The sequence below is a fragment of the Ursus americanus genome, chromosome 26 (genome assembly GCF_024610735.1).
Source record: "Ursus americanus isolate L20-20 chromosome 26, mUrsAme1.1.p, whole genome shotgun sequence".
NCBI classification, from domain to species: Eukaryota; Metazoa; Chordata; class Mammalia; order Carnivora; family Ursidae; genus Ursus; species Ursus americanus.
This window is the reverse complement of record NC_142152.1, coordinates 3,561,688-4,138,403: the sequence shown is the minus strand read 5'-3', so window position 1 is coordinate 4,138,403 and position 576,716 is coordinate 3,561,688. Positions and strand designations below refer to the sequence as shown.

The following is a 576,716-nucleotide window of genomic DNA, read 5'->3' as shown; positions in this document are numbered from 1 at the left end:
GGCCATATCTTATACAGTTACAGGTTAAGCATCGAGCCTGAGGGCCCGTCTGAACCACAAAATGCAGAGAGCAACTTAAGAAAAAATGTTGCAAATCTCTATTAACTAAATAAAAAGTCACCCCTGTTTACCTAATTTTCCTACAAGCAGAAAAACTAAAGGTCTATTGGCATGGCCCAGACAGACACTGCTGAGCAGCTTTCCAAAGAGCAAATGGTAAAAATAAAATAAAATGAAAAAGATTTGCCTGTCATGGGAGTTGGTCAATAAAATGCAACAGTGTTTATTACAACATTTAAAGTCTGTGATTAAGAACACCAAAAGGCCTAAACTAGAAAGGTTTTCAGCCTGTAATTTCCCTGCAGTCCTGGCCTGTACTTCCTTATGAGTTAGCTCAGCAGGGCTTTTTTCCATGTCCATCATCAGCTTGTAATTATTGCCATTCTCAAAGCTATGCCAGATGGGTCTTTAGAAGCAGGCATGCAGCTTGTTTATGAGAGAAAGAGCTGTAATATTACTCTACACAGAGACCTATCTGGTCCCGCTCAAAGAGCGGCTCCTCCCTCTCCAACCCCCCCAAACCCACCCCCACGACTATTCGGTCTTCCTCCCCTAGACAGCCCTCTCAGGTTCAGCTCCCTGTCCCAGCTGAATGGCCCGGTGAAGGGCTGTGACCACGGGAGCCAAGAGATATCTGTATCTTCAAGCATATGGCCTCATCGTCACCTTTCACCGTTCACATATGGAAATAAGGCCAACACCCAAGGGAAAGACGCACTGTGGCCACTTTCCCCTGCATATTCTTGTGCAGAGGCTTTATTTAAAACACCAGAGCTGCATGTCTACGTCTCAGAACACCGATCTCCCTAGATACCACAACTGTGCGTTCCATTTCTCTTTTCTGGGAATTCCTCATTGGCTGGAAGGGAAATTCCCAGCAAGATTCTCAAGGACAAACCTTTACTCACTTTGTCTGGTAGAAGGATAAACATTTGTAAGAAGGTTGAGGTCAAGGAGCTGTGCAAAGCAACACAGGCGAAGGCAAAAGCGCCTAACCGGGGGTTCATCTGGTGATAGGCCTGGGGTGTTAGGTATCCCAGAGGGCCAAGCAGAGCTTCAATCAGCAGTTAATGAGGCAAGACCTGCAACAGATAGCCACTTTTAACTTACAAAAGCTTTTAGATGTCTCTGTTTACTTTGATCCATTTCAGTTCATTTGAGCCTGGTAAGGGTGCATTTTCCCTTTTTTTTTTTTTTCCTTCTTAGATAAACTCTGCTCCCACCCCATCTCTACCCCAGCTCCCAAACAATAGTATCATTTACCAACTTTATACTTAAGTTTTGAGATCTTCTGTCAAGGTCGGCAACAATTATATAAAACACAAGGAGAGGAAGACCGGTACCACAGTCTGCCTATAGAATGGTAATTTCAAAATCCCACCCCTGAAAGATAAATGAAAAGGAGGACGGGACAGGAAAGGCTGCATTTTCAGACTGATTTAGTTATTTGTTTCTGATTAGGTGAAGCACACGTTCTTTTATCTCTTGTTATTTTACCCATGTGATGACCAGAGAGCTTTCTTTGTTAAACTGTTTCAGAGCGGATAAAACTAATGTACTGGAATGTGAAATAATCCCGAAAGAAACTGTACCTGATGGTCACAGACGGGGAGATCCCTTTAACTCGCCGCAGTTCCCAAACCCTGCAGCTGGGTTTGGGGCTGGGGCTGGAATTCCCAAACCGGGGACAGAGACGGCGCCTGCGCCGAGGGATTTGCACGTGGGTTCCCCTCTTAACGGGGAGACTCTGGTGTAATGAGCTTTTAATTAGGTCGGCTGGGTGTCTGACCCACTGTACCGTGGGCCAGCGCCTAGAAGGTACCTCCCCATCCACAGGTGCAGATAAAAGTCCTGGAACCCTTCCCAGCATGCCTTGGGTGAGCTCTCTGTCCCGGCATGCCCCAGGCCACCCATCCTCCCAGCATGCCCTGAGTGGTCCTTCCTCCGACCTCGCCGCTTTCTGTCTTGGTTTATAGCGTCTGACGTACACCTTTTCCTCTTTCTCTTTCCTGTGCCACTTGCCAATACACCTTTTCTTTGTTCAGAATATCATATTTGAGGCAGGTGTGTTATTTAAAAAACAAAACAAACCTCTGGTCATCAAGCCAGCAAAATTAATTTCACAAATACACACGGGCAAGTTTGGTTTGACATATATAGTGCTCAAAAATACACTTTTCTCAAGTGAGCCATATTCCTTATTCTCCACTCCCCACCCGGGTCCTGACGTCTACATTTCCAGGAAGTATTATGAAGACATAAAAGCTAGTGGAAGGAACAGGATGAAATCTTTCTGCACTTCTACCCTTAAATCAATTGCAACTACTTTTAAATGTTCTCTTTGAAATCCTGTCCAGTGAAGACCCTGAGGAATCATCAGGGAAGTAGAAGTTAGGAAACCCAATTTCTATTTTGAGTCCTTGTTGAAACGGGAAGGACTAAGTACCCAACACTGATCTCATGTTACCTGCCAGGAAGGTCTTAGGCGCTGAAGGTGCCTTATCTGTAGCTCTCACATTACGACCTCAACAGTAATGATTTACATTTATTTTGCTCTTTACCAAGTCTTTTTTTTTTTTTTAAGATTTTATTTATTTATTTGACAGAGATAGAGACAGCCAGCGAGAGAGGGAACACAAGCAGGGGGAGTGGGAGAGGAAGAAGCAGGCTCACAGCAGAGGAGCCTGATGTGGGGCTCGATCCCAGAACGCCGGGATCACGCCCTGAGCCGAAGGCAGACGTTTAACCGCTGTGCCACCCAGGCGCCCCTACCAAGTCTTTAAAATGAAATTTAGATTAGTTTATCACTGAAGAATATTGAACTTTTTGGTTAAAAGGCATTAAATTCAGAGAAAAGAGATCCAGACATTTTAAACTATATTCACGAGAACAACAATAATAGTAACAGCTAATATTTATTCGATGCTTATTAATGGGCAACTGCTCTAAATGCTATAGGATTCTGCATAATTTGTAAAATGTTTAACGTGCAAGCTTACCTAATTCTTGCAGCTAATGATGGTGGCACTTGCTAAGCTGTAGGCCAAGTTATTCCTTTCATTCATGGTCTAGAGAGAGATGACACGGGCATGTTGAGTCACTCAAAACAGGCTCAAACCACCCCAAGGAGTTTGCCTGATGAAAGGTTTTCTTTTCCTTCAAAGCCACTTCCTGTGTCACATGACCTATATCACTCCAAAGATAATAACACTGCATGCTTCCAGAACACTTTTATCCAAAGATCTCAAAGCATTTTCAAATGTTAATTAAGCCCTCACCATCCTGGAAGATAGCAATGCCAATCTTGGTGTTTAAATACTGTATTCCAGAACACAGGTTGTTCTAATCACTAAGAGGGAGAATGGAGGCCTTTCTGAGCAAATTCAGGCCATAAGCCACCACCCAAACACTTACGACACCCAAAATTCTCCTACCTCTCCTGGGAAACCACCGCAGCATCTCTATTCTAAATTGTTCCTTACTCCCACTGATTGTTTTCACTGGAAGAACCACATCCAAGAAAAAAAGAAGAAAAATAAAGGCTTTCTAATAGTTCTACTTTGATAGGGATACAAATGTAAGTAGAAATATATGCAATGTATATCTGCAAATATATAAGCATTCTCAACAAACAGCTAGGTTCCTTTGTTACATGCTTTTTCATTTATCATGATGACCAGAAGGGGGAAAAATTAACCAACTTTTCCCAAGGCTTCAATATGACTGTTCAGACCACAGTTAGCCTGCCCTTCTATTTCACAGGCATCCGGGACTGCTCTGATACAACCAGAGAGCAGTCAGATTTCAGGCAGTTTATATATTCTTTTGTCTGGATAAAGGAAGGCCATGTGGCCAACGTCCCTCAAGATTTGCCTTGCCTCCTTTCCAGTTTCGTCTCCCTCCACTCTGCCACACCAGCTTTCTCTCCATCCTTCCAAAGGCTCGAAGTCTTTTTTTTCTACCCTGGGGCCTTTGCACAGAATTTTCCTGCTGCCTGGAATGCTTTATCTCCTATTCTTAATAAAACTCCCACTCTTAGTTCCCAGATTAAAGGTCACTTCTTCAGCAAAGACTTACCTTTCTATTATTAAATTAGTTTCTATTATTCTCTCTAATGACAGACTGTTTGGATTATAATATAATGAGATTTTCTTTGTTTAGTGTCTCCCTTCTAGATTATAAACTCCATGAAAACAAGGACTTTGTCTGTTCTGTTCACCACTGCATGACTCATGATTGGCACTTTGGATGCCCTCAGAAAATATCTGTTGAGTAAACTGAGTGAATGATTCTTTTTCACCTGGTTTATAAATCACATTTTTCTCTTGAAGTGATTGATATTATAGGATCTAGAGGACAAGAGAGAAATAGATACCAAAAGTTTGGTTGTCATCATTCAAGTTCTTAGTTTCTTTCTATCAATCTTGGGAATAGTAAACAATCTTAGGACTATTTGAGTAAATATGACTTATAGTATATACTAAGCAAACTAGGTGTTTTACCAACATTATCTTATTTACCACTCACAACAACCCTGACAGATGGAAGTTATTATTGTTCTCATTTTGTGGTCTCGAGGTCTAAGTAATTTGTCCATCTCTCTAAATGTCTTTATTCCTCTTATTCATGTATTGAGCACTCACTATTTACCAGGCACTGCAGTGGTAAAGCAATGAACAAGGCAGTCATGGTCTCCTAACTGGAGCTTTTGTCCTTTATCTCCCACAGCAATAATAGCACAGTGCATTCTGCATGTAGTTGGTGCTCAATAAATATTTAAACAGTGTGAATTAGGGTTTAAAGAAAAAGATTCAAGAACTATGATCGAATCCCTTCAGAGTTTGAAAGGTCCTGCAAAACTGCTATAATACTGGTGCTCATTACACGACTTTCCCAGGGGACATATGATCTGCCATTCATTCTGTAAAGATATAGAGTGCAGAAGGAGGTCACGAATCACTCCAACGTTCTAATAAAAAATACAATGATCGATGATGAGAGCTTTAATTAATGGTGCCACATAGCAGCCAAAATGATCTTTCTAAAACACAAATTAGAAAATCAGATCACGTCTCTCCTGTGATTTACTATCTTGTAGGGCTTCCCAACAGCCTTGGGATCGAGTCCAATCTCTCCGTCTCCTTGATGTGGCTGACAAGAGCTTGACTCCCTCTTTGGAATCATGTGTCTTTACTGATTTCACTTGCTACTTTGCAGTCTTTGTAAAACAAAACAAAACAAAACAAAACACAAAAACAAAACATTTAACTCTTCCAACACCTCTAGGCCGTGCGCAAGCTGTTCCATCTTTTAGTAACACCTTCCCTGCATTCGCACCATCACTACCACTCTTTTTCTGTGTCAAGGGGAGGGTTTATTTGTGTGCGGGATTTTTACTGCAAAGTGCTCCCAGGAACAATACCTGTGAAGCGAGGGATGCAGGATTGGGCAGAAGGAAAAACCGAACTGCCGTACAAGTTCAACTGAGGCCTCCACTGATCCTAGGAGGAGCTCTGGGACTGAGACGGCCCTTCAGAGATGTCCGCATTAAGGCAGAAGGTTGACCTTTTACTCCTGTTGCCCCCGGAGATAGAGATAACCTTGAGCAAGGGAGCTTCCTTCAGAAAAGGGCAATTTCTAGGGCAGGACCTCAGCTAAGAACCATCAGAAGACAACAATACAGCCAGCAGGGGAATGAGTGTCCAGTCCCTAAGGAGGTTCCTAGACGGCACACCACAACACCCGCTGCAGTCTGGCTAACTCCAGTCATCTTTCTGGTCTCAACTTAAATATCGCTTCCTCCAGGAAGCCTCTCCTAACTCCCTAAGCCTGGGAGAGATGTTCCTACAAAGCACCTGTTGCTTCCCCATTATGATGACATGCTTCATATTGTATTATAGTCATTTGTTTAGAGGCGCCTGGGTGGCTCAGTTGGTTACACGTCTGCCCTCGGCTCAGGTCATGATCCCAGGGTCCTGGGATCAAGGCCCAGATAGGGCTCCCTGCTCAACAGGAAGTCTGCTTCTCCCTCTCCCTGTGCCTCCTCCCCCCTACTCATGCTCTCTCTCTCAAATAAATAAATAAAATCTTTGAAACAAAATCATCTGTTTATTTGTCTGTAATCCCCCAGGAAAGTATAAACCACATTTAAAAAAGACATGGTGTTTATCTTATTAGCATTCTATTCACTAATATATAGCTAAACACGAACAAATTTAAAAAATGAATGACAAACTAAAGATTCCATTTTGTTTTTTTAAAAAATGTTACACAAATACCAAAAAAGTCTGAAAGACCATTCACCAAAATGTCATCCATTGTGGTAGGATGAGGTGTGATTTGTTTATTTCCTTCATTATTCCTGTATCTATATTTTTATAAACACATTTGACTTTTTAAATTTTTTTAAAAGTTATAATCATTTTGAAGAAAAAAACCATGATTCTTACCATAATAATAACTAGTATCAATAGACTCATCCATAAAGTTATTATTTTTTACTATAATTTGTAATTCATAAAGCAATTTTATATAAATGATTTTGCTTAATCTTGACAAAAAGTCAACAAGAGAAAAAAGGCAAGTATGAAATTCTGATTCCTACTGGATTGCAAAATAAAGCCAACCCTCTCAATCAGGAATGACAGAATGTGCCCTCACAGTCCGGGAACCCAGCTGTCTAATATTTCTTCTCCAACATGTTCATTTTTGATGAGGTCTTGCCAGGCTTCAGGGAAAACAGTGATATGGGACCATATACAAGCCATTCCTCCCTGTCTTCCCTGAGTTTCGCTGGCTACATTCTCTGCCCTCACTTTTCTCTCCCTCCCAGTCCTATTCATAAAAAAGAATATAATGCCTCTCCCGTGGCTTTATTTTCATCATTTGTTTGCACAAGCCTAATCTACAAGGCCAGCTAGAGTTGAAAGCCCTGTTTTCCCCTTACATCTCCTGTCCCCCCTTCTCTCCTATAATGATAACACTTCACATATGTATAGCACTTTCCAGAAGGCTTCCGCATACATCACCTCGCTGGACCCTCCCAACAAAGCTTTGAGGTCTGCACATCAGATACTAAAACCCCATTTTAGAGATAAGGAAACCAAAACACAGAGAGGTTACGTGACTTGCCAAAACTCACAGTTAGTTACTGATAAAGACAGGACTAGAATCTGGGTCCTTACAGAAAAGCCCAGAACCCTTTACATTTTTGCTTTGATCTCCTAGTCTAGCATATGACCCATTGATAGGGCCCTGCAGAATCTAAAGCTGGTTACAAACGAAACTGATGAGAGCAAGATTATGGGTTCAATTTCTGAGCAGGCCAGTGTGATCCTTGCATTGGAGTGGGCTAATGCATGGAGCCGACCTGCAAATGAAAGACCTAAGTTTCAAAAGGGACTAATCGAGAGTGTGTAGACGATTCCATCGCCATGGTGAGTTAAACACCTTACTTACCTATTCTTTTAAGCCCACATAAATATATAAAATAACTATTTCTGTAAATAGACTATACAAATCCATGATTCTGTAACCGTCACTTTCTGTCATCACAGTTTTCTTGGGATAGTCCCATTTCTACCTATTGCCATGGTATAATTAATGGCTCTCCCTTTCTCTTTAAAAAAAAAAAAAGTCCCAGTAAGGAGGATAATTTATATGGTCATCCCATATACATTTTACAGAGAACAAATGTGCGACTTCAGTAGACACCGAACGGTATTGATTTTCAAAGTGGCAAGCCCCAAACGTTGTAAGAAGGGGTTGCTGTTATTGAAATACACGGCTGGAAACTTTCCCAGTGTTAAATGGCTCTGCTAAAGACACAGTAAGACACACATCCCTTTGTGTTCCGTTGGGCTCAAGTTTTAAAATGCAGTGAAATTCTGGCTAGCTTCAATCCATTTGCTAAGTGATTCTGGTTTTTCCGCACCTCATCCCCTCACCTGATATTACATCTTTGTCTCATTGCTTATCAGAAGTGTCCCTTTCCACATTCATTTTTTAAAATGAGAAGAAACAAATTAGAATTCACATTTTTTGGCTTAAAATTATAATGCCTCCTACATTTCCCAAAGGAATTCTTCCAAGGGAATGGCCTAGAACAATAGCTGTTTGCCTAAAGGTAAGAGGTAAGATTTTCACGGTAATTCCAACTCCCTCCTTTGAGCCTGTCTTTTTCCCCCCATCTGCAATATGGGGAGAATATCTGCTCTCGAGTTGCTGAAAAACCAGAGGAGATGCTGTGTGAGTCACACAATTGATGAATAATTGTATTTTGCTCTCCTTTGAAGTCCCCGTAATGCCTCAACACACAGACCTGGTCCTCGCTCTCAGGAAGCTTACAATCTCATTCCAAAGGATAGATACAAGATAACACATAATTAAATGCTATGAATGTACATTCAAAGAGCAGTATGTGTCAGCTTAAGGAGAAAGTGGTATGGGTTGGAGTAGTAAGCAAACGAGTCAGTGTTAATACTTTTTCCTAAAGGACATCTTACAGACACCTCAAGAAAATGATCTGAAGGGTATATAGCCACTTTCTCAAGGTCTCCACGGATTCCTAATCTGAACTTCTCTGAATTTTGGACCTGGGTCCTAAATGACTCTGCCAGGCGCTTCATAGAAGGTTTTCTCTTTGCTTTCAATTTTTTTTTCTTTTCTTTTTTTAGACTAATTCAATTCAGTCATCTGAGCTGGCAAAGATGGCAAAGTCCATTTTCTGTTGAGAAAGATTCTTTGAGCCCTTTTTACAAAGATCTGTCTTCCCCTATCATTGTAACAAGCATGATCAGACTGCAGCTCTCTCTGCATATACATATATAATGATTAGGTCTAAAAGACATGAGCAAAGACATCCCAACCCATATCCCAGCAGAAAACAGACAGGAAGAGACAGAGTAACCTCAGATTCTTTGAAGCAAGAATTTAGCTATTCTACATCTCCTTTACAATCATTAATCATCTAGCATTACTGAGCACCTACTAGGTTCTCAATCCAGCATTACTAAGCACCTACTAGGTTCTCTCAGTAGGACGATCTCTGCGCTGCCGGAATACCTGAACTGGGAAAGTACTTCAATAGAGCCCATTGCCAGACACTGGACCGGGCTAGTTATGCAGGCTAATCTTTAAATTATCTTCCCAGTTAGCCCCGTTTTACAGATGAGGAAACAAACGCTCAGAGAAAATACTATGCCCCACGTTGCAAAGTGGTAAAGTAGGATTCAACCAGGGTTTGGGGGTTTCAAAGCCTCTGCTCTTTTTACCATCCCGTGTTTCCTCTGTTCTCATTTTAACTGAGAGCCCTGTTAGTTGGCACTGCTGAAGAGAGGGATCTGATATCTGGATGTTGTTTCCACCAGATCCTCCCAGAAGAAGATGTCCTAACTTCAGTGCAACAAAAACCTGAGTGAGAACATCAGATTTTGCCAGAATGGAGTTACATCCTGGCTGTCATACAGAAACCCAGGCCTCCGACCGTGAGCACGCTATCATGTCACATTCTTTCAACGGCTCCAGGAGAACAGAGGAAAACAATGATGTGAGTAATTTAAAATAATAGAGGATTTTAAAAAAATCTTTGTATCTGTCTTTTGAATTAATTATATAATTATTTGAGTTCCTATCCACAATTTTCAAATGTTAAGTTACAATTATTCTGTAGTTGTTGGAACAATGTTAGCTGAATATTAGAGCAAGTCAGCCAAGAAAATACTGGGCCTCTGAGAAAGAATTCAGGGCCCAGCTTCCATGATGCCAAAATGCTGGTGGTATCAGATAGGTCACTAACTTGTCTGGCCCTCATATTCCTCAAAAAGAAAATAAAGGGGTTGGGCTAGAAGATTGATTGATTGATTGATTGATTGATTCAGTAAATATTCATTAGTAATACACAGTCTTGGCCCTCAGGTTGCTTACAGTCTAGTGGAAGAGATAGATAAAAAGACAAACTATTTTAATACAGTGTGATAACTGTTATAAAAAGGTAAATAGAGGATGAGAGGGGAGTGCATAATTCATTTGCAGGGGATAGGAAGGGGGGTACACTGTAGAGTGAGTGGCATGTAAAGCAGAGGCATAAAAAACCAAAGGCAAAGTGTGCCTATGCGGGGGTGGGGGAGAAGGAGGAGTGACCCAGGCAACTTACTTACCATGTCCAGTTTGTGCAAAGGCAGCAGGGAGCCGACATACAGGAGAGGCACAGGGAGGCAGGGGCCAGGCCCAGCAGCAGCCTCATACATATCAACAAAAGGAGTTTCAACTCGATTCATTTCTTCAAAACTCTTTATTGATCTTACTATGGGGCAGGCATTTTTCTAGGTTTTGGGGTTACCAGAAGAGTAACAAAAGAAACAGGTTCCAGTTTTTACAGTGCAAAGTAAGAATCCATTCCAGGGTGGAAGCAGAGAAATGACATGATCAGAGTTTTAGAAAGACCACACTGGCCACTGAGTAGGAATGGCTCAGAGAAGGATAAGCCTCTTTCAACTATAAAATTTTGACTCATGGGGCGCCTGGGTGGCGCAGTCGTTAAGCATCTGCCTTCGGCTCAGGGCGTGATCCCGGCGTTCTGGGATCGAGCCCCACATCAGGCTCCTCTGCTAGGAGCCTGCTTCTTCCTCTCCCACTCCCCCTGCTTGTGTTCCCTCTCTCACTGGCTGTCTCTATCTCTGTCAAATAAATAAATAAAATCCTTAAAAAATAAAAAATAAAATAAAAAGTAAAATTAAATAAAATAAAATTCTGACTCTGTGATTTAAAGCTTGGGATATAATAAATTCTAAAAATCTATATATTTACATTATATATGAATATCTAATTATATTATTTTTCATATATATATATATATATATATATATATATAATCTTACATAAATCTTTGGGTCACAGATTTCTTTGCAAGTGTTCAAAGCGTTCTTTCCCCTGCTGTATGTTCAGATATGGGAACATTTATTTGGTGGGGAAGGAGAAAGAGCCAACACATATGGCACACTGAGGACATACTAGAGGCAATGGGGAGGAGTAGGTATTAATAAGTTCCACTTTACAAAGGAGAAATACTGAGTCTCAAATTTCATCAATTCTAAATGTCATTTGGTGAGAATGGGGTAAAGCCAAAATTCAAATAGGATTTTTCTGGTTTGTTTGTTTGTTGTATAACAAAGCCCATACTGTTTTATGTCCCAAAGCATAATTATCACATAATCACCAGTCTCTCTGAGCTCTTGGAAGACCAGTCAAAAAGTAACTCAGGGGTATCAGCTGGTTGGCTCAGTATTGTTATTTTTCACGTAAACATGTCCTATTTTCAAATAAATCACAAAACTCCTGATGTGCAGAGACCACGTGCACCTCAAAATTTTTCAGTGAGTTTATAGAAAACAGAACTCAAATCTAGTCTATCAAGTCTATCAAATATTGAAAGCGGGAGTTTGAGGTAAGGAGAAGGTAGCGTTTTCCTTGGAGTGGACATGCACAGGTAGGGAAGAGAGAACCAAGGCTTGAGAAATATTTAGTACTTCCTAGAAAGTTGTTTTCCAGTACAAGAAATACTGCTTTCAAGCACAAGAATTCCCTGAGCTTCCTGAAAATAAACCAAAAATAAATAATAAAAACCACCTCAGTCCTTGGAGCCCATTCCTGCTCTGCTCACTTAGCGTTTCCTCTTCTCCTGGCACATTGGCTTCCATCCCCTCCCCATGGACTCCTGGCTCTTACTCAGCAAGGCTGGGGGGTAGGTTTACAAGGCCTCCAGGAGCCTGGTGGCCTCCACACACTTCCTGGTCCCCACCCGCCACCCCCAGATCTTCCGGAGTGTCCTGCTTCCTGTCCTGCAGCTAAGCCCCTTATAAGACTCACAGGAGGTGGGACGCTTTCTTTTCAAGCCCCTGAAGGTCTCTGTTTCCTTGCAAGTAAGACACCCACTGTAATTTATAAGTTAGCTATATCGTTGAGTACAGGAAAGACTGAGCATCTTTTGGGTTCATTTTGTTTGTTCTTGTTTAAAGCATAGTCTTCAATCACATCTGCTTACACCCAAGTATAGCAGTTGGTTGGTTATTTACCCAGAATTTCTATCCCCAGATTTTCTTGGGCAATCTGCACAGTACACACAGCCCTGTGCTTTCTTAAACTAGGCATGCTAATCCCATTCCCCTTGCTAGGAAGTAGTTTTTTGGTTTTTTTTTTGTTTTGTTTTGTTTTTAAGATTTTATTTATTTATTTGACAGAGATAGAGACAGCCAGCGAGAGAGGGAACACAAGCAGGGGGAGTGGGAGAGGAAGAAGCAGGCTCCTAGAGGAGGAGCCTGATGTGGGCTGGATCCCAGAACGCCGGGATCACGCCCTGAGCCGAAGGCAGACGCTTAACCGCTGTGCCACCCAGGCGCCCCTAGGAAGTAGTTTTTGCAGTGAGCATTAGCTGCAGCAATTCTGGCCAATGAGATGCGACAAATCTGCTGATAGGAGAGGAAGGTGTCTGAGAAAGGCTACCTTGCTGAAAAAAAAAATAAGAAGAAAGAAAAAGAGAGAAGGAAGGGAGGGAAGAAGGGAGGGAAAAAAGGAAGGAAAGAAGGAAGGAAGGAAGGAAGGGAGGGAGGGAGGAAGGGAGGGGGAAAAAAAGAGGCATGTAGGGGAAGCAGCCCCTTCTTCCTCTAGGTCTGATAACTGTAAGCGTCCTAGCCAGCTTGCAACCATGAAAGGAATCTATTTGAGAACAGAGTTGACGTGCTCGAGATGGCAGAGCAAGAAGAGGGAAAGAACCTGGGTCTTTGAATTTACCAACTCTAGATCTCCCTGACTACCAGGCTGCTTCTTATGTGAAGTAAGAACTTTTTCTCCTCCTTAAGTCATCTTGAGTCAGGCTTTCTGTGTGTTTGAAGATGACCTAGTCCACTGCAGAACTGATGAGTGGGACAACAAACTTACTAGCGTGAGATCAAGAAGCCAGGCAGGGGAAGATTTAACAAGAAAAAAAGCTTTTGTGTCAAAGCAGTATCAATTCTGGATGCAGCATAAGGTCTGTCACTTAAACTTGTCTTCCTGTCCAGCCACTCACTGGGTTTGGGGATCATGAATAAATTTTGAAAAAAAAATTCCTTTTTTAAAAATTCCCTAAGCAGCATCCTCCCTCCCTTCAGGACCCAAAGTGACAGAGTGTATTGTAGGGGCAGATTCTTCCCTGGTTTAAAACCAAACATCTGACAGCATGGCAAGCTCTAGGGCTTCATTGTTTCTCTGTAGTGAGAGCCATGAGTGTTCCACAGACATCCCCAAGAGATGGTGCTGAGAGTGAGAGGAGCGGGGGTACCCATGGAGCCTGCAGGTCCTGGGGAAGTCGGGGAGGGTCCCCACCCCACCCATAGCAGACACGGTGTCCAGCAGGGCAGCACAGAACCTGTCAGAGGACCATGGTGACCAGTGGCTCACGGCACTGATTGGCAGGATGGGCGGGTTTGCTTGTGAGCACCTGTGAGATCCTCTCTGGGAACTCCCAGGGATACTTAGAAGAATATTGCTGGGAACTGGGAACCTATGGCCTTGTACCAATAGGTGGGTGCAAAGGCAAGGGAAGTTTGAGTGATTGCTGTTTCTGTCACTTCATCCGTACCTACAGGTGGCAAAGGAGAAAGCGAGTGAGCAGAGAGAAAGCCTTGGTGGCCCACTAGGAAGGGAGTCAGCCTAATATTTTCATGGAAGTTCCAGCAAAATAATACATCAGAAGTTTAGATAGAGTATGAAAGTGACCATTTTGAGCAGGTTTTCTTTGAGTCTCTCCAAGCAGGATCATACCCAAGGAGAGAGGAAAGGGCAAAGTATTGAGAGAACAAGAATCTACTAACCAAATCAAACTTCAGATAATTCTGGTAACAGAAATCATTGCCTGAAACTTTGCTTGACATTTTTAATCAGAGAAACCAAAAAGGGAAGCACTACTAAGATTCAGTCATAGAGGATTTTTTAAAAACATTTTATTTATTTATTAGAGACAGAGAGGGGGAGGGAGAGAGCACAAGCAGGGGGAGCAGCAGAGGGAGAGAGAGAAGCAGGCTCCCCACCAAGCAAGGAGCCCAATGCAGGGGCTCCATCCCAGGACCCTGAGATCGCGACCAGAGCCAAAGGCAGAGATTTAACCAACTGAGCCACCCAGGTGCCCTAGTCATAGAGGACTTTAAGTTGTACATTTTGGGACAAGTGACCTGGGACTATAGCACTAGAAAAATGGAGGAATTAAGCCTCCCCAAAATTCACTTTGAATCTGTACTGAAACTATTATGTGTATTGTGTTTCCAAATCTGTTTTCCTTATTGGCTGTAACCCATGTTACATAGGGTGTGTGTGGCTTTAAAGACCCTAGGTCATGATAAACAGCGTCGCATCTCTCACACTTGGTCTTGATGGACCTTCCCAGAAGAGAAACTGGGAGGTCAAAACCCATATTTGCCTAACCCTGGAAAAGAGAGGGCTGGTTTCTACAATCAAGAATCCAGCGAACAGAGCAAAGAGGAAGCAACATGACTCCAGCAAGACGAGACTTCAAAATGGTCTGAGATGACAGAAAACTAGTGACACAATTAGCAAAACCTTCTCCTTTAATCTTTTTACCTTTCTAAATCTACAAAATAAATCACACTTCAGGGAAAGGTTGAGGTAAATGGGAAGTAGTATAATCATTTGGAAAATGTCCAGTCTGAAAAAAGCAGGCACTGATCATGGCATGGTCTAGAGCAAGGTTCTATTATATTTGTAAGTGAATTTGAAAAGGGCTAACTCTTTAAGTACCTAGTTATTCCAAAAGGAAGGTTCTAGTCCCTGGTGTTGGCTGGCAGGGAGTGAGGCTCACATCAGTGTTAGGTTCCAGCGGCTCCATCAGGATCAGGCAAGACTGTTAGAGTCCAGGGGAGCCGGAGGCAGCATCTGGGTGAAAGTACAGAACCATGTTCAAGAGATCATCTGGGGATAAAACCAGAAAAGTAGAATACAACACAAGATCAAGGGGCTGGCTCCAGGCCAGGAACAAGAAAAGAAGCCAGAGAGTAAAGGAAGAGAAGGAGGGAAGATAGGGTTCAAGGTAGTAGAGTTTAGAAAGTTTGCTGTGTAAAGATCAGATGCCCAAAAGATTCTCCTACAGGATCTAGTCACAGGCACTTACAGGGTCATCCTGGCTTGAAGGAATAGGTAAAGGGAAAATGGAATGACTCAAGGGAAAATAAATTCCAGAATAACTCTGGCCTTTCTGTCTCCATCCTCAACCATCCTGACTCTCCATCTCACTTCTCATACATAAAATGTATGGCCAGCAAATAACTCTTAAATATAGACAGGCATCTTAAAAACAAATAAATGTTGAAAAATGGAATTTCAAGCAGAGTTTCAAATATGTTGCAAGGGAGGTTCAAAAAAAGAGAAAACCACTTTGAGTCAAGAAGAGAACAGAAGAAAAAATGCTAAGATTTTTGAGAACCTGCTATGTGCCAGGGACAGACTCTCACCACAGTCCTCAAATACCATTAGCCCTCATCATTATGGGAGGAAACTGAGACTCATACCGTCCATTCCCAGATAGTTCAGGAGAGACAGATGCAAGACCAAATATGACTCCAAAGCTTCCTCTTGAGAGAACCAGGGGAGTTTCATGTCAAGGAAATGGCATGTGGTCTGAAGCTTGCTAGAAGGCTAGGAGAAGCCAAAAGGGCATTGCCAGAGTTGAGCATTCCAGGAGAAGAAACAAAGTGAGCAAATGGGGACAGGCAGGAAAGGCAACTATTGTCAGAAAATGCAAAGTACAGTTCGTTGGAAACAGGGTGCAACAATGAGAGGCAGGGAAAAGAGCAGTGTAAGGCTGAGTTGTGGTCAGAGCCTGGAAATTCTTCCCCACAAATCCACGTATCACGCTGGTGCTACCCTGTGTTCTCCGGATGCTGCCGAGGGTCCCCTCGAGCAAATCACTGCAGGTCAAATTAAAGTTCGTACCTAGTTTTCTGGACTCCTCAACCTGCCCCAAATCATCCACCAGGGCCCTCCTGGAGTCAGAGGAAGACTGGCAACAAAGGCTCCACCTGGCAAACATCCAGGGGGACCTCATTCTTGGGCTTTTACAGCATGTTTTGTTTTCAAAGAATATTTCAGCTTCTGGAATATCACACTTATTTAAAATTCTATGATCTATAGTGATGAAACTCCTCGGTTCATCCCTGGGGCTCCCAGGCTGTCACATAAACTAGTGTTTTACTTCTAGCTTATACCGCAGAGAGTCTGGAGACTACTGGAGCTTTTACATGAGTCCCTCAGAGGGTCACAGTGTTGCCATCCCTCCGCAGGCTTTCTCTGCAGTCTCTGCCTCTGACCTCGGTGCTCATCTGTTTCCCATGATTCCTACTGGGCCCCAGGGCAGAGCAGTATAACATAGTACAGCATAATTCACTTTTATAGAGCGTCCTTCATGCGAGCTATCACAGGGAGCTAATCAAATGCTGACGAGAAAGGGTCTGCTGCAGGATAAGATTTAAAGGGAGCAACTGATTTAGTGGCTCTGGGGGCAGAAAAGAAATTTCAGATAGATGGGCCAGGCGCAGGGAAAGAACAACCCCCGCTGTGGTGAAATGTGGGTGGAGGGACGTGGCTACGGCTGAGGAAAAGAACATGGAGGGGTCGAGAAGCAGCTGGCATCCCGAGAAACAACTACCAACGCTTTCACAAGCAAAGGTGATGTGGATTTCATTCAGGAGAGAAAATGAATCATAGGTGCAAGGAACAGGAACCCCAGCCCAAAAGGATTTGAACAATGAGGACTGTTATGATCTCACATAACGAGACATTCTAAGAGATGGTGGCCCGGGTCATTCGGTGGTCCGACAATGTCATCAAAGTCCCAGACTCTTGTCTTCTTTCTGTTCTGAAGACCACAGGGTGTCAAATTTGTCCTCACAACTGATATTCCCTGGTCCCCGGAAGGCTGATGGAGTTCCAAGCGTCACATCTAGCTCTGGCAACTAGGCACAACAATAGGAGGCAACAATAGAAAGAGAGGCTGTCTCCCAGCTGGTTCACTTTTAAGAGTGAGGAAATTCAGCCCAGGAACCCCGAGCTCACGGAGCCCCAAGCTGCCTTTGGCCAGCGTTGGAGTCTCGTCCCTTTCTGAATCAAACTCCAGCAAGAGTAGGATCATCATCTTGGTTCAGACCAATCGGGATTCACTTCAAAGTCACATAAAGAAGGGTGGACCCCAAAATCAAGGCTTTGCCCATAAGGAAAAGGGAACAATGGCAACTGAGAGGTCAACCCCCCCTAACTCATACAGGATGAGCAAGACAGGCATTGTGTCTGTTGACCCCTGGAGGAATAGCATACGTCCAATACATAATTACCTACACAATTCAGATTAATTGTTTAGAATTTAGGAAGATCATAGTGGGGAAACAACTCCTGTACTGAGAAAGAAAATAAGAATTCCTAAGCATAAGAGCATATTAGGAAGAGGCAGGGTTGGGGAGAGCTGAATTTTGGCTTCACTCTAGAGTGAAATTAAACATATTTAAAGATGGGAGGAAAGTATGTTTGGGATCAAGGATTTCTGCTCTTTGCAGATGAGGCATGGAAAGGGAAAAATTTTAATTCTGAATTAAAGAATGTAATGGTAGAGTCAGAGCCTTTGAGAGCAAGAATCTCCTGTTTCTGGAGGCGAAAGGGAGATATGCAAGAATGCATAGCCAAGTATCAATCCAGGGACATGCATATGAGAACTTCTGCAAAGTCCAAAGCGAAGGGTTGTAGAAAACCCACAGGAACAGGAGGAAGACACATTTTTGGTGAGTGTGGAACAAACCTGAACTAGATGGGTTCCGAGCTTCTTGCTAATACTGAAACTTTGGGGGCTGAGTTCATTTACTCTGTGCAAAAGTCACCTTCCAAGTACCAAGAAAAAAAAATTGGCTCCAAAGTTTCCTGAGCACCAAACTAGCTCTTAAGAAACCACACAGGGATGAGTTAAGTGTAAATGAAACACAAACACACAGATTGAATTTCTCCTAAACTGCACCAGGGTTTAAAGGCCAAGGGAAAAAGCACTTGAGGCAAAAGACATTTTGGCTTTTGCAGAGCCTAAAACATTTTTAATGAGTTTGAATCCATTCAGTCAACTTAAGGTTCAGCTGAATTCTTTCTTCCAAACCTGGTGTTCAGCCTAGCGAGATATATATAGCCCCCATTCTAGAACTGCTTCACCTTAGAAACGAAATTACTTAAGGTTTTTTTAGTATTTTTTTAATATTAACTTCCTGATTCAATGTGATCAAACGTAACTGAGACAAATATCATGACGACAAAATTATTGTTTCCAAGGGCCTGTAATATAAATGGTATATAAATGCTGGGACGCGATATTAACAGCCCTAAGAGATATGACAGATGAAAATAAAGCAGCGTCTTCTAAAACCTTTACACTTCAAATGCTACTGAGTCTATAGCAGGAATTCTTGTGTCTTTCGATCGTTTGTGGGAAGTTACTATTGAGTGTGCACTAGGTAGCAGGTACATCCAGGATAAATGATAAGGATGTAAAATTACCTGTTTCTTTATGAGTTTACTTCTGGTTTGGATGAACATGGCTTGTTAATTGTCACGATGTATTAATGGCACTCAGGTCACTTTCATACCCTCTTTTCCTCCTCTTTGGAGCAGGTGACTGTCCCCAGAAGTTTGTTTTATTTTATCTTCTATCTCTTACCTCTCAGCCACTCTCGTATCAGACTCTTCTTCTCAGATGTACGCACATCCTTCCTTCTAACAGATGTTTAAACACTGGGAGATTGAAATATCATTAAACTTCTTTGTTCTCCACTAGACTCCTCTACCTTTTGCCTTGCCTACCTCTAGATAAAGCTCCTTCCTCTCTCTTTTTGATCTGCTCAAAATAGTACATAAATAACCATGGTTAAGAACTCCTCGATGGGGGCGCCTGGGTGGCACAGCGGTTAAGCGTCTGCCTTCGGCTCAGGGCGTGATCCCGGCGATCTGGGATCGAGCCCCACATCAGGCTCCTCCGCTGGGAGCCTGCTTCTTCCTCTCCCACTCCCCCTGCTTGTGTTCCCTATCTCGCTGGCTGTCTCTGTCCAATAAACAAATAAAATCTTAAAAAAAATAAGTAGAGATTCTGCATCATTCAGGCAACTGTCTGTTAATACAAGTTTGTGAAAGTGAAATTGAGGGAAGTTTGGCATTTGAAGTTTTACTCCCTTGGGATACAGAGCGCAGACAGTCTGTGCTAAACTACAGTTGTGTGATGACGCTCCCGATAAAACTCAAGCAATAGTAACATAGACACGTGAGCATCTGTCTTACTGAGGTCGAACATATCCGATGTCATAGACATTGTGTGCTTGCATCCCCCAAGGACCAGTGTGATAGGTATTCTTACTATCCCCACTTTACAAATGAGGAGTCTGAATTCCAGAGAGATTAAGTCACTAGACCGAGGTCATACTGCTAGGAAGTGGCAGAGGCGGAATCTGAAGAGGTCTGTAGGAGCCCAGGTCTGATCTGGTAACCCACTTCTCACTGGCTCCAGTAAAGTGGAGAAGGAGCCCCTTGGCTGGGGTAAGAATGCACAAGCTAAAATTTTGTTTTGTTAGCCTTAATTCAGTTAAGGGGAAGGAATGACACTTCAGGGAAAAGAACCCAAGTTTTTCTTTTCTTTCTTTTTCAATTAAATTATATTTTACAAGAATCCTTGATGAAACAAGAGGGGGAAGAAAAGCTTGCTTCTCCTCTCTCCTTCAAACAGGCACCTAAAATGTCCCTCCTAGAAAGGGGATCCCTCCTACATTGTTGGTGGGAATGCAGGTTGGTGCAGCCACTCTGGAAAACAGTGTGGAGGTCCCTTAAAAAGTTAAAAATTGAGCTACCCTATGACTCAGCTATTACAATACTGGGTATTTACCCCAAAGATACAGATGTAGCAAAGAGAAGGGCCATATGCACCCCAATGTTCATAGCAGCATTGTCCACAATAGCCAGATCGTGGAAGGAACCGAGATGCCCTTCAACAGATGACTGGATTAAGAAGTTGTGGTCCACATATACAATGGAATATTACTCAGCTATCAGAAAGAACGAGTTCTCAACATTTGCTGCAACATGGACGGCACTGGAGGAGATAATGCTAAGTGAAATAAGTCAAGCAGAGAAAGACAATTATCATATGATTTCTCTCATCTATGGAACATAAGAACTAGGAAGATCGGTAGGGGAAGAAAGGGATCAAGAAAGGGGGGGTAATCAGAAGGGGGAGTGAAGCATGGGAGACTATGGACTATGAGAAACAAACTGAGGGCTTCAGAGGGGATGGGGGTGGGGGAATGGGATAGACCGGTGATGGGTAGTAAGGAGGGCACGTATTGCATGGTGCACTGGGTGTTATACGCAACTAATGAATCATCGAACCTTGCATCAGAAACCAGGGATGTACTGTATGGTGACTAACATAATGTAATAAAAAAAAATTAAAAAATAATAATAAAAATAAAATAAATAAAATAAAATGTCCCTCCTAATTCCTGACTTGAGGCGATGGCTTATACAAGTATTATTAAAGTGGCCTATCTTGTTAAGGAAAAAACCTGATGACAAGTGCACTGGGCTCCTCTGCTTCAGAACAGAAGAATTCCCTATAGCAGGAGACATTCACCACATCCAGTGGGGGGGGGGGAGATCACAGATTTTGAATTTTAATTTGGTTGTGTGTTTGAAGAAAGCAACAAGAAAAGAATATATGACTGACAAGGAGAGACAACTAGTGAACTTATTTTCATTGCACAAGTCCTGGGAAATTTTCTCTGGGAGCCAAAATAGAGCATTCATCTCTTCTGTCCCTTTTGTAGAAGACTCAAAATAGTCAATGCATTTCCACTCCCTTTCTTAAAGCCACTTCCTTCCCCTCCCTCTACCCACCCCCCACCCCAAAATAAAACTTTTTTTCCCTCAGCCAACACATTTTCTGGTCACCACAACAACAAGCAGATTCACAAAGCAAATGAGTAATTTGGAATGTGACAAGTATCTCATCTGACTCACAGAAAGAAAAAAGAAAAGGTGGCTGCTGCCAAAATGGAAACACTTCCTGGAAAATTCTTGAAAATATTCCTAAAATCTCAAATTGGGCAAGTGAATATACCCTGAGGAAAACCTTGGAATTTCCCAAAACATAAACAAGGTAACATTTTAAAAGTGTTAAAGTGATGGATATAAGTATGCTGAAGTGTCTATATAAACGAACTTTCTTTTTTTCTTTTTCTAATGTTTGCTTTTAACACTTGAGCTACTGCTTTAAAAGTCCCTACCAGGCAGTGGATAGAGATGATCCCCAAATTTCTATATAGAAGGGGTTTATGGGAGATGATCTGGATAGAAGGGCAGGTTGGGAACTTGAAGATGATGCAGCAGCTCATGGATTTTCTTCAGGTAGTACAATAATTATCAGTGGGGTGCTTGGAGAATGAGCTAATGAAGGGCCAATGAAGATTACCGTGAAACTAATATCCCACACTCCAGGCCACAGTAGTCAGCACTGCTAGTTGTCTATCCAGCATCCATTCCTACTTTCTTTCTCCCTGACAGAACCCTGGTTTGATCAGTCAACCACTAATTGTCTACACAGCCATGATCCTTAGGGAAACATGGTCCAAGACCAAATCCAAGTAGTCTAAGATAACTCTATGGGCCTTTTCAGGAATGTTTTAGAAATAAGCATATGACCTAACTCTGGCCAACAAGATGTGAGGAAAAGTTTGCCGGAGGATTCTAGCATCTATTTCCTCACTCCTAAGCAAGACAGTCTCCTCTCCCATGAACACTGACCTGAGTGGATGTGACTCCCAACATTGCTGCAGCCACCTCGCCACCAGCCTGAGCATGCAGTCAACCCAAGGGCCAGCTGCTGATGGAGAGGAAAAGAACCTGGGTTACAGACAGCATCATTGGGCCGTGAAGCAACACACCCAGGAGACCCCCCCTATCTCTAGACTTCTTATAATGTGAAGCAATAAATCTCCATATTGTTTAAGCTCGTTGACTCAGAGTTTTCTGCTGGTGGCTTCACAGCCCAATGAATAGAGCCACTTCCTGTACCACCATCCCCTGACCCAGACATTGGCTTAGAGACTAGAGAAGCTTCAAGGTATCCATCCAGAATTCAGACACAGAGGTCACAAACTCATGTCCCATAGAAGACCTAAGAAACTGCTCATTCGCAGCAGACTGGTAATGGACTGTTACACTGCGTTTACTCAGTGCGCCCATTTTGGTTAGATTTGCAAGCGTTGCTCGCCTGCCGGTACTGTATCAAAACTTCAAGAATAAAAATGCAGTCATAGTATCATAGAAATAAGGACTTACTTTCTCCATCAGTCCCAAGATAAAGTGTTTATCTTTTTGAGATGTTTATTATTCCCAGACCTCAGATCTACTCAGAGTAGGAAAAGTACAAAAAGCGACGGAGAGAAAGTCAGAATCAGTGAGAGCAGCTCGCTCTTGCACTGACAGAGAACTGATGTAATAGGAATAACCGGAGTGATCCTTTGAAAAATACTAAGTGCTTGTTTTATCTTGTATTTCCACGTATTTTACTTCTCCTTAGTGAGCGTAAAGCATCCGCCTGCTCTTGTGACGAAGTAGGATTGTCTGGGCAGAGAAGTAAAGAGCAAGAGAGAGTAACTTTCAGAATTGGATTCCAAAATAAGGCAAGAGATTTGTGAGTCAGGTTTCATCAAATGAGGATTTTTTTTAAAGTTTCATTGTAAAATATTTTAAACATTATAAATCTCTTTATATCCATATCCAAAATAAAAAATTCTTAACGTTTTTCCATATTTGCTTTGGATCTTTTTTTCACGAAACATAATTGATATCTTCCCAAGCCCATTCTTCTCTGCTCTGATCAGTGGATCTTTTCGTATTTTTTTACTGTATATGTATATATCTACGCCAGTATCCTTTATTACTTTGTGTGCCTTTAAACATTCTATAAATTGTACGTAGTGTATAATTTCAATTGAAATTGTTAGGTTTTTTAAATCAGTAATCATTATCCTTCTGAGATTAATGATAGATTAAATGATAGATGTAGCTATTTTCATTCAATTCATCAGCGTTATAATGTATTCTAATTTACTCATTCTCCTATTAATGGACAGTTTTCAGTTTTTCATTATTCAAACAATGCTGCAGCAAACATTTTTGCCTCTCACTAAGCATGTGTGAAGATGTGTAGATTGAATCACAGGAAATTGTCAATATTCAACCATTTTGACCCGCAAAATGACAGATTATAAAGGCTCAACCTAGGGGTGCCTGGGTGGTACAGTCAGTTGAGCATCTGGATCTTGGTTTGGCTCAGGTCATGATCTCAAGGTCATGAGATTGAGCACCACTCTCGTTCATGCTCTCTCTTTCTCTGAAATAAATAAACAAACCTTTTTTAAAAAATATGGCTCAATCTATTATGTACCTAGAAATGAAAATGCCGGTTGATAGGCTATAAACATCTTCAACTCAACCAGCTATAGCCAAATTTTGAAAGATGATTTTCTAAAATACTTCTGTAATCAACATCAAGTCTTGAAAACTCAGTTCACAGAGTTTATTCCATAGAGAAAATAGGTCTTCTACCTTTGAGAGAGAAGGACAGGATAAAGAGAAGAACCTGGGAGTTTCCGTGTAGCTATGTCATCTACTAAACCTTGGAGAAGATGCTATGCTTCATTTCAAGCTCCCCAAGTTTCCACTATTCCCCAAGGCTAAGGCGTCATGGATGACTGAAAAAATTTGGTACACTATCCTAGGAGATCTGTTCGATGAAGTTTGAGCTTGTCTTTAAGAAGCAGCCCAAGGGGATATTTGGAACCACAAATTATCTACAGTTAAAATAGCAATAGCTTCCCTTGTGGTTCTCTTTTCTTAACTAGAATCAGAGAAGATGGGCAGTGGTGGGCGAGAGACGAAGGAATGTGTACAGATCCTTGCATCAGTTCAATTTCTGAACCCAAGGAATAAAGGTTTGTGTTTTAACACAGGATAAAATGGGCTGACGTTTGCTTTCTCAAGTGTGTGTATCATTCCTATAGATGACTTGGTAATTAAACTCTGGAGGTCTCCACTGTAAATTATTGTGTAACTCGTACTCCTATAATAAATACGCACCACTTGCCTTGTAAACACTATTGACGGTGCTTACAGCTTACCATATCATTAAAATGCCAACACCCAGTTATCAAATATGATATCTGGATGCTTGAAGTTCATTTTTAATGATTGGAAATGCCCTGACCACCATCCATCAACAAATATTGCCCCAATAAACACAATGCTCAGACTTGGATCCTTGTGGAATTCTTTAAACGTTTTACTTGGTTCTGGAGTGCTGGATAGAATTCCTCAGATTTTTTTTTTTTTCCAGGTGACTGACATTTGGGAATTCTCTTTATGGCCTCACTAAATTTTATCTGCCTTTCATAGATAAATTATGAGATTAGATCTAATAGACTTAGCATTTTGCTATAGTAACAAATACTCTCAATACATCAATGGCTTACAATGAATATACCTATCTTGCTCTTGTTTCATGAGGGCTGTGGGTTAGCTACAGTTCTTCTGGTCTCTGCTCAGCTCTACACCCACTCATCTTCCCTGGCCAGAGCACTGGTTTGTCACAGGATCAAGCTCAAAGTCATGAATCAAGCAAGAATACAGGAGGCAGGGGCAAACCACACACAACAGGAAGAGGAATGTAGAATCCTATGACAGGGAGGGAGTGAATTGTGGTGAATGATAATCCCAAATAAAACAAATTTTCTGAAAGTTTCCTTGGCCGATGATAAAAAAAGGAAAAAAAAACCACAATGTAAATTGGTACACATTAGCAAAAATTGAACTTTGAAATCACATCAAATCTGACACATTCAGTGTAGTAAATACTACAAGGCCCTAAGGAGAAAGTCAGGGGTTGCTGAAAGTTCGTACTTCAATTTTCCCATGTGATTTCCTATTTGCTTTTCCATTCATTAAAAAGTACGATCAACAGATAATGATCTTGCTCTTTAATAGCATAAAGAATATGGTGCTTCCCTTGCTCAAAACATTTTCCCATATTCTCTTCTGGATTTACCTTCAAAGGTATAGTCTCCTTCTCATGAATAGTCTCATTGGGGGGAAAAAAGATTTCTTCTTAGAGTCTAGATATGGATATTTGAAGAGTTCATTTGCTATCAAGTCTTATGAATCAGGTAAATGAATGGTCAAAGTGTGAACAGAGTTAGGGTGGGCAAAAACAAAGTGCCCGCAGAAAGCAATCATGAGTGTCTTGAGTACCTTGCCTACTGGTTCTGAAGGTAATTTCAAATGAGCATTTCCAAGAATGGTCTCAGTGATGGTAGCATCATTAGTATAAACCCATAGTCTTTTAAGGTGATACTTTAAAAAATAAAACTCACTTGATGATGCAAGTTCTGACTTTCGTTTGTCTTTTAAATTTTCATTCTCTAGTCTTGCCCATACGTATTTCACGGCTATGATCTGTAGTAACATATTTAGTATCTGTTTCTGTCTTCCACACCAAGACAACCCATGTTCTCCAAACTGCCAAAGAAAGTTCTGAGGGCCTGTGATGATCACTGCATTATGCTCATTTCTACAGAGATACAAAGTCCATTCTGGTCCTTGGCCAGTTTTCGTAAACTTGTATGTTACATTCCATCCATGCGTCTGCACAGGTACTTTAAGCTATGGCCTTTTCAACACCAGGCAAAGAGAAACTGATAATGTCCATGTATGTCCCAGTGGAAATGCCCAATAAAATTCAGATGGGAGATGGCAAATGAAACCTTCCCTAAAGACAGCAAACCAAACGTACATGATGCGAGGTGGGCTCTGACAAAACAAACGTTGTTCAATTACAGGTACATGTAATCATATGACAATTTCTTTCTCTCCAAAGTCACGCCCGAGTCTGGAAAAGATAATGTAGAAAATAAACTGTAGAGAAAGAGTGCCTAAAGCACCTACAAGTGCACTGGAACCCAGTGATTTCCATTCTGAAAATCATCCTAAAGGTCTACTTCCCTTCTAAAAATCAATGAGACTTTCAAGCTCTCATTGTGTGAATGGAGAAGGACAATAGTGGCAGCCCCTGGATTATGGTGCTGGGGGCTCTTAATAGGATAGACCATTGTGAAGCCTCTGTCCTACTGAGGCCCAGCTGGAACTAAAACCCCCTCGGCCCAGCCTGAACTTTAAATCTGCTAGCTTATCACCCTTCCCATGTATTTCCCTTTTCTTTCCCTGTACACACCGCCCTCCCGGGTTTTGGGTGGGGTGATAAAAATGGAAGAATAGGAGAGCTCATGATGGGAATCGTTTGGTAAGCGCACTAACACCAGTGTAGACTTCAGGTCAGTGAGAGCAACAAGAGTGACCTGAAAGTCACTCTTTATAAATGTGCATTCTTCCTTCCTCCCGTCCAGTCTTTAAGAGTATCTCTCGCACACCACCATCTATCCCTTCTTGGGCAGCTCTGCTGTTGAAACTTCGGAGCTCTGGGAATGTTATCCATTTCAGTACGTTCACATTCAAATAAGTGCAGAAAGGAAAAATCTTCACGGGCTGCCCTGACAGAACCCAGAAATAAGCGGCGCTTGTAGCGTTCCTTTCTGCAGAGCGCTGAAATTCGTGGTAAAGCACCAGCTTGCGCGTTCCCAAAGAGATATGCTTACAAAGATCAGTATAGGAGAGGCTGATCGGGTCTCCTGAGATAGATCTCACCCTCTGACAACTCACCGAGACCCCGAGAATCTCGCTCTGCGCGTCCGATCACCTGCCTGATACCTGAGCCTTTCTCCCGCAGCCCGGGTGCGCTAACTCTCCCCCAAGGCGTAGCAGACGCACAGCTGGGGGGCCGGCCTGGGCGGGGAGCGGCCCCCCATCAGCCTCTGGAAATCCACATTTTAGGGCCTTGTAGTCATTTCCTTGCTAGTGCGAGGAAAGTTTTTGTACATTTTTATAAAAGGAGGCCAGAAGAGAACACCCTCCTCTTACTTCCTCATATATTATGTCCTCCCCTGCCGAGTCCGGGGACTTAGTCTGGATTTGGTAACTGAAGTAATATAAATGTTAGCTAAGAAGTATTCCCGCAATATGGTTCCAATTTAGGCCTGTTTTGAAGTCTAAAGGCCCAATATGTCTCGTAGATTCTTCGCTGGACATTAGCGCTAATGTAATTTGCGGAGGAGCGCAGGCCGCGAGCTAGAAGGGCGCTTTCCCAGTGCCAAGGGGACTCTGCGTTCGCCGGTAGTTCCCCCCACCGCTTTTGATGTTGGGGGCTTTGCTCAGGAAATTGCCTTATACTTGCCAGGGTTTGCAGATAAATGGAGCAAGGTAAGTGCTGTACCCTGTCACCACCCTCTCTCCTCTCCCCTCTCCAGGCTCTGGAAGGAGGCAGCCCAGGCTGAATGCAGCCTTTCTCTGCAAGCTGTTTGCACTTTACTTCAATAACCTATCTCGCGGAACACTGGCCTGATTTGCGAAGACACGCCTGCATTTTCGGAGCAGGGCTGACGCACCCCCAGCCGCAGCCCAGCTCCGCGCTCACACCCCTCCCGAGCCCCCGGCTGCATCCCGGTAATGAGCAACCCCCTGGAACCGCCTGCCCTTTATCTTGCTGGGGGGACCCGCACCTTTTGAACTGCCATCTGTAGATTGTGTTGGTGCACTGACTTGTTAACTGTGCCATGCTGTGAAGGAAATGGCATGATTTAGATCAAGTGCTCAGGACGGCTGTTCATAAGAAACACTTGAGCCAAGCTGTTGCTGCTCAGAAAGTGCCCTGGGGAGAGGGGTTCCGTTTCGGGTCACGGTCCTGCCTTGTATGAGGGCAGGCGCAAAGAGCTGCAATCCCCGGGCTTCGCTGGGGCTGGAGGGAGGGGGTGGGGAGAAACATTATGAAACCATAGAAGCGAGGCTGCCAAATTAACTTCTCACCCTTTCAATCACACTCCAGAGGATAAAAGCCTAACATTTCTGCCTCAGAAACAGGCTCGGTTTACACCAAACAAGTTATTTCTCTAATTTATCAGCCCGGCTAGCTATCCTTCTAATTACTGAAAATCTCCGCTGTTTATGAAGCCACTTTTGTAGATGTACAATGAACAGCAAGCTCGGAAACGGGTGTAGGAAAATTTTTATGGACGGGACTTCCCCAAGACTGCTTATCAAAAGCACTCAAAAACAAAACGTTTCTGGGTTCAGTTGTTTTGTTGCCATGAAAATGTTTTCCCTTGCTCCAACAGGCAGAAATAAACTTGGGAACTACAAGTTGAGGTAAGCAGAGATCGTTAAATCCTCACTTCTAAATAGCAAAATTCTGCAAGTGAAGTTTAATTAGGAAGACAAAAGTAAAACTGAGACAGAGCGAGGGAAGAGGAGAGCCCTTCAGCTTAATTCATCAACTCCCAGGCTAATACCAAGGGCACTGATTTGTCCATTATATGGAAATAGATGATTAGGGTCATTCTCTAAGACAAATTTACTTTTCTGCACGCTCTAAATCTGTTTAGTCACTTTAAAGGTGTCAATTATTGGAACAGGCTAAGACTATGAATTTCTTAGTAATAGCTTTAATAACATTTTGAAATGAAAAGCAGATACCTTGAAGTCAGCCTGCTTTGAAAAGACATATGAGCAGCTCTGGTTTTAATTTGTGTCGCATTCTACATCTGGAATCCCTTATAATTAAAACTAAAAACTGAACTACTACTTCCACCTGTCAAATGATGAAAAGATGAATGCACTAATAAGTTATTAAATAGCCCAACATGATAGAGTTTACATTCTCATTCTATACAGTAAAACAGAATTTTGGACAGGAGGCTAAAGGTCTTTGGTCATTACTAATAACACGCTTTGAGTATTAACCTATATGTCCTGCTGCAACTACTGAGGGGATCTTTTTTACATTAAGGGCTCATTTGTGTTAAGTCTTTGTTTTAAAAGTAAATAGAGATTTCAGAAAGAATATTCAAAACACATAAATTAAGATGTACCTTTCATCCCACGTTCTATGGTTTCATTGTTCTTGAAACCATTCTAATAGCTGCCCATACTCGTTGTGTACAGTTGTCAAAAAAAAATGCTGTATTAAAAAAATCCAGTGTTTATAAATATTTAGCAAGCACCGCAGTGTGCATGGCTTTGTGCTCAGCACTGGGGATACAGAGCTGAGCAAAATCCGTCTTTTTAGGTAATTTAGAGTTCAGAGAACTTGCAGTAATTTCTTCAGAATGGTAAAACCGCATTTTTGCCTAGATTCTGATAAGAAAAAGTCGTTTCCTAAAGCTTTTGCTGTCACTCCAATTAAAACAACAATGGTCATTAAAATGCCCTCAGACTGTCACTGGTGATCAGAAGGTTAATTATTTAAAAATGTAAATCCTGAGTTGTAATCCCCTATTGGAGCTGTTTGGAACAACTCCCCCTGCAGAGGTCGAGCTGTGTGGGCGGCCCCTAAAGGCTCATTTTTCTTATTACACAGTCTTGCTTCTCTGTCATGAAATAAAAATGGAAATATCACATTTTGAAAAGAGCATTGATTCTCCTGGAAAACACAATGAAGCCTTTTTTGCCGGCCATGGAAGGCGTCTTCCACAGGGGAGATGCTGCTGTCTCGGGGCTTGTCCTGATTGTCCCCTTCAGCATAGTGACTGTCATTGGCACCAGAGACTGCGGGAAGAAGGCTAGGCCTGGAGGCAGCCCTACTCACAATGAACGAGTCCTCCCTCTGTGAAAATAGGCCCGGGAAGACAATTCCAGCCTGCTTTAACTCTTTGGGCCAGCGGGGACTCCATTAAGTTATTGCTTTCATATCTCTTCCTATGTTGGGCTATGTTCCATTCAAGAAAAAGCAGGATTTGGCTGCCACACACTTGTTCTCAGGCAGAGGTCACAAACCGGCTGCCCAAGCCTCAATCCAGCCTGAAGATGTGTTCAGGTGGAGATCATGTTGTTGTAAAAACCAAGAGATCCACCAGCAGCATTATTCACAATAGACCAAAGTTGAAAGCAACCCAAGGGTCCATAGGTGGATGAATGGATAAACAAAGTACGGTATATACATATGCTGGAATATTGTCCAGCCTTAAAAAGGAAGGAAATTCTGGCACACGCTACAACACAGATAATCCTTGACGGCATTATGCTAAGTAAAGGAAGTTGGTCACAAAAGGACAGATGCATGATTCTACTGATATGAGGTTCTCTGAGTAGTCAAAATCATAAAGACAGAAAGTAGAATGGTGGTTGCCAAGGCCTAGGGAGAGGGTGGTAGGGGGAGTTATTACTGTTTAATGGGTACAGTTTCAATTTGGAAGAACGGAAAAACTTCTGGAGCTGGGTTTCACAACAATGCGAATGTACCTAATGCAACTTAAAAAATGGTTGAAATGGTAAATTTTATGTTATGTATATTTTGTCATGACAAAAAAAACAAGAGATTTTTACATTAAAATAGAGAGCTCCAGTTTTTCTAGAAACAACGAAATCCAAGTAACTGTTAGCATTAGCCAGTATTCCTGAGTGATAACAGAGATTGAAACTGAGTAGCCCTCGCCCACTTAAATGCATGTTTTGGGTCCCCAAGGCCCCCGATCCTCCCTCTGGTCTTCTGCCCATTCTACTTCATCCACATAGGCTACCTGCCAGGCCCCTGCAGTCTTCTTCTGCTCTAAGAGGCCCTGTGGATAGCTCTCCCCTATACCTACAAGCTTTCAAAGGCTTGCCTAGAATCGGATTTTAGCCTGCAACACAATTAACGCCGTCTGTCCCAGGCACAGATGAGGTGAGGTGAGAGACAGAAGATAGCATCCATGCCAGAAACATGATGGAGAAGCCCATCTCCTACTAAATGAACCCTTGATACCCTCTCCCACCTACCCATCGTGGGCGAAAGACAGTGGGTTCTCTGGAGACCGAGTAAGTCATGCTTCCTTACTCCACAGCTGCAAAGAGGGCCATTAAGTAGATGCTTCCAAATGAACATAAGGCACTTTTCAGGAGAAGGTTCATATTACCTATTTTTCTAATATTGACTTTATATAAATTTATTACAGATTTTCTAGCTCAGAGTTAAGGAGCAATGAATTTAAGAATCTTTACTGAAGTCCGGATTATCCCCAAACTGTGAACGTTCCTTCTAAGCCATTGACTGTCTAAGGGTTTTTCCTCTTAAACGCTACTGTCAAACGAGCATTTTAAAACATTTATCAAAAACCAATGACTGCAAACTTCAATCTGTACATTCCATACAAAGTAAACCCCAGTCTAGTGCTGATGCATAAATGATGTGTTGGTTTAATCTATTTTTCACAGGGGGTGTCTGAGAGTAGGAAAATTAAAAACAGGTAGAATGGACTATTATTACTGTCCCATAGTGTGCTTTTTTACATGAGGTCTGGATTAAGATAACATCTGGTCTATATTTCTTGAACTATTTCCCTTTTATCACAAGAAAAATCGGCAACCCATCTCACAACTGCTCTTAATTTAGATCTAAATATCACTGATGAAACATTGTACAACATGCTGTTATCTATTAAAGTGATTTCCCTGAAGGAACAGTTGATACTTTTATATATTCCAGCAAAGCTAATCATGCCAGGCCCCCTTAGTAGGACTTACCTTATAATCATATGTTCAAATGTTCCATCTAAATCACTACTTTGGTACCAAATGAGTCTTATTCTGAGATTGATTTCACCGCACTGTTAAATACAGTGCCCTGGTCCGAGAGTCACAGAACAATCAAGAATCCTTTAGGAGTACACGACTTTACTCTGGAGCAAACAAGCCATTGTTTTCCCCACACCATATTCTATGGGCTTTCCAGAGCCCCTTGCAAGGGAAAGGCAGTAAGCTGTTTTCAGCACTTGTCAGAGTTCAAGTCCTATACAATGTAGTATATTGAATTCACAGAATAAAAACTCCTGGGTTGTTTTTTTTTTTTTTTCCAGAATTGTATAAGTTACTTCCACAGATAATAAATCAAGAAAGTATTTTCTCTAAAACTGTTTTGCATACCTGTGGTGCACATTCGTTTTGTTCATTTTTAACTACATCAAGACCTGGAATCACAGAAGGTAAGCCTATGCATTAACCAGTTACATGGGAAATTACTTTCTCCAACCCCCACCTTTAATTTGGAAATATCATGTGTTCCTGATTTTTTAAAAAACACAGAGACCAAAAGACCTAAAAATTATAGGGGTTAAAAAACTCAACTGAAAGTAATTCTTGCATAACGGTAAAAACACAAGAATGTTCATTACAGTAGAAAATGAAATTAGAAATGTATTACACATACAGAAAAAATAAAGTCAGTAACAATGTTTCTTAATGGGGGGATGATAAAATGAATTATGTTACATGCATAATATGGAATATCTTATAGCCAGTCAATAAGGATGAAGAATATTTGTATGTACTAAGGAAGGGTCTTGATGATACGTTAAGAACAACACAACACGAATAAAGTTTGGTACCATTTTTTTTGTTGTCATTAGAAAGAAAAAACAAAAATAGACATATATGTTGATGTGTCCATAAAAGAGGTCTAAAAGAATTCACATCAAACTGTTTGCCGTGATTAACCGTTAGGAATAAGGAAGGAAGAGAATATTTTGTAAACGCCTGTGGGTTTTCTAGCTTTTCATAACACACATGTATTACTTTCTAAATTAAAAAAAAAACATAAAAATGTATCAAAGAAAAAAAGCAAATAGAAGAGAGATCAATTACTATTCCCTTACAGGAATAAATCATAAGACGGGAGGTGGCTGGTGGGGAAGGGTGGGTACCTGCAGAACAGAGCAAGAGGAATGCAATTGACAGGCATCCTGTCATCTTGTATTTTTTGGAGGGAATTCTGAGAATAAAAAGCCTTTGGAAGTTATCAGCGGTCAGGCTGGAGCCATTCATTTTTCACCTGCCTGTGTTTGTTGTCTGGCAGCCAGTCAAGGGTGCTATTAGCAGAATTAAGATCCAGAAGAAAAGATTATCCCGTAGAAGGCAAGATAAGGGGCTGGAAAGTGTGGCTGGTTATCAATATCACAATACCAAACAGGTCAGAAAGGATTCCGTATAGGTTTCACTTGAAGCAGGTAATCTCTGCAAAAATAATGGAGTGACTGTTCTTCCAAAACACTTCAGTACTGCAACATACTGCAGTTCATTTAAGATAAAGCGGCAGTTTTACCGAGAGCCCCCACGACTACATTAGGCTGCAGAGTAGATAATAAAATGCCGCAACAACGTTCTTTTATTCCCCCTTATTCAGTAACCCTAGGTAATGAAACAACCTTCCATCTCTCTCCCAGATCATTTTTGATATTTTGAATGGTATACTTTCGTTCACTTTCCTTTCCTTCCCGCTGAGAAAAGATCTAAATGGAATTCCATAGTACAGTTTGATATAGGAAACAAGAGGAGCAATTGTAACATTATTTAAGTATTTAATTGTTAAGAGATTTTTTAAATCACCAATAGGAGTGTGGGTACAAAGCAGCAACTCCTGTCTGGGGAGGTTTTGCCACTCTGGTACTGAAACATGTGTTTTCAAACAATGAATTGAAATGGTGAAGGTTTGGAGTTCATGTCAGCGCTGCAATTTACAAGAGTTCACATACAGCATGAACTTACATAGCATTTCACCATGTCGTCTATGAATCATTCAATTTTAAGCTCTGCAGCATATGGGCAATTGCAAAATGCAAAGAGGTAAGAAAACACATTTGGTATTTCCATTTTATATACCTCATATTGGGAATAAATGGATTTGTTCTCCCAACTATTTTTCATCTAAATGTTAAGGGCTCTTTAATTTTATTTTCTCTTCTCCTTTTTCTTTTTAGCAATTTCAACCAAATAGATACTAATTTGTGCAGCTAAATAATATCGCAGCGTTGGTATTACAGACCTTTGTTATTTGTACACAGATGGAGGGATCAACAACTAGCAGCCTATTTACCTTGAGTCGTCATTCCAGTAGTAGTAATGGATTGGCGATGATTCATCCATCTAACGTTTCATCAATAAAACACGTTCCCAAGACAGCTGCAGTTAAGGGGAGTGTCCAATCACTGACAGAATAGCAAGAATAAAGATTATGGCTTTACACCACCAATCAAGGTAACCAAGCACACACTTAATGACCCAGGAACTATCAATTGATCAATGAAAAAACAAAACCAACATACATTTAAAATACAAATGGGCTTCGATATTTCCTTAAAGTCATGATATTGAGTCTGCTATAGCAGTATCTGAAAATTCTCCCATTTCAGCAATGACTTTCGAAACCCTATCAAAGTTACAGTGTTAGTATGAATGAGACCAGGCTACACCCATAAGAGGTAAATGCCTTCCAAAATATTTTCATTCCTTCTCCCTATTTTTTCATCTACATTCCAAAAAAGGACATTACCAAAAAAGTAGGAAACTGTGGTAGTTGAACATTAAGACCCAGTTTTAAATAGTTTTTCATTACAAACATAATCCATGAAAACATTATTTTTTAATGTTTTCATGGATTACGTACCAACAATACAAGGTACGTAGAATAAAAGCAAAAGCCTCCTTCAAACACCTGAATCCCCTTCCCCCAAATGCATGTCACACCTGCCTCCTCTCTGTTAACAACACTCTCAGTTGGCAATGCAGAATGTATGCTACGGACTTTTTCTATGTACATACACACAAGTGTAATGGAGGATGTTTTTCAAATAAATGAGATTATACTATATGTATTGTTCCGTACGTTCTTTTTCTTCCTGTTTGTCTCAGACAGCACTCCAGGTCAGTATATTTAGGCCAGAAGTTGCAAACCCATAGGTCACAGTTCACAAATTCTTTTAAATTTTTAAAACTTGTTTTCAACATAAAGAAAGCCCATATTGACATTTTTTTTTAATGAAAGGTCCAGCAACGTTGTGCCCGATTTGCACCATAAACCAATGAGAAACAAGAGTCCCTCTGGTGGGACCCCTAATCTCATTATATCACATGCTCTCTACCACCCAGCCCCACATCCATCCTGGCTCTCTAGACCTCAAGTTAGCTAACCCCGATTAGACGTATCTACATTCTTCTTTTAAAAGGCTGTGTAATATCCAGTAATACAGATGCGCCATAATTTATTGAACCATTTCCCTATTTATGTCACATTTTTAAAGCTCAAGCTTTCATACTGTCTTTGATAGAGTAGAACTAAATCTCATACTCAGAAATGAACCTCCCCCTTTTTTATCTGCCATTTTATTTTTTCTTATGGTATGAGAAGATCCTGAGTCCATAACTGATAATGTCTGAGCTAAAAATACAAAGAACTCTTCAATATTTTTCCCTTTGAAAAATGATATTGTAACTGAGAGACCAAAAGCCCAGGGATAGGGAGTGGAGGGGGTGGATCCTAAAAGATAAAGAAAATTCAATCCGAACATTGGGATGGATTCAATGTGGTATTTAGTTAAATCAGGATTTTTCTCTTAAAAAAAAAAAAAGTCTCTGGCTTAAAAGTAACAAAGACCTACTGAATAATTAAAGTATTCTCTGGTATTTTCATCAGCTCTATCTGTTCTCATTCTCCTTTTTCCCTCTTCTATACCCCTGGCTCAAAAAAATCTCTAAGAGCATATAAAGTTCCCATCACAGGGGTTTGCAACTGTGAAAACGGGACAGCAATCCAAAAAGTTTAAAACTTATTCCTCTAAAGTGTTGCTGTTCATCTGAATACAGCTGACAGACTTCTAATAAGGGGACCAGATCACAGTTACAATTTAGTAACTATGATATACACATGAGCCAAAAATCAAAGCATATGCAAAAGTGGAAAGGAACTAGAATCTTTTTTTAAATAGTCTATCAGCCAAAATAAGAAACACACATGGAGTGACGCAATTGCTCTTCTCAGAGGAACAGGATTTTTGCCTATGTAATTTGACGGGGGGTAACGGTGTTGCTCTAATAAAAAGGGGACACTGAGACAAAATTTGTCCACCTCCCATGGCTTTCTTCTTATTATTCAAATTATCAGAAAACCCGGAAACTTGCCATATTTTTCTAGTGGGCTGCAAAAGATAACAAAAGTAGAGAAATTTTTACATATAGTTTTCAGGAAGGTCGTATTTATCCCACACATATTTAATACTTGGAAATAAACCAAAGTCTAGTAATAGCCTATTGTTCAATCTGTCTTCCTAGCCAAAGTTAAACTTTAATGATTCCTTACCTGCAGGTTTGAGACGTTGAGATAAAATATCCGTGTCTATTGAATCTCTTCTACGTGCCCAGCTATAAAGAACAGTCATCTCTGATTCTTTTCAATAGCATCTAAAAGCAATATTGTTGGAATAAACAATTTTAAACTAAAATTGCATGTCTGGGGGGCGCCTGGGTGACTCAGTTGGTAAAGCGTCTGCCTTCAGCTCAGGTCATGAACCTGGGGCTCCGGGGATTGAGCCCCGTGTGGGGTTTCCTGCTCCTCAGGGAGCCTGCTTCTCCCTATTCCATCTCCCTCTCCCTCTGCCTGCCGCTCCCCCTGCTTGTGTTCTCGCTCCCTCTCTCTGTGTCAAATAAATAAATAAAAATCTTAAAAATAAATAAATAAAATAAAATAAAATCACATGTCTGTTTTGAAATAACTGATCCATGCATTTTTTAAGTCACCGTAGTGCCTATTTGAGCTCCTCTTTAAAATCTGTGGCTATATCCCCTATGTTGCACTTTACATCCCCAGACTTACTTATTTTATAATTACGTTCGTATCTCTTAATCCCCTTCACCTATATCATCCATCCCTCATCTCCCTCCCCTCTGGCAACCACCGGTTTGTTCTCTGTATTTCTGAATTTATTTCTATTTTGTTTTGTTCATTTGTTCTGTTTTTTAGATTCCCCATATTAGTGAAATCATACAGTATTTGTCTTTCTCTGTCTGACTTATTTCACTTGGCATAGTATCTTTTAAGTCCATCCATGTTGTTGCAAGTGGCAAGATTTCATTCTTTTTTGTGGCTAATATTTATACACACACATACACACACATACCACATCTTCTTTATCCAATCACCTACTGATGGACACTTAGGTTGCTTCCATATTTTGGCTACTGTAAATAAAGCTGCAGTGAACATGGAGGTGGATATATCTTTTTAAATTCGTGTTTTCATTATCTTGGGATATAAACCCCAGAGCGGAATTGCTGGATTGCAGCGTCATTCTATTTTTCATTTTCTGAGGAACCTCCATACTGTTTTCTATTGTGGCTGCTCCGATTTACGTTCCCACCAAGAGTGCACCTGGGCTCCCTTTTCTCCACCTCCTCTCCAACACTCATTATTTCTATTTGAACTATTAATGATATTTTCAAGGTAAGCTAAAATCAAACTTTTGGGCTTTACACAAAAGGCATCTTGCACTCCTCGCAGGTGCGTGGAACACTGCACTGCCAGGAACACTTGGACCCTGCAGGTGATTTAAGAGACCCCTGGGGTGTTTAGAACACAACAGTCTCTTAGAAATGCTTACAATACCTTGCAATAGTCCCTTCCCTATCCTTTGACGTTACAGATACACTCAAAGTCTTCATTTCATGCTATCTTTAAATGAATTCTCAAAACATCTGCTCATTTCCTATTATTAATATCAAACAGGTCTCAATAAAGGTTTTTCTTCTTATGACAACCCCTATAATATTTCAACAGTGACAAAGAAAACTGGTCTCAAAAAATCAAAGTCTCAGAGGGTGATGGAGGGGCTGGGTCTCAGGTAAAACACGGCAGACTCCAGGAGCTACTCAGGCCTAGCAAAGCCTTTGCCTCCCTGGTGCTCGAAGCTGCCCTCCCGGGCAACGTGCAGAAGAGCCAAAGGCTGATAACCTTATCACGGAAAGATCACGCCAATACTGGTGCCGGTATGTACTGAGCACCGTATTAGGGACTTCGAGTATAAAAATGGGTGAGCGGGAAACTCGCCGTGCAGTAGCTGAGCAAACTGGTGAAAATATAATCACGAAGCATCCGTGGTAGCCAGTGCCAGGATAGAGACATGCGCAGAGAAGGGACTGACTTCTGATCAAGAAGCAGGCGGTGGTCAAGGAAAGCAACTCGTGGGGTAACGTATGGTAAAGACAAGAACTGCTTCGTCCGGTTGTGGTGCTTGCCTAGCCGCTAGCCATCTGTTTGGCTCCTAGCGGAGGGCTGCAGGTGGATCTCTCAGAGCTCTATCAGAGGCATAAAGCTCCCGGCTTTGAGAGAACCGTTGCCATTCCTTAGCTACCTTACAATGACTTTGCTGTGCGACAAAACTGGATAATGATTTCTCTTCCCATCCCTCAGGCCACAGTTGAAGCAGTAGGAGATGCAGAGCTGACCCCAAAGCACTTCTGTTTGCGTACTGTCCAGAAACACCGTAGTTTCACTTCAAAAAAAGCAAGTGCACATATGTAAGTTCCAAAAGCTTATGATGAAAGAGGGAACACAGAAATATGTTCTGATGGGTGTTATGTTCTTTTGAAAGCTGCTATCTGGTTATCTTGATTGAGCCAAGCTTAACACAGCCTTGAATTCACAGATACATCTCCTCAGGCGTTAGCCCAAAAAAATCTCTGCTCAATTTCCCATTGAGCTTATTTGATTATACAATACATTTCTAAGATCTGTGTTAGGAAACAATGTAAGTGGCCCATTTTATATTACCTATATTTATTATAACAATTGGACATCCACAGAACTTTGGATTCTCTATTCAACCATAACTTCAGACTTATATATACAACTTTTACCCTGTGTGAAACACTGCAGTGTCTGATCCTTTTTAAAACAAGCTAAGTAGGAAGAACCAAGAGTTTCTAGGAATCATGACATAGAAGATAAGGCTATCACATTGCACTACTGGGTGTTTACCCCAAAGATACAGACGTAGTGAAGAGAAGGGCCATATGCACCCCAATGTTCATAGCAGCAATGTCCACAATAGCTAAATCATGGAAGGAGCCGAGATGCCCTTCAACAGATGACTGGATTAAGAAGCTGTGGTCCATATATACAATGGAATATTACTCAGCCATCAGAAAGAACGAGTTCTCAACATTTGCTGCAACATGGACGGCACTGGAGGAGATAATGCTAAGTGAAATAAGTCAAGCAGAGAAAGACAACTATCATATGATTTCTCTCATCTGTGGAACATAAGAACTAGGATGATCGGTAGGGGAAGAAAGGGATAAAGAAAGGGGGGGTAATCAGAAGGGGGAATGAAGCATGAGAGACTGTGGACTATGAGAAACAAACTGAGGGCCTCAGAGGGGAGGGGGGTGGGGGAATGGGATAGGCCGGTGATGGGTAGTAAGGAGGGCACGTATTGCATGGTGCACTGGGTGTTATACGCAACTAATGAATCACCGAGCCTTACATCGGAAACCGGGGATGTACTGTATGGTGACTAACATAATATAATAAAAAATCATTAAATAAAAAAAAAAGAAGAAGAAGATAAGGCTATCACATCTCAAAATGCAAATTGAAAAACAACGAGATACCTTCTTTTTTTGCCTAGCAAATGGCTATGGTTTAGAAAAGAAATAATAACCAGTAAATACAAACAGAGAGAGAAACCAGCATATATATGCAATATGAGTAAGAATGAAAGTTGTTTCAACCTTTTAGAGGCAATTTGGCAATATAGGCCAAAACATGTATACCATTTGACCTGTCAATGCCATTTCTAGGAATACATCCCAAGAACCTAACTAGAGATGAATCCTAAGATTTTTACATTAAAAATATGCCCTTTAAGAATACCTGAAACACAATTACATGTCTAACATTTAGAGATTGGCTAAGTAAAGTGTGGTACATCCTTATATTGGAATATTATTATTTTTAAAAGGATATTTAACAAAATAGAACATTTTTGAGCTATGATATGGTAGAAAAACACACACTACAAAATAGCAACTACAGTATAATCATAATTTTTCAGTCCACACTAGTATATTCATGTACATATATCCAAACACAAAAAATAGACGGAACAGGATGCCTGGGTGGCTCAGTCAGTTAAGCGTCTGACTCTTGATTTTGGTTTAGGTCATGATCTCAAGGTCGTGGGATCAGATTGAACCCCAAACAGGCTCCACACTCAGCAGAGTGTCTGCTTGGGATTCTCTCCCTCTGCTACCCACCCCCGCGCACGCCCACTCTCTCTCTCAAACAAAGAAATAAATATTTTTAAAAATTAGATTAAACATATATACTAAAATATTACTGCTTTTTTATATGTATAATATAATACATATGATATCATATGTGATGATATATATATATATATTCTTAAAAATCAGACCTGAGGTCGTAAAGGAAAGCACATAGCTAAATCCTGACAAAACACAGCAAAGTTGAAAATGTAAATACTTACATGCATCACGTCCAGCACTTTGGGGTATAGACGGTCTGATTCCTTGAATCAAGTTTAAAATATGAAGTATGTTTATATAAATATATATAGGGCATTTATGTATATTAAAGTATAAAATAAGGTATAAATGTCAATGCACCATGCCCTAAAATAAAAAGGATATTTCTACTTTTCCCCTTCCCACATACAAAATGTTCATCCTTGCGAAGAAGCACACTTCTGTGAAGCACATTAATACAATGTTGGTGCAAAGCAATTGCCTTTGTGCTTCAACAACACTGGTGGATGAAGTTAACACCTTTTGTCTACGCCAGGCCTAGATCTGTATCAGCTGCCTGGTTCTAAGTTAAGCACAGCATGATTTCTATGGCAACTGCTAGGCAATATAGACTTCTTCCACAAGTGAAACCCAAAGAAATGACTAACTAATTAACAAGAATCTAATTCAGATATGCCAAGAAAGAAATACTATACATTAGTATTTATTTCCATTGCACTTTTTTTATAAACATAGTGATATACTGTTTCCCACTACACTTCCCTTGCAGAATTACAAAATTGTGGTTTCACTGCCAGATTTAAACATGAGAGGAGAAACAGCTCAGTGGGTATATAAACAGATGTTCAAAGATTATTGTGGGATCAAAGCACCAAAATATAGGAGAGCTCCTGGAAGTACCCACTATCTGCCCAAAACTTGGTAACAGAAGGTAGATGATAGTGGCTGCTTAGCAGCTGTTGTTTTAAAAACAAAAACCTATTTCTTGCACATTTCAGCCTTAATTCCTGACAAAGAGAAATGTCACAAAAACTTGACTCTGCTGGGGGTGGGATTAAAATGGAGTGTCAACTTTATCTTTTAAATGTCCTCTTTCCAGATAAGCCAGACCCTTAAGAGCATTCTAATGTGTGATTACAAGGCCATCAGTTCTTTTTTTTTTTTTTCTCTAGGGAAAAAATAACCTTCACAAAACAACTTTGTATGTGTTAGCTTAGCTATATTGGGTGAAATTTCCCTTAATTAACATCTATCTGAACCAAAAATAACCAAATTATACAGAAGGTATCTTAAAACTCCAGTAAACAGACATTTCTCTTGCAGAAGGTCTTAAGTGTGACATTATAGTAGGGACCAGGCAGGAGTGGGTGGGTTCCCCCAGGGAAGCCAGTCTTCCTTTTGGCCTGAGAGAGAGAGGAGGTGAGGATGTGATCTTCTGTTCTCCTTCCTTGCTCCTACTCACTGGCTTCCTTTTGCCTCTTTCTGAGTAGACTGCCAAATCTGAAATTTAGTAGGGCATTTCTATTTAGAACCTCCTCTTCAAGGATATCCCCAAGAAACCAATGGATGCACCAACAGAACTACGAAATTTTTAAGGCAACCAAATGAAAGTTTGACCCAACATATAAATGTTCCATTTTACATAGCCTCTGGGATAAAGCTTCTAGGATAAAGCTTCTGAAATGTTATTCAGGCATAAAACTTTGTTATCTGGGGCTTCCTAGGTTCTAAAGTATGGATTGCAAGCAAGGATCTACTCTCCCTTAACTACCACAAAACGTAAGACTAAATTGGATCAATTTCTGAATAATCCCTTATAAACAGTAAAATGTATTTTAAAATATGAAACAAAAATGATAAATTAAAAAACTCTTCCTGTGACTCTTTGAGACTCATAGTTAAACATCTCTCAAAGAATGAAGCCATTTTCAGGAAGATTCTTCGCTAGAAAAATGTCAACTTTAGCTCAAAAGTTAACCCCAGACCCCATACATTCCAAATTTCCTTCTGACAAGCAGAAATGAGGAAAACTTGTCCACATAATTCTAGGGGAGGAAAACCTGGTATAAATTTATCCACATATCTTCAGTAACAGCCCCTCAAAACTAAGTGAAGAATGGACTTAATATTTACAATGCTCTTGCATTCCAAAGTCACAGACAGAAACAAAAATGTATCATACCAAACCCCAACATAAAGTTTCCAAGGGATTGAGATCAAAGTGAAGAAAAGTAATAGAGCAGGGGTGTCTCTCACACACACACACATGCACACACACACACACACACACACAATCACCACCACCACCAGTTTCATAATTGCCCTCCATTTACACATTCAGCAATTATTCATTGAGCACCTATTATATACCCAGTAAAGTATCAGACACTGCAATTAAACAGTGTTATCAGTGACAATTTTGAGTTACAAACAACAGAATCCATCCTGGCAAGTTTAAATGGAAAAAGGGAATTGATTAAACAGTAGTAATTATCTCAGGACTCTCCAGAATGGCCAGGAAGCCAATCCCTGAAGCTACATGGCCAGGAATAATGCTCATCCACAGCATAGGGATGTCTCTAAGGAAAATACCACTGCACCGATACTCAGTACCTAAGACCCTTAGGACTGGAGGCCAGGAAATATGCCACTGTCACCTCCCCTGCATCTCTCTTCCACCAACCTTAGCAAAAGATCGGTTCCCTCCCATGCTGCCATCTCCTGCAGCTCACTTCCAAATCTACCTTGCATGGGCTGTTTCACAGAGCCCAGGTCACAGGCCTGCCTCCTGGCCACAGAGTAATCTAAGATATGCATTTTCTGCCTTCTGCATTGGAAAGGTAAGCCTCATATATGAGGCTTTGTTATAAGATATGACACAGTCTGACAATATGGAGCATTCAATCCAGTATAATAGTATGTAAACAAAAACAAAACCTAAAATCTGTAGGCAGTGATTACCAACATCATGCAGACCTTCCTAGACCCAATCTAATAAAAATGTATGTTAAGCAATATATAAGGTTTATCTGGCTTGAGCTTTTCTTCCCTAAAGGGTTATCTTCTTTGACTTTTTCCATAGTTTCATATGTAACATGAATCAGTCTAGTCATTATGTTAAATAAAAAGAAAACATGGATTAAATAGTTATGTGCTAGATTCTAGGCTTCTGCATGTAGCATTGCAGCAAAACAAAACAAAAAATGACTTCCAGATTCAAATTCCAGGTCTACCATTTTTAGCCACGTGTCTTTATTTTCCTACACCTTAGTTTCTGCTTCTGCTGCACCTACTACATAGAATTGTTTAGTGAGATTAAAAAAGAAACAAGCACATTAAAGACTCAGTACCATGATTAGCACTGTTGGATATTATCCAACCATTACTTACTCCTTACAATGACATTACAAACTGGCGTCATTGTCCCCATTTGAACTGATGAAAATGAATCTGAAGTTTGGAGAGCTGAAGTCAAGGTGCCCAAGGTAACACCAGGGCGGTGTTGGAATTTGAACCCAGATTTTCCAATGTCAAACTTCGCCTTTTTCCACTACACCACCTGCTAACCCCTAAAAGCCATTACAGATAAGAACTCATAATGGCTCAGGTAAGTTCTCAGAAAATCTTCCCTACCCTACTAAGCAAAGTTGCTTTGCTAGAGAAAATATGCTAATGAGCATAGTAAACCCACAAAATGAGATATTATATGCAGTAGTGAATTTTTCAACCACAAAATCCTTTTTTCCCAAAGAATCAGGTAGGATTAGTGAACCATAGGACATATCTGAGAAACACTGAGGGAGGAAAGAAATTTGTCATCTGAATACAGAAAAAAATGAGATAATTCAAATGTGACAGGAAGCTTCCTACACTACCCCTTTCAGAAGAAGGGGTCCTGACCCCCTGGCTCAAATATCCAGTTTGCTTGGCATGAATTCTGATACTATAGATGGACCCGAGAGGCTATATGACTCAATGCACTCAATGTTGATATTGACAAGAGCAGTGTCCACGCTCAACATATAACCTTCTGATTATGTTTTAGCTTCCTCTGTAGCCATCCTACAGAGAGAAGTGTTAGGCAAGCTGGTATAAATTCCTGGTACCCTTGAGAGTTGTATTCCTTGTTGTAAATTAATACAAATATTCCATCCAGCCAATAAGAGTATCCAGTCCACTTGGCAGATAATTTTTCAGTGTAAGTCAAACCACCGTCACTTACTAGTTTTGTGGGCATGAAGATGGTCTTCAAGAGTTCCTAGGTACTGATCAAATCCAGTTTCCAAACCTGAAAATGGTAAAACCAGATAGAACCTGGGCCCTATTGTCTTTGCCAAAGAAATGTGACCCTTTAGGCATTGTGTAGGCATCCCTTTGAGGGTCTGTTATGCTCCTTTAAGATTAAACATTCAGATTCTTATGCTTTAGCCCTGGTTTGCCATCCCCTATAGCCTTAGATTCCCGAAGAAATAGCTTTGAAACTAAATGAAAACACAAATTCCTGATCTGCCTTACTTACCAATGAGCATCTCTTTGGTTCAAGTTTTGAAAGTAGGTACCCAGGTAAGCACAGTCCTCTCACTCTAACTGGCAAAATCTCAACAAGCTAAAACCAAAGGAACTCTGCAGAGCCACAAAGAGTAAGCACGCGTCTCTTATCCTGCAGGCAGGAATCAATCTTCCGCCCTGAGCTCGCTAAGCTACAAGTTGAAGAAACCATTCAAGGAGCCAGCTCTGCACCAGTCAGTTGGCTGTGCCCACAGGGATGCCTGGATTGTGAATCTCTCCTGGAGAGAGGCCGGGGTGCTGGGAAGATCATTTTCATGAATACACTTACTTTCCTCCTTTGAACAAGCACACCTGTTTTCTCTACTAACTCTGCTGCTTCGGTCACTTATGCTCTAGGGAAAGCAGTTGTAAGAAATAGCAGATGCAAAATTTACACAGCAGAGAGCATTCCATCCTTTCAGTTTACAAATTCTGCAGAAAACGACCCAAGCGGTGCAGGACTATTTTATGAACTGTGACCTCAAGCCGCTCATTGAAAATGCAGTTACTATCAAATTGTTCTTTGCAGATTTCCATTTTAAATGATAAACACATTTTGGGTTAGTTACACTTGAACCAGCCATACTTGCATTACAATATTCTTTCCAAAAAGTTTATATTGTGTAATATTACATGATTGCCTCAATTTTACAGATGGAGAAACTGAGGCACAAGCATCTTGTGCAAAATTTCTGGAAGATGACACAGAAAATATAAGACAGCTGTCTACTGAAAATGACAAAATCTAAAAGGGAACTACCATAAATGAGGTTGATTGGAGGTGTAAAGTTTGCAGTGTGTTCCCTCTTGCCCAGAATCCCCTTTCAGATGGATTTGCCTGGTGAGACTTGCATGAAATTGACCTCTGAGGATAGAGTCCAGCTCTCTGGTATAATGAATGCTATTATTAAAATGAGAAAAGGGGCCCCTGGCCATTTTCAGTTCAATGACTCAAAAATGGGGAGTAAGATTATTTAAAAAGTATCAAAGGGTAGATAATCCAAGCAAGAGGAAAAAATAAAAATTACAAATTGGAAATTGTCTCAAACAAGGACAAACAAGGAAAGGGATAGGAGTAGAGGAGAAAGGGGCAGTCCAAGCCTGCAGGAAAATGGATGAATAAGAGATTCTTTAAACCATTCAGTAAGTGCAATTGTTTGATTTTTTTAAGTAAGATTTCTGCATTTAATAAACAGTGTTATGAGTTTAAGAGAGTGTATTTTATTTTAGTGGTCCTTCAAGCTGGATGCATATCAGAACCATCTGGGGAACTTGTTAAAAATCCATTCAGGACATACCCACTGATTCTGAATTTCCAGGGGTGCTGCCTGGAATTGCATTTTTTCACAGGTTACCCACGGTTTCTTGGTCACCAATGACATCTGGGGACTTCTGCCCTAGATATACCAGTTTTAGGGCAACCTGAAAAAATTGTGTGGCTGTGGGATCTGACTTATACAGTCCACAGCACCTTCCTTCCTATTCAAGGGTCTTCTCAGTGTCTCACCAGGGCTCTTTGTCCACCATTTTAGCCCCTCCTCTTGGCTGTCCCCTGGAATCTATTCTCTTTCTTTATGTCCTGTGCTCCCCACATGGCTCACAGGGGTGTTACCCTTCCTGGCTAAAGCTATGCTCCTAGCACTCCCTGCCTGGTGAAGTCACCAAGAGTGGGGCAACCCAAGTCACTCTTCTGCCATGGCTGGTGACTATGCCATGCTAGGGAAAGCATCCTCCTCCAACAAGGTTTAAAATTTTTCGTCAAGTTACCAAAGAAAAGGGGTTGCTGTGCATTTAAATAATGTTTCCAAATTCCTTTTCTGCAGGAATTTGGTACCTGCAGACCATGGTTGAGACCATTTCTTGAGACCATTGTTGAGAGAGGTGAGGGGGGAGAGTCTTGGTCCAAAGATAGATATTTTGAGTGATATCACCCCATCTGACACCGGGAACCATCCCTCACTTACCACCTTTACCCCTTCACAGGTATCCCCTGCTTTCTCAGAAGTAATGGGGCTGTACTTACTGGTCTCGTTTGTCAGGAAGGAGATCCAGGTCTCTCTTAGGTGTCTCTACAGGCCTAATGGACACATGCTCCTGGAGCCTACTCTAGCATAACCAAATACCCTAGAGCATGTGAAATAATAAGATTCCTCTTTACAAAAGAAATGTCTTCAGATGCTTGACTTTTTCCTACATGTACCTGAAAGTGCCTATACATATTCCCTAAAGACCACGGGGACCCTTCCAGATTCTATGTGGCATCTCTCCTCTTCCTTTCTCTCTCTCTACTTTTTCTTGAGAGATTAGTGTCACAGACCTGTTGTTACACAAACTGTCAGCAGTTGCCTTATGCAAAGGGTTCCATAGTGAAATCTATTGGGAAGCACTGAATTGAAAACAAGTTACTCAAATCCAACAATGGATAAAAAGAATTATACACCACAACTAAGTGGGATTTATCGCAGGTATGCAAGGCTAGTTTGACACTCAAAAATCAACTAACATAACCCATCACATCAACAAGCTAAAAAATAAAAATCACACAATTATATCAATAGATACAGAAAAAGCATTTGACAAAATCCAATACCTGTTCCTGATAAAAATTCTCAGTAAACTAGGCATAGCGGGGAACTTCCTCAATCAGATAAAGAATATCTATAAAAAAAAATAAAAAAAAACCTACAGCTAACATCATACTTAATAATAAGAAACTTGAAGCTTTCCCAGTAGTATCAGGAACAAGTCAAAGATGTTTCCTCTCACCACCTTTTTTCAATATTTTATTGAAAGTTCTGTCTAATGCCATACAACAAGAAAAGGAAATAAAAGGCATACGGATTGAGAAGAAAAAAATTAAATGTCTTTGTTCACAGATGACAGATGATTATCTATGGAGAAAATTTGAAAGAATTAACAAAAAATAAAGAATTCTGGAACTGATAAATGATTATAGCAAGGTTATAGGGTACAAGGTTAATATACAAAAAGTCAATTGTTTTCCTATATATCACCAATGAACAAGTGGAATTTGAAAGTAAAAAACACATTACCATTTATATTAGCACTCAAAATATGAATATGTAGGTATAAATTTAACAAAGTATGTATGAGATCTATATGAGGGAAACAACAAAACTCAGATAACTGAAATCAAAGGAGAACTAAATAAATGGAGAGATATTCTATATGCATGGAAGATTCATATTGGCAAGATGTTAGTTCTTCCCAACTTGATCAGTTGATTTCATGCAATCCCAATCAAAATCCCAGCAAGTTATTTTCTAGATACTGAAAAACTGATTCTTAAGTTTATGTGGAGAAGCAAAAGACCCAGGATAACAACTTAATATTGAAGGAGCAGGATAAAGTTGGAGGACTGACATTATCTGACTTTAAGAGTTACTATAAAGCTATAGTAATCAAGATGGTGTGGTATCAGCAAAAGAATCTAATAGATCAATGGAACAGAATAGAGAACCCAGAAATAGACCCACATAGGGGCACCTGGGTGGCACAGCGGTTGAGCGTCTGCCTTCGGCTCAGGGCGTGATCCCAGTGTTATGGGATCGAGCCCCACATCAGGCTCCTCCGCTGGGAGCCTGCTTCTTCCTCTCCCACTCCCCCTGCTTGTGTTCCCTCCCTCACTGGCTGTCTCTATCTCTGTCGAATAAATAAATAAAATCTTTAAAAAAAAAAAAAAAGAAATAGACCCACATAAATATAGTCAACTGATCTTTGACAAAGGAGGAAAAACAATACAATGGCACAAAGAAAGTCTTTTCAACAAATGGTGCTTGAACAACTGGACATCCACAGGCAAAAAAAAAAAAAAAAAAAAAAGAACCTCAACATAGGCTCACACCTTTCACAAAAATTAACTCAAAATGGATCACAGACTTAAATATAAAATGCAAAGCTATAAAACTAATAGAAGACAACATAGGAGAAAATCTAGATGACTTTGGGTTGGGCAATGACTTTTTAGTTACAATACCAAAGACATGATCCATGAAAGAAATAATTGATAAGGTAGACTTCATTAAAATTAAAAACTTCTGCTCTGTGAAAGACAATTTCAAGAGAATGAGAAGACAAGCCACAAACTGGGACAAAATATTTGCAAAGATCCATCTGATAAAAAATTTTTATCCAAAGAACTCTGAAAACTCAACAGGAAACCGAGCAACCTGATTAACAAATGGGCCAAAGATCTTAACAGATACCTCACCAGAGAAGATATACAGATGGCAAATAACCATATGGAAAGATGTTTCACATCGTAGGTCATCAGGGAAATACAAATTAAACAATAATGAGATATCACTACACATCTATTAGATGTGGCTAAAATCTGGAACACTGACAATACCAAATGCTGGCAAAGATGTAGAGCACATGAGCTCTCATTCATTGCTAGTGGGAATGTAAAATGGTACAGTCACTCTGAAGACGGTTTGGAAGTTCTTACAAAATCAAACCTATTCTTACCATATGATCCAGCAATTGCATTCCTTGGTATTTACCCAAATGAACTGAAAACTTACATCTACAAAAAAAATAAATAAGCAAACAAACAAACCTGCACATGTATGTTTATAGCAGCTTTCTTTATAACTGCCAAGACTTGGAAGCAACAAAAATGTCCTTGTGTAGGTGATAAACTGTGCCACATCCAAACAATGGAATATTATTCAGTGCTGAAAGTAGATGAACTAGCGAGCCATGAAAAGACAAGAAGGAACCTTAAATGCATACTACTAAGTAAAAGAAGACAAACTTAAAAGGCTACATACTATATGATTCCAACTATATTACATTCTAGAAAAGGCAAAATTAAGGAGACAATAAAAAGATCAGTGGTTGCCAGGGGCTGGTGGGGAGGGGTTGAATAGGTGGAGCACAGAGGACTTTTAGAGCAGTGAGGGTACGCATGTGTAGGAGCGGAGGACTTTTATATTATAGAGCATGCTCTCAATTACATTATTTAATCAAATTAAACAATCAGATTAATAGAACACAATCAAAACTAACCTGGGATATTTACACAATTCATCTGATAGAGCTGGTTTAAGAAAAAAAGGCAGAGAGACAAAGTTCATCCAGATTAATTGCAAATATCATGTGTCATTGCAAAGGAGCTTTTCAAACCACAATTTTAAAAGTCATAGAGTCAAGGTTACATTGTGGAGATCGCAACTATACATGTAGAGGATGAATAAAAAACAAAATAGCTCTGTAATATTCTGTAAATGGCTAGCTGTGGCTTGGGATAAACAGATTTCAAGCACAACTATGTTTGAAACAGGTGAGGACTACGTGTAGTTTCAAAGGATGTTAGAGGACTCAGAAGCCTTGGAGGTCACAGTTACGGGTGAAAAGTTTTAATAAAATTATTTCATAAACTTTGATAGTGAAAAATGCAATATTTCTAATTTAAATTATTTTATATGGTAGGTGATTTTGCATATGTATATAAACTACATTAAAAAGCTACATCTGGGGCTCTTGGGTGGGTCAGTTGGTTAAGAAGCTGACTCTTGATCTCAGCTCAGGTCATGATCCCAGGGACATGAGTTTGGGCCCTACATTGGAGCCTACTCAAAAATTAATTAATTAGTTAGTTAATTAATTAATTATCGACATCTATAAGTAGACAAGTGACTAATTCATCTATATCCTTGTAAGTTAATATAATCATTTTATTTTTTGAAAGATCTTTTCATTGCAAAGTGAAAGTTCCTTCTATATTCAGTCCCAGCAATATAGACACTTAGCTGTATTATGGGCCACCATCAAGGCCTGCTTTGGAAGACCCTCTTCTAGCTCATTGGATTGCTAGAATCCCCAAGGGGCCTTGTTTCTCTATTCTGGTACTTAGCACAGCCCACTTTCCAAACAGAGAGCCTATCTTCCTTGATTCAATGAGTTCTCTTTGCAGAAAGAAGACTGTAAGACAAGTGTACTAATACAGATAAGAAAATGTTGGATGTAGAGGCATACATTATTCTTTTTTCCAATGTCCCCAATCTGTGAGTGAGATCCTATCCTTCAGTTAGTGGTTGTGTATTCAGAATATTATTTTTCTTGGGTTTTGGATATAATATTATGAGCTAAGAGCCATTACAGTATAATACTCTTCCCCACCCACCCAGCCCCCTTCCCCGTATGTCTTCTTTTGGCCCCATAGTTGGGGAGAAAGACAAATTATCAACACCACATAATTATCAAATGTTCAATCTATTAGGAAGAGATAAGTCTGTAATTAACCAAAGCATCAACCTTCCTCTTAGGTACAGGATTCTTAATCTAAGTACAACTTCAAGCTCCTGTGCCAAAAATAGAACCCACAAACCAGATATAGATATTAGTATTTGTGTTAAATATTAGTATTACTAGTCTTTTAAATATGACTGGTACTGTCTCTATAGACTTATAAGTATTATACAATTTATTTCTTCACCAAACAGAATCCTTGGCTGTGACTTCATCAGTAACGGACTAAAAACAAAGGGAGTTCTGTACAGTCTCCTCCTCCTTACACTAGCTCATTTTGGGTACAATATCTCTTCCATCTTCCAAAAGGGGATTTGGAGCTCTAATTATATTAAGCACTTTTTTTCTTCTTTTCATTATGGATGTAGGCAACTGAGAATTGCATCAATGGTGTTGTCTGGCAGGAGGAAGCCCAGCATTCCTCATCTCTTTTTTCTGCCAGGTTAACATACCCCATCAGAGGAGAAAGTACAACTTCACTGACCCTTTCAAGGCCAAGTTGCCCTGGAACAGGTGAGCAAGCCAACTCTTGAAAAGATTTGGGAAAAGCAAATAGTGGAATATCTTGGGTGTGTTAACCCTGTACACAGGTTTTCCCACTTCCCACTGTTCTCTTCTCTGCTTTGGAATTGCCAGGCATGACACCACCATGCCTAACCCATCCCCAGCCCTAGTTGTGTCCATTCCCTTCTCCTACTGCTTCAAGCACCTTGGTCCAGAAGACACATGAACATCCTGTCTATATAAATAAATATCCTAAAATATATTCCCAACTATGATTTTCAAGAAAGTTATAGCTGGGGAGTGGTGGGGGGAGGGGAAGAACAGGGCTTAGAGGTTATCTAGTCCAGAGATTGTAAATTTAAATTCCTAATGGGGTCAGGGAGTACATGAGTAAAGCAAGCCACATATGAGACAATAGGGAGCAGGGAGGACTGTGGCAAACAGCCTAAAAACATCCTTCCGATTCTAACCCAAGATACCCATTTCACAGATGATGAAACCTAGTCCCAAAAAAGTAATTTGTCAGGATGAAAATTCAGGTTAGCTTATTTTCCACTAAAGCGGCTGCCCTTAGATAAGAAGGGAAGATTATAACTTCCCCCCAAACCTGCAGGTCTCTTTTTTTTGGGGGGGGGACCATAAAACCTGTGATTTAGGGTATTAAAAATGCCATCCCCCTGGATTATGTGCCCTCCCAGTCTTACTCCACGCCGTGGGCTATGGCCAAGGCCACATTTGTTCTCAGGAATGTGCTGTCTAGGGAGGATTCCTGGGATGTGATCTGTGGTCAGTGAGAAAGCCCTTTTGATCCCAGCCACAAGAATGCAGCTGAGCTCAGAATCCCTCTCTCCATAAATCAGAGTCCTCCAGGGAATCACTGGGCGTGGCTCCCCACGCAGGTGCCCGACTGCTCCAGAAATCCTAAGGGGGCATTCCCTCACTTTGAAAGTCTTCTAGGAGCTGCTGGAGTAAAATGGTAAATCCATAAGACTCTGCGTTCACATACAAATTCTTCCCGACTTTCCGGGCATCTGTTTTTTTCATTCTTAGCAGCCAGGTGTGAGCGCCTGTCTGCTCTGCTTCTGTTTGCTATTTCGTGTCTAACCTTCAGCTCTGAATTTGGCTCAGCTTGTGAATACTGGCCGAAGAGTTCTGTGTGTACACTGTTTTTAATTTGTCCAAAGATGCAGAAAGAAGCAGCAGTTCATATCGTTTAAGAAGTCAGAATACTGCTGCAGCCTAAGACTCTGGGCCCCGCCAGCTGACTGAAGACTGGCTGGTGAATTTGGAATCTCCCTCCAAGCTCTTCCCTTCAGCAGCAACAACCTTTCCCCCCGCCCTCATGAACCAGCATGAGGTCAGCATGAGATACCTGCCAGGAAGACTCGCACCCAGTTCCTGGTTTGGAACACCCACCGCAGCTATGAAGCTTTTCAATGATTCACACCCCAGGATGTTTCACGGTGCACATTTCCGCTCCCACGTCCATGAAGACACAGCAATAGTAGCATTTACTAAATACTCAGTGGGTGTTCAGTACTCATTACCCATTTACTTTACCCACTTAACCCATTTGGTACCCACGTACTTGGGTTAAATTATTAATCAAATAATTAATTAAATTATTTCATTTAATTCCCACAACAACCCTATGAAGTAGAGTTCTGTAAATGAGTGAAGCAAGCCACGGTCACCACTATTACAATTCCCGTCATATGAGAATTGTTCATTTGCCCAAGTTCACCAAACTAACGAACAGTGATGTGAAACTTAGAATGCACTTTTTCTGATTCCGGGGAACCACAAAATTAGAAATGCACATTTCCAGAAAGAAATCTCACCAAGTAGTTTACACCTTTGAAATATGCCTGAGCAGTGGTCAGATGGAGAGGCAAAGGGTCTCTGGAGACTGTGGGGGCCTCCCAGTCACAAGCAAAGAGGGAAGAAGGATAGGGCACCAGTTCTGCTGGGACTCAAGGAACCCCAAATCCACGTACACCATGGACAAGCAAGGGAATGCAGGCAGCCTCCTTGTGCTGGTGGCAGAGGATATAGGTGCTACGGGAGAAGGCCACGTCCACCTGGGACCAACCTCAAAGGGGTAGGATCAGGTTTGGCAGTCTTGGAAAAGCTGCAGTGCTTTTCATACAAAGCTACGATACAGGACACACCCAAACACACTTGCCTGGTAGAAAATCTGTCTACTCCCTTCTGAGTTTTCTCAAGGCCAGAGGAGGTCTGGGCACATGTCACCGAGTCAAAGCAGGCCAGAGCAGTATGAGGTAGGTCCCAGCGGCCAGGGTGCAGTCTGCCCAGGCCTTTCCATCGCCTGTTTCTCTGTCCTTCTTCTCTCCCTGAGCCTCAGAAATGACTCAGAAGAGCAGCTAAGGTGACTCAGAGAGAAGTCTTTTCAATTTCCTAAGAAAACACGTGCACAGCCAACAAAGAGGTGCATTTCCTTGCGGCCATGTTATCTTAAAGGCAGATATGTCTCCAAGATGGAGCCACCATCCCAGCACTCACCAAATCACACTGCGGGCCATGTTTAGTGGAGAGAGGTTATTTAAAATAAATCCAAGCAGGCTTGAAAATGTTGATTTATTCTTTTAAGAAGCTGAATCACACCATGTGGATTGGCAGAATCAAATAAGAAATTCTGAGACTAGTTATTACAAGTGGGACAAACACAGTTGCGGGGGATGCTGGCAGACAGAGCAGTGGGGCAAGGCCCCTGTGACTGCTCTGCGGGGCCAGTGCCCCAGGATGTAGAAGCAGGGACTACACAAGCCTGTCCCTTTTTCCCTCCTTATTGTGGCTCTCTGCTTCTGGCCGCTCTAACACCATTAATACTGGAGAGTTAAGAGGAGGTGAAGTTAAAATAGTCATCTTTGCTCTTTTAAGTGGTCCAATCAAGGTGACTCAGATGACTTAGGTAACGACCAAATATAATACTTACATGATACAATGTGATTATAATACTTCTGTAATGACCAATAGAGGTGGTGTATATAACACTCAAAACTGTCTGCATAGTTGTTTTCCTTATTGTCACCACGTAACTCTCTGTCTTCTCAAAATACTCCAGAAACCTAAGAAAGTAAAACAGTTCCAGTATCTCTATTAACAGGAGGCATTAGGGCCCCCATGGGTCTTACCTTAGTCTTGGGTTGCTATAGCAGAATACCATAGACTGGGTGGCTTATAAACAACATTTATTTCTCACAGGTCCCCGGGCTGGGAAGTCAATGATCAAGGCACTGGAAGATTCAGTACCTGGTAAGGACCAGCTTCCTGGTTCCTAGGAGGCCATCTCCTAGCTGTGCCCTCACAGGATGCAAGGGGAAAGAGAGCTCTTTGGGGTGTCTCATAAAAGCACAAGTTCCAATCATGAGGGCTCCACCCTCAAGACCTAATCACCTCTCAAAGGCCTTACCCCCAACTACCATCACCTTGGGGATTAGATTTCAATGCATGGATCCTGAGGGGACACAGTCAGTCTACAGCAGGCTTCAAGACAGCTTTCTTCTTACTCACTTCCCTGGGATCAGGTTCAAATAAATAGAGGTGGAAGAATCAGCTCTGTTGTGCTTTCTTTCCAGTCCTCGTCCTCAACCCAATCACAAAGTGATCAAAGTGCCTTTCCTTGAGCCTTCTTCCTCCCCCTTTTCCCCTTATAGACACTTCTTCTACTCTTGCGTGCCATCTGACAAGATAATTCATACTAGGAACTAGGGTATGAGTGACTTATTGGACATCGACACCAAAGTATCATATTCTGAAAGAGGCAGGGAAACTCTAACCTGAAAGGACATCCTCCAAATGTTAACAGCTACCACCTGTGTAGGAGAGTCCTCTCTTGTATAACATGTGCGTGGGGCCAGGTGGGGACCCGAGCAAGCAAGGCCGAATGGCTGCAGAGGGCCTGGGCACAGGAGAGCACACATCCAGACCTCTGGGGGTTAGGAGGCGTGCAGCTGTGACCACAGACACATCACAGGTGTTATCTCCTTGTGAGAACGCTGGCCCTGCTCTCAGAGACTCCAATGATTCCAGAAAAGATAGAACTACAGATTTTCATGTGAAATCTCGATATTTTTATGTTAGTTCCTCAATCAGTTGAAAAACAGAAAAATAAAGTGGAGCAGGGCAAACAATCATCAACCAGCTCGTGTGGCTCTCAGATTGCCAACTTACTCACCCTTGGCCCAGTCATGCAAATATTCGGGGTCTCCAGCACCATGTGAAAGACTCCTGGTTACTAACGGTAGTGAAGAGCAAAGGTATTTTCATGCCCACGTCCCGTTTCAGGCAGTGGAGTCGAGGACCCCTGCCCCCCAGGCGACAATACAGCCAAGGCTTATTTCAAGCACAGGCATGTTCCCGGTGGGCTGGGGCCCAGGTTTCTGCCTACATCCATGCAATAGAGGACATCTGCTTCTTCTTGACTTTTTCATCCACCTCCAGAAGCCTGCCACCCAGTCAATGCGATGTTCAAGACAATTCCAGATCTGGCTCCAAGATGCTGCCTGAACTCACCGCGGTCACCCACATCCCTCCGTCACCTTCTGTTCTGGGAACAAATCCGACTTTGGAAAGTTGAATTCTCCAGCTGCTACCCTCTTACCTCCAATATTTGAGAGGTTGGAAGGATTAAGCCTTTCGACGCTCAAGGCTAGCTCCTTAATTAATCAAAACCAGTGACAGCAACACTTTCCTACAAATGTCTCAGAACCAGTCCTGAAGTTCCGGAGTCTGAGAACGACCCATTTTTCTCCCCAGTAAGGAGTACTTCGTGCTCACAGCTCCCAACATGCTAAGTAGAAACACGCTGAATCCTCAACTCTATATGTGACAAAGCGAATGTGTACAAAGTGAAATTTTTAATTCAGTTCTTCAACTTTCTGTAAAATTCACCCTTCGGGATTTCAAAACCCTTCTGAGAAGAGGCTTTCGTGGCAGCTGACGAAGGCTCCTGACAAAAGTTTCCTGAATTCAGTTGTCCTAATTAGCTGGTCCCCCACATCTCTGGTTGTCCAACCAGCACATTTCCAAACACTGTCATTTCTCTCTGTGGGACAAAGCAGGCTAAATTCAAGTTACACTGAAGAAGAGAGAGGGAGAAACCCTTGCCTGCCTCAGAATGTGTCCCCCAATCTTATTATGGAAAACAAGGGCTACAAAAACAGGTTTGTTTTAACTCTTACATTCACTGGCTGAAAGAATAAAAAGAAAGCAAGCTATTGTGTTCATCTTCAGATTAGCCCTCTAGTCTGTCACGGTAATACTGATTAGTAAACAATGTCCATAATTAAACTGTTGTCAGAGACACAAATGCCCCACGAGCCTGAGCTAATGAGGCGGTATTCAACTCCTTTACAAAGGCTGGCCAAATACAATCCCAGGAATGTTAATGCTGCCAAGTATCTGGGAGGCTCTCAACAGTGGGAAGACCACTGAGTTGAGGTCATTAAGTCTCCACAGCCTGCTAGAGAATTCTGTGCCAATGCTATTTGTTTGTTTAGGACAAGTGCTTAGGTACAAGGAATTGGAAATCTCTGAAACCAAATTGAGCACATTGGGCATCAAAGCACCCCAAGTCCTCTGTTGAGGCCTGTGACATTCATGTGCATGACAAGGGGGCAAGGGGGCCACAGTATCCTAATTGTTCCAGAGACCTTTTAGTCTGGGGGGAGACTACATGTCTTGGTATTTATGTAATTAATTGCACTGAAATCCTCAGCGCAAGGTTCCCTTGAAGTCTGACTATATGTTAACGAGGGCACAATAGATCTATTAGAGAATACCTTTCCCTTCTTTTTGCTCTGGGAGATAGATGCTTCTCCATAAAATTCCATCATACTGAATTATTTTGCCTAGAAACCAGAGAATCGCATCTATTCTTCAATTCTAGAGAGTATTCCCACTAGGAACATTTTATTTTCCCTTCTGTTTTTCTTGAATTCTCTTGAAAATTCCGATATGTGGCTCAAATCACATTGCAATAAGGAATAACACATCAGGGGAGACTTTCTAAATGAGGAGTCCTGCACACAACCATTTCCACCACATGTCCGCATTCATTTTACACTCTTACCAGCCCGCGGGCCCCTCCACAACTGGCCCATGGCTGCCAATGTCCCTTCAGTTATTCCTTGAAGCTCCAAGAGGGAATCCAGATCCTGCCTCCTGGGGCACATGGGCTTTCCACCTGCAAGTTTCATTTTGCCCTGAGATGAGGATCGATCAGAGACAGAGGGAACTATACACCTGATGTCCCAGCAATATTTCACCAAAGCCTTGAAGATGTCATCAGGAGGTCAAGCTCCCTGGGGGGACAAGATTATGACACTTCCCTACTCCCAGAGATCAAAGGAAAACCAATTCCTGTCACAAAACTTAGAGGAAGGCAGGAAAAACACTGGACTTGCCACAACCTAGCTCTGTCCATTCATTTATTCATTCGGAAATGTTGATGCAAGCTAGGAGCTGGGCCCTGGGGATGCAGCGAGGAGCAAATCGAAAACAATCCCCTCACTCAGAGAATTTATTGCCTACTGGCGGAGACAAATATTACCCAAGTCATTATCTGCTTAACCATGAAAAGTTCTCTGTGGAACAACAATGACAAAACCAGAACACTAAGCAAGCCACTTCAGCAGGCGGGTTGTCCTTTTCCGTATCTGTTGCGTGCCAGTGTTAACAGGAGTCACTCCTAGCTGGTGGGGTAATTTAATGTTCTATCTGATTACTGTCTCTCAATGCAGTTTTCCCTTGGAAGCTAGATAACTTCATAATTCAGACCATGGTTGTGGAAGCACATCAGCTATCTGATCTTGAGCAATTGACTTAACCCTCTGAGCCTCAGTTTCCATACTCTGAGACATGGGCGATGACAGCCCTTTCCTCAGTGGCTGGCTGTAAGGATCAAATAAGATGAATGTCCAGAGTGGGTGCACGTTACAGAGCAGATTTTTTTCTATTTCCTCCTCTCCACTCACGTAAGATCCATTAGAACAAAACCTTTCTTTTTGTTCACTCTTTCTCCCGAGAGACAGGACAAGATCTGGTGCATGGTAAGAACTCAAATATCCATCAAGCGAATGGAGATACTGCAGCTACGAAGCATTTAGGTTAATAATACAACTAAGTGAACAGTATTTAAAGACTGGACATATTTAAAAGCATAAATGCAGGGGCGCCTGGGTGGCACAGCGGTTAAGCGTCTGCCTTCGGCTCAGGGCGTGATCCCGGCGTCATGGGATCGAGCCCCACATCAGGCTCCTCTGCTATGAGCCTGCTTCTTCCTCTCCCACTCCCCCTGCTTGTGTTCCCTCTCTCGCTGGCTGTCTCTATCTCTGTCGAATAAATAAATAAAATCTTTAAAAAAAATAAAATAAAATAAAAATAAAAGCATAAATGCAATACTTTTTAACCAGTAAATAACTGAAAAAGTGGGATAATTTTCCATTTTTTCCTGAAAGTAGTTCTCAGTGAAGAGGGATGGTCTCCATAGTATAGCTGTGAAAAGAATTCCTCTCTTCCATGTGATGTTCAGACCTTCTCACCTGTATATGCTGGGCAAATCAAGTTCACTTCTCTCTCCACTTAAGAATTCAATTTCCTTAATTATAAAATTAAGAGAATAAATGGCAATATGGATCACCAGCCTTGGAAAGCAGTTCACATTCACAGGCCAATTGGTCTCTGAAGCGCCTTCCAGTCCCAACATTCCAGACCACTCAAATTTGTAGGTCACCCGCTCCTGACTTACACAGTTAATAGGAAGCTCTTCATTGTGATCAGAAGAACCAGCTGGCTGCTGGTGCCTTCCGATAAATCTCCAAAGAAGGAAAGCCAGGAACTAGAAAGTTTTTATCATTCACATAAAAATCCCTATCACCAGCCTCCACATGAATAACATAAATAAATATTCATTAGATAATTAAAAATCAGCTTGACATGAAATTTCGTGAGTTTACTATGTATGTACTGGACTCAATGCTGGGAGATCTTCTTTATATTATTTAATCCTTGCAACATTTCTGTGAGATAAGTAATACAGGCCCAGAGTCCTTTACCTGCAATTACAAAAGCCAAATCTCTAAAAATTAAGTTATTTTTTAACTCTTTTGGTGGGAAAAACTGGCCTGAATGAAATGATATGAGTGCAATTACAATTGTTATTTAATCCATTTACTATGAATGCTTATATGTGTTGTCACAAAAATAGGACAGTGTTCAATTGCAAGGAACCCCTGGGGTACTCCATAATATATACGTACTGCACTGCTTCTATTCAGATAAAATCTGAATAAAAATCTCTAAATCCCTAGACATAAGTGGCCCCAAAGTTTTTTGATAAAGAATTAGATATTAAACTCAGTTTTATAGGAGACAACGTTGAGGCATAGATGTGAAAGTAACTTGCCCGAAGTCATATAACTAGAATATGATAGGGTCAGGATTTGAACACAGATCTTCTCACCCAATTCCATTTCTTACCCTTAAGCAGCTAATTTTCTAGGGAGGAAGACAAAAAATCTATTATATAACTACAGCATAAAGGGGAAGGTGAACGAGTTTCATAAGAGTGGTACAAATAATTCAAGGAAGAGAGATTCTTTGACTGCATTGTTCCAGGAGGGCTTTGTGCTAATACTTTTCTTTTTCACAAATATCACTTTTGTCACAGCTCAAGGATGTTTGGCCACAGGAATGCTGTTACCTCAGCAACTCCAGGCTAGCAAAGGAGCCTGGGCTATATCTAATGACTGGTACCCAAAGTGGAGCTGGCTATCTGAGGTTGGGCAGGCCAGTGGTGGGGGTAGCTGGAGAGATAAATAAGGTGAAAAAAGCTGACACTTACTGAAGACAGTGGGGCTGTTCAACTATGGCATCTAAAGATCATAGCAAGCTTGGATTCGGGCAATTTTCAGAACCAAGAAGTCCAATATGGTGGCTGAAAGCTCAGAGGATTCCAGAGAGCAACCTGAAAGTCAGGGAGGCCAACTGAAGATCTGTTCACAGCAGGACCACCTTTTGCAGCTTATTTTCACTAGTTGTGAGAATCAGCCAACGGTAGTTAAGTGAGATGAACTGTAGTCAAGAAAACAGAGAAGCACAGCAACATGTTTCGGGTCAGAACAGGAGGGTAGCTCAGAAGCATATGAAAAGATTCTTTGGGTTTAGGCCTGACACAGATATACTGGATCTGGATCTGAGTGAAGACAGAGAATGAAGAACTTCTATTTTGGAAAAATGGTAGGCTAGAGATCCTGAAATCTACCAGCTAGAAAAAAATTTAATATATAAAAATTTAATATTATATATATAAAATATTATAAGGTATTATTATCTATATTACATATGTCAATATACATAATATATCACCATATATTATACTACATAATTATATGTAAGTTACTCAATTGTATAGACACATATTTATCAGTTTTAGAAAATAAACTGCTAAGGAGCTGATGCTGAGACCAGAGAGGTGAAAGAGTTCTAATGCCGGCATTGTGTAAGACCAGAAGCCAGATTGGAGAGCCATCTGCATAGAGGTACAATTCAAAAGGGCTTATTCTTTCAGGAAAATGGTGAACTAAAAGGGAGTCCATCCAGTGACGGCAAGCACAAAGGAAACCTTCGCCCTGTACAGAGGTTAAAAAAACAAAACAACAAAAAATCATCCTCTGAGATTTCAAAAACCCAAATTGGCCATCCACAGGGATTCAGAGCTAGAAATCACACTATCTGTGTGGCCCAAAAAACCTAGAGGAGAATTTCATTTAAGATGGGCCTAGGTTGTGGTGCCCGTAGGCATGGGGTAAAGAAGATTGAAAATCTACCTAGAGAGGGGCACCTGGGTGGCTCTGTCAGTTGAGTGTCCAACTCCATCTCAGCTCAGTTCTTGATCTCAGGGTGGTGAGTTCAAGCCCCACACTGGGCTCCACGCTGGGCATGGAGCTTACTTTAAAAAAAAAAAAAAGAAAGAAAGAAAAAGAGAGAAAGAAAATCCACCTAGAGAAACAAACCCTCCACCCAGGTCTCATGGAGCTCTGTCAGAGATAATGCCAACAGACATGAACTTATATGAACTTACAATCAAAAATCACAAAATCTACCAGGACACCAGCACCCATAAACAAGAGTCGTCGGGAACAACAAATAATAGAACCAGATCCATAAAGGCTTCAGATAGTGCCATTATCAGATTCTAAATGAAAGATAAGTACGTGTAATATTTTTAAATAAATGAAGGAATCAAAGCTATAAATACGGAGGCAGAGACTGTCTAAAAACAGATAAAATGACCAGACAAATTTGAAAAGGAACTAAATAAAATTTTCAGTTGTGTTAATAGAATAATTGTTATTTAAGATTCGGTGAAGCCACAGGTATACAATCAACCAAATACTGAATGTGCGGCATTGAATAGGCCAACTGACCTGTTTCTTCAACAACTAAATGACAAGAAGGCATGGAAACTGTTATAGCTTAAAAGAGATGTAAAAACCTTCACCAAGTGCAATGTGAGTATCCTAATTCAAATAAACCAAATCTAAAATATTGTTTAAAAATTATATTTACAGAGAATTGTTTGAAAGGACGACAAATATTTATTTCCCATTCATTTTGCTAAGACGGGCTTCTGTCTTAGACTTATATTGAGGGACAATATAAGAAACAGCCATATAACGACTCTCCACAGTTTTTACTGTAAGGATACCATCTGGGATAATGTCCCCTACTTTATAGTGTGGTCTTAATGAAGACCTATGGCAGGATATGCTTTCAAGTCTCCAGAAGAACTATGCTTCTCCTAACTGATTCAATCCTATCTGTAGGATACAACTCTTAAAACTATGCCTGTTTTTCTTTCTTACATTGGTCTTTAGGAAACTCAAAGTCAAATATTCAATCCACCTCAAGCAGCCTCACAGAACCATATGGGATACATTCCTGTGAACTATTTTATCACAGACTAGCTCTATTTGCCTTTTCCTGGATTCCTTTAACCATATAGTTTATACTTTGCATATTTTTTATAATCCACCTCAAGGTTTAAATAAAATTTTAAGCCACCTCAAATTCTTGGTGTCTGCTTTAAAAGGAACCCAAGCTTTCTATACGCTCGGGATGGGGGGTGATTAGAGATGGTACACATAATGTGCATGTTATATGGACACTCGATAAAAGTATTTCTGCATTTAGCTTTTCATCTCACTTAAGCCATAGCTCTTTAGAGGCACAAACTGTATCTTTTTCAAGTGTATATCACACATAATGCCTTGCACACTTAACTAATCTGTTCAGGAGTAAGAGAACCAGAACATCATCAAGACCCCACAAAACAATGTCATGCTCTAGGGCTTAACGACAGGAATGAATTCTAAGCCACATCCTTTGAAGCAAATGTTTGAATTTGTGTGCTAGATAAATTTTCATGACCTACTAAGACACAAAGTTCTGAGGATAGAGATAAATATTGATGGTACTTGGTGGGTGCATTGCATTCTACTACTAAGTAAATCGAAAACAGAGCCCAAATGAACGTGGAAGATGCAGATCATGGCAAACTCATTAGACTCCCTCTTCTTTTTAAATCTGTGTTCTGTCTCTGAAAGTTCAAACTCTTATGTATTGTTATCCTCGATCATAGCATCTAATAATTTAGTATCTGACTTCATTTGAAATTCCATATATCTCATTTTGTTTGTATTAGTGTAGTCTCAATAAGACTAGAGGCTAAGCAGCAGAGACACACATCACAGGGGACTGGCAGTATGAGTCTCAGTTCTTAGGGAACCAGAGCTACAGGAGAAATGGGAGATGGGCTAAGCAGCGATAGTTTAGGCTACCAAAAGCAACTGCAATATCTGCATTTATTATATGTTTTTAAAGAAGAGTTTATTATTCGCATTTTATAGGTCAGGAAACCAAGGCTCTCAGAAGTTAACGTCCCTGAGGGTCATAATTAGAAAGTGACAAAACCAGAATTTGAACCTAGAGATATTTAATTTTAAAGCTTCTTCCTTACTACCTTACAATGGAGAGAAGTGTCACCAAAAAAAAGTATAAACAATGTGTATGGGAGTTTGGAGGAATGAGAACCACATGCGTAAGAAAGAAAAACAGAAAGAAACTGATAGGAAAGGAAAGGGATATCTGTTGAACTACTGTGAGCCGAACACTTTGACATGCCCTATCTTATCAAAGTCATAAAACCATTTGGCTTAGTAGGACATTTTTGTCCACAGACAAGATGAGCCTCAGAAAAGAAAAGTGACATCACAAGGTCACATAGCGAGTAAATACATAGCTGAGATTCATATCCATATCTAGTGACCCAAAGTCAGGGATTCCCAAGGCCCATTTCTCAAACAAAAAGTACTTTCCAGCTTCTATTTCTATTGAGTTTTGTTCATACCTTCCCAAGAACCAGGCCAGGAAGGGGTCAAGACTGGGTAATCAGAGTGGCCCTATCCAACAGGACTAGGGTAGCCAACCAGCCTGGTTTCCCCAGGTCTGACAGGTTTCTCAGAACACAGGATTTTTGCGCTCAAATCGTGACAATTCTGGGCAGATACTGATAGGAGAAGCCAGTGGCTCAGCCAAAGAGGGGTCCATTCGCCATGAGGTTAATGCAGAAGTGGCTTTAACATGGCGGCCAAGTAGCAAGGTGCCAGGATGGAAGGGCAGACCCAGTAGGGACAGGCAAGAAGATATTAGAGATAGGGATTCAGGAGCCAGTCTTGTAAACACAGACCATTTAAGATGATATTTCTCTTACATTAGGCCGAGAATGCTTTCTGGATATGAAAAATATTCTCATAGCCCCAGAACTGCCCTGACGAACATCTAACTCTACCACTTTGTTCAAGACCAAGGTTTCCCCCAAGCTCTTGGCCCTGCATCCACCTACATAACATAATTTGGAAACTGATGGTTTTGAATTCTGGCTTCTCTGTCAGTGTCTTTATCCCTCTGTTTTAGGCAACCAGCATTCTGAATTTCATCCGTCTTATCAAAATCAGGAAAGGCTCTTCATTCATTCATTGAATCCACTAGTGAGAATTAAAGTCAAGCGCCCTTTTTCCCAGGTGTTTTCATCTTACTTCATTACACATCTCCAACTATGGAGTGCCTTGCTTTCCTAATAGTATCAAGAGTGCACGGAGAGCTGTTGGGGTGTGGGAAGGAGCAGACAGCTCTCCCTCCCCTCTCCCACCACCATCTGACATGGAGCTGACAGAAGACAAGTAGTCAAATTCAGAATCCCAACCAACTGGTTGAAAAAAAGTGGGTAAGGCTGAGACTCTTTTGACATTTTATTACCTGACTTCTTTTTCCAGAATTACAATGATAAGAGAGTTATTTCCTCAGTCCAGGAGACATCTCTCTTTTGATAGTTCACTGAAAACATGCATTGTATTTTGCTCCATGAGGAAGGCTACAAGGAGCCCTTGTGGTCGGGACCTTAGGATATGATCTTTCATCCTTCCTAGCACAGAGGTGTTCAAAGGCCCATTTCTCTGCAGATGACAGTTTAAGGACAGAGTAAAGTGTTGTTTGAAAACTCTAACTATAGAGTAACTATAGAGTACAGCCCACCAAGAGCAGTTCTTCCCAGGTGTGGCTGGAAAATCATTCCAGTGAAAGAGGCAGGATGGCAGAGGGTTTCTGCAATTTTCTTAATATCACCTTTTAAAACTTTTTATTGAAGTATTATCTATGCACAGAGACATATACAGATGATGACTACACAGCTCATATTTTTTTCAAAAACTGAATACACACATGTAACCAGCGTCCAGATCAGGAAATAAAGTATTACTGGTACTTCATCATTCATCCAGAGATAAGCTATTATGTAGACTTCTAAAACTGAAGTTTAGTTTTGCCTGTTTCTGAAAAGCTAAGTGATTGTTCAACAAGTCTTCTTCTCTACCTGGCTTCTTTCACTCAATATTGTCTTTGCGAGATACTGTTGCATGTGGCGCTAGACGGGTCATTCTCACTGCTGTGAAATCTGCCTTTGAGTGGCCATACTATCATTTATTTCCTATTCTGTTGTTGATGGCCAGTTGAGTGGTTTCTAGCTTGAAGCAACTATAAACGGCACTCCTACGAACTTTCTTATACTTTCTTTGCTTTCGGTGAACATGTGTATGCACTGTGGTTGTTTATATATGCCTAGGGGTGAAATTGTAGGGTCATGGGGTATGTATCCAAATGTTCGACTTCAGGAGATATTGCCAAATAGTTTTCAAAGACTTAGCCATTTGGGGGAAGAGCACAATTGGTAATGGAATCACAGGTTTAGAAAAAATTCTGGAACCCCAGCAAGCACATTCCCTCGTTTCTGGCTGACTTGCACTCCCATTGACTCCACTGGGCACAAACTTCCTAATAAAGAAGGTACATAACCTATTGTCCATACCCCTTTTACTAATCATAACTTGGTAAAAGCAGCCATGGAATGATCCCAGGTTAGGAACCGTACCTTCAAACTTGGGGTGCCTGGGTGGCTCAGTTGGCTAAGTGTCTGCCTTCGGCTCAGTTCATGATCCCAAGGTCCCGGGATCAAGCTCTGCATCGGGTTCCCTGCTGGGCGGGGGGTGCTGCTTCTCCCTCCCTCTGCTGCTTCCCCTCTGCTGCTCGCCCTGCCTGTGCTCTCTCCCTCTCTCTCAAATAAATAAAATCTTTTAAAAAAACCAAAATAAATAAAATAAAAAAATAAACTTAAAATCCCCCTAAACTCCTGACTCCAAACTGGCCAAGCATGGCAACAGTTTGGAGCACACGTTCTTAATGCAAAGACCTGGATTGGGCTCAGTTACTCACTAGCAAGACACTCAGCTTCTCTGAGCCTGTTTCTTTATCTGTAAGTTGGCAATTGTCATATAAAGGTACTTGCCCAGGGCTTGTCACCAAAGAGATTATATTAGTTACCTAGAGCTACCATAACAAGTACCACACACTGGGTGGCTTAAAGGAACCAAACTTTATTCTCTCACAGTTCTGGAGACCAGAAGTTGGAAATCAATGAGTCAGCAGAGCTGGTTCCCTCAGGGGAATCTGTTCCATGCCTTTCTCCTAGCTGCTAGGCAACCCCTGCTTCATTCCAATCTCTGCCTACAATGTCACATGGCCTTCTTCCCTGTGTCTCTGTGTGTCCACACTAATCCAGTGTGATCTAACATCTTAATTTAACTAATGACATCTGCAAACAACCCACTTCCAAATAAGGTCGCATTCTGATGTTCTGGATAGACATGCATTTTGGGGAGACACTATTCGACCCAATACAGAGGCATTCAAAAAACAGTAACTATTACTATCGACTTATTTTACTGACAAATGGATGGATAGGCCTCTCATTGATTAACTCAAATATTTATTGAGTATCTATACTGTGCCAGATACAGTTATAGGTGCTGGTGGAACAGTCTCTGCTGTCATGATGATTAACAGATAAACAGGTTTATTAATGATCACATAACTTGTCAGACGGTGGTAAGAAGAAGAAAAGGCAGGCAGGAGCACCGTATCTAAAAATTCCTTCTTGGTTTCCACCATTCCATCCTATACCCAACCTTCTGCTCTGGGGCCATGTTGTCTCAGCTCTTCGTTGTGTTCTTTGTAAAGGATGACATGGATTTTTCTATCTAAAAATGAGAAAATCCACTCCAGATAGCACTTTCCATTACCGTGGACGAATTAATCATGATTATCTCAAGAACTGGAGACTTGTATAACTGAGGAAATCGTTCCAAATGAAAGAATAGCTCACAGGGTAGGAGGTAAATCCAATTCCACGAGTGATAATAAGAGAGAGCAAAGAGAGGGCAGTTATGTATCAGGCTGCATGAATCATTTACTATAAATCCAGATGTTTGCAAAATGAAAAACAGGCCAAGCCCATGACCTAGTGAACTAATGTAAGGACTAGTTAAAATATGATGGGAGAATAAATATCAAGGAATTTTTTTCAAGTCATGAAAAGGCCATTTACCTATCTATCACCGTAAAAACACATCGGAGATATAAAAATACTTAAAATTTTATTTTGAACTGCCATCAAACTACTTAAATTTTTTAGCAACCAAAGTTTCAATTATTATAAATCAGGAGCACAGCGTGAGTGGCTTGTTATATCATTGTGGAGAGAAAAACACTTTGTTAAGCTCGTTTCCAAGGAAATGAAACGCTTTTCAGACATGTCATTAACGCTCATAAAATTCCCCCAGAGCCAAGTAGAGGGCAGATGTTATTTTTCAGAATGGTCACAGACCATCAATAGGAGGAAATCTCATTTAATTGTTTGAGTACTTATTTGCTTATTTATACTTCAAGGAACTAATTTTAAAAAGGAGTCTGAGGTGATCTGTATTATTAAAATACATATCAAACAACATAGAAGGAACCTACAGTTAAAAAATAGTAATAAGTGGGGGCGCCTGGGTGGCTCAGTTGTTAAGCGCCTGCCTTCGGCTCAGGGCGTGATCCCGGCGTTCTGGGATCGAGCCCCACATCAGGCTCCTCCGCTGGGAGCCTGCTTCTTCCTCTCCCACTCCCCCTGTTTGTCTCTCTCTCTCACTGGCTGTCTCTGTGTCAAATAAATAAATAATAATAATAAATAGTAATAAGTGAAGTGCATGTGGAGAATGAACGTACCCCAAACATGGAGAATGAACGTACCTCAAACATGGAGAATGAACGTACCCCAAACATGGAGAATGAGCCTATCCCAAACAGAGGCGAAACACCAATACAGTGGAAACCGTCTGCCCTTATAAATTCACGAAGCAAAGAATCCTGAACCCCTGAGGTCCCTCCTAACCTTGTTCTACCCCGGAATTTTTTTCTACACTGGCCCAGCACATTACCATTGCCCAATATCCCCCCTCAACTTCACCTGCTCTCACCCCTTCCCCTACACACCACACTCCCCGTCATAGTTCCAAGTCCCGCATTTTCTCCGTTCCTTCCCTGAACCATTGCGCTTCGTTACTGGATGTTTCCACCACTATTCTTATCCTCTGCCCATCACTACCGTTTTCTGAAAAACGACATCCCCACCTACCATACAGTCCCACATCATACTTCTGTCCTCATTCTTCCTATGGAATCCACCTGCCTCTAATCCGCTTACCCTGCCTTCAGGCTTGCAAGAATTTCCTGTCCCTACCCAAGACAGGTAGAGATCATCTTGGAAGCATAAAAGGCACCAACAACAGCCCAGCTTTCATGGCTTTTTTGCCCACGGTAGGCAGAATCATGAAAGAGACTACGAGGCCTTGAAAGACAATTCTGAATTCTGCACTGTGTTTCTTCACAAGATCACTCATTACGTAAATATTTATTGTGCAGCAATGGGGTGAGAAACTACCTTGACATAATGGTAGCCTCCAAGTACACTACCAGGCAAGCTCTCCCAGGGGTCATGGAACAGAAGGGCTCTCAGACTACATTAATATGTTTGAATCACATGGTGGGTTCCTTAAGTGAATTTAAAGCGCATAGTGAGAAGCAAGGGGAGAAGATATGGTGTCAGTTATCACATTTAGGCTAGAGGGCAAGCAGGTGGGAAGAAACTATATGACCTGAATTGTGGGTTTCGCCTTCCCTGTGGATGGTGTTGGTGTGAGGATCAGAGTTAGTATGGGCAAGAGGGCCCCACAGGTGAAGGTGCCCGGATTCAAGGGCACAGACTTGCTCTATCAGAACAATCCGAGCTGGCCATAGCTGTAGTTTGGCAATTAGCCTGTTGAGCAGCCGTAGATGGTCATATTTGTACTTCTCGGGTAGATGACACACGGGCCAAAATGGGCATGTCAATGAGTATCCAAATTAAGACCTCGTAAATATTCAGTACCTTCTTATATTCAATGTATCATGAAAATTTGGTAACTACTTGGTCCACCCCTTTCTCTGTGCAGTCACACAAATACGCTCTACTTAATTTATCTGTCGAACTCCTTGCTCTATGCTTAACACATCTGAATGAGTTTCATCCACTTCCATTGGCTTTCTCCTACAGCAGAACTGCACATTCTCAAATCGTACAGCAAAATGCCCATTAAGAGCAGTTCCTGTATTTCCAGCTCTGGGGGCAGGAAGATAATGCACACAGCAGGAAGTAAATGCTCAGAGAACAAGCACTTGGGGACGTAGGCACGAAAGACACCTTAGCGGGGCTGCTATGTGAGGTAAGACTTCAAAACTGAGTGGGGTGTGTCCTGGAGAAGCAGACGGTCTGGACCTTCCAGACAGGAACGAATGACTGAGCAAAGGCACTGAGGAGCGACACGGAGTGGTGCCCGTGGCACACTAGAGCACAGGTGCACGGTTCAGAACAGGTGCCTGGAAGCTGGGGTTGGAGAAGAGACAGGCGGCAGTAGAAGGAAGCTCCATATCAAGCTGCAGTTGGACGTCACTGAGGAGCAGATGGGCAGCCACCCGGGAAGGTTGCGTGCCAACTCGGGGATCCCAGCCAGGGCTGCAGGTTCTAGGCTCTGGTAACCGCCTGCTGTGTTCTGGAAGTGGTGAAAACCTAACGTGACACAGGGCAGGAGGGTCGGAGGCACTGCATCCAGAAGGCAGAAAAGCATGGTTCAGGGAGACCCACCTTACTCCAGGCTCTCTGCTGCCACAGAGCATGGTGGGCTGTTTGTCAGAACTGTCTCCAAGTAAACAGAGGTTTTCGCTTCGTTTCCGGCAGCTGATGGATAATCTCACCCAGTGCTGGACAGTGTTCTACACTATGTCATTCTACATGACCATTCCTATTTGGTTTCTTGGGGAACAGGGGTCAGACTCAGAGCTCAGTTTTGACTTCCCAAAGAGGCCCCTTTACTCCACTCACTACAGATAAACAAATCCCCTTTCTGGGCCCCTTTTCAACCAGAGCTGATTAGGTTCTATTTATACTTGTGATAAAAGGATAAACATATCCCAATTTCTCTAAATATCCACTGATAGACTCATAAGAAACTAACTAGTCAAACTCCTAATTCCCATCCTACAACCTGGAGGCAGAGGGGAAGCTGCAGGAAAGAAAGAAAATAAATATTTGTGAATTATGCGTAGCATGCGTCCTAGTTCTCAGAGCCAGCTCAAATTGAGATGGGCTAATCCATTTTCTTACTCATTCACTCAACAGATATTCTTTGAGCCCCTGATGTGTGAGCAGCACATGTGTTTCACACAATGATTCACCATCAGGTCAGGGAGGATTCATATGGCACAGTTTAATTAAATCAGAGATGGACGCATCTTAAATTAATAAAGTTTAAACCTTGGGTCACCTCTCTAGGATAGACTTTCCAAGAGCCTGGGAGGGAACTTAGCAAAAAGCTTACATAGTTGTATGGTTTATGAAATGTGCAAATGTATAATATTTTAACTGCAATTGGCTTAAGTCCTTTATATATTTCTATTTGGCTTTCCTTCAGCCACACTTAGCCTCAGTTTGGGTGTTTTCAGAGTGGCTACAGGCATTTGGAGGATCTGGCTAAGAAGTTAAATTGGGGGTACATTTGTGTTTAGCAGGAGAAATGTATGTGGTTGGCAGTCATTTCCCATGGATAGTTAAGTCATTACCAGCCATCCCAGTGCAGGACCTCATTCCAGGAATGCACCTCTACCCATTGTGCTGACTAGCTCTGCCTCAAGACAACAGCATAGGGCCAGAGGTCATATCATTATCTGAATGTGTCCTACTGAACCCCATATCCCAAGTATATGAGTAATGGGAGAAACAAGATTTGCAATGTAAGGAGCCGGAAGCCAGTACATTGAAAATTTTTCAGTTATCAGATGTGTAAAACTGGGTCCTTTGGATGGGGAGGAGATGTAGACAGGCCCGCAGCAGGAATGATTACCAAGGTATGCCAGGCCTACTCTGAGAGTGCTAGAAAACTGGAAAATGACGTAGAGCTACCAAGTGGGGAGGGGGGAAGAAGGAGGAGGCATTAAATGGAGAGGGATGGAGAGAGAAAGGAAGAGATGGCTTTGCCCACTTGGGAGAATTTTATGCTCTTGCTGAACTAAGTGACACAATGCAGCCTTGGTGGGTAGGGTGCTCTTTAGTCCTAGAATAGGACTCTGGACACAAAATTATGCCCAGTAGTTGGAGCCACATTTATATAACGTAGTACCCCGGACTGTCAGATCCTACCTTGGTCATCATTTGTATCTGTGGCTTTGGCTTATTTATGCAAGTCATGGGTGCCCTACTTCCTTGACTCTGAAACCAAAAGAAGAAAAAAGTCTCTGGCCTCAATTCCAGAGTCACATTGGCTGAATGCCACCGCTTACTTTTAAAAGTGAGTCTCTAAAAATGTGTCTATGCTTTTACCAACCAAAAACCTACCTCTGCCTTCCCCAGAGGCATTTACCTTCCTATTCAGAATACACTAACTCATGGTCATCCCCACTCAGTCCTCAGCCTGAAGCCCTCTCCATCAGAAGACTGCTGGGGGCACTAAATGACAATACCAAGTTTTCAGGCTACTTTGGAAAGTTTGGTCCTTCTGTGCTCTGATGGGTTTCCAGCCAACAGCTGCAGGCCCCCTGTCCTCATCATGGGAAAACGTTATTCATGCAGCTATGATGCATACGCCTCAGATGTCTAAGGAAAGCGGATATACCAGAAACTTCTGTAGTAATGAGTGGGAAGTACAGTCTACGAGACTCAAGACATAAAAAGCATGAATCACCACAGTATCTGTAGCTTATTGCCTAGATGGATAATGATGCTTGATGGAGTTTCTTCCACGTCTTCAGTCCCGTCCTGGTGGACAGCGCTAGTGCAAGCAGTTCTTTACACTTACATCAGTGTCATTTAGGATGGAATGCTTTGGGCAGAAAGCCTGATTCAACTAGCTTAAACAATAAGAAATTAACGATCTCACATGACACGAAGTCAGAGGTAGGGTGATTCTAGGGCTGTTTAATTCAGCTGCTCAACAATTTTTCCACTCCACCATCCTCAATGGGTGGTGTGACCTTCCAGGTGGGCTCCCCCTCATGGCACCAAGATGCCACTGCAGCTTCAGATAATACAAGCTGAAGGCATTGTCTGGAAAACCAAAATGGATTGGCTTCCTCTCACCTGTGTCTTTTTCTAAAGTCAGGTTTACGGATATATAAGTGACATACAGTAAAATTTAACAGTTTTAAGTGTACAACCTGGTAAGTTTGACAAATGTATACAGTCATGTAACAACCAAGGTGTAGAACATTTCCATCATGCCAGAAAGTTCTGTCATGTCTGTTTGTAGTCAGTCTCCTTCAACCCAGCACCTGGCAACCACTCATCTAATTTCTGTCCTTATAACTTGCCTTTGCAAGGACGTCATATAAATGGAATCATACATTAGGGTTAGCCATTTGGGTCTGGTTTTTTTCAGTAAGCATAACACATATGAGCTCATGTATCAGTGATTTGTTCTGTTTTACTGCTGAGTGGTATTCCACTGTATAGATATACCGTAATTTGTTTACCCATTCACCAGTTAGTGGACATTTGGGCTGTTTCCAGTTTTAAGTATTATGAATAAAGCTGTTGTAAACATTCACAGACAGGTCTTTTGTATAGATGTATGTTTTCATTTCTCTCAAGTAAATCCTTAGGAGCGGGATTGCTGAGTTGGAAGGTTAATGGACACTGTTTTTTAAGAACAATAAAACTTTTCCCAGAAGGTCCTGTGTGTCTTATTGGTTAGAGTTGAGTCACAAGCCCCTGCCTAAACCAATCTCTGGCAGAAAGAACAGAAAGAAACTCACCAAAATCCACCACCATAGCTGTATAGGGAAAATACAATCTCGCCTAAGCACGTAGTTTCCCATGGAAACAAAATCCAGGCTCTTCCAACAGTAGAGAAGAGAAAAACAGGTTTAGGCAGGCAACCGATGGTGACCCACCCAGGAACCACCCTGCCTCTGGGCTTCTTATATTAGATAATTAGTTCCTTATTTTGCACGCCACTTGAATCAGATTTTCCCCTGAAAGCATCCTAAATGGACTTCATGTGACTGCCTGTAGCACCTAGACAATCAGAGGGGTCTGTCATGACCTCTACCTCATTGGCCACAGCCAACTGGACTACATGCTGGCCAGTGGCCCGTAAGAGCTCGCTGAGGTGCTTCACTCTAGATTTGGCTCAACTGATCACATAGTCTCTGGAAGAGTTTAAGCTCAGGACAGAGGGAAAGAGGCAGTAAGCAGAAGAATAGCAGCAGAATCAGGAGACCAACACAGAGAAAGCAAGCAGAAGGCATGAAGGAAGGAGGGTAGAGGGATACCATGTCAGAGTGAGAAAGTGGTCCAGAGTGACGAGAACAGCAGTGGCAGAGATTAGCAGGATCATGTGTAGGACCCAGTCATCCGATTAAGGAGCACTGGCCCACACTTCCGGGAGAAGGTAAGAGGCCCACTGACACAGCTGCAACGTATCTGGAAAAGTCCTGTTTTTGCTGCTGCTGCTGAGATGGTCGCCAGTCTCTTTGGTTTCCCCACGTGTCCATGTACAGAAGCTGCCACCGGAGATCACCAGAGGTAACAGAACTAGGTCTGTCCTTTGCCCCCAGAGCTTGTTCACATCCAAATTTTCTAATCGCAATGCGCCTGAATGTGTCCCTGAAGGTCAAAGTATACAATGAAAACTTGGCCACAAATACAGCAACAACCACGTCCCTCCTGAGCACTGTCACCTCCCTGAGGGGGGCAGAGATCGGTGCGATGTGACAGTACAAACCAGAGGTCCCTGAGGGCCAACTCGGAGCTGGGCACCATATTAAGCCTCTTACACAGGTTAACTCACTGAACCCTAAAAACACTATGATGTAGGTAGTATTCTTTTTTTCCATTTTTCAGATGAGGAAACAGGCCCAACGCTAGTAATTTGCCCAGCTTTCACAGCCAGGGAGTGGCAGAGCCTATGACCGGGGCCCTGATGGGGACAGAGCATGGACAAGTACCAGGGAAGGCAGAAGAGCATCTCAGTCCCACTGGAAGCTGAGGAGGCCATGTGGCTAGTGAGGAACTCCAAAGGCTAGATCATCAGGAGCCCAAGCTCTACCATATGCATGCACCTTTCAAACCGTCCAGCCCGAGAAAAAGGTCTCCCTCTTCAGGGTTCTGGCCCAGGGATTGACTTGGACCTCAGGCCAAGAGAAAGCAAGCAATTTAGACTTGAGGACTTGTTCTCAAAGGCCTCATGACTCGAAGCGTGGACTGTGGCCCGGCAGCACGGGCATCAGCTGGATGCTTGCTTGATGCACAAGATCTCAGGCCTGAGACGCAGGAGATCTGCACGTGTGTTTGACAAGTCCCACCGGTGATACATACGTACTCAAGACGCTGAGATGCTCTGTTCTAAAGAGACCTGGAGTCTTTGGAACAAGGGATAGAGGTTGGGTAGAGAAGAGCAGCCAGACCCCTCTGTTATTTTACCCTGGTCCGAACCTAACTGGCTGGTATATTTTTCAGACCTTGTATTTAGTGATGTCAGGATGTAGCCACCCCTGCACTGTGGGGTTGGTATTTTGAATGCCCATTTAACAACAAAAACAGGAATTATTTTTTTTCCTTACGAATTGCTTTCCTCAATCTCTTCTATGTGTCTCATCTATTCTCCCTGGCTCTATGTGTTTTGTGTGTGGAAAAGGCAGAGCTTAAATGTCAGAAGGAAGGGATCAGATTCCCTATCCTCTTGCCAACCAAGAGGACGTTTACTAGTCTCTTCCCTCCATTAAACGTTAAATGATGTTTATGAAGCACCCACATGGGCCTGGAGCTTTTCTCGGTGCTTGGGGTTGCCAGGTAGCCAACATAATGGCATTATCCTTTATTTGAACTTTCTACTCTGGTGTTCTTGGAGGCTCCGTAGGAACATGAACAGGCTCATATTTAAAGTAAGAACCAAGTAGGGGGATATATACAACACGTGAGAAATAGTCACCGATTCTTAATCAGGTAAATCAGTGAGCTATGATGGGTCAGTTTCTTCTTATCTCAGTTCATCCGCATCAGCCCTGTCCAACAGCTATCTTCAACTTCTCTGGCCATTGCCCACCTTGGCTAAACCCCACAGCCCCTGACCGCTCAGAGGAAAACTGGACAATCCAGGAAGTACTGAAAGGGGTGTCAAAATAGACCAAACTTCCCTATTAAAATCTCAAAGATGGAGTGACCAGACTCACCAACTCCATATTGGGGTTCAGGATTTTACAATGAAGCAGTACATTTCAAACCAGGGCTGGCCTGGAAAGTCTAGATCATATGGTCACTACAACCGCAAACTAGGTGAGTATAAAAATGGGCATTTTATCCTAACACATGAGGAAAGGAGATAGGCTTCTTTAAAGATGAATTGCATCCTTTCTTATGTGTCTGAACCTGAGATCTTTCAACATCTTGTTCAGTGTATCAATTGCTATGTGAACTCAGGTGGGTAATTATCTTCCTATCTTTACCAGGAACTGAGATATATAATATATAAAAGTAGACTGTTACATCCTCCTGCTCTACAAGCACCGTTAGCAAACTACGCATCCACTCCAGAAAAAGCACCCAAAGAGTCCTTCCCAGAACCTCGACTGCAGAGAAGGCAGGAAGGAGGAGGAGGGGGAAAGTTTGCAGACCACCAGACTCTTGCCCTCCTCTCTCTTGGAATCTGTGGCTTGAGTTCAGGAAAAGGCTTTCAGGCCAGTGATAATGAATCCAACACCACATGAACAAGATTTGCAGGTGTGAGTGGGAGGCTGTAGGGGCAAACCCAGACGAATGGGAACGTGGGGACACGAGGATTTCTGGGGCCCAAGTAGAAGCAAAAGTTGTTCTTGAATGAGCAAAAAGAGGACGGATGCCTCTTTCTGAGGGAGGGTGGTTGGGTCACCCCAAGAGGCAATGTAGCTAGAGCTCTGAGCTGCATGAGCTCGGTGCTTCTGTCAGGGAAGGACGCAATAGGATAGCAGACTGCCTCATCGAATAGAAAGTCGGAATTGTCTGACGACATGAAAAGTCTGCCAAGCCCACTGGCCGTAACTCCACAGCCACCCAGGGAAGGAAGCAGTCTTGATAGGTCAACCTCCATGAGAGCAAATGAATGGATAAGCCAAAGGCACAAATGCTTGCCACGTGCCACAGAGTAGGCCCACAGTAATTAGTTACTGAATGAATGGGTGAATGAGCCATTCATTTGGTCCGGGAACTGTATCCATTCATTCGTTTGTTCATTCAATACATACATTCTGAGTGTCCCTTTGTCTTGAACTAGGCAACTAGGCATCAGTGAACAAAACAGAAAAGGTCTGCCCTCCAGAGCTTCTAGAGGGGAGACACAAACAAATATACAAGCAAGTAACAGTGAAATAATTTATAACCAATAGCAAGTGCTAAGGAGAAACTAAAATGCACGATTAGACTAGAGAAGAGGTCAGCAAACATTTCTTGAAAGGGCCAGAGAGAAACTATTTTAGGTTTTGTGAGCCAAGTACCGTGTATTGCAGCTACGGAACTCTGCCACAGCAGCATGAAGGCAGCTATGGACATTATGTAAATGAACAAGCCTGGCTGCAGTCAATAAAACTTTATTTATTTACAGACACTGAAATTCAAATTTCATATAATTTTTACATCATGAAATATTATTCTTGTCTTGTCTTTTTCAACCATTTAAAAAAATGTAAAAACCATGCTTAGCTCTCAAGCCTTATAAAAACAGGTTGATGGCCGGCTCTGGCCCCCAGGGTATAGTTTACGAACCCCTGGAATAGAGTGACAGGGCAAGAAGTGAGGCTCTGCATGGAAAGGGACTTTTGAGCTAAGACTAAAATGAGAATAAAGAACCAGCCCGGCAAAGAGAGGAGGGAGGAACATTCCAGGCACAGGGAGGAGTGGTACAAAGGCCTTAGAGAAGGAATGAACTCAGCGTGCTCAAGAAACACAGAGATGATCAGAGTGGCAAATGTGCAGTGAGCAAGAGAGAAAGTTGCAGGAGATGAGTGCCCCTCGAGGCACATTGTTTCAAAATCCACTTTTAACAATAAAAAATACATATATCCACAATGCTATATACCATCAACAGTAGCTGAATGGTTGTGAGGAGACATGGGTCTAGAAACTTCTGTGCTCTCACTAGGTCATGATTTGGAGAGGTAAGGATGAATATAACCCGGTCTTTGTTCTCACCAGCCAGGTGTGAAGTTTCCTGTCTGCGAGGCACACATGGTGTGCTTTGATTGATGGGCATGTCTTTGGACAAAACAGATTCTGACTTCACTGACCCTGGTTTCTCTTCTGCAGATTTCTTTACTGCTCAAGATTAGTCCTTCTGAGATTTTAAACAACAGCATCTTTCTGGAAAAAACTATGCGCAAAGCAGCTCCCAAATTAAGATTTTGTTTTGTTTTGTTTTACTGCATAACGGCCACTTGAGGGTTTACAACTTTAGGAGTGTTATGGATCATTTGATTCCTGGGTTCTGACCAGTACGGGTGAGAACCTTCCACATGACTGTTCTTCTGTATTCTCACTACACCCAAATTATCAGGAGTCTCCTGGAATTCTGTATTCAAAGGGAAAATGGACAACTCCATCCAGAAACACACACCAAGACAACTATGGCTACCACCAAAAACTGAATGGAAGCAGGTTCTTGGAAGCCCCTGCTATACCTTCTCCATCCCCTACGACTTCGGGGTAGAGCAAGAGGGGGTGAAGGGAAACCAGGCCCAGGTGAAAGGAACCTGTCTTTGCAGCATATTGTTCTGATTCTTTGTCTTCTGGTCCCTACAGCTTTTGGACCTGAGTTAATTCCTGTTCTTGTGGAAACTACTCAGGTCCATATTTTACCCTTCATATGTGGATTTTTACTTTGTCAAATAACATTTCTTGCACGGAATCAAGGCGCAGAATAGCATCTCAACCCTTCAGGTCCCCAATTGGGGGGCAAAGCAACTCAGCAGTTTTCAAGTCCTGGCGGCATCAAAAGAGCATCTGCAATCAATTACCACCTCCCCCCCCCCGATTTCTCACCATCCTTTGCTTAAAAATGGCTAACTTATTTTTTTCTCTCATATCCTTGTAAAAACACATGCACACAGCAACACACACATGTGCTCCCAGGCTGAAATCACAAGTGCCAAAGCTCTGCCTGGAGAGAACGTTTATGACTGGGTTATACATCCCCGAAAATAGGGGTTTATAATGGAAACACTGACAGATCATTAACTATAATAGCACAAACCAAGGCACAGAATTTTCACGTTGTCTCCGTTTTGTTTGTGTCAGCAGGATTTCCAGACCAGAATCTGGTCGTAGCTCATGAACTGTGCCCTAATATGTAAGGCAAATCTGAGGCCAAGAAGCCAGCCCAGAGAAAACGGCTCAGGACATGCAGAGTCCTCAGGTACAAGATATTCTGTGATGTTTGCATTTAGTGAAGACCACGGGAATCTCGTCATGGAGAAGACACCATCTGTTCTAGAAGCTTAAATCCCTATCAACTATTCATCTCAAATGACCAATTTCTCCTTGCCCCAAGTGTAACTTTTACTGATATTAAGAAGCAATGAGGTGCCTGGATGGCTCAGTTGGTTGAGCACTGGACTCTTGGTTTCGGCTCAGGTCATGGTCTCAGGGTCGTGGGATGGAGTCCTGCAATGAGACTGGTGTCGGGCTCTGCGCTCAGCGAGGAGTCCGCTTGAAGATTCTCTCTTCCTCTCCTCCCTCTGTCCCTTCTCTCTCTCTTTCTCTCTCTCTCTCTCCCCTCCCACTCCTTTAAAATAAATAAATAAACCTTTAAAAAAATTAATAAAAAGCCACTTAGAGCAACAAGCTAGCAGTTGATAGATCAGAAATATTATTTACCAGAGTTTGGTTCTGTCTGGTTCTTCTGCTCTCCTACAAGGAGAGCCATCTGCTAACTTCATCCCCAGGGCTTAGAACATTGCCTGATATATAGCAAATGCTCAATATATATTTGGTGCTAATGAAGGAATCAGCAAACAAAGCTCCATTGGCCTCAGGTTTCTCATCTGCGGTTCAACAAGAACAGGTGTTCTCAACTCTGGTCGCACACTGGAATAACCTTGAACCTCTTTGTAAAAATACTAATACCTGGGTCCCACCCAAGACCAAATAAGTCAGAATCTCTAGACATGGGTCTTCAGCATCAATAATTGGAAAAACTCCCCAGGTGTTCTAATGTAGACTAGATGATCCTTAAATTCCTTTCTGTGTTTAGAATTCTATAGATTTGGAGACACCTGGGTGGCTCAGTCAGTTAAGCGACTGACTCTTGATTTCGGCTCAGGTCATGATCTTGGGGTGATGAGATTGAGCCCCACGTCGGGCTCTGTTCTGGGCATGGAGCCTGCTTAGGGTTCTCTCTCTCCCTCTCCCTCTGCCTCTCCCCACCTCCCTCTCTAAACAAAGTAAAAAGAATTCTATAGATTTGAACTCATTTGAGTTATAAAATTCGAGGCCTAGAATTTGTTTCTCCCCAGCTGAGAGGGATAAGAGGAGTGAAATGACATCAAGAAATTATATTTAGGAAATAATGACCATTTATTGGCTTTCCTGGGGCCAAGCACTGTGCATGGCAAACACTACCTCCAATCCCCCTGACAGGTGACGTTATCACATTACCCCTGTTTTTCAGATGAGGAACATGGGGCTCAGAGAAGTGAGTTATCCAAGGGACAAGGAGTTATCCACCGAAAGGCAGACTTCCCCAGCTGCCACAGGGTGTTGTTGGGCAACTACTTTTCAGAACTCAGTGGTGCTCAGCCATCGGGCAAAGATGTTATTGTCAGGCAGAGTGGAGGAAGACGGAGAAGCAAGAATGTCAGAACACACCCAGGGAAACCGTGAGGTTTGGGGAGGAGGAATTCCCTCCCAACCTTACTCCTCTCCAACTTGAAAAAGGACCATCCTGCCTCTCCCCCAGGCCTGGGCCAGCTGTCAGAGATGAGCCCTGATAAAGGCCCTGGGCCTCCTCCTTGAATTCCTTTGTTCCAGAACCCATCCCATTAGAAAAAGGTCACACATCTTTGGCCCCTTTTAATTTCAGGGGTGGAGAGGTAAAAGCGCAGTCGGGGAAACATGTGCAATTATGAGCAATTACTTAAACGGCTCTCAGACAAGCCTTGGCCCTCCACCAGCAGGCAGAAGGGCCGGCGTCTGGGTTTTGTAGGCCAGGAGAGAGGGTAAGAGGGTGGGGGGTGTGTGGGAGAGGGGGGAGGGGAGACAGCAAAGCCTTTTGTCACTAGGCTACAAAAAAAAAAAAAAAAAAAAAAAACCGTCGGTATTTCCTGCCACTGGACTAGCTGACACTAACCAGCCCCAAGCAGGGGAACTATTCACTTAAAAGTCATCGTTTCCTTTACTTATCTGCCTCTAAAGAAACAAATCTATTAGCAGCAAGAAATCACTCCAACGGCTTTAACTAAGTGCTTCTCCTGCTGAAAGTGCCCAAGTCCTGCCTTCAGCTCCCACCAGCAGTCCCCCGGCCTCCACTCCTCCCCAGGCAGCAGCTCCGAGCTGGCCCGTGTCAGGGTGTCTCTGGCCACTACAGATAACAAGGGCCATTACGTTCCAAATCCTTCCCCAACCTCCTCCCCTCCCTTCCGCCAAAACCCCAAACCCAATTTCTCCCTGGCGGATCAAAGGCTGCCCAAGCTACAGGAGAGCTCACTCGATCAATAAACTCTTGACACAGGAATAAACAGAATGATCCAATATTTTCCTTCAGGATTTATTTGGTCCGTGGAAGAGCAGTGCATTGCTCTGCCTTTCCTTTTGAGAACCAGGGGGATTTGGTGTGGAGTTCAAAATAGTTTGCCCTCTGAATTGAAAAACAAAAATGCCCAAGTAGCTCCAAGAACACTTTTCTAGTGTTTGTTGGTCTTAAACACACAAACCGTAAGAGGAAGCTAGCAATACAGTTGGACGTCTTGAATCTTCCCAAAGCAACTTTCCTTCCGTTCCAACTAATTTTACGAGAGTTACTAAAGAGCTGCATACACAGGTAGATCTAATTTTAACAACTCGTTTTGCAATTTAGGACGTATAATAAAAATTTATATGCTTCTCTCACTGTTCATCCTAAAGAATTCACAAGTGCTTCACAGACAACCATCTGAAACTGTGGGTCCAAAAGCACAACAAACAAACAAAAAAACCAAATCCACAACGCCGTGCACTTGGGACATACCAATTGTTCTTAAACCCATGAGGATATTCATTTAAAAAACCAATTCCATTGATTCCCATATCGCTTTATGACTGTTGCTTTGCTTCGATTCCTAAATCGTTAATCTATGAAATTGGAGGAGAAAGACTATAGCGAGCTAAATTGCTGAAATTGTCCACGGACTCATTTTGGAATATAGCCGTTTAGATTGCCCCATCAACAAAGATGTTCTGTTTACGCACACACGCCTTCACAGATGTCACATACATATTATAATTTGAGAAATAAAGTCTTGGCTATTCCTCCTTTATAACACATATAAATGTATATTTAGAGCAATTTGAGCTTTTCATTAGTAAGTATGGGTAGTGCTCAACTATGATCGCTGACGCATATTAAACCACTTTGATTCAGGATCCAGATAAGAGAAAGCAAAGTGGATCGGTGACATGGGCCCGAAAATGAGGAAAAGTTGGGGAACATGACACCATGACAGTTATAGCTTAAACCCAGAAAACAGACCATAAGGTGTGTCGTCTTTACATTTATAGCCTCCAGGAAGAATATAGACTCCTTGCCAAGCTGTTTTGTGTATTTCCTTCTGAAGCATGACTTAATAGCGATAGCTACCATTTATCAGGAGCTCACATTCACCTGGCATGGAGCTAAGCACGTGACAAGCTCTATATTATTTCCTTTACTTTTCACAAGAGTCCTATGAAATAGGTGCCATTTAACAGATGAGGTAAGTGGTCCTAAAGAGGTTAATTGCCTTCCCCAAGGGCACATGGAAGCAACTGGAAATGTGGGGATGAAGGCATCTGACTTCAGAGCCAGCCCGTGAATCACCAGCCTAACTCCAAAATGTCTACAACTTCCCCTCTAGCCCACCGAGAGGCAGTAGACTTTCTCTTCTATGACATCTTTTCCCAGCCTTCTCCATCCAAACTTACACATGACATTAGCGGTTTGTTTTATTCATATGTATGTTTGCATTGCCTATTTCCAATTCTATTACTACTGAAACAGTTTCCCCTCATTCTTGCATTTCTGTTAAGTCAGGAGAAAATCATTATTTCATGGAGGAGAACCTGGATCATAAAGTGCATGGGAGGGGCCCTAGAAACAGGTCCACCAAATCCTTGTGCCTTCCTCCAAGTCTTATGACTTTCAGGACATGTATCTTTTACACTAATTTCCTTAGTTTTTCAAGCGTAACATGTGCGAGAATGCTGGCATGATTTATTGACATCTGTCCCCCAACAGAAGTATATCCATTTTTCTCACTTTCTTCCTCCTCTTAACACAACAATTTGTACTAATCCTTTAGAGAGGCAGTCGGGAAGCCTTCTGTTCTATTAAGGTGATGTGCCATTGTGTTCTGACCCTGTGTTCAATGACTACGTTCCCAGTCCTCTCCAGTAGTTCACCATGAAAGTTCAGGGTCAAATAGCCTTTGGATGCTGGAATGGCCGGCCAAGCTGAAGACAGAACTTGGCGCCCTTGGCCCAAGATGGATGGATCAGCACCACTGGTCCACCTTGTGGGGGAAAGTCTCTGAGCCAAACCATACAAAGCCAAAGTAGTGGAGGAGGAAAAAAAGAAAAAAAGCTCAAGCCAGCCAAAAGGCCATTTTTTTTCCCTGTCAAGGAAACCACTCATGTAGGACCAAAGTAAGGCAGTGGGGCAGGGTCCGGCAGCTCCGGTGGCAACCGGGGTGTATAATGGCCTCACGGACCTCTCATCTTGAGTGTGTTCTGAAACTTTGTCAGCTTCTTGGTGCTTTCGTTCATCCTTAAGGAGTGATCTGATATCACCACATTGACCTGACCTGTTTGGTTTGCTGGTATCTCTTTTGGCTGATTGCAGTTTGGGCCCAAGTCAACCCTCTCCTTGAACCACAGTTGCAAAATAAAACCATCTGGTCTCTCTAGTATCATTCACCTTAAGGAGAAGACCTGCTCTCCAGTGCTCAGTCACTGAGGTCATGGGGAGAATTCCTCTAGATGTAAAATCATCTCCAAACGCAGACGACCCTCCTTGACTGACCTACTTTGGCCATTAGCTGCTTTAAACATTCATATTACATTTGAATATCTTAACCTACAATGCCGCATTTTTTTAAAGATTTATTTATTTATTTTAGACTGGGGAGGAGCAGAGGGAGAGGGAGAGAGAGAATGGCAAGCAGATGCCCTGCTGAGTGCAGAGCCTGACACAGGGCTCAAACCCACAACCCTGAGATCATGACCTGAGCCGAAATCAAGAGGTGGATACTCAACCAACTGAGCCACCCGGGTGACCCTGCAGCATTTTTTCCTATCACTTTTTTGTCCTTTGATAAATTATGTGCCCACTTAACCTAAACTGTGCCAACTCCATAAAATGTTTCTGTACCCTTCTGAGACAGAAGGTGCTATTCCTCTGAGGAATATTTTGCTCTCTTCTTGGAATCTATGTGTTTGAATATGACCCCTGCTTGCTCATGACACAGGAATTAGTGAACTGTTTAAACACTGCTGTAGGACAAACTAAGACTCCAGTGGGGCAGGTGACAGGAGGACACGTTCAAAGGGAAGATCTGACTCAACAAAATTACACCAAAGTGACAGACGGTAGCTATACTTGTGGTGACCGTAGCATAGAGTATAGACTTGTCAAATCGCTATGTCGTACACCTGAAACTCATGTCACATTGTGTGTCAGCCAAGCTTCAACTTAAAAAAATTTCACAAAAGTATATTTTTACTATAAATTTCTTATTTCTGCTCTCTCCTGGAACATTTTTTCCATTCTATGGAAAAAGAGCCAAATTAATTCCCTGCCCTCAATAGTGCATAACTTAAAGAAAGTCTTGCAGTAGGTTGAGATTTATGTTCAAATGTAATCAAACCAAGTTGTTGAACAGAGTCAAAGAAGACAGTGGGTGGATGAAAATGTCTTAGCAAATAGAAGGAGAACTAACTTGCCCAGCAAGTGAGCCTCCACAAAGAGTAACATTTCCTAGAATTTGCCTTTCCATGGGATTTCTCAAAGATACGGGGGTTTTGCTGACAGCAGAGAAGCCTCAGCTCAAAGGGTGCCTGTGGAGGCCACAGTGAGGCCACATGCCCATGTGCTCTCCCACATGCCCATGGCCACGACAGATCTTCCCTGCCCGCGGACGTGCTATCATCTGCGCTCCCCACGGCCAAAGGCACATACGCCTAAGCTGGCTAAATGAATTAATGAATTCTTGGCCTTGTAACAGAACAAAGATAGCCGACCACTGGTGTCTGATCCCACCGCCTTGGCCTCATGAGCACCATGCTTTCCCTAATAGGGTCAAGTTGCTGTATGCTAAGTCGTCACAACACCTTGTGTGATACCATCAAGCATGTGAGCCCTGGATAGGCAAGAAAAGTCTGGAGAAATTAAGGCTTTGATACTTGCCTACACATCTATTTCTAGGAAGTAGAAAATTTCATACGATACGTTACTATTTTCAAAAATATCAAAACTGCTACAGAATGAAAAGGTTGATTCTAAGCTTTTAATGGACTATACATACACTAGGTAGATAGATACTTTATATATATATAACATAATTACAGTATTATATATATATAATATATCTTAAATATATATATAATTTTACAACCTTGAGGAGATACTGAAATAATAGGTAGGTAGATTTATACATATACATACATATAATTATTACATTATTTTACATATATACACACATATAAAAATGTATGTAAATATATATTTATATTTATATAGAATGCATATAAAACATACAGAAAATTTTATGACCTTCTTGAAGAGAAACTGAAATAAGGTGTTTTCAGAAACTTTCCGGTGGCTCCTTTATACTCAGGTGCACCAGGAAGGCTGGAGAAATGAGGATCTTTTGTTTATTTGTTTTCCAAAGTACAATTACCATCAGAATTCTAGTGTTCTTTTCCCAGTGAGTCCCCTTCTTCCTTAATCTCTCAGTCTTTCTCTTTGTTGGGAGCCTAAGGGACAAGGAGTCCACCTATAATGGGAGCCTCTGTTTTAGTGGAGCAATTTCCTGTAGGGCCCCCCCTTCCCCTTTCTAATCCTCGGCTCCTTGTCTCTGTCTTCTCACCGAGACCTTAGCCTGCACCGCTCTCCCTTTCCCTCACTACATTCCTGACATGGTGGCCTTTTTCAAACACACCAAGCCCCTTCCTGCCCACAGGTGCTTGCATTTGCTTGTTCACTTTACCTGGAAGACTCTTCCCTGTGTCCCCCTCACCTTTCATTTCTCCCTCAAAGTCACCAGCTCAGGCAGGGTACTTGGGTGGCTCTGTTGGTTAGGTACCCAACTCTTGATTTTGGCTTAGGTGATGATCTTGGGGTTGTGAGATCGAGCCCCGTGTCCAGCTTGCCCTGGGTGTGGGGTCTGCTTAAGATTCTCTCTGCCCTCACCCCCCATTCCCACTCTCCCTCTCTCTCAAAAAAAATAAAGTAATAATAATAATAATCACCAGCTCAGAGACACTTCTGTGACCTCCCTACCTGAATCAGTCCTCCACCTCCATCCAGTTACTGTCCATTACATCCCCTCAAGACTTTTCTTCAGAATACTTATGATCATCAAAAAGTTTTCTGTCTTTATTTATTTATTCATTGTTATCTTTCTCCTCCCACTAAAATATCAGTTCCATGAAGGGGAAAATTCACCAATTTTTTGCACTCTCAAACACCCAGCACTTAGGCAAAGCATGGCACATAGTAGGAGCTAAAGAAACAATGAATGAATGAATGAATGAATGAATGAATTGAATTGCCCAGTGTTCCACAACGGAAAGCCAGAAGTTCTTGAGAGAAACTATCAAATATTTGGCTTGTTATTTAGGGAGTTTGAAGGGCGTTAACAACTTCAAACACCCTGACACTCTATTCAGTTCCAGATGTTGCGAGAACCTCCCTAACTTTAGGGGTATCCTCTAGTTTCCAAACACAAAATTGCCTACATATTAGAATGCTTAGATATATTTAGCATCTAGATAATGCTAATAGTTACCACTTAGTGAGTACCTTCCCTGCCAGGAATGTGTGTAGCTCATTCTCTCATTAGCCTGCCGAGGAACCCAATGAGATAGGGATATTACCCCTACTTCATAGATGAGGAGATTGAGTCCCAAGTGATTTGCAAAAACACATGGAACGAATAAATATTAGAGATGGTATTTGAACCTTGTCTGTCTCATCCATCTTGAAGGCTCATGCTATTAACCACTTCTTTGTTAGTGTCCAACTCTTGATTTCGGCTCAGGTCACGATCTCAGGGTCGTGAGATGGAGCCCTGCGTTATCTGCTTGAGATTCTCTGTCCTTCCTCCTCTGCCCTTCACACTCGGGCTCTCGCTCTCTCTCTCTTGTTCTCTCAAATAAATAAATCTTTAACCACTTCTTTGCTTTGAGAAACAGAACATCAAGCTAGTAAAGATAATCAGCTCACACTGCACATACATATGATATCCTTGCAAGGTTCGAAGACATCTGTGTAATCTTATTTGTAGAGATAGTTTTCCAACCCTTTCATAGCCAGTCTAGACAAGTGCTTATTTGGAGATGGAATACAAGTACTTCAGGTTTTTTGTGAGTTTTTCTCATCCTATCCACTCCAGAGGAAAAAAGCAGAATTATTTGAGATTTAGTACCTGTAGAAACTGCTGTTTTTGGTTCCAAGTGACAAACATCTTCTATTTACGGAGGCTATAAACGGAGTTCCTCTCTCTTTAGTAGTAGATTTCTACCAACAGTAATGTGTAAGGCTAAAAAAAATGAATGATCCCAGAAGTACAATTTATACAGAAGTTGACAAGTTCTAATTTTTCTATAATAATAGCTATATAGTCATCAACACTGCTCAAACAAAGCTATAAGAGACATTAGGATAATATTTCAGAGAAAACCAGAGAAGGAAACAACGTACTTTCTTCAAACTCTGACAGTTATTTTGCTTTTCTCCTGATACCTGAGTCTTTTTCTCAATCTGTCCATCATATTGAGTCTCTCATTGTTTTCCTTTCTTCCTTCCTAGAATTCATCACGACAGCATCTACCTGTTAAACTCTTGGCCCTTCTACCACCTTTTGATCTCCCCCCACACAGCTTCTACATGAAGTTTACCAGCTCCTCCCTTAATTTTTTTTTCCTGTGAGATGACCTTCCCAGTTTTTACTCCCTTCTGCTTGCCTTTGTATGAAAATGCGAGTGTGTAAGATTTACAACTCAGCTTAGCGGGCTCTCTTTCCATCTCTTATGAGGCTTGACTTCTGAGCGAAATATTCCCCAGCTGAAACGGCAAAGATGGGAGGTTTGGAAGACATATCCAAATCTCCCAGGTCAACCCAGAAAACCAACAGCTTTCAAATTTGTTACATTATGGTGGGGAAGGAGTTCCACAACCTGACCCATCTTTCTAAAAGGGCACTTTCGGCAGTCTCCACGATGTACTAACCCAATGACTGAATTTTAGTAAGAACCTTTTCACAATAAGGAGAGCCTGGGTGTACATGGACCCTCTCTCTCAGTCCTGTTCAGAATAGCAACTGTCCATTCATAGAACATCTCCTCACTCCCAGTTATGGGGGGTAACAGGACAAAAACCCCGAAGGTAGAGAAAATACAAAGCTGGAGAAAAGTGGGAGTGGTATGGCCAGGTGGTTAAGAGTAAAGGCCTTGAAATCCCAGTTTTGGCACAGAACAATTGTGTGATCTGGGGAAGATTAATTAACTCCTCAGCTACCTCGTCTGTAAGAGGAAGCTATCTACAGTACGTAATCTGTCATTTTGCTGTGACAGGATAGTCACAATTTAACAAGATAGAACAAAAAACACTTAATACTCTTATGGTACCATGCTTGATAAGTGGTTCCTATCATAAACGTTTTTATTTGCTATAACATCATTGAACCAGGCAGCTTCTCATGATAACAAAGGAGTTTAGGCCAGCAGGTATATTGTCAGGTTTCCCTCCTAGATAACCCAAATTTATACCAGACGAATTAAGTGGGAAAAAAAGAAAAATAATAAACAAAAGACCTTTTAAATGTGTTTCCAATATAAATGGTCTAGAAGCAGAAAAAAGAAACTAAAAGGAAAAGGACAGACAAAACAGATGAAGCTCGCCTCTCTCCCAGATTACAGATGAAGCTCGCCTCTCTCCCAGATTTCAACATAAACCATCATGGATTTGGAAAAGACTCAGCCATTAGCTCCTCAACGTTCTTTTATCAAGGGAGAAGACTCTCCCCCAGAGAAGAGAGATAATGACTGGCCTCAAAATACCAAAAGAAAGTTGAAAACTCTGGCCTTCGCATTGAGGTAGCTGTGAGGAGCATTGACCAGTCTGCAGTTTCTGCTGCTGGAACCGCTGAAGGAGGGACTTCCAGCTAGACGAGTGTGCGCCGTCCAGGGAATGCGCTGGGAAGGGGGACAAATTTCACCGACCCCACCAAGCTGCTATTTCCAACGGCTGATACTCTGACCCTCTGGCCACCAGCTGTCGCAAGAGAGATATCTCGCTCTCTGAGATTCAGAGTAACCTCCCTGAAAGGTTGCTCGCAAGGCACGCCGTTCAGGGCAGACAAAACAAATTCAGATGTGCAGCAGAATGGGGTCAATTCTGATGCTGAGACCAGAGTTAGGCTGCCTGGCACTTTGCCTATTTAACACTTAGTTTATTGGGGCCAGAAAACTCCGCGGCTTCTACATCCTGAAACCCAAGATGCCAGCGACGGTCAGATGGTCCTTAAAATAAGCTCTCCGGCTGATTATTTTTAACAGTGGGACCCATCTATGGGTTGCTCATGGCTTAAGTCGCAGATAAATCTTTCTTTAATGTATGCTTCCGAATTTCTTCTCTATGGAAAAGGACACTAGCCAGGTGCCTCAATTACCTGAAAGCCAAGCATCCTCCTCTGAATGGAAATTTAAGGATTCTGTAAAAGATAACGTTCATTCTTGCACAGTATCTTTTCTACCAACAATGATTTTCAAAGCCTTCAAATAGTTGAAATCCCTGTCTGAGGCAAACTCTGATTTAACTGCTTTCTTTCCTCTGTATGAAATAGCTGCTTAAAAATATGAATAGAGGGGCGCCTGGGTGGTACAGTGGTTATGCGTCTGCCTTCGGCTCAGGGTGTGATCCCGGCGTTATGGGATCGAGCCCCACGTCAGGCTCCTCCGCTATGAGCCTGCTTCTTCCTCTCCCACTCCCCCTGCTTGTGTTCCCTCTCTCGCTGGCTGTCTCTATCTCTGTCGAATAAATAAATAAAATCTTTAAAAAAAATATATGACTAGAGTCCAAGCCCATTTCCATTGCAAACAACACGAAACAAGTTCCTTGCTGCTTTGCCTCGCCTCATCTAGCAACCAACGTGTGCAGAGTAACAGCAACGAAAGCCGGCGACGCTGACCCAGTGCCTGCTGAACGTTTCTCCTTTTATAACTACTTGAGCGTGGCAGGCTCTTCCTATTAACTACATTACATCATCATTATCAAAGACGAAAGGAAATTAATTTTGTTTTTCAAGGTCTTGGCAATAAGTCGGTTCTTTACTTCATCAGACATCTGCTGTTTTTCTACGTGTGTCATTTGCAAAGCTGAGTTTTCCTTATGACTTTATTCTCATAACAATTTATCACGCAACCGTGTTTACCAGAGAACTTGTGCCGATGGGTTTTTCTCTCTCCCAGCTGGAAGTGTAACAGTAACTTAAAGCCAATATCATAATCTATATTTCACCCTCAGATCGTTTTCTGGGCTTTAAAAAAAAAAAAAAGCCAACAAGGCTGTCAAGAAAAAATAACCACTTATGGTCTCTGGCTGAAATGTACTGCCAATGCAACTCTACTTTGTTTTAACAGATGGGCCTTTATCAACAAATTATGTGGGCAGTTCACCAACTTCCCTTAGGAATGGAGGAGTGCTTCCATTTACTTGGGCCCTTATCTGTTCACTTAAAGCCACATTTTACCACAAAATTCTAGGGATTTTTTTCTTCATGTATTGATACAAAGAATAAACTACAGAGAATCTTCTGTTCTCCAAAAATCAGTCATTCCTGGACTGATTGATAGGTCCTTGGCCTTATTTCACATCATTGGGAAAAAAAAATTAGGTGGTTCATGAAAATACAAGGGCTTCTCTAATGTGCTCTACTTTTATTTCCTTGCCTAAGTAGTAAGGGTCTCTAAAAAAGCTCTTCACAGCGTTTTTTTGGATGAATAATCTGCTGAGGTTGGACTCATCCTTCTTTTCCTTCTCCCATCTCTCACTCTTCTCTTCCTTCAGCTGCTGACTAACTCCCAGCAGTCTCGATTCTGTAGATAAAGACAGGAGCAAATTCATGGAAGGCTGTTGCTTTAGACAAGGTCAACAGCTCTAGCACGGGGGGGGGGGGGGGTGCAGAGTATCTGAAAATGGACTTCAAGGAATATTAGAGAAAACCTTTATTGATCACATGTTCGGTACAGGAACCTGGGTTTTTGGTTTATATTGTTTTATTAAGGGCATTTGTACCAAAAATAAATAAATAAATAAATAAATAAATAAATAAATAAATAAATAAATAAAATGATGGCTTTTATTTTTATTTTACCCAGAAAATGAATTTCACCTTCCCTTGTTACAATCTGCCATAAACATCGCCACATGAAGCAAATCCCTAGGCCTCAGTTTCTCTAAACCTATTAAATGAAAAGGTTGAACTAGACCCAAAGTTGGAGTGTTCATGAGAAACACCTAGTTCAGTGTGCACATTCCAGAGTTCTACTCCTGGCAGGACTGATTCAGTAGTGTTGAAATGGGAACCGGGAATATTCCATTTCCAACTTCCCATTGGTGAGTCTAATGCAGACGGTCCATGGACCACGCTCTGAGAATACCTGGTGTGATGACCTCCAGGGCGTTCCTATTCCAATTCTCCTTCCAATAGTCTGTGACTGTATAAAAATGTCAATGAGATGTTAGCTGATTATCTGGGCAAATCCTACATTTACTGACCTCTCTCCATCCCGTGCAGCCTCATCAGCATCTCCATTCCCTGTGTCTATTTTGTGACCCAGCAAGCCCAGCCCTGGTGGGGTTGAGGCTGAACAGGATGCGGGTGGCAGCCTTGCCCTCCAAAGACTGAGCACGTGACTCCAGCCCAGCCCAGCCCATGGGCTCCTACCACGTTCAAAGACAGGGGGCTCTTCAGAATGTTACATCCCTTTTGGATTCAAAGTGAGTTCCCCGAACAGCAGACACTTGCATTTTCCAGGTCAAGTGCAAAAACCATTCATTTTAAAGGCAAGTAGTGATTTGGGGATCACCCATGATTTTTTATGTATTATATGACAAGTCTCCCCCATTAGCACAATGAGAGAATGTTGTAGAGATGCAGTTAGAAAACAGATTACGACCCACATGACAAATGAACCACAACTGAGTGTGGAACTTTTCAAAACCACTCATCCTAACCTCAAGTCTCATAAACGAAAACCAGAGAAAGCGCGTGGCTGGTATGACCCAGAGGCCCAGTGCTCACGTGTGCTGATGGAATTTACAGGGTGCTGTGTGGAGAAGAGTCCAGCTCATGAGCATATTGAAGTCAGAGACCAAGGCTTGATCACAACTTCTTTGCTCACTGCTTGTCTGACCTTGGCCAAGGTACTTCACTTCTCTGAGCCTCCATTTCCTTATATATAAAATGGGGCTCGTAGTTACTCAACAAATATTTACTGAGTGCCTAGAGTGGACCAGTAACTATCTAATAAGTGCAAGCAGTGGGCAAAACAGGTAAAATCCAAGGCCTCAGGAGGAACACAGAGAGGAGACAAAGAAATAGAAATTACAGTGTCAGATGGTAGTAAATTAATATACACTATGATGAAAAATAAAGCAGGGTGAGAAGTTAGAATAATGGATTCCTATTTCAGATCAGGTGGTCAGGGAAGGTCTCTCTGAGGAGGGGACATTTCAACAGAGGCCAGAATAAAATGAGGAAGGACCCTTATAACATCTGGACAAAAAGCCACCCAGGCAGAAGCAAAGTGTAGGTGCAAAGGCCCTGAGGAAGGAGCAAGGAGGCAAGTGTGGGTTAAGAAAAGGGAGTGAGGTCGAAAGTGGTAAGAAACGGAAGTCAGTGAAGTCAACGAGGTAAGCATGACCATAAAGGGCCTGAAAGTGAGCGATTTGGGCCCATTCTATGTTGATGAGGAGCCATTAGCAGTTCTGAGCCGCACAGACTGATGAAGATGAGCCAGCTAGCGGTGAGGGTGGGAGACGAGTGCATCAAATCAGAATAGGCTAAGTCATCTTTCACTGTTGCAAGTTGGCATAATCATCTCTCCAGGAATTAGTTTCCTTGGCCTCAGTTTCTCTACCTATAAAATGAGAAGATACTTAACCACAAAATTTTAAGTGGTTTACAAAGGCAAAGGTTACTTCTCACTCAGACCTCGTGTCCACTGTAAATTAGTTGGGGCCTGCTCCCCCCTCCTCATTCTGGGATCCAGGGAGGAAGCAGCCTCCGTTCGAATCACTGCAGATCACCATGACAGGGGAAACGGGGAGCACGGTGACTCATGCATGGACTCTGAAACGTCAACCTGGAAGTGACATGCATCACTTCCACTCATATTTCATTGGCCAAAGCAGATCGCTGGACCATATCTAACTTCAAAGGCAATGGGAAAGTACAATCCTACCATGTGCCTGCAAGATGGGCGAACAGCGCTAACGAATACCACAGAGACCAGAGGGAAGCAGAGGGACCAATTAAGAGGCTTTTACAATAGTCCGGGCAAGAGATGAGAACAGCTTGGACCAGGCAGTCACAGGAGAGGTGTTAGGAAACAGATGCAGAAGATATTCTGAAGGCAGAGACAACAAGATTTGCTGATGGATTGAATATGGAATAATCATAACCGCCTCACCGTGGATTTACGCGGGTGCAGATTAAATAGGATGATGAATACAAACTTCTTTCACACTGCCAGACATACCGTGAGCCTCAACAATGGTGATTATTACTGTTGTAGTTCTAGATTGAAGAGGGGCTGATGATCACAGAGCAGAACAGTTTGATTTTTGACCATCCGATTTTCCAAGACATGCAGTTGCTTTACACTTACACAACTATTCTCACACACACACACACACACACACACACACACACACACACTCTTCTCTGAAAATAATCATAGTGGTTATTATCAATTTGACTTTAAATGGTCTTCACCTCTTAGGAAACTTTCTAATAATAAATTAATTTTCCCAGTAACTTCAAAGAAGCTTTCATTCCTGTAGACACACGTTTGGAACCCAGAAAGTAGCCTGCATAAAAGCCAGGAAGCCCCCAGTCTTTCTGCTCAGATGTTGTAGATTAACAGTCATTTGATTTGGGAATGCGAAATGAACTGATAAGAAAAGCTGTACGTACCAATGACATTCAGGAATGAAAACTGACAGATCACCTGCTTTAGAAGATTTGATTCTTCAGATTTTAAGGGGGTGTGGGGGAAGACCTTTAGTGACATTTGCTCTCTTATGGCTTACATTAAACAATTTAATATATAACATGAGGGAGAGAACATGATATAAACAATATATCCAGAAGGAAAAATAAATGACCTCAGTCCCAAGAGGCACTGTTATGCACTGGTACTATTCATGTACATTATAAGGAATGATGTATCAGTTTTACTTCTAATCAGTATCTAAATATATCACAGTCTGTTCCTGGAGTGCATTACACTATCTCGCAATGCATACTCACATTTTACATTAATGTGGAAAGTATCCATCCGTTATCAGGCAGAACTTAATTCTATATTGAAAAATGAGGTGTCTGCTTGGTACACTTCTATTTTAAGGTTTAACATAATTGAGCAACCAAATCTAAAATAGAACTTTGGAGCTAAACTATGCTGTTTTTTATGGCATGGATGTTGAGAGATAAAGTTTTGATGGGTGTCTGACTCAGAGACATCACCGTTGGGTGCCTCTGGTTTCCAGCCCTGTTCTGGGAGCATCTAACCCAACGGTGTTGTGAAATTCCTAAAAATATTCTTAAAACAAATTTTTAAATAAACATGTGGCTATCCCTGAGTTAATTATCCCCATAAACAAGCAAAATATCCCAGAAATGTTGCAATTTCAGCTTCTAAATCATGTCTTTTAAACTGCTTCCTGCCTATTCATGTGTCTGGAATTGGGGTTGAGAAAATATGTTCTCCAGGGGCACCTGGGTGGCTCAGTCGATTAAGCATCTGCCTTCGCTCAGGTCATGATCCCAGGATCCAGGATCGAGCCCTGCATCAGGCACCTTGCTCAGCGGGGGAGTCTGCTTCTCCCTCTCCCTCTGCCCCTCCCCTCCACTTGTGCTCTCTCGCTAGAGCTCTCTCTCAAATAAATACATGAAATCAAGAAAGAAAGAAAGAAAGAAAGAAAGAAAGAAAGAAAGAAAGAAAGAAAGAAAGAAAGAAAAGAAAAGAAAAGAAAAGAAAAGAAAAGAAAAGAAAAGAAAAGAAAAGAAAAGAAAAGAAAAGAAAAGAGAGAGGAACGAAGGAATGAAGGAACATAGGAAGGGAGGAAGGAAATGCGTTCTGTATAGATACCAGTAGGATAAAAAGGGCTGGTTGTTGCCACATCAAACAAATAATTTAAGGATTGCAGCACACCAATTGATGGGTTCCACAGGATAGCGAATATAAGCAGGAGCAGTCCCAGGCCACATGCCCAGGCCACTGTGGATGTTCCCTAAAGTGGATCTGATGGATTTACTGAGCATCTTCTATGTACCCAGGACAGCATTAGGTTTCATGTGAAATATGCATGACTGTGCTCTCAAACTCCTCCAAACAATTGAGGATGCAGTTGGCCTCTGCTCAGTACAAGTGTTGGAAATGTAACTTGATCCAGCTGAACCCCAACACAGAAGAAGTGGAGGGTGGTGAACCTCACTGGCTCACCTGACTAAACAATGGGGCAAGTGTGTATCTAGCCTTAGGGACAGAGGGATGAAATGTTCATGCACTTTGCTTTTATATCTCACTCATATCCTTCTCTCTGTGAGTAGGCATCATTCTCTCAGACCCAGTTTTCCAGAAAACACAACCCTGAATCTCCAGATTCACATCTTAACCCCTTGCACACCAGAAAGAAAAAAACTCTTTTCCAGTGGTTCTAGAAGTGGTACCAATTTTCCTGGTGGGAATACTCCCACCCTGCCCTGTTTCCAGCTACCCCCCTGAGGTCACTCCACCTTGAGGAGTTGGGAAGAGATGGGCACAAAAGACTCTCCTTGAGCCTGGCGGAGCAGGTGCGAGCAGGTGTGACCTGGCCTCCATACACCACTGATTACATTATATTGCATACCCCTCTATACACACCTACAAAAAAACTGAATGATACCTAGTCCCTGATTTCAAAGACTGTTTCAGAGGAGAAAGAGAAGGAAAGAAATGATTTTAATGTAGGGCAGCAATTGCTATAACACATGCACACCCAAGATGCTAAGATGGCCCAAAGGTGGGGGTGATCCCCTTGGCCTCGGCTGGAGTTGGACCCTCAGAGGAGGCTCTACAGAAAAGATGCCTCTACAGTTGAGAACATGTTCACCAGGTTTATAAGTGTGGTGGGGGAAGGGGATACAGAGGAAACGCCATGCACAAAGACCCAAAGGAATGCAACAGAAGGGAGGAAGGGGGTAAAGGGGCTGAGAGAATGGCTGGAAAGTAAAGAAGCTGAGACACACACACACACACACACACACGAGGCCAGGGCAGAGGAAATGTGGAACGAGTCATGAGGACTTTGGACACCTTCAAAGGAACTTGGATTTTTATCCTATCATCCAGTGATTTTCAACCTGTTTTAGTGGAGGGAACCATCTTACTGTGAAATGTTAAGTATGATCCCAACTTACATAACAAATAAACTTACGTTGCTTATGTTGTTAGCGCGTACTCATTGTATGAAAAAGAAAGTAACTGTTCCATTTGATGATAACATGAGTTTGTGAACTGGTGGTGTCCTGTGTGTCAAAATTTGGTATATAGTACATTTGAGAGAATTCATATTGCTTGTTCTTAAATGATTTTTTTTTCTGAAATAATGTTAAAGTTGCATAGATAGTGGGGCACCTGGGTAGCTTTGTCAGTTAAGTGTCCCACTCTTGATTTCCACTCAGGTCATGACCTCAGGGTCATGGGATCGAGCCCCACATTGGGCTCTGCGTTCAGTGCAGTATCAGTTCAGATGTCCCTCTCCCTCCGCTCCTCCCCCCTACTTGCTCTCTTTCTCTTTCTCTAAGATAAATAAATAAATAAAATCTTTAAAATAAAAATTGCACACATAGTACAAAGCACACCCAAATATATTCTACCCAGATTCCCCTATTGTTAATACTTTTCCCTCTTTGCTTTATCATTTATTTTCTTGCTCTTGCTCTTTTAAAAAATATGTATGTATGTATATATGTAGGTATTGCGTATACTTGTTTTTCTGAACCATTTGAGAGTAAGTTACATAAATCATGTTTATTGAACCCTAAACATCTCAATGTATACTTCCTAAGTGAAAATATTCCTTCCACAGTATAGTTATCAGTTCCAGTAAATTGAACATTTATGTAAAACTTCACCATTTAGCCTAATTCCAGTTTTGTCAATTATCCCCAAATTGTCATTTATCACATTTCCCCCTCTCCAGTACAGGACCCAGTCTCAGACCACATACTATATGTAGTCGTGATGTCTCTCCAGGCACCTCTGGACCATTTCCTCGGCCTCTCTTTGTCTTTCATAACATTGACGTTTTTTACTAATGGTCTCCTCCCCACTTTTCATTTCATAGAACGTTGCTCATTTGGGGTTGTCTGATGTTCCCTATTGATCAGATTCAGAAGCATTCCCAGGACGGATGATATATATACTGTTCCTAATCAAAGTTTCTCTCCTAAATTAAGCATCTAATGATGATTTTTACCGGAAGCAATTTTACTATGATGGTTGCACAAGGATGACTTGCCAACTTGAGCAGCCCTTCCACATTTACCAACAGGTACTGGGCATTCCATTATAAGCAAGAGCCTTCCCTTCTCCTCCACTGATTGCTTTATTCATCTCTGTATGATCAGTAGGGACTCGTGGATTCCTTTTTCTTCAGTGTCTTATAATTCATTACTGTCTTTAATTTTACTGCTCAAATTATCTCTGATTTGACCCCTGGGACTCCCTTCTAACTGGCTCCTGTGTCCTAGGGATATATCCCACCGGTTGTTTGTTGTTGGTTTCCTTTTTTGCACTTTCTCACTTTCTAGCATAACAAGATGTTCCAGTTTACCTTGTACCTACCCTGCTTTAGCCCTGGAATCATCCATTTCTCCAAGGAGTCCTCGTTCCCTTTACGGGGGAATGGCATTAGACAACAAGATCTGAGCACTAAATGTGCTCCTTGCTACTGAGGTGTCATTGCTTCTTGGCCCTTTTCAGTGGACAAAGCTGGGAAATATCCATACATATGTACCCATACACAACACACACACAATTCTGAGTGCACACCAGTGCCTCTAATTCCAATCCATGCCCCGGGGTTCTTTCTTGACTTCCCTGTTTCACATTTGTACCTCTTATTCCACAGTGACAACGCTTGCTCCCAACAACATGAACTAACTTAGTCCTTACCCAATCCTATGATACATCTAAAAGAGCTTCAGAAGGGTTTCACCCAAAAGCAAAGCTACAGTGACGAGTTCAGGTCTTTCTGCTCGTCTCCCCATCTCCCAAGCCTGCCCAAGACTATGTGTATATAGTCATACCGTGTTCACGAATTACTGCCATCAGTCATTTTCCCCCTTCAGTACGGTAATGTTATTCATATGAAACATAGCTGAGTTCATTTGCTTTAGTTTTCTTCCAGTTTTAGGATCCTTTTTTTACCTTCCATCATTGCTGATTTTATTTCATTGTTTGAATATGTAGAAAACGCTTTCAAAAGTCAAAACTGTATGAAAAGGCATGCTCAGAGAAGATTACACTGTCTTATCCCTGTTTTTAAATAAATAGTGTTCTCCTCCGATCATGACATTATCGAATGATGGAGGAGGAAAAAGAGAAGGATCATGCAATGGTCCAATAGCAGTAGGAAGCAGAGAGGAGGAGGATGTCCCATAGTTGGAAGCTGGCTCTAGACCAAGCTCTGTCATCAACACGGGGGTGTATAAGGGTGCAGACAGGGTTGAAGACCAGTCTCCGTTTTCAGGCTAAAGTGCCCAGTGGGATGGAGGTCCACCTCTGCAGAACACAGCTCACAGGAGAAGAAACTGGTTTGGATGGAAAGACAATGAATTCTGTTTTCGATATGTACTATATTCTGGCCCAGACTACCTTGCAGAGAGCAGAAGCAGCAGGAATGAATGGGAGGGGAAAAGGAAAATAGCAGCAGCAGGAAACGCGGCAAGGGCCAATGAAAGCTGCACAACAGATGAACACTTGGAATTCACCCTTAAAATTACTTGAAGTTGCCTGCCTTTATTGACTGGTCCATTACCATCACCACAAACACACCATCCCCTCTCCAAGCCTGTGGCCCCTTCTCTCCATTGGCCCCTAGGTAGGTCCTTTGCGGGAACACGTGGTTTCGTGGCTTTGGAATCAGACAGATTTTACCTCAAATTCTAGCTCTGCCACTTCCCAGCTGAGTGACTTTGTACAAATCAGCTCACCTTTCTAAGCCTCAGTTCCTCTTCTAGAAGATGGCGAGACTGACGCATCGCCTACCTTGCAGTTGCTGTGGACATTACAGGATAACATAAGGCAAGTGCCCAGCACAATGCCTGACTCAGAAAGCATTTTCCTTTTTCCGTTCAACACAGGTAATCACGATTCTCTCTCCCTCACACTTTTAATATAAGCTATACAAGACTCCACTGCAGTGGCTTTCAACCTTGGCCACACATGAAAATCACCTGGGGAGCTTTTAAAAAATACCAAGACTCAGGCCTCACCGCCCAGAGAGTCGGACTTAATCGGTCTGGGATGAAACTCAGCATTGGTGGTTTTTTTTAAAAGCTCCAAGGTGATTGTAAGCAGAGTTCAGCACGGCTGCTTTCTTCACACACTAGATCTGAAGAAGGGCTCTCCTAGGTTGTACTCCCTCTTGACCCTTCTGACAGCACTTCAGAAGAGAAATAGATTGCTTAAATTGTTCTCTTTTTATCCCAAACAGCCAAAGCATATAGCAATATGTTATTCTCCAGGAACCTCTTTTCTGAGAAACATAAATACCACCTTCCCCACAGGAAGAAAGGAATGTTCCTCCCCACCCAAAAGAAACCTGCTCCTTTCTCACCCACCGAGGCGGGCTAGAAAGCAAAACACAATTGGAGCTTGGTCAGCGCAAACTCAGCCCCGAGGAGAGGAGTCAATCGGAGCACGTGTTTCTGTGGGCACAACGCAAGCGGTCCCCACCAGCCTAGAGACCGAAGGCTGGGGGGCTCTCAGAGGCCTTCGCTGTTTCCGCTCATTGGACAAGTCATATTTAATGGGTGTTGGCGCTCTCTCAGGAAATATGTGAACCGCTGCCTGCACCTGTATCACCCGCCAAACCTGTGCACGCATGTGCTGAAAGTCAGTTCCTCAACTGGTTCAGGATTACTATTAAAACTCTGATCTCCCAGGGGAAGGGAGTAAGTAACCAGAAGCAAAGGCAGAATATTAATGAATGACTGAAGCCCATGGGGATAGGGTGGGTGAATAGCTTAGAGGAGGCAGATCTAAGCCGTTGCCTACCACTAGCTGCTTCCTTCAAAAAAAAGGAAAAAGAAATTATTCTGAGAACAGGAAGTAGCTTGATGGTCAATTTATTTTTTATTTTGCAAAACTTCATCTAATCTGTTTCATTTCCATTGTTTACCGGTTTGGGAATATTTAAAAAAAAAAAAACTTGTTTAAATTTTTATTTATTTTTGAGAGAGAGAATGCACAAGCAGGGAGCCCGACGCAGGACTCAATCCCAGGACCCTGGGGTCAGGACCTGAGCCGAAGGCAGACGCTTAACTGACTGAGCCACCCAGGTGCCCATGTTTAGGGATACTTTGTAAGGGGATTCTAGGATACCTTCCCTGGGGCCTTAAATCCCAAAACTCCATATAGTAATGACGGTTGTTGCCTTGGGTCCCCCAACTGCCCTCAGAGACCTGGAAGTCTGCAGAGGTTTAATATAAAATGGGCTGATGCACCTCAAAAGGCGTTGGACAGAGCACCTAAAAGAACAATGGTCAGACGCAGGCACAATGCTGTACTTGGTCTTGAGCTAGATATTTTTAAAACACTGATGGGATTTCAAGCCTGGACAGACCAGTCTCAGAATGGCTGGTCATTCTTGATATGCCCGGCAGCCCAATCCAGATGTATGTCCACAAAAAGGGAGGCCTGATGGCCGGACGTCTAGCATAGTTGGAGCCTTGGGACATCCACCAAGTCTGAGCCAAGATGGCTGCACCCGCACAACCTCCCACAGCCATGGATAGAGTGCTGGATGATCCACAAGTGGTTAGTTCAGGTCCACCACCTCAACCCCTCCCTTCACGCCTCATCTCTTTTTCTGAACCCTGCTTTGGAGTGGTAAGAGACTGAAGTCTTTGGCCAAAGAGTCATCTCTTTTACTCCCATCAGGTGTCAGAAAGACCCCAGGGCACTAGATGGAGAATGAGAAAGCAAGAAATAAATAAATATAAGGGAAAATAGGAGACTAAAGTTTTGGCCATCAACACGAACAAGAAATTAAAACCCTTCTGCAAACCTACCCTTATTTACCTCTGGTCTATAATTTGCCTTAAGATACTTCCGCATGTGCAGAGGGACATTGTGTACGACTTGGTTTAGGCTTTAAGTCTGGTGCTTGAGCTGCCCAGGCTCAAGCAAGCATTCTACTCAAGAATGCACAGCCTGGCACCACCTGGGTGGCTCAGTCGGTTAAGCATTCAACTCTTGATTTTGGCTCAGGTCATGATCTCAGAGTCATGAGATCAAGCCCCGCATCAGACTCTGTGCTCAACAGGGAGTCTACAGCAGGGAGTCTGTTTCTCTCCCTCTCCCTCTGCCCCTCCTGCTCACGCATGTGCTCTCTCTCTCTTTCTCTCAATCTTAAATAAACCTTAAAAAAACGCCCAGACTTGCAGTGGTTGGCTAGAGTTCAGGAAACGCATACTCTGAAGGCAGCTACTATGAATGCTTAGTCAACTCAAGGCTCACAAGCTTAACATATTCAATGTCAGAAATCGGTTATTGTTTTTAAACAAAAGTAGCGGTCTGTTTACTAGGATCATGGCTGATAGAAATAGGTTTTCATTGGTGAAACCAGAATTATTCGGTGTGCATCTATTGATGACGAATATGTTATAAACCCTCCCTACCCTTGCATGAATTAGGTATAAGATTCCAGGTCTACCCATACCCGATGGGAGAAGATTACCCAGGGCTGTGACTATCAGGAGGTAGGCATCATCGAGGGCCATTTCAAAGGCTGGCTGCCTTCTGTTACCCTGAAGGGTTCTGGATTCCTGATGCCAGTTATGAAGGTAAAGAAATTCTGCCTCTGGAATCTTGCCAATTGCCTCAAGTAACCTTTCCTGTAAGATAGTGAGCAAAGCATCCTCCATAGAACGTCACTCAGTCCTGAGCTCCTTGGTCAGTTCCCCTTTCTCCAGAACGTTCTTCCCTTCTCTTCCAATATAAATGAGCCAAGCCTGTGTCCTGAATCCCAGTATCAAGTATATTTAGCAAGTGCTTTTGACCTGAGGTATTCATTTTAATGAGGCTTACAACATTATCTTTCACAGGAAACACATTTAGATTTTAACTGAAGCCTCTGGTGGTAGCACCTGCCTAGTAAGCTATTTGGAAGATGCTATGGAACGCAGAACTTTCATGCTAAAGATGATCAGAAAGTCTAATATCCTTGCCCTGCAGCAGAGAAGAAAACAAAGGCCCAAGGGGGACACCTGACCGCAGATCTTCCCAAGTTCACATGGCCAAATCTTCAAGGATCTTTATAATCAATCAATCTTGCTTTCTCATTTTCATTGTCAAATGAAAAAGGGAAGTCTTTTTGTCACCCCCAAAATGGATCTAGGGGTGGCAGTGTTAGAAGCAAAAAAAGAAGGGTTATTGGTATCACACCCACGGCTTAACGCTGATTGTATGTTTATTGGTTTGTCTTTCAACACCCTGGGTCTTCTGGCATTTTTCTGGTATTTCCAAAGCCTACACTACCCAGCTCTTCTCCACTCTCCTCCCCAACCACTGCATCTGCCCTCTCCTATTATGTTGATTGCCCTAGTCCTTGGCAGAAGGAGAGGCCACCATGCTTACCTTACTGATGGCTGTCGCCCAAGGATAATGTCCAGGTCCTAGAGAGACCTGAGAACCAAAAGCTGGGGTATCTAGTCCTCCAGGATGGGATCCATGAGACCCTCTGAACCAGACTGCCCTTGGAAGACAGGCTTTACCCCTTGACCTCATCTCTGTGCAAATGTCATCATTATTTGACATTTGGCAAAATACAGATACTCCTGCTTCACAAGCTGGTTAAGTAACTTCATCATTAAAAAGAAGCAAATCTCTGAGAGACCCCAGTAGAATGTAAGCTTACCACCATTCCACATGGTGTAAAGAACGCTGTTCTGGGTTTGCGCTCTGAAAACCAAGACTTCTTGGTCTGTACCACCAGAACCAAGAGAAGGGCAGCTACTTTTTTTTTTTTTTAGATTTATTTATTTATTTGGGGGGGGAGCAGAGGGAAAGAATCTCAAACAGACTCCCCACTGAGTGCAGAGCCCAACATGGGCTCCATCTCACATACCTGAGATCTGACCCGAGCTAAAATCAGGAAACCGGGTTTCAAAAGGCACACGTTTCTCGATCTTGTGCTGTTTGTTGGATTTGAGCTGCATAGTATGATGGGTTTTGAGCCTTTGAAAAGGAAGCAAAATCCAGGCTTTATGGGCGTGTCTGGATCTATGTGTGATGCATATTTGCATGGTCACCACTCACAATCTTATAATGGAAAATGACCTCAACTGGCTTTTTTCTGTGGCTTAATTAAACCCGTTCTCAAACACTTGACACCTTTGGCTTCCTAACAGGTTTGACTAGAGGGTGCATCAGACTGAGAGAGATTCCACCTGGGCTGGAGTGAGGGCAACTTGAATTGCTGCCACCTCCCATGTGCCCCTCTCGGCAACTCTGTATTCATGCCCCATCACACTCCCTGAAAGATGTCTGGCAGACCCGAGAGGTAGTCCGCGTGCACCAGTTCATGGTACCTTGTAATTTCCCTTCTTGTACCCCAACAAGATGAGGCATTTCCTGCCTTGCCACAAGCCATGCCCCAAGGTCAAACATCTCCCACTCACATTTTACTCATCAAAGACCAAGAGAAAATGATCGGGTAGCATTTACACAGAGATGACATCAAAGATCCAGCTGAACTGGGTCTAATGAAGGGCTCCAGGGGCTGTGGAACAGAGGAAGAGCTCCTTACAGGGAGGTTACCCTAAGTGTGGGCTGCTCTCTACTGCCAAGGAAGAGTACCTTGGATTTGCACATGCCAATTGAAGCCAGATGGTGCACAGGAGGTGTGAGGTTCCCCTCCTAAATGTCTGACACAGTGGTTTCGATAATGAAAATCTCTGACAATAGAAATTTCCCCAGGCACTCTTATTTAATGCCCTGGCACTGTTACTTAATAGCTTACCTGTCCCACAGAAAGCTATGGCCCATTCTTCATTTAGTCAACAAATAATTCTTTGAGGGCCTACTCTGTGCCAGACATAGGAAAATGCTGAGTATTACTTTATTATTTTACTGGTGAAAAAACCACAGTGCAGATTTCCAGTCCAGGCCGCAATCTATGATGATAACGGTGCAGAGAGATTAACACCTTCTTCTTTTTTCTAACCTTTTCATTAAAACTCAATATACAGATACTGAGGCAGAAATTTTATAAGTATGCAGCTCAATGACTTTTCACAAACTCAACAATCCCACACAACCAACACTCAAATCAAGAAACGGCACACATCACCACAGCGCCCCAGAAACTGACTTTGCGTGTCTTTCCAATTACTGCCCCTTCACCGAAGGTAGGCACTCCCCTGACTTCTAACGTCACAGAGAAGGTTTGCCTGTCTTTGAACATTACGCATAAATGGAGTTGGAGTATGTCCTTCTTTGCATCTGGCTCCCTGCACTAATGGTTCATTTGTGAGAGTCCACTGTGTTCTTTCATGTAGTTACGGTTTGCTCGTTCTTGTCACTGTACAACTCGTTGTGTGACTATACCACCGTGTAGTTATCCGTTCTACTGTTGATGAGCATTAGACCAGTGTCCAGCTGGGGGCTATGGTATACAATGCCGCCATTCTAGAATACACAGACATTCCTTGATGTGTCTTCTGGGGAACATGTATATGCATTTCCCTTGGCCATATACCTAGGAAGGACGATGTGTTCTCTTAAACAATAAAGATCTAAAAGTTTTTGGGAAGTGCATTATAAATCTGATTCTTGCTGCGGGTGATCCAGCCAATCAATTTCTTGATCCAAACAATTTCTTCTCACATCTTCCTTTCTAATTTGGTGTCATGATCTGGTTCTGGTACCTGGAGCAAGTTTGCGTGGTGACTTCTGTCCTGGCAGGGAGAACTCACTCAAGACTCAGGCCATGGCCAAGGTTGCTGAGCTGGACAGCAGGAGGCGGTGTGGGAAGTAACCACAACACACCCTGGGGCAAGCCTGATAGGTCTGCACCAAAAACCAAGAAGCTGTTCTATAAGGGGTTCTGAAATCACTGCCACTACACTCCAGGCTCTGTCTCCAGGGCTGGCTGCTCCTTCTGATTTCAGACTCTCTTTGTGCCAACTCTAAATGTCTGGCTTTCTCTGAAAAGACTGCCAGTGTTTTGTCATGGGCCGCAGAGACCAACCACTGGCATCCTAAGCATACCATTGCTGCTTGGATGGCAGGATTCACCTGATGCCAAAGGGCCCAACACTGACTCAGCACATTCCAAAGAGTGAGGGAGACTCAGTCACTCCACCAATTCTCAGGCTGGCTCCGCACACACCCCACCCCCAGCAATACCCACTAAGCTTGGGGGTTTCCTGAATAGAACTGGACAGAACTACCAATAATTGAGTTCTCCCAAAGCTGTAGGCTCTGGACAGTTTTTTCCATTTATATCATCTTATAAACTAGCCACATCGAGTCCCTCCATCACAGTGTGGTACAGGTATAATTCTAGTCTACAGATGAGGGGATCGGAGGTTGCTAGAGGTTATACACTTACCCACTGTCATAAAGCTAACACATGGTAGAGCAAGAATTACAACGAAGATCCAAAACTAGCTGTTTTCCAGTATGACTGGAGTCTCAAACATTTTAATATTAGCCTAAATAAAAGATAGTCGGAAAATCAACATAGGTAACTAATGGAAAGAATATGGAAGGAAAAATTGAGAGATCCAGGTATAACTTTCCATTCCAATTTACCACCACTAATTGGGTGACCCAGGGAAAGTCACTTAAACTCTCAGGATAATAGTGTCTTAAACTGAAAATGAAAGGGTTGTACATTACCCACAGGCCATCCCTCCATGACGGCAGGGACCATGTCTTTTTCTCCTGACCATAGCATTCCCAGCACTTGGCATAGTGTCTGGCCCATAGTAGGCACTTATTAAGTGTTGAATGAATGAACAAATGAATGGGAACACATATCAGAATCTCTTGCAGGCTTTTTCAAATATACATACCAATGCCTCACCCCATAAGCCCTGGTAGGTGAAGCCCAGTCATGTAAAATTTTTTAAGACTTTATTTATTTGAGAGAGAGAGAGAGCATGAACAGGGGTCGGGGCAGAGGAAGAGGGAGAAGCAGACCTCCCACTGAGCAGGGCTGACACTGGGATCATGACCTGAGCCGAAGGCAGATGCTTAACTGACTGAGCCACCCAGGCGTCCCCCAATCGTGTAAATTTTTAAAAAGGAAAAGGAAACCTCTCCAGGCAGCCTGATCCAGACCCATAGTATGAAGTCACTTACAGCTCTAAAATTCTATTATTCTATAAAATCAGTGTAAAAATGATCCATCTAAGTTCAACACAAATTTGTTCAATTTTAAATAGTTCCCTCTTCATTAGAAAAATAAGTAATATGCGCTCTAGATTCGTTTATATCACTGAAAGTTTGCCTAATTTCTTTCACTGTCTTCAACCAATGTGTCCCCCTTTTTCCTTTCACTCCTATATTCTTCACCAGGTTGCTTTTAAGAGTATATTATTGTCCTTGAATTACACCAGCTGGATTAAGACCATCATATCTATAAAAATAAAATATCCAAATAAATTAGAAACAAAATAATATATTTTCATAGAATTCTTATGTGCTGGTTCACAAGTATTTCGTCTTTCCCTCTTGCCTTCATAGAAAGTTCACTTGGAAAGAGTCACTGCAAAATTTGTCTTTATTCAGCACTCAGTTGTTTCACATTAAAAAACTTTTTTTAAAAAGAGGGAAAAGGAAGAAAAACTAAATTAAATCAATCTTGCAAATAAGTCAAATGGCCTGGTAGCCTACAAATAAATATTGCTGGCGTGTTTTTCTCTCTGCTGGGAAAAAGCTAGCTGATACTGGTTCTCCTTAGCGTTTTCCCCCACAGAGGCATTACCTGCCCAAGTCGTGTTTGCCAGGCTGCCATGAGACCATACTTCATTAAATATTAACTTATTTAAGCATCTGCTGAAGGTTTTCCCAGAGCTGGAGTTTAAGGCACTTCCTTCCTCTGCTTACCTGAGAAACACCGGCCACCCCTATTACAACCGGGGTCTGCGATCCTACAGCCTTGCTGTCTATCTTCCACATACCCACATTCAGTCGACCTAATCCAGAAGTCAAGGCAAATAGCAAGCTACTCCATTTTCTCCCCCGCCCCCTCCAGTCCCTAGGTCCTCTGTGGCTTTTCCACTTGGGTGTTATTAAGAAAGTGAAGAGGGCAAGAGAGAGAAAGTGTTTGCTGGCTCCTTTGCCAACCAGGCCCTTCCTTCCAAGGCCGCATGGCTCCAGTTTCTTTGTTTCCTCTTATGTTTAATTTTCTTTGGCCCGGACTTTCCTCATTGGTTTTCTTTTCGCATTTTATCACCATAAATTAATTAAAATGTTTCTGGCGCTGAGTTCACATCTGATCATCTTGGCAGGATCCCCTTACACAGATGGCGAGGAGATAAAGAGCGATCCAAGCATCCAAGAACAAGAACGGCCCACATAGGGAGCTGGGCTGAAAGACTGCAAGAGGACAGGAGAGGCCGATTAAAAACAAATAACCGCCAGGCTGAATCAGAAAGTCGGGTTGGGGAGCGAGGAACATGGGGGAGTGGGGGGTGACTTCTGGGGACTCCTTGTATTCCTCCACCCCTTCTCCAAACCCCCCAGAAGACAGCTTGCTACCAATTAGCAGGAGCACCAGAAGGAGCTATTCTACCTCTCCGTCCCCATCACCCTGCAAGTTTGGGTGGCTCAAATGGGCTACACAGCTGCTGGGAGGTGGGGGGAGGGGACACTTCAGAAGTTAAAGGTGGCTAGAGGGGACAGGAAGAAGCAAAGATCAACCTTGACTGAGAACCTAGTACGGGTGAGACACTACTATGGTACACCCTGGGAACAAAAGAAAGAGCAAGACCTACATGGTCCCTCTCCTCACGGTATGAATAATCCAGTAGGGAAGACAAACATTAAGTACCAAATATATGTGGAGGGGAAAGAAAGATACCCTAGACTCAGAACTTGAAATACGTCTTTGGCATTGACCAGAAGAGTGATGCAGGGATCGACACAAGCGCCAACTACCCGGAGACCGGGCCCACCACTCCCTGTGCCCGGCTGCGCTGGAATTACTCCAGAGGGGCCTAAGCACCTCCACAGGAAGACCATGGGGCCATGACACTCAGGTGGGAAAGAGGAAACCTTATGATACTCAGCAAGGGAAGGGAGGCAGACCTATAGTCATATGTAAACGTCCAGAAGGCTATTTGAAAGGAGAGTGAAAACCCTATCGAGACGTTAACCTTTCTTTCTCTCAAGCTACCGACACATAATGCTGTCTTAGTATGGAGGGACCACTCTCTTCATCGAAACTAATGAACAAAATAATTCGTTTGTGACAAGTGGGTCCAGCAAAATAAACAGGATGCTGTGTTGAGGACTAACAGAGGCTGGGACCACATGAGGTAGGGCAATCCAGACAGACCTCCCTGAGTGGTGACATTTAAACTGAAAGACTGGAAGGATCCCAGGGACCTCAAATTAAAAACGTAGCATCAGAACTAATACTATTCAACCAGCTGAAATCAGGCACAGACCACAGTGCACCGAAGTCCCACTCTGGGCATCTAGGGAGAATAAACAACAATTCCGAGTCTCAGAGCTTAAGTCTCTTCTAGAACAGCCCGGGCGTGGGAAGCCTGAGATCTGGTCATTGTTTCTGGCAGATCTGGCCTGACAACAGGTTCACTGAAAATCAGTTAGGTCTGTTGTCTCCTGGAGCAAAGTGAGAAGGACTTCCTAGTTGCTTACATCCTTTGCTCAGGGAAGGAAGGAAACGTGGCACATATTTGCTTCACTCTTTGGCCTCCATACGTGCCAAGGTTAGCAGGGGACACAAACAATGGCTTTATGAAGGCCCGTTTGTGAGAAGAAGAAAATCTCTCAAAAGTCCCATATGGTTCATCTCCAACTCCACGTCTGGCGTTCCTAGTCTTCCAGCCACCACTGGGTCACCTTTCCCCCACCGCCTCGAAGGTTCTCGAACATTTGTATGTACGCGTTGGTGTTACCATAACCCTACTTCCCGCATGTCCAGGTTCTCCACCCACCCTGACTCCCACTACCTCTGACAAGACTGTAAGCTTCTTAGGAATAAGAACCGAGTTGTGAACTGATTTTTTCAAGGCACTTAATAGATGTTTGATAAACACAACAAGTTGAATTTTAAAGTTACAACAAATAAATAGCTCATTTCCAAATTGTTAAACATCAACTATTAAAGCATGTTTGTGACATTTTTTTTTTACATCCCCGAATTTTATCCTGCAGGTTTATTTTAGAAGTTTTCAAAGAAAGAGGGGAGAAGAGAAGAAAACACTTAAGTCCTCTACTGTTCTATACTAATGTTTTCTTTATTATTCTAATTTGATAAGCAAAATCTATCCATGACACACATAAATAAATATATAGAGATCTATCACACACACACACTGATTTCTTTGAAAAAACCTTTCTGTATGGATTTCTTTTTCAACAGTACGATGAGATACGTTCTGAAAAGAAAACAAAAAATATTTTAAAAATTTAACGTTCCAAGCACTCCCTGTTTTTCTGTTCTTTGTTTCAGCTCCTAGAGTCCTGTATCCTGCTCTCCCGGCATCAGTAAATTCGGAGCAAAGCGAAGCGGATTAAACCATGAAACAATACGTTAGAGAGCTCGGAGGCCCCGCAAACCTCAAAGATACGGGGTCAAGAGAGTGCTATTATTTTTATATTAGTTTACATTCGTCTCTGATTCTGAAACAATTCTTAATGCTCTTGTCTTGTCCTTGTGCTCGCACGGCGTCTCGCATGCACGGCACAGCTACAGTTACAAAGCAGAGCCAGAGAGAGTTCTCGGTCAGAGACTCGGGGCCTGAGAAAAGGCCGGCTCTGAGACGCCCTCGTCCAGTCACTCTGGCCTGGGGGTGGACCGAAACCCTCCGGGAAATCGGACTTCCACCTCTGATGTTTGAGTGCAGGTAGCTCCTGAGAAACAGCCTGGAGCCCGGTCCGCGCTGGCAAAAGGACATTTCGCAGACACGGCTGCCACTGTCCATCTCCGACCACTCGGAACGCGGAGCCACGTCGCTTTCCTAATCATCAGCCTCACATGCTCTCTCTCTTTGGGATCCAGCACCTGGTCTCCCGTATTTCACTTATTTTTATTTTATTTTATTTTTTATTTTTTCTGTATCTGAGGGCTCAGGAAGTCAGGCAAGAGTGAGGTCTGAGAAGACCTAAGTTCAGGTAGATAATTTAAATAAGAACGACCTTCGTGTAAGCTAACTAGACATGTTGTTTCATTTAAGCACCACAAGAATCTTACAGGGTAAGCAATTAGCATCCTCTTTTGTAAATTAAGAGAAGGAAGCACAGAAAAGTCCATTATCTTGCCTTTAGTTGGCTGGACTGTTTCCAGGTAATGGCCAGCTCCAAAGCTAGAAGGATTTCCACCACGAATCTTCCACATGCCCTGCTGCTGGAAGTCCAGACACACAGACAAAATTCCAGTTTTCAAAAGGGCAGGAAGGCTGGCACAGAAGCAAAAGGGATTTGTCCACAGACTGTGTATTTGCCTCCAGAACCCACGAAAAACTCTAACCCAGGCCTCTCCATTCCATCTCCCTTCATCTCCCCCTCATGGGTGATAGGCCCATCCTTTGTCTTATTTGATTCCATCTCAAACGCACAGTTGACATTCAAGACATTGTAGACAACTCAAAATGAACTTCTTACTGAAGATAAGAGTATCAAGCAGCCATGCTGAGGCAAAGAAACTTTCCTAGGTAGTCTTTTTAAGTTTTTAATTTTGCTACCAATCTGGAGGCCGTAGTTGGCTGCTGGTAAATTCTGCCATAAGCCTGTACTGGTTCCTCGCACGGAGCTAAAACAGAAAACTGTCTTGCCACAGTTTAGTTAGAATGGTAGGCACCTCTGTTTCATACAAACAAAATTCTCTTTAGCTGCAGTCCCAACCTGAAGACATCAGATACACGCCAGGATCCGGCCAGCTATTTACTTCCCCTCAAACACACACACACACACACACACACGTTTTTTTTTTCTTTTTCGTCCTTTTTGGGCAGATAGGGGTGAGAAGAGAAGGGAAACCCAAACTACCAGTTCACATCTGGAAGCCAGGCCCCTGATCCAGTTCAGCTCAGATAACTTGTCAACCGGTCGTAGTCCATGAGATCAGAAACAATACCTTTCAACTAAAACATTTTTCTCAGGGTAAATTCTCATGACAGTGCAAAGATATTGGAGTCAGGTTTGCAGCTGTGGTTAGAAAGAGGAGGATGAAAGCTGCCTGTCTCTGCTTCGCGAGGTCATGTGCCAGAAACGGAATCTGGCATTTGGTCTGTGGACACTGATAAACAGTAATGACACCAGCTTTGACGGGCAGGCGCTGCAGCGTCCCCGTCGGGAAGAGGTGAGCTGGGAAAGCTGCTGCTCTTGGCAGGTTCTGGGAAGCCCTGCCCCCCCCCCCCCACGCACCACAGCCAGCAATCAACACCTTTCTCCCTGCACCTCCCAAAAGACAGGACAAGACTCAGAACACGGGACGTCCCACTTATCCGAAGTTGTGTAAGAGACAGGATCTCAGTCTGTGCATCCACAGTGACCTGGGAACTGGGCACGAAGCCACCTGAAGGGGTAAAGGAAAATACCTCCCCTCCACTCCCCATAAAACTGCTTATAAAGAAAACAGAAGTAATTATGGGAAAAAATGCTTAAAAACCTAGAGGGCTCTATTAAAATGAACCTCACATGGATTCTAGTTTAAGTTTCCAAGACTCAGGCAAGAACTTTTCATGTTTAAATCCTTCCTCTCCAAGATGCTTGGTATAGCCAGCACGGTTGTCCAGAAGCCTAAGCAAGCTCATCGAGGTGACTAGTGGCTTTTCCCTGTTTTTAATTTATTGCAAAAACTGCACTAAAATAGCAACCAAGGAAATTAGAAGAGAGAAAAGTTTCCTCACTTTCACCACAAACCATGAACTTGCTTTTAATCTCATCTTCCCCCTTCTATTCTTTGCCCACCAGCCAACACAATTTTTACATAGTAAATAAATGTCTCTCTAATCTCATTGTGAAAAAATGTTTTCCAAGTAACTGAATATACTAAAATCCCACAGTGATCCATCTAGCCACACTCTTAGCTACATCCCCCTGGTTAGATTTGGACTGAGCCCATCATTTTTTAGGCCTAAAGACTCCGTATTTGTACTAAAGCAAGCCACTTCCAAGTAGGTGTGACTAGCACCCAACACCCAGTAAGACAGAGCTGGACCATAAACTGTCAATATGCATCATACACCAGCCCTGCTGGATATCTTCCACCTGCCCCTCCAGATCCACCCTCTACCCTCCTCCACTCTGCTCTGTGCCCAGGAAGGCTGACACGCATGGACTTCGTCTTCGGCTCCCTGCCCTCTGGCTTCTAGTTGAGGTCAGCCAATGGAAGGCACCGGCTGGAGATCGGAGGGCAAAAGGAGAGCGAAGCCACGTGCATTTGTTCCCCCAGCCCCTTCCTTGCTGGGACTCCACAGATTGGACATGTCCTTCCCCTGAAGTCCACAGCCCTCTCCTGAAACCCTCTACTCTAGATATAACTACCATTCTCAGGGCTCAGGAACTGTGCCCTCTTCTCCTGCCTGCAGGCTAAAGGTGGTAAGGTTTTCTAGTATTGCTGATTTCCCTTAACTGTACCCAAACCTGTGTAATTAAACCCTTCTCTTGGCTTGCCTTCATACGCCGTTGGTGTCTGCTGGGACACTGACTCATCCATCAGGCAATGCAGAAAATGATTGTCCAACATCGAGTCACGCTCCCATTTCATCCTGTGTCTAAAGCCAGCCGGTGGGGAGAAAGCAGAGAATCCTATCGTTCTACAGCAGGACAACCTCAGAGAAAAATCAGTGAAACAGATGGAATTCAACCCAGTCTTGTGGAGGGCCTACTATCTGCCCAAGAACTGCACTGCCCTGAACCCCAAGGCCACCCTGTGATGCTAGGGCCACACCTAGAGGGCGGCGTAACTGTCAGATGCGTCTGGTTCCCCTGCAGGTCCTCTCAGCCCACCTTTCACTCAAGCCAATGCTGTGGGAGTCAGCTGCACACAGGGACACCCAGCAGCAACTCGGCCTCAGCTGCACCCACAATCTCTCATGTTCTGTCTGGGAGGCTTCTCTGATGTGGCAGCACAGGACATCCTGTCACTCCCATTTCACAAACCTGGAAGTTGGAGAAAGTTAAGCCCATCGGACAAATCTTGACCTGTGGAGCATGGGAGCTAGTGGATGAATGGTGCCCCTTCTGTCCCTTAGGCAGGTAATCCTGGGGTGCATTTTCCATGGTTCCTCATAGGGTTCCCAACGAACTGAGTCCCAGTTGCCCAAGGAGGCAACCAGCTCAATAATGCACCTTACCTTGGCTTCCCTCTTTCCCTGTCACTATTCCCAACCTTCCCTACCCTCTCTCTCTCTCTCTCCATCCCCCTCCCCTATTCCCTTGGGATAGTTCATGAAATAAACTGCCTGCACGCAAGCCCTTCTGTCTGACTTTGCTTTCTGGAGAGAACCCAAGCTAAGGTAGTGAGAACTTCTTATTGCTCCAGAACAGAGGAAAAGCTCAGAAAGCAAAGAAAAAACAATGAGGAAAACACCTCCTTCTTATGCTTGTTCAAAACTCACCGCCCCCCCACCGCCAGGTCTCCATGACCTGGTCAGCAAACCCCAAGATCTTCGAACTTCCCCCAACCCCATACAAACGTGTCAAGGCAGAACCACACTGCAACACCAGCCACAGGGTATCTGAGTTTTAGATGACCCAATACTTCACATTTGTCCCACATCTGCTCTCTTTCGGGGGTGGGGGGATGAACAAACCAAGAGTGGACACCCTAGAAATATAATGGCCAAGTTTTCTCATCCGCCAAAGACTTCAGGAAATGCACAAACTTGATTTCTACAATTTATCTTTTGACTGTTCTACTTGCTTGGTGCATAAAGAATCATTGCCTCACACCTCAAGATTTTTGTGACTATCCATCCAGACTGTTTCCAGAAATTTTTCCCAGTACAAATCATCTTTTCTTTTTAAATGCTTTGCTTTTTCAGGAAATCAAGAAATGACTCCCCCAGTAGTCTTTTGAGTATGAAAGGAACCATACTGGTTTCCTACATCAGTAGTCCAGGGGGAGGGGAAAGGGAAAGAACAGGTGATGAAAACAGGTGAACTCAAAGAGTTGGTAGAGGGAGAAAGCAGGAGGCTGCAGTCTAGTGGTAAGACTGAAGACAAGGCCTCAGCACTCAGAAAGTTCTATTCCTGGAGATGTCCAATGGAGTAACTTTAAGCAAGCCATGTCACTATCCATTAAGTGGGTAACATTCTTTTCGGTTCAGTCGTCTGTAAAATGAGAACAAACTTCATTTATCCGGGACAACGATCAATAGCAGAAGACTTCACGTATAGGAATATTCTGGGGATCACAAAAAAAAAGTTAGAAAGTCTAATAGAATGAGCTAGCAGTGGGATGTCACCAAACTAAAGTCTAGCTTCAAATTAAAATATGTTACTTGTTAGGTCGCCTTCCAAATAAACAAAGCCCTTGGAGAGAGGTATGTACAGAGTTCTAATTCCTGATAGTGCTGGGAGGTTATAAGAACAGGATTTCCACTTCCTATTGTCTGCCTTAACTTTATAAGTCAGCCCCCCGGTATGCATGCAATTCCCCCCTCTCCCTGCCTTTGTTATTTTATCCAGCAATAAAGCCCCATGCCCAGGGCCACACATGGGGCTGAGATGAACATCACAGGCCCAAACTTTGTGGAAAACAGTCTTTCAGCAGCAGCATCTGGCTTCTTGGCATGTTCCCCCAGCTGTTGTGCTGACAGCTCCGAAGTTGCTTTTTACTTTGTCATAGGGATTGGCTGCTAAGGGGCTGTCTCTTCTTGCTTGTCCTCCTCTGGGTCAGTTTTCCTTTCAAACTCACGAGGAGTTCCAAGAAAATTGCACACCATGACTCTTCTGCAGGAAAGCCCCTGTCCCTAGTTGCCATGGCATTCAGAGGGCTGGGCGTCCCAAGTGGGAGTAAGCGATCCAAACGCTCGAAAGGGAAACATCTCATTACACTGCCTGGTACATTTATCCTACGAGAAGCAGGCCTACGAAGGGGCAATTAGGTAACTTGACAGGCACAGGTGGTAGACTAATATGAAGTGTTATTTGTCTTTGTGTTTACACAGGACCGATCACCGTAGTACCCAGGGCTTAAACAAGCACATAATTTTGACACAAAAGGCCACAACTAACTTCTCATAATTGGCAATCCTGTTGGATTCCAAGTATTTTCTCCTCTTGGTGCCAATCTGAATACCCAAATGTGAAATTTAGCACCTGCAAGTGGTTTCTCAGGCTCCCAGCACTCACGTCGACAGTTTGGGACTGTTTCTCTGCATGTGCAGTAACAGACCAGACAAGGTCTGGATGTCCAAACAGGAGCCTGCTTTCCTAAAACTCTATGAGTGGCTGAAGAAACCAGTATGCAGTTGGCTTCTCATTCAACCCTTCTGGAGATACCCAAGGTCTGAATGAGCCCACGATGACTTACAAAATAATCAGAAGTCAGGCAAACGTGCACCTGACTTCCATGAGTCCACAGTCAGGGCTGCCGCATACTGTTGAGCAGGCTGAGCACTGCTGCATTCCAGAGAATGCCATTCTTACAGGCTACTAATGTTAGGGCCCCCATGTTGTGCCACACAATGGCCTTGCCCTCAGCAAAGAGATAAGTAGGGAATATAGGATAGGGACGAAAAACCACAAATTTAAGTTGCCCAAAATGTAAATGACAGAGGCTGTAAGAATATTTTTAGAATATATAAAACACAAATTCTTGGAATAAGTATAAATGAATTTTGGAGGTGATTGGAGAGAGTTGATTTAATCCTAAAAGATGGAACCATTTCTGGCAGAGTAAAAGAGAGTGAAGAGAAAACAATCTAAAGAAGGAAAAACATAGTGTGACATGATAGCCACAAAGCAAAGCCTGAGTCCAAAATATGGATGGGGCACCTGGGTGGCTCAGTTGGCTAAGCGTCTGATTCTTGATTTCGGCTCAGGTCATGCTCTCCCTGCTCAGCAGGGAGTCTGCTTGAGATTCTTTCTGTCCCTCTCCTTCTGCCCCTCCCCCAACTCATACACTCACACTCGAGCTCACTCTCTCTCTCTCTCTTTCTAAAATAAATAAGCAAATCTTTAAAAATATATAGTTGGAGTTACTTCTTCAGAGAAATTCTGGGGGCATCTAAAGTACTGATTATGCGACTAGAACTCCATTTTCTCTCAGCTCCCTCATTCTTCCATTGGCCAACCTCTTCCAACCCCACTCCTTCCCTCAGTGAAATTGTGAGTTCCTGGACTAGGCCCTGAGGAGAACTGAAATGTGAATAAGATGAGGTCCCTGCCTTCCAGAAGTCGAGGTCTAAAAGAGGAGGGAAGGTAAGTATGTATAAGGCGGCACGGGACTGCCTTTTCCACCGTATAAAATGCCACCAGCATCCCAAGGAGAGACAGGTCACTTCCAGCAGGGAAAGGGGGTTTCTCGGGGAAGAAGTGGCAGCTGGAACAACAATTAGGACCTCAGCAGGTAGAGGTGACAGAGAGCACAAGGCAGGCAACAGTAGCACATAAGCAAAGGCACAGACGTAAAGGGAAAGGCCTGGGAAGAGTCGGCTTGGGATAAAAGGATGTGAGGGGCAACAACAGATATGAAGAGAACTTCGTGCAATCTGAAACTGGAAAGTTGGCCTGAAGACTATCATCGAAGGCCTTAAATGATTAACTGAAGAGGCTGAACGTTCTCGCAAGTCCATAGGAAGTAACCCACTGTCATTATTCATTATTGAACAGAGAGTGATATAATCAGAGCTGGGCTTTAAGAGAGGCTTTATCTGGCAGCAGCGTTCTTGTGAACTGGAGATGGTGGAGACTAGCAGCCCAGGACAAATTAGCAGGTGACGGGCAGCGTGCAGCTAGACAGCAGCCGTGGCAACAAGAATGGAAAGTGTGTGTCGGGCAACCTTCTTGATGTGGCAAGCAAGGAGTGGGAAGGGAGAAGAACAGGCCAAGGTTCTGAGAGAGGCCTGAGAGAAGAGAAGGAGGGATGCTAATGGGAACAGACAGAAGAGGCATGAATTTTACTTTCACACATAAAATTCGAGGTGCTGGTGGACTGTCTAGCTGGAGACACTGAGTGGGACAGTGAGAGCAAGCCCGCACCTGCATGAGAGGTTGGACTGGAGAGCATGAGCTTTGGGGTCCTACAGACCTAGAGGCAAGCCCTGACTCTGCCTCTAACAAGTCTTACTTACGTGATTGGGACAAGTTAGTAACCTCTCTAGGTCTCAATTATCTCATCTGTAAAATGGGGATAACAACATTAATATCCCCAGCATCCTTGTGAAGACTAAACAAAAGAATACATGTTAGCACAGTGCCTAGAACACAGGAAGCCTTCAATAAATACAGTTGACCCTTGAACAACACAGGGGTTGGGGCACTGACCTCCCCACACAGTTGAAAATCCATGTATAACTTTTAACTTCCCCAAGATCTTAACTACTAATAGACTACTGTAGACCAGAAGCCTTACCGATAACATATACAGTTGATTAACACCTAGTGTGTCTTATGTGTTATACACTGTATTCTCACAAGAAAGCAAGCCAGAGAAAAGGAATGTTATTAAGAAAATCATGAGAAGGAGAAAACACATTTACAGCGCTGTTTCGTAAAAAATCCTGATATAAGTGGACCCATGTAGTTCAAACCCGTGTTGTTCAAGGGTCAACTGTACTGTCAGTGGAGCCATTCCCTTCATCACAGTGATCAACTCTGTTCTTCACATTGTACCACAGCTGTCCCCTTGCCCCTTTGCCACTTAGGGTCTTTGTGTAGGCTTGTCTCACTTTGGTCTCTGCGGTCTGGTCCACCCGGGTTCCTGTCTGATCCACTCGACTCATGAGGCCCTAACTCTTCCCTCCGACATGCTCAAGCTTTGATAAATGCCAAGTCCCCCAAATTCACCTTCCGTCACAGACCCTCATCCTGAATTCACAAGCCACTGCTGCCCCACGTCTTGGTGGGATGATTTGTTTTCCAATCTGGGGTCAGCATGAGGGGAAATGGGCCCAAGCCTCAGCCAGAAGGGTTTGACTTCAAGTCTTAAACAATATATTTCCTTACTATACAAGTTGTAAAACATTGGGGTAATGTTACCATTTACTACCCCTCCTTTGCGCTCCCATAGCTCCCTGTCCATCTCTTTGTGACAGAATTTATCAGACTGTGTCACAGTTGGTCATGTGACTGCCTCCCCTGCCAGGCCACGGGCTCCTCCACGGCAGGGACCAAACCTTATTCATCTTTGTTTCCCCAGGCCTACCATAGGTGTTCAATAAATATGGAAAGAGAGTTAACAACAGCGTACATCTGTATAGGTCCTTATGTTTTGCAAAGGCCACTGAGGGAGATGGTGGAATCTGGCTCTAGAATGCTAAGCTATAATTTTTCTCTTGTTCAATGCACCTTGAGTAAGTATAGCCATCAAAATGGGAAGGAATAACAGGACCACATGCCAGTTTTAAAGAGCAGCAGTTCTAAGACTTGCAGATCTTACTAATCAGTTTTTAAAATAAACTTTTAATTGGGGGCAGAAACATGGTATCCCCAACTACTTGTTTTGCCAAGTAGGTGTATGAAAGAATAACAGTCATTACCAACTGCCACTCTGTTCATTTCACAAAAGGAAGATTTTAGGCACCCCTTCCTCAAAAAAAAAAAAATTGCACAAACTAAGCCTAGAATACATAAAAACCTTTTAAATTGATAAAATTAGCTTTATGAAACCCTAGTACAACAGCCTGTCTTTTCCGTGCTTCACTGAAGACAGTGGACCAGCTCCAGTGCCCCCACTCACGTTTGGCAACCACATTCCAGAGACTGTGGTATTCCTGGGTGATTGAACTTGTTGCATTAGAATTTTTTACTGTGGTAAAATATCTGCGACATAAAATGTACCCTTCAACCCCTGTTAAGTGCACAGCTCAGGGGTATTAAGTACATTCCCATTGTTGTGCAACTATCACCACCATCCAACTTCTAGAAACTGTTTTTTATCTTTCCAAGCCCAAATTCCAAACCCGCTAAATAATAAACTCCCCATTCCCCTCCTCCCAGCCCCTGGCAACCATCATTCTGCTCTGTGTGTCTATGAATTTGACTACTCTAGGTACTTCTCATAGTGGAATCATATAATAGTTGTCTCTCTGTCTCTCGCCGATTTCATTGAGTATGAGGTCTTCAAGGACTGTCCTTGCTGTAACGTGTGTCCGAATTTCCTTCATTTTTTAAAAAAGATTTTATTTATCCATTTGTCAGAGAGAGAGCACACGCAGCAGGAGCGGCAGACAGAGGGAGAAGCAGGCTCCCCACTGAGCAGGGAGCCCAACATAGGGCTCCACCCCAGGACCCTGGGATCACAACCAGAGCCGAAGGCAGATGCTTAACTGACTGAGCCACCCAGGCGTCCCTGAATTTCCTTCTTTTTAAAGGCTGAATAATATTCCGTTGTTTGTGTAGACCATATTTTGTCTATCCATTCATCTCTTGGACATGTGGGCTGTTGCCACCTTTTGATTATTGTACTTTGTTAGAATTTTAAGTTATTTTTTTCTCATGATAATAATCACAAACAGGTAACGTGAGCAAATTTGGAATCATCTTGCTGGTGCCTCACAAGTGAATGCTCTGGGATGACCAAGCCTGCTTCTGCCTCTCCACAGTATGTGATCCACATGGGACAGCCTCCTAGTACTTCACATGTAAAACCACTGAGGCGAACTTGAGTCATCACAAGGCACATAGTAATATAGGCATACAGTGCTCAAAAGAACCTTTGTCCCAACGGTCTGTATTCTGTTTATAATATACGCTAATGCGTTAGGTGGCCCCGTCTTTGTATATAATTATCGGCACCAGTTTGTTACCCACATATAGTAGCAAATAATCCAAAAAGAATATTTCTAGTCCCAATTCCAGCAATGTTTGAACCAGACACCCATTCGATGCAGATTGGGATGCTAATCTCATTTTCCATTGCAGAAGATACCTTCACACAATTAACTAAGGCCTCATTCAAACTGGCATTTGAAATTTTTATTTTCAGCCACTCTTAGATTAACATGAAGTCTGACTTTCCTAAACTCACAGTGCCTTGAAGTTTCTAATCTTTTTCCTACGATTCACTTGCCTGTACAGAAAATCTCAGAACTAGCATCACTAAAGTTAAAAATACAAATTAAACACAGGACTGGATCTCAGGTTTGTGCTGCTACTGCGAATCAAGGATTTGGACTGAGTAAAACGACACCATCCACTCTATTTGATTGATGTTGTTATTTTGAACAGTATTCCGGTAAGCATCAGAATATATGTCCAACTTGACGCCTGTGAAGGGTGCAATAAAAAAACGATGTGAGTCAACACCAGGAATGCACAAAGACAATGTTGTCCCTTTAAAAGAGGTCTGTACATTTCTCAAGTTTGCGAGGCAGGAGTCTCGAGCTCTATTCCTGGAATGCTCCCCTTCTGCTCCCCTTCATGTAAGAAGCAGTGGGGCAGGTCAAACCAATTAAGTGTTCCTAAAAACAGAGCTCACCAAATACCACGGCTGCAGAACGGCTGCAGAATACCACCACCAAGAGCCAGCCGGCAGCTTAGAGTGGGGCACGGAGAGGAATGACCCCGGGCGACACCAAGTGAAAAGCTCAGATTTCACGTCCCTTACTTAGCACTTTCCTTTCAAGCTGCGACCTCTATCGGGGCCATTGAGAACAACATCTCTTCACTCCTCCCAGGAGGGAGCACTCTCTCCTCCAGCCTCTGGGCCAGATTGCAGCCAAATGATCCGTCAGGCACTCCCGCGGGATAGGCAGACGTTTGCCCTGAGATCTCTAATACCATTTGACCTTCTTTATGCTGAAGTAAACACACCACCTGTCACCTCGGAAAACTCAGCCTTAGAGTCAGCCACATCTGGAATCAGCCTAGAAACGTAGTCCTGAGATTAATGTTTAACAAGAAGAAAGGCTAAGGTATTCTGCCACCGATTTCCACTTACTGACAATTTCCACTCAGCAGCAATGTTCGGCTTCCACATGTGGACTCCCCAACACCTCCCCGTCAGCAGCACTGTGCTCGGAGTGTCCAAAAGCACGCTTCCCAACACCTTGAAATACATTTTAGCTTCGGCTGAATCGCCAGCAGGTGGTTTTTCGCTTCGGCCCTCAGCGGGCAGAATCGGAAGCGACGGCGCGAGTCCCCACGCGGCGCAGGGTGACGAGGCTTGCCCACACGACTGCCTCAGGCACACCTGGGGACTCTCCAGTGTTCACCTGTCGTCATTAACGGGGCCATACGCTGACATCCTAGCGACTCATAAATGCACAGGAAATGTTCAGAGAGGCCATCTACCCCAGAGAGGACGCTTCCGAGAAACCGAAAGGAGAAAGCGAAGCACGAAAATGCCCCGTCTTGAAGCTCACGCAGGTACGCCTACGTTTGATGAAAGGCTAAGCAATGCCGCAGAAAGTCCCCATGTCACAAACATGATCTCCCCGTGAACACACGGACGGGAGCCTTGCGTGCCGTGAGTCTTGAGCTCAAGGCGTGGCTCACCCGTAAGCCTGGCTACCCCTGGAGCAGGTCGGCCCTGACGGCAGAGCCGAGGACGACTCCTTCGCTGTAAAGGAGATGTATCTCCTTTCACACCTCGGCACAACCGGGTAGGCTTCAGAGCTGCACATGCTGGCTTCCTGAAACGGGGCCTCTTAGTCACAGCTCCTGCGGTGTGTGCCAGGATTTCGCGGCACAATGCGATCGTATCACAAACATCCTGGCGCTCCTCACTTTACCTCTGAAACCGATTTTGGGGACGGACTGACGCTGCTTTCTTTGCAGCCTTATCAGCCTCTTCTCCCCTTCCGATTGTGGATCTGATCTCCCGCCCAGCATTCCTGTGTTTAGACTGCCTGGCTAAGGGCATTTCCCCTCGCTGCTTAACAAACAGGTTTCCGCAGGCTTCAGATTTGTTTTCTGTTTGTTTCCAACACAAGGCTGAGTGCCCCGCTTTCTGGGAAGTTTCTAGTTGTTTCAGGGAGTTCCTAGTTGTTTCAGGGAGTTCAGCTTCCCGTTTTTCGAGGTGAGTGCCCTGAACTGAATAGGGGATCGGCTGAATCATAAAAACAATTCTGCCTCCCTTGAGAAACTGGCTTTCAAAGAAACTCTTATTGTGTGCCTGTATATTTGATAAGAGTGAACAGGAAAGAAAACAGAAGTCCTCCAAATCTTCTTCATGCCATTTTTCATGGTCTGGCCACAACTTTGATCCAGCAAAAGTAATGTCGCTTAGTCTTCTCTTAACTGGCTCTCACTCATGCACACTTTTCACTAACAACTATTAGAACTTCACTCTTACCTCGGTACCTGTAACCGAACACAACAGAGTACTCCACCGTCCTCTTATTCTTTCCCTTTGGGCTTTACTCTTACACATGGGATTTAAATACATGAACACATATTCCTACACACCTCCCAAAGCCAGCTTCGCTTTATCGTCTTCCTCCAAGAAGTTGAACACTGTATCCCATAAACAGGGCTGGTAAGGGCATATCTGAGCCAACCTTTTCTTTGGCTGCCTTTCAAAAAGTTGTTTAAAACAAGATATGTTCTTGAACTGGAAAAAGGAATTACACATGATAACCTTGGAAAGGAGATACTTACTTTGCTCAACAAATATTATTGCCCAACGCCGTGACTTAGCGTGGAGTGTTGTCTTCAATTGCAGGCCAGAGTCATGCCACCAAAACAACTAAATTGAGAAGAAATTAATTTCGGTGGGACATGCCCATATTGAAATGTTATTCTGATTGTACACTTGGTATAATTAAACACTTACCAGATATGGGATCGTTCTGAAAAGGATAATGAAAACCTGTGTTCTATGAAGTAACAAGTGATTCCATTTTTGGTCCTTAACCTCACCAACCGAATTCTAACAGTACCACCTGCTCTGGGAATCACCTTTCCGGTCTTAATGAATGAATTGTCCCGAGTCACTCACACCGTTCCTCCCTCCCCAGAACAATGACCACATTTGTAAGAGGGCAGCCTGTGCAATTGAAACATGTCTTTTTCTCTAGGCGGAGCTAACTAGAACCATTAACCCCTGACGCCAGAACACCAGATTTACCTAACTAAACCAACCCAAACAAATCCCAACCCACTCCCCTCAACAAGAGGATGAAACATACTTTTTTTTCCACAACCTATTAAAACAGACACATAAGCAAGCCCACATTCAAGCCAGTGGGCAAAAATACAGTGCCGGCCTCAATAGAGTGGGTCCACAGATACACTGTCTAATAAAAAGTAACAACATGACCCAAAGAACACATACTTCTTTTGTTTACTTTGCAGTTTGCTCCTTCAGTGAGAAGAAAGCTTGCGAAGAATTTTTGAACTGAGTTTTTTTTTGTTGTTTTTTTTTAAGCTAACTGCAAGGCTGCCAAATGCTGTTATTGCAGAATTCTTCTACGAGTGTGGTGTCAGTGTTACCGTGGAATCTAGAAGGGATGGATTCTGTTAACTGCCCCCTCAAGTACTCCCACCATCACCAGATGTTAAGATAATGATCAGCACATCTTGTTCTCCAGGGCATGAGCCCCACCAAAATCAGCAAGGGATTTCTCCCTCTTTTGAACGTATTCAAATAGCATGATCAGAAGGGGCTCCCTGGTTTCCGGGGCCATTATAGACTCATGCTTCCTCACAGTGAGAAGTAACTGGGGTCTAAGTCTACAGCGAAAACTTAACTCCAAGGAATCTCCTTGCATAAAAGTGACCTTCCCATTACAATTGCTTCTTGCCCCAGATCACAGGTGCTTGCTGCATCTTTTCTGATCCAGCCATCGCCACGGACCCACCGTCTAACTGAAGCAAAACTCCTGATTGCCTTGCACCCAAGTTCCCCACCTGCAATGTGGAGCGATGGTAACCATTCCCAACTTTCAGGAATAAGGAAGAATTGCAGGCTGCCCTTTCTGTGACATGGTCATTATTTCAGTAATAAGGATTCCTCTCTTACTTTCAAGTTCGTAACTCATGAAACTCAAAATGCATAGCATACTTGGGATTAGTAAATTCCCCCAACACCTTTGCTGACTCACAGTATAATTGTTCCACATAACCGTTTGTTATACAGAAGAGAAGTTACTTACTCTGTGACATACAATGAATCTATAGGGGAGAAAAAAACCTTAAAATATCTTTACCATTTTCTTCTGTCCTCCTTTCAAAGTGTGGAATATCCAATGAATGGAACGGGCAAACACTAATTCCAGTGTTAGTCCTCTCCCCTATGAGTCTTCTTTAAGGAAGTTTTATTTTAAGGAAAGAAATTCCTGAAGCATGATTTGTATGCAGTGAGAATCAAATCTCAACTCCAAAACTAAAAATCTGCCTAATAGCCAAAAATTAAATTCATCATTTTTACTTTTTTAAAAAAAGACCTGCAAAATTACTTTTCCCCTCCCCTTAACAAATTCAGTACCCAATGCTTCCCTATAAATAGTTGTCAATAAACACAACTGCTGCAAATGTATTCAGTAAATGTTAAGGTCAAAGGCCTTCACTGTTTATTGCCTTGTAAACTCAAAGACAAGTGAATTTATTGCTTGAATGAGTTTCAGGGTATTGGCCTTCATAAAAGTTCTGAATCCCAGGTACAAAATGCTCCATCAACTCACACCAAAGCTATTCTGCACAGAACTTAGAGACCGCCCACCATTGGATTCATAATTCAAACACGTCTTGGAAAGTGTATTGTTTGCCATGTTGCATAGATCCCCATGGATTAGTGCTGAATCGTGCCTGTCATTATTACAAGAACTTGCTTCAACCAAACTATAAATTGCTGCTGCTTCTAAAACAATATCGCGTATTAGCCTGCTACTGTAAACTCTCCAAAATATAATAAGAAAGATGTCAGGAATGGAAGAGTTTAAAATTTTTCTCTCATCTTCACATAAGGAGGATACCTATAATCTCCTTGATATAAAATATGCCAAATTTAAAAGAAAAGGATAATATTCATATCAGATTGTACAGGAGTGTATCGACTACTTCAGATAATTAAATTTGTGTATAATTTGAGACCTAATTTTTCTAATTGTTCTGTCATTTGGCAGCTTTACTTATAAATACTTATGCCTAGCAGAAGTAGCAAAAGGAGAGGTCATAGGACAATTATTAACTGTCATTGCTTTTAGAAATCCCCATAAGGGTTATGAGAGAAGTTCACATTTACTGCTTTAAAATAACTGAATAATTACTTGTACATTTCACTGGCCTGTGTTAATATTTTCTTATGATATAGATATTTCAACATTTAATTTATTTGTATAAATAAATCTAGACTCTGGGCTCCAGGACCATTGGGCCTTACTATCTTGAGTGAGGACCAAAGCAATATAATACACAAAGGCTATGGTGTTAATACCAGAAATGCAATATTCATCATGAAGTTTAAAAGAAAATATCAAACTCAAGCCATTGGTGGTAGAATAAAATTATCCTAGACTTCCGATACTCTTTCTGCAATGATGGTTATAGTCTCCAAGGAGTGTTGCTGAAATCATACCTCCTAGAAACCTGAATTAAAATAACAATAAATATCTTCCAACTGTCAAAATGTAGAGTATTTTTAAATGTCACACATGCACTAATCCCACTACAAAATTCAGGCTGGGCTTAATGTTGGATTATGTCATTTTTTGACATTACCCAGGGAAGCCGTGAATTCTTAATCTATTTTCTTTCATGTGAAATACTGGATTATATCACTTCAGTCCTTAACAAATTCCTTTTATCCTAACGAACATTAAACCACTCTCCAATTTTCTCCAAAGCATGGTCATAAGCAAGAGTTTCTTCTTCGTATAAGATCATAATAGCATAATTGGAAGATATTAAGGTACATTCTTTTTAGCAAATTAGCTGTATGACACTTAAACATATGATGATGACTTATAAACTGTTCTATGCAAAAAAAGAAATGGATTCTTTTAGAAATATTTATTAAATATCTACCCTGAGAATATCTGTTACTGAAATGATGAAGACTGAAATGACTAATTGAGAGAGCACCAGGGTGGGGAGTCTGGTGTGTAAACACATGATTACATGGCAACAAAGAGATACTTAAATGACTAGAGAGTTTAGAGGGGGGAAGGCAAAGCAGGAAGTGATAACTCTGCCTGTACATCCTTTTTTTAAAAGCACTTAAACCTCGTCTCCCCATGAAATAGCCATATAATGAATTGAAATTAAAATTATTTTCATGCATAAAAACTCTATTCACCGAGGACAAGATGAAAATAATATTCATGTCTGCAAGACCCGTTTACAAGACTGGAGTCACTATACAAGCTGGAAGGGATCAGCTTTTAGAAGAATACACCTCCTAGAAGGCCGCATGAAAATTCTACCACTCCTGTTACTCTTAAAAATGTTATATATGTCGAGCATTTATTCCAGAGATACGAAAACCAATGCTCACACAAAATCCGTACACAAATGTTCAAAGACGCTTTATTCATAATAATCCAAAACTGGAAGCAGCACAGATGTCCTTCAACAAGTGAGGAGTTAAACAAATTGTGGTTCATCAATACCATGGAATAGGACTGGAGATAGAAAGGAGGGAACTATTGATACAAACAACTCGGATGAATCTCCAGGGAATTACACTGAGTGGGAAAAAAAGGCAGTTATAAAAGCTTACACGCTGTATGATGCCATGTATATAACAGGTTTTTGAAATGACAGCATTTTAGAAATGGAGAACAGATTAGCGGTTGCCAGGGACTAGGGAATTGGGGGAAGGGGGTGGCTCTAAAAGAGCAAAGTGAGGGATCCTGGTGGTGATGGGATTATCCAGTGTCTTGACTGTGGTGGTGGATATATGAGCCTACATAAGTGATAAAACTGTAGGGAATTAAATTGTGTGCACACACACACGCACCCCTGTACAAGTAAAACTTAGAAATTTAAACAAGACCAGTGGATTGTATCGATGTCAAATATCCTGGCTGTGATATATACTAGGGTTTTACAAAATGTTACCCCTGGAGGAAACTGGGCTAAGGGTACACTGGATCTCTCTGTGATTTCTTTCAACTGCATGAGAATCAACAATCACCTCAGTAAAGACGTTCAAAAATTTTAAAAAATTAGATTTTAAGTTGCAGGCTTGTGATATATTATTAAATGGTATGGGCACAATGTGAGAAACTCCACTATCATGCACAACGTCAACGTAAAAAGAAGAACACCAACTACGATCTCTCTAGTCTTCTCAAAACCACACCTTGCACGGAGCTGAATTATTCAAGGATACAAAGCTTCCACCTTACGGTACTTACACACTGTGTCTGAATACCACTGGTAAATCTGACCTGGATTTTTAAGCAGCCTCCGGGGGACTAGTCTTCCTTGAAGAATCTTGCTGGAGGGCGGTGAGGACGGCGAATTTAATTTTCAATCCACTTTGATAGCCACTATAATACAAGAATCCTCATTAACTTATTTACTGCCGAGTACTTTCTAGCTTTCGATTTTCAAAAAGACACTAGACCTAAGATATTGCAGAACATAAAGGCATCAGTTGAACTAAAGAGGCCTGCATCTAGAAATATGTTAATTATCTGACGCTGAAACCATGGAAAGGATTAGAGGGGATTGAGGGAGGCAGTTTGTTGAAACCTTTCTTTGCGTCTGGTCCACGAGGGGGCCAAGCTCCTCTCCACATTCAGAAGCTACCAAAGCACTCTTCTCTCTTTCTCTCTCCCTCTCTCTCATCCCCTCAGGCTCTTTGGGATCTAAGGCACTTTTGATAAAGATTGTCCGTATGATCAAGGCATTGATTATACCTGTGTCTTTCAGCACAGGTAGGAATGTATTTCAGATAAGACAATTCCGCTTTTGAAAAGTGATCCATAGTCTTTCAAGTAAAAAACGTTTCTACAGAAACACTCTTTAGAATAAAGCCTCCTAAGAAGCAGAAATGCTTTTAATGTATAGAGGCCCCTATTCACCCTAAGTCCATGAAAAATCATGCTGTGCTGACCATTTATTGACATAACCAAAAAGAGGTATGTTTCTCTATGAACCAAGGGAGGAAAGATAGGACAAAAAAAAAAAAAAAAAAAAAACCACCGTGGATAAAAGGCTCCAATTCCAGCCTTACTATCATGGCCTGTAAGACGAAGGGGCCTTTGTTTATATGCAGTGTGTATGGGGAAGGCAAAAGCACAGTTTAGAACCAGAAGATGCTTAGAGGTGGTCTAAGCACCCACTGGTCTAGGAGCATGACTCAATCTGAACTTATTTCCTGAACATCAAAATGGAAATCATGATTCCTCTACCAAGTTTACCAGACTGTGCGGAAAATCCAGGGAGAAAAAATATACAAAGGCGTTACATTTTTAAAGCACTGTACAAAGATAAAGGGTCATTATTAATAGTCTAAAGAGGAGATGTCTACAATTAAAAAGTCGATAGAATATTCCCTAACTTAATTCCTGAAGAGTGCTTCTAAATCAAAACCTTACCTGAATATTTGTTGATAAAAAGAAAAAAATGCAGAAATTTATTTAATTGTTGAACCAATTTCTTTTGAGAACTCATGGTTGACCTAGAATTTTACCAGGTATATCAGGTGACAGAAAAAAAGAAATTATCTAGGATAATCATGAAATAATTTGGTCTAAGGAAAATTAATAGTCAAAGTGAGATTTCTGAAAGGTTACCTGTATAAATTATTGATTAGGTTGCTTTTATCTGATTGTATGGAAATTCCACCATCTGCTTTTTCCTCTTAATGAAGCTGTGGTATTGCAAGAGCCGGTGGTCCCATGGTACATTTGAGAAAAGTGGAGACCAAAGGGAATCAAGTCTCATCCTTTTAATCCACACAAGCTGACTTCACATAATGCCGGCACACCCAATACCAGGAAATATCCAACACGGTGGTACGTCTATGGGCAGCCCAGGATCTTGGCCAGATTCAGAAAAGAGGCCAGAGAAAAGCACTTCCTTGGGCTCATTTGGATTCCTTGCAAATTCAGCCCGAGTCTTCAGATCCACCCGTTGGCTCTGCTGAACACAGTGACTGGGCAACACTGCCTTCCAGTGGCAACAATAGGTTTTAAGAGTCAAAACCCACAGAGTGTACGTAGCATTTTGCCCAGGTAGTACCTGTGTGCCCTTAGGCTCAGGAAACACCAAAAGACTGTTCTCAAAGAGTTGATGTAGGCACTGATTAAAATTCCACTATTAGTAATACTCTTTCTTCGTACTTGCTGAAACAATTCAAAGCACCTACCTCCCTTTTGTGGATGGGAATCCCACTCAAAGCAATTGTGTTTTTCAAATAACGTCACAGGAGAACTCTGAACTGCCTTGAGTGCGGCAGTCCTGTATCCCATCGTCAAAAGCGTACTCAGTAGCCAGTGATTCCAGACATAGCAAAATTGAACCAGTGTTTTGCAAAGTGGTTGTTCAAAGCTGCTTATGAACTTATGAAAATTCCAGTTTTTTCCCTAATTAAAACCAGTCCACTCATTCCTTTCTTACGTTTCTCTTAAGCTCTCCAAGACGCCTAACATAGTATTAATGATATTCTTATCCTTGATGAGAATTATTGTGTTGCACTTTTTAAAAGCCTAATGCTAACTAGGAAACACCGTTCTCACTTTGTCTTAGCCCAAAAATATCTTCTCTAATTATCTTCGATTCTGAATCCCCCGTTGCCACTGACCTGTCTGAAATCTCTCTGTGAGTTGATGAGATTTATCCTCTTTATTTTTATCTATGGCTTAATTGTCACCTTCCCCGTCTGTCTCATGGCAGGGCTTCTGTCTCTTGGAATCCACATCTCTAGTGCCAGCATTCTTTCTTCCTGAGCTGCTGTTGCCATGTAAACATTTCCAGAATTTGTGTTTCTAGGGAGTCTGAGCAATTATACCAAAAGAAACCAGGGCATTTCCCAAAAGGCCTGTCTGGTTGGGGGTAATGAGAATAGTGATGCCACCACTTAAAGGCCTCATATATCTGAAAGCACGTCTCGAAAGTTTTCTCACCAATAAACCCAACAACCTTGAGAGCTGAGCCTCATGTCATACCAACTGGAGGGAACAACCAAGACAAACAGAAGTTTCCTAAACGTCTCAGAATTTGGGATTGATCAAAGGCAGTAAATCATTCTGTGGCATACTATGCAACCATTAAAAAAATGATTTGGATAAATGTTTACTGAGATCGAAAGATGGCAAGAATATACCATTAAGGAGACAAAAAACATGTTAACATACAACATGTTTTAGTAAGGGGGGGGGCAGAGGCACCACCAATCTAAAGCTACCCCCCACGCTTCCTATAAGCCCTCCCTCACATCAGCTACTCCCAAATATAAAAATGTAAGTACAATCATTTCTTGGAGTTTTTTAAAGGCTTTTTAGACAAGGTAGGCTGTTCTCCAGGGGGAAAGATCTGATTTCTGACAAATGCAATTGTCAATTTCCATGGTGTAAGTACTCACAACATGACCAGCTTGACGTTACTAAACGTGGTATTGGATAGAGATGGTACAAAAGGCTCCACACTCTCACAAACACACGCGAGCCGGCTCCAGCGCTCACTACCCAACCCCACCTGCAAACATCCTGCGATCTGTTGACCGCTCCTACGGAGAATAAACAACGGAATGCATGCTTTAGGTGGCCTTTATTTTTCTTCTTGTTGATCTTTAGTTTCTACTTTTTCAACAAACACTATGTGGTTCTTGTGTTGTTTTTTACTTATTTAAATTTAAAAAGAAATTATGTTTCTTTCATTGCCTTGAAGTGGAGAAGACCTTTGTAATCATGACACAAAACCTAGAAGCCATACATAAATTTGATAAATTTAACTACATAAAAATAACAGCTTTTGCATGGCAAAAAGCTTTCATACAAACTGCTAAGAAAAAATTTGCAATCTGTTTCTCAGAAACATCCTCTACTCTAATATATATAATCATTTCCCAACTGACAACCTGATGGAAAAATAAGTCCTGATTTGGACAGTTCAAAAAGAAAAGAAGACAGGGCTCTTAGATAGCTTTCCCCCCACCCACCCACTCCTAATAAGAGAAAGACAACTTAAAATTTAACATGGAGACACCAAGTATTTAACCTATCAGATCGATCAAGTTTCAAAATATTGGAATGAGCATGGTGAATGAAGCTGTGGCAGGAGTTTAAACTGATACAAATTCTGTAAGTATAGTAATCTGAGTAATGACCCCATAAAGATGTCCACATGCTAACCCAGAACCTACAACTATGTCACCTTACATGGCAAAAGGGACTTTGTCCAGGAGTGCCTGGGTGTCTCAGCATCTGCCTTCGGCTCAGGCCATGATGGTGGGTGGTGATGTGGGATGGTGCCCCACATCAGGCTCCCTACTCAGCGGGAAGCCTGCTTCTCCCTCTCCCACTCCCCCTGCTTGTGCTCTCTCTCTTGCTGTGTCTCTCTCTGTCAAATAAATAAAATCTTAAAAAAAAAAAAATTTTTTTTTTTAAAAAGGGACTTTGTCCATGTGATTAATATTATGGATCTTGAAATGAGATTATCCTGAATTATCCAGGTGGGCCCAATATAATCACAAGAATCCTTATAAAAGAGAGGCAGGAGGGTCAGAGTCAGAGAAGATGTGGTGATGGAAGCAAGGGTCAGAGAAAAAGAGATTTAAAGGTGCTACACTTCTGGCCTTCGAGGTGGGGGAGGGAGCTGCAAGCCGAGGAATGCAGGCAGCCTTTAGAAGCCAGAAAGACAAGGAGCTGGATTCTGCCACGGTGCCTCCAAAAGAGACACAGCCCTGCCAGAACCTTGACCTTAAGATTTCCGACCTCCAGAACTATAGGATAATAATTCTGTGCTGTTCTAAGCCACCACATCTGTGGTCATTTGTTATATAGAAGCAATAGGAAACTAGTAGAGCAATTTGGTGAATTATAAATGCATGTACTCTTTGGCCCAATGCCTCCACATCTAGAAATTCAGCCAAACATATAATCACATACATGCAAAACGATGCATGTCCCACATTGTTGCTTGTCACAGCAAACATTTGGAACCCACGTAAATATCCATCAAAAAGAGGCCCATTAAATATTACATCTATGTAATGTACTATTATGCAGCCATAAAAAATGAATAAGAAAGTTCTTTATATCGTGATATGACTAGATCTCCAAGGAAAAAGGAAAAAAAAAAAGATGCTTTTAGTATAATAAGTACAGTGGGTACAGTATGCTAACAATTATATTGAAATGACAAGGGAAAATATGTGCTTACTTGCATATATATGTATAAATATGTCTGGAAGAATAAATAAGAAATTAATAGTAGTTTCTGCTTACGGGGAAGGGCACTGGATGGCTGGACAATGGAAAGGAAAGGGAGACCTCCTACTACACACCTTTTATATTTTGTTGAAATCAGTACATCAGTACATCTACGTAAATAGATTACCTATCCAAGAATTCAAACAAAAACAGAAAAATTATAAATTAACAGGAAAAATATTATGTAGCTTGACCAGGGTCACCAACCAAGTCAGTAAAGACGCCTTTACCATCAGTGGGTCTCTGCAGAACGTTCATAGTTTTTGAGGTAGGCAAGGCCATGAATTCCAATCATTCTAGAACCATGACATTCTGGGTGACCCAAGGAGCAGGATGAGAGAGTGATTTCTCAATTCAGATGGAATATGAATAGAAGTCTTTGGTGAGCTAGAACAGAGCTAACTTTACATTGTTTCCAAATGAAGATTTAGATTTGCTTTAAGTCATAGGTGAAGATTCTTTAGGTGTCCTTGCAGAAACCTTGTCCAGTCTCAGAAATCCTGGAAGTAGGGTTGCCAAATTCAACAAATAAAACTACTAGAACACCCAACTAAAATTTGAATTTCGGACAAACAATGAATAATCAAAAATTAAGAGGTTTTTTTTAATACTTTTTAATTTTTAATTATTTGCTATTTACCTGAAATTCAAATTTAACTGGGTATGCCATATTTTATTTCAAAACCCTACCCCTAAGGAACTCCCTTAGAGGCCACCCGGCAGCCATGGGCTAGCAGGTGAGGACAGATGGTCCCACGCAGATGGAGATATGGCCACCATCACTCTCCCTTTCATAGATACTGAGCATGCCCTTCTGACAGAAAAGACTAGAGAGCTTAACAGGCTTGTGTGGTAAGGCATTGCTTTGCCCCTGGCAGCATCAGTGGCCAAAGACAAAGGTACAGGGCTCCAAGTTAAAGTAAGTCTCTAAGGTCACTTCTGGCCCTAGAATTCCCTGAAGATAATGTGTGGAATGCTCTAGAAGAAGTTCGGAATGGGGGTGGGGAGTGTCGGGCAACACAGAGAAAAGTTCTCCCAGCCCAGGTAATAAACGTATTCCTTTCCCCAAATACCGTTAAAGATGTTTTCAAAAAAAAAAAAAAAAAAATCTTAAAAAAAAAAAAAAACCTTTAAGCTGACCTCCTGCCAAAGTACACATCAATTATACAGCTTCAGTCAGGCGGATGCTCGAGGAAAGGGGGATAATGTTACACCCAGCTGGGCACTTTGTAGTTAGCACAAATGTAATATAAAGCACAGCAGAGTTCGTCAAGTGTCTGTCTGGATTTTCAGTTTTCATTAGTGGTATAATTAAAACCACATTTTCAGCTCTATTACCTGTAACAAGAAAGGAATGAGAAATGAGGTTGTCAAGGTCAGGCTTTTCCAGCTATTTATACTGAGTATCTGCAGGCCACAAGTTGTTGAATTTGGTGTAAACCAGAGAGACGGCTGAATGTCGCACAAGGATCCATCCTGTGTGGCTTGAAAGGCGTGCGTATGAGGTCACTTCCTTTGAAAGGCCACTGGACCATGGATGCCCACGGCGCAGAAGGACCAGGAAGATGGGCAGTCAGACAATCCACTTTCAGCCATGGAGACTGGCCACAGAAGGGGTTTCTCACCCATTAAGACCAAACTGGTCACACATCCTGAAACAGCCCCAAAGGTAGTCCTCAGACACTCTCGCTGAGGACAAGAATCCTAAAAATCTCAAGGCCATCTTGTAAATGTACAAAAGAGGGCTGGATGGGAATGTAAATGTTAAACATCTCTCCCAGCACTCTCCAGCCCACACACACTTCACAGAGGCCTCGCTATGTGCAGCAAATCCTGTTGGCCTGGCCTTCAACACACATCTAGAACCCAGCCTCTTCTCACCGCTGTCTGCTCCACAGCACCACCATCTCTCCCCTGAATTCTGGCCAGGCCTCCGTGCATCTGCCTTACACTCCCCGCGATGGTCTGAATGTTTGTGTCCCCCAAATTCATATGGTGGAATGCTAACCCCCAAGGTGGTGGTATTAGGAGGTAGGGCCCTTGGAAGGTAATTAGGTCATGAAAGCAGAGCCCTCACCAAAGGATTAGTGCCTTTATAAAACAGACCCCAGAGAGCTCCCTCCCCCCTTCCACGATGTGAAAACACAGCGAGAAGTCAGCCTTCTATGAACCGGAAAGCACTCCTCACCAGACACCCAATCTGCCAGCACGTTGATCTTGGACTTCCCAGCCTCCACAGCTCTGAGAAATTTCTGTTGTTTATCAGCCACCTGGTCTATGGTACTTTGTTCTAGTAACCCAAATGGACTAAGACACTCCCCCAACCCCCATGCATACACACACGGCCCATAGTTCTCAAGAGAGGAGCCAGATCATGTCACTCCTCTACATAAAACCCTCTGGTGGCTTCCAGCTGTTTCAGAGTAGAAGCTGCCACCCTCGCGGTGGCCTTCAAGGCCTCCATCCCTCTGGCCTACTGTTACTTCTCTAGCTATACCTCCCATCACTCTCCCTCTCTTACTTCATCCCAGGCACACTCCTTCCTCGGGGCCTTGGCCCTTGCTATCCCCTCTGCCCAGAATTCTCTTCCTCCTGTTATCTATATGACATGATCTATATGACATGATCTATATATATAATCTATATCCTTACTCAAAAAGCACTTTTTCTTCCAACGAGGCCTTCCTTCCCCACTGCTTCACAATGCAAACCACCAACACCCCACCCACTGCCAGCCATAGCATTCCCTATTTCCCTTCTCACCTTTATTCTTCTCCGTGGCACTTAACACCATCTGCTATTTTTTTACTTATTTTCTATAAATACCTGTATCTCATCACTTCCCAGATGTAAATTTCTTGAGAACAGTGATTTTTGTCTGTTTGTTCACCATCGCATCCTCAGTACTTAGAAAGAGCTTGGCACATAATAGACATTCAACAAATGTTTGTTGAATGAATGAATGAACGAATGAATTGATCCACAAATCACATAGACCAATGGAACAGAAGAGAGAGCCCAGGAATAAACTCATGCTTATATGGTCAATTAATCTATGATGTAAGAGTATATATATATACTCTCATATATATATATATATAATGGGGAATCAATGATCTAAAAGTATACAATGGGGAAAAGACAACCTCTTCAATAAATGGTGCTGGAAAAACTGGATAACTACATGCAAAGGAATGAAACGGGACCACTTTCTCACACCATACACAAAAATAAATTCAAAATGGATTAAGATCTAAATGTGAGACATGAGACCATAAAAATCCTAGAAGAAAACATAGGTAGTAATTCCCTTAACATCAGCCATAGAAATATTTTTTCTAGATATGTCTCCCGTGGCAAGGGAAACAAAAGCAAAATTAAACTACTAGGACTACAACAAAATAAAAAGGGTTGGTGGTGAAGGAAACCATCAGTAAAATGAGAAGGCAACCTACTAAATGGGAAAAGATATTTGCAAATGATATATCCAACAAGGGGTTAATATCCAAACTTACACAACTCAACACCAAAAAAATCCAAACAATTTAACTCAAAAATGGGCAGAGGGCCTGAATAGACATTTTTCCAAAGAAGACTTCCAGATGGCCCACAGACACATGAAAAGATACTCAACATCACTATCAGGGAAACACAAATCAAAACCACAATGACATATCACCTTACAGCTGTCAGAATGGCTGGAATCAAAAGACTAGAAATAACAAGTGTTGTTGAGGATGTGGAGAAAAAGAAATGCTCATGCACTGGTGGTGAGAATGCAAACTTTTGCAGCCACTGTGAAAAACAGTATGGGGTTTCCTCAAAAAATGGAAACTAGAATTACCATATGATCCAGTAATTCCACTGCTGGGTATTTACCCAACGAAAATGAGAACACTAATTTGAAAAGATAGATGGACACCTATGTTTATTGCAGCATTATTTACAATAGCCAAGCTATGGAAGCAGCACAAGTGTCTTTTTACAGATGAGTAGAATAAAGACACAGTTTAAAAAAGGGGGGGAGGTGTATACACACACACACACACACACACACACACACACATATATATATATATAGAAAGAGAGAGAGACAGAGAGATGTATATACACACACACCAACACACAAATGGAATATTACTGAGCCATAAAAAAGAATGAAATGCTGCCATTTGCAACAACAGTGGATGGACCTAGGGGGTATAATGTTAAGTGAAATAAGTCAGACAAAGACAAATACCATATGATCTCACTCACATGTGGAACTTAAGAAACAAAACAAACGAACAAAGAAAAAAGGAGACAAAAAAAACAGACTCTTAAATACAGAGAACAATATGGTGGTTGCCAGAGGAAAGGTGGGTGGGAGGCTAGGTGAAATAGATAAGGGGAATTAAGAGTACACTTATCGTGAGGAGCACTAAGTAATTATAGAATTGTTCAATCATTATATTGTACACCTGAAATTAATATAACACTGTATGTTATATACACTTCAATTTTTTTTAAAAATGTGATCCAGAGGTGACAAAGTCAACACCAAGTAGGCTTTCTTTGGGTGAGTGATTAGTAGGTCCTTGAGGCCCACACAGCTAGAAAGTATAGAAACCATCTGCTCATGAACCCTCCAACACAAGGATGGGTCTCAAGCAAGTGCTTGTTCTCTGGGCAAACCTCAAAGTGCCTGAGACCCACCCTTACCCACCCACACCACCCCTGGAAAACCAGTTCTAGGACCTTACAGTAGGTGGTAGCGGTACTCCCCTTACAATATAGGAGGTGAAACATTCTCCAATACTGACCGCTTGTATTCCAGCCCAGGCCCTGGGCAGGTTGAACCCAAGCACCAAGAACCCAGCTTTGATGCTTAATTTTATGAGCCCAACTTGGCTGGCTTCACAATATTCTGGATTTTCTTGAGGGTGTTTTCGGATGAGATTAACATTTAAACTGGTGGACTTTGGGTAAAGCTGATTTCCCTCCCTAATGTGGGTGGGCCTTATCCAATCAGCCGAAGGCCTGACTAGACCAAAAGACTGACCTCCCCTGAGCAAGAGGGAATTTTTCAACAGATAGCTTCCAAACTCGAACTGCAGCATTGGTTCATGGCTGCATCTCCAGCCCTCCAGTCCCCTTGAAGATTTTATTTAAAAAAAGAATAACTCTTTCCATTTATGTAGTGTGTGTGTGTGTGTGTGTGTGTGTGTGTGTGTGTGTGTGAGTGTGTGTGTCCTATTGGTCCTGTTCCTCGGAGAACCCTGACTAATACACCACCTAAGCCATCCAGAGGCATTTCTCCTGCGGCTCAACCTTCCTGAAGGAAAACACCCTCTTCCAAGTGCCAACTGCTCTGGATGCATGAGCTGCTGTCGCTGACAGGAATTCTTCCCTTCAGCCATGCATAGATGCTTACATAGCCCCCAGAAGTGCCAAAGGACGCTAGCTGGTCACTTCTCTAGCCCAAAGGACAGCAGAGAATCCCATATAACAAAGACTCCTCCTCTGCTACTATGCTAAGAACTGACAGAAATATTTCTTTATCTATGATGTCATTGTTGTAAAGAATCTTAACAGTGCAATAATATTAATTCATATATTGCAGGCAAACATTACACTAGCACTTTGAGCAAACATGTGGCTGAAACCTACGAAGCCGAATAGAGAATGACGTGGTTAAGAAAGTGGCCCTGGAGGCTGACTGTCAGAACTCAAATCCCTTCTCTGCCACAAGCCAGCTGAGTAAAATGTGTCCTTTCCCCTAAGCCACAATGTTCTCATCTTCAAAATGGGATGATAATAGTAGTGCCTATCCCACTAGGTTGTAAGAAGACCATTGGAATAAATGAAAAAAATGCAAGTAGCACACACATCCCCATGCTTGGCACATGGCTCATGTTCCCTGAATGTTACTACTATGATTGCCATGGCATGGTCCCAGCCCTTAAAGAGTTTTCTAGAAGCACAACATAGCACTTGGTTAAACGGGATTAAATCAGTTATGACTCTGCGGGTTGCAAGTGAAGAATGGAAAATCCTTGGGGAAGACCTGGAGCCCAAAGAGTTGTTACTGGAAATGTAATGAATGGGAAGATGTTGAGCAGAAATGTGGAAACTTTGAATTGGGAGAGCTCTTAGAGGTCATCCTGCCCAGCAACCCTGGAGCCCCCAGCGATTCACTCCCCCCTACGAGGCTGACCTCACATCATTGCTGGGCAGACTGAATTGGAAAGAAACTCTGCAAGTTATTCATGGAGTATGAGAATAAACAATAAGTAAGTAAGCAAACAAATGTGTATGTTCCAGGAAGGAAACAAACAGGGTATTTAATGGTTCAAAAGAGGTGGGTGTGAAATGTCCAGAATAGACAAACCACAGAGACTGAAGGTAAATTAGTGAATGCCAGCGACTGGGAGGAATGGGGGTGGGGAGTGACTTCCTAACGGTATGGGGTTTCTTTTTAGGGTAACGGAAATGTTCTGAGGTCGCATGGTGGTGATGATTGTACCATCTTCTGAATATCCTAAAACCTACTGTATTGTACATTTAAAATGGTGACTTCTGTGCTATGTAAAACGTTGTCATGTGAATTAGAACACAATTAAAATTTTTCTAATTAAAAAAAAAATCTAGATGTGGAGGGGCCTATTTTAGACCCGACTGACAAAAAAGAAAGCCTCTCTGAGGAATTTGTGTAAAGCAAGGGACTGAGAAGTGGGAAGGAGCTGGCCCCCGGAAGGCATGTGGACAGGCTCGCTGAGCAGATGCAGGAGAAAATGCAGAGAACACTGAGTGTGGACCAGCTCGGCACCTTGGATAAACTATTTCAGATTTAGCCTGGACAAGGGGAAGGAAGTGAGAGAGAGAGACAAGGTTGAAGGTGCAGAGAGGCACAGTAAGAGGTGGGGTTCATTCTAAATGAGATCAAAAACCACCGAAGGCTTTTATGCTGAGGGATGCCCTGCTCCAATTGCCATGTTTGAAAAACTCTTTATATCTCCCTGCACACACAGCACCAGTTTCGGAGTGGCAGGACCAACACAAGACAGAAAACCTTAAAGAGGTTCATTCTCACTGGGTGGGGCTTACGCACTCCTAACAAAACCGTCACCAAAGGTTACAAATTAGAAGATGGGTTTATTCATAAGAAAAATATTTTAAAAAGTAATATGAAAACAATACGATTTAGTGTCTATTCCCAAATGCACCTTATCTCCTTTCCCATAAAATATCTAGTAAGAAAAATATATTCTCACCATCTGGCTCCTTTTTCTAGGGCCGGTGGCGGTGCTATTATTGAGACACGCACGCCCTCTACAGCTAGGAGCCCAGATTGCGCCTCACTGCTAAACCTAGCCTGGAAAAAGGTGTTTTCATTAATCCTGGGACTGAAAAATTAGCATCCCCCAAGCCCATGCCACCCATGGCAAGCTAGATCCTCCAACACTTTCCTGAAAACTAGAGAATAATATAAAAAAGAAGTGAAATTGGCAGTTTTCTTGGGCAATTATAATGTAAATACAGATTTATCTGTCTGCCCTTTTGGTAATATGCTCTCCCTCCATAGACCAAAGGGAGGGAGAGTGTGTGTGTGTACACATATATTCTCACTCTAATATTCTGCCTCATTATGTAATTGCAAGGATAGAACATGTGTTGAAATGTTCATCCTCTGTTCCTCAAAATACTTGGTTTCAAGTCAGTAGAAAACCTTTGCCATAAAACAATAGAGCAACAAGGTAAGGGACTGACCCTCCCGGGCCGGTGACAATGGCAGGAGGCCAGGGGCGAGAACTGGAATCACGGCGCTGAACAATGGCATGAACATGCTGGAAAACGCAGTGGACATCCAGGAGGGTGGCCTCGAGTGACAAAGTGGAAAGATGAATGCAAACATGAAAATCTGGTGTGGGGCGATTAAGAAAAGAAGAAGAAGAAGAAGAATATCTGGGGGGGGGGGGATCAAAGAAGAATACGCAGAGAGGCACCCAGTGGAACAACAGGAGAGGGGACAGGGAAGGGCTCTGTGTCCAGGAGATGGACGCCGTTCAACCAGAGCTGAGCAGCCTGGCAGGCGGGACAACACGATCTGTGAAATGCCATCGTTGCTCCACGCATGGTCTGCTCCTCGCCCCCAGTATTCTCAGGCAAGTTTTATTTGGGAAGGAGAGACGTACTGGGCATCTGGGCCCAGCATGTGAGTTCAGAACGGGTCTCCCTCTCAAACTTCCTGGCCACCTTAAGTACACCCAGAACAGGCAAGTGTCCCTGGGAGCCGCCAGGGGCCCAGGGGAGGGGGTAGAAAGACAGATGCCGGTCCACAGTTCTGCTTTGCGCTGACTAACACAGCCATTAAAAAATGAAATCTGTTCGCTAGACAAAATATAGTCAAACATTCCTGCGTGCTCCATCCTTTAAACAGATTTAAATATTGGCCTGTCTTCTCTGTGTTTGTTTTGGTTCCCTCAGCCCACATTGAAGTCCACGGGCTCTTTCACTCACTCATCATCTCGCCTCCCGCTGCTTCGGCCGAGAATGAAGTAATAATTCAGCAAGCTGTTCGGGGCTTCCCAGCAGCCCGGCTGCACAGCGCCGTGCGTTCCAGTGGCCTTGAACTCCACAGCCCAGCGAGCCCCGGGAGGGACCTTGCTCACACTGGCTCTCCTGCCTAAGCGAAGGCAATGTGGGAAGCAACGTGAGGAAAAGCACTAAAAAAGCACATTAATTTCTCCTCACTGGTTCTCACTTACATTGGCTTATGAAGCTGGGCTGTTTGTAGCCTACACTTCAATTGCACAGTGGTGAGGGGTCCAGAAACGGCTTAAAAGAAAAAGGACAATTATATCTCAGTAAAGCTGGGGAGGGAAAGGAAAGGAAAGGCAACTGTCTGGTAGAGGTGGTTTAAAAATAAACGAGTGATTCTCTTTTCCAGAGAGCAACCTGCTGTGGCCTTTGGAAGGCTCCTTTCGTGTCCTTGCTTTTGCTTCTGTCTGAGCCGCGAGAGCCTGCCAGAGTCCCCCTGTTTGGTTTATTACCCAGCGCACCCTTCTCCCCTGGAGCCTGGTGTCAATGCACACTGTGGGATGTACCTGTACCCAGAACTCTCCAGAATCAAAAGGTTTCCAAGTACTTCACTGTAACGATTTAGTCACGAATGAATTTTTAAATGTCAGAAAAACTAAGTGTTTGGAAGAAAAGGCAATCTTGGGCCCCCTATTAAAACAGAAAGCAGCAGCATCTGAGCTCTTGAAGTTACTACCCCAAATCAATGAAATACAATCTCAATTATTGAATAAGGTTCTAATGCAAGCTCTGTGGGACCCTCGGGCCTAGTGATTTCCTGGAGAAGACTTGAAATCAAAGAAAAAGCTTTGCCCCAACGTAATATAGATTGTTTTTTAATGGACTTAACGTGTTAATTGTTTATTTCGTTTTGGTGCTGGAAAATCAGACCAGGCACTCCGCCCTTTTCATGGGACTAAGTTTTGAACTTTAACATAAGGAGCACAAAATAAGAGGACCTGGACTGCCTGGAAATTGTGAGGAACAGAAGAGTAGAATGAGCAGGGGAAGGGCTACCACCCGTGGTGGGGAAGGCAGCCAATGGTCTGAAAACCAATCCAGCAGTAACTGACCAGCTGCAAGCCAATAGGGCAGGATCTAGACGTCAACAGACACCAACCACGATTCCAGGACTGTGAAGGATGAAAGGAGTAATGTGCTTAACAATTCTAAAAATGTTAGGATGGGCAAAGTAAGAATGAGCAAGGGAGCCACAAGGAAAACTGTATCACATATTATATTTTGGCTACTGATTCCTAGCAATAGCACTAATAATAATACGCTATTATAAAATGGACCAATACACCTTTGAAACAGAAAATATTTTTATGTTTTTTATGTAGAGAAAAACAGCAAGAGTCATAGGAAGAATACACACTTCGGGTAAATCGACAAAGTTAAGCTTGCAAAGGCACAAACTTGGGAGCAAGATCAAGTGACTTCCCAGATGCAAAGACCCTGGAAGCCATGCCTGAAACAACCATCCGGTCTTGCCGCTGTCAGCTCATTCACGCACCGTGCAGTCAGTACCGACTGATAATTCAGCTTTAGCAACAGCAGTAAGGACCTGCGGAAGTTTGATGCCTTAAATTAAAAGCTCCAGGGACACCTGGGTGGCTCAGTCACTTAGGCACCTGCCTTCCACTCAGGCCATGATCCCGGGGTCCTGGGATGGAGCCCCACATGGGGATGCCTGCTCAGTAGGGAGCCTGCTTCTCCCTCTCGCTCTCTGCCCCTCCCCCACCCCTCGTGGTCTCACTCAAGCTCTCAAATAAATAAATAAAATCTTTTTTAAAAAAGAAAAAAAAAAAAAGGGGGGCGCCTGGGTGGCACAGCGGTTAAGCGTCTGCCTTTGGCTCAGGGCGTGATCCCGGCGATCTGGGATCGAGCCCCACATCAGGCTCTTCTGCTATGAGCCTGCTTCTTTCTCTCCCACTCCCCCTGCTTGTGTTCCCTCTCTCGCTGGCTGTCTCTCTCTCTGTCAAATAAATAAATAAAATCTTTAAAAAAAAAAAAAAGAAAAGAAAAAAAAAGCTCCAAAGGGCAGGAACTCTGATTTCCTGGCTCACTTGTACAACGGCACAGAACCACAATAGGTAAGGTTTGCAAACAATGTCTTTATTTTCCTATCACTCTCTGTTTCTCTGTGATATAGGTGTATGTATGTATTTTGCAGATAACGAGAACTAAAATTTATTGTTTGCTGTGTGTCAGACACCATCCTACATGCTGTACGCACCCTCAAACTAACTCTATGAAGGAGGTGCTATGATTGCCCCTCTCTTTGCCAGAGGAAAGGACAGGCACAGAGAGACTAGCCAGTCTACCACTCACATTCTCTATCTCCAGCTCCCATTCCATGTGCTGGCAAAAATTACACTCCTAGCTAATTCCAAGTACATTAAGCCATTTCAAGTTGAAGATCAGTTCTGGAGTGTCTCCTCCCCTTCCTTTCCCCTTAGTGGTTTCCAGGCTCCTGGGCTCATGCAGCATCATGACACCTGCAGAAGGCATCTCGTCCCTTGTTGCCATCATCTGTACTACACTGGCTTCTGCTGAGATGCTCAGCCCCGGTCAGCCCTTGGCTCTGATGGATTACCCTCCAGGCCAGCATTTGCTGAGGGGTCTGAATTCCCATCTGGTCTCCAGCCACACAATACATATATTCTCACCCCGGCTGGTCTCCCTACCAAGAGACCCCTTCAGGCCCACCTGCTCTTGCTCTGCCTCTTGGCTAACTTCCAAGTCCTCAACGTGAAACTGTGTCTGCTCTCCCATGGCTCATTCAGCCAGGAAACCAGGCGGGCCATTGAGGCCCTCTCTGTGTTGACACATTCCGCGGCCTTATCTACACTTCTTCGGGGACATCTCACCAGTGCAATAGGGAAGCTCCAGAGTCTGCCTTGCTTTCCCAGACCCCACTCGGAACATAATCACAAGTTCTGTCTGTCCTCATATTCCCTTACATAGCTGAATGTCCTGGTATCCTCCCCCTCCCCCAACCATGCTCTCCAAGGAGGGGGTGGGGAGTAGAAGCACTCCCTTCCCCAAGAACACAACAGCACCTAATACCTTTACTTCTGCATCTTACTATCTCCCTCCCAACCCCAGCCCATAGTTTTTCACTTCTGTGGCTCATGGCGAAAAAACCTGACTCCTTAAGTATTCTTCACAAAACTTACTTATACCCATAAAATGGTTTTTGAAATTATTTTTTTAAATTTTTTATTATGTTATGTCACCATACAGTACATCCCTAGTTTCTGATGTAGTGTTCCATGACTCACTGTTTGCGTATAACACCCAGTGCTCCATGCAATACATGCCCTCCTTAATACCCATCACCGGCCTAGCCCAATCCCTCAACCCCTTCCCCTCTAAAGCCCCCAGTTTGTTTCCCACAGTTGGTTTTCGAATTTAAAGTGAAGGGTCAGACACTGTGTTCTCTACTTTCACACCTACAACCTTTCCCTAAAGCAATGGTGACTAAGGTCAGGTACCCACGCTCTGGGCAGGGCCTCCATGTAAAAATGAGGAAGTTTGATAAAGCATGGGGCAGAGAGTACACACAAGTTATGACCCCAAAATACCATGCTTCAACAGAACCATTGGGAGAAAAGTTTAACAAGTGATAGAGACTTTTGAAGGTACCAACACCTCTAAAACAAAGATCAAAAGATCTCATTGAACTAGAACGGCTACAGAGCATATGATTTCATTTATATGACATCCTTGTAAAGGCAAAACTAGAGAGACAAAGAAACAGATCATATCCATACAATGGAATATTATACAGCCCCAACAAGGACTGAGGTATTGATGCACGTTACAAACAGCGTGAACAGCCAAAACATTATGCTAGGTGAAAGAAGGCAGACACAAAAGGTCATATATGATATGATTCCATCTATATTAAATACCCGGAATAGATAAAGCCACAGACACAGAATGTAGAGTGGTGGGTGCCGGGGGCTAGGGGTAGGAGAGAATGGGAGAGAAAACTAAGGAGTTTGCTTTGGAATAACAGAAATATTTTGGAACTAGACAGAAGTGGTGCCTGCACAATTTTATGAATATACGAAAATGCCACTGAATTATTCATTTTAAAACAGTTATTATGGCATTCCATGTATTTCACCTCAATACATGATTGTTTAAAGAAAGAAAATCAATGGTCAAAGGGGAGAGCTGACTACAAATGGGCACAGGGATATTTGAGAGGAAAATCGAATTGTTCTGTAGCTTGAGTGCAAGCTGCCTACATTTGTCAAGACTTGCAGAACCGTATACTTTAAAGGGTGTGTTTCACTGTATGTAAATTACCCTGATTTTAAAATGGGGAAGAGAGCTCTCCAACATCTAGAAACTCAATAAATGTTGTTGACTAAGATCTGCCATAGATTATTTTGCTAGAGAATGACTGCTCCATACAAAGGACCATAAGAAATATTTTCTACAATTCCATGCTAATGAAATGAAAAACGCCCTTGCTACTATAGGATGGAATTTATACTGGCAATTTTTCATTATCACATTAGTCACTGTGAGGGAATTTGAAGGATAAGAGCTTGTTACAGAACTTAACTCAGATTTTTTGATACATATATGAATGTATCAGTAGTATATAGTTCAGTGAAGGAAACTGCACAGAACTCCAAGATCTATTGTAGCATGACAGGTTAAACTATTCTTGACATAGTAATTCCAAGCTTATTTTATTCTGGCTATCCATCACTGTATTAACAAACCACTCCAACACTTAACTGGTTTGAAATGTAATTTTATTATCATCACACAGTTTTGTGGGTTGAATGGGCTCAGCGGGGCAGATCTCACTTGGGGGGCATCATGCAGGCATCATGCAGTTACAGTGCAAAGTTGGTTATGACGTCAGTATGAAGGCTCAGTTGGGCTGGGTGTCCAGTATGCCCCACTCCCATGCCTGCAGTTGATGCTAGTAGCTATTGGCTTGAAGCTCAACAGGAGTCCATAAGAGGCCTACAATGTGGCCTCTTCATGTCTCTCCACACAGCAGAGCAGCTGGGTTGCCAGAGAGATTGAAAAAGAGCAAGCACTCCAAAAAAACTCAGATGGAAGCCATGAGACCTCTTCTGACCCAGCCCCGGAAGTCATACAGTGTCCCTTCCACCTTATTCTATTGGTCAAAAAGCAAGCCCCAGGGCCAGCCCAGATTCAAGGGGAGGGAATTACACAAGGTCATGAATATTAGGAGGCATGTTCACTGGCGGCCATCTTTGGGGACTGGCTTCCAAAAGAGGCACCAATACCATAATATCCACTATGAGGATTTTGGAACGACATTAAGTTTTCAACTATAAAAATAGCATTTTGGCATTTCTTGATAAAAATTAAAGTGAGTTTCAATTTTAGAAAGTACATATCTAGCTTATTCATTCAACAAATATCTATTAAGTGCCTATTATGTACCAACCACTGTGCTAGGTCTTGAAGATGCATGGATAAATCTGTCATGGAAACCGTCCCCTTGCTGCTTAAGGTCTAGATACTGCATCATGGAATCCAATAGAAAACAAAAACAAAAGGAGTTCCACAGAACCTGTTGGAGGGCAAAGGAAAGTGAGTTGGTTCTCCCTAAAGTGGAGCGAAGGAATGCCAAGAAATGCTTCAGAGAGAAGGGACTTAGGAGGGGAGTCTTGACAGATTAGGATAAACTCTAAATTCCTCAGCATTTATTTGGGAGAAGGGTGGGTGGGGTGGGAGGAGCATGAGGAGGAAGGAGGGCATTCCAAACCAAGCGAGCCAGCAAAAACAAAGCTGAGGAGGCATCCCACATGTTTAGGGCACTGGAAGCAGTTCCATGTGGCTAAGATGCAGAATTCAGGGGGAGTTCTAGACACAGGCATCAATCTTGCACAATCTTACGCAGATGTGTTTAATTTAGTCCACAGATCATGTGTTTTTCTTTTTCACTTTCATAATGAACTACCACACAGTGTTTTTTAATTTTTTAAATTAGTTTCCAACATTTAATAAACAGAAAGTTTAACATAAAAATCCAGCTTCTTTTGAAAAAAAATCTTTAATTTGGCTGGACTGGGCCCAAATTCCCACCCAGCAACAACAGGCTGGAGCCAAAGAATGTCCCCTTTAGATGGGGTTATGAACTCTCCAATTTGCAACACCCACATCTGGTCCCCACCATCCCCTTCACTGTAGGCATTTGAGTCTGAACCCCCCCGCAAATAAGAAAGTTAAGATGCATCGTTTATGCAGGGTTGGGGGGGGGGCAATGAACAAACGATATTTTATGCTATGCTCAAGTTTTGAACTTCATCCTCTCTACAGTGGGGAACTAGTAAAGAGTATTCAAATAGGGAAGTGACATGATCGGATTGGCATCTCAAAATTATCCCTCTGGCATCATCAAAAGATTCATGTGGAAAATGCACTGAAGATGCAAGGAGGCAGGTGAGAACTTTCAATATTCCAGGTGAGAACTGATAAGGTCTGATCTGGGGCAGTGGCAGTGGGATAGAGAGAAGGAGGCTCAAACAAAAGGTATTAAGGAATTGAAAAGATAACACCTGGTCACCAAGTGGGGGGAAGAGAAAAGAGCTAGGATGACACTCAGGTGTGGGGCTACAGTGACGTAGAGGAAAAGCAAGTTTGAGAAAGCGATCATAACTCCAGCCTTATTGGTGTTGAGCTTCACCGCCTGAGGGCCATCAAGGTGCGAGGCAGCTGGGGACACGGGTCTGGGACACAGAAGACGGGTAAGAGCCAGAGGTGGAGATTAGGAATTCATGGGCTTTTTGGCAGTTGAAGCCACAGGATCAATAAGACAGCCAAGGAAGAGTATGGGGAGTTAGAAGACAGCCAAAGAAAGAACCCTGAGGAACGGCAGGCAGAGGAGGGGGAATCAGAGAAGGAGAGCTAGGAGAGCCTACTCCTTGAGAACTGAGGGAAGAAGGAATTTCAAGAAAGGATCAGTCATCAGAATAAAAAACCACAGAAGGCTCAGCTTAAGTGTTCACTGTGTGACAGGTAGATGTCATCAGGAGATAAACTTCACAGAGTGTATCAGAAGAATGCCGGAGATACAGGCTAGAGTCCTGAGTGTGGTTGATGTGGAAGATAATACTGAGTCAAGCAAAAGACAGTATCTTGTGTTTAGGATTCAGGAATAAACATCAGAAATTACTTTTTAAAGGACTCTACCTTTAAAGAAGAAAGAGAGCATTAGAATTGTTACCTGTAACCAGGGGGAGTTTACAAGACCTTTCTAAACCCTTTTCAAGAACGCACCTTAAGAAAGATTAGCAAACATCCTGCTCATTCATTTACATCAACTGGTTCACTTTAAGAACCATCATTTATTTTCACCTGGTCAGTCCATCAACCTTAAACTCCAGTAGATGGGGTCTACACGAGTATTTCTTCTTGGATAATGAACACGTTTTACAATAAGAGATTGTTCTCGTAATTTTCTCTTTTGTTGTCAAGAGACTTCGCCAACAAAAAGTTCCATGATAACAAAATGCGATTTGATTTGGGACTTATGCTCTTATCCTAAGAAATCTAGCTAGCAAGGAAGAATAAAATCTGGTTCTATTCTTAAGAGAGAGACATATTTTCTGATTTTAATTTTTCCTTCTGAGAGAAATTTTTCTTGTTTAGTTTTGCAAAGGATGAGAGGAGAAAAAAGTGAGAAAGTGGAGTCTCTTTCTATTGAACAATTGGGCTGTGATGGTAAAAGTGATATGGGTCTATTTTTAAGGGGCTGGGGGATCACCGTGTTGGCGGTGGTGGGTGTGTTTGATATTGGAGAAACTTGCGCTCTTCTGTGGACTCTGAAGAAGCCAGCAATGAGGAGCAGGCAAAAGAGAGAGAAAATCCGTAATGCTGTAAGAGTCCGCAGAGGAAAAGGATCTGTCTTGTGTGGAAGGGATGCCTTGTTCGAACTGGAGGAAAAGAGGTGAGCATTGTCATGGCCATGTCATGTTATAGATACAGACAAATTTCCCTTTGAGATAGACCAGGCCACAGGCTGAGCCAGGGGAAGGGGGCCTCTTCTTGAGCAGAGTGGGAAAGGCTAGGGGCGGAAGAGAGGCAGGAATAAGTGAAAAGCCAGGCACCTGCGCACAAGGCACCATTGGAGATGCGATATTGACTTTCGATTTGCCCCATTTAGTAGAGAAATGCCTGTGCAGAAGGCAGTTGCCTTCTGTCTAAATTGAATATAAACAAAGTAAGAAAAATAAAAGAGAATAAGAAATGGACAGTGATATTTACTGTGCGATTAAGAGGCTGGGCTTACAATCAATTATATATTCACTCATTATTCATACAACGAATATTTACTGAGTGGCTATTATGAGCCAGATGTGGGTCTAGATATCATGAACAATCATTAACAAAAAAAACAAAAATTCTTGCATTGTAGAATGCATATTCTAGTCCTCTCCATATATGCTAAGATAGTCCTTGCTCACATTCCTGAAAAGTGTTTGGTTTTTTTCCACGAGCTTCCACTGCTATACAGACCATGTGAAGCAACAGCCTCTCCTCCAAATAAAGGGCTGAGACACAAAGAACTGTGAACCAGGTACCACTGAGAAGAGGTTGGTTAATACTCATTCAAATAAAACTGGAAGGACATTTCAAAAAAGAATGCCATTACTTTGTTTGGAATTGGGCCAGGCCTCCAGATTTCACAGTCTCTGAAAGAATTAGTGTTTTCTAATAATCCATCTGACACATTATGTTCTAAATGTTACTTTCTGATTAAGGCACTAGGCATACAGCAGAAGACCCTGTAAAACCCACTCAAGGTCCCCCAGGTGTGTGCTGCGGAAGTTGAAAGGGGCAAGGGATGTGGCCATATCCTTTCTGGTCAGGTTTCAGGATAAACAGATTTAAAGGACAGAACTGTAACTGGGATTTGGCCACCTTGGGAAGGAACGCGGTGTTTGAACGACATCCTTCCCAGACTGAAAGCTGCTCAGACGTGGATCGTCATTCCAGGCATTTGGCAGGCTGGTTTATAGTAGCAGCCAAGTGCATAATTGCCAGGAACTGGCCAAATCCACGGAGACACCAGTCACTTCTGAATGCTGAAAAATGTTTGTAATATACCGTAATAAATGTAAGCCTTACTCATTTAATCAGATCTGCGTCCTACCCTGGGGATTTCTGCACAGGAGAGAGATGTTTACTGAAACTACTTCTCTCCACTGCCACCTTCCATTCCAGGAAGAACAGAACTACTATCTGGTTGGCCTTGCCGATTTCTGTTTTATATTTTAGGTCATTAATATGGATGCTTATAACATACACGTTTCCAATTCATTCTGAATTCACTTCAGTATAAAGTGATGAAACTAACGCTTTCTCCTTATTTTCTATTGTACTGAAACGGAAACTAAGCGTTACTAAAAGACAGAGATTTGAGAGTATCAGACTGTTCTCCATTCCTGACAAATTTCTCAGAGTAGTTTCCCCAAAACCAACGAGAGGAGATGGGGAAAGGTTCTAGTCACCCTGGCTTGTGAGAAGCCGTCTGATTCAAGGTCTTTCTGGGCTTGCAGCAGTTTTGAGATAGGTGAATAGCTCCGCTTCGGGAGCTGGCCAAATGTTCTCCTAACGTGAAGGTGGGAAATCAGGTTGGCTGTTCCAGGTTCTCTTCCCCAGCTTCCTTTATGGAGAGCCTTGATCCCTCCAGGTCAGAAGTCTGATTTTCCCAAAGACTGATCCAGCCCCTGATAACTGATGCATACCAAACTCACTGGGAAATCCTCTCAGCCCAGATGTCAATTTTCAAGCAGGAATTTCATTTCATAGGCGACAGATGAGGAGAAAGTAATTCAGGTTAAGTGGCTGGGTGACTGGTCCAAGGTCACACACATGATTGCAGAACTAAGGCTTGAATCCAGGTCTTTGACTTTGATGGCCTTGCCCTTTCTGCTAGAGCACCATGCCTTCCTGATGGAAAGCTAGCATACAAGCGTGACAAGAGGTTCCAAAGAGCAGAGTGCACTGCTAGGGGGACCAGGGCTGGCACAGGACAGGACCATGGGAAAAGCTGGCAGTGGAAAGCAGGACCCATGTGACTGAAGGTCAGGAGCCAGAGTCCAGTCCCAGGGCACACCACGGGATGGAGGAAATGACAAGAGATCAGCAGGGCCCCATTCAGAACTAAAATATGAACAGAAGAGAAACTGTCTGCGGAACACAGCTGATTAGGAAATGTGGGCCCACAAGGGCGTGCTGGGTGAGCCCACCACCCCAAGTATTAACCTCCAACTGAGTTTCAGAGCACTCTGCTCCAGCTCTGTGCAAAGAGGAAACCATCTGGGACCAGAACAGAGACCAGCCTGTAGGGGGAGCCAAGTGGCTGCCAGCCGCAGGGCTGACCGGAAGAGCAGGGGCAGCGCGCCAGCCAGGTCACTGCAATGGCAACACCAGCCTTCGGGAGTTCAGAATCCTCTTCTATATGGTCTATGTCTTGACTGCTCTAAACTGTGCTGTTGATTCTGCTTTACCTCTGAAAAGATGTAAAGATGGCTTGAGAGAGGGTGACCATATTATACCACCCAAACCCAGCAACTTGTGAAATTACAGAGAGAGCTGTTAATAACTATGCCAGTACACCAGTCATAAGCCAGGACTAACCCAGGCTGACCCAGACGAGCGGTCACCCCAGCTCGAGACCAAGCACTCAGGACTCAGACGGCCCGGGCACAGCTGGCGAAGGGTGAGATAATTTTGCCGGGACTGGTGACAGGAAGGGCCGGAGAAGTCCTGAGAAGTAATTCATCCTAAAGGAAGAGAAAGGCAAAGGACACGAATTGGGCTCCATGACATCAAGACAAGAGGGGAGGGATGATTCCCAGTGTGTTGGCCACACCCAACATCTTGTTACCATGGCTTTAAAAAGCCAGTGAAATAAAAAGAGCTGTCTCATTAAAATTTCCATAGAACATGAAGATGCAAGGCGAAATCCTCCCCAGCAATTTCAGCAGCAGTGACAGAGAAGGAGCGGTTGGCGCTGAAGTTGGGTGGGACAGCAGTGGATAGTCACGGCACCTTTGGTGGATGGCAGCGTGGCTGCTGCTCCAGGCTTCGGCAGTGACCAGACCCGGTACCCTAGCAAGCGAGAGCAGGAGAGCCAAAGACGGTGGGTGCTTTACTCTTACATCTCAGAGCATATGGACGGTCATCCGTGAGGACTCAATGAACTGTCATGCATTAATATTACTGTTTCTTCCACCACAGCCTGAGGAGCTCATTGATGTTGTCCAAATTTGAGAACCTTCTTAATTTAGAGCCACGCAGTTCATATCAGTAGTTTCATAGTCTAACGTAGGCTCAGACCCTCAAAATATATATGTTGCAATGATACATACATTTCTAAAATAATACAGAAAAATATGTGTATCTAGTAAGTAACACGTAATACAGAAAAATTTTCCAAAAATTCCTAAAAATTATGAGCTTTTGCTACCTATTAAAGAGTGACATCTACTGATTCCCTCTGTCCTCCAAATGATCAGTGTTAGGCTTCCAACGATTTGAAATTAGATACCTCTTTGAAGCAAAAGGACTCACTCACTCCATGGCTAAAATGAAAAAGACAGACAATACCATATGTTGGCAAAGATGTTGAGCTAGAATCCTGACACAGCGCCAGTGGGAGTGAATAGGTATAACCTCTTCGGAAAACTGTTTGGCACCATAGACTAAGCATGAACAAATGTACTTTCACTCCTTGAAGATGCCCAACAGCAAGGTATACATATGTTTATGAACAGACATGGACAAGAATGTTTACAGCAGCATTTTTCATAATAGCCCAGCACTAGAAACTCCCCAATGTCTGCCAACAGAGGATTGGATAAATAAATTGTAGTGTATTCATACAGTGGAATACTGCCATGAGAATGAACACATACAACCACACACAACAGCATGAATGAATCTCACAAACATCAGGTTAAACCAAAAAGACAGACATGAGATATTCCATTTGTATACAATTTACAAGCAACTGAAATTAACCAATACTGTCCCAGGTCCAAAGGAGCTGGTAACATTCCATCTCTTGATCTGGGTGCTTTTTGAGCTCATCATGTCTCACTATTCGTCAAGCTGGTCACTAAGTTCATATTTCAGAGGACGAGTATTATGTTCAACCTTATGCTGCAGCATGGCAAAGTCACATTGCAGAGAGCATGTGGGATGAGTGAAATTGTGACACCCATTCCAATTATAAAATAGAAGAGCACTTTAAATGTTAAATAATATTTTAAAGAGATTTTATAATCTTCTCCAACTATCCAGTGCAAATTAGAACTCAGTATCATTCTGGGGTAAAACAGAAGCCTAAGAAAGGTAAAGAAAATAAGAGCACCAGCAACCAAAGCACACAAAACAAGAAAGGCTGCTCCAGTCGGTGTCATGTGCCTTCCCTGGACCAATAACTGTGGCCGAAAGAATAGGATACATTCATGGGTCCGTCTCAACCACCTGCTCAACAAGATCACATGAAATGAAAAAGGGGCAACTCTCCAATGGAAAAAGCAATGGGAAAACAGCACATGCGTACTGCCATGTCATAGACTGTACCCCACGGTCATCATCCCAAAAGAAATTCTTAAACGTCGCATATCAAGAATGAGGAAGTATGTTCTCTCAAGTGGCATTCAGCTCTGAGGTTCCATTGTTCTCTCCCCTAACACACATGTCAAATCCATTAGTATTAACATTAAAATATTTTTAAAATATGGATCTCGTTGTAAAACATACATCCAAGCGCGACTTCTGATAGCAACCATGTTTCAGCGTCTCTCAAAATACTCATCTGCCTATGAACATGTGTTAACACTTTTCCCTCCAGCAGTCTGGATAAATCTCCCACATTGTTTTGACCACATACCTTTCTGTTAACAGCCATGAAGTCACACACCAAAAAATTAACTGAGGACTACAAGTGTGGCAGGCTGAACCCGAGCCCCCACTCCTCCTCTCAGGGGAGAGTCTTGGGGATTAGAGAGAAACCAGGTTACTATGATGCCATTTAACCAGAGGGCTCAGCCAAAGGCCTTGTCAGTTTCTGTGGGACCCTCCCTAAGAAAGGGACCACACCAAGCAGAGAACATCTTTTTGCATAATAAGGCCGGGACTCTTATTTCACAAGAAGTGGTCTTAAAATCATGTTGTTAGAAGAAATACACATTTGTCTCCTAGACTATATACCAGGGGTTGGGCAAACATTTTCTGTAAAGGGTCAGACAGTATATATCTTGCATTTTCTGTAAAGGGCCAGGCAGTAAATATCTTACATTTTCTGTAAAGGGCCAGGCAGTAAATATCTTCAGCTGAGCAGGCCTTACAGCCCCTGTTGCAGCTACTCAGCTCTGTAGTGCAAAGGCAGCCACAGACAATACTTCTACAACTGAGTGCAGCTGTATGCCAATAAAACGTTACAAAAACAGGCCTGTGGGAATGGGTCCATTGGCCACAGTTTGCCAACCCTGCGACTAGACAAAAACAAACAAAAAACTACATCATAGAAGTGAAATGTGTTTGTTTTTAGACAAAGACAAAGCCTGGACACAGCCCTTCAGATGGAGAGAACAAACAAAAGTTGAAATGCTCCCGGTTGACCCCCAGCCGTCCACACCCTTCCTACCATGGCACTAGAGCTCATCCTCCCCCACGCTGCAGAATCGGCAGGGGCCAGAACAGGTTGATTCTGTGTTCAAATCCAGCTGAGGCCGGAGGCGGCAGAACTTGTACAACACTTGATGGAGCTGGGACTTCATCCACTCCGAGGAGGAAGGTATGTTCTGAGGAAATGGAAGAGACCCCTGATGCTGAAGATTAAAGAGATCTGTGAAGACAACATTGGGAGAAGGGGAAAGAAGGTGAGAGTTAGAGAATGAGGGAGTATTGAATATCCACCAGACAGGACTTACCTGGAGCCCAGGTCCCAATATTTCTTTGGACCCTTTCTTGAATCCTTTAGAAAAGAAGCTCTTAAGCCTATCACAAGTCTCTGCTTTATTTCCAACCACTCTCTGCCTCTTCAGTTTCTCCCAAACTGGCCTTCTTGCTGTTTCAGGAACATACCTAGCACATTCCTACCTCAGGGCCTTTGCACCTCCTTACTTTTTAGACAGACTGAAAACTCTTCCTCTAAATACTCAAATGGTTCACTTTCTTTTCATTTGGATGTCTCAAATGACATCTCCTCAAAGATGCTTTCCTTGACTTTTCTATCTAGAACAGTCTTCATCAGGCTCTACTTATTTTAATTTTTCTTCACAGCATATATCACTATCTAATTCTCTTCACCTATAGCATGTGAGCCCCATAAAGGCAGAGATATTGGTTAATTCATTCCAGCTCACTCCCAGAATCTTGAATAGTATCCAGGACACAAGAGGTGCTCAATAAATATTTTTTAAATGAATGTATCAATCAATCAAGCCCAACACATCTATGATGGCTAATATTATGTGTCAACTTGGCTGGGTTATTGCACCCAGATATTTGGTCAAACATTATTTTGGATATTTCTGTGAAGGTGTTTTTGAATGAGATTAATATTTAAATTGGTGGGCTCTGAGTGAAGAAGACTGCCCTCTATAATGTGGGTGGGCCCCGTTCAATCAGTTGAAGGTTTGACTAGAACAAAAGACCAGAGAGCATTCTGCAGCAATCCGCCTTTGGACTTCATCGACAAAATCTGCTACTCCTGGTTCTAAAGCATACTGCCTCTGAACTTCAACTGCAACTCCTTCCTGAGTCTCCAGTCCCTTAGACTCCCCTGTCGGACTTTGTGGACATGCCAATGTTCGCGATTAGGAGAGCCACTTCCTTAAAATAAATCTCTTTATGTCTATATCCTCTTGGTTCTGTTTCTCTGGAGAACCCTGACTAATACAGACTCCAAGTCAAACTATGCTATCTTCTTTACTAAACAATTCCTCCTATTAGCTCCATACCCACTGGTTTTCACGACATGAGTCAGGGAGCTGAAACTTCCACATATTCTGCAGATATGCAGATAATTTTGCTCCCGAGGACTTCCTCCTCCATGGTCAGCTAAATGGGGATGGGAGAATGGGGGAGAGGATAATCAAACACAGTTTTTCAAGATTATAGCCGATTATGTACAAACCCTAGCACTTAAAATCATCTGGAGACTTATCTTCCTTTCATACAATACCACGGCATTCATACCTAGTGAACAGGAAAGTGAATCTACAACCTGACCCGTCTAGATCCTAGAATGGTAAAGAACCGAAAATACCAAACATACGAGTTTATATTTTGGATTTTTAGTCGTGTCCATCGTATTTATATGAGTGGAGATGACCATAAGTATAAAGTCTACGGGGTATGGAGTGTTTTCGTAAGATGCTCCAGGACAGTGCTCCCCCTAGGCCCTTAAAATTTTTTAATTTAAGAAACAAAATTCCCTACCCTGGTACCACTCTGGGATCCTGTCATGAGAAAGTAAGGCTGTCCGGCGTCCCCAAAGTGTTGGGGCGGCCTTCGGATGCTTTCTCCGCTCCCGGCTTCCAGCCCTCTGCCTGCTTCCCCGGGCGGGAGGAGGGCGCGCTCCCAGCCAATCAACATTCAGTAGGGCCCTCCACCCGCGCGTCTTTCAAAGGCCCCTAGAAACCAATGGGCGGTTAAAGGCCGAGCCAGGGCCCTCGGGGCCGAAGGAAGAAACAGAGAGAGGGTCTGATTGGCTCCTGGAAGACGCCGCGCTCCACCTCCCAGAAGGATGTACCAATGAGCTGAGCGAAGGGGCGGGCTCGGCGCGGGGCGGTGGCTGAGACGCTGGTGCCGCTGGAGGGAGGCGGCAGCAGGTGACGAAGCGGGGCGGCCAGCGATGAAGCCGGTGAGTCGGGCCGAGCTTGGACTAGCGATGCCGCAGGGACGGAAGCGGCCCCGAGGCCAGTTCTAGGGCCTGGGGACAGCCCAGGCCTGGTCGCGGCCGGACTCGCGCTGTAACCGTCCTGGGTCTGGGAGGTGGCGCTTCCCTGGACGGGGGAGAGCGATGACTGAGAAGGAACAGGGTCGGTGGCGGACGTGGGGACGACGGATACTGGCTGTGCACCTGTTGTGCACAGGCTGGGAACTGCCGCCTGCGAAGTCTCCTAAGCCTCACGACAGCCCTGCCAGAGAGGGCTGAATCCGGTTTTACGGAAGAAACTGAGGCATGGAGAGCTAAGATGTCTCAGTGTATCAGTCTGCCCCAAAGGATGTCCGGGGATGCCCCGGGCCCCGCTGATGAGCGGTCCTCACCGCAGACGGGGAAAACCACGGAGGACCATTGCCAACCCCCGTTTGTGGGCGCGTCACCATCCCCCGGGGCCAACTGGCACTGCGTCCCTTTCTGGGGTTCAGAATCCCTGGGCCTGGGGGAGCGGAAACGTCTAACTCTGTTAGGATCTGTTAACGTGGCTGGGAGAGCCTGAGTGAAGGAGCCACACTCACTCTGGAAATCTTGAATCGTCAAAACCGCTTCAAAGAGAAAGGAAAAACAGACGCAAGGAGCTGAGGCCCCACCTGACTCAATCACCTACCACCAGGGTTGACAACCTATTGAATATTAAAAGACCTTCTCTTGAGTTGATAATAGTAACACAAAGAGATCCAAAGCAACTCACATCCATAGCCTAAATGGTTCTGTAATGTGATCTTGTAGTAACAAACAAGACCGTTATAGAATATAGCTTCAGAGCTAGAAAGAACTGTAGCTGGTTACACTTGCTACTGCCCATGTTTCCATGTGGAGGAGCATCAGCTGTCCTTCACTCCTGGCCTCTTTTTCCACTTGTTCCCAGGAGGGACAGCTTGCAAGATCAGCTCCCCCAGTTTGGGAGGAGCTGAACGAAATAGCTGAACCCTTTCTTCCCTTCTCTCTGCAGTGCGTTGTCCATCGCTGCCCATGACTGGGTGGATAAGTCCAATTCTGGGGTGAGGAATTGACAGGCCCACTTGACAACAGCTTTAAAGCCACATCCTCCCTTTGACACTCAGTAATAAAACTAACATATTGATCTCCATTTGCCTCTCCATTGTTTTATCTCTCGGGGGTTCCAACTTGGAAATAAGAAGAAAGATGTATTTTTTATTGGTCCTATAAAACAACTGTCTCTCATGTAGAAATTAGGCCTACAGGATTGAGTTCTAACTCCTTAGATCATTACCCAAAGTCCATCTCAATCTCTCTAGTCCAATGATTCACAAAGTTGAGGGCATGCTATTCTACATGTCCACCCCCCATCAACCAAACTGCTAGGCCATATTGGTGTTATTTTTTGAGAAAAGGGGGAGTTAAAACTATTTCTCTGGCCTTATCGCCTCTGCTCTGATGTCACAGTTCCTGAAAACAAGCCCTTTCTCCTTTTGCATGTATTGCCTTAACTGCTTCCTTATCTGCCTAAAAATCTCCTGCTCATCCTTCAAAACCCAGCTAATATATCTCCTCTGAAGCTTTCTCCAGCTCTCTAAGCAGTCACTCCCTTGTCCGCTCTAAAGTGCATTGTTTAGGGGCACCTGGGGGGCTCAGTTGCTTAAGCACCTGCCTTTGGCTCAGCTCATGATCTCGGGGTCCTGGGATTGAGCCCCACATCAGGCTCCTTGCCCAGCGGAGAATCTGCTGCTTCCTCTCCCTCTCCCTCGGCCTGCCGCTCCCCCTGCTTATGCTTGTGCTCTCTTTCTCTCTCCCCCTGTCAAATAAAAAAATAAAATCTTTAAAAAGAAAGTGCATAGTTTATGCTTCCATTTTAGCACTTACAACTTTCTTTTATAATCTATGCACACATCTCTCCAACTATACTGAAGCTATTTATTTTATAGATCTTTGCATCTCCAGAGCTTGGCAAATGAATGTGTTTAAGAAATGTTTGTGAATTAATGAACAGATCTCCTCACTTTATAGTTGTAGAAAACTGAGACCCAGAATAAACTGAAGTTGCTTGTCCGAGATTATATAGTAAGTGTAAGAGCCAAAACCAGAATCCTGGTTTGTTCCCAATCCAGCTCTCTTTCCACTATAGACCACTGTAATTAATAATAGGATGGTAAAATCAATAATTTATTATTGACATCGCTGATCATCCTGATATTCCAGATTGAATAAATTGCAAATATGCATTCAGTGTGTGTTTAAGCAAGGATCAGCTTCTATGTACATATTTTTCTTTACAGTTATTTAACATAACTAATTTCTTTTGAAGCCTAGTTCATTGCAAACAAGTGAGTTTGACTCATCAGATGAAGAGCCTATTGAAGATGAACAGACTCCAATTCAGATATCATGGTATGTTAACACTTCTGATCAGTGATGAGCTAAATTATTTGATGTGTACATCATAATCCATGTAGATAACGTAGTCCACATATTGAAAATATTTAGTGGTTCTCTTCTGCCAATTGTGTAATTCTAATCTTTAAGGGATCCTTTAATTCCATGATTTATTTACTATCTATGATAGAGTAAGGATTTTCTTTTGGGTGGGGATGGGCAGAGGAGGAAGTCATTCTTTATGCATTCAGAAAACCATAGTAGATACAAGTAGGTAAGGAGCTGATACAGGATCAGAATGTCTCCTATTCAGTACCCAACCTACTTATTCTTTTGTGACAAAAGACTGATATACCAAACATAGGATGAGATGTTTAATTGTTTATCATTTAGTCAAATCCTAGAACTACTTGCCACAATAATGTATCTATTAGCAGACCCTGCTAAACATAAAAGCCACGTTACCATAGATACAAGAGCAAAAACAAATGTTTCTATAAAGAATCAACTTCCAAATCTTGGCAGTGACTTATTGTAACACCAGGATCTCTACAACAATCCATGCTTTCTCTCATCCCTGTTAATGTAATAATCTCTCTAAGAAAATGCCATTTCCAACTACAGGAAGAGAAAAAGAGTGTGTTATCCCTAAAGTTCCTTTTGTTCTGCCATCAAATAGCAATTATCTCTCATTTCCCCTATATCGCCCTTTAAAACTCAAGAACTCATCCAATTTTCAGAGTCACATGGTATTTATACGATGCCCTCGTTTTCCTCTAAACTCACCTTCTGTCTTATGGATGAAGTTAGCTTTTACCTGCTTTGTCCCTGAGTACTGCAAACTGGGAATATGATTTCTTGAATTTATTTTATTTTAACCAAAATCCATTACAACAAGGAATGACTTGTGATTTTTATCCTATGAAATTATATCTGTTTAAGGAAAGCCTACCAAGAAATCTTAAAATAGTAACGTAGACTGAATGCTGGGGTGAAATCCTCAGAAGGCCATTTTCTAGCTTATTCCCCAAGATTATTAATACAAAATATCTCAGGTAACATACCACAGGGTAACTTAAGTATGTTACCCTTTATACTAGCCATAGGCAATCGAGACATTATTATTTTTAAGGTAAGTTTCAATTAACTCGCCACTGTTAAGAATTAAATTGTGACGGGGGTGCCCGGTTTAAGCATCCTGCTCTTGATTTCAGCTCAGGTCATGATCTCAGGGTTGTGAGATGGAGCCCTGTGACACCTGTGTTGGCCTCTGCACTCAATGGGAATCTGCTTGTCCTTCTCCCTGTCCCCTCCTGCAGGCACTCCCTCTTTCTTTCTCTCAAATAAATAAATCTTTTTTTTAAAAAAAAAAAAGGCATTAAATTGTGACAAAGCAAATGATAAGTCCCTGTTTTAAAACTCCCAGGCTTTCTGAGCCTTTTTGTGAACAACGTATTGATATTTGCATATGCATTTTTGTTTTGTGGCTATGGTAAAACTTTAAAACACCCATGTTCCGTGCCAAGCACAAATTTCTTAAATTGAATTTCCATTTTCAACTTTTTAAAAACTGGACTAAACTTACAGTTTTATTCTTTTCAGGCTACCCCTGTCACGAGTGAATTGTTCTCAGTTTCTTGGTTTATGTGCTCTTCCAGGTAGGTAAGCCTACAACTGGCTTCCTGTTGAGATACTTAAAATAATCTGTTTATCAGCTAATAAATACATCATTGTACTGAGCAAGAAGAGAATTTCATAGATCATCCGCCTGGGGAGCTCACTTTTGGAAGCCCTCATAAGCTCTAGCTAAAAGAACATAGATCACTCTTGAACGCTTCCAGACCCATTCACAGTTCTGCATCTCTGATTTACCTATCTTAATAAAACTTCGACACTGGGGTACAAGGTGAGGCTGAGGGCAACAGGCAGGTACTTGTTACAAAAAGGACACAGAATAAAGACTCTTTGGATGAGGCGTTCCTTCAGCTGGGGTCTATGAATCCCTGCAACTATATTCCTAAGAATATTAGAAATTGAAATCCACACTCAAAATGAATTCGAAACATATAAATGATCATATAGGTATGACCTTGTAAAGTAGCTATGTTATGTGTTTAAATATATTTGTTATATGTGACCAAAAACTAACTTTTTCACTTGCCTTATTACTGCTTATAGGTTGTAAATTTAAAAATGTTAGAAGAAATATCCAAAAAGATACAGGTAGGTATAACATGAAACAATCATATTAATAGTTTTTTCTTAATAACACTGAAAATCTCTTTGTCAAAAAGAACAAACATTAGTCTCTGCTCAGTATACCAGATAAATGTTTGTTATTTCATAGTTTCAAACTGTAGACTTATTCTAATACGCAGAGATATTTGCGAAGGGCACAGAGAACTAACTCCTCATTTACTAAACATAGCATTGCTTTTCACTGATTGTTGTAGTTACGCACAGAAATTGCATTTGAGTTTAAAATGTTTAAGTTGGAGGGAGGAAACTATGTAAATAGAAAACTGCCATTTCACTGCCCAGATCTTTGAACACGCTGTCCCTTACAGACTTGATTATGATAGTAAAAATACGCCTGAGCTGAGAACCCAGAGGCAGTAGTGAAATTGTCCATCCTGGGTAGAAAATTTAGAAAGGCAGCATCTAAGTGGGAAAGATGGGGTACAGTCTGATCTTCACAGGCTCAAGGATATTAGCCTCAAGTCTAATAACATCACAAATATCCTAATAACCCACCCCAATTTGTAATTTCCATATTGCATGGTACTAAAAAACTTGGATTTTCAAAACATTTTATCCTGGTTGGCCTGGAGTATCTCAAGGCTAATAGTCCTACCGATGTCCTTATAATACACCAAAATAAACATAAATACACACACACGCATGCACACACCACACACACATCTTGATTCTGACCGGTATAAATTTTTGAAATCTTAAAATTTTTTCCTGGTTGTTTTGGAATATCAATTTATTAATTTGCTTTCTCTGATTTATTCCTTAATTACCAAAAAGACTTGCAGAGGCTAATAGGTTAGTGGACTCTTGCATTATTTGTGAAGATACTCTGATTTAGAGATACCGGCTATGGTAGGAAGATTTCATCTGGAGAACATTTAGGTCATAAGCAAACTATAATGAAAATCACTGGTTCAAGAACCAGTCTTGCACATTTTGGAAAGCCCTATTCATTTAGTATCTTCTATAAAAGGGGTTTCCAATATTTTACCAAACCCTTTGTTTTCCAGTGAGATCTTCGATGGAATGCAGTGTATAAAAGATGACAATCTGATGGGAGAGACCTAGAATCTCCCTGCATCAGCCCGTGTTTCCCTCCTCAGAGTCCTTTCTAGGAAAGTTTGAAAACCACTGTACAATAGAAATTATCCATTGTGTGCAAGAGGCAGAGAGAAAATTATCTACTCTTAAAAATGGTTCAGTATGTGGATTTCAGTTTTAATCCTTTTAGAAGTACAAAAAAAAATAATAGTATTATCTAAAGCAGCACTGTCCAATAGAAATACGATGGGAGCCACAAGTAGAAGCCATGTATGTAACTTTATATTTTGTAGCTGCCATATTAAAAAAGTAAAAACAGATTAAATTAACTTGATATGTTTTATTTAACCTAACATAGCCTAAATAGTATCACTTCAGTGGTTTTAAGCATAAAACAAATTATTAATGAGACACGGGTGTTTTGTACTTATCTTTGAGATCAGATAGATATTGCACATTTACAATACATCTCAATTTGGACTAGCCACATTTCAAGTACAAATCTGGAGGTTCATGATAAAAGGTGCTTAGTTAAATGTCCCTGGATTTAGGAGGCAGGGAGAGAAAGGAGGCTGAGTTCAGCCAGAATTAGTCATTCATTTTGAACACAATACTCTCTAGTGAATATTGCCATAAGGATGTTCCAGTGTATAGAATGGCCTATAGTACTATTGCTTGGTTCATATTCATTATAGTGAAATTAGCTAAGTCACCTAATACTAACACAGCTAACGTTTTATTTCCTAGAGACCTAGCCCATAAAATTAAATGCATGATGGCAAGACACAGTACAAACGTAAAGGAGAACATGAGCTCAGGCACCATGGACATGCAGGGGATTTTATCTACAATGCTTAGGGTAAAACAGAGCAGCAGAGTGAGGAAAGTAGCAAACATGGACTTTGTGAGAAGAAAACGGGAAAGAAATATGCTATTGTTTCTTCACAAGAGTTTATTTTGAAATATTAGATGTTTTAAAATTTATTTTTAAAGCCATATTGAAAAAAGTTTTTTTCAAGAACAGCAATATAGTTGAAATTAGTTGAAAATCTTAAAATTCAGTTAAAAGCATTTTGAATTAAGTTATTGGTTATAATATAATAATTACTATATAATTATTATAATATGATATTATAACCATTATGTTATAATGCTATTATATTATTATACTGTTATGATTATTATAGTATAATTTTATTATTATGGTGATCAACTTTAATCACTTTTTGGTTCAGGTGTTTCTAATTCATATTTTGTGCTTAGTGACTTGATTTTTACCCTACTTTGAAGACAGATCAATATTGTTTTAGATTATCAATAAGTATTTCAAGTTTATAGATTATCATTTGTTATTTACTTAGTTTGGCTTAAGAAATTTAACACCGCATCCTCTGTCTTGACTGTATTTAAATTTGTAATATTTTGTACATGTGTATCCATATCTTGGTTTATTGGCAGAAGAACTAAAGAGCTATGGTATACAAGACATATTTGTTTTCTGCACCAGAGGGGAACTGTCAAAATACAGAGTCCCAAACCTTTTGGACCTCTACCATCAGTATGGAATTATCACTCATCACCATCCAATCCCAGATGGAGGGACTCCTGACATCGCCAGCTGCTGTGAAATAATGGAGGAGCTTGCAATCTGCCTTAAAAATAACCGAAAAACCTTAATACAGTACGTTTCTCTCTTCTCTGTAAATGATGTGAGAAATGCCTTAGTCGGAATGATTTTTCTAATTATTGCATCTTTATTCACTTATTACCTACCCTGTAGCTTGGTGCCAGGATTAAAAGGAGATGAGGCATGGAGAGTACCAGCACATGTCTGCTACAGTGCAGACACTCAGATATTTGCTATTATTACTTCTGAAGAGTAAGGACAATAAATGAGTAGATTTGGAAATTTTTAGAACAGGCTTACAGGCTTTTTATTCTTTCCTCTTGCCTTAGAAGTTTACTTATAATTTTGGGACCCTCCTCCTCCCAAAAAAGGTGGGGCATCATTCTTATAATACCCTTACTCGTTGGTCAGTCTTTCAGTTACTTAGTTGCTTCTAACAGCAAAAAAAAATGTCAGTTTGGGGGGTGCCTGGGTGGCTCAGTCAGTTAAGTATCTGCCTTCATCTCAGGTCATGATCCCGGGGTCCTGGGATTGAGCCCCGGGGGGGGGGGGGGGGGCGTGTCTCTGCTCAGCAGGGAGTCTGCTTCTCCCTCTCCCTCTGACCTTCCTCCCCTCTGCTAGTTCTCTTTCTCTCTCAAATGAATAAATTAAAAATCTTTTTTAAAAAGTCAGTTTTTTAAAAATTAGCAAAGAAATCGTAAGCAATGAGCAATCTTAAAAATATGACTATAAAATTATATTTGATGATAGGGATTTGCCACCAGAATGAAGAGGGACTCTCATTGTTTGTCAATGGCTATGCACAAGCTGCTTGTATGGAATTTTAAAATGAAATAAAATGAGCCAAGGGGAAAAAAGGAGAGAGGGGAAAAGTAGCTTGGAGAAAGGAAAAAGGGAGTGACAGTCAGCAGGAGACAGCAGCAATACAAAGATTAGAAGTGGTGCTGTGGTTAATACAGCAGAGGCTCTGCCACAAGTGAGACGCACAGCAGAGGAGCGCCAGCCACAGGGAGCAAACCAGTCCTCCTCTGTGCTGCTTGCGCTTCTGGAACAAGATAGAGTATTAGACAGCCCGACACCTCAAAAGCCCTACAGTCATTGATTTGAACTAGAAAGTATGCGGACTATACCAAATAACCAGGTAGTCTCAGGGCACCCAGGGAGAGGGCAAGCCCAGCCAGCTTCTCTCCTTAGACCTAGAGCTGGGGGCCTCGTGCCAACAGTTCCCATTCTGGAGGCAAACCAAGTAGTGCACGGGGCTTCGAGGGGACACACTTTTTGTGGCTGAACTAAACTCTGATGTGCGGAGAAACCATCCTACATTCTAGTTTCCAACCTTCCTCTAGGGAAAAGCATAATCTGTAATTGTAAGCGATTACTAATTGCTTTATTAATTATAAAAGCCAAATTTTAGAATACAGTTGTCTATACTAAATTTTTTAATAAGTCTAAGTAAAATAGCATTAGATAATTACATGTGGCTGATGAGAAATATTTTCCACTTTGGGGACCCGTTTTTCAAAGCAGTTCTGGGATTTTTTTTTTATAATACATCTTTGAAAACAGCCTCTACTGAGAAGTTTCCAGAGATCCAACTAGCTCAGATTAGTGAAAGTTAACGAATTCTACCTGAGCAAGTTCTAGCACACCCAGTGCTGTCTGATGTTTGAACGGGATACAAACAGGATGGAAAGATAGGCTGTGTCTCTTGAAAGCTTCTGGCTCCCATAAAATAAAGCATCTGATGAGTGGAAATTTGCATCGTCCTAGAGCTTTCCAAGGTGTCCTACAGTGACTAATTTTCTATCCAATCTGCCATCTTTGAGTGCTCCCATTGCTAGACGGCTCTGGAGTTTATCCCTCAGAAACTGGGTCTGGTAAAATTTTTTCCACCGCCTTGTGTCCACCAGTGCTATCCCACCGATTCGCCCTGTGCATTTCTGTTGCTTTATAAAGTCAGCAAGCACAGTTTGCCTACTGTACCGTGCTGTTTCCCAGCGCTGTCGGAACAAAGAACCACAACGTGGGTAGCTTAGAACAACTGACACTTGCTCTCCCTCAGTTCTGAAGCTAGAAGTTCAAAATCAAGGTGTCAACAGGACCCTATTCCCTCTGAGACTCTGGTAGAATCCTTCCTTGCCTCTTCCTAGCTTCTGGCGGTGGCCGTCGTTCCTTGGTGTTCCTTGGCTCACAACCACATCACTCTAATCTCTGCCTCTGTCGTCACATGATTCTGTGTTGCTGTGTCTTCTTGGGGTATTTCCTCTTATAAGGGCACCAGTCAGCCTCAGTTAAGCATCTGCCTTGGGTTCAGATCGTGATCCTGGTGTCCTGGGATCGAGCCGCTCACTGGGCTCCCTGCTCAGCATGGAGTCTGCTTCTTCTTCTACCTTCCCCACTGCTTGTGCTTCCTCTCTCACTCTCTCAGATAACTACATTAAAAATTGTAAAAAAAAAAATTTTTAAAGGCACCAGTCATACTGGATTAGGGCTCACCCCTGTGACCTCGTCTTAATTTGATTACATCTGCAAAGAGCGTTTTTCTAGATAAGGTCACATTCACAGTACCAGGGATTTGGACTTCAACACACCCCAAGGGGATACACCCACTGTGTACCAAACACTATGAATACAAGACACTCACGCGCTGCGAGGCACAGTCCCCGCCCTCAAGGGGACCCCGCTAACCGCACGACCACGCAAGTGCAGTAGGGCTCACCCAAGGCGGGCACAAGGCAGCCCAAAGGGCAGTGGCGGTTTCTGCGGGGCACGGGGGCAGTTCAGAAAAGGCCACGTGAGCTGGGTTTTGAAGGATGAGCAGGAATCAGAGGACGAGAGACAAAGGTAGAGACAGGCATAAAGCAGCACTCATCTTGCAGAAAACCACCGAAGTGCTCCGCCTCTACCTTTCTGTGGTGGAGCCTCAGCTCTGACGCAGCCTATATCCGGGCACTTTGTAGAAAGCAAGCTCACGAACCCCCTGGGAGTCGGCGTCTGGCCCTTGGCTCACACCCTCCCCCCGCTGCCTCCACAGACAGTAACCATGCCCACCCATGTTCCTGAGACGTCGTCGGCACCCCTCAGGTTCAGGGAACCCTCTAAGAAAGTTAGGAATTGTGTAATGCATTTTTTAAGCATCTTTGTAAGTACTTAGAATGAATGGCTTTGTGGCTTTGAGGTTTAATCATGATTTTTTTCTGGAAAATCCAGTTATGCAGAACTGCTGATTTCTTCACAGGGCTAGACTATAGCAGCTACCATTCATTTACTTCTTACCCTGTGCCAAGCTCTGCTGCAAGCGCTTTACAAATGTTGGTCACCTCATTCAGTCCGAACTGTGATGCAGGTACTGTGGCTGTCACTAGGTTTCAGGTGAAAGGGCTGAGGCCCAGAGAGGGTAAATTCCTTGCCTAGGTTCACACGTCATAATGACAGAGTCACCATTCAGCCCCAGGCTCTAAACCTCTGTAACACGCCACCTCTGTGCTCTTTTTAGATAAGTGAAGAGTCGTCATACAGGCTTGTTCCATAACGCTAAGGTTTTGTTAAGACAGAGGAAAATAAAGTGGCAGTTGGTCAGAATAGTCTGATTTCTATTTAGTAACATGTTCCACTTCTCAGATGCGGATCCTGGAGTTTAAAAGGTTGATAAAAAGGCCCTGCCTCCATTGACCATGAGAGGTGTTCAAAATACCTCCCAACAAATAAATAAGCACACTTTGCTCTTGATTAATTTAAAAATATTTATTAACCTCTGTGTGCCAGGCACTGTGCAAGTAGGCACTGTTAGATTCAGAACTAGAAGGCAGAAAGAGCAAGTCTTTCGTTCTAAGTGATGGGGTGGAAGGGAAACGTACAATATTCAAAAATGTGCTTCCCTTTCAGCTGTTACGGAGGACTTGGGAGATCCTGTCTTGGTAAGAAATGTGTTTTCATTATTCAGTATTTTTTCTACCCTCAAAGTAGGCAAAGATATCCTGTTTCTGGGCCATATCCTCACTTTGTATTAAAATGAGACAAAACACAATATAAATCTGCTGAGACCTAAAGAATTATTTAAGGCCTTTAATTTGGTATTCTCTAGAATGCAAATGAGAGGTATTTTCAACTTTGTTTTGAAGGATTCTGCAAAACATAAACTACAAGTCTTAGCACCTGCATTCTTGCGTTTTGTTTTGTTTTCTAATGTTTTCCCTATGCAGGTGTTACGATACTGACAGTAAATTCTAAACAATATCCATCATAAGTATGAAAACCAAAGTTAATTACTTCATGCAATTACTGTTCATTTTTTTAAAAATGTGTTAGAAAAAAAAAGTTAACAAAATGGTGGACTGGAGTAACAGTTATTCCTTTTGACGGTGGACAGTATCAAAAAATTAAAAACTTGTATGCTTCTAAGGACATTATCAAAATGAAAAGACAACTCACAAAACAGGAAAAAATATTTACAAATCATGTATTTGATAAGGGACTCACCTAGAATATATAAAGAACTCTTACAACTCAATAATAAAAATTTAAAAATGGGCAAAGGATCTGAATAGATATTTCTCCAAACAAAATATACAGATGATCATTAAGGACATGAAAAGATGCCTAACATCAGTAGTCATCACAGAAATGCAAATCAAAACCACAATGAGATACCACTCAATACCCATTAGGATGTCTGTTATCCAAAAAATGGAAAAAATGCGATGGGATGTGGAGAAACTGGAACTTTCATACACTGCTGGAGAGAATGTAAAATGCTTTGGACAACGGTCTGGCAGTACTTCCTCAGTTAAACAGAGTCACCGTGTGCCCCAGCAGTCCCACTGCCAGGTATATGCCCAACACAAATGGAAACACGTCTGCACAAAAACTTGTACAGGAACAAAATTTACAGCAGCATTATTCGCAATAGCCAAAAAATGGAACCAACCTAAATGCCCATCAACTGACAGTGGATAAACGAAAAGTAAATCCATACAATGGAATATTATTCATCCACAAAAAGGAATGAGGTAGTTACATGCCACAATGGTATGCGTCTTGAACACATTATGCTAAGAAGCCAGTCACAAAAGCCCACATATGATTGCATTTACATAAAATATCTAGATTAAGCAAATCCATAGATCAGGGGTAATGGGGGCACAGGGATGATGACAAGAGAGGACAGGGTTTCTTTTTGCGGGGATGAAAATGTTCTAAAATGGACTGTGGCGATGGCTGAAAGCTATCTGTGAATACACTAAAATCCACTGAATTCTGCACTTTAAATAAATGAATTATGTGGTATACTAAAGAACTCAAGAAAGCTGTAAAAAGAATGAAGCCAGTTTAAACAACCACCGTCATTTAAAATCGTAATTTAACTGTCAAAAACACATATTAAAAGTCTTCTGATTCATTTTGCACGACACTAAACTCCCATCTTCTGCACCAGAAGTCTAATTAAATACACAATGCTCTATCCTATCATTAATTATTTAGTAATATACTATTTTCCTAACGTGTTCCATTAGTAGCCGCTTGTCTCCTACTCTACCTGTCTGACACAGTGTCACCACAGCAAGCCATCGACAGCCTGAGAGACCTGCGAGGGTCTGGAGCAATACAGACGATCAAGGTAAGGAGGCTGCCCGCTCCTGGGAGCTCGCGGTTTGGGGGCAGTCACAGGCACAGCGGAACCCGCCATTGCGAGGGCATGGAAACCCAGGGCAGTCTGCTATTCATCTATCACCTGCTCCAAATTTCTGTGTGAAGCTAACCTGCAGGTCTGAAGAAGTTCACAGTGTTGCAAACAAAATAATGAAAACTCTGAACTTTGCTGTTTACTCTTGCAGGATCTGCTACTGTTCAGTCTTTGCCCATTCAGTTCTCAGGATGAATCCTCTCTTTTGGAAAAATTTGGAAAATTTTAATTTAATATTTAATTTTTCCAAATGAGAGGATTCCTATAAACTTGGTAATTTCTCGGCCAGAAAGAACTAGTGACGATCCTATCCTATCATCAAACTGTTAACAAAGACAAATGACTATAATACAAAAAACCCTGCAAAACAGTTCTAATTATCCTCTGCTGTGGATAATTAAAGAGACAATTTCGCCATCTACTTTCCCCTTAACACTTAAAAATCTCTGCAGTGGCAGTGCCCCAAGGATATTATTATGTATTAATGTTCCTGAAAGATTCTGCAATTTCACTTTATTTCTAGATTTGTAAAGCCAATTTGCCTTCCTTTGCCAAGTACCCTGTCTCAGCATTAGGACTGAATCGGAGGGTCAGGCACGAGAGTCCTGGCCTCCAGTGGCTTCCTGGGCTCGAGTCCATCTTCCCAGGGTCAGGGGTCAGGGGCCACGAATGTGAATTATTATAGTAACTGACAAATTCACCAAGCAGTCTGGTGCTCACGGCTTAAATCAGGTCATTCAAAACAATCCATACGGGATCCACTTCATTGTACAGCTTCTGAAAGTAGAGAATTCCCTTTCTTATCTCTTAAAATCCAGTGATTCTTCAAATTCAAGATATTGTCAGGTCTCCCTCTGAAACAAAACCAAATGGTCACACATACCCGAGTGTGTGTTTTGCATCGATTTCATCTTGGAGAGAATTAAGCCCACACTAACAGGGGCTGTCAGTTGACCACCTCGGCTCTCGGTACCGAGCAGGCTTGCCCATCTCTGTGCCGATTTAGCTATAGGCAGTATGCGATTTCAACTTGCCAAAAAGGATAAAAAATGAGATACCTGGCAGAATAAGAATATCCTCTGGTAAACTACTAAAACTCCAAATAAATTATTTAAAGTTTTCTTTACTTCCCTTATCTGTTAACATTAGTGATTTTTTAAAATATTGACTACTATGAACGTTGTTCCAAATGGATTCTCTCATCACAAGAAGCAGAAATCCAGGGCCTCCATAATTTAAGAAAAAGATTAATCGTTAATTGCTATAGAAAGTACCCTCTCCTCCCTACGTAACCCCCAGAGGAAAATACATTAGCAAAAAGAATGCCTTCATGTATTATTTTTAATTTTAACTTGCTCCTGCCAGTAAAGGGAGAAAGGATTTTACAGATTTATAAAATATTCATGTGTATTGAATGCTACCTTCTGATTTTTAAAGCAATAGTTTTTTTCACACTACATGCACCTTTATGAAAAGGTGAAAAATGTCTCATAATGCAAATACTTCCTTACTTAAAAGGATGTAGAACTGTTCTTAGCAATTATTTTTTGATTCCTGACTCCTAGTATTGTGACTACTCTGCTAACTAGTTTTCTACAATATATTTCACTATATCTTTACTTTTTTCAGCAATATAATTATCTTCATGAGTTTCGGGACAAACTAGCTGCACATCTATCATCGAGAGACTCATTATCAAGATCTGTATCAAGATAAAAAAGAATGTCAAATAACATATATATGAGCATGTCTGAAATTTAAGAGCTATTTAACATAATTTGTATTGAAATGAAACTTACTAGTGTTACCAACCTGAATGTACACGTGTATGTGCAGATATTCCTAAAGCTTGTATTGACAAATCTCAGTCGTGTCTGTCATCTCTTACGGAAGATCGAAAAATTGCTATACAATTTTCCTTTTTAGAAATGCACTGGCTACTCTGGAATATTTTACCTGGAAGTAATGCCGAAACAAGCATATGGAAAAATACCTGCCTGTTTTTATTATTTACCACACTTTTACCTCATCTTACTATTTGTAACTACCGGGTGGAATATGACATAGTAATAAGTATAAAAATTATTTTGAGCACCCAAGCTAAAATCAAATAATTTTCACCCTCTATCCCTCCCACATTTTCTCCCATGGTTTTTTCTACTCCATAGACATACAGAAGTGCGAGGGATCCTATGATTCGTCTGGTCACCTCCCACCCAATACTGGATCATCCCCCACCCAATACTGGATCATCCCCAACAGGTGTTCAGCCAGCATTTGCTGGAACATTTTCAGATAAGAGGAATTCACTGGGTCAGACAGCTGCTCTGTTTTTAGAACAATCATTTTTTTTGGCCCTAGGGACTACACGGAATGAATTCAATCCCTCTTTCACATTTATGTTGAAAGCACTTACCCACAGATTAAGTTTCCAATTCCCTCGCTCCCTCACCTCACCCTATGCTACTGAACACGTCTTTTGGTCTTTAACTGTAATGTTGAGCGGTCGGCACTGTAGACAAGGATATTCTAACCGGCATCGGGGGCTTCCGTGCTACACACAGTAGTCCCTTGGCTGCTGGCGATCACAAACGTGAACCAAGGGTCATGGGCGCTTCCACACAAGACAAAGTAAATGTCACCGCATCAAACTTCGTTTTTGAATTACCATGTAATTGCCAAAAGTTCTCTTTTGTCTCACATTCCTCTTGCTGCTGCTGAACCGCTTTAATTTCATTGGGGAATACTTTCAAACAATTACTAGTGCCGTTTGGGATCTTCAGACCAGAGGGCCAGTATGTTACATAATATAAAATCAGTATTTTAATACTTTTATATATGCAGTACTTCAGGAATTTAAGATTTTATAAGAATTACTAAGGAAGATGGGAGAACCACATATCCCACCAGTATCTGAATATTTAAACTAGGGGTTTCTTATCTAAGATAATAAATGCCAAAAGTTACAGCCAGAAAAAAAATGTTTTAAATAAGTACAGGCTGCAATAACAGGTTGGCCTTCCTCATGGTTTCAGTATCACAGCCAAATACAATTTAAAAATCACAGTACTCTATTATACTTTAGGAAATGACTGAAATTGACATTACAAATCTTACATTGCTTTTTCTTACTATGAATATAGAGCTTATTCATCAACACTTAAGAAAGTGGAGGGAAGGGGCGCCTGGGTGGCTCAGTCGTTAAGCCTCTGCCTTTGGCTCAGGGCGTGATCCCCGGCGTTCTAGGATCGAGCCCCACATCGGGCTCCTATGCTGGGAGCCTGCTTCTTCCTCTCCCACTCCCCCTGCTTGTGTTCCCTCTCTCACTGGCTGTCTCTCTCTCTCTCAAATGAATAAATAAAATCTTTTTTTTTTTTTTAAAGATTTTATTTATTTATTCGACAGAGAGACAGCAGCGAGAGAGGGAACACAAGCAGGGGGAGTGGGAGAGGAAGAAGCAGGCTCATAGCAGAGGAGCCTGATGTGGGGCTCGATCCCACAACGCCGGGATCACGCCCTGAGCCGAAGGCAGACGCTTAACCGCTGTGCCACCCAGGCGCCCCTGAAATGAATAAATCTTAAAAAAAAAAAAAAAAAGCAGAGGGAAAATATTGGCATGGATTAACCAAATCCTTTAATAATCAACTGAACTTTCAAAGTGCATGCTTCCCTCATTATTACTGCAAATGCTAGTTAAGCCTTCCATGTTTAAAATGCTTAACTACTTTAATACTAAGTATCAAGGGAAAACATCAATTATCCCATTAACAGAGAAATATGGAATGGCACTACTCAAAAAAAAGTAATTTCACACTGTTGGAAGAGTATTTTCTCTACCTAACCTGTGGGATAGCCCTCCCCCAGAACAATGGGGGAGAGGGGACAGAGAGACAAGCTAGAGTCCTGGTCACACACGAGCCGAGTTAGCTGCTGAAACTGAATTAACACACAGACTCAGCCATTAACCATAAACTACGCAAGGAAACATTTGAGACGGTTTGTATTTAATATACAAATGCAAAATAAATCAAGCTCTAAGAAGGTAGGACTGCTTAAGGGCATTTTCTTTCTGGGCAGTGGTACAGCACCAATCAGTTAACTCAGATTTTAACGAAACATGAGCACAGACGGCTAACTACATTCTATGTTTCTCAGGAGTTTTAGGGTCTACCTGGTCATCAGCCTATTATTTAGGAAATTGTTCTTCTCCAGGCTCCGTGAACATGGTAAGCAAAGAGATTTAAATGTTGAGAAAACACATCGTACAATAAAGTTAACTTATCCATGTGAAGATGTTCTCTACGTCTTCATGTCCACAATGTGCATTAAAAAAATTAACACAGGAGAAAACCTTCACTCCAGTCCCACAGATCAGCCACTTTATATGGTTAATACTGTTTCCCAAAACTAAGTAGAACAAGCGGCAGAGTTGTTTACTCTTTTTAGATACTTAGCTTTAGGACTCTTCATTTTCATCAAAGGGAAATTGTTCTAAGAAAGCTATTCAGGGGCGCCTGGGTGGCACAGCGGTTAAAGCGTCTGCCTTCGGCTCAGGGCGTGATCCCAGCGTTCTGGGATCGAGCCCCACATCAGGCTCCTCCGCTATGAGCCTGCTTCTTCCTCTCCCACTCCCCCTGCTTGTGTTCCCTCTCTCGCTGGCTGTCTCTATCTCTGTCGAATAAATAAATAAAATCTTTAAAAAAAAAAAGAAAAAAGAAAAAGAAAGCTATTCAACATATCCAGAAACAGAGCCACATTTTTCCTCTTGGCATCACTCTGAAGTATTCGTTCAGAATCATCTTCTGAGCTATAATCCTGGTACCAGACACTCACTAGCCGCTGCTCTGACCACAGAGCAGTGACAGGTTTCAGCAGAAGAGCTTAAATAATTTGAGACTAGCAGCAGTTTCCCAAAAGGATATAAGTACTTTTATGAACAATATCAATATTTTTATCTTTCCCCTTCAAAAACAGAGTTGTGTTAAAATATTTTTGCTGTCAAAATTTCTGATTTACAATTATACCATACAACTGATTGAGAGATGCACATTTGTGAGTGTTGAATGGTCTATAAATAAGTAAACTAGACAAATACTTTTAAATACAGATGATTTAATTGGGTGGGAAACATCACCACACTGCTATGACGTAGCCACACCTAAAATGAGAGCTCACATCGCTGCAGGGGCTAAGAGATACACAGAAGTCATTATTTGCACCATAGCAATAATATTCCATGTACACTGTTGATAAACATATAACTGGAAGAAAAGAGAAATGTAGCAAGGAAAATATTTTTCTAGTTTCAGAGTTCACCTACATTTCTATCTCCTTTCTATGCACACATCTGACATATTTTCAAAATACGTTGATTTGGAGAGCAGAGAAGAGCTCTACGAGAGCTATTAGCACGAGTGCTTGCTCCTCAGGCCTAAATACACTGCACGGGCTTTAAATGAGACACATACTGCAAAGGGCCATGCACTTTGTTGCTCTGTGAAAGAACATTATCTGGGGATCTGATCTTGACTGCTAGGTCAGGCAGTTCATGCTGTAATCCATGAGGCTTATCATAGGCTTTCGTAATACTCGACACATGTCAAAAGTGATTGTCTGGTCATTTCCTATCACTTCCCCTTCCCATGAAAAATAATTCAAACTTCAAACATATTAGCACTTTGTCCATCGCCTGGGACCCAACTCTCCTCAACCATGGGACAACTGGGCAATACCAGTTAAGCATTGTGAAAATCATCAAACGTCATTAATAAGTTTCTACCCCTATACCTCCTTGGTACTAAAGGGACATACTCCATGATATACTATTATTACCCCATAGAATAACTGCTAAATAGACTACATTTTTATACAAGATTTTTAATTCAGGGGAATCTGTAGTACCATAGCAAAAAAGACTTGTCAGTATAGATACCAACCACAGTGTGGCATACTACTGGTTTCTGGACGTTAGGAAACTCAAAGATAAATCAAAGCACGTAACAGCAAAAGTAACTGTAACAAGGAGAAAAAAATTACCTAAAGAAACAGCTGTCACTGCACAGGGAGCAGTGTGGTGAAAGCTGGAAGGATTAGGAAGCCAGGCTAAGTATGCCGCAGCTGGGCCTGCAGGGATAACAGAGCGTGAGGGCTGCCTGAAGCAGATTAACGGGGGGCACAAATCAGATTCCGAGCAAGGAAAAGAGCCAGTAGGATACTGCCTAAGGCAAGTACCTTGCAAGTACCTGATTTAAGTTCCTACAATACCGGAGAAGGTGAAGATGGGTAGATATTGTGAGAGCTTCCAGGTACTCAATCTTTTAATCGCTTACATGCCTAGGAACCAACAACCTACCACTGAGATGGGTAAACCTCACTGGCAGTCAGTCAGTCACCTTTGAGGAACCAGCTAAGGTTCGGAAGCATGAGAAGGTGGCTTCCACAAATTGCAGCCAGTAAACCTTGCAGAATTTTGGAGAATATTCTGGAATACATTATTAAAAGGAGATGTGTTAAAACTTATAAAAGAAAGTAGTGCTTGCTGAGAGACCGCAAGGGCTTGTGAAAATACTTTGACAGGAATGCTAAGTAACAGCCCCAAGAAACCTATCTGGACTTGGCAAGGTCTCTCATGATCAAAAGTACTTGTGAACCAGAAAGAAAAATGAGGAGTGGGTGCTGCCATAATTAGCTGGATTAGAAACTGAATCGCTGCTCAAACTGAGCACGAATCTTCAGTGCCTTAGCAACTGGTCAATAGTTTTCTGCATGAACTGACCCAACAGGCAGATCCCTCGAGTATTCTCCAGACCATCAAACGTAAGGTCTTTAAAGCGTCTCCCATTATGAGATGGTCTGGCTCTCCTCACTCTTCTGGTTCTACATCCTTCTCTTCAGCACACGCACCCTGCTACACAATGCCGACATGTTCACGGCTCCTCTTCCAAAGGTGGGGAAGCATTTCCTCACTAGCCAAGAATTCAACAGCACCTAATTCAAGGAGCTCTCAGAGTAAGAATCCCACGAACTCATCCGTAAACTCCCTTGAGCATTATGTGGAATTCCTAGGTATGGTTTCCTTTCTCTGATCTTTCGTTTAAGAAACTTCTGAACCACTTACACTATTTTCAATTGCCTTAACTACCTCATTCCAGATAAAGCACAAGAATCCTTCCCAAAACAGGCAAGCCATAATTTATCTGCCTTACAAGCAGCAGCAAAAACTCAAATGTAACAAGTCATTTTTCCTTGAAACCCTCTGTTTCAAAGAGGAAAAAAAAATTTAACATTTGAAGTGCCACAATAATTTTTTAAATCGGTTAAGAAAAATGATGATGCTGTGCCATCAATGTTTATGAATCTTGCCAAGTGACAACAGAGGGTAATGTGCTTAGCCATTTAAAAATATTCCTTTTTAGATGCAGGCAGGGTATTAAAAAAAAACAACAACAACAAACACGCACACACACAATGTCATACTCTACTACTTTTTTTTAAAAAACTGACAGTAATATGTCTTTATTATGGATTAAGCAAGTGTAAGAAATAGCTGTTTGTAATCTTTAAAACAATGCACTGAAAATAAGTTAATTTCAGAGTTTTATTGTATTGCACTAAAGGAACAGCAGAACGGTTATACAATGTTCTCTCTCATTCAGTTTTGAAAATCTAAAGTACTTGCAAATTCTTAAGAATACCTTTACCACCAGATTAGAACAGTAAGTATAATAACCAATTTCTTAGTGATATCTTACAAATTAAAACACATTTAAAATAGCTTTAAATGCATTCTTCACAAGTAATTCAGCATATATTTTTATATCATGTTCACTTATGCTTAAGAATTAAAGCAAGTATATTACTCTGATGGAAATATGGGAAATCTCTCATTCATGCAATATACAGGGATAATATTCAAGTTGAAGGGAAAAAAATCCCACTCTTCTTATTTTGTAAATGTGTCCATATATAATCACATACATGATAAATGAGGAAACCCATGAAGTTTCCCACAAGTCAGATATATATTTTCATTTCATCAGAAGCACCTGACATCTACAGCTAATTTATAATTAGATGGCATTTCAATAAAACCAAAATGAGCCCTACAAGTTCCTATATATAACAAAAGCTTCCAATGGACTAAGGATAGTCAATAATTAATGCAATCATTCAAGGGATTATGGCTGTTCCTTAAGGAGTGCAAGTTCAAACCTGTCAACACCAGAGGTAATCATTTTATATTAATTTATACGTAATTCCATTTAAATTCTTTATCCGAGTATAACATATGAAAACAGTCTTTCCACAAGCAAAAAATGTGGAAACATTTAAAAAATAAGGAGTCATTTTTTAAAGTAACTGATCAGATTCCATAGGCTACTCCTGGAAACAGGATCTTGCTGGATAGAATCCCTTCATTTGGTGGCTTTTTGCATGCACTTACTGGGCCAATTCTTCTGTGTGTTGTTCTAAGAGCTCACCAAAACATAGATCATGCTGAAAAGAAGAAAAAGCCTATTAAGTCAAACATTCCTAACTATAAAAACTGAAAGCACCAAAACGTTGAGTCTGCTTTACATAGCAAACTGGTTTATGGTATCATGCCACCACAGAAAATGAAAAGACCAAAGACCAGTTCACAATACGATCTTAATTTGCATTTATGGACTTCTGCCTAAGGTAAGACTTGGCTCAGTGCATATGCTGTGGTTGTCCCCTATTCCTTTTCCAATTTTAGCAAGTAGAACAGCACAGCTGAAAGCTTAATAGGGGATCAGAGCTTAGAGAAGCAATCCAAACAGTGCACTGGTCTGGAGTTGTCTAATAATAGCAGTGGGCATCTCCGGAGGGCTCACTTCATGCCAGGCCCTTCGCTAGATCTTTTATGTACATGACCTCGCTGAATCCTCCAAGCAGTCCTAGGAGGTGGGTACCATTACTATCCCCATTTTACAGATGGGAATGGTCAATTAAGAAACTTCCCCATTAGAGAAAGGCTCTAGACCACAGCAACAGGGTTGAAAAAGGGCACAAGTGGGGCGCCTGGGTGCCGCAGTCGTTAGGCGTCTGCCTTCGGCTCAGGGCGTGATCCCGGCGTTATGGGATCGAGCCCCACATCAGGCTCCTCCGCTAGGAGCCTGCTTCTTCCTCTCCCACTCCCCCTGCTTGTGTTCCCTCTCTCGCTGGCTGTCTCTATCTCTGTCAAATAAATAAATAAAATCTTAAAAAAAAAAAAAAAGAAAAAGAAAAAGGGCACAAGTGAGCAAAATAAAAACAACCATTTAATTCAGGGCAACTCTACCAGAGTGATGTGGGAAATGCAAGGTTCAAAAGCAAGGATCTCTAAATGGAAATACAAAGCAAAGGGCTGTGCAAACTCGATAACAATTTAAAGCAGAAATGAAATGACCTAGTGCCACCATCTCCTGGTGAACATTTTCCCACAACTGTACATCTCCGATTTTATCATTTATTCAATGACTCGATTCTTTCTTTCAACAAGTATGTCTTTTTTTTTTTTTTAATTAAGTAGGCTCCATACCTAGTATGGAGCCCAACATGGGGCTTGAACTCACAACCCTGAGATCCAGACCTGAGCTGAGATCAAAGAGTCGGACACTTAACCGACTGAGCCACCCAGGTGCCCCTCACCAAATACATCTGAAGTGCCTGCTATATGCTAGCACTGTTCCAGACATTTGTTAAGGAAACTGAAAAAATGAAAGTTAACAGGAAATGAAAATAACACCTGGCATTTCACTTTTCAGAACTTATCCATTATTTTTGTTTCATAAATGAGCATCTGTAAATGCACTAAAGGATACTCATTTTCATAATTAGAACCTCTAAAAGCAGGGGCGCCTGGGTGGCACAGCGGTTGGGCATCTGCCTTCGGCTCAGGGCGTGATCCCTGCGTTGTGGGATCGAGCCCCACATCAGGCTCCTCCGCTATGAGCCTGCTTCTTCCTCTCCCACTCCCCCTGCTTGTGTTCCTTCTCTCGCTGGCTGTCTCTATCTCTGTCAAATAAATAAATAAAATCTTAAAAAAAAAAAAAAGAACCTCTAAAAGCATAAACATACCTTTTTCATAAATCTCAGTCTAGCACTTCATCGTTTTCCATAATGGAAACTTGTATGATACAAAGAGAAATAAGAATATAAACCTACCATCTAGTACTTAGCAAGTAACAAAAAGGAGAAGGGAATAGAAGCAGAATGATTACAAATCCATCTTATACAGTCTTCGTTATTTGAAAATCAGGTGGAATGTCCTCTCTGGTTGAATATATGTCAATAAAAGATGAGAAAGTGTATTTATGTAGCTTTAAGAAATATAATTCCACACTTGCAAGTGTCCTTTTCCCGTTTATAGAGAAGCTACAGGACACCTAGGACGGCGGTTCTCAACCAGGGCTGGTTTTTGCCCCATGGGGGGCATTTGGCACTGTCCAGAGACGTTTTTCATTTTGGTGACTGGGGGAGAGGAGGTGCTGCTGGCGTCTAGTGGGTGGAGGCCAGGGACACTGCTCAACATCCCACAAAGCACACGAGAGCCCCCACAACAAAGATTTATCCAGCCCAAAATGCCAACAGTGCGGAGGCTGAGAAACCCTAACCGGGAGGAATGATGTGAGTCCATCATGGCAGAAAGGGAGAAGAACGAACTGCAGCATCATATAGGACAGATCTTTCATTCATCCCATTCAGATCAAGCAAGCCAGAAAATAAAGGGTAGAGCATACAGTTTGTAAAGAGTGACAAAAAATTAAACATCATCTCAAGATAGACAGTGAAGCCAAGCCACAGTTTTTTGCAAACTCGCACTTTTTTGCAACCCTCTCAAGGCCATCACTTTGCCAGGAGAATGAGAATTATCCTTCACTGACCGACTGTGTCTGAAAATTTAGGAAGCAGCACCCCTGCCCACACTTTCTGCCTCTGGCTGCACACCGGCTGGCCGCCCTTGACAAGTACCAGCTTATTCACACTCAGTGTGCGTGCGTTTGCGGGAGTGCACTGCGCCGTTACCAGTCACCATTCGAGACGCTGAGTTATTCTTCAAGTGGATTTTAAGCTGTTAAGACCATAATGCCTGCAAACGTTTTCAGGAGCAAAGTGAAATCATATATTCATTGTATTTTTTAAACTTACCCGTATAGGTAGTAAAAAAATGCTAGAAGATAAAAAGCTAATTTGCACCAGCCTTCTTTCTGACAGTACGCTAAAATGTCTGCATTCATGATGGTTGTGGGGTCATAGAGTCCTGGTCCACTCATCACTGGTCTACTCATATACCTGCAATACACACAGTCGGTTAGCCGCTCCAACAGGGAAGACAACATTTGAGATGGGAAGGAGGGGTTTTCTTCTCAAGTAACATTTGTTGCAGTGAGAGGTGGTCCATACAGGGAAGCCTCCTATTAGTTTTAGGGTGGAGTTCTTTCCTCCTACCATCTTAATTTTAAAATAAGAGCCTCTATATGAGAACAGGACAGTTAAACAAGTCCTATCTGGTCTCCCCGACAATTTCATAAACATGAGGAAAAGCAAAATAACTGTAAAAAGGAAGATTTTCTTCCTTTTAACTTTTTTATATAATTTTTGGCTCACAGAAACGCTTAAGTATACTTCAAGATATTCTAAATGTTCACAGTAACCACACAGCTTGACCCTTCTCTTTTCTGTCTTAGCTCCAAATATGCATACATTTTTTTTACAGAACAATTTCAGACTGTTACAGATGTGAGACCACTTTACACCTAAACACTTCTTAAGTCTATTTCCTAAAATCAAGAGCAATGAGATTTTAACATGCCTATTAAAAAAAACACACACACTTCTAACTCTATTATATAGATCAGACATAACTTTTAAAAGTTATGAAATATGAATATATTTTATAAACAACCAAATTTAAAATCATAAAGTAAACACGGAGAATGAAGTGAGACACACTACACATTTTGATTCATGTAAAGTTCAAAGATGGGCAAAACTAATCCAAGTTGACCGAGGTCACTGGTCTCCTGGGGAGGTGCACGGGTAACTGACAAGGATGGGGGCTTCAGACTTATGCGCACTGTTGTATGTACATTGAACCTCGCTTTTTGAAAAGCACCTTTAAAAGTAACAAAGTAAGGCCACAAACGGTACTGAAACAGTGATTTGTTCTTCCACTTGATTTTTGAAATAAATGCCAACCAATTCTCAGTTTTCATTTATGTGACTAGCATGCAAGATAACTGTATCAACCACAGTATAATTAAAATATAATTAGGAAAAGTATTAGAAATATATCTAAATATTACCTCCAAATATGATATGCCAAGAGGGGCATATTGAGACCCAGCGTAAGCCACTCTGCTGCACAAAGAAACATGACACAGAAGAAAGCATGGATGAGGTACTCTGGAAGTACAAGCTGGAAGAAAAATACAAGCCGGTTATCAAAATGCCTTGGCAGTAAGTCAAATGCTAATTGGGAAAGCAGGTGGCAACCAAGTTTCCATAATGAAAAAAAAATCACTGTTTTCTTAGAATCAAAAGATGCTACTGAGGTCTGTTTCCATATTTAACTTCTTACCAAAAGCAGAATTACAAGCAAACTGACCAGATGCTATAGCTTGCACTAAAAGAATAAATAAACTTAAAATTTAAAACTCAAATTCTTACAGTAACAGGTTAAATTATACAAAGTTACCACCCAGACGGTTCAGTTATTTGCTGAATACTTGGAATACTTTTTCTTTCCACCATTCGATACTGATAAAAATACAAAAATGAGGTATCTGATCACATGCAGCATGATCTAACAAAACCCACAAAAACAAAACTCCCCTTTAGAACATTTTACACATTAGTGTTTTAAAGCTTTTAACAGAAACCAGGAATGCTACATAAACAATATTTAGCAAACCACATCACATTACCACAGAAGTCATTTTTCAATGGAAAGCCAAAGCCAATAATCTCAGCACAGTCGGGGTGGGGGAGAAACACTGATATGCACAGATGCAGACGATGTGCATTCTGCAATGTAGGAGGGAAAAGACAGTTCTGAACCATAAAATTGGAATTTTCCCAGCTCCTGAGCTCCAATTCTTACGCGGTCTTCCTGTTTCTTTAAGCCTGCTTTCCAGTGAACTACTACAGACTCAGCAGACCAGGAGAAGCTCAGAACTCAAAAACAAAATGATTTTTTTGATTGTGGGCGGTACTCAATGAGAAAAACTGATTCAAGCAAAATGCTTTTTGTACGATGACCAAGAGTTCATGCTTCATTTTTAATTATCTTTTTCATCCTAAAGATTTCAGCCTAATGACCCTGTTAAATGAAAGTCCCCAACTTTTCATTGCAAGTTTCAGCTAAATAACTTCCGACAAGTCCCAGATGCAAAGCCAGCTTCTTAAATGTCTGCATCATATCAAAGTAAAATTATATGAATCCTCAACATCATCAGATCATTTCTGAGAGGAAACTGTTGGTATAGAAATAATAACAATTGTACTACATACTCAAGCCCACTTTCTAAAACTCCCAAATCACTTTTTCCATTTCAAAGCTGTAAAGCAAAGTTTTTTAATGAATAATATTTTAAATGAAATCCCAGTAAAACCAACTAATCTACATCACTAACAGATATCTTCTACAAACTTAAGCAATATAATAAATAACAAAAGATAAACTCTGCATACGTATATAAACTTGTAAATAACACGAACCATTAAGCCACCATTTAATTAAAATCAAAATCAAACATCTGCAAGAAAATAAGAAAATGTCCACAGGAAATCTTTGAAACACAAGGACTACAACCAGGACAAACCAAGAAAAACATACGTTGTATTAGTTGTTCCGCTAGAGCTGTTTATAACACTAGTTTAAATTACAGGATTTTTCTTTACAATACAGTAAGTCTATTTCAGCTCTCTAAAGCCAAGTGATATCTAACAATATAAATCATCATCCAAGTTTTCATCCTACACTTCCAGACTGAGATATGGGGAGAAAATGACTTTGACAGCACAATATCTACTGCTCTTAAACAATACGCTTTAGTAAGAGTGAGAATACAGATAATCTGCAACTCTTCCAGTTCTAGTATGAAGCACATGCCATGGTCCTTCTCCTCAAAAGTCCAGAAACTCTTATAATTCATCTCTTATAAAAACCAATCCACTCCAATCATTCTTTAATGGTGAAATTTCCCCGTAAGTGGCACAAAAATTATTCCATTTAGGAACCAATGTTTACACAAAAAGTAGTATCCAAAATATTCCTCAAGCAAATATGGCTGAAATGATAGTACTTAACATGCAAATCATAATATCTCTAGTTAAGGTTCACATTTTAAAAAATAATATTTGTCTTCCCCCATACTTTGGCAGAATTGTCAAAACAAATTTTAAATAGGGAAAACTGTCAGATGCGCTGCTAGCAAGCCAATTATCAGCACCCTATCCCAACGCAACTTGTGCTGGTATAAAAACTTCCTTCCAATCTCTGCAGCATTAGGAGGTCCCAAGCACCTGTCTTTTGTAAGTGAGAATTTCCTTCCGTGAAGAAGAGTCAGAAATCACACATTAAATGTAAAAATGAAATTAGTCCCTCTTAAATTTACGGTAAATTAGGGAAATACCAAAGCTTGAGTGTAAAAATCCAGCTGCCTGGGTTCAAATGCTGGTTCTACCTTAGCTGTGTGACCCTGCTAAGCTTCGGCCTATCCTCCTATATTCATGAGAATAACAATATACCTACCCTTTAGGCCAGTCATGAGCACTGAATGAAAAAGCCAAAGATGCTTAGCACAGAGCCTGGTGCTCAGGAAAGCCCTCATCTGACTTCAGCTATTAACATCCTCATCATCATTTGGTTATTTGAAGTAATGAAAAGCCAAAGAAGATAGAACACTATTAATGAACAAATGTCAAAAAAAGAAATTTCGGTTTCTTAATCTCTTGGTAATAACTGGTTTCAACAGTAGGTTAAGGTATTTTACAATCAACATTATTACTTTCCAATGAGAAAGCAGAATCTTCACCTATTTTGTTCCATAAGAGCAGAGAATCAGCTAGTAAGTTAATACTTTTAATTGTACCTACATCAAGTCTTACTGCAGCAGTTCTTTAAAGACAAACTAGAAATCTCTCCCATCATTCATATTTATCGAGGAAACAATGATAGAAGTAGCATATTCCTTTAATAGACCCTTTTCCGAATAAAATTCCTCCGGCGTGGTAGTGCCTTACAGTTTTACACAACTTAAGTCTACAGAAATTCTCATCTTAAGCAATTTTTTAAGACGAATTATCGTATTCTGTTGCTTGGACACGTACCCACTGCTTTCTTACAAACAACCTTTCAGCTTCTGACCAATTAGGCAAAATCAAACCTACAGGCGAAAGGAGAATCTTCCTAAATGAGTAAACTAAATGAAGTCAAAAATATATATAAACCCCTAAGCACAATGGAGCCACATTACAACTAAATCCATTGGAGCTCAGAACTTAGTGTAAGACAAGTCTGTCTTAAAAATTTCGAGTGGATATATATTAGAAATAACTATGTAGACATTTGTATACAAATTGTTATCCACAAAATTCTGGCAGCATGAGTCCAAAGGTCAGCACTACTGCAAGATTCCAGAACCTAAGGGAAGAGCTATCCACCTAGAAGGTTCTGAATAAACATCAGCTGAAAGAGTAAATAATTAATTCCAGAATAGACATAACCAAAGATAAAAGCAGACATGGTACTAAAGACTCCACTTTCAGACTACCTCCCAATAAGTCACAAAAGAATCATCTTACCATCTATTAAAGTCATTTTATATTAACCAACTTTCAAACACTGCACCAAATAATTTAATATAGAAGTGCCTATGGCTATAACATTTTTTAAAATGCATAAGCATTTAACAGCTTTCCCTACTTGACTGGGCCAGCAAGCAAACATTTGCATAAAATGTGAAATTTCATGAAATCATAAACCTCAACAGGCATATGAACGAGCACACGGAACAGAACATTTTACAAATACAAATGCCCTAACCCTCCCCATGAAATGAATGTAGCATTAAAATATTAAACTAAAAAGCAGTACACACCTTTAATGCAATTTTGACTCTTTTAATCTTTTTGACCTTTTCAACTGTCTTTGGCCGACAATGTAAAAAGCAGATTGGAAGAATGTTAGTATGACAGCTGACAAGATCACTGGCAGATTAATAATAGTCAGAATAGTCAAGCAGGAAAAAGAATATTTTTGTAAATTCTGCCCACTTCAAAAAGTACAAATATATCATGCTACTGAGAATATTGGCCATTTTCAAATTATATTAAATTAAAAGCAAAAACAGTTTAAAAATCTAAAGAAAAATCCTATATTATAACTTACAGGATTCAGGGTATTACACTGGTCTATAGGATTCTTGTAATCGGTCTTCAGTTCATCAAATGCTATAATCTAAAATAAAGTTAAAATAAGTTAGGACCTTTAATAAAAAGCAGCAACAAACCTGCCCCACCATCAAAAGATAACTGAATAAAGTTAACAAAACAAAAGCAAATATATACCAATACCACATGTACCAATTTATAGTAAATTCACTATGCACTAATAACTAACTAGAATCAGATCTCAAGAACCGAGAACATGTCTATACTAATATTTAAATGATCTGGTATCACTGTGATAAATATCTTCAATTTTCAATTTTTCAATGCCTCTGTTCAAGTTATTTTCTCTTCTTGAAATGATCTTTTCTATCTATCAAAACTCGTCATCCTAAAAACCCTCTTCCTACGTCAACTCCTCTCTGTAGGTTTCCCTGACTCCCTGGGGCAGAAATAACTGCACACCTGTCTAACAGCCACAGAGCACAGGGCTTTACAATGCTACCAATACGGCATTTCTCACACTGGAGTATCTGCGTACAGGTTTGTGCGCCCCTCGGGGTCAAGTATTTCTAAGCACTTGTGCATGCCCTGCCCCCATCACAGAGTTCAGTGGGGCACTAGAGATGGACTCACGTGCTTCAGTCTGTTCCCACTGTGCCCGAACACACACATTTCAAAGTCCTGCTTCAACAGGGAAATACAAGAAATGGCCTCAGAAGAGAGGAACACCAAATGATTATTAAACTTCATGGCGAGGACCGCCACATAGAATAGGGCAATTTCTGCATGGGACACGCGGCCAAGGCGGAAGAGGGAGGCCAGCGCACGCTCCTGCCGCCACGCGCCCTGGCATCGGCTCTACACCAGGCTGTGCACTGAGGGGCTGTGTCTGTGTAGGAGGGAGGACTTTTCGAATAATTCTGCCCCGAGAGGCATGTTGTTCTAATGCACCTAACGGCGCCATATAAGTAAGAGCAGCCCTGTTGCAGGCCACAGTAAAAGTGATCACTCTAACCTCCTTTTGTGTCCTCTGCACATTCCTACACTTGCGGGAGGTTTCATGAGGTCACCGAACTAAAGCCTAAAAAAGGGTAACCCAGGTAAGACCAGCTTCTTATGGTATGAGGAGTCCAACAGATATAAATGTGATAAGGGCAGAAAGATCAGAAACAAGAATGTTTCTGTCTACACTCTGGAGAAATGTGGCTGTAACATAGGGTCACAACACACAATTTCAAAGTCAAAATGTACTAAAAATCAAAATAAGGGCAACACCCCACTTTGTGGTATTAAGTCAGATGTCAAAATAAGAAGCCAAAGGCACCAAGTTTATGGGGGAGTTCTTTTAGTTGCTGTCACTGGTCATCCAGGGGATAGAGAACTCAACCCGCCTTTCCTCTGGTGGGTTAGGAATAGTATCTTCGTATGTGAGACCATGTTACTCAGTATTACCGGTAATCCATGGAGTTCTATATTTCTAGCTTTTACTATGCTGGTTTATTTCCCTGTTAAAGTTCTTCACTTCATAAAAAGATGGGTTTTTTTTTTTAATTTCTAGATTTTTACAAAATCTACCAACCAGACCAAACAAAAATTCTAACTAACATAGAAACAGAAGAAAATAAATTGACATGAAAATGTAAACTCCATGACAATTTTGCTGTGCTCACTGCTATGTCCCTGGGCCTGGCACATACTTAAATGTTCAATCAATATTTGTTGAATGAAAGAGGCAGAGCCTGGGCGCGGGGGGCGGGGAGCCTAGCTTAAAAAAGAATACACAACTCACCAAAAGGCATTTGCCTTTACTAATGAAACCTAACATATATAAATGTTAAAAATCTTAAAAATATAAATGTATAACTAGAAGATACTAATTTCTGATTACTTATGGATATTATTAATCAAATATCTGACATTTGCTGTGTGATATATCCCCAATGCATCTTAGTAATAAAGTTCAAAATAAAGACTGTCATTGCAAATAAAATTACTTGCCTATAACAAGATCCAATTTCATGGCAGAGTATAAAACTTATGTTTTAAAACTAACTCTTTTGATTGGACATTTTCTTCAGGTGATTTCAAGGGATCTTATAATGCATATGTTACTGCACTCGCTTCTGTTGAGTGCTATAAGCTGGAGTTTTCAAACTCTTGAAAAGATTAACCTACTGGTTCTCTATCTTTTGTGACTGTGCGTCTGGACAAAGATGGTCACAAAATTTCCCACAGAAGTGCAAAAACAAAACAGATATACGCCTAAAGATATCAAACTATGCAATTCAGGATACCTTCAAATTTGATGCATGTCTTTAGGGAATGACTTCTGCTCAAATAAACCTATGCTCCCACCTCTACTCTCCACAGAGTATCAATAGCATGAATTAGGACTAAACTGACAGATGTAACCATCAGCACAAAAAATATCCTCCCTACAATGATTAATGTAAACATTAATCTTTGAATTTCTACCTAAGAAAATAAACTGAAGGTTATGTAGTTAATAGAAAAATTGAAATTATATACTTTAGAATTCTCAATTTGTTCTCAAAGGATGCATAATCCTCTGAACTACGAAGAAATCCCTAAGGATAAAAGCTCTCCGCTAATCCGTGGAGTACAAATGAATTTTTAAAAATTCTATAATAAGACTTAAAATTACCTACTTCACCCGGACATTCTCAACTCAACGCTGAAACTAAGTTACCCATTTTTTTAATTTATTTTTTAAAGGTTTTATTTATTTGAGAGGGAAGGAGAAGAGAGAGAGAGAGAGAAAGTGGGATGAGGGGCAGAGGGAGAGGCAGACTCCCCCGCTGGGCAGGGAGCCCGATGCGGGGCTCAATTTCGGGGCTCAATTTCAGGACCGTGGGATCAAGACCTGAGCCAAAGACAGGCTTAACCAACCGGGCCACCCAGGCACCCCAAATTACCCATTTTTTTTAAATGCAGTTCAGATTTTCCTTAAGCCAAACAATCTGGTTCAAAATGTAAACAAGGTCATCCACAGCTTGCTTTCTTAGAATCCTCAGCATCTCAAAAAACAGAGTACCCATCAAGCAGAAGTGACTTAAATCCATATCTACAAACGGAAGGGAGCCACACACTTCACTGTCACCAGAGGCTTACTAAAGTGGAGCTAGTTTGCATTCCAAATTATCTTTATGTATTGTTCTACCCCCAAAGAGCCTAAACTGCTCTTAATTTATTGGTTCCTACTGACAAGCATTTTGAGGGAACAGTTACCGAACAGCCCACCTAAGCATTCCCCACTACACAGCAGTTAGGTTCTAAAATAATTACAAACATAATCGCACTCTTATCCAAAGAGAATAATTTGTGGTATCATTCTACTTTTGAGATTTCTTTTCTTACACAAGGCACTGCTGCCATTTAAACACTCTGCCAGGCTATGTTCCATAAGAAATCCTTGCTACTGGCATGATGAAACCTGACTTAAAATTTACATGAATGAACATGTCCAATCATTCAAAAAAAGATTAATATTCCAGAAGGCACTAAAAGAATATGAGGAGGGCAGAAGCAAATACAAGATACATTTTTAATGAATGCTGACTTCCAGAAGGCTGCTTCTAATTTTGTGCTAGAGAAACAAGAATGCTTAAAAATCTGTTGTACAACTGTCACGAGGAACTTACTTGTTCCTTACAGGAACCAGTAAGGATGTGCTTCTATCGTGCAGCAAGACAGGAGTAAAAGGAAAAATGAAAACGGGGGGCGGGGGGGGGGGGGACTGCCCTAGGGAAGTTTAAGATTTGTAAGTATTTTCGAAATCAAAACCCCCTCTACTACTAAATCCGGCTACCGTGAATACAGAGGTGGCGAGGAAGAGTGTCTCTTGAGAAACTCCGGCGGTCAAAGTATGATTTAGGGGGAAAGTTCGGAGATGCAGTCAACAAAGTGATCAATCCAATCTGCATCAAAGTTCACAAGGAAACAGAATCTGAAAAAAAAGGGCATTCTACTCGAAAAGCACCCAACAAGTGCTGAAAACAGAGTCGGAAATTCATCTAAAGTAGGCTATGCTAGCTCATGTGGGCCATACTCCAGCGGAAACCCGAAGAGAAAGGCAATGTGATTAAATAATAGTAATTTGGCAAACTTCATTCCCGCTAAGCACGCAGCATGCCTCCGTGCGCCCTTGACATCCTCCCTGGGGATGCGGGGATGCCGAGCCCCGGGCCGGCCAAGGTCCTCGCCAACGAAGCGCTGTCCCGCAGGGCCCGGCAGGACCGCGGCCGCCCCACCCATCCAGGGAGGAGTAGCGGCGCGCGCGGCCTGCGAGGGGACACAGCGGGCGCATCCATCGGGCCACCGCAGCCTGGCCTGCAGCCCCCTGGACCTGCAGCCCCCGGCCCGCTGACGGAGGGCTAACAGAGCCCTTGCCGCGCGGCCTGCCCCGCTTCTGCCCCATCCCGCGGCGCGCGGACCTCCGGGGGCCGTCGCCACCCGGACCGCCGACCCGAGGCGAGAAGAAGCTGTGCCGCCTCCTCGCCCTTCTTCCCCCGGCCCCGGCTACTCACGTGCCAGATGGCGAAGAAGATGAGCGCGGCGGTGAGCAGCAGCGCCAACATGTAACAGAAGGCCGCGAACGTGAACGCCATGGCCGGGAAGGAGGAGCAGGGAGCGACGCCGGTGCCAGCGGAGAAAGGCGGCGCAGGGCCCTCTGGGTAAAACCATTCACTTCCCCCGGCCGCAGCCACGACCGCCGCCGCTACTGCCGCCGCCACGGCGCCCGCCCGCCCTGCGCGCCTGCGCACCAGCCGAGGTGCGCCGGCGCCCTCTGATGGCCGAAGCCTACGATGCACCTACATTGTCCGCTCAGTTGATTGATTTATTTTTCTTTCCTTCCCTCGTTTATTCTTTGAACAAATATTTGTTGAATGAGTGCCTAGTATGTTTCAGGCACTGTGATTATCCTTTGAGATACAAAGATGAGAAACACAGTACTTGCGCTGAAAGAACTTAGTATAGTGCCGGAAACGAACACTTAAATAAATCATTACGGTATTATAACCCTGTTAACGGAAGTCTGTAGCTCATGATGAAAGGTCAGAGAAGGGCATCCATCCCGTTCTGCAGCGTTCAGAGCAGGATTCCTGGAGTAGCTGTTTCTTTAAACTGAGGCTTATGTGATGAGTAGAAGTCCAGGCAAAGAGAAGGTAGAACCAACACTCCTAACAGAGGGTTCAGCTTGAGCGAAGACGCAGAGATGAAAGAAAGAAAGAAAAAAAAAAAGCTCAGTGTCTCAGGTGAAACCCCAGCAGTTCTAAATTAGTGGAGCCTAGCACAAAACAGTGTTGAGTTAGAAAGGGGTTAGCAAGGGTTTAGATCACAGAGGGCCTTATAAGCCTGGTTTTGTTGTTACTCTGGTTGTGACACACAAAACTGATTCACCACCTGCTAAACGGATCGTTGCTGATGGAAGAGGAAATCACTGAAGGCTTTTAAGCAAGAGAAGGACACATTTAGATTTGCATTAAAGATCATTCAACCCAGTAAATTGTATAGAGACGGGTTTAGAAGCTGCGTCTATCCAGTGCTGTCCAACAAAACTTGCGGCGATAGCGGAAATTTTCTTTTTTCTGCCCTGTTCAATACAGTAGCCACCAGGCACACGTGGCTATTGAGCACTCACAATGTGCCTAGTATGATTGTGGAATTGAACTTTAAATTTTACTTATTTTAATTAATTAAAATGTAAGCAGCCATGTGTATCCAGTGTCTACTGTCTTAGTGCAGGTCTATACCACCAAGATTATATGGCACCTGCGGGCAAATCACAAAGGTATTCTCTCCAGATAAACAGAGGTCCACACTGGGGCACAGGACTGCAGGCTGTGTGCAGTATACAAACTGCCCAACTGTGCACCATGATCCTGATTAGAGGAGTGTGAGAGCTGCAGGAAGGAGCCCAGAGCAATGGTCCCAGAAGAAGCTGCTGTGGCTCTAGCTAAAGCAACAGAAGCCAGGAGAGAAAAGAATGAGCAGGTTTGCTAGTATTTGAGAGAGAAGCTCAGCAGGACTGGACTGATTAGATGCAGTAGTGAGAGAAAGGAAGGCCTCAATGAAGATGTTCGGTACTACAGGCCACAGAAGCTTAGCAAAATACAACCTTGGGCAATATTTGTCCAAGAGAGTTCATCATCTAATGAGGGGTAGATGCAGTTTCCCGGTGTCAGGGAAGAGTTTTCGGGGAATTGTCTAAGCCAGACCATGAGATCCAGCCTGGATCTTATAAATAAATCCTATTGACACTTTGGGAAGTGATGGTTCTTCACCAAGAACCTCCAGGTCCTCCTACCTTCTAGCAACAAGCTATTCTCCAGATTCACTTGAAATGTATGTGTCCCTTACCTGGTAACTACGTCCAGCAACTTACTACACAAAATGGAACTGCCTCGCAAGAACCCATCCTTAGCTCTAGAAGGGACGTCCCGCATCTCACCCGAGGAGGCGAAGAGACTCGGCAAGAGAAATCTTGTCTGCCCTAACCCCCATAACTGGTCTTATATAAAACTCAAGCCCCTCCTCTTCATTGAAGGGTAGCGTGTTAGGTATTTCAGCAAGGGATTATTGAGCCCCCACTCTATGTCGTGCAGAATACCAATTCGCTCGGAAGCTGGGGCAGTATGAAGCCCTTTCACATTTTACCAGAACACACAGGTAAATTGCAGACCTGCATTGTCTAGGAGCAATTGAGTCACATGTGGCTATTTAAATTTAAACTGGATAAAATTAAATAAAATGAAAAATTCAGTGCCTCAGCTATACTAGCCGTATTTCAAATGCTCACTAGCCTCCTGTGGCTGGTGGCTACCTCGGTGGACGACGTAGATCTAAACGATTTCCATCATTGCAGAAAGTGCTGTTCGCACTGCTTTAGACAAGATTATACAGCTGTAATTGGTGAGAGAATACACCCATTTTAATGAGCGCAAAGGGCTGATTAGATCAACGGACTGTAGACAAGGCAGTTGGTGAGGAAGATAATGGGTTTACCTTGGCATTTTGGAGGACCATTACAAGCAGTGAGTAATCTATACCATCCTCATTCGATCAATTCCAGGATTCTTTGGAAGTTGCATTAACCCTTTTACTTCATGGGAGTAATTTTGTAGTACATACTGAATTAAGCTCCTGCTTCTACGTGTATATATGGCTGGGGCTGGATGATATGGCAAAGAAATATTAATCTTATGTTCTCTCTCTCTCTCCTGCACCCCCCTTTTCCCACTCAGACTGCCTTTGTTCAACTCGTCTTTCCATCCGTTTTCTCCCACTCCACCTACTGCCCATGCCCCCAACCGAAATAGCCAGGCACAGGTCAGCCACCGGAGAACTAGCAAACAAAACCCACAAATACAAAGCATGCAGTCTAAGAATGGGACCCAAAAAGTTCAGATACACACCTGGAAGGACTTTCCAGCCCCCTAGACTAGATAAAGAAAGCCAGCAGTGGGAAAGGGGAAGGGGAGGTGCTGAGCAGTTAAGAGAATGTGAGCTCAGGACATCTCCAAGCCTCCACAGGATCAAGCTCAGCCTTGCCCGTCTCCAGGGAGCAGCCTGGCCTTGCCCCTGAGCTCAGCTTGCTTTCTCACTGTGTCCGTTGAGAACTGCCAGACAGCAGCAGGCCATCTTCCCATATCCATCACCCAAGTGGTAGTCATGTTTGCCACTCTGCTCAGCACCCCATCCAGCCCATGCCAGGGAGACAGTCCTCTTTCTATGGCCAAGGAGACTCATAAACCACACACCCTTCCCCAATGGGGAGCAGTAAGTAGGATACTTAAAGATATGGTGGTAACATAACAGGGAAAGCTCCTGGACTATCGTGATTTTGCACTCAACCAGCTTGAGCTGTCCCACAGATCTGGGAAAATAGGTGAACTGTAATCCTAGTTACATAAATCATATGGTACCCATGACGCTTTGGGAGGATCTGGGCCCTGGCCTTGAGTAAGGAGGCACTTCCAAGAGGATAGAACCCTGAGCACAGAAAATTGTAGGCCAACGGTTCTCAATCTTCCAGAAGAGGTTTGCACATTTGGAGGAAAACCAATTTCACCTGATGGTTGCGGGTGGCACATGGATCTGGACATCAACAATGGACTTGGAAAGAATAGCTATGGAGCTGGGAGGAATGGGAGGTGTGGCAGGAAGTACTGGTCGCCCCCAAAGCCAGCCCACTTCTTTCTTGTTGGCGGAGCTCAGGGGTTTGTCTGGGGTTCATGCCCGCCCCCCCATGCCATGTGCTCAGAAGAGGAGCCCTTCCCAGCACAAGGTTTTGGGAATACACAGCTCCTGGCCCTCCGCAGTGATGTCTGACTCCTAGTTGCTTTCCATACAGAGCAGAGCTGATGGCTATCAGTGTTATTTTTCATTCACTATACACATTTCTAGAACGTTGGGTTAGAGCTGCGTGCAGATAGAGAGCCCTGGAGTGTCCAGCAGGATGTGGCTTCTCAGTGTCAGGTGGCTGTGGCATCCAGCTTGCCCTTTGCCCTGGAAACACCTGTTACACAACCATTTACAAGAAGAATCCATGTACGGTAATGACTCGCTCAGCAATTTCATGTGTGCAAAATATGTCTTTATTGTTCTTGTCCTTTACTTACATGTCTTTTTTTTCATAAAATCACGTAAAGGTAAGATTTAAAGATGGTGAAACACAAAGATTTTAAGAGTATGAGGCCTTTCAATACACGCATAAGTCCATGTGATAACCGTCCCCACACAAGACAGAGAACATTGCCATCACCCCACATAACTCCCTCATGCCCACCACCACAGGCAACAACCTGTCCTGCTTTCCAGTACCACAGATCAGGTTCCCCTGTTCTTCAATTTCATTAAATAGAAGCATATGCATTCTTTGTGTCTGCGTTTTTGTTTTTTATTTTTTATTTTTTAATATTTTTGACAGAGAGACAGCCAGCAAGAGAGGGAACACAGCAGGGGGAGTGGAAGAGGAAGAAGCAGGCTCCCAGCAGAGGAGCCTGATGTGGGGCTCGATCCCAGGACTCTGGGATCACGCCCTGAGCCGAAGTGTGTCTGCTTTTTTGGCTCAGCATAATGTTTTGGGGCTTTTCTCTTTGAGATTCTTCCACATTGCTGCATGCATCAATAATTCCTTCATTTTTTAAAAACAACTTTATTAAAGTATGATTTACAAAAAATAAAATGTACTCACATTCAGTGCACAATGATCTTAGACAAAATTATGCACTCTGGTTATTATACTGAACAGGACTCCCAGCAGGTACGGACAAGGGAACCTTGCCAACATTGAATACTTTTATTTATTTAAAGTACTGTCTAATTTAATTTACAAAGTGGTTATCTTTATTTTTAAATTTGCTCTTCCTTGATTACTAGAGAGACGTGAATATTTTGTCATATATTTTGTTAATCAACTACGACTGTATATTGTGTGATCCTATCTTTTGTCCATTTATCAGCTGGTTTTTTAGAATTGATTTTAGTGGGTCTTCAATGTACTTATTAATCCTTTGTCTTTTTTTGCTGGGAATATTTGTTTCCTCTTTTATTAATTTTATGGTCTTAAAATTTATTTATTTATTTATTTGCAACGTTGAATCTGTTGATTGGGTGGGGTTTCGTGTGTGTGCGCGTGCACGCCGCGTGTGTGTGTGATGTAACTCACCGCTTTTTAGTTTAAAAAGTTTCATTTAAAAAGACAGTACTTCAAATAAATAAAAGTATTCAACGTTGGCAAGTTCCCTTGTCCGTACCTGCTGGGAGTCCGGTTCGGTATAATAACCCTCTTAAAAATTATCCGAAGCATGGAAAAATTCTTTTTGCACAAAAATATCTTTAACAGGAATTTTGGAAACAACCAAAATATCCAACAACAAGAGAATTGAGTAAACCATGATATATGCACTCAGAAAAATATTATGAAGCTACATTTATGAATAGTTTTTAAAAATAAAGAATGTATATATTATGTTACTCGTAAAATTGGATACATAACATATACAATTATCTTCTATATGTGGAGATAGATTGAAAAGAAATTAATATATATTAAAATGTTTTTTCCAGTTTTATTGAGATATTATTGATACACAACATGTAAGATTAAGGTGAACAACACGATGATTTGATACACAAATATAGAGTTGACCCTTGACCAACATGGAGGTTAGACCCCCTGCCAAGTCAAAAATCCAGGTATAACTTTTGACTCCCCCCAAAAGTTAACTATTAATAGCCTACTGTTGACTGGAAGCCTTACTGATACCATAAACAGTTAACTAACACATATTGTACATGGATTATATACTGTATTCTTACAATAAACTGGAGAAAAGAAAATATTAAGAAAATCATAAGGAAGAAAAAATACATTTATAGTACTGTGTTGTGTCAAAAAGAAAATCCACGTATAAATGGACCCACACATTTCATACCTGTGTTGTTGAGTCAACTGTAGTACGTTTTTTTTAAAACCATGTACAATTGTGTCACTTTTTTTTTTATTTCTTTTATTTTTTAAATTTATTTTTACTTTTTTTTGAGAGAGAGAGAGTGGGGGAGGGGCAGTGGAAGAGGGAGAAAGAGAATCTCAAGCAGGCTTCACTCCCAGGGCAGAGCCCAATGCAGGGCTCAATCTCACAACTCTGAGATCATGACCTGAGCCAAAATCAAAAGTCCAAGGCTTAACCACCTGTAGTTTCTTTTAAAATGCATTTGTAAAATATTTAATTGTAGAACCGCTATTCGTTGCCTATTCCCAGATAAAAGTCCTGTGTTAAGATATGACGTGTTTATAAAATATTTTATAGACCATGAAGAAATTTTGTTTTCCTTGCTTTATTGTTCGATCTTACTAATAAAACTCGTATGGCTTTTAGGGGCGCCTGGGTGGCTCAGAAAGGGAAGACTGTCTCGAGAGGATGAATGGCTTTCAATGGAGGGCCATAGCCTGCTGAGCCCCTAACGGAGTGATAAACGGAATAAGTACCTGTCTTCCCTCTCCATCCCCCTAGAGATTGGCTGACCTCAAGCAGAAACCAGGAGGCAAGGGAGCCAGTTGATGTCGTGCCTAAAGCTCAGCCTCCTGGGGGCAGGGACCGGGCTGGAGAAGGGTGGAGAGTGATTCTGGAGAGGCGATCAGAAGACACCCAGCACAGCAGCCAAACCACAGGTCAACTGTGAGTATGGAGTAAAAACATTTTCCAAACTACGAAAGCTTGATACGTATCATGGGCTTCAGCAAAATGGGTTAACAAAATGGGAACACATGGGATCCAACCAAGGGGCTCCAACGGAGAAGCAAGCGAGGACAGCTTCGGGATGACACACTCATGCCTACAGAGCGTCATTACAGACTTTAGAGGGAGGACGGAAGCTGGGGAAGGAGGTCTCCAGGAAGGAAAAAAAAAAAGAAAGAAAACCTGATAGATTTCCTTTTGTACTTTTCACCGAGAATTATTATTTGACTACAAATTACGGAAATGTATGTAATTTCGACTCTCCTTCCTTATTTGAAATCTTTTGGAATGGACAGATTTTCTTATTTGTGGAAGCATTTGGAAGAATTGCTAGGCATTTGAGTATTTGGGGAGGTATTTGGGGGAAAAAACGATAACTAGTTGAAAACTAAGAAAATGGGGACAAAAGACCATTATTAATTCAAGTAAAACTAAAGTTATAGAAAGGGTAATCATGAAGAAACCCTACAAAGCCGTCCAAAGACGCAGAAGATGACTTTGAGGAAACAACCAGTGTTTGAAGTCCTGCCCTACTCTGGGAACTCGGGGCCCAGTGTTCAACAGAGAAGCAATGACACACAGAAAACAGCAGCCTACCTACCAGCAGCACGTGCCCACGCAAGAAAGGAAACAGATCTGGGAGGTTAGAGGCTCCTGGCCCTGGGCAGGCACAGAAGCTAACGTCTTTTCTGTCTCCGCCCTCGCGTCCCCAGCACCAGGGGGGAAAGCGCCAGTGGCAGGACAAGACAGCAGAACTGGAGGACAAGTGCTCCCTCCTGCCCCTCCCAGAGCCACAAAGTTTGGCTGTGTACTGTGTCGCTGTCATGCACAGGTGCGCTGAAGGAGGGAAGAGGTTTGAGTCAAATAGGAGACTGGATTTTTAAAAATGAACAGACCTGAATCTTAGTAACAGAAAAAGGCACTTGTAACAACTAAGCAACTTAACTATTACGGAGATAGATCACCAAGGAAGCCTTTTAGCTGGAGGAAGAAAAGAGAGGTTTGATGGGGAACACAGGTAGCAATTTTTGAAAAACAACCCCAAAATTGTTTTTACACGATTCCTTCTGGGAGTCCTTCTTCAGACCAGTGACATAATAGAGAACTATCGGATGGCGGTCAGTGCTCGGCAGAGAATTCGAACAGAGGGGGTGTGACGGTGAAGGTGTTGCTACCATAGGACGAGTGATGAGGGAAAGCCTCTGTGAGAGGCAATATTAAAGCTCAGTTCAGAATAAAGGAGCCAGCCAAACCAGCACTGGGGAGGTGGGTGGGAAAAGGGAAAGTGGGCAATCTTCCCAGGAAGAAGCTACAGCTAGTGAGAACGCCCCAGCTTGGTGTGTTTAAAGAACAAGATGAAATACGCAACTAATGAATCATCGAACTTTACATCGGAAACCGGGGATGTACTGTATGGTGACTAACATAATATAATAAAAAAAAAAAACATTAAAAAAAATAAAAAAGAAGATTAAGGCCAGCATGGCTCGGGTGTAGTGGGCTAGGAGAATAGGCCAAAATGAGTTCAGAGAAGTACGCAGCGGCTAGATCTGAGAGCTGCCCCCGATGGCAGAGGAAGTAAACTGTCCCCTCCTTGATGGCAGCAAAGCAAAGACGCATGCTTCTTGTGGGCCAGTATGAACACTGAGGCAGGGAGCTAAACGGGGAACACAGCTCAAGACGCCAGTCTGAAGAAGTGAGGTGCCTGTGACCGAGCTGACGAGCAGAAGCCAAGAGCTGGGAGGGGTGTTTGTAAAGCCACTAGCCGTAGAAGACATGACCCATGTCAAGGGGCTTCCAGCCAAAATCCCCAGTGGGAATTGGCAAGGAACTCACGGAAGCATGCAATGAGGAAGAAGAATTGAGACTTGACATCAGCCACAGCCCAGAGGGCACCCACTCCAGATTACATCTGTACCAGGTTAATGAGTTTTTTCCTGCTCCCTTACATTGCCCCCCTTCGCCAATCCCAGAGGGCCTAGAGACGACTAGTGAATGGGGGAGCAAGGCAGGAGGGCGATAATGAGGGACAGACCACACCCCATCCCCATCCCCATCCCCGTGGTGGGTTCCCAGCCTGAAGTGGATTTGATGGAAGCGGAGTGAGAGGAAAGAGGGAGATGAGGGAGGGAGCCTTAAACAAAGTAAGATATTGAAGTTTTGACATTTGACTAGACTGGAATTTTTATTACCTGCAAAAATGAGTGTAACTCCATTATTCTTTAGGGTGCCTAAAAAAGCTATGGGGCTGGAGAATTCCTCCACAGACGGGGAAAGAGATAACCAAAAACGTCCCAATGGATTTCTTGGGGCAGTAGACGTGTTCTTCCTGTTGCTTGTCTGTATTTTCTGATTTTTCTCTAATGACACTGGTTTAATAGAAGTTTTGTGGGTTTTTTCCTATATTTAGCTCAACTAACAATCGACTTCATGGTATAAATGGCATTTGAGGTAATTATTGAAGACTTGATTTTGACAGGCAGCACCCACCTGGGGAGTGTGTTTCTGTCCGTAGGGATGAGGCCCAGAGCATGCTTGCATGAAAGAAGGGTGTTCAGTTAGGCCGGGGTATAAATGTAGGGGATGGTGGCAGGTGAAACCAGAGGTCCTACTAGAATTAGCTTCTCTGGCATGCAAGTAAACAGACATGTTCACATTAACTTAATTTCGGGGGAGGGGGTAGACATGCAGAGGAACCCAGAAAGCAACCAACCAGGCCTCAGAAAGAGGGAACTCTGAGGAGGGGCCCTGGGTCAGAGGAGGCCCTGGGAACCTACGGGGCGGGTGTGTGGCTCTTCAGTGTGGAGCTCCGCCTTTAGTGTGCTTCGGCTGCTGGGCATGCCTGCTTCTACTCGGCCCCAGCCCCCAGCCCCCATCTCCTCTCCCTCTTCTCCACCTAATGGCCTTCTTCCGAGCTCAGTTCCCACTTCATGACAACGGGCTCCTCTTTCCAACGTCAAGAACTGAACTGTGAAGTACCTCTTGGTGCCTGACACTGGGAGAGATGGGCCCAGCTCATTGTTTGGTACCAGTCGCAAACATCTTAGAGGAGAGGCTCTAGAGTTCAACCAGGGGGTGCTGGCAGCGAGGGTCCTGTGTGTATTGAGGCTGGGGAGGGGCTGAGGACGGGCAAGTACAGCCATGTGGGACAAATCATGGCGACCTAAAGGCCAAGGAGCAGTGGCTGGGGCATTTCTACCTAACAAAGGGCTGCATCACACCTGGGCTTGACTGTCCACCACAGGTGAGGAGTGGGCCAAGATGTTGAGGGCCTTACATTCTAGGAAGACAACCTGTGCTTAATTATGTAGGTGGTAGAGACAAGGAGCGTCTTGCTGGCGCACGCTCTCACACACACGCACATACACACGCTTTCTCTGGGGACTACAGCATGGCTTTTCAATGCAACACAGGCATTCTGCTCTTTCTTTCCTGTAACTGTACCATGTCACCTGGGGACAGATCTCAAAGAACAAGACGATGTGAAAACTCCCTGATGCTCAGCAGGAAGATCTTTAATCTACTTGGCTCCCCAACATAGCCAAAAATATTACCATAAAGGATCCAATATCCACTCAGGGTGTGTCCTCATGCGAATGAGAATGGGCCCGCCCTGTGACATTCAGTGGTTAGAAATGCTTTTTGCTGCTGAAAAGGACCAAAAAAAAAAAAATTTATATATAGATATAAAAAAATTTAGGACCTGGCTGTTTTGAATAGGTAAATGAACAAATTTGAGAAATAAGACATGTTTCCAAGCTCTGACCAACTCTCCTTGTGAGATTCTTGAAGACAAGAAGGCAAGAAACTACTCCTTTCACAAACATGAACAAATCGTGACTTTTATCATGTACTCAATCACAAGAAGTGTATGGTAGACTCTAAAAATTAAGTAGTGGTGACTTGTATTCTTTCGATAGATAGCTATGAAACACAAATCACGCAGAATAGCCTAAAACAAAGGCAAGATGGTCTTCTATGGATGTTTAATAAACAGTGACATACTATATTCAATAAAAGATCCTTCAATTTGATTTCTTAGGAAGTACACAGCCCTTCTAACTTACGGTTTTCCCTTTGAGAGCAAGAGTTCATTTGAGATAATGCCCTCTGCCCCTACAAACAAATTATTTTAGCCTCAGAACAAGCTTGAGGAATTTTTATAATCTTGTTACATTCTCCCTCACCCAATCCTATCTTTGCCAAGTGATTCCTGTTTATTTTGCCTCTCAGTTTTTCCAGAGAAAATAAACTGCTGAATCCGTGTGGCTCACGCAAAGGCCACAATTGAGCCAGGCAGGTAACAGTAACTCCAAAAAGGGAGAGGAGGTGAGAAAAAAATGAAAAGCCAGAAGTCCTTTCATGTTAACATTTTATTTAAACCAGTACAAGCACCATGCTTAACAGAAGACTGTCCAAAGTAAACATGCAGAGTATGAACTAGCAGAGCCTGAAATCACAGCTTAAAAAGTTGGGCCAGTTGCTGAGTTTGTTAAATGAGGACAGGGAACTGTTAAAATTCACAAGACTAAACCATTACTGTTTCAAGCCTCCTGAATGAGATTCTGTTGGACCATCTAGATAAGCGGGAACTGCCCTGGCAAGTTAGTGATCTCAAACAACATTCAAGTAATATATGTCTATGAATTATATTCCAAAAAGCAAGAAAACACAGTTTCTATCACAACCTTAACACAGTTGTTTCGAATATTACAGGAACATGGTCACTGATTTGAAATGTCAAATGGCACAACAAGAAACAAATTTCTCAAGAATATTCAACTTGGGACCAGTGGTGTTAAGTGGCCTAAGAATATTTACATTCTTCCAGAAATACAAAATAAGATTTGTCCAGAAATGTTTGAGACACTTCTTCACATAAGTTGTAAAGGCTCAAATTCTATAGATTCCAGTATTATCAGTATATTGAACAAACTGGGAAAGCAACCATACTAAGAATATTTGAATTGATAGAATACAAGTTACTCTCTACTTCCACCGAATATCAGCATTTAAACTCTTATGAAAATATCTATTCATCACTAGTCCACGTTATGGATTAATGACATTGCTCAGGTCTTAAAGTAGTCCAAACATTTTTTAAAGTATACCTTCCTTACTATCTATATAGGTGGGTAATAAAGACAGCCAAATTTAATTTGGCAATAAACTCCTCTAAATGGAATTTTTTAGTTAAAAGTGTCAGACCAGGATACAGTTTATGGCTACCTTTGACTCCTGAAAATAGGAGATAAAAGGGGAGAGAAAAGTGCTGACAGACATTTTGCTACAAAGATGATTTAGTAATGATAATAAAAAATTTAGCAACACCCTCTTAAACAAGAGTATGTTTAACTGCACTAGGCATATGGTAAACTTTTTAGAAATAGACAAGTTGAACATTTATTTTAGAAGTCAATTAAACAAAAACAATCTAACAACCTTTCTCCTAACATGACTGCTTCAATACCAAAACAAAGTGAAGACTATTCAAAACCCTGACATTTTGGGATTTCAGCATAGTAACCTGAGAACAGTTTTCTTCATATGTCATTTATGTTGCCACAAAAACCATACTAAAAACATGCTAGGATTACTAGTTGGCTCTATTGTGACAACATTAGATGCTATGCAGAACGTATCCAAGGCCAACAATTTCAAAACGAATGCTGACTTAGAAGACCATGAAGGAGGTTCCCAGGAAAAAAGCTGATGCCAAAAGGGAAAGATTAAGATATGAATGGGAATGGCTGCACCAGAAAGCTATGGAATGTAAAGACTGGAATTATCCAATCTGGAGTTACTATTTCAGAGAAGGCAGAAAAAGAGAGCAAACTGAACTTATACTTGAAAAGAACAGTGCAAAATTTGATTACTGGAAGGGAAATTTATATAAAAGTCTGAGAACACTCTAGAGCATAGGATTTGTAAATCTCCCAATAGGACAGAGGGAGTCGAAACATGTTCTCCTGATTCCCCAATCGTAATCTATTGTCTTGCAAGATACATGTTATTGATAAGGAGTCAAACAAGCTCAAAAAAGCATGATTTATCACAGCTCTTTGTCCCTGTTAGAGAACAGGGGAACTAAGTTCTGTTTATGGAAGTCAGTGTCATCTGACAATATGAAGGACTTTCAAATTTAAAAACAAAACAAAACAAAACATGCAAGACAAAATAAGGAACCTCATTAAAAAATACATTCTTGCAGCACTAGTTTCTCTTATTGCTGCAAACATGGTGACATGAAATTGCATTTCCTTCATTTAAAAACATTAAAAACACTCCGTGTTCACTTGGGTTATATTTGCATTTCCGTAGAATTATAAGCATTATTCTCCAATATCAAAATAGCTGTTTAAAGAATTTGTAAACTTCCTGGGTGAAGTTCTCTCTCTCTCTCTCTGGAAATTGGAATAAAGAATCCTTCCCTTTCATTAACCAAAATAAATGCCCACTCTAGCACTTCCTCATCTCCAACTAACTTCCTATTGCTTCCTGTTTTTTAAATTAGTGAAGCCAAACAGTGTTGGCAACAGAAGATTTAATATCATGAAAATTCCAACTATCTTTACCTCTTTATTAGTGTTGGCACAGAAACCTCAAAAAAATGCAAAGAATATATAAATGAAAAATATGCCAACATAAAATAATGCCTTTCTAGTTTTGAAATGACTAAGATATTCTTAATATAAGAATCTGCTCACCAAATTTGGTTAGTCTTTACAGTATCAAGACCTTTTGTCAAATTAATGTTAAACAGTTACTTATATGTTGTTCTTAAAGTACACTATAAATTAGAATCCTTGCTTTATGCCAAGGATGCCAACAAGACAGATATCCAGTTCAGAATATCTTCTGACGTTTAGGATATAAGATGCAATTTCTATTAATATGTTAACGTTATTAACTCTGGCCAAGGTTTTAAGATAAGTAATTTTTCCTATGGCACAAAGGTAATCATCATAAATACACCCCAAATTATAACTCTCGACTGCCATATATTCACCAATGCAAGCAGATAGTTGGAATTTTTAAAAATATGAAGTTGATTTTATTACAAATTTCAGATACACACATTAGAAAATTGTTTTACTTGGACCCTTTACAAAAGTATTAATTTCACCAAATCTGGAATACTGGCAGTGTAAAAGTCTTAAACTAACCTTAAAGCTAACAAATCAAAGGCACAGTATTAACACATTTAAAATAACTTGTGTTCACAGGACAACATTAAGAGGTGCTTTATAAATAAAGTGTTATTAACCTAGATCCAAAACTATCTAGCTATGACACAACCAGGAATGAAGCCCTTGATTAGTTCCAGCTTATCAATTTCTAAGACTAAGATGCTACTTTCTGTAAGGAGAAAACATAATAGTCATAACTACTATAAAATCTAACTCCCAGACCTTAAGAATGAATGACTGATGAACAAAGTTTCTGGACTTGATTAAAAAGATACAGGAAACCAAAAAAGGTATGGAATTGATGACAAGTATACTTGTAATGCAGCTTACACTAAATTATTTTTCATGGCTCTAAATTGGGTCATTCAAGTCTTTTACCCCAAATTAATTTTAAAGATTTGACAAGTGATAATATGCTATTTTCATATATAAACTGCTAATATCCAGTATTTGTCAAAAGGAGGCAACTGTTGTCTATCACAATCTAATACCCACTTTCCAATGGTGTCTGTAAATAGTAACAAATTCTGAACCGTAAGTTATAGAAATTAGTCACAAGAGTGCAAAAAGTCCCTGGAAAGAAGTAGTCCACCTAACAATTACAAATATAAGGAAACACTTTACAAAGTTTCATTACTATGAAGATGATTTTCCCTTTGTTCAAACTTTGAACAAATGAAGAATTTTTCTTTACTGCAGGAAACAAACTGTAAGTAACAGTGCATTTTTAGGCATAAGTATTTATGTCTGGTTCCAGTATGGTCAGGTTAATACATAAATACTTTAGAAACACAGAAGTTCACATTAGTGGAAAAATCCAAGTTTCTCACGTAACCATTCTTCAGTCAGGTCTTCGGTATTTCTTATTTCAAATACCTTAAGAAAGAAACCTTAGGTCATACTTTGACACTCTCAAAAAAAAAATCAGACACATTGTATATGTGAATATTACATACCAAATTCTCCTTCCTTTCATTCATGTTGGTCATGACGTATCTTTGTAAATTAGATATACCTTTACTTTTTTTAAATGCTAAGTACTGAGTTACCAAAGCTTAGCAATCAAGATGGCATAAAACCAGAACTCTCTTAAAACCTACGAATATTCTAAAAGAATCTACGAACCTACGAATCAAATCTACGAATATTCTAAAAGGACAGTTCTGTTACATCTTACCCACTAGAAGAGATACCCCCAGGTACACACAACTGAAATCAATCTAGTTAGTTAGGAAGTGGAGAACATATGCTGGTCTTCCATAGTTGGAGGAAATACGAGCTGTAGATTGTTTTGAAAAGGATGGACTACAGGTCCACAGCCACAAACCTCTGCAAGAATCTGTACACGCAGGCCCAGTAAGTATAACGGCTATCCAGAAACAACGTAACAGAGCAGAAAGGATGGGATTGAGGCCAATGTGGGTTTGAATCCTGGCTCTGTCACTAAGCAACCCGGGGCAAGTCTTTCATCTTCTGAACCTCAGTTCTCCCATCTATAGAATAGGAATATCACCATCAACCTCACAGGGTTGTGGTCAGGATTCAATGTGATTATCTGTTACTAGTAACTTATAAATTGTAATGCCTTAATTCCAGCACTTGATGGTGTGCTGTGGGATTAGAATGGAAATGAGGCTGTTAACAGAGCTCCCTCCTAGTCACCCAACCCTCTTAGAGCAACTCCAGGGTGTTCCTATACAAATGAGAAAAAGTAGTGTCTGTAAGTTGGTGGTGTCAATGACAATCACATGAGCTAAAGGGAAAAGGCAGAGGGCACTTAAAGACATCTCCTAGATTGATGGTTAAGCACCTAAGGGGAAAACACTGATGCTGTCCTTAAAACCTGAAAGGAAATGTTATTTAATATAGTTTTAGTGAATAATATTCCATTTCAAAACCTTAAAAGTATATACTTTTTCAACTCAAACTGTATAATACGTGGAAGTTAAATAAAGTTTGAGAGTTTACCATTTAACTTCAACAATGCCATAAAACAATGGGGACATGTTAAATCTTAAGTAAAGTGTCCCATATAAAACAGAATGATCTAGCTTAATAAAGCTAGTAAGTATTCTTAACAATTTCAGACTTGGGAACAAGACACAGTTAACTGCATAATATGGAATTCCTGCACAGAAGTTGGTTCATTTAGCCTATGGTAAAGAGCTCTGAGAAGCTTCAATGCTTTCTTTTATCTACTAGAAACTACATTGTGGAAGATGAAAAACTTTCAATGGATTGAATAGTGGCAGTGGATTTTCTAAAGCTGCCTATATTTTAAATGTGATTTCTTCTAATCAACTTACAATTTACATTCAAAAAAACACACTTTGATTAAAGACTCCTATCATTCTATTTCCAAACAGTAAAACTCTCTAAAATGTACTGCTCTGTTATATATAACTTTTACCTGCATAAAAAAAACTTAACTCTTCTGATGACTTTAGCTAATGCTCTAATAGTGTGGGAAAAATATTGTCTCAACAAGCAAGTAAAACACAGATACCACCTTGGTTAGTTCAGCTGTTTGGACTAGCTTATTCTTACTCCCAGCATACATCATCTGTTGTTCAGGCTTACACCCTGGAAAAGAGATTAGTATAGAAACGAGACTTAGATTTTGAAAAAGTGACGGGTTTTCGTTTTTTACTTCTAAAATGACATTTTTAGGATTTTCTTATCCAACAGGTTTACAAAAAACTTCAATCCAACTGTGAATGGGTGTATTTCAAGAGTCTTACACTGCATACTGCCTACATGAAGCCACAGCTAAATGACAAACAAGTCCCTGGGGTCGATAAAAATAAATATGGCTAGATCTCTGTGTATCTTCTAGAACTCTGTAAATACTTAAGAACTTTTCAGTGCAATCTTAATTTTGACATCGGATATCAAGATCAATTTTATGGATGCCTCATATATAAAGGTTTGGGGATGGGGATGGATCAGTGTGGGGTGATCTGCCCTGAAAAAAAGTTACAGGCTGCTTACATATAAAGTTAAAAAGGTACTGCAGTTATTTTAAGTGCTAAATAAATAATACAAATAATAAAGTTTAGAGAAGATTCAGGGAGTTTACGGTGGGCTTAAATGGTAGTGGTACTGGGAGTTCTGATGGTAACGGATATATCCTAAATAACAATAAGCCACTTCAATATCCAATGTAAGCTATTCTGGGACGATTCTTAAGGTTACAGGAACATTATCAAGTACTATTTTAAAGATAAACACAAATAAATATCATGATAATACATGAAGTTCACGTACTCATACACAAAACCTAAAAAGAAAATGTACGTTGGTGTTTTAAAATGTCACTACATATCAAATTCCATAAAATGCATGTATGATTTGACCAAACACTTACACTTCTAGAAATTTATCCTAAGAAAACAAGCAAGTTCTCAGAAAGGACGCTTTATAGCAACTCCTTTCTAGGGATGAATTCATGTGCACATATATACCTCTATTTAAGTTATTCAACACTTTACATCTTTAAAAGAAGCATAAAATGTCTCCTATAAAAATGGTTTAATTAGATCAAAACCAAATATGCACTATTTAAAGAAATTCACTCACCAACAGGACTGGAGAAAATAAAGCACAGAGGATATGAAACTCTTCCATCATCATGTTGGTATTTATAACTATACACAATGAAGGTTTTTCTCAAGTTAAAGAAACTAAAATTACTGCTATATTTGACTCAAGTACTTACCAACAAAGTTCTGAAAGAAAATACACACTGGGGAGCTAGTGAGTGGTAAATTTCTGTCCTCTCCATTTGAGCCATACCTTTATTATCATTATCTTTCCACAAAAGTATACATGAGCCCCAAAGATAAGGTATAAAAACATATAAGCTCTCAAAAATAAATTTATTAAAAGTAAATGGATACAGTATGGATTTTTTTCTCTTCCTAAATTTTTACCTGTAAACACATAATAATAAAAGGAATTTTTTAAAAAGGAAATAATTCATCCCACTAGTATGTCAGCTTCCCATTCTTCTCAGTCCACGATGGGCATACATGTTTTGATTTTGATCATGGTGTAGGAGAAATTTTTGTAAAATACAGGGCTTTTAAAAATTGAAAAAAAAAAAAAAAAACGGGGGCGCCTGGGTAGCGCAGTCGTTAAGCGTCTGCCTTTGGCTCAGGGCGTGATCCTGGCGTTCCGGGATCGAGTCCCACATCAGGCTCCTCCGCTGGGAGCCTGCTTCTTCCTCTCCCTCTCCCCTGCTGTGTTCCCTCTCTCACTGGCTGTCTCTCTGTCACATAAATAAATAAAATCTTTAAAAAAAAAAAAAATTGAAAAACACCAACTTCATAATAAAATTCTGACCACAAAAGAAAACACATCTTTTTAAAGCACTAAGAAAAGGATATCGAGGTTGTCGTTCGGGCAGTTCATCTTTAAGTTCATCCGGGGAAATGCCCTGGCACCATGAAGAAAAACAACTTTTAAGCATTTTCTGACCCATAAATCCTTAAGAGATATACCAAGCACGCATTCTACTAACAGACAGAAATTCATAACCATATAACACAACATAAAATCTTATGTTACTAAATTGTATATCACCTGAATTACTAAACCCTCAAACTACTGAATGCCCACTCAGTTTAGTTCCATTTATTAACAAAATAGTCGTGGCTCATGTTCCAGTTCAGGAAAAACTGAGTAAGATAATAAGCCACCCCTCAAAGGAAACATCAATGTCTAATTTAGGGTGAAAAAAGCGAATTTCTTTCCGGTCTAAATTAGTTACTTAATTTGACAAACTAAATGCTTAGGTCATAGCATTTTAGTTTTGCATTATCGGCCAAGCAATTTAGAAGTTACACTGGACATGTAGCCTTAACTTCTACCACTTATTACACTGGATTTCAGTAATGTTTTAAAGAAGGTGATTCAGTTAGCAAGACACTGTGCTACATAATAATTAGCACATGCTTTTCATGCATAATGAGCGTGTACTTAGACTCATTTTAAAAGTACATGTAACTAACATAGCATCTTTTAGGCAATAATAATTGCTTAACTATAGAAATGTACTTAGCTGTTGAAACAAACCTCAAGCTCTTCATCCAGTACCACCAGGCGTTTATCCTTATCAATTTTCACTAAAATAAAAATATAGTATAAGTAAACTGTGATTTTTTTTTTTAATGTAAACTGTGATTCTAATGTGACCTTGATCTACCCAACCCACAGGGTCTCAGCCCTTTTCTTCTGGCATCTAAAATTAAAACATTAGGGACGCCTGGGTGGCTCAGTCCGTTAAGCATCTGCCTTCAGCTCAGGTATGATCTCAGGGTCCTGGAATCAAGTCCCGCATCCGGCTCCCTGCTCAGCAGGGAGCCTGCTTCTCCCTCTGCTCCTTGCCCCTTGCTTGTGCGCTCTCTCTCTCTGACAAATAAATAAATAAAATCTTAAAAAAAATAAAAATAAAATAAAAATTAAATTAAATTAAAACATTATGAAACAAACATAAAACTCATTTGCAGTTTAGTTTATGGTCTGTTAGCTAGCTGTGCTTTTCAAGCAGTCAGCATTTAAAGGCTTTTATCCACAATTCCCATCACATAACTTGCTTATTTAGAATTTTATGTCAACTCCTTACATTTTCCATGTATCCGAAGAATTTTGTAACTCATATGCAACTTTCTACATAATAAGGTCCGAAAGGGTGACTGTAAATGAGATTGGTCTATGTAACATGGTTAGAACTCCAAGGGAAAAGCAGACCAGGGGTTAAGATAGAACCACCACCACCAATTCCCAGCTTCTCCAGAGTCAAGATTTCATAGTGCAATAGATTATTATGAGATAGCAGAAAACCAACTAGCAGTGATATCTATATTTAAATATATGTAACATAATCCAAAGCCAAACTGAAATATGTTTAGATAATCTATGCCTTTATTCTTTTCCATTACTCTGAAAAGTTGGCCATTTTTGGTTTTACACTAATTTCATAGTAAATTCTGTAAGATATGGTAAGATCTCATACAGCTTTACCTTTTGCAGCACAATGGAACAGATACGAATTTTCACTTTTAAGAACTGTATGCCTATGTTGTAGTATTTATTTGTAATTGAACCAAAGCTCATTACAAGTTGTCACTACCTCGTTAATTCACATCTGCCAGATGCCTCTCTGTGAAGCACAGTCTATAGAGATCTATACTGTGACCCACCTGCCCTTCCTTCATCTTTCTAAGTCATCACCCACATATTAAATATTATTTAAGAATATAAAAGAAATCTGAATAACATCAGATAAGTTCACAGTGGAAGAAGTCATAGGCAAATCATTCTTTCCATTGTCAGAAGTCAGTGACGCTTAAAAGTACTCTCCATGAAACTGGGGTTCAAGTCTAGAATTGAAATAAGGTCCCAAATCACTGTGAAGACAATGCTGAACACTTTACCATTTTAGGTGCAGGGAAAGGTTTCTGGCTGAGATTGAATGACCGGTCAATTTTTAGTCTCCTGAGAAGTTAAAGGATGGAGCTGGATGGGTCACTACAATGACCAGGTGGCTAAGATCATCTTCTCCAGAGCTGTACAGGCAGCTGAGGAGGGAGGTAGGACACTCCACCTCCGTTCTAGGGTAACAGCTGTTACTTGTTTTTTAAAGTGATCTAAAAGCAAGGGGAAGGGACACCTGGGTGGCTCAGGTCATGATCTCAGGGTTCTGGGATGGAGTCTGTCCTATACCCCCACCCCTCGGTCAGCAGGGACCCTGCTTCTCTCTCTGCCTGCCACTTCCCCTGCTTCTGCACACATGCTCTCTCTCTGACAAATAAATAAATAAATAAATAACATCTTTAAAATAAATAAATAAAAGTAAGGGGGAAGATTAAAACAGAAGGAGGCAAATTATTTCCTAACGGCCCAGTTTATTCAATGTAGCTATAAGATAAAAATCAACAAAGACCATGGAACTGAGGCAATCACATTTAGCTTACTTATAATGGCAGCATTATTCGTTTCTTTGCGAAAACGAAACTTTCTCAGCTTTTCCACTAAATCTTCAGCGACATCACAAACCACCAAAGACTCACTCTAGAAAAGAAAAAAAATCATGTATAAAATGTCATGACTTCAATATGTGGACGTGTTAAAGTTATAAAACTTAATACCTTTAAAAACATACAATGACATCTATAAACGTCACGTCACAATTATGTGAGTTAACATGAAACACATGAATATTTAAAGAGCTTTTAAATCTACCAACCTTTGTATCTAAGTTAATTATACACATTTGTTCACATAGACTATATATATATGTATATATATATGGGCTACACTTTAACTTTCTCTTTGGCTAATAAGTATCTTAAAGAACTATCTAAACTAATGTGCTACTTCATCAGAACCGGAGAGGAGGAGAAGAATATAGGAAATTCAAGGATCGCTGTCTGCTGTCAGAAAGTCTAACATTTTTGCACTATGCAGGAAAGCAATCTTTATTAGAATTAATAAGACCTTAGTACATTTTTATGTCTCACAACTCTGAAAAAATACAAATCAAGTATGATTTGTAAAGAGTAAAGAGTAAAGACCAGTAACATTTTATATCTTAATGAAATGACAATGGGAATTTTAAAAAAGAAGTTATCGGGGCGCCTGGGTGGCTCAGCCATTAAGCGTCTGCCTTCGGCTCAGGTCATGATCCCAGGGTTCTGGGATCGAGCCCCACATTGGGCTCCCTGCTCGGCGGGAAACCTGCTTCTCTCTCTCACACTCCCCTTGCTTGTGTTCCCTCTCTCGCTGTCTCTCCCTCTCTGTCAAATAAATACATAAAATCTTTTTAAAAAATAAAAAAATAAACATAAAAATAAAAAAAGAAGTTACTAAGAATTATGAAAGTGAGATGCCTGGCTGGCTCAGTCTGTAGAGCATACAACTCTTGATCTTGGGGTCATGAGTTCAAGACCCGCACTGGGTGCAGAGATTACTTAAAAAAAAAGAATTATGAAAGCAAAACCAGATGGAACAAATACAAAAACTAAAAGAACCTTTTATAAATTATGAAAAAATGTATGAGATTCTTCTCCAGAAATGTGGCAAGGAAATAACCAAAGGACTCTTCTCTTAGTAATGCAAATGTATTACTGATTGCAAACACAAGCATGGAAATGGTTATTTTTCCCTTTTTTTTTAATGTGTAAAACTTTGAACACGTACTAAAGGAGGGAATAGTATAGTGGAACCCTATGCACCTATAATTCAGCTTCAAACATTATTAACACACAGCCAATCTTATTACATCAACACTCTCAATACTGCCCAACGGACTGTCACACAGCAAAGGCCTGAAGTCATTTCAACTGTGAATATTTTAGTATGTCTCATTAAAATGACAGTTTGTGCCATTAAGAATATAAGGACAATAACATTATCTTACCTTAAAAAACTAACAATAATTCCAGTCTCAAATAATCAAACAATTCAAATTCCCCTCAATGTTTTTTGTTTTGTTTTCCCTGTTGTTGGTTTGATAGACTCAGGTACCAAATAAGGTCCACATGCTTTGATCTTTTCATACATAAGGTCCCCCCCTCCTTCAAGAGAATTAGAACAGTTCTGAGACCAATGCTAAATACACATTTCTCATTATAACCCAAAAAGATTAAGGTTTTCAATTTTAAGTTAAAACATAAATTTAATAAAAGCCTGCTTTAACCCCATGTTGGGTAAATGAGAGTGTAAGTTAAAGCAGGAAATAGCTGTCAATTTTAAATTGTCCTTTAAATTCAGAACACTGCTAATATGTAAGGTATGATATACCATAGGATATGCTATTTACAATTAGAAAGGACATCCCACCAATAAGTATTATCCAATGAATAAGGCTCCTGTAGGAGTCAGGTATATGCGTCCTATTAGTTCTCCTTAGAGAAAGAGATGCTAAGACAGTCATATGGAGTTTCCTGAAGGTAGTATTCAATCCTAGTTTATTTTTTTCTATCTTTCAAGAAAGGTAGAGTCAAAAAACTAGAATTTTCATTTTCTGTTCAACAAAGGTAGAAACCATTAGTGAAACTAATAAATATTTTAGATTCCTCTTTAGGCAAAGACCAATTTATCACAAAAGTCTTATCTTCCAGCTCTGATACTCAGAGCTGCTTGTGCAATCCTGACATTCTAAGGACCAGGAACCAAGTGAAAAACATGCTGTGATTTAATTTATATAGCCTTTTGGGGGGCATTTTCACCCCTCCCAATACCATAATAAGGTCAAAAATTCCTTGCTACAAGAAAAGGGACCCAGGTTCAGTCAATTCTAATTGCTTACAGTTAGTAGAAGGATTTACGAATGAGTGTAACACCCTGCAAACAACTCCACCTGGGTAAATATTAACACACAGTTAAGTGGAGTGTTGAGCTCAAGTGTTCACTTACTGGTTTATCCATGTAAGGAACATTTAATGAGTGTAAGCACTGTGCTAAGTGCTAGGGATACAATCCTATAAAATAAATAATATGGGCCTGCCCTCAGGAAGCTTCTAATATAGTCTAGTAGAGAACACACTTATAGAGAACAGACCTACATCAAAAGGAACAGGTAAGAAAACATACTTGTTTGCACCTGTGATAAGAACTAGACAGGAGAGACACAGCTGCTGTAAGAACTTAGGACTAGGGAAGAACACCATGGTCACAATAGGTCTGCCTGAAAAAGGTATTTGAAGGACCAAAACTGCCTATGCAAAGACCCTTTGAGTAAAGGGATCATGGCACATCTAAGTTAATGAAAGGCCACTGTGACTCAAGCACAAGCAGGAACATGGTATAACAGAAGGTTGGGTAGGGGCTGGACCACACAGGGCACAGCAGGTCATGCTTTGGTCTTTATCCTATGAGCAAAGGGAAGCCACTAAAGTGTTTTAAGCAGAGTGATGATGGGAAACGTGACCAGATTTGCATGCAGGAAACAGGCAGAGTGCCAAGAAGAATAGAGCAAGGCTAGTTAGTTGGCAAGCTTAGTACAAGGGAGAGATGAAAAGTAGCTTAGGCTGATGAAGATCAAAGAGAAGTAGGGAAATACTGCTAGTAACAGTTAACATGTATTAAACACTATGACAGAAACACGGTGCTATGTCCTTTACATACATCTCCCCTCATACTCAAAACAATCCCTTAGGATGAGTTTTTCTTATCCCCATTTTGCAAGAAACTAAGGCTTAGAGAGGTTGTTTCTTCCCCAAAGTTACACAACTAGTGAAGCCTGATCTCTAGCCACTCTCAACCACTACAAAGGCGGTAGTGACAAATTGGGTCTTAGAGGTGTGAGTTAGGAAAAAGGGTTCCAGATGACCCCAAAGCTTCTCACTTCGTGTTAACAGACTAAATGATACCTTTCACGGAGTTAAGAACCTGAGGAAGAACAGGTTTGCAGGGAAAAAGCATGAGTTCTATTTTGGACAAATTGAGGTGGCCTCAAGGCACCCAAGTGGGGAAAAGCTCCTAGAGGATAACTAAATAGTGGAATATACAGATCTGGACTGGATCTCAGAAGCAAGTGTAATAAAAATTCACAAGTCATCTCCTTACAGGTAGGAGGTAACTGAAGCGATGAGTGTTAAGAAAGGATGGAGAAAGTATACAGAATGGAAAACAAAGCATTAGATTGGAGCCTAGGACTCCTACATGTGATATCCAGGTAAGGAGAATAGTCTGCATGGGACACAAATGGGCCAACAGGAAAAGCAGGAGAAAAAACAGAACCCAAGGGGAAGGCATGTAGGAAGAGAAGCTTCAAAAAGGAGAGTAGTCAACTGCGTGGAATGCAGATGAAAAGTCAGAAAAGATGAGAATTGAAGGCAGTCCCTTGGTTCTGGTGACCATGACAAGATCTATTCGAGGGAGGTGGGTTGAGAAATGAGTGGGAGGTCAGAGATAGGACAGTGGGGGATTGTGTTTTGTTTCTAATTAAAGAAAAGAGTATATTTAAACACCCGATAGGAAAGATCCAGAAAATTCTTGTTAGGCAATTTACTTAATTCTTCACTTTATTTTTGAGCGAGGCGTTCAACTCATTCGAGTATGGAAGCCAAAGCCCCGAGAACAAACTAAAGCTTTTGACGGTCACTTTAAGGCTAAGGACCAAAACCTTAGGCCAAAAAGACTTCCAACTGCCGTAACTGGAAGAAAGCAAGAATACGGAAAAATCTTTAGAGGCAGGCTGGGGAAGGAGGAGGCAGAAGCTAAAGGCGAGGCCGCAAGAATGGAATCTGAAATTTCGAGCTCTCCCTGGAAAGGCCGCCAGGCGGAAGGTGCTCAGCGCCTGTCTGCCCCCTCAGGCCTGGCCCGGGTCCTGGCAAAGAAACCGGCGTTTGGGGCAGCCCTTCGCTGGGCCAGAACGCCTGCCCCTCCGACCCTGCAGTTCAGGAGCTGGAAGCCTCCATCCAGAAAGACCGAGAGAGAATGACCCAGCCGTACTGGCCGCACCCCAGTCCCTGGATCCACTGGGCGGATCGACCCCAGGGCCGCTTCGAGGATGCTGCCCTTAAGCGGGTTGGCAGCGGCGGCGGGGGGAGGCCAAGTCCCTGGCTGTGGGCACGCGCCAGCAGCCGGGGCGGAAGCGGCCGCCGACCCACCCCGGGCGCTGCCCGCCGAGCCCGGCTCTGGCAAACGAGAGAGCCCGGCTGGCTGGCCCAGCCCTCCGGCCCCCGCCCTCCCGGCGGCAACTCACCATTTTCCTTCCGGCCGTCAGCGGCTCCTCGCCTTCCCTCGGGCCCCTTTAAGAATGGCACGGCTGCCGCCTCCCTTCCTGCCCCGGCGCCTGGCAGAGTCGCCCCCACCCATGAACGCGACCGGGGCGGGCCGGCACGTGACGGCGGACGGCGGGAGGCGCGGCTCAAAATTAGTCGAATCGCGAGCGCCTGCTGGCTCCTGTTCCTTTTAGGAAAGAAGGTTCTGCCCGTCTGAGAATGGGGCCATCTTGCAGAAATGCACTCTTAACATTCAAGCCCGTTCTTGCTCCTTTTTAACTTTACTCTGAGAGCATTTCATAGTGATATGATTAAGTCCATCATTTCAATGGCAAATATGTGCGTTGACCACGGTCTACCTTCCAAATGCAACTCTCCACTTTATTTTTGAGCGTGGAGTTCAACCCATTGGAGAAGTGAAACCAAAGCACCCAAGTCCCTCAAAGGTCCCTCAAACCTAGGCACGCCTGCCTTTCCTCCCACCCTCTCTGAGCCCCCACACCCCCACCGCGGATCCCCACGACTTTCCAGGACTTGATGAATACATTCCTTTTCTCAATGGTGTTTATTTATTGAAGTATGAATGATGACTGCTATCTATATGGGTGTTACGAACTACTGCCTAAGGACACTTCTAGAAGTTTCTGTAGGCGGTGCAGACTTACTGGAGCAAGCTAATTTTTGAATGTGGTGAGGAAAGTAGTTTGGAAGAAGTAAAGTTTGAACTCTAGAATTCATACAGTTGCTTTCAATAAAGAAACTTCCTGGGGTAGGATATCATGGTGTTTACCGCGTAGTGCTAGCCTGGTGCCTGGTCCACAATAGGTGCTCAGTTAATATTTGCAGAATGAGTAAAAGAACCAAAGAAAAAGATAATTCCAGAACGTGCTCCCACTGCCGTTGTTCTTCATTAGTATTAAACTGAATTATTGGAATTTTTATTTTTTTAAAGATTTTTATTTATTTGAGAGAGAGAGAGCTGAAGTGCGCGACGGATGGGTGTAGGGAGGAGGGGTAGAGGGGGAGGAAGAGGAACGAGCAGACATCCCTTCTGAGGACCCTGTGATCCTGATCTGAGCTGAAATCAGGATTCCGTTGCTCAAGGACTGAAACACCAGGTGCCCCCCTGAATTATTAAAATTTTTAAAGTTTGTATTAATGTTTAAATTTAATGAATTGTTAGCATGTTAATAAATAACATTAAGTCAGGGTTCAAAATACAGAAACTAATTTGACACAATACCCACATTTGCGCAAAAATTAGAAAAATAAAAGTATTAGCTATAAGAAATTCCACAGCTCAACTACATTCTCATAGTGATCTGCCCCCATAAAACTTTTTACTATGAGAAGGGGACTGTTAAGTTTGACCGATAGTACCATGTAATAAACGATGGAAGAGAAAATGATGTTAGTGGTCCATGAGCTTATATTTGACTTTAACATAGATTCTCCCCCCAACCCTCACTTTTTCCTGATCTCCTCTCTCCACCTATAGGAGGAATTGGAGGAAAAGGTGAAAAAATTAACATTAAGCTACATGACATCACACCTGATAAATGGCAAATCCAATCCATTGTGGTTTTTTCCCCCCTTTCATTCCATTTTTTTTTTCTTTAATGTTTCCCAAGTGTTATTGGCAATGCAATGGGCTGGCCTTATATTACACAGAAGAGAGGTTGGACTGGGTATACTGACAAGATAAGAACACTGGTGAAAATGTGATTTATTTTATTTTATGGGCAGTAAAAAATTAATGTAGACTATATACAGAAACTTCAAACTCAGTCCTTAGAACATGTTTTACACACACAAAAAAATATTATAGCTATTTTAAATGGGGTTTGGAAATGCCATCTGGCTTGGGTTATTCATGGAGCTGGGGGGGGGGTGGCGGCACAAAGTTCTGGAAGGTTTTCCAAAACTTTCTGCCTGACTAACCTGTATAAAAAAGTCAAGAACCTATCAATACTACGCTGTATTGAAGTCACTGAAATGTGTTTTATCCCTGGGAAGCATTTGACATGAAGACAAGATCAGGGTCAATAGTAAAGAAGTATTCTAAGTAAAAATTGATGGAAGATCAGAGCTAGAATAATCTTTTCTGGCCTGAATTTCTTCTAAGTCTTTTTTTCTCTATAACACACCCTTGCTATAGTGCATTTGTATTATTTATATATTCCCACCTGTTTACTCCACCAATAAATATTTACTGAGGGCCCATTATCCAAAACAGATTAAAAATCCCCACCATCCTGGAACTAACATTCTAATAGGGAGGACGAGGTAACAGACAATAAGAATAATAAATTAGTAAACAATATTGTATGTTAGAAGGTGATTAGTGGGGGCGGGGATACGAAAAGAGAGATTGGGAGTGCAGGGGTGAGGGATTTGTGATTTTAAATTGGGTAGTAGTCCTAGTCTCATTACGAAGGTCATCTCTGAACAAAGATTTGAAGCTGTGGAGATTAGCCACATCTGGAGGAACATTTCACACAGAGGATACAACACTGCAAAGGCCCAGAGGCAGAAGCATACATGTTGTTACAGGGGACAAAAAAAGCAATCAAATGACTGGAGTGGATGAGCTGGGGTGAGTCATAGAGGGGTTGGAGGGCTGGATCCTAAGCCTCGTAAATGATCATAAGGACTCTGGCTTTTACAGAGTCAAAATATAGTGTTGGAGTGTTGGAGAGATTGAGCTGGGGAATGATGCGGTCTGTTACGCATTTTAGCAGGCTCATTCTGACTTCAGCGTCCTTTTAAGAAGATGCTTCTGCTGTTGTGTTAGACTGCAGGGACAGAAGGACTTCCAGAGCCAGCCAAGATACAGTAACCAAGCCGTAGTCTCTCTCACCGATTACAACTAAAAGCTCTGGGCAGAATATAAACAGAACTACCTGAGGACTCTAAAGAGTAAATAAAACAAAATAGCCAGTGACTTGAAGAAGGAAATATTTTGGTGGCCTCCTCTTCGTCCTGTTTGGGAAGGAGGGATTCCTGTCCTAGGGTTGTGGGGAGAGCCAAACACATAACACTCAACACTAGACAGATGAAACTGATAGCAGTTTTTTAGTCATATATACTCACAGTCCAGGGAGGGGGGGACACCAAATGCCATGCAGGGCCAGGGAGTTGCCCTTGGGAACCCAGTGAACAACTAGAGGCTGTGTGAGGCAGGCTTAAAGCGGGTGTAGTGCCCAGGCTGGTGGGGACCTGAAACCTGCCACTGAAGAATAAGCAGGGACTGGGCCTGGTCCCCATGACGAGAGTTGTAGGGTTAGAGGACCTTATCCATGTGAGCAGAGTAGGGAGCCGGCACTTCAGTCATGCCCAATGTCACCAAATGTCATGGCAGCACATAATATGAGACCTTAATTTTAGCCTTCCACCACAAGAAGGTAGAACCTGAAGAATGACCAGTAGGGTACCAGTGAATTTTCTTGTTCTTTTTTCCTCTTCTACTGCCTGACAGGAGAGCAGGCTGGATCAGGGAGGAGTGTGGAACAGGAGAATGTGGAAGGAATTGCCCCCCCCTTCCCCCTTTATTCTCTCCTCGCCCTGCCCCAAGGGCAACACCATCCACCACAATTGTTAGCTCTGTCTCAGCAGGGCAGGAGCACAGGCACCTAAAACCTGAGAGAAAAGCTATCTTTCTATGAGGAATTTGGAAAGCAGCCCTGTTGTGCATAGAGTGAAGGAGGTATGCCAGTTACTTTTTTTTCTTCCTTTTCTCTTGCTATCTCACCTGAAGGATAGGCTCAGTCACACAGAACTGCACAACAGTGTAGAATGGAGAGCCCCATCTTTCAGACCAGAAGAACAGGGAGAGGGAGTCCAGGGGTGTAAGGGAATTCCTGAAGAGCAGAGTTTGAAACTGACACAGCACACACACCCTAGCTCCATATGGGCAGAACACACCCACAGAAGCATAGCAAAGACTATGAGAACTTACCTACAATATAAAATACGTTGCCAAGACTCAGACTAACTCCAGCGTGGCTCCTGTGAGGGACAGAACAAAAAACCACAATAAAGACTTGGAAATTTGAGCTACTATTCTGTATCTTGATGGTGCTAATATTCTATGGCTTCCACACATTTGTTAAAACTCATAGAACTGTACATGAGATGTAATGATTTTTAGTGCATGTAAATGAAAAATTAAATTTTAAAAAAGTAAAACAAATTTAAAAAGAATACACTATGGGAGAGAGAGAAACAAGAAAGCCATTTAGGAGACTATTGTGGTAATCCAGGACCAACAGGGAAACAGTGATTTGGTGAGAAGTGCCCAGAACCAAAAGAATCTTCTGTATCAGGGTTTCTCAGCTTCAGCAATACCGACATTTGGAGTTAAATAATTCTTTGTTGTGGGCGCACTGTGCTGTGCGTTGTAGGGTGTTCAGCAGAATACCAAATGCCATGCAGGGCCACAGAGGGGGGCGGTGCGCTAGAGGCCAGTAGCACCTCCCACATTGGGAACCAAAACGTGTCCAGACATTGTCAAATGTTGCCAGGGCACAGAGGTGGGAAATCAACCCCAGTTGAGAACCACTGTTCTAGATGAATGTCCTAAGCTTTGGGCCACAGACCATGTACCACATAAATGATCAGCGTCAGCTCAGTTGGAGTGAGCTTCAGGTAGCCTCCTGCCACACGGTATATATAGATGACAGCAGCCCAACAGCTAAGACCATGAGAGGTTTTTACTAGAGGGACTTGGAAGTTCAACGGGCTACTAGGAGTCAGGTTCTGCCAAGGTACTACATACAAGATTTTCCACGACTCCTGTCATCAATGGGATCATACCCAATTGCACATTCATTCAGTTCTGTTGGGCAAAAGTTGTCTCAAAGTTTGAAACTCAGAGTTATGATGTTTATTACATTCCTACTGGTGTCTTCAAATAGACATAAATTTGCCCTTCCAAGAAATAATGTAGGCTATAGAGAGACCATATAAAATGAAAGGGTTAACAGCTCCAAGAAAATTATATAATGCAGATAATAATTTCTTAAAAACAAGTTAATATTTGCTTGCATTTCTCTTATAAGACCTTCTCCTTGGTTAGTCAGAAGCATATATAAGCCTCAAAGGATAAATAGAACTGTGATGTTAGGAATGCAGAAAAAAGCGAGCAGCTTTTGACTACCAAAATAGGATTTTTGAATCCCCAGATACACAGTAATCTAGAAAAAGGCAGATACCACCGAGAAAGGTTTTATGAAGTTTTCAAGCTCTATTACATTTCAAAATCCAGACCATGGCAAAATTAAAAGTGGCATTTAGTCTATGCCATGTAGTAGAGGAAACCGAGGCCAGTACAGAAGGCCTGTATCTGCTGAGTGGGAAGGAGGGGAAGTCTTTCCCTCCCAGTGTGCTGGAGCGTGGCAAGAAGGAGGGGCTCGACTAAGTATAGCAGGCCACATTGTACTGAGGTTCTGGTTTCCCCTTCAGGCTGCAGTCTCAGAATGGGAAGGGGTGGGAGCTGGAAGGGATTGGAGTAAAGCGTCCAAACAGGTATGGTAGTCGAGAAGCTAAAGAGACCGAAATTGGTAGTCCACTTTCTCTTTAAGAAAGAAGGAAAGGGGGTGCCTGGGTGGCTCAGTCTTTATGGCTCAGGTCATGATCCCAGCATTCTGGGATGGAGCCCCAGCCCCGCAGCAGGCTCCCTGCTCAGCGGGAAGCCTGCTTCTCCCTCTCCTACTCTCCTTGCTTGTGTTCCCTCTCTCGCTGCCTCTCTCTGTGTCAAATAAATAAATAAAATCTTGAAGAAGAAGTGGGGGGGAGAAGGAAAGGCGGGGCACCTGGGGGCCCAGTCAGTTAAGCAACCAACTCTTGATTTAGGCTCTGGTCATGATCTCAGGGTTGTAAGATAAGAGCCCTGCATCATTGTCCAGCTCCTCGCTGGGGCATGGAGCCTGCTTAAGATTCTCTCTCTCCCTCTGCCACTCCTACCCCCCTATCTCCCTCTCTCTCCCTAAAAAGAGAGAGAGAGAGGATTTGCATTTGGCTCTGCACCACCTTGAACAGGAGCAACAGTGTTCAACAGCAGAGGTGGCTGCCCTGAACAAAGACTGTATTTTCCAACCTTCCTTGCAGTTAAAGGTGGACATGAGGCTGAGTTGTGGCCAATGGAATGAGTGGTGCATCCTTACGGTTTCCTTAAACTGATGTACTGTCTCATTCTCCCTCTCTTTCCTCCTTTCTGCTAGCAAGAATATGGAAATGATGGCTGGAGCTGCAACAAGCATTTTGAACCATGAGGCGACCTTAGGAATGGGGGTTACACACGTGGAGCAAAATAGAAGCCTGGGTCCCTTGCACTGTGGAGCACCATATCAGTCCTACATTGACCTACCTCTAGACTTTTGCCTAAAAGAGAACTACATCTCTATCTCAAATGAATTACAAATGCAATAATTTCTAACAAATAATTCACTTCACTGCAAGCCCTCATCACTATCCTCATCAGAGTTACCAGTACTTCTTGCCTGGACTTTTTGAAGAATCTGTGGATTGATATCCCCATATTTACTTATATCCATCCCGGCCTCCTTCCAAAAAGTTTTCTAGACAATAGCCTAATTGAAAATCCAAACGGAATGTCACTCCCTGTATTAGTCTCCCTAGCTACCATAATAGAACACCACAGACCAAATGGCTAAAACAAAAGAAATTAGTTTTTTCACAGTCCTTGAGGTGAGAAGTCCAAGATCAAGATTCCAGCAGGCTTTCTGGAGAGAACCCTCTCCTTGGTTAGCAGACAGCTGCCTTCTCACTGTGTCCCACATGGACTTTTCTCTATATACACCTGCACAGAGAGAGTGATCTCTGGTGTCTCTTTCTCTCTCTTTTTTTAAAAATAAGGACACTAGTCCTATTGAATTAGCATCCTACCCTATGACTTCACCTAACCTTAATTACTGCCTTAAAGGCTCCATCTCCAAATACAGTCACATTGGGGATTAGAACTTCAGCATACGAATTTTAGGGGGACACAATTCAGTCCATAACATGCCCCTTTTTCAATCACATCGGTGGTTTCTCATTGCTCTAAGGGCACAGTTGAGTAGTTAAAATAGCAAGACTCATGCATGGCCTGGGCCACCTATCTCTCCTTTTCATCCCCTAGCATGCTCCTCCTCACTCTCCATGCTCTAGTCACATTGGCTTTTCATCTTCTCGGGTATGCTATGATTTCTCCCACCTCAGGGCCTTTGCACATGCTAGAGCTTCTGTCCTAAATGCTTTCTCCCCTCCTGTCCCTTTGCCTGGTAAATCTCTCTCCATCAGCTCTCAGCTCAATCATCTGTTTTTCAGGGAAAACTTTCCTGATCTTCCTTATGTTTCACCATTCTCCCATTATATGCCCTCATAACTCAGGTACCTCTTTTTAATAGCACTTATTATAATTTTACCTTTGTATTTTGTTCAAGACTCTTTGCTTAATGTTTGTCTTTTCCATTATATGGTAGATTCCATGAGAACAGAGATATGTCATTTTTGGCTTACTATTGTAGCCCTAATGCCTTCTACAGTGTCTGGCCCATATCTAACACTCAGCAAACATTTTGTGAATGAGTAAGTAAGAGGTAAGTGGAAGTCAGATCATGTAGAGGTGGATATGTCAGACAAGGAACTTAAGATTTCATTCTCAAGGATATAGAGCATGGCAATCAAAGATTTGGGGTGGTGGAATGAAATAAGATATGTGTTTTGAAAATAAAGGGTACGTGTTAAAAAAATATTTTTTGCCTGCACTGTGTATCATGTATTATGTGTTAGAATCAATGTTGAAAGCTAAGTGACAAGTTGAAATGGCTGTAGCAGATATCTGAATGGGAAATAAAGGCTTGAATTAAATTTGTGTTAGTTCCTGTTCTTTTTGAGAATTCTTCAGTGTGAATCAAGTTGAGTCAGTTTTCTCCACTGCTGGTTGGGGATTTGACTTTCATGGGCTTGTTAGTGAATTATCCTTGTTTGGCTGTTTTCCATCTTCCAGTAGGCGCTGCTGTTATTTTATTTCCTGTTCTTGTTTTTGTTGATTTATTTTTTACATCCCTTTACTGTAGTTTTAGTGGAGTGTGGGGAGAGAACAAAATTATAGGCATATGTTTTATATGCCACTTTAACTTGGAACTCCCTGTTTTCATTATGAAAACTCTTTATTGTTTACTGCAATAAAATTGCCTTTCCGATTGGCCAAGCTTTTTAAGTGACAATATCAAATGATTGCAAAACTGAGGATGAAAGGGTGTGAGCATAAATCAGTACAATATTTCTGGACAGCATTGTTTTCCTAAAGGCTTAAAATGTACGTACTTTTTGAACTAAAAGTTCCACATCTAGGACTTCACCTAAGGAAATGATTTAACTTTAAGAATGTTCATTGTAGGGGCGCCTGTGTGGCTCAGTCATTAAGGCTCTGCCTTCGGCTCAGGGCGTGATCCCAGAGTCCTGGGATCGAGCCCCACACCAGGGTCCTCCGCTGGGAGCCTGCCTCTTCCTCTCCCACTCCCCCTGCCTGTGTTCCCTCTCTCGCTGGCTGTCTCTCTCTCTGTCAAATAAAATAAATAAATAAATAAATAAATAAATAAATAAATAAATAAATAAATAAAATCTTTAAAAAAAAAGAATGTTCATTGTAGTGTCGTTTATAAAAAAAAATTGTCCAACAATAAATAAACTATATACTTTCACAAATCATATATGTAGTTGTTAAAAAATTATGCTGGTGAACCAAGCTGCTTACACAGCACTACTTCAGAGAGTACACAACACATGGTCATTTGACAAGAGATCTGTGAAGCCATAGAACAAATTTAGCTCGTCTTTCTCCAGCATTAATTTTACTAGTGATTTGGGAGTGTGGAGGGGCTACTAGTTATCTATCCCACGGTCCTCTGTTCCTTTCTTGCCTGGTAACAAAACCCTGATTTGTAGCAGGGGGTGTTGCTGCTCGGAATAAAAGACTACATTTCCCTGTCTCTGTGGTAACTGGGTGTGGCCAAGGGCTAAAGGCAAACCGATTAGCTGTCAGCGGAGGTGTGAGAGACTTCCAGGGAGACTACCTTGATGGAGCTGGCTGAACGGAGATGAGGAGAGGGGATGCGCATTTCGCTCCTTTATTTAAAGGCTTCTGCTACGCTAAATATATACATATATATATACACACACATATATATATACTTAAATTATTATTAAAGCAAAAATGAATACAAAGAAGTTCAAATATCTAATTCTAATTTGAGGGAGGTGGGGGGGAGGAGAGGGAGGAAAGGAAGGGGAGAGGGAGGCAGTCGATTTACTTCTATGAGAATCTTGATACGCAATGCTAATTGTCCTCTATCATTAAACCTAACTTGAGAAGGCCGACAAGGCTCGTATAAAGTACTCGTGAGCCTCCTTAAGGTCTTTCGTAGTCTCTAACTGTAACTTTTCTTGATAAAAGGAGCAGGTGCGGGGTTACTTCACTTTGTAGAACCCAAGATGCCGGCTCTTCTCCTCTCAAATTTGCCGCGGATCCAAGATGCGGGATTTAGACTCTGTGACGTGGATTTCGGACTGTGCCTCCTCTCTGTGTCATCAGAAAACCTTACCTGAGCCTTGGACAGATTTGGCCGCGACGCGTATTTAGAATTTGCCGCAGAAAAGCCTTGACCGCTAGGACAGACAGACGCTCTCTGGGTACCAATCCCGTGAGTCCAGTCAGGGCACCGCCCCTCTGCGAAGCCAATACCTCGGGACGGGGGCAGGAGGGGCGGGGCGAGCCCTGCAGGCGACGTCGTGATTGGCACTCTGGCTCCCGCAGCCGGCGATGTTGCCCCGACGTCTAGCCTTAGAACCCCGGCCGAGTGCGTATCCACAAAGTTTGTCAGCTACGAGGCTCCGTAGTGGCTTTTACCCCGGCCGGGTGGGTTGGGCTGGGCGGCTGAAGCTCGGCTCAGTTTAGGACATCCCGATGGCTGCGGTGTTTCTGGTAACACTGTATGAATATTCGCCGCTTTTCTACATAGCGGTGGTCTTTACCTGCTTCATCGTGACCACCGGCCTGGTATTGGGATGGTAAGTGCCCCACGGTTAGAAACAAGGGAGTAGGGGCGGACCGCTGGGGCAGTGTGGTCGCGGAGAGCAGCGGAGGGGGGGGGGCATTGGAGCCGGGGGGTTGCGGAGCTGGGGCGCCTGGGGCTGTGGGGGAGCTGGTGCCTCGAACTCCGACTGGCTCCGGGAGCAAAACAAGGTGCGCTGTGCACCTGCATCACTGCTTTGCCTCACTGCAGTCCCCGTCGCTGCGGGTATCTGGGGGTGGTGCCGGATCGAGGTATAATACCACCTTTGTTTCTAAGAGATAAAGCGGTCGGTGAGGGCCTGGTCTCAGTGTTGGGATAGAGTGTTTGACCAGCAGGCTTCTGTCCCGGATCGGGGCCTGCTGTGTGCCCAGAGTGAATCAGTCACCTGCGGTACAGTGCACAGACGTGGACAGTAAACACAGTTGATTCTTAATCTCACCAGAACTGAGCACTTGGCCTCAGATCTTTCAGCGTAACTTATAACTGAACTCCGTTACCGTTTGCGAATGTAATGGTTTCTAGATACATTCCACGCCTTTTGAAGTAATGTTTAGTCGGTAGAACCACAAAGTCATAATTTTAGAGCTGGAAAAGACCTTTGAGATAAGTTACATTAACGGGTAGGGGCAGTTTACCCATTGGAGACAGGGAGAATAGACTGTTAGATAATCCCTGAGCAATTCTTCTAGCTCAGAGATTCTAAAATTTCTCTCTTGAGGAGATGCCATTGTATCATGTTTAGAGAAGTCTTATAAATAGGGCTAGTGGAAACCATCTTACTAATTCATCCATTGAGGAGACATACATGAACTGGATTTTGAAGAATAAGTATTTTGAGATATAAATGAAGTTAAGTGTGTATGGTAGAGAATAGAAGGCATTTCAGGGATACAACATGAGCAGAAGTACAGAGGAAACGTGTGAGTGAATAGATCAGCCTGTGTAAAACGAATCTAAAAATATGCTTTGATCACGTATATAGGATTACTTTACAGAAAGGAAACAAGCCCTTGTTAATTTCTGAAACTATATGTCATCTTTAGAAACTAAGCCCAGTCTTAATATTTCCATACTGCCCCTCACCGGGGCAGTTCTAGAGCACAAAATTCCTTGTTTGTGGGTGGGAGAGGACTAAGACCAATCTTATGCAATTTGTTATTATTGACCTATCAAATTTTATTGCTATTTTTTGTTCATTTCAAGAAAGTTTGTAATTGGAATTTGCAACTTGGTTGCCTAGTTGAATAAAGTCTTAACACAGGATTTTTTCTTTCTTTCTTTCTTTCTTTCTTTCTTTCTTTCTTTCTTTCTTTCTTTCTTTCTAAAGATTTTATTTATTTATTGGACAGAGAGAGACACAGCGAGAGAGGGAACACCAGCGGGGGTGGGGGGGAGAGGGAGAAGCAGGCTCCCCACTGAGCAGGGATCCCAATGTAGGGCTCCATCCCAGGACCCTGAGATCACGACCCAAGCTGAAGGTAGACGCTTAACAACTGAGCTCCCAGGCGCTCCTTAACACAGGATTTCTTAATGACTATAATGTTAGTGTTATTCTCTTAGAGAAATGTAATTTTCCTCCATTAACAAAAATAGGTAACTAGTTGATCATTCTGTTATATCCTTAATTTTAATTTTCTGTGGTCCAGCTAATTAGATATCTTAGATATCTATCTGTAGTATTGGGAAGAGGAGAATGAGTGAGGACCAGATGGATAATGATGGCCACATCTGTGGGTAAGGGTAGTCAGGAACCTCATGTTTGTAGTGGTTAAGAGACAGACTTTGGAGTCAGACAGACCTAGATTCAGTTTCTGGCTCTGCCAACTTTAACACTTGTTTTTGAAAACTGAATGATTGCCTAACCACTCCATTTGGGTATGACTTTGGAAGGGTGGAAGGCCAGATAACTGTAGAATTTTTGGAAGTCTGGGCTAAACATTGCTGAGGCCCCAAGACCGTGTAAGTGCCAATCACGTTCATTCTGATTTGGGCCTAACTAGTTATCTTGAACCTAACCCAGCCATTCTCTTTAGCTGGGTTAGCTTTGTCCAACTTTTTACTAGTGTTTATTTGCTAACCTAAGTCAAGGCAACAGATACATTGAGTAGAAACAAAGAAAACTGTTTAGATCTCATAAAAGCAACTTTCTAATAGTACCCTAGACAGAAGGTAAACCCATGAATCCACTTTTCACCTGTGTCATTTTTTTAACCTCCCAAAATATAATCCCTATTGGTTTTGTGTCTTCGCCATTATCTCAGTACTGCTCTAATTTTCTTTCCCACTGCTTCTTTCTACTGTTCTCCTTGTCTGCTTGCACTGTGTGGGAGTGGAAAAAGAACAGGAACATCTGAATATTGGAAGCCCAATAGCAGTAGCAAAGAATCACGCCACTAAAATACGGCTTTTCTCTTTAACTCTTGGTGGTTTTGTGAGCTCTGATAGCTCACATTTACTAAGCTCTTGCTATTTGCCAGGCACTGTGCAGAAAGGAAACCAAAATGCCATACATCCTTTAACAGTTTCAAATGATCGGGAACCCGGACTCCACAGCTGCTCCCTGCTTCCTCTTGACTACCGGTTATTAAGCTATTGTCCTTCAGCTTCATAGCACCCCTTTAGATTCTGTTTTGTGAATCTGGGGCAGAATCCTAAACTATATTTCTTCTTTGCTAGCTGGCTGCCCAGCAGGCTTTGCCAGCAGGGGAGGAAGAGTAGAAGGGGAGAGGACAAAAGGGCTTGCTGCTTCCTGTGTGATTCTTTTCTTGTCTGTCTCGCCACAGTGATAGTGCCTCACTCTGGCATTAACAGTTGGCCCCAGTTTTTCCAGTTTGTAGTTTTCCACTCTCTTAGAATCAACCTATTGCACCCCTTCAAAGATATCAATACCCTTCCCTCAGATCTGAGTCCCAGTTCCATGGCAGTCCTTCCTCCAAATTTCTCAGCTGTAGTAATTCTCTTTATTCCTGTTTTAGAGTGATAGCTGCTTCCTCCTGGTAGTACTTCTGTGATACTCACTGTCCCCCTTTAGCTTATTCAGTTCTTCAGCATATGGTTAACAATTACTCATATTAAATTCCCTCTGTTAAAATAACCAGTGTGGTTTAGGTCTCCTGATTGGACTTATAAAAGGTATTAATAAAGAAATTGTTACTACAGTTGGGATCCCCGGGGAGAAACTCTCAAAGATGGTCTTCATGGGTTGCTTTGGTCACATCATCAGCTCCTTGCCAACAGCATATAAGGTCCCCATGGCATGTATTGGCATCATGATTCATCAGATTACTACCTTTGATTGATCGTGATAAAATGATTTCTGAAGTGTTTGGGGAACCTAGTGGCTAAAGCACTTTTTGACTGTAAAGACTGAGGGATGGTGGGATGGTTGCTTCTGAGATCACTGGAGCCCTTAGAAAGAAAATGATAAGCTAAGATCTTAAAACACTCAGGTCAACTCCTAGAGAATCAGAGAGGTTCTGAGTTCTAAAGCACTTTACTTCATGTAGCCACAGAACTAAACATTGAACACAGTTTTAATTGTGCTGGTAATAGAACTACACAGCCTTGTTGATGTCTCATTTAGGACACTGAGTGGAAAGAACCAGAGTCTTAAGACTTGGAATGGGAATATCTAAATGATTTGGATAAAACTGAGAGGCTTAAAACCCTGGTCATTCTGACTCTCCCTTGTTCACGGAAGCAGCCTGCTTTGCTTTCCATGTCCAGGAAAACTGGCCCTCCTTTGCTTGAAGGTCCTGTAATAACCTTTCGTAGAGTAATTGCTTTGCAAAGGATGTCTGTGCTCAAGACCTATATCTATAACCTTTGCTATGAGGCCCAGATCTCTTCATGCTCCAGAGGACAGGGACAGAATCCAACCTGGTTGGAAAGAGCCTAGCCTCTAAAAGATTTGCAAAATTTTGCTAATTTGTATCATTGGGAAGGAGCAGTATCTATAAGAATGGAGTGTAAATAGGTTAGGCCAGAAAGGATAAACTGTAATACTAAATCAGTTAAAATGTATTTAATTTTTATTTTATTTATTTATTTTTTACTAGGCTCCACATTCAGTGTGGAGCCCAAGCCCCTGAGACCAAGACCTGAGCTGAGATCAAGAATCAGATGCTTAACCAACTGAGCCACCTAGGTGCCCCAGATAAAATTTATTGATCTGGGTGTGTTCTCAAGAAATTCTGAATCTGAAGTATTAACTCAGATTTGGTTGACTAAAACTTGGTCTCAGTGGTGGCCTATATGTAATAAGGTTAAAGTGCTAGAACTTTCCTGGCATAATGAGGAAGGAATCTGAAGGCTTAGAAAGATTGGAATATTGGACTGGATTTATTATGTGCAACCTGCACACCCACCCACCAACTGCATCCTTTAAGACTGCAAGGAAGACACACTTTTCACAAAGGCACTGAGAAATAAATTGCTGAGAGGAGACTCGTATCCTTGAAAATCTCTGTTCTCTGTAGGCTGTTTATGCTGGTGGGAGCTCCTGACTTGAGGTCCAGTGGCACCTCACAGGAGTTGAGGTGGACATGTGTTCCTAATGGGCATTGGAGGACAAAGCAGATGATGTTTTGGCTCACACGGAGTTTTGGTGGTGGCTGATGGATTACAGTGTCTCTAGGAATAAAATAGATGGGCAGCCTACTAAATGCTACGTGATCTACATAGAAGGAAAAACTCCATGTCTGGAGGCAGAAGCCTGACTTGAGTCATCACAATGGAGAGTTACACCTTTCACCCAGTTTACAGATATAAGCCAATCCAAAGACCTGGAGCGTCTGATTAAAGGGGAGGTCGGGGGGCACCTGGGTGGCACAGCGGTTAAGCGTCTGCCTTCAGCTCAGGGCATGATCCCGGCGTTCTGGGATCGAGCCCCACATCAGGCTCCTCCGCTATGAGCCTGCTTCTTCCTCTCCCACTCCCCCTGCTTGTGTTCCCTCTCTCGCTGGCTGTCTCTATCTCTGTTGAATAAATAAATAAATAAAATCTCTAAAAATAAATAAATAAATAAATAAATAAATAAATAAATAAATAAATAAATAAAATAAAGGGGAGGTCAGGCCCCCTAGAGGAAGGACCCTGTATCCGTCAGTGCTGCCACAAGGACATACTATACATCATCCTCCAGATCTTTCTCAAAGGCTGTTGTGTCTCAGAAGCAAACATGCTCTTCTATACTCTGCTTGGTAATACTGGGGCTGGGACTTTGCACTTTTCTCTTGTCTGCTCCTTATTAGAATCTGCCAATAGAAGACGCTAGAAAGAGACTGGAAGGCTGGAGGAGGAGGAAGGAACTTCCTCTTAACAGTTTGCTTCCTTTTCCTGGTCTGCATTCCTGCAGCACTGACCTTTGCCCTGGCAGTGGCAGTTGGCCCCAGTAGCAGCAGTTTATTTAGTTGACGATTTCCCCTCAGACCTAGAACAGCCTTATCGCACTCCTTCAGAGATACCAGCGCCAGCTGGCCAGCTCTCCGACCACAAAGGTCTGCATGCCAGCTCTGGGGGTTCCCTTATCCAAGCTTCTAAATCGTAATAATCCCACTCTTCCCTTTGTTTCTCCAACCTGAGGAGTGATAACTGCTTTGTGCCACGACCCCTCAATGTCCCCTTCTTGCATTTTCAGTCTTCAGTACTTGACTAACAGTTCTTTATATTAGTATTAAATTCTTGATGTTTAAAGAACAGATGTGGCTTCCTGCCAACTCTGCCTGATAGGCTGACCTCGACTGTTTCTCATCTCAGTTGTTGAATGCGGTAGCTTGTGTGTGTGATGAGGTTGGTGACGAGGTACACGTTCCTCCCTAGGAAAAGAATATGACTTTAGTTTGTGTTGCTTAGGGTGCACGATACTTGACACTTGCACTGGCAAGAATGTTTGTAGAACAATCTAGAAGGAAACACAAAGCTGTTAGAAATGACATTTCAAACCTTTGTAGGGCCTTAAGGTCACTTATTTGAACCCCTCATTTTACAAGTAAAGGCACAGAATTTTAGAGACTGATTCATTTTCCCAAAGTCATATCATTAGCACAGCAGTTCCCTCAGACAATCCTCCCCTACCAAGGGTTTCCCCGTGGATGGTTATTATATCCTGATCCAGTGTCAGAATCCAGCAAGCTGTGTGAGACTGTCTTTGGGAGATCACCCTGAAGAGAAGGCCCCCCAAATTAACAATTGCATGTCTGTTTTATGATTGGCTTGAGAACTCAAGGTTGAAGGGGTAATAAAAATTCTTTACTGCTGAGCCTAAAATTTTAGCTTCAAAGTAACCTTTATTCAGGAGGAGCTCCATGAGACTCCAAACACAAGGAAAGGAGGTCCAGTCTACCAATTCGGCCTCTGATTAGAAGCTTTGAAAGTGTGTGCAGGGTAAGACATAGAGGCAATAAGAAAAATGTGGTCAGAATTGGAAGTCCACAGATTATTGCTGTGCTAGAAGTTTAAACATTATGAACAGGTGTAACAAACAATTTAGAAATGGGAAAAACCAGAGGTGTCTGGGTGGCTCAGTTGGTTGGGCATCTGCCTTCTGCTTAGGTCATGGTCCCAGGACCCTGGGATTGAGCCCTGCATTGGGCTCACCGCTTGGCGGGGAGTCTGCTTTTCCCTCTGCCTGCTGCTCCCCCTGCTTGTGCGCACATGCTCACTCTTTCTCTATGTCAAATAAATAAACAAAAATATTTTAAAAAAAGAGAAAGAAATGGGAAAAACCAGAATTATAGAAAAATCCAGGAGGAATAAGAATTAAATTGTAACACTAAAAGAGAATGGAAAATTATCTTTATGGAAAAAGGGGGGGACGAAGTTTATATAAAAGAAAATAATGAATGTTTAGAAACATTTATTTAGTTGGTATTCCATTACTAACAGTTGCCAACATGACTTTGAGTCGAAAAAGATAAAGATGAAATTTGATTGAAAAGAAAATGTGTCAGTTTTCCCTTTTACTATTTTATTATTTCTTGTATTGTCATATCAGCCATGATGTGATACATAGGGCATCAATGTCTTTATTCTAGTTTTTGATTAAAAATGTGGAAAAGCCCAGATATTGGGATGGTGGCCAGAGACACGTCACTGGGTTTGTTTACCAGTATTTTACAGAACCATTTGTCAGCACCAATTATGGATTACTGTTTGACCAGTCTCCAATTTTTAACCTTATTCCAGGTCATCTCTGCATACAGGCTTTTGAGTAATATGTTAAAGATAGAAATATTGGTCCACATCAAACAGGTTAAAACTGGAAGTTGTGGGGTTTTGTGCAAAAATGAGCAAGTTCATGCTGGGTCAGGTATGTGAAAAGGTTTGGGATTATACTAGGCTGAAAGGTCAACATGAGTCATCTGTGTGTCTGCTGCCCCAAAACCGGCTTACATGATCTCAGACATTAAACGTAATGCTTAGGACAAGAGGTGTGGTTAGACTGCGACATGTCTCTATTATATAGTGAATTCTACCCTCCCCTCAACCCTTGTTTCCCCCAAAGCATTAGGATATTGGGGTAACAGGGCTGATGAAGTCAGATACAGACCCAGAGCCTTGATTCAGCGTTGGCTGCTCTAGTCGTGCTTGGCTAAGTCCTTTAAGAGGACAGGAATGCAAAAATGTCTGAGATCATAATTCAGAAACGTGGCAGTGTCAGGACATAATTCAGATAAGTCAGTAATGAAAAGCCAAAGAGCAAGAACGTTAACCTTAAAGGAAAAGGTTAATAACTGTTAAAATTAAGAACTCTGTTCATCAAAAGATACCATTATGAATGTGAAAGGCAAGATGTAGGAGGGGTGAAGCTATATCCAACAAAGGGCTTGTATTTAGGACATATAAAGAATTTCTATAAATAAGAATAATCAGTCATCTGAGAAATAGAAATTAAAACCATAATCCAGTGCCACCACATACCTACCAGGTGGCTAATAAGGTTTTGGCAAGGATTTGGCGCAAGGGCAACGTGGGAGTGTAAACTGATGGTACTCCATAGAATCATTGTCGGCATTATCCTCTGAAGTTGGAGAAGCACAGACCTTATGGCCGAGAAATACCATTCTCAGCATGTGTGGACCTAACAAAAATGCAGGTACACGCATGGGCACCGAGTGCCTTGTATGAAAATGTTTGTTTAGGCATTATTCATAATGGCCAAAATGTGAGCACAACTTAAATGTCCGTTAAGAGTAGAGCAAGTAAGCAAGGTAGAGCACGTTTACTGTACAGCAGAATACTACCCAGCCGCAGAACACGCTAAGTAGAGCTACCGAGGATCTGCAAGCATAATGTTGTAAAATAGGAAATAAATGTGTGCACAGCATCCTTCCACTTACATAATAATTCAGAACACTAAATTATAGTAATTGAAGTCAAGATAGTGGAGAGGGAAAGGGTAGTGCCTGGCAGGCGACACACGAGACTTTCTGAGGATATTGTTTGAGTTGTTAACCCAAAGGCCAGTTACTTTCTCATTCATTGAACAATGTTTTGTGTACTTTTCTGTATGTTATTTTTCATGGTAAAAAGGTTATGTAGGATAAAAAGGCCAAGGGTTGGGGCGCCTGGGTGGCACAGCAGTTAAGCGTCTGCCTTCGGCTCAGGGCGTGATCCCGGCGTTATGGGATCGAGCCCCACATCAGGCTCTTCCACTATGAGCCTGCTTCTTCCTCTCCCACTCCCCCTGCTTATGTTCCCTCTCTCGCTGGCTGTCTCTATCTCTGTCGAATAAATAAATAAAATCTTTAAAAAAAAAAAAAAAGGCCAAGGGTTTAGCACAATTCATATTACCAATTTTAAAAGTTATATTTGACTCAAATCAAGGGCCTTAGGCTATTAGAAAATGTAGACCCAAGATTAAGCATGAAGTGGAGAAATAAAAAATCTAAGGAGATGAATTTCTTTAATAATAGTGCTTTGGCATCTCTTGATATGATGCTGGGCCAAGCAGCCTTGGATAAGCATGTTTGAAAAGAAGCAACACTTTACATCTCAAATTATTTGTTCCATTCTGAGGTGTATTCAAAGCCACAGAACAGATATGGTATATCTTCCTACAACACTGATTTTATATAAAGATTTGGAGAAATAATACTTTTTACATTAAAACCAGATATATCATGGAATAAATAAAGCATATTGCAAAGGAATTCCATGCTTAACAACAGGCTGCTTCCAGAGATTTCTCCAAAGCCCTGCTTTTTGGGTTTCTGGCTCTTACATCTTTAAAGATTCTCTAATTGAAATTTTTAGGTACAACATGATAAAGTATCTGAAATATAATGCTTGAATCTACAGTAGAACTGAATACAATGAGCTCTGAATTCCAGTGTTTACTGCTGGGAGTGTGGGTGTAAGGAGCCAGGTGGTGGGGGTAAAGGAAAAAAAAGGGGCAGGGGATGGTAGGGAGAATTAAAATGACGAAGGGGCCAGGAAATAGAATGAGTATGTATAGCATGGAATGGTGTTTCCTCCCTTTGTTTTTTGTTTGTTTGTTTGTTTGTTTTTTGTTTTCACTCCAAGGGATGAAGAAAAGAAGAGGAGGTGTTATAGCTCTTGTGGGAAGATTATATCTTGTGTCCTACCATTTCACATTCCTGACTTAACCGCTAAAAGGCACTGGGACGATGTTGGGCAGTGGACATAGAGGCCACGGGGTAACTGATTCTGAGGTTCAAAAAGGAGAAATTACTGGATTTGTTCTTTCTCTCTAGCTCTTCTGTCAACCCCTACGTCTGCTCCATCATCAGCATTATCATTGCTAGCACTTACGTAGTGCCAAGCCCTGTTATAAAGGGTTTCCCAGATGGGAAACCAGTAACACAGAGGTTGAGCGATTGCTTAAGGACACGTAGCTATTAAGTGTCTTGTTCCTGATTTTAGGAGGAAAGCAGTTTTTCATTAAGAAAGTTGTTAGCTCTGCATATTTATTGCTGTCCTTTATCAGGTTAAGTTCCTTTACATTCCTAGTTTGCTTACGGTTTTTATCAGGACTAGACATTGGATTTTAGCAAGTGCTTTTTCTGCATGTATTGAGATGATCTTATGGTTTTTCTTTCTTATTCTGTTAATATGATGAATTACATTAAATTTTTAATGTTATGTTAAGCCGTCAGTAGGTCATGATTATTAGCTTTTTAATATATTGTTGGATTTCATTTGTTAACATTTTACTAAGAAGTTTTGCATCTATGTTCCTGAGTGATACATGTCTGTAGTTTTCTTGTACGTCTCTGCCCCTTCTCTGCAAACTGCATCAAGTTGTCCATCGGCTCACTGATGTTTTGGGGTTCTTTTATCCAGCATTTTTTTCCTCTCTGTGTTTCATAGTGGATCCTTTCTGTTGATAAATCTTCAAATATACTAATCTTTTGTTCTGTAATGTTAAGTCAGCGAGTAATCTCATCCACTGTATTTTTCATCTCAGATGTTGTATTTTTTCATCTTCAGAAATGGATTTGGGTCTTTTTAAATATCTTCCATGTCTCCATATAATATGCTCAACCTTTACTTACTTTTTGAAAATATGGAATATAGTTATAACAATTGTTTTGATGTTCTTGTCCACTAGTTCTAGTATCCATGTTATTTTTGGGGTCTATTTCTTTCTATTAGTTTCTCTTCTCATTATGAGTCATATTTTCTTCTTTGCATGGCTGTTAACTTTTTATTGGATGCTAAACACTGTGAATTTTACTTTAGGGTGCTGGATGTTTTTGTATTCATGGATATTTTCTTGAGCTTTGTTTTGGGTTACAGTTAACTTACTTGGAAACAGTTTCATCTACTAGAGGCCTGCTTTTCAGCTTTCTTAAGCAGGACCAGAACAGCCTTTTCTAACTGTTCCATAAAATTAAATTCATCTAGAGTATAACTTTGTTCCATGTGTTACTTTTATTGGCCTTCTCTCGGCATTAGATTTATTCATGTGTTTTGAAATTTTGGTTTGCAACCTAAATTTTCGTAGAAGTTTTCTTCCCCACCCTTTGCCATCAACCTTGCTGTTTAACCATTTTACAATCGTCTCCAACCAGATTCCTAGATGCCTGCTAGTCAAGGAGCAGGTCTTAATAATGACAGTTCTGTTCCATATTGATATTGGCCTAACCCAGCTCCTGGATTCAAATTCTGAACCTCTCTTTGGCTCTTGTTTCGAATGGACAACCTATAAAGTCCTCTTACTGTGGGAAGGCTTACTTGCCACTGCCTGCTGCCAGACTCGGGACCCATCAAATCATGGCATTAACCTTACTCACTACTTTGTATTTCTTTCCCTTTTCAGAGCCATAAAGATTTGTCTTTGAACCTGCTCTGTCTCTTTTTTCCCATTTTATTAAAATTTTCGAACATATAGAAAACTTGAAAAAATTATACAGTGAACATATATATGCTCATCACTTAGGTTCTACAATCAGTATTTTCCTATGGAGTCTTTATTACATATTTGTCCGTCTTATTTCTTGATCACTTCACAGTAAGTTGTTAGCCTTCCTGTAAACACTAAAGCATTCCATGTTATTAGCTGGAGCTCAACATTTAGGGTTTTTTTGTTTTGTTTTGTTTTGTTTTTTTGGAAGTGGGAGGGAGAGAAAAAGAATGGGGGAGGGGCAGAGGGAGAGGCAGAGAGAGAGCCCGATGCGAGGCTTGACCCTGAGATCATGACCTGAGCCGAAACCAAGAGTCCGATACTTAACCAACTGAGCACGTCCCTCAACATTTGTTTTTGTTTATAGTTCCTTTTTTTTCTTTTGAAGTAATATTCGCACACAATGAAATGTACAAGTCTGCAGTGTTATCAAGCACATCACCTCTACTCAAACCTCTCTCAAGATATGCAACATTACCATCACCAGAGAAAGTTTCCTCGTGCCCTTTCCTGGTCAGTCCGTACCCCTCCACCCCCCAGAAGCAACCATTGCCCTGTTTTTTATTTCTACTATGGATTAGTTTTGCCTGCTTTCGAATTTTATATTACGGAATCACATGTGTAAGACTTCTTTTGCTCAGTATGTTGTTTTTGAGGAATAAATTATTCCTTTTCATTACTAAGTACTACTATTCCTTTGTTTCAACACACCACAGTTCGTTTGCTCATTTCAGTGGGGTCCTTTTGATTTCTCTGTTTATTTTTTATCCAGCACTGCTAAGTGTCTGGAGAGAAGAGAGTGCATCAGAGTATGAATGCCATCTTAACCGAATGTCCCCCGGTTTAACTAATGTGTATTCATTTTAAGTTACTTTTTTTTAATCGAGTGAACTTAGCTGCTTTCTAATTTGATAAGGAATTGAGTTTGGTCCCTTTCATTTTCCTTCTAATCTGTTCAATGTGCACTATCACATTTTTACCTAAAATTTAAAAGTAGAAAATATGTTATATAAATGAAGTGCTGTATTTGGTGTTTAAAAGTTCTCCTATTCCATAAATAATATCAAATAGTCTGCATCATATTAAATATGAATTTGTTTTTTATATCATGTAAAAAATTCAATAATTCTTACCGTGTTTTTCTGTTATATTAAGTACAGTTTATCTGTAATGACTGTACTACTTTGTTATCATCAATAATATTAACAGTAGAACTCTTTGTTTTCAGGAGTATGTCAGTTCAGCCAGCTGAACAATATATTGCAATCGTATGGGGCCTCTAATCTCTTAATTCTAGGTTAATTCTGTAATATAATGTAAACTGAATAATCTCTTTTCGTGGCGCTTGTTTAAAAAGGAATAACTAATGAAGCACAGCATACTTCACATATAACAAAGTTTCAGCATTTGCTAAAATTACGTATTATTTTCTTTTTCTTTTTCTTCAGGTTTGGTTGGGATGTTCCAGTAATTTTGAGAAATTCAGAAGAGACCCTGTTCAACACAAGAGTTTTCAAAAAGCAAATGAGACAAGTCAAGAATCCTTTTGGCTTAGAGATCACTAATCCATCTTCAGCTTCAATTACAAGTTGGTGGCTATTTTCCAAAGATCTTTTTCTTTCTATGCCCCTTGCTTAGCATTTTTCTTTCTGTATTGCTTTCTCTTCATTAGACTTAACAGGTATTCATTGAGCACCTATTTTATTCTGGGAGCCGTACTATGTAGTACTTTGTACTACAAATACAAAGACTAATAATTCACCAAACTTGCTCCTCAGTAATTTATCAACTAACAAACAGGCATTTGTGTGAGAAAAATAAAGTATCTTAACCGTTAATAAGAGAAGTTTGTTAGGACACTGCCATTTTCACGGGTCCTGAGTGCAGCAAGAAACATATGGATGGTATAGCATAAACAGTTACTGTAAGGTTGCTAACATCAAGAACAAGTATTTTTAATCTGAAATTATGATATTTTGGGTATAAGTTATTTTGGTATAAAATGTTATTTTGGGAGATGGTAATAATAGATGATAGCACTTTGTTTCTGTGCTTACTTGGAAAAATGAATTGTCTGCAAGACTATCTAGGAACCACTGGAGTGAAAGGAAGGAAGGAAGGGAAGAAAGAAAGAGAGAGAGAAAGAAAGAAATGGTTAAGTTTGCTGAGGTGGGGAAGCATATTCAGGAAAAGCCTTGTTAAAGGATGTGCTGAATCTATCTTATTAATTTATCTATTTGTTTTTTTAGTAGAGTCTTGAAAGATAAGTAGATGTTTACCTCATGGGGTTGGGAGGAATTCTAGGTAGACGGAGAAGTATGAACAAAGCACCGATATAGAAACAAAACAATACAGTAGAGAAACAAGAAGTAATTTGTTGTGGATAAAACCCAGGGTGGGACAGGTAAGAGAGCAGAGTGGGGAAGACTCAGGCTCTTCGCAGGGGCCCTCCTCAGACAGATCCTTTTACCAGGATAAAGAATACAGGAGGGGCAGCAGGTTTTGGAAGAAAGGTAATGAATTCAGTTGTGAACTTCTGGACTTTGAAATGCTTTTGTAGCAGGTAAGTAGAGACACAGAGTGGGCAGTTCTAGGTATAGTTCCGTGGCTCCACAAAGATTTCTGGACTGAGACCCTATCACCTTTTACACTTGCTCGGATTTCCGGGATCTTAAAAACAACTCCAGTCTCTGTCAGCGTTTTATCTTACTGTGGCTGCTGCCCTGTCTCTCTTCCCCTCACAGCCAGGCTTCTCAAAAGCAGGCTGCATTTGTCTTCGTCCTTAGCCAGCTCTACTTTCACTCCTCAGATGAGTGCAGTCTGATTTTTCCCAAATCCCCCTGCTGAAATGGCTTTCCCGAAGGTCACTGATCATCCCCTCTGCCCCTACCCTGACCTGCAGCAGTCATAAAATCTGGTGGATGCTTTGTAGGCCTGAGTTAACACTGTCTCTGCAGAGTTTAACAGAGTTGACCAATCCTTCCTTCTTGATGCCCTGCTTCCTTGGCTTCTGTGACCCTTCTTGTGTAGTCATCTTCCTGTCTCTAACTTCCAGAATCACATGTCAAAAATCAGTGTACCGGGGCACCAGGGTGGCTCAGTTGGTTAAATGTCCGACTCTTGATTTCGGCTCAGGTCATAATCTCAGGGTTGTGAGATCGAGCCCTAAGTCAGGCTCTGTGCTCAGCGTGGAGTTTGCTAGAGGTTCTTTCTTTTTCCTTCTGCCCCTCCCCTGCTCATGCATGCTAAATAAATAAATAAATAAAATCTTAAAAAATAAATCAGTGTACTTAGTCAATGGGGATTATCAGCCTTAAGTAAATACTAATTCATAATGAGGCAGTACAAAGTTTCTTATTCTTCCTTAGCTGTAAATAGTATACTAGCACCCTATGAATTAAAGAGAACTAAGGACCTCTTTTTTTTCCCTCTAATGGTAGGTAAGGGGTTCATTCTTTTTTTTTAAAGATTTTATTTATTCGACAGAGATAGAGACAGCCAGCGAGAGAGGGAACACAAGCAGGGGGAGTGGGAGAGGAAGAAGCAGGCTCATAGAGGAGGAGCCTGATGTGGGGCTCGATCCCATAATGCCAGGATCACGCCATGAGCCGAAGGCAGACGCTTAACCGCTGTGCCACCCAGGCGCCCCCCGCCCTTTTTTTTTTTTTAAGATTTGACGGGGGTTCATTCTGACATTTTTCACTTGGGAAGACCAAATTTCAAGATATGATAGAGAAAATTAACCTGTTTAGAAAACATGCCTAATTAAAATGTACAGAACAGTGGTAGTTTGGTGACCTCTGACCTCTGTGGTCCGGCACTCGGACCTGTTGCCATGTCATATGTGGGTCTTGAGTAGGACTGCTAATACAAAAAGCTGCCAGTACACAGCTGTCCTTCCTGCTACATAGTTCCACAAGCTGGGAAATGCTGAAAAAGTAAGATCTGATAAATTGTGAGCAAACAAACACAGGATACTTGTGAGCTAGAAAGTGCGAGGAAATCCGCCAATCTTCCTTTCAGGCAGAAATAATATCAAAAAGTGCCCCTTTTGCCCCCCTGTAAATGTTAGAAGCAAATGAAAAGACATCCAGTAACTAGAAGACCTCTCAGCTGCCAACCAACAATAGCATTACTGAAGTACCCAAAAAATTTTTTAAATGTGTGGTTTATACCGTACTTAGTGAAGTCTTTTAATTTTTAAAATACCAATGCCAGTGTGTCTGGGTGGCTCAGTCTGTTAGTCATCTGCCTTCAGCTTAGGTCATGATCTCGGGGCCCTGGAATCAAGCCCCGAGTTGGGCTCCCTGTTCAGCGGGGAGTCTGCTTCTCCATTTCCCTTTGCCCTTCCCCACCTCATGCTCCCTCCCTCTCTCTCTCTCCCTCTCAAATAAATAAAATCTTTAAAAAAATAAAATACCAGTGCCTATCACTCATTATCTGTCTTCTGTGGGTAAATAAGGAGAAGGATTTTGGTGGGAATTACATTTGGCGGAATAAAATTCATTTGTTTAAACTGTGTAGCAGTGTATATCATTAAAGATGTCTAACCAAGACGTTACGATAAGATTCTGAGCAATAATTGTGACATTTTAAAAGGTTATTTCATTAGATGTGTAGGTAGTTTAAAATTCTAGGTCTTTTATCACCACTGTACCCAAGGTGCCTGGCATGAAAGGAGGGAAGGAGAATACCTGGAGACCTGATTTACTTGAAAATGAACAAGAAAATCAATTTTAATCTTAGTCATTTAGTTCTCTTCACTATGGGCGGATTGTTGGGATTTCTTTTGTTGTTATATGGTAATACTGGATTTGGATTTATGATATTTCCATGTCCCCAATGTAAAAGGCTCTACTGAAATTGAAAGGAAGTACTCAGGATATGCTAGTTGAGTTTAATTCATTTGGTTCAGAAATTCTCCTGTCCCTTTCTAACAGCTTCCTCATATTTTGGTTTATTCACCCTGGTGAGACCTAACAAAGGTAAAAGGGTTAGACAAAATGACACATGTAGCATTTTCAGAGGAACTTGTGAACCTCTATTCTCTACAACGTAAAATTTTCATCTCCCAATACTGTGGATTTATTATCCTCATGCATGGTCACCTTGGACATTATTTCTTCTTCCTCAGGGATTCTTCTCAAGAAAGTTTGTGGCTTGGGGTGCCTGGGTGGCGCAGTCATTGGGCATCTGCCTTCGGCTCAGGGCGTGATCCCAGCGTTCTGGGATGGAGCCCCACATCGGGCTCATCCGCTAGGAGCCTGCTTCTTCCTCTCCCACTCCCCCTGCTGTGTTCCCTCTCTTGCTGGCTGTCTCTCTCTCTGTCAAATAAATAAATAAAATCTTTAAAAGAAAAAAAAAAAGAAAGTTTGTGGCTTTTCTGCTCTATTGTTTCTCCTTTTTTTTAATGCCTCAACTCTTTGACTGTAGTCATTTTTTTTTTTTTTGCAAGTTTTTTCATGGCTGTCTCTTATGCAGGGCTTTATTTGGCTGTTACAGCTAGGCACGTAGGGCAGGTTGAGGGAAATCACCCGCATGCTCTTTCAGTTAGCTTCAGTTTTGAATTTTCTGGTTTAAGGCTGTGTTCCAAGTCTGCTGTTGCTGTTGATCTGAGATGGCATTGTGTTTGCACTGAATTTTAGAAGACTGAGAAAATGGAAGAATGAGAACTGTCTGCAGAAGAAGTGGGAAAAACAAAAGGGAGACAGTTTTGCCTGGGGGGATTTGTACTGCCATCAATTAGTGTAAATCAGTACGTTCTCTTCTCAGTCTATGCCATGGACAAGTGTAGGAGAGATTGTGGAGGGTAGAATTTATAGATTGTATTCTCCCTTCTCATTAACTTGTAATGTTAATTTCAGAGGCATACTCTGTTGAAGTCTGATCTCCAGTTGTCAGTAGTCTCTGACACTCTCCCCATTTCAGTCACGTATATGCAGTCTGTAAACAAGCTCTTAGGCAGCTCTGAATCTCTGGAACTCTGCTGCTTTTTACAGAGCAGATAAACTAGGTAGTTTAACATGTTTTAGGGCTTACCCTTCCACGGTTCTTTTGTAGTGTAAACAACCATGTAGATATGGATATCCCTCCTGTGAGGTAAACAGGAATATGCTATATACTTGCCTCCATCTTGCTTTTTTCATCTGTATGTATTTGAAGATCATCCCACAGTCGCATATGCAGATATTTTACCATGCCTCAGTTCTTTTTTAAGAGCTCCAGAATACTTCATTATAGAATATTCCATATTTTATTCATTGAATCCCCTATTGTTGGACATTTGGGTAGATGCCAGCATTTTGATATAACTAGAGCTCCATACATAACATCTTTTCACATTTTCACATTTCTGCCAAGGATATTAAGAAATCATTTTCTGGGTTCCTTTTTTTCTTTTTCCACTTTCTTTTATATGCCTTTTCTATTTCTCCCTTTCATATCTACTTCAGCTTTTTTTCCTTACCTCATGTTGTATGGTTCTGTGGTGACATAGAGAAAAGGACCTATGATTTTTAATATGTATATTAACTTTCAATGTATAAACATTGTTATGTAACATAATATAAATAGTATATATGAACATGACATATTAATGTTTTAATATATAATATACCAATTAACATAATCACTGTATATTAAAAGTATATAAATATATATTTAAATTTGTATTGATTGAGTGTCTTTCTTTAGCTATTTAATAGCTAATTGAAAAATAATAACTAATTAAATTTCCCATTCTTGAATAATACCTGATGATTGGAATCATATAAAACTTTGAAATCAAATTCTGTTCCAATTACCTATTGCAGAGTTCCTGACAATTAAACGTTTTGCTTAACTATGATTGGAAATTATCCTATGTCACTGCTACTGTGCGTACTCCAAATCTGAAACTCTGTGTACATACTACAACTACGGAGGAGAAAAGTAAAAAACTGAATTTTTGATATCCTGTAAGCGTCTGCTTGTGTTCGTGTGTATCCTTGTAACACGTATTCTTGATCACCTTTTTATTTTTTTTAAAGGGATGATTTATATATATTTTTAAAGATTCATTTATTGGGGCGCCTGGGTGGCACAGCGGTTAAGCGTCTGCCTTCGGCTCAGGGCGTGATCTCGGCGTTATGGGATCGAGCCCCACATCAGGCTCCTCCACTATGAGCCTGCTTCTTCCTCTCCCACTCCCCCTGCTTGTGTTCCCTCTCTCGCTGGCTGTCTCTATCCTGTTGAATAAATAAATAAAATCTTAAAAAAAAAAAAGATTCATTTATTTATTTTAGAGAGAGAGAGAGAGAGTGAGTGTGGGGCAGAGGGAGAGGGAGAGAGAGAAAATCTCAAGCAGAATCCCTTCTGAGTGCAGAGCTCAATTCAGGGCTCTATCCCACGACCCTGAGATCATGACCTGAGCCGAAATCAAGAGTCAGACACCCAACTGATTGAGCTACCCAGCCACCCCATTGATCACATTTTTATTTATTTATTTTTTAAGGAATATTCTTTTTTTTTTTTTTCTAAGATTTTTAAAAATTCATTTGAGACAGAGAGATAGAGAGCATGTACAGGGGAAAGGCAGAGGGAGAGGGAGAAGCAGACTCCCCTTTAAGCCAGGAGCCCAACGCGGGGCTCAATCCCAGGACCTGAGGTCATGACCTGAGCGAAGGCAGACGCTCAACCATCTGAGCCACCCAGGTGCCCCTGATCACCTTTTTTAAAACTTCATAATGGGGGCGCCTGGGTGGCACAGCGGTTAAGCGTCTGCCTTCGGCTCAGAGCGTGATCCCGGCGTTCTGGGTTCAAGCCCCACATCAGGCTCCTCCGCTATGAGCCTGCTTCTTCCTCTCCCACTCCCCCTGCTTGTGTTCCCTCTCTTGCTGGCTGTCTCTATCTCTGTTAAATAAATAAATAAAAAATCTTAAAAAAAAAAACCGATTTAGTATCTTAAAAAATAAATAAATAAAAATAAAACTTCATAATGTATCCATCAGAATTTCTATTAGCAAATAACAGAAATGACTGCAATCAAAGGATACTGGATAGCTTACAGAATTACATAGGTTTGGAGACCCAGAATCAGAGACCGAGGCTGTTCAGCCAGGAGCAGTGCCCCAGACCGTGTACTTTTGGTCTTGCAAGTCCACCACTGCCCCTGAGCACTAGGTGCTACCCTTTCCACTGCCAGAGGTATAAGACCCTAGGTGTTGCTGCCCTTGAACTTGATATTGCTACAACTGCCATGAGCAAGGGGAAAAATCTTATGGGTGGTAATAGTAAGTCCTATATGAGTGTTTAATAAATAGGTAAAAAATATGATTTGTATGTCCACTTATAATTTATTTTTCCACTTAATCAGGTTTACTTAAATTGTAATAAGTTTTATTATGCTGAAAACAAATGAATGAGGGCATTGCTATTAAGCCCTTCATGTTTTAGAATTCCTACTCTTTCCTTGGGATGTTTTGCATATTATATAGGACATTAACTGTGTGACAAGAGTATATATTAATGTTGTCAATGTGTATATTAATATTAGTAAGGCTTGATTTCTTTTTCATATTTTTTCTACTCCAGTGATCACCTTGTGGACCCTGTGAGTTAGTCTGTCCACTTTCAGAGACAGTCCTGCTCTGTTTCTTACAGGTCAAGGTTGCGTATTCCACTTTTGAAGACAGCTCTACTATTTCTTGTAGTTAGGATCATATATGCTGTTAGAGTGGTAGGTTATCAATAGTGAACTATATTTCAGTTTTTAAACTCTGTGTGGGAGAAGTCTCTAAGTCACACACGAAAAACTAACTTGGTGATTTCCAAGTGTAAATGTGTAAATAATAAGAGTTTACTGATAGTGCTTCAAAACTGTGTAGATGTTGAGGTTTTTCTATCGCTTGTTTAGGGCCCAGTTCCTTCATTTACAGGCACGTACCCTTTAATGAGTTCCTATAACTGCCATCAGCCTGGCCAGCCTCCAAATGAAGCTTTTGTTATTCACCGTGTAATTGTATGAGAAATTGCATTAGGTAATTTTCTTCTCTTTGTCTTCTTCTCTTCTTTGTTTTCTACAGCTGGCATAACTTTGACAACAGATTGCCTTGAAGATAGCCTCCTGACATGCTACTGGGGGTGCAGTGTTCAGAAATTATATGAAGCTCTGCAGAAGCACTTTTACTGCTTCCGAATAAGCACTCCCCAAGCCCTGGAAGATGCTCTGTATAGTGAGTACCTCTATCAAGAACAGTATTTGTATCCTTTTATCTGATATATCCGTTAACAAATGAAAATTTTAGACATTAGACTCTTTTATGGATAAAATAAAGTATTTGCTAAGTTATTATTCATCACCTTTGGTGTATTATTATATTTTTGATCATAGTGGCAATTTACCTTTACATTTTCAAAAAGTATTAAAAAGGACAGCAAAGAAGAAATATATTGCCAGTTACCAAGAGATACTAAAATTGAAGACTTTGGTACAGTGCCCAGATCTCGCTATCCATTGGTAGCACTGTTGACCCTAGCTGGTGAGGATGACCGCGAAATTTACGATATTGTAAGTAATTTTAAAATTCTGGAAGCATTCCTTTAAGTGATTTGGGTGATGGGTTGTAATTATTTGTTGAATAGAAAAAGTCTTATTTTAATGTCCGAGGATATACATTTGGCCCAGACACATTTTTCTTGGAAAAGGAATACCTGGGAAGTACACCTGTGTGATTATTATATATATAACAGCTGCTTCAGAGTATGACTTCTTTCCCATATGAGTTACAAGAATATGATGTTAGTTCGAAAACAAAAGGTATGTTATAGTTGAATTAGTTAATTTTATCATTCTGTATTCTGTCATGTTTGCTGGATAGAAAAAGTCTTTTGGGAAGCATGTTTATTCTTAGCATTTTTAGCACTGAATGAATAAGCATTATAATCATCTGAAGTGCTCAGTTTTAAGACCCTCTTTTCTTTACATGCTTGTTTCCATCATAGCCCTTGCAGCACCTACATCTTCTGTGTATTTGATCCCTGTATTTTCAGTAATTGTAGTAATCTCCTTTTCTCATGATGTGCTCATTATTTCTTTAGTCTGGTTGTTTGTCCCTATTAGTAAGATAAAAGCATCTTAGGGATCTAAGAGGACCTGAGCCCTGACATTCCTCTGAGTATGGTAGAAGCTTATACGTTGAAATAAACTTTTGGTGAAACTGTTTCATGGTAAGAATGCCCTTATAACCCAATTTCCTGCTTTTCTGAAGTGCGTGATATCGATATGTTTATTAATAAAGATATGGTAATATTTTCATGATACGTCATAATATATAGTACATTTGCAAACATTAACTTATTTATTCCTTCTAACGACCTTGTGTGTTAGGGCAAATACTCTTCTTAGAGACTGAAATGGGAGTCTGAAGAAAACTCCCAGTCATTCAGGAAGAGATGGAAACAGTAAGCCTCTGTCGTCCTGTGTCAGTACCTTAGGAAAAAAAATTTTAATAGAATATCTCCTTGAAACAAGTGTACATTTTCTTGCATTTGGAAAGTGCAGACCCTTATTGGGAAATCTAGACCCTGCTCATACACAATTTGGGGTTTTAATCTTACCAAATTGAAATTCCATTGAACTAAAGTCAATTTGTTTTTTCCAAATAAGTCATACTAAAAACAGTATACTTCCATAACCTAACACAGTCTTGGAACTTAATAGGTGCTCAATAAACGTGATAAGTGAAAAAACCCCCAACAACCCAGTCATACTGAGCCATGTTAGCGAGCCTCATAGAGCTTGACAATAATCCCTGGTTCCCTCCCCCTCCTCCCCTCCTCCCCTCCTCCCCCTCACCCTGTTCAGTTGAAGATCAATAAGTACTGTTAGGTTGATGTTTCGTATTTCCAGCCTCTGTTCTTTACCCCACCCACCCCAGCAAGGTAATCCTTCTGTCACCACCATGTCACCCGTGTCTTCTAAGCTCCCTTCCTTCCTTCCTTTCCTTCAAAACAAAAAGGGTCAGATCTGTCACCTTCCTCCCAGTCTCTCCTTTTGGCTTCTTTCCCCCTCACTGAGGGTGATCTTTATCTATTTAAGGTACCCAGAGTCTTCTTTGTTTTCTGACTTTCTTCCTCAGTCTAAACAGGGGCACACGCACGCACGCCTGTGTGTGTATGTGTGTTACAATATATATAACATAAAATTTACCATTTTAACCACTTTCCAGTGTCTATGTCAATGGCACTATAAACAGGGAAAGATTTGTTCTCAGCCCCCGGATCTGACTGGAACGAGGACGACATGGCGCAGCCGTACTTGCCGCAGGTGCTTTCCCACAGGGGAGCTGGGGTGGCCGGCCCTCAGGGGTTAATAGGTATTTTCTCTTTTCCTTTTAAAGTCTCCTTCTCTGGGTCTTTTCTTCTCATCGGCTGGTGCCCTACCTTTATTCCTGTTAAACCTTTCTTCTCCATCTCTTATCACTGAGACTGGGCCTAAGTCGGAATTAAAGCATATTTTTAGCATGGTTTGTATTGTTCCCTGTTCTGAATTTTAAAAGCAAACCGAGCATTTGGTTTTTCAGTATTTTTTCTGGGGGTCAGAGTCTAAATCTGAAGAAAAAAACATTAAACTCTACCATTCCTGTTGTAACAGTAAAAATTACATTTTGCTAGTGTAGTCAGTTTGTTATTTTAGGTAGAAGTGGGGGTTGTTATTGCATTATTTTGATTTTGACATTTTTTTCATTTTACTCAATTATATTTTCCTTATTACTCAAGTAATACATGTTTGTGGCAGGAAATAGAATGAGAAAATCTAGATAAGTCAAAAGGAAAAATACATAATCACCTATATTCTATCATCCAACGTTAACCACTGTGAATGTTTGTATCTTTGCAGACCTTTATATATGTAATTTTTAAACAAAAACAGGATTGAATTATATGTACTATTTTGTGACCTATTTTTATTTAGTATATTTTGAGCATCTTTTCTATATCAAATATATATCTATAGCTACATATAAATTTATATATGTAGACATATACATGTACATACATGTTTATAACTAGCATGATAGTAGCTTCCGAAGTTTTTAATACTAACTTGAATGGCAGGATTGTTTGTGTGAGGTGATAATATTACTCTCTTCTACCAGTCCTGTCATTTTGGTTCAGTATTGCAACCCTCTGAAGCCATTGCCAAATTATTAAATCTTTATAAAGCCCTAAAGAATATTATGTTTACAACCATAGTAGGATTCTTTCTTTAGACTTTTCATTTGGACACAATTTTAGAAACTTGCAAAAATAGAAAAACAAAAGAACACCCCTATACCTTTTACCCAGATCTCCTAATGTTAATTGTTGACATTTTCATTATTGGCACTATTTTTTGCCCACGTGTGTGTGTGTATTTTAATGAATCAAGAATAAGTTGTATGCGTGATTCTTTACCCCCAAATACCTTAGTGTGTATTTCCTAATAATAGGAATGTTCTCTGATATAAACCCAATTTAGTCATCAACTTTATAAATCTAACATTGATAAAATATTTTATCCAATCTATGACCTATATGCCAATATGTCAGTGGATTTATCCGTCTTCTTTACAGCATGTTTCCCTCTCCAGTACAGGTTCTAGTCTACAGTCAGTCTATTTATCATGTACCTTTAGCCTCCTTTAATCTAGAACATTGCCACAGCCTGGGTTTGTCTTTTACAATATTAGCATTTTTGAAGAATACAGTCACATACACCCTTTTTGTAAAATAGGACTCTGCCCATTGTTTGTCCAGTGTTTCATCATGATCAGATTGGAGTTGTGCGTTTCAGCCAATCTACTCTACAGGTGATGATGTATGCTTTTCAGGGTGTCACCTTTGGAGGCACACGCAGTTCTTTCCCCTCATTGGTGATGTTAATTTCGATCTCTCAGCAAGGTGTTACCTCATTTCTCCTCTGTTCTATTTTTGGGGGGGGCACTTTTAAGACCACACAAAATCCCAGTCTTTATGAAAATTCCCCCCCTGGATTTAATATCCATTGATAATTCTTAACAGATTTTATCTTTACCATGATGATTGCAAAATGATTATTTTCCAATTCCAGCCCTTCGGTCAGCCCTCAGTATTCTGTAAGTAATAGAACTCCCATTTATTTCTTTATTTATTATCCATATGGCTTCATGAATTCCTTTTTTTCCCCAGCGATTTATAATTCATTACTGAATTTATTTTGGTACTCAACTGCCCTCTCCTTATTTTCTGCCCAAGGGTTTATAGTCAAATTCTATGTCCATAAATTACTTGGATTAGTTCTCCTAAAAGTCAAAAAAATGTATAAAGAGGAAGTGTACTCAGATGCTGTCATCCCTTCTCATAATGCCTTTTTTTTAAATTTTTTTTTACGATTTTATTTTTAAGTAACCCCCACACCCAACATGAGGGTCAGACTCACAACCCTGAGGTCAAGAGGTGCATGCTCCACCTGGCCAGGTGCCCCCCATTCTTATATACCCCAATTCTTGTAGATAACCAAGTTTATTGTTTTTTGGTTTATTCTTCCTATGTTTCTTATTGTGATGATGAGAAGATACAGATGTTTATATGTCTTCTTTTCTTTTCTTTCTTACTCAAAAGGTATTACACTTTATATATATTTATATACATGTTCCTGTTTTTTTCACTTCATAATATCTCTGGAAATCACTCCAGATCAGTCCGTAGAGCTCTTCCTCACATTTTTTTCCATGGCTGCATAGCACTCAATGGTATGTAGGGTGTATAGGTACCATAGTTATTTAACCAATCTCCTGTGGCTGGACATTCAGGTAATTTCCAGTATTCTGCAGTAACAAATAATTTTGCACTGAATAGCCTGTGCATATGTATTTTCATATTGTTGAGGTTGTATGGCTGAAGGGTAAAGGTATGTCATTTTGATACATATTACCAAATTCCCCTCCATTGGGGTTATATCCTTGCAGTGGAGTTGTACCTTTTTATCTTTTTTAATACATTTCCACCAGCAATATATGAAAGTGACTATTTCTCCATAAACTATATTGATAAACGTTTGAAATCTATTAATCCAATGAGTGGGAAATGATATCTCAATGAAGTTTTAATTTGTATTTATCATCTTGTGAGTGAAATTGAACATCTTTTAATATGGCTAAGGACCATGTTTATAATTTTGTGTGAATTGTCTGTTCATGTCTTTTGCCCATTTTTTAATAGTATTTTTGGTTACTTTTTTTCAATATTGGAAAGTTTTTCATTAATTAGGGATATTGTAAATATTTTATTCCAGTTCATCAGATGTCTTTTGACTTTGCCTATGGGGCTTTTGGTCATACAAGCTTTAAATTTTTATACAGTCAAATGCATCTGCCTCTGGGTTTGAGTCATAGTTAGAAAGTCTTTCCCTACACTGAGAGTAAAAAGGAATTCACATGTTTTCTTCTAGTGCTTGCATAGTTTTATTTTTTATAATTAGGTTTCTTATGCTTTTGGGGTTTATTCTTACATATGGTTTGAGGAGTGCATCTAATTATATATTTTTCCAAATAGCTATCCAGTTGTCCCAATACTTTTAATTAAAAAGACTGTTTGCCCAGTGATTTCAGATGATACCCTCATCATATTTGTATAGATAGTTGGGTCTGTTTCTGGACTGTTTGTTCTGTTCTAGCCACCTGTCCATGTCCTGTACTATTTTAATTTTAGAGGCTTTGTATTATGTCTTAATATCTGACTGGGCTCAATCCTCCCACAGCTTTTTTTTCTAGTATTTTCGTAGCTATTCTTATGTGTTATTTTTCCACAGGAGAATTTTAGAGTCAACTCATATAACTATGAAAAAGCTCATTGGAATTTTTGTTAGGATTGCATTAAATTTGTAACTTCGAGTAAAATTAAAAATAACTCTGGCAAAAATATGTTCTGTAACTGGTTCCTCTTTAGTGACTATGATTTAAATCAATTATTGTAAGTTTTCCAATTTATCAACCTTTTGTTTTTCTTTTGTTTCACATGCCTGTGAAATAATATAAGGAGGTTAAGTATTGACTGGTATTCAATTTTTATTTTAGATTTCCATGGTGTCAGTAATTCATATTCCTGATAAGACTTATAAACTTTCCTGTAGAATGTTGTATCAATATTTACTCCTGGCTCAAGGTCAATTTCATGATCTTAAGGTAAGTACCCTGTCGTCTTATCTCTGTCCCTTTTATTTGCAGTTTCAAAGAATGACCATGTATAAAGAGATAATATTTTTCAGTTAGTTATCACAGAAGTTAGCTATTTTTGCTATTGGATTTGCTAGCTCACAAATTTTTAGCAGCTTTTATGACTCCCAGATTTAAAGAGTAATTGTCGGGGCTCAGTTGGTTGGGCATCTGACTCTTGATTTCAGCTCAGGTCATGATCTTGGGGTCATGGGATCGGGCCCACATCAGGCTCCGTGCTCAGCGCAGAGTCTGCTTCCCTCTCCCTCTCTCTCTCCCTCTCTCTCAAATAAATAAATAAAATCTTAAAAAAAAAAAAAAAGAGATATTGTCATTTGTGATTATCCTTAACCTTGTTGCTTTAATTTTCAGCAACTTTTCATGTCTGCAAATAATAATTCCACTCCCTCCAGCACTTCCTCTCCAGAAGAAAAAAGCATAGAGCGCAGTTTGCTGGAAAAGGCCGGACTGTCCGAGAGTGAAGCGGAGCCTCCGGAGGAGAACAGCAAGGACTGTGTGGTTTGCCAGAACGGAACTGTGAACTGGGTGCTTCTGCCGTGTCGACACACGTGCTTGTGTGACGGCTGTGTTCGTTATTTTCAGCAGTGCCCAATGTGCAGGCAGTTTGTTCAGGAATCTTTTACACTTTGCAGTCAAAAGGAGCAAGAGAAAGACAAACTGAAAGCTCTTTGAGATTGTTGTTACGACTGAAAAGTATACGTTCCACTGAAGATGTAGAAATTTGTGTTCTTGAAATTAATCATAACGTGGAATCTGCAGTGTTGACCGTCAGCGAAAATTCTATTTTAATTTCACATTTGTACGGTACGTGGATGATGAAAATGAATCCCTTCCTGTTCAGTATGATAAATACTGGAATGCCATCTGTGCTAATACATAAAAATTCATTCAACTCTTGAGAAGAATGTAAATGTTTGGCCTTTTATCAGCTAGAGGATTTCATACAGTTTTGATTAGGAAAATTCTGAAAAGCAATCGTCTAAAATCTGAGGCGGTAAAAGTCAAGGTCTCTGGATGTTTTGCCTTTCCCATCATTTGGAGTGCGATTGGGAAAAAACGGAATTCTTCCTAAAGGAATTGTATGTTCCCCAGTTTATAAAGGAGTTGGAAAGGGCTTCTAACTCTAAATCTTTTCCTAAAATAACAGCTTTCATAAATATCCATCTAATTTTCTTTATAGTCACATAAACACAAGTCTTAATTTTAATATAGCATCTTAAATCATAAACAAGATACAGTTATTGTCTGTTCTCAGTGTATCATAGATTAAAATCACACTCCTCTATAGGAAGCAGATATATAAGACTTGGATAATAAATTTCTTGGATAACTAAATTTATTGTCAAATATGATTAGGTTAGCAGAATGTGACCTATTGGGGAAGAACTGTGAGACTCGTAATGCCTTACCTTCGATTTCCTCCTGCATAACAAATCCGTCTAAAACCAGAGAGGTTTTGGAGCCAGAAAAACCGCTAAGAGAAACAAATAACTATTTTTTTGTACTGTATTTTTATTCCAAATAAACCCATATCCTCCAGAATAGTAACCTGATAGGCAAAAAGCCCCATCCCCCTGCTTTCCAAGATGACAAAAAAAAAGGTTAAATCAGAGCTTTCTGTGTCTTCAGGACATATTACCTTCCACTCACCAAGAAATTAGATCATGGCAAGTAAACTGAACTTCAGGGAAATTTTCAAGGCTTCTTTGTCCTGTTTGTATGAAGAATAATGCCTTACGTTTGTATCAGTGTTTTTACATAGCATCGTTTCATTCTAATCAGATATAACACTCGGAAGAAGACATTACCTATTCTCCATTTTAGAAACCAAATCAAACTTTCATCTCTGCTCAGTAGCTATGTATTAAATACCTTCTAAGGGCCAGATACCTTTTGGCAGTCTGGGCCACAAAGAATCGGGCAAGACTTACAGAGTATCTGTACCTCACAGCAACATTGGCAGCATTGCAGAAACTCGTCCCCACCTCGGACATTCTAGAGCTCTGTTCCAACCCTGCCGCTGGAAGCAGGGGCAGTCGAAAGCTACAGTCTCTGCAGCAGTTAGCTAGCAACAGCTTATCTGGGAAACTCACCCTGTGGAGTAAATTGGGGGAATCCTCAAGGATCTCTTTGTCCGTCTCAGCCAGCGCTTCTCCTTCCAGATCCGTTTGTCCTGAAACTGTCTGAGACGTATGGTTGCTTTCTCATCTGCGATAGATTCCACCTGCAGTCTTCCTCCATTCCTTGTAACTGTTTTATTGTAGTAAAATATACATAACAGGAAATTTACCGTTTTAACTGTGTTTTAAGTGTACAGTTCAGTGACATTAAGTCCGTCCACATTGTTGTATGACCATCGTCAGTAACCATCTTTAGAATGTTTTTATCACCCCAAACTGAAACTAGACCCATTAAACACTGACTCCCCATTCTTCCTCTTTTCAGCCCCTGGTAACCACCATTCTACTTTCTGTCTCTATGAATTTGACTACTCCAGGTATTTCAGATATCTGGAATCACACAATATTAGTCCTTTTGGGTCTGATTTGTCTCACTGGGTATAATGTCTTCAAGATGTATCTGTGCTATAGCAGCAGTCAGAATTTCCTTCATTTTTAAGGCTAGTATTCCAGGGTATGTGTAGACCACATTTTGTTTATCTATTCGCCCATCATTTTTTATAACTCTTAAAGATGATTTGCCCTTAGCTTCTCTTGCTGTGACTGAAGTAATTGATCTTCGTCCCTTTGGTGGTAATAATGAGGAATTCGGTAGGTAACCAAGTAAAAACAAGTACACTGACTCCTAGAGGCTTATGTCAGAATTTCCCAGTAGCAGTGAACAAGTGACATTTTGTGAGAACATCTACAAAAGCATTTTGTTTGCATGGGTTATTAGAGAAAATATTTGGTTGATATAAATTAGTTGCTACTTTCCAAAAATCCCACCTAGGGCCACATTAAGCAGACTTGACCGGTGATTGGCCACCTTCTCCTTCTTCCCAACTCAGTGCCTAGCAGGGCTCTTCATGTCCAAACCAGTTCCAGAGGAGGAACCTAAAAACTCAAGGACTCAACACAAGTCATTGAACTATCTCCCATGGGGCTGTTGTATTTTGTAAGCCTTCCCATTTTTGTGGCGTGAAGAGCCTTGCCTTGGGCATTTGAAGCATCAGCGTAGATAGTCTAGGATTAGGAAGGGTAGGAGGAGATGATTTCAGCCTCTTGTTCTGCCTCAGGCCCTATCTCTGGATAATTCCCTAACTCCATTTCCTGGATTTTGAACATGCCTCTCTATATTATATTCCTCCTGAATCTTCATCCTTGTCATCATGACCTCTAGTTCCTGGGTCCTTGAGTTTATTCTGATAATTCATTAACTTGCTCCTGCTCAACTATTTCAAATGTGTTTGTTTTCCTTTTCAAGTTTTTATTTAAATTCTGGTTAATTAACATATAGTATAATATTGATTTCAGGAGTAGAATTTAGTGATTCATTACTTACATATAACACCCAGTGCTCATCATAACAAGTGCCCTTCTTAATGCCCATCACCCATCTAGCCCATCCCCCTCCCCACTCCCTCCATCAACCCTCAGTTCTCTATCGTTTCGAGTGTCTTATGGTTTGCTTCCTTCTATCTCTCATTTTTCCCTTCCCATATGCTCATCTGTTTTGTTTCTTAAACTCCACATATGAGTGAAATCATATGGTATTTGTCTTTCTCTAACTGACTTATTTCGCTTAGCATATTACACTCTAGCTCCATCCATGTCGTTGCAAATGGCCAGATTTCATTCTTTTTGATGGCTGAGTAATATTCCATTGTATGTATATGCCACATTAGTCGATGGGCATTTGGGCTCTTTCCATAGTTTGGCTAAAGTTGATAATGCTGCTATAACCATCGGGGTGCATGTACCCCTTTGAATCTGTATTTTTTTATCCTTTGGTTAAACAAATGTGTTTTTATCTTAGTTTGCTTTCTTGATCTCTCTGCTCTACCTGCCCCATCAACCCACAAACTTGGCTGGACTCAACTGTGTTTCTTTACTGCCATTACCACAGAAGGTCAAGTGAACTAACCAATTAATGAAATCTACCACAGAGCCACGTTGTTTAGTTGTGTCTAGGCCTTCACTGCTGCTCAACAGTCCTTTCAATTTTTTTCCCCTTTTGGAAAATAGTTTCCCTATTCAAAGTGTGCCATTCAATAGTTTTAGTATAGTGACTAGTTTTAGTATAGAGTTTTAGTATAGTATAGAGTGACTGAACTCTCAATAGCTACTGCAAAGCGTCTCCACTATTCTCATGTTCTGTATCCCACCAGTCCTGTATCTCTTCTAGCAAAGAATCTTCAAGAGGTAGTATGGTATGGAGGTTAAGGTGATAGAGCCTGAAGTCCTATATCTTGGGTATTTATCCCAGCTCTGCCACTTGGCCCTTGGACAAGTTACTTACCACTCTGCTTCAGTTTCCTCGTCTATTGAAATGGTGATAATAGAACCTACCTATAGACTCTTGAGAGAATTAGCCCAGTTAATATGTGTAAAGTGCTTAGACCTGGGCAGAGCACAGAGGAAGCCCTGTATGTGATACATACTCCTGTTACTACTTTGTTTAGATGGTTAGAGCCAGTGGACTTTCTTTTCTCTCTTCCCTAAAAGAGGAGGTGTATTATATCTACTTTCGAGGCCAACACTCTACTTGTGTTCTTGACCTCATCTCTGCTTCCTGAACTCATTTGATTATTCGTTCAATAATTAATCACTGAGGGCCAAAGACATTGCACATTGTTTGGGCATGAGAATACAGCAGTGAAAATAATAGGCAAGACCGTTACCTTTGTGGCACTTACATTCTAGTAGAGAGAAAGAGATAGAGAGAGGGAGAGAAATTAGTAAAAGATACAGCAGATCAGATGGAGGGAAGGGCTATGGAGAAAATCAAAGCTCGGTTAGGCGCATAGGGAATGTGAAGGTTGGAAGTGGGGGTATTTATTTCAAATAGGATGTCAAGGAAGCGCCCACCAGTTTTAGTGGAGGCCTGAAGGAGGCCAGGAAGTGAGCCATGTGAACTTCTAGGCAAAGAGGCCTTAACAACTACAAGGCTGAGATGGAACCAGTTGGAAAAAGAGCATGTTTGGAGGAAAAGAGGAATTTTGTTTTTGTGCCATTTTAGATACTAGTTGGAAACCAAGTAAGAATGTCAAATAAACAGGTGAATATAGTACTCTACAGTTCAGGGGAGAGGTCCAGCTGAAAATATAAATTTGGGGGTCATCAGCATGGTATGTAAAGCCATGGATCTGTGTGAGGTGGCTGCAGGAGCACACCCAGGAACAGAAGTCCCTATACCGAGCACATACTCTAACATTCAGGGAAAGTAGGGAGGAACCAGTGGACTGAGAAGTAGACAGTGAGGTGGGAGGAAAGCCAGAAGAGTGTTATTTACAAACCATCCCAAAGCAGAGTGGTATAACACAAGCTCCATTTTATTATGCTCACGGATTCAATGGTCAGGTATCGGGGCAGAATATAGTGGGCATGGGCCTACCTGGGAGTAATGTTGGGAAAACTCAAATGATTGGGAGTGTGACTCAAAGGTCAGAGGGCTGAAATCATCTGAAGTCTTCTTCGTTCACATATTTGGTGCCTGGGTCGTGATGACTTCAAAGCGGGGCTGATAGAGGACATGCGGCCTCCTCTTGTGGCTTGGGCTTTGTCACAGCTGGTGGTCTCAGGGTAGTCAGATTTCTGAAAAGGGGGCTCAGGATTCCAAGAGCAAGTGTTCCTAGTGAACAGGGCAAAAGCTGCATGGCCTTTTTTGTTTTGTCTTTTTTCTTTTTAAGAGCTTAATGGAGATATAATTTACACGCCTACAGTTTCCCTATTCAAAGTGGGCCATTCAATAGTTTTAGTATAGTGACTAGTTTTAGTATAGAGTTTTAGTATAGTATAGAGTTTTCTGACCACCACTACAATTTCAGAACATTTTAATCACCCCCCAAAAGAAACCTTGCGCGCATTAGCAGTCACCCCCGATCCCTGCCATCTTGTTCCAACTCCAGGCAACTGCTGATCTCCTTCCTGTCTCTATAAATTTGTCTGTTCTGAATGGTTCATGGAACGGAATCACATGTAGAATCTCAAATGGCATTATACAATACGTGACTTGTTGTGATTGGCCACAAAACACCATTTCACATAATGTTTTTAAGGTTTATCCAAATTAAAGCATGAGTCAGCATTTTTTATTGCCCAATAATATTTCATTACATAGGTATACCACATTATGTTTATCCATTTATTAATTGATAGACATTTGGATTTTTCTACTTTTTTGCTCTCATGAGTAATGCTGCTGTGAACAGTGGTTACAAGTTTTGTGTGGACATATGTTTTAATTCTTCTTGAGTATATAGCAACAAGTGGAAGTGCTGGGTCATATTATCCTATTTTGAACATTTTAAGGAACTTCCCAAATGTTTTTCAAAGTAGCTGCACCATTTTACATTCTTACCAGCAATGCAGAGAGGTTCCAATCTCTCCACATCCTCACCAACATTCATTATCTTTTTGATTATTGCCATCCTTGTGGGTAGAAGTGGTATAATTGTGGGGTTTTAAAAATAATTAATTGTGGTTAAAAAATATATAATATAAAATTTATCATCCCAACCATTTTTAAATGTACAGTTTAGTAGTGTTAAGTATATTCACATTCTTGAGCAAGGAATCTCCAGAACTTTTTTATTTTGCAAAACTGAAGCTCTATAGTCATTAAACTCTACCAGCCTCACTCCAGCCCCTGGCAACCACCATTCACAGTATAATTGTGGTTTTGATTTGCATGTTTCCTAATGGTTTTGATTTGCATTTTCCTAAATTAAACATCTTTTCATGTGTTTATTAGTCATTTGTATACCTATTCAGATCTTTTGCCCATTGGGTTGACTTTTTATTATTGGCCTCTAAGAGCTTATATTCTAGATAGAAGTCTTTTATCAGAAATGTGATTTGCAAATATTTTCCCATTCTTTGGGTTGTCTTTTCACTTTCTTGGTGGTGTCCTTTAAAGCACAGAAGTTTTTAACTTTGATGAAGTCCAACTTATCTATTTGTTCTCTTGTTACTTGTGCTTTTGGTGTCATATCTAAGAAGACTTGGCCTAAGTCAAGATCATAAAGATTTACTCCTATAGTTTCTTCCAAGGGTTTTATCATGTAGGTCTATGAATAATTTTGAGTTAAATTTTATATATGGTTTGAGGAAAGGGGTTCAACTACATTCTTTTCCATGTAGAAATCCTCAAAACATATTAGGAAACTAAATTCAACAACACATAAAGCAATCATCCACCATGATCAAAGAAATTTATTCAAGGGATGTAAGGATGTTTCAACATGCAAATCAATGATTGTGATACACCACATTAACAAAATGAGGGATAAAAATCATAAGATCATCTTAATAGGCGCAGAAAAAGCACTTGACAAAATGTTGAATATAAGTGACAAGAGTGGGTATCATTGGATAAACTGAGGCAAGATCAGGAAGGGCTTGATAAGAGTTAAGCTTTATCATGAAATAAAGAGGAATCATTGAAGGGTTTTAATCAGAAGTAACTTGATTTGTTTTATTAAAAAAAAACAACAGTAATGGGAAAACATTGGAGAGTTAAAGCAAGGAGGTGACCTTGTCTGAGTTGCTCTTTACAAAAATAAAAAAGCTAGCTGGCTGAATGTGGAGAACGAACTGATATGTTTTGGGAAGGAAGAGGTCAAGACAGAAGGCCCAGGGACTGATAGGAGACCAGTCATCTGGTGGTGGTGGTGGTAAGTCTGGCACTTGGGTGGAAGAATTGAAAAGTGCAATGGCTCAAATGAAAAAGAGCTTGGGTGTTGGAGGAACAGAGAGAAGGCTTGTGTGACTGGAATTGAATAAATGAGGAGGATCCATGTGGATGGGGTTGAAAAGAGGACAGGCCTTATTAGCCATGGCAGGAGCTGGGACTCTCTTCTATGCAGTGGGAAGTTATTAGAGTCAAATAGGAAGGTGACCTTGTTTGAATTGTGCATTTAAAAGACCACAGAGGAACACATCTGGGGAAGGGGCTGTGCAAAATTGAGAGTTCCATGTTAGACATTTTAAGTTTAAGATGTGACCTTATGCCTACCTTGTTTGTTTTATGTAATTGGTTGAATCTCTAGCATTTAAGCTCTTCTGTGTTTATCATAGCTACGTCCTACAGAAATTCTGCAAATCTGTACCAGGTATAGTCAGGTGAGGAGGAGGACGAGGGAGAGCTGCCCTATAGTTTCTGTGATCTAAGCACTTTGTGTTTGTGCCAGTGATGAAGCTATTGCCGCTCGGCTCCAGACCCGCCCTTCTATTCTCTGCTTGGTGACGCTGGGTAAGACTCTGTAGACCACATTTATGCTTCCCCGGTGGGCTGCCTATAAAGCTTTGCAAATCAGAGCAACAGAGGGAGACTGGCGGATAAGAGGAAGAAAAGACTTGGTCTTTCCTGTCTCTGTCCTGTGGGCTCCCTGTTCTGGGGAGCGTTACCTCAGTCTACGTGGCAGGAGCAGCAGCCGAACCCCCACTGCCCATGGCTGTTCTTCCCACATTTGCCAAACCTGCTTCCTCACCTCCCCGCTCAGGACATCAGCCCCAGCCCAGCAGCACCCGTCCTCGGTGGTCTGAGAGGTTCAGCTCTGGGAGGCCCCTCCTCCAAACTTCTCAGTTTTTATAATTCCGACTTCTTTACGTTGTTTCTCCAGCCCTGGGGATGGTAGCTGCTTTCTACAGTTGTTACCTCTGAAACCCCTTCATGTTTGCCTTTCGACTTTTCAGTTAACAACTCTTTATATTAATAATCTCTGATAAAATGATTGTTGTGTTTTTTTTGTCTCCTGGCTATACTCTAATTGATACAATTAGATATTATCTCCCATAATCCTGGCTCAATTTACGAAGGTAGACAGAAAACTGAGACCAACAGGCTAAATAGCCCATATTACACAGCTACTTGATGGTAGAGTGGGGATTTGAATCCAGTTTTGCTGTATTTTATTTTGCCTGAAGCTTGTACTCTTAGTCACTAGTTGCCTTCCTACATCGTCTGAGAAACACATGGTCTCTCATCACTGAACTGTAGATACAATTTAAAAATTCTTTCATCATTTTTATTGCTTTTCGCGAGCCTATTATCAGAGCCAAGCATTTCCTAACAGATATTCCAGGCAACACTACACTACAAGACTACACTATGAAGAATGGGTTCCGGGCTCAAGTAAATTTAGGGCCTGCCCTAGACTCTACTCTCCAGAAGAGGCATAATGAACATGAGCTTAATAAAGGCTTTGAAAAATCTTGCAATAAAATTTAAATATGTAACCAGGCCGTTTCTCATAACTTTTCTGACTGGGAACATTCTGAGGATGTGGAAAATGTGGGATTAATCAATATTTAATCTAACATATCCTGTGCAACAGTAGTTGTTGGTGCCAGCAAGGGTGGGATCTTCTCATCATACAGAGGTTGCTGCAAAGAGTACCGGGGGAAAATACAACAAATTACAAATATCACAAAGCTGACTAATACCACAAGTATCACAAAATCTATAAGCAAACATAATATTAAATACGTTTTAAAAAGAATATTGGGGAAGGGGAGTCTGATCTTTGATTAGTTTGTAGAAATATGACCGGAGGGGCGCCTGGGTGGCTCAGTCGGTTAAGCGTCCGGCTCCTGATTTCAGCTCAGGTCATGATCTCAGGGTCGTGAGAGAAGCCCTGCATCAGCCTCCACGCTCAGGGCGAGTCTGCTCGAGATTCTCTCTCTCCCTCTCCCTCTGACCCTCCCCTCCCCTCACTCTCTCTCTCTCTAAAAAAGAAATATGGGGCGCCTGGGTGGCTTAGTCATTAAGCATCTGCCTTTGGCTCAGGTCATGATCCCAGGGTCCTGGGATGGAGCCCCGTGTTGGGCTCCCTGCTCAGTGGGAAGCCTGCTTCTCCCTCTCCCTCTGCCCCTGCTTGTGTTCCCTCTCTCACTGTCTCTTTCTGTCAAATAAATAAAATCTTTAAAAAAATAAAAAAAGAAGAAAGAAAGAAAGAAAGAAAGAAAGAAAGAAAGAAAGAAAGAAAGAAAATATGACCCTAGATTTGTATATTTAAAAATTTCAACTATTCAAATCTGTGGACACATTTCAATGGCACTTTTAGTTGAAAAGATATGACAATTCTTATATTAAACCAAGATTAGAATAAAGATTTGATGAGAACAAGTGATTTTTACTCTCTTCTGCCAATCTGGGACACATTGTCCCTCCAGAAGGTCTGAGGTCGCACTTTCGTAATTCTGACCTATATAAATCCTGTAAATAGGAGTAGTTTTGCAATGCTTACATTTAACCTTCTGACTGTATTTATTCGAAAATTTATCTATGGCACCCTGTGAGATGTTTTACTGTAAAAAAACTATAATTAATACTTCACACATTTGTTTATTTTTAAAAAGTGTGAATCCATCTGCGTTTGTATTTGAAACCGTGGTTCATTTGCTAGTATTTATATTTTATTTAAATAACCGTACCAGTTAATTGGTTCGAATTATATGGTTTAGAAGTCAGTAAAAAATGTAGTGTTCCTGACTGTTTCTAAAAACTAGAGTTCACCGCCTCTGTCTAACCCCATCTTAGAGAAAGCTGTTTCAAAAGATTTCTTCATAGAATATTCTTCAGTCTTAAGAAGGAATGAAATTCTGATACGTACCACAACGTGGATGAGTTTTGAGAGCGCTGTGCTGAGTGAGAGAAGACAGACATAAAAGGAATCATTGTGTGATTCCACTGCTATGAGGTCCCTAGAATAGGCAAATAAATCACAGAGACAGAGACTCGATACTGGTTAGCAAGGGCTGAGGGAATGGGGAGTGGGAGTCGTTTTTTTGATGGGTACAGAGTTTCAGTTTGGGATGGTGAAGAGTTCTGGAAATAGTGGTGATTTGCTGTACAGTGTGAATGTGCTTAAGGCCGCTGAGTGTTACACTTAAGAATCATTTAAGTAAAAAAAAAAATCATTTAAAAAAAGGTAAATTTAATGTTTTATTTATATATTTTACCACAATTTTTTTAAAAAGCCATTTTCTTCCTGGATTCAACATACTTGTCCATTTCACATTCCAGGTGGACTCTTGAACAATAACTAATCATAATTGCTCATCGGAGCCTTTGGATAGTGGCGTTCTATTTACTAAAATGGGGTTTAAGAAGTCTTTTTTTCTTTTCCGGGAAGAATTCTTTAAATGCAGGAACTGAAGAAAATTTGAAAACTATCCTGAGAGAATCAAGAACTTTAATGAAAAGCAAAAGCCTATTCCCCGAGTCCCCCTGCCTTATGGGAGGCTCGCGTGGCCAGGTTGACCCGGGGCCAGCCGGCGGCTCGGGTTTTGGCCTGGATTGGGCCGTGATCCCACGTGGAAGTGTACTCAGGATGTGGGAGGTTGGTGCAGGCGATCGCCACTCTGCCCTGGGCTCGCAAAAGGCCGGCTTTCTATCCGAATGTGTGCCCCTGCCAGCACTGCGGTGTCTCTGAGCTGAACTCGAGCGCAGTCTTCTAAGCCACGGCTTGCCTATCACTGTTGCTATCTTAGCAAACCTGACTCCTGATTTAGCCTTCCCACATTCCATCTGTCACCAGTTCTGCGGTTCCTTCCTCCACATCTCTCTCTTCACCCCTCCGATCCTGACTCAAGCCTGGGCAATCCTGTCCTAGGCCTCATCCCATGGATTTTGAGAGAGCATGTCTTTGAGGAGCGAATCAAGCATGTGTCTGTGTGACGCAGACCCAAGATGTAAAGTGGCCAAACAAACACACTCTAACTTGGGCATAGAAAGAAGGAAAATTCATCTTTACCAAGTACTTCCTAAGTGCCAAGTAATGTGCCAGATATGTTCAGGCCTCCTAATGAGCTTATGAGAGACAGCATTGCAATTGTGTGTAAATAATGTATTTCTTAAGTAAGCTCTATGCCCAATGTGGGGCTTGACCTCGCCACCCCGAGATCAAGAGTCACGTGCTCCACTCACTGGACCAGGTAGGTGCCCCTAAGTAGTATATATTTTTTAAGACTTTTAATTTATTTATTTGGCACAGAGAGAGAGGGAACACAAGCAGGGGAAATGGGAGAGGAAGAAGCAGGCTCCCAGCGGAGGAGGGAGCCTGATGCGGGGCTCGATCCCAGGATCCTGAGATCACACCCTGAGCCAAAGGCAGATGCTTAACGACTGAGCCACCCAGGCGCTCCCCTAAGAAGTATTTTTAATGCAGAAGTTACTTTACCAGAGCTGTGTCTGCTTTTCAGGAAGCACACTAGACCCCAGCGGCAAAGACAGAGCTCTATCTGATGCAGATGCCGACTTGGTTCACGGTAAATCAGTCTTCAAACTTCCTCAGTCCCAGCATTTCTGTTCACTCACCCAAGTCTAATCTTTTCATGGCCAATTCCCTCTCTGCACCTCCATCGGAACAGCCTACTGTCCCCAGCATGCACGTCAGTGGTTCTGTACCTTTCCTGAGGACAGAGGACAGACAACCACCTGTGTTCGTTTCCTTCCACCAGGAAATGGTTCCCCCACCTGCCAGCGACGTTTCTAGCTCAGCTAAATCCCATTCCTCCCAGACAACTGCCTGATCAACTGCTCTTTGGAAGGTGGAATTTGCACTAGCGCTCATTTTACACGTCTGATATTACACACTGATAACCCTAGGAGACCTTCATTCAGGTCCTTTAAAATGTACAACTTTCAAAAAATCTACACTTCTGTTCTCTTTTCCCTTGAACCTATAAAATGCTTCTTGCTAGATAAGAACAGCGTTTGCACAGATATTTTTGTATCCTAAGGGCAAGGGGGTGTGGGGGTCAGGCCATTGCCATTACTGAGTGTCAGGCCCTGGGAGGCACCACACGTGTTCTTTACTCACATCTTACAACAGCCCTGAGGGATGCGTAGTATTTCCTCCATTTTATAGCGGGTGAAATAAGATTGTCACCTACCCCTGGTTGCACATCTGGTCAGATCACATTTGGAATCCCTTGTCCGATTCCCAGGGTCACTTTAAGCCTGTGGATAGGATGTCTGTTCAGGAAGGTCCTCCAAGAAGCAGATGCCAAGACAAGATTAGAGGTATAAGCCATTTATTAGGGGAAATGCCCACAAAGATTCCATGAGGAGGGAGCAGGACTGGGCAGGGAGAGCCTTCAGACTAGGACACTGAAAGCAGAGAGGGAAGAAGGAGTGGGGAGGAAGGGCTTCAGATCACAGCACAGTTCTGAGAAAGTCCCTACTAAGTGGATGGGGTGTCCCTGAGCAAAGAGGCGGCAGCTGGTGTCGGCCACACCATCCTGTGGCAGACCCTTGGGGGAGAGCTGACCGGTGTGTGTCCATGGCTGCCATGGTGCAAGTTACAGAGACACGAACCAAGGACTTAAAGAAAGCACATTATAATCATCCATGCCAATGGCCACCCCAGGTCATTGAAACAGCCACTTAGAGGGAGTGCTGTGACCTCTGACTTGCAGACTTCTGAATTTCATGGGCCAGAAAAACCAGGAGACCAACTAAAGTTACCCCCCAATTTTTAAAAATTTCTCCAAATAAGACATTAATAGCCAAATACTCCTTACTACCACCACCATTTATTTATTTATATGTTTTTAAAGAATTTATTTGTCAGAGAAAGAGAGCACAAGCAGCAGGAGCAGCAGGCAGAGGGAGAAGCAGGCTCCCTGCTGAGCGGGGAGCCCAATGTAGGATTTGATCCCAGGACCCTGGTATCATGACCTGAGCTAAAGGTAGATGTTTAACAACTGAGCCACCCAGGCGTCCTCTGCCACCGTCATTTAATATAAGATACTTTAATACCCCCCAAAACTAAGAAGAGCATAATCTCTAAGTGAAGCCCTTTGAGTCGAATACATTTAGCACAGTGAAAAAACGTTGTTCTTGCTACGCTTGTTTCGCCGCAGTTTAGGTAAAAACAAGCTCATGGACTGGGTCTCAAAACCCAGTCCGGGGTAGTTAAGTAGGGGACGGGGCCCTCAGGCAGCTTCTAACCCTGAGACTGATTCATCCCACTCACAAATATTTACCACGCACGTCGGTGTGGTAGGTCCCGGAAAGACAGCGAGGGTCCGGGGCCGGCCCCTGCGCTGTGGAGCTTCGTACCTGGCGAGTGGAGAGAGAGAAGGAAGCAGCCAACACAGGAATTCGCACTCCAGCCTCGCCTGTGGTCCCTGCCCCCCGAAGGAAAGGGCCGCCACTCAGAGAGTGCGGCCTAAAAAGGCCTGTGTAAGAAGGTGACATTTGAGCGAAGGGAGGAATCCGCCTTTTGAAGTGCCGGACGAGGAGCCAGAAAGACGTAATTCTCCAGGAATAGTAAGTGCAAAGTCCTCCAGAAGAGAGTGAGCTTGGGCCATTTGAGGAACTGAACGTAGGCTTGGGGGGGAGGGGGCTGCAGCATGAAATGAGGTAAAGTGGGGCAGCCGCGGGATCAGGCAGGGCGTATTTCCAGCGTGGTGTCTGGCTGAGAGTCCTCTCTAGGGCTCTAACAACTTTATTTCAGTGACAGATATTCCTCTTTGTCTAAATACGCTAGAAGTTCATGGGAAAGTAGAGTGTGAAATTGCTTGAAGAATGATGTCCGGGTATTTCCCCAGAAACATTCAAAGGGATATACTTACCTTACAAATTCATCAGGGCTTTCCTGTTTGCAGGCTAAAAAAAAAAGAAAAGAAAAAAAGAAAAGGAAAGAATTGTTCCGTCTTTCAGGGGTTGACATGTATTTACCACATTTGTGAGATTTTTGCACACATCTAGCATGGCTGGGTATTTACAGTGAGAACTCTGACTTCCAAGGGCGCCCCAAATCTGCACACTCCCACCAGCACATTTTCATCTGTAGGTACTCCGTGTGGGAAACACGCTCTAGTCAGATTCTTGGGACTGGAATGTGGGGACTAGAGTGCTTAGAGACATACCTGAATGACCAAGAAGAGAAAGGTGATATCTTTCATCTGGAGAGAGCTTGCGTGGGCCCTTTCCTCTTATGCTTCTGTGGCTGACCTCAGGGCTTCAAGAGGCCATTCTTTCCCAGAGGGTTTTGCATACCTGTGTGCTGATATCCCCCCAACTTGCCCGATCTCAAGAATCACCAGAGGCTCTTGATAAAAATATGGACTTCCAAGCCCACCCCAGAAGATTCTGTTTAGGAGGTTTTGGTGAAGGCTGCAAATATGAGTGGCTTCTCCCAGCAGCCCAGGTGATTCTTACCAAGTGTGTTTAGGAAACTCTACCTTGAGGGGCGCCTGGGTGGCGCAGTCGTTAAGCGTCTGCCTTCGGCTCGGGGCGTGATCCTGGTGTTCTGGGATCGAGCCCCGCATCAGGCTCCTCCGCTATGAGCCTGCTTCTTCCTCTCCCACTCCCCCTGCTTGTGTTCCCTCTCTCGCTGGCTGTCTCTATCTCTGTCAAAATAAATAAATAAAATCTTAAAAAAAAAAAAAAAGGAAACTCTACCTTGAGGCTCTTCAGAACTTTCTAGCTCAGTGTTCACCAAACTAATCCAGTCACAAGATAACCTAGAGCATTTTCTGAATATTCAGCTTCTCAAGCCCCAGCCCAAATGAATCAGGATTGTCAGGCAAGGGGCCTGGGAATCTGTTACATTACTGAACAGTCCAGATTCATTTTGTGATAACAGAAGCTTAGTGAGCACTCTGAGGCCCACATAGAAACTTTAAGATGTAAGATTCTGATTCGTGACAGCTATAGAGGAACTCAGAGATCTGCATTTTAAAATAAGCTCCCACGTGATTCTGACGCACAAGGTTCCTGGACCCCCCACTTTGAGAAATACTACAGTCCATTTAAACTTATTACAACTCGTGCCTTCGTTCTTAACACAAAAGCCTTGACAGCATTTACTATGAACTTGCATATTTCCTGGCCTTTGCAAGTGCTGCTCATAAATCCCACCTCTGTGTTTTAAAACCTTTCAACTTAATTTTGTTTTTCAGTGTTTTATTAAGAAAAATTTCAAACATGGGGTGCCTGGGTGGCTCAGTTGGTTAAGGGTTGGACTCTTGGTTTCAGCTCAGGTTATGATCTCAGGGTTGTGGTATCAAGCCCCACGTCTGACTCCATCCTCAGTGGGGAGTGTGCTTGAGGTTCTCTCTGTCTCTCTGCCTCTGCCTCTCCCCCACTAAGATAAATAAATAAATATTTTTTTAAGAAAGAGAAGAAAAATTCTAAACATATGGAAAACTTGGAAGGATAGTTCACATTACACTCACTACCTGGTTCAACATTTGTCACATTCATTTTATCCATGTATCTTTTTGCTGAACTAACTTTCTTTCTTTCTTTCTTTCTTTCTTTCTTTCTTTCTTTCTTTCTTTCTTTCTTTTTCTTTTCCATTCTTTTCTTTTCTTTTTTCTTTTCTTTTCAAGAAGGCTCCATGCCCATCTTGGAGCCCAAAACGGGGCTTAAACTCACAATCCTGAGATCAAGACCTGAGCCGAGATCCTTAACCCACTGGGTCACCTGGACACCCCTTGCTGAACAATTTCAAAGTAATCTGCAGACATCTTGTCCCCTTGACCCCCTCACCCAAACACCTCAGCATGACTATCTGTAGAAAACAGCAAAAAAGTATTATTTTTCGTAACCACAATATCATAGTCACATCTAACAAAACTATTAATAATTGCCTTAATATCAGGTAATTCCAAGCCTACGCTCAAAATCGCCCCAATTGTCCCCCAAATGTAATATGCCTTATAGCTATTTTTTTTCAAACCTGGAGGCAATCAAGGATAACGCACTGCATATGGTTGTTATGTGCCTTTTGTCTCTTTTAATCTAGAACAGTCCTTCCACCATTTTTTCCAGACCGGTTGTCTTGGAGAATGTCCTTCTTTCTGGATTTGTCTGATTGTTCCCTCATGGGGTTCTACCAAACATACTAGCAAGCAAACAGTCTCATACGAATATATGTATATTTGTATTTATAGCATATTTACAGAGACAAAGATTTGTCTGCTCTCTCCCACCCACACAACCTCTTTCCCCTCTCAAACAATCATATTTAATAATAACATTATTGAACTCTTACAATATGCCTGCGCTGTTTTAGAGAAATTTAAATGTATTAACTTATTTACTCATAACAATAATGAGGTAGATTTGTCACCAATGAAACTAAGCACAGAGTGGGAAGTGACTAGTAAAAGGTCAAAGGGCTAGGAAGTGGTAGGGCTGTGTTCCAAGACCCAAGGCTCTTGCTCTAGAGGTCGGTCTTTTAACCACAAAAACAGAATTATAGCAGAGACATTATTCTACAATTTTAAAAAAGCTTATTTCTAGGCCAATACATGAAATTTGATTTATCATTTTTATCCCCAACAATTTATTATAAACATGACCATACAAAAAAAAAATTGTAAGAATTGAATGTTAAACACCTATACTCAAGATTCTACAATTAACATTTTGTCATATTTATCACATCTTACTTTACCTATGTATCCCTCTATTTGTCCACCAAGCTATCATATTTCTAAGGCATTTTTTCAGACTATAACTCATTTTAAAAAATAGCTGTAAAAGATTTATAGTATGGAGGTTTGCTAATTTATTCACACATTCCTCCACAGATAAGCAGTGTTTTGCTTCATAAACAGTGCTAAAATTGACATTCTTGTACATTTTTGTATACCTTGTAGTAATGATGCTTTAGCTTCGGTAGAATAGATTTCTAAAAAATGCGATCATCAGGTTAAAGGATATGCCTAATTTAGTAGATACTGTTGGATCTCTTTCCACAAGTATAATGCCACTAGTAAAGTCTGGGAAGGCCTGCATTTCTTCTCCTTGTTTAATCTTCTTACTGCTAGAAGAAACGTGGACTGCAAGTATAGAAACATGGAGTTCTCAGGACACTTCCCTGGTACAAACATCTATACATCTGGCCCCCACCAGATGCTAACAGTGTTTAAAATTTTTGCCCATCTCTGTTGAAACTATTCATCCAATGAGCGCCAACTCAGAAGATGCATAGTGTCTTTCTGAATTTTCTGGCAAAATTTCTGCCTCCATTGGTCTCGTTCAACACTGTGTGAGGTCTTCCTCTAGACCCACTGCGCATTGTACGGTCCAGGGAAGTGTGTGCGCATGCGTAGTTTGTGTTCTTTAGCGGTTGAAGAGACCATCCCTTCCTTCTACCTTTCTATCCTCTATTTGCCCAGCACAGTGATTTATACTCAATAAATACTTCTTGTTGAATGAACTAGTGAATGAAATTCAGGAGTAAAGTCCAGAGCAGCAGATAGTGGCCAAATGCTGGAGTCTTTGTATTTCAGGCCAAAGAGCCTGGAATGTATTCAATGTTGATTCAGAAACCACAGGAAGTGTCTGAACTGGGGCCTGGAAAGACTAGAGTTGAGGCTGGGAGATTTAGTAATGAGGCTGGGACAAGACCCCGGGAGGAAGCAAACAGACTCCCAAACAATTATTGGGAGTTGAAGACCTAATTTTTGCAGTGTGATTTTTTTTTAGGATACTTTCTAAATTTAATTTTAGTCAGTGGTCCCAAGCTTATGCAGTGTTTTGTTTTGTTTCAACTTTTGTACATATGGTAGAAAAATTAGAATAATAGAGAAACAAGATAATAATCCTCAGTAATTCTACCATCCAGGGAAAATCACGAGTAGTTACCTTTTCAGTGGAAATCTTTTCAACACCTTTTCCTATGCATATATGCAATAAAATATATTTTAATACATAATGGATATATGAATTTTATTTCTTTTATTATTTTTTATTATTTTATTATTAATTACTACTTATTTTATTATTATATTTCCTTATACATTAAATATACTATACTTATATATTAAATACTATATATATATATATATATATATATATATATATATATATATATATAGGCTTTTATGTTAGATAGAAAACGCCACCTATCTTCAATATTGTATCTTGAGGACCTGACACAGAGTACTCAATATATATCTATTAAATGACTGAATGATAACTATTCATTGTCTTTTGCCTTTATGTGGAGATTTTAATACTTTAGCTAATTCATACAGCAAATAGTTAAAGATGACTTGTTCTAATGTCTCTATAACTAATGCACTTTTTTTTCTTGTTTTATCTTACTACTACTAGAAAAAATGTGAATTTAAAATATGTAGACATGGCCTCCTGGAGATATCTTATTTTTTTATATCTTATTTTTTTCAAAGATTTTATTTATTTATTTGACAGAGCGAGAAAGAGAGGGAGAGCACAAGCAGGGGGAGCTGCAGAGGGAGAGGGAGAAGCAGGCTCCCCGCTGAGCAGGATCTGGACCTGAGCTGAAGGCAGACACATAACCAACTGAGTCACCAGGGCACCTCAATACCTAGACATTTTCTTAAGCAGTGATTTATAAACATAGCACTGATTTATCTGGACTTAGTCATCTTTGAAACATTTGAACATGAGTTATTTGATCAAAAGTATTATTTACTGAGCAAACACCAATTTCTTCCTTTCCCAGATTGTAGGAAGGAGAAAAGCAAAAGAATGTTTAAAGAATGTTAATTTACAGGAGAATCATTTTCAGACTTTACTAGTGGCATTATACTTGTGGAAGGAGATCCAACAGTATCTACTAAATTAGGCATATCCTTTAACCTGTGTACTCACTGCCTAATCCTGTGCCTGGAACAAAGTAGGTAAACAATAGGTATTTTTTCAAATGAATAAATAGAAAAATAGTGAACACAGATATATTAATAATCGCTTTTATCCCATATTCTCATTCCTTTTCCAAGCAGTGTGGATTTTTTAGGACTTGTTAGCCACTTTTTTTCAAAAAGATTTTATTTATTTATTTATTTGTCAGAGAAACAGAGAGAGAGAGAGAGCACAAACAGAGGGAGTGGCAGGCAGAGGGAGAAGCAGGCTCTCTGCTGAACAAGGAGCCCCACACAGGGCTCGATTCCAGGACCCTGGAATCATGACCTGAGCCGAAGGCAGACCTTTAACTAACTGAGCCACCCAGGCACCCCAAGCCACTTCTTAATTATCCATAAAAACTGGGTACAGATTCATATGGAAAAATTTCATGTTTAATACAAAAACATATTTAGGGGATAGTATTTCCTTCCTTCAGAGTCTTGAATTCACTCCTCAGAATAAGCAGCATCACTTGGCTTTATCTATACTCCCTTTCTCATCAGAGAAAAGGCCCAGAGGCAAGGGAAATCACGAATATGGTAAACCCACAAAAACAAGGGGGGACTGGTAACTCATTCATGCTTATCTTTGTATTTCTCAAAAATAGCTTAAAAATTAGCTAAATCAGGATTGTTTCCTAGGTGAAAGGCTGCTGTAAGGACTACATTTTTCCATTAGGTGGCAGTGTTTTCTTTCTTCAGCATAAGTAGACTTCTTGAAAATTTGCCTCAAGGTTTGTTCGTTTTGTTTTTGTTTTTTAGTTTTACGATTCTTTCAGTAATCTTCAGGTGACAATAAATAAGTTAATGAAAATGATGTTTCTTTCACTTTCTTTAAAAAAAGAAAATCACCCCTGGCGATTTCAAAATCATCAGATGCAGATCTTGTACTTTGGCTTCCATTGATAGCAAAGTCTACACCCGGGTGGACCACTCTAACCCTCCTGCCCATTTCCTGATCGAAGTTATTACAAGGACTAGCTAATTGAGAGTGATATCTTGGAGCAAATGATGACAAGATTTTCTGCCTCTCTAATAACAAAACAAAAGTAAAACACTGACTTTAGAATTCTCGATTTTAGGGAAAATATTCATTAAATTATGCAGATGCCTTTCTTGGCTGGTTAATAATGAACCTAAAAAATTATTCACGTACCCTATTTTAATGATAACACCTAAAGTTTTGCAGCTCCACAAGACCTTTCAATACCCCCAACAGATAGTTAGGTGCTGTCACATGTCTGACAAAAATAAACGGTGCAGGAACTAGGTTTGAAGAAGGCTGGCAGGATTGAAATTCCAGCGACATATGCTGGAGTTGGAAAACGGAAATGTTAATTAGCGGAATAATATCTCAAATACTTTATCTACAAAAATACCGTGTTAGCGAGAGTAGGGAAGGCTGGATCTCAAGCGCGCATTTCACTGATTTCTCAGAAGTACTCTTTTATAAACAAAGCTTCAAGTTACTGGAGAAAATGTTCAAGGGTTGTGTTTCACTGAAAACACGGAGATCGCCGGACTTGGCCATCAAGTCCACCCGTGAATATTCACCTGATAACAGAAAGTACCGTGATTTTTAGGTTTCAGGGGATTTTTAACCAATCCTCTACTTCTGAGACCAGCCGGCAGCACTTTGTGCAGCACACCCGGGGCCTCTCCACTCCCCGCCGCACCCCCCTATTCTCTCCCGCGCACGTGGACCTCTGACCCAAGCCCGGCCTCGGCCTCGGCCTCGCGGACTGTCCAGGTCCAGGTAAACCGGCCAGCCAGGGGACTCTGACGCGCTGACAGGTGGCCTCGCTCGCCTTCCTGCAGCCCAGGGCGGCGCTGTTCTCCGCTCCCGACCCGCGGCCACAGCCCGCGCGCCAGGCATAGCTCCCCGGCTGGCCCCAGAAGTCGGGCGGCTTCCCCAGGGGAGAGCGAGGCCCGAGAGGGGCGCCGGGTTGCCCGCGAGGCCGCCAACGAGAGCAAAGGGCAGCCAAGGCCGGAGCCAGGTGAGGGGTGATCAGGCAGGGCACTTCTCGCGCCCCTCGGACAAGGGCCAGAAGGAGCCCGGCACCCACGCACGTCCAGCACCGTGTGTCGCCCCTCGGTTTCCTCCGCCCTGTGCTCGGCGACCCCCCGGAACCCGCCCACTCCCCCCGCGCCAGTGACCCCAGGTCTCCACCGTCCGCGGGCCAAGCCGATTTGCTACCCCCGGGCCCCAGTAGGACCCAGGGGTCACCCAAGTCGGCGAACCACATTCCCAAGGACTAGCAGCCGGTGGCAGCACCGCCCCCTCTCTAGCGCCCTTCGGGTCTTCTACTGCCTGCGCTCCCGCGGCTCTAGGGCCCCGACCTCTCCAGAACTCGCTGGCGGCCAGGGGAGGAATTCACTCGGACCCCTCCCCTTCCCCAAACTTCTTCCCTCTGCGGGGCCGTTCTTCTAACCCGACCCCTCCGCGCCATCCGGCTCCTCCCTCTCCGCTCCCCTCCCCTTTTCTGGTCCCCACTTAGGAATCCGGCCCCCCCACCCCCGTCGCCGGCCGGGTCCGGGGATCCTCCCCCCGACTCCCCCCGCGTGCCGCCGCCGCCGCCCGGGTTCCTCTCCCCCCTCTCGGGCGCTCCCTGCCAAGCCCATGATGTAATGGTGTATGTTAATCAGTAGCATGTGGGGAGCTCCGGCTCCGGCGGCTCAGTCCTCCGCGAGCCGACACCTGAGGCAGCAGCAGCGGCGGCGGCGGCGGCCCGGACCCGCAGCGCCGCACTCTCTCAGCGCCGCCCGCCCCGACGGCATGGCCCGCGGCCCGCGCTCCGGGCGCCCGCAACCTCGCTGAGAGCCGCCGCGGCCCCCGACCCACGCGTGGGGCCCCGAGCCGTCGGGATGAGCCGCGCCGAGGTGAGCGCCCCCACCCTTCCGACCCCGGGAGGGGATCCGCCGGTCACTGGGTCCCCTTCGCGAGAGACTTCCCCCTCTGCCCGAGAACTTCTGGGAGGCGGGAAGCGGGATGCCGGCAGCTAGCGGCCCCTCAAGGGCTGAGCCACTGGGCTCTTCTGTCTGCCGCTGGCGGCCACCCGGACAGGGATAGGAGTGGGGGAGCCCCCGAAGCTGAACTTTCTTCTTTGCGGTCGTTGGGGGGCGTGTGCGGGCGGCGTGGAGCCGCAGTCTCGGCGGAGCCGCCCTGCCTGCTGGGGGAAGCAGCGTTTCGGACTCGGGCTGTCTCCGCGCTTGGCGCGCGCCCGGGGCCGTGCAGTCTTCGGCCTGGGAAGCGCGGGCGAGGCGCTGGGCCGGCCGGACCCGCCCGTAGGCGGTGGCAGCCAGGGCAGAATGCCTAAAGCACACACGCTCGTACACACAAACGCACACGCACGCACACATCTGATCGCTCTGGGCAAAGCAGGCCCTCGGAGACCTCCCGGGTGGGCTGGCGCGGCGCGGCGCGGGGGAGCCGGGGCTCCGGGTGAGCCTCCGCCCGCTGGGAGCGGAGCTTTGGGTGGGGAGTTTATTTTTGTCTCGAGCTGCTGCCGCGGCTGCTCACGGCCTAAATCCAGAGGGGCGCCTGGCGGTGGAGATGCTGGCTGTTGCTGTAGATGGAGCTGCAGCCGCTCGGCTGCTTCTCCGGGAGGAGGAGGAAGAGAGGAGGAGGAGGTGGTAGAGGAGGTGGAGAAGGAGGAGGAGGAGGTAGAGAAGGAGGAGGAGGAGGAGGTAGGGGAGGAGGAGGAGGTAGAGGAGGAGGAGGAGGAGGAGGAAGGAACTCGGGCTGCTGCTGCCTCCGCCTCTGTTTTGCATTAGCCCCCACCCCCACCCCCGCGCCCCTTCGCAGCCGCATTGCAAGTTTTCCGCGCGAGGATCTGTTGCTGGTGCTGGCGTTTGCAGGCTCAGCCCTCGAGGCCACCCCGGGTGGGGTGTGTGGGGAGCACCAGCCGTTCGCAGCGGCAGCAACAGGAAGCCGTGGGGTCTCCTCCCGCACCTGGGAGGGAGGCTTCTGGCCATTCCCAGAACGTGAATAGCTCCTCTCGCGCATCCGGGTGCGGAGGGGGCTGCCGGAATTTGGGGGACCAAACCCTCCGTGGGGCGCCCCCCCGCCCCCTCTGATGCACTCGTTTCCCGGGCGCGCTCTCTCGCTGGCCGAGGTCTCACTGCAGCCTTTCTCTCCTTCCAGTGGTGATCGCCGCTCGGGAATGAGGGTGTGAAGGGTCCGAGCTGCCGCCCAGCGGGGAAGAGACCCCGGGACGCCGGAAATCACCATCCCGAAGCTGCGAGAACGGGGGGAAAAGAGAGCATTCTTTCAGTTTGTGTGCCTTGTGGGGAATTTTTTTTTAATCGTTATTTTTTTAAAAAAGAAACATTTCCGTGCTACTGTCTGTCATCATCTCTGGGGACATCAGCCAGAACCACCGGAACGTAACTGAAACCAGACGAGAGAGGCAGGAGCCGAGGCAGTACCTGCAGCGTCCGGGCACCAGAGCCACCTTGGAACGGGAACGCGTCTCCGGCGGCCGCGGGGCTGCGGTTCCGCCAAACTTTGGGGCGGGCGGGGCGGGTGGGGCGCCTAGGGGGCTTCGTAGACCGAGGGCCGCCCCCTAACCATGATGTTTCGCGACCAGGTCGGGGTGCTGGCGGGCTGGTTTAAGGGCTGGAACGAGTGCGAGCAGACTGTTGCGCTGCTGTCGCTGCTTAAGCGCGTGAGCCAGACCCAGGCCCGCTTCCTCCAGCTCTGCCTGGAGCACTCGCTGGCCGACTGCGCCGAGCTGCACGTCCTCGAAGGCGAGGCCAACAGCCCCGGTAAGTGCGCGGCCACGGCTGTCCCGCCTGTTACCCCCCCCTTCCTCCTTCCCCCACCCCCTCCTGCTTCCCAGCCTCCGGCCAGGGCCCCGCCCCCGGCCGCCTCCCAGCGGGTACACCGAGGGCCGGAGCCCGGGGCCCTTGGCATCTCACTCCCCCGCACCCCCCCCCCCCGTCCCTGCCGCCCACTTACCTCCGCTGGCCGCTTTGGTTTTTTGCCCACTGTCAACTCCTTCAGCCCATTCCGTGTGGTAGCCACGGTAGCATGAATGATTGATTTTTCTCTCATGCAGTTTCCTGGGAAATAAGTAAGTCAGATCACGTAGAGTCTGGATTTTCTGGGCTTTTTTTTTTTTCCCCTTCTTCTTTTGGGCAACGTGGCTCTCTGGATTTCAGCAACACATGAGGAAGCCGGACTGCCCTTCAGAAAACCAAGCTTTGATTAGGCTGTATGAGGAATACATGGAAATTCAATTTTATTATTCATTTTCCCCCACGGATATTCCAGTTTCAGAGCTCTGTCTTCAGACTAAGATGCAGGTGACGCTACAGATTATTACGATGATATTTGCAGTTGTATTCTGTGGACTTATCAATCAGGACCTTAATGTATTGATATGGAGCTTGTAGAAAGGCTCTTATAAAGGGTCTCGGTGGAGAGCAGGCATGAATCAGGGTCCCTAATGCTTTTTGTTGAAAAACTTTACTGAATATAACAGAATTGTTTCATATTCCTCTGATAGTATTTACAGACATCTCAACTAGTATAGAAAGTGAATGTACAGGGAAGGTTCAGCAGTTTTCTGTTTGCTAGCTTGGGTGGTGACAGACTGAAATTATATCCTGGGGTGGGGAGGTGGGGGTGAGGATGGGGGATGGGGGAAAGGTCTGTTGGTTGTAATTTTGGATGGGGGAAATTCTTTCGTTCATGCTGCAGCAGGAGGGCGAACACGGCCCCCAGTGTTTACTGCAGAGAAAAGAATGCAGGGTCTTCTTCCAGCTGTTCCATGTTAAAGCCGCCAGCCTGCGAGACTCCGCAGAGGTCTGGGCTGCCATTTGATGACAAGGTCCAGTCCAGGGCAGCAGGGCCTGAGAGACACTAAAGTGAGTGAGTGTGCCGTCAGGGCAGCAAGAAGAGAGCTGGCCTCCTCCTTACTCGTCCTCCCTGGTATGGTGCTCATGAGGCTGAAAACCCTTGGATGGGAGGTTTCCATATATAGAATCATAGGCTGGAAATGAGCCGGGAAATCCTCACAGCCCTTCTCCTGACCAGACAGGACTGTACCCGGAGGTCCCTGTGCTGCCAGGTGTGGAAGGCCACACCGAGAGAGATGACACAGGCCCCACTGGGACTCAGCCTGAGCCCGAGCAGCCCACCCCATTACTCACAGGGGTGGCGGTGGCGGGGTCCCTTCTGTTCAGTTCCACATTTATAAAGAGCTGAAGGGCCAGCCTCCTTCATTAGGGTGTGGAAGCATAACTAGGAAAACCGGTGATCTACTCTCTTGACTTCTGTCCTTGATAGGACAGGGTAGCCTGGTTCAGCTGCTTGATTTTGTTTTCTCAAACCTGTTTGACAAACCAGGTTATGTAAATTTTCATGTGGTGTAGAATGCAGAGGATTTCAGTATACTAATTGATGTTGAATGCTTGCCTTCACTGCTTGTAGGAAATATTACAAATAATGATCATTATTCTTTCGGTGACTCAAATGTTAGAGCGACATTTTTGCCCTTTGACTTAAAGGAGACTTTTCCCCCACGTAGCAGCAGTTCAATAAGTGAAAGCATTCGTGTGTGGTGTAAAAAGAAGTTGCTTACTTTAAAAATCTTGCCATTTAATAAACCAAGAAAAAATGAACTTCTCTGAGTTTTTAAAAGTCACTTGGTAATTCCCCCCCCCCCAAGTTTTATTTTACTACCCTTATTTGTGTAATTACGTGTTCACGCTGCCAAATGTGGTAGACGTACCAGATCTAGAGCCGTTCTGTAAGACACGGACCGTTTTCCAGTTTCTGAATTAATCATTCAACCTGGAGATTTTACTTCCTTGGAAAACTTTGCACTTGCTTTGTTGTGTGGCCAGGACAGACATTCATTAGTAAGGTTGTGTGATGTCTCAATTTGCTTCTATTTGGGCCTCATAAAGAGCACCACGATTTATCAGAGTCTATCCGTGTTTTGTGTATGGCTCTCTCACGTATCTGGAACCTAGCCAAGAACCAGGAAAGGGGCAAAAATACCTGCTCAGCAATCAGAATAGAGGGCAGAAAGTATGGGAGAATACTTCAAACCCTTTCTCAGAACATACTTACTCTTCCTTTAGGCAACAATCCTAACAATTTTTTTTTTAACGTGAAAAATAATCCATAGCATATTAGGGGTAGCACCTTTAGAATGGGATGGGGGGCTGCTGTAACCAGCACTGCAAGGTGACCCTAGACAGTTTGGCAACTGGGAAAGAGATAGAAACATTCTAACTTTAGACATAAGAATTGGGAGCAGAAACCCTGAAGGTTTGGGAATGTGAGGATAGGAACCCTCAGTTGATCTTGCAGGCATTATTCTGTAATAATGTAAATCAATAATTACTATTTACCGTGAATGAGAGTGAACTACCAAAAAGGGTATGTTTTTAAATACACTCTTTGAGAAGAGAGGGAAATATGCCATAAACTTTGAAAATATTGACACTCAAGATAATTAACCTCCGAGGAGGTTTTGGTGTGTAAAGCTCCTACCCATTCAGAAAACTAGGCTGTGTAGATGACTCATTCATTGGCTGGCTGAGGTTTCCTATACCAAAATCATCACGTATCACTTACTTTGTAATCATCAATTAAAAAACACATATTTCTTCTTGTGTTGAGAGATTTTAAACCTTGGTGAATGGGAACCAAATTCATATCTGAGGCATGATCTCAGTATAATAAAAAATTTAATTAGTCATAGTACGAACTTGGCTCTGTTTTCTCCAGGACTGACTTTAAGCAGAGAGAGATAATTTGTCATATTAAACGGGTTTGTTTGAGATCTGTGGGATGTATTTTGATACTCACTTTTTAGTCTCTTAAATTTAGCGTTTATTGAGAATTTAGTGGTTCACTGGTTTATCCTTTGCCTCAGGTTCATGGTCATCTGAGATCCAAAAAAGTGGTTGAGTCAATCGCTATGGGTGTATGTGTGTGTGTTTCCCTCTAGATTTGATCAACGGGTATTGCTAATGATCAGCTTTCTAAGTAGGGGCTGATGTCTAGAAACCTCAAATCATAGATTAGTGCTCTTTCGCCACCAGCCCGGATTAACCTGGAGACTTCTGGCCAGTCTCAGTTTGTAGGTGGGTATTTCTGGGGCTAACAGGCACTTTGATGCATAAAAATGGCAAAAATGGAACCCACTGACTTTACTTGCAGCTTCCTAAAGAAAAATAGGTTGTGTGGCATTGTTTATTCCTGACTTTTGTCCTTTGGACTTGAAATATGTTTTGCAGTGGAAACAGTGTAACAAATGGAGGTTCACAAGTGCAATCCATGAAAGACTTACAAAACAGTGCATACTTTGTGGGACAATTGCATATGTTTGTAGCAAATACATGGCAAAAAAGAGTGTTGCTTTACTTATACCTTAAACACAAGAGAAAAGATCATCTGAAATGGCAGTGCCTGCGACAAAACCAATTGTGGAAGCTGAACAAGGACCTGTGTGCCTCTTTACTTTCATTAGAGGGTGAAGATGTTGATTCTGTGATTTTATGGTGTTTGGTTTCCATAGTGTAGGCATCCCATACCCCGAGTTGCTTCTTTAGATCACAAATGGAGTCAAAGGAAAGCAGAAGAATTGAGATTTTCCTGATGGGACTGGAGAAGATCTTGTGTTTAGCTCTTCCTTTCTCTTATTCATTCAGCATTCATTTCCTGACTGTCTGCTACTCTCCTGCCCCTGTGCTCTGCAGTGGGGAACACAGAGGTATCTTACTATATTCCAGAGCCTGGTCCATGGATACCCAGTGTTGAGTGAATGACTCCTACAGTATCATAGGTGCTGAAGCGTAGATACGGGAATAAGAAGGGTGGAGGCAGGGCTTCTGGGAGCATTGTGAACTTAGCAGCTAATTTTCTGGAGGAGTCAGAGAACATTTTACTGGAGAGGAGATATGTTTGAGTTGAATTTTGAAGGGTGAATAGGAGCTGGTTCAATATGTCCAAAGGATTATAGAGAGTAGGCGTGAAGGCATTTTTCAAGCAGAAGGGATAGCTTTGATAAAAATGTTGCCTTGTGAAAGGGCCTGTGCCGGAAATCGTGAGTTCACAGTGGCTAGAAGAGTACAGAATGCTGAGCTCTTAAGAGGCTGAAGTTAAAACAGAAGCTGTGGGTGTGCGGGATTTTGCCAGCTAAGGTGTTTGGACTCAATCCTGCTGAGATGATAGAAAACCCAAGAAAGCTTTTAGGAAAGGAGTTAGAAGATGGAAGGGGTGTGTGAGTGTGTGTGTGTGTGTGTGTGTGTGTGTGTGTGTATTTGTACACTTTTGGGAAAGAGCACCTGGTATTTACATGATCCTCTGAGAGGCAAAAATGGGAGAAGTGAGGTAAAGTTTGGTTGATTTCAGTTTCCGTGTTGGTCACCTGGTGGCATCATCAGCTCCAGGCAGCTTTGTTGCTCTCAGCATTGATTGTGGGGGAGAAGAAAGGATTGATGTGGAGAAGAAAAGAAGGTATTGTCCAGGTGGGCATTTATTTATATCCATGGGCGGGCATATGTTGTAAAGGATTCTTAGAGTATGGATTTTGAAATCAGAGGCAATTAATTTCTGAGCCTCAGTTTTCTCATCTGTAAAATGGAGCTAATAAAACCCTGCTATTGTCCAGAAATTACTTGTTAATAATCCAGTGAGGACCTCTTCTATCCCCCAGGCTGAAATTTGCCTCTAATTTATGTGGCATTGCCTCTAGTGAATGTGGAATTTATATAAATAATGTTTTTGTAGATGACAGGAGCTCTTCTTATCTAAAGGATTATCAGGAAGAAAGTGGAGATGACTTGGCCCCCTGAGAAGAGACGAGTCTACCTCACTCCATCTTCTGCATGTCAGCTTTCTTCTATTCTTTATCACGTGGGGTCCTACAAAAATTCAGCCCTGGCCCACTGTTCCTACGTAACTTTTCAGCACGTTTGCCCCCTTCAGTTGGTGAATGTGAAAAGCGGAATCGTTTTGTTGATCGAGATGTATAAGGACCTTATATCTGAAGCGCTTTCCACTTAGGGTGTCATTTTCTGCGGTCGGTCTAGCAGGACGGGAGGCAGGTCACGCACGTTTAGTGCTCCCCGGTGTGAAGAACTTGGATTCGGTTCTTGAGCTCGGGTGCTCAAGGGCTTCAGCAACTGAGCGTGTGCTGTAAACAGGTCCCGCCAAGGCGAGTAAGAGGCAGACAACTTAGCAGCAGGCCAGTTGGTGTGTTTACGTTTGAATAAACAAAGCAGGGTGACATGAGGGTCACAAGGGCTTGAGAAGTAGCCGGAAACTTCCCAGTATATCCTGACAGGTGCGACTCTGAGGAGAACTGTGACAACGCCAGAGAAGGCAAATACCTCTCTTCCTTGACCCGAGGAGAGACCTGGAGGGTCGCATCTCCGAGTGAAGCGCTCTGTGAAGCTCACGTGCTGGGAGAGGTGTGGTGCTTTTTTTCTTTTTAAAATAGAGCTGTTGCTTTGAGTTCGTAGCGGGCTCCTTCCTTTCCCTTCCTCCTGATCATTCCTTCCACGGCCTTCCTGACTTCCACCAGTTCGCATAGATTAAGATGCAGAGTCTGGATGTCTCCTCTGAGCTAGTTTTTGCTTCCGTGGAAGCTGTCTAAGGCAAGGATCTCCCAAAGAAAGCAGAACTTCGAGCAGGAGAGCCAAGCTTTCCCTCTCGGGGAGCTAGTCCAAGGCCAGGGCCTTGCTCCGAAGCCTGTACTCCAAAAGCCAGCGTGGGGTTTGGGACAAAGTGGCCTGATTTGCACGTCACTCTGTGGGACTCATAAGCTAGTTGTAGGCATTTGCTCCCACTCCACGTATGAACATGGTCAGTTTTCCTCGTCTTGGTTTACTAGGGGAAAAAAAAAATCAATCAAATAATTCAGCAAAGAGTATTGGATCAGAAACTGTGGTGCCAAGTTCCTCATCACAGATTCATTCACCGAATACCCTAGCAGAGACTGAAGTCCGTGTCAAAAGGTGAAGTCGGTGTAACGATTCTTCTCAGGGAACTTCCACTTGAGTTGTGGAGGTAAAACAAACATCAATATATATAACGGCTAGACCATAAACAGTTACTGAGTGCTGGGGCTCCCACTAGAGAACGGACCTGGAGCTGAATGGAAGGGAGAGAACAGGATGGGTGGGTCGTCCAAGAAATACTGAGTGGAAGGAGTAAACCTGAATGTGTCGTTTGAAATGAGTCCTTTAAGGTTCACACACTTCTTGCCTTTGTAGTATCTCAAATGCAAGTTTTATAAAGGAGACCACACATATAGGGGGATTCCGTGCATGAGCCACATCAGAGGCAGGCTTCCTGGGCCTTTGAAGGATGAGTATGAGTGCGTTAGAGGTAGGGGAGCATGATGCCTCTTGTTCATCAGGAATGAATTCCTGAATGGAAGGAGCAATCCAAACACTTTTGTGATTTCTGACATTTGAAGGTAGGAAAATGAAACATCTGCTCGCCTAATATTTTTATCCCTAAAATTACCCATAAAATTATGAGGCTTAGTAACAGTTCTCTTGGCTCCTCCCCGCAGGATACCTTTGTATGTTACTTTGATTAGAACTAGTGTTCAGCAGAAACATTTTGAACACGTGTAGGAAAAGACAAAAGCGGCTTAAACTAGTTCTGAAAATATAATGTGCTTACCAGTCACGTGGGGATCTTGTTAAACTGAACACTCTGACTGAGGAGGTCTGTATTTCTAATAAGGCCCCAGGTGAGGCTGCTGCTGCTACAGGTCTGTGGCCCACTCTTTGAGTGGAAAGATCATAGACTTAGTGGAGGTGGAAGGTTATTTAGAGGTAATTGGTGCACTGGCTTTCAAGTTTTATGGATGTGTAGCAGAAGATTTTTGTTTGCTGCAGATGAAACTTTACACAAAAGCTTATGGGAAGTGGATGCCCCTCCCCCTTCCCACCCCCGACCCCAACTCCAAGGAGAGCAGTTTGAAAATCATCTCTGTCCAAGCCCTGTGATTTCTTCCCTTGGCTCAGAGGCATTCGAACCGTCTCTTCCAGCCCGAAATGAGTCTGGGTTTGAGGACAGCAGCGCTGGGCTCTGTTGTAACATTTCCCTGAGCTTTTTAGAGGTGCCCCTGCTGGAATTTCTGGGCATTCTAATGATCAGTGTCCCATGGAAAATGAGGCTCCAGGAGAGATGCATTTTTTGCTGATGCTATGGGCTGTAAAGTTGAGCTGGAAAGAGCAGGAATGTGAATTCCAGAGACCGGATGGGAGAGATCTCTTCCTCCTTCCCCGGCGCCCTCCCATACAGCACAATCATTGGAATTTCTGAGGCAGCTTATCCTGATCTGTCAGTAGAATTCAAGTGTTTGTGTGTGTGGCATAAACACACATAGAACATTGACTTTTATTGTGTACATTTCTGTCTGTGTGAGCATGTGCACCAAATGCGTGATGGAAATGCGTGACTAAAATGGCAATGCAGAACCACTTCTGAATTTCTGAAGAGCCTTAAAGGAATAGGGGAATCATGAAAACCTCGAGAAATAACACTGTCTCAGTTTGTAAAAGAAAAAAGGAGGGAGAAAGTAGGTTCTGTGCAGGGACCTGTGAAGTTAACACAGATCTGGTGGCAGATCCCAGAAGAGTAACTGAAACTTGATTTGCAGGTGTTTGGATGAGGAAGTAGGAAGTGGCCTGGTTTTCCTAAGAATGGGAAGCATGCGTCGGGGAGAACTAATGTCATTTCCTTTTTGGTGGGAGAGTGGGAAAGGAAGGGAGATAGCATACAAGAGACTTCTGTATTCTAGGCAGATCACAGGAATTCTGGTAGCCATCCCCTATCCGAATTTTAGCACGGCCTTTGACAAATCCCCTTGTTTCCTGCTGAATGAATGGAGATGTGGAGGCTGGGTCAGAGTCTAGTTATGTGGCCTTCAAGTGGCTTCAGTAACTGACGGGCAGGCCTCGCTCCGGCTCTGTCAGCCTTAGAGGAGGACTTTGGTGCCGTTCCTCGTTGCTCACGTGTTCTAGCTACATCGTTATTCATGCTGACGTGTGACTTAGCCTGGGGTCCCCAAGGAAGCAGAGCCCTAGGCAGGGGCTAGCGCTCAGGTGGTTTATTGAGGGCCCTGATCCCAGGGACAGGAGAGGGTGCTGCAGAGAGAAACAGAAGGAGGGAAAGCCAACGCAGGCGTATTTACCCAGCTTCACGGCCGCTGACTGTGCCTCAGAAGGGAGAGACAAGGTGGCATTTATCCATGGCTCCCTTCTCCCCTTGGTCAAGGGCTGCCCCAGGGTCCCAAGTCTCTGTGCTACCCGGTTTGCACATTGTGAGTGCTGAGCCTTTTCCAGGGTCCCACACAGTGGTGTCAGAGAAGCCACAAGGCAGAAGGCTAGAGAGAAGTGGTACAACTGAGGCACGGTGCTGTCAGGTTGTACCGGCCCCAGGCTGGTGGCTACCACAAGGACTAGTGTCAGCCGTGCTGAGAAGGTGTAGTTACCAAATCCACGGATGAACCTAGAGGGGCAGCTGGGGGCCTGATGACAGATTCGTGAGCCAAAATACTTGCATAGAACAGGATGACTATTAAATCTCCGTAAGCAGAGCCCCTACGTTTGTGTCCCCGAGTCCTCCGCTGGAAGAGGCACGGCCCCGCGGTAGCAGGCACGAGAAGGACTTCTGGCTTTAGCAGACTTAGAGTTTAGAAGGAATAATGGCACGATGCGGTTGCCCCCAAAGCCACTAAACCTTTAATAATGCATTGTATGTATAATATGGTATATAGTAATATTGTCTTCAGAAATAGGTCCTCTCTGCCGGCCAGACTGGCCCTTGAGTCCGGGGAGCAGTTCTGGTGCACACTTTGAGGGAGATGGACAGGTGAGGACGTGGCCAGAGGAAAGAGGATGGTGGGGCACTTGAAGAACCGGGGGAACATTTAGGCTGGAGAAAAGGTGGGCAGAGAACATGACAACTGTCATTGGTCCCTTGAGAGTCTGGCTTGGAGTTGAGGGCTTCAATTCTGTATCTGCGTAGAGGGTAGTATCTAGAAGCTGACGTGCCTTTAGCTCAAAGTAAAGAAAAGCTTTGTGACGATTAGAGCTCCCGGACAGTGGCTTCGGCTGCCGTAGGAGGCAGTGGCTGGGCTCTCACCAGAGGTGGGCAAGCATTCAGAACAGCGCCGGGCACCGAATAATGCTTCTAAATAAGACTGGCTCCTGGTTACCGAGTGCCTGCTCTGCGCCAGGCACGTTACTGAATTCTTTGCATCCATTATCTCATGTCTGTGTCCCAACGGCCCTAGGAAATGAGGTAGGAACTGTCATTATTCCATTGGTCAGGGAGGAAACAAGCAGTCTGACTTTCATACTATGCCACGTGTTTCTCCACTATAGGGACGCCGTGGGTTTCTTTAAAAAAAGAAACTGTGACCTCTTTGATGACCTCCAAAGTTCCTTCTAACCTTAAGATTCTGTGCCTTAGGCGAATCAGGAATAAAGACAAGAAAACAAAGCTGTTGGGAGCAGAGGAGAAAGAGGGAGAGACAGTATGAGTGAATGATGAAGGGTGGTCTTAAGAGTCTTCTTCAGATTCTTTCCAGTGGATTCCTTCTGTACTTCTTGGCCTGTTGGTGCCCCCCGATTTGTGCCTTTTGTTTAAGAAATATGTAGAGTGATTTTCTTTTCTTTTTTGAAGTAGGCGGTGAGGGGAGGCTCCATCACCTTGATGAGCAGGGCCACCCTGTTTAAGAAAAGATGTAATGAGCTGAATGGGATCTTGTTTCTTTTGCGTCACACAAGAGCCGTGATAAAGCCCTGAGAGTGTCAGTCATTTATTAGCAAAGGTAACTCATAATTGCAATCTCTACCTCCAAATCTTTTTTTGTTTTCTCCACATGGTTCTTAAAGTGACCATAGGATATATTTTTTGTAGGGTAATAGCTATCTTTTCTTTCTTTTAAAAAAAGTTTTTAAAGACTATTTATTTGAGAGAGCGAGTCGGGGCAGAGTAAGAGGGAAAATCAGGCTTCCCGCTGAATAAGGAGCCCAATACCAATATGGGGCTGGATCCCAGGACCCTGAGATCATGACCCCAGCCAAAGGCAGATGCTTAACCCACTGAGCCACCCGGTGCCCCTCTTTCTTTTTTTTAAAAAGCACTTTCTATGTGTCGGGCACTGTGCAGGTGGCTACACATATACAGAACTGCTAGCTCCAGTTATCGAACGGATGAATGATACAAAGAAACAGAATTAATGGTTATAAAAATTAAATGCGCTACATCGTAGTAATTAGATAGTGTGCTTGTGACCCAGAGTTTAGCACATAGTAAGTGCTTATTAACTGGCTTCAAAATTATGTAAATCCACAAAGTAGATCTTATTTCCATTTTCCAGATGAGGGAGCTTAGGTTGAGAGGGTTGGAAAGGTACTAAGGTCCCTGAGGTGTTTCTGATCCCAAAGCCCGTGTTGGATCCTCACCACCACCTGAATGCTGCAGGGCTCTTCCAGTTCTTAGGTAAATAAAAATGTTGGCGGTTAAATGAAAAGTATGTAAGGATATTTAATGATAATTTTAGTAGGTTTCCCTCTAACATTTTAGAAATCTAATCTTGGAAGAATTCTTTTTGGCTTGTCCATTTTAATCCTATGTGTAGCTTGATACGGCTTGGCTGCTTCTTTCCATTGGCATTTTTTTTTCTTTAATTAGTGAGAAGCATCGATTCAGACATTTCCCTTCCTGTAAGGAAGACTCGTGGAACGGAGGCTTCTGCCACCTGTGCATGAACAGGCAGGACCTGGGGAAGGAAACAGGCTCTGCAGGCTGCAGAGAAGAAAGAATGAGGAATGTGTTATCTAATAGCTCATGGCATCCTTGACGTTGACAAACTAGCAATTGATGAGCTGGGTCAGAATCTCCTTAGGATCTGGAGTTGGGCAAAGCACCAACTTGAGGGCTGTAAATCAAAACCAGCTCTCCCATTGTTTGTAAATGGTGGAAAATTTCTGAAGATTAGTTTAGGAAAACATATGTTACAGTTGGCGTAAGAGTGAGTCCTGCTTCTTTCATTTTCTAACAGCATAAAATTCAGGAGGTGGGAGAGACTTTATCTACGGCAGCCCCTCTTTTGAAGATTTGGGAGGACTGAGGTCAGCTGGGGGTACTTGCCAGTGGGAAAGGTCTGGTGTTACTTCGGTCGCTTTCCGACCATCTGTGACCTAGACCTTGGTATCGCACCACCTTCCTGTGGCTGCCACGGTCACCCCGTTCAAGGATTATTTGCTGCTGTGTTTACCTGAGTGTCAGGGCTATTCATCATGGTGGTCTCCTCAAAGTCATGTCCACAACTCCCTCCTTTTCGTTTCGTTACTCCCAGTAAAGCACAGATTCGTTTTTATTGGAAGATGATTGGCATTCGTATTTTGAAATACCAGAGAGTTACAGCGTAGAATGGTTTGGCTTTATTTTAGCATCATCACAGTTCCCTAATGTCCTCGTGTTTTCGGGGAATCTGGCTCGGCCGCTCTGGAGTCACTCGAAATCCCAGCAGAGAGCCGGGAGTTGTTCATGCCTGTCCCGTGCCTGGGGGACGGATCTCATTCACTGGTTGGGGAAGCAGTTTCTGTGCATGGTGATGTGGTGGACCAAGCACGGCTCCTCCCGAGGGGGTCCCCCGGCCCCTTAGGGCTTGCTGCCACCCTGCAGGTACGCCCTTTGTAGCACCAGTCACAGGGCGTTGTCACTGTCCACCTTCCAGGCTAGCCTGCGTCTTCCCCACTTTCGCCTGCCAGCTCCTAATAGTGTGCTCGGCGCCTAGGTGGTCTCAGTATGTTTTGTCGAAAGAATGGTGAATGAGTACAAAGAAATTTAACTCCTAGCCGTAGCCCACAAGGGGTTTACATCTCGGTTGTGAGGAAAACCTAACCGCAAAAAGATTTAATAATAAAATAGGACATGATGATAATCCCACTGCTGGTACCAAGAGGTACGTGATAAAGGCCAGATGAGATGAGAGAAATAGATGCTGTCACTTTTCAGTCCCTTCCAGAAGCCCCGGGTTGGGCTCTTGGCATCCTTTCTTAGAAGTGTGTCACCTTGTAAACGTTATTTAAATTCAGAACCTCCGTTTCTCATCTGTGAATGGAGCTACCCCTCTGCAAGTCACAGGGCTACTACCAGGACGAAACAGGGTTATACATGCATATGTAGGACTCTGTAAACCGCACCCCCTTATACAAATCCAGGCTGGCATTATTCTCAAAGGACTCATGAAACAGAGGGATACGAAATTACGAATGTGAGTGTTTAAAAGGTCTGGGAAAAGATAAGCATGGCTTCTTTCTCAGAGCTTTTGCTCGTAAGCGAGATTCTCTTGGTGAACACTGGCCACCTCTGGGCCTGGAAAAAGGCCTGAATCTGATGATTCGGTCAGGACTTAGAGCCTATGGCCTGCAGTCCCCACAGCCTGGCCGGGCTGTAACTTTGGTCAAAGTTCCGTCTGTGTCCACTTCCATCCTTTCAGTTGGTTAGATCATTGGGTGCATTCTTTTTGAGTATGAAGGACTCAGATGTCAGGGCTAAAGAAGGTCTTTTGGGGAAAGCTACCTAAAATGCTATGTTGTGACCATTGTCCTCCTGCCTGCAGATATTACCGTATGAGTGTCCATGAAGTCACTGAAGGCTCAGGGATTCTATGCACAAATCGGCAGGTCTGGATTCTTTAAAAATTTGTGATAATTACAGTTTCAGTTTGGTTTGGTTTGGTTTTATTATTAAAGAAGTAACTCCTTATAAATCCACCTTAAAACCATTTAGTGGGAAACCTTTGCATATTTTTGTATATCTCAGCTAAACAAGAAAATAATTATGCTTTTTATGCTTTAGTATTACTTCCGCCTTTACCTGTAGCCGAACAAGTGTTAGTTGGAAAAGGAGAATGGTTTCTTGTCATTTGTTTTTAACAAAACCTCCCTATTCTCACATTTCCTTTTTGCGGCAGAATGAGCTGTGTTAGCACATTTTCCGGATTACTGTGGTACTTGCAGATGATCTGAGCACAGTTAAAATATCGAAATCGTGAGCTTGAAGGTCGAACTTGAGCCTCCGATATTATGCTGAGGGGGGGGAGTGGTTACATGGAAATAATTGTGGCGTGTATACGTTGAGTTCATGGTATTGTAGATAGAAATAATTTGGAGGTGAATCGCTGCTGTTGGTTTTCTTTAAGACTCTCCTTTTCTCATTGAGAGAGGGTGAGACTCCAAGAGGGAGAGCAGGAAATGCCTGGATATTTTGTCAAACAACTCGAGAGTTAAAATGGCAAGTGGTGTTCATCAGCTATGGTTTGGTCCTTGGATAGAGTGGACATGGGTGTGTGAAGGCAAGAAAAGGAGGTGCCCCATGGTCCCCGGTGCTCCCACACCCCCTCTACACATCACCAGCTCAACACCTAGCACGCTGGATTGCAATTACTGCGTTAGCTGAGGAACTGTTCTGGAGTAGAGGAAACCTACAGTGAGGGGGCAGCTAAGTGCAACATGGGGTTCTGGATTGGGGAAAAAACAATGCCATAAAGGATAGAGGGACAGTTGGTGAAATTTAAATGTGGACTCTATCTATTATAGAGGATAATGGGGATAATATTATACAATTTTAAATTTCCTTCATAAAACTATACCTTGTTCACATCAGAAGATGTCCTTATTATTAGGAGACGCGTACTGAAATGTTTTGGGATAAAGGAACATGATGTCTGCAACTTACTCTCAAACGGTTATATGTAAGGTGACAAAGATGAAGAATTAGTGAATCTTGGTGAAATGGATATGAGAGTACATTTTTTAAAAATAAAAAGTTCAAGATGTTTACCTTTTTATATCAATATCCTATATTGGCACGTTGGCTCCCAGAGGGAAGGGCCTGTGCTTAGAGACCATTGCATGGCTGCCAGATTAAATATAGGGCATCCAGTTAACTTGGAATTACAGATACCCTGTGAATTCGTGGGGGCATACTGATAGCGAGTATAGTGCTAAAATACTCTTTGCGGTGGGTCTGCAATTCGAAGTTAACTGGGGGTCCTGTATTTTCGTTTGCTGTATCCAGCAACTCTGTCCTGGACGAACAATGCCCCTAGTACCAGCAGAGCGAGTGACCCCTCGGAGGTGCTCCTCCGTTCAGGGAATGAATGATGTGTCTTTTCAGAATTCTATTCTGTAGCTCCTAGATAAAACTCATTGTGTCTGAGCATGGAGCTGGGACTTAACCTGTTCTTGGACACGACCTCTTCCTTGTCCTTCTCTCTGTGAATGATCTTTTCTCTTGGAGCTGCTTCAAGCTTTCTCCATTTCGCTGTCACTGGTGGAGTCAGCCGGGTTACATTTTATACTAAGTTACCCACATCCTGACACTCCTGACAGTTTTAAGATCTTCTCCGCACACACTTGAGTAGAATGGATACTGGAATCTATTTTGACAGCTGTTGGAAATCTAGGCTGTTGCTACAGCAGGCTAAGGAGGTTATTTGTAACACTGACATTATTCAGTGAACTTTTGGAAAAGAGGTGCACACTGCTCAGGCAAATAGTATTTTATAGAATTTTAATGATTAAGATGTTCACAGTTAAATTATGAAATATAATGGTCTTAGAAATTATACGCTTTGTAATAGTTTCCGTTAATTTTCCCCCACCGATGTAGTAATAGTGTATTACAATGTTCTCGATTACCAGTGCCCTTTAAAATGCAGGTGTGGAGTCTTTAAATACAGCTAGTTTATTGCCAGCTGTCCCATTGATAACCTTCCCCTTCAAAGTGACCTTTGAGCAATTTCATAAAGAATGAATATTTATAGTATTTTGTCGTTGAGCTGCTAAAAGAGGGGTCTATGCAAGTAACAGGTGGCTTCAGTTGGCCTGCTTTCACTGAAATGCGATTCAAATAAAGCACAGCATTATTTTACCATTGAAATTGTGATTAAGTGCTAGACTGACTTCATCTTTGGCAAATTGTATTTCAGTGTTGAGGTTTGGGTTTAGGGTGGGGTGTCTTGCATGTGCGGGAGTTGGAAAGACATAGCAGCTGAGGGATAAAAAACATCCAGGGTCTTTATGCAGCAGAGGAATTTTTACCAGAGGAACTGTTCTACTGTGCTTTAGGCTTAAGGGCAACTGTTCAGATTAACCCTCTAGACTTGAATTTTCTTTTATCTTGGGTCCAAAGCACTGAAGAAGGCTCTGTCAAATTAATGATCAGTACAGGGCTCAGCACATAGTGGGCACTTGAAGTAAAATTTGTTCGATGGAATGAACTAGATAATTATGTTTGGGTTATTATCGAACTTTTAATACGATTTAATTACTTGAAATAGAAGATCTTTCAGTTACTGCCCTTTACCCAATTGCTTGGCAACACAATTGTTAACATGTTTTCTGATTAAAATAAATGTTCCAAGCTAAGTTTATACTAGATCAGATTATAATATAAAGAATTAGAAGCATTAAATGGATGAGATGGAATTTGACACAAAAGCTATTACTGAGAAGTCTATTTTATTAAGTATACTTTCTCCTGTGTCTGAAAAGATTTATCGAATTGTGCAAATCAGGCCCTAGCAAATTGGGTAGAAGAGTTCTTAAAAATACAGCATTCTTGGAAGAATTGCATTGCTATGATAGAAAAATTGAAAAGGGGAGAAAATCACGTACGTAGTACCTATGATCCTGTTTTTTCTTTTATTGAATTCATTTTGTCTTCTTTCCTAGCACAAATGCACAAATAAATGTGTTGACACACATACACAAAATTAGGACCACATGAGCATACTGTAGTAGTATATATGTGTTTATGTGCCGTTCTGTGGAAAAATCTACTTAAACTGCCTGTTTAAACTTAATTTATCATTCGTATATTACTGCATTGCCATGAATTGTCTTACAACAATAGTTTTAGTGACTGTATAGCATTTCACGGTATGGTTGTGCCTTCCATGGTCATTTAGGTTATTTCCAGTTGCTTGCAGTGCTGCGATAAACATCCTTTAAAACATGGTTATTACTTTGGATCTATGCCTGTAAGTGTAATTTCTGGATCTCACACTCTTAAAATTTTGTGTATGGTGTGTTAATCGTATCATCCTTCTGAAAGTTTGGCCCAGTGAACGTTCCTGTGAACATTTAAGTATTGACTTTCTGTACACTTTTTTCTACAATGGCTATCATCCAAAACAAGCAAAAGACATCTTTTTGATAGGCTCTTATTTTTAGGTGCATTTCTTTGATGGTATTTTTCCTATATTTATGGTCCTGTTGTAGTTTTTATTCTGTGTCTCCTTTTCCATGAGGGCATCTGTTTTTATTTTCTAATTTATTTATTTATTTATTTATTTATTTATTTATTTATTTTTTAAAGATTTTTTTTTTAAAATTTATTTATGTGACAGAGAGAGAGACAGCCAGCGAGAGAGGGAACACAAGCAGGGGGAGTGGGAGAGGAAGAAGCAGGCTCATAGCAGAGGAGGCTGATGTGGGGCTTGATCCCATAACGCTGGGATCACGCCCTGAGCCGAAGGCAGACGCTTAACCGCTGTGCCACCCAGGCGCCACTTACTTTCTAATTTATGAGCACTCTTTCTTACGTATGTTTTTTTTCCTTTCCGTTCTTATAGTGTGACTCTGCTGGGAAGTGTTAAATTTTGATGCAGTCTGTTGGTAGGAAAACAATTTTTGAGAACAAGTGATATTGCTATCAAAAGCTTATTTTTCTCCCCCTGTGTGGTGTCATTTAGTTTTCCAGAAGGAAGGGAGAGGAAATTGCTCAGTTTTACTTTAATCCTCTCAGGAAGGTTTTAAGTTATTAAGATGTATACAGCTTATATATTAACAGTCAAGACGTTTCTGTATTTGCATTGTCTGTCTGAACAGTACGTCAAAGAGCTCAAATTAGTACTTTACCCTAGAAAGTTCTCATTTTAGAGTTTGGTCTGTTTTATGCCAACTTTAGACATTAGAGGTGGGACACACTAGAGGTGGGACAAAGGTTAGAATGGATCAGTGATTTATTGTGTGTGAAATTTTCTAAAGACAGACTAATTTATGTACTCATCTATCAGGAATGCCTAGAGATGGATAGAAACAATGACAACTGTGGACCTTTCAAAACTTATGGTTTTCTGATTCATAGACACCTGTTAGGTCAAAAAGCTTCATTTCTTCACTCCAGTATGTGGAATCTTATAGCCATATGTAGTATGGATACTTATGTTGGATTTTCCACGTTGATATTTTTCTGGTCTATTCTGCATCAAACTTATGTTACCAATTTAACTGGCAAGATTGAACTGTAAGCAAATTTATTTGAGGCCAAATGATATTAACATCAGTTAGAGCCAGTGATTCTCAATATGGGGAGGACATAGGTCCTTCCAGGTGGTAATAAGGTGGCTTGTGTTATTCATTTATTCAAAAATTTTATTTTGTGTCTATTCAGAACTGTTCTTTTTGGGGAAGGAACACATACTGTGTTAGAAGATGAAGATACAGCTGTATTCAAGGCATAGCCTCTTCCTTCCATCATCAAGTCCATTCCTTTGATTTTTTAATCATAATATATCTTAACTTTAGTTTTCAAATAAGACAGGAGTTCCCTTTGATTGCTCTTTCCTTAGATGTGTGCATGGGTCACTCCTTCACGTCCTTCAGCTCTTCACAGTCTCAAGAGAAGCCTTCCTGACCACCCTCTCTAAACGCCTTGTCCTGATTTATCGTATGTTAGGCATGATGTCCATCACTGTAAGATGTATTACATTTTGTTTCTGTCATTGAAACCCCAACCCTAGAATGTAAAGCCCGTGAAAGAAGGGTATTGTCAGTTTTGTTGACTGCTTTTCCCCAGCATCAGAAGGAGAACATCAAATATTGCAGGCATGCAATAAATATTTGTTGAATGAATTATTTCACTGAATATTTCCATGCCTGTGGTGTGGTTGACACTATGGGTGGTAAAAAGTGCTATGAAGAAAAATAAAGCAGGTTAAGGAGACAGAGAGTTCTTGAAAATGTCTGTTTTCAAAGGGCCTGGGTTATAAAAGGTGGGAAGATGCTGATACGGCGGCCTTATCTTGCCTTTTCTTTCTCCTGAGTGTCTTTGAGTCCTCCCCCCTCCTCTCCCCTAGCCTGTCATGGCCACTCTGTCAGCCATGGTGAGTCTCTCAAAGGAGTCACACCACATTCTTTTCATGCCTCACTCCAAGTTGACCTTCCCACTTGAATGGCATGAAAACCCAAATGTGGTCAACTCTTGAACATCGTACTTCCCAGACTCCCGGGTAACAGGCTTTGTAGTAGTTAGCTCCTTCCAGAAGTAGCCAAAGGCTACGTTAGGGATTGATAGATAGTCAGGTGTTAGTAAGCCTTCACAGATCCTTTTATTATAGTTTTCATTTTCTGTTCACATGGTTCTGAACTTAATTTCTTTGACAGATGCATCATAGATTCATCTCTTTCACTCAGTTGTGTAACTTGTCATTCAAATCTTCCAAGATCTCAGTTAGCATATCTCAAAGGCAGAGGAGTAGCACCCCAGAGAGGATGGTTGAGGGGCTATTTTTTCGGTGATCACTGTGACTGGATTTTAGCACCTGATGCAAGAGTACCCAGCATCCTACAATGCAGGAGATAGCCATGCCCTAGAGAAATTGCCCTGTCCAGAATGCCAGTGGTACCCCAGCAAGAAATGCTGATTCTATCCCCATGGTTTTCAGCAAGACTGGTTGTGGTCTTTGGGGGGGGTCCTTTAGAAATTTGTGGGATGCTGTTGGTTTTCACAGCATTAAGGGGTGGTTTACTAGTGGCATTTAATGGGCGGGGCAAGTGATGCCAGAAGCCCTGCAATGCACAGGGCACTCACCCACCCCGGAGAATTGCCCCACATCCCCCTTGACATTCAAATGTCCACCAGGCAACAGAGATGTGAAAAGCCCTATTGATGATTATCAGAGACTATAACCAACTCTGTAAGAAAGGTGTGGTTTTTTGCACTATTTAAGTAGATGGAAGTGTGTATTTATTTTCTTTGAGGCTTTTTTTTTAATGATTTTTTATTATATTATGTTAGTCACCATACAGTACATCCCCGGTTTCCGATGTAAGGCTCGATGATTCATTAGTTGTGTATAACACCCAGTGCACCATGCAATATGTGCCCTCCTTACTACCCATCACCAGTCTAGAATTGCTTCCCACGTTGGCACCATGACTTGTGGTTTGTAATTGGCATATATGTCAGCATGTGTGGCTTTGCATCGCGATTGTAGCATAGGGGCAAGGATCTGACCGCTTCGTTATGTCTTCTAGAGATCTCGTGCCTGAAAGGGTACATATTATAATGTCTGTTACACAGTTATAAGTTATTTTCCTCTTATTTCTTTTTTATATCATAGCTAGGCCATAACATTGATTTCCTAGAATTATGTGTGGCTTAGATTATGTTATCTGTGATTTTCATTACAAGATTATAAAAGGGGCAAGGAGTCTGATGAGGTTGAAATCCTTCATTCTAACCTAATCTGGCAGCTCCATTTCCCACTATTCTACTCAAACCCTGTTTCAGCCAAAGTGATTTGCTGTGTGTCATCAGTTTTCTCTTGCCCGATGTGCGCCTTAAACTCAGACTATCCCTCTTTCTCCAAGTTCCTTCCATCGCCCCCTCTATAAATCCCACTTGTCCATCAGAGCCCAGCCTCAGGCGGCCTTGTGAGGTCATTGTTCCTCAGCCACTAGAGCTCTGTGACTTCCTTTTTTTTTTTTAAACTACTGTGGCACTTGTAAGAGCTCCTCATTCAGCACATGTCTTCAGCCTGATAGCGTTATGTATCTTTGTATGTTGAAGTTACCTTGTCAGATAGCTTGTAAGCTCCTTTCAGATGGTCAACTTGATTTGGTCTACTTTTTTTTTTTTAAAGATTTTATTTATTTATTCGACAGAGATAGAGACAGCCAGCGAGAGAGGGAACACAGGCAGGGGGAGTGGGAGAGGAAGAAGCAGGCTCATAGCGGAGGAGCCTGATGTGGGGCTCGATCCCATAACGCCAGAATCACGCCCTGAGCTGAAGGCAGACGCTTAACTGCTGTGCCACCCAGGCGCCCCTGATTTGGTCTACTTTTGATCCCATGCAGCGTCTAGGAATGCCTTACGTGTCAGCCGCTCGCTCTCCTAAGCTATGCTCTCTTACCTTCTTTCTTTTCCCAATAGGAATTCTTCCGTCATTTTGCTAATTATAAAAGTGAAACGTATACATTGTTAAGACATTGTTAAATATGGAAAAGTAAAAGAAGAAAATAAGAGCCAGGCATTGCTATCATTTTAGAGCATTTCCTTCTAGGTAGTCTTCTCTCTGTATATGTGCTTTTTTTTTTTTAATTAGAATTATATACTTTCTGTAGTTTGTATTTTACTCTCCTCACCCATTTAGCTTAACGCCGTATCATGAGCATTTTCCTATGTCACAAATAGTTTTAGAAACCATATTTACAGAAAACATGTTTTATTGAAAATTTAGGCATAAAAAGTAGAAAAATAGGATAAGCTGCTAGATACCTGACATTCAGCTTCAATAACTATCAGTAGTATGCCATTCCAGATATGTAGTTTATATGGATGCATACGTTTTCATTGTTTGGATGATACATAATTTATTTAACTCTTCCTCTGTTATTGAAAATTTCGATGATTTCTGGTTTTCTATAATTTTAGATGCTTATGTTTTTGTCCTTCTAGTCATAATTATTATTCTTGCTCTCTGGAGAACCTAATTAATTTCTTCATTACTAAGTAATTCTGATTATTAGTCGTTTTGTATTCTGGGATTTTTATTGTATTTTGTATCTCTGACTGGTTTACCACACCATCGTTTTTCTTTTTTCCATCCATCAGGTATTTCTTGCATTAGCCAGAATGGGTCTCAAGTGAATTACAATAGCAACCATGTTGTTCTCTTCTTTTAGAGGAAAAAAATTAAAAAAACCCCAAAGCTGGCAATGTAGGAGATGGCATTTACTTTCTAGATATCTTAAGGGGCAAGCACAAGAAGGAAAGAGAAAATGATTTTAGGAGAAACAATATCTGGTAAAATACAATCTTTGCCCAATGGAAAATTATTTTTTAAATGCTTAATTTTGATTGGAAAATGGATGAAATGGTGAGCATCTAAAACAAAGTGCACCTGAACCATATGTACCAGTGTGTTTCTTCAGCTGATTTAAATGTACATTTTAACAAGTATATTTGGTATTTTTAAAACACAGCATCTTTAAATGGAGAGTTCCAGCGTGCAGCTTCTCTTTCAAAGAGGTACTTTCTCACACAGTGGAGAGAGATGCTTTCCTTAGATGTGGCCTGTCGTGAGCCGTGGGAGGATGAGCGAGTGGAGAATTAGATGGGCAGTGGGATTACTGGTGCCCTCGCCCTGATGGGAGCCCTTCTGCAGCACCTGCTGAAATTTCTACCCCAGATCATATACACGAAGATGACTCATGTGCCTGCCTACGCTAAGAAAATGTCTTTGTTTCTTCTATTACAAAGTAAAACATGGTTGCCGTAAAAAAAGAAAAAAGAGAGAAAGTGAGAGTAGGTTTACAGAGATTTATAGTAGAGATGTATAGAAAAGTGAGAGAAAGTGAAAGTCTCCTGTAACCCACACCCCTTCCCGCTGGATGACCGCTGTTAGCAGTGCTGGATATGCTCGTTTTGATTTCTCCAGGCCCATATTAACATATATTATCTGCATAACACGCAGAACAAAAGTGCTACTTTTTAAAATGCTAGTGTAACCAGGAACTTTGAAGTATACAGACCACATACAGTTTCTCCTGGTTAGAGGTAAAATGATAAGTAGAAATAAGAGGACAGAACTGGTTATGTATGGAAAACTACAGCAGAAGGGGAAGCTTAAGAAAAGGAAGGAGTAAGAGCCCAAGCACGAACAAGAATTTTTGCATGTGAAATCCCACTGTGTTCATACATTAAAAAAAACCTACTCTGTGCTATATTAGAGATGCAAACTTGTAAAACTTGCCCCTGTCAACTCTTTTGGTGTTTTGCACATGCTTTCCCATCCATCCGGAATACCTTCCTTTCCTCTATCTGACAACGTCTCATCCTTCATGTCTCAACACAAAGGTCGCTTCTGATGTCCAGCCTTGTTAGCCCTACAGACTGACCTAAGAGATCCCTCCCAGCTCACATTTGAACACCTCTCCACTGGAGCGTTACTGATTGTGCTGAAAGTGCACAATAATATAGGTGTTGAATTCCTTGAGGTTAGGGCCCTCATACGTTCATGGCTACAGAGTCAAAATGAATACACAGTAGGTGCTAAATATCAATAGACAGATAGACAGACAGACAGATAGAGGGAGCATATATTTTTTGAATAAATAATTGAGTGAACTAAAAAGCTAGTAATGTGGACCAAAATCTTTACATTCCTAACTACAATACAAGGACTCAAGGAACAGCATTAAGAGGAGTAGAGGGACAGTCTGATGTCCTTTTTTTTTTTTTTTTTTTTTTTTTTTTTTTTTTAAAGATTTTATTTATTTATTTGACAGAGAGAGACAGCCAGCGAGAGAGGGAACACAAGCAGGGGGAGTGGGAGAGGAAGAAGCAGGCTCCCACCAGAGCAGATGAGCCTGATGTGGGGCTCGATCCCATAACGCCGGGATCACGCCCTGAGCCGAAGGCAGACGTCCAACCGCTGTGCCACCCAGGCGCCCCCTGATGTCCTTTTTAATATAGACTTTAAGTGTGTGATACTTGGATATTTGGACAATTGGATTAAACAGAACACCTAAAAGTGTTTAATGGAGTTAAATGGGAAGAAGAGCTTCAATATAATATATTTTAGTGGCACATCTCATTCAGTGTTATTTAAGAATTGTTAACTGTCTTATGTGGGCATTGTAGGAAGATAGAAGAAAAGAACCTTTGCCCCGTGAGCCCCAAATTATATTTTTAGTGGGAGGATACTGGTTTTTGCCTTCCATGTTAACAGGTCAAACGTGGGACTGCTAATCTAAAGGTTTTAGTAATTCAGAACTATGATTTAGAAACTAGAGTTCATGTAAGGTTCAAGAAATAATATTTTTTCAAGAAAAAAAGTGTCAAGGTAGTCTTACTAGTGGATCTCTTTCCTCTATGGAATTAGACTCACAGGTCTGAAAGGAAGGGATCTTGATCTCATCTGTTGAGTACTGTAACTAGATCATGGTATGTGACCTGAGAAGATGGATTGGTCAGGTCCTGGCGGGAAAGACATGGTTCCCTTGAAAGGGAAATGGAGGAAATAAAGTAATTACTAACAAAGATGTGGGCAGGAGTCAGGGAAATCTGCAAGTATCTTAGAGTAAGAGCAGAAAGTCATTATCCTCCTAGCTATAGGAAAGGGCCACCTGAGAGGAGCTGTGGCCTTTGGGGAAAGGTAGCAATCACTGCCAAAGCAGCCCAGGAGGGCAGGAGCCCGGGGGATAAATATTGCCACCTGTGTCTCTTCCCTCCATTCAGTTTCTTGCTGGCCATTCCACTGGATGACCCAAATGGACCCCAGAAAGCATGGAGCCAAGAGATGTAGTCTGAGGAGAGTAGACTCGTGGGGGGCAGATCAGGGTGCAAAGTGGGAGAGAGTGGATCTGGAGGGGCAAATGGAGAATATCTAGACAGTGGGGAAAATCTTCAAGTTATGAAAAGTGGCCTTCCTTGTCCATAGCATTCATGCATTCATTCGAAGGCTCAACTGGGGTGCTTCATTTGTTAGGATTTTTTTGCTTGTGGACTGACCTCTAAATCAGATATTATGAAGGGGAGCCCCATGCAGAAGTGTTTTGTTTGGTTCACACAGCGTTTTCTTTTAAAAACCAACAAATGGCAAACTATACTTCCTTTGGGGAGATTCCTATCAAAGTCTGAGTCTCATACTTCTTTTGACAAATGGAAAATTTGGCAGCACTGAATGTGCATTCCTACATGAGAACAATCTGCTAAGCTTAGTAGCAGTCAGGACGGTTAGGAACTCTTCATTTTGCCTCAGTCCTCACCACTCCCTATTGTGCTCTTAAACCCACATGGCTTCTGCGTGATCCCTGTAGACATTTGAGTTTGTGACCGTTGGCCTCAACAAAGCACTTTAGAAAAGGAAGGATAGATAGATAAGTCACACTTAACCTAGAAAGACAGTGAGCTTTGTCTTGGAAGATGCACTTCTCTACAAAGGGAATAAAGAGAGAGGGAAATTAATCTTGTCCCTGGAGACATGGTCTGAGTGTTTGTTAGACTACCTAGGAAAAGGTTTTACTAGATACATGAAGTTTAGTTGGATTTTTTAGATCAGTCTCTGTGTTTATCTTTAAAGTTTTAATTCTTTTCCATAGAACAGATTGTTGAATGGTGTATGTTCCAACTTATTCCTTATTTCAGGGCAAGAGAATGCTAGGAAAAGAGAAAGGCTGAGTGGGAAAGAAAGAAAGGGAGAGAGAGAGAGAAAGTAGAGAAAAAGCAGGTAACCTGTAATCTGATATAAACAACACTGTCAGAAGCATCCTGTTGCTTGTAGTTTTGCGAAGTAAGCCTGATTTCTTTAGCATCAATTCCTAGAAGAGGAATCGCTGTGGTAATGCACATTTAAATTTTTGATAGACATTCCCAAACACTGTACCTGTTTTTTTTTTCTTAAAGATTTTATTTATTTATTTGACAGAGAGAGAGAGAGACAGCCAGAGAGAGAGGGAACACAGGCAGGGGGAGTGGGAGAGGAAGAAGCAGGCTCCCAGCGGAGCAGGGAGCCCGATGCGGGGCTCAATCCCAGGACCCTGAGATCACGCCCTGAGCCAAAGGCAGATGCTTAATGACTGAGCCACCCAGGCACCCCTACAGTACACCTGTTTTTAAGACCTTTAATTCTTATTGTCAAATTGCCCTATATGTCTGGAGTAATCGCCAGTGAGGACTCAAATAAGAACATATAACCCAACATAAAGGCAGCCCGTTAGATGTTTATGACAGAAACAGACTACATCTTTACCTACTAGGTACCATATATTTTTAATAATCTCAGCACTTAAGTTTGGAGTTTTTTTTTTTTTAAAACCCTGTAGATAAGATAGAGACTACCAATTTCACATGATGAAATTTTTTTCTCTGCTCTATTAGAAGACTTTTCTAAAAATACTATACTGCTTAGATTGTATCAAGAGAAATGGGCTCTATTATCCCTATGATAAAAGATTGGAGTTAGAAGAGCTGAGTTTTAATTCTGGCGCAGCTGTTTCTCTGTTTATATGATCTTGGACAGGTTAGTTGTCTTAATCTTCTCATCTACCCAGTGGAGAAAATAACCGTAATTGATTCAGAGTGTTACCGTAAAAGCTAAATAATACTGTTGATGAAAATATAGAGTATTTTGTACACTGCAAAGCAATATACAAATTTCCCGATATCATTAGTAACAACAGTAATACTATTCCTAAATTCTTCTGATACAGTTCCTTCTGGTTACTCCTCAGGCTACAGATTAATTAGTTCGATGGACATTCTCATGAACCTGTGTGCCTCTTTTCTTCTTAAAACACTGGCTGTCTCTGTTTGAGAGGAAAATTTCAGGAGAATTTATGAACTCGTAGTCTTGGAACTTGGAGAGAAGAGACACGTATTCCTGCATATTCCCAGATCATTAATCCTCCTTTTAATTCTGCCCCCAACCGTGTACCACACCGTTTCCTAATGCCCAACTGCAGTGAGTAATAACAACCTTTGGGCAGATCAAATTTCAGTTTTAAAATCCAGGAAGCAAAGCTGTGCTTTGTTCTTTCTCCTTTTTAAATTATAGCTAAATGTCCCTTTTCTCTTTTTAGACAAGTTAGATGCCTGGTTTCCGCCAGACCAAAGGGAAGCCAGGCCCCTCTTCTGTGTATGTCACTGTCATAAACCCAGACGGTCTGGGCTTATGAAGCAGCTACTTACGAAATAATGTTTTGCCATTAAATGCCTCACACCTGAAATTAGGATCTTTGGAAGACGTTTTCCAAGGTTTTGTTGTGGTGGTTGTTGCTTTTGTTTTTCTTTTTATGTTTGTTCCTATAAGGTCTTTATTATGAAGTATTTCCAGTATTTCCATTGACCTAGCTGCTTGGAATCCGATGAATGGTCAACAGGATATATTTTCTCTCAGAATTGGTTATCCTGGAACCATGCTGTGGTGCTTTTGTGATCTAGTTAGCCACCAGATAACCCCCGCCCTTAACTTTCTACATTAAAATTGTTTCTCTCTGTCGTCCAGAATGGTGGGTCGGTATTTCTCAAGTAACAGTTTAGCATGTAAAGCTTATTAAAAGCTTGCCACTGAAAAATAATAGGGCTTTTGCCTGTAGGAGCCTTTTTGGAAGGTGAGAGCCCTTTTTTGGGTAAGAATTCAGGCCAGAACCCTTCGTTTCGCTAGCAGAACATCAGCTGATAGCACCTGTATGCTGCACTTGAAATGCTCAGGCAGCCTTAATCATTCCTTGAGGAAGACAGTTTGCAGGTCAGGTCAGTCATGAGGTCCGTCCTATAGGTCCTCCAAGAGCTTCCACGTTACGTAGTGGCACCAGTAAACAGCTTGCTCCGACTGTGTTAACCAGCCATGCACAGATATGCCTTCACTGCGCTGCATTTCGGTGTCTGGCCTTTGGCTTCTACCAACAGTCCAAGGAAGAGATGGCCACCTGGCTTCAGCTGAAATCACCATTCCTTATTTCTAACTTATTTACGGAGAGACTATGCCGTAAATTCCTCTTTGAGCTCAGCAGTAGAAAATGGACGTTCCTTCCGACAAATCCATCTGCTTCCACGTTGACGAAATTGAGAATTCATAACCTATCATGTTTCCTTTTTAGCTTTGGTTTCCTAAGCTCAGAGCCAAAATTAGTGCTTCGCTACAATAACTCTCGTCTCCGTTTCCTGGTAGTTATCTCCCCTTTCTTCCCTGTGGATTAGCTCTTCTTTTCTTTATTTCAGTGATCCTGTACATGTGTTTATTTTAAGCCAATTTAAATCCTTTAGGGAAGTAGATAGAGTTCAGATTATAAATAAAATGGTATCACTAGTATTATTGTCACAGTCACATTATTGATTTATGATTGGCTTTAGTCTCCTGCTTCCCTCTGAACTTCTCCTTTATCCTTTTTGATTCGCTCGTATTAGGATGGGGATAAAAAACCAGAATAGGAGCAAAAAAGGGATAGGATCCTCCATAGAAACCTGGCAACCTTTTTATAGTTTAAAGTATAACGTTACAAGGCTTACTGTACAAATATTTTTATTTTCATGTGAATCAGAGAACTATCACTTGTCTTAGATACAGCGGAGGGGTCAAGAGTGTTTGGTTAGGGGACTTTGTTGAGGTTAAATAGTGAACTTCATGGCCAAGGTCTCCCCTGCAGCCTTTAGTGTTAGAATTATAAAGCACTTTTCGGTTGACTCTCCTATCTGGGTTTAGAGTTGTGTTTTAGGCAGAAACCAAGGCTGATGACGTGGAGAAAAGAAGCTGACCTTTTGGATTCTCTAACATCACTATCTGTAAGAACCGATGCATGAGCACTAGGGTTGGAAAGCCAGTCTGGCCAGAGGGACTTCAAGACTTTAGGACAAGATGACAGTTCCAGATCATTGGGTAAAGATCTCAGAAGACATCTGGCAGTAATGGTGGGGAGAATATCAAGCAAAAACTATATAGAAACAAAGGGAAAAGCAAAAGAGACAGAAGGCTCCTGAGATGCAGGTCGTACTACAGATGGCTTCTCTTCTCTCACTGAGTCTCAGCTGGGCCCAGGGAGGGCTTGTGAGTTAGCACGTGGGTGGGACGGTTGGCCAGAGATTAGGTCACCATGGAATCAGTGCCCTCTTTACTTGGAACATTTTTCCAGGGCTGGACCATTCCTTTAGGGTTAAGTGAAGAATTGCTGTGCAAAGACAAACACATCCGTGTGCTGCTGTTTTATTTTAAACCAAAATAATGTATTTGTCTATTGCTAGAAGACTGCCCTTTTAGAAACAAAACAAAACAATGGCACAGACAGTGGCTTTCAGGGATGAAGATATTTATTTCCCTTTGTGTCTGTTCTAGTCAAGTCTCTTCTGGTTGGATGGAACAGAAACCATCATGAGCTAGCTTAAGGAAAGAGGGGTTTAGTGCAGGTATGTCTCTTGGGAGAGTGATGCGAGACTTCCGTGGTCAGGAACTTTCTCAACCTTAGGGGAGCTAGAATTGGGATGCTTTTTTGGGACTCAAGACAGCTACATTCTCGCTTTCCCTTTCCCTTCGTTGTGTTTGTCAGGCTAAATGTCTAGGTCCTTATTACTTCAAGTGCAGGCTGGGGACCGGCAGCAGGGACATCACTTGCAATCTTGTAGAAATGCAGAATCTGAGGGGCCTGGGCGGCTCAGTCAGTTAAGCGTCTGCCTTTGGCTCAGGTCATGATCCTGGAGTCCCAGGATCGAATCCCTCATTGGGCTCCCTGCTCAGTGGGGAGTCTGCTTCTCCCTCTGAACCTACCCCCTCTTGTGCACTCTCTCTCTCTCTCTCTCAAATAAATAAAATCTTAAAAAAAAAAAAAAAAGAAATGCAAAATCTCAGGTCCCACCCCAAATCTGAATTGGCATTTTAACAAGACCTCCTGGTGATTTATTTGCACATTAGGGTTTGAGGAACACTGGTGTAGGTCCCTGGCTATTTATAGAGTTGTTCCCTTTACTCAGGTGCCCACTCCAGTGTCATCATCCTGGATGAGGGGGTGGGCAGGGCCATGTGACAAGCATGAACTTGGCTGGGGCTGTGGGAGGGAGAGGCCATGCTGGCTCATCTTATAGTGTCTAAGACTTTTGAGCTTTCCTTTAACTTGTAGCATCTGTTAGGACCATGGTGGGTTCCCAACTGCCGAGACAAAGTCGGTAGAGAAATCTTGTGATTTATTTAAGAATAAATAAAACTGGTTGCAGTACCATCACTACTTGAAAATGTCATTGTTTTATTTATATCTTATGTTTCATTGGCTCAAAGACAATTAAACCTGAAACCACTGTAGACGAGGTATAATTCAGGCGGTTGTATGAATAGGAGTTTTTAACTCTGACGTAAGTGTACCAGGTGATTGAACAGCAGCTACGTCTTGCTTCCAGCTAGCAGGCACTGATCAGTGCTAGCGTTGAGAAAGCTTGAGGTGCCCAGCTCTGTCTGGAGTCCTGTGTGCATAGCTCCGGCCCCCACCATCTCCATTAGCCTGTGAAATTCATTCTTTTAAATGGTTATACAGGTCTTTGGCCTCTAGCCAACTGTATGACTGAGCAAGTGAGTCCCGTTTTCAGGAATTCTATGAGTCAGTTAGATCCTTCAAGGACCGCTGTGTGTGAGTATCAGTCACTCTCAGGGACACTTACGGCTCTTCTATAGTTCGGTACATTCCACATCTTAGAAAACATTTTCTAAAAAGGGAGAACTTTTCCCCCTCCATTAGTTTATTTTAGTTAAAGAATATTTTTTGTTTTAGTTCTTTAAATTTCCTTATATATATATATATTTTAAAGATTTTATTTATTTATTTGACAGAGAGAGACAGCCAGCGAGAGAGGGAACACAAGCAGGGGGAGTGGGAGAGGAAGAAGCAGGCTCCCAGTGGAGAAGCCTGATGTGGGGCTCGATCCCAGGACTCTGGGATCACGCCCTGAGCCGAAGGCAGACGCTTAACGACTGAGCCACCCAGGCGGCCCTATATTTTTTATTAAGACAATTTTTTTAGAGTAGTCTAAGCTTCCCAGGAAAATTGAGGGGAAACTACAAAGATGTCCCATATGCCCCCACACAATATTACCTATTCGAATGCTTCATTCCCTTGGCCTGCCCGTGCTGACCATACCTGTTAAAGGCATGATTTAGCTGTTTGCTCCTTGCTTGGCTGGTCCAGTTTTTGGTCTTTCAAGGTGCTGATTTCTCCCTGCTTAGTAACCATTCCAGCAAGAATGCTGGATTTTCATATTACCGTTTAAACAGAATAGGTCTCTGTAAGGCACATTGTAAGTTTCTCTCTGAATTTAATGAAGACACAAATTAAATCTGTATCTTTATTGAAGCAATTCAGGTGATGAGAAAGAGGCTCTTGAATCAAGAAAGAAAGGAAGTACCAGGGGTGATGTCGGATATGGAGAGACTCTTCTGAAATACAAAACGAGCTTTAGTGCTAAGAAAACTCCCAGCTCTGAATAAGGAGTTGATTGCATGTCCATGCAAGATGGAATTTTATTTCTGGGACATTGTTGGAAACCCATTAGATGAGATGATCTTCAGTTGTTTGTAGTCTGAAATTCTATGAACTCTTAGAAACATTGTTTATAAATCCCAAATGAAGAGAAAGAGTCCTCCCTGCTTTAAATTTATGTCCTAGCTGATATGCAGTTTAAAGTTGGAATTCCCACTGCACTTCTGATCTTTTCTTAAATTGTGAAATCTATCACACATACAAGAGTATATCACATTTATGTACCCTTAAAGATTGATAAGATGGACGCCCCCGTGCCTACCACCCAGACTAAGAAATAGAACATTACCAGTGTCTTTGAAGCTGTCTGTGTTCGTGTGCATTTCTAGGCTGCTTTAATGTGCACCGTGATGTTTTATTTGTGAGCACTCGTCTCGGTGAGTACCAAGTGAGAGGCTCAGCTTTCCCTCCTGCACAGACTTTTCTCATATCTCCAGTCTGTCTGATACTGACCTTGAGCATAGTTAAGTTCTTTCTCTTAGAAAGTGCTCTTTAACAAGCTAATTATCCTGCTTAAAAATAATAGCATCATTCATGACTTTAATTTTCCTGTTCACATGGCAATTGCCGCAGAAGTAGCTTCCCCGAGCACAGGGTGAGTATCCCTGGACTTGAGCTCCTGCTGTAGAGAGGCAAGGTGCCTGTCAGCTGCAAGCCATCCGGGCCTGGGAGAAAGCATAGCTGATGGAAACTATCTTTAAATCGTCGACATTAAAGCCACTGAAGGTGTCGTTATTTTCTAGGTGCGTGACAGGGGCATTAAAGTTCTACGCTGTCATTTCTGTCGTGGATTTTTTGTTGTCATCTACAGTTGCAAAGAGCCAAGATCGGAGGCATACATTTAATAACTACCTGCTTTGGTGAAAATCAGAGTTTTGAAAAAGAGAGAGTGAAGGACATTGATTAGCCATTACATTGCATCATTTAGAAATGGGCAGGGAAACCTCGCAGTGATGCCAGGGGCTAGTATGACAGTTCTCAGGGGGCCCTGTGGAGTGCTTGTCCTGCTGGAGGTCTGGGCTCATGGCCAAAGGCACTGGTTCTTTTTTAGGAATGACCAGAGCTGACATTGAGTGCTTCCTGTGTGCCAGGCATTGTGTTAAGTTTCTCATAGCAACTGTATTCATAAGGTACTATTATAAATGAGGAAACTGAGGCCCAGAGAAGCTAGGGCACCTGCCAGGATTGCATTAGTCACTGTCTCTGCTAGAGTCTCGAAAAGAACATTGCATAGTGGTTAAGAGGATGAGCACTGGGGCAGGCCATTTGGATTCATGGTGCATTCAGCCACTACTACCTCAGTGACCTTGGCCAAGCCACCTTAACCCGTATGTACCTCAGTTTCCTCATCTGTAAAACAGGGATACTGACACTGCCTTCCTCTTAGGGTGGTGTTTAGGATTAAGAAGTAATGACTGTAAAATACTTGGTCCAGTGCAGGTCATATAATGCATGCTTAGGAAAGTCTAGCTAGTTTGCAGAAAGTGAAGAGTCAGTGTGGACCATTTCTCTAAGTCTGGGAGTAGTCAGAATATCTTAATACTTTAGAAAATAATTCATTCTTATTATAAAAGCAACAGTGTTTGTTATAGAGCATTTAGAAAATACATAGAAATAAAACAGGAAAAACTTTATCCCACTATCCAAACATAATTTCTGTTAATATTTTGCTCTGTTTTCTTCTGCACTGCTTTAATATCATTGTCATCATTATCATGCTTTATAAACAATTTTGCATCCTTTTATACTTAAAATGATAATATAACGATGACATCAGTATTAACATTTAGTATCTTTATAAATATAATTTTAATGACTATAATAATTTCTGTATTGCACCATTGTTTGTATTGCCCATTATAATTAATGTTTTCATAAACATATTTGTGAATAAACTATATTTTCTTCAAGTAGATTGGGCATCAAGCACACACACACGTATCTATAACTTTAAAAAATGATTTCACAGAATTAACACTTTGCACTGTAACTAACTTTACATATACAGACCTTAAAAGAAATCCATGTCTTTACAACATCTTTGTTCGTTAAAAGCAAGTTTTAGCCTTAACTTAGAATAAAACAGTAATGAACTCATTTCAGTAGGTATTTATTAGGTGCTCATTTTTACCTTAGGACTGTTCTAACTACTAGGGGGTGAAGAAGTTTTAAAAATAAGTTTAAGGATCAATCCCACCTTTTAGAAAATAGGAAGCATGTACTTTCCACTGTAAGGAAGAGATCAGACCCTTATCTGCCTTAATTCTGAGAGGGTGCGTGAGTGCGTGCGTGCATGCGTGCGTGCGTGTTCATGCACACTTTTGCAACGCTGCTCCCATGCCATGGGCTTGCCTCCTGTGGTTTCCAACAGAGCGAGTTCAAGATTAGAGAGCACCTTGCCATCCTGATTGGCCATCACAGATTCGTATGACGTCCATGTTTACATGCTGTTTGCAAAATGTTGCTTGGTGCTGCTTAATCTGTGGCATGTGCCTGCTTCTCACACGTCCCCTCGTGGGAGGCAGAGCTGAGCCCGGGGAGGGAGCCCGTCAGGCTGGGTGTGAGGCTGCCTGTCTGAGGCAGGCCCAGTAACCTCGGCAAGATGAAGGACACAGGCCGTTTGGTCTCCGTGCTCTGGAAGTCATCACTAGACTGTCAGCATTCATTCAGCACATTTCTTTGAGGTTTTCTGTGAAATGTCTTCTCATAATGTCTGTTTTAAAGGTTTAGCTTTTAAAGTCCAGAGAGACTGAGTGACTCAGATGGTTCTTAATTCAGCACGCTGCGTGCTGCCTGGTACCGTGTTTTTACCACCCCTCACCCCCCGCCTTAGTTCTTTCGTTTGGTGGCTCAAGAGACTCCCTGGCTTGTGGAAGTGCTGCTGAAGGCCTGTTGGGTGGTCAGCACGTCCTCATATATTTGCCAACACTGTCTTTGGTGCTCTCCGAAAAGAGAAAGGACCCGAGTCTCCTTCAGAGGGAAATTCCCCTCTAGGTTGTGTAACCATTACTTCTTGCCAGGTGGGGAGGTAGGGGTGGGACCCGGAGGGCAGGGAGGTAGCCTCACTGGTGGAATGCAGGCGGCTTCTAGAAGCTAGGAGAAGCAAGGAATGGGATTCTCCTCTAAAGCCTCCGGGAAGAACACCTGCGGACACCCTGATTTTAGCCCAGAGACACCATTTTGGACTTCTGGCCTCCAGAACAATGAGCTAGTAAATGTGTGTTGTTTCAGGCCGCTGGGTTGATGGTCATTTGTCACCGCAGCCAAAGGAACTAAAGTTGGTCCCAGATGGTCATGGAAAGCTATGCTGTGTCTGCTCCTGGTGATTCATCCCAGGAGAATAATGTCCTTTTGGCATCTGAATGCTTTTCTGGAAGGCTAATTTATGCATCTTGAGGGGAAGGCGAATTTCACAGGACACCGGTTTGAAAGAAACAGCGGTCGTTGACGTGTACGTCAGTGCAGATACCTCTTGGCCACACTGCACTTCTTCTCTCTGCCACGTGATTAGAGTGGACCCTTCTTGACTGTCCAAGAAAGTGAAGTTCGTGAAGTCTCCCGTGTGTCAGCCCAACAGCAGGAGTTAGCAGAATCATTCGGAAAACTTTGTTGGAGTGTTCAGACTTGCTTGCAGCATTGAAGGCGTGATTTAATCTTGGAAATAAAAGTAAAATTGCCACGTCCTTGTGCTTTTCTTTTCCCAGTAAGGAACTTATTTGCTCTGAAGAATGGGAGCCCATTATGACCTTGCAAAATCTCCTTTTATTGGCACGGCTGCTATTAAGTTGGAGGTGACTCTCTGGATGCTGTGTTTCTAACTTCCGACCAGCTAGTGAATCGCTTTGTCTTTTGATCTTTCTGCAACCTGGTTTTTGTTTTTAACTGTAAAGATGAGCTCTCCCTTCCAGAACCAGGTCACTTTCATTTTGGTCGGAATACTTAATAAAATTTCAGAGGGAAACAAGAGTTTCTGCAGCATTTTCTCTTCCAAACGAGTCGGGATGAAACTGAAATGGGGCCGTATCGGCGTCTACATTTGAAATGACAAGAATGTATTTCTACAAAAATATAAACTGAACTTCACAATGTAAAGAAGGAACAAAGTCATCTATAGAAAAGCAAGCCCCGGCCCCAGAGCTCACAGAGTACCCATTATAGTCCTCCCAGAAAAGCGTTTTCTTCACCGGAGAACTTACCAGCTAGCTCGGCCTGGCACTGCGATGGGCGGACACTAGCTCTCACTATTCTCTCGACTCGGCGTCTGAAAAGTATTTATTTCTTAGCACATTTCTCTCGTCTCTGTGCCTCTACAACTGGATATTGCTTACAGCTAAATGTTTTTTGTGATAAAGTTAATTGCTAAAGCTTCGACTTTTTTTTTTTTTGAGCCAAGTTGCATGGAATATGCAGTCACTGTTGGTCAAGTCTTATTACTATAAATGTCCATTCTGATTTTTAAAAAATCAGAGAGTTCAATTCTCCTGTGAAATAATTGATAGTGATATAATTCTTTGACTCTGATACAATCTTACAATAGCTCAGCTCCAGTGCATTTTTTAGGGGTGAGTGTGGAAAAAATAAGCTATGAAAAGCACTTGTAGTCAGATGGAAAAAGAGAGAGTTTGTCCCCTCCTGCCCCCAGCCAGCAGATAGGCCCAAATTTGTAGAATTAAAATAGGAAGCTGTTAGGGTTTGTGATACATATGTGTTTTTCCTAAGTCTTCATCTGCTAAAAATGATTAAAAACCAGCGTGATGATAATTAGAATTTATAGCATATTAAATTTATGCATTAAAAGTCATATTAATTGTGATTATGCATAGAAATACAATACTTTAATTCATAAAAGGGAGCCTTTGAATCGTGGCTAGGCATATGGGTCTTAAAGGGGGAAAAAAAACCTGACAGATTCAAAGAGGAATCAGTGAGAAAGGCTGAATGTTAATAATGCCATAGCTCACTTCCCTTTTCACCCATAAAGCCCCGTTTATTAATTGTAACAACACCAACAATGACGAGCATATTTCTTGTTTGCCCAATGGGTGGCTTTCGAGGTTTCCATTCTGCTTGGCAATTGAGTAATGCTCAGAACACAAGTTGCCTTCCAGAGTGGGCAAAAATTCCCTGGGTAGCCCCAGGTCCCTCTCGATTAACCTTTACATAGAAGTCATGGCCTATGCAATAGCCTTTTCCCCTCTGGTTTTGGCCTCTGGTTGCCTGTGAGGTTACAAGGAGAACCTGATAACACAGGTTCAGGTAACACACTGGGTTTGATGGGAAATAAATCAGCAGTAAGTGTCGTCACAGCTAATGATTAGTGTAGACAGATGTACTCAATCTGTGGATAGAAGCCCTCAGATCGGGCCTTCCTTTGACCTCAAGTGTGCAGACTCCTTTGCTGAGGTGAGCTCGGTGGGTAGTAGTGGGTACCTTGTACCCCTGGAGTAGAGTTTCTGTTGGTTTCCAAATTGCATCTCTGAATAGCACTGGATTTGAATTATTACCTTAAAAGTTGGTTGTTTATCTTTGGAAAATAATAACTGAAAATTCACCTAGCAAAAAATTTTTTATTCAAAGAAAATCCTTTCCATTTTGATTTGGTTTGCATATAGGCAGTTTCTTCTAATGTTTTCATTTCTTTTATTCTATTCCCCAATGTCCATAGTTTTGTGATAGGATACCATCATTTTTATATTCACTTGAATATGGTGAACTAATGTGCCTCTCTCCAACCTTTCTTTGAGTCATCAGAAGCTCTTTCCTGCTCAGTAGTGTTTGGGCTTTTGTTAATTTTACCTCTTATTTAAAATCTTATCTTTCTTTGAATGTGAATGTCTTCATTTTCCCTAATGCCTATGCAGTCAGCTCTAATTGCCATTTCTTCAGTCTAGGGTCATCTTCATTAGTTTAATTATCGTAGAAGCCTGTTCCTAAATGTGCTAATAGCATGAAAATGACTTATTTCCATGTTCTCTGTTGTGCTATGCTAAGAAACAGACAAAAAGAAAAATTTGTACAGGAAGACTGACAAACATCAATTTTCTAGAATGGCCCATTCAAGGTTGCTGCATCTCCCGTCACCTACCTAGGAGTCAGGACTTGAGCGGGAGAGCAGAGGGTGGCACAGGGAGCTACCCGAGGCAGTCGGTAGCAGAAGAAACCACAAGCCTCAGAAAGAGGAAAAGCCAAGCAAAGCAAACACACTTGCCAGCAAGAGCAGGATGCACGCAAGAGCAGAAGGCCTGGGTCAGGAGCTCGGCTGTGGTTAGCGGGAGGAGGGAGCAGGTAGGGATGAAATGAAGCAGGTAGCAGGCGTTGCTTCCACCAGAACTGGGTGTTCTTGATTTGTCTCTGGTGGTAGGTAGGTTTGTGGCGTGTGCATGCCAGGCTGGTTTAAAGGGTTAGGGCTGGTTGTGAACTGTCACGGTGCAATAAAAATGTCTTCACAATGTACCCAAACCTATTGTTGAAAAGTCACCCTCTCTGAGATGTTTGGCCCATTCTGGCGCTCAGGCTACTGCCAGGCTCCAGCTGGGACCATTTTTCTGTGCTGCTTTCTTACAGTGCCTGATTTCCAGTTCCCATGTCCAGATGAAAGGGGACCATGGGATGAATGATTTGTTTGCATGTGAACTTTCTTCCGTTCCTTTGTAATCTGTTTTACCCTGTTCCTTAAGTTTCACGTAGTATGTCCTTTATTCTACCAATTATATATCGTAAACAATTTGTATCTTTAAAGTGAAGGTTCTTGGGGCATGTGGGTGGCTCAGTTGGTGGGGCGTCTGACTCTTGATCTCAGGTCTTGATCTCAGGTCTTGAACTTAGGTCTTGATCTCAGAGTCGTAGGTTTGGGGCCCGCCCAGTTTGGAGCCTACTTAAAAAAAAAAAAAAAAAAAAGGTAAATGAAAGTGGTGGTTCTCAAAGTGTGGTCTGGGGAACCCAAAAGGTCCCTTAGGCTCTTTCAGAGAATCTGCAAGATCAGAACTGTTTTTACAATACTACTAGGACATCGTCTTGCCTTTTTTTGCTCACATTATCTCATGACTGTACAGGGTACAAGTTCATCTATAAGGGTTCAGCTTCCATGCCACAAGTAACCTTTAAGAAACAACCAATTGTCAAGGTTTAGTGTATTTGACATACACTAAACCAGAAGAATCGAAAAAGGCTATTAAAATACTCCTTCCTTTTCCAACTACATTTCTGTGAGGCTTGATTTTCTTCATATACTTGAACTGAAAGAGCATATCACAAAAGGTCGACTGCAGAGGGAGGTATGAAAATCTAGCTGACTTCCGTCAGGGCAGACATTGAAGAAATTTGAAGATACATGAAAACTGGCTTTTCTCATAATAGTGATTTTTCATAAACGATGTTATTTATGTTAACGTATAATGGGTTTGTTGTTATTTTAAAATAAATTGGCTAGTAAGTATTTTTAAAGTTTCTTTAATTTTTTTAAAGATTTGGGGCGCCTGGGTGGCACAGCGGTTAAGCGTCTGCCTTCAGCTCAGGGCGTGATCCTGGCGATCTGGGTTCAAGCCCCACATCAGGCTCTTCTGCTATGAGCCTGCTTCTTCCTCTCCCACTCCCCCTGCTTGTGTTCCCTCTCTCGCTGGCTGTCTCTATCTCTGTCAAATAAATAAAATCTTTAAAAAAAAAATTTTTTTTTAAGATTTTATTTATTTATTTATTTGACAGAGAGAGAGAGAGAGCACAAGCAGGGGGAGCAGCAGGCAGAGGTAGAAGCAGGCTCCCCGCTGAGCAGGGAGCCTGATGTGGGACTTGATCCCAGGACGCTGGGATCATGACCCGGGCCGAAGGCAGCCGATTAACCAACTGAGCCACCCAGGCACCCCTCTTTGTTTTAATTTGTAATATGGTTCATCTGGATAGGTATAACCCACGTAAACAAAAGTTTTTTTGGGTTCTCAATAATTCTTCTTTTTTTAATTATAATAATTTTTTATTATATTATGTTAGTCACCATACAGTACATCCCTAGGTTTTGATGTAAAGTTCCACGATTCATTACTTGTGTATAACACCCAGTGCACCATGGGTTCTCAATAATTCTTAACAGTGGAAATGGATTTTAAGACTCAAAAGATAGAGAACCACAGCTTTAAAGTAAGCATGTGTTTGGATAATGCAAGAGTTTGGTTGTGTAATGACACAAATGTATGGTCCATAAAAGTACAGTTATAAAGCCAGAAACTGATAATGAAAGTGACTTCTAGAAAGTACTTGGTCGGGTCTCTCCTGTCTTCTGTGCCAGCAGTTGCTACATTTCCCTCTTCTTTCTTCCCCTTCCGCTCCAATACCTGTAAAACCTGATGTCAACCTTAGATAAATATGTGGGAAACGCTTAGTTACTATTTATTCTCGATTCATAAAATATTTCAGGTTGCCAATAATACTTTCATAACAGCAAGCAGTTTTGCCCTTTTTGCCCAACGGACACAGCTTGACAACAAAATTTCATTGATTCTCCGGTTATTTATCTGTTCAAATAAAAGCCAAAGTATCAGCCTCCTAGAGGAAGACTAGAGAAGCCACATTATTTCTTCCAATTAAAGAGACAGAACATATGAAATGGAAAGTGGCTGTGTGAGCATCAGATAAAGTCCTAGATTCAGAGGTGAGAGCAGGGTTGGGACTTGGTTTTCTCGAGTTCAGCTCAGTTATCAAAAAATGCACCATTGTTACTGTCACGTTTCTTTGGTACCGTGCCCAGTGTGCGTTCGATCAAAGATTAACTATTGAAAGAGTGTATGAGGCAGCGTATATCTAGTAGAGAGGGAGATGGATCAGAAGTCAAGGGCCCTGGCTTCTCTTAGCTCCTCACGAGCTCACCCTGTGACCTTGGATAAGTCACCCAACCTGCCCAGGGCTTCTGGGTCATCTGTCAAACAAAGACATACCGGCCTAGAGAGGTGGGAAGCACCTTTATAGTTTATAATGTAATTTGTTTGTATTCTGTCTCCTATAATGATTACAACAAACCTCGAAGCAGCTAAGGCAGGGGCCATTACTTCCATTTTGCGGTTCAGGAAGTACCTGAGGTTATGTGGTTAGTAGTGATGACACTTAGTTCTGTTCCTCGTCCGAACAATACAAAACCTCAGCCCAGGTGTGCATGAACCAGTTTCTCGGTCCTTGAGAAATGCGTGTTCAAAGCGCAGGAGATGTATTTGACTCTTCAAGTTAGAGCTCTGAATTATTTCACATAGCCATATGGTTACTGGTGGCCCTTCAGGACTGGATGTTGTAAGCACTACATTTGAGGACTATTGTGGGCTAAGTAGATACTTGTGGGTTGACCTAAATTCCCAATCACCTCTTACGGCATTGTTTCATGCAAAAGGTGTTTTGAGTTCCATGCAACCTGTATGTAAATGAGCTTTTGGCATACAAAGCATTCTATAGTTGGGTACTGTTTTCTATTTTAATGTTTATCATTTTTATTTTATGACTTATTTGAAATCATAATATGGTATCACTAAGAAGTCAGAATATTTTACCTGAAAGTGATAGTTTCATTTTATTTATTTATTTATTTTTAAGATTTTATTTATTTATGTGACAGAGAGAGAGACAGCCAGCGAGAGAGGGAACACAAGCAGGGGGAGTGGGAGAGGAAGAAGCAGGCTCCCAGCGGAGGAGCCTGATGTGGGGCTCGATCCCAGAACACCAGGATCACGCCCTGAGCTGAAGGCAGACGCTTGATGACTGAGCCACCAGGCGCCCCTGAAAGTGATAGTTTTAAAGTACACTATTTCAAATAGTATTTACCCCAAAGGAAATAGCTTTACTTCGGTATTTTATTATGTGGAGGGAGCTCCCTCCGCCCCACTCCCTCAGAAGGCAGATTTAATTATATAATGGAAGTGAGGAGGGGGGAAATTCTTATCACAGATGGCCTATATAAAAATAAAGTTTCGTTGTACTCCATCGTCTTTTAAGTAAATTTTACTTGTATTTATAATGGCTGTACAATTTGTGGTATGTCCCATGTGACTCTGTATAAAACTACACACTATTTCTAGAGAAGATAACTAAAGGCAGATAGCTGCCTCGATTTAAGCATATCCCATATAGAGAATGAAAATATAAACCTTCCCATAGGAGAGATTATAAATTGCCTTGTTCCCTCTGGTCATACACATTTAACATCTGTCTTTCTTGTTCTCTTTAAAACTACTCAGTTATGCCACACTTTCTTGTATTCGGGAGGAAAAAAATCTTTCCATAACTCTCCCTTGAATTATGTGACAATGCCTATTTTTCCTTTTTGATTCTTTAGAACTTCTTAACTCTTTCATGAATGGAAAGATCACATACTAATACATTACTCTTATTTTCTTTTCTTATTCCATTAGAAGCCGATTCTGCCAGGTATGGTTTCATGTCATTGTATGAAGCCGCGTATGTCTTGGTGACTGTGTCAGTAGTCCTTAGAACATAGGGTCTGAGCATGGGAAGGCTCCCTCCTGCTTGAGGCCATTTATTGGCTCGTTCAGGAATTTAATAATATGAAGATTTGACTCTTGTGAATTCGTTTGGTTTAGCTAAGCTTTTATAGAATTAAATATACTATTACTGATTTCTTTTTGCTAAATTGATGTAATTATTTTGCTTTGACAACTTCAGGGCCTTTTAATCCCTATCTTGTCACCAATCTTATAGTTGTGTATTTTTTCCCAACATAACAATGCACAGTTTCAACAGCACTGAATTTTCAAAAGTATGTGAAATTTATTTTTATAAGGTAGCAATAGAAAAATAGTGTCCTTTAATTGCAAAAGGAGAATTTTGAGCGTGAACTAGTGAACGTTGAAGCCAGAACTGGAATTTGTTTCCCTTCGATTTACATTTGGGTAAAATTTATCCTTGTTTCACTTATGCGTCAAACAATTTATTCAAGACTCTGAGGAATTTTAAATATATATTTATAAACCAAAGGATTTTTAAAGGTACTGAAATTAAATATTTAATAAATATGGAGGTGTTTAGATATAGTCCTCTTCTTTGTAATTCTATGACAATAAAAGGAGAGAGGGTGAAAGGATCAGTCATTTTTTTGAGGTAATAGATTCTGTAGGATATATATGGTATTTCTTTCCCAACTGTACATGAAGAAATTGTGGCTCCCCAAACACAATAGGCTCTTTCAACAAAGTACAACCGTGCGTTCAAATTCATAAGTGGTCATATAAGCTGTATTACAAGGACATGCACACATGAATTTCTAAGTCAGTAATTTCACTGCACGCAATAAACCATTTTCTTCGCTCGAAGACATGAGTTCAGGCTGGTTTTTAAAATTATGTGAGGAAGAACCTGGCAATTCAGAGGAGAGTGGTGTAGGAAGATATTTTACTTTAGCCTGTTCCCTAGTGGCTTCACATTTTTGTCTTCTGTGAAGTTGAGAAAATGAACAAATGTCTGGTATTCCGTGTCCCGATGCAGTCATTCTGATGAGTCATTAGGTTTCACAATTAATTTCAAGAAGTCATCCAACCTCTTTTTCCATGAGAGTTCTGACTACCACTAGTCACACACATCATTCTACAGAATTAATAGTGAGGCCCTGCTAATGACCGCGTAAAACTGGAGCCCCATTCAGCAAGTATCCCCAGGAAAATTCCTTTCTCTGCAGCTCATCACTGTGCCTAGCTTGTAAGTGTCCTGAAAGTTGGATACCTGACTTAACCACAATACAAACTATATTTTCACAAGTTTATTGAGGACTGTATTGGATGGGAACGACTCAGAGCCTCCCTGACATCAAGGTAGATGATGTCTTTTAGGCCTGGCCCTGAGTTTTTGGAGATTCATTCTGAGAGGATGTGTTCTTTAAAGGAGCCATTCCATTTGTTAGTCTGGTTTTTTTTTCAAGGGGTTCACAATTGATTGTGCCCAAACGTTATTAATCTTTTTGGTGACAAACGTCGTAAGAATAAAAATTTAAATGCTTTCAACTTAGAGGAGTGGCTTCTGGTGTAGCTCAGATTACAATTGGCCTAGAGCGCTACAGTGTTGCTGATGTGCTTTATTTGAAGTAGTTTGCTGCAGCCAGTTCACACCCGCGCCCAGGAGCTGACAGTACACAGCTCTTTCCAGTTAGACTTTCAAAGACGTCAACCTTGGTGGTCTGAAATCAGCCATGTTGGGAGTCTTTACACCAAGGAAGTTGGCACACTGTTAAGTCCTCCGCTCCACTCCCCGAGAACCAGTTATTAATAATACATTTACCAACACACTACTGCTCTAAAGCCAAGAGGTACTAACTTTGCAGTTTTGAGATTTTAAACAGTATCTACTGAAGATTGATCATAAAGAAAATATGAAGTAAGGCTTTTGATGTTAAGAAATCACAAGTTTTGCCAAACTACCTCCCTCTACTCAAGCATGTATCAAACTTACCTCCTTTCAACTTGAAAATGAACAAGAGAATTTCAGCCTGGGTTAGAATAGATAAATGTGTTTTAAAATGTATTTTTAAATGTTGGTTTGATTTAATAGATCCTTCTGGGTGTAGGTCTTTTCTCCAGTTTGGAGAAAGCCAGTTACGGTTACTAAGGAAGATTTCCTTGGGATTGCTCATCTTGCCTGGTATGCGAGAGAAGCAGGCCTGTCACCAACAAGATGCTTTCCTTTCCTTTTTCCCCCCCTTTTCTTTTGTTTGTTTCATTTTTAAGATAACACTTGTCCTTTGGAAAACTACTTACTCAAGGATGTCTTGGGCAGAAAAGAAAAATGTTTTACTTCACTATTTATTGGACCTCTATAAAGCAATGTACTTTTTTCCTAAGGCTAACTATATAGTAGGGCTAGCATCATACAAAAAAGTCATGTCTTGAATAAAAATATATAGTTTTCATTAGAAAGATAAGAAAGAGCCCCTTTATTGACCAATGTGTCACTTAAATGTGTTTTGAGGGTAGATTTGTAGACTCATTTCCAACATGAATACAACCTCTATCAAATATATTCTTAACAATGATTTAAAATAGAATGAATTATAAATGGAAAAATTGCTAGGAATGATAATCTACTTATTGATATAATTAATAGATAATTATTTCAAGTCAAATGTTAATTAGCCAAGATCAGTTTCTGGTATTCAGATATAGCTGTTATCAAGACTGAAAATGATAACTTTCTTCCCACAGTATCCTAAATTATATTTAAAATCCTTTAATCCCTTGGGGCAGGAGGGGTAATCTTGAGCTCCTGGCTTCTCATTTACATTTTTCTTTTCTAGCTGTGTCTGTAAGACATATCTTAGCGCTCAGTGCATTTTTACATAACAGGTGTTCTTTCCCTGTGTAGCATATATTGCAGAAATGACTAGAACAAATTTAATATAGAACACATTAAGAAATCAGAAAGGGGATCATGCTCATGGCTAGGGATAACCTTTTTTGTTTTAGCTGGAAGACAAAAAAAAAAGCAGGCAAGTCAATTCATTTTTTTTTTAAGATTTTATTGATTTATTTGACAGGGATAGAGGCAGCCAGTGAGAGAGGGAACACAAGCAGGGGGAGTGGGAGAGGAAGAAGCAGGCTCATAGCAGAGGAGCCTGATGTGGGGCTTGATCCCATAACGCCAGGATCACGCCCTGAGCCGAAGGCAGACGCCCAACGACTGCGCCACCCAGGCGCCCCGAGTCAATTCATTTTTAAAAATAATGTCTTCCTTTGGACTTGGGAGATGTTCTCTGTTTTCATTGATCTCAGGAGAACTTCCGTCTTCTGGATGACCTTAAATTTAGCCACATTAATGCTGCCGCCATGTCCCTAATTCAGCCTCCGCTGTGCTGTGAGGTGAAGCTTAGCCACAAGACCCCGTCAGTCACCTCTTACATCAGGCATCCCTCTAACACCGACAGCTACCTTTTGGTGGCAATACCTATATGCCAGGCCTGTGTAGAGAGCCTTATATGCATCGTCCCATGAGGTCGGCATCATCATCATTCTCATTTTTCAGATGTTGAAACGAAGGGTTTGGGAGGTTAACTTGCCTTAGGTGTCACAGCAGCTGTGGAGCCGAAACTCATCTGCAAAGGGACCTAATATCACTGCCCACCTCAGAAGGTTGTTCTGAACATTGAAAGAATTAGCCAACGGAAAGTGCCCCTAACGGTCCCTGCAGCAAAAACAAGCACCGTGTAAGTCTCAGTTATCATCATCATCATCATCACTATTATTATTAAAACTAGGTCAATTTGGGGGAAAAAAAAAACTAGGTCAGTTTGATCCTTAATTCGGTGCTATTGAGCCCCACGGAAAATGCCAGGTGAACGGGAGTGCCCTTCCCTCGCCTTCACGTGGCCAGGGTCTACTTAGAGGATCCCAGCGTGAGGCCCCTGCTGATCAACGGCGGAGACTCATGCCGCGCTGGTCCTGCCTTGCCAGTTTAGAAACACCGTCTCTCACTATGAGGTGGGATGTTTTTGACTGTTTTCAGGTCTGAGGTCTTTTTTCTTGAAACTGGAATTTAACCAGGTGGGAAAGAAGTCCTAAGGAGTATGTGCTAACGCTGTGGTGTTTCCTCTGCAAACTTAGGTATAATTTTAAATTGCATCTAAGAAAAGAAAGCATTGCTCCATTCCTTTTTCCTTCTGTGCAACTGAAGTTTCACACCAGATCAGGTGACAGAAGGAGAAAGGAAGAGCTGACATCTGAGCGCTGTTTGGAAGGCGTGACCTCTAGGAGAAGGTCTCGTGCATTGCAACGCCCAGATTTCCTGTTCAGATTTTTAAAATAGCAACTCTTGAACTCAAACAGCACAATCACAGAATAGCCTTTCCCCACTGGCCCTCACCACAGTGAGCCCAACAAGGCTGTCATGAAGCAAGACCCACATGGTTAAAAATGCCTGAAGGCTGTTCCATTTGTGTTTATTTTCAGAATGCCTTTTTGAAGTCCGTGTGCACTCCTAGATTCTATCCGTTCTTTCTAGTCTCCCGCACCCAAAGAAAACAAATCTACCCCCTAAAATGAACAGGATATCGATGCTTTGTAATGCGTTGTCTAAGAGAAAAAAAAAGGAAAATCTGATTTTGAAAGTTTTAAGTGAGAACTAGACTCGTTTTTGATATGCCGACAAAGCAGGGGAGAACAGTTTTTTGGGGGAGAAGCAATTAATCTTTTAAAAATTATTTTTATTCATTTGGGTTCCTTCGTGTTGGTGGTAATATGTGAAATTTAGGACTAGAATAATGAATATTTCATGGAAGAATTTTTCCTCTGGAGGAAGGGAAGAATTTCATTGATTTTTTTTTCTATGTATAAAAATGTGTTACCTACGTGCAATCTTTGTGATATTGACTTAAAAAATGAATTTTCTCGAATGGATAGAGTCTTGTGTCAGTGACACTAGGATATGGCTTGTAAATGAGGGGGGGAAAGCATTTTCTTTATACGAAGGTTATGTTGTTTTTGTTTAAATTAGAAATTAATCATTTCGGGTTTGTTATTTTGTGACATCAATTTTGATGTTGTACCGAGAAAGCTATAGTATTAATGTCTCTCTTCCATTTTTGCACTCTCAGTATCTAGTTCTCAGAGAACAGTTTTCTCAAATAACCAGGCAACTAATGGAGGCACTGTCCGGGGAGGCAGGAGGGAGGATTATGATGAGCCTCCCATGGACGCTTATGATGTTCTCTTCAAACGAGCAGATCCATAAAGTTGTACTTTGTGTTAAAGGCACTGGCTTGACACATTAAGCACTTAAGAAATGCCGCAGTGTGCCTTGGCATGGAGGAACTTCAAGAAATGGAAGGAGCCCAGGCCTCTGCAAACAGGGTTTTGTGGATTTGCTCCATGTGAAGTGTAGTCCTGCAGGCCTGGGGAAGGCTCCCGGCGCTGGAAAAGCATCTAGGCCCCGGGGGGGGGGGAAGGGAGTGGTCTCAACCTTGGCTGCCCATGGGATCATCCGGGGCTCAAAGTATTCCTGACTCCCGGTGCCAGCCGCTGGGACTGTGCTGTCCTGGGTCGGCCACGGGCCTGGGTACTGGGTACTGGGTACTGGTACTGGGACTTCTGCTGCTCAGAGTGTGTTCTGTGGGTGCAACAGCTGCATCCCCCGGGAGCCTGTTATGAATGCAGAGTCTCAGGCCCCACCCAGCACAACGGAATCAGAGACTGCATTGCAGCCAGAGCCCCAAGGATGTACATTCAAGTCTAAGAAGCACTTTTTATAGCCCAGGGTCCTAAGGTCGCCTGGAAATGGTTTAACCGTGTAGCTGAAAAATGAGTTGATCCAGAAACTGCTAGAACCCCCTGGATAGTGTGTAGAACAGGTTTTAAAAACACGTTTTGAGTGGAATGAGGATAAGCCTGATTTGGACTTGCTGAATTTGAGGTAAGGGTAAATATCAATGTAGACATATACTGAACATAGTTGGGGATAGCAGTCTGGGAGGTCCTGGTTATTACAGCATACCTGCCTTTGGAATCTCTTGACCTGGAATGTTCTCATTCTTTCTACTCTCCCTGAAACATTGGAAGAAAATGGATGATGGCTGCCCAGGGCCCTTCTTCTCTAACTTAACAACCAGGGAGAAAATAAGGATGTTTCCACTTTCATTAGAACTTAGTGTGAGGTGACAGTATAATGGATGGTATCAGGAGAAACTGGTTTGATTTCATCTATTCCTACTTAATTTCTATCGTGTCCTCTCCAGTCACGTGATAACTTACATGTCAGTGTGCAATGTGGGGAGAAAATAGACATCAAACATTACGGAATGACTCTATTTCTTTTCTGGAACCACTTCCATTACTCTTATTATACAAACCCTCCCTGAGCCAGGGAGCCCCAGAATTACTGATCTAAGACCTTTTGGAGACCAACCGCTTTGACATCTATTTCAATGCTAGCAGGAAATTTCAGAAACAACCAATTTAACTGAGCCCAAATGATGTGCTCACTGAGGTTTGGTAAAACGCCTACAGTTGAGACCTAGAAAGTAAATGCAGTCTTCCCTCTGAGTCACTTGTGACTTTTAATAGATTTTGAGAACTGACAGAATTGCCAAGAAAGCAAATAGTTTTATTCATGTGACTGTACGGTTATTCTCAATTACCAAATTCGATTGATGAGCACCACAATTATTTTGTAATATAAAGGACGACCTGAGAAAAGAGATTTTTTTTTTTTTGGTGGGAGAAAGTGAGCATAGATTACTAAAACATGAAGGATACAGCAAAGACTTATAGTGATTGAAAACATATACATCAGGAAAATCAATACCACCTTTCAGAGTGCTTTTCAAATGTAAGGATTTTGTAGGCTAATAGAAGTTTTTGGAACACATATCTGGATTTGACAGCAATAGGCAGTCTGTTCTTTAGGATGAATGATGGCATGGGTTTGGTTTCCCATACTTTCTCTAAAGGCTATGCTACTACAGCAAACAGCCCAATCGTTTCTTTTTAACACTTTGTTATTTTTTTGGTGGCTGGCTTCCCTTGTTCCTCCTTCCCTAGGCGCTCTCCCCCTCACCCCCACCCCACCCCTGCCCCAAAAGGCTTTCAGGAGATTAGGCAACCCAAAGAAACTGCCAATGATAGTGTTTTGCTAATTCTATAAATATTTCTGTAAACTTGACTAGAGTGAGGCATAATTTCAGCAATTGGAGTAATGGGCTTTCCCGCTGCTGCAAGCATCCAGATTGCCAGCGCTCCGCCTTGCTGAGTAATTACTCCCACAGTTGCTGCCTCGCGACACTGTCATTAGGCTTCCCTACACTAGGTGTGAGGTTGTAGGGAACGGAACGTAAACATCGCCGTTCTGAAATTAGCTGCCCCCAAGTTCAGCAGCAAAGAGAGCAAGAATAAGTTTCCTTCCAGAACCCGGAGTATTGATTCGTTGGTAAACCCAGGTGGGGTTTGTTTGTGGATACCCTGTTGTTCTCCTGATCCCCAGGGGATGTTTATACAATGAGAGGTCAAATCCGGCACAGCTCTTTAAAAATTTGATTCCCGTATTTGCAGCCCTTCTCAGAGAAAGGGCCCCCAACAGTGGGTTGCCTGTTTGAAATATCAAGTACTCAGGAAGTACCTAAGGAATAGAACTTTGTAATAAAGTAATTTTTTTTTAATTAAATGTTCTGGATTCCTGTGTGCAGCCTTGTTCATTGGACATGTTCAGCTCATAACTACTGGTCTCTCTTGCCTTGTTCTCCCCACTGTCTTCCCTGCCTCATCCTTCCAGACACTGTACGTCTCAATTATCCTACTCCGATTTGATACCTCTGTGACTTCTGCTTAAAAACTTCGAGTTGTTTTCGAAGCATGCTTAGCAAAGTCTGTTTTGCGCCTGACCAGGTTTGGAATTGACTGTGTGTCAGACCAGATGGTAGCTCCCCTGTGAGGTGTGGGCATGGGCATGTGCGTGTCTGAGTTACCTTGTCCTTTTAGACCCCAGGTCTCAGGCCAGGAGAGGTAGCAGCTCCACTTTCATTAACACCCGATTTTAGCACCTGATCCAGGGTCATTAACACACTGACAATTAGATGTTAAGAGTTTATCTGCTTTCCATCAGAATTTCGCTTCCCACAGGATACTATATTTCTTTCATGCGAATCTATATCTTAATGGCCTCTAAATTGTCAATTGAGAGGGTAATTAATTCTAATTTGGTGTTAATGCTATGAACATAGACTAAGAAACTAATTGACGTAGCATGCTACCAGCTAGAATTTTATGAACTAAAATTCTTATCTCTTGCACAACAGTGAGTGATATCATTATGGAGGTACCATTTAGGACAAAGACCTCTTTGCCATTTAGGATGAAGGGTGGCTTTGCCTCGGGCTTGGGGTGTTCACGGCGTGAATGCAGTGCTGTTGGCTTGCTGACGGCCAGCTGCTTTGACTTTTCCAGTCCAACTGCGCTCCCTTAAACCTAGTTTTGGGGAAATTGGTCTAAAAACCTAGATGCATATTTGGTTAGCACATTTTTGTTTTCAATCGCATTTGTTTTTCTGACCAGATATAAGGAAGTCCTTGGAGACTGCGGGATACACAAAGTGAGAAAATAGCCATTCCCTACACCAACAAATCTAGAGTCTAATAGAAAATAGCAATACGGGGCGCCTGGGTGGCTCAGTCGGTTAAGCGTCTGCCTTCGGCTCGGGTCATGATCCCAGGGTCCTGGGATCCGGCCCCATGTCAGGCTCCCTGCTCAGCGGAGAGCCTGCTTCTCTCTCTCCCTCTGCTGCTCCCCCTGCTTGTATGTTCTCTCTCGCTGTCAAATAAATCAATGAAATCTTTTTTAAAAATTTTTTTTTAAAAAAGAAAGAAATAACAATACATTCACCAAGCAGTACTTAATATTTTGTCTCAGACCTCCATGATCTTCACAGTAATTGAGGTCAGGGCAGGTATCATCATACCCATTTTATAGTTGAAAGTACCAAGGTTCGGGGAGTTTACATAACTTGTCTGTGATTATGTGGCTGGTTCAGTGGTAGAGGCAATCCAAAGAGTTGAATCTTCTGACTCCCGCTCCAGAGTGTTCCCTGATCACATCCTACTTCTCTGGTCTGTTTATTTATATAATCTTATTATGTGATTCTAAGCAATTGCTCTTCCCTTAAAAATTCAGAAAATTTATGTAATCATAACCCAGCTAACGCACCACCTTTTTACCTCCCCACTCCCCGACCCTCCTCGAGTTAACAAATGCTGCTCTGGTACTTAACTCTGTCCTAGCCGGGGCTCAGGAAAACTATCTTGGAAGAAGAGGGAAAAGGGGGGAAAGCAAAAAGAATCAGATTGAGTTCTTCTTTATTTCCTTTACAGAACATTTCAACTGCTGCCCTAAGATGTCAGTGCTAAGTTTAACCCAGAGTAGTTTTTCAAAGAGGAAGGCCGTCAGTCCTGTGGCTCCCTGGCTGATCCTAGCCTGGGCTAGTCTACCAGAACTTTCTTTGGTCCATTTCAGATGATTTAGCAACTGCATATCTGATACACAGTCTTAATACCTGGCTTGTGTTCGTGTGTTTGTTTGTGAATTATCTTCGAGTTTACTATTCCTTAGAAGCTCCCCCAGAATGTCGGCAGGAAAACAAAGACAAGGAGTTGGAAGGTGTGGGCTCTGCTGTGTGCGAGCGCTCTGCTGCGGTGTGGGCCACAGTCCCTGTGGAAGCTGACGTCTGTGGGTCACCAAGGCAGTTTCTTTCATCTTTCTCTGCTGGGCTCTGGCTCCTCTAAACCGCCAGGAGATGAGAGGGCCCGAGTTCTATTTGTGTCCCTCTGGTAGTTTATTTGTAAACTGCAGGTCAAAAAGTAATATTATGTATAAAATCCAGACTGGACAATTGCTCGTTTCATGCAGAGAGTGAGCGTTAAAGGAAATCAGCTGACTTCCTGACTTGCTGAATGAAGTGTGAGTTTTAGTTTCTATCCTGTTAGGAAATGACATGTGAATAGAATACTTGTATAAGCAGGCTTTTATTTTTGTCAATGGCTGGAAACTTGTAAAAAAGAGAAGAGAGATCTGTTTATTTTAGCATATCAAGATTCGTTTCTGTGAAACAAAGGCAGAAATAAGAGCTTCTGGATCCTTTGGTGGTCTCCGTCCTGAAATTCCATGTCTTCTCTCCTCCTGCCCGGGAGCTGTTGGGTTGCCGCGGCAACGTGACTCCTCCCCCACAACCCTGTAAGATTAACTGGATACAGATTTAGCAGCAAGGGAGGCCAAGATCAAAATCCAAATTTAGGGCACTGATCACATAAAGTGGGAGGTCTGAGGCCGAGGACGGCTCTGCGTCCCTCTGCAGGCTGCACGTGAAGCGATGGGCGTTTTGCCCTGATGGCTGAGGTGCTGCTGCTCAGGGACCCCATCAGCCGTGGGGAGCTTGCCTGCCACTCTGCAAGATGGTAGTTTTGGATGACTTTATGGATGAAGGATATTTAGTGCAATATTTGGTGTAACCTTGTATCGAATGAAACTGCTGATGCTCTGAAAGTGAAGCCGACTGTTTGGGCAAGGAACCACAGAGAAGGGCTTTGAGTAGGTGCCCTAAACCTAGAGCTACTCTGTCCTCCAGAATGCTGTCTGGGGGGTGGGTGGCCTTAGGGACCCTGAAGATGGTGATAGCCATGACAATTGCTCAGGTCGATGGGACACTTACTACATGCTAAGCACTTTGTAACACATTTAACCTTTTGAGCTAGGTGCTGTTATTTGAAAGACAAGGAAACTGAGGCAGGGAGAAGTTCATAAACTTACCCAAAGTTGTGTGGTTTGTAAATGGCAGACTGGGATTCGAACCTTTGTAGTGTGAACCTGAATCCACTGTCTTCATTGTCGTAATACTGTCTCCAAATAATCTTTACTTACCCCTTGAGGGCTCATAGGTAGGGTGTTCAAGGGAACTTAACTGTATTTTTTTAAACATGAATATCGTTATAGGTTGAATTGTGTCTCCTCAAAAATGTTGAAGTCCTCACTCCCCAGTGGCTGTGAATGTGACCTTATTTAGAAGTAGGGTCTTTGTAGATGTAATGGAGCTAAGATGAGGTCATTAGGTGGGCCCTAGTCCAATGACCGGTGTCCTTACCAGAAGAGGAAAATACCCAGTGAAGACAGACACACAGGGAACATCGCGTGACCACAGAGGCAGAGGCTGAAGGGATGCAGCTGTGAGCCAAGGGACGCCAAGCCAGGAGTGACGGCCACCACCAGAAGCTAGGAAGAAGCGAGGAAGGAGTCCACCAGAGTCTCAGAGGAGCGGGGCCCTGCTGGCACCTCGATTTTGAACTCCTAGCCTGCAGGACAGGGAGAGAATACATTTCTGCCATTTAAGCTACTCCGTTCGTTACAGCTGTCCTAGGAAGCGAATAAAAGTATGTGCTTGTTGTACCAGATTCTGTTGACAGAGTGACACACGAACACTTCCTATTCCACTTTATCTCCCCCTTCCCACCATACTGCTAATTGCTAAGGACGATTTGTCTCCTTTATGCCTATGTATTTATATTAGTTTTTATATAATGGGCCTATATTATATGCATTTTGCTGTAACTTTTTTTTTTAAGATTTTGTTTCTTTATTCCAGAGAGGAAGAGAGAGAGAGAGCATGCACAGGGGAGGAGCAGAGGGAGAGAATCTCAAGTAGACTCCATGTGCTGAACATGGAGCCCGGGGCGGGGCTCAATCTCAGAACCCCAAGATCATGACCTGAGCCAAAACCAAGAGTTGGATGCTTAACCAACTTTTTTTTTTTAAGTTGACTTGTGTATCTTGGGGATCTCTAAGTCTTCAGCTTATTTAATCATAAAATACATATAAACATAAAATGTACCGACTTAACCACTTTTAAGTGTACAGCTCAGTGGTATTAACTACATTCCATGGTTGTGCAATCACCACCATCACCCATCTCTTTCCATCTTGTAAAACTGAAACCCTGCGTCCATTAAACAGAAATTCCCCAGTCCTCTCTCCCCTTAGCCCTGGGCAACTACCCTTCTACTGTCTCTCTCTAGGAATGTGACTACTCCAGGTACGTCCTGGAAGTGGAATCGTAGTATTTGTCTTTTCGTGACAGGTTTATGTCACTTACCATACCCCCAGGTTCAGCCGTGTTGTAGCACGTGTCAGAATGTTCTTCCTTTTTGAGGCTGAATAATATTCCACCGTGTGTCTGTACCACGTGTGTTTATCCATTCATTTGCTGAGGACACTTGGGTGGCTTCTACCTTTCGGCTGTTGTAAATGATGCCGCCGTAAACATGGGTGTACAAATATCTCTTCGAGATCCTGCTTTCAGTTCTTTTGGACATATACCCAGACGTGGAATTGCTAGATCATATGGTAATCCTATTTTTAATTTCTTGAGGACTTGCCATACTGTTCTCCACAGCAGCTGCACCAACTTTGCATTCCCACCAGCAGTCTACGAGGGTTCCAGTATCTCTACATCCTCGCCAACACTTGCTAGTTTTTTACGGTAGCCGTCTTAATGGATAGGAGGTGATACCCCATGGTGGTTTTGATCTGCATTTCCCTAGTGACTGGTGATGCCGAGCCTCTTTTCATGTGTACATCTTCTTTGAAGAAATGTCCATTCAGGTCCTTTGCCCCCTTTTATAATCAGGTTGTTTGGGTCTTTGTTGTTGAGTTGTAACGGCTCTTTATATATTCTGGGATATCTATTCCTTATCAGGTATTCTCAGGTATTCTCTTGCCACTAGCTCAGAATACATTCATGTATTCTCGTGGGGAGGGGGCATAGGTGGGGAAACCCTGTATTCCTGTCTTAGGCTTCTAGTGATAGGCAGTACCAGACGAGGGCAGCTTTGCTAACAGAGGAAGCAGCATGTATGAGCCAGGCTTCTCCAGAGAAACAGAACCAATGTATGTATTTTACTTCTTATGAGGAATTGGTTCACGTGATGTGGAGGTTGACAAGCCCCAAGATCTGTAGGGTGAGGCAACAAACTTGAGACCAGGGGGGGCCAGTTATTTAGTTCCAGTCTGAGTCCAAAGGCCTGAGAACCAGAAGAGTCTGTTTCAGTTTGAGTACAAAGGTGGGAAAAAGCCGATATTCCAGCTTGAAGCAGTCAGGTAGGAGGAATTCTTCCTTTCTCAGGAGAGAGAGTCAGCCTTTTGTCCTTGTTAGGCCTTCAACTGATTGGATGAGACTCACCCACATTAGGGAGGACCGTCTGCTCTACTCAGTCCACCAATTCCAATGTTAATTGTATCCAGAAACACCCTCACAGACACACCCAGAATAATGCTGGACCAAATATCGGGGTACCCCACGGTCTGGTCAAGTGGACTCAAAGTTAGCCATCACCACACAGCACTGATAAATGATGCGTGCATCCTTCTCTGCTTGCTAATTAGTTTGAAAATGAAGAACATTCCCGGGATCATCATTTTTTGGTAGGTTTTGTGGTTTGGGTCTGTTGTGAGCTCATTCTTTTGTATTTGAAGACATGACCAGACAAGTCATCTCTTTTGGGCTCATGGAGGTTGTTTCTAGGGCACATGTTCTCTTTAGCATTATGCGGACTCAAAGAGGGAGTTTTCCCTTGACTGAATCAATAATAGTTTTTATAACCCAAAATTACATACCCAAACAGTGACTAAAGCTTTGTAGCTTCCTGTATAGCTTTACTAAATCATTCCTGGTTTTTAAGCCTTGAATTATTTTTTTTTCTTTCATAACCTCACCACTTTTTGCTCATTATCAGCATTTTCTGACCCTATCTGAGCCCAAGTAAAGTTCCATGGGAACCTAGGACTTATCACTGTGAATATTGCTTATTTAGAATCTCTACTTTCAGGTGTTAATAGTATGGATTCTTTGAGCTCAAATCTTAATTTTTCATACTAAAAATTACTGTTGATCTGAAGCATTAAAAACTTGTGTGCATTTTTGGTAAAAGGTTTGGCAAAAAGGTTCTTACTATTTTGACCCTGATTATCTAAGCCCTAGACTCTTGGGCACTAATTTTCATTCATTCATTCATTCATTCATTCATCCATTCATTCATTCATCGCTACCAAACATGAGGTGGAACTGAACTGTACACATACAGCCCCTGCCCACATGGACCTTACATTCTAATGGGGTCCAGTGAGCATATATACTTAGTACAGTAAATGTTCACTGCCGTCCCCACAAAGAAAAAACAAATAATTTTAGATAATGACTCCAGTGAAGTCATAAGATAAACACACAGCAACAAATAAACCATTTATTAGTTGATGTATAAAGAAAACACAACAGGTGTTATGAGAAAGAGTGACTTGGGTGTGCTCTTTTGTTCTTTTGGAAAAACCTCAGCAATCTGTTTTTAATTATTTAGTTCTTTGAATAAGCAATGGGTATGTGTCTGTGCGTACACAACAGAATCAAAGGGCACAAAAGAGTATACAGTGAAATGTCAGTTTTCTTCCACCCCTGCCCCTCGCCACCTGGTTTCCTTTTTTAGGGTAGCCACGCCTTCCTACATATTTTTCTACTGTTTCTTAGTGTAGATGTCTTTATGTAGATGGGTGCAGACATATATATTTGCCTGCTTTAAAATGAAGAGGAAAAACTCCATGAGGTTGAAACACAATAAAAAAAACTACAGTTTTTTCACTTAATGACATGTCTTAAAGATCAGTCCATATCAGTATGTTTATAATGCCTTATTCTTTTTAATGGCCACATAGTATTTCACCACGAGAATGTGTACTGGGAAGCATTATAGTATAGAGACTGAGAACTTGGGGTCTGAATCCCCACTTTACCACTTGTTAGCTGTGCATCTTGGGTTGGTTACCTAAGCTCTCCTTAGCTTTCTTCTCACAAAGAGGGCTTATAACACTACTTAGCTCATAAGGTTGTTAGGTATCAAATACATTTATTTTATCTGTTATTATATTTAACAATTTATCTAAGGAGCTCTTACTGATGGACATTTAGGTGTTGCCAGCATTTTGCTATTAGAGGCAACACAGCAATAGATAATCCTGTAATATATATCATTTCACACATGTACAAGTTTATATTTAGAATGAATTCTTAGAAGTAGAATTGCTGGGTCAAATGGCTAGGTATGTGCATTTAGGCTTGATGGATATTGCCAACTGGCTGTCTGAAGACTCCTGACTACAATGTATAAGGGAGGCTAGGTGGGGTGGCGGCAGGGGCTACTCTACGTTGGGTGGTCGAGGAAGGTCACTCTGTGGACGTGACATTGAGGATAACTCCCAGATGCTGAGCCAGCCAGGCGTGTAAGATCTGGGGTCACAACAGCAGGGACTAAGCTACAAGACAGAAGTAGTCTGGTGTGCTCAAGGACTGGAGAGCAGACCATTGTGGCTGAAGGCTGGTGGATGAAGAGGAGGGGCCTGGCTGTGAGTTGGACAAGAAGGCAGAGTTCATATTGACTGGACTCGAGAGTGTGTTCTAAGTGGAATAGAAGCTATTAGAGGGTCTAAAGGTTGGTTTTGTAAGATGACTCTGGTTGTGAGGTAGAGCCTAAGCAGTTGGGGGCGAGTGGAAGGAGGCAGGGAGATGAGTGAGGAGTTGTTGCGAGCTATTGTGACTCCCGTGCGAGAGAGTGTGGAGCTCGGGGGCCTGCGGTGGCAGTAGTGATGGAGGAAGTGGAGCTGCAGGGTTTGCTGCTGGACTGGATAGAGGACTGAGAGGTGGGAGCAGAGGTGCAGTGAGGAGGAAGACAGGGAGAGAGAGAACTCAAGGATGATGGTGCCCCCTTGGCTCTGTCACTCACTGGAGGTATGACCCTGGACAGTCATCTCACCTCTCTGTGCTCCACTGCCCTTTATAAAATGAGAATAATCATCTCACTGTTCTCAAATAGTGGTTAAAAGAAAGTGACTTAATGTGTGTGAGTGCTTTCAGTTTGGGTCATGTTGAATTTGAGATGTTTATTATAGATCCAAGTCCAGTGTTAAAGAAGCAGTTGGATATACGAGTTTAGGATTCAAGCGAGGGCTCAAGGGGGGGGGGATATAGATCTGGGAGTTGTTTGCTCTACAGACCATCGGCATGGCATGAAACTGCATGAGATCACCAAGGGAGCGAGGGTAGATAGAGGAGAGACAAGGACCAAGAAGTGAGTCATTTTAACATCAAGAGGCTGGGAGAAGAGTGGGAACTAGCCAAGGAGGATGAACAGGAACCTTCAGTGAGGTTATGTTCACTTGGTTTTAAAATGGCCCTTTAGGATCCCCCGCAGATGAAATTTCTTTCCCTTTTGTTTCATGTGCCACTCGAGATCTCTTGAATTGTTGAAATTTTTATTAAGAATTCTTCATATGCCAACAAACAATGCCCAGACTCCCCAGGGCCTCTGCTAACACGTTGCTCTTATACGTAAGGAAGGACTCAGACATCAAAATAGGTCAGTTCTTGCACCCATCCCCAGTGTTGGCAGCTTTTTGCCAAATGGTCACCATCCATACATTCTTTCTTCCTGGACACGATATACATCCCTGAGGCTATTTTTGCTACAAGGAGATTATGGCACAACATATGGAGTCTTCACTCTCCAGGAGCAGAAGAAGTCTTGTCTTTGCTCAAGCAAGCCGCTTGGTGAATGCCACAGGCTTAGGGCAACTGTGAATCCTCGTGATTCATGGGTGACTGTACCAGGGAGCCCCAGCACGGAGCAGCTGGTCTTAGGAGCGTACTAACCTGATGTTTCCCATAATGTTGTGCATGGAATTTGCCCCATTTGTCATGCTGAGTTGGCTCTGTTAATCCTATACAAATCTCTGTACGCATTAATATTTTACCTTGAACCAAGGCATTAGAATTCTAGAATATTGGTACCCTGACCCGAGGGTGAATTTTTAGTGATTGATATTACAAAGTTTTAACATTATAGATATCCTCTGTCTTACTGGGAATCAATGTGGAAAAAAAGAGAAGTTATAATAAATTATCAAAGAGGCTGTTAAATTCCTTGATTTAAAAGCATATTCATCTGTAAGTCCTTGGTTTATAAGAAGATTCGTCTGTAAGTAAAACGGTTTCTGTTACTATTCTTTGAGGAACAAGAAAGGTTTGTTTAAAGGAGATTAAGCCAGTCGCTTATTGTATTGTTTCAGAATAGCTTATACTCCAAGTTATATTAGAATCTCAAAATTAACTTCTATTATCATGGAAACAATTCATAATAGTTTCTAGCCAGGCTAGAAATTGAAAAGTTGGTTCTATTATCCGGGTCCCTTGTCTACTCATGTTCTAGGAGAGTGGGTGTATGGCCAGTTCTATTTTCAATGCTGTCGTTGAAAGAATGTTCCTCCCTAAACTAAACGGGGTTTACTTTGCCTTTTGGCATGTCTTATTTTTTAAAATCTGACCAAGTTTAGGCTTATCAACCATAGGGCTTGGAATCCCATTGGTCTCTCTATATGGCAGAGTAAGTTTGGCATGCCGGGGACAAGGGACACGGCTTAACAGAAATGTGGGCCATGCCGCTTGGTACTTTTTGACCCCAGCAAAATACTTGAATCTCTCTAAGTTTCTGTTTCTTCACCTCTGTTGTGGGGAAAATAACCTGCATCACAGAGTTATTGTGAGAATTATACAAAATACCAGACGTCAAGTTCTTCACACTGTGCTGGACGCTTGGGAGCACGGGGCCATGACACTGCTCCTGACACTGCTGTCACTGTGGTCTCCAGCCTGCCGTGCAGTCTTGAAGACGGAAGAAAAGAAACAGGGTGGTTGAACCTCAGTGAAATATCTCAGCATCTTTGCTTCTCCAGCAAGGCTGCGCCCTTACCTAAAACATCTTGCCTTCACCTCACCCTACCTTCTGTCAAAACTGAGGCATCAGGGTTGGGGATGAGGGGATGGAGAGGTGGTAGGGGGGTAGCCAGCCTTGCCAGTGGGGACCACTCCTCCCAACCACCACCAGCTGGGCCACAGGAAGCAGTGGCAGCCAATGTGGCCTGATAGGGTGGGGTTGGTGGTTCCCTTCCTTCCCTTGAGGAGGGCTCCTCACGCTCAGCCACTCTCAGCATTTCTACATAGACCTGCATCCCTTGTTCAACCCTGGGGTTTTCAGGCTATTTCTCTTTTGCTTTGGGATTCCAAACAAGTCAGTTTATATCACACCGCTTCCATTTCCTCAGTATGCCGGTGGTGCCTGCTACTTGCCTACCTTGATTAGATGCTTTAAACGTCAAATTGGTGTTGATTCACACACACACACACACACACACACACACACACACACACACATTACTTGCTACCAGGTTCTGGTTCTAACACCTCTGGGTCACTGATGAGGTTATAAAGAGGCCTAGCATTCTGCTATTGACAAACTACTCCCTTTTGAAATACCAAATCCTCGCAATTTTGTTTATTTTTAACAGAATATGTTTGGCCAAAAAAGTCAGCGTGCATTGGCTAATGAAAGCAAAATATTTGTGTTTGATAAAAAATAACCTGCATATTTCGTTTCCTGCATGCCTTTAACTATCATATGCAAAACCCGTTACCCCGAGCAAATCAAGGAGGAGAGTGACTTGTGTTGACCTTCCCCTCAATCAAATAGAACACAATCCATGGCTACTGTCTTTCCTCTTTCTTCGGGAATGTTCTCTTTCCCTCTCTCTTGCCTGCCTCCCCGCCGCTCTCTGTCTCCATCCCTCTCTCTCGTAATAGGACCTGGCAGTTTTTATGCAATGGGTTTCCATGTTTTACTCTGGTTTCGTAAATTCTTTTTCATGGCCATAAAGATCTCTGAAATCTCTTACCTGTGTTTGGGACGTAAGAAGTCCCAATTGACACAGATCCAGTTATTTATTGATTTAGAAGAGGAGGAATATGGCACGGCAGAGACAGTGTGTCAGGATGCATGTATCTCATTTTGGTTGATGGTCCCTTAAGACAAGCCTGTTTGGGGACTCACCACCGAGGAAACCTGTTCCCAGTGGAAGGGGCCCCTTTTCTGAATCGATTCTATTCGGGTGGTCATTTAATTGGGAAGAAGTTGGCAATTTTGTTTGCAGACTTTCTGGTTTTCATTAGCAGTCTGGTGGTGACAGCTAGCTTTAGCTGCTCCCTCCTGGCATTGCTCGCAGGAATGGCGCTGAGTACTCAGAGATGGCACGAGGCTTTGGGGTGGCAGCAGCTTCATCAGTGTGCTCTCACCCAGCCCTCAACTGTCACAGCAGCAGGTCGTGCCTCCGAGAATGAGAACATTGCTGATTAGTGTGCCTGGTGCACTGGGCAGGCTGGGAGGGAAATGCCATGGTATGATCTCTGTTGATTTCCCAACAATTACATTCTCCTTGCTTCCTACTGGTCTTCGCCTTACACACAGACTACATTTTGTCTTCCATTATGAAGAATGTCCTTTTGGTCTTTCCCAGTAGGATTCTTGTGGGTTTCTTCTCAGCGTCTATAACCTCATCCCACTCCTGATCTTGAGCTTCTCCTCCCTTTGCTTCACCCTTTCACTCCTGCTGAATAAAAGCTTGGCTTTCACTTCCTGATTTTTAAAAAAGATTATTATTTATTTTAGAGAGAGAGAGAGAGCACAAGTAGGAGGGGCAGATGGAGAGGGAGAGAGAGTCTCAAGCAGACTCTGTGCTGGGCGTGGAGCCCGGATGCGGGGCTCGATCCCCCAACCGTGAGATCATGACCTGAGCCAAAACCAAGAGTCGGAAGCTTAACCGACTGAGCCACCCAGGTGCCCCTCGCTTCCTGATGTTTTTGTCCTCTTTCAACAGTCTACTGAAAAGAGACGTATGTGCTCAGGGAGAATTGCACTTAATCATGAACTAAGTTTTCTGGGCCTTAGTTCATTTTCTTATCTTTGAAATCGGGATAATAGTATTACTTACCTCTTCATTGGGTTATTGTCAGGTTGAACAAGATAAAACATATAAAGTGCTCAGAATATATGATCATCGCTCAGTAAAGACATTATCATCTCCTTCCTCACCACCATCTGTAGGAATACACTGGGTCTATAAGTCGGGAGCACTTGTAATTTTGATATTATGATTATGTGTTAGACCCTACAAATCACAACCCAAGGCTCCTCTGAAATGCATTTCATATGGTGTCAATTTTCTCTTCTCTGTTCTATTCTGGATTTTCAAGGAATCGTCTTCTTGTCCTTCTTTTCTGCACTGTTTCACTATACTCGTTCATTTACCTACATTACATTTGACAAAGCAGCATTATAAATGTATATATATACAATATATATGTATTAAATCTAATGCATTTAATCTAAGTAACAGCACTATGAGATGGGGACATCATGCTCTCCATTGTACATGTGATAAGATTTCAGATCAGAGAGAGTACATGTTTTGCTTAAGATAACCAGCCAATAGGAGGCAGACCCAAGCTTCAAACCCCCTTCTGACTCCAAGTCCAGTGTAGTTTCTCTGTGGGGCCGCTTTATGTGTGTGTGTGTAGAGGAGAAATGACATTTAATTTGCTACCTGGGCTTTTATCCAGAAGTCATTAAATTCTAAGTCCTTGGAAGGTAGATATGAGTTCTGAGTCTCCCTCTACAATGCGTTTATCTCATCTTCTCCCGGTACTGTGGCTTGAACTGAATTTTACTAGGTTTGTTTCCTGACCGCTCATTGAGGGCAGAGAACTGAGGTCATGATAATCTGGAAGAAGCTTTGTCTAGGCTAGAAAAGACGTGCTCGGGGAGTATAACACAAGGGCCTCCGTTCAGCGAGGGGGGCGCCAGGTACACCTGGGGAATTGGAAATGGGTGGAAGCAACACAAAAATGAGGGCCAGTGTGGCAAAGCTGACGTGAAGCGCTGTCCTCAGATCGGTCAGACATTGACTATCTGTAGAAGAATCCTTTTGGAACCCATCTGGTGCTGACTCTGGCCCCAAATCCGGACAAATCTTTGCTCATTCAGCAGACATTCACCCAATACCAGCTATGTGCCCGGTGCTGTGTTAGTCACTGAAATAACCGGGATGAAAGATCCTGTCCAATGGGTGATCCAACTTCCTGATTCCTGGAGGGGAGGCAAGGGAGGAGGAGAAGAGAGGGAAGGGTCAGAGGGTCAGATGAAGAGAAAAGCCTTCCGAATCAAGGGGAAGCGAGTCTACTTGAACCAAACCCACAAATCCTGCATTTCTGAACATGGTATCCTAAGTCCGTGAGCATTAGTAAGTATAAGGAGATGCAGCGTACGGAGTCCCTGGCCCACCAGAGCTTCTGAATGACGGGGTGCCCAGCAGTGAGCCCAACATGTGGCCGGAAAGTCCTGGACTATTCAGGAAAATAACTCCCTTTCCTCAAAGGTCTCAATGTGATTTACTGATTCAACCTCACCTTTAGTTCCTCTACTATCTGTATATAGGAAGGCAGATGTTTAGTAAGAATAAAGCACTGGGTCAGCAAGGAGCTCGGTAAAGATCATTACGACAACAGGCAAGAGGTGGAGAGTTAGAGCCCTGCTCCAGGAACCCCGTCCCTTAGGTAAAATGTGGCCTATGTGGAGCAGAATATTATTCAGCCATAAGAAAGAAGAAAATCTTGCCGTTTGCAACAACATGGATGGACCTTGAGGACATTAGGCTAAGTGAAATAAGTCAGACAGAGGAAGATAAATAATATATGATCTCCCCTGAATGTAGGATCTAAGAACAAACAAACTACAACCAAACTCAGAGAAAAAGAGATCAGATTTGTGGTTACTAGAGGCAGGGGGTCGGAGGAGCAGGTGAAATGGGTGAAGGTGGTCAAAAGGGATATACTTCCAGCTATAAGAGCAATACATTCTTTAACATGGACTTCATGGGGATGAGATGTACAGAGTGGAGCCTCAGTTAACAGTCCTAACAGAGTAGATCTGAAAAGTTCTCAGAACAAGAAATAAAATCTGTAACTATGTGCAGTGATGGATGTTACCTAAACTTACTGTGGTGATCATTTCACAGTATATATAAGTATTGAATCATTAGCTGCACACCTAAAACTAATAAAATGTTATGTATCTATTATATCTCAATCAAAAAAATAACTCCATCCCCTGCTCTACTCACTTTCCTTCCACTCCTCTTCAACAGATCTGATTTTGAAAAAAAGAACTATAGGAAAGAGGAAAAAGAATACACCCTTCAGAATCGTTTGCCCTAACTGTGGAAGTCACTGAGTAAAGCTCACTGTTGGTCTAAGTCCGTGCAAATGAGCTGACTGGGAGCCTCCTGAACCCAGTTGTGGGTCCCAGCAAGTACATGCCTCACACCCTTGATTGTTTGCTTTCAAAATCCAAAGCTGTTCTTTTTGAGTTTGTCACCAAACCAGACGTTGGCAAATGTCCGCCCTTTTATGGATACACCGGCCTTGAGCTGGGAAGTCCTCTGGGCCCAGAGGTTTACAGCATGAGCTCTCAGTAGGTTGTAGTTGTTTCCAGCAAGCATTTTAAAATATCCTCGAAATGCCTCGACAATGGATTTAGATAGTTTAACTTCCATTTAAGCCGGTAGGCAGGGGTTGGTATGCTGTTTGAAGTTTTGTGCCGTTATAAGACACTCGAGAAATATGTGGGGCCAAGCATTCCAGGTATGTTAAAATTGTCAGTTATTGCTTATTCTGTTGTGCCTTCAAAGAATGTTTTTGTTAAAGAGGTCACAGGGATTTGACTTTCTTCTTCTTTGCTGAAGAGAATAGTGGAAAACTACCTTCTCCAGATTTGAAAAGAAATTACTCACAGGTTGGGTTTGTTTGTTTTTTTTCCCGCCCCACATTTGGCTTAGAGAAGAGCGGCCTCTTCACCAGTGGAAAGGAGGAAAGAGGGGGCTTTAATAGAGGGGGAGGCCTGGGGCTTCACACCGGGCTGGAAAGGCGGCTGGCCCAGGAGGGGCCTGTTAGAGCAAGTTCTCATCATTTGGCAGCCAGCTAGAGAAACAATCAGAGTCGTTTGGGTGATCGGGAGAGCTGAGAACAAACCTTGACTCCCAGCCATGATTGAGGGTAAGCTAAACACAAAGTCTGTCTTTTGTTTAGGAGACTTCGCCATTCTGCAGTGTTTTCACACAAATTCATTAAATCCAAGCTACGCAGCCCTGACTGCTGGGGAGAACGGAGCAGGGAGGTGTGTCTTTTCTTCGGCTACTAACTTGGGGTAAATGCAGATCTTCCCAAAGACGAGCACTTACAATCCAATTTTAGGGGGATACTGTGTTTGTAATAGGTTAAAAAATGGCTAGAGTCAGTGTGGAAGGTTCTAGCTGGTGCCAAGTTTATTAATTTAAATTTTAATTGATGTCGGCTGACTTTTATTGAGCACTTACTACACACCGGGCATTTGGCTACAAACTTGACATCGATCATGTCATTTAATCATCACAGTTCTATTAAGTAGCTATTCTTTTTTTTCTTCTTTAAGGTTTTATTTATTTATTTGAGAGAGAGAGCGCGCGCGCACTGGGGGGGGGAGGGGCAGAGGGAGAAGCAGACTTCCCGTTGAGCAGGGAGCCTGATGCAGATCCCAGGATGTTCTGAGTCCCAGGACCCTGGGATCATGACCTGAGCTGAAGGCAGACGCTTAACCCACTGAGCCACCCAGGAGCCCTCGATATTCTTTTTAATTGCAACATTGCCGATGAGAAAAAGAAGGCCTAAAGCGGTTACATGCAAGAAGTCTCCCAATTATTAAGTGGAGGCGTCACATTCAGGCAGAAAACTGCTGAGCTCCTGATCTTTCTTCAGCCCTCCCCACCCCCTGCTGCTGTGTCGGTCCCCCGCCTGCACCATCGCTAGGTGCAGGGTTTGCTCACGGTGTCCAGCTCCCGTTCTAGTGGCGTCATGACTGTGTAACGCTGTAGTACCTTCGTGATTATGATTCAGATCTTACATTAATGTATGAGTGGCGTGTAGAACATGCGATGAGCAACATGATAGAATTGAAAAACACAGAAACGAGCATAAACCAAGAAGCCCAAGAGCTGAGGGTGAGCCTTGCCCGGTATCAGTAAGTTTGATGACGTGGGCCCACTTTAACCTCTCTGGGCCTCGGTTTCTTCATTGGCAGTGTTTCTGAGTTGTACGAGATGACAGCCTGCTATCATCTGGAGACAGTGCACCCCAACGTAGGAAAAGTTAGCAGAAACTGCTTCCTAAAGCTGTCAGGTGACGGACAATGAGATGGATGCCAAAGGTTAATGGTCGAGCAACATGGATTTATTACTTTCAAGTTCACTCATTTTATTTCTGCCTAGTGCAGTTAAAAGAATTATACAAAATATGTACAAAAATAAGTTTGAACAGGGCTCAAGAATTTGGAGTGAAAAAGCAAAAGTCATATCTGTCCCCAACCCCAGTCCCACTGCCCAGACATTACTACTACTGAGTTTTCTCCTTTCAGAAATTGGCTATTCATATACAACTATGCAATACGTCTGTGATGCAAATTTGGAAAGAATCTGCTAGTTTCTTTAAATTATCTTATTTGCAAAAACAATATATGACTACAGGCACCTTATTCAAAAATCTTCAAACAAAACCTGTTTTTAAAAAAAATCACAAGACTAGGGGCACCTGCGTGGCTTAGTGGGTTGAGCACTCGACTCTTGATTTCAGCTCAGGTCCTGTGCTGGGATCCAGCCCTGCCTTGGGCTAGGCGCTTGGTGCAGAGTCTGCTTGAGATTCTCTCCCTCGCCCCCTCCCTCTCCCTCTGCCCCTTTCCCCTGCTCATGTGCACACACAGTCTCTCACTCTCTCTCTCTCAAATAAGTAAATAAAATCTTTTAAAAAGCACAAGACCTTAAATTCATGCATGTTAAATTTTATTCCCTTCCACTGAAAAATGAGTAAGGCACTGTGCTGGAGAACACATTAAAAATTGTGAAAATATAACTGTCAACATTATGGAAGCATCAAAGTATTAAAATAAGCTTCTGTTTTCTCTTAGATCCTTTTAAAAAATGACAACAAAAGTCATCGAAGGCGATTCTTGCTTAAAAGTACTTTCATATGATGAAAATTTGAGGTCGAGCATATTTCTCCATTTCCCCTCCAAATGAGTTTAGACTGTTAGGAAGTGTTATGTTTTGAAAAACCTCTGAAGAGGGCGTCTAGTATCTTTCCTTTTTGTTTGTTTTTCATATAGTTGGTGGGATTTTGCTATATAATTATATGACTCTTTTGCTTCCCCATCGAATTAAAAATAAACACGTGTTAGGGGAAATTAGCTGCAGTATGCCATCCTTTCTATTGTTCCTCTACGTGTAGTTACAGGTCAGTAACTCTTCTTATAAAGCTGTATGATTTGGGGCCATGTAATTTCGACTCCATTCTAAATGTGACAGACAAAATGCGTGGTGTTGTGGAAGCTTGTTGGTGCCTTAGAGCCATGGGGGTCCTCTCTTCCTGGGCTCTGCTTGGCATTGTTAATGATTTCATTAATTTTCCCATCAGGGGATCATAGCTTAGTGAGGGAAGCTGAATCCATATCAGGTGTCCAAACAAATGAGAGCCAGTGGAAGGTGTTTTCAATACTGTCTGTCTGAGAAAAGGCCTAATGGCTTCTCTGCTGGAGCTGCCCCCAGTACAGGGCCCAGGTGCAGCCCAGGTGTGCTTCCCAGGCTCTGGCACTAGAAACACCTGGAGGGCTTCTTCAAACGCACATGGCTGGGCCCCACCGCTAGAGTTTTTCTGATGCAGTAGGTCCAGGGTGAGACCCAAGACTTCGCACGTTTCCGGGTGATGGTGCCGCTCTTGTCTGAGGTGCACACGTTGGCTTAGGACCTTCAGAAGCCACAGCAAGAGAAGAAAGGGTGTTGGGTTGGGCAGAATTCGTATACTGGCTTTGGCTACTGAGTATGCACAGCCCCCTCTGAATTTCAGCTCCCGAAGGCAAGGAGAGCTATCTCATGCTCCAATGTGTGGAACGTATATATTCATTGTCATTGTTCACTGGTGTGATGGACTTTGAAGCAATCAATACAAAATGATGTCCACATGTGCTTTGAATTATAAGTCTGTCTTCTATTGTTTTGTTTTTCAGATTTTTAAAAAGACTAGTATGATTAGTTATAGCCTGCCCCTTTAACCACTTTCCACATTTCACTTTTAAAATGAAATCATCCTTCTTGCATTTAACTAATGGAAAGTTGTTCAACTTGCCAAGCAAGGTTCCACTGCTCCTGAAACAGATTTTCCAAAGAACTGGAAACTCTATGCAGCTTTTATACAAGAAGCAGAATAGAAATGCTCAAATTTATGTTACTTGGATACATATTTTCCACCATTTGATATTTAAGTAATATCCATCACATTGTATCTGAAGACATTCACTTGACTGTAAGATGAGCTGTTGCATTCCGGATTTCTTTTTCATCAGGCTTTTAACTCCCTCAAGTACTATTTAAATTTATTTTGTGTACAAGCAGCTAAAATCATTGATATCATCAGCTGACATTAATGAGTGATCATCACATATCCACAATTGGTAAGAGATTTATGGGTCAGATCCCATGTAATTATCACAACAACCCCATGAGGAAGAGAGTTACCACGTTCTCTGTTTTACAGATGCTTAAACTGAGAATGAAGGATTAAGTAACTTGCTCAAGATCCAAGTGGCTAGTAAGGGGCAGGACAGGAACTCGGAGCAGGGTAATTCCGAAGCGTAGGTGCTTTCCCACTATGCTATCACTCTTATTAAAACACACTTTTTGAAGAGCTCTCTACGCTTGGCATCATTAAATATTGGTTTTGCCTGCAAGAGCATTTGGTCTAAATTAGTTAACCCTATTGAGCAGATAGTAAAGCCATAAGAGCCGGTCAAGCACTGAAAAAAAAAATTGAATAGTAATAGGCCAATATTTACTCTGCACAGAAAAGAAGTTTTGTGAAAGGAAAGTCATGTTTATGTGTGTTAAGGAGAAGGGTATGGCATTTCTCCTTCCCTTAAAATTAGGGTGGATCTCAGGGAAGAATGTTTTAGAAGCTCCTTAATGTTGAAGCGTGAGGTCTTGGTAAAAATAGGTTGAAAGGGCTCATTGGTTATGGGATTTATTCTCACAGAAGAGTTTGTTTTGGGAGTTGAGTGAATTTTCCAGAGGGGATAGGTTCCAGCACTGCCCGGGAGAACTTTCTGTGATGATGGAAATGTACAGCAGGGTCCCCACCAGCCACATGTGGCCCGTGAGTGCTTGAAATGTGGCTAGTGCAGCTGAGGAACTGATTTTTTGGTTGTATTGAATTTTAGTTCATTGTAGTGTAAGTAGCCATGTGTGGCTAGTGACTATCGTTATCGTACAGCATAGGAACAGTAGAAGGCAATAGAAAGCTTAAGTAGTGGGAGGCAGAGATGGAGACTGACGTGTGTGGACTTGAACTTGGGTGTAGAAAGAAGTCCTTGTCAGCCCTCTGGAAGGACACTCGCACAGCAATAAGAGGAAGCTAAGAGACGAATGGAGGCATAGGATTTCAAACATGAGATGTCCAAGACAGACACAAGACTCTGAATACAGGGAGGAAGGAGAAAGGAGCAAAGCGAGGGGTCCGTGGTAGGAACGTGGCGGGGTTTGGCACCTGACTGATTGTGGGTGGCGGTCCAGTGGAGGGTGGAGGTTGGCAGCTGCTTCAAGGTTTGCGGCCTGGTGATAGGAAAACAGCTTCTCTTTGCAATGTCTAATTTGTGTTGGCATAGGAACGTGTAGCTTGAGATGCCTTATAGACAGTGTGTATCCTGAGGCGGTATCAGAGAAGCAGGTGTAGGTGGATAAATAGATTTAACATTTGCATAGAGATAATATGTAATCCATGCGTGCAGAAAATATTCGGAGTTATATGCTTTAAAAAATAGTAGTTAAGTCAGTGTGCGTGGAGTCGGGAGAGCAAGACAAAGTGTGGTCAGAAATAAAGTTGGAGAGGTAGCCTTGTAAGTTATGGGGCTACCAGGGGCCATCCAGTCCTTATATAACTTTGGACTGTATTCTAAGTACGATGGGAGGCCTTTGGAAAGTTTGAGAAGGAAAATGAGCTTTATTGGACTTTGTAAATGACCACCCTGAATGGGGTCCAGAGGACAGACGTTAGTAAAAGAGTAAGAGGAGCAGTTGGGAGGTCAGTTGGGTTACTGCAGTATTCCAGGGGAGGGGTACTGATGGCTTAAACCGGCATAGTCGTGGTGAATATGGAGACAAGCGGTTGGATTCCAGAGATGGATTTTCAAAGCAGAGTCAACAGAATTTGTTGTTGGATGAGACGTGTGGTGAGAGAGAGAGAGAGAGAGGAGTCAGGGATGATTCTCAGCTTTGCCTTAAACAGTTGAGTGGTGTCCTTTGTTGCAATGGAGAACTCTGAAGAAGTACTAGGTTTACAACTAAAATCAAGAATTCCGTTTGGATGTATTAAGCTAGAGATGCCTATTAGACATCCTAGTGGGGCTGTCAAGGAAGCAGTTGAACATGTGATCTTGGAATTGTCTCATGATTTGATGAGTTATGATTTGTTAAGGTCTTTGGGGGAGGGAAGGAGCCAGAAGAGAAAGAGAAGTGAGTGACAAGAGGATTCAAGGGTGGGACAGAGATTTTAGGAAACGGGAAGTTATAGGATCCTGTTTTGGAATGGAGGTGCTGACCCAGGGGAGGAGCATGCCATTCTGGTTACGGTGTTGTTGAAACAGACCAGGTGTTTTTTGAAGAGACTGGTATGGCGTGGTGGCAATCACTGGGCGAAAGCCCACACTGGGAGGCTTCGGGATGTTCTCAAAGAAGGGAGAAGGCAGGGAAAGCAAGAGTCGACAACAGATTTAGGAGGGTTCCAACAGAGCACCTGGGTAGGAGTCAAGCTACGGCATGACTTGTCATGGTATAAGTCAGTTGTTGCCTGCTCCTTGTGCACGAAGGCATTTTTAAGCTATTTAATCAAATTTTTATGCCTCGGGGTTGAATAACAGAGTGGGAAGTGTTGACTTAAATTGTTTTTTCAAGCAAGCATAAATGTCAGAATTTAGGAGAATTGTATGCTGAAAAAAGAGTGGTTTATTTTAGAAGAGGGAACTTTTTTCTAGTTTTTCGCATTTGCCTATAAGTATTTGTCACACATAATCATCTTGCCTGCTTTTATAAATGTAGGATTTCCATTTACATGGAAATGTGTACTTCATATTTTTTCCCATTAAAATGGCCAAGTGTTGAAATATTCGGTATTCTAGTTTATTCTTGTCTCTAGTCTATTTAGGCTTTTTACCATGAGAATGTTTGCTATTCAGAAAAGCAGGATTTTCTATTATGGTTACTGACTTATAATGTACCGAAAGGGCAATGGAAGGGGTTATTGAGAACTCTTACTTAGGGAATGGTTATTCCAGAGAGAAGTGTCTTGTCTTTCCACTTAACCACGTCCCTCCTCCTCCACTGATTCTCACCTGACAAAGTCGACAGAAGAGACGTGAATGCAAGTAAATTAAGTCCAACAGACTCCCAACTTTTATCAGATCCAAGACTTGGAATAGAGGGTTTACATATTGTTTATAAAGAAATCTTTACATTACATATTGATTCACTAGTCCATCCTGTGTCTGAACCTGTATAAGTACTTAATAGTTGCTTGAAGAGATAAAATTAGAATTCCTTCCATGAGCCCTGTTTCTAGTCAGGGAACCCCATGTTATTGGCTTGTGCTTTTTCCCTTCGTGCGTTTGTTGGCATGGGCCCGTCGTCAGAGGTCTGGGGGCACTAATCGGCAGTGACTCAGTCTTGTCCCCCTTTGTCTCATTATAGCAGCTCCTGCGACTGGATTACACTTATGTCTTGTGGGTTGGCAGTAGGGAAGAGGACTTCCTTCCGACACTCGTGCTCAAGCAGCTGTTTCTCTTTCTCCAAAAACACCAATTTCCCCAGCCCCCAGCTGGCTCCTCCCTGCTAGAAGCCCAAATCTACCAAAGTCACGGCTAGACCACGTTCTCCCTGTGACAGTGCAAGTGACTCCAGTGCCTTTTCCTCCCCCCAAGCTTTTCCGAACACAAGCTTCTATCCTCTTTGTCAAGAGCTTATTTTGTCATCTTGTTTCCCTTCCCTATAAATAATCCATTTTTCCCCCACCACACTCCCAGGACAGAGGCGTGCCCTGTATCATATGCTTGCACTGAGCATTCTTTCAGTGTTTTTTACTTGCTTGACCTTTTGGTTCTTTTCTTTCATCCCTCTTAGGATCTCCAAACTGAGGTCACGGAAGGTCAGAGTCAAAAACGAGATTGACGGAGTGCTTGTCTGCAGAAAACTGGGCACCATACTTTGGGGATATGCACAGAAATCTTGCCTCGTCTGCAGTGACCCTCGCCACACATTTGCTTCACTATTTTTGTTTCATGGTCTAGAGGCCCTGGTGATAGGAAGGAACTATAAATAAGAACAACACTGAGAGTGATAGGATGAGCTCAGATGATCCTTAACTTTTTGGCCTTTCCGTTGGTTTAGAATTCCTCAAGGCCTATTACAGTGACTTATTTCACTTGACTGGGAATACCAGGGGTTTGGAGCTCCTTAAGTCACTTACGGAAAGGACTCGTGGTGAGGGTGTCCGTGCACTTGCCGCTTGTTGAAATACCTTTTCTTCTGATGCTCAAAGTAAAGAGGGGGTGAAGTGGGCACTAACTTAATGCTATTTTACAGACACACTTCGTTGCCCTTAAGGAGTTCCCCATTACCGGAGTCGTAATGTAAAATGACTGAGTTCTTTCCTTCTCTTTTGTTGGGTACGTTCAGTTGTCACTTCACAGCTCTTCTTCATGGGACGCGAGCCTGTGCTGTCTAAGGATGAAAGAGTGCCTTGCCCCTCGTGCCTGGTGTGTTAGAATTGAAACATATTAAAGAGTTAATTCTTAAAAAAAAAAAAAAAAAAAAAACCACACTTCTTAGTAGACAGACACTACCCACAAAGAGATTTTGAGAACAGGCTCTTCTGAGCGATGACCGTGATATGTCGTCAGGCAGATACCTTATTCTGAGATTTCCATGCTATGAATCTTGACGGAGTCTGCTTTCATAAGGTGTACTGGAAGTGTCTGCGGCCGTACGGTTATATTCTAAAGCGGTAATATGGTCACCATAGAGTAATCCGGCTTCATCTTTATGTGACCCTGAACGCATCCCGAGTGTGGAAGGGCCGTTGATTGTTCTCGTAAACAGAGTCCCAGGCTTTTATATAGACATCCAGGGAAATGTAGGTGCCACCGTAGCCGCCGTAGCCCTTGCCTGCCCGCCGGAGTGATCCCAGTCACCTTCCAGAACACGTTTCCTTACGGCTGGTCCATCTCGGTCCTCTGTGCTTCCCTTCCCCTTGTGAGGGCTTAGAAGAGACATGACACTCAAGAGTTAAGAGTTGATCCACAAGGTCACACCACACATCGTAGCGAGAAAACCAGAAATTTGCACACCCACCCTCTATCTTAATTCCTGGCCTGCGCGATACCTCTTAGGATCTCGGCCCAGCTCCTAGGATGGTCTGGAATTCCTGGGTCAGTCGGCCGGAGAGAACTGTGGCAGTTAGACCTCCCTCTGCATGTTTCCTGGCCATATAGTAGAAATCGTGAAAGAATGAAGTGGTCAGATCCCTAACCTTTCCATTTCTTTGCTTGATAAATGAATAACAGTGATCTAAAAGTGAAAGAATGTGGCTAACCAGTGTCATTTGGGATCTTCTAAAGTAGTACGGAAACTCTGCATTCTTCAGACCAACGTGCGGCTCGCCAGCACATTCCTCTCCCATGAGGTGGAGGAACACTGGTGGCGGGGCTGGGATTTGTAGGGCTGGGGCGGGGAGCTGCTGTTTAAAAATACATTTAATTATATTCCTTCTCGGCAGTAATATTGATACCATTTTTAGCCCATTACAAATACTGTGATTTTCATTTAAATCACGTCCTTTATCTTATTGACCTAGTTTTTATTTTGTAATCAAAATGTTCTATTTCTGGATCGCTTAGCCCAGAATTTTTTTTTTTTAAAGGTTAGGGACCTTTTGTGGAGTTTAGTGTTTTTTTTTCCCTTTCTCTGTCATATCTGCGGACAGACGGGCTGCCTCTGTTTTCACTGTATTACGGAAAATGGTCCTATATTGTTCTCTAGAAGAGTGAGGCTTTTCTCTAATTTGGCAGGATGCCGTGGGACCTCACATCTGGTGACGTTTTTGGTGAGTGGATGGTGGAAGAGCTAGGAAATTCTATTTCTATCCAAAATGAGCCATAGAAGTCTGATTCTTTCTTCCCCTTCTTTCTCTGTTCCTCGTCACTTTTCCTGTTTTCAGCTTTCTCTATTCAAAGGATCACACTTATTTTAAGCCCTGCCTTTTCTGTGATTCTTCCCCTCTTTTCTTTCTTTCTGTCTTTTTTTAAAGATTTTATTTATTTATTTATTTATTTGGGGGGGGGCACAAGCAGAGGGAGTGGCAGGCAGAGGGAGAAGCAGGCTCGCTGCTGAGCAGGGAGCCCAATGTGGGGCTCTGATCCCAGGACCCTAGGGATCATGACCTGAGCCACCCAGGAGCCCCCCCTTATTTTTTTTTTTTTTATTGCTCTTTTCCTTACCTCCTCTTTCCTGCTGTCAGCAATGTAGGCCCACTTCATTTCTTTGCTCTGGCTGGAAGTTCGCTCTGGGGAGACCCCCCCTAGAGACGTCCCTGGAAACGCTCCACATTTCCTTTCCATATTATTTCTCAGTGTCCTTCTTGATACAGGAAGGTACCTTGCTCTTTCCTCCAGACACAAATAGAACCAGAGAATGTGAGGATCGAGAGTGACCAGACATCTTCTTTGGCAAGTGAGGAAGGAGAAGGGCAGAGAATGATTTCTCCTAAAATTCAGGGGCAATTTAATGGCAGAGCCAAGTCAACGACCCCATCTCCTGTTTTGGGGTTCTCCTCTTATCCCCTTTAGCCAGAAAGTCATATAGTTGTGGTGCCTGGCTCCTTTTAGCACTCATTTCTCTCAATCACCATCAGCCTTCTCAAATATTTTTCTATGTAAATGTGTGTTCAGGGAACTGAGTCTTTCTTGTGTTACTTTCTTGTGAAAAGAAGACGCAGGGGATGGGGTGCAGTCACAGGAGTCCCTTCCTGAGTTGTTAGGGATTTTCTCAGGAATGGTATTTTGCTCCAGGTCATTTCTGTTGCTGTATTCATTCCTAAGAACCCTTAGATGACTATGACATATAATATTCGAGCTTGAACTCCTTCCTGCCTCACTGGAGTCTCTCTGTTAATCAGGAAACCACATTTAAAGCTGCGTCCTGAACTCTGCCCAGCATGTCAGCTTGGCCAGGAAGGATAGGGAATTCCTACTGGTAGCAGCCACTGGGGACCGAGGGAGTTACTAGAGGTCAGAGAGGAGCTTAGCAAGGAAGACCTTGGCAGTGCAGGGTACTTTTCAGCCACTGGGATTGTCTCTTTGTTTTCTGAGATCCCCCCGTGGTTGAGGTTGGACAAAATCCAGGCTATCAGCCCCCTGGGTCAGTGACCCTACGCTTTGGAATTTTATGATCTAACAATTTTTTTAACTGAGGAGGCTTAACATAGGGTTGTTAGCTTTTATCTTGAGAAGTAAGGATGTTAAAAACAGCAAGAGCAAAATTGTCATATAATGTTACAGTCCTTTCATGAAAGAAAAGATATTTTAACACCAGAAGTAGGAAGAATATAATCTCAGAATAAAGGACAGTCCTCGGGCACCTGGGTGGCTCAGTGGATTAAGTGTCTGCCTTTGGCTCAGGTCCTGCAGGGTCCTGGGATCGAGTCCTGCATCCGCTCCCTGCTCAGCAGGGAGTCTGCTTCTCCCTCTGCCTCTGCCCCCTCCCCCTGCTTGTGCTGTCTCTCTCTCTCTCTCTCAGATAAATAAAATCTTAAAAAAAAAAAAAGAATAAAGGACAGCCTCTATACCACACACATATAGCTTCCGGAAAAACCCCTATTATATTGCCCAGATTTATCTTAGCCACAGGCCACCGTGAATTTTGTCGCAGAAGCAGTGCTGGTCTGTGATACGTGGGAACCACAGCCTTCACCCTGGGGCTGGGAAGCCCCAGCCCGGCTCTCCAGGGAGAGCACCGAAGGATGCATGAAGGACACAGCACAGCTAGCCTGTCAGTGTCTATCCGTAAATGACATTTGTTTTTATTCCCTCTTAGAGAAGTGAATGAGGCTAGATGACCATTTCAGTTTGGACTTCAAGGGACACTGCTCTTGTTGGGCTTGTTTTCATTGTACGCTGGGTCTGATCTTTAGCTGTATAGATTCTCAGCATCATTTCCTCAGTTACCTCATGTATGGTCAGGAAAGACTTGACTTTCCCAAGTTCGCAGGAGGCTAACCCATACCTGAAAATGCAGGTCGTTGTTCTGCAAATAGAAGGTACGCTTTTTCAGGGACCACATCAATCGATTGGTCTGCCCAACTCCCATGTCCTCCCCACCGTGCGGGAGAGGTGGGGTGGATGCTGGGGCGGCAATCATCGTGTTCACTTTCCTTGGAAAACCCGGAATCAAAGCGGTAGGAATTTATTCACCGAGTGTATTCCAGCAAGCGTAAGGTAGAACCCATTTCATTTCACTGGCACTGTTCTCTCTTTGGACATTCCCCTTCACTGAAAGACAATAAAGTGTAATGCTTAAGAGCAGAGGCCCTGGAGCCAGAATGGTCAGGTGTGAATCCAGGCATTGTCTCCTACTAGGTGTGTGATATTAGGCAATTTATTTGACCTCCTTGTGCCTTTTCTTTTTAAGATTTATTGATTTATTTGAGAGAGAGCGAGAGAGAGCGCGTGAGCACTCATGTTAGCCCCCCCCCCCCCGACGTGGGGGAGGAGCAGAGGGAGAGGGAGAGAGAGAAAGAATCTTTGAGCAGATTCCCTACTGAGCATGGAGCCCAACGAGAGCTCCATCCCAGGACCCCGAGATCATGACCTGAGCCAAAATCAAGAGCTGGCTGCTTAACAGACTGAGTCACCCAAGTGTCCCTGACCTCTTTGTGCTTTAATGTTGTCTTCTGTAAAATGGAGATATATGATACAATTTGCCGCATGGGTTTGTTTTGATAAGGAAAGGAGTTGAGACTTGTAAAGTGCTTAGAGTGTCGGCACGTAATCTAAATGGTCAACAAATATTTATTTATTGAGGAAGCTAGTGTTGTGGTGGACGTGGGAAAATGAGTAAAAATCAGATGGGCAGGATTATAGATTCTAGAGGATTAAATTCATATCCTTCCCTTTCCTTCCTATAGAATGCAGCTCTCCAATAATCTCTGGGGTCGGTTTTTACCCTTCATTGTTTTGGTAGATTTTTGTATCCCATGACTCTGTCGAGACTGTTTTCCACTGATCGCATCTTTGGTTGGCTATTCTCTGTTGACATATGGAGAGATACTTCGAAGCTGTCAAAGGCTTTTCTCCCCAAGGTGCTCCTTTGGAGAAGCTTCTGTTCCTGGTGCAGTGGACACCCCTAGGAACTGTCTTCCCTAGGTCACCCCTTCCTGGCTTTTCCCCCTTGAGCTTGGACTTGCCTTATGTGGTGGTATTAGGAGAAGCCCCCTAACTCATTATAAGTCACGCATGAACCTGACTGCTGAGAGACTAAGAGATGCTGAGATATTTGCAGATCTCCTCTGATATAAGTAGCAAGAATTATAGTAGAGCTGATTCTGGGACTAGCTTTTTATGCGCTTTCTCCTGTTTTGCCAAGCGCACAGGACAAGGTGACAGATAACGTGATTTTTTTTGCCATTTCTCCATTCCCTGAAGAAACCTAACATCTATTCTCCAGTAGAATTCAGTGCCAGATTGACGGGTATTTAGGGTGCCTTTTATAGGAATGCATGCGTTCCATCTACTCTCACATGCGTGTCTTATACCTGTAGTATGAGCGTTTTTCGATTTCCTCACTAAAATTACAGTGACATATATCGGCCATTAAAATACTTTATTATAAAATATTCCAGGTACCTTGGCCACTGAAACAAATTAGTCCACCCACCACCTATCTGCGGTGAAATGAGAAACTGGAACGGATAATTAGCTAAAACTTTCCTTCGGTAAGTCACAATCATGATGTTCTTGTAGGAAGATTTTCCTCGCTGCTCTGGTGCATTCTCGCCCCGGTAGGTGCGGCTCTCCCCCCCAGCTCCTTTCTCACTTTCCAAGGCAGCCAGAATTAACTGTGTGATTGGGCTGCCGGTCTTGCTTGCTCACTGCCAGTCGACAGGTCAGAGAGATGCCAGGTTTTTGGAGGGGAAGAGGAGAGGTCAGCTGGAAGCTCGGTCTCTAGCTTCGTAGTCAAGGTTTTTGTGCCGAGAGTGTTGCAACCTTGCTGTCAAAGTTGTGCCGGGTTCTCTGCTAAGGCATAGGCACTGTCCGTCCTCCGTGGTGGGACAGTCGCGTCAGATGACCACCAGCTCCTTCCTATGGGCCAGCTGCAGCGGGAGGACAGTCAGCCTTGCAGAGTAAGTGACAATTTCAGGAAACTTCATATGAGGGTGGTTGAAATTAGCCAATGAAGAGCCAGGCTCCTTTCCACCTATCTCTTGGAGGTGAGAATGTCCTCTTTGGGTTCTGCTTTGCAATTCTGTAGATCGGGCTAGTCTAAAGATTGTACGGTGAGGAGATCCCACTCATCCCAGGAGCTGAGGCTCTGCAGAGTGAAGATTCCTGTAACAGTGCAGTTCAACTTTGGGTTCTGGGACCTTGGGGTCTAGAATATTCTTTAATATTGTTTAACATGACGTAGATGTAAGAGGAGCTTAAAGGGAAGGTGTAGTTATTTAGTTCTCCAATTAATTATAAATGTTAACCTGGGGCCACAGAGCTCCCAGACCTCCCCATGGGAGCTCAGTGACCCCCTCACGTTCCAGATCTAGGCTGTATTCTCCTGCAAGGTCTCAGGCAGCCAGAGTTTCATCCTCCTTCTCTGAGCAAATGACTGCCAAATTCCATCTCTAGGTGGCCCCCTCCTGACATTCCTGAAAGCTTGTTTGACATCCTGCTCTGGGTAGGTAGCCGACTGGCCCTACCCCAGTCAACCCCCCTCCCCCACCAACAAGAGGCTCTTCCTCATCCAGCCATCGCCTGCGGCCAGATCTCTCCACACCATTTGTGATATTTCCACTGTGGTATCCGCTTGGCCTCCAAGTGAGGTTCATTCCATCTTGCCAGTGTTCCCCCAAGCTGCTTTACCCTCTTCCCATTGTAATGTCCTTACTTTTCACTCATGATTTCCACTCTCGCATCTTCTAAGATTACATTCATTAGAAGAGAAGTCAGATTGAGGAATTAGGCACCCCGTGGCTGGCTACATTTTACATGCTGTGCAGGAGCAGAACTGGGGCCAGGCTGGTGCTTAGAAGAGGATGACACTGGGCAAGTCACTTGGCTTCTTGGAGGTCCCGCTTATGCACCTGTAAATTGTGGCTGCCTCGTTCACAGGCTGCTTGTGAGGCCTTGATGTCATAATCAGGCAAGGGAATAAATCAAACTGGGCAACCTGGTATTCAGTATCTCTGGCTCTCTGTATTATAAAGAGGAGATTACAGTTCCGCATTGCTATGGCTGTTTGGGGGTCCCGTACATGACCAGGAACATGGAGAACGCTAACGTTTGTTCAGATGCTGGAGTCACCCAGCTCCCTCGGGCTGTGCCCAGCTGCTCAAGGGCTGGGGGGATCAGTATCTCCACAGGCCTGTGAGGCATTTGAGATGTGTTTTGGTCAGGAACTCAGTCTCACAGTTCCTGAGAGACTTGCCATCTTCCCCGGGGTTTCCATTCTTATCAGGGCTATTAACAAAATTTTTTGTGGGGGGGATTTTTTGGTGGTGGCATTTGGTTCTTTTGTGTCCTTTCCTTTATCTGGACCATGAATAATCAACTGGTGGATCCCTATCCCTGTTCTCATTCTTCAGCAGACATTTCCTGGGGATGCTCCACTTGGTGCTTTAGGGAAAGAAAATGGGTGGGAGCTAGTGGTCACGAGGTAGAGCCCAGCACCTGAAAACAAACAAACAGTCACAGAGCCCGACTGTCCGAGTGCTGGTTGACTCTGGACTCTGAAAATTTCCTTTGGAAACTACCTGTGCTGTGTCACTACCTGGGACTACGCTCGAGACAACCTCAGCTCCTTGCAGAACAACACACCGGGACAGGGTTTAGGTGGCCTAGTGTCATCACCGGGGGGGTGTGCTTGGAGCGGGAAGGGGAAGTAGAGAAGTGAGCCAGGCCCGTTCTAGAGTCTCTTGTCAGTCTCCCTCCCCTGGTGCCAGGGTTTGGCCAGTCTAATTTCCCAGCTTTCACTGTATCTAAACTCTTCTTTGGATGGTGCCGTGCTGTTCTCAAATCACCTTCCTTCCTTTTATCTTTGTAAGAACATAGGATGTCGATATTGTTTTTATTTTCTTCATGATTCATGGAGGGAACCAAGAGTCCTTTGAGAAACTGGATAACTTGCTCTGGAAAGTGATAGGCTGGGGACATAAACCCAGGCAGTTGTCACACTGTCGTCTACTTCTCTCTCGGGACATTTGCCCCAGCACAAGCTTTGCCACAGGTGTCTTCTGTTTGCAAAGACCAGGAGGAACTTCCTTCTGTGGCTGAGGCGTGTTCCTAGAGAGTTTGTGGGAGCCGGAGCCCAGGGGCCCGTCAGTCCCCAGGACTGCAGCGGCACTGCCCAGGAGGATAGCAGCTCGGCGACGTGAGGGGACACCTTGATCTGCCAGTGATGAAGAATATGCCAGTCACCGCGACTGTCAAGCAAGGTTGTCATAACGATACCACACAAGGGTAGCATTTGAAGTGCTTCATAGATACAGAAGCGTGATTCTCTTTTGGTCTATTGCATTTTTATACCCAGGACAAGGGTCTACGTTTACTTGCCTTGACTTATGAGAGTAAAATAATATAGAATAAACATTTTACATACCTATACTTCAGACATATAAAATAGAGTCTATAGATTCCTTGTCATTTTATTCCTGAAGAGTTCAAAGCCCTGCCCCTGGTGTGTCTAGCATATTCTAAGTCTGTAATTGGTTCGTCAGGTAGTTGGGACAGAGTGCTGATTGGCAGATAAAAGCGAACCACTGAGGACGACCCTTGGGGAATCTAGCCCAGAGTTTCCTGTTCTGTGAAAATAGCTTCCATCCCAGTCACGACCAGCAGTTGGATCATCTGTCTATTCGTAAACCTCGTTAGCGAATCTGTTAGCGTGGGTCGTGGATTCAGTCCTTGTGCACGCAAGTTAGCTACATACTCTTCCACGGCCACGGGTCGCTCACAAGGACTCCACCAGCTGTTTGCACATGTCTGCTCTTGGTTGGGAGAAGGTCGGTGGGAGAGTGAGTCTGACGCATGCCAGTCTGTGCCCACTAATGGAAAAATATATTCTGGTGGTGTGAGGCATCTCTGTTCTGTCCGAGGACAGTCCCTTACACTGACAGCTGTGTACTAGGTGCCGAATGCGATTTATCCTCTCAGAGAGCAGAATTAGCAGCGGAGCAGGCTAGCTAACAAGAGTAAATGATTGAATGCAGTGCTTTCTTCACTATCTGGGAAGAGTTGGAGGGATTGAGATCAGCAGCTGCCGTTCTTACAAAGAAAAGCCAAGAGCAAGGGGTTGGGCGCCTGAGCAGGGGGTCATTTAGGAGCGGCCCTCAGGCACACTGACACTCAGGGGCTTTTGCTGTAGCCACACATGGCAGTTCTCGCCCTGGGGTTCTTGAAGCATGCCTGTGACCAGAGTTTTCATCGCTAAGGTCTAGATGGAAAAATCAAGCAGAGTAAAGTTAGGTGATCTATTCAGCCCAGAAAGATCATGGCAAATTGAAATAACACCTGTGGGTACTTTGCTCCATTGAGTTAGAGACTTGACGGGTGCAGGTGGAGGTGGACGGGTGGAGCACAGTAGTAGCTGAGATTGAGGCTCTGCTCTTTCTTGAGTTTCTTACAAAAGGGTATGTGATTATTGAACATATTGATGGAGACCCCTACTAGATGGGATGCTTATTGACAGCCTATGTCCTCACCAGGGAGTGTCCTTGAAGCCACTCTTCAGCTCTCTCTGCACAGGGTGTGGAGCTGCTGACGGCCTTGTGGGTCTCCACAGCCCACGCCACCCCTGAGCCGTCCTGGCACCAAAGGGGACGCCCTGGGACGGGCTGCCAGAATTTCCTGTACTGCTAGGGCTGTAATCCAAAGGTCACAGGCTCTGTAGACGCACTGCCTTTGTTGCTCAGTGGAAGGCCCAGACCACGGGGGTCCGAGTTAATTGATCGCACTGGGGAGACTACTCCATTGAAGTTGGACGTAGCAGGATGAAGGAGAAGTGACTGAACTGATTAAGAATGGGCTTAACTGAAGAGCTAAGCTGCGTCAAATCTTTCGTGGAAGTAGGCAGGATGTAAATGATAAATCATAAATAAATAAAATGCAGGAGCTAAATAAAGGCCCTTTAAATCTACCCTCCGTCACAGCGGCAGGTGTTGCGAAGTGGCGACGAAGTGGAATTGGCCCGTGTGGATGACCATGGGCGGGCCTCCTTGACCCTGAGACTGGGTTCAGCTTCAGATACTTTTCATCCGCACTGTGTTTATCCAAACCCTGGATAGCAGCCAGGGTGAGTAAAATGATGGACTTGGGTCTGAAGTAACGAACCAAGGCGACTAGACCGATTTCTCGATCCACCTGGAATTTTAGGGATTAAAGTTTTTAGTCAAATTATCTGAAGAGTGTGAACCTCCACGCCTCATGAAGTGCCGTCAGATAAGGGCACACACAAACACACACACACACGCCAGAGACATGTGTATGTTCTCTTAGAGACATACATACACACGTGTATATAACTAAAAGGAGGAATATAAGAATATATAGTATATAGACGTATATATATACTTTAAAGTATTTAAAATATGTATTATATAAAATACGTACTTTATATGTAATATAAATATGTAATAACACTTTACATATAAATAAAAAATAATATAAATATGTGTGATATATATGTTTACATAATATATACTATGTTATATATGAATATAAATGTCAAATATATATAGTTTTTTAATATATGTTCTACAGCATATATGCTTATATAACACGTATTTCTATATACTTATATATATTCTGCCTTTTTAGTTTTTCTCTGTTTGGCCAAAAGCATGACCACTTTTTCTTTCTGTTCGGTTTACAGCAGTGTTACTGCATCTGATGAGGAAGTTTATCCAATAGTATGTAAGATAAAAATTGAGCACACAGAATAACCCTTCAAGGCCTTAGAAAGGCATCAGGTTAGAGACCAACCTATGGTTTCTCCTTAGGGCCAAGCTGGTCAGCTTCTTTCCTCTCCAGCATGAGAATAGCTCATTAGCTGTTCTGTTGGTTGAGTCTCAACTGAGATTCAGAGAAGCTCACTAGGTCCACTCCCAGCCAGGCCGTGTCCTGGTGCCCCAGCCTGCAGGCCAGAGGCCTGTGTGCCCTGCGGGTGGCGGGCGAGGCAGCTGCTCTCTGGTGGCCCCTCCCACTTCCCTGATCAGGGCAATCAGGAGACAACTGAGACTTGTTTGTTCCCAAACCTGTTTACACCAGTTGTACTTTTTCCATTTAGGACATGTAACTAAATGTTATATAAACACACGATACATGAATGTGAAAAGGAGAGATGTTTCTCTGAAGCTGCACCAGTGTCTTGGAAAGACTTGTCAAGGATGAACAGAAATTGTGGGCAAATTAAGTATAAACAAGATAACTTTAAAGGATTGTGGGGAACGTCATAAAAATCTAGGCAGATTCCACAGTCAGATTGCGCTTCAGCTGTCTTTGAATTTTTTACCTTCTTCAAAAAAACTGGAACCTGAAAATCATAACAGATTTCTGGTTTATACAGGAAACTGGGACTTCCAGAGAGGGGCCCATCTTCAAAGACAAGGCATTGCTCCTGTACCAGATTTGTGACTGAGTGTACACTCGTGTCTTCCAACATCTGTGAATATAGTACTCACTTTGGCAGCACATATTTTTTTTTTCAAGATTTATTTATTTATTTATTTATTTATTTATTTATTTATTTATTTATTTATTTATTTATGTGACAGAGAGACAGCCAGCGAGGGAGGGAACACCAGCAGGGGGAGTGGGAGGGGAGGAAGCAGGCTCCCAGTGGAAGAGCCCGATGTGGGGCTTGATCCCAGATCGCCGGGATCACGCCCTGAGCCGAAGGCGGATGCTTAACGACTGAGCTACCCAGGCGCCCCTGGCAGCACATATTCTAAAACTGGAATGATACAGAGAAGGTTAGCACGGCCCCTGCACAAGGATGACACATAAGTTCTGTGAATATCTATAATAAATATCAATGAATATATCTATAGTTAGATAGAATGAGAGTATCAGTTTTATGATTCCGTGCTTTGACTAGTTTTTTTAGACTGAGTGTCAACCCAGTCATGTATTGAGAGTCTCTTCTGCAGCTGTGGCATGTTGTGTAAAATACACATGTCCACTGAGCATGTCAAGATGCTTATACTCTGCAGGTTACAAGAGAACTGAGCCAGGCTGGGGAGAGGGCAGACAGACACACAACTCCCTTATCACGCTCATCAAGGTCCCATGTAACTGGGGGACCCTGTGGGCAGACCTGTCTGCGCAAGCTCTCTGACTGCGTTCACTTTCTCTCTCCCACCTCCTCTCTTTTCCTCTCTCCCTCTCTCTCCTCTCTCCCTAACCAATGTAGTTTAGTTCAAAGAACTCTGATATAAATGAGGGAGAGAGCATTTGGAGTTGAACAACAGTATATTTCAAAGTACTTGTTTCTTTTTTTTTTTTAAATTTTAATGTTTTTTTATTATATTATGTTAGTCACCATACAGTACATCCCTGGTTTCTGATGTAAAGTTCGATGATTCATTACTACTTGTTTCTTTTTAAAAAAAAGAAAAAGATTTTATTTATCTATTTATTTAAGAGAGAGAGTGAGAGAGCAAGCAAAAGCGGGGGGAGGGGCAGAGGGAGAAGGAGAAGCAGACTCCCCACTGAGCAGGGAGCCTGACGCGGGGCTCGATCCCAGGACCCTGAGATCATGACCTGAGCTGAAGGCTTAACCTGCTGAACCACCCAGGCGCCTCTCAAAGTACTTATTTCAAGAAAGGTAGTCTTTGGCTTAAAAAAGTTTGAAATATCTGTTTATTCATGTGAACCCAACACACACACACACACACACACACACACACGGAAGGAGAGGGAATTCCTTTAAATAATGAGATAAAGAGCTCCGATTTATTCAATGACTTCCATTACATAGTTCAGGAATATACCTATTTCTCATGAAGTGAGATCAGGGTATAATGAAAGAAATCTTATTTTAGGTGTCCTAAAATCCAATGTGTTTTAGGTCATTTTCTATCCCCTCTGGTCTAAAAACATTTTACAAAGACCTTCCTCTGTCTCTGTGCTCTGTCTAGACTCTGTATCAGAGCACAAACGACCGCAGGGAAAATGTGAGAACGCCAGTAGATGCCGGACGTGCTAACAGAGGTACCCGAAAGCCCTCGGGAAGAATAATATTTTACCATGAGGTGGCTGTTGTCTCTCACAACAACAGCCGTATGAATGTGCTTTAATTTATGCTAACCTGGAATGCTTAAAATCATAAAACAGGTATGATTATTAGCTTCCTATTCATCCAGGGAATGCAGATCCCAAAGATAAGTATGCCGGAACATGAACTTCGTGGGAAAGCATGCATCTACCTACCTCCAACAAATAAGAGACCGTCCTTCATTTCAGTAATAGCTCTTCGGGGTTTAATTTTGATAGATTGTGAGGTATTTTATTCTAGCACATAAACCAGATGCTTCTCTCAAGTTAATGGGGAACAACTGATGGCTGCCAGATTAACTAGGAAAGAAATGTTTCTCTCTGCAGTTCTGGACAATAATGCAACTTAATGGCATTTCACCTGGGTGGACTTTTAAGATGGATGCATTTGTCTTTTGCCTCTCAGGGCATGGGTCCAAATTTGGAGCAGATGGTGGAAAAGATGGATGGCCACAGAGATCTCCAGGTGAAATTGGTTGGATTTCCGCAATCCTCATTAATTCCTGGTTGACCGTCATCCATCTCCATCAGTCTGACCCTCCATAATGAATTCTGATTTCTGAGGGTTTTCTGGGTCTAGAATAACCAAAATGTGCTTGACTAAAACCTGAACAGATTGAAAGAAGCACTCGCCTGCTATTTCAGGCTTTTGGAAGAAAGGGGCTGTCTCAACCTGAAATCTTACTGTTCTTACTTTGAGCAATGGTAGATATTCTTTCCTGGTAATGGGACACAACCGGGCAGGGTATGAACTCAGAAGCTCAGGGAGTGAGTTTAAGAGAGAAATTTCTTCCGCTGTTGTTCAGGTAAAGGAGAGATCTTTGGGCTCTTAGATGAAGTCTGATGAGAGACTCGCCACCCATCAGTAAGCAAGGCTGACAGGGGTCACTCCAGGAAGTGTATGTGGAACGAGGTATAAAGAGATCAGGTGATTGTGGGAAAACCCCAGAAGATTGTCCAGGCCATGGAGGTAAAGAGGGGACCCCCAAGATCAAGGGGAGGAGGGACCCATGGGAAGTACTAGGAATAGCAACGCTTTGTGGATTTAATTAAAACAACGCCTATGTGAGCTTCTTGATCCACGGCCTCGTATTCTCATTTACGTCCACAGTAGGGTAGGCTTATTGACATAATTGGTTTTGCTCATACTCAAGACTTGCCTGCTAACCAATTTGTATTACTGTTATTTTTTATTGCAATTGTCTTAGCCCCCATTCTGAGCCAGATGCCTTCAGTTTATAAACATTGTCAAAGACACTTAACTAAGAGGACAGATGATCCCCATGTAGGATGAGAAGTTATGTGTGACTCTGACAGGGTGAGCACTAGCCCTGTGGTTGCCATAGACCTGCAGACACACATGTATCCACACATGTTGGAGGAAGGGGACATACCAGCAAACAAAATCTGGCACATCACAGGTGCCTTAGACCGCAGAAGAAAATGCCCAGGAGATGCGCACTTAGTTTTAAGAAAAGCTAAATAAGTGTGACACTTTCGATGGGCCTTTTCTTTGCTTGAGCAGAATGACAATATTTTACTAGTCAACCAAGACATAAATCAAGATTTAAACCAACTTCTCACCTTTCATGCAAAGCCTAACCTCAGTAGTTATTAAAAATAAATGGGATTTAAATAGCTGTAGAAGCACCTATTTTATTTCCAATTTCACGCTCTTGTATTTTGCACTGTGGTTTTAGATCTGTTTGTGAAGGACGACTGGGGCAAAAACAGCCCTGAGAGACAGCTGGGAAGGGAACAGGCTTTCAAGTCCATGACAAAGTCCCAGGCTCTGGGTTCAGCTGTTACCAACTCACCATGTTGGTACAACTCACCAACTCAGCCCAATTTCCTCACCTTGAAAATGGGGACAGTTATGCATACTGTCTTTTTCTGGGATGCAGTGGTATCTGTGATTGGCACTCTTGGGGGTTTTAGTCTGAGAGTCTGAGGGTGTATCTCTCCTCTCTTCCTCAGGGACCACGAGTGTAGGTCAGGGATCCAGGTCCAGGGAGGGCATTGACTTTAATTTCTCCCTGGTCTACACAGCAGTTACAGTATCCACTAACCCACGGTCATTCTGATTGGAGAGTCAAGGAGAGGTGCACGCCATTCCCCCACATCCTGACATTCTCCTGGATTACCCGCTCTCTCTCTGTCATATTCTCCCTGCTCACAGGGCTGGTGACCTGGGCGAAGTCTCCACGGGCCCCCTCCTTTTGTTGTCACCTGCTATGTGTTTCACCAATAACTGACTTCCAGGTGAATAGGAATTCTTGTTCACAACTGTTCTCACGTGCGTTATTTTGCTTTCTCGAGAACGTTTACTAAGTTCTTACCATGTGCAGGCAGCGTGCTTACACTTTGCTGTCATCCTCTTGTTAACTTGAGAGAACTGTGGAGAAGAGAGGGGACGGGAGTCCCCTAGACCAGGCAGCTGTCGCATGGGGGAGCCTCCCTCCCGAGCGTCTGAGTCTTCAAGGCTGCCTTGTGCAGTTGTCTTCCAACTGTTCGCTCTCCACCTGGTCCGTCCTGCAGGCCACCGCCAGGCGTGTCCCCCATACCGCCGTCCTGGTGTGATTTCCTCCTCATAACCTGCCCCTCGTATGCACACCAGCCCTCCAAAAGTTGAGCGCGCCTCTCTTCCCTCCTGCTTTCCCCAGACCAGTTCGCAGCTGCCGCCAAAATGTGCCGTTAACTAGTTCCCAAATACTCTTGTGCCCCCGCACATCATCCTGCCTCCCCTCAGTTCCATCTCCCAGCCTCCGAGCCACCCTTCAAGGCCATGCGTAAATCCGGAGCCCATGAAGCCTTCCGTGACTGGCTCGGCTAGAGACGCTTTCTGTCCCCTCTGAGTTGTGGTACTGATGGTATCATCACTCAGAAGGCATGGTGTGTGGGGCCTGGCTGGGTACTATTTTTGCTTTCTGTTGTCAAGATCCCTAGAAGGATCTTGGGCTGACAGGTGAGGAAGCCACAAAGAAGTTAGTGATGGTGCTGGGGCCGGAGCCCCATCCCCAAGTCTCACACTGGTGATCTTTTTCTACTATAGCTTTTTACCTTCCGTCCTTCCTTGGAGGACAAGGACTCTACCCTGTCTATATTCGAAGTTTACAGAGCATCCTGTGTAGAGTCTTGTATCTAGGAGATATTCAGTAAGTATTTTTTGAAAGAAAGCAAAGGGAAGAAGATATGAAGGAAAAAAAAAATAGTGATAGCTAACCCTTATATGGCCCTTTTGTTTTAACTTAATCCCCTTTCTAGTTTACTCCCTTTAAGTCCCTAGAGGGTGCCTGGATGGCTTGGTAGGTTAAGCGTCTGACTCTTCATCTCAGCACAGGTCTTGATCTGAGGGTCGTGAGTTCAAGTCCTATGCTGGGCTCCACACTGGGCCTGGAGCTTATTAAAAAAAAAAAAAACCCTATGAAATAGGTCCTATTATTCTCAGTCCTATTTTATAGGTGAGAAGCCCGAGGCAAGAAAGGCTACGTGACTTACCCAAGGTCACAGAGCTGGGAAGTGAGTGTCATGACTTGAGCCGAAGGAGTCTAACTCCTGAGCCTGTGCTCTTCTTCCACCGTGTTCTGTGGCAGGGTCATGAAGGATGGACAGACAGGGAGGGATACAGAAAGAAGGATGAGCCCCAGATCAGTGCCCAGGACAACAGAGCAGAGGACATTTAGATTAGGCTGCTAGGCTTTGTCTTCCTTTAAGTTCCATTGAGAAGGAACACCACTTACACATCAGAGCAATGGCTGGACGACGGAGTTCGTCCCTCCTGCCTGGGTCTGTTAGAAATTGATTGCTGTGATGGGGCGCCTGGGTGGCACAGCGGTTAGGCATCTGCCTTCGGCTCAGGGTGTGATCCCGGCGTTATGGGATCGAGCCCCACATCAGGCTCCTCCGCTATGAGCCTGCTTCTTCCTCTCCACTCCCCCTGCTTGTGTTCCCTCTCTTGCTGGCTGTCTCTATCTCTGTCGAATAAATAAAAATAAAATCTTTAAAAAAAAAAAAAAGAAAAAAATTGATTGCTGTGAAACTCCCTGAACACATGGAACCCAGATTGCCTGCCTTATATTCTAGTCACTATAGGGGGCTTAGCCGAGGGACTCTTTTTTTTTTTTTTTAATGATTTTTTATTATATTATGTTAGTCACCATACAGTACATCCCCGGATTCCTATGTAAAGTTCGATGCTTCATTAGTTGTGTATAACACCCAGTGCACCATGCAATACGTGCCCTCCTTACTACCCATCACCGGTCTATCCCATTCCCCCACCCCCCTCCCCTCTGAGGCCCTCATTTTGTTTCTCATAGTCCATAGTCTCTCATGTTTCATTCCCCCTTCTGATTACCCCCCCTTTCTTTATCCCTTTCTTCCCCTACCGATCATCCTAGTTCTTATGTTCCATAGATGAGAGAAATCATATGATAGTTGTCTTTCTCTGCTTGACTTAGCATTATCTCCTCTAGTACCGTCCATGTTGCAGCAAATGTTGAGAATTCGTTCTTTCTGATAGCTGAGTAATATTCCATTGTATATATGGACCACAGCTTCTTAATCCATTCATCTGTTGAAGGGCATCTCTAGCCGAGGGACTCTTAAATAGCTCACACGCCCCCCACCCGGAGTCCCTTAGCGAGGGGAAGGTTGCCACTCTCTCCCCAGACGCTCCCTCCGGAGCACGTGCTTTCCATGGAAGGCTGCCTTCAAGGGAACAGTCACAGACTTGAAATCACCATGACTAGAAATGAGTAGCAAATGTGTCAAGTTTGGCTCAATCAAGCTGATAAAGAATATTGAATGGGGGCTTTTATCTTTAGAAGCATGACTATTAATGTGGTTGGTTTTTAACGAGGCTCCCCGTAGCTATTAGTGTTTCTGCTCACGCCAGCACCACTCTGCCTTGCACGCAGAAGAATCTATCTTGAACGTATCGTGAACTTCAGAGCATGTTAGCAGAAGTGGCCTACCATTCAGGAGCACGGGAAGATTTTGCCAGCATGGAGAGAACACTTTGCACTCAGAATCCTGGAGTGAACAGAATACTACTCCAGGTTGGATGAATCACAGCTGAATCATGTTTAAGTGTGTGCTGCGTTTTGAGGGATTCCCTTCTCCCCCCGCCCTTTCCCTGCCCCTGCAGGGTGAAAAGCATTGCTCTTCCTGTGTAAAACCATTGTTTACACCCAAGACCACTAAAATGTTTTTGTGGCAATGTTGTGAACGCATCAAGTGTTTGTTGTGGCCCAACTAAGACAACTTTATAGGTTAATGAAAAGTGATTTATCTTTCTTCTAAGCAGAACATTTAGTTCTCTCTCCGCCTCTTTGACTCCAAGCAAATCTGTCTGGCCCCATCCCTTGCCCCCTTCCCACATCCACACCACCCTCTTGGATATCTCGTGGTGCCTTTTTATGACCATGGTCCTGTCTGTTCCTAGTAATTAAGAACTCTCTGGGCAATGTGAAAGTAGGTTACTGTTATCTGGTTTCTTGGAAGCACTGGCTGTGCGCGAGCGTAATTTTTCATCTAAAAGACGAAACCAAAGAGAGAGTCCAGGAAGTAAAGAATGAATGGACCAGGTAGCTTGCTTTTCTTAGCTGCTGGGGGACTGTAGGCATTGCTGTTGTAGTGCACAGAGCCCAGACCAATCCGAAAAGAAGCAGATCTGGGTTCATGCTTCTGTGCTGTGTCTTACCAGCTTGTGACCCTGAGCAAAAGAATTCGCTTTTCCAAATTTCAGTTCCCATCTGTGGAATAAGGATGACAAGGCCTAGCTTGCGGAGTTATCGAAAGGATCGCAGACACTGGATGTGAAGTGCTCGGCACTGGTGTGCAATCATGGCTAGTGGTTTTCCTTGTTATTTCTGCTCTTGTCCTCACTGCCATTACTGCTGCCTCTCCAAGTAGCTCTTGTATATGGGAAGAACCGAGGGGAACTTGACCCCTGTTGCTTCCCATGCACGTAGAACACAGCTTTAACCTTCCAGGCTACCTGCTTTCCTTATCAGAGCAGCTGCACTTGCTCCAAAAAGAATAAAAGTTAATATAAAATGTGCAACTGTATAGGGATGAAAAAAAGAATGAGGTGCTTCCTCGCTCCAGCTGGGATCCCTTGCTGAGCAGGTACCTTCTTCCTTCCTTACTTGCTTCTTTCCACCCACAAATATTGACAGGTACCCACTGCGCATGTGCAGGGCTCAGAGGTGAGCCCTGGGGGCCAAAGTTGAATCCCACATGGATTCTGACCTTAAGCTTACCATCTTCCCGGAAAGAGGAAATGCCCCTAAACATCTAGGAAGTTAGGCAGAAAATGGTAGGACCATAGGAGAGACACTACTAAAGGGCTATGGAGTTTGGGAGGAGAACGAAATTTTAGCTGGAGTTGGGACATGCAGGTTTTATGGAAGAGGCAGCCTCGCATTATTAGGAGCACAGATTTTGGGGTTGGACCATTAGGTTCAAACCTTGGCCTTGCTACTTCCTTGTTGGGCTACTTCAGCAGGCTGGGTCACATCTCTGTGCCTCTGCTTCTTCATCTTTAAAATGGGTATAATAATAGTCTCTTCTTCTCGGGGTTGTTGTAAGGATTAAGTGAGATGTGTGAAGTGCTTAGAACAGGTATGGATTTACCCTCCAAGCAATGGTGGGTAGAAATGTTTTTTCTAGACGGAGGAGTAACATGAGCCAAGGCAGAGTCGGCTCTGAGGTACAGGGTGGAGAAGGTGAGAGAGGGGGAAAGGCAGCTTGAGTTGAGATGATGGGTGCTCTTGAGTGGTAGGCCAGGAACCTAAGACTTTACTGAAAATGTGAAACGAAATCAGTCTTCTAGAGTTCCAGAGTCAGTGTGTGTGAAGCCAGAATCTGAACGTGTCTCAGGGTAGGTCTCTACATTTCAGTTGCAGTGAGCATGGCAATGGACCAGATGCCAGTGGGCATGAAGTCGAAACTCGGATTAACAGGGCTCAACACATGGGCCTAAACTGATACCTCAGGGAAGATGGGCAGCGAAGCCTGAGCAGGAAGGGAAACCGTGGAGCGAAGGGAGGGGAGGTGCAGAGGCATGGGGGCAGGGGGGCAGGAAATGTCACACCATTACCCCCCCCACTGCTTCCTTTTTAGAGTACAGATTTTTTTTTTCCTTTAGGGTATAGTCAGCTGTTTTGTTTTGTTTTCTTGTGTCGTTTTATTTCTTCGGAATGTAGATCTTTACTTTCTGTGCTAGGGTGGTGGGGAGCTGGGGATGATTAAGGCTGACCTTAGGGGACTTTGTTTTCAGTGATCTATAGATGTCGCGCTGTGTCAGGATGTGGGATGTGTTGCCCTCTGCGTCCTCTCCTGTGCACCTAGGGCAGGATTCTGTAGGATTTCGGAAAGGGCTGCACAGTGTTCACAGGGCCCCCGGGAGGATGACCTCTTCTTTTGGAACTTGTCTTTAAATGAAAATCGGAGGATTCAAATGCCTCACATTTGATTCACTTTTGACGTTAGCTGTGTAAAGGCTATCTTCAATTTTTAAAATAGTCGTCCGAGTTATTATGAGAGAGTAATATTGTTTTCAAGTTTTTAAGTTCAATTCATTGTTTTAAGTGTTATGGGGATGTGGGGCAGTTCCCGAGACCCCATGGAAGTCGTTTAAAATTCATTGTGGAACGGGGTGCCTGGATGGCTCAGGCAGTTAAGTGTCTGCCTTTGGCTCAGGTCATGATCTGGGGGTCCTGGGGTTAAGTTCTGCATGGGGCTCCCTGCTCAGTGAGGAGCCTGCTTCTCCCTCTGCCTCTGCCCCTCCCTCACTCAGTCTATCTCAATCTCTCTCTCAAGTAGATAGATAAATAAATAAAGTCTTTTTAAAAATAAAATAAAATTCGTTGTGGAGCAAAGGAGTATACATCTGTAAAGTTACCAAATCAAGATCAGTTACCATAAAATGTCTGTGTGTGGCGTGGGAACAGGCAAATGATGAAGTGCAACTATAATGTAATCTGTTGCTCCAGAACCCACTATGCATCTCCCCACCGAGTGACCGGGAGGGAGACACCGGCCTGTCAACAGTTGGAAGTGTGATCTTCTGGCCCCGGGCCGCATGTCTCCCGCAGTGGAGGCTCACCCAAAGAGATCCTGAATGATCTTCATACAGGTGCTGGGCCCTCTCTCAGGGGTTACCTTGTAAGCTAGGAAGGTCCACCAGCACATTCCTAAATGACGGGAAGTATTTGTTGATTTGGGCTTTAAAGGCATTTTTCCCGTACTCCTCCAGTGTCTCTATTAAAGTGCTATCTTCTGGTCTTGGAAACTACTGCTTATCCATCACATCCTTGCTGAAGAGTGAAGTTTGCCCCCAGCTGTCTGACAGCCAAGTCACACCAACTTTGATGGGAATGGCACATGTTTGTCCACAGGCAGAATTCAGCTCTTAAACTTAGGCCTAAAGGGCCTGTTTAATATATTATGTAAGAAAGAGTGAGGTCATATAAACAGTCATGGTTCCTACCTTGAACCAAAAGTCGTCCTTATTTGGGGCTTCCGAAGCTAGAAAACAATACAGGCGACCAGCTCTCTCCGGACCAGGGGAGAAATAATGGCTGCCTTGTTCTAGCCCATGGATTTTGTGACAGTGTCAGCAAAGCAGGCTGCCTGCTGCTTTTAGCACTTGAGGTTTGGACCGATTTCATTTACCCCCTCTGTCTGCTGGGAAGGAACGTTCTGGAAGTCCACTGAATCCCCACCTGCTGTCAGGACGCCCAGCATCACTGGGGGGGAAGCTCTGCTGTGTGGCCCTGGGCCTTGGGTCCAGGGACGGAGCAGCAGGTCCCAGCCCACCGGCCCCGCGGCTCTGCAGGACCCTTCGGCAGCTGAGTCTAAGAAGACATAGCATTACACTTCTCTTGGATCATCATTCTGGCTGAGCTAAAGGTAGATCAGATTTCACCCTTAAATAACTGTCTTCTGTCTGTGTAAACAGTCACGGCCATTAGTCTTAAACTTCAAACCTCAGCCCATGGATCTGGATTGGTTTCTTTTTTAGACCTTAACTTTGGAGGCTGCTCTTCCCTGCTTTCTCAAGTCTCTGATGTGTCTATCTGAGCTTGCAGCCTACTCCGTGAGTCGTAAAAACACCATGCTGCGGCACACGTAATTGAAGGGGGAAGGGAATGAAGACGATTCATTCACTTCTCCTTCCTGGGACCTAAATCCATTTTAGTATCCTACTTGCATCCAGCAAGAAATGCCAAAAGATTAAAGCATAGCGTTCTCATTCTTTTCCATGGGAAGAAGAGGTTATGCAGAGGAGGCCTATGTCCCCGCAGAGTGGGCGAGAAGCCTGGCAAGAGGTTTGTCTCATTTAAGAAGTAAATATATTCCGTTTTTAGTGAGAGAAGGACAGGAGCTGTGCTGCTCCTTTATGTTGCTTTTGGATATAAATTTCTACACGACGTTCTCTAAAAAAGTAAGAATGCAACAGCAGCTTGTTTAAAACTTGACCTCTTCAGCCTGCCCAAGAATTTGAGAAACAAAAAAGAAAGCAGAGGATAATTGATTCTGTTCTCCGAAGGCCCATCCTGACACGGAGCGGGATCCTGGCTTGGTGTCTACCGTACAGGTGTTTAGTCTCTGCCAGCAGGAGAGCACAGATGGAGTCTACCTTTCTGCAGATGTCCTTAAATGTCAAAAACACGAGAAGGAAACCCATGGACTTTTTGTCATCGTGACAGTGCCGTATATCCCTTAACATTGAGGTAGCCATGCCCCAAATGACACTCACATCAACGGGATGGGGAGAGATTTTAAAAGAAGGCAGAGAATCCCTTACCATGGAAAGCAGCTCATTTCACAGCCAGGAAGCTACAGAATCTTTCTGAAATTTCCACTTGAGAGCTAGATGTGAAACTTATTCCTTAGCCACGTATCAGTTCTGACTAAGCAACAGCTTAAGAACATGAGAATCCATGCTTCAGCAGTGGGAAGCTTCAGCGTCTTTAATCTGTTACTAAATGTAAAATTTAGGAACCCTGTGGTTTGGTCAAAATGATCGTTTCTGGTAGCAATTCAATGGAGTTGTCATATCAAATTAAGTTTTAGCAAGCTTTGTCCGATCGGGTAGTCACCAGTCTGGATCGCAACACGGTACGTGCTCACTGCATTTATGGAAATGAGGCTGGTCACCCTGTCCTCTAAATGAGGTCACCTTAATTGGCCTGTTCGAATGCTCGATGGTTATGGAGACCTCCGAGCCCCAGGGAACAAGCGAGGAGCCTTTTCAGAGGCAGATCTCATGGCAGAGATTCCTTGCTCGCAAGGTTTAGAAAATTCAGTGCTTCAGTAAGTGTCTTATACAGGCACAAAGCTTAACTAAATATAGAGGCTAAAGGAGAACCCCTGCATGGGAGGGCTCCCTTAAAGTAGCACAGGTCAGCTACTCATCTGTGTGTGTGCTGACTCGCGCCGAAACATTGGAGGCCGAATCCAAAAAAAGAGAAAGCAAGCCCATGGCTCAGTCCTAGGGAAGTGTAGAGCATAGGAGTATAATCTTAGACAGGGGACCCAGTGAGGACCGCAGCAGGCCCGTGCTGGAAAGAGGGGTGCCAGCTTCTTATAATCACTCTCGTTCATTCGCTTCGCAGTGTGGCTTTGCAAGTGCCGTTGGCATATTCGGATTTCTCCATTTGTCGTGATTCTGCTGTTTTCACATCATTTCACGATCCAGGTTTCGAACTTCAGATCAGAAGTTCTGAGAAGATGTTAGCCATTGATGCTCGTTGTACTTGGAATATTTCCCCCTTGCCAGACTTCCCCAAATAGGCTCAAATAAGGTATTTTTAATGACAGTGTTCTAGCCTTCATCTCTTGAACATCAGAACCGCTCTCAAGGAAGAGGAGGGCTAAGGAGATGGGGAGTCTGATTTCGTAGAACGGCACCAGGGAATATGACAGAATGTAAGAGTCCCCACAGTCCAGGGCCCCGCAGAACGCGTTCCGCTTCCCGCTGAAGCCAGGGCTCCGTCTGTGCCGCTCGGGGTGTCGCGGCTGCTGAGACATCCTACAGGCTCTGCCCCAATTCCGACCCGGCCTGTCCCTCCCTCCTTTCGCTGACTTCTTGTCTCCTGGTGACTCCCATTCCTGTGTGAGAGTCAGCTAGTGGAAGACACCTGAAGAAGAGAACCAGGACAAGAGAAGATGTTGGACGTGGTCCCGAGGGAGCACCCTGTGTATTCAAGTGAGTGCGGAATTGTCCTGGGAGAGCCGTTCTCGACCCTCGCCGGTTCAGCACGCTGTGCGGTGCTTGCGTAACCAATTCGGTCATGGTGTGAGAACCCTCATGATTGCGTGGATCTCGGCTTGTTGCTTTTGGGAGAAATGAATTTTATGAATGTTTCTATTTAAGGAGAACAAAACAAGAACAAACAAACAAAAAAAGCCCCAATTCCTATTCCTCCGACTCCTCCTCACGCATAGTATTCTAATGCGCTTTATTCCTGAAACTGACTCATTCAGCTTTTCTCCTGGAAGTTGTCAGTATGTACGCCTGGTTAATGGAGAAAATCAGCGCAATGCCCAGGCACAATGCCATGACTCATTCCTGGCATTTCAGGGGCTTTGTAATGGAAATCATAGTGCCAAGCGACAGTTCTTACCAAGTGGCTATGTGAATATTAATGAAACAAAGCAGGTCTCCGCAACTCCTGCGTAACCCTCACCAGGGTACAGTGTTTGCTCATGAAGTGAGGGCTTCTCTTCATAACCCACGCATGCTTGAATACCACAATATTGTTTTAATTAGTCTTTTAATGTACAGTAAAATATTTGGCTCTGGTGGAAGGAGGAAATTCTCTCCTATGTTGGAACTGTTTGGTTAAAAGGGCATTTTTGTCTACAGAATTAGTCCCCTGGGGCTTATACTAGTGTCTGAATGCTTTTTAAATAGTCTCCAATGACCTGCAGCCCATTCTTGCTCATTCATTCTCTCTGTTAGCCTACCCATCTGTAACTGTGTGTGTGTGTGTGTGTGTCTGTATATATATACACACACACATACACACACGTACAGTCTACTGGGAGAGCATAGAAGATTGAAACCCTGAGTAATCCCAACCTTGTAGTTTACCTTCTGCTTGACCCAACCTTGTCCCCTAACTTCTTTCAAGTAACATTCCCCCTATCTTTGTGCTATGCAAGATTTAAAAGTAGTAAAATAGCCAAAAAATAGACAGCAGGAAGAAGAAGGGGAGACAAGGAAGACAGATATTTCAAATACTTATTTTTTTATTGACTCGGGTTTAAATTTTGTGTCTGACTGACTAGTAGGACTTTCTGGAAGCACATGAGCCAGTTTCTCATCATTCGTGGAGACTAGGATGGAAGGTCAAATATTTAAAGGTGGTTTTTGGTGATTCTTATGTATCTACAGTCCTTGGGACCAGGAATATCTGGGAGCTGCTAATTGGAAAGTAGACATTGAGGAGATATTTTCAGCAAAAGAAAAGAATAAGCAATATAGCTTATAACTCGGCTACTTTATTCTGATCCTGTCTCCTCTAACAATAGCTCCCTGCTCCGTGCTCTTAAAACACAAGTGCTAATATTATGAGAAATGAGTTACATGAAAAACAGGCTAATCTTTTCTTAAAGTGCTAAAAATACCAATCTGCAACCAAGAATGTTTAAACTCTCTTCCCTTTCCAGCTGATGCAGGATTGATTCTAGGCAAAGACTGGATTTCAGAGGATGCCCTGAGGCGTGGGCATGAGCGGGGATTGTAATTTATAAGAGTAAAGATCTTTAGACAAGGATACTCAAAGTGGATGCCTTCTCCCTACCCCAGTGCTGAGTCTTAAGAAGCATACACCAGTTTTCCTGGTCATTCTTTGGAAGTGGCTGGTGACGGAAGGGTATTATGTTTACTTTTTCTTAAGAGGACACTGCAATACAAGAGATTGCCTCCCCAGACCTAGAACTTAGTGCTCTGTCCCTGAGGTCCTGTCCACAGTTGGGAGACTGTTTTTGCATTGCCGGTTCTTACCTGGTAACCCTTCCATCTGCTTATCCTTACCAGATCAATCTCTCCGAATGTGCAAAGGGAAATACCTCTGTGTGATAGCCTTCAAGATTTGGTGAGGGGATCTTGTCTGAGACCTGAGAGATAGAGGACAGGAAGGAATAATGACCTGGAGGATTTGGAGGCAAAACAGTGAGGGTGATGGTGGGACAGGCGCGTATGTGTCCAGAGAAGATGGAACGTGTGTGTTTGGCGTCCCACTGGGGCCACACTCCCTTGTCTTCTGATCCCCGACGGCACATGCCTGGTCTTCCACCACCATTGATTCCTGTGTTGCGTCTGCTGGGAAATCTCCCAAGCGTGTCTGAGGTCACTGTGTCTTTCTTCACACAGCAATCTTTTCTTAGGCTTCATGTGGTTGTAGGATAAGAACTATTCAAGTGAAAAGTAACAGAGTTGGTCCTAACAACTGCCACATTTTCTGTTGGAGGGGGAAGTTACTTCTCAGAAAATGAAATTAACAAGACAATGCCTGGCAAATTGGGCCTTAGTAGCGGCCACTCATTTTATTTCTTTTTTTTTTTTTTTAACGTATCTGCTATAGAATTACTTCTTGCCAGTGTGGTGTAATTTTCAGGTCTGTGACTGAGACTGGGATGGTGTACGTCTCTGGACTGTTAGCAGAGACAACATTTAGGGTTGTAACATGGGTATTGAGGCCTTTTTAGTGTATGATTACTTTAGGACATGGTTATTTTAAGGGAAAGTTAACTAAACTAAAATTACTTAAATTTAGCTACATTTGTTAACTATCCTGTCCTAAAAATTGAAAAGTAACTTAGTTAAAATAAGATCCAGAAGTCTCAGTTCCAGCACATTCTTTAGTTTATAATGTTAAGGGCTGAAGAATACTTAACCAAAGTAACCAGCATCACTGAGATGTAATGAAGCAGTTAGAATTTCTACTTTTTTTTTTCCTTCAGAAGCTAGTTGCCATGTAAAGTAAAAGAAACCTCATGCTTTTCATCTTTTCAGTTGACATTGCCAGTGAGAGTGTTGTTATTGTTAGATAATCATAATGGTATGTTCTGGAGGATCTTCTCCCCTCACCCGACACACCCAATTCACTCACACACAGCCAGCAGAGCCAGAGAAAGAAGAATAAAGCAACGTCTTATTTGCTTTCAGAATTTGATTCTCTATTGTTTTGGAGACATGCTGGGATTTGCTCTTAAACTACTACTATTTTCCTAGTGTCCATCTAGGTTTAGATTCATTTGTAAGAAGAACAAAGAAAACACATGAACTAGTCAGGCTGCACTGGGCTGACCCTCCTCCCAGCGAGCCTTAGCTCAGCCTCACAGGGAGAGGTCAGGGACGCCAGCTCCAGGCTGGGGAACAGAGTTAGGGCAGGAGGGGAGCCCCAGGCATGGCCCTTCGCTTCCACCAGCCTCAGTTTCCCCACCACCTGCCCACTCGTGCTTGTTTTGAAAATTAGATGTCATGATGTTTAAAAAGAGATGCAGAGTTTTTTAAAAAGTACTCTACAGATGTTTGATATTAAGTTAGGAACTAAACCAGAGGCCAAGTAGGTAAATGTAATTCTATGTGTGCATTGACCACTATACGTGGGGGACACTGGTAATTTTGGAAAACTTTGTGGTCACTTCTTCATGGGGCCTCAAGCGAAAAATAGGCAAGGAGACCAGTTCACCAGTTTCTTTAAGTTTAACTGAAGTGGGAATTGGAAATCTCCCAAAAGGTAAGTGGTAGAAATAGGCTATGACAGACCACAGGTCCTGATGATGGAAAGATTTATGGCACAATATCCTCCTTAAGAAGAGACACAGAGCTCTTGAAGAGAGCCATCAGAATATACAACGTTTGGTTATGGGACTGGCCTTACAGAGGGTGTGGGGGTGAATAGTAGGAACACACCTGAGGTGGGCATTCCGTGAAAGGGGTGTGTGATTCAGCGGCGCGGGAATGAAGAAGAAGCCCTCTTCTCATCCCACAACATGGCCTCCAGCTCAGGGTCGTGGGGAGTCCGCTGCATGCATGGAAGAAGGTTGAAATGTCAGTTCCTAGGGGAGAAGTCCAGAAGTTGGGCTTATTCCCAGGACTCAGAAGGCAGCAGAAGTAGCTGGGGCTTTCTAGGTTCCACATCTGTCTCCTGTCTCTGCTGTTTCATTCGGTTTGCTTTCTTTTGTGGCCTCTCCATCTCCCCAGACCAGGTCTGTACAGGAGGGAGTCACAGAAAAATAAAGTAAGGTCGTTTCTGGGGGGCTGTCGATTGCTGGTAGCAGCAGTAGCCAAGTGACTCACACACACCATATCTGGGTCCCTGACTTAACCAGCACACATCCCATCGAAGGCTCAACTTGTGAGTCTGACATTCCCCAATTCCTGGTAACCCCGTTGGCATTAATACTTATTAATCATCAGTTATATTTTAAGCATTTACTTTTATTCCCAAAAGTATTGAAGATGGAGTTTCTCAGCACATAATCAAGTTCCCAAGATGGGTCTGTACTCTGGTTGTGGCTGCATTCTTAAAAAGATAGATAAAAAAGATAATGCAATGGAGAATGAACATGTGCCAAATTAAAGCATAAAAGGAAATAAATTAAGACCAAATCCCACTCTACTGACAATACAGACCAGCCTTGTGTTTCAGGCGTTCAATGACTTGTGTCAAGCCCCTGCTGCCTCGTGTGCAGGCCTGGTGGGAAGGAAGGAAATGAATGAATAAGGAAAAACAGTGTTTTCAGCATTGCTGGCTACCTGGATAACCAACCCTGGGTTCTCTGTAGCTGGCACGCTGTTTTCTTCCATACAGTGCTGTTGGAGGTGGGCCCTCTTGGGAAGCTGTGTACCCAACCAGCACCCAGTGGCCTGGTTCTCAAGGGATGGAAGGGTGAACTGATGCTCTGGCCTTCGAGGGCTTAGGCTCTAGGACACTAAGGGCGGGCTGTCATCTCTCGGAGTCACAGAGTCCTTTCCTTTCTGAGTACCCCCGATGGGGATGGGTTAGCAGGTAGCTGGCATCTAAGTCCAGGAAGTCTTGTAGGGTTTGGCCTAAGACCCAGGCCCAGGTGGTTGTAAGATAGGACAGAGTCGGAGGCCCGGGACCACACCAGGGTTCAGGGAGAGTCAGAGGAACCCCCATTTCTGTCTGGGAAGACCCCCAAGGGTGGTGGTGATGGCTGAGCCCATCAGTCACATGGGATTCCTAAGTTCTTTACTAAACAGGCTTGTGCAGAGGTAGAAGAGTGCTGGAGGGAGGCCAATGGGGAATCCAGAATGATCTCTTCTTTATCGGATTCAGAAACCTTCATGATTCTGGCGTCGAGTATCACTTCTCAGCCTGACTTATTCATACCTCAGAGCCCACCACACATACAAACTCATCTTCCCAACAGAGCTCCAGAAACACTCACCTAGCTGCACACTTTTAATCAGAAAATTTAGATTACTTCTTGCAGATTGCCTGTCTCATGAAGGAGAGGAGAAGATGGCATGGGAGTCTTTCTGAAAGGGTTGTTTAAGTGATCATTTGAACCCCAAAGAAATCACCTTGTTATTATTCAAGGCAAAAGGCTCTTTCAAGCCAGCTGATTGAAATGTAAATTATTCCACACGGGAGAACTGGAGGCAAGTCTCCGGGTACAGCCCAGTGGGCACAATCTTTTAGTGAGTGGCAGACACATGAGATCTTCTGTATGGAATCCCTGAGGCCAGTAGACTTACTAAGAAGGGATTTTTAAAAATCTTGTCATTTCAAACTCCAGGCAAAATATTGGCATAGAAAAGAGTTTTCCAAAGTCAACCCATCATTGGCTCAGATATTAGTAGAAAATTAGGAGTCAAAAAAAGTTAGAAGATAGAGATTTTAAGTCGATCCTGGTTTTAATTTATATGTGGTTCTTCTAACTAGTCAGACAAGCATACCGTCCCCCTTCCCCAACCAATACCTTGTCCCAAGGCATAAACTACTCACCCGTTAGAGATGAATTAACTTTTTTTTAAGGGTTCCACCTTAAGGGTCATTAATTTAGCAAATTAACTGACATTCCTAGAAAAGTTCCGTGGCTTGTGCCTGTAAATATTTACCCAGTTAGTGACACTTCAAATGGCACCCCAAAATCACTGGTCCACTTCCAAAGGGTGAGCAGTTTACTTTCAGGAAATGGATTACTCACTTGTGGAATCAGACCAACACCCAGGCTGCTCAGTTTCAACATACTTTAAAATGCAAAAGGGAACTTTCCTACCTCCAACGTTCAAAGCTTTTCCAGAAGGGATCAAGAAGGGCGAGTGTGTCGAGCCCGGCGAGGCTGGTTCAGCTTGCCGGGTTGAACACCATGATGGTGGCTACAGGCGGTGGTGGGTGGCTGCCAAGAAACATCCCCGAGTGCCTGGAGAGAGATGCCTCCCAGGCCTGCCCTGTTTGCATTTGCCAAACACCCACAAGAAACGAAGGAAATCTGTGGAAAGGCCGGAGTGTGCTCAGCTCAGATGCTGCCTGCCTCAGGTCCCCCCAGTCGCCTCTGCTGGTTTCTCTTCTCAGCTACAGCTGCCCACAGCTGTCTGGGAGATGGATCCGGGCCTGGGGAAGCAGCAGTAGGGGTGGGGGTGGACGATGACATGTTTTTGAACCTGGCCTTTTTTTGCCCTGGCAGCCAAAACAGTCAGTTAGTAGCTTTTGTGTAGCTTTTGTCTGAGGGTGAAGCTGGGTACCTCAGAGGGGGATACCAGGCAGGACGAGGCTGAGTACAGCCTGCTGTTCGGTTCTGGGTGCTGGGTTTTCAGAGAGACACTGAGTAGACCCAGAGGAGTGTGGCCAGGAAGCCGTGAGGTTCTAGAAGTCCTATTATCTAAAGATTATTAGAAGGAACTGGAGGTTTTAAACCTGAAAAAAGAAGATTTAGGGACCTAGCTATCTTGTGAAAGGGGGAATAAGATTATTTTTTGTATTTTTGATTGGAAGGAAATGCACATGAAGTTTGCAATTCTGATCATTTTTTAGTGTACACTTCTGTTATAATATATTCCCACTGTGTTCTCCCCACTATCCATTTACAAAACGTTTTCATCATCCCAAACAGAAACTCTTCACACTTTGATCAGTAACTTCCCCCCTCCCCTCAACCCCTGGTAACCACCAGTCTACTTTCTGTCTCTATGAATGTGCCTACACGAGGTACTCATGTAAAGGAATCGTATATTTGTCCTTTTGTGTCTGGCTTCCTTTGTTTAGGATAACGTTTTCAATTTTTAATCCATGTTGTCAGAATTTCATTCCTTTTAAAGGCTGAACAGTATTTCATGGTACGTATATACCGTACTTCGTTAATCCATTCATCTGTTGATGGACATTTGGGTTGCTTTTGGTTATTGTGAATAAGGCTGCTATGAACATGGGTATATAAGTATCTCTAGATTTATTCTTTGTGGTTTCAGAAAACCTGACTTTTGTTGAACGGAAAGAAGTTGCAGAGAGCCCGATGAGGGCTTTAGTAATCCTGGCTCCCTTTGATGGTGAAAGTGGGTTCCCCGTGGCTAGGGAGGAGCTTGGCCCTGGTGACCATCGGGGAGGAATCATGGGGTGAAATCCCTACAACTGGTAAATGAAGAGCCAGAGAATCTCTGAGGGCATTCTGTGATTTTCAGGCAGATGGAGTGCACATCCTAAGGGAACCATCTGGAAGAAAAAAAAAAGTGGTATTTGATCAGCTTTCCCCCCGAAGGAGACAAAGGGTTTGAAATGGGATGGTAAATTATCTACCAGTCAGGAAAGGTGACTTGTGGAATTGTCTCTGGCTTGGACTTCAGATCAGAGGCTCATGATGCTGCAAAGCTCAGACAAAGACTCTGTTTACTCTTGGAGAGATCTTTCCAGAGCTCCTTAGAAAGCTTTCTTGCACAGTAGTGTCCTAGGCTTGGGGGTGGGAGGTGAGGTCTAGGGTTCTCAGCACAGTGCCCACATGTGTGCCCAGAAAGGAGGGCTGCCCCTGCGAGACCCCATCTCCCTCTAAGGTTATGCTGGGCCCAGGACAGGGTGAGGGAACATGGAGAATGCCGGGCTGGGGAATGTTCAGGAGTGAATGTCTGCTGAGGTGGGGATGCCCTGGGATCCAACACAATTAGCTTCATTCTGTCACAGTTGGGGGTTTTCTTATCATTAGTTGGGGAGGCCTAGCCAGAGAATTCCAGTATTCCAGAGTGAGTTTAATTGTGGGTGATTTCATTCTGCCCTTTTTATGTCGAAGCCAGAGGCTTGCGTCATATAACAGTGAATTCAGGGAGATTTTTATTTGCATGTGAATCATAGCTTTTCCAGCTGAATGTCACTTACTTGGAATTTTTGTCTGATTTTGTTTTTGTTTTTGTCTCTTGGTGTTTTTCCATCGGGCTCTTTGGCTAACCAGAAAAAAAAAAAATAGAGGAAGGGCTCAATCTGACTGGAGCAGGGTTTGAGTTGGCAACTCAAAAAGGAGAGTATTATGAATGTGAAAAAAAAGAAAACGGATGCTTTATTTTGCTTTGAGGGAGGGACCGAGGCCAAGTCAAATTGAGAGCTCTAATTTGGGAATGGTGTTATTACAGGTCACTGGGAGTTGGTTACGCTCTAAATTGGGAGGCCAGTCACATGAGGAGGCAGCAAAGACGGATCACATGGGGGACAGTCGGGGCTCTTTTACAATGAACTTTTATTTTATTTACTACACAGTCGAAACATACCTATGTCATGTTCAGAAAGCAAGTCACCTCACTGGCTGGGGAGCACTCCCTGTCTGGGTCCATCAGTGCTTCTCTTAGTGAGCCGGTTCTTTCGGTGTGTATGTTTTCTGGGGCTTTATTTAGGTACAGGAATCTGCTCAGTGATTACTGGAGCAAGTCCTGTGCTAAAGGTTATGTATCTGCTCTTCATCTTCACCCACAGATCTTACTCTGAGGGGTAACATCCTTCTCTTCCAAAGGCCATTCCCTTAGATCTCAAGGTCAAGACATTCTCATAACTTCATATATACATGTATATGTGTGTGTGTGTGTAACTATATATTTAAGGAGAGGTGATGATTTTTGTTTATTAGATTATCTTCCGTATTCTGTTACTATTACTACCAGCTTACAAAAAAGAAACCAAAAAGATGGCCCTGCCCCACCATGCAGTTAGGAACAAAGTCGTCTTCTACCCAAAACTGCAGACTTTTGATGTGCTTGGCATCTCGGAGTTCTGGAAAGGGTGTGTGTGGCAAGCTGCTGATTTTTCTTAGAGGATCAGAGTTGGCTTTTTTTGATGTAGAAAGCCCGGATTAGTTAGCCGGGTTTGAAATAAAAACAAAAATATAGCCCAAGAAGGTTATCTAGAATTGGGCATCCCGTGCAAACAAGTTGTGCTCATGGTCCTAAATGGGGCGCGTTACTAAGTCCGTGACACAGAGTCCGCCTGTGCTTCCAAAGCATGCGGACCGGCGATGCTTGTGATCAGGGTTAGGAATAGAAGGTGTGTGGAAACTTTCTATAAAAGGCAGCCGGGGCCCCTGCACCGCTGTGGACGAGTGGTCAGGAAACTCTGGCACTCTTCACGGTTGTACCAGAGTATGGCTGCATGACCTTGGATGAGCTTCTCTGGGCCTCAGTTTCCCTGAAGCACCATATTGGTTTTGAGAGGGGAGGATGAGGACTTCCAGAGATGTTACCGGTAAATGGAGGGAGCATGGTGTCACCTGGTGTCATGGGAGCTCGCACCAGGGCCATGTGTCCTCAAACACGGCCAGGCCGCCAGTCTCTCCTCCAGCATGCATCGTCCACAGTGGGTGATGCTTCTGACATCACAATACCCAGCTGGACACTCAATAATGAGGAGCTGTGCCCAGTGGACACCAGAGGAGGGGAGAAAAGGAGGAGGACAAAGTGGAGAGGGAGGAGATGGAGCAATCCCTTGTGTGATAATTCCATCAACTCACAACTTTTCACCTAACATCTGCTTCCACTGTAATGTGTTGGGCTCCACATCACCAGGACAGCGTCTGTGCCCTCTCCCCCAAACTCAGCAAAGTCTTACGGTCCTCTAATCAAGAGAATTTTGCTCCTGTTGCACGTGTCGTGGTTCACCGTCAGACCCGTGAGTTGATACTTCTTCACCAAAGGGCTCTCCGGAGCAACCGTCTAGAGGTAATGCTCCGGCTCCGCGGCCCCGGCTCTTCCCGGCCAGCAGCAGGCCCCCCTCGGGGCAGCACAGAACTCCGGGGGGCGACGTGGGAGTGGTTGGGGAGGGGTGGTTCTGCGGTAAAGATGCTTTAAACCAGAAATTCTCACCCTCATTTTATCACGAGCTGCCCCAGGCCTGGTGAGACTGTTGACTGTTCTGACCCGCACCCTGCAAACTCAGGCGAGCTGGGTCGTGGCCTCCCTGTCCAGCCTTCACTCTTTCTTACTAGCTAGGTTGCTTATGAATGGAAAACTGGAGCGATGATCCCCGTCCTAGAAATATGATGACATTTTGCTTGCTTACTTGTTGATTACTTTTAAAAAATTCAACAACTTCCTCTTAAAAATAGGTCCCTGCCCACCTGTGAATTGATTCTTCTTAGCCCTTCTCCTGGTAGGAAATTATTTTTCCTACGTGGTTACACACCAGCCCTAAGCTGCTGACCATCCCAAAGTTGGAAATTGGAGGCCTTGATTTTCTCTCAGTTCCTTTGACCAGGGGTCTCAAACCTAAGCCTGGATCCAATCACCTGAAGGGGTTTTTAAACAGTTTCTGATTCAGTACATCTAGGATGGGGTCCCAGAATTTGCACTTCTAACAAGTTGCCAGGTGTGTGTGTGTGTTTTGGGAGGGGGGTGGCGGTTGCTACACTTTGAGAACCAGTGTCTTAGGCCTTTTGGCTCTCCTCCCCTTCCGCAGCCTGTAGGAGAGGAGCCCATGGAGAACTGTCCTGGTCCCTTACATGGTGATGACTTGTCGCTGACAGTTACACAGCACTCACTATGGGCCAGATAGTGGTCCCTTGCTTCACACAGATTAAAGAACTCAAACATCATAACAATCCTATGAGGTATCCCATCTTCCAGATGAGGAAACTGAAGTGTACAGAGTGGTGAAGTGACTGGCCCAGGGTCACACGGCTGACCAAACAGAAGGTCGGGATTCAAGATTCAAACCCAGACGATACAGTTGGAATCTGTGCTTGCGATCACGGTGCTGTATTCTCTTTCTTTTCCTTTTCCTCAAGTCGCTTAGAGTGACCCAATGCTCCTGCAGTTCTTGGAAGTGAATACCTCAGAAAGGAGCCCCAAGGCAAACTGAGCCCACCTTAGGTACTTGTAACCTGTGTCTTGGGGTCCGAGTTTCCAGACAGCCGGGGTCCCACCTGTGTGTGTGTGTGTGTGTGTGTGTGTGTGTGTGTGTGTGTGTGTGTAGATCGGTGGGAGGTGGCTGTTTGAGAGCCTCAGGAGGGCCTCAGGAGGGACTAAAGTGAAGATGCTGGGGGCATCCATCCCTGAAAGGAAGCCAGCGCTCCCCTTCTGCTGAGGCCCAGTGTCCCCTCACGATTCCGCCCTGGTGCAAAGGTTTCCACTGTTGACACCTCGCACCCTAACCAGAGACAGACAAAGCTGAGACGGGAACAGATCTGCTGTGTCATTGGCTGTGATAGAAAAGCGCGTGGATTTTTTATCCAGTCTGGTCCAGGAAGCCTGTGTGATCAGCACTGACCTAGACAAGCATTAGAAGACACACAAGTGGGAGGCACTGTCCCTGCCCCCGGGAGCCAGCAGTCTCCTCGAGGAGAGTGTCACACAAGCGCGGACGTCATTGAGCTGGTCTGTGCTAGAGAGAGGCAGTGAGGGCCAGAGTAGATCGACGGGATTCGAGGGAGGTGGCAGATTCTTTTTTTTTTTTTTTTTAATTTTTTTTAAGATTTTATTTATTCATTTGACAGAGAGAGAGAGAGAGAGACAGCCAGTGAGAGAGGGAACACAAGCAGGGGGAGTGGGAGAGGAAGAAGCAGGCTCATAGCAGAGGAGCCTGATGTGGGGCTCGATCCCAGAACGCCGGGATCACGCCCTGAGCCGAAGGCAGACGCTTAACCGCTGCACCACCCAGGCGCCCCCGGTGGCAGATTCCTAAACCATGTCACGGATGATGGGGGCGCAGAGGAGGGGGAGGGTTTAGATGTATACAGGGCTTTTCCACAGCAGAGAATATTTAATAATAAATAACGCTGTCTTTTAAGATTTGAACAGCCAAAGGTTGTCTCCATTGGTGTGGTGATCATCAATTGAGCTTTTTGTGTTTTTCCAGTAAACAGTGTTGGGTGCTGGTTGGAGGTCTGCTGGAGGTTCTGGGGTTGTTTTAGAAATGGATTCTATTCCTTACAGAGGTGCCAGTTGGTACTATAAATGGAGACCTTCTTGAAGTATTTTATCTACCTCTCTGGTCTGATTCTCTCCAAATTCTTCGTATTGCAGACATTTCTATGGGGTACAAAACTTTTCCCATGGCTACCTCTGACCCTGCACACCCCGTGGAAGAGGACAGATCCTAACACAGGGCCATCTACACTGATAGAGACCAAAGATAAAGACCCCAGGGCTTAATAAATACATCTACCCTTAAAGGTGGTGATGTAAAGCTAGATTAAAACGAAACAGGCTGGGGCACCTGGGTGGCACAGCGGTTAAGTGTCTGCCTTCGGCTCAGGGCGTGATCCCGGCGTTCTGGGATCGAGCCCCACATCAGGCTCCTCTGCTATGAGCCTGCTTCTTCCTCTCCCACTCCCCCTGCTTATGTTCCCTCTCTCGCTGGCTGTCTCTATCTCTGTCGAATAAATAAATAAAATCTTAAAAAAAAAAAAACAAAAACGAAACAGGCTGCTGCGGTCACTCCCGGCTCTGGACCAGTGTTGCCTAAGTCTTCTTGCTGTGCTCGGGTCTTCCTTTGGTTTAGAATTCCAGACAGTGTGTTTGAGGCTCAGGAAGGTTAAGCGACAGGCTTCATCCATAGTTTTTCTAACTGTGGGCTCTGAGCTCGTGTCTCCTCTGGCAGCATTCCCACAAAGTCTACTAAAGCAAAGGGTCCTCAGCCGGTCCGTGCTCCTGCTTCTGGTCCAGCCACTGACCTCCGGCTCCATTTAACATCACGGTGGGATGCCCAGAAGGAGAGAAACGGCCTTGGCCACTCTCGTTTCTATTGCAGAACTTCATCCTTTGCCATTGTCCTCCCTGCCTTTCTTCCTTCTTACCCCACTGCCCCAGAGGGGTAGAAATGAAAAAGTACCTCCCCTTCTCAAAAAATCTGAAAAAGCTTATTTGAATTTCATCTACAGACCTACCAACCTGAAAATGAGTTTGGTACACAGGTAACAGGTGAACATAATAAGCTGCCTACCTTTGAATAAATTCTTGGAGTTGGCGAATAGCTCAAGAAAAGCCCAGAAAGGGAGGTATGCCTCTCACTCTCTCAACGGGGCTATACCTAATGAGGACAAGAGAGCAGGACTGGGAATGTTCTAGGGTTGCTCACCCAATTCCATCCTTGTACAGTTGACTGGGCCCTTCTTTTCAAATACAGTAACGGTTACTTCGTGACCATGGTTTCGAATATCTTCCCTCTACAGAATTGTCCATTCTCTCCTCCATAGAATAACTTGTACGTGCAGTTCAGATTTCATACCTAAATGACAGATACGTAAATTTTGCTATCGACTTTTCTGGCACGTCTCTTTTGAGGATGTATGTGTGCTGTTCCTTGGTGACAGTATTTACACACATCGCAGCGCTCTTCCATTCACACTTACACTTGGGATTTCCATCTCTGAAGATGGGAAATTTTGTCTAGAAGTTGTTGCGCAACTTCCACATTTTAGAAAGTGTGGGACCCAGTGACTTAACAATCCAGACTCCTTGAAAGACATAGAATGACGCCTTGTTGTCAGAGGCGAAACAGCCCTTCCCAGACTTTGTGGGGTTTATAAACCTATTGTGGGAAGTGGCTGTTGTTCAGTTTGGTCTGTTCAGTCAAGCACAAACTATTCCTTTGCGACTTGACCTGTTGATATTTCTCCCAAGACACTCCTCGTTGGCTCCGTCTGGACATTGCCAAAGATTGTGGTCTTGGGAGTTCTTCATTAACAAATATGATGGCACTTAGGCCACCTGGACAACAGGGTGCTTCCTGCAAGGTTCTCATTTCTGGTGCTTCTCATGGAGGAAGGCCCAAAGCTAGGTGCTGTAGTACAAAGTGTGGTTTCCTCCTCTGCAAGGTCAGCATAAGGATTGCTAATTCATTATTTTGGAATACTACTGGAGAGTCATTCTGTGGTATGTGGGGTTTTGTCAGTGGTGGTCTGGGAGCGCGAGAATGGCACTGAAGATTAGTGAGTGGGAAAGCTTCCTGCCTCTCCTCTGAGGGGTTTCTGGTATTAAAAACCAGCCGAATGTGGTTTATAAGAATTTGTCTTGAACTTGTCAAGAGTAAGGTAACATTTTCTTCATCTCTAATTGATATGACTCTTAGGAGACCCATTCCTGTGAGGTTTTATTAGAACATAATTACTCATGGCCAAAAAATTTGGATATACAATAGTCCTAACACAACCCTATTGGCATTGGTTTTCTTTCTTTCTTCAACAGATGTTTGCAAAAGAGTCATATTAAATACATCTAATTCTGCTGTCTCAGCCTAACAAATCCTTATCATGAAGATTACTTTAATTGGTGTCAGTTACAATCAAGAAAAGCACCCATTATGCTTTTGTTTTCTAGCACGTAGGGAAATTTTCCATCCTAACAGAATACTGAGAGGGGAATGTAGTAAAGATTTTGAAAAATGAGTTAATCATTTTATTTTCCTCTTTTACACGTTCCTGTTTTTATTTAAAATAAAAAATAAAACAGCTAGAAATAATCAGAATTCTGCAGAATCAAATGAGAAAGAGGTAACCAGTTTGGGGTAATATCTAGAGTCTGCAGGTCACCCACTCTATCAGTCTTCATTTAAAAGAAATTTCTAGGAAATGCTTAAGATTTTGAGTAAGAAATCCCGAAATCTAATAAACCACTATCAAACAAAATGCCTGGGAACAACTTATATAGCCATTAAAAATGTGATTAATAAGGAAATGCTAATACATGGAAAAGGGGGGCATCATCACTACCCTCATAGAGTTTTTGTCTAGTGGAGAAAGACAGAAAATAGTTATTATACACGCCAGGTCACATGATAAATGCTTGGGGGAGAAATAAAGCATGGCGTGGGGGATAAGGAAGTGTAGGGTGAGGGAGTGATGTGGGCAGTTTAAAATATTAATATTAATATTTAAAATATTGTGGACAGAAGAGTTCTCACTAAGAAGGCAACATTTAAGCAAAGACAGAACTGAGGGGGGCTAGATGTGGATCTGGGGGTAAAAACATTCCAGACAGGAAACAGCAAGTGTAAAGGTTGGGGGGTAGGCACATATCTGGCATGTTGAAGAAACAGCAAGGGAGTCAGAATGGACTGAAAAGAATGAGGGACCAGTAGTGGGGATGGGGCTGGATCGTAGAGGGCCTAATAGGCTGTTGTATGGCTTTTACTCAGAGTGAGATGAGAAGCCCTTGGAATGTTTGATCAGAGAAGTGACATGACCTATCTTCTAGTGTTAAAAGGATCATTCCGATGGTTATGTTGTTTATGGGGCAGGAGGTGGGTGGCGAGAGGTAGTCAGAATCTGGGTGTGTTTTGAAGATTTGGTGCACAGGATTGCTAACAGATCAAATATGGGATGTAAGAGAGAGTAGTCAAGGATATTCGAAGGCTTCAACCTGAGCTACTGGAAAGATGAAAGAAAAATTGCTGAGCTAGAGAAGAGACCCAAAGGAGCAGATCTTGTGAGAGTGAGGGGGGAGCTCAGTTTTGGACAAAGTAACTTTGAGATCATCTGAGTGGAGATGTAGAGAAATGCAATTGGATGTGTGAGTCCAAAGTGCAGGGTGAGACCTGGGCTGGAGATACGAGGTGGGAGTCATCTATACAGATATGAGGTCAGAATTGAGGCAAGTGGTCAGGGGAGCTGGCTGGCTTTATGCACCTTCTAGGAATGGGCAACCTCAGACCTACAAAAGTTGACCATAGCCAGGAAGAGGTCAGAAACCTGAATGTGAAGTCCAACTTGAACTCTTGGCTGAGTTCTCAGAACTAGTTTACTACTGACCTGGGTTCTTCAGGAGCAAAGGCGCCCTCCTGGAGCACCCAGCCACGCCAGCGCCCAGGACGAAAAGTGACTAAGAAGGGAAGGCCACATTGAAAAGATGACCAGATCACTCTGGAGTGGTAAGTGGGTCATTGTAGGTATGTTGGGGTCAGGAGTAGCCTTTGAGGATGGTCAGGTGTCTATGAATGTCCAGCAGCTGATGACCTTCATGGTCTCCGAGAAAGCTCTAGTGGTTATAATGGGCTATGAAGTCTTCTACATAGATCCCCTTCTTTTCTAGTAAATTCAAGGGGCAGTAGCATTTTTGAGTATTTTTTTTTCTTTTTACCAAATAACATGAAGCTCTGTTTAGTTAACTAATAAGCTGTATTGGTTAACTATTGCTGTGTAACAAATCACCCCAAAACTTAATAGCTTCACATAATATTTCCCTTGCAGTTTTCCAAGGGTCAGAAATTTGGGACGATGTCGCTGGGTAGTTCTAGCTTATGGTCTCTTGCAAGATATTGACGAGAGCTGGAGAATCCACTTCCAAGGTAGCTCACTCACATGGCTGGCAAGTTGGTGTTGGCTGGTGGCAGGAAGCCCGATTTCCCCCCACTCAGGCCTCTCCCAGGGCTTCCTGAGTGTCTTCATAATTGATGTGGTTACCTTCCTGCAGAGTGAATGAGCCAAAAGAGGAAGGTGGGAGCTCCAGTGCCCTTTTATGACCTAATCTCAGAACACCTTACCACACTCTACTGGTCACATAGACCTGTTTGGATTCAGTGTGGGAGGAGAGTACACAAGGGTGTGAATACCAAGAGGCAAGGATCCACGGGAGCCATCTGGGAAGCTGGCAGTCACCCTTCTTGAAAACAGAGAAGGTTTCTATCTACTCAGTCCTTTGTATCTGCTCGAAGCACCACATGCAACAATAGGAGCTCAGTAACTGCATGCTGTCTGGATCCCCCATAACATCTAGTCTAATCTTCATGTCTTATGGGGCTCCACCAAATCATGGGGATGTTTCACCAGTCATTTCTAGCTCAAGAAGGTACCTTGGGAGACGATAAACAAGTGCAGGTGCCAATACAGGAATCCCACCATTTGCCATGTTGGTATTGGCCATTTGTCCCCCTGACTTTTTAGGTGTCCTTTCAGCTCACACCCCTACCAAGTGCCCAGTGTGTGCCGTCTGCCCCTGAGTTGTGCAGAGTTGCACTACATTGAGAAGGCTTTATTACACGATGTGTCTAGGATTAAGTTTGTAATGTAGATCCTTCCAAGGATCTGAAATTTGAGCATTTAAGATCCACTAGTATTCCTGCCTTTTAGTGCATTTAAACAGTACTTCTTATATGTGTGCACTTCATTTCCAGCCATTTCTCGCATGAGCAAATGGCCCAAATACACTTGTGAGAAACCCTTTTATAGTAAATGTTATTAAATTGAAAACAAGGGTATAATAAAATAGCAATTTAAGGGTAATTTACCAACAACTGGAGCCCTTAAACATTGACATACCGTTGTGTAGTAATAATACCAGACTTGGTATTTAAACACAATCTTTGTCACTCTAAGAATCATTGGGACAGTTTCCTAATCCTCATGATCTTTTATTATAGCCCCTTTAGCATTTTTTTTTACTACTCCTATGTCACTGGTTTATAAATTATAAATCATCAACTTTTACCCACATAAAACATCCAGAAAATAATATCTTTGCTCCTTATCTAGAAAAAATATTCAGAGAATGTAATAGAGGGGAGTTGGCACCATTGAACCTTGCCATTCTTGGACCTCTGTAATCCAGAATGTCTGCTGAAGAGAGTAATACTGGGGTATATGGCAACAGAAACTACATCACAGAAGTGATTGACTAATTTAAAATTTCAAGATTCCTAAGTCTTCCCCAGTAAGGAGAATCCATTGAATATACATCTCAGCAAAAGCTCCTTGCTCTCTGAAAGATGGTGTGGATGCCACAAAGACAACCAATGAGCCGCTGGGCAGGACCTAGCATTCATGTCCCAAGTCCCCGCCTGTAGAACCTGGCTTCTGTTTGAAGGTGGAGATGCTTACTGTCATCAGTGTCCTGGGGATGTTCACCCTGAGGGATTGACTCAGTACAAGTAGGCAGCAGGGAAGTAAACCCTGCGATGCTGGCTTATTAACTTGCCATGAGGAGCCATCACCAAAGGGACCAGATGTACTCAAAGTCCATATACTGAGCACAGGAAGGCAGCCTCCACAGGAAACCAAATCACAATCAGAAACCATTAAATTGCCCTGAAAAATCATCATCACAGAATCTAGAAATACCTCAAGTCTGTATGATCAGTTCATTCTTTCCCTAAAGATACCGGGAGTTTAATCAGAGTCCAAAAGTTGTTTGGTGAGTGGATAATCAGGATGAGGGGGGCTGAGGTGAATGTTTAGTGGCAACAGGGTAGCTTCATGAGTAGATCTCAGAATGAGAATGATTTTGCCTGAAGGAGTCAACTGCTCAAAGCCAAATGGCTAACACTTCCATTTTTCTAGAGGAAAACTCTTGAAGAGGTAGATTGGGTTTTTTTGGGTCACATAATAAATTACCCAAAAGTTAGCAGCTACAACAACTAACATGTTACCACATGCAGTTTCTATGGATCAGGAATATGAGTGTTTCTGGCTCAGGGTCTCCCAAATGTCTGGAGTGCAGTCATCTGAAGGCTTAATGGACTGGGAGTTCTGCTTCCAAGATGGTTCCCTCAAGGGCTAGAAAGTTAGTGCCGCCTGTTGGCAGGAAGACTCAGTTCCTCAGTATCAAGACCCTTCTCCCTGCTGGGTTGTTTGAGTGTTGTCACAGCATGGCAGCTGGCTTCCCCCAGAGTGAGTAACCCAAGAGAGAGCAAGGTAAAAGCTTCAGTGCCTCTTATTTATTTTTTAAATTAATTAATTTATTTGAGAGAGAGAGAGAGAGAGAGAGGGCAAGCATGAGCCGGTGGGGGGAGCAGAGGGAGAGGGACAAGTAAACTCCACGCTCGGCACAGAGCCCAACACGGGGCTTGATCCCATGACCCTGAGATCATGACCTGAGCCGAAATCAAGAGTTGGACACTTAAGTGACTGAGCCACTCAGGTTCCCCTTCAGTGCCTTTTATAACCTTATCCATGAACTCACACTCTGTCACTTCCACTATGTTCAATTTGCTAGAAGTGACTCACTAAGTCTAGCCATGCCCTGAATTGGAAAGGAATTAATTAGGCTCCATCTTTTAGAGACGAATGTCAAGGAAGTTGTGGACATATTTTATTTTTTTTATTATGTTCAGTTAGCCACTGTATAGTACATCATTAGTTTTTGATGAAGTGTTCAGTGATTCATTAGTTACATATAACACCCAGTGCTCATCACCACATGTGCCCCCTTCAATACCCAGCACCCTGTCACCCCCTCTCCCCCCACCCCCTCCCCTCTGAAACCCTCAGTTTGTTTCCCGTGGCCCATGGTCTCTCATGGTTCATCTCCGTCTCTAATTTCTCCCCCTTCAGATTCCCTCCCTTCCCCTCTGGTCCTCCGTGCTATTGCTATGTTCCACAGATGAGTGAAACCATATGATAATTGTCTTTCTCTGCTTGACTTACTTCCCTTAGCATAATCCCCTCCAGTTCCATCCATGTCAGTGCAAATAGTGGGGATTCATCCTTTCCGATAGCTGAGCGATATTGCATTGTGTATATGGACCACATGGAAATTGCGGACACGTTTTAAAGCCACAATAGGTATTACTTCTGTAACTACTCTTCTTCCTGCACTCCCATGGCTGGCCAGTCTTCTGCTGATCCATGCACTCTATTAATATATTCCTATTATTATATTTGTAAATATAATGCATATATACACATTTTATATATAGTTATATATTATAGATCTTATGTATTATAGAATCACATATTATCTATATTATGCACATTAGTGTATTTAGCTTATGGCCAAACTCTCTAGCATGAAAATCATTATGTATCTTTATGCTAATTTTCATACCCCCATTCTGCCACCTCCCTAGCCAGGGGGACCTGAGGCAAATGGCTTGACCTCTCTGTCCTCGTCTGTAAACTAAGGCTATAATAGGACCTACCTCGTCAGTTTCTTAGGAGGATTAAGTGAGTAACTACATGCACAGAGCTTACAAGAGTGCCTGGCATGCAGACCACATTCAACACCATTGGCTGTCGGCGTGGCAGCTGTAGCTGCTGCAGGAATAGTTCGATCCAGCAGTACACCTCAGAAGACTGCCCTCAGGAGGCAGCCTCACGTCCAGGTTCCCAGTGGTAGTAAACAAAGGTCATCGTTGTCTTCCTGGCCACACCCCAGTCTAAGCCCACCCCTGGCCACACCATCCAAGCCCTGTTCCGAGGATAGAGAAAGACCCATTTCGGGCCTGGAAGGGACCAGGGCCAGGGCCCTTGTTTTCTTCTCCTCTTTGCTGTTAATCCCTGGCAGAGAGTGCTTACATGGAGATAACATGGTTCGTTTGCACTCTGAGTCCTATTTATGTTTTGTTTTTGTTCCTTTTTTTTTTTTTAGGCTGACCTTTTGCAGAAGGGTAGAATGCCCAAACGGGGAAGTGACTTCGCAGAAAGCTAGGGAGTTCCTCAACCTCGTGAATTCTTATTAAAACTTGTTCCTGAATTTTATTTCTAAACGTACATTTTCCAGGTGTATGCTGGCTCCATCTGCTCGTCGGATTGGCGTCAGACACAGATATATCTTCCTCTCGGGACCTTTTGCTTCTTGCCAGTGCCTCTTTAGTTCCTTGGGCTTAATGAATAGATTTATCTTTACCTGAAGCATATTCATAATTAAAAACATGCTGGGTGTTTCCTGAAATGTATTGATGGGAAGTTGGAACCGGTGCTTCGTCCATCTCCCAAAGCTCCTTTAAAAGGGAGGCCATACCTAATGGAATGCAGCAGGGTTGCCTTTTGTCAGGTGGCAGTTAGCTAAATATAGAGTCAGGGAGCCGGGAGGGACCTGCTGAGGTCATTGGTGCCCTCCTGCCATCCGCTTTCCCCATCTGAATGTCTCCAGCCCCGTGGCTAGCCAGTTCTGCGGCCTCCAGCCACGCATGGCTTCTGAGCACTGCAGCTGTGGCTCGTCCCAGCCGAGATGTGATGCCAGTGGTAATATACACCCTGGATAGCGAAGACTTGGTGCAAAGAAAAGAATGCAAAATGTTTCGTCAACGATGTCTGTTGATTACAAGTTGAGATGATCATGCTTTGGTATATTGGATTAAAGAAAATATATCATTAACATTAATTTCACCTCCCTCTTTTCACTTCTCTTTTAATACTAGAACATTTTAAATATCATGTGTGGCTCCCATTACATTCCATCCAACAGCGCTTCTCTAGACCCATCTGTCTCTATTCTCCAGGCCCCCAGGACAGGGATTATAAAGCCTTCCTTGGTGACTCCTCTGGGTCTTTTGTCATTTCTTCTCTGCATCCAGTCTTCATCTCTGCTGCTTCAGTCTGAAGACTTGTACTTCAAACGTTGGACTCTTCATCTTATGAAATCCCCACGTCGAGCATCTCTTCATGTTGTTCAGTTATGAGCTCGATAACCCCACTTTCTTTCACCCTTTGACTTTCTGCCTCTTCCAACTCCGATATTTTTTAATGACCTTCCTTGGGTCATCTTTAGATTCTACAATTATTTTTAAAACTCGGTATCCGAAACCAACCAGCATGGCTCTAATGTGGGGCCTGACTAATGCAGAGACAAGTAGAAGGCATTATCTCCACCATTGACTACTTGACCGGTCCTTTTGATACATTACCATGCAAGGAGCGACAGATGCTGTTGGTCACAGTCTTAACGGATGAGGCAGTTGAGGCTCATACAGGTGAAGTAACTTACGGTCCCACTGCAAATTAAGTCCAAGCCCAGGTTTGCCTGATTCCAGAGCCCACATTCTTTCATTATGTATCATGCCTTCCTTGCCTGATACTTTTCTTTGAATATGCCCTTGGTTTTGACGGGCCTTATAGTACTTGGCTGATGCCTTTGTAGCTTCCGGTCAACAGTGACTCTTGAGCTTGTTCTGATATGTTTGTGCCTCGCTAGAATTGTGAAGCCCTTCTGCTAACTTCCAGAGACCCCCTTTCAACTCTGCAGGTATTGCATGAAAGCCAGTAGAACTGCCCTGTGCTAGCCATGTAGGGTAATCAGTAGGCCAGGGACAATGTCTTTGGGTGTCAGGAGTGACTTTGCAGGAAGGGAGCTTTCTTTCTTGTGGCCCCAGGTTCTTAGGATAATGCCCAGTTTCCAGAACAAGCTACTTCTCAAAGGCCAGTCAAAGGCAAAGTACATTATTTATCCATGTTTACCTAAAGGCAACAAGTGTGTGTTTTGAGTGGAAGGGGACAAGAAGGGATCCTTGAGAGAGTGTCACAAATGGATCTTTCATGAATGGACCTTGAAGATGTGGTGCTAAATGAAGTCACCAGTCATAAAAGGCTGTATGTTCTCACTTATATGAGGTAACTAGAGCAGTCAAATACATAGAGACCGAAAATACGAGGGTGGTTGCCAGGAGCTGGGGGAGGGGATTATGGGGTTATTATTCAATGGGTTACAGAGTTTCAGTTTGAAAAGATGAAGAAGATCCAGAAATGGATGGTGGGGATGGCCGCCCAACATTGTGAATGTCCTTACTGCCACACAGCTGTCCACTTAAAAATGGTGAAAGTAGTAAATGGTGTCTCCTACATACTTTACCACAGTAAAGGTAACCGAACAGATCTTCCACACGTAAAGAAAAATAGCTCGCTTATCGTGTGTGGTCAGAGGGGCCCCTAGAGCCAAGTCTAGCTTTCAGATCTAGCTTGGAGGTCACAGTGGTTTTCTGAGGCAGCTTCTCGTGAGAAAGGTGCAGGCTTACTTCGCCAAGATGAGGGGAGTCCTTTCTTTTCCTGACAGATTTCTGATCCAGGAAGCTTCACCATCTTCACACGGATGCCTTTGCTAGGCTCTGAACCGCGTTTCCCTGTCTGCGGGAGGGAAAGCAGCCTTCCCCCCAAGGATCCAATGCACCTTTGACAACACTTGCTTCTCTGTGGAGATTTTCTTAGTCCTTATCCCTCTGTCTACCTGAAGGCGTGGCCAGACTTTTCTAAGAAAGAACACAGGGCTGTAAATTCTATTTGGTTGTACCAAAGAAGTTGTAGGGTCTTGGAGACCTGAGTGGGAATTAGATTGAGCACCCAGACATCCAAGAACATTTGTTCTGTGTTTCATTGATGTCACGGCCCCCTGACAACCTGGAGTCCATTCTCCAATCCAATGCATGGGCTGTTTTGAGAAAAATTTAGCCAAGATACATAGATGGAGACTCTAACCCATAGGAATTCTCTTTACAGTGTGGTGTTTCATGGCATTGTGGGTGTATTTGCTTATTTGCCCTGTGTATTTTCCTTTCCAGGAATCATTAACCAATGGCAACAGGAATCCAAGGATAAAGTGATTTCCCTCCTGTTAACTCATCTGCCTTTGCTGAAGCCAGGAAACCTTGATGCGAAAGTAGAGTATATGAAACTGCTGCCCAAAATCCTGGCGCACTCTATTGAACACAACCAGCACATCGAGGAGAGCAGGCAGCTGCTGTCCTATGCTTTGATACATCCGGCCACTTCGCTGGAAGACCGCAGCGCGTTAGCCATGTGGCTGAATCACTTGGAGGACCGCACGGCGACCAGCTTTGGCGGCCAGAACCGAAGCCGCTCGGACTCTGTGGATTATGGGCAGACACACTACTATCACCAAAGACAGAACTCCGATGACAAGCTCAATGGGTGGCAGAACTCTCGGGATTCTGGGATTTGCATCAACGCCTCCAACTGGCAGGACAAAAGCCTGGGGTGTGAGAACGGCCACGTGCCCCTCTACTCCTCCTCATCTGTCCCCACCACAATCAATACAATTGGAACCAGCACAAGTACAAGTAAGTTCCCTGGAAGCCCTCTAGAGCAGTCCGGTTTGGTGACTTGCTGTGTGTGGTATGTCCCGCTAAGAATGTCTGCTCCGAGCACCCGTAGCCCTGGGAGAGAGGGGCTCACTGGAATTGGCTGTGGGAAAGGGATCTTTGGATCCCATCTTTGTTGCTCAGTTGATTCTGGGAAGATAAAAATGCCGGGCAGGTAAAAATGATCGATGGTCCAAATTTGGGTTATAAACAGACCAAAAAATAAATAAGTAAGAGAGAGAATAAATGGTAAAAGAAGGAAACTTCCTGTTTCCACAAGTAGAAATGTCTTCCACCCACATGCCTTTCGTCCTGGGGTTTTTGGATTTGCCAAGACACTGAGTTCTGTGTGATTCTCTAAACCTGATTCTAACCCCTGGTTAACCAGACGCCCTCATGGGATTTGTGCATTTTCTCTTTTCTTCTTCTTTTTTTTTTTTTACTTCCTTTCTTCCTTCCTTTATTTATTTATTTATTTATTTATTTATTTATTTTTCACCCTGGAATGGAATGTTCCCTCCCTTGCATTTTCTGGTTTTTATCCCCCGTTGTTGGGGGCACTTTTCCTCCTGACTGGGGAAACAGGTTTGCTAACTGAGAATGCTGCTCTGTGCTGTGGCCTGGTGTGAATGCTGTGGCCTTTTCTTGCTCAGTCTAACTTAGGAGAAGCGGGTCAGGAACAGCTTTGCGGAAGGGAAGAGCAGAGGACAGCTTTCTGCTCTTTTGACCACTAAAGCAAAGTACCCTGCGCACAGCTGGGACTAGGGCCGGGAGTCCTCTCTGTGGCTCCCCACTTAGGCTGAGCAAAGTGACAAACATGCTGTCATCGATGCTTCGATAAGTGGCAACATGGGGGAGGGGGGGCGTCATTAAACAGAAATCCTTGATGCTAGTTGCATGCGTCTGTGAATAGTGTCAGCACTGAGATAACTTTCTCGGGGGAAAGCTTTTGTGGTCAGACCTTCCGTGCCTGTCAACCTGCAGGAACCCCCAATTAAAAGATCTGAGAGTATTAAGAATTAACAGTGACGGCTTCTTGGCCTCTCCCTCCACTCGGATCTCTCGGCTAATGGATCCTTTGAAAAGGCTTTCTCAAATACATAGGAGTGTTGAATTGGAACTACATTAATTGAAAGAACCAAGGAAATACTTAAGATACTGCATTCATAATGCTACGACATGAGATTTTTAATTCTTCTTGTTTTATTTTTACATTGAGATTTCAATAACTCGTGCATTTGGGGGATTAAGGGATTATTGCATCATTGTTTGATTATGTAAGAAGTTCTGGGGTAGCCTCTTTCACAGACTAGTAATCTGGGGAGCGGTTTCACTAGTTTCTGTGTGACAGAGAGGGGTGGCTGGGACTATGAAGGCAGACACATGCAGGCTGGATGACAGGGCTTTTTGGCCCAAGTTTCCCGGGTCAGGGACAGAATCTAGTACTTGTTACAGAACTCTTTGATAGCTGGGAGAGGTGCGAGCTGCAAGCCACCTGCCCTCTCAAAACTTGGTCTTTTATATTTTAAGGGCTGAATTTTATGTCATTAGTCTTGGGTCATCATATTTCTGTCTGTCCTGATTTGCACTCTCAGGGCTGTAAGTCTTGACAAGATTAGTACGTTCGAGGTGGTTAGCAGATTGTAGTCCGTGGGTACTTTCATTTTTCACCGTGGTCGTCCGGCCGTGCAGAGGGGAGGAAATGCAGAGATGACTGTCATGGCGTCCCAGCCCTTTGGGTGCCTGTGCAGTACTTGAGTAGAAGAAGACTTGAAGGTTTGACAAGATAACTAGATTGCATATCTCAGGAAGGAGAAAGGGGTTGGAGCCCTGTTCCAAAGCACTGGCAAAGAAAGCTCAGATCTCTCTTCCAGAAAGTTTCATGCAAACATTTAGGCCGTGTCAACTCTTGTATTTCAATATCTCTTTAACAGAATATTAGTGTCATTGCTTTAGTCTTCTGCACTGTCTATGGTGGTTAAATGGCGTTTGTCAAACCTGCAAACTTTTGGGTCATTCATTCGCTTGTGCCTCTATCATCTAGATCCTGAGCACCTGGGAGGCAGTTTGACGAAGTGGAAAGAACAAGGACTTTGGTGTCAATGCCCTGCTAAGTCTCAGATCTACAGTTTGCTAACTACAGCTTGGCCAAGTTACCTAACCTCTCTGAGCAAGGTCTTCCCTTGTAAAATGAGAACATTCGTGATAGCCATCTTTGAGGGCTGTAGGTGAAGGCACCTGAGATTATGTATGTAGACGCCCACACCGGCCAGAGCTGGCAACGGCGTCTGCTAAGCGACTACATGAGAGAGCGTAGGAAGGACATCGAGGAGCCAAGTGCTAACACTGACACCCAGAGTCTGTGCCTGCATTTGCATCTCTGATTGTCACCTGATGAAGGCACCTTTCCTGAGCCCAGGCCGTGCAGAGTAGACTAGGGGTCCTGGACTACGCCGTGACTTTTGGCCATTTCACTACAATAGAAAATGGGTTGGACTGAGGCTTCAGGACCTCTTCTCCTGCCCCGAAGAGCTACATATCTTCCTTCTTTCAAATGGAAAAAATATTCACACGAAACAACATGATTATAAATCATAGTAAGAGAACTGAGATCAATTAGTGCTTCACATTTTCAAATTATCAGCCACGTTAGTGACAGTTAATGCAAAGAAACTAACTAGAAGAAAACTTCCTTATACAGTTTTTGTTGTTTTTTTTTTTAAGATTTTATTTATTTATTCGACAGAGAGATAGACAGCCAGAGAGAGAGGGAACACAAGCAGGGGGAGTGGGAGAGGAAGAAGCAGGCTCATAGCAGAGGAGCCCGATGTGGGGCTCGATCCCATAACGCCAGGATCACGCCCTGAGCCGAAGGCAGACGCTTAACAACTGAGCCACCCAGGCGCCCCAGTTTTTGGTTTTTAATCTTCGTTTATCCCACGAACGTTTTATTCCTTTGGTCATTACGCTCCAGCAAAGTGCCTTAGCATTTGTGGCCTCCTCCATATGTGGATTCTGCGTCACCCAACTGCACTGCAAACACTGCCCACCTCCTGGGTGCCCAGCACTGTGGTCAAGGTCATAGAAAATATAAGGAAGCTTAAGGAAAGTGATTCACTTTCAGGGAACCTATAATATAAGTGGAGAAAGAAGATACATCAGTCAGTCTCACAATTAGAAGTGAAATATCTCAGATATTTCAGACTATTCTGCAAAATTTTTACATAAAAAATTTTACAGTCTCACAATTAGAAGTGAAATATCTCAGATATTCCAGACTAATCTGCAAAAATTTTACATAATCCATGCATTACATAAAAAGTGCAGTTAAAAAAATAACTCCAGTAGCTGCCATCAGGCGATATAGGGTTGTGTCCGCTGAATGGGGGGTCTGTACTAGAAGCACTGTCAGTGTGTGAAATGGAAAGATCCTCGGGAACCGGAGGGTCAGGAAAGCCTTTGCAGGTAATAGGAGAGGTGAGCGAGGATGGAGATGGCAGGGGGACCGAGGGTAGGGACATGCATCGTGAGCAAAGGGACCTGGAGGTATGCAGTCAGGGTTGGAAGAGGGGAAGGAGGAGAGGCTTACGAAGGAAAAAGAATAGTAGGCAATAAAGGTAGACTGAGGGGAGGGGATCTGAGAGTTCTAAAGAGGCCAAGCTTCACACCATGGGCGTGACAGTGACATGAGCAATGCTGGAGGTGGACTGGTCTGCTGGGTGCAAACCAGACGAATGACACGTGCTGAGCTTCAAAAGTTCAGTTGTGAGCTAGTCAAAGTGTCGTGAGGATAGGAACAGGCATGGAGCAGGAGGAACGGATGCTAGAAATGTTCCTAGGTGTACTTATTAGAATTAGGACTCAGTATCGACTTGGACATACATCTTTAATTCATTTATTTGTTCATTCATTCACTAGAAATTGTTTCTTGAGGCACTCGGGGTGCATCAGCAGACGAGACAAAGATGCTCTCCCTTGTGGAGTTTGCAGTCTAGCATATATAAATTAGAATATATAAGGAAGTTATATAGTGGGTTAGAGATCGGTGAGTGGCATGGAAATAAAAACAGAGTAGGGTCAGGAGGATCAGGCCTAGGTGCTGAGGGGGTTATAGTATTAAATAGGGTGGTCAGGATCGACCCCCTCAAGAAGGTAACATGTGAACAAAGACTTGAAGGAGGTAAGGGGGTGAGCCAAGTGGGTGTCTGGGGGAAGAATAGTCCAGCCAGAGAAAAAGTTTAAGCAAAGATCCCAAGATCTTTTCCCAGCTTACTGGGGAAAAGCAAGAAGGCGGTGGCTGAAAGGGAGCGAGTGAGTTAGACAGCGGTGGGGGTGGCAGAGGTGTCCAGGAAGGACAGAATCTACGGGGCACTGCAGACCATTGCGAGGACTTTGACTTTTGCTCTCAGGGGGCCATTGGAGGGTTTTGGGCACATGAGTGACATGACCTGACTTACATTTTAAAGGGATCGCTTTGGCTGCTGTTTTAAGAATCGGCTGTACCAGGGCAAGGATGGAAACACAGAGGTCGGTTCAGAGACTGTTACAGTAAAGCAGGTACGACATTGCTGACTCTGACCAGGATGGCTGAGGTAGAAGAGAGAAGAGTGGTCAGAGTCTAGATAATATTTTGAAAGTACAGCCAATGGAATTTCCTGACAAAATAAATGAAGGGTATGAGGGAAAGAATTCAAGAATGACTCCAGAGTTTTTGCTTATGCAACTGGAAGGATGGAGAGAGTTTCTATTAAGTTTGAAAGCAAGATTGGGAGCTGTGTCGTATATGATGAATCCGGGTGCCCATTAGAGGATCAGACATGTGACGCAGGCATTTGGACGTATGAGTATGCAGTTTGGGAGAGAGGACTGACCCGAGATAGACATTTGGGAGTTACCAGCACAGAAGTAGTATTTAAAGCCCTGAAACTGAATGAAATTACCAAAGCAAAGACGTGGATAGAGAAGAGGACCGAGGACTGAGCCTGGGTACTTCAACATGAAGACTGAGGAAGAGGAGGATAAAGCAAAAGAAATGCAGGAGAAACCATTGAAGTCAGGAAAAACTCAAGTGTGTGGGTGTCTTGCAAAGCGAATGAAGAACGTGTTTCAAGGGGAAAAAATGATTGAGCAAAATTCTGCGGATGCATCCAATAAGATGAGGACCAAGAATTAAGCACTGGATTTATCAAAAAGGAGTATTAGAGATAAGGGGGTACTTGTCACACGGTAGGCACTTAAGGGATGAAGACAGTTGAGTTAGTGATTCCAGAGAGATAAAAGGCAAAACAGGGAGAGAAACTAGCTACAAGCTCAATTTTGGATGTGTGTTGACTTAGAGAAGGTGCTAGAACATTGAGATGGAGAAAAATGATGTTTAGAGGGCATTTAAAATGCACATGATGGTTCCATGGAAAGTTTGGGAAGAAAGGGATTAGGATAGGGCGCCTGGGTGGCGCAGTCGTTAAGCGTCTGCCTTTGGCTCAGGGCGTGATCCCGGCGTTACGGGATCGAGCCCCACATCAGGCTCTTCCACTGAGAGCCTGCTTCTTCCTCTCCCTCTCCCCCTGCCTGTGTTCCCTCTCTCGCTGACTGTCTCTCTCTCTGTCGAATAAATAAATAACATCTTTAAAAAAAAAAAAAAGAAAAAGAAAAGGATTAGGATGAGGCTAAGCATAAGGGGCAAAAACCAAACCCTAATATACCAAGAATCGACCAGTTTTCACCCATTTAAGCAGAGGCAAGAGTACCTTTTATTGGTTGCAGACGTTAAATCAAGTGAGATCACACAGGACCTTTGAGCAGGACCTTTTCTTCCATGACAAAGAGAAGAATGGGTTGGGACAGTTGAGAAGTCAACTGAACATTTTGGATAGCGTTAAGGTGTTTCAGAAGAGAGGTACTATACTTTTCAGTACCCCACTCTCCTTATAAGGCTACTCAGGGGTCTGGTCACTAAAAACAAGAATGTGCAGATTCTTCGTCATGAGCCCGTGGGACCAGAAAGAACCAGGGTATTGGCTGTCACAGACCATACACAAGTCTTAGTCAACTTTGTTTTGGCCATTGTAAGCAATTCCAGTTACAAGGTGCATAGACTCCGGCTTAGCAACTCTACGTTTGCTTCCCATCTGAAGTCTGCTATAGAAAAAGTAAACCATTTGGGAAAAGAACATTCAGGAAAAATACCTCCTGGTTTTCCGAAGAGCCCCTAGAATTCCCGTGTGGTGGTCGGGGCCATCTCCATAACCCCAGACTGCCTTTCCAACCATTGTCCACTCTTCGCTGGCGGACTTGGACCTGGAAGTAAACTGCATGTTGCAGTTACAAATGAAACAAATTTGTTTCTATTCAGATCGTCGCCAGACTTGATTTTTCTTCATATTCTTTACACGTGGATTTGAAAATGTGCTGCCCTTTGCTACCTAGGCTGAGGCAAGAACTCAGAAACTTCGGGTAACGGGAATTCTTCCAAAACGTTCCATTTAAACTGCCCACTTCTCCAGTCTCACGGTACACGTTGGAAACTTAGTATTTCTCTTCTTAATCTTGGTCGATTTTTCTGATAATAAAAAGAATACCTTAAAAACTGTGGGTACCGTCGATCATTAAAAGTGAGTTAACAGTAAAGGCACTCTACTGCGTATCGTTTGCTACGTGCTGGGTACTGCTCAGAACCCTTTACATAAATATTAACTCAATCCTCGTACCTCCGTGATGTGGGTATTATTGTTATCCCCACTTGACAGATGAGGAGAACTGAGGCACGGAGAGGCGGAGTCACTTGACCAGCGTCACAGACCCACCAAGTTTGGATGAACTGGGGTTTGAACCCAGGCTGTCAGGCTCTGGAGTCTGGCTCTAAACTTGAGGAGACATGCCTGTCCCGCCTCATCCTGTCCTCAGAGACAGGCTCGATTCCTAGCTAGTAGACCCTTGTTTGACTCTCTGACTCTGAATCTGTCCCCACGTGGTTCTCCACAGCACACAGACCCAAGATCCTGCCCAAACTGCACGCCAGGTGGGCTCGCCTTGCACCGACCCGTTATTTCAATGTCAGCCCTTAGCATTCTGTGTCACAGTTCCTGGTTGACTTGGTTGCCTCCCCTCCCCAATCACAGACTCTTTGGGGGCAGGGGTTGTGTCTTCTTGATCCCTCTTTCCTGGCACCTAGAACACTGCGTGGCCCAAAAAGTCACAGACACTGTGGAGATGGCAGTTTCCTGACGCGCGTCCCGCTGCCATCCCCCTGTGGCAGAGCGCCTCTGTTAGATTCTGGCTGTCTCTTGCTAGGGCCAGATGTGGCCTCCCAGTCCTCCTCCGTGTGCCCCTCAAGGCAGCCACTATAATTCAATAAGAGGTGGCATGTGAGCCGAAGCCTGTCTGCCCGCCCTGCCATAAATGTTTGCTGAACAGTAGGAACTTAATAAATTCCTGGGCTCACGAGGCAGATGTTCATGAAGTTAATGAATTTCCAAAATAAACGAGAAAATGTCCTTGGGAATTCACTACATATCTGGCGATAATATTGATCATTTAGCTTCTGTCATAATCCTCATAGTGACATTTGTCGTTACTCTTGCTTTTTTTGCATGACTTCTTTTACCAACTAGGTCTTGATAGTAACAGACTTTTAATAACATACTGTGATCGTGATTGTGGAGGTGGTTTTATGAATTTATTCATGTGAAAAAATGCCATAGGGTTGTACGCAAATTTGTAAGCGCCCACCCCCCTCCAAAAAAAAAAAATCTGTGTACAATCCTGCTGAGATCCAAGTCAGGTCTATAGTCTCCTTAATTGTGGGGTGTGAATGTCGATTTCCTGGTTTTGAGAATGCACTAGAGTAGGATAAAATGTCACCTTGTGGGGACCCAGGAGATGGGTACATGAGACCTCCTCTCTGTGTAGTATTTTTGCAATTTCTTGTTAAGTCTATAGTTATTTCAAAATTAAAAGTGAAAAAACAAAAACTACTGAGGCATCCAGTGCCTGGATATTTCTCGGGCTTTAGTCCTTGTGACTTGGCCTTCCAGGAGCACGGAGGGTCCGTCCATCTAAGGGAAGGATGGTTGCTAGGCCCCATGGAGCCAACACCTGGAACAAAACTACTCCAACAGGCAAGGTGAAAAGTGAGGGTGACGTGGATCTCAGGGAAAGTGGCTCTTTTGGGAACCCTTGATCTGCCACTGGGAAAAAAACCCTCAGTCCATTGATTGATCCCTTCAGCCAGGGCCAGCTCCTTCAGAAATATCCATTTGGTTCAAGAAATCCTTTGCCCTCTGCCCTTCAACATTTTCTTACAAGACCAGCAGCCACTTCAAGCTCATTCCAGTCAGCCTGCAAAAAACGATCAGAACCCGGATATTGAAGAGGAGAGACAGCACACAGCTTTAGATGGGCCTGACAGGAAGAGAGGGCCTGGGAGTGGCCTCTTGGAAACCGAAAAGAAAGGGCAAGGCCTGCAGACCCCGCTTCTTTCTTGCAGGCTGCAGGTGTTCCCGTCCTAAGCCATTGGTGTCGTATAAATAAGTCTTCATGGAATTATTTTGCCTTTTACCAACATACTTTCTGGTTGGAAAATTTCTTCCTCCCCCAAATCTAGCCAACCTGGCATGTAACTGAAAAATTCCATTATTTCCTTAACCCCTCATTTGCTCTTCAAAGCGGTAACTCTAGTTGCTTTGCTTCCTTTGAGAAGCATTTCTAACAGCTGGCATGATCTATTTTTAGCTTCAGCTTCCTTCCCCTTCAGGGGAAACTTTTTTAAGCATGGCACTGGCCTTCCTGATCCTACACTGTGAAGGTGGCACAGCGAGGTCTCAGAGGACCAGCTATTGCCACCACCTCATCCTTCCCTTCCAAGAGTCCAGAGGTTTTACAGGACTGTGCTTTTCCTCACCACACTTCATGTTTATTTTCGTGGGCAACAATTGGAAAAACACTACAGTAAGCAAGAAGTCTGCTGGTTTATTGTGAGTCTGCCGAGATCCCCCTGCTTGGAAAAAGTCAAAGAGCTCCATGGGCTCCGTGCACCTTGGGTCATGAGGCTGCGCCATCCGTCCCCCCTCCAGGAGGAATTTTCTTGGACCCTAATTCCAGTGAGGGTTAGAAAATGCTAGATGAGCTATGTTCCAATTCTCTACTGTAATTCAAAAATAGGATGGATTCGGCTGGAATAAATGGCTCAGGTTGGACTCGTCTGGAAGAGGGAAGGAAGGAGGAAGAGAGGAACATGGCTTCTTTAAGACTTTTTTGAGCCCTGTAGTCTTATGATTTCTGTTATTTCACAAGATTTAGAGTCATAGTCTAACAGCGGCTGCTCCACACAAAAAAAAAGAAAGAAAAGAAAAAAAATTGGACAAGAAAACTTTTAATCTTGCACTTACTTATTTTTTTCTTTTCTCACTTTTAAGATTTCCAGGGACAAATTCAGGTTACATTGAAGAAAGATGTATCATGAATATAACTTGAATATATATGCATTATATATATGTGTGTGTGTGTGTGTGTGTGTGTGTATTTGACATCTTTAATATCAAGCAAATTAAACCCTTGAATTCCATTGTTTCAAGTGAAGGTAAATCTTAGTGGCAGTGCTTACTGTCAATTTAGGGTATATTTTCTAACTCTTAAACACTGTGTGTACCATTCCTGCCACCCCACCCCCCAACACTCTATTAGGTAAAGTATGGCATCTGAGTATAGGAAATCTATGGATAGGTATCTATGGTATCTGAGTATAGGAAATCTCAGGTATGAGTCAATTAAGAGAAGGGTATGGAGATGGGGAAGCAAGGAAGACAGGGGGTTCCAAAATCTGGAAAATCCTATATAGGATTTTCTATCATACCCTGGAGTGATCATTCTTTGCCAGCAGTCTGGACCATTTCCATAGACGGATTCCATGGCTAGAATTAGAGGAGCCAATGAGAGCACAGGGTCTGCTTTAGAGATTTGTTTCACAGCCAGCCTTGCTGAAATGCATCCTTTCAGAAAAGCCCAGCAAATCCATATGGAGCTAAAAGATTCATAACAGATTATTTTATACTTCAGTCTTCTCCTCTGCACAGGAAAGCGTTGCTGTGCAAAGGGAATTACAAGGCTAAGTGGCATGTTAGATATTCAAGTTTGGGGTAGAAATGGCAAGGCAGTGTCCGTCAAGGTCAAGAACATGGCTTCAAGGTCAGATGCTTTGGGTTTCACTTGCAGCTCCTGCAATGACTAGGTGTGTGGTGATGCGCAGGTTACTTGGCCTCGAAAGCTCCTTTCTTCGTCTATGAAACGGGACTAAATTTCAGTAGGAGACCCTTAAATGACTTGCTTGGGATTGGTAGTTGGTGTGTTGATTGTAATAGCTGTTTAAAGCAGGGAATCATAAAAGGAATAAGACTAAATATTAACTTAAAGCATGAATGCATACATTCAGGTGCCGTTTCTGTATTGAGTGTGGACCTTTGTCTGAGGCTAGGGCTCCTGACTGTGGCTGCTCTTTGTCTCTGCTGCATAATTCACACCCTGGACGCATGGTTCTCTGTGATCTCTTCAAAATGGAGCAAGAATATGAAGACATTAAAAAAGAAGAAGAAGAAAAAAGAAAACCAATCAGAGGACAGAATCTTTCTAGATGGTTTTTTCTTTTTATCATTCAGCTTATAGTTTTCTCACTGAATTCAACAGATTTTTAAGCAGAACAATGACTGTTTCTAAAGCACGTAACACAGTTAACTTTTTATAATTCCTACGTCATCATTTGTTATACTTTTTTAAATGACGTATTTACAGTAAGTACAACTGGCATAAACAGGTTTGGGAACAAGATCAATGGACTCTTGGTCGCCCTCCGAGTTTGCTGGTGGGAGCAGAAGTGCACAATTAGATTACAGTTGAGGGTTGGCGCACCGTGCACATCAGGAAGTAGTCTAAGGTGAAAGGAGAGTACTGGTTGGTCTAGCAAGTTGGTTAAGTGAAGATGAGTTGAGAGCTACTTAGGGTTGTTGTGAGGATTTCATGAGAAATGTGTGTAGAGCACTTTCCAGTAGGAGAGGCTCAACAAATAATAGCTGTTGTTGTTGTTGTTGTTGTTGTTGTTGTTATTATTATTATTATTATTATAAGCCCTCGTTGCTTAATGCTGATACAGTAAGGATTGATTCTTCTACCTGGCCAGGCTCTGCAGGAAAGGGGGTGGAATAGGCTCCCTGGGGCAGCCATATGACAAAGCTCTTCCTATATGCTAAATTGAAATCAAGGTGCTTTGACCCAGCTCCATGAAGAGCTGGCCCTCCACAATGTCAGTATACCCGTAAGGATTGTTCCAGTGATGTATCTTACTAAATGTCTTAAAATGGACCAGAAAAAAAACAAGAGTAGAGTAAGGTAAGCATTTGTTTTTGCTTCTTTGGGATCCATTGCTAACAGGAATAATTTTTTAAGTTAGTGGTAAGTGTAAGGCTATTATTCGAATTTATAAAAATAATCCTTAAAAGGGATGCCTGGGTGGCTCAGTCAGTTAAATGTGTGCCTTTGGCTCAAGTCATGCTCCTGGGGTCCTGGGATCCAGCCCCGCATTGGGCTCCCTGTCATGGGGAGTCTGCTTCTCCCTCTGCCCTCTTCCTCTCCCCCTGCATGTGCCTTCCCTTTCAAATAAATAAATAAAATCTTATTTTAAAAATGATCCTTAAGGAACAGAATTGGATTTATGAGAGACAAATGAGTTTATGAACATAGAAATGGGCCAGGGAAGTGCAGCCGGTCCCAAGAGTTTAAAATGTTTGGAAGAAAAAGAATGTGACTCAGTGAAAAGAGCAATGGGTTAGGAAAGTCACCCCACTTCTAACTCAGTGTGTGATCTTGCAATCTTGGGGATTCCCACATCTTCGTGAAGGCACGAGGTTGGATGACCCCTAAGCACCCTTGTTAGTGGTTTCATTCTCTGCTTCTAAGGTAGGAGCTGATGAGGATACAGTGCTTCAGGTCGCAGTGAGTGGGAGGAGGAGGGAGCCGGGCCACTTGCCCTGCGGGGCTGGTGTCAGAGCCGCAGCTCCTGTCAGAGCCAGATATACTCGGCATCACCTGCACCTCAGTGAGAACCTGGTAGGATTTCCCCTCCCGTCAGTGTTAAAAGAATGTGAACACCAGTAACTGCCCCCTGGAGTTTGGGAAAGTGTGGTGGACGGGAGGTGCAGGGGAACCGCTTTTCACTCTACCTTTTGAAGTGAGTACCGTGTTAGTGCCACGTACCACTTACTAAAAATAAAAAAGATTTAACATGAAAACGATATGAAGATGTTCGTGAAGAACGAGAGAGAAAAGAAAAGGCAGGGTGGTTTAGGCTGGAGTAATAAGGCTAAACAAGGAGCGACTTGGGCACCGAGAAGGATATTAAAGTGCGTTGACGGGGGGGCACCGTCATGAGTTCCTTGGTCTCCGCTGTACAGGAAGAAAAGAAGATGGGCAACAATTCCAGGTAAAGATCTGGGTGATGGTGAGCCTCCAGAGCGTGTTTCGATGACAAAAGTGGATTCACTATCCTTTCGGAGTTCAAGAAAACCCATCAGAGGACCGACAGGTTCAGTTGCCTGGCGCCCGCCTCCCAGACCACCCGAGAGCCGCTCTTGCTCTAGGATTGTGGCACCATCTTGAGGAGATTCTTTTGGGAGGAAAAGTGGCCTGTTGGAAGGTTCTTTGTTTTCAGAGATCTGGTAAACATTCGGGGTGTTACTGGTCTTATTCCTGTGCCCTTACGGCAAATATTTCCACAGAAGAGGTGGGGACATGCAGCTTTGGGGCTCTGTGTCAAAAGCTGCTACCCATTTTGGATTAACACACACACACATAACAACAACAACAACAACTTTTGCAGTACCCAAGTCAAAATACAATCAGACACGTAACCCTCCGTGCCAGTTTCCTGAGGAGCAGTCTCTGAATGGTGTCCGTGGATGGCAACTGCGCCCAACACTACCTTCCAGCGCCCGGAAGCTCAGCTTCTCAGTGAAGAGGAACAATGGTGGCAAAGATGAAGACACTTAGCATCGTCTCCGAATCTTTCATTACTGTCAAAGTGTAGCGTGAGACAGAGAACATAGAATAGAGACAAGTCTCATTTACATGGTGGGTATAGTCTTTCAAAGGTGCCTGAAATGACCTTTATTTGAATCAAATCATTTTTCCATTGACTAGAACCATGATGCGGGGTACGCATTATCTTGGTTTCTAATTAATCGTCACCGGCAGGAATTCAGTTCCTGAGATTTTCTTTCAAAGTTAATAATCTATAAAGTATCTTAAAATAACAACTATTGAAAGGATTTCATTGGGTGACTTTTTTTTTTTTTTTTTTTGTAATGTGTATAATAGTTCTGTTCTCTAGCAAAGTGGAATTCTTTAGGTGGCTTGTTTTGGGTTTGGGTTGCTGTCTCTAACAAGTCCCATTTATATGGCATTGGGTGGGCAGGGCAGGCGGTGCCCTAAATCCCACCTCAGGCTACATTTCTAAATGTGGAGAGTATGGTCCTCCCGAATACTTTCAGGACCTGGAGAGAGGGCTTGCTGAGGAGAGATGTTGACGGGAGGACTTGGCTAGAATAACGCCTGGGTCTGTATCCACTGGGTGCAGTGGGAGAACATTCAAGACTGCAGCACGTTTGGGAAGTTGGGAGAGTTGGGGGGTAGTCATTAGGCCTCAGGGAGCTAGGTTGTGAGAAAGGAAATTATTCACATATGTTCATCATTATCCAAGAAATTATTCTGCGCCTGTGATATTGTTATTAACTCTGCTGGTTTTAGCAGGATAATTTAACTACCCCAACTGCATGTTCTGTATAAGTATTATTCTGAAAGCCGGAGCTCCCTGTAAGTATAATAATGGCATCTTTGGGTAAAAACGACCACATGCGGACATTTGTTTACTTTTGGCAACGTAGCTCCAAATCCCAAAGCACTGTGTGCTCAACTTCAAAGTCAGAGTTTTTGGTTCCCCAAAGTGTCTCTACGTGGGGTGTGAGCTGAGAACGGGATTGAGGCCAGCCAGACCCTAAGGCTGGTCTGAGCTGGAGATCCTAAATTCAAGGTAAGTCTCGGTGCATAGCTCACTGTCATTAAGGAATAAGAATTGTCCATACTTGGAGAGGGTACATGTCTTGCAAGCAAATGATGTGTTGCTTGACGGCTTTCTTTTCAATCTATGAGATTTGCGAAGAAGAATGGAAAGCTTTGGACGGTCACATTTCTTTCCCTAATTTTCTGTGGGTGATCGCTCTCTCTCTAGCTAGAGACAGCTGCATAATTTTTATTTGCTTTTAGAGTTATTCTCTTGCTCCTCTTCCCCAGCTACTCAATCTGTATGCAGTTCCAAGAGCAGGCTAATTATGGGGTCCTGGAGAAGCAGTTGCTCAGAGAAAAGCTCTTTAAGCGTTCAACTGGGACGGCTTCGTGCCGAGGTCACGCTCGTGACCCTTTCCTCATTCACGTCCACACGTCTGCCTGGGAGCTGCCTTCCATCCGTGTGCAGTTGCAAGAACAAACTTTTTAGAAAGGTCAACACAAGAAAGAAGTGCTTTTCCTGACATGACAGCACAAGCAGAGGAGTTCATGTTTACTTCTTGGGTCTTCACTCCAGAAACATAGCCACAAAGTGGCCAAGAGAAAAGAGAAGTGCCTTTCCTTAACCAAGGCTTTGTCATTTTGGCTGCCTCTGCGATGGCTTAGGATTTATTCGCTCAGGGGTCAAACTCTCAAACTGGTGGGACTCCAAGCAAAAGGGCTGCTAAAATTCCTTGACCCAGGAGATTGCTTTTGCTTGCAGGTCAATGTTTTGAACTCCACTTCATTATTGAGTAAATGGTTTACTTCCAGAGATCCTTGTACCCTGTGAGGCCACTCTGCCAACCCTACATGGTATGGACTGAGAGAAACAAAACACTTGAAAAGATAGTTCATTAAGAATCCTGACCTTGGCGGGGGGGGGGGGGGAAGGATCCTGACTTTGGGAAAGGAGGGTGCAGAGGAATACCTTCCCCTCTGCCTTTACCCTCTTTTAGATCAGCTTAGACCCAGCCCCTTGGAATCATCCAGTTTGGCAAAGATTTGAACAGGCCCTTGGCCGAGCTGTTGGAACTCTAGGAAAAACCTGCTTGATACCCGGATTTCTCTTCAACCTAACAAATCTATAGAATCCCAGTGCCCAGCCTACTCAATTGGAACTTTGGTGGAATTTCTACCTCAAACGAGTTCGTGATGATTGTGAGAAATCCCTAGGAGTTCTATCTCTAGCCCCGTCACAGAGCGGCACTGGGAGTCTTCTTTCGGTGCTGGAGAAATTTATTTCTAGGATTGAAAGGACAGTTGGGGCAAATGACCCAGCACTTCTCAACGTTCCCTGCTTTGTCATACTCTGGTGAATTCAGGAACTCGTGCTGGGGGCACAGATCTGACAGGGTCCCTAATACACTAGTTTACAGAATCAGAGTCCAGAAAGATCTCAGGCAATATCAGTTGTGGTTCAGAGCACATGCTTTGGAGTCAGACCAACCTGGCTTTCAGTCCTGGTTCCACTGATTACTAGCTGTGTGACCTTGGAGAAATGCTTAACCTCTCTTGGCCTTGATTTCCTCATATTACAGAGAGGGGAATAATTGCCACCCATGAGTGATTGTGAAAGTCCTCTGGGTATTTTTTCTTCAAGATACTCCTCCTGGCGACTTCTCTCTTCCTATTTCAGTCCTAAAACTATTTCAGTTCTAAAACTAAACCAAAAACAATCCTCCTATTTCAGGTCTAAAAACTTGTTCTTTGGTTGTTGTTGTTGTTTTTAATTTTTAAAAAAATTTTTAAGTAGGTTCCATGCCCAGTGTGCACCTTGAACTCACAACCCTGAGACTAAGAGTCACATGCCCCTAAAAATTGTTCTCCTTCAGTTTTTCCTCTCATTCATTATTTTCCTCTCATTCATTCTCTGTGTTCTCTTTTTTAGGAGCTCCTTTTAATCACATAATAACTCTTCTCTAATGATTCTGTTATCTCCTCTTTCCAGTCTTTTTGTTCTTCTTGCTGGGTGATTTCTAAAACTTTATCCTCCAAACCTATTATATAAATTTTAATCTCTTCTATCACATTTTCCAGTTGTAAGAGTTTCTTTCTTGTTCTTTGAATGTTCCTTTTCGTATTGCATTCTGTTCTTGTTTCATGGGTACAAAATCTTTCCGATAGTTCTGAAGACATGATAGTTGAATTTTGTAGTCTTTTTCTGTTCCCAACGTTGTGCTTCCTTGGAGTTTCTTTTTCTGTTTGTTTTGGACCCTGTCTCTCAAATGAGAGTCCTTTCATTTATTGGGAAGCTGCTGGAACCTTATATGTGTGAATTTTACCACAGAGAGATCAGGTAGGGATGTAGCCTGGCTGCTTCTGTTGGGGGCTCACAGAAAATACCAGCTATAATTCTTTTCTCATGGGCCAGTCCATTTCCCCTGGAGGAATCTTTGTCTCCTCCTGGAAGATTCAGGCCTGGCTGCCAGGGTTCTAGGGGCTGTAAGGAGAAAGGTGCTAGGATGATAGTTGCTTGGTTTTATGGGTTGTGGGAGAGAATCTAAGGGTCTACTTTGCCTTAGATTTACTTTCTACCAAACCTCCTATTTTGGCCCCTCCCTGCACCCTTGCCTTTAAATACCTGGTCTCTGAATCCGGAACTTCTAGGGACTCCTGTAGCATGAGTGGCCATGCTTCCCCTTCCTGTGGAAATACATGTCATCTTTCTTTGGTCTGCTGAGTCAGTTAACACATGTCCTATTTCCAGCTTCCAAAGTATGATGGACTTCTGGCGATACCCACTGTCTTCTCCTGTCATCTCTCCTGAATTCTTTTCCTTATGGGTTTGTGTGTTTGCTGTCATTTTAGGGAGTTTCCAAAAAGTACAGAGGAATATCTGCATAAATGGAAGTCTATTTTAATTTGCTTACTTGTTTATGATCTGTCTCCTCCACTTGAATATAAATCCCAGGAAGTCAGGGGCCTGGTCTTGTTCCCTGCAGTATTCCTATTGTCCAAAACACTGCCGGTCATATCACAGATGTTGAATAAATACACCTGCTATGTGTGTGAATGAATGCATGTATGAATGAATGACATGTAATGTAGATCTCTTTGTACAATGCCTATATCCCACTAATAAGTAATATCTTACCCATAACCATTTTTGTCTTTGAGGATTAGGTGGTGAAACAAAACTTTATGCTACTCATAGCCATTGATTTTAAATGGGGATAAATCTGATTCTTTTTTTTTAAGTTTTTTAATTTATTTTTTTAAGTAATCTCTATACCCAAAGTGGGGCTTGAACTCAAGACCCTAAGATCTAGAGTCACATGCTTTTCTGACTGAGCCTGCCAGGCACCCCAAATCTGCTTCTTTTAAATTAAAATCTTTAATGGGGTGGACCTGAAATATCTTTACGTCCCTTAGAACTTCCTCTTCAAACTCGAACTTTTCCTAATGGTGATCTTCTCACCATCACTCTGGATAACTAATAGGATAACTAATAGGATGTTGCCTGTTTCCGTCAAAGCAAGGACTGCATTTGGATGCTAAGAGACTGTTGGAAGTTCCCATGGCCAGGTAGAAGGATTCCTGGAACTCGAGCTCAGTGCCTCTCATTTACGATGTGACCTTCAGCCTGTCAGCCGTCTTCCCTCAGTTTCCACTGTCTTATCTGGGAACTAGACTACAGAGGACAGATATATTGATTAAATGATCTCTGAAGTTTTTCCTTCAGGCTCCAAAATGACAGTTCTGCTAATTACGAAGTGTCAATAAATAATAAATAACGGTCTTTAAGGCCCAGGTCAGACAATAGTGACATCCCAGTGAAAATGTCCGGTCTTTTCAAATGACAAATCAGTTGATTCATTAGATAATTAGGTATATAAATGATGGCTTCTAAGTATGTCTACATATAGACATCCCAGCTGCAAACCTCTCCATAAATGCACTGTCATAATTAAAACCATGGAATTAAAGAAATACAACCCAAACCGATGAACAGGATTCATTGTAGTAGGGAAAGAAGTCTTCCCCAGGTGAAGACTTTGACTAAAGAAGGTGTTGCTTTTTCCAATATACCAACAATACTTGATTTCACATCAGTGGTGGCCATCTCTCCGAGCAGTGAGGCAAAAATGAGAGGGTCCTGCGGCACGTCTGGAGTGCTGGATGGCTAAGCAGTGTAGACAGCTAAGAGGAGAAGAACAGGTGCGCAGAGTGCCCAGACCTGGAAAAAGCCAGCATCTGTGAAGATGCAACAGCCTTGGTTCTGGAAAAGGTCTGATGGCATATGATCATTTCTTGGAGGTCCTGGTTCCTTCTGTGTTTGGGTTACACTATTCATACTGTTGTACAAACCTACAGTTCTCAACGGTTGGGTTCTGCACTGTATTACTCTGGTGTTAAGTGAGGGATTCTCTGTTTTAGATCACAGATCTATTATTCTATTCCCATTTATCAATGACGTTGATATGAAGACTAATACCCATCGATATAGTATGAATGACGAAGACCAGAAACATCAAGGCTCTAGTCTTAGCTTCAGTATCAACTTTGCTGAGTGGCCTTGGACAGTCGCTGTATCTCTCTAAGCCTCTGATTCTTTAACTGATAAAATGACGGGGGGCAGGGAGGGGAGAGAAGGGTATGGAATAGATGACTCCTAAATCATGTTTTTAGATTCCCTTCCTGCTTTAAAGTTCTGGAATTCTGAGATGATTAGGGAGTAAATAAATGAGGGAAACAAACTGCAGTATTATACCTTCCCGTTTTCAGAAAATATTTTTGGAGGAAGGGCCCGAGAAATGTAGCACCATCATTAAAATTCCATCAGGACCAGCTCCACGGGGCACCTAAACAACAACAACATCTACGTTTCAATAAAACATTGGCATTGCTCTTGACCAGTTCTCCTGAGGTCTTGCCTCAGGAATGAAAAGCGCTCTATCCACCCCTTCGGACACCTGGTGAGGCCATTTCATTTCACCGGGAATCATTTTTGAAGCATAGCTTTTGGTTCAGGGAAACGTTGTGATTATCTTACTTCTCTGAAGGAAAAAAAAAAAAGCTATGTTGTTTCTCTTAAGTCTGGGGCTCCTCCAGCTTTTAATTTAAAATGAAAAGATCCTGGTTTGGCTTCTTTATGCAGATGATTGCCTGACTCTGCCCTCAGACCACCCACACAAGACCCAAACCATAAGCTTTGTGAGTCATTTGGGGAAAGCCCGAATGGAAAAGAGATGCTTTCCATGTGGCTGAGCAGGTGATTTCTAATTCAGTTACAGGGAATCGTCATGCATCTCAGACTCACGGATTTTAAACGATTGTATGGGATAGCCAGCTGACAGGCAGGGAAACAACAGGCACGTTTACCGTGGAAGCAAGAGAGAAGAGCTTGTTTGACCTTCATAAATAGCCCACTACTGTCGTTCCAAAATGGAGGGCCCGGTGTATTACCACCTCCTCAGAAACCTCATTAGTCCTTGAGATACTGTGGTGAGTTCATTGAAACTGAGATCACCTAAAATTTTTACTTTTTCAGCCCTCCTTCACCTTGGTGCAAAGTGTTACCTAGAATATTAGCACTGCCTTACAGCCCCTAGCTGCTGTGTGCTTCTCACCATGGCACGTGCTGGCTGGGTACATAGAAGCTACTGATTGTTTCCGTGCCGCCCTGTCTCCTGTTATACGCTCCTCCTCGGCCTCTGTAGCCCTGGTGACTAGTACAGTGCCCTATACATAGAGATAGTAAGTGTTTGTTGAAGGAGGAGGTTGGCTTAAACTCTTTTCCCGGAAAGGAGATTTCAAAAACAATTTTTAAGAATTTTGAAAGCAGTTTTCCACACATCATCTTAGCGGGTCTTTCTTGATCATCCTTCCTAGTGCCCAGCATGGGCTCAGCAGACAGGGCACGTGCTCCGCAAATATTGGATGGATGACCGGATGGATGGAGGGACCGATGGATGGATGAAGCGCGAGGGTGAGGCAGGCAGCACGTGATCCCACAGCAACCCTGGGAAGTAGGTAAAGAGTCATTAGCATTGTTAGAACTGTATTCCATGTGAGATCCTAAGACCCTGAGGAGCCAGCGGACTTGCTCAGGGTTTTGGATATTGAGTGCACAGCGTTAGGGCTGAGAGTCTAAGCCCGCGAGTTCTTCCTGCTGCAAGAGACAGTGTAGTGTTGATCGGAAGAAGGCGGGCTCACGAGTCAGAGAACCTTGGTTTGGAACCCTGGCTCTTGTCCCTTCCTAGCTGTCTGATCTTTGACAAGTCCCTTACCCTCTGCAGCTCAGCTTCCTGTCTGTGAAACTTGTGCTGGGCGGGGTGGAGGGAGGAGTAATGATAAAAGCTACCTGGAAAGGCATGAAATGAGGACTAATGAGTCGGCATTGGCAGATGGTAGCGGCGGCTGCTGCTGTGCTTCCTGCCATGTGGCCTCTTCTTCGAGAATGAAAGACCAGGAAGGGTGGTTCTTAGGGATGGGTCTTTTAGATTGCATTTGGGGAAATGACAGTACAGTACCCCACCCTGGGGCAGGTAAGAAAGAAGCAGAGTCAGGAGACAGGGCATTCATTCATCCAGTCTCCCTTTCATGCGATCCTAAAATGTGCAGGAAAAGTGAGAGCATTGGGATGAGACAGGAGTGGGGCGGATGATATAATTTAGTGCCTTCCCTTCTCCAGAACCTCGCCTGTGGTGAGCACTGTCAGATCTTTACCCCAACACCCTTGGCTGGCTGTTCTATTGGTATCACAAGGCAGCCTTCCTAAAAAGATGCAGAAATAAATAATGTGGGGGGATACCTTGTCCAAGTGAGAATGGCACTGCATAAATATGCTAAGAGCGTTGTGGAAGGTTGGCTCGGGGAGCGGCTGAAAGATCATCCAGTGAGCTGTGATGGCTTTTTCAATGTTGTGCCCTCAGTGTTTAGAGCATGGAACACGGTGAGCACTCAACACGTATCTGATGAATGAATTCTTTAAGTCACCTAGTCCATGCCCTTGTTTTTTTGCTTATGAAGAACCCAATCTTAGCCAGCCACATAAGAGGTTCTTAGCTTGAATTTCTAAATACAATGGAGATACTTCAAATTTTCAATAAGGACTTTAGGCAATCAGTATTGCTTACCAATGTCAGGACAAAGAAAGAGAGGGTCTCAGGAGGAGTTCTGGGCACTGAAATTTAATGGTAAAGAAGGTGATTCACATGCCCCGGTCCTCCCAAAAATAGAAATGAAATGTGAACACTAAAATGTGTGAGGGGAGGGGCGTCTAGGTGGCTCAGTTGGTTAGGCGTCTGACTCTTGATTTCGGCTCAAGTCACGATCTCAGGGGTCATGAGATCAAGCCCTGCATTGGGCTCCCCATTAACCGGGGGCAGGGGAGGGAGGTCGGAGTCTGCTTGAGATTCTCTCTCTCTGCCTCTCCCCCAGCTTGCACATTCTCTCGCTCGCTCACTCCCTCTGTCTCAAAAATAAATAAATAAATCTTAAGAAAAAATAAAATGTGCGAGAGGAAAGGAAAGACCAACTTGAGTCTGCATCAGAGAAAGAGGATTCTGATTAGGGCAGAGGAAAGTTCATCGGCGTAAGGATCCCGAAAGAGCAAGGAAGGTACTGTTTTTGGTATGACAGACCATGGTGGAAATTTATCTCTTGTAAAGCTGTGAAGCACTATCAAGTAATCCGAGATATTTTTCATACCATCCATAATATGCTGAAAGTGATCCATGAATGTCATTAGATTGGCTGATACTTTGAGTTGCTTTTTCCATTAGCAGTGTTGGTTTCCATTTGAGGTATTTTTACTCTGACAACTAATAACTAGTATTTCTGTAGCACTTTATACTTTGCAAAACCCTTTTATGCACATCCAGTGATTTGGCTTTTTCCAACAATCCCATGCTGTATCCTTTGATATCTCATACTGGGGGAAACTGAGACACAGAAAGGTTATATGACTTACTACCCAGATTCCAAGTTCTTCTCACTCTAGCAGGCTGCTTTTTGTGGGGTTGATACCTCTCCCAACATCAAGAGGACAGGTGTCAAGTCAGCAGGTCAGAGCTGGGTCTATAGGCAGTGTCTCTTAACCTTGAATGTGTACACAAAGGCCCTGGCATCTTAAAATCAGATCCTGGTTCTGTAGGTCTGAGGTAAGGCGGGAGAGTCCAGCCTTTCTGGAAAAAACCAAAGCTCCCAGGTGATGCCCGTGCTGCCAGTTGGTGGATCCAGAGCACAGCGTTTGCTACTTGTGAACCAGTTGTGCCTTCACCAGCAGAATTTCCAGACTTAGAGAAAAAACGTGCTCAGAGCTTCCTGTGGCTGATTCACGTTGAGAGAGGGCCTCCAGCTGACCCCTGACCCTCTCTTCCTACTCAGCAAGCATGAAATGTGGCCACAGCAAGAAGCAGGCACTATTGTTCAGGAGGAAAAACATGTGTCTGAGGAGTCTCCAGAAATTCTGCCCAAGTGTCCTTCAGGTTGGAATTCTGGAAGCAAAATACCATTTATTTTACCTGGAGGGCAGGGCAAGAGTGATAAAATCCTGAGCTGAAGAGCCCGAGCAAAATTCTGCATGTGAATCCAAAGCAAACAAGACTTGTTTGTAGGAGAAGCAATGATTTGTATGTTGTCCTTTAAAAGCCACTTGAAAAGGAAATAAGATGTCCATTCTTTGTGGGCATCTTATTAAGAGCGGGCAGAAACAGCATCCAACCTGGGGAAGTTTGCAATGTCCAGGATGGGGGACAGAGTCTGGGGGGACACTCACGCCAAAAGATAGTCCAAGACGGTAGTTCTCAGCCTGGCTAGCCATTACAAGTACTCAGGTGCATTAAAAAGTATGAATGCTCCAACCCCACTGCAGGGATTTTTTTCTTACTTTGGTCTGGAATGGGGCGGGGGCATCAGGATTTTTTTAAAGGCTCCGGCAAGGTTGACTTTGTAGCCCAGGTTAAGAACCACAAGCCTAAGGCAAAAATGTGGCCAATGTGGCAAACATGTCCCAGGAGGGGAGGTGGAGTGAAGGGTGCACACCGTGAGTTGTTATTATTTGCAATAGTTATGTTCTGTAAAATCACTGTGAACACTGAATTAGCAAATCCTGAACCATTGCCCCTGGGGGAGATACAGGGTGACGTTCCTGCAAGCCTCACAACATTCGCATCAACTAATCAATACATAACTTTGTTTCATATGTGTTTAAAGGCATGTCATACACTGTTGATGCATTAAGCTTGGACTCAAGGCCAACGGCGTGATAACCCATGCCTCAGTTGGGAGCACATGCATCGGGGGCACCGACTTGTTGCCACTCTGAGCACGTCCGTGAATGACCATGAAAATGCGACCTGTGTTGATTTGGGGCCTACAAATAAAATTTAGCAAATTGGTGAACTCAAATATGGAATCTGTGAATACGGAGGATCCACGGTAGATAAGACACGTCATAGAACAGATGACACGTTATACAGTTCGTGTGACAGGCGAGGGGAAGTCGGCAGGGAGCAAAGGGAGGCGACCTTTGGCTCTGAGCTGGCCGCCTGGGTTCTGCCCAGCCCTCCCGGTCGCCCTGTGGCCCCTTTCTCTTTGCTGCCGGGATCCAGAATCTCCAGACAGCCCTTTTCATCTCATCTCCAATAAGAAATGAATACTGTTCAATTCCTGTCCTTAAACTAGAACAGTCCCGGGGGCTGAATTATGCCAGGAACCTCGTGCCTGCAGTGTCTCTGGAAGTCTTTTATTGCAGGACTGATTTATAATACCCAAATAGATGAGTTGAGAGCAATTACGTAAATGCTGTTTCTCTGGGGTAGAGAAGAACAGTACGGTTTAAGTGAAAAATGCAGTGCCGAGTCAAAAATTCGAATCGGTATGTGTAATTACAGACCACAGTCAATCAATTTTACAAACACAGTACCAATATCACCCATGTTCCAACACCCACAGGGGCTGGCTGTGACAGTTTGGGATCCAAGAAGATACTGAAGGTGAAGCAAAGTAGGGTTTGGGATGTGTGAACCCTCAAATGCTTGTCTCGAATCACATGGTGAATTCAATCAAATACAATTAAGAAGCCAGGAGAGCCTAAACCATCCAATTTCTCTTAATTAACAACAACAAAAAAATCATCTAATTAGCAATGTAAGCTCAAATTGTGGAGTTCTTGAATGGTCATTTATGTGTATTATTACATTTGACATGTAGATTGAATGCTTTAATGAAAACAAGAACCAATTCCCTAATCAGTCAATTGCCCTGCGAGTCACAATGCTGAGAAACTCCAGTTCTCATTCTTCTATCAAGTAACTAAGTTAAGAATTAGTCAGGACCACATAATACATTTCTAATTATTCATCACCCTTCTCTTAACACTAGAAAGAGAAGAAGAAAGATTTTTGCTTGATCAAGGCAAATTCAGAGTTTCACGCCCAGAGAAATCCCGGCACCGGTCGCGCATTTGGCTGGGGCTGAGTCGAGGCCCCCAGTGGTAGGACTTCTGCACCTAATGATGCCAGTCTTGCCTAATGAGTGCCGTGCCTTTTGAGAGCCACGTCGCCCTCTGATCTGGCAGCCTTGAAGTTCCAGCAGCAGACTGCCTGAGGTTCACTCAAGGCAGGAGTTCATAAACAAGGTTTTAAAATATCCTTTGTGAGCCCCTTTCAAGGGGTTGACCTGCTTCTCCTCTGGACAGGCGTCGCTAGCAGTGTCAGGATGTCGAAGTTGCTGACGATTTGTTCAGCCACTCTGCCGTGGCCTTGGGACCGATGCTCTGAGCGGGGGCTGAGTTGCTCTATCATGAGACGCCGGCTGTTTGCAGTTCATGCTAGGATTGCTTTTCTGGTTCTCCTGCTCAGTTAGCAGCCCTGACGTCGTTAAATACGGGATGGACACTGCATTTTGTAAAGCTAAGAAGCACCTCCTGGGTAGGCCTGTGAGCAGTTACAATTTGACAGTTGTCTTTTAAGAAGGGGGCAGGAGAGAAGTTTTGTCATCAAACATCTAGTTTTCTGAGTGTCTCCACTTTCTTCCTGAAACACAATGACTCGGGCATTTTTATGGATATGTTGGAAAATGAAAAAGGACATGCTCTCTTAAGTCCACTCTTGGCCACTTGCTTGACTCAGTGATTTACTTTATTTGATGTCATCTGTTGATGACATCATCTTGTTAATGATTCAAATTCTGCATCTCTGTCTAAATTCATTTCTGGATTTCATCTCTTCAGTGTCTGTGGGGGGAGAAATTCCATGGACAAGCCTTAGGGTTGAGTGCACGTAGGTATACATATAGCTAGGACAAGAAACAAAATGCAGGAAAGTAGAAGTTAACCCAGGGTACAGAAACTTCAGAAGTGGCTGGGTTGATCCCACAGTCCCTGGAATTGGCTTAAACATCTGCTTCCGTGGTGTCCAGTTACCTCGTGGTTGATATCATTGGTTTTGATGGAATGGAATGAGAGGATTTGGGCAGGTTCCTTTTAGGAGTGCTTGATTTGAAGTTAAACTTATGAGTAAGATTCAACCAATTTCTGTAAAATGTGTATATTGGCTTCTCGTCTAACTTATTTCATAAATAATGACAATATAAAGTCAAATAGCCGTTATCTAAAATAGATTTTCTGCTGGATGACACCCAGTTTTGCCATTATAGAAACTGACAAAAGAGGACGAATGAAACGTACCCAAGATTAATGCAGCAATAAAAGTCTGCCAGAAACATCCCGATTTACTTCTTAAAAGCCCAGATGTTTAAGTGATAACGTGAAGGCAGAAACATACATCTTTGCTCTGCCCAAAGGCTGAGCCGTCTGGAGACTAATACAAGCTGACATCGGTGACAGGGACTCGCATTATTGAAAAAGCCTCTCCAGGTGCTTTTCCCTGCATCAGAATGCTTTCATTTCAATACTGTATGAAAATGAGATTTAATAGGGAAAAAGAGACTTGGCAGCGTGTATTTGTCAACCTTGTCGCGATGTTCTTTGCGGTCTTTATCTTCTTCCAGAGTCTCCATTTGTTTTGTTTTGTTGCTTAGGCAAGGGCACATTTTCTCCTTCCTGAGCGCATGTGGCTTCCTCTTTGGGCTCGTCGGGAACACCCCCTCCACCAACCACATCTTTGCTTTGTAGCAGTTCTCTCTTCTTCCCCCAGTTTGAGGTGGAGTCTGAAGCTGTTTGGGGGAATCATCTTCTGGTGTCCAGATGTTGTAAGCCCTGGTTTTCCAAACCTTTGAACAAGAAGCAGAGAGCAAGCATGCGGAGTTGAGGCATAGAACCGTCTAGATGTGCTCTTAATCTACTCCCTGAAGCAATGATGGCAGAGCATGTTAATTTTAACCTTCATAATTAATAACCCCTTCCCCCCCTTACACAGATCTGTACTTGGCCATAAATTTGACTGGTGTTATTTTGTCTTTTTTTGCATGATGTCACTGATCAAACACTCTGGTTTTGTTTTTGTTTTGTTTTGTTTTTTAATGTATTCTTGTAGTACTATTAATCTTTTCTTCCCCAAAGATTCCCACTACAGGGCCTCAGATTACTGGTTGTGGCACCACAAAACCGACTAAAGAAGAGGAATCCAGGGTCTAGTATCATTTCACCACTGAGCCTCTAAAATGCTGGCTTTTTTTTTTTTCTTAAGCAAATGCCTGGAATCATCCATACAAGTGGTGTTAACAGAACTCTACTCTTTGAAAATGGAAAGCCTTTAGTAGCAGTTCCTTAGATGCTCTGAAAGTACTCTCGAGAAATTCTTGGATGGCACCTGAACGATGCCAGATAAGTGGGCCTTAAATTTGAAGGAATGAACAAAAACGCTCCCCCAGTAACTTTGAAACAATAGCCGAAGCTATTTTGTAGCTGGCGGTGGGTTGTTTTTTCTCCTTTAACTGGACAAGTGTCAAACCATCTCCTAGGGCAAAATTTAAGAATTATATGATGCGAGCCTCAAATTGGGGTGTTCAGCAAAGGTTCTACTGATACCCTGAGTTTCTTTTGGGAGTAGGTCTAGAAAACATTGTGAAAGTTACACCGTCAGCAACTTACAAGAAGAATATTCCCTAGGCTTTGTCACAGTGTGTTGCAGTGTGTATCGTGAGAGTAGGGACTTGCCCAAGACCTTTTAATTAAGGAAAGAAATTTGAAGTTAATATTTTACAGTAATAGGCCAATGTTTGGTTTCCTCGTTCTACTTCTTAAAATCCCAAAATTAGAATGAGTTATTTTTGTAAAATTTACTCACAACTGGACTGAGTTTTATCACGTGAGCATCTAGAATTTGAAAATTGTAATGAAGCACACATTTTTCTGTGAGAGGCGCAGCTTGTTGGATTAGAAATGGAGAGACTGGTTTAGGAGTAAAAAAAGATGACCGTTTCCAATCCCACCATGTGGCTGAACTCATGAGGCATCATGAGGGGACAGAGCTCCACTTTGGGTGGAGAAGACAAGCTATTTGGTTTGAGGAAAGAGGATGCTATTAGGAATATGGGAACACTCACTGCCCTTATTCAAAAAGAAGTCAGCTTCTAGCTTCTAAACTCCAGAACAAAATGCTAAGCCTGTAAGGAGGTGGAAACACGAAGTGCTAGCAATGCAAAGTGCTGGTGGTCGGGGCTGGAGGAAGTACTGTGGCGATGAGAGGCGTGCCAAGGACTGTGAGCACAGCAGCTCCCGAGGCCGCCCGCACTGCCCACGAAAGCCTCACTCAGCAAAGCAGAGAACAACGATCACCTCTAGCATTTATTGAGTTGGGGCCTCAGTTTTTAACATATAAAAAAATCGGTGTCCCCATAAAACAAGAATTGTACGCTGAGTCTGGAGATAGAAAAAAGTGACCAAAAGAGCTAGGAATTCAGCAACATGTAAGTTAGTCTTTTATTAATTTCAACACTCTGCATATATATATATAATATATATATATGTATATATATGATTTGCAACACAGTATTTCATCCAGGAACAAAGCGTGGTACACACAGGGACTTTAAGGGACTTACACTCCCCAGGGGCCCAGAGCTCATGACTTCGGAATTCTTGAATTGCCTTTTAATTCAGGTAATTCAGAGCTTCCATCTTTGAAATGTTATGAATCTATGCTCTTAACAATAATTTTTAAAGCAGAAATTGCGTTCAGTGGATAAGTTTCAGGAGAACAGGAAAGTATACAATGTGTCTTGGAAAGATCTGCATTAAAGTTTGTTAGGATCAAGTTTCAGTGATAGTGGGGCTTTGGTTTTCTGGACTGTTGGCCTGTAGGAATCCCGTCTGTCCTCGACGGTGAGGGATAATGCTTAACCTGACAATACCAAAGAGCTCATCAGGCCAGTATCCCCAAACTTCCTCTTTCTAAAAAACCTATTATTTGTCACATTAGAAAGCAGAAAAAGTGGTTATACCTAATTTTCTTAAAAGAGTCGATTCCAAAAAGCCTTTCACTGAATTTTATTTCAGTAACTAAAAATTGAGCTGAAGTCAAGCTTGGGCAAAGGAAAGGGGTAAGAAATCTGATTTCCAGGCTTTCAAGAAAATACTTAAAAGAACAGATCCCAGAGCCATGTATCGTATTTTCCTCTAAAAAGGCATTGACAGGAGTCTCATTAAAGATGTTTCGAGATGAAAAAGAAATCATAAGGTTAAATGAGGTCAGAGAAGTTGACTGGCCAAGAATGGTGTGACAGAGTTTATTGCCAGATTATAAGACCCTCTGTACTCACCTCACATGGCTCCCCTGCTGTAGCAAGATTATTTTTAGCTGTTTTTTTTTTTTCCGTATTTCAACTGGACTTATTCAGTATTTGTTATTTATTTTTGATTCACTTGAATTTATAAATGCTCCCCAAATCACAATATTCTATTGGCATATGTACGCATGTATACGTGGATATGTGGACATTCCTGAAATTTCCTGTAAGAAGACATAAGCAATATTGAACCTATATTTCCTTCTAAAAATAATAAGCAATATTGACTCTATACCATACACTATATTAAGTTTTAGCTTCAGTTTTTCAAGAGCAAAAGAGGCACAACCTTGGTCCCCTGGGTAATTTTTAGTAGGATTTTCAATATAATGAATCCACCCAGAAACACGCTGTCCCTCCCCTCTCACTATTATAAAGTCACAAATGCAATCTAAATTCGGGACTTCAGTTCTGCTGGAACCTGCCGATTTCTAATCTGTATTGAGATTTTTTTTTTTCCCCAAGGTGTACTTAATCCTGCAGTGTTCGAATATACCCGGGGGCAGCTTCAGTCTGAATGAAGCCTTGGCTGTCGTCTGCTGCGTAGCAGTCAGCAAGGGGGCCCTTTCTAAAGCTCTGCCTCTAGCTAGAGTCATTCTGGGACAGCTAACAGAAGACTGTTTTCACTGCTCTCCCTCCCCACTCACAGGGGAAAGGAATTTTATTTATGTACTTACTTTTGCTTGAATATCCATTTTCCTTCTATTTATCACTACTTAAGATGAGTTCTTTTGGTGAAAAGAAAGTGGAGTGAGGGGACAACCATCAACGCTCTGCCCCTGGCCACCTCATCAACGCCACAGTGGTGTGGCCTATTTTCCTGCACTCTGCCCATGGCATTGATCATTCCCCCTGCCCCTTTGTGCCGAACGAAGTACTCCAGCGCACGAAGGAACGCCGAAATTGGCTTTGTGGTCAAAGCCTCGTACCTAGTATCTCTACTTGAAGAATTGTCTTCACCCCAGAATGGCACTTTGGGCAGGGCAGGTCACCTGTCCCCTGCTTCTGTCTCCTTCCCACAGGAAGACGAGCCTGTCTTGCCTCCAGGCCTTGGTTCTCTCTGGAGAAATGAGGCATTTGCCCAGCATGACTCTGCTCTTACTGGGGTGTGGCATCCTGCCTCGGTCTGCACGCATGGCCCTCTCTGCAAATCGGAAGCTTCGTGTGAGGCATTTTGCTTGGTTGCTACGGGAGGTTGACTCCGAAGGAGACCTTGCTATTCTGTGCCAGCTGTGGGAGTCTTTATGATACAGACCGGGGGCGGGGGGGGCTTCCATAGAAAGTTACTGGGAAAAGGCCCTGGCACCCCAGCTATAACTGATTTTTTATTAGAGGCAGAGGCCAAATGGACGCCATATCCCCCGTGACGTCAGTCAGGCTCAGGAATACATGAAGGCGTGGGTGCCGTTTTCTATGAATAAATCCCTGTAAGTCCCACTAAGTTAGGTTCTCAGTACCCAGTGGTTCCTTGGATATCGACAAGCCTCCCCGAGGAAGCCCATCAATGGGGAGGTAGTGTGGCGTTTAGGAAGACTTTAGGTAGAAAGATGCAGATGGGTTCCATCCAAAAATGGAATTCAACGACTATGTATTTGGGGCATTGTTCTCAGCATCCAAAGATGGGGACTCTCTTAGCGGTGTTCCCACCCGTGCTTACAGATTCATTTGTCGCCTCTAACCAAGCCGGGTGCTAGGAGTTCTGTCAGTTCCAAGCTGTGTGTCTCTCTTTAGCAAGGCCTGTTTTTACGGCTTTGGGGCTCGCTCTAATCTTGGCTGCAAAGAGGAGCCCCCATTTCCACTTGAGGCACGCCTGCTGGCACCATTCAGAGCCTTCACCAGATAGTCGGAAACCGTTCCCAAGGTATCCGAAAGCTGAGCTGTCCAAGCTGGACCATCCCAGTACTCGGTGCAGCCCTCAACGGGTCTGCCCGATTTTATATAAAGACTTAGACAGGCATGAAATGGATTTTCTGGATGTCTGGCTTTTCTTCCTATTGGCTTCTCTCTTCATTTTTGCTGCTGCTTCCTTTTTATTTACTTTTTTTCCTTCTGCTTTTTTTTTTCCCTTTTTTTCTTGCTAATTCCAGTCCAACCAGGTAGCAATGCGTTTTCCAGGGAGGCTTTTTAAATAGTTTCTTCCCTAGTCTATTTAGTGGAAAAGCAAGCTATGTCAGCCTGTTAGGGTCAAAAAACTTTTAAAACAATGTCCCCTTCGCATTTTTTTAAAAAACCAGTATTAATTCCTTGCCTTTGATAGAATCTACCTCAGGTGGGAATCTCTCAGATTACGAATGGTAAACTCGGCAGCTCCCTTTTTGCCTCCCTGTTTTGTTAATGAAGAAGCTTCTAGCCCTTCCGGCTGTCCCCCTGTACAAGCTGCCCTTCTGGCCGCATGAAGCCACATGGAAGGAAACAGCGACAGCAGAGATGTGAGCCCCATCGCTCTCAGGGCCTGCTCGATGCCAGCTGACCGCAAGCTACCTTCCCACACCACCACTGCCCCCAAATACACTTTCTGGAAACACCCAGCCTTTTGGCTCTGGTCTTTCTCTTTGAAGTGGGGGCAAGGTAGTCTGCTGCTCAGGTCTTTGTGGGGTGGACGCTGCCCCAGCAGAAATGCGTCTAACACAGCAGCACTTCATACACTGCGGGGTCGGGTCCGCCTCACCAAAGAACACAGATGACCAGCAGCAAAGAAGTGCTTGTCCAGGCCTGGGAGAGCAGAGGCCTCGCTGTAGGGGACACGGCCTCAGATGGAACGTAATGGCTTCCCTGAAAACCGTTTAAAAATGCATGTGGCCCGATTCCATGTGAGCGCGGCCGCAGTCAAAATAACCCGGACCTGTCAGGAAGCAGGGCTGAGAGAATGTTATGAATAGACTTATTTTGTGAAGTCGTGTCACTTTACACGCCCAGAAAAACCAACCCAGGGTAACGTCGGCTCCCCCGGTGTTGATTTGGGTGAAATCCCTCCCTCAAATGACCTCAATTTAATTTGGCTAGTTAGGGGAGTTGTGTTGCTTTTTCCTCGTTTTCTGGAAAAGAAGTGTAAAGCGGGGGCTGCGCCGATGCGGCCCGCTGCGCCCAGGCCTTGAACGCGCCCGTGCAGACCAGGCCCAGCCCGCGGAGGCCCCCTCCGGCTTCTCAATGAAGGCCCTGTTACCTGCCGGTGTCTTCAGTGCGAAGTCTGGCATTAACCTGGGAAGGCCCAGGGAAAGAATCGGCCCTTTCACACGCGGCCGCCCGCGTCCCGTACAGGCCCCGAGGTCCGTGTCCGCACTGCGGCCCTCGCTGAGCCCGCACCCCTCCCCGGCTTCCTGCTTGCAAGGCCTAGTCCACCTTCTAGTTCAGTCCAGCAAAAACAGTGACCGGCCTGCCTGCCCTTCGAGGAGTCCACCCTAATGACATGGGTAATGTCGGGTTCTGTGTGTTTCCAAAAAAAAAAAAATGTCCAGCACGTGTTCTTTTCGCTCCTGGCAGACGGCCACTTTGCCAGGCTGTCGAGCCTCACCTGATTTATAGGCCCCCTGCCACGGATCCTGATTTCTAGATTTAGAATGAAAACCAGATCCTGACCCACAAAGGCTAAGGCCAGATGTGGGGACAAACTGTAGGGTTAGCCTCCTTGGGGAAACCCAGCCCACCAAGAGGTCCAGACAGCATCCTTTTTAGGCCCCTGAGGGGAAGGCCCCTGCCAGGCCTGTATTCAGCCTGCGGGGACCACGGATAGAGTCGTCAGATAGTTAGCATCATCTCTCAGGGTTAAAAGGTATTGTGGGTTCTCTGTGGCCCAGGCTAAAGGGGGGGGAATAACCTATTTCATTTTATTTTTTTTTCCAGTTCTCTCAGGCCAGGCACACCACAGCCCTTTGAAACGCTCTGTGTCCCTTACCCCACCCATGAATGTGCCAAACCAGCCTCTAGGACATGGATGGATGTCTCATGAGGACTTACGAGCTAGAGGACCCCAGTGCCTCCCATCCGATCATGCCCCCCTGTCTCCACAAAGCAGTGTAGCCTCTTCAGGAAGTGGTGGGAGTGAACACTTAGAAGATCAGAACACTGCTCGTAACACATTCCAAGAAGAAGGTAGTGGTATGAAAGGTGAGTGACTGAACGAGAAACCACTGGGAACAGTCTGTCCCTTTATTTGGAGCCAGGAGGGTCAAGAGAGGGTAGGTAGTCAGCAAGAGAGGAGCCCAGCCCCCTCCCCAGGCTTGTGCACTTGACCCAGCCCTTGCAGAGCTCCAGGGTTGACCATGGCGGAAAGGGCTCCCAATTCCCCTTCCAGGGTATCTTGCCAAAACCTGGGAAGCAGGAACCAGAGCAAGAGAGGTCAGCACTCTTTTCTTTTCTTTTTTTTTTTTTTAATGCAGTGACTCGCAGGGAATTAAATGAGTCACCGCTACCAGCGGTAGGACCTACTGTGCACGCACACTGCTCGGCCTGTCCCGTTTGGAAAGGCGCTGGGCTGCTCCAGCCCTCCACCTCGTCGCCATGGCCAGGGAACCGCCAATAACTCAGCAACACAAACCACAGGATCTTTCTTTCAAGTCTCTCGTAATGCAGAATCGTAGTCGTGCTTCCTTTCTCTCTCCCTTTTCCTTTGATATCCAAAGACACTTTTAAACCTTTTCCTCTGCATCTGTTCAAGGGACATGAACAAAATACCACTGAGAATCTCTGACGGTGTTTTAAGCCTGATAACAGATTTGCATACAAGTGGAAAAAGCCTTCTTGTGCTGCATAAATAAATGTTTGTACGTTGCCCTGCAAATCTGTCCTCTTCTTAAGCTAGTCATCAGGAGGTAGAGATTTCCAAATTACCCGTAATAGGTTCAAAGAGGATATGTGCATTTTGTATTCTTACATGCCACGTTGTTCAAAGTCTGGGAAGTCCTCGGGGAGGGATGCTCGTCAGAGACCCAGGAATAACAATTTTAGATGGAGAGACACTGACTAGCCTTGCTTCTGGGAGTACAGTACCGAGGGGACTCTGAGAGCGGCCCTCTTTGCTGGCATCCAGAGTCCTGAGGTTTTGCTGTCTCCGACCTTTCCCTTGAGAAGGATCAGTGTTGACGTAGGAGGCTCTCCAGCGAGTCCCCTCCCCACCATGGAAGCATGGCACAGAAAGACGCCCATGACCACCCAGGGGCCAGTTGTGCGAGAGCTCCAGGCTGACGCAGCAATCCTGTCCGTTAGGGGAACGAGGCTGCCGGGAAGTGGCTTCCCTGGCGCATTCCTTGAACATTCCTCTCCCTCAGCGGCAGGCCCGTATGCTCCCCATGCCACCCCCATCCCATGGTGAGTGCCCAGAGTGAGTGGGATGTGTCTTGATGCTTTCTGCTGCTGATACAAGTGGGTCTTTAAAGGTGTTTAACAGACAGCACAAACAATGGCTCATTTTGGCATGGAGGGGATGTGTGTCCTCTTTCTCTTTCACAGTTTTCGAGGGAATGTGTCATAATTTTGGAGACCTAGCAAAACTCCTTTCTGAGTTCATGCTACATGGTTTTGTGCTCGAGCAGCTGAGCCCCAGGTGATGGGTAGCAGATGAGCCTCAGCCATGCTCTAGGTAAGCCTGCAGGGCACCTGTCACTGGGGCACCCGAGTACCTGAGGGACCGAGGGAGGCAGGGCAGCCACCGCTCTGGGCGGCATGTTTCCAAGAACGTGTATGTGCGGTTCTAATTGGTAACTGTGGGAAGGAGGCCTTGGCCTTTGTGTTCAAGGGCGAGGAGGGTCCTGCGGGAAGGCTGTTCTCTGGGATACAGACTTCTCCCGGAGAGGAATGCTGGTCCTGTCTGGTCGTAAGAGGTTTGCTTTCTTTCCTTTCTTCCTTTTACTTTTCTTCCTTCCGTCCGTCCGTTCATTCGTTCTTCCTTCCTTTCTTTCAGCTTAATGTACGCCTCCAACATCCTCCAAAGCAGGTAAAGGTGTGCTCATTATGTGCTGTCATTCTGAGGTGAGAAAAGGATAACGAGAGCATGTTTTTAAAGAAAAATGAATGACAGAAAAACTGGATAAATCTCTTTTTGCTGCTTTAGAACAAAAGCCAAAATATTCCAAAGTTCAGGGAATACCCCTATGTAAGCATCTTCTATGCTTTTCTGTAGAATTGATAAGAATTGTCTCCTCAGAGATTCTTCAGTCAGGAAGTGACGTAGAGTAGCTCTTACGTCCAGGATTTTCTTTATAGGCCCAAGGGATGCGGTCAGAAAGCAGACTATGTGGTGACTGGATAAAAGAGAGGACTCTTTCCTGTATATACACCCACCTCCTGCTGACCTATCGAACTGTCCTGCTCCCAAAGAACTGGATCTTAGCAAATTAAAGGGCAAAACATACTTGAAAGAAGGCGTGAGAAACAACGAAGGATTCTATTTGTGGGATAAGTATATTTGCAGTTCAGCTGATAGGTCAAGCAGTAGAAACGTCCACACCCGAAACAGCAGCATCCCAGAATGTTGGGGGCCGAAGGCCACCCCCAGCCGTGCCTGGAGGTGTCCTCTCCAGAAGGCTACTGCTCAACTCTATCAGCAAAGACTATACAGGGTGGCCTCCCAGAATAGCACCCAAGAGGCAGCCCTCACCAAACCCAGCCCAAGAGTTTCTCATTTGATTCCCAAGTCCAAGAGCAGACACCGGTTTAAGTTTCCAAGTTAATTCGTACTTCCTGAGAAATGAAATATGAAATCAAATGAAGTGCTTCTGAAAAGAGCCAGCTCTTCCTCTCGGATCCCCATCTCTTTCTTCCGTGTGGCCAGGTGCTCTGGCAGGAGTAGCAGCCCTTTTAGGCTACTTTCTGGTCCACCTCAGGATGCCATCAGCAAATTGCTATTTTTCTAAAGTTTCTTAAAAGCCTAGTTTACAGAAACAACAAGGAGTCTGTAGTTGAATTTGGAGGAGTTCCAAATCTCCAGAGGATGCATGTCAGCCCTCTCCCTGCACCTTGGGGAGAGAATAAAAAGTCACCATAATTGAGCTTAATTTAGTGTGAATTCATCTTCCTTGCCAACAGCTGTGCATACCTTGCTGAAACACTGTGTTCGTCTCTTCCTTCCTTTTCATCTGGACAAACTAGCCAGGTTTGGCTACGAATTGTCCCTTAGGAATGTGCCTCTTGGGTCAAGAGTGTGAAATAAAGCTCACGACCCCACATTCTTCTTTTTAAATTTTTCACAGACATCGATCTCGCCCTTTTTTTGTCTTGGGGTCAGCACCCTGCCAGGGATCGTCACAAAGTTCTCTCCCAAGTAGACCAGCTTGTGCTCTCAGAGGAGTCACATCATCTGCCTGCTTTGCTTTGTTTTTCCTTTTATAGTAAATACCCATCCCGAAGATGTAAGTCAGCTCCACAGCACAGACTGGGTGTCCCTCGGGGTAGGGATCTCAGACTAATCTCAGGCTAAAGCAAGAGTGGGATCAGCTACTCGAAGAGAAATCAACGAACAGAAGTGGGAAACAACAGGAATATGGGAGTTTCCCCTCAACATGCCCTGTGGAGGCTACTGGCTACACATCTTTGGCGCAGATATGCTGACTGTGGTTTCTAAATTCGAATGTCCTTGTTGTTGGCAAAAACATCACTGTGACTTATCCCAGGGGAAAGATTCATGATTCCCGGGTTGGTCCTCAATTATAATAACTTCCTTTCGTCCGGCATCCCATGAGTGGAATGTGATCTCTTACCTTTTCTTTCATGCAAAGCCTCCAGGTGGCCGAGAGGAGGAAAAAAGACATTCCCATAACTTCCTGGAAGGAGGAGAAGACGTAGAAGAGCAGAAGTCTGTTGGTGGAGGAAATACATTTGCCCCTCATAGTAGCGTCACATCCTCAGAAATAATGTATAGACACAACACCCAAGACTTCTCAAAAGGCCAGGGCTGTCGACGAGTGGTGTGGCTGTGTTCTGTGGGAGCAGAGAGAAGGGAAGAAAGATGGGCTAGTAGGTTTTACGTTAGTCCTTATCAAGTCAGTTGGCTTTTAAGCACCTGCTAAGAGAGGCTTTGGACTAGTCAGTGGGGAGACAGAGAAGAAAGAGATCGGACCTGCCTCATGGGAGTCCCGTCACATGAGCAACAGATGGGTACCTGAGGCAGGTGCACAACTGTGAAAATGTCTTGTCTTTGGAGACTGGCCCTGGGTCAGGGTAGGCACCAAGGAGGGCCCTGGTGCAAAGTGGAGAGAAGCCCAGGGAAGTTCCTGAGGAGGAGAGGCCTGGATCTGAGTCTTGGAGTCTGATTACAAGTTAACCAAATATGTGAGGTGAGGGAAGGGCATTCTGTGCAGAGGGAAAGGATGCATGAGAGCATGGTGATGAGACAGATTGACGGAGTACCTCCTGTAGCTTGATTGTCAGTAGCACCCGGGAAAAGAATCCGGAGACGGGAAAGCCAGGCGCTAGGCTTTCTGAAAGATTTGACGTTGACAGAAGCTGTCGAGGGCATTTAGCAGCAGAACAACCTGCTTACCTTTGCTCATGAGAAATCAGACCCTAGCGGAAGTGTGGGGGGCCCGTAGGAAGGGAAGAGGCGCAGGGGACTCTGGTTTGGGAAGCCAGCCGAGAGGTGGGGGCTATTTGGTAACTGAGGAGGAAATGAAGGTGGGACCGGGGCAAGCAGCAGCGAGAATGGATTCCCAGGGGTGTGTGGGTGTGGTCCGCGTGAGATGGAATCGAGAGAGCTCGGAATTGAACGTGCACTAGTTGAAAGTAGACAGTGCAGGAGCCGGAGGAATCTAGGACAATGCCCAGGTTCCTGCCGTAGACAGCTGGATAGCCCCTGGTGTCCTCTATAGCAAAGACTATAGAGGAGAAAAAACAGATTCGGGACCAGTGTGGGGCATGGTGAGTCTGGGAACCCGTAGAACACTCCAGTGAAGGAGCTGTGCCATCTTCTGCCCTGGCCCAGCCTCCCCAAGCCCCGGTTTCTCTCCCCACCTGCACAGGTGAGCATTCTGCCTACCTGCGGGGAAGCTCGTGGGGGGCACTCCATTCCAGATTCTCCCTCCTAAGAGGGAGAAGCTCCATGACTTTCTCATCGCAGTTGTCAGTGTGAGAGGGGTAGAGGTCGGGCTGTTTCTCTGGATACGAGCTTCAGCCTTGCCATTAGGAGTGCACATGGACTGGGCTGATTTACGACGTGTGGCCGTTCTGTTAGTACAAATCGTGGAGGTAATTGAAACTGTTACATTGTTTGTATACAGACATCATACAGGTTCAGAAGAAACGGTGGTTCCAGTCACCTTGATAGAAACCTAGCAATTGAGAGTGGAGGGGACCAGGGACTGTGAAAATAGGCTTGGTTGCCTTTTCCAGGGCATCTGAGATGAAACTGAAGTAAACTTTTTCCCCACAACAAAGGAAATGCATTGTCTGTTCTGAAATTGCCAGTTTGGGGTTTTGAGTTGTTTTTGAAATGTAAACCTTTGAACTTCTCTGCCCGTCTTAGAATGCGATTAGAAAAATTATTGAGAAGTATGATCCTTTTTAAGACAAAGAACCCCATGGGAAACCTTCGTGAGAAAGGTTGTGAATCCCACATTTCTCTGGATTGTAAGGGTGTGAGTGATGGAGTTGGAGTGTGGCTGGGACCCTTCTCAGCACGGCTGTTATAGGAGCAAGCCCCATTTTCTGAATGTTGACTTTCTAGATGCTGTCTTGAATTCATCTAACTTAAGGGCCAGGAGTTAGTGAATTCACTTCACGCTCTTTATTCCCAAATGCCAGCATAGAACCTGGATGAATAGGTCCTCATGGGCTCAGATTGTGCCCCCTCTAAGCCGGAGGCCCCTTGTCTGAAAAGCAGGTTTCCAGGATTGCCCCAAATGCTAAAGGTCATGAGTCTTTTAAGCGCCATTCCTTACCAAGCACGGGTCTTCAGCTGCGGTGATTGAAGAACTGGGCAGGCGCACAGAGGGCAGCTTTCCACGTGGAACCCAGTGCGATTTAATAACGCAGAGCAAACTGTGTGGGCAACACCACTTATGAGTGTTCAGCTCACGGAAACGTTGACAGTTCAGTCCCTGTGTTTGTATCCGAAGCATCCAAGTGGGTATTTTACTCAAACTGTTCCTTCCGACACCCACACGGGCTTCCCCATCAACAGGAACCCCTCCGGGAGGCCACCACAGACTCTTCCCAGGATTGAGGAGCTCACTCACAGTTCCCAGGAACCAGAGACCAAGACACTCAGAGGCTGGGGCAGCATTGGGCTGATCCTTCTGCTCTGGCCCAAAGTAGACAGGCTTCCGTAATATTGATGCCATTGCTAGACTTCTGCTTTGTTTTTGAAAGGAGTCTTTACCCTCTCACTTCAACACTGAAGAGTTCGTCTCTTCTTACCCCTCAGTTGGTTTCCTCTTCTGTCCCTCAAAGAACAAGGATGCAGTTGTACCTTGGGAAGAGAGAGAGCGTTGTCTGAGAGTAGCCCGGCTCTCTGGGGTCTTCTGTCTGCAGGTACCAGGACCACCACGGGTGAGGCTGCTTGTGGAAACCAAGGCTGTTCATGTCTCTCTCTTCCAGGGACGCCTTACTCCCTGCCCTTACAAGGCCTCCCATATTGGGCCCTTCTGTAGTATTGCATCCATCTTTCACTCTTGTGGAGCCTCTGTTTGTGAGGCAGTTGATGCGTGGCCTGCTGAATGGTATATGCAGCCATTCCAGCAGCAAACATTTGAAAAAAGCAACTCAGGTTCTAATTGGAGCCCAGCTTCTGTGTGAGTTGCTCTATGCACCACAGAGCCTCTCTGTGGCTGGTTTGTCCAAACTGTAAAAGGGAAATAGAAAGCAACATAACTGGAAATTGATCCCATTGGTAAAGACCAGCAGGTAAACACAGAACGTATGAAAGATGAGTGTAGCACTGTTATCAAAAATGGCCATGTGAAGATAACCCACTGTGGACTGCAGCAAGATCTAAAAAGAGCTTCGTAAGGGATAGGCACTGTGCATGGGGACCCACTGCACATGCATGGTGGTGCTTTCTCCCAGAAACCTCCTACCCTTCGGCTTTCTCCTTCCAATTTTCTTTGTGGGCTTCTCTTCCCACGCCTTCGCCTAAACACTCCATGCTCCCCAGGCAGCATGTGCCTGCCTCAGGGCTCTCTCTCTCTCCTGTTCTCACTCCACACTCTTTCCCTGAGAGATCTCACCCACTTCCATGGCTTAAAGCCACCACCTTGTGCCGCCGACAGGTTCTCCCACTCAGACCTCTCTTCAGAGATCTTGTCCAGTTGACTTCTCCACCTAGAAGGCTCAAAGGCAGTGATACTCAACTGACCATGAACTGGAGCTCGCCATCTCTCCCTTGTCACCCCAAACCTGCAGTTCCCCTCTACTTTCTGTCTTAACCAAGCTTGAATCAGAAGAACCACCAGTCTCACACTTACTCCCTATTCTTCTCTGATCTTCAAATACTACCCATTCATATCCTTTTCCCCGCCACTGCCCTTCCAGGCCATCTCCAAGGGCTTCAGTTCATCTCCTGGCCTCCCCTTGCACATCCTCCAGTCCAGCCTTTACACTGACAGCCATCATCTTTCTAACAGCCTCATCTGATTGTGCTTCTGATGCTCAGATTTCAACAGTTCCTCGTCACCCAATGACGAGGTCTGTCCTCCTTGTTTCAGCATTACAGGTCTCCATCATCGGACCCCTGCCTATGTGCCCCACCTTGTTACTAGCCATTCTCTATCACTCACCCAACTGTTTGCTTGGCCCCAACTGCTCTCTTGGCTCTGTGCTTTGCGAATATACTGTTCCTGCTTCCAGAGGGGCCCCCATAGTAAACATTCAACAAGTGTTGAGTGGGCAAATATCAGAATGCCTACACTTGGCAAGGAAGTCAAACTGGCATAGAGCAAAAGCATCTTAGTCTTTCTCACACTGCATAAAGAGTGACTTTCTGGTCTGGGACCTCCATTGGCAAGTCCATCAGAAGCAGCCCAGTTGAGGCTAAATGGCTGTGTGCCAGCCAGAGGTGGAAGCCCAGGGGGCATGCGTGCCGCCAACCACGTATCAGCCCCTTCAAGAAACACCCCTGCTTGTCTTTTCTTTCAACCACAGCCATAGCTCTGCAGAATGAAGAAACAATGTCTGAGGTTTTGCGGTGGTTCTCAGCTTTGCATCCAACCCTCTAGCACCTGGGCCATGGGAAAGGATCTGAACTTCTAGTTAGACTTCATCTCTGGGAAACATCTTAACAGAATAGCATCCCAGTCTTTGGAATTCCTGGCTTGGGAGGAGTGAAATGGTGCAGGTGCTCACTTCTCTGGTTGTTTCCCTTTTAATGGAGTCTTGTTTTAATCCCTGGCAAAAGAAGGTGCCTTGTCTCCAGGGGGTAAAAGATTAGTAGGCTGTGTTCTTAAGAACTGGGATTCCCTCATCTTTGTTCATCAGTTCACGTTTGAGGAAGGATGCAGCACCGAGCTAGGCGTGGAGATACTTGCCGTACAAGCGGAGTCAGCATGTGCCTGCCTCAGGGAACACATGGCCGAGAGGGGCTTAATCGCCCAGGAACACATCCAGAAATAACTTCTGGGGAAGGCCGAACTCACCATGTTGTGAAGTTGTGTAGGAACGTTTTGTAGGAAAACAACTCCCAGTGGCCCACATTTTCACTAAATGGGTAAGGCAGGCTCTTCCATCCCTCTAAAAGGAATGCTGGTTGTTCAAATCTTCTATAGAAAGGAGCTAGTACTAGTCTTGCTGAGCCAAGATTTGCACCCCACTCTCCCCAACTCTTAAAACGCCATATCGTCCTTTTGGCTTATAAAACACCCAGTCTACCACATGATTTAGTAGCTCGGGAGTCTGTCTTATCCTGAGTGGCTTCTGCATCATGAAACTGTAGGGCACCGGTGAGAAGTCTGGCCCATGAGACGCTCCAGACTGTCTGTGTCAAACTGTGCCCAAGTGTGCGGTGGGGTTACCCTGACTTTCCTGAATCATGATCACAGAGTCTTCCGAGCAGCAACTTGGGGCTTTTCAAAGATGTAAGTTGCCAGTATGGAACCTGGTGCCAAAGTGTGAACAAGTCACTGGCCCCAAAGCTGGAGCTGTAGTTATTGGCTGCTCACTCTGCAGAAGGATTAGCATTGTTTCAATAACAGCAGAACGTGGTGGAGAATAAAGCCTGGTAAAATGGGTCCAGGCTGTCACAGGAAGGAAAGCGCCAGAGCCTGAGCTGGCGGGGCTGGGCTGTCTGCAACCGCAGTTTGAGTCAAGGGTAGAAGTGGTTCGTACTATGTACCTGGGGAAGCCTTGTCTCTTCGTGGTTACAGATGGTCCCAGAGGGGCTCTCTGCTTGTCACGGTAGAATGAAGGGCCTCGGAGCACAGAATCAAGTGATTTCTTGCCTGAGATGACTGAGTTTGTTCTTCAGATGGCATTGGATAGCCAATTCTGCTTCTCTAGAGGGTCCCCTTTTTCAGCCTTCACATTGCTGCAGATTAAGAGGTAACCTCACCAGGCCCACCCTCCCCTTGTAATCTTTGAATTTCGGGAGATGATCGAATACCCACATTCCATAAGCCTAGGTTGGGTTCCCCGGGGAGGCCAGGCCTGATTTCAGAGTAGGCCAGGTTTCTTTCATCGATCCCCGTTAAGTACTTTCAAAATTGGAAATTGGAATTTCCCACTTACTCTGGAGTGTTTGTCGGTGCCTCAGAAGAAAGCACTCGGCACGGTAGACAGTATCTTGTAATCAATGTGGTTAGCAATGGATAATACTTTATAGGAAACATGAATAACATTTACGCAGCGCTTCAACATTTCAAAGTACTTCGAAGTCGTTGTTTACCCAGCCCTACCACTAATGGGCTGTTTGGTCCTTGTCTTACAAGAAGTTGATACAATGCAGGAAGAAGCCAGGAGTCGGGAGGCCTGGTTCTAATCCCCATTTCACCACATACTTGCTCCGTGACCTAGACAATGATTTAACTTTGCCATCTGTAAAATGAGCGAAGGGTGGGGGAAGGTGATTCTAGAGAATTCTCAAAGATCCTATTAGCTCAAAAATTCTGAATTAAAAGAGCAGGGGCAAGTGCTTTGTTTTGGTTGAATGATAATTCTCACAGATTTTGATACAGTTACTATTCAATTTTCCCAACTCTAGAATCCAAACTGTGGGCTTATTTCAGATATGCTTCGGAAATTCTATTATCCTATGATCTAGCCAATCTTTGGGCCTTTCCAGTCCTGGTATATTTGTGGTTGATATTCAAGGAAAAGGTCTGAGACACATCCAGACACATTCCGTAGCTTGGAGAAATGGTCGGCAGGGACACACACACACACACACCACACGCTGGAGTGATAGTTTTGGAATCTAGGATGCGCTTATTCCCGTTGGGGCACAGGAAGGCTGAAGAAAGATCAGGCTAGGAATGACAGCAACCCCACCCATGGACCACTGAAGTTACCTGGGTGACCTCTTACTGTGGAAGTGGCAGAAACAGCATGTGGAGAGCTACGCTGAACCTAGAGGGAAATCTTCTTGGAGAGGAAGATTAATCATACGTAGTTTTAACATTCTAAATCAGTTCTTTCCAAATCAGTAATGAAGTAGTCTGGCCAAAGCAGTGGTTCCTTGCCGTGTTTTTGGTCATGAACTCTGTTGAGAATCTTACGGAAGCTATGGATGACTTCTGTCCAGAAAACTACCCCTATATTCACAAATTGGGATATAATTTCAGGGGATTCCTGTACGCCCTGCAGCCCGTGGACCCCAAGTTAGCAACCCCTAGTCTAAGCAGAATAAGGGAGCCTGACAGTGGAAATGTCAGGGCTAGACCAAGACTTCGAAGTCCATAATTTGCTGCCAAAATGGAATTGAACAAGTAGTAACATAAAGGGTTTTTTTTCTTCTTTTTTCCCCTCTGACCATCACCCTCCTTTCCTTTCTCTATTCCCACATCTTTTGTCATCTCTTCTTGTTCCCTTTCAATTTCTCTGCCCATCTCTCGCGCATCTCGCACCGCAGATGTTCCAGCCTGGTTAAAAAGCCTCCGCCTGCACAAGTACGCCGCGCTTTTCTCCCAGATGACCTACGAGGAAATGATGGCCCTCACTGAGTGCCAGCTGGAGGCTCAGGTAAGCGCTGCAGGTGACCCTTCCCTGAGAAAAGGACCCCAGGCGGAACCTGAAGTTCCAGCCCCAGACAGACCTTGTTTGGACCCATCCCTGTGCCCACCCAGTAGCTTGCCTTGTCCTAGGACTCCAGGGGCTGGCCAGCATTACATGGTAAGTAAGGCTGGGTTCTTGTCTTCAGCGTCCAGTAGGAGGTGGGGGACCAGCAGATACCTGCAAGGCAAGTAAGGCTCAGTGAGAAAGAGTATTATGAAAAAGGTAATAGCTAGGTGCACGCTGTAACTTCAAGGTGGAGTGGCCTAGAGGGAACATCTGACCAAGGCCTCAAAGAGTCTGTGCCCCTGCCTTTGTTTTCCCTGCCCCCTCCCTCTGTCTGTCCGACTAGGGGTGGCTTGGACAATGACAGATTTGCTGGTTGTCTGTTGTCCAGTCCGGTTATAAATCAGCTAACTTCTAGTAGTTAGTGAGTAGAAGCACCAGGTCATGCCTCAGACCTTCCCCAACATTTTTCCAAAAATGTGTTCAGATTGGACTCAGTTGAGATTGGAGTAAGTTGTGCAAAACAGTTTTTCTTCTAACTATTTTGCATACCATGGGACTGTCACAGAGAATGGGATTACCCCAGGTCTCAGGTTTCATTTCCCTTCTGGGTGCCATAAAAGAACAAGTTCCCCCTTCCTTCTCAGGCAGCTTTCCCCACGTGTGGATGCCAAAGGCTAGGCCGGTCAACAGACCCCCAAAACCAAGCATGTTTCCTACCATGCTGTGCTCGAGTAAATAGATCTGACCGATGTCTTTGTTTCCCTTGTTTAAAATGCCATTTGCATGTTTCAAATTGACCTCAGTTTCCTTTGTGCAATGATTTAAAAGAATTAATGGTCCGAACAGGCTAATGGTATTTCCCTTGCAGGAAGAGGAGATTGTACCATTTGGGGCAGGACTGCTCTGGACTCATACCTCCCAGCAGATGCTGGTTTCCCATTGCATCTTCAGTCCCCTCAGTTAACCTCTGCAGGCCTGGCTGAATACCAGTATTGAGATGCAAGACAAGGCCCAAAGTCACTGCACATTCTCAGAGAATGAAAAGCACTAATTTCAATTTCCTAACACTTCTCCAATTCCTTTTTGGATCTCGATTGCTCCTTGAGATCCCAGGGATTGATGAAAACTACTTCTAACAGCATTTTTTATGTCTGGGTCAGAGTTGAGGGAAAAAAAAATCCAAGTCCTCAGTTATTTGACTTGAGAAAAAACAAGACATAATTGACAGGGAGGGCAAAGCCAGAGGCCAGCACAAACTTTTCAGAGTAATTTAATTCACTTGAACCCAAAGTCAAGGCTAAACAGAAATCTGCCCCCAGCACTTCATCTTAGAGAGTGAGTTCAGTTGTCACTTGAGTGTTAATATCTCTGAAGGAGATGTCTCTGGTGTTCCCATCTTTTCCTTCTATAAGAGGAATTCTATGAATAGCTGCAAGAAGTCCCCAGAAGTCTGTCTCAGAGACCTGGCTTAAGAAAGGACCTCCTGTTTGGAACTTGGCAGTATCTCTAGTCAACAAGCGTCGAACTGAATCTTTAGGCTCACCGAAGTCCACAACCCCAACCGAATCCTAATCATTTAGCTCAAGTGATGACTGAGCTAGAGTTTTAGGCTCTTTTCTATTCGGGTTTTCCTTATGGAGACCAAAGATGACCTGGAAACTGCCCACAACTGCCCTGTGTTGTATGGACCCGGTGAGAACCACATCAGACTTCAGAGATGGGAAAACCTAGGGAAGGTTTGAGAAAACAATGAAGCACTGTATGGGGTTGGAACCTTCAAGCAACCAGGGTGGGACTGAAATGACAAAATATGGAGAAGAAGAGTGTATAACTTAAAAATGATCGTTTAAGACTGTGAAGAAATTTCATGCTGGGTGGGTAATTGGCTGTTCTAGCTCTCTCTCTCTCTCTCTCTCTTTTCTCTCCTAAAGGTCACAGCCAAAGAACACAGGCAAATGTATAGCCAGATGTAGTTAGAACATTTAGTAAGGAGAGGTTTATGACAGAGGGGAACTGAAAAGAGAGGCAAAGGGATATTTACTAGTCCACAAACGTAGGAACTAAGAAGACAGGAAAGTACTAAATAACCTCCAGGAGTCTCTAAACTGATCCTTAAAACTATGTTTTTAAAATAAAAAAAATTAAAAAAATAAAAATGATTTCAACATAAAGAAAAAAAAAGAAAAATTGACTTGAGTTTAATTGTTTTAAATTTGGTTTATAATTCTGATTATTCTAGAAGAATAACTATCATATATTGAAATAAAGTCTTCTAAATATCTAAAAAAATATGTTTTTAAATGTAACATTTATTTAATTACAGAATGTTACCAAAGGTGCAAGACACAAAATTGTCATCAGTATTCAGAAGCTCAAAGAAAGACAAAACCTCCTGAAGTCTTTGGAAAGGGTGAGTGATCACTGGGGGGGGGGGGGGGGCATGTCTCTGCTGCCATGATGGGCAAAGTCTCAGCTGAAGGTGTCTTTGGCAGACCTTAGAGAGTGTTTCACCTTGTTTCCTTGCCAAAGGCAAAAAAAAAAAAAAAAAAGAAAGAAAAAAAAGAAAGGCTTTTGAAGTGAAGTTTCCTGGTTATCCACATTCTGTGTAACCTGACCACTGACATGTACTTACTCCCTGGGTCCAGGCAGCCTGCCACTGGCCATCCCAGGAGACTCCAGGTTCAATAGAGGGAATCAAAATCGTCTGGCTGATAAGCACTTATCAGCTGCTCCTGTCCCATTTTGTTTGCTGCCTAAACAGGTTCTTTTCCTATCTTTGTATCCAGACATTGCCCTCATACCGATATCATTTGTAGAACTTGGTGACTTTATGATTTCATCTAAGGTGCAAAGGAGAGCAAGCCTTCCTTGTTCCTGCGCGGCCTCTGCCCCAAGCTGGGATTCCCGTGCACGCACTGCTGTTGGGAGGCGGTTGGGATTGGTGGCCCAGAAGCTCCGTAGGCACGTGCTGCCTGCGCAGCCTGAGGGGTAATGTCCTCTAGTAATCCCAGGGTGCCTTTGGAAGGGAGCAAAGTATGGAGCTAGGTGGGGCTAACACAAGTTCTGTGAGCGTGTAAACATTGTAATGCAATGAGAGTTTTTTTTAACTGATATATAAAGATGTGTGTATGTAATTTTACAGAGAATCTATAAAGTTACATTTAGTGCACATCACGTAAAACATAAAGTCTATAAATATATATTTATAGACTATGCATATATAACTTTATAAGGACGGCTGGCTCGAAAGCCTTGGGATAGATGGGCAGGTAGAGACTGCTCACGTGCACGTCCGTGCTGAAAGGCCTGCCCTTAAGTAAAGTGACTCACAAATGACAAGCGACCCATCCAACTGAACCCGAGGTTATTGTTGTTGTTCTTAATTCCATTTTATTTACCAGGCACTCTGTCTAACTGAGTGGTTATTGCCATCTTTAATATAAGAACACATTCTCTTTTGGGGACCATGCAAAAGGCCAGTTGTCGCCTGTGTTCAAAAGCCCGGGAAATGTTCTGCCTAAGGACTAGATTGCTAAGTATTACGGGGAAAGAATGATCGTCCCCCTTTATCTCTGGAGCATCCTTTGGGAATTCAGAGGAACTGTCACCGCGGAAACGCACCGACCTGAGAGACAGAGATGGAACTGCTATTTGCTCTACTCCCTGTGGCCTTGGACTGACTCAGGGTGGAAACACAAGGGCGGCAAGGTGGCACAGGTGTCCTTGACGTGCCGCTGACTTTCCGTCTGGCCTTTGAGAAGTCCATTGCCATTTCGCATCTAGAATAATATTAATTCCACAAAAATACCTTCTGTCTGGCTCACTGGAATGGGAATTGTTAAAAAGATGACAAAAGTAATACAAAGACTGAGGGCAGCTAATGGCCAAGAGAAAAGCGGTAATGAGTTTATTTTGACATCTTTGGGGAAGAGGGCTTGTGTCTCTATCAGACCAGCACATTGAACTTGCATCAGAACACCTGAGCTCAGACACCTGTGTGCTCATCCCTTCGGGAGCTGATGGCGTGGGGGTGGGGATCCTCAGCATCCCCCGAGGACTCAGCCCCTCGGCTCTGTTCTCTGTCCTCTACAAGCCAGGGCCCTCCTGCTCTTTGAGGGAGGGAGTTGTCCTGACTGTGTTACCACTTAGACCGCCAGCCACAGACTCATGCCAGCCCTTTCTCTGGCATTCCCAGTGTCCCGAGCTGATTATGCTGTTGGAAATGTTGTCATCAGGCCCCTGCCCGCCTACAGCATTCTTACCTCACATAGAACCCAGAGATTTCTAAGGAGATAGCTGGGACCCCGCCCGTGGCTAGTTCATAATCAGTAGTCGCTGCCGGTAAGCTCTAGGTCCAGAGCTCCTCCACTCACTGACTGAATACGTACTAAGCAGCTGCCTTGGACTGGATTTACCCCCCACTGGAGACCAACCGTGAGTAATAGAGAAATACCTGGTTCCGGCCTTTGGGGAGCCTGGGATGCGCATTTCAACAGAGACACGTCACACAGACATAGCGGTGCTCTCACAATCCCCTGTGGTCAGCGCCATCACCGAGGCAGGTGGGGGGATTTCCTGGGATGAAACACAGCGTTCTGCAGCGGTGAGGAGGAGGGAGCCGTGCAGGGGCCAGCACTGCCTGGAGACTCCTTAGGAGCCTAAAGCCAGCCTTGGCAGGCCCTTGAGCAAAGGCGGGGGCTGTGAGGGTGCAGAGGGACAAGAGTGGTCATTTAGTGGGAGTCCAGGCATCAGCCTGGGTGCCATGCCCTTTGGAAGCAGAAAATATAGGAGGAGTTGCCAGGGTGGGAGAAGTGGAGTTGAACTGGACAGATTGTCTGAAGTGCCTATGGGACACCGAGGTGGAAAAGGCAAGTTAGTGGCCAGTGGCTAGAGTCCACAGGGATCGAAAGACTCATCGTGGGTCATCTGTGTGTAAATGGAAGTTGGTTTCCCCAGAAGTGTGTGTCGAGTAGTAGGAGCTGAGGAGAGACCCCGAGGAGCACCAGAAGATGGAGGGACGGAACAATGCCAAAGGCCGAGCCACCCTGAGGGTCAGAGAGAGTGTCTGAAGGAGGGAATCCTATCAGGGGTCGTGGATGTGTCCCATACAATGAGGACTGAACACTGCCCCCTGGAATCGGCCACCAGCAAGTCAGTGGTAGCCACAGTCAGGAGGGTCACCAGGAGAATGGAGGGACAGAGCAAAAACCCATGACCCAAGGAAGGTGAATGGGTGAGAAGGCCATCAGGGAAGGAAGTAGAGACTTCTCAAGATGTCGGGTGGAAAGGAAAAGGGAAATTAGAATGGTCGCTGGGGCAGACTTTTCAACATTGATCTTTAATACTGAAAATGTTTCCACATGCTTTTATTCACTGTCCTTTTTGCAACTAACTCCCAAACTGTGAAGCTGAATTCTTCCCTGGGGACCTGGCGGAGAGAAAGGACACACACACACACACACACACACACACACACACACACACACACGGGCTGTGTTCCCACAGCTCCCCGTCCCGGCAGCATGCTCACACTGTATGAGCCCCAAGAACGGTAAGCATCTTAGGGCAAGGATTCTGCTGTATTTGTTTTAGGTCCTGGCTACCAGTGGGGCTCAGCTGGGGTCTGGTGAATGTAAGGTGGCGAGGGAGAGGATTTAAGTCGATGCAGGCGTGTGTCTACTGCATGAGAAGTTCAGTGCTTCCCATGCAGGGGGAAGGATGGGGCCACGGACAGTGCATAAGTGCTGGGACGCTGGCCCAAGTCCTGTCTTCCAGCTGATTTGCCCCTTGCTGCCATCACATGCCCTGTGAAAGCTTCCAAACCGTCTTCCTCTAAGACCTAAGAAAGCCAGGCAAGGGGTCAGTCGGCAAGTGGCTCCTTTTCCTGTATGTGGGCCTGCGTTGTGCCGCCCTGGCTGAGTGCTGGGCCAGCCTTCATGGCACCTGCTTTGCCATGAGCTCCTCGACTCAGCCCGTTACCGAACAGACAGCTTCATTTGCCTCTTTGTGTTTATAAGATTATATTTATGGCCTGAAGGATCAATAGAGACTTGCGTTGGTTCCCTACTTTTGTCAACATGGAGAATTAATTCCCACAGCCAGTTGAGGACACTGGAGTGAGTCCCACTTGGGCTGTTTTCTAGCTTCCTTCTCAACCTGGGCACTCAGTGTTGAGTTCTAGAATTGATTTTGAAGAGTCAGACGTGTAACCCCATGGAGCCTGGCCTAAAGGGCATTGATAACTTGTTGGTAGCCAGACACTTTCTTTGAGACACTGGCTTGAAGGCTATGGGGGGGAACAAAACAAAACAAAATTCTTCATGATTCCTGGTAAGATATTTTACAGAAATTGCCCGTCATTATTCATTAGGTTTATGTTATCCTTTTTGGGGTGGTTCTCTCCAGTGGAATAAAAAATAAGACTTGAACTTGGGGCAAGTGTGTTTCCTGTTTCAAGAAGTTCAGCTCTTAGCATAACCAAAATCTCCTTCCTCCATCACTGAGTAACTACAGAAGCCTTTTAGCATGTGACAGGAGCAGGCGAGGGTTGTTTGGTGGCAGCTGACAAAACGTCAGGAGCATGCATTTGCTCACCTCAGTGGTCGCTGTCTCGTGGGATAGCATGGCAGGGAGGCACGTGATCTCCCGAATAGGCCGGCCAGCTCTGCCTGCTCAGCCTCACTCTGTGAGGAAGCTTCATCCCTCTCTCTCCTTTCCCTCTCCCCCGCCTCAGTCTGGGGCGGGACAAGATCAGAACCCCCCACATCCCGGGTGCCATTTAGGCAGTTGTCCGGAAGTAGAGGACCATGAGGCAGGGGTCCTCCAGTTGGCACAGAGTTGAGTTGGGAAAGACAACAGGTGCTCTCCTGCCGTGGGTCAGCTAGCTTACCTCCATACACCCTGCCCGGTGGATCACCACGTCTACAGTCAAGGAACCATTCACAGGACGCCCTCTAGACTCTAGAAAAGGCTGGTCCAGTCGGGGCAGCAGGAAGACTGGGAATGATGAGGAGCACCCCCGACTCCCACATCAGGCTTGCCAGCACAGACAGGGACTAGTCTTACCTCCACCGTGTCCGCCAGGCTTGGAAGGAAGGCAGTAGACTCTAAAACCCTCCTCTTCAAAAGAAAAATGGACTCCCTCCTCTAAAATAGGCTGGACAGTTGCCCTGAGCAAGATCGAGACAATTCTGATGGCTACTTAGCATTTCACTTTCTTCAGTAACCCTGGGTGGCCAACTCAGTTAAGCTTCTGCTTCCAACCTCCTGAGCAAAGCAGGTTCCTGCCAACGACGGGGCCGGACTGTTGGTGGTCTCCTGCCCAGAACTGAAATGCTGCCTGTCCAAGGCTGCCATCCTCAGGTTTCCTTTTTCTAATTGATTGATTGGAAAGTCTCAGTGTAGACGTGATCGTGTTCCGTGGGCTTGTGTTCTTTGACACCATCAAGCAATTTTTCTTGGTAAGAGAGGATCCCAGGAATGGATTGGTACTCAGGCTTCAGGCTTTTACAATGATGTCCTTGCTGTTCTGGGCTCTCAGAAGATTAAGTACGTCATTAGTAATCAGGGCGCCGATTGTCAGTGTCCTTCGTGGGTCCCAGGGAGAGGTTTGCTGCAGAAGCACTGGGACAGCACTGGGGCGGAGGGCCAGGCCGCTCACCATGCCAAAAAGACTCCCAGGCCCTGACCCCCGGCCCCAAGCCTCAGAACATGTTCTGTGCTCGGTGAGCATCTGGCACACAGATGAATGTCGAACAGAATCCACTTTCACTCTTTTCCTAATACATAATGGCCAGTACTCAAACTGTAGGTGCAAAAGGACCCACTTTTATTATACAACACATAAAGCCATTTCTATATTATCGACAACTTCAGTTGATCCTTGAACAACACGAGGTATAGGAGTACTGCCCTGTGCGGTCGAAAATCCATGTATAACTTTGGATTCCCCCGAAACTTAACTACTATTAGCCTACTGTTGACCGGAAGCCTGACTGATAACATGAACGGTGGATTAACATATACTGTATGTTATATGTGTTGTGTTCTGTATTCTTCTAATAAAGTAAGCTAGAGAATAGAAACTGTTAGAAAATTGTGAGAGAAAATAAATTTATAATACTGTACTGTATTTATTGAAAAAGTCTGCAGGTAGGTGGACCACACATATTTCAAACTCATGTTGTTCAAGGGTCAGCTCTATCATAATACATATAGATTATACATATTTCTCTCCAGAATGATTCTTCAAAAACATGTCACTCCCCTGCTCAAAACCTTCCTTGATGTCCCGTCTCATTTAGAAAAACTTCCAGCATCCATGCGTCCACACTCAGGCCCCGGGAGCAACTTGGACCTGATTTCCCCATTCTCTCCCTCCACCATCCTGCTGCACGTCAGGCCTCCTTGCTCTTCCTCACACACTCCAGGCGTGCTCCCACCTCATAGCCTCCGCCCTCACCGTGCCCTTTGCATGGAGCACACGTTCCCAGAATCCTCATGCCCATATCCATTTGGGTTCCCATTCCAACGCCACCCCTCAGAGAGCCTTCCCTCACAGCCACCCTGGCCTGCCCCTCAGTCCCCAGCACCACATGTTCATCTCAGGATAGGATATAAACGCCCCAGGGGAACCATAAAGGCTGCTCCCACCGTATCCCCTTGCCTAGTACGGTGCCCAGCACCTCAGAGCCCCGGCCACATACTTAGTAACTTAACAAAGAAGCACATGACACCATAACCTGACACCGACCTGCAGCTTTACAAATATTCACATCCTTAACAACCACCCAGTGAGGCAGATACGGATGTTATCCTTGTTTTCTACACGGAGAAACTGAGGCACGGAGAGGTTAAGTCGTTTACCTGAGGTCGCACAGCAGTGTCAGAATTTGAACATTCTCGAGCCTGGATCTTCACCACCGCCCCGTGACGCCTGTGTTGGGGGCGGAGTGAAAGTGTGAACGAGCAGGTTCCCTCATGCACAACAGGGCAGGAGGTTACCACATACCCAGCTTCACCATACAGCTTCTAAACTACATAATATGCTACATATTATGTATGTGTGTCAACTACATAAATGCTTTTTATAGAAATTCACTGAAGAAGCCAGGGAAGGAAATGTACAAAATCATTTTAGTGATCCCCTCTAGACGGTGGGATTTGCAGGTGTTGTCTGTTTTCCTCAGTATGCCTATCTGTATTTTCCAGGTTTTCTACCTGGGCTAATAATAGAATGATAAAATTAAAGTGATTGCGTTTCCAAGGAATGTTGTGATGAAGGGGTCAGCAGCTGTGAGTCCTGCCTGGGAATAGCTCAGGGCAAGGGAGGAGAGGCATCAAGGTGGGCCACCCCCAACGCTGACGTTAACAGAGGTCTTCTCCCTCTGACCATCCAGGACATCATCGAGGGGGGCAACCTGCGCATCCCACTCCAGGAACTGCACCAGATGATCCTGACTCCTATCAAGGCCTACAGCTCCCCGAGCACCACCCCCGAGGCTCGCCGCCGGGAGCCCCAGCCTCCGCACCCGCCCTCACTGATGGGCCCTGAGGGCCAGAGCCCCGACTGCAAAGACAGTGCCTCGGCCACCGGGGCCACAGCCACCACCTCGGCTGGGGCCAGCGGCGGGCTGCAGCCACACCAGCTGAGTAGCTGTGATGGGGAGCTGGCCGTCGCCCCCCCTGCCGGAGGGGGATCTCCCCGGGCAGTTCACACGTGTCATGGGGAAAGGTAGAGCCCGATTCTCACACCTCCCCCCCTTTTCTTCACTCTGACACCACTAACCAGACCTCCGGGTTCCTGAGGAGCTTCCCAAGAGTGCTGGATAAACCTGTCGGGGTAGATGCCATTAGCCCATTTACAGATGAGAGTGAGGCTCAGAGGTGGTCATGTGGATCTGAACTCTGATCCCTCTAATCCCCAGAGGCCTCTTCCTTAACCCTGTCTTCCTCAGACAAGGGCTTGCTGGGCCCTCCTCGTAGAGTGAGCACTCACTGGGCCTTTGGGCTTACGGGCAGAAGTCAGTCCTTACTGCAGACCGCCCCTGGAAGGCACCATGGCCATGCCGCGTGCCTGTCTGGAGGGCAGGATAGAATTCTCATGCAGTCCTTTGGGGGAGAGCACTCTTCCCACCTGGACTGCCCTGTGCCTCCCCCATGTGTGGCACAGTGATTACGTGATTATCCTTGAAAAGTCCAATGCTAGAATAATTTGTGCTCGAATGGGGTGTTTCACAAGAAAGTGTGATGATGTTAAAAATGCAGTGAATGCCCGTACTTTTCCTTTGGGAAGGAGAAACAATTTTTTCTTTACCTTCCAGTCATTTTAAAGAACCAAGTTTTTACCAAAAGAAATGGACACCTGAGTCTTACAGGTGCAGTAAGGAACTCCCTGTGTAAACATGTTCTAAAAAAGACTTCCATCCGTAAAAATCTGGTTCAGAGGAGATGACTTATCCCTTTGAGTGGAGATGCCGGTAGTTTAATGGCCAGTGTGGGTCCCCGGTCTCCCCTGACTCACCTCAGAGCCCTCTCCACCCCCTGACCTCCCACCCCCGAGTGGGCTTTTCGCTGTGTGGGATTAGACGGATGACCCCATGGGTGAAGGTACGTGGGCGGGTGGGTGCGATCCACGGTGGGCTCAGCCCTCAGGAGGCCCAATCCTCTGGCATGGAGCCTTTTTAAACTTCAGCTACATTCAAATAAATTATAAAATCAATTCATTCTCAACATAAAGAATCAAAACTAAATGATGGAAAGTGAAAAATAACCTGCCCCCAAGCCCTGCCATCTTCCTCCCCAGAGGTGACTGCTCTAAACAGGTTTGGACTGTCCCTTCAGAAACTTCATAATAGCCGTATACAAGCACACGTATACAAGCATCCTTTTTACACACAAACAGGTGTTGTTTATATGTTTTGCTGCAGCTTGTTTTTTCTACATTGTATACTTTTAGTATTTCTATCAATACAGTATCACCACCCAATTTCTTTTTTCAAGGTTGCATGCTGTTCCATTGTATGCATAAAGCATAATTTGACAGGGCCCCAATGAATGGACGTGGAGGTGGTTTTCGAGTTTTTGTTAATATGAACAATGCTACCCTGGGAGTCTCTGTGCAAAGATAGGGTATAAATGAGATTCTACGACAGTTTGGTTAATGCAGGATGAGGGGAGAAAGGAATCATGATGCCCAGGTTTCAAGCATGGTCTACATGAGTGCAAGGCATTTTCTCTTCTGATTGACATCTTCTGTCCTACCCCCTCTACCTTCTGTCCAGCCATCTCTACCCATCAAGATCAGAGCCTCAGAACCTCCAGGATGAGATTAGAATGGGCCATGCCAGCGTGGCCATGGGAAGCTCAGTGGGTGTGTCTACTCTGCCCACAGACTGACCCCGCTTCATCTTTAATACTTGTTACTCGAGGTGTAGGTGAACCTATGTGTGTGTGAGTGTGTTATCACTTTGAGAAAATAACCCTCCAGTGACCGAGTAGCAGGCTTCCTGCTCGTGTGCGTGCCCACATACCTCATGTCCTGAAAGATGTGCCCGAGCCTCATGCCTCCAAATAAGGTGCCCAGTTCATTCATCAAATTATGGAGACTGCTTTCTGATAACGTCGATGGTCTTTGATGCCTTTGAACTCCCTTCTCAGAAGGAGCCTCTTTCAGAGACAGTGCTCAGGACATGGCTGCATTCTTCTTCTCCCAGAGTGTCTGTCTCAGGCTGGATTGCAGAAGGCTTAATATAGAATGGTATGCCTGGAATTAACCGAAGGGGCTTCTCGAGGCAAGGGCTCCCGTGGTGACCAAGCCTTTGACTTCAGTGGAATGAGGAGCCTCCTGGCCTTTTTTGTGAACCTTACGTAAAGCCACAGGCACACATACCTCTCAAAATATTGGTCCTGAAAGGAAATCGGGGGCAAATCTCAGAGGTTAGAATGGGTGTACATGTTTCTAATTCATCTTTTCTTTTCTTTTCTTTTCTTTTTTAATTCACAGTGTGCACACAGCTTTTGGTCTCCAGACCTGATGAGGAAAATATAAGTTCCTATTTACAGCTCATAGACAAGTGTCTAATTCATGAGGTGAGTAGTAATGGTGTTTTTCTCATTGCTTAGAAATGGTTCTCAGAGTTTCTGTGGGATGTGATCATTTGGGTCTCCAGTAACTTGTTTTTGAAGGGTAGATAGATAGGCATTAATAATAGCTCCGGCAGAACTCAGCTATGATGGCTTCAAACCTAAGCACAGCTTGTAATACTTTGGTGCCTAGAGATTCATCTAGACTGAGCTCTGATGTGGGGGTGAAGCTTGAGAGAAACTTCTGGCTCTAGAAGAATCCCTGAGTGACCAAGCCTGAGGTGGTGAACGTCCAGCCCAGCCACTCAGCCTTGGCGTTTTCGAGTCTTTTTAAAATTTTCTGTTGAAATATTTTGCCTTCGGCTCAGGGAAACTTGGGGGAGGGTCAGAGAGTGTGCAAGAGAAATAATGTGTTTGTGTTTATGTTTCGTGTGGTTTGATTTATGATTTTTACAGGAATTGTGCTGAGCCACATGTCCTTTTGAAAGACTGAGGCAGGCTGGATCTGTGCCCCATTAGACTCAGTGTGAGCACGGTCTCCCTAACAGAGCAAGGCAGGTCCTGGTGCTGCTGGCTGGGGCAGCCACCTGCCCTGGTAGCTGCCCTGAGGTGCATGTGGGGACAGAGGGTTGTGTTTCAGACCCAGACGCCAGTGGCTTCTTGGGGGCACCCCTTCCGAAGAGTCACAGAGGCAAGAGTCACAGTGTAGGCTTTAGAGAAGCTTAACACTGCTGAGGTCATTTTGTGGGATGTTAGAATAAGACAGTAAAGGCCCCCATGTCTGCTCAGCTTTGCTGGGTCGGCATCCAGAGCCCCAGAAGTGCAATGGGCCCCAGTGAAGGGAGACACCCAGCACAGAGGTCTGGCCCCCTCACCCACCACCCCACTCACACTGTCCCCACCCGCAAGCTGTCACACAGGCACATCTGTCCAAGGCCAGTTTGCTGGGCCCGCCACACACTGACTATCCACCCCTCACAGGCACAGCCTCCTTCTGGGTTTCTTTCCCAGCCACTGCCCCACAATCCCCTAAACTCTCCTTTCTCAGCCGTGCAAATTCTTGTGTGTCCCTCTCCCTAACCCCCAACTCACCCTTTGCTGTTTTCAATCCTGACTCCGCACGTGTTTTGGCCAGCAAAAAGCAACAAGAAGAAGAGAAGGCAAGGACATGTTAAAGAATTTTAGAACTCATTTATTCCATAGATCTTTATTAAGCATCTAGGCCTTGTCCCTGCCTAGGTAGTGTGAGGGGAGCGGGACAAAAGGAAACCAGGATATCACACATGTGAGGATAAGGCTGTGCTGGCATCCCACAGAGCCCAGATAAGGAGAGAGGCCACCAAACCCAGAACCGGAAATGGCTTTTCCTCAGAGGAACTGCCTCCAAGCTGAACCCGAAAGGCAAGCTGGAGAGTTGGTGGTAAAGACTCACTACATAAGGAGGTGGGCCCCAGGCAGAGAGAACAGTGTTTGGAGAGCTCTGTGTCTTACTGGGGAGGAGGACATTTGGAGTGGGTCTTGGAGTGACTGACTGGGGAAGGATCTAAACTTCTATAAGGCAGACTAGAACCTTGCATGCTCTCCCACACTCACACTGAGCCTTCAAGACACTGGAGAACAAGTTGTAAGTTACTCTCCTATCTTGCCTCGAGTCTACTGAGCCCACAAGACAAAATAATGAGCCCTCCAGCTGCCTCCTTTGGACAGTGCACATGCTTCCTAACTGGCCTCCGCCAGCCCAGAAACGGTGGCCTGATGGTTCTCACCTTCCTGCCATCATGCATGCCCTCCTTGGGCAGCCTGGCTCTCCTTTCCATTTCCTTAGCATATTTAGAAAATACCCGGTTTTTTCGCGTTGCCTGACCAAGAGATTAAACGCAAAGATGGCACCATGTGGATTCCTCTGCTGGCAGGAGGCCCCAGTTGCAGTAGAGCGGCCTCTGGCTGATGGGCGTCCTGGGCAGAAAGGAGCTCATGCCATGTCTGCGTACGTGTATTCATGCCAGGATGGAGGGGCCTGCACTCTGCTTCAGAAGGGAAAATGTTGTGCAAGACTTTTTATTATTATTTTAGTTCAAGAAAGAGGCAACGTGTCTGAATAATTTTCCACAGGCTCGGGTTATTCTATGTGGGCAGTCCTCACCTTCCCTGTGGGGCTCCGCTGAGGCACGGCAGTCTCCAGCCTGGCTGAATTTCACCTGGGCTCCATGAAACAGAGACTCCCTTTCACAGCCCGAACATGCCATTCCTTGGCTGACTGGATGGAGGGGGTTGACCAAACCTAGACACCTTCCTTCCTCCTCAGGGACAAAGGGACCAACTCCCTAGAGTAACAGAAGAGAGGATAGGAAAGTTCTGAATTTCATCTCCTGGATTATAATCCCCGACTTCTTGCCTCCTCACCATCCCAAGGAGGTTCTGTGGAGATGAGCTCTTGCCCTTTCATGAGCCCTTTAATCCCACCATGGAAGTTGTAGGGCACATCCTAGCATCTTCCTCCAGACACACTCATTGGTTTGGCCCTGACAGGGACAGAGGACTTGGAAGTAGCTGACTGGCTGTGTCAATCTGTACTATGGAAGCTTCCTTTCCCTCTAGTCCCTGAGGAAGCTGCTACCAGCTCAACCCCAAGCTGCCAGGGGAATGGCTGAGGTGAGGTGTCAGCCATCCCAGCTGGCAGCAGAGCTCCCACAATGGAGGGTTACTTTGCAGGCACACACACAGAGACCAGCTTTTGGAAGTCCCTCATTGCCAGCCATGACTGAGCTCCTCTCCAGGCCTCCCAGCTGTAGTGTCCAGGACTGAGAAGTGGCCACCACACTCAGCATGGCTGAGGGGCTTAATCCTATCTGCAGCCTGGAACGAAATAAGCCTGCTGCCCAGTGTTGAGTGAACGAGTTCACCCCTCTGGGTGGTGGTGGGGTATAAACATTTCCATCTTCTTGGATGTTCTTTGCCATTACGGGAAATGTCATGTATGAACTGCTATCCTTGGAAGCACTTTGAATGCATGTCTATAAAGTGAGCCATTTCCTCTTCTGTCACTTAGACACTCAGGCCAGCTGTCCCTCAGGCTGGCTCCAGACCAGCTTGGTATTGTAGTTTTGAGAACTTGAAGTCATTTGTTGGGGCTAAAGGTGATTGTTGAATGCCAAATGTGACGAACACTCATATACCACCACGGAAGGGCTGGTTTGTGCGACCACAAAAACCTGGGTAGAGAATCTATGAGCCGCAGGTATTGAACCATTACTAAGAGCTAGGCATGTCCTAAGTATTCTAAGTGCATTTCATGTGTTATCTCATTTAACCCTTACACCATCTCTTGGAGGGAGATAATATTCTCCTGGGTTTTTAGAAGGGACTGAGTGTTGGGTAAAGGAATTTGCATAAGGTGTGCAGGGATTTGAGCCCTGCCCATATCCATCCAATGCCTTCCTCCGACCAACTGGCTTGACTCTCCTCCCCAAGTCATCTAGATCAGTGCCCCTGCATTCTGTGTTCTCACTCAAACTTTGGCAGAAGAAGCCAGTCAAAAGCAGAATCTATCCATCACTTTCTTTATTCATCCAGCAGAAATGCTTGCCTTTCAGGGTTTCAGAGGCATTCATGTATAGTTGGACACTCACGAAGTGTTGCCAACAAATGAGAAGGGACCACAAAGTCGAACCGTGTCCTCACCTTGTAACCATGAGACCATCCCACCATGTACCTTGCACAGTGTCTGCACCTTTTTAAGGAAGCATGGCGTCCCTTGGTCGGGTAGCCCTCCTTGATGATATCCTTAAAGGCATCTGGCTAAGGCCATCCAGGAGGAAGGGGTTTGCAAGTCAATAATTTTTTCATGATATAACTAACATCTTTTTGCTTTTGTTGACATAGTTCTACTGTGTTTAGGTCCTTAAAGATTAAATATCATCTGGAGAAAATTAAGCTGTCATGTTTTCTCTGTTTAAGGAATCCGTTTCCTTTATGGAAAGGAGCCATATGGTCAGTTACTCTAAGTAATAGTTTATTGCTACTTAAAGGATTTCATGTCTTATTGACAAAACTATTCGGGCGTGTTATTTCCATCACTGTTACTGCTTATCAGTCAAATCTGTGAGCTCTCCCACAGCTTGTGGACCGCAGTTCCAGGCACCCGACAGGGCATTCCTATATTGCATGCAGGGTCCTCAAAAACCATCTAGAATGCCACACATCATGTTCCATTTGTAACGGAAGTACCAGGGCACTTGCTGCAGACATCCTCTAGACTCCTGTCCAGATCTGTTAAATCAGGGTCTAGGTGTGTGGGACGGGGCCTAGGAATCTGCATTTAATAGTCTTCTTGAGGGGCTCTATATCACAGATTTGAACGTCTCTGCCTTGGAGACTCATAACCCCTGTAAAGTCATTCCCCAGGCTTCAATGTACACCGAAGAACACGATATAGATGACAGTGTGTTACGAAGCAGGTAAAACACCCCTCAATGCCACTTTCACTATAAAAGATTTGAAAAATCATCAGATCTACCTGTTTTCCTGAACTTTAGGCAAACTTCAGGTCAGGATTGGTGCACTGGGGTTTTGGTAGGGCACAGGGCCTCTCAACTGGAGATTTCTCAGCAAAGCCCCGTGCCCTACAAAAACCCCAGTGCACTAATCCTGACCTATAGTATAATACAGTGTAGTATAGTGTAGTGCAATACACTAGAGCAGAGACTATACTCCATTTTTTGAAAGCCTGCAGACGACTCCAGGGTGACCACACACCATCAAGCAGATTGATTTTTGGAGTGGTTTAGCATTTCTGTTGATTATGAAAATGCAGAGGGGCCTGCAAAAGCCAGAGTATTCAAGAATCCATTCTTGCAATTCATTCTTGGTTAATCTAGAGAGTCCAGAGTAGAGTCAGGAAGAAGGGGAAGGTGAGTACGGAGCTGCCAGAAAACCAAAACCAAGCACTGTCAAAAGCTTAACGCACATACTTTACCAGGCACCTCCGATGTCAAATAACTCGAACTGTCGGTACAGGTGGCTCCCAAGTGAAACTGACTGCTGTTTGGACCAGGTGGGAAGCAGGTGAAGAAGAGGCAGCTGCAGAGACTCTGATGTCCCCCCATTAACTGCATGTTCCTCCCTCTAATGCCAGGCTGCGCCACCCATTAAAAAGTCCTGTTTGTTTTTGCAGGCATTTACAGAGACTCAGAAAAAAAGATTGTTGTCATGGAAACAGCAGGTGCAGAAGCTCTTTCGGTCTTTCCCTCGGAAAACCCTTCTAGACATATCGGGATATCGACAGCAAAGAAAGTATGTTGGGATTTCATTCTTCTTAATGCACGGTGGTTCCCTGGTGCGCCGCTGCCTGCGTGGGTTCCTGGGCAGCACTGTGGCGGGGCACCATTCCTTGTCCACAAGGATGCCCTGTGGGGAGTTCCAGAATCACACTCCTTAAACAGATGGGGTCGGGAGAAGGCTATAGAGAGAAAGCGTTCCCAGAAAAAGAACTGCACATGATCTCTTGTAATGCATTTCACACGATCAAAATGACGGCATTAGTCCAGATGGGCATCGAGGGACATGCGTATGACTGAGCGAATGCCCACAAGACACTTTGTGGTTTATCCACAAAAGGGCGCCCTGAAAGGACAAAAATGGGATGTTCTAGCAGCACCTTACGAGGTAGTGTCATTTTTTTCCTCCCTTCTCACTGTAGACTAGCTAATTATAGTTGGTGGCAGGGTGAAGAGCCCAGTGCTGGTCTATTTTGGTCCGAGCTGCAATCTCAGAGTGGAGCAGCACCGTTCTTGAGTTTTCATAGTACTTCAGCTTCTTAGATGCAGTTAAAAATAAGCCTCGTTGTACTTTAGAACCCATTACCTTAATCTGGTTTTAAATGGAGGAATCCAATTGCATATTAGAGGTGAATTACAGCTACAATCCGGAGGAAGAATTTAGGGGGGTGTGGGGTGAAGCCTTCACCAGTGACAGACTGTTGGGGGGAGACAAAAGAATGATGGTACAAACATCGTGAAAAATCAGCTTTCTGTTTTACATTTTTTAAACATGAGCAGATAATTTTTTCACCTGCACCTGAAAAGTTCTGAATTCATATCTCAATGCATATATAGAAGCTCTGTGTTGTTAATAGTTTGGGCATTTATTTGCAGAAGTGTTCCTTAAAACACCATTGTTTTATATCATTTGAGGGAGATAAGGATACTTGGGATTTACGAAAATTTTTCATTAAAGATTCATGGAAAAGTTGAAGTGTTATCATCTTCCATCATATATAACACGGTTATTTATTAAACAAACATTTAGCACTTACTGTGTGCCAAGTGATATCCAAGCATTTTAGGAATATTAATACATTTAATCCTTGCAACAAGCATATGAGGTAGGGTTGCTATTATTATCTCCAATTTACAGAGGAGTTGGTAGGCAGTGGTATCCAGGATTTGGACCAGGCAGGCCGGCACCAGCTGCAGAGTCAGTGCTCTTAACCCACTACACATGCCAGGCAGCTCTCACGGTCTCCAGCTGATGCGCAGAAAAAACAATCAGGCAGAGCGGCACTCTGTATGGCAGTTCCCTGGCTCCAAGTTCTCTGGGGTTGCCCTCCCTGGTGAGATGGGCTGGACCACCTATGCACCCTGAGGATTCCTGAGAGCCCAGGTGAAGGACAAGGCAGGCTGATAGGCCTCCTGCCCAGGGGACTGCCCCCTTCCCAGGCTCCCTCTCTCTTCTTGTAAGGGCAGCCATACATGTCTCAAGTGAGAGAACTAGGTTCCAGACCCCTCTTGCAACACCAGGCCCTCAGGAAACACATTCCAAGAGAAAGAAGGAATTTAAAGGATAAAGAGGAAGACAGAGCTTTTAAGCTCTTTGCTTCTCCCAAAAGTGTTATCCTCTGCCTCTGTTGGCTCTGCTTTGTCCTTGGTCCGTATCAGAGTTCCCATTAACCTTGACCTCTCTAGAGTGTTATTAACTTACGTGTGTATTGGGCTACCCAAGGTTTGCCATATTGGAATCTTGATGGACCTGTTTTTATTGATTAGATAAGAATGAATTCAATCATCAATTGTGGATGTTCAACTGGAAGTTGCTAAATCTCTAGAAAAATAATTTGTTCTCATAAGTATTACCTCTGGGATCTTTTTATGCTATTAATTTGCTTTGAAGACCTGTTTCTCCCATAATATAAAGGTAACTGCAGCCCAGCCCCTGCTTGAATTATCACAAATACAAAATTAATTGGTTCTTATTAATCAGCCTCTTCACACATTTTGAGGTAATGAAATCAGTTGGCTAGATTTAGGAAATCAGAGAAAGACACAGATGGGCAGAGCAAAAGCATGGGAAATGAAAACTTACTATTGTCACTTTGTTCTGTCCCCAGAAAGAATGATTATGTCATTAAGCCTAGTGGTCTTAAGTAACCCTCAACAACTTTGTAATAACCAACTAAGGATGTCACGGTAGGGTCCCACAGTCATTAGAAAGATGGCCTAGCCAAATTCTACCCCCATCTATCCTGACCCCAAAATGTTCTTGGCTCTACCTGCCACATACAGCCCAGCTCATGCGTCCTAACTGTAGGAGTCCCTAGAGCCCTCGTTTCTTCAGTAACTAAGGGTCCCATAGCAGAACCCTCTGCCTACATGATAATGCTCAAGAATATAACCTTGCCTTCCTGGAAGCACAAATCATTTTAGCATCACTCATTGACTACTGTATTTTGCATATGAAATAACTTTTTAAAAATCCGACCAAAAAGGAAAATGAGCAAAAAAGCTATCTGCACTAAATAAGGAAAAGTCTTAGAATACTGAGTCATCTGCCAGGTGGCAAATTCCAACTCCAAAACTCAAAGGACAAGTTTTCATAGTCTAAAAAAAAAAAAAACAACCACTTGATCCTTGTTTCCACCTGTCACGGATCTCAGACTGTCTTTCCTCCAAAAGAGGTCTCCTAGATCATGTGAAATTACTCTTACCCCCTCCTGACCCAAATTTCTTCTTTCAAACCAAAGAATTTTAATGTTCATAAAAAGGAGGAGGTGGGGAAGAAAGGATGAGCTAGAGACCTGGAATCCATGGGTGACTTTTTCACCACATTTAGATGCGTCCCTGACAGGAATCAGGAACCTTTTCCTTGGCCACAAAAACCTAGAAGTGGAAAGACACAGGCCCAGAAATCAGTTGCAGCCAGCTCACCTGTGGAATTCTTTTCCCTCCCCGTTTCCCCTTAGGAAATGTAGGCATCCTGGGGAGAAGAGAAACATTTTCTGAGATCACCTGTCTAATGGCTTAGATGCCCACCCCAACACACACACACACAATTCTCTTTCTCAGGAAATGACTATTTTGCAGTGCACACACACACCCCAACCCCCATCATCTTCAACTGGTTAAACTACGTCATCCCTGTCTGCTGGAGTCCCCTCACAGGCTTGGTACGGACCTCCCCTGTGTGGCTGGGAAAGCAAGTCTGTTCCATCTTGTGGCCATTGGAGGTAAAGCATTTCGAGTTAAACATCATTGAATGACTAAAGCTGACTCTTCTTGGAAGGAATGTGCTGGTTCCTGAAACCCTACTGGCTGCTGTGTACCGTCCCGGAACCTGAAGCATGTTGGAGAAGGATGAGTTTTTGAGCGCTGAGGTCACTGGAGCAGTGGGAGCACAGCGTCCCAATGCGATGCCACGGTCCCTGGCAGCCTCCCTGGGTCCATGTGGGGAAGCATGCAACCTCCCTGTCTTTCTGCAGCAGGGAGGTCCTGTGGAGTGGGGAGCTGTCGGTGTCCTAGGTCCAGAGCACTTGCAATCATCATCATCTCCGTTCTCCTTCCCTACTCTCAAGCTGGGACTCAGACCCCCCAGACACGGGGTCAGGGCTTCCACAGGGAGAAGCATCCTGATGGCAGAGACCCATTCATTCGTTCATTCATTCAGCCTGCATTCACTGTGCTGGAAGCTGATGCAGGCACGGGACACGCAGGACTGATGAGGACAGACGCCATCTTTTCTCTCTTGGAGCTTACATCCTAGTGGGGCTCACAGGCTACTCTCTCCAAGTGTGCTACGCAGACATCAGAAACAGACCGTGGTGTGACAGAAGGCGCACTGATCCTGGCTCTGCCGCCCTTGTGCTGTCTGGCTTCGTGTGAGGGCTCAGGGCCCTGGGACCCAGCATGGAAGACCGCTGAGGAGCACCCCAGTCAACCTCCTAGGCTCGTATTTCAGCGCTGTCCCCTGCTGCCCGTGTGACCTTTGCAAAATTGTGAAGCTGTCTGCGTTCGTTCTCCAGCTGTAAAAGGGGATAGAGTGCCTACTTCATAGGGTTGTCGTGAGGACTGAAGAATCAGTGTCAAAGTCCCAGGATGGTGCATGTGATAGTCCCTCTCAGGTGTCTCTTAGCTGTCATTTTAATCCTAGCCCTTTCCTGACACACAACTACCCTGTGCCCCTAGAGAGACCTCGTAACTGTCAAAATGTAAGCAGACTCCGGGGAGGCAGCCCACTAGCAGCCTGGGGTTTGGGAAGGGCTGAGGGTGACTGACAGTCTCTCCCGTCTCCGTTCCCTCTCATAGCCGTGGCTTTGGGCAGTCCAACTCCCTCCCGACAGCCGGCTCTGTGGGCGGCGGTATGGGCCGCCGGAACCCGCGCCAGTACCAGATCCCCTCCCGGAACGTCCCTTCCGCCCGCCTTGGCCTCCTGGGCACCAGTGGATTTGTCAGCTCCACCCAGCGCAACACCACAGCCAACCCCACCATCATGAAACAAGGAAGACAGGTTTGTCCTGTGCCTGGGGAGGAGGGTAGGCCGCCAAGCTCAGGGCCTGAGGCTTCAGGACCTATTCCTACATGACCCCAAGGTGAGCGGAGAGGCCAAGGAGGGCAGCACTGAGATACAGTTGTCCCTGTGCTCAGAGGTAACCAGTTGTTTGCACTGTTTCTCTGGGAGCCAAAGCAATGCCATGGCTTCGTGGGGATCGACTTAGGATGCCCTCCGACCACTTTAACCTTTAACCTTGGGGGCCCTGCATATGAGATCCTGTAGGAGGAAATTTGAGACCTTTTGTTTGCCTTGCTTCTTGACCTACCCCAGCAGACCTCACTACCTCCCAGATCTAGGTCCCAGAGGGGCTTGAGCATCCCAGGAGCTTTCTTAGCCTTTTCATTCATGGCAAATACCTCCTTTGTCACGGTCCCAGCTGTGGTGGAGAATCCAAAGGGGAGCCTGAGAGAGGTTATCAGAGAAAGAGCTGGAACATTCTCCACCTGTTCAAGGCCAGGCTGCCCAGAGGTCTTTACTGTGTGATTTAGAGCTGACTTCTCTCCCAAGGCTCCTCACCCACCATTCCTGTTTCCCCACCCTTCCCAGTGCCTTCCACCTGTGTGCCCAGCATTGTGGGGCTCTGCAGGTTAGGGCTGGGATTGGAGGGGCATGAGTCGGTCTGGGTTGTCATGAGAAACTAAGGAATGAAAGATTGGTAAAAACAGGGAAAGAGCTCCAGGCAAGATGGGCAGGCTTTACTCTCTAGAGCATACACCACAGGGTACGAGAAAGCCCCACTTTCTGACCTGTTGTGGGAAGCCCCACATCAGTTCGAGAGGAAGTTACCACCAGGACACCCACATAATAATAAACGCAAGCTCAGTGTGCCAGCTCATTGCCAGCTGAAAGATTCTTTTTTCTCCCCCTCGCTTTGTAGTAAGTTGTAAGAATCTCAAAAAGAAAATCAAATGAGAGCCCCGAAATAGTTTGTGCTCTTCGTTGCAAACATTTATAGAACTCTTCCCATCTCTGAAAAAAAGTGACAGGAAAAGCAAAGGCAACAAAAGGGATAAAAAGAGTTTCGGAGATCGTGAGGGAGAGAGCCGTCCAGATTAAGCTGGGGCTGAGAGAGGCCTGGGGCTTGGAGAGGGGGATGAAATGAATGGAATCTAAACCCCCTCTCTATAAATAGGCAGATGGGTAGCAAGAGCCTGCGAGGCCTTTTCCAGAAGTTAGCAAAGAGTTCTTCAGGGGTATTTGCCTCTTGAATTCTGGCTGGCGGCCCTGCTCCGCACCCCCTCCCCTGACCCCGGGGTGTCTGGACTAACGGTTTCCCCCTTTGCATTTCTCACTAGAACCTCTGGTTTGCCAACCCTGGGGGCAGCAACAGCATGCCGAGCCGCACCCACAGCTCAGTCCAAAGGACCCGCTCGCTGCCCGTGCACACTTCTCCACAGAATATGCTGATGTTCCAGCAGCCAGGTAAGGCCCTGCTTTTGATCTCTCCCTCTCTCCTCCCCCTGACACAGAGGGGAGGCCGGGACACCAAAATAGACGCCCCTGTGAACCCAGCCGGAAAGTGCTTAGCCTCGACTGTCACCACGCATTCTTTAGAGCTTATAGAAGCCTTCCCTTTTTTAAACTGCCTTGCCAGCATGAATAGCGGCTGGTTGGCTGGGAGCCAGCACATGGAGCCCCAGAGTCGGTTGCAATCTGACGGGGATATTTTTGATACTAGTCATAATTCTAGATTGATTAAACCAGCAATATCACTGGAGGGTATTTGGGGGAGTTGGGAGGGGTTCTATGTGCAGTGTGCGTGTGTCTGTGTGTGTACTTTGGGTGTATGTGGACAGATGTACAGTAAGTGAAACAGAGAAAGAGAAAACTTTGATGGCGTTGATGCTAAGAGATTTACCCCTGGTTTGGGAGCACCTTGCAAACATGACTTCTTGGACTGGCCAGCTTCCCTTTACTTGGTTAAAGAGCAACATGGTACCCTTCAAGTCAGCTGCACCTCTCACCGTGCCTTCTAAAACAGGGTGCCCGGAATGATGCACAGACAACCATCACTTGCACACTTTGTCTATGCGGACAGTGACCTCTTAAGGAGTCATGAGTAATATAGAGCCGTGCAAACAATGACTGCATCTAGCTTGACCTTCTAAGTGGGGAAATCAGACAGGTACAGGTGTTGTACCTGTAGGAAAATACCCACCCTAGGCAAGAGACATGCTCCGTACGGTAAGTCTTACAGGTGTTTAAGGAGAGGAAATCGCTGTGGTCTGGGTGGACAAGAAAGCTTCTTGGAATTAGAGCTGAGCTTCAGGGCACAGAGAGTGAAGAAGTAGAAAGAGGAGTTGCAGGCAGAAGGAGACAAGGGAGCAAGACCGCAATCTTACCACGTACCTCAGTGAGTTCTGGAAGCCGTGGCTCAGCAAAGGGTCAGGGTGAAGTAGCAGTGAGTAGACCAAGGGAGCTGGAAAGATCACGGCTGATGATGGGGGCTCTGAACCCAAGGCCGGGGAGCTCAGACCCCAGCCACTCTCAGTGGGGAATGTATGGAAGATTTTGAGTAGGAGTGAGAGAGGCAGGATGGAGATGGGGAGACACTGAGGAGGAATGGGGAAATGGGGAAGTGAGCAGTCACCACAAGGTAAGGTGTGTCAGGAAAGGAAGATGGTCCAGATGCTGGTTTAAACTTGTTTCTCGACTTCTAGAACCTTTCCTATTTGTGCATGTTTGTTTGAAAGCTCCTTTTCTCTGTTTTGATACTTGTAGCTTCCTGGGAAGAAATATTTGATAAAATGTGGGTGTTGTGAAGGTCTTCTCCCTGGGCCATGTAGTCCCAGCCTCTGTTTTCTTGCAGAATTATGTATAATCCACTCTCAATAAAAAGAGAATCTAGATGAGATTTGAAGACAACCTGGGCATGAGGAGATCTTTCACCTTGAACGTATACTTCTGACCCTGACCTCAGTCCTGGGACTGCAGCCCAGCCAGCTTGCAGCCTCGTGGGAGCCCTAGCATAGCTGACCACTCTCCTTCTCCTTCGATCTCTATATACTTGTGGCCTCCTTGCTCCTCTCTAACCTCTTGTCCCTTCCTTTGGCTTCTTCCAAGTCCTCAGTCCTCTGTTCTCACCATACTTTCCCCACATTCTCCTGTCTTAATTGGGAAGACCAGGCCCACCAGGAAGAGCTGGGCCATCCCTAGGAGGACTCTGTGAGTCTGTAGACACAGGTCTTCCATCTGCACCTTTGTTGCTCACTCCTGCTCAAGGCAACTATGACCCTAAGATTGTCCCCACCCTCTTCCCAAGTGCCTCTTGCTCCCATCGTTAAAAAATCAAGTAATACAGAAGGGCTTTTAAGGAAAAGTGACTGTCCCCTTCCCCTCCCTCTCCCAGCCCACAGTCTCATCTCCCAGAGACAGCCACTTATAACGATTTTCAATTTTCCTGAAAGTTAACCCAAAAGTCTCTAAATGATGTTCTTTGTATACTGGACTTAGAACTCCAGAACCCTTGGGGGTATTTTTTTTGGAAAGGGGGGTTCAATTAGCCTCTAGCATAAGCAAATAAACTGGTGAGTACTGAACAGGAGCCACTCCTAAGTCCTGCCCAGCACACTAAGCCCGTGCCGGTTGGCTTTTCCGAGGACATGGTCATGAAGGGCAAGGCGGGGCACAGCCAAGACTCGGGATTCCTGGCTCAGAGGCTGCAGAAGGTCACTGCCATGGGAGGCTCCTCAGTCTTCAAGGTCATCCCTGCCCCTGGCAGATCAGACACTGGTTTTTAAGACCACAAGTCACGATCAGAACTCTTCCTTCTTCCCAAGGAGGCAGCCTCATTCAAGGGCAAGCCTGGATAATTGCCACAGCCAGGCCCAGATGAAGTTTTGTCCTAGATAGACGGGGTCTCTCAAGGATGGGCCTTGCCACTCAGAGCAGCACATCCTTGTTAGCTCGGCAGGCGTCTAGGGGCTGGCAGCCGGGGGGCAGGACCAACCTACAGGTATCGTATCAGGGAGTCAAAATCAGGAAGGCAGCAAGTGGCTTTCATTTTACACAAGCAGTAGTGGTAGTGAACACAAAATGGAATACAGATGCATGTAACCAACCCTAAACTAAACCCTCAGAAAACTGTGGTTCAATGCAGCAGAGTGGCTTCCTCCTGGCCATTAGATGTCGTCAGAGCATCCATGTTAAACCAGATGGATGGGTAAATCTTGAGGACTACAATTCATTCGAAGAAGGTTTTGATTCTGTAAACTTAAAATACTCCCATTAAAATGATGGAAGACTTTAAATGTCTCCAATGAATATAGACAAGTCTGGGGGCTAAAATAAGCCCCCAAGTTGTATATCAATTGATCAGTCACCTGGCTTGCATTTACAAGATGATCTCTTCTTTCCTGGATCTATAGGATTTGTGGACCCCTTGGAGGCCATGTCAGGGATGGGTTTTTAATTTATTCCCACAGGAACAGATTTTAGGTGTTTCCTAAGACATCTACGTGATGAGCCACTCAGTGACTGCTGCTCCTCACCGGCCTCTGGCACGAGCAGGAAACACTAAGCTGGTCCTCCCAGAGCAAAGGGGGAAAGGGTCTGAAACACTCACCAGTGGGTGACTTGAGCTCAAAACAAGTGTGGTACCTGGTGTGGTCACATTCCCCCAAAAGGCAGGGTGTTTTCCCAACTGGAAAATTCGTTTGGAAACTGCTTGTGGAAGGACTACCTTGTCTTGGAAGCAGATCTATTCCTGCTGACCTAGGCTCAACCACCGTTGGGATCCAGTGAGAGGATCTCAAAACAGCCCTGGTGTAACACTGGGAAGCCATAGAGGCTCCTCACCACCTGGAGGGCCTGACAGGAAATGGCTGAGGGACCAAAGCCAGCTTTAAAAGAACAGCATGGGGAAGGGTAGGCTGGGCAGCCTCACAGAGCTACATTCTGGGGATCTCTTCTTTCCTGCACAAAACCATCTGCAAATTACCCTTGGTGCTGCACTGCCCAGATGTAAGATGGATAAGGTGCCTTACATGGCAGTGGACAGATCTGTTCACCATAGCAAACCTCCCCTATGTACTAGCTCATGACTATATTTCTTCCACCATTAGAATGCTGCATACCTGGGAGTGTAGTGCCCCAAGCTGTTATCATTCATTGCCTCCTTAGTGTGAGTTTCAGATTCCTTCCAGAGAACTGCCTTCCAAAAGAGTGGGGAGAGGAGAGTACCATCCATACACTGGGTCTTTTAGGGGACTGGAAGGCGCTGCCACACAGAGGAAGAGACCAGAACAGGGACCCCCTTAAAGTACCTGGTGCACATTTGCTGTCTGCCTTCTGGTAGGTCAAGGCAAACAATCCTGCTCAGGACTGGTAGATAATAGGTAGAGAGGTTGGTGAATGAATCAGCTGGATCACAGCCAAGAACCCAGCTGGGCCTGTGCTCCCCTGCTTCTGAAAGTCAAATTGGGAGAGACCAACCTAGGTCTAAATGGTACCTCTAAGTCTAGAGACCTAGATGGTACAATATTGTCTTATACGATATTCTCATCATTTTTCATGAAAGCGTGGGTCCCAGAGGATTTGCACAGCACAGACTTCTGCAGGTTTAGGAATGAGGCCACCAGAGAAAAGCTGTGTTCCCATAGCAGATTCAGGGGTGCAACTGATTCCTCGTGTTCCTCTGCCGCTCTCCATGACCGTCTCTGAGATTATCAGTACGGCTCTCTTTCCCTGCCCACACCGATTTCTTTTCCTTCTGTTACTACTCTCCCCCGTCCTGCTTGGTCCCCATCTTCCCTGTCTCCCTTTCTTCCTTACACCCCTTAGCCAGTCCGGAATCTCACTTCATCCTCTGTGCCGCCCTCCTCAGCTTCTCTTTCCTGATTTCTCCCAGCAACCCCACTTCTCACTTACCGCTTCTCACTTAACTTGAATCCTTCCTAGTTACTCAGCAAGTAGCCTTGTCTGTTGTTGGCAAAGTAGAATTCTAGAGGTTTTTCCTAGAATAACCCATTTCTTATTCTAAAGTACTAAAGATGCTGGCCTCTTCACCTCAGCCACAGGCACTGGGAGAGAGCTGCGGAATTGTGCCATGGGTGCCACACATGTGAGACTCAGCTGGGATGGCTGGTTTCTGCCAAGAAATAGCCTCATGGGGCCCCACCAGGTAGACACAACAGAAGCACTTCATTACGAATGGGTGGCTGCTCCCTTCCAGAATCTTCTTGACCCTGGGCCTGAGCACGAGGCTCTACACTTGTGGGACTTCTGGAAAGGCAAAATTAAAAAGTCCGAGGTCAGCCTAGACCCTGAGCATCCTAGGACTGAGGACCCTCCTAAATACTGGAATGGTCTGATGGTCAGGGGAAAAATTCCTGGTTCTCAGAGTTGTCATCTGAGTTAAGGAAACAGGTCTGCTTCAGGCTACAGCAGAGAAGGCTCGGTCTTTCCTTTTGGCCTTATTAACGACATAAAACTTCATCTGCCTGGTCCGTTACAGCTGGGAGCCCAGGCTAAATTCAATGAGTCCTTGGGGTAGCAGGAGCCAGGGCAAGAGCTGGCCTGGTGGGTCGTGTGCACCTGGGTGGCAGGAGATGCCCAAATGCTTCTCTGGGCTTTGAGAGTTCTGCCCACCCAAGCCACACTTGGCTGAGGGCTTCTAGCCTGAGATGGAAGCTGTTATCCACCCAGCTGGTCTCCCTCCGTCTTGTATGTGTGGGGAGATGCCACGGATCTGTTTTTATCAAATACACAATTAAAAAGTCACACTATTAGGAAACTCTACAGTGTGAACATATGGGCTTCTCCCAAGACTTAGAATTTTTCAGAGCCACTCTAAGAGTGGTGGGGGTCGTGACACCCTAGCGTACCAGAGGGAAGAGCTGAGGGAGAAAAAGCAACCATGCCAACTTTCAACCTAAAAGAGCAGCCACTAAGGTTTGGAGATTCTAGAGCGGAGAGCCCCGCATTTCTCAGCCCCCTTTTTTGAACACGCAGTCCTAGGCTTGGAAAATGGCATTTTGCTGCGTGTTGGCAAGAAATCCTGCAGCTGAAACACTTCTCTCCAAATGTCGAGCATCTTTATTTATCCAAATCTCTCCACAGTGTTTGTTTAAAGGGGAGTGCTAGAGAGTAAACTAAATTTTACAATGAGCATATGGATGGTTATAATTGCTGAGGGTTTTTTTTTTTCATATTTGCTAACTGGCTATATATAAAACTGTGTTTCTATTTTATAGATTTCACACCCTGAAGGCTGCTAATTTTGCATGCATATGATTTTCACATGAATGGATGAAAATACTAAAATACTCTTCCCTCTGGATTGTCTGATTGCCCCGACCCTACTCCGAGAGCAACAGTGGGTGGGCGTGGGAGAGACCCTTCCATTCTCCCTGGCTCCCGGCCCCCCAGAAAGCCCAATCGTCCTCTGCTCATGAATTGGCACAGTTGCCTTTCAAACCCATTGATGCTGGAACGTGTGTCAGAAAGAACCCTATCTGCTCCCCAGTGCTTTTCGTATTCATCCATTTTGCCCATCTACTCTGAGAATTTTAAACAACAGAAATGACATCTGCCTCCAAATTAGCCGGTAATGGGGAACACAGATTGCAGAGAAAACCTAAATGTATAGCTCATCAAGGAAAGCAAATACTTCGGTTTAGCCATTGGTTTCAACTTCCTATCCCACTAAACCACCAACCTAACCTCATTTGTCATCCCACCCACCAGCCCCAAGTGCCCCCTGGTGGAGATTCAAAGGAGCAAGGAAATGGCCTGAAGCTTGGGCCACCAGGATCTTTCCCCACTTATAGACTGAAGAGCTAAGGCCCAACAAAGAGAAGTTTCCCAGAGTCGCATGTGAAGACAGTGGCAATGTTGAGATTCCCCAGCGCTCAGAACATATCCTACTGCTCATTTTTGTCTGCCCCCCAACCCCCACCGTAGGACTTCACAATTCTTAGCTGTCAGAGGTTCCATCTTTCTCATCACTCAATAGACATGAGTGAAGTGTGCCAGAAGACCATGGCTGGGTATTATGGGAGATTCAGAAAGAGATAAAAGCACTGTCGCTGTCTGCAAGGCGCTTCCAAGCCAGTGAAAGACACTCAAGAGCTTCCCAGGATGAGGGGTGGGGGAGGTACTGACAGTGAGGGCCCCAGCAAAACAGAGGAGGAGACTCCTACCAGCTGCCTCCCACTCGGGGGAGGAAGGACTGGAGCCTGGAGAGATAAGGAGGGTCCAGATGGCAGAGGGGGCTTTGTGGTTAGAATGCACACAGCATGGTCCCAGACAGTGAGAACCCGCCCAGGAGACATCTCAGACCTTCTAAGTGGCTGGAGGCTGCGAGTACTGACTAGCAGCTATAGTCGCTGCAGCATGCAGGAGTGTACCAGCTCTGGAGTCAGACCCCCATGGGTTCTTGTGTTAGCCAGCCAGCCTGGCCAGTCACTCTGAGTCCCGCTCAGGAACTGGGCACTTGGCACAGTTGTGGACTCAGAAGAGGCGCTCGCCATGTTGCGGTTTCTGTTTCCTTGTAACAATGCAGAAATGCGCCAAGCGCACTTCTAGGCACCAGGAGCAGCAGAGCCAAGTCCTGCTCCAATGAAGTGAACATGGAACTTGGGGCAGGCAGCAAATAATGTGCCAGATGTTGGTGACAGCTGTGGAGAAAAGTAAAGCAGAGGAAAGGGATAGGGCTGGGAAAGTTCTGTTCACTTATAATGTCCTTTCTAAAGAGACAGTAGAGCCAGAGGCGTGGAGGCAGGGAGAGAGAAAGTCATGGAAACATCCAGGGACCACCTTTCTGGGCACAGGGAACAGCAACGCAAAGACCCTGGGGTAGGAGAGGGCCTGGGATGGATTGAAGGGCTGGCAGAGCTGTACATGGGCAGGGGTTAATAAGGGCCAGATCACGTGGGCCTTGCAGGCCGTGGCAGGGGGTTGGCTGTTAGTCTGATGGGAAGCCGCTGGAGGGTTCTGAGCAGAGGCCTGACAGACTCTGACTATGACCAGCTATTTTTAGTTACCAGTTTTCGTCTAGCTGCCCATGTTCACAATGGACTCTCTGCGTCTAACAGACTCATAGGTTGGTTGAAATCAGAGTATAACTTACCTCCGTGCTGACCCTCACAGTCCCCTGAGTCCTCCCAGGGTGGAGTGGGTGGAGCCCCACAGCACTGTCCATACCTTCTCCTTGTTCTCAGAGTCTCTGTCACCAACATAACCCTTTGTCCCTTGCAGAATTCCAGCTTCCTGTGACTGAACCTGACATCAACAACAGGCTGGAGTCCTTGTGCCTCAGTATGACCGAGCACGCCCTGGGAGGTGAGTGGTTCCTCCCTGCATTTTGCCACATGCCTGGGAGAACTAGCAGCCATCTGCTGTCTACACTCTGGCAGTAGCTCAGGAGGAATGGGAAAGGCGCAAGGAGAGGTAGGCAGGGGACAGAGAATGGCCTCAGGGTGCTGTTGGATCCTCATCAAGCCATACCACACAGAGTAGCCCACAGTGCCCTGCTCCTCCTTTCCTGGGAGGTGAATCAGGGACCTGGAGACCAAGGCTGTCCCCCTATCCTCAGAGCTACCCACCCAGTGCACACTGAGCTCCTACCACAGCAGCTGTCCCAGCCAAATGCTGGGAGCTGGAGGAGTCAGAAACACAAGACATGGCTTTTAGTGGCAACATCCCCCCACAGAATTGGATTCTTTCCTTCTCGGCACTAGATCGCCCAGTCTGGTCCAAGCATATCCCAGCTTGTTCTAAAAATAGAATTTTTGAAACAAAAATCCCTGCTTGTTTTTATATCTCCCTGTTCCAAATGGCTTCCACCATGCCTGGAGCCCCAAGCAGTATGAGATGTCCTTCGCAGTGTGACAGGGATGGTCTAGTTCAGTGTGCCTATGGGCTACAGCCCCATGAGGAGCTCCAGAAGCAGCTGGGTTGTCCCGCTGTCTGTTGGCCTACATCATCACCAGAGCCCCGGGAGGCCTTCAGTGCCCTCCGGGTACTAACCAAGTGCTTTTCTCCAGCCTGGACTCCGCGCCAGCCCTGGGGATGTTTGGCAGGCAGAGGAGAGATGTCCACCCCTTCCTGCCAACCTCCGGGAGGCTCTGAGTCAGAAAGGCCTCCTGTGACCCTTCCCAGTAGTCCTCTCCAGTTGGGATGTGCTCACCCACCCTGGAGATGGGCAGTCAGAACACCTAGAGCCAAAATGTGTGCTATCTGGCTGCAGTGGGAGAAAGGCTGCTGTCAGCTGCTGCTGCAGACAGCTTTGTCCTTCTGACCAGGGACTTTTAGATTTTTAGTGCCTGCAAACACGATCTTATCCTAACACCCAATATGAAACCGATAAATGCTCTGCATTGGAAAGTAAGGACTGCCCCCACCTGACCTCAGCTGTGCAAGGCTCTTCACAGCCCAAAGAAAGCCTCCATCCAGAACCAGAAGAGAGCTAGCTCAAGGCCTCCCAGGGCCTCTGACGGAACAGATGGTGGGAAGGCACAGCTCCTAATGTGACCTCCCCAGGGTTCCAGGAACCTCATTTGCAAACACTGCTCTCTCCTTTGACCACTCATGTCCTAGAGCCTTCACAGCATCATTGGTCCATCCCTGGCACCTCTGTGGGGAAGTGCCACCAGCTCTTCTCCAGCTAACCAAGGAGACTGGGTCAGCACACTGATAGCCCCTAATGAGTAACGGGAAACAACCCAAAGGTCCATCAAGAGATGGAAATGGATGAACGAAATGCAGTATAGCCAGACAGTGGAATATCATTCAGCTTAAAAATGAATAAAGTACTGATCCATGTTACAACATGGATGAACCTTGAAAACATTACACTAAATGAAAGATGCCAGACACAAAAGGCCACACGGTGTACAATTCCAGAATTTTAGGAATTTATGAAATGTCCAGAATAGGCAAATCTGTAGAGACAGACAGTATAGTTTAGTGGTTGTCAGGGGCCAGAGGGAACTGTTGAGTGGAGAGTGACTGCTTGATGGGTCCCAGATGAAAATGTTCTGGAATTAGATAGTGGTGATGGCCGCACAACTCTGTGAATATACGAAAACCTCTGCACTGTATGCTTTAGAAGGGTGAAATTTGTGGTATGCAAATTATACCTCAATTTTTTCAAAAAGGGAAGCCTCCCAGACCCTGAGAATTCAGGCCAAGCTCAGCCCACTGCAGGCAACCCAAGCTCCCTCCCACCCAGCTGAGGCTGGTGAGTGAGGAACTCCCGCTGCCTTCGAGAGTCAGCAAGGAGAACTGACCTTCTTCCCCAGGGCTTGATATATCTCGGATAATTGGCATGTTGGAAGCCCTTATCAAACTGCTAAGTGCTAACATTATCATCATTAGTAGCAAGAATGCCAAATGCTCTTTATTAAAGGGAGGTTTTCATTGAAAAGGGTTGTTTAGCTCATTCTTCTACTTTTACAGAAAACCTCTCTGAACTGATGGTTTTTTTGCTAATGTTTTCATCTTGTTAATCTCCTAAGTCTTTTTATTGCTCTGTTTTTCCTCAATAATCCTCTCTGGTGGGAAGCCTCGTAAGCACTTTCCAGAGCAGAGAATGCAAATTAAGTTCAGGGTGTCCCAGCTGGGCACAGTGGCTTTGAGCCCTCCCACACTATGACTGCACCTCTCTGCTGGCCCACCTCTTCCAGGTGCTGGGAGGATGACATTGCTGTGGACAGAATGCCAATGAATTAAATCATTTTACAGGAGGACAAATAATTTGGAAGAGGAAAGCAAAGTAAAAGAGGTTCCTCTGCTTGTGTCTCAGGACAGGATGGGAGGGTAGCCAAGTTCCTGAGACATCACATCCTACGAAGGTCTCTCTAATGTGGCTGGTCCATGAGCCCTGGGCCTTGAGGGCTCATCCTTCTGTGCTAACATCTCTACTCTCAGTGTCCTCCACTAACTACAACCCTCCTGGTGCTAGTCTAAGCCATTTCTCTCTTTGGCCTTCCCTTTCCGTCTCTTCTTTGCCCTCCCCTTGGCGCCTCCAACAGAACCCATGAGGAAACCCAGGAGGTGGGTTACCTCTGCCATCTTGGTTTGTTAATCTTTATTTAAGGCTTTCATCTGTCTCTGTTGGGCCTGCTCCTGACTGGTGACTCCGGGTATAAAGGAAGACTCAACACCAAGCCTGGCTGCTATCTTCCTCCTGCACAGGAGCTATATGGGCAGGAACAGCCACGGGCACAAAAGCAAGGCTCCTCCAAGCAGGACAGAGTCTGCAGTGAATCCTACCATAAAGAGGAATGCCTAGTCCATTCTCTGATGCTCCAGGATTCATGTTTTCACATGATCCCCTTGCCGTTCCTTCTCACCTTCTTTCCTTATTCCTTCTTGGGACTCAACTGCCTCACTTCTAGGTGATATGGAGACTTTGTGCAAATTAGAAAAAGTCTCCACTTTCTTAAGATGCTGTTCTGCCACTGATTTGATATTTGTCATAGTAACTATAAAACCTATAATGAATACATGTAAATGGTGCTCCCTGGAGTTCTACACCTTGCACGACTATAAATGGTGCACCTGGACTTACCTGTTGTTCATTTCCCTGCAGATGAATACTGTCACCCTTGGAGGATGAGGCACAGGATTGGAATTCAATGAAAATGCAGCTTGGGATTGGGTTATTTGAGATTTTCATGTTTCTAGCTCCCCACTTACACAGCTATGAAGGGTTGGCATTAATGAGTAGCCCAGTGAGCCCTGGCAAGAGTGTGCACTCCACTCCTACAAACAAGGGAGTGACCTCTACACACCCACACGTGTGTGTATACTTACACGCACCCACTGTTTCCCATGACCCATTACCACTGCAGAGCCACCATAAGAGGCTCATGTTAACGCCTGCAGAAGTCAGGGAAAAATAAGTTCACATCTGGGGGCCTCTAGGATTGATGGCCTGATTACCACAAATGCTCCCGGGGTCATTTGCTTTTCTTCCTTAAAATCTCTTCAAAAACTATATGGAAATTTATAGACACACTCAAGTACAAGTAAAATTGGGAAAATCTGAATAAGATCAGTGAATTGTGTCAACATCAGTATCTTGGTGGTAATATTATAGTATTGCAAAATGTTACCATTGGGAGAAACCCAGCATACTGGGAAACCTGGTACTGTCTCTTATAACTGCATGTGGACCTACAATGATCGCAGTAAAAATTTCAATTAAACATTCCTCCTTCAAGTCCCTGCTGGCAAGACACTAGGCTGGCACCACCCACCAGGAGGCTAGGAGGCCTGTGCAGTGGACTCACTACTCCACCATATCACTTAGGTCCTGCAGCTTTCTCTGAACACTCTGCCACTCCCCTCTCACACCTGAGTTCTGCCTACTAGATCTAGATGCTCCTCCTGGTAGTCCAGGTTTGTGACATCAAGGTTTAGACCAGGACATACATATCTGCAGATGTGTAGATATCAGCAAAACCAGGGAGGCATCCTGCATCCCTCCCTGGCCTTCATTTACTGGTCACTGAACACGGTCATTTTTACCTCCTATGATGGCTCATCCATGCTTCGCTCTGCTCACTGGATAAGCCCTTGTCAGACATGCCCTAGTGTGGACCATTATAGGGGCCCTCCTCCCACCAGCCTTGTCCTTTTTTAGGTCATCTGACACAGCTGCCAGAGAAGCCATTCTAAAATCAGATCTAATTACTCTACTACTGCTTAGAATGCCCCAATTACCAAGTCCAAGCTCCTGTTCATAGTACACAAGACCCTTATGGTCTCATTCTGGGGATTCTCCTATAGTGCCATGTGTGAGCAGACAACCATAAAGGAGCTGGGCAGCCACTGGCTCCCTTGGCAGTCTGTCTCATTCATGGCCTCTGTCTCTGAAGTGCAGGTCCTCCACTTTATAGCCTGGTCTCACTGACTCTCCATAATGTAGACACAGCCTGCGTTGGGTAGCCTCAGCATTCACCCACTTCCACAGGATCTTTCAGTTCCCAGTGCCCACAACCTCTAACTATGGTGTCTGCCCGTAACCAGATTCTTGACACAGAGAAGCTAGATCAGTTTGGGTCAGCTGCATCCCTCTGATCTGCTCAGCTGTGGCCAGGGCTCACAGTCACAACCACATCATGCCTGGTCTTTCAGCAGGGACTTGGTCAGAGGGAGACGCTGCCAAAGAAAGGAATGTGAGCTAGACTGGTCCACCTGCATGTCTGGTGCAGCACCCTGGCCAGGCTCCTCAGCACAGCTCCTGCCACTCCTCCGTTCCCCCATCCCTCATCCTAAACCTCATCCAGCTCCACATTTGATGACCCAACATCACACCTATACCTGAGCTGTATGCCCTCCCCACACCCGCTTCCTTTCCTGCTTCCTCCTCTCTTCTCCTACCAGCACCATCTTACAAAAGTCATTTCCTTTCTCTGAGAAACTGCCCTTGACTTCCAGGTGCAACTTAAATCTTCCTTCCTCCATTTTTCCTGCTGTGCCTGGGTGCATACCCCATCATAGCAATGATCACTCCGACATCGCTGTGGCTTTACAGATCTGTCCCGACTAGGATGTGTGTACTTACAGGATGAGGACTAGGTCTCCCGTCTTGGTTCCCAGATTCGTTACAGTTCCTGGAAAAATGGCTACTCTGCAGATTTTGAGTGGTGGGTGTGTGACTGAAGGAGTGGATGAATGGGTAAGTTTGGTCTTCGCCTGCCTTCAGAGACCAGGCAGCCCAACGTGCACGGTGTGCGACTAGGTGGCCGTGAAGGGAACGGTTTTGCTCACCTGTCCCCATCGTGTATTCTTTCTCTCCCAGACGGGGTTGACCGGACCTCCACAATCTAGAAGCTGAAGATGAGAGCGACCGCGCTGGCCGTGAAATCGACTGCTGCGGGTCCAGTGTCAGCCATCTTCAGGGTTGCACAGAATCCTCCGAGATACTTTGCAGCCTTTTTTTTTCCCTGGTCCCTCTCCCATTTTGATTTTGTGAGAGCGTAGGTGGGCCTTGTAAACATATCAGTAGACCGGGGACTGGTTATTTTGTCATTTGTTTCTGTCACGGGATGGCTTGGTGTGCGGGGCGGGGAGGAGGCTCTAGGGAAACGTGGGACTGGGAGGGGATGGAGAGGGAATGCAAGTGGCTTCCTGGATGGAGAGAGGGGGAGAAATGAACAAAAAGAGTACCGCTGTGAAAGAGCTGGGAGAGACTCGGGAGGGAGGCCGCACCCTGGCCCTGGGGCGCCCCTCACAGCCCGCCTCCGCCGTCAGGCCGCAGGACGCAGTCGTGGGCGAGTGCGACCAAAGCAAGATGGCGGCCCGCCCTCCCTGCCGCCCGGATCGGCTTTCCCTGAGGATCTGGCTTGGAGTCGAGCCGCAGGAGAGGGCCGCTCGGCGCCGGCGGCAGAGGGGGAACGTTCCCTCCAACAAAATTTCAGAGAAACTTTGATTTGTGTATTGTTTACATAACAATTTTAAAGGGTACATAATGTGTAAAGAGTTTGGATAGAACTTCTCTTCATACTATGGTTTTTGTAAAGGATTTGTTGATATGGATTCATTTTTTTCCTCTATTTTTATAATAGCAGCAGGGTTGTCTCTTAAAATGGCTGCCGGGCCGTGCTTGCCGGGAAGGCGGACGCGTCAAGTAGGCCGAGGAGGCGGCTGTCTCCCGGACGCGGCTGCGCAGTGCGTGCAGGTGGGTTAGCGGGACGAGCATGTGGCTGGAAGCGCGGGGAAGGGACTGAGCAGTGTAATGAGTTAGGGTCTGTTCGCAGGTCACCGCGAGATTCTAGAAAAATCCTGCGGCCCCTTTCTGGGCTGGATTTGCTTCTCACCCAGAGACCTCCCTTCCTCCCCACCCTACTGTGGGTTTTCATACTGTCGCCCCCTGCCTCGCTTCAGACACACACACACACACACACACACACACACACACACACACACACACACACACACACACACACACACACACGTGGGTACAAGTTCCGCTGGAAGAAAAATGGCAAGAACCGACATTCTTCCTTTGCAAAAGGCCTTACTATCCGATAATGAGCTCAAAAGACCGCTTCCACTGCGATTGCGCGCAGGAGCCTGAGCCTGGGGCTGCATCCCCCTGGCTCGCTCACTGCTGAGGAAGGAAAGGAGAGCAAGACCCGGGACGGTGTAGAACTGGTCAGACAGCAAGTGGCAGAGAGAGCGTGCGGGGAGACGTGCAGTACACGCGGCCAGGCGGGCTGTGAAGATGTGGGAAAGGGCAGCTTCAGGATGGAAACGTGGTTCTCTCCACATGTACGTCAGGGATTTGCTGTGTCGTTGGCTGATTTCTCTATCCAGCCGCACAGAAGAGAGGTAAAACCAGCCCTGACATGGTGAGATGCACAGCTACGCTACCACAAAGTAATAGCTCTGTTTCTTAAGGGCAAGAAAGACTACGTTTGGGATTCGATGCAATGGAGGGTATTAAAGGAAATCAAAGAGGAGTTGTGCTCTGCACTGGAAAATTGGGTTGTGTAAATGATGGTATGAATGCTCAGCCAGAGGCGACATCGGGGAGACGGTGTAAGGCCCGTTTATTAAATGGGTGAGCCTGGTGCTATTGCTTTTAGCGAAGTCAGAGTTGAAATTGAAGAGATCAGACCATGAAAATCACTGAGCTCGCTTATGGCTATTTAAAAAAAAAAAAAAGTTAATGAAGTAAATACAAATTTAAAAGGCCTTAATGAAATCTAAACAACTTTCTTTTACCTTCGAGATTAAAAATGTGCACCCAATTTAGCCTAGCTTTTCAAGTTTTTTAAGGTTTAAAAAGGTGGGAGTATCTTAACTGTAGAGAGCCTTTAGCAAGCAAAGGGGGCTTGAACCCACAATATCATGTTTGCATTAAGAAAACAGACCTCCCCGTGGGTGACTACATTCTAAACATGCAAATCCATGTGCAGAAAGAGGCAGCGTTTTTTAGTTGACTTTTTTTTAACCAAGTGCCATTAACATTCATCCTCCACACCCCTTTTCTAAACAAGCTTAGTGTTACTTGGGGAATGTGTTGGGATGGACGATCACGTGTAAGGCAGGAAGAATAGATCAAAACTGTTGAAGGCCAAAGGTAAGACCAGAGGGTTTGCGAAGGTGTTTTTTGGATGCTAAGAAAGTTAATAAAGAGAAGAAAAAACAAGGGTATTACACATCTTGTGGCGAAATGAGAAAGCATTCAGATCTGCTGCAAAACACATATATCCATAAAGACTTGGGTTGTTCAGAAAACAGATTGTGAACACAATCACATTAGCATGAATCCTTTAAAAGGAAGAAGACCTTAAAGTATTTGCAAATCTGGATTTCTATTTATTCCTTCACTGAATATAGAAACAATGGTTATCTGATTATTAGAGATATTATTTTGGATATGTTACTTATTAACTTGCTATGGCTGGTAACCATGATAAAGTCTGTTATTAATAACAACATAATTCTTTTTTTAAAAAAAAAAGAAAAGCTTATTTTTCATTGACTGTGTATAGTTTTATCTACTTAGTTGTGTTTTGCTATTAGTGTTTTAATTTTTTTTTTTAAGTTGAGTGTTCTGATAAATTTTAGGAGCCTGTCCCCACCTTGTTTTGAGTCCTGTGTTGACTGCAGGTATACAGCTCAATTTTAAAATCCTAAAGCAAAAGAACTTTATTTATAAAAAAAAAAAAAAATCAAACAGTTGCATGCGTAAGGCTGTGAAGTCGGATATTTAGTAATAAAGCGGCAGTGCCTTTTTTTGTATTTACCCATTGACCCCCAAATGCAACTGTTTTATATTAATAGTAAACATTAAAAATCTTAGAGTAAAATCTATTTCACTACATGTTCCCCCCCTTTTTCTGATTTAAGCAGTATGTATTTGGCATCTCTACACTGTCCTAGGGACAGTGGTGGTCTATGATATTGTTACCATGTATGATGTTTTATTGGTGCTTTTTATTCATAGTGGTTTCTTACCAGAAACAGTAGGAAGACACACATGAACTGTGTACAAGAATTGAAACATTGCTGCTGATATGTGTCTTTTTCCACACGCTTTTTGAGTTTCACTTTTTAAACAAGGGCCAGCAAGCAAAATAGATGCTGCTGGGTCTGCCTGCAGAGGGCGGCTGTTTGCACCAAGCTCTCAAATCCTGTGTATTGATGGTCCCTTTTTGGTACTCAGGATTGGAACTACAGCTGGGCCCCCATCTCCCATTCCTTTGAAGAGACACTGAGGGAAACAAGGTTTTCTTTTGAGGTGTCATTGGCTGCCTTTTACGGAATGGGAGCCTTCTCCGGGTCTTGTGTTCTTCTGCACCTCTTGTAGCGACTGCCGGTGCAAGGTTTGTAGACGTGCATTCCCCAGCTAGCACCAGGATCCCCCCAAAAGCCTGGGCTGGGGGACTGAGCTGGGCTGAATGCATAGGCATGCAACCAGAAGGGCAGCAAGGGGAGGAAAAGCAGGCCCCAGTCTCGTTGGCCCTCTGGAGATGTCTGCAGCAGGCGGCTCCAGCTTGGGTGCAGGGAAGCAGCCTGACCAAGGCACTCGGGTGTGCCTGTTACAAGAAGGACCTGCGGAAGGATAATTTGCACATGGGGCTGTGATAACACTAATGTTGATTTTTTTTTTTTTTACAAGTCATCAGAGATGTTTGCAAAGTGAGTTTTATTTTTTTGTAATTCCTTTATCTTTACTTAAAGGTGAATGTGTATTCCTCTGGGAGGAATAGGAAGAAAACAGGAATGTTAATAATGTCAAACAGAAGACTTCCTCCCTTATTAATATATAACCCTCATGTATTTATGCCTAATGTAAGCTGACTTTTGAAAAGCTTTCTTTCGTTGCATGCCCCGTGCAGGCATCCCTGTTGTACATGCATGCCTCTTGTCCTGTTTTCCTGTATAAAGTTAGTGAACAAAGAACTATTTTTGCCTAGTTCATGTTGCCAAGCAATGCATATTTTTTAAATTTGTCATATATGGAAATAGCATGTTTGTTACATGTAAAGCTTTACTGATATACAGATATACTAATGTTTGAAGATGCTGTTCTTTGCAAGTGTACAGTTTTCAAATGTTGTTACCAGTGAAACACCCTTGTGGTTTAAACTTGCTACAATGTATTTATTACTCATTTCCTCCCATGTAACTAAGAATCATGGCTATATTTCATATCAACGTTATATTGAAAGTGAAGGGAAATGATTAATACAAGGTTTTGTAACACTGGTGTGTGTGTCTTTTTTCCTTTTTGTTGATCTGATCGATTAGAAAACAAGAACTGAATCTTAGAAATAAGCCAGCAAGGAAGAATGAGCATGACATCTCTGTAAAGTATTACCACCTGACCAATCTATGCAAACTATGCCTTCAACTATGATTCACTTTTTTTTTTAAACAAAGGAGTAAGAGGAGAAGTATAAAAATTTCTGCAGCTTGATATGTGCCCTGAGTAGTCAGTAAATGCATCACCTCCCTTGAAGGCATGTTTTTAAATACAAACTCTATCCTTGTAGATGATATTGTTTATAGCTTCCTCTCCATCCTCAATGCCTTGGAAATCATATTTCACCCCTTAACCATGGCATAAAGAAACTGCAGCCTCCTTGGAGCCTTGGGGTTTTAACTACATATGGCTTGAATCTCATTCTAATACCTCTGATTCCAGTATGGTATTTGATATAAATTCTACATAATGTCAATTAAGCATATGGTTGAAGAGACTAATGTGGGTTTGAAATCTCTGGCTGCGTGATATTCAAGTTACTTCTCCGAGCTTTAGTTAGGTATGTTTTTTTTGGCCTATGATACTCAAGGTTTATATAATTAAGTCTGTAATCCAAAAAAGAAGAAGGTAAAGACAAAAAGAAAACATAGAAGTTACTGCCACAAAAACTTAGCAATCCAAGATTTCTCTGAGGCAACCACAGCTTGACATTGTAAGAATGACCACACAACAACTCCCTTTTCACCAGGCTCAAGCTGCTCAAGTGACATGCAAAATCCAAAATAGTCCCTGGAAACATGTAGAAATGCCTCATAAGCTGAGATATGAAATGAAATTCTGCCTAAAGTTAAATTCTCATAACTCAAATGAGATATAGCTCAGTGTATGACCAGAATATTCTAAAGGAAGGGGATAACGTGCAAGAGAAAAGGCAAGCCTCATTTTTGCAACGTGTGAAATGAGGGTAAATGTGAAAGGTATAAGATGAAGAGAAACGGGGCTCAGCATGGTGCCTGAAAGGAGTTGGTTAGTGATTTTTATCAGCGAAGCTGCAACTCTTTGCCATTGACCTTAATAATGGAATGTTCAATCCTGGAGAGGTTAATCATATAATAAAGCATTTAGGACCTCCTCTAACAGCCCTCTCCGCAGAAGAGATTTAATTCCATTATTGAAAGGGGATGAGTAACAGGCGTATAGCATCCTGGGTGGGAAGAGGCTGCAGTGGGGCTTTTGCAAGGAGTCCAGAAGGAGCACAGGTGGGCACTATCAACTCATACTCTCTATGCTAATGAGGAGGCTGCGAAGGGGGCAATACAAGGAGAATCCAAACTCCTGCGAAAGCACCTTAGCTTGGTCCCTTGAACAGTTACTACATTTATCCACAGCCCTATCAGCCCAAGACTTGCGGAAGTTGAGAGGCGGGCTTAAGGACAGCAAAAATTTCACCCATAACTAGAACCTAATCCTCCTCCAGAAAGATGTGGAAGGTCAGTGTGGACCCGGCCCACCGGGAAGCACAGTGTGGCGGCCTGTACGTCATCTGTTTCCCCGTGCCCGGTGGGCAATGCTGCCCCATCACACTCCAGCGTTATCTCACAGACATCACTCCACAGTCTTCCACAAGCACCTCTGTTTCCTGTTTCCCAGCCATGCACCTCTTCCCTGAGCACTTCAGCCTCTGGATTGACAGCAGTAGCTCTAGGATGCCTTAGCTCGCTCTGTTTTTCAAACCATCTATGAATTACAGTTGTAGTGGTGGCTATTTATTTCAAATCCACGTAATCCAATTCTTTTGTAAAATACAATAAACATTTTTTTTTCAAAAATTAGAAGCCCCCATACTGTACTAGATTCAACAAAATTATTCTGCCAAATTGCTATAAAAAGTAGCACTGTCCGGGCTCCCTAAGCTCTTGGATGAGTCTGCAAAATCAGTCTGGGACATTGCCCTTCCTGCTGAGATGATGGACATCCTCATGCCAGGTCAATAATGCCCACAACACAGTAGAGAAGTGGCCATCAGGTCTAAGAAATACCTAGAAGTGGGCCCAAGAACAGCAATGGCTTTGTTCCCTAGTCATTTCTAAGAGCTGAAAACAAACCAGTTGAGAAAGGGGACATGTTGGAAGGGAAGGAAGAGGAAAATCCAGAAGGTAATGGGACTGGTGGTGGGAGGTGAGAGCCTGAACCTGGAGTCTCTGGAAATGGAACAAGTAATAGAGCACTGTTTCCAGAGCAACCCTGAGATGTGTCTTCCCACTCCCCACGCTCTGTTCTGGCCCAGATGGATTGAGAATGGAGGAAGGCTCCTCTGTGTGTGTGCACGTCTGTCTATACATTTAGGATACAGGTATGTGAAGTAGGAGGTGTGGGTGACTGGGAAATTGGGGAGCTTTGGCAAACTTAAGCATGACATCTCAATTATGATTGAGGAGCTCCGCTGGAGTCAATGGCCTTTCACAATATCCTCCCGGGTAACAACTTGGCCCAAGGATTCCATCTGACCAGCTTTGCCCATGGGGCTCTTACACACAGATAGTGACTTCTCTGTGATATAAACCTGGGAATTCAACGTCTGAGAATTTCCTTCATGGAATATTTTTCACTCTTAAGTGATTTCTACTTCAATTTTTAAAACTGATGGAGAAACATTTTGGCAACCTTATAAAGCTCAGACTTTATAAAAAGACAGCTTTGTGTTTATGCCTGACTCAGAATGCATGTTTTTAAATAGTGTGTTCCACAGTTTTTTGAAATTTTATTTTTTTTTAAGTCCTCTCCAGGAGAAACAAAATCAGGGCTTTGGTGAGTGAAATGGTCCCATCAGAGCTGCTGGATCTGGAGACAGCAGAAAGGTTCCAGTTAAATCTTCCTGTGGGGACCACACCCAGGACTAGGTGTCCCTGTTTGCGCCAACATCCTTAGGAGATCGTTCCAGTTTTCCATGCCATAAAATTCTAACAGGCTCCAGAGTGAAGTCCGATGAAATGACAAAACCCCAAAATCCAGTCTGTCCAATCAGACCTCACCACTTTATTCCAAGATGGAATATGTACCAAGTCAGCAAATTGTGAATGAGAGGAATAAAACGTATACATGACAAATCATTTCCCCATCTGTCACCAAAAGTGTATATCCAACCCATGGGCGGAGAGCATACACCCTCCATGTCTTCTCCCATCCCCGTGCTCTGGGGTCCGGGCTGCTTCATCTACTAACCTACTCCACTGTTCCCTCCTAAGACACAGAATCTAAGCCCTCGTTCACCCACAGTTCACTGTGTTTATCCAGGTGTGCCTCTAAAGTGTTCATGTCACGACAGCAGGCCCCAGGTTTGCTTCTTCCTCCTACAACAGGACTTCCTGAATACTGGGTGCTAACCAGCTGGCTGTCTGAAGGCAGAGGATACTTTGCGAGACACAAGTATCAAGATCTTTCTGGAACAGGTAGGTGAAGTTCAATTACAGTGAGGCCTCTTCCCTATAACCACCTGAGAAAAACAGAAATGCCCCAGCAGGCCCTCTGGAGGGTCTTGTCAGTCTCTTAGCTTGAATGAGATGAGCCCAGGGACCAGGGGTCCCCAAGAGGGCAAGAGGGAGAATAAGGATGGCTGTAAGTGTCCAGAGCCCAGAGGAAGCCAGTGGGCAGAGCTCTGTATTCATCCTTGGGTTTTCCGAGGAAGCTAAGCTCACAGCAGAGGAACAGCGAACACCAGCCATGCTGGTGGGAACTATACCAGAAGGACAAAAAACAGAAACTGTGGAGAGAGCCTCGGGGGCATTCCCAATTTGAGGCAGGTGAGAGCATGTGAGTTTAAGGAATGGAGATCAGTAAATATGAGACTGGTATGGAGAATGCAGAGAATAGGGAGCCATAGGGGGTCAGGGGCAGGGATGGGATGGAGGTAGAGGTAGGGTAGTAAAGGACCTTATAAACCAGGGTGAATAATGGAAACTCCGCCTACAGGACCATCACTGTCCTTGTTGGGGAGTCATATGATCAGACATGTGAAACAAAAGGGCCTATGGAATGTCTCCCTCCTGTCTCATTCCCTAGCCACCTGTTCCCTGCCCTGGAGGCATTCAGTGGGTTTCTGGTGTGCCCACCAAAACATACTTTATACATTTACAAACACTGAAATATTCACACACACACCCCCTTTACACAAAAAAGAGCATACTAGGCACACCGTTCCTCATTGTGTGGTATTTTTCTTTTTTCTCTTAAATCAATTTTGGAAACCATTCTATATCACTGCCTCATACTCTTTGACGGCTCCACATTTTTCCACTCTGTGGCTTAACACGACTTCTTAACCAGCCCCTTACTGATGGACACTCAGGTTGCCCTCACTCTCTCTGTTACTAACAGTGCTACAATGAAACAAATTGTACATGGGTCATTTCCCTCGTGTGCAAGGGTTCCCATAACTGCAAAAGTAGGGTTGCTAGATTAAAGGACGTCATATCAGTCAGGATTTTCCAGAGAAACAGAACCCGTAGGAGATTATAGAAGAGAGAGAGAGACTCATTTTAAGGAATTGATTGTGAGGGCTGCCAAGTCTGCTATCTGTAAGGCAGGCCAGCAGCTTGGAGACTCAGACAGAAAGGAGCTGATCCTTCAGTCTTGAGGCAGACTTTCTCCTTCTGCCAGAAACCTCAGTATTTGCTCTTAAGACTTGCAACTGATTGGGTGAGGCCCACCAGCATCATCAAGACAAATCTCCTTTACATAATGTCAATTGACTGTAGATGTTAACCGCATCTACAAAATACCTTCACAGCAACACCTAAATCAGTGTTGAATTCAAAAACTGGGTACGATAGTCTTCCCATGTTGACAAATGACACTGACCATCACAGGCATCATTGTCATTTTGCTACTTTTTCCCAAGGTGCCTTTCATAGAGTTATATGTCCAGCAGCAATGAATGATGATGCTTTTTTCCCTACACTCTCAGCAATTCCTATCTCATCAACATTTTTTATATTTTCCGATGTAGTATGTGAAAACTATTATCAGTGTCCTTTTCATTTGCATTTCTCTTAGCTGAGTGAGGTTGAGCAGATTTTTATATGCTTAATAGTCATTTGTATTTTCCTTTCAACACTCCATATATTTTCCCATTTCACCATTGGATTGTTGGTCTTTTTCTAATTAATTTGTAGAAGCTCTTTGCATATTGTGGAAATTAACCTTTGGTCTGTGATAGGATTTACAAATACTTTTCCCAGTTTGTTTGTCTTTTGATTTCACCTATGGTAACTGTTGCCATAGAGAATTTTTTTAATTTAAGTTGAATTTCTCAATTTCTTCCTTTTTTCGCTTCTAGATTTTAAGTCATATTTTAAAAGGCCCTTCCCACTTTGAGATATACTATGTTTTCCTCCAGTACCTTTACTGATTCATTTATTTTTTACATTTATATCATTGAACCATTCCTTGTATGAAGTATGAAGTATGGATCCAATTTTATTTCTATGCAAAGATGACTACCCAGTTGTGTTTATGCTATTTATTGAATAATCTATCTTTCCTCCACTAATTTGAAATGCTACTTTTTAAATATATAAGCTTCCTCTATATATTGAGGTCTATTTCTGTACTTTCTATTTTTTCTTTCCATTGATATTGTTTGTCTATTCACGCACCAGCACCCCCACTGTTTTAATTTATGACAACTTTAAAATTTGCTTGCATATTTGGTAGGGAGTTTTGTATTTTAGAGAGATCATTCTAACTACATTTTGGGAAGAGGATTAGAGGAGCATCAAAGTGGGGAGCTAGGGAGACCCACCAGGGGCTACTGCATGAATGCAGACAACCCACGGGGTTGGGGGTGAAAGGCAGTGGCAGTAGGAATAAGGAGAACTGGGCAGATCTATGAGATTCTTAAGGGGTAGAGTCAGCATGGTTAATGATGGGCTGGGTGTGGGAATTAAGGGGGAGAGTAAAGAGTTGGAATGCTTCCCAAGTTTCCAGCTCAGGCAGCTGGGGAATTAGGGTCCCATGCCCCAGGGAAGGAGTGGACTGGGATAAAGGCAGGAGATGGAATTTGTTGTTACTTCACCTACCTCATCACTCAAGACAAGTCAGCCGGGAGAAATAATAAATAGCCAGTAGTTATGCAGGGACTATTGTGCTAAACCAATAAGGCCGACATTAGATTACCCACTTTGCAGACGGCTCAGAGATATCAAGTAAATTGTTGTAGGTCACAGAACTCTTACAGGGAGAGGGGGGAGGGCCTCAAATCCAGGCCTGTCTCCTCCCAAATCCTGCTAGGATGGGACCATGGCTGGCTGTCTTAAGCTCCAGGAGCCCCCTTTGAGCTGTGAGCCTTCCCACTAAGGAGACACCTCAGTGAATCTCCAGGCCTTTTCTTTCCAACATCGGTTGTAGCCTGAGACACAAAGGTTATATGTAGGCAGTAGATTCTGCAAATTGACCACCTCAGGACATTGATGAAAATACAGTCCCCAGTGGCGGAAGAACCCCATGGCTGTGGTTCTCAGTCGGCGGCATTTGCTCACATGGGGAGCTTCGTCAGCTGCTGATGCCGACCCACCCTCAGAGGCTCTGACTGCGTTGGTCTGGGGCATGGCCTCGGCATGGGGCTTTTAAGCTCCGGGGTGATTCTGACGTGTAGCAAATGTGAGAGCCACCCATTAAGATGCCCCGCTTCTCCTCTTTTACTCAAGTGGTCTCTGATTCGCTTCTGCAGCCTTAATCGATGAGGGTAAAAGGTATCCGTTTCCACTGACTCATTACAGAACTAAAGATAAGCACATGACCCATCACAGTCCTTGGGTGTCCAACCAACTGGGAGTCTCTAAGCCAGGCGGAATAAGCGGTGGGGTTTAGCAGGCTCAGAGCCACTTCCTAAAACTCCTCCCCACTGGCTTGCAATGGTGCGTGCAGTGCCTACCGCAAAGACTCAATTTTGGAAATTATGGGTACTCTAATTAGGTTAATAAATGTTGTTGCTTGGGATGCATAACACACTAGCCAAGTGCTCCACAGTCCGAGTTCATCAATCTGCTTCTCCATGTATGTATTAGATTATGCTGCATTAATAGACACCCCCCAAATCTCGGTGGCTTAAAACCACAAAGACTTAACTTCTCAGCTGCATAACCATCACAGGTCAGCTGGGGCCTCTGCTCCATATAGCACACTCTGGAACCCCGGCTGGCACAACTGCCCCCCATGGGAGCACTGATGTTTGCCCCAGCGGGGGGAGAGAAGGATGTGGCTTCTACCAGCTCACTTTCCATCCGCCAGAGACACTCACACGGCCGCGTCTGACTGGGAAGTACCAAACTACCCTGTGCCCAGATGGATCAGGCTCTGGGGTCCCTGTCTACACAGTGTCCATCCCTACCGTTGGGGAACCCGGGTCCATTATATAGACACACTCAGGTCATTTTGTCTGGGTTCACTGCCTCTCTCCAGGCCCTCAAAGTCTGGAGGAGCTGGAAGTGGTGTCCCTGGACTAGGGAGTGTCCTGAATGGCCGAGTGACCTCCCGTCCACCCATGCTGTGGTGTCGCTGCGGTCTCAGTTTCAGGCCCGGCTTCACATTCTCAAACTCTCCTCGGTCAGATCCCACTGGACTCGAAGCAGGCCGATTGCTTTCATCACACATCTCCAGCTGGGCTGCAACCTGTGGCTCACTCCGGGTTCAAAGACTCGGAAGCAGAGGAATTCAATGCTCTGAAAGGTGCTTTTATGAGCTGCAGTTCTCACCTTCAGGGCACGTTTGAGGCTGCTCGGACTCAGTCTCCCATTCAAAGGCTGGGTTCAGTGGAGAGCCAGCAGGAAGCCAGCAAACCCCGTCGTTTGAGGGACTGACTCAAAAAAATAAAATTAAATTAAAAGGAACCGCCAATACAGCAGCCGAAGTGCCTGCTGCGGCTTCCCCCCCGACTTCCTCTACAGGGCGGGGAGTGAAGAAGCTTCAGCTCAGCCAGTGGAGTGGAGGGCAGAACCTCTTGCCCCCCCTGCTGGAGGAGGTGAAGAAGGCCTCTGCAGCCTCCCATGGTCTCGGAGCAGGAAAGGGTCTCTGCTCCCAGCATGCGCCCCCAACCCCAATTCCGGCACATATTCAAGGTGCTTTGCTTTTCGTATTTATTCTGAACGGGGTATTCCTTGACCAGGACTGTGGAGAAGATCCTAGGAAAACTGGAAGCATTGTATTCATTTTGGAATCTAGCTTCCTTCACCTTGAAAATGAGATTTCTCCCCACCCGGGTGCCTTGAAGAAGTTCTACCCCACTGAAGAGACTGGCTTCAAATCACTAGGGCTTTGAGCTCAATTTACTGAGTTCAGTTCCTAGCTATGCCCCTTACCAGCTCTGTGTCCTCGGGTAAATCACATCCCATCTCTGTGCCTCCATTTCCCTATCCGTGAAATAGGGGTAATACCAATGAGATCTTAAACAGCCGGCAAGGTATTGAATCCTCTGTATTCAGATTAAATGAGGTGATGTATGCAAAGCACCTAGAACAGTGCTTGACACATAGGACATGCTCTTGAGTGTTCATGGCGGATATTATTATCAACATTATTACAAACCCCAAGTGCCGTCCAGTCCACACCTCTTTAGCCAATGGCAGGAGTCATAGATAGTTACAAGTCAGAACCTGGCGCCGTTCCCGGCATGCTCCCCCACCTAGGAGCGCCTGTAAAGGCCATGACCATTTCTTCCTTCCCCTTGGAACCCACAGCCATTGCTTAGGCTTGAGGACTTGATCTTAGAGTCAGGAGCTGTGAGGTCCCACGATGAGGTCACCGAGAGGCTCCTGAGAGAAACTGTGCTCCAGCTCTTCTGCTTCTGCTGTGAGCGGGGAGGTGGAGGCAGAGGGCACAGACACAGCCGATTCAGTGCCCCGGCCAGCTCCAGCTCCAGCACCAGCACCAGCAAGGGCCGGGGGATACCATCCTCCTGAGAAGAGCATTTGGAGCATAGAATTGTCTTGGGGATTCCTTCCTTCTCCTGTTTGGGGGAGAAGTTATTAAGAAAGCCATGGGGAGATGAGAAATGATGGATAAACAGGACCAGGGAGAAGTAGTGATCCAGGGTAGAAAGGAGGGATCTGGGCATGTAAGGAATTCTCCAAATGTAAGGTATGGGTCCTATAGCCTGACTGCTGGGGGCAGAGAAGCCTGGGGCAGCTCAGTCCATTTCAGGGCAGAAGGCCACTCCAGGCAGAGGCTAACTGATCCAGAACTCACAACCCAGGGCCCTGCACTCATACATCTATACGCATACCGTGCATGCTCGTATATGCAAACACACACTGCCTAATATACGCACACATACACCCCCACACACTCACGCACGTGTGTGCACACATGTACACCGTGCAAGCCCATGCATACACACAGGTGCGCGCGCGCGCGCACACACACACACACACACACACACACACACACACACGCTCATCCCCAGGGTTGTTATGCCAGTTCCCGCAGCACCGTTGGTGATTAGGAACCCCCAGGCGTAACAGGAACCAATAAGCAATGTATTCATGGCCACCGTCAGGAGGAAAAAGTCACCTTAGACATTCTCCCTGGCAAATCTCCTGTCACATTGTGGCAGCCCAAGAAGAAATTCCAGAAACGAGAGGGAAACAACGCAGCAGCTGACGCCCTCTAGCGGACAGAGTAGTCTCAGCTACTCGTGCGTTTGCCGGGAGTAGGCTGCTCCGGAAGAGCACAGCCCCAAGCGGCCCAGGTACGCGATGCCCACGGCGTGGAGGGGATGAGGATGCGGAGGACATCCTTGCCCTTGACGTGTCCATGATCTCCCCAGTCACCGTCTCCCCCAGTCTGGGTTTGTTCTCCCCACCCTGGCATCCAGAGGGTAACAACTTCAACAGAATCATAAACAATCACGGAAGCTCCGATTGCGGAATCCCCTTCATGCGCTCATCCCGCACTTGTTATCCATTAGTTCCCATCATCATTGCAGCGCTCTGATGCAAATCTCATCTGATTTTACAGAGGAGGCTCAGAGAGGTAAGGGACTTGCCCAAAGTCACACAGCCCATAAATGTCAGAGACTTCATTTCAATATACTTTAAGTACATCAAATAGTACAAAACTGAAATTTTACAAAGGAGTTTATAGTAAAAACACATCTCCCTCACACCACTAACCCCCCAGGTCTCCGCCCCAGGGATAAACTGGGTTTTCAGTTTCTGGCTACTTGTCCATACATATTCTATGCAGATAAAAGGAATCTTTTTTATAAAGCACATAAGGTAGCATACTATATGCTTTTCTCAACTTCACCTTTTTCACTCAATAATATCTCTAAAAATCCTTCTGTAGCAGTAAATGCATAGTGCAGCCTCATTCTTTTTCAGAGTCCGTCGTATGGAAGAACCACTACTGATGGGCATTTAGATGGTGCCGAGCTCCCGCTACTACAACATACTGCAGGGAACCTCCTTGTGCGTACGTCCTTTTGCACAAGTGGAATTTCTGGATCAAAGGATATGTGCATTTATGATCTTGAGTGATGTCATCAAACTTCCTCCTATTACGGTTGTACTAACTGATATGCCCTTCCCTCCGCTCCACTGTCAGGGAATGGAACCTGGGATCTATGGATTCCAAAGTTAGGACCATCTCCCCCATGGTCCGCCTCCTCTTTGACAACCCCCCAAAGTCATGACTAGGACTCACCAGGTAGATACCAGACATCTTTGGCTGGGCTGCACCCTAGGCTCTCGTGAACCTCCTCAGAAGCACCAGGTTTTTGAGTGGGGCAGTTGCTGGGCTCTGGGGATAGAATGTCCAGCCAGTCAGCAAGCAGTAGCTTCTGGACGGGACGGACTAGGCCCTTGGGGGACGTACCTTGGCCTCTCCAGGCATTAAAAAGGAGGCAGAGAAGTGACCTTTGTCCCCACCTACTCCTTTGGCCACTCTCCAGACACAACCAGGCCTCTGCTGAGAGGAAGAGGCTGTTATCAGGGGCTTCTGAGACTTTGGCCCCACTGCACTGGGTTCCACACAGGTGAGTCCATCTACCTGGTCACGTACTACTGAACACCCCTTGCCTCTGAGGACAGACAGCAAGAGAAGACCTGGCATCTCTCTGTCCCCTCATGCAGGCTTCTCCACTGGCAAAGTTCCCTTGCCTCGTTCCCTATGCCCTGCTGGAATCAAGGGACACCGGGTTAGCCAAGGCCAAACCAGGCTTACTTCTGAGGAGATTATTGTGAATGGACAATAGTGCTTTCACCAGCAAAAGACAAGACAGTCAGCCAAGGAGAATCATGCCACATACTGTAGAGCACTCCTGAAGAGGGGCAGGCAAGGCAAGAGTCCCAGCAGGGCCAGGTCTGCCCACCAGCTTTGGGGGCTCTGGGTGTCAGGGAAGCCCAGCTGGCTGCTGCTGAGGACCTGAAAGAAACTGTGACTAGAGCCTGGCATAGCCAGGTCAGGGAGCACATGACCCAGCATCACTGCACCCTCCCCAGACTCCAGCAGGTACGTAATCAGGCACGGTATCTACTGTCATCATTTCAAGCAAACAGCCCTGTGAGCTAACTGGGGCAAAGGCCCTCATCTTTATAATGCACTTAAGGAAACCACACAGCACATAAACTGCAGAGCCATAAATCAAACCCAGGTTTCCTAACTGGACATATGAAAGTTAGCGTCATTTCAGGGAGCCCACAGAGTGATGGCATACTAGTAGCCATCTAGTAGAGGAAACTCAAGGGCTGCTTCCTCCTGCCTTTTAGGTTAAAATACAAAATTTGTTTGAAAAATAAACAGAAGGCTTCTACTACAAGATTCCCAGATTCCTAAGCTCAAGAGCCAGGAACACTTTGGCAACACACGTCATCAGCCTGATTTTGTGCTGTTTTTCTCTTGTGAGTGTGGATTTCCAGGAGTAGAGTTCCTGCCATCCTCCTTCAAGATGTGTCAGGGTGGCTCTTGCTGGCTGAGGAAGTGACTTTCCAATTGGACAAGAGAGCTTACGACCGTGGTCCTTACACTTGACTCTGTGTAAGAAACACCCAGAAATTACTGCTCATTTTTTAGGTGGGATTTGATACTGTGGATATGTCTACAAACAAACAAACAAACCTCTGATCTCTTAGCCATACATACTGACCTGTCTATGGATGAAATAATGTGATGTCTGTGATTTGATTCAAAATTAATACAAGGAGAAAGGGAAGAGATGGTTAGAGACAAAACAAGATTGTCCATATCAGGACGTGTTGAAGCTGGGCTGTCGGCACACAGGGGGTTGTGCTGTTATTCTGTCTACTTTTCTAGAAGTTTAAATGTTTCTATAATAAAAGGTAAAATGTGGAGGAGGAAGGCATGTGCAGAGGGCTTGGTGAGAACACAGCTTCCTCAGGTCCCTGCCCCAGGGTTGCTGAATGAAGACCGAGGGGCCAGGCATCTGCTTTCATCAAGCTCCCCCAGGCACACTGAGGCCTCAGCCTTGGGGCCCTGGGTCAGGTGGGGCTGGGTGGTGGGGGCAGAGAGGGGAGCCCTGCTGAGGGCGGAAGGTGCCCCTGGAGCCCCCCTGCAAAGGCACCTCTGTTGTCAGCCAGTGGGTAGGCAACACTCACCCGTCAGTGCCAGGAATACGAGTTGCCTCAGGCTCAGCCGTTTCGTTCCTGCCTCGCATCACTGTCAAGATCACAATAAGAAAAGCGGCAGAATCTACGCACGGAGCCGGTTCAATCTTTATTAAAATCTTTTTTGCGCACAATGTTCCCAATTTGTTTCTTTGTTCCCGGTATCTGGAGTCCCAGGGCTTCTGATATTCGTCCTGCAGAAGGAGTAAGTTTGACTGACACGCCATGGTGGGGGAAAAGAAGTGTTCATATCCTGAAAACCTCCATCCAGCAAGAAACATCATCCCCGGAGTGAGGCCGCTGGTTCTGGTCCGCCTCTGAGGGGCTCGCCCTCTGCCACCAGCTTGGATGACCCCACGAAAGGCTTCCAGCATGGCTAGCAGAGATGTGGGCAGCCCAAGCCTGGACAATATCACAGCTACTCTGGCAGGCCCAGAATTCAACTGAAAGTCAACTCCAACCGAACCTTACTCATGAGTGTAACCTAGAAGGGGTCTTCACTCTGTGTTGCCCTTGGCCCAGAGTGGGCAAAGGTGTCTCAGTGTTTCAGGCTCCACGCACCTCCCAGCCCCCCAGCCAAAGTGCCTGTCTCCCTATCTGCTTTACTTACTGGGGGTCTGTATATGGCCTTTTCTTATTTTTAAGGTTCTACTTCTTTAAACAAAGTTTAAATATATATATACACATATATATATACATATATATACACACACAAAAGATATATATATATCTTTATATATACATAAATATGTTTATATATGTATATATCTTTAAGTTTGAAAAGCACCAACTTTGCTCTAAGGGAAAGAATGGGAAATGCGTGTCTGGGGAGATCGTACAATTGGGACTGGTGAGGATGTAAAATGTTGCAACCATGTTGGAAAACAGTCGACAGTTTCTTAAAAAGTTAAACATACACTTACCATATAATCCTGTCAGTCTATTCCTAGGAATTTGCCCAATGGAAAGAGTCAGTGGTGAGAAGGGTCTGAGTCTAGAAACCTCAAAAAGCCTAGAAAGTCGTGATCATCCAATAGGAGCCATAAGCCATTTCCTGGGGCTGCAGACACATGCAGAGGCGGGATGACCTGGACCTTGTGCAACCAGGACACCTTCACATGGAAGTCTTCCCATGGACAACCCCCATCTTCACATAGACAACCACTGAGCTCCGAGGGCCAGGCTCAGCCAAGGTGAGGGAATTCCTATGAGTGTTCACATCTTTTAAGGTGAGGGAGAAGATCATCACAGGACAAGCCCTGCTGTGAAAGTAACCTGTTCCTTGCGTCGCAAATTGTAAACTATAAAGGTAGGTTGTAATTATAAGCATTTATAATAAACATAATAGTCGGCGTGATAATAGGCTTTTATTGAGCTCTCACCAGGCTCTAATTAATTTGCTGTCAATTCCACAGATATCGTCTGATTCAGTAATTCCAACAACACTATATTCTTCCCATTTTACAAATGAGGAAACTGAAATTCAGAGAGGTTAAGTAACTAGCCTGAGATTACACACTGGTAAGAGGCAAGGCCAAAAGTTAGAGGACAGCATTCACTCTTTGAAATCTTGGGGACCCATGTGAGAAGTCACTTCTCTGCTCCCTTCAATGTAGTTGAAGAGATTAATGAATTCTCAAGGTCAAGTTTTCCTATTTGACCAACTATTGTATTATTGTGTAAACTCACAGGTCTGGTTATATTTCCATCAGCCCCTTCCAGAAGTAGAGAGAACAATGCCCTCATATTCTTCACCATGTCCTCAGCAAAGCCACAGAGGTATAAAGTGGTAATTCACTGGTACCTTGCCAGGAGATAGGGACATCATGTAACCATTCCAGGCTGCCTCCATCTGGGACATCCAATATTCATGGTCCTTACCACTACTGTCATCACAATAGTTAACATGCATGGAGTGCTCACTCTGTGCTCTAAGTGTTCTTTTTTTTTTTTAAGGTATTAACCCAGTTAATCACATGATTCCTTGAGATGCTTACTATTATTATCTCATTTTGCAAGTGAGAACTAAGGTCGGGAGAGTTTAAATCATGCAGCAAACATAATCGCTCTCAGGTAAAATGGTCTCCCACTCCAGTTACACACAGATCCCGGGACAGAAAACAAGGCCTTGACACCTTCAGGTGGAGTGGGAAATAAGGTTCCAATGGCACCTATAATGCCCCCCCACTTATCCACAGGGGACATGCTCCCAAACCCCCAGGGAATGACTGGAAGCACAGATAGTACCAAACCCTACATACACTATGTTTTTCCCATGCATACATACCTACGATAAAGTTTAATTTATAAGTTAGGTACAGTAAGAGATTCACAACTAATAATAAAATAGAATTATAACAATATACTGTAATAAAAGTTATGTGAATGTGATCTCCCTCTCTCTCAAAATATCTTATCATTTTGGTCTTCCAAATCCATCCCTGGACCTTCTAACTGAAATGAATGACATGAAAGCACATTTTTGTATCGTGAAAGGAGCGCTGTACTACTCACCCTTCTTCGTCTTCTAATGACTTGAGATGATACAATGCCTAGGTGATGAGATGAAGTGAGGTGAATGACACAGACGTTGTGACGTAGCATTAGGCAATAGCGACCTTCTGACAGTATGTTTGAAGGACGATCATCAGCTTCCAGAACACAGTTGACCCGCGGGTACCTGAGATCACAGAAAGCAGAACCACAGGTAAGGGGGACCACAGAGCTCTAAGCTCTGGGGAGGGACCACTCTCGTGTGATCTGACTCTGGGATCTTCACTCTGTCCACCACTCTTCTGCAGCACCCGCATCAGGACTGAGGGTTCATGCCTGACTCCTTACACACGTACTACCATGGCTTATGAGACACGCATACCTTCTTCCTCCCACACCTGTTATAAAACGGCCCCCCCCATGAGCCTCAGCAAGTGTTCAAATCCTGACTGAAAAACTGAAATTCAATAAACCTGTGGAAAATATTTTATATTATGAATATCAAATCAGATTTATAAGAAAACACAAGAAAAAGAAAAAGAAGAAGCAGTTCCATTGTGATGAATAATAAAGGCTGGCACACTGCTAAGTTCAACCAAATGCCTCTGGGTTCTTTCAAGAGGCAGTTCTCCTCTTCATAGCAGCCAACTGCATGGGCCACCAGTCCCTCCCAAATCCTCTCCTGTGTGCACACAACACCAAATGACCCCAAGTCCCTTCACAGCAAGGAGAACTAATGTAAATCCCTGTCATGGTGTTCTAATAGTCTTAGCCTCTAACTCTCGAGGACCTATGGAGGGTCCAGGATTATGACTTCTGAAGAGTTTAGAGCGCACCTGTGTCAAACCTGTTTTTTCCATTGTGAAAATCTTCATCTCTATGGCATGATGTCACCTTGCAGATCCCTTTTTGTAAACTGCAGTAAGCTTTGGCCAAGTTACTTTAGAGTCAAAACCCACAGTGAAAGATGCTATTTGAATTCCTCTCAGCTTCCAGCTCCTCAGAAATGATAGGCATTCATGTTTAATTCTCCTGCCTCTTGCCTCTTTGGGCTTATTTATGACTATTTTGGATTCTGAGGAATGGAAATTATACATAAAACCTCCACTCTCTTTCCCACATTCCAGGTAACAAGGCCGTTTCTCTCACACCTCAGCAGTTCTTCTGGGAGCACCTGCCAGTTTAGGATGATGGAGGGGCCATTGGAGCCCAGCCTTCACAAGAGCTACTCACACCACCTGCTTCAGCTGGAGGGAAGCCAGCTTCCCCTCAGACTTCACTGCCTCCCAGGCCTTCCCCACAGCCATTGCTTTTCTTGGTGTAAACTTGGTTATCGAAACTGGCAAAATACCTCATGATTTTGCCTTCTAGATCCACCCTGGACCTTCTAACTGGAATGAATTGCACTAAAGTCGTTTTTGTATCATGAAAGGAGCACGGTGCATCAATATGTCCTCAGAGCCCAGCCGCACCAACCCAGGACTGCTGGTCCACCCAGCACTTTGCCCATTACAGATTACAGATCTGATCAGAGTACCACATGCCCAAAATGCACCTCCCAAATCCAGCTCCCCTGCTGTGACCTCTCTCCTCACCTAGTCCTGTGAGCCTGCATACGTAGAAACAACAGAGCCTGGCATTCATGCACAGCTGGTCCCAAATCACCTCCTGGGCAGGTTATCCACCTCCATCAGACACAAAATGTCAACAATGGCACCCCTCTAGTTACTCCTTCATTTAAGGGAACAGACACCACAAAACAAAATGGAAGATATTTGGTATGTGATTATCTGCATGAATGAGAGGAAGAAAGCGGGGGACAACTGGAGGTGTAGGATATCAACCCGTTAGTGAGCCAGGCACCCTGTCTGCATCTTGACGCCACCCCAAGCCTCTTGTGTCCCACATCGTGCTCCGTTCTGCCTTACAGGAGGCCTGGAGGAGAAGAGTCCCTCAGATTAGAAGGCCCGCTCAGGGATGATTGAAAACAGACACTTAGGAAGATTGGTTTTCAGCTCGGAAGGCTAATAGCGACTACTTTCGCTGCCCTCAGCTGCCTGGCAGCAAGCCCCAATTTCATCTTCCTAAGCAGTAACTAACAACACTTAAACTCCATCGTCTGGAAGCAGGGGAGCACAAAATATCCCTGCCAGCCAATTAACGGCAAGGAGAATGTTTAACCTCGCATAAACCAAGATATTAAAATTAACAAGGAGATGCTCATTTTTCACCCACCAAATTGGCAAATATGTTTTAAATTGCAATAAAAGGCCTCCATACGCAGCTGATCAGAAATACATCTACCCTTTCAGGAGAATGATTTGGCAATATCACAGTCTTCTAAAAATGTGCTAAACTTTGACATACTTCAATGATGTTCCTTACAGCAATGATTATAATGACAAAAAAAGAGTATTAGAATCAACCTAAATGTCACATAATAGGGAACTGGCTAAATAAACCAGAATGTGTGCGTATCGTAAATGAGAGGCAAACGAAATGATGACGCCGAATACTTTAATGGCACGGGAATGCCAATATGACGTTAATGGGAAAAGCAGGTTACTACAAAATAGCATGATTCCATTTTTAAATGTATACATATGGACATATGTAAATGTGGGTGTACCTATATGGGAGTAGAAAAATCCTGAACTAGCTATTTCAAAGCATTAGTAATAGTATTCTATGGATTAATGATGGGTTATGGGTGGTTCTTATCTTCTTTATGGTGCTTTTCTGTATTTTCAGCATTTTCCACCATGACTCTGCAATAGTTGATCAGAATTTTGTAAAAGGCTATCCCTATTAAAGGTGTATCGCCATCTCTGAGGTTCTGACCAGGTTCCTTTCACTTTGAAGGAAAGGAAGAAAGAGTGGAGACCCTTGGCCAGGACATTTCAACAGAGGTGGAGAGAGAAACAATTCTGAATGCGGTGGGGCTGTCCCCAAAACGCAAGGCTGCTCCACCAATGTGCTTCTATCCTAGGTGGGAATGGTGCCTTCTGAGGTCCTTGGAGAATCAGGATGTCCTGAAGCCATTCTTATCCTGCCCTGGGAAACTGCCAGTGAGGGCAGGGGTCTCCCTTCTCCTTGGAAGAGCCTGACCCAGGCAGTCTCTGTACCAGCTCAGAGAATTCAGGTAGAGTTGATGGTCTCAGAAACAGGCAAGTGCCTAGACACGCAGACATGAGCTAAGCAACACACCAGTCATCCAGAGGAAGGTAAGCAGAGCTAGAGAGGCCCTCAGCTTGGGGACAACTCATCCTTTGGAAGTCTTTCTGGCAGCAGGACCCATACAAGTCATGAAAGAACCATCGAAAGAAACACATATATTCAGCCAGTGGTGGGCCTCTGGAGAAATGGAAGAGGTACTGTGTAAATACGGCCTTCAAGTGGAAGGGATGCAAATCATGCAGCTCTTGATTTAACTTATTAAGCAACCAACGGGTAGTGACAACATTTGGCAAAGATAGTTATATGTTATATGAAAACCAACCAATAAGACCCAAGCACCAAGGCAGGTTCATGTGAAAAAAGTCACAGCTCACAGCTTCACAAGGTTTGCAAAGCACTAAGAAATGGGATGGGTTGGTGGTTTAATGATCGAATATCAGTATCTACACTCAATTGTTTGTTAACACAAAAGACGAGACTGAAGTTTGACCCTTGCTTGGTCAAGAGTCTCCTGAGTGATATGTGAAGGTGGTGGACAGGGATGGCCCAGTGAGATCAATGGCCAGCTGGGACAGTCCCACGGGTTAGTCTAGTTCTTTCAGAGCACAGCTCTTCCCCAGGGAGATGGGCCAATGCCTGACAACAAAATGGAAAGAATAGAATATGGAAAATTTGATTTGGAGACATCCCTCATCTGAAAGTCCTTGTCCCATCTAGGCACAGCCATGTCTCACACCGCCCAACAAAGGCCAGAAGAAATTCTCCGTGTTCTTCTGCTTAGAGAAGATCAGGACTGGCCAGGTCAGATCATCAAGAGCTCCCAGAGGACGGAGCTGAGGTCTTCTGTCAGACCCGTCCAGGTCAAACACACCCTCTATATAGCAGGCACCCCCTCCAGTGGCCGATAAGCTCTTTTCACCAACTGGAAATATGTAAGGCCCAACTACCTGAATGAGTCTTGAAAAATAATATGCTGCTTGTGAAGAAGATGTGATTGAAAATACTAATTAAAGAGGAATCCACTCCCTCACCGCTTCCCAGGAGTCCAGATCAGAGAAGATGGAGGGAGTCCTTTCAGAGAGGGAGCCGTGGAGGGCCTGTGGGCAATAGATGCCTCAACCCCCTGACCACACTTCACCACCAAGCAGAGCTACTGGGTTACAAAAGAGCCACACTGGGGTGATGATACACACATGTTAGATCCCCACCTGCGTGGACTCAGGGGGCCATGGAGCTACTGCCTCACCCCCTGGATCTGTGCCCTGGAGCTCTACACTGGGGGGGGGGGGTCCATGAGGAGACAAACCCTGAAATGGACATGGATGGCCCAGGACAAAGGCGTCCAGGATGGCAAAATGCTATCTCTGATCTTCCCGTGCTCCTCCCTTTTACTAGCCTCGAGACTACAGATTCCCATCACAGACCCATATACAAACACATACACACTCATACACACATACATACACACACATGCACACAGCTAGCATTTAGAAGGGAAATTCTCTCTCTTGCTTATAACCAGGTCACCCCATTTCCTGACCTTAAAAAAGAACAGTTTTTTTGAAGGTCTCAAACCTTATTAGCCACAGTGGGAAATGATGCTTGAACAGGGGCTGTGATGGTCTCAGCCTCAGGCGGCTGTGTACGCAGCCATATTACTTAGCAACACCATAGCCGTTTAGGTTTAATTTCCTAGCTTGCCTGATAAGGAGGCTGCAAATGTAATTTGTGATGCTGTAAGCTGGGCAAACTCACCGGGCTATTAGATGAGTCACTGGGTGATCCAGGCCACTATGCCGAGCTCTGCGGAAGAAGAGAAATGAACCCTGATCTGTGGGGCTGATAGTGCTCAGGCGGACACAATTTTCTAAGTGTCTCGGAGCTGTGCTTCCTTCCCTCCTGCTTTCTGGTTTGGTGCCATTATTTATTAAGGAAAGTTTCATTCACCTCTCAACCCCTGTTAGAATCATCTTCCAGCTTTCTGAAATCCTCATGGCAAGAGTTGCAAACTCACAGCCCTGCAAGACCGAGAATAATACTAACAATAATAGCAAACGTTTTTGAACGCTTAGTAGACACCATGTGTTCTGGTGGCTTTACATGAGTTATCTCTGTTAATTTTCCTAACAATACCGGGAGGTAAGTACGACCGTGATTCTTCTTTTCAAAGGAGGAGACCGAGATTGAGAGAGAGTAGCAGCAGCTATAAGACAATAGGGAGTAAGGGGCATGCCCTGCCAAAGGGGCCAACTGTCGTTCAGGACCAACCAGTCCTCACCTGGGTTGCCAGATCTCCTACTTTCCAAAAACAAGCAGGAAATCCAGATTTTTATAGAAAACCCCATTGGTTTTAAATATCAACTAATTCGGTTTCTTGATAAATACTGTGAGAACCAAACCAAACATGTCTGCCAGCCAGATTTGGCCCAGGGGCCACCAATATGCAACCTCTTCCTCATTACAACACGTAGATGTATTCATCAATAAATACACTCCAGTTTTTATCTTTGATGCCATGAGTCATTGGTGTCCCAGCCCTTTGGTCACCCTCCCTGCAGCTGTATCTCTTCTAGACCCTCCACGGGAGCTCCGTTCTTCCAGTTGCTCCTGCTCGGTCTTAAATTCATCCTTGCCTCCTCCCCTTCTCCCACACCTCACATGCAATCTGTCAACAGGTCCTGTCAGCTCTACTTCAAAATGCATCCATAATCCCTCCACTTCTCAACCCCCTACAAAGACTGCCCCGGTGCAAGCTACTCTCAGCTCTTCCCTGGAGATCACGAGCCATGGGTTATACCCAGCTTTTCCCACCTACTCCACTCTTACCAGAATAGCCCTGTAAAACCTAAGACTCATATACAAACATATGCACACTCTCAACACCCCCAATGGCTCAGGGGAAGTCACTCATTGAAAGTCAACACCCTAAGTAGTCCACAAGGCCCTTCGGACCCAAACCCACTGCCCACCCCTCTCCTGCACTCCCTTCCCTGCAGACACACTGCTTCCTCCTTAATGCACTCCCATCTGGGCCCTGGGTGCTCACTACTCCCTCAGAGTCTTTCCCCCCAGGTATCCTCTTGGCTCTTGTCCTCTCTCTGCTCTCTTCAATTGCCAGGTAATTAGAAGGATCTTCCTGGACCACTTATCCTAAATAGCAATCTCTCCATCCCTTTCCCTCATTATTTATTATTACTATATGCCATATATTTATCTGTTCATGCTCTCTCCCCTCCCCCTAGGATGCACCCTCCATAAAAGTAGGGGATTTGTTTTCTTCTCTGCTTTATCCCTGGTGTCAGCACATACCTGAAATTTATTAAAGATTTGTTCAATGAATGAAGAAATGAACAGTCCATGAAATAGGCCCTTACAATAGACTGCTCCATTCTCTGATGGCTGCACGTGACTTAGCCTTGTCTTCTCTTTACTCTGTATGCACCTGGCTATTATCAGCTCTACCACCTCCCCCATGGCCCCTCCTTAACAATATGAGCTCAGTAAGATGCTGGATTGATTACTGGCTGAAAACTCAAAGAGACAGTCATTGCTCTCGCCTACCTGCCATGTGGAACAGGAACTTGTGATTTGTAAGCACCTTGCCCTGGATGGAAGGAACAACTCAGTCACGGCAGTGACAAATTCTATAATTAGTCTTGATGAGACAAGGCAGGTTTTCTGTGAGGGTCGAGCATTTTAATCCTTAATTATAAGACTGGATAAAAGTGCTTTGCCCATTTATCTACAGAACTTGTTTGCCTTATTTATTTCTGTATTTATTTGAAAGCTCATATATCCTAAGAAGATAAATATGGTTCAGGCCTTAATATTCCATCACATAAACAGAAAGAAAGGAATATAGGCTGAGTGGTTCCCACTCCATCCAGATCCTCCAGAAAGTCTGGACAGAGCAACAACGATGGACACAGGTCCCTCCCCATAGACCTGTGGCTCTCCTGCCCCAGCATAGCACAGTCAGCCCCTCCACGAGATCCAGATACCTCTCCCTCTGAGGCAGGGCCCACCCTGATTAGCCACAGATGATGACCTGGGTACGCATGCTTTCTTGGCCACCAAACAGCACAGCTCAACAAAGAGAGTAAGCCAGGATGCCAGGAAGGATCCTCCCCGAATCTGAAGCTTACCTGGGAAGGAAGCATAGCCAAGAAGCCAAGACATCACATGCATGGGAGAGAAAAGCTTCATTTAGCAGCCAACACTAAAGCTGTTGGGGGAGGATCTAGGAGGGTGTCCAGAGGAGTCACCCAGTTCTAGGCCATGGGTGGAGGGTGCAACTCCTCCCCATTTGCTGAAGGAGCTGGCACATGGAAAAGGCATTCCCCCTTGACTACTTTCTCTGTATCCCCTAATCTTGCTCTCTCCGCATCTTTTCATTATTGTCTCAGAATTCTCAATTTGGTGTATTTCCTTGAATGTGTATTAAACAGGTCCCATTTTTGGCATATATGTCCTGCCTGTCATCACTGCCCTCTCCCCCCCAGCAACCCTCCTGAGGAAATTATCAGGGGAGTCATCCACAGTCTTGCCTCCTCTGCCGGCCTGCCAAAATCAAGCCTGCACTTGTCAGTCAGGCCACTTCCCCTCTGCCTCCCCCTCCCAAAGAGGGAGGAGACTTTCTTCTGGAGGAATGGGTGGGGAGAGGGAGAGAGGCAGTGTTGGGGAAGAGCCTGAATTAGGGAGGGTGGTGTTCCGGGGCTGTTGGAGGTAGGATGGATGTGGAGATGAAGGCAAGAGATTTTATCATTTTTTTCCATGGTTTATGGAATGGGATCAACTTGACAGCTTTAAAGAAGGCTAAGCAATGGACTTCAGCTGCTTCGGGGTTGCCTTTGGCTCCTGGACAATATTTCTTCTACCACATCACCCTCCACTTGGGTCCAGGCTTTGAAAGGGTTACAAGCAGATTTAGATCCTTACTCGGGGATGTTCAAGGAGAAAGGTTTGTCACCTGCCCTGCCACTAACCACTGTGTGACCTGGGACAAGTCACTTGAGCCCCCCCGCCCCCAGTTTCTTTATCTACAAAATGAATGACTTGAAAAGGAGTGAACTCTGAGATCATATCAGCCCTAAACCATGATGATATTTGAAAGTTTCTACTCTAGGCATGATGATGATGATGATGACGATGATTAACCTCGCATTTGCTGAACATTCATTATGTGCCAAAATCTTTAAAGCACCATCTCAAGAAAAAAGGCCTCCAGTTTTTATTCTGGGTACCATAATTACATCAGAAGGTGAAAGCCTCTCAGAGTGATGTCCCAGGCTCCTGGGGCTGGGAATGGGACACCTGAGCAAAGCACAAAGTGATAATTATTTCCCAAATTATTGTTCCACAGTAAGTTCAAACCTAGAGACCCCTCAGCCCACAGAACCTCTCGGCCACACAATACCCATGGGGGTTGGAGGACACACGGGCCCACTTACATTTTATTGCATGTTTTAATGCTGTTGACCCAGTATTACTTGGAGATTCTGCATGCAAGATTCCATTTTTTTTTTCCAGGTTGACTCATCTGGCTACTGAATCCTTGCTGCAGAAACTGCCGTCCAGTTGTAGTAGGGACTTACCTGGAGCCCCTTCCCCAGAGGGGCTGGGACAAGAAATAGGGCAGTCAGTAAGCCAAAGCACCTACTGTTTGGGATGCTGGGGTAGGAAGCTCTTGGGTTAACAGTCCCAGGTAGGAGTATGGAGGTCAGACTCAGCTGGTAACCTCAAGTAAGGATAGGGCCCTTTCTTATTTAATCTTGGAAATTTTATAAAAGTATTCAGAATCATATAGTGAACTTCCATTACCCAGGTTCAATAACTGTCAACAACTCACTGATATTGTTTCATCTATTCCAACCCCCACCCCACCCCCTTACCCCACTCCCACTGCAGTATTTAAATGTGGATCTCAGACAAGAAGTCATCTCACTCCAAAACGCACATCGTTGGCCCCCTCTCCACACCCACACATCATTGATTTTGTCTGCATTCTTTCTATCCTCTTTCCCATGTCTTGCCCACAGGTCATCCCTAAAAGAAGCCCTAATCGCTGCTTCCTTCCCTGCCTGGTCAACGATTCCCTTCATACCTGTAACCTGCAACCTCTCCCAAGAGACTGATTCTTCTCTTTACTAGGGACTTGGTCAAGACTCCCTACCTGAGGAAGTAGTTCTCTCAGCTCCTCATCCATGGTAGACATGGCCCCCTTGGTCTCCCTTTCCCTTCATGGCCATCCTCAAAGAAAAGTCTAAGCTCGCAGTTTCTACTTCCTCTCTTCCCATTCACCCCTTAGGCAGCTTTGGCACAACCGAGTTAATGACTCCCACACACTGAATCCAATGGGCGTTTCAGCAACGTTGTCCTGCTTCCTTAGCTGAGTCTGCTCACTACCGTCATACAGTTTATTGTGTGCCATTTGGAAAAGAGAGAAGGCAGCTAGGAAAATTTAAGTGACTACTTACTAAATAATAAATGAATACTAAAATAGTATTTTCTATTACTCGTTTTGATGTACTTCCCACCAGCGTTTTGGTTTTTTTTTTTTTTTAAGATTTTATTTATTTATTTAAGAGAGAGAGTCAGGAGAGGAACAGAGAGAGGGGGACAAGCAGATTCCTCACTGAGCACAGAGCCCCATGGGGGGCTCAATCTCATGACCCTGAGATCATGACCTGAGCTGAAATCAAGAGTTCAGCGCTTAACCAACTGATCCCCCCAAGTGCCCCTGGTGTTTTTTGTATATATACATTTTTCATATTTTAATAGTTGCATGGAATTCTATCTTATGGTCATGCCATGATTTAGTCCCTGTTGCTGGATATTTAAGCTATTTCAACTTTTAAATACGAACAATGCCAGGATAAACATCCTCATAGATACATTCACCTTGTACACACATCCACCTTGATCTCCCCACAATCTGTCTTTCTGGAAACCCCATCTGGACACTAAATACACCCATCTCTCTGAGTCCTGACTGTGGGCAGTCTTTGGGGAGTGTTCGTTTCTCCTGTCTCCTCACTCTGTGCCCTCTCCTGGCTGACCTCGGCTCCAGGCACAACTCTGGCAGCAACTAGGCTGCAGTCGACTTCGCTTCTCTGCCTCCAGCCTAGACCTCATTCTTAAACTTTCATTTCTAGACATCTGCTCTTGGGTTTCCCACAGGGACTTCAATGATCATGTCTAACCGAAGGCTCTTCTGCCCACCCTTCCTCCATCCCAAGTACCTCCAAATGCCCATTTCTCTTATCATCATTACCTCAGTGATCAGTGCTGCTATGATTCCCAGACACCCAAGCCCCCAAATGGGGGATTGTCCTATATTCATTGTCTTCAGCCATTTGCAGAAAAGCTCTTCCGGTTCTACCTCCTCAATCTCTCTGCTGTGTCCTCTTCTTAGCCTCCACTGCCACTGATCTAGTTTGGGCTTCATTATTCCTCCTGAATTAATGCAAGAGCCCCCTAAACTGTCCTTCCACCAACTCTGATTACAACCCACTCTTCTCTGCTCGAATCCTTCTACCAGCTTTCCAGAGCTTCAGGATCAGGTCCTGGGCAAGGCATAGGGAGGGTCTTCTGTGGACTAGCCCCTGTCAACCTCTTTGACCTTTTTTTCTCCAGGACTCCCCTCTCCATTGTGGGCTCTACATATATTAGAGCTCTTTATCCAAGCGTTTCACATATTTCTCTACATGTGTCCCTCGCTAGACTTAAGGACAGAGTAGTCTTACACATCTTTATATTCCAATACTCAACACAGTTAACCCGAAAGGAACAAAGTCATGTATGAGAAGATCTGTGTCCTCCCCCATCGATAGCAACTGCTGGTGACAAGAAAGAGGGCTGTGGTGCTGTCTCCAGGACAGCCTTCTCAGGGCAGGGAGGACCTTGCTCCCAGCACTCACCTGGTCTGGTCACCTATGAGTGGAGACAGGGCCTGATATCCATGAAGCAACCCCTCAGAAGCTGCTGGAGCCCAGGTGCCCCCATCCAGCTCTCCTGGAACAAAGAGAACCCAAGTTTTTACACCAGGACCTCCTGTATTATTTCTATCTCTGGTAATGAAATTTTCAACAATGAAGTACTCACTGAAATATAGCTTCATTCACAGGGATGTTTCTATAATCTAAACAGTAAAAATAAATGAGACTAGGGAAAGTGGAGAGGAGAAAAGGAGGCCAGGAGGACTATAAAGCCTTCTACGAGATCATTTTCATAGCTGTAAATGCTGGGAAACTGGTGCTGATCTACTTCAGGTTAAATTCCTCTTTGCAGCCCACATGGCTGCAGCTCTTTGCTGTGCATGGGAGACAATCGCACAAATGTGTTAGATCTAGAGCCGGGGTCTGCAAATTATGGCCGGCTAGCCAAATCCTGCCCATACCTGCTTTTTTGTAAGGTCCACGAGGTACAGATGGTTTTTATATTTTTTAATGATTGAAAAAAATCAAAAGAATATTTTGTGACCCATAAAAATTATATGAGATTCAAATTTCAGTGTCCATAAATACAGTTAAATTGGAACATGGCCATGCTTCTTCATTTACATGTTGCCAATGGCAGATTTCACACTACAATGGCAAAGTCGAGCAGTTGCAGCAGAAACCACGTAATCCGCCACGTCTAAAATATTTACTATCAGCCACTTTGCAGAAAAAGTATGCCAACTAGCTTAATCTAATGTACCAAAATGACTATGAATTACAGAGAAATGAAGATGCAAAAATTCAGGCCAAATAAGTATAGATAAAAGCACTGTTTTCTTTATTTCATCTGAGAATTCACATACTTCACTTCTATCCTTTTTTCCCAAAACATTACTCTAGCTGTAACATTCAAGGATATTTCAAATAGTCATTACAGACACTATACTTACCTTTGTTGTCTTGGCTCCAAATATATAGATAAAGACGTATATTTTTAGCTTTTAACGAAATAAATACAGGCACATGATTTTTTAAAAAGTTAGTGACAGAAAGTTTAAAATTTAAGCAAGAGTCCTCCCTACCTCCCCTCTTAGAGGCAAATTCTTAAAAGCGGTTTAGCTGTATCTCCTGGTAGTTACTTAACTAAAAATTGTGCTTAATTGCTCTTTCTTGATTGTTCAGGTTAGATGTTATCTAAGCTGTATTATCACAGATGAAGATAGAGTTTATCTCACAACGTCTACTTAACTCAGTAACCCGTGTTTACATTATGATTAGGTAACTATTTCTTTTTTTTTTTAAAGATTTTATCTATTTATTTGAGAGAGAGAGAAGGCGCACAGGCACACACAAGCAGGGGGGAGGGGTAGAGGGAGAAGGAGAAGCAGACTGCCCACTGAGCAGGGAGCCCGCCCCAGGGCTCTGTCCCAGGACCCGGAGATCATGACGTGAGCCGAGAGGCAGATGGTTAACTAACCGAGCCATCCAGGCTCCCCAGTGACTATGTAGCTATTTCTCACCACAGAGACAAGTAGAATTCAATGGTTATATTTCTCACATCCTTCTTTTTGTTTTGTTCCATTTCTTTGAAATCTAAGAGGGGGAACTCTGTGTCCCAATACTGTCAGAAACTCTAGGTCTCCAATAATGATCTTCCCCAAACTCAGTACACTGCAAATTATCAGAGCAATTACACATCTATAAAACAGATTATGAAACACAGATGTTGCTTGAAAAATAAACAGTCTGTTCAGAATCACGGGCACTCGGTTCTGAACTTCCCTTCCATGCCACAATACCTCACATGGCTTCTACGTAAGAACGAGTCTGGGCTTTTTGCTTTCAATCCTAAAGGAAAAGAGAAACAAGAAAAGAGTGAGGAGGACAGGTCTGCATCACTCACTTTGTCCGCTTATAGAACACGTTATCAAAGAACCAGTACCCCCAGACCTCCCTGCTCCAGCCTCTTAAACTGAGAGCAAATCAAGAAGGCCGTGATTCCTGGTTCACGTGCTATTCTTAGAATGAAATGCTAACTAACACCTTTAAAGGTTCTCAACAAGAACGACCCTAGTTACCTGCCTAATCTCAGAATTTTATTAAGTGTGAAACCAAGAGATAAAAGTGGACAGGGATCAGATTCTGATCTACCTCCAGGTGGGAGGACTCTAAAAATCACAACCAAAACCTCAAATGATCATTTCACATACTTTGGGTTTAGAGCTGACTTATAAACAAGAGTTTTCTTGTTACAAACAATGCTGCTGGGGCGCCTGGGTGGCGCAGTCGTTAGGCCTCTGCCTTTTGCTCAGGGCGTGATCCCGGCGTTCCAGGATTGAGCCCCACATCAGGCTCCTCCGCTGTGAGCCTGCTTCTTCCTCTCCCACTCCCCCTGCTTGTGTTCCCTCTCTCGCTGGCTGTCTCTGTCAAATAAATAAATAAAATCTTTAAAAAAAAAAAACAATGCTGCAGTGAATAACCTTGTACACAAACATCACTTTCACACATACACAAATACATGTAAAGGATAAAATCTCTAAAGTAGAATTGCTGGGGAAAAAGTTATATGCATTTATTGTTGTTTTCAATGACAAATATATACAGGGTCTTTCAGAATTTGATCTTTTTTGCTTATACTCCATATATGATTTCTAGACTTAAATTGTGCATTGACTACATGGTTAAAGTTAAATTGCATCTTCTATGCCTCATATATATTCATTTTTCCCGGCTAATTAGGGAATGATTTACCATAGATTGCATTTCTAACCCCAGCACCTCCCCATGCTATATTTGCCTGAGGACTGTCCCTTCTAATGCCACCTGTTTATGATCCACCCTCCACCACTGTTTTTTATTATCTTCTCAATTCCAACTTCAGCAATGTTTGACTTTAGCAGAAACGATGGATTATAATAAAGGTAGAACCACACCAATTCACTGTAGACCAGTAATTCTGACCCCATGAAAGGAGATACCATGTCATGATGCGTGCCATGATGACTTGGCAGTACCTGACCAGTAACAAGGAGAAAGAATATGATCATTTCTCAGAGAGAGACTGAGAGGGCCCCTCCTCTCAGAGATTACCTCCTCTCAAAGAAAATAAAATTATTTGTCATTAAACTGTACTCAGAAAAGGTAAGTATCCCATGATTTAGATCAAATCCCTTTTAGAAATAATTTTAGCAAAAGTCTTCCAGTCTGCCCTTAGACAGAAAACCCCATTAAGCAAAATATGCCTCCACCACACGAACAGAGTAGTTAGTACCAGCTCTGTTAAAGATGGAAGTCTGAATGCTTATTGCATTTGGCAGCTTAGTGATTTGATTTTTGCTGAAAGTAATGTTTTGAAGAATTGGACAACCAGAGAAATGAAAGAAACGTCTGCCCCGTATCCTCTAGGAGAATATTGGCAGTACTCTTTGAGAACCAATTTGATAATAAATGTTTTAAAAGACTTTAACATAAAGGTAGAACAATGAAAATATTGTTCACTTAATAACATATTACATTTTTTAAATGATACTCGATGTTGGAAATACCTTGTCTGGAAGCAATTTGGAATGTTTATCAAGGGTCTTTGTGTGTGTGTATGTGTGTGCTTAAAGTTCCTCAGGCTGAGAACAGTTTTCAAATAACCTCAAAACACACCCTTTCATTTACAAACAATTGATATACTAATCACAAATCATTCTCATCTATTTATTAGATAGTGTAAAGACACACATAATTCAAGGTCTTCCTTACAATGCCCTAGTGATTTTATTATTATTATTATTATTTTTTAAGATTTTATTTATTTATTCGACAGAGAGACAGCCAGCGAGAGAGGGAACACAAGCAGGGGGAGTGGGAGAGGAAGAAGCAGGCTCATAGCAGAAGAGCCTGATGTGGGGCTCGATCCCATAACGCCGGGATCACGCCCTGAGCCGAAGGCAGACGCCTAACCACTGTGCCACCCAGGCGCCCCCAATTTTATTATTATTTTAACAAGATGAACTGTGGTTTCTTATACTGTCATTAGAAAGGACTAAAGACCCCAGGAGTTTTTTGGTTGTTTGTTTTTAATGTGAAGAGGAGGAATGTGAGATTATAATAAAGCAATACAATGAACCCTTGTGATGTTAGAACCACTGAGTTATCTTGACTGTGGTGGTGGATACCGCCAAACACCAAACCACATGTTTATTATTAAAACTTAATACACTCACAAGTATAAGTAAAATGGGGAAAATCTGAATAAGATTAAAAATTGTATGTGTCAGCATCCTGGTTGTGATATCATATGATGGTTTTGTTAAATTCAGCATGGGGGAAAACCATTGCAGAATATAAAAGGGATCTCTGTGTAATGTTTCTTACAATAGCCTGTAAACCTACAATAGTTTCAAGAAAATATTCTATTTAAAAATGTGAACCTGCCAAGATAAATCACCCTTTTACCTAGGGGTCCCTAGATAAAAGAAGAAATTAATGTGTATGTTATAAAAATTTTAGCTATAAGGCAGTTCTATAAGAGGATATCTATACATTGCAGGGGTTGGGAGGCATCGTGACTAGTCAAGTGAGGTCATCCATTTTTGTTAACTTAGGAGAGAGGAAGAGAGAATGAGGGGGAGTGACCTTTTGTTCCAGTAAATCCATATCTAGAACCTTATTCTTGGGAAATAGAAATGTTTACTATAGCATTATTTATAATAATAAAAAACTGGAAACAACCTAAAAGTCCTTCATTATAGAAATGAGCAGTACATTATGATACTTCTACCGTGGAATGTCACATAGCCATTTAAACAAAGCTGTAAAATGTACCAGTATAAGATACCAAGAGAGGGAAAGGCTATATGTACTTTACAGTATCCAAAGAATTACAGTTTCGGGGGGAGAAGGAGGAGACAAAGGCTGGCAGAATATGTATCAGAGTGTTAAAAATGAACTCTAAAAAGAAATTTGAGACAATCTGGGAAAAGGTCAGTGCAGAACGGGTATGATACTAAGTAACCATTATAGATTTTTGTTGGGTGTAGTAATGTGTGTGTATATGTGCCTGTTTTATTCATGAATGTTGCCATTTGTTCATGAGTGTTACATATAGAAGTAAATATAGATGAAATGAAATGATGTCTGGATGAATTTGCTTTAAATATTCCAGGAGTGTGCCTACATTTTTTACACAATGTTGACAGTAAAATAAAACAAATGTTAACAGTAGTTATCTCTGGACTATGTAATTATGGGTAACTAGTCTTTTTCTTTATACCTTACTATATTTTCTAAGTTTTCTATGATGATCAACTAAAAAATCAGAAGGGAAAAAGTAAGATATATTTGGAAAAAATCAGACCAGAGAATTAAGTTATTTATACACAGGTAATTACAGCACTGATTCTATTAATCTGGAGACAGTCCCTTTTAAAGGGCAATTTACCTTTGGACTTATCAGCTGAGTGGTTGCAGATGCCCTTAACTGGGGATGGTGGAACCGATTGCTCACAGCTCACAGAGTGATCCATGCAGCTGTTCTCTGCCCAAATCACCTGGGCTTGGGCCCACTGGCTTCCTGATGTGCCCCATGGGTCTGAATAGTTATATCTTAGGCTAGTGGTTCTCAACTGGAAGAGCCCACCAGAATAACCAAGGTCATTTTTGTTTTTCAAAATACAAATACCAAATAAGTCTGCATAGGGTACAGGCACATGTATTATTTAACAGTTCCCAAGGTGATTCTGATGGGCACACATGGTCAAGAATCCCTGATTCAAATAAGCAAACAAATGTATATTATATATAATATAGGAATAATTCTGTGTGTGTGTATGAGTTTGCTTACATGTGCCTTAAATATTTTTGGAATTACACGTAAGAAAGTAGTAAAAAAAAAAAAAAACAGTACTTGGGGGGAGGGGAACTGGGTGGCTGGGGACCGAGACTTTTCTCATGCTTTTTAAATTTTATGCAAACGAATGCATTAGCTATTCAAAAATGGTGAAAAGTGAAAAAAGTTTTTTTGTTTAAAGAGCCTCTGCTTTAAAACACTCAGCTCATCAGAAGCACTTTTCTTTGCTAAAGTGGTCAAATTTCTGTAAAGTGGACAATTTTTTTGGCAGAAGTTTTTGCTAAAAAATTTTCCAAGAAAGCATTTCATGTTGATCTAAGAAGAACAAATAATAATCTTAATGGGTCTTACATTCTGATAGTTACAGAAACCACTCACCACTTTAGAGCCACCCATTTTACCATTAGAAGTACAAACAGTCAGCCTACATGGAGGAAAGAAGGGTTCTCAATTTGCAATAATAGTAAAGCGTTTCAGAAAATATCCCTGGTGGTAACAGTTGCCTGCCTTACTCAAGGGCAGAAGTGAAGGTAAGCTTTTCCTTAATATCATTTTGTGCTATTCAAATTTTATGCTAAGTACATCTATTACCAGTATAAAAAATAATCTTTTAAAAATGTGAACATTTTAAGATTTACAACCAGATGGAAGTATGCAAGCAGCCAATTCACACCCCTGTTTTAAAGTTACTCCCCCAGAGCACTCTTGAGTTCAAAGAATGAAGCCAATTGTAAACATCTTCAAAAATCTGATTCCAATTCAAAACAATGGGGGCTCAGATTTACAGAGGTCAACTAGAAAAGATTAACCAGCTGCAATGATGAGCTAAAAGTAATCTAATGGCCCAGGCCCACTGGTTAATAGAAAGACCGACAGATGGAGAGTCAAGGTAGGAATCTCTGCTCTTTAATCCAGTGGACAGTGATACAAGTCATTTAAACCTCCTGGAGCCCAAACTTCCTCACTGGTAAAATATAAATGTTCTTTACTCAAAAAACTGTTGAGAAAATGATACTGTGGGAAGTACTATTCAAAGTTTACCCCATTAAAAAAAAGTGTCTTATAACAACTTTTCCAGATACATACACACACATACACACACAATGTTAAATCTGGAAGATTTCTCTTCCATCTCTGAAAAACTAAAAGGCAGGAAACAAATTATCATTTCTCAGGACTAGGGATTTAACCTTGATTTTCATTTTTTTATAGTGTTCTAGTTTAAAAGGCCATGAGAATTCATTGTTGACCTATCTATACTTCAAATGCACAAGGCTGTTTTTATTTTATAATTATTTTCTAAATATTAAGTTTATACAGAAATTCTGTTAACAAAATATTCAAGCACTGACATAAGGCACTCTCCTCCTACCCCCTCATTAACTGCTAAGCAGGACAAGGTCAAATAAGATTTGAATAAGGACTTCAAGTTCACATGTTCCTAGCTCACAGGTGAACCAACTTTCAGGAGAATCAAGTTTCAACCCAGAAAGGAGAAATTTTGCTCTGAGATTAGTTGTCCTTGGGTAACGTGACTTTTCAAATGACCAATATGAAATAATCCTGTGGTCCCTGCTAGTTGTTTTAAACTGATTTTTTTATTGACTGGCTTTCCTGTCTCTTCAGCGTATCCCTAGGTTTCAGAAGTGAAAGGGCCCTGCAAAGAGAAAAATCTCTATAAAGAAATTTACCAGTCAAGATAGAATATGACTGTAAAAACTAGTATCATCATACATATAATGGGAAAACCCACAAAAAGACAAAATAGAAAGAAAAATATCTTATTTGTCTGGTCTTTTGGCACATTTTCAAATAAGAAAAAATCCAGAAAAAAAGAGGGAGAAGACACTCATCCTGAAGTCGGGAGAAAATCAACAAAGCGTAAGTGTGATGGCCTCGGGGGAAGTCTCCATATGTGCCCAGGCATTTCATCACAGGACTCCCTCAACACGGCCTTCTCTGTACTGACCAACAGCCAAACCATGCCTCTGTGGGTAGCACAGTCAGTTCCAGAAGTTAAAGGATTTCTCAAAAGGTCAGGGTTGTGGACACATTGCTCAAACCAAACAGGAGAATGTAGAAATAAGAGGAAAAGCGGATGGGTGTATTAGGGCTGTGTAAGGCGTGTGCTAGCAGTTCTCCCAACAGGATTTGTAAACAAGTCATAACTACACCGTTAGAGAGAGAATTAAAGAAGCCGCTTAAACACAAGACCCAGTGTGTCACATCCTTCTCCACCCCAGCCTGCCAGAGCCTCCCTGGTATCCTTACTCAGAGGGCCATACCAATGTAACTGCAATCAGGCACCCAAACACTCCCATGGTCCAACCCAAACCTCGGAATTTCCCAGGGATCAGCCCTCAAAGTGATGTCAAGTCTTGGGAGATTCACTATTTCCAGTCCCATAACAACCCTTCCACTTTAACCAAAATCTTGGCAGCCGAGGAACCCAGCACACTGAAGCCAAGGAAGCCATGTGGTAGATGTTTTAAAACTAAAGCCTATCCAGAAAGGAAAGACACCCCAGCCCAGCCCACCCTAAAGAGGAATAAATTCTGTTCCATATCTGAGAGGGTACAAAACTAAAAAGAGCTGTGTCCAAGTTGAAGGCTGAGCAGTGCAGACTGACCTGGGCTGTCTCAGGAATAGGAGTTTAAGGCCAAGAAAGAACGTTGTAGAAGAGAGCAGCCCTTTCACCTCCTCTCAGCTAAAGTTTCTCTTTATTTGGACAGTCACAGATATCCCAGCAGCTGACATTTTGTGGGGTACACATGGAGCTTCTCCAAAAGCAAATGACCAAGTAAATTGTAAGGAAGTATGAAATAAAGGGAGAAAGAGGTGAATTTACAACTTTAAACAGACTTGAGAAACTTATCAACCAATGAACAATCCAAAGAAGAAATTAAGAAAATTCTATTTGCAAGAGCATCAAAAAGAATAAAATAGATAATGAATAGATGGAACACAGATGATGTTTAGGGCAGCAAAACTACTCTGTATGAAATGTAATGGTGGATACATATTATGTTATATTGTTACATTGTCCAAACCAACAGCACATACAACACCAAGAGTGTAACCTAATGTAAACTATGGACTTTGGATGGTTACAACGTGTCAATGGAGATTCATCAATTATAACAAATGCACCACTCTGGTAGGCAGTGATGATAATTGGGGAGGCTATACATGAGTGGGGCAGGAGGTATACGAGAAATCTCTATAACCTGCACTTAATTTTACTGTGAACCTAAAACTGTTCTAATAAATAAAGTTTGTTAAAAAAAAATAAAATAAGGGCGCCTGGGTAGCACAGTCGTTAAGTGTCTGCCTTTGGCTCAGGGCGTGATCCCGGCGTTCCGGAATCAAGTCCCACATCAGGCTCCTCCGCTGGGAGCCTGCTTCTTCCTCTCCCACTTCCCCTGCTGTGTTCCCTCTCTCACTGGCTGTCTCTCTGTCACATAAATAAATAAAATCATTTTAAAAAATAAAAAATAAAATAACATAAAATACTTAAGAATAAACTCAACCAAGGTAGGGAAAGACCTGTACAGTGAAAACTATGAAACAGGGATGAAAGAAATTAAACACATAAATAAATGGGAAAATATCTCATGTTCATGGATTATAAGACTTAATACTATTAAAATATTCATACTACCCAAAGCAATCTACATTCAATGCAATCCCAATAGCCTTTTTTTTGCAGAAATAGATTCATATGGAAATTCAAAGGACCCCGAATAGCCAAAACAATTTTGAGAAAGGAAAACAAAGCTGGAGGCCTCACATTTTCTGATTTCAAAACATATCACCAAGCTACAACAATCAAAATAGTGTAGTTCTAGCATAAAGACATATAGACCAATGGAACAGAATAGCCCAGAAATAAATCTGCACGTATATGATCAAATGATTTTTGACAAAGGTGTCAATGCTACACAATGGGGAAAGAGAATCTCTTCAGCAGATGGTGTTGGGAAACCTGGACATCCACGAGCAAAAGAAGGATGTTGGGCCCTTTTCTTACACCATACACAAAAAAATTAAAAATGGATTGAAGATCTAAATGTAAAACTAAAAAACTCCTAGAAAAAAGCACAGAGGGAAATCTTCACAACAATGGAATGGACAATGATTTCTTGGATATGACACCAAAAGCATAGGCAACAAAAGCAAAAATAAACAAATGGGACTACATCAAACTTAACTTCTGTGCCCAAAAGAAACAATCAACAGAGTGAAAAGACAATCTATAAGATGGGAGAACATTTTTGCAAACTATTTATCTGATAAAGCATTATAAAGAGCTCCCACAACTCAACAACAAAAAATAAATAACCTGATTTAAAAACAGGCAAAGGACTTTGAATAGACTTTTCTCCAAAGAAGATATACAAATGGTCTATATGCACATGAAAAGTGCTCAACATCAAGAATTATCAGGGAAATGCAAATCCAAACCATAAGGAACTATTGCTTCATGCTCCTACCACAACCCAAAAAAGTTGGAAAATAACAAGTTTTGGCAAGAATGTGGAGAAACTGGAATACTTGGTGCAGTGTTGGTAGGAATGTAAAATGGTACAGCCACTATGGAAAACAGAATGGAGATTCCTCAAAAGATCTTAAGGAATTATCATTTAGAGAGACTATAGAAATTCTGTAGTCCCACTTCTGGGTATATATCCAAAAGAATTGAAAACAGATTCTTGGGGAGATAATTTGCATGCCCATATTCACTGCAATATTATTCACAATAGCGAAGAGGTAGAAGCCATCTAAATACCCATCAATAGATAACAAATTTTAAAAATGCAATATATATATACAGTGGAATATTATTCAACCTTTAAAAAGAAGAAAATCCTGTCATATGCTACAACATGGGTGAGTCTTGAGAACATTATGCTAAGTGAAATTAAACCAGTCACAAAAAGACAAATAATGCATGATTCTACTTATATGAGGACTCTAAAGTAGTCAAACTCAGTAACAAAGTGGAATGGTGATTACTAGGGACTCGGGGGGAGGAGGAAAAGAGTTCAATGGATATAAGGTTTCAGTTTTACAAGATGAAAAAATTCTAGCAATCTGTTGTGCAACAATATATAGTTATTACTAACCATACACTTAAAAATGGTTAGGTTAGTAAATTTCATGTTATGTGGGTTTTTTTAAAGATTTATTTATTTATTTTAGAGAGAGTGTGTGCGAGCAGAGGGAGGGGGAGAGGGAGAGAGAGAAAATCTCAAGCAGACTCCCTGCTGAGCATGGATCCTGATGTGGGTCTTGAGCTCATGACCCTGAGATCATGACCTGAGCTAAAACCAAGAGTTGGGCACTTAACCAGCTCTGCCACTCAGGAACCCCTATATTATGTATTTTTTTAAGCACCACCACAACAACAAAAAAACCTGATCAACCAATTGCAATGTACGGATCTCATCTGTACCTTGATTCAAACAAGTGATGAATAAATTTATGAAACAATAGGGGAAAAACCAAATGCTGACTGGATATTTAATATTAAAGCATTAATTTTTTGTGTGATAATGAACATGATTCCTCTCCTTTTAGATAATCTGAAATATTTTATGGGTGAAATAATATCTGGAATTTGCTTTGAAATAATCCAGTGGGGATGGGAAGTATGGGGGAATCAAGATGGCCATGAATTGAGACTTATTGAAGCTGGGTGATGGGTACATGGGGGTCATGTAATTATATATTGTCTACTGTTGTATACCTTTTTTTCTGTTATAAAGACTAAAATAAGGCAAGTGCCTCTGGAGGGTTGAGGCTATCAGATATTTACACTTGGCATTGAACTCATCTACTGAGACTCCCTCTTCTCACCATCGGCGAGAGGACCCAGGCCCTTCAGGGTGAATCTAAGTGTTCTGTGTTGATGACATTCTCTAACACCTTTGGTGTTTGCAACTGCTCTTCCACTATGTGACAAAACAAGGAACTTGGCCAATCTTTAGTGAAAAAAAGAGCAGCAACTAGGGTTTGGCTGTTTTACTGACACCTATGAGTTGTGGTTTTAGGAGTGTTATTCAATAAACATTCCTAGTTTGGGTGACTAGATTCACTACCCGATAGTCTACAGAGTCCTTCAAGGAGCAGCAGGCCACTCCAGAGCCCTAACACCTGGGCACGCGGACATTAGTGAGGGCAGGGGCCTTTGCTAGGTAGAGCAGAGAATGGGGAGAAGAACACCCTGAAGGAGGGAATGATGAGGTCACCAGGCACAGACAGAAAAGAGGCAGCAAAACCTTTGCACTTACTCAGAAGTTTTGTCTGGGGCAGGATCTTCCCTAGAAGGAGGAGGGAAACTCTCTTCCACTCCCTGCACTGCCTGGCTCCCTGCCCCAGCCTGCTCTTCCTTCTCCAATAGCTCCCACACAGCAACAGCGCCAGTTCTCAGGAGGCTGCAGTTTCCCAAACTTAGATTTAGGACAACAGGGACATGAGGGACACTCAGATTCCTCACTCTTACCTCAGACCAGCCAGAGGATGAGGACAGTAATACCCAAACCAAATACCAAAGGAAGACAGAGAACCCCAGGTTAATTTGACTGAGGGAAGCCCTTATGATGGGTATCTTTGGTAAAAGAGAATACAATTAAAATAATCCAATTTATTGGTATATTTATACAAGTGGTTCAAAAAGAAACTACTTTCACAAGAAACTAAGTTATAGCATTTTAATAATTTCAGTAGAACAGATACACATACACATAAAATTCAAACAATTTAATTGAACAGTGTACTTAAATGGATCAAATTCTTAAAAGTCCCCAAAATGGACTTGAGCCCATGGATATGAAAAGGCAATTTTGAAGTACTACAGACTAGAGTAAAACAGACAAGGTTATTACTTTGCATTTACCAATAAGACGATAGCCTGTAGATACATTAGACCTTTATGAGAACACTTCCAGGCAATATTAGAACAGAGACTCATTAAAAAGGAATACAATTGATCTCAGAAAGATGAATTTATAGCTAACAATTTCTTTGGTCCTCCAAGTCACATCTGTTTTTACTTTAAAATACCAAACATGTGTTGAATGTTTAATTCTACTTCTAAATGTCTAACTATTAAGCAGGATAATGTTTATATCACATTAGATTTTAAAAGAAACTCAAAATAAATTACCACTGTACTTCAGAAACTCCAAATATAGAAAAATATAGGAAATAGAAGTAGGGAAGAATTTTTTTTTTAAAAACAGCACTTCTGCCACCTTGTCCCATCATAAGGCAAATGACACCAAAATGGCAGAGACAGGACTACCAAGGTTAAAGTAATCATTGTAGTTAGCTCTTCTTAAGGTAATGGAATAAATTTGAAGAGCACAATGTCAATGAAATAAGAGACTTTTCCATGGAATGACTGTGGTTTTGTTTTTGCAGGGGAGTTTGGTTTTTTTGTTTGTTGTTTTTAATTTGGCCCACACTGCCCCAATGGAGGAAATTTTAAGTAGTCATTAATAAGGCAACAGCTTCCTGGACAAAAAGACCTGTATACCACTTGAATAGTTACGCTGAAGACAAGACCCATATGGAGCATGAGAGGAACCAGTATGGGGGCTTTCAATATTCTCCAGTAATTCCAGAAAATTACAATGCATTTTCACAGATACAAACAATGCAGGTTTCATTGAACATTGATATCACTCACAATGCAGCCCACAGTTAGTTCATTCTGCATGCTTTCCTAATCACAGAAGTTCTGGTTCTGCAGACCTGAAAATGATGGACATTCTCAAAAGTTTCTGGAAATACTTAGAAAAATATTTGTTAAGATAAAAAAAAGTTTTGAAGCATCTACAAGGAATACACAAAGTAAGCTTGCAAGAAACTTCTAAAGGTAAAACTATGAGGACTAGTTATTTTCAGGGTTAGTACTTAAGTCTCATAAAACAATGGCTTTCCAAAAAAGGCAAAGGTACTACACTCTAAGTGGTGTGATATTCTCATCAAGGCACAGAGAGTTAAAGGTCTAAATCCCTGTATACTGACATGAGAATACACTTGTAAACAATAGGAACTAATTCCCTGTACTTGGATTTAAAAAAGAATACAAAGTAGAAATGTGTCTTTTTAACTCACAAAATCAAAAACATAGATATTTCCACCACCTTCCTTTGGTGACTAACATTACAACTGGATAGTCAAAAAATAAATATATAAAAAATAAAGTGCCCTGGTAGTTTAATAAATGTGATTAAAGTGAAGCCTGTTGGACTTGAGTTTGCAGAGCAATGCTGCACAGTGTACAAAAATTATTTGAAGCACAACACCATTTTTGTATGGGGAGGGAAAAAAATAGTATATTGGCCATAGTTTTCCCCCAATCCCAACATTCCTATGCTTATGAACCCAATTATTTAGTATTTGAACAAAATATTTGAATTTTTCTTCCTTCCCAGCACCCTCAAGGTTATCCCAATGGCAGTGGTTTTGTGCATGTAACTTACACTATGGGCGGTTTCCTTGAAAGTTACCACTAAAAGGTGGCAAGAAGAAAGTAGAGGGCTCACCCCTTTGTTAATTATTTTTATTTGATTTGCTATAAATAATTATTAAACACCATTAGTGACAAGGAATAAAGTTCACATCTGTAACAATTGAAAATGGAATGTACAAACAATTAAGACCAAACAACGCTACTAGTGGCACGATCCTCAAAGCACATGACACATGCTGAAGTTCAGCTCTTAATGAGAGTTAGAAACTCTTCCCGAGTCTTTGGATCTTCCCGGAACACACCCAACATCGTGCTGGTCACAGTTTTGCTGTTCATTTTCTGCACCCCTCGCATTACCATACACATGTGTCTACAAAACAAGACAACAGAGGTGGCTTAAAGGAATACGCAGTTGCTGGTTTGGTTTTTAAAGTCAAAAGCAGGCCAAAAAATTAAATCTGATTATACTGAGCTCACAGCTATCAACTGTACCCAAATGTCACTTCTTAGGCAAATGTGACCTTAGAGGTTTATTTACGTTTCTTAGTCATGTAGCTCTTATTCTTATCAGTGGTTGAATCTTTCATGCATCTAGCAGAAGGGAAAACAAGGGAATTTTCTTCCTATGTGAAAATAATACAAGGGGTCCATAGAGTTCAAACAACTTCTGGATAAAAAGAAATTCAGAATTCTCACTTGCTCCATCTGTAGGACTGAAACAGCACAATACTAGCTTAGGTGTTTGGAGAAGTACTGAAGTACGTGGTGTCACCAGGCAGAATCTAGAGAACAGTGACCCCAGTGAGCGTAAGCAACCTGGTGAAGCTGACAGCGTGCACAGTACAGAGCTCATTCCATGCCAGAGGAACAGACGAGATGCGTGCAATTCTCGTAATTCATTCTAACTTAAAGAAGTGACTTCCGGTGCCCTTTATACCCAGTTTTAGCTCCATTTTTTAAAAATGTGTGACAAAATATTAGGAAAAGTCTGCTTGGAGCAGCAAAGAGCTAAAGAAGAAATCAAGAGAAGACACAAAATGCTACTGGTTGCACAAATCACTACGCTTAGGCTGATGACTCCCGACAGCTCCACCACCCCCACCAAAAACAAAACAAAACCAGTCTCCTATACTCTGGTTCCTGCATCAGCCACACAGTAAATGCAAGAGGTTAGCTTCAGGTCAGAGACAGAAAACATGACAGTGTCGATGATATGGCATCACCTGGTGCTGGAAACACAGAGCAGCTGTAAATACCATTTCCGTGCACCACGATGACATCATTAAGGCAAGCATGGACTTACGTGGCTTCAACCACCACCCCCACTCCAGCAGGCCGCAAGGCTTCTGTGATTGCCACAGCAATTTGTTTCGTCAGCCGCTCTTGAACTGTGGGGGTGACAAGAAGCTCAGTTGAAGAGTCTGACACAAACAGCGGTCTTTAGGGTATTTGTTGTCTTTAGGATATTTGAAATCTTAAAAAGCAGACTTCTGTGAGGCTTCAGCACCAAGACACACCAGATTTTACCAGTTTGCTTTGTCTGCTGCCTGGGCCATAGGAGGCAGCTGTTCAATTCCCTCACCCGCAGATCAGCGGCACTGCAGGGAACGGGTAAGAATGACAACTGTCTCTTAGGCGTGCAGAAGACCCACTGATAACAAGCACCTCCACGCGGATGACTAAATAGCTCGCAGAAGGGTTAACAAAGGCACTGTAACCCAATTATTGACTTGTACGTAAAGCTGAAAACCAACAATCTAACCTAAACAATGCAGTCCCTGTGCGGAATAAACAACTCGTCTTTGAAAACACATTAAGAGTGTTCACTGCAGCATTGTGTCTATTTGAAAACTGACAAAATCTTCAAATATCTATTAGAGCAGGGAGTGGTTCAATCAAACCCAGCACAGCCATATAATGGAATGCTAAACAGCCAGGAAAATGAATGAGATAGTTACATGCATGTGGGGGAAAAATGTTAAGTGAAAAAAAAATAGGGAAAAAAAAGTGAAGCCCATGACATACAATATGAGCCCATTTAAAAATATAATAAATTGGTTTTAAAATGTTGGTAGATGTACAAAATATGAAGGAATGTGCAAATACAACAATGATTTTTTTCTGGAGGCTTAAAACACTGCAGACTTTCCCTTTCTATGTTATATTCCTATGAGGTTTTGACTTTGGTAAGTCATATGTATTACATGTGTAATAAGAACAACAAAAAATACTTTTTCGTTAAGAAAAAAAATGTTTTTCTGTAAATAAAAGTTTAAAGGTTTACCTTGTAATCGTCTACTATAGATTTCTACAATCCTAGAAAAGAAAGAATTGTTTTAGTTAATCATAAATTTGTTTGAAATGGAATTGGTCAGTCTTCCTCAAAAGACCAAAAGGACTTTATTGAAGCAACTGTAGGGTGTGGGCAGGAGATTAATGCTTCTAAGATGAAGAAAGATACAAAAACTACATGGAAGTGAGAAGAGGGAGAGTCTTGAGGAGACCACCAAGCATGACACAGAGTGGTACTTCCCTATGTCCCCAAAGAGAGAGAGAATTACAGGAATATTCACTTAGGAAAAACACAATGATTTTAGAGCTCCCAAGTCATCAATTTTAGGCCAAGTCTCAAGTGTTCTAATTAATCATATTGTTTAACCAGAGCTTAAAGTTCAAGTTAAAAATAAAAAGACTATTTGTTAATTAATAGCAGGCCATTGTCAACTACTGTACCCACTAAACCTATTAGGATAATCGTATTAGAACTGAACAGACTTCTTCAGACATCTCTTTATAAAGTACATCTATATAAGCACTCAGTGTGATTAACTCCCAAAAATAAAAGCCTCCTGATATTGGCTTATAACACAATCTGTCAAGTGATGGATTTTCCCCCTTTCACATCTTTCACTCTTGTTGTGAAATGTAAAGATGGCCACATGAATTACCTATTCAAAGAAACAATTCACACTAAGGATCTTTTCTTTAAAATTTGGTCTGTTAGTCATGAATTTGGACTCAATTTAAGAATCATTTCATTTAGGAGGCATTTTGTGGCTTTTCCCCGTGTCCCCACTATGATGCTCAGATAAAATTGAAAAGTTGCCCTTTTATACCCATTATAGCCAATAAGGTCAGTAACAGGTACGTTGCCCTGTTTACCACTCAACCTGAATGCAGGAGCCACCCTGATTCTTCATGTTTCTAGATTTATAACACTGAATGAATACAATTATATATTTTTAATTTTGAACAAAAACCTGAGAAAGGATGCTGTTTAAGCTCCTGGATAGGAAATATGTCTTATTTCTTTTGGGTCAAATTTCTATATATTACTTCTTATAGTTTTCCAGATGATTAATTTCTGTTGTATGAATAGGAGATGCCATTGATTTAAAAATTAGTAATGTCTTCCTTCTCATAATCATCATTTCTTTCTCTTGAGTAGAATTTCAGGTACAACATTAGACAACAGTGGTGATATTGGGCACCCACATTTTGCTCTCTACTTTAACAGCAATGCTTGTGACATTTTACTATCATCCATGACACCTGCCTTTTTCTGGTAGATAGCCATTCTCAGGCCAAAGGAAGACCTTCGCACAGATCGCTATTGTCTTCTACGTATATGATTATATGTGATGCTCAGGGTCCCTATGCTTAGAGAGTTTATAATTTATTCCTGGTTTATTTGGTTTTCATTTTCAAGTAAGCAGAAGGCATTGAATTTCTGTCTTCTCAGCACTAAAGTTCATCATATAGCTTCCCTGGATTAAAAAAAAAAAACAAAAAACACAAAAACTATTTTGCTCTCTTTCTTGAAGATAATGTGTTGAGAGTATTTGTTGAAAACAGAATTCTAATTTGACACTAATATTCATCTGCCTTTTAATATTGCCACTGGCAAACAACCGTCAGTCTAATTGTTGTTACCTTGTAGGTAATGTTTTCTCTGCAGCTGCTTTTATGATATTTCAGTATATGTACTCTGAGGTTTTCTGTGTTGTATCTAGGTGGGGATTTAATTTTTTTGTCCTGTTTGGGATTCATTCGGTTTCCTAAATCTGAAGACTGATTTTTTTGCATGTGCTCCAGAAACGTTTTCAGCCATCACCTTCTCTAATTTTACACCTACCCCATGGCCTCTGTTACCTCCAGGAATTTCAATTAAGGACATGTTAGACCTCCTCAGTCTTCCACATCTCTTACATTCTCACCCATATTTTCCACTTAGCTCTGAATGCAATTGCTTCAGACCTTTCTTCTAGTTCACTATTTTTGGCTGTGTCTAACCTGCTATCTATCTATTTGTATTTATTTATTTGAGAGGGAGATAAAGCACATGAGCCAGGGGAGAGGCAAGGGGAGAGGGAGAGAGAGATTCCTCAAGCAGACTCCCACTGAGTGTGGAGCTGGACACGGGGCTTGATCCCAAGACCCTGAGATCATGAGCTGAGCCGAAATCAAGAGTCCGAAGCTTAACTGACTGAGCCACTCAGGAATGTAACTATATTGGGCTTCAAATCCAATTTTCACTTTTTTTTCTAGACATTTTTTTATTTGGTCCCTTTTTTTCAGTCTAATTCTAAAAGTTTATTCCTTTGCCAAACTATCAGTATTCTTTTTTTTTTTAAGATTTATTTATATATTTTTAAAGAGAGAGAAAGAGGGAAAGAGAGAGTGGTGGTGGGAGGGAGAATCCCAAGCAGACTCCAAGTGTGGAGCCAGACATGGGGCTCGATTTCACAACCCTGAGATCATGACCTGAGCCAAAATCAAGAGTCAGGCACTTAACTGCCTGAGACACCCAGGCACCCCTCAGGATTCTTATTTTCTAACATATTTGTTTTATGTTGTGTATCTGTTAGCTTCACCTCTGCCCTCTTTGACCATTTGTTTCAGCTGACTCTGACTCATGGTGGCTTTTCTTTTACTTTTGGTGAATTCATGCTCCTTGGAATATCATTGGTGGGAATTCTCTGAAGCCAAACTAAAAGTGCATCAGAGAATGAGCACTTGTTTCTGCTAGATGCAAAAAGGTTACCTCCTTGGCAACATTTTAAATTAAATTATTGCCCTGGGTTTTCTGAGGACCACACATGGTGATGTGAATTCTGAGCGTAAACCCTTGTGAATACACGGCTATGGGTTCTTTTCCCTGCTCTCCACAGAACAAAGTTAACAGGTAATATCTCTCCCAATTTGGGGTGGAATAGGGAGGACAGAACCCTGCCTTTGACTCCAGGGCTGGCTAATTCTTGTGAATTCTCACTGGAACTGCCTTACATTTCCCCCAATGTTTGAAATGTACATATACATTATATCTTAGTATGTTATACTAGGAGGGATATCATTACCATCTAGTTACCATAGTCCCAGAATCAGTAGTTCTTAATTTTAATCTAAACCATTTCTGTATTCTTGGAATAAATCTCCCTGGGTCATTATGGAAACAGTACTTGTGCCTGTTAAAGAAGGAGTTGATATTTAGGATTTTTCAACTATATTCATAAGTGGGATTAGTCTATCATCCTTTTAAATGCTAGTTTTATCAGACTTTTATCAGAGATAGGAAGCTTCATCAAATTAACTGTGTAGCTTTTCAGGTTCTTCCATGATCTTGAATAATTTATACAACATTGGAATTAGTGGTTATTTGGAAGTTGTCTATTAAATTGACTGTCCACCCCTTTCCCTCCCACCCCAATCCCAACATTAATTTGACTTTTTCCAATGGTTACTAATTTATCCAGGTTTTCCAACTCTTGATTCATTCCCTTCTCTCTCCATCCTTTTTAACTTATTCATAAAGATTTGAAGTTTCTAAAGCATATTTTTAGTTACATCGCCTCTCATTTCTAGGTGTATTTCTCCTCTCAATCAGACTGCTAAGCAATCTATGATATATGATCTTTTGAATTTATGTTTTCTGTTCTTTTTTAAATTTTCTAATTTAATCATTTTATTTTTCTTACTTCTATTAAGCTTGTTTTATAACTTTTTTTTTTTAATATTGAATGCTTAGTTTATGTGTTGGGTTTCTTATTCAATAATGAAAGCATTTGTGGCTATAAATATATCTCCAAAGCACAGGTTTTTTTTAAATTTCAGCTTTACTGAGGTATAATTGAAAAAGATTGTAAAGTGTACATTGCGATCTAATATATGTATACACTGTGGGGAAAAAAATCCCCCATCTAGTTAATTAATACACCCGTTGCCTCACATATTTACCTTTTTCCCCCCCAGTGAGAACAATGAACATTGGAGTACAGCTATCTCTTTAATATTCTAGCTCCTATCTTCACTTCCTCTGGATATATACCCAGAATTAGGATTGTTGGATCATATGCCAGTTCTATTTTTAATTTTATGAGGAATCTCCATACTGTTTTCCATAGTGGCTGCACCAATTTACATTTCCACCAATAGTGTACAAGGGTTCCCTTTTTCCAAGCCTCACCAGCATTTATATCTTGTCTTTTTAATAGTACTGTAGCCATTCTAATAGTTGTACGGTGATATCTCACTGCGGTTTTGATTTGCATTTTCCTAGTGATTAATGAAATTGAGCACCTTTTCATGTACCTGCTGGCCATCTGTATATATTCTTTGGGAAAATGTCTATTCAGTTCCTCTGCCCATTTTTTAATTGGATTGATTCTTTGCTATTGAGTTGTGCAAGTTCTTTATATTTTTTGCACATTAACCCCTTACCAGATATGTGATTTGCAAATATTTTCTCCCTTCTGCAGGTTGCCTTTTCATTTTGTTGATGGTTTCCTTTGCTATGAAGAAGCATTTTAGTTTGATGTAGTCCCACTTGTTTATTTTTTATTTTGTTGCTTTTATGTTTGGTGTCAAATCATCACCAAGACTAATGTCAAGGAGCTTACCCTCTATGTTTCCTGCTAGTTTTATGGTTTCCGGTCTTACAGTCAATCACTTTTAAGTGGATTTTTGTGTATAGTATAAGAAGGGAGTCCAGTTTTCCCAACATCATTTTTTAAGTTTTATTTATTTTTAAAATTTTATTTATTTGAGAGAGAATGAGCAAGCACACAAGCAGGAGGAATAGACGTTTTGACTTGTCACCAGGCTGCAAATTCTCCACTACGGTTAGAGCAAAGAGCAAAAAGAAGCAGGAGGTGGAGGCGGATCACAGGGGGACTTGCCAGCCGAAGGAAGGAGTTTGAACTTTATCTTAAAAGCTATAGGGGAGCTACAAAGGAGCAGCATCAAATCCACACTTCCGAAAGTACATCCTAGCAGTGTATGAGAGCAGATTTAAAGACACGGAGAGATTGGAGACAAGGTGGAGTTCAGAGTTTTATAATCCAGAAAGAACACAAAAAAGGCCCAACAGAGTGGCAGCAAGGATAGCAAGAAGGCAGCATGGTAACAGGAGGGAAGTGGGGGTGCTGCAGGAGGTCAGTGGGCATACAACAGCAATGGATGGATTCCTCCTCACTCCTTGCATTCCAGACAGAGTGAAGATTTAAATATAAAAATAACCCCAAAACATGAGTTTATGACTACATAAAGTTTTACAACTTCTCTGTGGAAAAATGATATTATAAAACAAAATCAGAAGACAAATGACAAGTCTGGAAAAATTATTTGCAGCACCTGACCTAAGTGGTTTAACATTCAAAGAGCTCATATAAATCAGTAATAAAAAGACAAGCAATCCAATGGAAAATTGCAAAGGCTAACTAAAAGCAGGAAGTTTCTATAAGGATTCAAACTCTATTAAAGAAATATAATATAAAGAAATATTTGTCTTTGCTTATTATGTATTAACTATACCTAAAGGAATTTCTCTTCCATTTAGAATTCTGCTCAGCCCTCCACCTCTCTGTCTCTTTAACCCTGCCAGGCCACAGTCATCTTGGGTCCTCTGAACTCGGGACTCCAAACCGGGCATTTCAGTGGTACCTGCTGCCGCATACTGTCCACCCTCCCTGAAGCAGTGGCTGTGTCCTTCTTCTCTCCAGCAGCCATCGCAGATGCTCAATAAGGAGATTAACCATGGCTGCCCTGAGGCACTTCAATTCTATATTCAAGATTTAATTGTGCTCACTCAGTTATGTTAAGGCAAGAAAATGAATATATGTTCAATGGATTTTCAGCAACAAAAGGACTTTTTTAAAAAGATTTTATTTTATTCTTTTAAGATTTATTTAAGTAATCTCTACACCCAGCATGGGGCTCGAACTCATGATCCTGAGATCAAGAGTCGGATGCTCCTCTGACTAAGCCAGCCAGGGACCCCAGCAAAAGGAATTTCTATTCAAACTACATTTACTCTAGACTTCTACTAGAGTTAAACCAGATCAACTCACTTCTGGCATTTTCTTGTTACTTAAGGCTTTACTGTTTGATATTTGACTTCCCTGGCACTGAAAGGTCATTCGTTTAAAGGCAAGCATATAACAGACTTCACATACAAGATTAGAATGAGCAGGGAAGTTTTGCTAAGACATTCAGCTTTCTTTCTTACTCTTCATTCCCTAAATATTCCTACTTCTTATAAGAAATAAGCAGTTGGATAAAATCTTAGCTTTCTTTCCTGTTTAATAGACCTTTTAATCAAATTTTGTTTACAAATATCTGAAAGTAATATACACTCTGTTCTTTGCTTTAGTGTTCCATTTTTTTTAAAGTTTTAATCCATTAGCATAAGAACAAATCCCCATGCTAATAATCAACTCCTTTGTATTGCTTCATAAAAGCTTAATTATTGGAGATCTTTCCATTTCACTGGGAAAGAAAATAACCAAAGATTATTCCTTTCTATCCCTAAATTACCATTTAGTCCAAGGTCTTACTGGATTACTCAAAAATCCATTTCCATAAAGTATTAGCCATGGTCTACACGGCACGTGGTCTTATAGAGAAGGCAACTTACATTAAGACCAAGGCCTAATATGGGCCACCAAGCTTCCTTATAATGTGAAAACCATCCACTACATACCTTTCACATTTGGACAGTCTGTTAAAAGCATCAGCAGTGGCAGAATTTCTATATAGGAAAGGCATAGGGTTGGCAGTCTTATTGGAAGGGAGCATGCCACGGGGCTGGGCCTGCAGCTAGGTTTACACAGCAAACACATGGATTTTACTTAGACTGTATCTTACAAAACAGTAAGAATAACCAAATTTAGCAAAGACACTTCCATTCACAGTTGACATGACTTTCTTTATGATTTAGGAGTAAGTTACAAGGGAGGGGGGTGCTAATAGACATCATAGTAAGATTATTTTCCCCCATCACCACCAATACCCTTTTTCAGCCACCCCTTGGCACTACCACTGGGTACAGATCACTGAAAAGTGGCAAGGTGTTTCTGGATTTGTGTTAAGAGCCTTTCTGCAGGGAAGCAATTACAGCTATGATATAAAATATATCTTCATGGTATCAAGTAGCCCTGTCTGATGGAAAGGTCAGAAACTAGGGAAGTTAAAATTTTCTCTTCTACCTACTCTTTCCTTAATCCATAGAGGAAATGAGTGAGAAAGTGGAAGTGAAAACAAAGTAAAAAGAACAACTGTGGAGAACAGCTGTCAGATTGATTGGCAGGGTGGTTTTTACAGATCCCAACACAGAACTGAAAAAGATTTGGACCACCATTTCAGGATTGTGGTGAATCCCAGTGTCTAGGTGGAGAAGAAGCAGGAACCCATCAGAGCCACAGTATAGTTAGTTGGTCACAAAGATTCATTTATTCCAATTTTGATACAGTCACTATAACTTCAAATTATCCACACTTAGCTTGGTTTATTTTAAGGGGCGAGGGGCACTTGACTATACATTCATCACCTATTCCCTCATTGTGTTCTTTTCTAAAAAATTTTTTTTATTTTTTAAGATTTTATTTGAGAGTGAGGGAGCGAGAGAGAGAGAGAGAGAGTGACAGAAAGCACAAGCAGGGAGAGGGAGAAGCAGACTCCCCTGCTGAGCAGGGAGCCCGACGTAGAGCTCAATCCCAGGACCCTGGGATCAGGACCTGAGCTGACAGCAGACGCTTAACTGACTGAGCCACCTAGGTGCCCCTCCCTCATTTTGTTCTTAATTCTCTCTCATCTCACACACACTCTCACACACACACACACACACACACACACACACACACACCTCCCAGCATTTTTCCATACTCAGGACTCACTAACTCCCTACAAAGAAATTACAAAAAATATTTAGGGACAATAAAGTATTGGTGACTGAGAGCATCAGACATATAGTCTGATCCCCTAGTTGATTTCCAGTTAAACATAGATGACCATACTTGTCCATTACTTCTCCTTCCTAAAGCTGAAACAAAAATAGTAGCACAGGAATTTTTTTAAAAAAGATTTTATTTATTTATTCGACAGAGATAGAGACAGCCAGCGAGAGAGGGAACACAAGCAGGGGGAGTGGGAGAGGAAGAAGCAGGCTCATAGTGGAGGAACCTGATGTAGGGCTCGATCCCATAACGCCGGGATCACGCCCTGAGCCGAAGGCAGACGCTTAACCGCTGTGCCACCCAGGCGCCCCTAGCACAGGAATTTTTAAAAGGCATGAACCCATAGGATAAAGAATGGAAAAGAAGACTGTAATAGAAAAGAAAGAGATAGGAGAGTAAGTATTGTTTTGGAATATTGCTGAGAAAGCCAAGAAAGGCACAGCATAGTCTTGTGTCTGCAGAGGTAAAGAAACCAGAAATGAATGAATGGCCCCCTGCAGGACCCCCTGGAGATACCCAGGTGCAGTGGAAGACAGGGTTGAGACCCCAAACAGTAGTTTGATTAGAAGTCTGGAAACAGGGGCACCTAGGTGGCTCAGTCGTTAAGCGTCTGCCTTCGGCTCAGGGCGTGATCCGGATTTCTGGGATCGAGCCCCTATCGGGCTCCTCCGCTGGGGGCCTGCTTCTTCCTCTCCCCCTCCCCCTGCTTGTGTTCCCTCTCTCGCTAGCTGTCTCTGTCAAATAAATAAATAAAATCTTAAAAAAAAAAAAAAGTCTGAAAACAGTGTAGAGCAATTAGACCCCTGCGCAGGTTTCCTCTTCCCATACATTAGCTACACCACCCTTAAATATGGGGGCTGGACTGAATGCACCCCCGGATCCTTTCCAGTCAAGGAAGGCTCTACAGAGAAAGGTATGAACTAAGACTTTAAGGATGTGCTGGTAGAAGAGGGATGGGTGGTGCAGGAGGAAGGCAGTAAGGGGTGAAACGAAAAGGGATTTGTGTTTCAGGTCCTCCAAATATGTTTGTTTCTGCAGCCATAAATTTGAAGTAGCAATGTGACTTCCAAGTTAGATCACACCAGTCAAGAAAGCCTTATGAGATTCTTGCCATATAGGGGCAGGTCCTACAAATGTGTTTTCCTATTCACCACATAGTCATACTTACCTTGCAAGTTTGCTGAGGCCAAGGACTTGCTTGTTAGGAAGATAACCAATATGGACCTTCAAAGAAGAGATAGAAATCGCAAGTTAAGTAAAAATCCAATGCTTCTTTGTAACAAAATAAGGAAATAAGGAAACATAATACAGTATACGCATTATATAATTTAACACAATGAAAATGTATCAAGATAGCTAGATTAAGACTTAGAAAATGAAGCACTTAGAAAAGCATTTAGAAAATTACATATAATGCAAAAAAGGAAAATATACATGAATGACTGTTAATGAAATGACAAATTTGAAATACAGTCATGGTATTTACTGATGAAGTTAAACTCTTGATATAATTCCTAAAGTTCTTCTTCCATTGAGGGGGATGTACTCTCCAGACAGTACAAATTATCCTGTAGCAACATTAAAATATAACCAGGAAAACTTTATTTTTTTTAATTTTTTTTAAAGATTTTATTTATTTATTCGACAGAGATAGAGACAGCCAGCGAGAGAGGGAACACAAGCAGGGGGAGTGGGAGAGGAAGAAGCAGGCTCATAGTGGAAGAGCCTGATGTGGGACTCGATCCCACAACGCCGGGATCACGCCCTGAGCTGAAGGCAGACGCTTAACTGCTGTGCCACCCAGGTGCCCCAAAACTTTATTTTTTTAAAATTTTTTTTAATTAATGATTTTTTATTATATTATGTTAGTCACCATGCAGTACATCCCCGGTTTCCAATGTAAAGCTCGATGATTCATTAGTTGCGTATAACACCCAGTGCACCATGCAATACGTGCCCTCCTTACTACCCATCACCAGCCTATCCCATTCCCCCACCCCCCTCCCCTCTGAGGCCCTCAGTTTGATTCTCATAGTCCATAGTCTCTCATGTTTCATTCCCCCTTCTGATTACCCCCCTTTCTTTATCCCTTTCTTCCCCTACCGATCATCCTAGTTCTTATGTTCCATAGATGAGAGAAATCATATGATAGTTGTCTTTCTCTGCTTGACTTATTTCACTTAGCATTATCTCCTCCAGTGCCGTCCATGCTGCAGCAAATGTTGAGAATTCGTTCTTTCTGATAGCTGAGTAATATTCCATTGTATGTATGGACCACAGCTTCTTAATCCAGTCATCTGTTGAAGGGCATCTCGGCTCCTTCCACGATTTAGCTATTGTGGACATTGCTGCTATGAACATTGGGGTGCATATGGCCCTTCTCTTCACAACGTCTGTATCTTTGGGGTAAACACCCAGTAGTGCAATGGCTGGATCATAGGGTAGCTCAATTTTTAACTTTTTAAGGGACCTCCACACTGTTTTCCAGAGTGGCTGTACCAACTTGCATTCCCACCAACAATGTAGGAGGGATCCCCTTTCTCCACATCCTCTCCAACAATTGTTGTTTCTTGCCTTGTCTATTTTTGCCATTCTAACTGGCGTAAGGTGGTATCTCAGTGTGGTTTTGATTTGAATTTCCCTGATGGCTAATGATTTTGAACATTTTTTCATGTGTCTGTTAGCCATTTGTATGTCTTCATTGGAAAAGTGTCTGTTCATATCTTCTGCCCATTTTTTGATTTGTTTATTTGTTTCTCATGTATTGAGTTTGAGAAGTTCTTTGTAGATCTTGGATACCAGTCCTTTATCTGTAGTGTCATTTACAAATATATTCTCCCATTCCGAGGGCTTCCTCTTAGTTTTTTTGACTGTTTCCTTGGCTGTGCAGAAGCTTTTTATCTTGATGAAGTCCCATAAGTTCATTTTATCTTTTGTTTCTCTTGCCTTTGAAGATGTGTCATGAAAAAGGTTGCTTTGGCCGATGTCATAGAGGTTGCTGCCTATGTTCTCCTCTAGAATTTTGATGGATTCCTGTCTCACATCGAGGTCTTTCATCCATTTGGAGTTTATTTTTGTGTATGGTGTGAGAGAGTGGTCAAGTTTCATTCTTTTGCGTGTAGCTGTCCAATTTTCCCAACACCATTTATTGAAGAGACTGTCCTTTTTCCACCGGATGTTTTTTCCTGCTTTATCAAAGATTAGTTGCCCAAAGAGCCGAGGGTCCATTTCTGGGTTCTCTATTCTGTTCCATTGGTCTATGTGTCTGTATTTGTGCCAGTACCATGCTGTCTTTGTGATCACAGCTTTGTAGTACAGCTCGAAATCCGGCATTGTGATGCCCCCAGCTTTGTTTTTTCCTTTTCAACAGTTCCTTGGAGATTCGGGGCCTTTTCTGTTTCCATACAAATTTAAGGACTATTTGTTCCAGTTCTTTGAAAAATGTCCTCGGTATTTTGATCGGGATAGCATTGAAAGTGTAGATTGCTCTGGGAAGCATGGACATTTTAACTATGTTAATTCTTCCGATCCAAGAGCATGGAATGTTTTTCCATCTTTTTATGTCTTCCTCAATGTCTTTCAAGAAAACTTTATTTTTTTAAAAGATTTTATTTATTTATTTTGAGAGAGAGAGTGTGAGTGGGGGGGAGGGGCAGAGAAAGAGGGAGAGAGAGAATCTCCAGCAGATTCCTTGGTGAACATGGAACCCAACACAGGGCTCGATTCCACCACCCTGAGATCATGACCTGAGCCAAAATCAAGAGTTGGTCTCTCTACCACCTTACGCCAGTTAGAATGGCAAAAATAGACAAGGCAAGAAACAACAATTGTTGGAGAGGATGTGGAGAAAGGGGATCCCTCCTACATTGTTGGTGGGAATGCAAGTTGGTACAGCCACTCTGGAAAACAGTGTGGAGGTCCCTTAAAAAGTTAAAAATTGAGCTACCCTATGATCCAGCCATTGCACTACTGGGTGTTTACCCCAAAGACACAGACGTAGTGAAGAGAAGGGCCATTGCACCCCAATGTTCATAGCAGCAATGTCCACAATAGCTAAATCGTGGAAGGAGCCGAGATGCCCTTCAACAGATGACTGGATTAAGAAGCTGTGGTCCATACATACAATGGAATATTACTCAGCTATCAGAAAAACGAATTCTCAACATTTGCTGCAGCATGGACGGCACTGGAGGAGATAATGCTAAGTGAAATAAGTCAAGCAGAGAAAGACAATTATCATATGATTTCTCTCATCTATGGAACATAAGAACTAGGATGATCGGTAGGGGAAGAAAGGGATAAAGAAAGGGGGGTAATCAGAAGGGGGAATGAAACATGAGAGACTATGGACTATGAGAATCAAACTGAGGGCCTCAGAGGGGAGGGGGGTGGGGGAATGGGATAGGCTGGTGATGGGTAGTAAGGAGGGCACGTATTGCATGGTGCACTGGGTGTTATACGCAACTAATGAATCATCGAACTTTACATCGGAAACCGGGGATGTACTGCATGGTGACTAACATAATATAATAAAAAATCATTAAAAAAAAAAAAAAAGAGTTGGTCTCTCAACTGACTGAGCCACCCAAAAGCTCCAGGAAAGCTTCCTTTAAATGGCTGAAGTTGGGGAGGGGGTGGGGGACTGGGATAGGCTGGTGATGGGTGTTAAGGAGGGCACGTATTGCATGGTACACTGGGTATTATACGCAAGTAATGAATCATGGAACTTTACATCAAAAACTAGGGATGTACTGTATGGTGACTAACATAATATAATAAAAAATTATTATAAAAAATAAAAAGTAAAGAAAATAAATGGCTGAAGTTGGGCTCCTGGGTGGCTCAGTTGGTTAAGTGACTGCCTTCGGCTCAGGTCATGATCCCAAGGTCCTGGGATCAAGCCCCACATAAGGCTTCCTACTCTGTGGGGGAGCATGCTTCTCCCTCTCCCTCTGCCTTCCGCTCCCCCTGCTTGTGCTCTCTGTCAAATAAATAAAATCTATAAATAAATAAATTAATAAATTAATTAATTAATAAAGCTGTAACTATAAATACTGCCATTCCACCTTAAAAAAATCCCACCCCATTGCACAGAAGGAGGGTCTCCATGCTTTCTGTCATGCTTGGTGGCCTCATTTCCAAGCTGCCGGAGAACACTATCTTCCCAATGGGTGGGCAATAAAAGACACAGCTACGAATGTGCTTGTCAAGACCTGGACCTTAAGACCTAAGTTCTTATAGGACCTAATATAAAGCCAAGCCAATTCTGTGATCTTAAAAGTTACTACTAATATCTCCTATGTCCATGTTACCTCTCTTTGAGCCATGTATCAATTATGAAAAAACATTCATTCTACAAAAAGGCTAATAAAGTAAATGGTCATTTGGAGGCAATCGATTAGCCTAAAATAAAATCATAGATTCATTTGCATCATGGTTTGCCAGCACTTTTTGCATTTGTTCAGCTAATTAATATTTATTATACATGTGAGTAGTTGATCTACTAGTAAGTAGTGATTTTTCATCTATTAGCACTTTGCTTTGAGAGTTTGAGAATACCAATTCATCACCTTCCTGGTCAGCAGAAGGAGAAAGTAAAGTAGCCCCTGAACACTGGGTATTTTAAAGAAAAATAGAGTTAAAACTTTCCCACAGAACTTAGATCTTCTGTACCACTTGAAATTTTTATATTTATATGCAAAGCCATACTGTTTATTGTTTGTACTATTTTTTATCTTTCTGAAAATTCTAAGCCATTTAAATGTCGATTTTAGAAAATCGTCACTGAATAATATATTTTTTAAAAAGTTAGCAAGAACACAAACACGGAGATAATCATAGCAGAAGGTAACAGGATATAGTGGTGAGAGGCTGAGCACAGAACAAGTCCCTAGGCTAGCCCCAGCCAAATCACTAACTCCCTCTATCCTCTTGGACAAATCATAGGCTTTCTGGACCTAAATTCCTCACTTACAATAAAAAGTAGTAAAATAAGCTCAAAGGTTTCCTCCTTCTTGAAAAGCCTGAGCCCTGATGTCACATGGCCATTATCATTAACTGTGGGATTGCCAGTCAGTACATGCCTCTTGATGAGATGGGATACAGAGCCTTCAGCAACCCCATGAATTACTCTTAATAAAAATGGTTAGCCTTAATATTAGGAAGTTTTAGATCTAGTCTAGTTTATAAGAAATCCAGAGGTTGAATGGAACAAATCCAGAAGGTAGGACACTCTACAGCACAACTGGCCCAGTCTCTTCAATAACAGAATGTGGAGGTGGGAGGAGGGAACTATTTTAGAATAAGAGATGTAAGAAGCATAACAACCCAAAGCAATGCAAATGTATGACTCCTCTTTGGATTCTGGTTTATTTATTTATTTTTAAAACATTTTATTTTTAAATAATCTCTACACCCAATGTGGGGCTCAAACTTACAACCCCGAGATCAAGAGTCACATGCTCTACCATCTGAGCCAGCCAGGTGCCCTTGGATTGTGGTTTAAACAAACCAACAGTAAGACAGCTGAGACAACTGCAGAAAGGTAAATATGGGTTACTTATTGGATGCTACTTAGGAATTACTGTTAATTTTGTTTAAGATACTGCTACTGTGGATAAGAAAATATTTTAGAAATGTGTGTTAATAATTAGTGATGAAGAGTCATGCTGTGTACAACATACTTTATATTTTTTAATATGTTGAAGAATTTACTGCTAACTTTCCAGGCTGATAATCAAATCAGAGTTACATTTCTTCAGAAGTCCTTATCTTTTAGGGGTGCCTGGGTGGCTCAGTCGTTAAGCGTCTGCCTTCGGGCTCGGGTCATGATCCCAGCGTTCTGGGATCAAGCCCTGCATGGAGCCCTGCATCGGGCTCACTGCTCGGCGGGAAGCCTGCTTCTCCCTCTCCCACTCCCCCTGCTGGTGTTCCCTCTCTCGCTGCCTCTCTGTCAAATAAATAAATAAAATCTCTAAAAAAAAAAAAAAAAAAAGTCCTTATCTTTTAGAGACACATACTAGAAGAAATTATGGGAAAAAATAATATGATATCTAGGATTTACTCCAAAATAGTCCAGTGGGAACTTATATATAACAAGATTGGTCCTTTATTGATAACTATAGAAGTTGGTTTTAGGAAACATGGAACTTTATCTTACTAGTCTTTCTATTCTTACATATGTTTGAACTTTTCTATAATGAAAGGTTTAAAAAAGATACCACTACGGACACATCAGAATACTAAACTTAAAAAGACTGAAAGTGCCAAGTGTTGGCAAGACGTGAAGTGACTGAGACTCACCTAAGAGTATATAGTGTAAAGTGTAAAGTGGTACAACCACTTTGGAAAACTAAAGATCAGCACTTATTAAATTGAATATGTATATACTCCATGACCCTGCAAGTCCACTCCTAGGCATATTCCTAATAGAAATGCATGTGAAGCAAATGTTAACACATTAAATTTAGGGGATGGATATATAGGTACTTGTAACACTATTTCCTATAAGTCTTCTGTTTAAAAGCTATTAATAACAAGTCAAAATAAAATAAAATTATAATGGGGCAGGACTACTCTTGGTCTTAAATCCACATGTTTTCAAAGAGATGTTTAAGTAAAACAAGCTAGATAACATTATCTAGTTTGCATTAGATTCATTTTTCCTAATATAGAAAAGGTTGGAAACAAATTAAATCCACTAATACTATGACCTCTGCTACAAGACATTCTGCAATGATTGCTGCTCATGCCATATTATACAAAAGTATATCTTGGATCAAACATTATTTAGTCAAAATAAAGAGCAAAGGTTTCCAGAGCCTGCAGCAGCTACCTAGGAAAAAAAATGAAACTTTAATCTCATTATTTTAACCTATTAACATGGTATTTACTATGAAATGTTTGCCCTGAGGACTTTCTGCTACTTTGTTTTTGTTTTGTTAGTTTTTTTCTTAAGATTTTATTTATTTATTTGACAGAGAGAGCACAAGCAGGGGGAGCCGCAGGCAGAGGAAGAAGGAGGGAGAGGGAGAGGGAGAAGCAGGCTCCCAGATGTGGGGCTTGACCCCGGGATCATGACCTGAGCCAAAGGCAGATGCTTAACGGACTGAGCCACCCAGGCGCCCCTTGTTTTGTTAGTTTCAAGCTATTAGATGAGTCAGGTTGATAAAGAGTAAATGTTTATGTGTAACTGTACATATCTGGGATATTAGGAATTAGCAGGCGATGATTTTAAATATAATAATCCTAATTTTAAAACTTTAATGTGCTTTTTAAAATTACTAGGAAACAGAGAAACCTTACCTTTCCAACAAATGGAACTAGATGATGCTCACACATGGAAAACATATCTATGTCCTTCACGATCACCATCTCATCATGATCTTCATCAAATATAGCATCATTTAGGACATCTGAAATCAGAAGTTTGCTTTAGTAACATTTCCAATTTTATAGAAAGATACAGAGAAGAAAAACTAACAATCTCCATGGATAAATACAGACTCACAGTCAACAAAGACAAAACATTAATCCTAACTATAATATTAAGGGAACACAAATTAAAACCAGTTATTTTTCTCCCACCAAATTAGCAAAGTCTTTTTCTTTAAATGATGAAAAGATCCTTGGGATATAGTATTACATAACAAATGCAGGATTACAAACAAATGTGTTTGCTGCATGACAGAAGGAGAAAGGGAGAAATTATGCAAAACAAAAGAGTGGCTATTTCTGGTGATGGAAATGGGCTGCTTTCACTTTCTTCCTTACATTTTCTTTCACCAACACTTTCTCTATGATGGATGCGTAGGAAACCATATCTGATTTCTGAGGCCAGAAGTCCTTAGCCATCTGACTTTGAGGCCAGTTCTAGACACCTGTAAACTTGATACATTATCTATCCCCTAAATAATCTTCTACTCTCGTAAAATCTTCTAGTTACTGTAAGCAAGCATCAGACTTAAACAGTTGCCTTCTTCCCTAAGGAGACAGATGCTACAATTTTTATGTATATGCCTGTCCAGATTGGCTTTTGACATCTGGAGTCTGGTACATATGGCCAGGCATATGACAGACACTGAGAAACAAAAAAACTTTATTTTTAAAAAGTGCACTGATATCTGGACATCTTGGCAGCCTACACACATTCAAGAGTCCAAGCTGTGTGATTTCAAGGATTTGGGGATACCCATCTACATAGTACGATGAGACAGAGCAGGGACGAGGTGCGTAGAGGTTTGCAGCCACCTACAGTTATCTCCCCTCAGAAAGGCAGGCTGTGCAGTGAGTCACAGGGAAGAAGTGCAAACGTCCACCCACACAGCCTGACCTTCAGTGGCTCCGCTGCTACTAGAATAGAGGCTCGCAGATATTGAGTCATCATTTAACCACAGTTATCATCCCCTGAGTCAGGCTATTCAAAGATACATTTGATTGTGTAGTGGAAAAGTCATTAGTGTGGTCAACAAAAGTGAACATGCAGGGTTTAGATACACACAGACAAACACAACACTCCTAGTAGAAGAAGCTGATAAAATCCAGGGAAGAAAAGGCTTGGTGTCATTCTTGAAGTAAATACTTCTCCAAAATCAGTTCTCTATTCTGAGTACTCTGCCCTAAACTTCAGTCGTATTTCTGAAAGAAGTCCAAAAAATAGACCCCTAGTGCTCCCCAAAGTACCTTGGATTTCTCCAAGATTTTAAAATAAGGTTACTGTCATGCATAGTTTATTAAAATCTTTAGTCACATAAGAAAAATTCCTGAGGGGCGCCTGGGTGGCTCAGTCGTTGAGCGTCTGCCTTTGGCTCAGGGCATGATCCCAGCATTCTGGGATCAAGCCCCACATCAGGCTCCTCCGCTGGAGGCCTGCTTCTTCCTCTCCCACTCCCCCTGCTTGTGTTCCCTCTCTCGCTGGCTGTCTCTCTCTGTCAAATAAATAAATAAAATCTAAAAAATAAAAAAAAAGAAAAGAAAAATTCCTGAAAGTAAAACAAACAACATTGTTTCTTAAAGAACAAAAGAGAATTACCGAAAAGCAGCATTCATTTGTTTTCTCTGGCAATGAACGAGACCATTCCCATTTCTAAGCTCTGACAACAACCATATGGCTCATGTTAAAATCTGGTCCTCAAGTTAGGCTAAGTTAGCATCTGGATCCATCACTAACTAGCTGTTGGACCTTTGGTAAAGTACTCTGTACCTCAATCTTCTAAGTTGTAAAATGGGCATGGAAAAAGTGCCTACATTTTTCAAGGGTATCCTGAGGATTAAATGAGATAACCCCTGTGTATTTAGAAGTGTGAGCCTGGAGTGAGTTGTAGCTGTCGTTACTACTATTATTATAAGTAAGGTTGAGACCATCGCTAAACTATGTGTCCCATGCGCATGAATACACATCAGAATTTTGGAAGCAATAATTTCCTTCTAATAGAGAGACCACAGAAAAGAGAAAATATTAATGGCAGTGAGGAAACCTGGCAAACACTACTTTATCCAAGTAATCCAGGTTAACTTTACCAGTAATAAGACACATCGAGACCATGTAGCTCCTGGTATAATTCGAGGAGAAGGGGACATCACCTTTATGGTGTCCTTCCCCAAAGTGTGTAACTGTAGTCTAATCACAAGACATATTGAGGGACATTCTGTAAAATACCTCAACAAGTACTCTTTTAAAAAGATGTGGAAAGACTGAAGAATTGTCATGGATTAGAGGAGACTAAAGAAACATGAAAACTAAACACAATGGAAAAACTAAAATCTACATAAAGTCTGTAGTTCATAGTATTGTACCAATACTAATTTCTTAAGGGGTGATAACTGTACCATAGGCCATATGAGATGTTAACATGTGAGGAAGCTGGGGCAAGGGTATATAAATACCCTCTGTACTATCTTTGTAAGTAGTCTGTACATCTAATATTATTTCAAAATTATATTTCAAAATAAAAAAGTGAAAAAAAAAGCAACAGGACAATGTCCATCAACTGGAATGTATAAACAATAGAGCACTACTCAGCAATAAGGTGGAATAACTATTAATATATGTACTAATATGGCTGAATCTCCTAAGAATTATACAAAGTGAAAGAAGTCATATACATACACACAAAAAACTATGTATGAAATTGTAGGAAAGAGAAGTATAAAGAGAGAGAGCAGGCAGATGGCTTACCAGGGACCAGAGGGATGGGAGACAGGATTGACTGCAAAAGAGTGGAATGAAACATTTTGGGGTTACGGAAAGAGTCTATACCTTCATTATACTGGTGGCTGTGCAACCGCATGTATTTGTCAAAATTCAAATTGTACACATAAAGTTGGTGAATTTTATTGAACTTAAGGTATCCCTTAATGGGGCGAACTTTTAAAAATAATCTTAAAAGACTGCAGAAGAGCTTGCAGCCTTTTGTGTAAAGAAAGTGGAAAGGGGGAGATATGAACATATTTACATGTACATGCTTATCTTCAAAAAGAAACACTAGAAGAATAAATCAAAAAGCTAATAAAAATGATTAACCCATAAAGGACTAAGAAAGCAGGAGAGAAGAGATATGGATAAAAGTGCGACGTCTTTAAACATAATTTGTTACACAGTTGACTTTGGAAACATCTAAATGTTTTACATACTGAAAATTAAAACAAAAACAAAAAACAAAAAAAACTTGTGACCCTCATAACTCTTAATGTTTGTGGTAATGGAGCAATATTATGTTGCCTATATTCCATTTCATAAAAGTGAACCCAGACTATAAACTTGACCTCACCAAATCATTTTTCTTCAATAATGAAGTTTCCCTGCTATATTTATTTATGTTTTGGTCCAACATATCTGAAAGCTACCATCTGTGGCTAATAAGAACAAAACACTATCACAGACTGTTTTAATTTCCTGCCTGTTATCAGCAGCAAGAAGGTAACCCTGGAAACAAGGATTTATGGCATTCTATTTCCTACTGTTGGTCATAAGCAACAAAGGAAACTGAAGGGTCTCCCAAAAGTTAAAGGTTTGTCTATTATAATGCCACACAAAGAAAAATGTAAAAGTATACCTTTCTCGTGTCATTAATGATTAAACAATGATAACAAATAACCCTGCGGGACAGCCATCCCTTAAGCATTTAGTCCCTTCCTTAAAGTACAGTAAGTCAGGTCCATAACAGGAGCCCAAGTTCCTATTTAAGCACCCTCTGAAGCAGGGTGCTTCTCAGACTTCCCCAGTGGGCTTGTTAAAACACAAAACACTGGACCCCAGTCCCAAAGTTTCTGATTTAGTAGGTCTGGGTGGGACTGAGACTTGGCATTTCGAGCAAGTTCCCAGAAGATGCTAACACCCCTGGTCTGGGAAACATACTTTGAAAACCCCTGTATTAAAGTTGTATTCCATGTTCTGTGCTGCTACCAAAATCTTCACATCTTCAAAATGCTCCTTCTCAAACACAGTAATATAAGAAAATGGGCCTGCTTCTGCAAGGGTAAAAGGGGGCAGAATCTCTCTCCTGGGAGATTCCCTACAAAAGAAAAATTCTACCTGATGGAACTTCTTTTTGAATGAATGATAATAGAAATTAGCATCATCTAGGATGTTTGGTGATCAGCACTAAAAATTAGAGATCTCTGAAGAAGCCAGAATTTCACATGCCATGCACGTTCCTGGAGAGCAGTGTTAATAGACAATGGAAGAAGGCTTGGAACATTGAATATGCATCCATCCTAAGAAATAGCAAAGAGAATGGGGTCTGCCTACAGATTTTAGAATTAAGACAGCAAAACACAAAGAATGAGAGCTAAAAAGGCATGAAAAGCTTCTTTGCTCTTGGCTGGAATTAAATCAACTCAAGAGGCTAACAAAGACAAGCCTACCCTGACCTAGCAGAGAAAGATCTGAATCATTGGCCCAAACCCTCCAGCATCAGAGCTGCCTCTACCAGCATACAGCACTTACTTCATCACACCTCCTGGTACCACTGTCACGTGTGTAATTTCTCCCAACATTGGAGGCAGGCATCGTAGCTTAAGGCTTTAAGTTTCCACACAGTGCCCTATATGCGACGCACAGAGACAGAATTAAGCATAGAACTTCCATTTTATCTAATTAATATGTCAGTCTTTACCCTGTCAGTTTACTTCCTTAAGATAGATCTCAAAGAAAGGACTCCAAAGAAATTCACGTGGCCAAGGGAACAGAAGAATTATTATCGCAGCATTATTGGTAAGAGCAAAATTAAGAATTTAAATGTGCATCAGAAGAACGATTACACAATTTGGGTAGAGTCATACAATAAAATATGACCCAGCAGTGAAAGTGAGTGAATCAAAGCTGAATTATTTCCTGAAACAATGTCCAATAAAAAAAAACAAGTATTAAAAGCAATAGCAGATATATATACAGTATGATCCTTTAAATGAACTAGAAGCAAAATTACACGTTCTTTATGGACATACATATGAAATAAATGTATAAAAATAGACATGAGAGTAGAGGTCAAATTCAGGATAGTGGTTAACTCTGGAGGAAGGGTAACAGGATCAGAAAGAGGTATCTATGAAAATTCATTTGTATTTTTAAAAGCAACTATAGCAAAATATTAAGAGTTGTTAAAATTAGATGAATGTTGGTTAATTCTTTGTACTTTTCCTGTATATTTGAGACATCTCATTAATTTTAAACAGTGTTATTGAGTCGTTCATGCACATGCTGGTGTTTTGGTTTTTTCCTGAAAAAAGGCAAGAAACTGAGGTTACCTTTGCATAGAAGGTAATTGGCTAGAGGCCAATTACACAGGAAAGACAGAGCCTGCTTCATGCAATGCTGCAAACTCTTTCAGAAACCTCCCTAGATCACACTCTGCAATTAAAGCAAAGGCTTCTTCTGCCCTCATTGTGATGTTAAAACATTTTGCATTCTACCCCCATTTGAAAAAATTGTCCTACAAGTAAGGTCAATGTTAAAACAAATTAAAAGGAAGAAAACCACTATCTCTGCTTTCATTTCCATCATGATGGTACACCTCTTATTAGCATTTCCAACACTCACAACTTCTTGCACTTAACAAGACAGAGCAAACATTTGTAAAACTTGGCCAAAATAAGCATGAACTCAAACATTCCACAGACTGATCTAACGGTGGAAACTAAGATGACTTTAGACAAACATTCACACCATCTGCTGGAGTAGACAGAGCTGTGGCACAGCTTTGATATGCTCCATGAACTTATTTCATAAACTGCAAGTCTGTCAGCAGGAAAGATCCAATGCATTGCAGAGAAAAGTAAAAGTTTCGTTATTTTGGAAATTTTCATTCCTGTCATCCCTGGCAGAGATAAATTCCCATGTTGCTTGTAAGCAAGTAAAATATAGCCAAGGGGCGCCTGGCTGGCTCAGTCAGTAGAGCATGTGACTCCTGGTCTAGGTGTTGTAAGTTCAAGCCCTGCACTGGGTGTAGAGATGATTTAAAAATAGAATCTTAAAAAAAAAATTAATTAAAAAATAAAATATAGGGAAGACAACATAGATGGATCTTGATGGAATTATGTTAAGTGAAATAAATACAAGAAAAACAAATACTGTATGATCTCACTTACATGTAAAAATCTTTAAAAAAAAAGCCAAACTCTTACAAACAGAGAGTAGAATGGTGGTTACAAGGGGTTGGGAGGGTGGGAGAGATGGGGAGAGGTTGGCCAAAGAATACATACTTCTAGTTAAAGATGAATAAATTCTGGGGATTTAATGCACAGGGTTTTTTTATGCACACCTTTTTGAATATAGTTAACAATACTGTATTACATACTTGAAAGTTGCTAAGAAAGTAGATCTTAAATGTTTTCATCACAAAAAAGAAACAGTAATTGGGTGATGTGATGGAGGTGTTAGCTAACCTCCAGTAGTAATTACATTGTAATATATAAGTATATCAAATCAACTCATTGTACACCTTAAACTTACATAATATTGCATGTCAATTATATCTTAATAAGACTGTAAAAAATGTAGTCAAGGCTACTGAAATAAATGTACTGGCTGCCCTCAAAATATTACTGATACGCATGTTTTATTCAGCAGATAAAATACTGGAGATCTATTCCCATCCTCTTAGCTGGACTTGTCATGAACAGTGCCTGTTGTTGAGGGACATGTTTTCACAGATGAAGTTATCTTTATTAATCAGAACTTTTTCCTCATTACAACAGTAATGTCTGTTGTGGTTTATTTATAAGATACTGAAATACTGAAATGAGAAAATGGAAGTGCATACAATTTCTCTACCCAAACAGCATTACTTAACTGGCTCTTAGAAAACCACACACACAGTGGTTCAAAAAAGTAGAATGGCAAATTAGAAGAAATGAATTTTAAAAGTCCAAAGACCTATGTTCTCATTTGAACTTTGTACAGACTGTGACCTGAGCTACAGGGTCCTGACAGGTAAGAGGATGGTTTTAGAGAAGGAATTTAGCAGGACTCCCAGGTCCCTGGCTTGCACAACTCTAGGGGTGTTGGAAATCAATGCCAAATTACAACACAGTTATCCTCCTGTCCCCACTGGTCGGTCACCTTTTGGGATGTGCAAAGGCAGTGGCCAGCAGCTTTCTGTACTGAGGTAGGGAAAAGCACCTGTTTTAAACTATTCAGATTTTTTTTTTCATGGATAAAACTGAAGGCTGCCAATCCTATACATTATTAACTCTCAAAGTTATCCAAACTTCCAAGCCTAAGGACTCCTAATCTGGTTTCAGTTTACTACTCTGAAAATTTGTGGTAGACAAAAATTAGAGCCTTAAAAGGCTATCTAAGGAAAGAAATAAGAGTGTATTCAAAGAGTCATTAAAAAAAAAAAAGATGCACACTTGACAAATTTAGTTTTTTAATTGGATAATTTTGTATATCTTTCACAATCCAGCTGTTAAACTGTAAATGGAATTTACAAAACAGATGGTGGTAACAAGGTCTGGTTCACAGCAGTTCTAAAGAAAGAACACACCAATCTGATAAACTATCCATTTACTTCAGAAGCCTTTAATAGGCTCATCCCTTATCATCCTACATTCACTTATGCCATGAAATATCATACAGACGGATGTTATGGAACTATCTGTAATCCCATCCAACAAGTAAGTACCAGCAGTGTGTGCAAGTGTGTCATTAGCAACAAATGATTAAGGGAGAAGGGGCGTTTTAGAACAGTGGCTCCCACATACGGCCAGTCATAGGGAGCTTTGGAAAATACAGCTTCGCAAGTCACCCTGAGAAAGGCTGATTCACTAGCTGTGGGGGTGAACCCAGGATTATATCTTTTAAAGACCCAAGCAATTCTGATGACCAGATGGGCTGGGAGCATAGGCTTTTGAGGGGTGAGAGAAGTTGAGGGTTAAAAATGGACCCACTACTGGCCCTAATTTGCCATTTAAGCAAGGCTGAACAGTGGGCAATGTAATTCCCACCATAGGCCCTCACTACAGTCACCAAGTCAGAGCACTGGTGACAATTCCTATGGAACACTGTGAGGTCTGCACACCACCTGGGAAAGGAGGCTTGGAATAGAGACAGAGATTGGCAGGTGGGGTGGGCAACTGGAGGGGGACATAAGGCAAAGAAACTGGAGCCAACTTTTCAGAGCAGGAGCAGACAAGACCCAAGAGGTCTAGGGAAAAGTAAAGAAAGGAGGACTGCACATAAGAATGGTACCCATATCTCCTAGGAAAATATCAGCCATTTAAGAAACCAGTTGAGTCCTACAGCCAACTCACTAGAAATCAGATTCAAGGGTAATATGATGAAGTTTTCATAGGAAGTTCGTACTAGTTTCTAAGCTAGACACAAATATATCAAACCATGACCTCATGAAACTTAAGATCTGAGGAAATAAAAAGTGAAAGGTATTAAAAGTACACTTATTGTGATGAGCACTGAGTAATTTATAGAATTGTTGAATCACTATATTGTACTCCTGAAACTAATATAACACTGTCTGTTAATTATACTAGATTTTTTAAAAAATCAGTCCCCCAAAATGGAGAGAATGCCTAGAAGCTAAACTACAGAAGCAATAGTTTACATAAAGGAAAAATTATGGGCTGGGAAAAAACATGTGACTATATTGAGCATAAAGATTTGATCCAGGCCTTAAGGATGGTTAGGAGGAAAGGAAGGGAGGGTTTTCCAGAGGGGATAAAGAAGAGAGATACTATAGGAAATAAAATACAGAAATATAGGGAACAAAACGTAAAGTGGATTATCTGAGTGGTCTATGAATTGGACAGAAATCAAATACCCTTCTATTTTAGAGCCGTTTTCAAATTAAATTTTACATTTTGCTCATGCCTTCTTTCAAGCCCTGCTTTACTCTGCATCTGTCAAAAACAGTTATCATCCCCATTTTACAGATGAGCAAACTGATGCTCTATTTGGAAACATGAAGTGCCTGCTAAAGAAGATCTACCCATTAGTATGAGAGCTGGATTTTGATCCCTATCTTCTGACTTCCACAGAAAAGCCTGATCACCAAGACACCAGAAGTCTGAACCTGGCCTACAGGAACAATGAATTCAAGGGGCAAAGCCCAGAGGCAAGAAACCAGAATCAGGAGTTGCTGTAGTTCACAGTCAGCCATGAGGTGACAAGCCTAAAGCCAATGACAGCAAAGGAAACAAAGAGAACAAATCTAATGTTTCAGAATAAAAGTAGTATTAGTGATAAACATGGGGGTTGAAGGAGAGAAGCTATCCTCCAGCCCAAGAGAGCAGACAGAAAGAGTGGCCTGATATCCAGAGGCTGCCAGAGCCCAGAGCTGGTGCACACTGTTTGCAAAAGACTGTTTTACCAACTATTTATTTGGTTTATATGAGGGAAAATTCAGTAATTTAATGCTACTTTGACCTTTACTTTTTGAAATGAAACTGGAACAGTTTCAGGGGAAAGGAGAATCCCATTAAATCTGCAAACTAATAAAAAGGCTTAAAAAAAAAAAAAAAGGAACATCTCTATAGAAGTTTATTCTAGGAAACCAGTAAAAAAAAATCACTTTTCAAACCAACTACAGTCTTTAAATCTTCAAGATCCAAATATTTTATGTCTCCTGGTGTAATATGGTATGAAGAAAACAGCATTCTTGCTAAAAATGTTTTCCCTGAATTTAATCAAGTCTTTAGATCTAACTTTCAGTTCCAGGAATATGAGAGGTAGAGAAACAAGTTAAACGAAAACAAGAAGAAAACAATCACAAATCCCCAAGGTGAAATATTTTATAGGACAACTTACAATCTCTGATAAATCAGTGTCACGGGGTGGGGGATGGGGGTAGCAAGAAATCTTCTAGATTAAAACCTAACAATCAAATGCAAACGTATGGATTTTTTTTTTAAGATTTTATTTATTTATTTGACAAAGAGATGGTGAGAGAGGGAACACAAGCAGGGGGAGTGGGAGAGGGAGAAGCAGGCTTCCCGCCGAGCAGGGAGCCCCATGAGGGGCTCGATTCCAGAACCTTGGGATCAGGACCCAAGCCAAAGGCAGATGCTTAACGACTGAGCCATCCAGCCATCCCAAATGTATGGATCTTGAGGGGGTCCTAGTTTAAACAAATCGTGAGTTAAAGACATTTGGGACAATTGGGGGTGTAGAATTAGGTGTTAATTCTACTATTATGAATGTAGATTAGGTATTAAATGATACAAAGAAATTAATAGTTACTTTTACTAAGGATAGTATAAGTGGTTAAGAAGAAAAACACTTTCTAGGGTGACATTTCACCTGTAAATAAATGTCTGATTTGTTGTCAGTAAAATAGACCATGCCAATATGGCAAAACATTAATTTTGAATCTAGGTAGTAAGTATGTTAGCTGCCATATATGATTTTGTCTATTTTTGTGTTTGAACATTTTATATAAAAAAATTAAAAGTAAAATAAAATGCAACAGGGCACCTGGGTGCCTCAGTTGGTTAAGCATCCGACATTTGGTTTCACCTCAGGTCATGATCTCAGGGTAGTGAGATCGAGCCCCCTTTAGGGCTCCATGCTCAACGTGGAGTCTGCGTGAGATTCTCTCCCTCTCCCTCCCCCTCTGTCCCTCCCCCTGCTCATGCAAGTGTGCTCTCTCTAAAATAAATAAATAAATACATTTTTTTAGATTAAAAAAAATAAAATGTCACAATTCTAAAAGAGAACATCGGTTTTCTTGTTATTACTGTGCTACCAGGCAATCCAATAAACAGACTAAATCTCAAGTGCTGGTATGACTAGCAACTGCTTATTCTTCTACAAGTGTCTACAATACTCCTGAGGAAAAAGTCCTTAAATAAAGACTTTGTCTAATCAAAGGGGCTATAGGTTAGAAGACCACAGGCTTTAAAGAGCATATAGATGAAGAACCTTTTCAAAAATCTGCGTCACAAGAAAAAAAAGAGACGTGTTACCATAGAAACTATCTGTGTGGTTGAATGTTTCAAAGGAAAACAGCACCTCTACTAACGAAAGAAGACTGAGGTCCTTGGTGGAACCTCACCTGTCAACTGCAAGAAGTCAACAGAATGAGCAAGGAAACAACTCTGACCAAGGTTCCCCTAATACAGAGACCTAGGTGTGACAATTCCACTCCTAGTCCAACTGCCCCTCCCTGTAGACCAGATTCAGAAAGCCTTGAAAAAAAACTTGTCTAGGGTCATAAACTAGTTAGTGGGGATGCTGTGACTAGTCCAGACTAGTTGTTCTTCCCATTAGGCCAGGACGAGTTTGTTGACACACTAAAATAGTTTAAGAAACATCAAATGGACCTAAGGATTGTATCAGTGAACAAAGTTTCTAACACACGAACTATAAAGCTGAAACACTTACCTCCCTTATAAAGTACTTCATTTGTAAAGAGCCCCGCTCTAAAAAAGCTCAGTTGATAGTGGTGGTAGAGACATAGGAAGAAATGGATATTCAAATGAAAGAAAAAAAACAGTGTGGGATAAGAATGACCTCCACCGAGGCAAAGCAAGAGCTCTAACAGTTGGAGGCTGTAAGCTCATCACTCTGTGCTGCTGAAAGGCAAATTGTTTCTGATGGCAATCAGCGGCACCCCTCCACGATTGCCTGTGCATTAGCAGAAGCACTTATATTTTGAAGGGATAGTCAGTTAGCTTTTTGGCAAAGTCCTCACTCTCAGTTGAACTCCAGCACCTAACACCTTCATCGCTGCTCATGAACAGCTTACCATACAATAGATATAATTGTATTTTAAGCTATTTTAGTGAGAGTTCCCTTGTTTGGGACATTTGTCAATGGCCTCTGTTGAAATGGGTTCTGATTCCTACTTAGAAAAATAAATACTCATTTACATACATAAAATATATCATACTTCATAGCAAGAGCCATATGTTCTTGGCAAAGCTCTTCACTTGAAACAGCATTTGGACCAACTGGACCTCAAAAAAATTCAATGCAGAACTCAGCAACAGCCAATTTCCTCACCTAAATCTGGTTTCTTGTTCACAGAACTCTAAAGAAGCAATAGCTGTTGATAAACGGGTAGTGGGTGGGGATCCTCATGGTTAGCAACCAAAATTAAAAAAAAGATAGTGAAAAAAAATTGGAGGAAGAGAACAGATAAAAAGGGCCAAATATTTCAGAAAAACGAGCCTTAGGTAGAATGTCTGCTTTGATCTCCAGCTCCAGTGTGCGAATGAGGCAGAGTGATTTTTCAAGATAGACTGTGCACTAAACTAAAATACTCCTGCCCCTCATGAGGGGAACAGTGATGGGACAGAAGGGGGAAAAATGCAGGCAAGAGAATGGAACACAACAAAACCTCACAACCATGGTAAGGAAAAACAAGAAAATAATCAGGCAAGTATTTTCAGAAGGAAGAGACCTGTTCAACTTTAGTAAAATCACAGTGGCACTAATGGACTGGAGCAGGACAAGCTAGGTAGCAAGGCAACCAGTTAAGAAGTTACTGTACTTGGTGGTGAGAGAGGCAAAGAGTCAGAGCAAGAGAAGATAAGACAGAGTCTAGAGATACTTGAGAAGTACAAGGGTCAGGACTTGGAGCCCAAGTAACCAAGGAGATTAATCAGAAGGAAGAATCACAGACAAAACGAACAACCAGATTATAAAGACTACACCAATTAGACCAAATAGACCAACTAGCAACATGCAATCAGGTAAAGTTCATAGAAGGGCTGACTGGCCAGAATGGACTTTTAAAACGTCAGGGAAAGGCACCAACCTTAATGCCTTCTGTGCTGACCTTTAAAAAATTGACAATAAATTGCTTTAAAAGTTTCATTTAATTTTAACTCTATGGTACCAACAACTATGAATATTAGTATATTCTTTTTAATCCAGAACACTTAGACTGTAGCCTTCTCTAAACCTGCATGGACAATTTCTGTTTAAACAACAACAGGGGCCCCTGGGTGGCTCAGCTGGTTAAGCATCTGCTTTCGGCTCAGGTCATGGTCCTGGAGTCCCGGGATCAAGCCCCACATTGGGCTCCCTGCTCAGCGGGGAGTCTGTTCCTCCCTCTCACTCTGCTCCTCCCTCTGCTCGTGCTCTCTCTCAAATAGATAAATAAAAATTGTTAAAAATAAATAAATAAACAACTAAAAAAAACCCACTTGGGGTGCCTGGCTGGCTCAGTTGGTGAAGCATATGTCGCTTGATCTCAGGGTTGAGAGTTTGAGCCCTGAGTTCAGTGTAGAGATGACTTAAAAAAATAAAAAATGTAAAAATTTTTTTTTTAAATCCTCAAAATGAATTTCCTTCTAGGTTCAGCTCAAAAGTTACCTCCTCCATAGTTATCTCAAGTCTCTCCACCAGAAGATTCTGCCTTACTTCTGACCACACAAAACTCCATATGCTCCTCTCCACAGGAACTTAGTATCTGGTCTCTGCCAGCATGGACCACAGGCTCCTTCAGAGCCAATACCAGACGGACCATTTTTGCTTCCCCTTTAACAGTTAGTGCAGGGTCACTAAAGTAAGGATTTTCTAAAGTAAGAAAATAAAAATATAACACAATTTTTAAAGAATTATTTATTTATTTGAGAGAGAGAGAGATAGAGAGAGAGAGACAGTGTGTGTGTGTGTGTGTGTGTGTGTGTGTGTGTGTGTATGGCGGGGAGAGAGAAAGAGTCTTAAACAGACACTGCGCTGAGCATGAAGCCTGACACAGGGCTTGATCTTGAGATCAAGACCTGAGCTGAAACCAAGAGCTGCTTAACCAACAGCACCACCCAGGCACTCCGACGCTTATAAATTTAAGAATATACAACATTCTACAGAATGAGTTACTGGTTTAAACGAGGACCAAATGGGTCTTTTCTAACTTTAAAATATTCTTAACATGGGTGAACCTTAAAGACAGTATGCTAAGTGAAATAAGCCAGACACAAAGGACAGATATACTATGATTTCACTCATATGAGGTCATGGAATAGCCAAATCCACACAGAAATTAATGGTTACCAAGGGTTGGGAGAAAAGAGCAATAGGTGGTTAACTGGTTAATAAGTAGAGTTTCAGTTTAGGAGGATGAGAAAGTTCTGGAAATGGATAGTGGTGATGGTTGCACAGCAATGTGAATAAACTCAATGCCACTGAACTATACACTTAAAAACGGTTACGATAGTAAATTTTGCTATGTATATTTTACAATAAGAATCAAGCAACTAAAAAAAGACAATATACAACAAGCAAGCATATCCATTTTGAGACAGTTGCAATTATACAGCCGGGAACACAATTTAGATATGTTAGTACAGATGGAACATAATCATGTTGTATTATATTTGCCTAATTGTTCAAAAAGGAGTTAAAGTTTGTATCTCTGAAATTTATATACTATTGTAGTTATAGATAAAATTACTCTAAAATATTAAGCATTTATAACTGCATTTAATAAAAAGTACAGTTATAAAAACTAATACTTAGAAAAATTTCCAAATAAAACCATTAAAAGACATTAATAAAATATAAAATGACCACAACACAATTGAATGTGCTTTAAACAAAATATATAAAATTTTGGTCTTCAGATACCTCCCTCAAAGGATTAAATGGGGAAAATTTGTTATGAATCCACTTTAGAATTGAATGCAATTTAGCTAAAATTTTTGCAAGTATTCATGAACTCCCTAGATCGAAAACTTCATGAAATATCTTTCAGGATAGTAAGAAATGCCTCAAAACTAAATCTACTTGGCTTTCTCTTTGCTAGGATTCAGGAAGAAAAGCAGAATTTCTACATACTATGATCCTCACATATTAAATGGATCTTCATATGAAATTGTAACATAGGCACTTAAAAACTGAGGGGGCATGATGTCAATTAGAACATGAATGTTGTAGTTCTTCTCTGGGTTCTTCTCTGTGACCTCTGGGAAGTGACTTAACCTGAGCCTCCTCAGTTTCCACCTCTTTAGAATGGGTATAACCTCAAGTTGACAGAAGTATCATGTAAGATCACATGTACACAACCCGGCCCACCTTCCCGGAGTTTTGAGTCCCATGCTTTTCTCTGACACCTAAGGCTTTCATTCATCAACATCCAGCACCCAACACAGCGCTGTCTTGATACACACCAAGGGGAAACTCACTTGATCCTGCCAGTCAGGAAAAGAAACCTCAAAAATGTTCTTGCCTTCCATAATTCGTCAAATTACTCCCTAAAGTCCTAGAATCTGGCTTCTGACTACATTAAGCTATTAAAACTAACAACCACTTCAAATCAAATCTCAGGACTCACAGCTAACATGTACAAAATGTCTACAGACCTTCCTATAGAGCAGGCATTTCTCTTAGCACTTTTTTGTACTAACTCATTCCATCCTCACATTAACCCTATAAGATGCATAGGCACTATTAATAGCCCCATTTTACAGATGATGCTACTGAGGCACTGTTGATAAGTAACTGGATTTGAAACCAGGCAATCTGGCTCAAGTCTACTATGCCTTATGACCTCTTCATTTTGTTCCTTCTCTCTCTCTCTCTTTTTTAAGAAAACATCTTTATTATTTTTTAATTTAAATTTCAGTTAACATGCAATACAATATTGATTTCTGGAGTAGAATTCAATGATTCATTACTTACATACAACACCCAGTGTTCACCACAAGTACCCTCTTTAATACTGAAAACCCATCTAGCCTATCCCCCTACCTCCCTCCATCAACCCTGTTTGTTCTCTATTATTAAGAGTCTCTTGTGACTTGTTTCCCTCTCTTTCCCCCCTTCCCATATGTTCATTTGTTTTCTTTCTTAAATTTCACATGAGTGAGATCATGTGGTATCTGTCCTTCTCTGACTTATTTTACTTAGCATAATACACTCTAGTTCCATCTAGTCATTGCAAATGGCAAGGTTTCTTTTTTGATGGCTGAATAATATTCCATTGTATATATATATACCACCTCTTATCCATCCATTCATCAGTCGCTGGACATTTGGACTCTCTCCGTAGTTTGGCTATTGTTGATAATGCTGCTATAAACATTGGGGTGCATTGTACCCCTTTGAATCTGTATTTTTGTATCCTTTGGGTAAATACCTAGCAGTGCAATTGCTGGATCATGGGGTAGTTCTAATTTTAACTTTTTGAGGAACCTCCATACTGTTTTCCAGAGTGGCTGCACCAGTTTGCATTCCCATGAACTCTGCAAGAGGGTTCCCCTTTCTTTGCATCCTCGCCAACACCTGTTGTTTCTTGTGTTGTTAATTTTGGCCATTCTGACAGCTATGAGGTGGTATCTCATTGTGGTTTTGATTTGTATTTCCCTGATGATGAGTGATGTTGAGCATTTTTTCATGTGTCTGTTAGCCATGTGGATGTCTTCTTTGGAAAAGTGTCTATTCATGTCTTTTGCCCATTTCTTAACTGGGTTGTTTTTTGTGCATTGAGTCTGATAAGTTCTTTATAGATTTTGGATACTATCCCTTTATCAGATATGTTATTTGCAAATATCTCTTCGCATTCTTTGTTTTTTTTTAAGATTTTATTTATTATTTATTTGTCAGACAGAGAGCGAGAGAGTGAGAGAGCACAAGCAGGGGAAGCAGGAGGCAGAGGGAGAAGCAGGCTCCCTACTGAGCAGGAAGCCTGACACAGAACTTGATCCCAGGACCCTGGGATCATGACCTGAGTCAAAGGCAGATGCTTAACCAACCAAGCCAACTAGACATCCCCTTTTCTCCTATTCTGTAGCCTGCCTTTTAGTTTTGTTGATTGTTTCCTTTGCTGCATAGATTTTTATCTTGATGAAGTCCCAATAGTTCAGTTTTGCTTTTGTTTTCCTTGCCTCCTATGATGCTCAGCCACTCTCCCTGCTTCAGCTGTCAACCTTATACTGATAATTCACAAATTTAAATCTCTGGCCTTAAACCATTATGCCATCTCTTGGCTTATTTAAGTCACTCCCTTTTCCTCTATACAAATGCAAATCTAACCACCCTCATCTAAAAATTTGTTCCAGCTTAGGCTTTTTTAGTGCATAAGAAGATACCCCAGAATTTAGTGGCGTACAACTATTTTATTATGTCTCTGGATTCTGTGGGTCAGGAATCCAGACAGAGCACAGAGAAGATGACTGGCCTCCATGCCTCAATACCTGGGGCCTTAGTGGAGACGGCTAGTCAGCTGGGGGCTGAAACAACCTGGGGGAATCTACTCACATGTCTATTGTTCAATGCTAGCTGCTGGGTGGGACCTTAGGTGGGATCATCAGCCAGAACACCCATACGTGGCCTCTCCATGTGGCAGAGCTTCCTCACAGCATGACAGTCTCAGAGTAACTGGACTTTTTACGTGGTGGCTTAGGGCTCCAAAGCATCCCACAGTTCTTCCTCACCATAAAGAAGGAATAGATTATGTATCCCGTGCTTTTCACATACCTTAATTCTTAGAAGAGCCCAGGCAAAGCAGGTATTACCATATCTACCCTTTACAAAAAGGGAAAAATGACAAAGTTTAGAGACATGACAGTAATTTTACAGATAGTTAATAAAGAAGGTCACATTCAGACGCAGTCTCTTTGTCCATGCAATAAAGATCACAATGAAGACCAGGCTCAAATACACACATATCTAACTATTTTTCTCTAATTTCAGGGTAAATGGTTTTCAGTTACCAGATTTTTCTTGTTAGCTAGCCCTTGGGAAAAGTTGTACTTCTTTTACTCCTGGATTTGAAACAACTTTGCCAAAATATTTTAAGTTTATCTATTTGAAAGTACATGTACATACCTCAAAAATCAAAAACTGAAAATAGTGAAAAGTCTTACTTCTACACTTATCTGCTATCTGCCCAGTTCATATTCCTGAGTAACATGTAAGCACTGTGTATCCTCTAACTCTTAATACCAATATAAACAACATTTTATTGTCCCCCCTACCCCATTTTTCCTACAAAATATAACTCCTCTGAGTAATTTAGCCATTCTAAGGGCCTAGACATTGAGGTTACTTCCACATTCAAGGCTATAGTGACTAACTTTGAGCATACATATCTCATGTGTCCAATTATCTATCTAAGATAAATTCCCAGAGGCAGGATTTTCAAGTACCATATATAACTTTGTATATGATAGATGTTGCCAAATTATCCTCCATAAGAATAGTTATCTTTCAACAGTAATATTTGTTTCCCTATCACTTCAATAGCATAATGCAGTATCTAAACTTCTGAACTTTTGTCAATCTAACAAGGTAGAAATCTATCTTGCGGAAGGGCGGTTGTGTGCATTTCTCTTATTGAGAGTGAGATCAAGCAGCTTTCCAAGTATTTAAAAGTCATGTGTATTTCGTGTCCCGTGATCTGTCTGCTTACATGTCTTCCCAATTTTTCAATTCTGTTTTTGGGCTTTCACATTAGTTTCTAGCATCTCTTTTTATATTATTTAATATAATATATTTATATTATTGTGATTATCCTGTTGTCTCAAGAGGTGTTGTAAATATTTCTTCCCATTGTTTCACTTGACTTCATTCATGTTGGTATTTCACATGTGAAAGAAAATTCATAGTTTTTATGTAGTTAAATTATTTTCTTTTATGGCTTCTAGATTAAATCACAATGAGGCGGCTCTCCACTGCAGAATTAAATAAATTAACTCATATTTTTAAGCTTTATTTTAAATACCTTTAAGCTTACTAAATAGTGGCAAAGATAGCCTAACACATTCCTCTGTACCTTCTTTATTGAAATCCAGTCAATAAATTCAAAAGGAATTAACCAAACATCATTATTTTGCAACTTATTTTTTTTTAAGATTTTTATTTATTTATTCGACAGAGATAGAGACAGCCAGAGAGAGAGGGAACACAAGCAGGGGGAGTGGGAGAGGAAGAAGCAGGCTCATAGCAGAGGAGCCTGATGTGGGGCTCGATCCCGGAACGCCGGGACCACGCCCTGAGCTGAAGGCAGACACCCAACCGCTGTGCCACCCAGGCGCCCCTATTTTGCAACTTATAATTACTGGATCTAGACGATCACCAATGGCTATTGAAAGTAGCAGGTGAAAGACTGGTGGGGAACTTTATAATAGATAAATCAGGCTGATAACACCTAACGCTGATCAATTTTAACAACACAAAAAGACAACTAGATATTTAGCTGCCTCCTGATTGAAGCACATGCCACCATTTACAAATTTTTCTTGACTAAATTTAAGAGTTATTTTTGGGGTGGGAGCAGGGAGGCACACCTCTAAATCTACCAGTATATAAACAATACAGGAACTAAAGGAACATGTTAAACTAAGTCATGAGAAAATAATGAGCAAAACTTAGAATGTGGGAAATTCTATAGAACAAATGACCCTGTTTCTTCAATAAATTATTAGGGGATAAAAAGGAATAGCAAACTGTAAGAAATTAAAAGAAACTTAAGGACATTAACCAAATATAATGTATGAATCTTGTTTGAACCCTTATTCAAAGAAACCAATTTGTAAAAAGACACCTGTGCAAAAATCAAGAGAACTGTAAACACTGGATATTTAGAAGAAATTACTATTAATTTCAAGCATAATATTTTTTAGGTCTTTTTATTTCAGATATTGTGAAGTATTTATCAATGAAATGACATATTTGGAATTTGCTTTAAAGCAATTCAGTGAGGGAAGGTGAGGCAGAAGGGATGAAAGAAGATAGACCTATGTTTATGTTAACAGTTGAGGTTAGCTAATAGACACATAGCAGCTCATTATACTATGCTGTGTACATTTGAACATTTCTATGATAGTTTAAAAACTGACAGCAATCCAGACAGATTTCCTAGAGAATCTTCCCCATGATAATTTTTATGTGCCAGGGGAACAGGCCAGTCACTTTAATTGATATCTTGAAATAATAGGTTGACTGACTATAGGAGCTATCTCAAACAGGTGAGTTTCTGGAGAAGCAGGACCCTGATTCTACAAACATGTCCAAAGGATGATCTCTGACCTAAAAGTATTCAGGAGATCCAATTGGAATAACTTGTGGCTTTTTTCCATAAAGACAAGTCCTCTGAATTTTTCTTTAGTGTATAAAACAATTAGCATTTATTGAGCACCTATATACAGAGGATTGTGGTAGAAGAAAGATAAGAGTTAAGGGGTCCTTGTCTTTATGAAATTAATTCAAACATGTGCTGGGAAGTTTGCTAGGGATGCAACGAGGAGTACGAACAGTCCCTCTTCTCTGAAAGGGTCTAAAAAACTGCTATTGAGGTTTATAATTGGACAAAATTCCAGTGAGAAAATGTCCTCTCAGCCTTAGGTGTAACAAATTTACCTCAGTTCAGACAATCTTTGGTTAACCGAATCCAAATTATCCCGAGATCTAATTGCCATAGATTCAGTAGAGAATGTAGAACCATAGGGAATATATTCATTTATATAAACGGGAATTGGAAATGGTTCGTATAATCCAAGATTCATAATCTAGTATTCGTCAAAGATTAGATAGTTGCCCTCTCCTGGCAAATTTTAATACTGCAGTCTGACTCAACCTAATACTGGACTCAAATTACAGGAGCATGCTGCAAATGAGTCAGTGGGGGAAACCCAGCCGTGGAAGAGTTTCAAAAGCCGAACAAAGAAAACAGCAGAGAAAATACAAAAAGGGAGAAAATGAGTAGGAATTTAAATAAGTCAGTACAGTATTATGATTAAAATTAAACAGAATGTCAGAGAATATGACTCTCATTCTCAATCATCTTCCCAACACTGCTATTTTCAAGATATGATCTTGGGCAGGTCCTCTCTGTGCCTCAGTTTTCTTATCTAGAAAATGGGAATAACATCACCTACCCTCTAGTGCTATTGTGAGTGCAACCGAGGTGATACCTGTAAAGAACTCAGAACACTGTTCAGCACCTAGTAAGTCATCACTAGTGTCTGTTGCTATTCACATGTCAGTTCAGCCATCCATGCTCCTGTCTCCCAGCACAGATAAATTCTCTGCTAAGTGCTCTCATTAAGCTGTGTCCATTTTATCCTTAACATTTCTCAATCTGTAATCACATACTCACTCATGTGATTCTGATGAATATCTGCTTTGTCCAAAAGACTGTAAATTCCATAAAGGCAGAAACCATATCTGGTTTTACTCATCCTGTGTTCCCAGCATTCGGTGCAGGGCCTGGCACTCAACAAATTTGTTACGTGAAACTATAAAGTTGCCAGCCAGTCTTATGAAGAATAAATAGTATTCAGCACTGGTATAGGTTGAATCATATTCCCTCTCAAAAAGATACGTCAAAGTCCAAAACCAAGTACCTCAGAATGTGACTTATTTGGAAATTAAATAATTGCAGATGTAATTAACTAAAGTAAGATGGGACATAGTGGAATACTATAAACTAAGTTCGATGTGACTGGTGTCTTTAAAAAAGGAAAACTTGAACAGCAACAGAGGCAGAAATTGTAATAATGCAGGCAAATGAACACTGAGGATTGAGAGCTACCACCAGATGCTAGGAAGAGGCAAAAAAGGTCTCCCCACTACAATTTTCAGAGGGAGTGTGGTCCCACCCACACCTTGATTTTGGACTTGCAGCCTGTAGAACTGTGAGACAATAGATATCTGTTGTTTAAACAGCCGAGTTTGTGGTACTTTGTATCAGCCCAGTGAAACTAAAACAAGTATCAACCTGATGGCTTTGTTTGGTATTTCAAAGTTATGTGTAGTGAAATTTTTTCTCCCAGGCTAGAAACATTGTTTATAGATAATATATTTTTAAAAGAAAACTTCAGGAGGCGCCTGGGTGGTTCAGTCACTTAAGTGTCTGACTCTTGGTTTCTGCTCAGGTCATGATCCCAAGGGTCATGAGATCAAGCCCCAAGACAGGCTCTGTGCTCAGCAGGGAGTCTGCTTCAGATTCTCTCCCTCTATCCCTCCCCCTACTCCCACTCCCATTCTCTCCCCCAAATAAATAAATAAATCTTTAAAAAATAAAATAAACCATTAGGACAAGCTTTCCTCCTCCATTCTCAAGGACTTCTTAACAACTTTAATCAACTGTGACTACTCCCAAATTCCAGTCATACACTTCAACAGCCTCATTTTTTCTTCTTTATTCATAGTACTCTTTCTAGTAATAAACAGAACTAAGTCCTACAAAAGTATTCATTAGCAAAATAAAATAATTAGTGAATCGATATTTAGATGAACTACACACATCCAAAAACAGCACCTCTCAAAGATGAGATATATAATATATAATATACTTTAAAACTTGAGACATAAACTCACATATCACCCACAATATAGGAGGGATAGTAAATAATTTGATTCTTGTCCCCATTCACACCTTATAAATTGTTACAATTTTTAGTTCATCATTGGCCTGATTTGGCCTCTTTTGTGAGTGTTAGCACATTTCAGCATGAAGTAGCTAAGACTCATTCTTGTATAAACAACTTGCCTTGTGTTTTCTTTCTTTCTTTCTTTTTTGTCTTTCTGAGAGACAGTGCCTGTATTGGGGGGGGGGGGTCCACAGGAAGAGAGAATCTCAAGCAGGCCGCACACCCAGTGCAGAGCTCCACACAGGTGATCTCATGACCCTGAGATCATAACCTGAGCCGAAATCAAGAGTCAGAGGCGTAACCAACAGAGCCGCCCAGATGCCCTGCCTTGTGTTATCTTTAAAGGATAGATATCATCTTGCAGTGAAAATTATTGAGGCAGGGACAAGACTCCTCAAACCTGGTGGGAAGACAGTCAAGAAGTCCACCATCTATGGTACCATCACCTATGGTACCATCTCCTCATGCTGCATTATATACATGCTCACGTGTTTCCTAAAACTTGGGACATTGTCAACTGATTTATGAAAACTGTTTTGGCACCCTGGATAAGACAAGCTAAAACCTACTTGAATTAGAAATATGACAGAAAAGTCAAACTCTTGTGTGTTCCCAAAAACTCATAAAGAGGACAATTGATGAAACAAGGTATATGCACTTAACCTTTGGTAGATAATGCTAATTAAGAGGTTATTCCCATTTACACCCAGGAGGGGACCGGGAATGGGAAGGGTCAGACACAGGGAAAGGAAGACCAAGAACCTCAAGGAATAGTAGACCCTCCAATTTAATTAAAGTTCTGAATAAAATATTGGAAATACAGGAAAGATTCCTTATTTAGAAAGGAGACCTCATTGGAGTGCCTGGGTGGCTCAGTCAGTTAAGCATCCAACTCTTGATTTCAGCTCAGGTCATGAGCTCAGGGTCCTGAGGTTGAGTTCTGCTTCGGGCTCCGCACTCAGCAAGGAGTCTGCTTCTCTCCTTCTCCCTCTGCCCCTCTCCACTCCCTCTCTCTAAAATAAATAAATAAATAAATAAATAAATAAATAAATAAATAAATCTTTTAAAAAAACAAAAAAGGAGACCTCATCAAGGTAAAACTTAGAATATATAAGAATACTAGTTAAATGGAAATGTAGTTAAATGGAAATGGGACAGCAATAGAGAAAGATGAGCTGGTCCAAGGATCACAGGATGTGATGCCAGATTCAAAGGAGAGCCAGTTCCTGGGAGAGAGCACAGCGTCTCTTTCAGCATTCCCTGCCAACCCAGCGGTGAACAGTGACCAGGAGACTTGCACAACCATGACATAGCCCCATCATTGGTGATCATAGATGTACTCATGGTAGGGTACACACTGGAAAGTAGAGGAAAGGTCCACCAGGCAAGGGTCATGGAGAGAAGGGGCAGTATAGGGAGAAATGACAAATTTCCCCAAAATGCCAGAAGTTAGCATCAAGGGGCGCCTGGGTGGCACAGCAGTTAAGCGTCTGCCTTTGGCTCAGGGCGTGATCCCGGCGTTATGGGATCGAGCCCCACAACAGGCTCCTCCGCTAGGAGCCTGCTTCTTCCTCTCCCACTCCCCCTACTTGTGTTCCCTCTCTCTCTGGCTGTCTCTATCTCTGTCGAATAAATAAATAAAATCTTAAAAAAAAAAAAAAAGAAGAAGAAGTTAGCATCAATCCGCTCGGGAGGAAGCAACAAAAAATTCTTTGGGGAATGTAAAGCACCAATTTATTTTCTATTTTACAACACTGAAGTCAACACCATTGACCAGGAATTACTATACAGAGATATGAATGATACAGAGTATCTTGTTTATAAGTACAGACAAGTGAGAGTTTCAAAGAAGTTTGTTTCTTTCCAAAACAATTTATAGTGGTCAGGGACTTATGCTCCATAAAGAAATAAAAATTAGGTATTGTCCAGGATTGTTTTATTACTCTCTGCCATATTTTCTACAGATTTAAAATATTCTTCCTTCTCTCTTCCACCCAGGCTGGGCCAAGGTCTAGACCACCACCATTTGAGGTTTATTCCTATAAATTCAGCACCATTCTCGTTGTCCTCTCTTCTCTGTCCTCTAACTATGTGCCTCTAAGGAATAGGTATTAAGTCCTTAAGCGGGAACCCCTAGATAGAGGCTTTCAAACTTCTGACCACAATCCACAGTTAAGCAATATATTTACATCTGGAGCCAGTACACACCAAAAAAACATACCTATAAAACCTATACAGAAGCTCCTCACAACTTGTACCCTTACTACTCCATCCTACTCCACCTTTTTTTTTCTAATGCTGCTAACCCAACTGTTAGGTCATAGCTTGCAGTTTTAAATACTTAGAGATAAGCTACACTGACACATTAAAATAACAATACAAGAAAGTAGGTTAAGAGTTGGCGTTCAGGCTGTCTGAATTCAAATACCGGCCCTACCCCTTGAAGCTGTCAACTTCTCTGCCTCAGTTTCCTTGTCATGGGGATAAAAGAACAATGTTTACCTCGATACTAAGGATTAACCAAGACCATCTACATAAAGCAGTTAAAGCATAAAAAGTATTCAGTTAATGGCTAGTAATAATTCTTAAACAGCCTGTGGACTTTTTTTATTGTGGTAAAATGTACATGAAATTCGTCGTTTAAAAAAAATTCATTTTAACCATTTTGAGGTGTACAATTCAGTGGCATTTAGTACATTCACAATGTTGTGCGACTACCACCAGCACCACTCTCTAGTTCCAGAACATTTTCATCACCCCAAAAGGAAACCCATTAAGCAGCCACTCCCCATTCTATCCTCCTCCCTAGGCCCTGGCAACCCCTACTCTTCTTTCTGTCACTAGGTCCATGGACTTTCGAAGTAATAAATTAACATTTGTACAACCATTTTCTAAGGTAGATTGAAGTGTTCTTTGGATTCATTAACCCTATGGCTCATGAGACAGACTTCTGCTCACCATTTGCTTAAATAAACCTTGTGAGCCTCTTTAGGTAATTTTGTGACCTGTCTGGGAGTCAGAAATTCCTCTCTCCTGTGAATTTGGCAAGATTCCCAAAGTCTGACCAATGTTATGAAGGAAACTGCTTTCAGCGTCCACAAGAGGTAGAATGAGTAAGGCCCTAAAAGAGGTTTCTTCATTACATTGTGGAATGTCACCAAATGATAGAATATTCATCAAATGGAGACTGCTTATTCTTCAGTCTTTGCATTTTGAAATTTGGCTTTTGTCTCTGAACTTTTACCATCAAGAGGTAAAAAAGTGAACTTGGACACAGAACGAGAGATCCATTTCTTGGCTTTAGTATGTAGTATCATTTCCTTTTGGGGCCCCACCCCTCTCACACTGATTTCCCACCCTTCCTTTGGGGTGTGGAAGACTGGGCAAAAATAACTTTGTTCTTCCCAGGATCTAATAGGGGAGTCACCGGATACTCCATCAAGAAAATAACAAGGACAGGGAAGTTACCTTGCAAAGCAACACTGTTCTTCCTTAAGAAAGGTGAAAGTAGGAGTTTCTTAGGCCAAATTACTAAATGTCATCAAGAGGCACAAAAGATTTAAGCTAGAAAACAACGTCGCTGGTCCCAGTTGCAGATGTCAGAGCTTTCTTTCTCTCTCTCTCTCTTTTTTTTTTTTTTTGTAAAGAACGGCCCCACTCACCCAGCAAATAGGCAGCGAAGTCCTCATTTTCCATTCTCCCTCTCCCATCCCCTACAGCTTCCCAGCCTTCTGGGTGAGAAAGCCCGACCCACCTCAGGCACGGATAGCATTGGGCAAACCGGGCTTAAAGGTACTCCGATTCGGGGTCCCAGAGCCCAGCGAATCTCCCCAACTTTATTGCTTTTGAGCTTTTAGAATGGGGGCGGAGGCTTCAAACAGCAAACTAGCCAGAGAAACCTCACGCCTCAAACTCTGGGCTAGTCCATGCCCTGAACTGTGCCAAATCCTGGGAAAGTCCTGAGATGGGGTTAACTTGAAGTGGACAAAAGAGAATTACAACTTTCCAAAGACCCGGGCGCCCCGGCAAGCTAGTGAGCGTGCGGGTCTCGAGTTTGCCACAAAGAATCACCCCGGCGCTCCAAGCCGACCAAGCCAAAGCTTCACCCCAGACCTACCAAAAATTAGACCTCACGAACAAGGACGACTTAGGAAGCCCTCCCTTCCATAAGCGCCAGGTGATCCTAATCCTGGCAACTCTGGGCTCCGCACGTGCTTTCAAGCATCCGGCCCTGGGCGCTCAGGCGACAGGGGCTCCAGCCTGCCCCCCTCCCCCCCGCAGGTAGCTCTGTGACCGCGGTCCCCGCAACCTGAGTGAGGCTCAAGGAGAGGGCTGCGAGCAGAACCGGGAGGACCCCGCAAGGACCGCTGAGCCGGACCCCGGGTGGAGAGGCCGCTGTCTCCCTGGTCGCCCAAAGTGCGTCCCGCGCAGGGCCCTCGCCTGGGCAGGACAGCGGGGCCAGGGCCGAAGGCGGGGTTCGGAAGGTGACAGCACTCTGTCCTCTGCCAAGAGTGAGGCAACTCCGGAAACTTCCCGGAGCCGGCGCGCGCCTCCCGTGGCCACCTACTCGGTGCCCTGCAAGACGTAGCAACCCGCGCCCACGCGCCCGGCGGGCGCACTGACCTGAGATGGTCTCCTGGTAGCCCTTGGTGAAGAACTGCATGGCTGTGGCCGCCCTCCAGGGCGTCTTGAGCAGTCCCTGCCGCTGGGGGTCCTCGCCTAGCGAGCGCAGGATAGACGAGTAGGCGGCCGCCAGGTTGGGGAGGTTCAGCTCATTATCCTCCTCGCTCCGGGGCCGTTCGCCTTTCCAGCCGTCCGCCGGCTGGACACTCTTGGTCTCCGGCCGCGGCGGTTTCTCGGCCGGCCCGCTCGGCCCGGGTCGCGGTGGCTCCCCCTCGGGGAACCCATTACTGCACCTGGCACCCCGCGGCTTCGCCGGCGCCCGCACCGGACCCTTCTCCATGGACTCGCCGCTGCCTCTCCGGAGGGACTCTGGGACGCTTTGGGGACTGCAACTAAATTGCGCCGGCCGCCGCAGGCAATAGGCTGCGGCGAGAATCACCTGAGGAAAGTACGCGACCGGCCCGTGACACCCTCCCAGGCAGGGACAGAGGAAGGCTAGAGAGCTCGGCAGTGCCTCCTTTTTATGGGCGGGCGGCTCGGCCGGCGCCGCGGGGCGTTCCCATTGGCCGGAGCCTCCGCGCGTCATGGCGCTCGCCCCGCCCCTTCGCCTGTCCTCCGCGGGTCTCCCGAGAGGGGGCGGCCCTGCGGGAGGGGCGCGAGGGGTGGGGAATTGACCCTGCGAGCTCCGGAAAGGCGGCCACCCGGGCGGGTGAAGCGGACGCGCGGGGGACCCCTCGGGCGCCAGCCGGGAGGAGGGGTTGGACCCCTTGGGTTGCTGCATTGTGAACCAAATCCGAAAGGAGGCAGGCGTCGGGTGCTGGAACCTTGGCGTGGGGATGCATGCACTGGGCGCACGGTCAGCCCTTCTCTTAGGCGAAGAAAACGCTGCCTCAGAAGTGCTCTGTGAAAGATGACCAAACAGGTGGCCTCGAGGGGAAAAGACTGTGGGTAAGGAAACCAACTCTTATGCTTTTAGGGCAAAAGAATAGTATGACACGAAATTCTTGGCGTTCGTTAGTTAAAAATTGAACAGTGCACCTGCCACCTACGAGAACCCTCTCGCCTCTCTGAGGTAGAGAGTCACACCAAGTGGCCCTCGCGTGAGTCTCTGTATCTAGGAGGATGGTATTTGTGAGGTCCAGAACTTTGACCCTGGGGAAAAATTTATTTACAAGAGAAGAAAAGTTAGGACTTTCGTTAAAAACCCATTTGCGCTCTGTGGAAATTTGGTACTGGTCGTTTTAGAGTGACGTGCAAAGTAAGCTCCTTTCCCCTGGTGTTGGTACAAATTGTGAAACGTTATTGATCAGTTGGACTCGTAACCAGTGACATCTGCTTTGACTGTTTTTTTTTTAAGATTAAGAAAATGGGCTTTTTTTCCTCACTTGAGGAATTCTTTCATAATCCCAAAGGTAAGTTTTAAAACACATATCAAATTAATGACGTATGATTTGCTTCAGAGAGTTTCTAATGCTGACTTTCTGACATATATGCAGGTATTAAAAAGCTTCTGATCAGACAAACCAGGAGAGAAGCCCCTGAAATTATTCTATACTAATACAGTAGCTCAGACATTATAATTGTTAATTAGTATTTATTGGATATCTGCTCCAGGCATAGCCCTGTCCTAAACATCAAGGAAAGAAATATGGAAATTCCTTGGCCTGCTCAGCACCTTTAGTCTAAAATAGAAGAAGTATTCATGCCAATGTGGTTTTTATAGATAATTATTGAATTTCTATATGCATTAAATACCAAACTACATAAATCAAGAAATATGACCATCTCTTGGGCTCTTTGTCAGTCTGCTAATATTTTTAAGTTTCTTCCCCCATCAGCAAGGTCCTGCAACATTTTTTCCCTGTAACTGCACTGCTCACTGTCCACTGATATTTTCTGGTCAGAGTTATCCACTGGGTCTCAAACTGTTTCAGCGTAGTTGGAGACAACATTAAAGAATGGCCTTGTATTTAGCAAATGAAAACAAAGATACCAAGTGAGGTACTTTTAAAAGTGGAGGGGTTCAATGGAGACACTTTCGATAAGATGTTTTTTTAGTGGCAATCTTGCACCTTCCTTTAAAAGCACTTGTAAACATTAACTAATATCGTATTCTCCAAAGACAATTACTAATTAAATTTTTACCTTAAAAATTAAATTTTCTTATAAACACTGCCACTGAGGCATCAGCACTTTTGTTACCAAATAGTACAAAGTCTCTGGATTTGTTTTAGAAAATATTTACTTGTTAAATGGAGGCAGTGCGTTTCAGCCAAATGCCCAGAGTTAATACAAGGAAGCTTTACAATCACCACTATATAAACAGTTTAACAGTGAAATGTAGGTTGCTGGCAGGGGTGGTTGTTAGTAGAAATGAGAGAAGAAGGAGGAATAAACTAAAACAGGAGGGACATATTCCACAGAATTTATTAGCACAAAATATCTCAAACAGTAAAACTATGAGCATTCACAGCCAGAAATTGTAATGGCATCTATGTTTCTAACCCAGTAGGGGGCCCATTTTCACCTTGGACCCAAACTGGGAGTTGCTTTCTATCAAAAAACCAAGGAATTTTTTTTTTTAATTCTTCCATTTTTAGGTCAGTAGCAGAACGGAGAAGGAGATGAGTGAGATATACAGTATCCAAGATTGAATACTGCAGTGCTATAGAAATATATAGTCACTTACCAAGGGTAACAGGTAAACTAACTTTAGGCATTTGACAATGGTAACTGGAAAAAAAGCAAATTTCTTTAAATGCACTTGAAGAGGATTTTATATTTGAGATTCAAACTTCAGAGGGTATTTTTTTTTTAAGATTTTATTTTATTTATTTGACAGAGAGAGAGGCAGTGAGAGAGGGAACACAAGCAGGGGGAGTGGGAGAGGGAGAAGCAGGCTTCCCACTGAGCAGGGAGCCCAGTGCAGGGCTCCATCCCAGAATGCTGGGGTCATGACCTGAGCCAAAGGTAGACGCTTAATGACTGAGCCACCCAGGAGCCACCAGAGGGTATTCTTGATTGAGGTGGAAAGATACACAAGAAAAGTGTCCTTATTCCACTCCTAACTTCCAGAAGTAGGACTGTGAAGTCAATACAATCCTGAGATGTCTCACTAAGTTCCCCAAATATTAGGGGAAGCAAACTAAATTGAGACCCTTACCTTTCTTCTCCTCTGACTGAGGAGGAATGGAACAACTTTTGAAGAGAAGAATGGAACGTTGAGCTGACTCTCTGAGATGGAAAGAAATGATCAAGGGCTCTATAGTGAGATGAGGAAGGTGAGGAAGGTGTCCACAGCCTTAGGTTACCTCAAAAGGGAAGGGTAGATGTACCCCAAATGTCACATGTCCCTGGCAGAGGATCTTAAATAACACCTCAAAAGAACTAGCATGTGCTAAAAAGAGGGATACTAATGAAGAGTGCTCTCTACAACAGATGAACACTGTCCCAACTTTCACAGTCCCTTACAGAAGAAGGGATATATCACAATCACCTCAAGCCCAAACTGTAGCAGAATCAGGAAAGCAAATGAGCTTCCACAGTAATGGGAACACAAAGAAGTCATCCTCAATAATATCAGGCATAGATGGAACAGAGAAACAGCATGGCAACCATTGCAAACATACAATAGTCAAATAAAACAAAACTAAACAAAGGTGGAAATAATATACCATATAGAAGACACAAAGACAAAGAATGCAGCTGAGTAGGAAACAAAGTTCATGGAACAGAAGAAAATTCCTCACAAATGTTTTATGCTACAAAACAACTTAATAAATACGTGAGTTCAATACAATTAAAAAAACTAAGATAATAGAATAATAAAATTGAAAAGGGAGTTACAGATCTAAGGAAATGAATTAAGGACCATCATTATTATGGAATTTGTTAAAAAGAACCATGTATAAAACAGACACTGCAGAAAATGTAATTACTGACATGAAGAAAGGCAGGTGAATGAATGCAGAATAAGATAAAAAGGTGAAAGCTTTTAGAGAAGACAAGGATGATCCAGCATAAGAATAATTAGAGTCCCAAAGAAAGAGAACTCAACAAATGGGAGAGAATGTAGTCAAAGATATAATACAAGCATATTTCTGTACAGAAAGAAATCCTTATATTTATATGTGATTGATTTTCAATAAGAGTGTCAAGACAATTAAATGGGATAAAGAGTCTTTTCAACAAATGGTACTAGGGGAAGTGAACATCCTCTTGCAAGTAGCAAAAAAAGAACTTGGGGTGTGGGGTTGGTGAAATAGGTGAAGAGGATTAAGAGGTATAAACTTCCAGTTATAAAATAAATAAATCAAGAGGAAAAATGTATGGCCTAGGGAATGTAGTCAATAATATTCTAATAGCATATGGTGACAAATGTGAATACATTTACATGGTGAGCACTGTATAATGAATAGAACTGTCAATTCCCTATGTTATACACCTGCAACTAATATAACATTGTATGTCAACTATACTTTAATTTAAAAACAAGAAAGAAGTTGGATCACTATCTCACATCATACACAAAAATTAACTCAAAATAGATCAAAGACCTACACTTAAGAGCAAAAATTATAAAACTCTTAGAGGAAAACATAGGCATAAATCTTCATGTCCTTGGATCAGCCAATTAGATTTCTTAGAAATGACACCCAAAGTGAAGGTAATGAAGGGAAAAAGAGAAGATAAATTAGACTTAACCAAAATTTAAAACTTTTGTGTTTCAAAGGACACTATCAAAAAAGGGAAAAAACAACCCACAGAATGGAAGAAAATATTTACAAATCATGCATCTGATAAGGGACTAGTATCTAGAATATATAAAGAACCCTAACAACTCAATAAAAAGACCAAGAACTGATGGGCAATAATTCAATGGACAAAGGATTTGAATGGATGTTTTTCCAAAGTATACACATAGTCAAGAAACACATGAAAAGATGCTCAACACTATTAACCTTCATGGAAATGCAAATTAGGGTATGAGTGAATACTACCTCACAACCCCTAGGATAGCTGTATTCAAAAAGATGATGACAAGTGTTTTGAGGATGTAAAGAAATTGGAATTCTCATATACTGCTCCTGGGAATATGAAATAGTGCAGCTGCATTAGAAAATGGTCTGTCAATTCCTCAAAAAGTTAAACACAGAATTCCCACATGACCCAACAATTCCACAGCAAGTAGAAACCCAGGAGTAACAAAAATATGCCTACACAAAACTTGCACATGAATGTTCATAGCACCATTATTCATAATAGCCAAAAAGTGGAAACAACCCAAATGTCCATCAACTGATGAATAGATAAACTAAGTGTGATACAAAGTATGATATGCATGTACACTGGAATATTATTCAGCCATAAAAATGAAGTACTGATATATCCAATAGCATGGATGAACCTTGAAAACATTATATTAAGTGAAAAAAGTCACATGTAAAAGGTCATGTATTGTGTAATTCTATTGTATGAAATGCCTAGAATAAACAAATGCATCGAGACAGAAAGTAGATTAGTGGTTGCCATGGAGTGACTACTAATAACGTATGGTTTCTTTTTGAGTGGCAAAAATTTCCTGGAATTTGTGGTGATATTTGTACAACTTTGTGAATATATTAAGAACTATTGAACTATACAGTTTAAAAGGATTAATTTTATGGTATCTGAATTATATCTTTAAAAAAGGATATTTCTCTTAAAAACTAAAAATAAAATTTGCAAAATATATCTATAATTTTCCTAGAACAATATGTTCTAGAAAAATTTGAGACAGAATGTTTAACACCAGGCTGGATAAACTTCAAGGATAAAGACAGTTTCAAGGATAGAGTTTTTCAAGCATCCACAGAAAAACAAAACAAAACAACAAATTGCCTAAAAAGGTTTGGGAGTAAGGACACAAGCTATTCTCTGGTTTTTCCACAGCAACAGTCATTGCCAAAAAAAAACAATTAATTTTTTTTGGAGGACAGCCTTATACCTTTAAGGAAAGTAAGTTATACCTACTCAAGAGAGTACTTAAGTACAAGGGTACACTGTCTTAAACATGTACAAACTCAGAAAACACAACTCATATAAGTTCCTTATTGAGAAAACCACTCAATATGAGATCCTGCTAATTAAGAGATGATCAAAATAAAGAACTCAAGAATAAAGAAGTTATGGTAAATATTTAAATATAAAATCAATTTAAATGTTTTTAATATAAAAACAATTCTAAGTACAAAGCCAATACTAAACCACTTTGAAATCATTGTTACAGAACAGAACATGAACAGTATGAACCTGGATAATATACAACTAACCCAAACCAAGAATTGGAGAAGGGAGATGGGCAGTCTTCACCCTTCATAAAAAGGAGTCAATAATATTATTTAAACTGAAACATATTAGGGGTGCCTGGGTGGCTCAGTCAGTTAAGCATCTGCCTTCAGCTCAAGTCATGATCCTGGAGTCCCAGAATCGAGGAGCCCTGTGTCTGGCTCCCTGCTCAGTGAGGAATCTGCTTCTCCCTCAGCTCCTTCCCCAGCTCGCATGCTCTCTCTCTCTCAAATAAATAAATAAATAAATAAATAAATAAATAAATAAAATCTTTAAAAAGATAAAAATAAACTGAAACATATTGGTAAAAAATTTTTAAAAATATTCATGGTTTTTATAATTTCTTTTTTTAACTTTAGAGGGATTGTTAAAGAAATACCATGAAGAAATTTTATGTGTCAACTTGACTGAGTTATGGTTGCTCAGATACCTGGTAAAACATTTCTGGGTGCATCTGGGAGGGTGTCTCGAGAAGAGAATAGCATTTGAATTGGTGAACTGAGTCAAGAAGATTGCCCTCCCCAAAGTGGTTGGGCATCATCCAATCTGTGGAGGACCTGAATAGAACCTGGTTCTTGGGCTTTCTGACTCAGATGAGGACTTATAACATCAGCCCCCCTCATCCTACCCCTGTTCTCAGGCCTTATGGACTCAGACTGAAAGTACAGCACTGGCTTTCCTGGCCCTCCAACTTGCTGAAGGGAGATTGTGGGAATTTTTGGCCACATAACCACGTGAGCCAATTCTTATAATAAATCTC

At 42.9% G+C, this 576,716-nt stretch overlaps 6 protein-coding genes, 2 long non-coding RNA genes and 1 other non-coding gene across 14 annotated transcripts; 4 read left to right on the top strand and 5 right to left on the bottom strand.

The window, feature by feature from the left end:
* Positions 1-146,654: 146,654 nt before the first annotated feature.
* Positions 146,655-157,619, bottom strand: LOC123800684 (uncharacterized). The gene is made up of 3 exons (XR_006781975.2): positions 157,363-157,619; positions 155,564-155,764; positions 146,655-152,690 (listed from the first exon to the last, which is right to left on the bottom strand). It is a non-coding gene; the product is annotated as an uncharacterized LOC123800684 (long non-coding RNA).
* Positions 157,620-157,698: 79 nt separating this feature from the next.
* Positions 157,699-173,133, top strand: CDKN3 (cyclin dependent kinase inhibitor 3). 4 transcript variants are annotated; one of them, XM_087855969.1, is made up of 8 exons: positions 157,699-157,786; positions 160,134-160,216; positions 161,804-161,859; positions 162,380-162,424; positions 164,957-165,179; positions 169,011-169,042; positions 170,639-170,756; positions 173,029-173,133. In XM_087855969.1, exons 1-8 carry the CDS (start codon positions 157,778-157,780, stop codon positions 173,105-173,107), a joined length of 645 nt encoding a protein of 214 aa, XP_087712095.1. In that variant the 5' UTR covers positions 157,699-157,777; the 3' UTR covers positions 173,108-173,133. The 4 variants fall into 4 exon arrangements, with proteins under 4 accessions (XP_087712095.1, XP_045666449.1, XP_045666448.1 ...); XM_045810493.2 differs by lacking the exon at positions 173,029-173,133 and adding an exon at positions 172,438-172,671 and having other exon boundaries at positions 164,960-165,179; positions 170,639-170,742; XM_045810492.2 differs by lacking the exon at positions 173,029-173,133 and adding an exon at positions 172,438-172,671 and having other exon boundaries at positions 170,639-170,742.
* Positions 173,134-178,391: 5,258 nt separating this feature from the next.
* CNIH1 (cornichon family member 1) lies at positions 178,392-191,962 on the bottom strand. The gene is made up of 5 exons (XM_045810470.2): positions 191,754-191,962; positions 187,205-187,273; positions 183,117-183,229; positions 181,960-182,103; positions 178,392-179,304 (listed from the first exon to the last, which is right to left on the bottom strand). The coding sequence occupies exons 1-5, from the start codon at positions 191,832-191,834 to the stop codon at positions 179,277-179,279; spliced, it is 435 nt and encodes a 144-aa protein (XP_045666426.1). The 5' UTR covers positions 191,835-191,962; the 3' UTR covers positions 178,392-179,276.
* A 10,863-nt stretch (positions 191,963-202,825) lies between these two features.
* GMFB (glia maturation factor beta) lies at positions 202,826-217,512 on the bottom strand. Of its 3 annotated transcripts, none has more exons than XM_045810447.2 (7): positions 217,374-217,512; positions 212,638-212,734; positions 210,737-210,786; positions 210,049-210,098; positions 209,240-209,325; positions 208,170-208,243; positions 202,826-206,536 (listed from the first exon to the last, which is right to left on the bottom strand). In XM_045810447.2, exons 1-7 carry the CDS (start codon positions 217,374-217,376, stop codon positions 206,465-206,467), a joined length of 432 nt encoding a protein of 143 aa, XP_045666403.1. In that variant the 5' UTR covers positions 217,377-217,512; the 3' UTR covers positions 202,826-206,464. The 3 variants fall into 3 exon arrangements, with proteins under 3 accessions (XP_045666403.1, XP_045666404.1, XP_087712093.1); XM_045810448.2 differs by having other exon boundaries at positions 209,240-209,322; XM_087855967.1 differs by lacking the exon at positions 202,826-206,536 and having other exon boundaries at positions 208,189-208,243; positions 209,240-209,324.
* Positions 217,513-227,254: 9,742 nt separating this feature from the next.
* CGRRF1 (cell growth regulator with ring finger domain 1) lies at positions 227,255-263,768 on the top strand. Its single transcript, XM_045810438.2, has 6 exons — positions 227,255-227,466; positions 240,288-240,427; positions 247,902-248,079; positions 248,239-248,386; positions 253,914-254,021; positions 254,424-263,768. Exons 1-6 carry the CDS (start codon positions 227,363-227,365, stop codon positions 254,742-254,744), a joined length of 999 nt encoding a protein of 332 aa, XP_045666394.1. The 5' UTR covers positions 227,255-227,362; the 3' UTR covers positions 254,745-263,768.
* Positions 263,769-276,508: 12,740 nt separating this feature from the next.
* On the top strand, positions 276,509-483,451 carry SAMD4A (sterile alpha motif domain containing 4A). The gene is given in 14 exon segments (XM_045810375.2): positions 276,509-276,754; positions 278,019-278,641; positions 397,922-398,440; positions 431,084-431,347; positions 442,227-442,336; positions 444,699-444,785; positions 451,774-452,055; positions 452,057-452,108; positions 454,380-454,465; positions 459,633-459,751; positions 464,035-464,236; positions 465,577-465,703; positions 473,480-473,563; positions 479,034-483,451. Coding segments are annotated over 13 exon segments (2,157 nt in total). The 5' UTR covers positions 276,509-276,754; positions 278,019-278,445; the 3' UTR covers positions 479,063-483,451.
* LOC123800763 (U6 spliceosomal RNA) lies at positions 361,912-362,016 on the top strand. The gene has a single exon (XR_006782012.1). It is a non-coding gene; the product is annotated as a U6 spliceosomal RNA (small nuclear RNA).
* LOC148107671 (uncharacterized) lies at positions 431,349-441,160 on the bottom strand. Its single transcript, XR_015721756.1, has 3 exons — positions 436,209-441,160; positions 434,935-435,154; positions 431,349-434,193 (listed from the first exon to the last, which is right to left on the bottom strand). It is a non-coding gene; the product is annotated as an uncharacterized LOC148107671 (long non-coding RNA).
* Positions 483,452-524,075: 40,624 nt separating the features above from the next.
* Positions 524,076-570,117, bottom strand: GCH1 (GTP cyclohydrolase 1). Its single transcript, XM_045810399.2, has 6 exons — positions 569,630-570,117; positions 542,534-542,643; positions 535,398-535,453; positions 526,285-526,316; positions 525,304-525,388; positions 524,076-524,370 (listed from the first exon to the last, which is right to left on the bottom strand). The coding sequence occupies exons 1-6, from the start codon at positions 569,967-569,969 to the stop codon at positions 524,244-524,246; spliced, it is 750 nt and encodes a 249-aa protein (XP_045666355.1). The 5' UTR covers positions 569,970-570,117; the 3' UTR covers positions 524,076-524,243.
* Positions 570,118-576,716: the final 6,599 nt, after the last annotated feature.

What these genes read in the sequence shown, in the direction of transcription:
- CGRRF1 (XM_045810438.2), top strand. Translation starts at nt 227,363, where the DNA reads ATGGCTGCGGTGTTTCTGGTAACACTGTATGAATATTCGCCGCTTTTC. An exon ending in ATCTTCAGCTTCAATTACAA is followed by an intron (nt 240,428 to 247,901) that starts GTTGGTGGCTAT and finishes TGTTTTCTACAG; the next exon opens with CTGGCATAACTTTGACAACA. An exon ending in GTCAATTTCATGATCTTAAG is followed by an intron (nt 254,022 to 254,423) that starts GTAAGTACCCTG and finishes TTTAATTTTCAG; the next exon opens with CAACTTTTCATGTCTGCAAA.
- CNIH1 (XM_045810470.2), bottom strand. Translation starts at nt 191,834, where the DNA reads ATGGCGTTCACGTTCGCGGCCTTCTGTTACATGTTGGCGCTGCTGCTC. An exon ending in TCTTCTTCGCCATCTGGCAC is followed by an intron (nt 187,274 to 191,753) that starts GTGAGTAGCCGG and finishes ACTTTATTTTAG; the next exon opens with ATTATAGCATTTGATGAACT. An exon ending in TTGGCATATCATATTTGGAG is followed by an intron (nt 182,104 to 183,116) that starts GTAATATTTAGA and finishes TGTGTATTGCAG; the next exon opens with GTATATGAGTAGACCAGTGA.
- CDKN3 (XM_087855969.1), top strand. An exon ending in ACTCCAATTCAGATATCATG is followed by an intron (nt 160,217 to 161,803) that starts GTATGTTAACAC and finishes TATTCTTTTCAG; the next exon opens with GCTACCCCTGTCACGAGTGA. An exon ending in ACTTGGGAGATCCTGTCTTG is followed by an intron (nt 169,043 to 170,638) that starts GTAAGAAATGTG and finishes GTGTTCCATTAG; the next exon opens with TAGCCGCTTGTCTCCTACTC.
- GMFB (XM_045810447.2), bottom strand. An exon ending in CTGCCCGAACGACAACCTCG is followed by an intron (nt 209,326 to 210,048) that starts ATATCCTTTTCT and finishes TAACTTGAGAAA; the next exon opens with AACCTTCATTGTGTATAGTT. An exon ending in TATTTTCTCCAGTCCTGTTG is followed by an intron (nt 208,244 to 209,239) that starts GTGAGTGAATTT and finishes TCTCTTTTCCAG; the next exon opens with GGTGTAAGCCTGAACAACAG.
- GCH1 (XM_045810399.2), bottom strand. Translation starts at nt 569,969, where the DNA reads ATGGAGAAGGGTCCGGTGCGGGCGCCGGCGAAGCCGCGGGGTGCCAGG. An exon ending in CTACCAGGAGACCATCTCAG is followed by an intron (nt 542,644 to 569,629) that starts GTCAGTGCGCCC and finishes TTCTGATTTCAG; the next exon opens with ATGTCCTAAATGATGCTATA. An exon ending in GGCCTCAGCAAACTTGCAAG is followed by an intron (nt 526,317 to 535,397) that starts GTAAGTATGACT and finishes TTTCTTTTCTAG; the next exon opens with GATTGTAGAAATCTATAGTA.